The sequence below is a fragment of the Mytilus trossulus genome, chromosome 1, assembly GCF_036588685.1.
Source record: "Mytilus trossulus isolate FHL-02 chromosome 1, PNRI_Mtr1.1.1.hap1, whole genome shotgun sequence".
Lineage (NCBI taxonomy): Eukaryota > Metazoa > Mollusca > Bivalvia > Mytilida > Mytilidae > Mytilus > Mytilus trossulus.
The window spans coordinates 36,858,645-37,409,739 of NC_086373.1; the positions used below are offsets into that span (position 1 = coordinate 36,858,645).

A 551,095-nucleotide genomic window follows, 5' to 3' on the forward strand; every position below is an offset into this window, starting at 1 on the left:
CAGAGGGACGGACAGACGGATGGACTAACTGACGAACGGTACGGTATGACAGACGAACGAACAGATGGACCCACAGACCAGAAAACATAATGCCCCTCTACCTTCGTAGGTGGGGTATAAAAATAAACAAAAATAACTCTATATTAAGTGTTGATTGCATCATATCCTTTGACAAATATTTCTGACATTTTCAGGACCATAACAAACAATGAATCAAAAGGTAGGTTTGTCTAGTTTGTAAACACAAATGAAAGGCAGAGTTTTTACAGCTACTGGAAAGTCAGGTTATGTTGCACATGGCAAAAAGCTTTCTACAAATGGAACCAACTGATTCAGAACAGCTTTTAACTAGGAGAAATATAACACCACATATGCTTTTTTTCTTTATTAGACAAGTTTATACAGTAACATAACATCGTTTTACATTATCATCAATAACATAAACATCCTTTATTGCAGATCCAGTAAAATAGTCATTCTGTAGCATTGTTTGAGACTGATATATACTAACAGAAACATTCAGGTAAAATAGTCATGATCATTGTCCTTTTGTATCATTGTTTGAGACTGGTATATACTAACAGGAACATAGAAATATCATTCAATTAGTTTTCTACAATTTATTTCCTTGTACTCAAATCAGATGACCATGTTCACATCAGAAATAACTTGATTTTATAAAAATCTTGTGTTTTTCCATCCACTAAATTTCTAAAATTCTTTCATGTTTTCTCTCCTAGTCCAGCATCTTTCCATTTTGTTTGGAAGAACTTTTCTGTTACATTTGCACACTTATAATACTCTGTATCCGGTTTATTGTAAGATCGACAGTTAGTAAAAATTCTGTTTATATCTGCCATGAATAATTTCTTATGACAATAGTACCGATTCTTTATTCTATCTCCCATGGTTTTCAAATCTAAAAATAAATAAAGAATGTTTCAATACTTTTTTGGTATAGATTAACGGTGTAGAAAACAAAATTGAGTACAATAAACAAGTATTATTATATACATTAAGTCATTAAATTTATTCGTTCAGTGTATGTTTTTTTTACTTGTTTTTGTTAATATGTCTTTTGATTGAGTTAGGCCATTTCAACTAATATTTTATAGTGCGTCTTTCTATGTTAATTCACACTATTATTTCAGAATAGAGTGAAAGTTGGTGCATATTAAAATGTTTATACTGGCTGCATTTGTATGCACCTGTCGTAATTCAGGAACCTGTTCAGTGTTTGTTGTTTGTTTATGTGGTTCATAAGTGTTTCTCATTTCTAGATTTTTATATAGACTAAACCAGTGGTTTTCCTGTTTGAATTATTTTACACTAGTAATTTTTGGGCCCTTTGTAGCTTGCTATTCAGTGGGAGCCAAGGCTCCATGTTGAAGGCTGTATTTGACTTATACCGGGTAATTGTTTACTTTTACAAATTGTGACTTAAATGGAGAGGTGTTTCATTGGCACTCATTCCACATTTTCTTATATCTATTAGTTTAACAGTGTGTAAGCCTTCAAATAACATCATACTAAATAAAAATAATTCTTTTATTCAGTTAAAACAATATATATAAACAACTTTAAACTTTTCCACCTTTCTAACTTCACATTATTTCTAAGCTCTGCATTCAAACACAAATTTGTTCCCATAAGATGGCAATTTATTATCACCTAAAGTGGCACTTATATTTATATGGAGTAGGACAGCACTTATAGAAATGTCTAACATCATTTACAGATACTAATAGAATTTTATGTTGACAGATCACATGTACATCTTCCAAAATTCTATACATTGAATATAGTTAAAGAGTTTCAAGGAATACATGTATCACTGAACCATGCAATGTGTTGGATGTCAGGTGAACCCTGAAATGATACTGTATACAAAATGCATTAAAAACTAAAAATCACATAATAAAAAACATTTTTTAATCAATCACTTAGACCATTGAAATGGGGTCAATGACATAATTCAGACAAAAACTTCAGACCATATAGGATCTGTATATTATCAGACATAGCATATCCAGTTCTTCTACCTTCTGTAATCTAAACTATAAACCAAAGGCTATAGCACCCAAATTAGCATCCCTATGCCTCACATTCTTGAAATTTGTGCAGGCCAGACAAAGATCAAGGGATTAGTAACAGGAGTAGAAATAGAATGAATATTATACTATCTAATAAAACAATAAACCTGGATAGCTAAATGCAATGAAATAGTTTGGCAATATCTACTTTATAGTGTAACTTACCCATGGGGAATTTTATGTGTTCATAATAGTCTGGGGCTTCATTCTTCTCCACAGGTTTTAAGAATGGCCAGGCACTGGAATGAGCCTACAAAATATTTTAATATTGTATTAGATTACAAACACAATATTATGTAACTATGTAAAACGCAGCCACTTGGGTCTTATCAAAAAGTTATGACTTTGGGTAAAATAAAGTAAGTCGCCCAAGTTATCATAATTTGATTGTTCAAATACTGTTCTTAATATATATCAAGTTTGCAGATACAATGTACAAAATATCACAAATAAACAACTACAATTCTAATGCAATAATGATTGTAATGTTCATTTTGATTGGATAACATCACCAATTTTCAAAGCATCAATTCACAATTGATGCTCTGAAAAGTATGTGCAAGTGCAGACGACGTATGCCAGATTTTAAATGTATGTTTTGACGAAGTTATCTGTCAGTTTCATAAGAATAGAGATTACAATATCGTATTTCATCTATGGCACATCAATTGGTGGTTTGATGATCGCAAATACCCGTTTACTGGCTCCACTTACCCGTCGCCAGTAAACTTAATTTGCCACAATCACCAATTGATGCTGTCGGAGCATAAAATACAATACATTTATCTCCTAAATGTCCATGATGTACTTGAATGATAAACATACTGAGAACCCAAAGTAATGCAAGCATTATATATATGTTGTCATGGCTACCCTTGTGGTCAAGGACAAGTTGCCCTTATTTACCGTTAGAAATAGACCTACTACTATTAGCTTCAGACTTTTATTTCATTTTATAATATCTTTTCAATGTTTGACATGATTAAGACAAGCAAATTGAGAGTTTTCTGTTATTTTAATTTTAAATGTTATTGGAAGATAAGCTTGCAGACTTTATTCTTGAAATCAAAATGCTACTCAAAGCAGTATTGAGTTGTGTAATAAAGTGTCAGCTAAAGTATACATGTCAAATGTTAGGTCTTATGGTAATTAAAAACTGGCATTAAAGAGGAGGTGCTTCCAATTAAAACTTCACCAGTTGAAGATCATTTTAGTATTGTACCAGTACTCTTACTTAGTAAACATAACATAACTAATAACATAAATACTTGAAAAAAAGCAAATATGCTTATCAATGCACAAAAAACCTGGGTATTCCAACACCCTGCCTAATCTGACATTTTTTTTCTGGCCCCCCAGTGTGTCAAGGATGTACTTAGACTTAGGTGAGGTTTTGGAATTTGTGTCAAATGTTCGGACTTCTTGTTTTATTTCCATACAATACAATGTAAAATATTTTGCCCCATAACACCCATTTATTTTTTCATATCAGACTTTTTTAAAATAGCTCATGAAAGGTCATTTACCAAAATTTTAAAAAAGATTCTTAATTTTCTTTCTTTTGTTTAGAGACCTTAAAATACCAATGCAAATATAAGGTAAAAGTCTGAGTCATCTTTTTCCCGCCATATTTTAAATCTCAAATATCTCGAAAAGGAGTTCCATGACCTATCAATATTTTTAGCTTATTTTTATCGTTAATTGATGCTCTACCTGCTTATAGTATCAATTTTAACTTCTTAATTTATAAATTTTTACCTAACCTCACCAAAGTACATCCTTAATTAACACACTGTATTTACATAAAACATTATACAAATTACATAATACATATTAACATTAAATGCAGTTAACTTACTCTGACTTGATTTAACATTGTTTTCAACACTGTTAACAGCTGGTCAGGGTCCATTGGTGGCTCTGGGCTAAAATAAAATAGTTCCATAAAATTACTTATTTGCTAATTACATCTAACTTTAAAGGTCTACTGATACATCTGACGTTATCTGCTATTGCTGTTGATTACTTATATGAGCAAATTTTATACTTTGATAATAAAAATAAATGGCTGTGTTATACCGTAACGCATAATTTACACCCTTGTTTTATTGTTTTTTTACATGAATAATTATTACAGCATTAATTATTTGTTATGATGTTAACTCTGTAATCGGTGGCTTCAGCTGATTTTCTGCTCTTAGGTCAGGTGGTTGTCTTTTTGACACATTCCCTATTTCCATTCTCAATCTTAAATATATAATACTGTTTGATATGCATCATTATCGCTATTTTGTGCATTTTTCCTTTGATTTTTTTTTTTGTGATAATTTTTCATATCTTGCTACCCACTTGAGATGGATGATTATCGCTGGAAACAAAGGAGGCACATGATGTTGCTAATGAAATTGCCATGAAATTGCCAACATTCTCATAGGTTTAAAAGCGATAAATAGATTATCATTTAACAGGCTATTATTTAAACTTGAATTATTTTTAATTATGGAATTTGCTTGATTTATTGTTATTGAAATTTTTAATAAATTCCATGTTTATTCTGTACTGAAATGTTCTGTGCTGCGCACAACACTTTCCATTACAGAGAAAATAGTATATTTTCAATAGAATGCACTGTGCGGCGCACGACACTATCTAACCAAAATACATTGTATGGAAAGTGTTATTAACCGCTCAAAAGATTATGATACCAAATAAACATGGAATTTATTAAAAAAATTAAACACAAGAGATTATGCAAATTCCATAATTGAAAATAATTCCAAGTTCAAATAATAGCCTGTTATTTGTCATCTTAACTCAATTGCATTTTTCGCTTTCACCGTACTGGCTCAAGCGAGAAAATCAATCTCATTGAGATGATCAAAGATAATCTATAATTATCAAATCAGTCATTTTCAAAGTTTTAGTGAAAATTAGCAAGGTCAACACTTTGCTAGAACAAAATATACTTTTCTTCGGGTGTAGCTTTCCATCCCATTTCCTGTAGACCAGGTATACTTTCTATAGGGATCTGTCTTACACCTTCTTTAAAACACTTCAGACCAGGGTACACTTTCTCCATCTGTTTCTGTTTTCTTTCTATTATCTTTTTCACAATCTGTTAACATTGCATAAATAGCTAGTACCAACACATGCTCTCATGTTTTTAATAACTTAATAGAATAATTCTGATTTAATAGTAACAGGAAAAGTTTAGTTTTGAAATATCTTTAAATACATGTTAATTCTAAGAATTTTAACAATAAAAGTTGTTAAAAACTTGAAACTTAATTTTAGGCACAGAATAATATTTGTCATCTTGTATTTACATTCACAAAGGAGAAGGTATGATAAGCTATCGAATTGGCCCCCTATTTTAGAGAAAAATTAAAGACAATATTTGGATAATAAATCAAGTTCTTCTATAATTAAACATATAAATCTAAAAAGTTGAAGAAAATGTAAACAAAAAATTTATGGATACCTCTTTCTGTTTTCTGATAACACTAGAAAAGTTTGTATAACATATTTTGGGATTTAGTTCACATCCCATTAAGGTGGCTCCTTCATAATCCTTTATGTAACCTAAATATGCAGATTTTGGTAGCTTAATCTCTTTTGAAAATCCCTGAAATAATAAATTATACTTTTATTATAATTTATTTATAATATATTTGAATATACATATGTAGAAGTTTTGTGGCATTATGTATTGTGTTTCAGTCTCAATACATTTGGTCAAGGCAAACTTAAGTAAGAGTACAGAAACAAAAAATTTGGCAATTTTTCCTTTGTTAAGGGATATAACTCTAGAAAAGTAAAAGCGATCTCACCCAAATTCAAACTTGATCTGTGTTTTGTGTTAAAAAGCATTGTGTATAAGTTTAATTTATAGCATTTGGTTATGGCAAACTAAAGTTAGAGGAGGGAAACCAATTTCAGGATGTACGTACGAACGCACAAACCAACAAGGGTACACTATATGCCACCTCCACTACGGTGATTGCATAAAAAATTGTAACCAACTTACCTGTTTCTTGAAGTATCCTATAGCGTACTCATCAGCAAACGTGAGGAAATGTATAATACTGTGTTTAAGGTGGTAGTCTTTTAAATGATTCATCATATGTGTGCCATATCCCTAAAATAAATAAACTTTACATTAAAATCTACAAAAACATCTCAAAACTTTCAACTTGAAAATAATATAACTTTAAAAGACTATATTGTTTTAACCAAACACTGACTAAGTTTGAGCAGTACTATTGAAATAGGATTGAGTAAAGTCACAAAATTATTAGTCAAACATTGGTTTTAACTTTGGCTTATATATCATAAAATCATTTATACCAATATACACATATTTCATCATATTAACTTAGTCCGTTATAGAGCTCACCAGAGCTCATGTTTTCTTGTTATTATGTATATATATGCTGACTCTAAATAAAATTTACTTACTTACTTACTTACTTTTATTAGACAATAATGAGATATTCAAAATATACACAAGAAAATAATGAGAAAGTCAAAATATACAAAAGACAATAATGAGAAAGTCAAACTTTTCAGTAGATTTTGAAAATTCTTCTGATCAATTAAATTTCTTTCTTTTTCTCTGTTTCTTTTTTCTTGACCTGAACACTGCGATAGGAAGCTGTTCAGTGAGTAATCTCTCAATCTTCTGACTTAATTAATTTATGAAATCATAGTTTTTCTTAATTCATGCAAGGTGTAGCTCATTAGATCCAATTCAAGCAATAGAATAACAATCCAATTCAAGCAACAAAATTTATTGACATGTTATCTGCTACTTCTATCTTTCATATCTCATCATATTAAAGTCTACAAATAAAGGATTATCTTGGGTAAAACACACCCATTACTATGTAAAACTAATAATCTCATACTACTGTGGATTCATTATTATTCGTTGGATACCAATTTTTTGTGGATTTCGTGGGTTCAGGTGAACCACGAAATTTAATGTACAACGCATGACAAATATTCTGTAGGATTGTATGCAAACCTTGGCAAAACCACGAAATAAAATAAAAATTATATCCACGAAAATAAATGAATCCACAGTAACTAATTTCATCATTTTATGATACCTTCACTTGTTCATTTGATGTTACTGCACAAAACACAATCTCTGTAAAACCTTGAGATGGAAACATCCTGAAACAAATCCCTCCAATAACCTTCATATCCTTGATTAAAGCCAAACATTTATGTTTCCTGAAAAGACAATTATTAAATAATTAGAAGTGTGTTCAAACTATTAAATCAAAATTCCTTCATAAGTAATTTTCAATGCTTTCGGTTTCTTTTCCATTTCTTATAGACGTTTTTTATAAGAATTCTAAAATAAGATTATATATCATCATACTCTTTGAAATTTAAGGTCTTAAAATAAAGTGCAATTCAAAGTTTCTATGACAGTGATGTATATTCAAGAGTGCTTGAACAATATTTTTATAATGCTGTTGTAAGCTCTCCATATTTTCAAATAATTCACAACTCATGTCTATAATTTAAAGTCACCTATTAATGCCAAAAAAATAAAAAATAAAATTAATTGTCTGTGACCATTCTTTTTATAAATGGACAGACTGACATAATTTTTCCTTGATAAAAATATAATACAGTAAAACTTACGGATCAAACACCAGTCTTGTAATATATTCTTTGGGCATTCTGGGTAATTGATGTGAGAAGACATTCTGTAACCCAATCAACCATATCAATGTCTGTCGTGTTGGTTTGTGACTCAAACTGTTTCCTACCACATGGAATTCTATAACACCTTTCGATTCCTCTTGTCTAGCAGCCTCGTCTCTGGCAGCATGGGCAGGAAACATGGAGGACTAAACGTAAAACATATTTTTGTATTTATTTTATGATTTTAATGAAATATAATGCCACACATTTTAATAATATCATTCAGTTTAAAAAAGATTACAATTCAGAAACTACTTGGGGTTTTGGGACCAATTCTATGTATGATAACTCTATGAAATTGACCTTGTGCTGAACATTAAAACCTTAAACACACCATTAATTGTATGTGAGCAGCCATGTTTAGTATATAAATTGATACTGTAAATTCAGAAATTCAGAGTTCGCGAAATCTTTTTCCCCCTGGTAGTCCTTGAAGAAAATCTGCTGGTCCTCACTATTAAATCTATTGAAAAATACTAAAATTGTATCAGTCCTACGCAAAATTTTGGTGGTGAAATCCTGAGGACTGACACTTTTCGCAAACTCTGGAAATTATTGCGTGCATATATTATTGCAATTTTGTCATTTAAGACTTAAATGCCTTTACAACTCAGTTGCATTTTTCGCAATAATAAAAACCTCATATTAATTTCTGAATTTACAGAAGTTACATTGGGTTATACACAATATCTAACTCATAAAATTTCACCTAGTCTATAGTATTGATTTTTTTTGTAACTATGATTTTGAAGACAGATTTTCTTAACTTATTCACAAGAGACATTATAAATCAAGGATTCATCTAATTCCAAACTGTTTTATACATCCTTAAATTAAGCACTATCAATTTGTTTATTATTCTGATTTTGTGCATTTTATCGCAATATAAAACATTTCTTCAAATACAGTGTGCTTGTGATTTAATCCTTCTGAAAAAGAATTGGATGTAAGTCAATTTGATAACATGTAAAATATGACAATACCAGGTCAAAAAATAATTATCAAATGATCTTTTAATGTCATAATCAAAAGCTTACATCTGGTCCTAACATTTTTTCAGGTTCTGTAATAGTAGCCACAATCTCAGCCACTACTTCAGGTAATACATCCCCATCTATCCTCCTTCTCTTGACATCCTCTATCGTAAAAGATTCTTCCAATTTTCTTTTTAATTCACTGCCTGAAAGTAAAACATATTTGCTTTCTAATTATATTAAAATATCATACAGCATAATGTCTCAAGTTTTCTTTCTCTACCAAGAAATAAGTACTTCTCACATGGAAGAAAATAGTAGCTTACATACTGTGGATTCATAATTATTTCTGAGATTCTCCTTTTAGTGGATTCTTTGGGTAAAGATAAACCATGAATTTAAATGTTCAACAAAGTTAACATTTTCTTTATGCCTATATTTGCAGGGGAAAAAAATCAAATTTCTACAAATTGTTTTGATCCACAAAAATTGGTATTCAAAGTAATAGGGTGTTTAACTCAATTCAATCAATATCTTTTTCCATGTGATTCATTTTTCTTCATGCTTGATGAGTTTCAATTTCTTTATGAATCATCTATGATAAACTACAAAATATTTCTTCATAAAGGACAGGAAAAGGATATCTTTGACAAGCTTCTTTCTTAAATTTTATAATTCTGCATACCCTAAATGAATAATAAAAAATATGCATTACCACCCGTGTCAGATCTAGAGGATCTTCTCCCTGGTGTAGAGCTAGGAGAAGTGATGGCAGTAAATGTTTCTCCTATGGAAGCTGACTGGGTTGGTAGGGTACCAGATGTTGTGAAACGACTTAGTCCACTCATTCCTGTGGCTTGTGTAGGTGTGGTGGCTGTAAACATAAAATGAACGATTAATCAGAAAGGGAGGATGTCAAAAGAAACTTTAAAAATAGCTGAATAACTATCTGTAAATGATAGAAAATTATGGAATCAAAAAGAAAAAATGCAGTGTCAGAATATATTCTCCTCCTTGAGGCCACACTTAGAAAAAGTTTGGTTTGCCCAAACCCTACCCAAAGGTCGAGACAGTGGGTAGGTAGGTAGGCATTTTCATTTTTTTTTTCAAAAAAATAAATTGAAGTATCAGATGTTTATTAGTCTTCATGCCTATTTGATTAAAAAAAAACTTCTTCAAATCAGGACAATAAAAGAATTTGAGTAGGCAGCTTTTTTTTGGGTGGGTAGCGTTTGGGCAAACAAACCTATTATTTATTTTGGCCTGAATTGTCTAGCCATATAATGTTTAAAAAATCAACATCATTTTACATTTATAATAATTGGATTTAATGTTTCAATATTTCACAATTTAAAAAAAGGTTTTCATGGGTAACGTGTTTTGTTACAATTATTCTTACAAATCAATGTTAGATTCAACTTTAAATAATTCTTGAGAATGCTTAAATCATATACATAACTCGAATGATTTATGCATTAAAAAAGATTTTCCAACTTTGATTTGGAGGCTTTAATAAAATTGAGAAAGGAAATGGTGAATGTGTCAAAGCGACAACCACCTGACCATAGAGCAGACAACAGCAGAAGGCCACCAATGGGTCTTTAATGTAGTGAGAATTCCCACACCCGTAGGTGTCCTTCAGCTGGCCCCTAAAAAATATGCATACTAGTACAGTGATAATGGACGTCATACTAAACTCAAAATTATAATCAAGAAACTAAAGTTAAAAATCATACAAGACTAATGTTAACTTACATTGTAAATACAATGTTAAAATAAAGTATCAAATATTTCTTTGTAAAATGAAAATGTAATATTTGCCAATATTTTTACTGGTTTTCTTTTATAAATATGCCTAAAAATTGACAATTTCTGATGAGTACAAATAACATTGCATCTTAAACTGACCTTGAATTCTTTTAGACCTTACTTCTAAAGGCTCTAGAGCTGCTTGAATTGTGCAATAGCAGAAATATTTAGTACTAGATTATAAAAGGGTTATTTCACTTATCTCCAGGAACATTGTCCCTTGTGGTATACCATATTGAACTCCCAAGATGAAGTAATATGATACTGTCAATTCAGAAATTAATGCAAGGTTTTTATTATTGCGAAAAATGTGACTGAGTTGTAAATGCAATAATTTAAACTCGCATTTTGAAATATTTTATATGAATTTAACAGGATTTTTCTCAAAATCGTAAAAATTAAAATCGCATTAAAGTCTAAAATGACAAAATCGCATTAATAAATGCACGCAATAATTTCTGAATTTACAGCATACAGCACAGAACAATATTTCTCAATATTAGTGTAGCAACTCTAAATTATCATGTGATAATTTCTTACTTATCATGTGATAATTTCTTACTTATCATGTGATAATTTCTTACTATCATGTGATAATTTCTTACGTGTGGTAGGGGGAGAAGTAGCCATGTTTGCAGCATTTTGTGAAAATTCAACATCCCATATTGGTGAGTTAGCACCATAAACTTCTTCTTCTAACATGGAAAGGAATCTACAAAATAAATGAATATTCTATATATAAAATTAATAAAATAGCTGAAATTCAATAAGTTTAACTGAAGCAATAAAATATCATTCTTTTTCTAATGAAAATAAAATTTGACAAATCAAGATTTATCAACATAGACAAATAAATGGATAGACAACTGTACATTAGAATTTAAAAGTAAAAACCTTGGAAAGTGTGTTAAAACAAGTGTTCTCTTTTCTGGTGGCATTTTCTCTTTCTCAGCTCTAAACTTGTCCAGGAGTTGTCTTCTCATAGTTTGAAACACAGATCTCAGCAATGTCCTACCAAATATCAATGTTGTTTCATATCTAGGCAGACTGTCACAGAAAGCTGGTACATGGCAGTAACACAACCATCTAAAAAATAATACATAGTTCTATTACTGTGGATTCATAATCATTCATTGAATACCAATTTTCATGGTTTTCGTGGGTACAAGTGAAACACAAATTCAAATGTGCAACAAATTACATATTTAACATAGACTTTGTGTGGACAGGTTGGCAAAACCACGAAACCAAATATCCACAAAAATGCAAAGTTTCCTCAATCAGTGAAAATAAATGAATTCACAGTATCAGAATTCCTGAAGAAAGTTGGTACATGGCAGTAACACAAAACCATGTAGAAACACAACATAGTCCTATTATCAATATTCTTGTCATAAACTTTATTGAAAATACATCAATATGTATACTACCAAGACATTTCCATGGATTATGTTGAGTCACTGTCTTATTGTATCCTTTATACCTTTCGGTTTTAAATAATCCTCTTTAAATAAACAGCTATGAATAGAATTCACTGCAATTCAAATGTTCAAATGTAGTTGAGCTATTCTTTTTTTCTACAACTGATTTATTTTGCAGATCCAAATCATGTGTAAATATGAGCATTAGAAATTAGCACCTTAACAGATAAATATATTAGAACATAAATAGCTATTTTTATGTAGTTCTATTCTCTGTTGTTACTTGACATTTAGAAATCAATAACTTTAACACCTGGGAAAAATAACAGTACATGTACCTATTCAAAGCCTTTATATGAAAGACACGATATTCATTATTGGTATATGATCTCAAATTCATAGAGTTTCTATAGCTGTTTATAGTCATCATCATATTCAGAATATATAAGCATAATCTGATGTACAGTAGTTGTCGTTTGTTTATGTAATATATACGTGTTTCTCGTTTCTCGTTTTGTTTATATAGATTAGACCGTTGGTTTTCCCGTTTGAATGGTTTTACACTAGTAATTTTGGGGCCCTTTATAGCTTGTTGTTCGGTGTGAGCCAAGGCTCCGTGTTGAAGGCCGTACTTTAACCTATAATGGTTTAATTTTTAAATTGTTATTTGGATGGAGAGTTGTCTCATTGGCACTCACACCACATCTTCCTATATCTATATAGTACTACAAGATTGTCCTACATAATCAATTCGCCGTTTCAGAATCTAATGCATCCTGGGTAATATTTTCAAAAGCGTACACCAAAGCTTTTTGATTGGTTTAAAACGTTATAAACAATGGAAATTCAACCAATGACGTAATGTTATTTTCACTTTGGGGTACGAACAATGAAATTACCCATGATGCTTTAGATTCTGAAACGGCCAATTACTTAGTGTCTTGTTCCATTATTACCATGCATAGAAACATATTCTGATCTGTCTACATTTGGCCCTTTTTACATTTGTCAGGTATTAAACAAGAACAAAACCTCTAAGTTTGATAGTTGTGGAGATACAAATAAAACAGATTCTTATTTGTATACCCATTTAATAATTGAAATTTTTTTGGCTGTTTGCAAGTTTTACTGACAGAAACATAAGCGACAGTGTTAATGTTATAACATTTAAAAGTGACAAACTGAGCCTTCTAACAATTTCTACACCATTAAATTTCAGGCACTTGATCTGAAATTTTAATAAATAATAAATTCTATAATACATCTCAAGACAGTTATTAACATCATATCATCTTTTACTATTAAATAAATAAAGCAGAACCTGTTAGAAATATGTTACCATACCTGGTATAATTAACTTTGTAAGTAGCCATATCTTCAGATCCAGCATGCTGTTGTCGACTTGTAGGTGTTTCTAACTTCCAGTGGTTCAAACAATGTAAAAACATTTTAGCTAGGTCATACATTGTCTGCCATTCTCTCTGTGCAAGATGTCCAAACTTATACAACACAAAATTTGTCACACCCTAAACGAGACAAAATTTCAGATTGAATCTCTTCTTGAGAATGGAAAATATGTAATATTAAAATGAAGGGAAGTGATATGACTGCAACTTAGAAAACTATTTATTAATGAACAAAAGACAGTAGTATATGAGCAAAAAGAGATGGAAATATTGGTTGAACAGGACAAACAAATAGAAGGACAGACAGATAGACGACCAAGGCAATAGACAATTTTCAAGTTCGATGCATTTCTGTCAAAAACTCTGGTTTAAGGTGGTACCTAACACTACAGGGAGATAACTCTGTAAAATCACCAGAACGTTTTAATGACATTGCGTTGTTAATGGAATATTAAGCTTCTCAGTGATAAAAATAAGTTTTTGTCAAACTGCTATATAACCAGTGTAATTTTTCTGATTAAACGGTTGGTTCAAATTTTTTGATACTTTTATATTTTTGTCAAAGGGTCAAAGTAAATACTTTGTTAAAATTTTAAGAAAATTAAAGGAGCCAAATTAATTTTAGTTCAAGTGTTGGGTACCACCTTAAGTGAACGTCAGTTGTGCGTTTAGGGGCGTCGTCACTTCCATTCCAATATTGAGCAAGAGGTTGGAAAACTATAATTCTATATTGTACGAATTATTCGTAATATTGATTCCCAAAATTGACAATCAGTATTGCTGTCATTAGTAAAAGTACCTACAGAACAACCATTATTTCTAGTTTATCCTGCACAATGACGATCACTAAGAGGCTTGATGAACGTAAATAGTGCAAGGATACAAGGTGACCCCCTCTATCTGGTAAATGACGTCAGAAAGGCGTGTATAATTGACAATTTTTTTCTGGTGACAAATGACAATTCCCTTATGACAGCAATGCTGATAGTCAATTTTGAGAATTCAACTTGCAGAATTATTCGTACAGTATAGAATTTTAGTTTTCCAACCACTTGCTCAACATTGGAATGGAAGTGGCGATGCCCTTAAACGCACAAATGACGTTCACTAGAACCAGAGTTTTTGACAGAAATGCATCGAACTCGAAACTTGTCTATTAACAACTGGTTTTTAAATAAATGTGTTTAGTTCTGATGCAAAGACCCTATAAGTGAATCAATATTACCGCCTAAATATGCAATCTTTAATGACCTGATAACAGTATCTTAACTATATCCTTCTTAATAAGTCTATTTAAAGGTTTTGTTAGCTTCTGAGGTGAATACTGACACTTTTGTGCTTTATAAAGAATATTCCCATAAAATATTGGATTTGAAATACCTAAACGTATGAGGAGTTTGCATGTAGAGCGTTGAGCTATATTTACGAATGATGTCCTTATACCGATGATAAAATTTAGTAAATGTTTTGACTAGTTTGTGATATCGAAAACCCTGGTGTAATAATTTTTCAGTAATACATAAATTTCTCTCATTAAAATCTAAAACATTGTAACATACACGAGCGAATCATACAATTTTGTTTAGTAAAATTAACTGTGCATAAAGAGTAGACGCCATATTAAATGAGATTTTTTATTTAACTCTCAAATGATTGCCTTGCTATTATACACATTATTATGCAGACATAACTCTTGTGTTTGCTTATACAGAAGGACTTTTTAAAAATATACATGCAAATGAATAATTGCACTGAATCTTAATGTAAGATATGAATTGATGAGGGGATACATCAATATGACAGGAATTAGAAATATCAAAAATAGGAAGTATTTAGAGGTCAACATATTAATATAGGGTTAGTGCATGAATATTGGGGAATATTGTCCCAAGTAGACTTTTAAATTTTATATTGCACAAGCTTGTGAGTGCAATATATGTTCTATGAGGGACAATATTCACCAATATTCATGCAATAACCCTTTTATTGTATAGCAATATAATATTTGAAAGTAAAAATTGGTTTAAACTAAGATTTTGTCATTGTTGACGTCATGAATTTTAAAGATTTATTGCATTAGTGCAATATTGGAACTTATTGCACGCTAACTTTTGGTTACTTTCTGTGTGAAATATCATATTGCTATGCAATACTATCTTTTACAATACAATGTTGACAAAGGTCCAAACAATAAGTCAACCTGTAAAAAGTCCTTGGTCTAATTGAGCAGTGTGGGAAATTTAAGAGAAACTAAAGCAGATCTGTTTTCAAAGGTGTTTTCATTTATTGATTTTTATATATTATTTGATTTTATATCTTTAGGCATATATATATATCTTCAGTGGTAATGATTGCAATTTCAAATAGCAGCTATCTAACAATCATTATAAGGCATTTATATTTAATATTATTTAAAGGTGATTTGCATATTTAATCAAACCCGCAATGTTAATTAACTTATATAAATATCTAAACCCTTGCCCTAAAAAAAATCATAATAATCATGCCCTCTCCTTGAGCCAAATATGATGAATATTGTATTTTAATCTAAAGTTAAGGTCAATTTTTAGATATAGATTGCAACCTTTCACTGGGATATTGGGCATGCAAATGAAAGACTACAAATATCAATTTAAATTTAACAGTGATTAACTGCACTTATTCTAGATTAGACAACTATCGGTCAAGACCAAAGGACAATAATGTGAACAATTTTGACTTAATTCCATGATTTGATTATTCATGTATGTTTTTGCAATATCTGCCTGCATATCATTGTTAAATCCAAATTAGCATTTGTTGTTTATCATTTGAATGCCCTAATGTGCGCTTGTAAATTTTATAATCAAATCTTAAATGTAAACAGAATATGCCTATGCTGTTATCATCAAAGAGACAAACATTTCTGCATGTTTAATCATTATGCTTCAAGCTTTGTTATAATTTCAAACTCTTGCAGCTAGAAGTTATATTCTACAAAATGAACAATGTTAAGACTTACAAGTTTCATATGAAAATATATGAAATTTATCTTACCTTAGCAATGCTGGGTTTTTCAAAAGGTGGGTTTCCTAAAGGTCCTTCTATTGTAGGGTTACTCATGTTCAATATACACTTCCTTAATAACTGTAAAAAGACATGTATGCACAATGTCAATATAAATATGATATTCTCATTACCTACTATTCACATAAAAATCAATGACAATAGAATTACATGTCTTTTTGTTTTTCAAACATGTATTTAAATTGTTTACTTCAGCATAGCGTTAGATTATAAATGAAAAAAGGTGTTCTGGTGAAATAGTAATAACTGAGCTTTATGTGTTGTACATGTTAAACCAAAGTAAAACTGTCTTAATAGATTAAGCACACTACAAATGGTCATACAATAATCAGATTATATGATAAATGGATAGATGGATGTATCCTGCCCAAAATGTAATTACATTTAGGATGAAAAACAAGATGATTAAATATGAATATAAATCCTGCTTTGCTCTAAACAAAATATTGAGCTGACAAGGTATAAAGTAGCAAGAAAACATGTAGCCCAGCCTAATCAAGTGGGTCTAATTGAGGTGTAAGTGTGACGCGGGATTGCCGATTTTTTGTAAGCGTGATACGTGAAAGTCAAATTATTGTGTCGTGAAAACGAGAAGTGAGGTCTAGCGGGACCCGGGAAATGACAAAAAAATGTGAATTGCTTACGTACATAGTGTAAGTGGGATACGGGAATCTGACAAAATAGTAAGCAGGATCCGGGATGGGAACCCCCCAATGAGACCCCCAATCAAATCTTTATTACTAACAGTCAACTCACCTTTGCTCTTACTCTTAAAAATGTTGCATGCTTAAATGGATGGGCAGTAAAACCGAATTTCAAGTCCCTTGTTTTACCAGACCAGAAATCAAAAAAGTTAAATTCTCAGAATCTATTCATACATGCAGTACCACCAGACAATGATTTTCATGCATTTTTTTACATAAATAAGGCTGTTAGTTTTCTCGTTTGAATTGTTTTACATTGTCTTATCGGGGCATTTTATAGCTGACTATGTGGTATGGGCTTTGCTTATTGTGAAGGCCGTACGGTGACCTAAAGTTGTTAATGTCTGTGTCATTTTGGTCTTTTGTGGATAGTTGTCTCATTGGCAATCATACACATCTTCTTTTTTATATAATGTCAGTGACTTATCTTATTGGAGGAAGAACCCTTAACATTAGGATGTTTATCATTTCAGAAATCAATAATTATCATGATTATTAGCTAGAGTGTGCAACGCTACCCTATATGAACAGATTTTGAAGGTATTATAATTAATTACATTTGAGGTCATGTACATGTTAAAGAGACAATTAAGGTTAGGAGTAAGTATCATTGAAAAATTTATATACTTTTTTCAATGATATTTTCTAATAGTCTCTGAGATCATATACAAAGATTAAATGACTGACAACAATTGCCAGTTGATTTATGTCAAATGTTTCTGCAATATATGATTCTAAATACCGTACACATAAATTATAATTAAATAAATCAGGAATGTGTCCATGGGACACAGATGATGCCCCTGCTTGCATGTAATGTAATAAAGACATAACTCAATAGCTGTAAAAGTGATGCTATGCAAATTTGTACCTGTTCTGAGTTTTATGGTACATGTAATAGGCATTGTCTATGCGTCATATAAGATTTTATTTTAGTTGAGGCAAACTAAAGCTAGTGAACTAAAATGAATAATTCAGGATTTGTAAACAGGCATAACTCTAGAACAGTAAAAGTGATGCAACCAAATTCCAAACTTGGTCTTTGTTTTATGGTAATTAGCATTGTGAATAAGTTCCATAACATTTTGTTGAGGAAAACTAATTTTGGGACGTATAGACTTACAGACAATCATGAACAAGGGTCAAAACTTAATGCCATCTCAGCTACAGCAGTGGAATACAATAATATAATATGCCTACCTTAAATAAATAGAAGTAGACTTGTTTAGTTTCTGAGTCCTCCTCTTTATGAACACAGATAAAGAGATTCTCCACGTCCACAACTATCCTCAGTAGTCTATTCAGTTCCTCCTCAGCTGTGTTCTCCAAATGTGACACATGGTTACCTAATCAACAAATAATTATAGAGTTATTACTGAAAATTCGGTAGAAACAATTGTCAAATACATGTATTGCATTGGTTTTCATCTGCAATTTACTTAAAAATGCTTTTTGTAATTATATATAATCATTTAATTTGCTTTCACTTAAAAAGGACATGTCTTACTTATTTAAACTCAGAAATAAAAATAAAATATTAATTAATCACTTATATGCTAAATAAGATTAAAATTTTCATTTGGATTTAAATTTAATAAACTTTTATCATCAAAACATAATAATTATTGTTTTAATAATTTTGAAGGACAGACTGCATATTTTCAATTATTTGGCAAATGTACTAAATTAGATGAGCTAGTTCCTATTTATAGTCTTGAGTTTGAGAAGAAGACTGGAAATTAATTTCAATAAAAGGTTCTTGCAGCCATAAATAAGTCTTTAGAAACAGTTCAGGAAATTTATTCCCCATAAACATGATGATAAAAATCATCTTGAAACCTGAAAATTGTTTTCCCAGTAAATGTTCAATTAAATTGAAATCTGATACTTGGATCATGACAACCAACTATCATAAAACATTGGACAGAACCATTTAATCTATAAATGGATTTTTCATGAAACTTTTACTATTATTTATTACGACTGAAACAAAACGTTACACAACTAAATGTTTTATTTTTTTTTCATTTATAATAAATTGTCTCTGAACATGCTGAAGTAGATGGGAAAGTTGAAGTTTGTAAACGCTTTAGGATGAACTGCAGACATTATATTTCCAAGCATGCACACAGTACATCATTATATAAAGCAAATAAAGATAGGCATTACAAATTTAAAGGAAGCTACATGTATATATTTAGGAAAATGTTGTTTGTGGTGTATTTGGACCCTTCTACAACAAAACTTGTTACATGCACACTTATACAAATTGCGGTTTTTATCCAACACAATCATAGGTTTGATCGTTGTTTTCAATATAGACTTGTTTATATATATATATAATCCTGATAGGGAAGAACAAAACAGATCTAACATTGTTGGGTTGATGTTGAGACGACTTGTATATATACCAGTCAGTGATATTGTTGGCTCTTTTCAAAACTACCTCTACTCTTTTTTATTTTTATTAAATTGGGAAATTTATGATAAACCATGAATTTGCCTGGATGATTCAATTTGCAGACCCCTTTTCAAGAGGTAAACCCTCATTTGAAATAAGACCCCTTATTATCAGTAATGATACATAAATAGACCCTTAAATCTGCACACATAGTTATTTTAGGCCTGAAAAATGTTTAAATGAGTGTTTTTCAGTTTGGATTCGTGCACAATTACTACTGAGATTGCACTGTACGGGAAAAAAGTTGTCTTTTTGGGAATAATTATAAGCCACTTTTTTTTCAAATTGGGATTCCTCTCCAGGGGAAAAAGCCTTTATTCTCCGTTTTTATAAGGCAAACAATATCACTGCCAGTGTATATATTTCATAGTCTGTTGGTCTGAGGTATTTTTGTTTCTTAGAAAAATGTCTTTTTGATAGAAAGTGCCAGGTATAGCTGTTGATTATGGTATCAGACAGAGAATGTAGACCACAGGTGTTAAATTTAAATGAATAAAATGTCTGCTGCTCATATTGATTTCTCTTTATAATTTCCTAACAACTCCTCTATTTCTCTATATATTCAACAATACATCATACTAACTTTTAATTGATACATTTTTTTTTTACATCTTTTATACAAATTTAACATTCATTTCTTTCCATATATTTTATTAACACAATGTAGCATCAATACTGGATCTGAACAAGCTTTGCTATTAATTGGGGTAATATGTATACTGAAGCACAATTTATAAATTCCTTTCATAAAAGCAAAAAAAATCTTGACAAAAGTTTCAGTGTACAATGATTTTGACCACACATACACAGTCATTCTCCTCCATAAAAGTTTTGAAAACTTGGAAGAACGTTTACTACCCTGGCCTAGGTCTTTCTTAAGAATGAATGACAGCTGTTATTTGATCTATTTACCTATGGCAACACAGGTAACCAGATGCTCTGCAGGGCGCAGCTTTATACAACCAAAGAGGTCGAACCCTGAACAGTTGGGGCAAGTATGGAAACCACATTCAAGCTTGATACAGCTCTGAATTTGGATTGTGATTAAAAATTTGACACAGCAAAGGTTTCTGACACAGAATGAATGTGGTTTAATGAACTTATTTTTTTTATTTTTTTTGCTTTTGACCAATTCACTATGCTGTTGAATATTAATCCCCTCAAAAAAATATTTGAAGAAAAATTCTTTTTAATTTCTAAAATCTGAAATGAGAACATTTTTATGCCCCCCCCCCACACATTTTTTTTAACTACTCATTTAAATACATCAAAAAAAATTTATTAAAATATAAATTGACATACAGTCATGGTTAAATTTCAGTTACAGTAATTTCTAAAGATAGATTAACATCTACACCTCTCAAGACAATCGTCATTTCTTAATACATAAATTTCAAGCAGTGTAAGGGAGGTAATGAATTAATCAAACATATATATAAGTGTTCTTTAAATTTTAATTGGATTACCTCCCCTTCACTGCTTTTAAATTGTCTAAATTGTCTTTTAACCAGGAAAACTCTGGTTTTCCCTCTTTTTTGCCCCTAATTGCTTAGTGATTTGAGCTATAATCATCCCTTTGGAAACTTGTGGTGTAATATCAGAGAGATTTATACACTTTAAGGATGTATTCTTCTGACTTTTCAGTCTCGTTCAGTCTCGTTGAAATCTCGTTCTTATATAATTTCAAAACATATGATAGAAGTGGAAAATATCAATGAATTTTAAAAATATTATAATCAAACATAACTCTGTGAAAAAATTGTGTATTTACCATGAACGGTTTTTGAATAATCCAGTTTTCAAATTTTACGACCATTCAAGTCAGTATTTTTAGTCAAAATTTTGAGAAAATGGGTGAGGGATACAAAAAATGAGTTTACAAGAATAATATACATCCCATCTCATTTTGGTCTTTTCAAATTTCTTAGATATGTATTTTTTCAATCATTTATAACAAAAAAGTTGAATTAATATGCATTTTGTTCTTTAAAATGAGAAAAATCATAAAAATACAAAATTGGCAGTATGGTAAATTTTACACAAAAAAGCATCAAAATATGATAAAACTTTTTTATATTAACACCTACCTATAGTTTTTGTAAGTTAAATTTATTCAGATTGGTCCACTTCATCTTTATGGAAAGTATGAAAAAAAGTTTAATTGTGGAACTGTGATTTTTTTCACGATAATAGCCCAAAAATAGGTAAAAAGCGATGAAAAGTGAGAAAATCATCAAAATTGGGCATTTTCAAAGGGCCGTAGCAAAAAAAGAAGCACACCACCATATGATTATTTCTTCACCAATTGTTTTGTTACAGTCTTATAAACCTAAAAATCAGGTTAAGAAAAAAAGTTTAATTCTAGAAATTTTTGGCTCCTCAGAGGTGTACATCCTTAACACAAGTAACTGACTGAAACTACAAAAATACTCATTTGGCCCCTCACTTATTGAAACACCTCTTGGAGCAAGAACCCCAAAACTCAATTCCAGTCCTTCCTTTCTAGTAAGAAACCTTGTATTATAATTTCAGAGAGATCTGTACATTTAAACACAAGGTATTGTCTAAACTAGAAAAATGCTTCATTTTGGCATTTTTTTGGGTCCATTATTTCTTAATGTTCAGGGTTTTTAACCCCAAACTGAATCCAAGTGTTCCCTTTGTTAAATGGAACCTTGTGGTTAAATGTCAGAGAGATCCATACAGTTATAAATAAGTTATTGTCCCGAAACTAAAAAAATGCTTGTTTTTGGCCCTTAATTCCTAGACTGTTTGCTCCAGAACCCTGAAAATAAATCCTAACTTTCTACTTAATGGTATTGAACATTGTTGTACAATTTCAGAGCAATTGAAATACTTATACACAACTTATAGTTCTAAAACTAGATAAATAGATATAGGAAATGTGGTGTGAGTGCCATTGAGACAACTCTCTTTGGGTCCCAAATTCCAAAACCATTATAATCAATCACAAACTTCCTTTTGTGGTTATAATCATTGTGATAAAATTTTGTTGATTTCTATTCACTGATACTAAAGTTATTATCCGGAAACCATCCATCTTCTTACGACACTGACACTGAAACCAATATACGACCAAATTTTTTTTAAATTTTTGCGGTCGTATAAACACAAAAGTGTGCAGGCTGAAATGTATTGCCTACCTCAATAGATAACAAACTCTTTATTTTAAAGGTTAGCTACAATTACAACTAGAGGCTCTAAAGAGCCTGTGTCGCTCACCTTGGTCTATGTGAATATTAAACAAAGGAAGCAGATGGATTCATGAAAAAATTGTGTTTTGGTGGTGGTGATGTGTTTGTACACCTTACTTTACTAAACAGTCTTGCTGCTTACAATTATCTCTATCTATAATGAACTTGACCCAGTAGTTTCAGTGGAAAATGTTAATAAAATTTTTATGAAAATTGACTATAAAGGACAATAATTCTTTAGGGGGTCAATTGACCTTTTTGGTCATGTTGACTTATTTGTAAATCTTACTTTACTGAACATTATTGCTGTTTACAGTTTATCTTTATCTACAATAATATTCAAGATAATGACCAAAATTGGCAAAATTCCTTAAAATTGAACAATTTTACCCCAGTCAGATTTGCTCTAAATGCTTTGGTTTTTGAGTTATAAGCAGAAAACTATATTTTACCCCTGTGTTCTATTTTTAGCTGTGGCGGCCATCTTGATGATGGTTGAGGCCAAGTTTGGATTAATTTTGCCCAGTTGTTTCAGAGGAGAAGATTTTTGTGAAAGATAACAAAGATTTACGAAAAATGGTTAAAAATTTACTATAAAGGGCAATAACTCCTAAAGGGGTCAACTGACCATTTCAGTAAATCTTACTTTGCTGAACATTATTGCTGTTTACAGTTTATCTCTATCTATAATAATATTCAAGATAATAACCAAAAAACTGTAAAATTTCCTTAAAATAACCAATTCAGGGGCAGCAACCCCACAACAGGTTGTCCGATTCGTTTGAAAATTTCAGGGCAGTTAGATGTTGACCTGATCAACAATTTAACCCATGTCCAGATTTGCTCTAAATGCTTTGGTTTTTGAGTTATAAGCCAAAAACTGCATTTTACCCCTATATTCTATTTTTAGCCATGGCGGCCATCTTGGTTGGATGGCCAGGTCATCGGACACATTTTTTAAACAAGATACCCCAAGGACGATTGTGGCCAAGTTTGGTTAAATTTGGCCTAGTAGTTTCAGGAGAAGATTTTTGTAAAAGTTTACAGACAACGGACGCAAAGTGATGAGAAAAGCTCACTTGACCTTTCAGGTCAGGTGAGCTAAAAAGTGATTTATAACACTGTAACATAGATATGTTCCACCATCATCATGATAGTATCATGCTATATAACCCTTTCATGTATTAACAAGTCCATCCATGTACAATTTGAGTTTTGACTGTAAATTTTAGCATTCTGATGACTTTTTGAATAAATATATATAGCCAAATATGTTTATGGACTCTATCATAACAAATATCAAATAATATCAAGTCTTTCTTGCTTTATCATTTGAAATTTTGCAACCTTTTGACTAATTGCTTTAAAGACAAGTGATGGTGTCATTGAATAAAAGTTTATTTATTGATATAGGTTTTTCTAGTGATAATAGTTTCAAATATTGTGGAACATTACTTTCACTGGAGGAAATGTCACAGTGTTTGTTCCTGATGAAATAAAGGGTATAGTTGTCCTTACAGAAATATATAGTGTAGCATTTAGCCATTATTTATAACAAAGTTTCCAGATAAACTTAAATAAGCAAGATCAAGTATGGTTTGACAACACAAGTTTGTATAAAACTATGTGATGTTAATTTTCAGAGATAGTATATCTTTTGTATTGGTACTCAATAACAAAACAACAACTAATGCATCTTTATTAACAACATATATTATTATACAGTAAAAAAAATATGTGAACTCGTGATCCACGCAGGAACGTAGACAAAAGAAGTGAGCAGTTACTTTTCCTATCATAAAAAAGTGCCCTGACCTCCACTGGCACCCTGCCCCTTTTGATTTCTAGCTGGAGGACTGGGTAGATTCTTTGAACAATGTTGGAAAGAACAAAAAAATTAATTATGGGTTGAGTATCAGCATGATCAGCTAATACTGATTAGGAAATCTGTCTAATTAGAAAATAATACTATACAATGTATGCAACAGTTAGATAAAGTGTCTGATTGTCAGTTGATGCAATAATTCAAAATATCATATTGCAGGAATTAGTTAGAACTAGGCTTTTAAGTGTAGTTCCTTGCTGAATGTGCAACTTCTTCTACATTGTACAATCTTTTCATGTTGATTTACACAGGGGTGACATACTGTCAAATCTCAAGTAATCTTATTCATCATGTTCATGTTTATATTTTGAAAATAAAAGCTAATATAAGTTTCAATAGTTTAAATATGTAAATATAAAGAAACTTACCTAATGTGTGTCCACAACTCCTGCATGGATCTGTCAGACTGGCCAGAGGTTGTGACACATCCACTCTTGGTGGGGTTGGTGGTGGATTGGGATTCTTCCAGCCATTACATTTACAGGATTCAGACTGCAAATTAAACCATACTTATACAAGAGTGCACACGCTGAAATGTCTCACCTAAGGTGAGTCACCTTCTTTATTTACAATTGATATGATGGTGATAGTCCTTAATATAAAGCTTTACATCATCTATCACATAAACTTAACATTATAATGATTATACAAGAAAATAAGGTCTGGTTCATATAAAACAAACGAGAAATACATGAAGAAATCTATGCAAAAGTTTGGGGGAGAAAAAAATATTAAAGTGGCAAGAAATATGTGGTTTTGGATGAAAGAGGTGGCGAAAAAAATAATTGACCCAGGGGAAGCCTGGTTAATGCCTGCCTCAAATTATAAAATGTTTGCCATATTAAACTGGCATAACCATGATAAGGGTCGTTTTTCCTTATGGCATACATGTATATAATATTTTTGTACTTTATAAATAGAATTTGTTTCATGGCTGATAAATCCTATGGACGTCAAGGCATCTTGCCTTAAGCCCTGGTCACAACGAACCCACAACAAATCTATGCAGCACTACAACAAGAAATTTTATAAAATTGCAGATCATCTGTGATCCTGGTACGACAGTCACACAATATTTTAAGGATCGTGGCGCTGTCATGTGATAAAAATTGGACATGCACCTTTTTTGCTCTACGATTTTTTATAGTGTCACTGTCTTGTGTCTGTCGTAAGAATGTCTGACCACAGTTGTACCACCACTGTGGTGTGTTTAAAAACATTGTCGAGGGTACCAACATAAATCCTTTAAATGAAATAAAATTGTACAACTTTTCAAGCATCCTGGTTAAAATTTGCTAAACAATTATAATAAGGCCACACCAATTTGATTCCTTGTTCGACAGACCCGCCCGCACCTATTTTTTTCAAAACAAATTTTTAAAATTTTTATTATATTCCCGCTTCCCGCATCCGGAAATGAAATCATGTCCATTTCCCGCACCGTTTTTTTGTAAATATTATATCAAGATCTCAACATTTGTTTTTTAAAATCAGTCTAGGCTTTATAACGATTTTAAACTTATCATCAGCCTACAACACTGTAAATATCTGCGAGAATATTTGGTTCAGCATGAAACAAATTTATTCCAAGCGGGAGTGCTCCGATATAAATATAAATACCAGTACAGAACAAAACGTTGGTTTCTTTCCCCCTAACTTATATTCCCTATAAAAAAATGTTCGTTGTTAAAATAAAGTACAAAGAACTTCTGAAGGATTTGCCTTCAACTGCAATTATAATGTATGGTGACGGTCATTCCTGCTGCAGGTTTGTGCACCTGTCCTGGTTGATTCAGAGACCTGTCGTTCCGTTCAGCAGTTATCGTTATTTGATGTGGTTCATTGGTATTTTCCCGTTTGGAAATATAATTTAGATCGATGGTTTTCCTGTTCGAATTGTGTACAATACTAAGTTTTGGTCCCTTATAGTTTGCTGGTTGGTCTTGATCAAAGCACTGTGTAAAAGACCGTACTTTGACCTATGTTTGTTATTATCAGGTTGGGACCAATCCTCCCTCAGACAAGGGCCTTGAAGGGGTCATTTTACCATGTTTACTGTTCAGTCTGTTGTAGAAAAGAAAATAGGAATACTAAGGATTTGTACAGTGCTACTATACAAAACCTTTGACAACTTAGAATTTTTTACTCAAAAAGAGGAGAAATACATTATATTTCAAACAACTATTCTAAAAGAGGGATGGGTCCACTTATTTTGAATAAATATTGAACTGTTAAAGTAAATGTGTTAACATGGTAAAAGTCCAGGAAAATTACAAAATTCTTAGACATGTTTTGACCATTTAATACCAAATATTATAGTTCTTTGGGAAAATATAAGCCCTTTTGTACTTTACAAAAAAAAATATTATAACTTTAATATTATGACCCCTCATAAAAGGGATATTCATAACATTAAGGGGTTGTTCTGAACATGATTATGACTTTGATGGAGAATTGTCTCAGTGTCATTCACACATACATAGACCAGATTTAATTATTCAATTATTTCTTGTTGAACAGGAAAAAATACTTCCATAAATTAAAGAAATGTCAAGGTACAAGTGATAAATCAAGTTTTAATATAGTCTAAACCTACTATTTAATGTTTACAAAAAAAAATTATAATCGCTCGCCTCTACATTTTAAGCTTCGCCTCAAAAATTTGCAAATTAAATATTTTTTTATTAAAATTTTCAAATCGCTCGCTCGCCCCAATTTTTGGAGTCCAAAAATCCGTAGAACAAGAAATTAAATTGGTGTGGCCTAAAAAAAACCCATCTTTTTCTTGGATCTAGCTTATAATGATAATGAATAATATTGAAAGCAAGATGGCAAATGGCACGCAATAAATCAGGTCTTCGCTAAATACTAGATTCAAACGCGGTTCAAAGGTGACCCACAACTGTTGAATGACAGTCATGACAGTGGCACGACAGTTGTTTATTCTTTAGTTTTCTATGTTGTGTCATGTGTACTATTGTTTTGCTGTTTGTCTTTTTCATTTTTAGCCATGGCGTTGTCAGTTTATTTTAGATTTACGAGTTTGACTGTCCCTTTGGTGTCTTTCGTCCCTCTTTTACATGCGCATCCCATGGCATGAAAACCTAAAAACTCCAAACAATTCAAGATTGTAGTACGACTGTCGCACAACTGTTGCACGGCCAACTTGCAACAAACCCATGACAGTACAATTACATTTTTTTCTCTGTCGTTTACCCATCGACATTGTGGACATGTCGTTGCTGATGTGACCAGTTGGAATATTTTTTGTTTGACAGTTTGCACAACAACTATTTTATAGATCTTCCACGACAAAAAATCACACGATCTGTTGTTACTGGGACTTTATTGCCATCACCATCAGAGAGAAATTATATAGAAACAAATGATATAGTCATAAAGAATAGGGCACTGTGATGGGTCCCTTACAGGCACTGTGATGGGTCCCTTACTCTTTTTGGCATACATCAATAACCTCCCAGAAGCTACAACATCAAGCGCTAGACTGTTTGCCGATGACTGCCTACTCTACCGGCGCATCAGGAAACCAGAAGATGCAGACTTGCTGCAGAAAGATCTTTCCTCGCTGGAAGAGTGGGAAAAACAGTGGCAAATGTGCTTCCACCCAGAAAAATGCACAGTCATCCGTGTCCCTGGACGACGTCAACAACATCAGACATCCTACTCACTCCATGGACACAGATTAGAAACAATAGACAGTGGGAAATACCTTGGGCTCACCATCAGCAAAGATCTCACCTGGTCAAATCACATCAATCAGACCATAGGGAAAGCCTCCAAGACACTAGGATTCTTACGGAGGAATCTGGGTAGGTGTACTCCAGCAACAAAAGCTACAGCATACTGCACGTTAGTCAGACCAACCCTGGAATATGCTTCCCCGGTATGGGATCCCCACCAAATTACCATCATACGTGACATAGAGCAGGTACAGCGACGAGCAGCTCGCTTTGTCTACAGTTGCTACCAGGACAACTCTCCAGGATGTGTCACAAAGCTTCTGGACCAACTTGAATGGGAATCTCTGCAGCACAGACGATGGAAACAGAGTCTTGTGCTGTGTTACAAGACTCAACACCAGATGATTGCCATTAATCCAGCCAAGTACTATGCATCAGGGGACAGTAGAACCAGGGGCAACCACAAATTTAGACAGACAAGAGTGAAGAGAGACGTCTTATATCACTCATTCTTCCCGAGAACAACAAGAGAGTGGAACAAACTCCCAGAATCAGTAGTGGAGTCCGGATCACTAGAGGACTTCAGGGCCAGAGTGAACATCATCCCCTGGACCCAACCACACCTCAAATAGACAGCAGGAGAACCAGTGTATATAGTTGTAATTAAGCATATTTTATTGTAAATACCATCCAGATTTTCCTGGACTTTTACTTTTGGCCAGAGAGGAGTGGCCTCCTGTCTGTTTGAGATGCGCCCGAGTCAATTACACTTTTATAGAGTTCGACTCGTAACCGGGAAGAAGAAGGAGAGAAAAATTGCCCAAAAACAAGGATTTGTATAGTTAACTATACAAATCCTTGCCAAAAAGCAAAAGAAATGTAAGACCCTACATACAAACCCTCCATTGTTTATATCTTAACCTTCAGATCGACATGCATGAAGCATTGAATTTAAAACTCATATAATTATATTTAACGGACCTTGCAAGACGAATAAACAGCTAGTTTTTCCAATTTTTTGTTCCTGGGGTATCCCCGAACCATAGCTTTCTTTTGTGCAATTCTTTGTAGATTGTTCGGTCTAGACATTTCTCCTGTCGTAGACTGTGTAGGACCTTTATTTGTTTGCTGTAAATCTGTTCCATTTTGAAGTGGATCGCTAGAATTTGCGTCGCTCATTGTTTTATTTGTTTCATTTTTTTTATGCAAACGCTTATAACATTGAAAATAAGTAATATTGTGCAGCCTCACGTCACTATCCATGACAACAAACTTTCAGGAACAAAAAAAATCTAACGTAATACCATTAAATATTTATTACCATAACGCACCACAATATTCTGAAATGAAGTAATATTGGTGTTGACAGAGACATATAGATACATTTAGTATACATGTCTCTGGTGTTGAGAAGACCAGAAACATATTATACCAAAAAAAAATCCATAAGTTTGCCATACTTTTTCAGTCAGCAATCTATAACAATATCAATTGACTCTTATTATTTCCCAGACTTCTATGTAATGTACAGACATATTTCTTCTATTTAATACTTTTTCTCTAATTTATTGATTTTTTTCTAGATTTTAAAAGGTATCTTTTGCATAAGGATTTCCTGAACAATTATTTTAGAATGAATGACATGAAAGACAGAGGGGTGGACCTGGTTGGCTAGCACAAGGTTTTCCTATTGCTCATATTCTTTGTTGTCTGTCTTTCTCTTGCAACTAACAGTAATGAGCGGTCTCACTAATTAGAGACAAGAAGAATTTTAGTGAAATTATTCTTCTTGTGGCTTCTTGTCCCTAATTTATTATAGTATATCATAGTAACTGCGCATTTGATTTTCAGATAAGTAAAATTAATATTACAATTTTTAAAAAAGAAAGAGACAGGTCATAATACATCACTGACATTCACCATATTAAAAAAAAAATTGTATCAATAACCTCAAGGATTAGAAAACTATACAAATCCTTGATCGATAACAAAGAAGGTTTTTCTTTTTCTTTAGTCAGTTATCTGATAAAATATTGACTGCTAATCGTCTTATCTGTCCTCGGATGTCAGATTGGACACATGCTATATCTTAGCTTGTCCTCATGAATGACGTTTTTATGAGTGACATGAATCTGTCTAGTACTATTCTTGATGTAAAGTCCCTTACAACATTAAGATGTTCTAAATTTAGTATCAATATTCCATTAGCACGTGTTCGGAGTGTTGACAGGTACTCTTATTCATGTAAAAGCTGAGAATGGCAGCAGATGCACAGCAAACCCACAGACCTGGCGTGTTTAAACAACAAAATAAAGGACATAAGCATGGCAAACATAGAAGCAAAGGTTCTTTAGAAAGAGAAACAAAAGGTAAGGACAGCTGACACTGACAGCCCATAATTTTTTTTAGCCTAGTTTTCTTTTAGATAGTTACGATCGTTATGTTAACACTTTAAGTTAACATGTATTTAAGTATTACAATAGACATACATATATACAGTATGTCTCAGGTAGTACTGATATTTATATGATATTAATCTTTTAACGACATGAATAGTAACCATTTATGAAAAGTTCTGTCTACAGACTACAATACACCTTATCGCTACAAATGTATTTGTCCGCGATTACTGGATATCACACAGGTTCCTGTAAAATTTTGACGTCATTAAACAAAATATCTGACGCCACAATGGAAAAGTGATAGTTGTATGCGTCAAAAGTTCAAGCAGATGGGTCAGCCAGGATTAGCGATAAGGTGTATACTAGACTGAATAATCTGTCTCTTGTGTGGGTACATTTGTCATTCCATATTTTCTTTTCATCATTTGGCTATTTTATATATTTTTTTGTTCTTTTGTTTCCACACTAGAGACAGATTATTCGGTCTAGGGTGTATACAACCTGTGAAATCCTCTTAATAATGTCCAACCTCTTGTACTGTCAACATCAAATATCTCAGATCTGCAGTGTCACCACAACATGTAACTGACCAATCGATGATAAGCATTTGTGTTATGTAAACAATGTTGAGGGGTGATGCAGATAAGAATCCTCTAGATTTTCCATAGACTTTAATGCAAATTAATTTAATTGATTGTTATCGTTACCAGTTAAATGTATTAATTTTACTCTTTTATTATTGTTAAAAACACTATATTATATCTCCATTTTGATTTTTAACATACATTTTGTACAATAACCTCTGGTTAAAAAATAATCTGCAATATAAATAATCAGTAATCACCTTCAAATAGATGAAAAATCTAGAGGATTCCTGTTGACATCACCCCCTGAAAAATGTAAATGCCAGGATGTCCGGATCTGAAAAATTCTCAGGGGTATTTAATGTCTGGTAACTCAATTAAGATTAACATGTTACATCATTATTTGTCTGGTAACTCAAATAAAGATTAACATGTTACATCATTATTATCAGAATAACACTTTTGTTAACAGGTTAAGACCCAATAACACTTGAAATTTTAATACTACATGTAGCATATAAAATATAATTTAATGATGACTTTTAAACATCGATTATTAAAATGTAGAGTCTTATAACAACAACACTTTAGGGACTGCACTAGAAATTTATTGATCAACATGTTTCGGTGGCTAGGGCACTGTCTTCAGGATAAAAACAAAACATAAAATCATGCTGAAGTACTTTTGTTTGTAATTGATTATTAAATAATAGTTTTGTGTCTGCAATATACATGGCATATATCCACATTAAACTTAATTTTATGCCCTTTCTCAGAGTTCGTGAAAACTATTTTTTGACCTGTCAGTCATCATGTTCATGGACTGACAAAGCAAGATTATTTGTCAGTCCTACAAAATTTTAGTTACTAAGTCCTAAAAAATCTGTCAATTTTATCCTGAATTAAAAATAATAACATATTTTATCGAAAAATAATTTATTATTATTGGTTTTATTTTTCACAGCCAGGGACAAATTTCAGTGAATCCAAGGACATGCAGTTATGTTCTTATTTAAAGTCATCTTCACTATCCATTTCATCATCTGAATCACTTTCTCAGTATTTGTTATCTCCATTGAAGGGTTCAATCACCGATTGATTGCTTGGGATGGCTACATGAACAAAGGAGTAGGTTTGATAACACCCTTAAATGGCCCTTTTTTTTGCCTTAAATTGAAAATTAGGATTTATTGGCCAATATCACAAGGAGTCATTGCTAATACATTTACTAGATGGAAAATAAGCCTTTTTGTTGAAAATTTACACTCCTGCGTTCTACTGATGACGTCACAAACAGTACTCATTTTCATTTTCGAAGAAAAATCTATGAAAATTGGCAAATCTCTTATTTTGACCTATTTTGGATGTAAAACTCAACGCTGCAGAATGAAACTTTGATTTAAAAAGTTCTATTTTACTTTCTCACACATCTTTTATACAACTTAAAACATATTTATTTTGCTATAATATTCAATTTTATAATTGGGGCCAAATAAGGCCCTTACCGAAATTACTTCTTTAGCAGGCCACTTGTAGATCATCACTTTTAGGGTTTCAGTTTGTTTATAATAGGAAACCAGTACTGGAAATTAGCAGCAGGTACATCGGTACAACTAATTACCGATAAAAAAGCATGGCAACAGACATTTTTACATTGGTCATCAGCACTAGCCTTAAAAATACTGGGGCGAGCCTCATTTTGAACGATAGGACCAACTATTTTCGTGAACTCTGCCCTTCTTAGGGTATTATGTTTTCAGTCTGTGTCTCTGTGCTTCCTTTCATTTGTCTGTCTGTCTGTTCATCCATCTGCCTAGCATCAGGTTTAAGATTTTGATCAAGGTAGTTTTTGGGTAAAAATTGCATGAAATGCAATCAAAACCCTATGGTACTGACTGGATATCTACGTCTTCTAAGGGTTATCACTACCTTTTTGATACACAAATATAGTGCATTTATCATAACCTTTTATACATTCTATACAATACATGAACATTTTTTTTAATATATATGCTGTAGGTCTTCCAGCCACAAAATATATTACACCTGTCAACTTGTCAAGAAAATTACATAATTATTGCAAGGTGTATCTGCTCTACAGATATAACATGTATAAATAATGTCATTGTTAAAGTCAACTTTAAAAATTGGAGTTATCTCCCATTGTCCAGAAATTGACCAGAATGTTAGTTGATTATCACCAAAGCTTTATACAATGTAATGTTAAATTTTATTTCCAACTGAAAAATTAACACAATCTTTACTTTTCAGTGCTTATAAGCACTCTCAGTTTGATTGATAAAGTCGACCTGTCTGCCTGTCTGTCCTAAACATGTATTATAAGCTTTAATTAATTTCAAAAGTACATGTAAATTTATATTTCTTTAAAAATTGCTTATTAAATTTTTTCTTTCTTATTGAGGCAAATATGTAACAAAAATTAAATCAAATCTATCATGATGAATAAATTTGTTGTGATTATGAGTCATACAAAAAAGAAAATATCCCTATCTATTTTTTTTAATTTGATATTGTGTTATTATGTATAACTGGTTTATCACAATTTAAACCATTGTGGTGATGTCAGCCCATTCATTTACCGTGGATTCTTTTTCTAGAATCAACGCTTCCTTAATTCGTCGCTGAAATGGACTCACCTTTTGTCATTCTTTTTGTTTCCTTTGTGTACCTAATTACATTAAGGTTGAATTGGCCAATTTTGCTGATTTCTGTTCAGTAATGGAATTATTTTAAAAACTTACCTTTAATTTTTGTAATTTATATATGCCTGCACTCGGAGTCGAACCTGTCCATGAATTCTCTTCATTGTCACTTACATCAACACATCGACGAAACCTCTCGGCTACCAATTGGTTACGATTCAATTGTCTAATTCATATATATAAATTGAATATTTGATATACATCGGTACAACGGACACACGTAGATTGTACCTTTATATATACAATAATAGGCAATCATATAGTATGAGTTGGTAGCCGCGAGGTTTCATGGAAATGCTCAATGAGTTAGAACTTGTCGGCTTAGGTTCGAATCCTGTTTTTGTTTTTGTCCCTGTTCTCGACTTTTCCTGGTTTGTTCCTTGTTTATTAAGTGATTTTGGATATTTTGTTTAATAAAAGCGAGTTTGGTCGTTTATTGTTGGATAATTGTTAGCTATTCTACATGTTTAAAACGGAAATGTTAACATTATAGGTGTCTATTTTTGTTTTATAAATCAATATAGTATTATTACATTTGTTTATTCACAAATTCCAATGCTAGAAAATCGTGATGTAGGTAATGAGACTTCTTAGAAATTACGGACACATGCTTTATATATATGCCATATATATGTTTTTTGTCAAGTTGTTGTCCCAGGCTTTGACCCATTCCCCAATTTTATTAGAAATAAGATCAAATAAATTATTTTGTCAAAACATATAATGTTCAGATGCCTGATAAATGAAAATCTTTAAGGGCAGACGTTATGTGTACAAAATGTATTTGTATTGTTTTAACCATAATGATTTAAATGTAATATATGATATATTATAATGCATCGTTTGTCACGATAACAGGGTTATTTAAACTCACTAACAATACCTTCTAATTAAGAATAGGCTTTAATTTTGAAAAGACATTATCACAATAGTTTAAGTTATAGATACAATGGATAAGCGTTGATTCATGAAAAACAAACCATTCGCCCTGCGGGCTCATGGTTTCTTTTTCAAGAATCAACGCTTATCCATTGTATCTATATCACATAATAGTAACACTTTAAAACTCACTTGTGTTGGGGTGAGTAAAATTCACAATCGATTCCCCAGGTCATTATATCCCAAATTAAAAATATTTGCATGCTTGAATGATCCTGTGTTTTTTTACATAGTACTAATAATCACAGCTGGTGTTCAGTTTGTACCATATTCAAAAGTTTCATCATGGTAGACCAACCTCACTCCACTCACTCTTTGTCAGAGAAAAAAGAAAAGATGTGCAAGTTCCAGACCTCATGGATTTCCCATTTCAGCTGGTTATGTAGTAGTGATAAAGGACCTACCTCAGCTTACTGCACGGTCTGCAGTTCCCACTTCAGTATTGTAGAGGGTGGGAGGAATGATGTTACCCAACATATGTTTTCTTCTACTCACAAAGAGCAAAGCCAGATCAGAAACAAGACTATGCAATCAGTCTCCAAGATTAAAGCTAAAGAAGATGATGACAGTGTCTCCAAAGAAGAAAACAAAATTATCAAAGCAAAAGACAAAGCTGGCAAAATAGAAAACGCAGTTTTAAAATCAGAAGAAGAAGTTAGTAAAAAATAAAATAAAATAACTAAAGCAGAAGAAGCGTTTAATAAGTTTGTTGAAGAAAATAATGTGGATTCATTGGCAGCTGAACACTTAGCCAGATTGTGTAGGATAATGTTTCCTGATTCACAGATAGCTCAAAAGTTCTCCATTGAATATAATTACTTACTGAGTGAATGACTATAAATGTTAGATGCTGAAAGACACATGCTCTGTCTACCAAAATATTATTAGACAACTGCTTCGTATGGATATTAGTGCTTCAGAAAGACATGTTCCAAATCTACCAAAACATTCTAAATACTAGTGCGTTTCCAGATGCTTCTTTCACATGTTGTATAAAAACATTAATGAAAAAATGTGCGATATACGGCTCTTAATGCTGTCAACGATACCCAGTAAAAAACATGTTCTGTACCAATGTCTATAGCTAGCAGAGATATTCCTCGTATCTAAAACATGCTTGGTTTTCCCGTTTGAATGGTTTTACACTAGTAATTTTGGGGCCCTTTATAGCTTGTTGTTCGGTGTGAGCCAAGGCTCCGTGTTGAAGGCCGTACTTTAACCTATAATGGTTTAATTTTTAAATTGTTATTTGGATGGAGAGTTGTCACATTGGCACTCACACCACATCTTCCTATATCTATTGACATGGAAAATTGTGCTTTTATCTGTTTATCATGTAGATGATTGTTTGTTTTACTGTAAATATTTTACCACTGTTTGGATTGAATAAGAATTAGCAAATATTAGGTTTCTCTTTATACAGCCATTCATTTGTAATCCCCTCCCAACAAAGTCTAAAGGGTGTCTGTCTGTCTGTCGATCTGTTTATCCTACAGTTAGGCAAAGCAGTTTTCCACACTTTTTTTCATGTTTAAATTTTGAAGATATTGATTAGATATTTGATATTATGTTTTATCTTGACAAGTTCAAAATTTGGTCAGGTCTAATGATTTTGTACAGAGTATTGGTCTTACAAAATTCACTCAAATAATTATTTTTTCGCATTTTATTTCGTCATGCTTGAAGATATTTATTTGAAAATTAGTACATGTATATTGATTTATCATGACAAGTTACAGATTAAATTTTAATTTGGTCCGGTCTGATGATTTTGTGCAGTTTTATGGTCCTTGGAATTCTAAATTCATTGAATAATTGAAAATATCTGAAAAAAAGTATGCATCTGGCTGATTTCTAATCAGTCTTTTCCAAGTTATGTGGCTGTTTCAGCTGTCTCCTGGGAGTAAGCTGCATCTTGAGTGTTGGTACCCTATGTTCTATCCAAAATGTTCAATTTGAAGACTAATGTAACTTGGTCATCTGTATTTATTGTTTCTCCACTAAGATTGGGCATTTTAGGAGTAATACTTTTTTAAAACGTCTTCTCAGAGTCAGACGATGTGTGCAGGTTGTTATGTCTTTCTGAGAAAGAACAAAATCTGTAACCAGGTGAACATGGTGATCAAGGGCATTGAATGAAAAAATTGGGAACAAAGCAGCAGGATTCATATTCATATCGCATCAACATGTTCCTTCTAATATGCATGTACTGTCAAAATGCATCTTATGAACCTAACTCTAAAACAAAACATTGTGCCTGGCATTGATATCAATTATCAGTTGACATAAATTCTAATATCTAGGATTAGTTTTCATTTTCACATGAGTTTCCAGCTAGCAAAAATGAAAATATCATATGTGACCAATAGATAGATTATATCCCACAGAACAAATTTTAATAGCCTAGGGTATGATTTTTTTAAACAATCTGTCAGTCCTGTTCTTTTCATTGAAACCGCTCTGAAACCACACCAGAATTTCATGACATTTTGAAGATTATAAGGATGTGCATATATATATCTATAGAAATGTATGATTCAATTTTATTTCTAGGAGTTATGCCTCTTAGAATTTTGGCTCTAATATATACTACTGCAACAGTTTGTCATCTCAACTACTCTGAATCAACACAGCGTTGTTTTTTATGAGTCCCCTACCTACAAAGTGTTGAACATGTTGAACTTACAAATTTAACCTAAATTTCTACTACAACAGTTTGTCATCACAAGTCCTATGAAATCCAGCATCAGAATTTCATGGTGCCTTATAATTAATATATAAGAACATAATATATAGGTGTGCATATCCACAAGAACAACAGTAGGCACTAAACACAACATAAAAGACCAAAGACTGAGTAACACAAACCCGTACCATAAACTATAAACAAAAAGGTTTATTTCACTAATTGAGAAATCAGGTATGTTGTCCATTAAAATGAAATATACAACCACTAGTACACACCATTTCTGAATTTATTTTCAATGAACAGATGCAGAATTAAAAATTTTAACTTGTGAAAAAATACATTGTCCATAAATAAGGGGTGGGTGGGGGGCAATATCAATTCAATTCTTTATTACTTTGAGCAAATGATGCTCATCAGTACAAATATAATATATATGCAAATACAATATATCATAAATAAATACATAAAAAATATATAACTGATAAATGAATACATCCGAGAAGAATAATAATCTGTAGTAAGTATTGGTAACTTATGACATGTCTGTTCTACGTTTAAATGCATGGAAAAGAAATTTACAAAGGTTACATATGTCTTTTACATTTTCTGTGCTCAACAACTGTATAAGCTTAAATGACTATAAAAAAGAAGATGTGGTATGATTGCCAATGAGACAACTATCCGCAAAAGACCAAAATGACACAGACATTAACAACTATAGCTAACCGTACGGCCTTCAACAATGAGCAAAGCCCATACCGCATAGTCAGCTATAAAAGGCCCCTATAAGACAATGTAATACAATTTAATACCTTTTTGTGTTAACCTGTTTTGGTCCTTTTCAAGGTGCTGTTAACTGTTTGCAACCCACTTTGTTAACTGTTTTTAGCATTTTTTGTTAACTGTTTTTGCAGACATCGAGGTGTTGTTAACATGTTAAAGGACCCCCTCTTGCCCCCCCCCCCCCCCCCCCCCCCCCCCCCCCCCCAAATAAGGCTGTTAGTTTTCTCATTTGAATTGTTTTACATTGTCATTTCAGGGCCTTTAACAACTGACTATGTGAAATGGGCTTTGCTCAATGTTGAAGGCTGTACAGTGACCTATAGTTGTTTATTTCTGTGTCATTTGGTCTCTTGTGGATAGTTGTCTCATTGGCAATCATTTCAAATCTTCTTTTTTATATTTCCCATGGCAGTGTAGCCAAACATTTACATATAACAGCATTCCCCATGTAATTGGAAGAAGTATCTGTCTTAAAGTGAAGCCAGTTGTAATGGTATGGGATAACAGTTCATGTGTCTTTTAAAGGTTACATCAAATTGTACACAGTCTGACAATACTTAATAAATATTAAGTTTCATAATGCAAAATAGCAAAACCTTATCCATTCTTTTATTTAACAGACTTTGGCGTAATGATATCAACGAAAAAGTTTAATTCTATGACATACAGGTACACATTTTTGTCGAGCCTTCGACTTTAGTTGAAAAAGCGAGACTAAGCGATCCTACTTTCCGTCGGCGTTGGCGTCGTCGTCGGCGGCGGCGTCCACAAATATTCACTCTGTGGTTAAAGTTTTTGAAATTTTAATAACTTTCTTAAACTGTACTGGATTTCTACCAAACTTGGACAGAAGCTTGTTTATGATTATTAGATAGTATCCAGAAGTAAATTTTGTGAAAATAAAATTCCATTTTTTCCGTATTTTACTTATAAATGGACTTAGTTTTTTCTGCGGGGAAACATTATATTCAGTCTGTGGTTTAAGTTTTTAAAATTTTAATAACTTTCTCAAACTATCCTGGGTTTGTACCAAACTTAGGCAGAAGCTTATTTATGATCATAAGATAGTATCCAGAAGTAAATTTTGTAAAAAAATAAATCCATTTTTTCCGTATTTTATTTTTAAATGGACTTAGTTTTTCTGCGGGAAACATTACATTCACTCTGTGGTTAAAATTTTTAAAATTTTATAAACTTTCTTTAACTATCCTGGGTTTGTACCAAACTTGGACAGAATCTTATTGATGATCATAAGATAGTATCAAGAAGTAAATTTTGTAAAAAAATTAATCCGTTTTTTCCGTATTTTACTTTTAAATGGACTTAGTTTTTCTTCCAGTTAACATTACATACAGTCTGCAGTTAAAAGTTTCCAAAACATTTAGTAGATTCATTAACTATCCTAGATTTTTACCAAACTTGGACAGAAGCTTCTTACAATCATAAGATAGTATCAAGAGGAATATTTTTATTGATTTTTTTCCTCATTTTTTTTTAGCCTGCAATTTACAGCAAAAGTAGGCGAGACACTGGGTTCCGCGGAACCCTTACAAATTTTATTTAAAATTCTCGTTCAAGTTGACTTCCATACTTACTTTTACTTTCTAGTTACAGTGACCGTGGTAACACTTTTTATGTAGTACTGAATATGTACCTCTGACAGTGTAATTATTATGCCCCACCTATGATAGTAGAGGGGCATTATGTTTTTTGGTCTGTCGGTCTGTTCATCTGTCCATTCATTCATTCATTCATTCGTTTGTCCATCCATTTGTCCCACTTCATGTTAAAGTTTTTGGTATAGGTAGTTTTTGATGAATCGGAAGTCCAATCAACTTTAAACTTAGTACACATGTTCCTTATGATATGATCTTTGTAATTGAAATGCCGAATTAGATTTTTGGCCCCAATTTCAAGGTCCACTAAACATAGAAAAAGATATTTTGATTGGGGCATCCATGTACTATGGACACATTCTTGTTTGTTATGTTATTATCCTGATGAGGTGCATTTAAATCTTATTAAATTACTGAAGCAATCTCTGAAATTTTGTGTTAAAACTATGATAACAGTCTGATAACCTTGCAGAGCTGAGGAATCTACTTTTGGTACTCTATAGTATTAAAGATTTAACATGTGAATATAGTGTTTATTAATTAATTACTTGTAGGAAAAGTCAATGTTAAAGTGCTTACAAAGAAGAAGAAAAGTTCCCTGAACAGAGCAGACAGAAGGCACCAGGTAAAAATAATGTTATATTTTATATTTATAATGATATTTTTTTGGAAAGATTATTGTGTAACAAAAAGGCAAAGTTTGTATACAAAGATCTTGTTGACAGAAATGTGCAACTGCCAACAGAAAAGTTCTTACAATGGGAGGAATCACTAGGTATTGAAATTGCAGATTGGTCAGAATATTATGTTATTTTAAGAAAATCATGTAAAGACACTTATTTAAGAACTTTTCAATATAAATTTTTACATAGAATAATTGCAACTAACACTTTCTTATATAAAGTTAAACTTAAAGATTCAAAGCTTTGTACTTTTTGTAAGGTTTCTGATGAAACCATGGAGCATTTATTCTATGAATGTCCAATAACACATTTTATATGGCAAACTTTTTCACAAAAACTGAAAAGATATTTTGTGAACTTTAACATTATCTAAGAAGCACATTTTTCTTGGTCTTCAAAATGAGAGTTTACTGTTGAATTTGATTATTATTATTGCAAAGAACTATATATACAAATGTAAATTGTATGAAAAGAAACCAAGTATTATAGGGTTATTAGCAAAAATAAGAAAATATCAGGAAAATGAACATTATATAGCAAAGAAAAATGGTACCACACCTTATTTTCAAAAATTCTGGGCCCCATTAGATTACATTTTTACTGATTAGTCACCATTACTTTTGATTCAAATCATATAAAATAAAAAATGAAACTTACAGTTCTAAAATTTTCGTCGTATATTGCTATCACGTTGGCGTCGTCGTTGTCGTCGTTGTCGTCGTCGTTGTCGTCTTCGTCGTCCGAAAAACTTTTAGTTTTCGCACTCTAACTTTAGTAAAAGTAAATAGAAATCTATAAAATTTTATCACAAGGTTTATGACCACAAAAGGAAGGTTGGTATTGATTTTGGGAGTTTTGGTCCCAACATTTTAGGAATTAGGGGCCAAAAAGGGCCCAAATAAGCATTTTCTTGGTTTTCGCACTATAACTTTAGCTTAAGTTAATAGAAATCTATGAAATTTGACACAAGGTTTATGACCACAAAAGAAAGGTTGGGATTGATTTTGGGAGTTTTGGTTTCAATAGTTTAGGAATTAGGGGCCACAAAAGGGCCCAAATAAGCATTATTCTTGGTTTTCGCACAATAACTTTAGTTTAAGTAAATAGAAATCTATGAAATTTAAACACAAGGTTTATGACCATAAAAGGAAGGTTGGTAATGATTTTGGGAGTTTTGGTCCCAACAGTTTAGGAATAAGGGGCCCAAAGGGTCCAAAATTAAACTTTGTTTGATTTCATCAAAATTGAATAATTAGGGTTTTTTGATATGCCGAATCTAACTGTGTATGTAGATGTTTAACTTTTGGTCCCGTTTTCAAATTGGTCTACATTAAGGTCCAAAGGGTCCAAAATTAAACTTCGTTTGATTTTGACAAAAAATTAATCGGTTGGGTTCTTTGATATGCTGAATCTAAAAATGTACTTAGATTCTTGATTATCGGCCCAGTTTTCAAGTTGGTTCAAATCGGGGTCCAAAATTAAACTTTGTTTGATTTCATCAAAAATTGAATAAATGGGGTTCTTTGATATGCCAAATCTAACTGTGTATGTAGATTCCTCATTTTTGGTCTTGTTTTCAAATTGGTCTACATTAAAGTCCAAAGGGTCCAAAATTAAACTTAGTTTGATTTTAACAAAAATTGAAATCTTAGGGTTCTTTGATATGCTGAATCCAAACATGTACTTAGATTTTTGATTCTGGGCCCAGTTTTCAAGCTGGTCCAAATCAGGATCTAAAATTATTATATTAAGTTTTGTGCAATAGCAAGTCTTTTCAATTGCACAGTATTGCGCAATGGCAAGAAATATCTTATTGCAAAATATTGTGAAATAGCAATTTTGTTTTTAATTGGAGTTATCTTTCTTTGTCCAGAATAGTAAGCAAGAAATATCTAATTGTAAGAATTTTTTTTATTTGGAGTTATCTTTCTTTGTCCAGAATCAACTTAAATCTTTGTTATATATACAATATACAATGTATATTCACTTTTTACTACCAACTGATAAATTAAAATAATCTTTACCATTCAGTGATAACAAGCAGTTTTTTTACATCTTAATATTTTATGATGTATTTAAATGAGTAGTAATTGTTGCAAACTCCATTAGAAATTTTAATTGAGATTAGTTTTGGAATAAGGGAAAGGGGGATGTGATTAAAAAAATTGGGTTCAATTTTCTCATTTGAAATTTCATAAATAAAAAGAAAATTTCTTCAAACATTTTTTTTGAGAGGAATAATATTCAACAGCATAGTGAATTGCTCTAAGAGAAACCTATGCTGTGTCAACTATTTAATCACAATCCAAATTTAGAGCTGAATCCAGCTTGAATATTGTGTCCATACTTGCCCCAACCGTTCAGGGTTCAACCTCTGCGGTCGTATAAAGCTACGCCCTGCGGAGCATCTGGTTTGTTGTATATATATATATCAAACCTCTTAACACCATAGTCAGGTGGTGATGTAAAGGGATTGTAAAAGCCTGACTACTGAAAAAAAAAATAAAAAAAAATAAAAAAATATTGTTATAGGAAATAAAATAAATGAGAACATTTTAAAAGATAAAGAACCTTTTAGATGTTATATATTCAATTTCATCTGGTAAAGATAAACTTTAGAAAGCTGATAAAGATATTGGGTCTGAAACACTTGAATATAAAAAACACATAATATGTTTTTTATAATTTTATTAAATTTGATTCATCAGGCTTCACAGATTAGAAAACAGAAGAGGGATGAAGTTTTGGCGAAGAAAAGAGGCAGAGGAGGGCAAGGAGCTCCTCCTCATTTTGTAGTAAGTAAACATATAACAATGTGATATTGAGCAAAAGACCTCAAACCAAAATATAGCAGCCAAACAGATGAACAGTTTAAGGTTAAAATACATAAACAAACAAATAATGATTGCCTGGAATATTTCTTTAGCTGTATGAGATCCAAAAAACACCCATAGAAAATATAAAAAATTTATCATGTTTATTAATATTTACAAAAATGTTGAATACAGCTTTTGTGCAACAAAGAATAAAGTCTTTGAATGATATAAAAACTTGTTCAAGGTACACATTTTTAATTTTAATGCAAAATTAGAGATTTTCCCCCATTTTCACAGTCCCCTGAACATAGAAAATGATACTGGGGACACAATTTTGTTATGATTTCATTCATTACACTTATTGCTCAGTGATTTTATGTACTGATTTAGAAATTGGTTAACACTCGGTATTTTTATGCCCCCACCTACGATAGTAGAGGGGCATTATGTTTTCTGGTCTGTTCGTCTGTCTGTTCGTTCATTCGTCCATCTGTCTGTTTGAAACTTAGTACACATGTTCCCTATGATATGATCTTTCTAATTTTAATGCCAAATTAAGAGATTTTACCCCAATTTCACGGTCTGAACATAGAAAATGATAGTGTGAGTGGGGCATCCATGTACTTGGGACAAATTCTTGTATAATTGGTACATTGGTTATTTCAGAATAAATATATGTATATCTGTTGAATTAGATATGAATTTTTATTTACAGGTTATTTTGAAATTACACAAAGATGTGGATATAAGTTCAGTGTTATCTCTGTTAAAGACATGTGATGAGGAAGCTACAGTGAATCTAAATGAACAGGGAATATGTCATATTAGGTATACCATAGAAGGAATCATTCACTTATAATCATAATAAAAAGATATGCCATGTTAATAATTATAACTCTGCACTTAAGGGCATATGATACAGTTACAGGGATGGCAGTGACGTTGCTAACGTAATTTGTTATTTTCGCGACGTCAAATTGTGACATATCGGGAAAAGATGCATTTTACGACTGATTTTTATCATTCAAACTGATTTAATTTGAAAACGAGTTCATGGACCCCTATTTTTCAAAACGGAATTTTATTTCATTTTGCAGGGAGATTATGTGACCCAAATTTTATAAAACTGTAAATAGAGGATTTTTCTAAATTTTGATAAACATGCAGTAAAAAATGACATTTTTTCCTCAATTTATGAACATTTGATAAATATGAGTTATTTCTGAATAAAAAATTGCATATTTTTTTAGGATATTTATAAAAAACAGAAATTACTGATTATTTAACAACATAAAAATTGTGTTTATCTTTTATAACAAAAAAGTTATGTCATTCTTTCAAAAAGGAAATTACGGCCACAAATCTGAATTTTGAGCAAATATACAAAATTTCGACCTAATTTTACTCAAAAAGTAGCACATGAAGGTATATTTTTTATTACATATTTAAATTAATCAGGTAAAAAATAGCATATATGCAAATTTTCATGAACTTGTAAATACAGGATCAAAACTGTATTGTATGCCCTTAAACTGAATTATAGCAGATGGGGGGATTTCTCTTGTCAGAAAATATGAAATATTAGAAATTAGTGGTAAATATGAAATTTTTACCATAACTATATTGTATACATTGTGTACAAGGCATTGATAAACAGACAATTTTTCTTTTACTGTGGATTCATTAATATTCGTTGGATACTAATTTTCGTGGATTCCATGGGTACAGGGGAACCATGAATTTTAAATATACAACGAATTGCAAAATTTCTAAAGGAATGTATGCAAAGTTTGCCAAAACCACGAAATTAAATATCCATGAATATGCAAGTTTTTCTGAAACCACGAAAAATTGGTACCCACGAAAATAAATGAATCCACAATAGATCCCATTTGAGTTTTCTATTAATTCCAGGCATGATTGTAGCCTGTGTATAATTTTTTGTTTCTATACAGTAAAACAATGTCATGCATTGAGCCATGATTATAAGCAGATGTTTTTTTTAATTTAAAGAGGGACTTGAATATTTAAAAACACATTTTACACTAAACAGATTTTCATCTTTGTTTTAATACAACGACAAACAAAAATTTGGGATTGTATAATTGTATGATGGTGTCTGTGTCGTCATCGTCCTAACACACCTTTGGTTTCCAGACAATAACTTTAGTTTTAATGAATGGATCTCTGGGAACTGTTTTAAGGAGGTTCAATACCACAAAACAAAGGTTGTTATTGATTTTCAGAATGATGGTCCCAACCATTTAGGAAATATTGGGTCAAAAAGGGGCCAAAAACAAGCAGTTTTCTAGTTTCAGGATAATAACTTGTGTACAAGTATTTTGATTGCTCTGTAATCATACCACAATGTTAAATACCAAAGGTAAAAACCCGGGTTTTATGAGTATTGCCCAGCCCAGTGGAAAATACTGGGAAAACCCGGGTTTTACTGGGTTTTAGTGGGTAATACTGGGCAATACTGGGTAATATAAAATACTGGTCTGAATTTTTACAGAATTCAGTGATCAAACACAAATGTTATACATTTAAGATATTAATAACCTGTTTTGTTTGTCTAGATTGGTAAAACTGTAAATATAAAAGAACAAAAAAAATACTTTTTTCAAATAAATATAACTCCTTTTAAGAATTAACAAATGAAATACATGTAAGAAAAATTACATTTAAATAATGTATATGTACTGCCACAAATTGATTAGTAATTTTTCAAATTATAATGCAGTTTGTTTATGTAATAATAATCAGCCCTTTCAATTCTATGAGTTAATGGCATAACCCCCTTAGGTTGTTTATTTAGCAATATAAATGTATAACAATTATAATTAACAATCCACTCAAACAATGCAATACAATTCATTTTTTTCAAAGTTTGGATTTTTGAAACATTGCTTGGTAATTAACAAGCTAGCTAGGTATCCTTAAATGTGCAAATCTTGTATTCTGTCTACATAGAAGAGAATGAAATTGAATTTTTCATTCTTCTAGAAATGACTGTCAATGGTTATCTGTATAAAAAGTATATATTTAGTTGTAATACTATGAAACTACACCAAGTCTTTACTATTTTGTGTTGAAATCAGCTTAAAAAATTATATTGCCCAGTAATGCCCAGTATCACCCATTTCTAGGAGTATTGCCCAGCCCGGGAATTCCCGGACGGGTAATACTTTGCCAACCCTGTAAAATGGTTAGGATTAATATTCAATTTGGGGTTTTGGTGCCAACAGTTTAGGAATTATAGGCCAAAAAGAGGCCAAAACATTTTTTTTGTAGTTTCTGGACAATTTCTTGTATGTGAGTGTATGGATCTCTCTGACATTGTACCACAAGGTGCCATATCACAAAGGGAAGTCTGGGATTGAGTTTGAGGGTAATTTCCCCAAACATGCAGGAAAAAGGGCCAAAAACAAGCATTTTTTTAGTTTCCAGACAATAACTTGTATTTAAGTGAATGGATATCTTTGAAAATAACAGAAATTGTACTACAAGGATTCATACTAGTAAGGCTTGAATTGAGTTTGATGGTAATTGCTTCAATGAGGGATTCTAAAAGGGGGGGTTTTTTTAAGGGGTTCATATATTTTCTTCCAAATTTTTCAACTTTTTGAAAAGTTTCAAGAAGAATAAGAAATCTTCAATTGCACAGTATTGTGCAATAAATTTGTAAGATATTTTAGCAGAACCTATATTATGTCAAAAAATTGATCACAATCCAAATTTCAAACAGTACTATCAAGTTTGAATATCATGTCCAAATTTGCCCCAACTGTTCAGGGTTTGACCTCTGTGGTCGTATCAGGCTGCGCTCAGCAAAGCAATTTATTGTTTTATATACATATATTTACAAGTTTATATATATAGATATCTTTACATTACAGTATTCCCCGATTTAAACAGAGGGTATCAATCTACACACCAGAATATGGTAATATGCATGCTATACTGGATGCTGTCGAGGTTGCTGAGTCCTTATTATGTCTTTATATTTCAGTATTCCCCGATTTAAACAGAGGATATCCATCTACACACCAGAGTATGGGAATATGCATGCTTTACTGGATGCCATCAAGGTTGCTGATTCCTTATTATGTTTGTTGTCAACAGATGGCGGTATAGATGATTTTGGGGATTATTGTCTGACTTGCTTATGTGCTCAAGGCATACCTGCTGTGAACTTTGGTGTCCAGGTTATTATTAATAACTGTCTTGAAAGTTGTTTCTTTAATGAATTTAAACCTCTTTTCAGTTTTGATTAGTTTTCTGGAGATATGAGACTTTATTTGATGCGATATCAAAATGGTACATAACTCAAGATAACTGAGTTTTGTTTATAAAAAATACTAATACAAATAGCCTCTTGTTTTTATTGACATTCAATATGGGATATTACTTGTCATGAAATAATCGTTTATGATGTGTCTTGGGCAAAATCTAAAGTTTATCACAAAAAATTGTATGACAATCTGATATGTTATTTGAATATCTTTATATTTTTATGTCCCATTTATGGGCATTATGTTTTCTAGTCTGCGTTCGTTCGTTAGTCGTAACATCCGTCCGTCCAGTTGCTTGTCTCCCGCTTCAGGTTAAATTTTTGCTCAAGGTAGTTTTTGATGAAGTTGAAGTCCAATCAACTTGAAACTAAGTAAACATGTTCCCTATGATATGATCTTTCTAATTTAAATGCAAAATTAGAGATTTTATCTCATTTTCACGGTCAACTGGACATAGAAAAAGATCGTGTGGATGGGCAACGGTGTACCTAGGACACATTCTTGTTTGAATTTGAAAAAAAACAAGATGTGATATGACTGCCAATGAGACAACTCTCCACAAGAGACCGCAATGATACAGATTTTAACAATTACCAGTATAGGTCACTGTACGGCCTTCAACAATGATCCATACCACAATGTCAGCTATAAAAGGCCCCAAAATGACAATGTAAAACAACTCAAACGAGAAAACTAAAGGCCTAATTTATGTATTGAAAAGGATGTACATATTTTGCACTCATGACAAAACAGTTAATTATATATACCGGTACATATAATCATTGATAATTTTAATTTCAGGGATTGAAATCGATACCACATAAAAAACTAAGTGATGTGAAGAAATCAATTCAAAAGAGGATAGATAAAAGGTAAGTAGTAGCACCTCTTTTAGTGCAAATTAGAGTTTTTACCCCTTTTTCACCGTCCACTGAACATAGAAAATGATAGTGTGGATGGGGCATCCTTGTACTAGGGACACATTCTTTTTTAACATGGTCAAACAGTCATTCTATTGGAGATATCAATTGACATTGAGATTTACAATCACAGTAAATCACTTGCTTAGTGATGAATGTTATTTGAACAAATGGAAACAGTTAATTGCATTAAATATGAGATGCTTCATTGTTTTGATCTTACAGAACAATTACAGCTAGAAAATGACTTCCTAGTTTACTATTAAAAAAAATTAGTCAATTACATAGTCACATTTTATTAGATATGAGAAAATTGGGAAACCAAACTTATTTGAATGAATGCACCCTTAAATAAAATAAGTAAAAAGAGCTTTGATATTTTAAGTTAACAGACCTTTTCCCTCTTTGGTAACTCATGACACTTGAACTCTTGATGTCATACAACAACCATTTTTGGGATACGATTGCTGTCAAGCAATCTGTAGACTTTTACCATTGACCCTATGACACACTCCCTCACGTCATTCGTTTTATTCTAAACATTCGGCAACATCTCAGATTCTTATGATTGTCTTGCTTTAAAAGGTAAAAACAAGCAAAACAATTGAACATAAACAACTTTCCTGTAATGTTTTACTCATAATCTTCATGTGTGATATTTTCCTTGACTTATATGCGTGTTTTTAACAATACGGAAAATCAGAATTAAACAGTATTTATATTTAGTGTTTTTATAAATTTAGAAACACGTCAGAGGGAATTCCCAAATTTTGATAACTTGCGAGAGTTCTCTGAAAGCCGATCGATAATTCTATTTCTGTCACAAGAACTGAAGTGGAGTATTTCTATATTTTACCGTTATGAAACTGATATTTGATACTGTACTCTCATAAAGAAATGGAGAACCATTCATCATATCATTTAAAAAACGTTCTTGTTCCAAATCGGAAGTCGCGGTTTGTTTATGTATTAATGTCCATGCGTGGTCTCACTAATTAGAGACAAAAAGAAATGTAGAGACAAAAAGCGTCGAGAAGTGACAAGAAGAATAATATTAGCAACAAGAAACTATTTAGCGACAAGAAAACATTTTTTTTATTTATATTACTTATTCGAAATAAATATTAAAAAAATATGCAAAAGAAAACAATTTCAACGACAGGAAAGTTAATTTTGATAGGGGGCGAAATGAAACTTGTAAATCTAATTCAATTGCTACATTTATTTACATGATATTTTATAAGGTATCACAGGAAGTATATTTTGTCTTTTTATTTGTTTTTAAAACCATTTTTGTACAATATATAATTAATTTGCAAAATGCATTATTTGTGCATAATTGTCCAGAAAATACATACACAAATTGTGAAATACAAATTAAGAACTGAAATCAAACAAGAGGAAAACATAATTAAAATGTGAATATTTGTCATCACTTTATTTAGTGTATTGTCTCATTTAACGATATTTATCATGTTTATGCATATAGATTGAAGATTAAAGGAAACTGATGACAATCTTGAGTTTTCAACAGGTGTTCACTATTCGGTACAATAATTTTATATTCTGGTGCGTGTAATTGATGAAGGTGTTAATGGATGTTATTGTTGCAATAAAACAAAGGACAGCACCTAGTTAATCTCATTTGTTGCTCTTAATTGTGTATTACCTTAGAGTGAAGCCACAGCTAATGTTGGTCCTATCAGGAAAAATTAATTGTACAGTTAGGAAGGAAATAATATTTCATGTTTTTGTTTTATTAAATCCTTCAAAAGGAAGGTGACAAATCTTTGTTTTTATTTTCATTTTATAGCGTTTACACTTTGCTCTTACACATGTTTAATTTCTACATCTATCAATATGATAATAAAAAGTACACAATCTCTTCATCGATTTTTTTTTATTTCTTCATCTTTCAATATAATCCTAAAAAATATTTTAATGTATGTGATAACAAAATGTATTCTTGTCGCTAAATAGCTTCTTGTTGCTTTTTGTCACTTATTATTTTTCTTTTGTCGCTTCTTGACGCTTTTTGTCGCTAATTAGTGAGACCCCACATGCGTGTAGTTTTCCTGATTTCAAGGGGTATCAGATTGAGTGATTCCCCGCTTCATTGATTAATTTGAAACTCATGGGATTTTTTCTATGTCTGTCTGCATATGGAGGGCTATTGTTGTTGCATAATTTTAAATCACATGCATAATTTAAATTAAAATAAATGTTTCATCGTAAAAATTACCTATGACACCCCTTCAGCAGAAATGGAATCTTCCGTGTTATCGTTTCGAGTTGTCTCCCTTTTCGAAGTATTCGTCAAGAAGAATTAACTCGTTAATGCCGGTAAACGTCGTATTATATTAAGAACGATCTCAATGTAAACAGAGGAGTGTGTACGGAAAGGAGTCATGCCCTCTGACCCAAAGGAACTTCAATAATTAAAGAGTAAGAAATGGGGTTCCTCCTAAACTGGTCCGCCGTTCTATATATAGCTTCGCACCGAAGGTCAGTGTAGCGATAAGTGAACACAATAGGGGTCCAGTTTAGGGTTCCTCCTAGAATTACGGTGATAAGATACGGAAGCAAGTTAACTCGTACCACGGCATTGGAACCAAAAAAGTTAACTTGTACTACTGGGAAGTAGTAACATTCAGAAAAATATATAAAAAATATGATGTTTTATGGGTTTCTGTTTGTAAACTTAATAGAAATAAAGTTGAATTACTTGAATTTTACACAGATGTTAAATGAAAACTTAGACAAAAATAAAGAATGTTTTAAAGCATTTATGTTTTAACTGATCTTTCAAACTAGAACATAGGCGGATCCAGCCCCCCCTTTTTTTGTGGAAAAAAAATGGTTGATAATAAAGGGAATCATTGAAGCATGACTGGAGCGGGCCCCCTCTTAGGTCAGTCAGCGGGCTCCCCCTTAGGAAAAGTTCTGGATCCGCCACTGTAGAACTTAATCCAGAGGAAAGTTAAAACATTGCTTTAACTGTACCTTATTAAAATTGAACATGTTGAATATGTATATATCCAATTTAAGTTAATTAAAGCTGTAATCCATGATCACAAATTGAATGCTATGTTTACAATTGTTGAAAGCCATGTGCCTTTTTTTGCAGGGAAAATGCGGACCCCCTTAAATTTCATTGTTACATTTATTTATAGACAGTAAAAATAATTTTGGCAATCATTTTGACTAACTGCTAAGATTTAATTATTCATGAAAAATTTTCTTCGGGTGAAACTGTATATACCTTAATTATCTACATCTGCCACAGTATTTTCTATCCAATATACAAGGAACATAAGCTACAAATTGGTCATTGTACTTTCAAATTATATACATTTTACAGACTTAAGAGGTATTGGGTGAAAGTAACGTATATCATGTATCATTTAACACCATTTGAATGCATTTAAATAAGTTGGTACGAGTTAGCAATGGTACGAGTTTGCATTGGTACAAGTTTTTTTTTAATGGTACGAGTTTACAATGGTACAGGATAACTATAATTCGATAAAACACAATAAGTACATGGCTCATACACTTGTAACGGGGATTGGCTATTCTTTAAGTTGAGTGACTATTCAGATTGTTACATTTTGCATGTGCAGTTGAATTAGTTTAGAGAATAATACTATCCAGCTGTACCAGGGTTACCGGCCAAAAATGCTTGAGACTCGCGCATGTTCATGCTTTTTTTGCAACAGTATTCTTGGATCTATTTCTTTCCTCTTTGATCTTTTGAATTTTGGCCAAATCTCATGCATTTGTTTAATGAAAATTTGGCAGAACTGCTATACATGTGTCAATGAAAACTATGGCAATCGTATCCCTCAGAGCATTCTGCTCTTTGATTCTTTTCTGGCAACAGCCATTTTTTATTGAGACTTCAAAATTTTTGGAACCTTTGTGATGTCCAGTAATAGTGATAAGGTGTACTTGTACTGTCAATTGGCTTTTTCTTACATATATGTGGCATCAGTTTCTTCTTACTTCACAACTACAATGATTTTACATTCAAACAAATGAAGTTTTTGTTGGATGTTTCTTGTATTTGAATTATTTGATGAACAAATTTAGATACATGTTTTATTTTTATAAAAAAAAATGGAATGTTAAAATTGAAATTTCATATATAGAGAGTAACTGTTAGAACACATGAAATTGCTTTTGGTAGATATAAATTTTCACAGCCTTCTAAAAATAAGAAATTTGATAAAAAAAAAAAAAGGAACTGATAGATATTTTGCCTAAAATATGTTTAAATCAAATGCTTTATTTATAGATTTCCTGGAGATAAGTACCATTCTATTGATAGTACACAAGATGCATTACTGATGTTACGATTAATTACCAATCAGAAGTTACGACCTATTTTCAACAGAGAATATCGTCCACATTTACTTGCAGAGGATATTCAGTTTGAGCTGCCTAATGAAGAGGTCTGTATAGGTTTCAGTGGCAGATCCAGAAATGTTCATGAGAAGGGGCCTTCTGACTGCCTAAAAGGGGGCCGGCTCTGGTCATGCTTCAGTTATTCCCTATATAGTTAACCAAATTTTCCCAGAAAAGGGGGGGGGGGCTCTAAATTGGCCTCTGGATTTTATGGAGATGATTGTGTATTTTTTGGCATGGAATAAATATTTCTTTCATACTGTATTCTTTCAAACAGTTTAAACAAAAGTCATGACAATTACTGAATTCTAGAGGTAGTTCTCTTCACATAATTTTTAGGTGTTTTAATATATTATGATATATGAATATATTCATAGTTTTCATTATTAAGTTTAGATTAATATAAAAAGGAATTGTATATGTACCTCTGTGATCCTTCCGTAAGCAATAGGGGTGTTATCAGTGTAACCTTAGACCATTCCTCTGTCTATCTTCTCGTCTGTCCCATTTTTGTTACTGCACTGTAACTCATGCAAATATTATAAAACTCATACACTACTAAGCAATTCAAGAACAAAAATTTAAAGACATAAAAAAAGTTTGGGCAATGATAAAAAAGAAGATGTGGTATGATTGCCAATGAGACAACTATCCACAAAAGACCAAAATGACACAAACATTAACAATTATAGGTCACCGTACGGCCTTCAACAATGAGCAAAGCCCATACCGCATATAGTCAGCTATTAAAGGCCCCGATAACACAATGTAAAACAATTCAAGCGAGAAAACTAACGGCCTTATTTATGTAAAAAAATGAATGAAAAACAAATATGTAACACATAAACAAATATGTAACACATAAACAAGCGACAACCACTGAATTACAGGCTCCTGACTTGGGACAGGCACATTCATAAATAATGTCGCGGGGTTAAACATGTTAGCAGGATCCCAACCCTCCCCCAACCTGGGACAGTGGTATAACAGTACAACATAAGAATGAACTATAAAAATGAGTCACTTACTGTTCTAGAGTTATGTCCCTTTATAACTTGGAAAATAGCAAATTATTGTGTGTCCCCACTCTTTAGTTTTCCTCATCCAAATTTTATGTAACTCATACACAATGATAAGATCCATACAAGCAGACAGAGTTCAAATTTGGTTTGTGAGTCATTTATTAATCAAGAGTTATACCCCTTTTGAACTTGGAAAATTGCAATGCTTCAGGGGGGGGGGGGGGGGGATATTCCTGTCCTCACTCACATTTGTCTTTCATTGATTGATTTATGAAATGTTTGTAAGAATTTGTGTGTTTTTCATTTTCAGAGTGAGGTAGGAACATTGAAAGTGAGTGGATATTTGAGATGTCAGAATCTGTCTGTAAACAGTCTAGTCCACATACCAGGCTGGGGCGACTTCCAGATGTTACAGATCGATGCTGCAAAAGATCCATACACACAGAATCAGAAAACTAGAGGAATTGCTGGTCAGGTAAGGTCATTTGTAGTAAAGATCCATACTCACAGAATCAGAAAACTAGAGGAATTGCTGGTCAGGTAAGGTCATTTGTAGTAAAGATCCATACTCACAGAATCAGAAAACTAGAGGAATTGCTGGTCAGGTAAGGTCATTTGTGGTAAAGATCCATACTCACAGAATCAGAAAACTAGAGGAATTGCTGGTCAGGTAAGGTCATTTGTGGTAAAGATCCATACTCACAGAATCTGAAAACTAGAGGAATTGCTGGTCAGGTAAGGTCATTTGTGGTAAAGATCCATTCTCACAGAATCAGAAAACTAGAGGAATTGCTGGTCAGGTAAGGTCATTTGTGGTAAAGATCCATACTCACAGAATCAGAAAACTAGGGGAATTGCTGGTCAGGTAAGGTCATTTGTGGTTAAGATCCATATGATACTCACAGAATCAGAAAACTAGAGCAATTGCTGGTCAGGTAAGGTCATTTGTGGTAAAGATCCATACTCACAGAATTAGAAAACTAGGGGAATTGCTGGTCAGGTAAGGTCATTTGTGGTTAAGATCCATACTCACAGAATCAGAAAACTAGAGGAATTGCTGGTCAGGTAAGGTCATTTGTGGTAAAGATCCATACTCACAGAATCAGAAAACTAGGGGAATTGCTGGTCAGGTAAGGTCATTTGTGGTAAAGATCCATACTCACAGAATCAGAAAACTAGAGGAATTGCTGGTCAGGTAAGGTCATTTGTGGTAAAGATCCATACTCACAGAATCAGAAAACTAGAGGAATTGCTGGTCAGGTAAGGTCATTTGTGGTTAAGATCCATACTCACAGAATCAGAAAACTAGGGGAATTGCTGGTCAGGTAAGGTCATTTGTGGTTAAGTTCCATACTCACAGAATCAGAAAACTAGAGGAATTGCTGGTCAGGTAAGGTCATTTGTGGTTAAGATCCATACTCACAGAATCAGAAAACTAGAGGAATTGCTGGTCAGGTAAGGTCATTTGTGGTAAAGATCCATACTCACAGAATCAGAAAACTAGAGGAATTGCTGGTCAGGTAAGGTCATTTGTGGTAAAGATCCATACTCACAGAATCAGAAAACTAGAGGAATTGCTGGTCAGGTAAGGTCATTTGTGGTAAAGATCCATACTCACAGAATCAGAAAACTAGAGGAATTGCTGGTCAGGTAAGGTCATTTGTGGTAAAGATCCATACTCACAGAATCAGAAAACTAGAGGAATTGCTGGTCAGGTAAGGTCATTTGTGGTAAAGATCCATACTCACAGAATCAGAAAACTAGAGGAATTGCTGGTCAGGTAAGGTCATTTGTGGTAAAGATCCATACTCACAGAATCAGAAAACTAGAGGAATTGCTGGTCAGGTAAGGTCATTTGTGGTAAAGATCCATACTCACAGAATCAGAAAACTAGAGGAATTGCTGGTCAGGTAAGGTCATTTGTGGTTAAGATCCATACTCACAGAATCAGAAAACTAGAGGAATTGCTGGTCAGGTAAGGTCATTTGTGGTTTTGGCTACCTTACTCACAGAATCAGAAAACTAGAGGAATTGCTGGTCAGGTAAGGTCATTTGTAGTAAAGATTCATACTCACAGAATCAGAAAACTAGAGGAATTGCTGGTCAGGTAAGGTCATTTGTGGTAAAGATCCATACTCACAGAATCAGAAAACTAGAGGAATTGCTGGTCAGGTAAGGTCATTTGTGGTAAAGATCCATACTCACAGAATCAGAAAACTAGAGGAATTGCTGGTCAGGTAAGGTCATTTGTGGTAAAGATCCATACTCACAGAATCAGAAAACTAGGGGAATTGCTGGTCAGGTAAGGTCATTTGTGGTTAAGTTCCATACTCACAGAATCAGAAAACTAGAGGAATTGCTGGTCAGGTAAGGTCATTTGTGGTTAAGATCCATACTCACAGAATCAGAAAACTAGAGGAATTGCTGGTCAGGTAAGGTCATTTGTGGTAAAGATCCATACTCACAGAATCAGAAAACTAGAGGAATTGCTGGTCAGGTAAGGTCATTTGTGGTAAAGATCCATACTCACAGAATCAGAAAACTAGAGGAATTGCTGGTCAGGTAAGGTCATTTGTGGTAAAGATCCATACTCACAGAATCAGAAAACTAGGGGAATTGCTGGTCAGGTAAGGTCATTTGTGGTTTTGGCTACCTTACTCACAGAATCAGAAAACTAGAGGAATTGCTGGTCAGTTAAGGTCATTTGTGGTTTTGGCTACCTTACTCACAGAATCAGAAAACTAGAGGAATTGCTGGTCAGGTAAGGTCATTTGTGGTAAAGATCCATACTCACAGAATCAGAAAACTAGGGGAATTGCTGGTCAGGTAAGGTCATTTGTGGTAAAGATCCATACTCACAGAATCAGAAAACTAGAGGAATTGCTGGTCAGGTAAGGTCATTTGTGGTAAAGATCCATACTCACAGAATCAGAAAACTAGAGGAATTGCTGGTCAGGTAAGGTCATTTGTGGTTTTGGCTTTCTTACTGAAAAAAATTACACATGTTAGTTTTATTTTGCATATTACAAACAGTAATATGCACTGCTCTCAGTTTGATTTTATATATTATGTTAAACATAGTAGCAAACTTTACCAAAGAGGAAAGTCTCTGATTGACTTCAGGTTTAAAGTAAAATGAGAAAATATGTAATAAGAACTAGGCAAAAAGTGAATTTAGGTTTATTTTAATGCATAATTGTAATTTCTGCAAAATACTATTGAAGAAAAAGAAACCATTTTAAGTGTGTAAGTTAAGTATAGCTACTCTTTACTGCGTAACATCATTGACTTCAGATTAAATGATTTACATGAGGCTTAATGAGACCAACTGCTATACTTTTAGGATACAGAAATGTCAGAATCAGAAGGCTATGTGACTGTGTTAGATAAAGTAAATCCTTCACAACAAGAGTCATTAGAAAGTGAAAATGTACCTGACCCTATGGAAGGAGAACAAACATGGCCAACAGAAGAAGAATTAGCTGAAGGTATCTTTTATATGAATACAGTTAGTGTTGGATAATCGGTTGAAATTACCAACCGATTATCTATTACAATCGGTTGACAGCAACCAACCAACTATCAGTTATAATCGAATCATAATACCTTGCCCTTTTTTTGAAAGGAACTCATGCATTTAGTCTCATTGTACTTGTCTAATGTGTATATTCTATATCATTGCAGAGTTTATATATTCATTAAATGATCTTTTGTTTCCTTTTCATATTCTGGCGTACTTACTACTAAATTATAATACTGGTACCTTTGATCATTATCGATTTAGCAGTTAAAACAATAAATTATAAGAATCAAGATTTATATTGAACATATTTTATCTCATAATTACAACATTAATTACCAACACTGACACTAACATTTCTAAATTTCAATGGTGTAACTCACAAAAAATTTTCAATAACATAGCTGTTTGAACATTTTAATGCTTCGAATTAAGAAAAGATATATACAGTTTTTTAACTTTTAGAAATTTGAAATTAACAGAAAAAAATAAAACAATGCATTTGCATTATAACATATACTGTAAACATGGGTATTTTAAAGCCAATGTCTGTTAATTCGTGTAGAACGCTTTTATTACTTTTGTGATCATTATTTTCTTTCAATTCGTGCGTCTGAACTTATTATTGCCAGAGTGCGGAATTTTTACGTAGTTGAACCGTATCCGATTCATGACTCTTATATGTATAAATGGCGGACAAATTTCGTAAAATTTACAAAAGTAAATGATGTTTGGCAAGCAATTTGGAAGGGAATATGACGTTTTTGATGCTACAAATGGATAACACATTAATAAAAGGCAACTTGCAACAGTTCTAATGAAGCATTGAAATTATTTTGTCTAAAATCAAAATTATTTGTCCGCTCTCAAGTAACAAGTACCGGTATTGAAAGAAAATCCATCAATCTGCAAATGCTTTTGTCACATTTATAAAAAAGGAAATTGGTTTATTATTTCTTTAATTATAGGATGTTTGTCATTGTTACTGTCATCTATCCTGATATTTTTTGTTAATATTGTTTGACTGCGCATATAAAATGCAAACAGTAAACGGACCGGAAGTTGATATGCTCAAAGTCCGGAAACTTTAACGACAATCGATTGAACAAAATCCCGATCGATTATTGACATCGCCAGACCAAACCAACTGATTTCCGACTTATTCTGATCATCGGAACAACACTAAATACAGTGATACCTGTCTAATCCAACACCTGAGTATTCCAACATCCTGTTTTAACTGACACATTTTCATGGTTACACAATATATTATCCTGTATTGTAGTAAGCTAAAATGTTGCAGTAAAAAAAAATTTTTTTTATATTAATTCTAATTATTATGTACCTCACTGAAAAAAGTAAAATTTGTTACCAAGAGAATAAGACAATAATCATACGAATTGAAAAAATGTGCTTTCATTAGTTCATGTTCTTGAATATTTTACATTAGAGTAAGAGTTTCATCAGACAATTTGAAAAATATACAACTGCCTTTAGTTAAAAAATATACAACTGCCTTTAGTTAAAAAATATACAACTGCCTTTAGTTAAAAAATATACAACTGCCTTTAGTTAAAAAATATACAACTGCCTTTAGTTAAAAAATATACAACTGCCTTTAGTTAAAAAATATACAACTGCCTTTAGTTAAAAATATACAACTGCCTTTAGTTAAAAAATATACAACTGCCTTTAGTTAAAAATATACAACTACCTTTAGTTAAAAATATACAACTGCCTTTAGTTAAAAAATATACAACTGCCTTTAGTTAAAAAATATACAACTGTCTTTAGTTAAAAAATATACAACTGCCTTTAGTAAAAAAATATACAACTGCCTTAAGTTAAAAAATATACAACTGCCTTTAGTTAAAAATATACAACTGCCTTTAGTTAAAAATATACAACTGCCTTTAGTTAAAAAAATATACAACTGCCTTTAGTTAAAAAATATACAACTGTCTTTAGTTAAAAAATATACAACTGCCTTTAGTTAAAAAATATACAACTGCCTTTAGTTAAAAAAAAATTGTAAGGGTTCCGCGGAACCCAGTGTCTCGCCTACTTTTGCTGAAATTCACAGGCTTAACAAAATGAGGAAAAAAATCAATAAAAATATCCCTCTTGATACTATCTTTTGATTGTAAGAAGCTTCTGTCCAAGTTTAGTAAAAATCCAGGATAGTTTATGAATCTAATAAATGTTTAAAAACTTTAACTGCAGACTGTATGTTATGTTAACTGGAAGAAAACTTAGTCCATTTATAAGTAAAATCTATACACAGGTACAAAATATTATCAAAATTTCCTTCTAAATACTAGCTTATGATCTTAAACAAGCTTCTGTCTAAGTTTAGTACAAATTAAAAGTAGCAAAAGAAAGCATTTTTTTTTTTTTTTAAATTTAACCACAGAGTGAACATGTTATTTCCTGGCAGAAAATCTAAGTCCATTTAAAAGTAAAATACGGAAAAAATGGATTTACTTTTTTACAAAATTTCCTTATGCATATTATCTTTTGATCATAAACTAGCTTCTGTCTAAGTTTGGTACAAACCCAGGATAGTTTAAGAAAGTTATTAAAATTTAAAAAACTTGATCACAGAGTGAATGTAATGTTTCCCCGCAGAAAAACTAAGTCCATTTATAAGTAAAATACGGAAAAAATGGAATTTTATTTTTACGAAATTAACATTTGGATACTATCTTATGATCATAAACAAGTTTCTGTCCACGTTTGGAAGTAATCCAGTATAGTTTGAGAAAGTTATTAAAATTTAAAAAACTTTAACCACAGAGTGAATATAATGTTTCCCTGCAGAAAAACTAAGTACATTTAAGTAAAATACAGAAAAAATTTGTAAGGGTTCCGCGGAACCCAGTGTCTCGCCTACTTTGCTGTAAATCGCAGGCTCAACAAAACTGAGGAAAAAAGTCAATAAAAATATTCCTCTTGATACTATCTTATGATTGTGAGAAGCTAATCTGTCCAATTTTGGTAAAAATCTATGATAGTTTAATGAATATAATAAATGTTTTGAAAACTTTAACTGCAGACTGTATGTAAGGTAAACTGGAAGAAAATTAAAGTCCATTTAAAAGAAAAATACAGAAAAAATGGAGTTCTGCTTTTACAAAATTTACTTCTGGATACTATATAATGATCATAAATAAGCTTCTGTCAAAGATTGGTACAAACCCAGGATAGTTTAAGAAAGTTATTAAAATTCTAAAAACTTTAACCACAGAGTGAATTGTAATGTTACCCAGCAGAAAAACTAAGTCCATTTATAAGTAAAATACGGAAAAATGCATTTATTTTTTTACAAAATTTACTTCTGGATACTATCTTATGATCATAAACAAACTTCTGTCAAAGTTTGGTACAAACCCAGGATAGTTTGAGAAAGTTATTAAAATTTCAAAAACTTTAACCACAGAGTGAATGTTGTTTCCCCGCAGAAAAACTAAGTCCATTTATAAGTAAAATACGGAAAAAATGGATTTTTTTTTTTACAAAATTTACTTCTGGATACTATCTAATGATCATAAAGAAGCTTCTGTCCAAGTTTGGTAGAAATACAGTATAGTTTAAGAAAGTTATTAAAATTTAAAAAACTTTAACCACAGAGTGAATATTTGTGGACGCCGCCGACGCCGACGGAATGTAGGATCGCTTAGTCTCGCTTTTTTGACTAAAGTCGAAGGCTCGACAAAAATGGAATTTTATTTTTACAAAATTTACTTCTGGATACTATCTTATGATCATAAACAAGCTTCTGTCCATGTTTCGAAGTAATCCAGTATAGTTTAAGAAAGTTATTAAAATTTCAAAAACTTTAACCACAGAGTGAATATTTGTGGACGCCGCCAACGACGGAATGTAGGATCGCTTAGTCTCGCTTTTTCGACATAAGTCGAAGGCTCGCCAAAAAGAGGTAGAAGATTCTAAAGGGCAATAAAAAAAAATAAAAAACACTGATGCGAAAAAAAACCCAACAACAAAGAGTTCAAAACATTGCACAGAAAGAAAATGAATGACTGAGCATAACTAATTACACCAAAATGAGATGTGATCTCAGGTGCTGTGGGAGGGTAATATGACTCTGCTACACTAGTAGTACACATTAACAAATACAACAAAAACATTACTCCTCAGCCTTGGTTTTGCAGAAGAAATAGTAGACCTCTTTTGTTCATTAGCACAAATCTATATGGATTGAATACAATTTTTTTTTAGCTGATAAGAATGCAAAGAAGAAGGTTGTAAAGAAAGTCCCTAAAGGTACCTCAGAATATCAGGCTTCATGGATTGTCGATAGTGATGACGATAATGATGTAAGTTTCTATATATATTAAAAGACTATTCTGTGAATTAATTTATTAACGAGAGTACCAATTTTCATGGATTAAAGAAAACTTGCATTTCCATGAATATTAAATTGCCTTAAAATTTGGCAATGTCTTCAAAGTTCAAACATTTCTTTTGAAAATTTGTTATTCGTTGAACATTTATAGCGAACCAAATGAAAGTTTTCCACAGAGTCGGCTGCTCTTGACCAAGGTATTTAAACTTTTGCAAGTTTACCTGTCCCATTGAATCAATACAACAGGTATTGTTCTCTGTGTAGTTTATTCACTTGGACATTTAAATTTCTTCTAGGAGAAATCTATCACTCATTGATTAATTTGCCTGACCAAAAAAATATCTTCTTTGTTGATTGAAATACATGTATACACTCACATAACCTGCATGTGATACGGTATTTATTCAATATCAATAATATAGTTTCAATCTGTTCAATATAAGCACTGATTTAATTATAAAAAGTTTATTTCTGATTTTCTTTAACTACTGCATGCATTTATGTTTCAAAGAATCTGCATGTTTTGCGTGGTTCTTCAGTTATGAAGACCTTAATTATTTAAACATTATCATTTCAAGTTTTCAATTGTGAACAGACTTAAAAATAGCAAATTTTAATAGGTAAAATGTTGAAATTTGATCAGAAATCAACTTTTAATTTTTAAATAAGTGTTTATATCAAACAAATTGAAAATGTGTTATTGATTGAATAAATACAACATCACATGCAGTTTTATAATTACTTATTTGTACATGTATTTCTATCCTTGACAGTTCAATTTTTTGTTCAGGTAAATTAATCAGTAAGTGATAGATTTCTCTTGCAAGAAATTTAAAGGTCCCTACAGAGAACAATACCTGTTGTATTTGTTAGATGGGACAATAGAACTTACAAAAGTTTAAATGGACAGGTAACTTGCAGGTGAATCTGTGGAAAACTATGATAGGATTCGCTATAAATTTGTGGTTCACCTGTTCCAACGAAATCCACAATAAATGTTAACCAATGAATATTAATTAACCCACAGTATCTATCCTGGGATATTGTAATACTGTGGATTCATTTATTTTTGTGGGTACATGTACCAATTTTTATGGTTTACGGTAAACTTGCTATTTTGTGGATATTTTGATTTGTGGTTTTGCCAAAGTCTGCATATATATTATATAGAAAATTTTTATTTTTTTGAACTTCAAAATTTGTGGTTTTCCTGTGCTCATGAAATTCAACTAATAGATGAATAATAATAAATTACAGTTATACTATTTCCTATGATATTGCAATATTACTTTCCAGGAATATTGTAATGATATAACCTCCTAGGATTCTATCCTATAACCATAGAACTTGTGACACGGTGGAGTCTGTTTCAACTTGCCTGCAATCCTGTCTGACAATGGAACAAATTTTATTTAAAACTTAGGTTATAAGAAAGCCATGCTCTTCACATGTCAAAGAACCAGCATTTAACTCTCTGTGAGACGGCTAAAGTTTCATTTTGATAAGCTGTTTTGGTTTTGTGTTTTTTTTTTTATTGAAAATTTCCAGTCCATGTGCAAATAGTTAACTTGAGATTGTCCCAGTAATGTGCTTTATGTTAAGCAATCCTCAGTTGAAATATAGTCATTTATAGATAGAGTTCTAATAAACACTCTGAGAAACCAGTATAAATGCTATCAACTTTAAAAGTTGCATCTTTTTAATTCATCTGATTTTGTAGAGAGAAGATAATGTTATTAACCAATCAAACGAACCAATATTTGTATAAATTGTACATATTTATTTTAGTCACAGTTAGATGAAGAAAGTGATGAAGAGGATGATGAAATGCAAGGAGTCGATGAAGTTGAATCAGGAGACAATGAAAGTGACAATGAAGAATTTGAGACTGTAAGTAGGATTCAATACCTTTAAATTCAGAAATTAGTGCACAGTTTTATTATTGCGATTTTCGATTTTTACAATTTTGAGGAAAATCCTAATTAATCCATATAAAAAATTTCAAAATTATTGTGATTATAAACCTCTCTCATATATAGCAATAATTTCTGAATTTACAGTATACATGTATATAAAACATCTGATACTATATCTTTTAGGTTCTGTTATTTGTATAAACAAAATTAATTTCAATTTAAAGATTTGTCACTCTACCTTATGGCTGATTATTCAATACTAGTAGAAGATTTGTTTCTATAAGAGATAATAAATGTCATTAAATATACGGACAAAATCTGAGTCGCAACTAAGTGTAAAGTCATATATACAAAAATTGTTTCTTCTTTTTAAATTGAACACCCCTTGTAGTTTAGTGATGAATCTTAGAATAATCTATCACTAATACGTGTATAAGAATATGTATTGCATGCATTGTTAAATACTAAAAATTTAATCATTTGTGGTAAAAACTTAACTATCCCAGTACATACATACATCAATTAGCTCAGAGATGAAACTTATGATTATTATTTAAGGTAGCACAATACAAAGATTTTATAACTCCAACTACCAAGTTTTAAAATGCTGTAACTTTCTTAATAATGCTTGAAAATTTATAAAAGTGGTAGTTTTGGATAGCTAACAGATAATTTTTTAAATTAATGCAATGTTAGTATTATGCAACAATTATGTAACCAATTATAATGTTAACGTGTCTAAAATATTTTTCACCAAATTTCCACTTTCAAATGAAATTAGCTTCTGCATAGGTATCCCTAGAGGGTTGATTTTATTATATGTTGTTCCTATGGCCATTATCTACAAAAGGGTGTCTCAGATTTCAGATAGAATGTATAGAACACATTTTACACCTAATTAAACATTATCTTCTTTTATGTGGTTAGGATGTTTTCACTAATTGGAGATTTATGAGAGAATAGAATACCATAGAGACAATCTGAGACACTCTTTTGAAGCCCATGATGTGTTGATTAAGATTTCTTTAATATTTTCCGTACAGTTAAAGAGATGATAGAGCTAAATTCATTCAAGTGACCTTACCCAGATTTTGCCACTAATTACATAATAATTGATTACATAATGATTGCATAATAAAAATATTGCATTCATTTAGAAGATTTATCTTTTATCTATCTATATATACCTCTTTTATTATTTTCTATGCATTCATAAGAAAGTTACAGCATTTCAAAGGTTAGTGATTGGAAGTAAAATAATCTTTGTATTGTGCTACCTTAACACTGTTATAATGTGTGTAATTTGCATGGTAGAAACATTAATTTTTGTGGGGTTGACATTTCACGGATTTGTCTCTATATAAGATTTCATTGGGATTTAATTTCTTGGTTTCCATTTGATGGCAGTGATATTATATGTAGGTTAAGTTTTCTTGGTGGTTTTAATATCATGGATATATTCTTTCCCCGAAATAAATGAAATTAAATCCTCCTGGGAGTTTAAATTTAACCAGACTTGCAAGACCATTTGTGATGGCTTCAATAACTATCATCTTAATAATGTGAATGTGAAAACTCTGAATGTGAACCTTAATTTTTTAACTTTTTTACAGTTGACTGTGACAGAGGCTGATGAAGATGCTCGATATGATGAGACAATGGATTTAGACGAAGAGAAAAATATGTAAGAATAATGATTTATTTGTAAAATTGTTAACTAAAAATTCAGAAATAATGGCATGCATTTATTATTTTAACAAAGGACAATTTTTTCTTATATTCTTATTACTTTTATGAAAAGGTAAAGTAGAATCATCAAAATGATCAACACTTATAAAAAAGTTATGAAACTTTTAATTTAAGGTTAAAAAAGATAAAGGAAGAAAGATTACATGTGATGTTCCCAGATGAAGTAGATACCCCAATGGAACGGACCGCTAGGGAAAGATTTACTCGGTATAGAGGATTGAAGAGTTTCAGAACATCCCCTTGGGATCCAAAGGAAAACTTACCATTAGATTATGCCAGGATTTTTCAGTTTGCAAATTTCCGTCAGACTAAGAAACGTGTGATGAATATTGAATCTGATGGTGGAGCTTTGGTGAGCTATGATTAAGTGTTGTGGATAAAAAATATATATGTAAAACTGTGAAAAAAATGAAAATGTGATATGACAAATTGGTCACCTTATGGCCCTCAACATTGAGAAAATCCATAATGTAAAATGAGATATGAAAAATGTAAAACAATTTAAATGAGAAAACCAATGGTCTGATTTTATACATTTTGTTGAAGAATTTGTGAAAAATGATGCATTATTGTTTTTTAATCTATGTAAATTTGTCAATTTGTTTTGTACCAATGTGAAAGGAAATGTCCAGATAATAAATATGTAATGCATTTTAAGACAAATTTAAATCTTAAAGGAAATTGGAATTATGAGAAAGTTAATCAAAGGAAACAGACAAAAGGGAGATTTGATGGACGAACCCCTCTCTCTCTGACACCCACCTGTCTTTTCAAAACCATATAAGTTTTACAGAGCATTATATTGTTATAGTTTAAGATGACTAAAATCATAATTATTTTGCTTTTTTTTTAGCCTGGATGGTATATCACAGTTCATATTGCAAATGTACCTAAAGAATTTATGGGTAAGAATGAATGAAATATTTACAAAATTTGTCTTTAATGTTGTAAATAGTAGATGGAAAAAAATCTTCTAAATGCTTTCTAAAAGAGTTAGTTAAGGCAAAGAACAGTATTAAAAAGAATGTATATAATATTCTGAAAAATAATAGATTAAAAAATATTTAGGTTTTAAAAGTTGTCAATTTTATTCTTTTTTTAATTCCACTTCTGATAGTTTAAGGGCTAAGAAAAAGATTATTTAACATGAACCAGAATTTTAAGGTTTGATTTCCATTAATGAGTGTATGAATGCAATGTTCAGAAGTATCTTTTGTTTGTTTTCAGAATCCTACAAACCAGGGAACCCTGTAGTAGTATTTGGTCCGTTGAAACATGAACAGAAAATCTCTGTTTTAAACTTCATGATCAAAAAGAACAGTTTTTACACTAAACCAATTAAGTCTAAAGAAAGACTGATCTTTCATGTTGGTTATAGGAGGTTCACAGCATGTCCTGTGTTCTCACAACATACAAATGGTTCTAAACACAAGGTAAGCCAAAAATGATTCTAGATTCTTAGTGAAATTCAAAATCTCTGTAAAGAATTTGAATAGTCTTGCTAATTATTTAAAATATTATTTGGTCTTTATTTTAAAACTGTTTATTTTGAATGCTTTTACAAATTTTCACTGTTTGTCTATTTTGATGGCAATTAAGTGCTTTTATTATTGTATAAACTTTTGTCTACTTAGTATATGAAAATATGGAGATGTGGTATGTATGATTGCCTATGAGAAAACTCTCCAGTAGGGACCACAAGACACAGAAATTGACAACTATAGGTCACTGTAAGGCTGTCAACAATGAGCAAAGACCAAACTGCATTGTCAGCTTTAAAAGACTCCAAAATAAAAATTCAAAACAATTGTATGGTAACTTTTAGATGTTTTTTTGGTTTAATGTCAATGTGTAGCTGTTTCATTGATATATAATCACCAAGATAAAAAAAACATAACATAATCCTGTACACATTTTAATGTAAATAAAATGTAGAATGGAAATGGGGAATTTATCAAAGAGACAACAACCCCACCATAGAAAAAACAACAGTGGAAGGTCACCAACAGGTCTTCAATGTAACAAATATATATCACATGTTATTAGTTTATTTTACAAATATTAAAAAAAGATGGCATCAATGCAAAACCAATATCAATTAAAACTCTGCAAAGTGAATACTTTATTTAGGGGAATGTGATGCTATCCAGAATTTATGTGGATAACACTGCAGTTTTATGATTCTCTATAAGTAAATGGAGACATTTATTGAAATACATTAAATAATAGGTAAATAAATTGTTTACTGTATTCTTTAGTTGGACAGATTTTTGCCAGCAGATACAGTTACTATGGCAACAGTATATGCACCAACCATGTTTCCTCCAGCCTCAGTTTTGGTGTTTAAAGAAACTTATTCAGGTTTGAAGTTATCCCATGATTATCTTTTTATACCCCGCCCTTAGTGGAGCATATTTTGGTGGAGTTACTTTAACCATTTGAAAGTTATGCCCCTTTACAAATGAAAAAATTGCTGATTTTTATTTTTTTTACGTTCAGCACTTCAGTTTGCATCAACCAAATACTATGCAACTATACACAGTACTTATAACCACAAAATACATATCATGTTTGAATTTGGTGGTGTCACTTTAACCATTCTAGAGTTATGCCCCTGACAAATGAATAAATTGTTTCCTTTCTCTAACTTGAGTTTGCTTCAACCATATGTTATGAGACTTATATACCATACTTATTACCACAAATCAGGATAAAGAAAAGATTTGGGTAGCGATAATTTTAACTTCCCTTTATAACTTTATATGATATATGCAAGTGGGGACATCAACTGTGTCCCATGGACACATTCCCCATTTATTTTAATATGAATAGGTCAATAATGATAATTAATTGAATATTTGAAATTTTTGTACCAAAAAAATACCAATGATTTATATTTGCATGTACAAATGTATATTGTAGTTTTGTGTAAAGGAAGATATAGAATATCATGCACAACAGTTCTATTCATTCATTTACAGTTTTTGCAATAATAAAATCCTTTCTGAACAACACTTGAAACCACTGTTGTTGGATGTTAGTACGAAATACTACGGACATCCAGTATTTAGAATTTTGAATAATATATTCTATTTTAACAGGTGAACATGAACTGGTAGCCACTGGTTCTCTGCACTCAGTCAATCCTAACAGAATTGTAACCAAAAGAACTGTCTTATCTGGATTACCATTTAAAATAAACAAAAGATCTGCAGTCGTCAGATTTATGTTTTTTAACCGAGGTAAGTGCTGAGTAGCAAAAATCAAAACATGTTGGACATGATTAATTCATTAAACTCTCAAATTGATACAGTTTTAAAGAAAAGAAAAAAAAGGAATTCTCTAGATGATGAATGTTTATATTAGAGCATTCAAAATCTCAATCTGAAAATCTATACCAAATTATTGGTCTTTTGTAAATTTGTCTTGATAAATACACCTAATCAGAAAATCCATCATTTCAACTTAAAGATTGTGATTAAATCTGAAATCCTCCCATGTTAATGCATCAATATTAAAAATATTAATGGTCTAGTTATTGCTTTAAACTGACATGCATTGACAATAATTGAAAACCTAAAGTCTTATCAAATACATTAACCTGGAAATTGAACATTTTGACAAGGTAGAAATAGTGTAATCACTGAAGGTGTCTGTGGAACTGGATTCTCATATTTTGCCTAAAAGGGAACAGCATACAAGATATCAATGGACTTTCTTTAATGCTTCTTCATACATATTCAGCTTATAAAAATAAATTAAAATCTGAAAATGTTTAAAATTTTAGTCAATAGAGAATGAGAAACACAAATAATAATGTCACAGTTATCCATCCTGTTTATGTGAGATCAGCAGAATAAACCAAAATGTCAATCCTACTTGTAAACAGTTACTTACATAACAAAACATACATGATTTTCTTTATTTGTATTATATATCGCTAATGGATTTATAATTGTTGATTGTTGTTGTTTTCCATATCTTTTCTGATAAATTCTGCATTCACTTGTTCTTTGTGAAGCCAGGTGTATAGTGAGGCTGATAGAAAGTGACATATTTGATGATAAGATATTTATTGTTTTACTAGTTAACAAAGGTGGCAGGTAGTCCTGCAAGTACACAAAAAGAAAGTTTTTAATACACACTTGTAGAATACAACTTCAGTTATAATGTACACCATAATGTAAATGATATCAGCAAAATACATAGTTACAATAGTTTGCTTGCCTTAGGCAATATTACTCAGTATTGATACCAATAACTCTTGTATACATTTAATATGACAAAGTATGGTTTATATGCAGTAAATATTGCTTAAATCATTTCATTAACTCTGTTTCATATTCAAAATGAAGTTTACTTAATCAAAACACTCATTTAAATTGAATTACAAAATATTGTTAAACCTGCGTTCCATAACATGACACATTAATGTTAAACAGGCTTTTCATAGTTTTTATAGCAAATAGCTCTCGTTTGTGTACAAAATAAATGTTAATTAAACAGAAGTGAACTCGGATGGTTATTATTCAATCATTATAGATGCATGTGATTAATATACCAACACAATTATTTAACGATGAAAAATACAATGTTTATGCAACAAAAACAAATTATAGTATTCTACGTGACATGAATTTATGTCACATAATTACGGAAGATATATTACGATATGTTTGTCAATGTTATTAATTCATAGAGCTGCTGTATACACAGATAATGATACAAAAATATGAAAATACGTCGGCAATGGTTTGCCGTATGAATATTGTTTATTTTGATGTGTTTATCATGTTTATATATGTGTTGAAGACTTTACACAAACACTAAAAGCAATTTATAATAATATAAAGACCAGGGAATAATAAATACAATAATGATTTACCTGCAGATGGTATAAAAAGGCTTATTTTAAGATGTTTCTTTCATTCATTTCAGTGTTATCATAAGTGCATATTAATACGTCATTAAAACGGTGTTTCAGGTTACAATAAAAATAGAAAATTACCGGTTACACAAGAATAAACTCCGGAATCACAAGTGACTTGCTCACATATGTTTGGTTTTTTTTTAACATTGACCTCTAAGCTTAAAATTGATTATGGTTCATGCTGTTGTCATGACCATTTATTGTTAAAGTCTTGATGTACATTATGTTTTTGTAGATTTACAGTACATTCAGTGACAAGTTCATCTTGTTTTTAATTTAAAACAATTTATATTTCAGAGGACATAGATTGGTTTAAACCTGTAGAACTGAGAACTAAATGGGGGAAAAGAGGTCACATAAAAGAACCCTTAGGTAAATAATCTAGGTACAACTATTATAGTAATGATGATACTCATATAAAGTTGCAGACCTGCCAACTATCCCGATTTTCGCGGTATCATCCCGATTTTTACCCCTCAACCCGAATCCCGATAACGGGATCGTAAAATTAGTCAAAATCCAGATTTTCAACAAATATACCTGAAAAAATTATTGTTTATTCTCATTGATACTGATACTAACATACCCCATGTGGGGGCTTTAGTGAAATAAAATGTCTTATGTCTTATAATAAGACCATGAGTAAGACTAAATCAAAATCTGTCTTCATCCTTCTTACTACTTTAGGACATGTAATTTTAGGTGTTTTGAGTCAAGGTTCATAGATGAGAAGGTCTTTTGAGGGGGAAAGGGGGGGGGGGTCTCTACTTTGAATCCTTTATTTTTAATGCCATTTTCTCTATTCTTCAGTTATTTTGTCAACTTTATAATTTAATAGTACAAAAATCATGCAAATAAAAGAACTCAAGACCTATAAGCTCATCATTAGTATTCCAAAAGAAAAAAGAAGAGAACTTAGACTATTTTAGGAGTAAAAAACAATGCTCACAGAAAAGTCGCTAAAATTGTAACCCTTAAAAATCTTGTGGCGAGCTAAATCCCCCATGGAGATTTTTAAAAGTTGGCAGGTCTGAGTTGACAGTTCTCAAGAAAATATTCTGTTTGCAAACTCAAGCAGCAATCACTTTGTAATTGATCAGATAAGCAGGTACAATGATGGGTTATCTGTAAAAAAGGTGAATTATCCTTGTCTGGATGAAGAATTTAAAACAAACATTCCACATATAAATCTTTGTCATAACCATGCATGAATAATTCTGTTGTTATACAGTTCTGTACTCTTTGATCAATGAAAGAAAATTTATTTGGGTAGTTATAAATCATAATCTTAAACTATTTTCCCATAATGAGGCCCAATTCACACAATCAAAAATATTGTATCTTTCTCCATGTTGAATATTCAGTATTCAACATGGTGAATGGCAAGACTATTAAAAACTACATAATCTTAGATTAGAAGTCTGACAATTTTGATGATTTTAGCTTAACTTTAAAAAGAAATTAGTCTTATTTATAACTGTCATTGTTATGATTTATTTAAAAACTTTTTCACTTTCCAGGTACTCATGGACATATGAAGTGTGTATTTGATGGACAGTTGAAATCACAAGACACAGTGTTAATGAACTTATACAAACGAGTGTTCCCAAAATGGACTTACAACCCACATGTAAATGCCCCTCCTGTTATAAATGAGTTCAGTCTTGATACCATGGAAACAGAAGAAGAGGAAGAAGAAGAGGGCACTGCTTACCAAATGTTTGAATAAAATGATTTTAATTGATTTATTGTTTCTATATATCATCTGTCCCTTCTTTATTTGAAATCTAGGTTTTACCACTATTCTATTTGAATATCTCATCAATCCTCTGCTTTTTAGCTCACCTGGCCTAAAAGGCCATGTGAGCTTTTCTCATCACTTGGCGTCCGTTGTCATCGTTGTCGTCGTTAACAATTTTTCAAACATCTTCTCCTCTGAAACTACTGAATGGATTTGAATGAAACTTAGCATGATTGTTCCTTCATAGATTATCCTGCACAAAGTGTGTGCTTCGATTTTTGATCCATCAAAAAACATGGCCGCCGTTACTTAAAATAGAACATAGGGGTCAAATGCAGTTTTTGGCTTATATCTGAAAAACGAAAGCATTTAGAGCAAATCTGACATGGGGTTAAAATGTTCATTAGGTCATTATCTATCAGCCCTGAAATTTTCAGATGAATCAAACAACCCATTGTTGGGTTGCTGCCACTTAATTGGTAATTTTAAGGAAATTTTGCAGTTTTTGGTCATTAACTTGAATATTATTATAGATAAAGATAAACTGTAAACAGCAAAAATGATCAGCAAAGTAAGATCTACAAATAAGTTCATATGACCAAAATTGTCAATTGACCCCTTAAGGGGTTATTGTCCTTTAATGACAATTTTTCACAATTTGTTCATCATCTTTGCTAACTTAAAAAATCTTCTCCTCTGAAACTACTGAATGGATTTGGATGAAACTTAGCATGATTGTTCCTTAGATTATCCTGCACAAAGTGTGTGCTTCGATTTTTGATCCGTCAAAAAACATGGCCGCCATTACTTAAAATAGAACATAGGGGTCAAATGCAGTTTTTGGCTTATATCTCAAAAACGAAAGCATTTAGAGCAAATCTGACAGGGGTAAAAATGTTCATTAGGTCAATATCTATCAGCCCTGAAATTTTCAGATGAATCAAACAACCCATTGTTGGGTTGCTGCCACTTAATTGGTAATTTTAAGGAAATTTTGCAGTTTTTGGTCATTATCTTGAATATTAATATAGATAAAGATAAACTGTAAACAGCAAAAATGATCAACAAAGTGAGATTTACAAATAAGTTAATATGACCAAAATTGTCAATTGACCCCTTAAGGGGTTATTGTCCTTTAATGACAATTTTTCACAATTTGTTCATCATATTTGCTAACTTTTAAAAAATCTTCTCCTCTACAACTACTAAACCAAATTCAACCAAACTTCAACTGAATGATCAGTAGGGTGTATAAAATAAAATTTGTGCTTTATTTTTTATTTTGTCAAAAAACATGGCCGTCATGGCTAAAAATAGAACACAGGGTTAAATGCAGTTTTTGGCTTATATCTCAAAAACTCCAGCATTTAGAGCAAATTAGACAAGAAGTTAAAGTATTTATTAGGTCAAGGTCTATCTGTCCTGAAATTTTCAGCCAAATTGGGTAACTGGTTTTTCAGGTATAATACCCCTGAATTGATGATTTTAAAGAAATTTTGCAGTTTTTGGTTATTATCTTGAATATTATTATAGATACAGATAAACTGTTAATAGCAAAAATGTTAAGCAAAGTAAGATCTACAAATAAGTCAATTTGATCAAAATTGTCAATTGACCCCTTAAGGAGTTATTGCCCTTTAAAGACTTTTTTCACAATTTGTTCATCATGTTGACTTACTTTAAAAAATCTTCTCCTTTGAAACTGGTGTATCAATTTCAGCCAAACTTAGGCTAAATGAGTTTCAGAGTATCTAGTATAAATTTTATATTTCATTTCCTTGTATGTCAAGAAAGATAGCTCCTATGGCTAAAATAGATCATAGGAGAAAATTTTATTTTTTTTTGATTTTGAAGAAAATAGGACGATTCAAAGAGCATTTAAATAAATTGAAAAGCCAAAATAATCATTGATGAGAGATTTAACCGAAAAAATTAAGGTGAGCGATTCAGGCTCTTGAGAGCCTCTTGTCAATTTCCAAGGCAAAGGGGCTATTCTCATCACTTGGCATCCCTTAACTGTTGGTTGTAAACTTTTATTAAAATCTTCTCCCTTGAAATTGCTAGATTTATTGGAGTCAAATTTGGACACTATCATCCTTGTGGTTATAGATAATTTTAAAGGTAAAGTGTATAAAGACAACTGTTCAGCCATTACATATTAGATACAACTAGCGCAATTCCACTCTGACTCAAGGTGATGCGTCACTGACAATACAACATGCAATAGAACAGACATTATGTTCCCAAGATAATATCAACAGTGGTATTTTGTTTTATAAATATGTAACAAATGATTCTTTCTTGCAACCAAAACCAACCAAGGCTAAAAATATAACATTATGGTGAAATCCATAGTCTTTTTGAAATGGGGTATATATAGAGATTATCTGGCAGCTACAATACGTTCGGAATATCAAGATCTAGCGACTGTCCATTTTCAAGAAAATTATAATATGACTCGTTATTGGAGTTGTTGCCTTAAAATACTGTTTTAAGATATTGGCTATTAACTTAGAAACTATTTTAGATACCAGGTAATGAAAAATTATGAACAGGATAAATTTTCTGCAGGACAATTTCTACAAGTCAGTCAACACATTCCCTATTGTCCATTCAAGAGTACAAGACTTATTGATCAATAGCACTCATACCACATCTTCCTATATTTTTAATCAATGGTCAAGGATGAGTGTTAGTAATTTTTTCATTATATCAGATACTAGAAACATTAGGTCAATTTTATTTGGTGTATGGAATGATTCAAAGGTGTAAATGTCTGTCTGGCAGGGTTTATATAACCTTTACTATTGGTGATAGGTCAGCTTTATTTGATGTATGAAACAATTGGAATGTGTACATGTCTGTCTGCCATGCATGGTTCATCAGACTGTTGCCTCATTTTCATAGAATATTTGTAATGTAATGTTTATGTGAGACTTGTAGTAAAACCTCCACTTTACATACTTTCAGCATGAAATCTATTATTTTTATGCCCCATTTATAGCCATTATGTTTTCTGGTCTGTGTGTTCCTTCGTCTGTCTGTCGGTTCGTCCATCTGTTCGTTCGTAAGTCTGTCTAGCATCAGGTTTTTTGTCAAGGAAGTTTTTGATGAAGTTGAAGTAAAATCAACTTAAAACTCAGTACACATGTTCCTGATGATATGATCTTTCTAATTTAAACACCAAATTAGAGTCCCCCCCCCATTATCACGGTTCATTGAACATGAAAAATGATAGTGTGGATGGGGCATGCATGTACTAGGGACACATTCTTGTTTATCTTTAATCCTTGAACCATTCAACAATTTTTATACGACCGCAAATTTTGAAAAAATTTTCGTCGTATATTGCTATCACGTTGGCGTCGTCGTCGTCGTCGTCGTCGTCTGTCGTCGTCGTCGTCGTCTGTCGTCGTCGTCGTCGTCGTCGTCGTCCGAATACTTTTAGTTTTCGCACTCTAACTTTAGTAAAAGTGAATAGAAATCTATGAAATTTTAACACAAGGTTTATGACCATAAAAGGAAGGCTGGTATTGATTTTGGGAGTTTTGGTCCCAATATTTTAGGAATTAGGGGCCAAAAAGGGCCCAAATAAGCATTTTCTTGGTTTTCGCACTATAACTTTAGTTCAAGTTAATAGAAATCTATGAAATTTTGACACAAGGTTTATGACCACAAAAGAAGGGATGGGATTGATTTTAGGAGTTTTGGTTTCAACAGTTTAGGAATTAGGGACCAAAAAAGGGCCCAAATAAGCATTATTCTTGGTTTTCGCACAATAACTTTAGTTAAAGTAAATAGAAATCAATGAAATTTAAACACAATGTTTATGACCACAAAAGAAAGGTTGGTATTGATTTTCGGAGTTTCGGTCCCAACAGTTTAGGAATTAGGGGCCAAAAAGGGACCCAAATAAGCATTTTTCTTGGTTTTCGCACCATAGCGTTAGTATAAGTAAATAGAAATCTATGAAATTTAAACACAAGGTTTATGACTATAAAAGGAAGGTTGGTATTGATTTTGGGAGTTTTGGTCCCAACAGTTAAGGAAAAAGGGGCCCAAAGGGTCCAAAATTAAACTTTGTTTGATTTCATCAAAATTGAATAATTGGGGTTCTTTAATATGCCAAATCTAACTGTGTATGTAGATTCTTAATTTTTGGTCCCGTTTTCAAATTGGTCTACATTAAGGTCCAAAGGGTCCAAAATTAAACTTAGTTTGATTTTAACAAAAATTGAAACCTTGGGGTTCTTTGATATGCTGAATCTAAAAATGTACTTAGATTTTTGATTATTGGCCCAGTTTTCAAGTTGGCCCAAATCGAGGTCCAAAATTAAACATTGTTTGATTTCATCAAAAATTGAATAATTGGGGTTCTTTGATATGCCAAATCTAACTGTGTATGTAGATTCTTAATTTTTGGTCAAGTTTTATAATTGGTCTAAATTAAAGTGCAAAGGGTCCAAAATTAAACTAAGTTTGATTTTAACAAAAATCAAATTCTTGGGCCTCTTTGATATGCTGAATCTAAACATGTACTTAGATTTTTGATTATGGGCCCAGTTTTCAAGTTGGTCCAAATCAGGATCTAAAATTATAATATTAAGTATTGTGCAATAGCAAGTCTTTTCAATTGCACAGTATTGTGCAATGGCAAGAAATATCTTATTTCACTATATTGTGAAATAGCTAATTTTTTTTTAATTAAGAGTTATCTTTCTTTGTCCAGTAAAGTAAGCAAGAAATATCTGCAAGAATTTTTTTTAATTGGAGTTATCTTTCTTTGTCCAGAATCAACTTAAATCTTCGTTATATACAATATACAATGTATATTCACTTTTTACTACCAACTGATAAATTTAAATAATCTTTACCATTCAGTGATAACAAGCAGTTTTTTTACATCTTAATATTTTATGATGTATTTAAATGAGTAGTAATTGTTGCAAACTCCATTAGAATATCTTAATTGAAATTAGTTTTGGAATAAGGGAAAGGGGGATGTGATTAAAAAATTGGGTTCAATTTTTCTCATTTGAAATTTCATAAATAAAAAGAAAATTTCTTCAAACATTTTTTTGAGAGGATTAATATTCAACAGCATAGTGAATTGCTCTAAGAGAAAACAAAAATTTTAAGTTCATTTGAATACATTCATTCTGTGTCAGAAACCTATGCTGTGTCAACTATTTAATCACAATCCAAATTTAGAGCGGACTCCAGCTTGAATGTTGTGTCCATACTTGCCCCAACTGTTCAGGGTTCAACCTCTGCGGTCGTATAAAGCTACGCCCTGCGGAGCATCTGGTTTTTATTGCAATTTATCATTTTATTCAATATAAAAAAGATACGAGACAACTAGCGTCAAGAGATCAAATGACACCGAAATTAACAGCTATAGATTACTGTATGGCCTAAACAATGAGCAAATCCCATAACGCATTGTAGGCTACAAAAGCCCCAAAATCTAAAATTAAACAAATAAAACAAAAAAACTGTCAAGTGTGTTATACAGGCTTTTTGCTGCATTTAGTTTACTTTCCTATTGCAAACCCAGAACACTGCTCTTCTTATTACTGTGGATTAATTATTTATTGAAAACCAATTTTCATTTGATAATGTGGGTAAAGGTAAACAAGAGATTTAAATGTTCAACTTGGTAAAGATTAATCAAACTTTGGCAAAACCCAAGAAATCCTATATCTACAAAAAATACAAGGTATGCTTAATTTAACAAAAATTCATACCCAACAAAATTAATAAATCAAGCCTTAATTGAAAAAAAATAATTGTTGGGCCAGAAACATTGGTGTTTTTTCTTTCCTGCATTGCTGAAGGCTGAAGGGGATCTAGTACCTGCTCGACCATATCAATATGAAAGACTTCAGGTAAAAAACCTTCGTCAAAGTTTTTGTTGGCTTTCATAGAATGGAATAATTTTATATGTGATCAACCATTTCATGATGATCTAGTGGTAGCATGTAAGCAATTTTCACATATGATGTGCAGCCAATACCTATACTCTACCATTTATTGTCAAACTGACTAAAAAAAAAAGGATCAATATTTACAATTTTCATTTATTAGTACTTGAAACATTTGTTACAAATCATATTCAAGTTCTACAAGGAGGTGAACTTACATAGTCTTCTGATACTGTCTGCTTCCAATTACGATATTTATACCAGTTAGCTTTTTCAAACATGATTTATTAATAATATTCTAAGTTACATGTAGCACATCATCCTCATTTAACAGATTCTAATTGCAGATTGCTATAATAGAAGTAAAGGACAAAAGTTGTTTGTTGTTTGTTGTTCTCCTAGTAATGTCCAGTGGCAAACAGTTAACAATATTTCACTTTGCGAATAAATAGAACATAAAAGACTTTACAAACATTGTACTTGTTAAATTTCTTTCAATGAACATAACAAGTGATAACTTTTTTTTCATTAGGCACAATATCTTTCTCCTTTGTGCATAAAAATGTATAACATAGTTACACTTCTATTATTGCTCATTTTCATCACAACAGTTTCTTGGTATTTTTTCCTCAGATTACAATACATATCAAATGGCTCTATTTCCTTCATATGACAAATTAATAGCCAAGAATTCATTGTTCAAGTTATGTAGAACAATTTCTTCCACTCAGTTTCTTCATCCTTCTTTCATCTGATTTTCAAATATTTCTCTGATTAAGTTCATGCTGTCTGCAAATCTAGACTCATTTTGAAATCCTGCTTCTCTCCATCTGAATTAAATAAAACAAATAACAATTAAATTAAATTACTGCTGAAATTGTAATCTGAAAAAGACTTGAAATGAAACAAATTAAACATTAACAGCTATATACTTTCTTTTGTGACTTGGTAGATGTTCTGATTCTCTGAAGAAAAAACAAATACCAGGTAAAAGTAAAGAGTTACTTTGCTAAGTACCTCAAGACAGGAGGAAACTGCATGACATGTACATTTTATTACTGTATCAAAAACAATCTTTTAATTAACTATTTGTGTCTCTCAATTACTATTCCACTGGTGCATTTCTTCTCCTTTTTTTTCTATTACTGTGGATTCGTTATTATTTGTTGAATACCAATTTTTGTGGTTTTTGGTGGGTACAGGTGAACCATAAATTTTAATATTGACCAAACTCTATCTGGTTGTAGGCAAACTTTAGGAAAACCATGAAACAAAGTTTCCTGTAATCCACGAAAAATTGGTAACCACAAAAATACAAGTTTTCACAGTACTTGTTATTCATAATTGGTTTCCAGATGACAACCCATTATTACAAAACCATAAAAATAGATTTTTTTTAAGTACTGGTATTAATAATTCTATGTGTCCTGTTTTCCATAAATATCAGGGAAAAAATGAAGGTTTTTGCTACATATATCTATAATGTACTATGGTACCACTGATAATACATACCTTATTCTGACATCTTTCCATCTGGACATGTGTCCTAATAGTAGCTGTTCAGGGGGTGGTGCAGTATCTGGATCCTGAAAAAATGAAGTGTTGACAGTTTACATTTAGTTTTTAGCACTACAATGTATAGCTTGTTTATTTGTAATTCAATGTCATTTTCCTTAAATTTCATAAAAAAACAAGCTTGGTCGAAAATAGTCATTTCATTTGAACTTTCAGAACTGAAATGGCAATGTAAAAAAGTTATTACTAAATCATATAGTAAAAAGATCCAAAAAAAATAAATCTAAATCCAGGTGTAGGACATGGTGATCATGGTGTGTTGAAACCACTTGGTGGCCTTTGACTTTTTTCTGCTCTTTCGTAGGGTTGTTATCTCTTTGACACATTCACCCTTTCCCTTTTCAATTTTATATAACTTAAATTTTCTTATCTGTTTGCAAATTCTATCTCAATGATAAAATTAAAGTATTATGTACCTAAATACATCAAAGTTGTCATAGAATAAGTTGAAAAGGTGATACTGTAGATGAATTACTAAGAATACTCAGTCACCAAGGGCCCCATTATTATTTGAGAAATCAAGATTAAAAGAAGATCAGTTCTATCTCATGTAGAATAAAATAATGATTATTTTGTTTGTCAATGTATTTGCCACAACCAAAATTGGTTTATGTATGTTTTGCAAATAAAGATATTTTATTTTTATTTAAAAAATTATTATCAGAGATTGTCATCCTAAATGAGTTTTAATTGAAACCAGATTTTGTTGACAATCAAAAATTTGTGAAATTCCTAGGTTTGAACAAAATTTTGAATAGCCCCATCAGAATGGACTAGCCCTACTTAATTCTTACTAGTCTCAGATTAATGGGCCAGTATTAGTGTCGAACCCTGTTTTAGAAAATAATTATCATATCTATTTAGAAAATAATTATTAAATCTATACATCAATATTTATTAAGTTACTTACTGCATTTATATCTAATGGTGCATCTGTGTTTGGTAATGGTTCTGGTATTCTGTAGTCTCTTGTATCATCTGGCTCAGCTTTTATTGGCTTTGGCATCAAGTACACATTTGGAATGCCGTCTATCTTTAAACAAAGAAAATCTTTCGATAACATGATTTAACATTATGTTTCATTATATATCACCTGTTATATGACATGTATGATTTTTCATTGAAATGTTATAGTTTGTGCTACATGTACTTGAAAAAATTGCCAAAAAATGAATAAAACTTAAAATTGCAGGTTGCACAATCATTTCTTGAAAAATAGAGAATGGTCTATGCATCATTAACAGTAAGTATAAAATATAAATGAAAATAAGAAAGTTCCCATATCTGGAAAAATCTATGAATGCCTTTGCCAAAGCAAATATAGGGTGAAATCAATTGTAGACAAATACAGTTTAAAGACTGAAAGACAATAAAATCTGTCGAAAGTAGGTGAACTGAAAAAGAATATAAATGTATCTGTAATGTGTCCTTACAAGGTTGCATACCATAATAATAATGAATTTAAAATTTTCAGGCAATGCAAAAAATCAAAGAGCAGATTGCTCTGAGGGATACGATTGCCATTGTTTCATTGACACATGTATACATGTAACTGGATCATACTATTTTCAAAACTAAGTCAACTGCACATGTAAAATGTAATTTACGTAATCTGAATAGTTACAAAATGGTCAATCCCGGATAAAAGTTTACGAACAATGTACTTAGGCCTATTGTAATTTATTTTTGTACTATCAATTCCAAGTTTACTTTCCACAGCAGTCACTGAGAATCAGAGTGAGAGAAGGTATTTCACTTTGTATCTTATCACCTATTTTCCTAAGTTAATTCTAGGAGGAACCCCATTCCTATAATCTCTTTAAATATTTAATTTCCTTTGGGTCAGTGATCATGACTCCTTTCCGTTCACATTCGATATATCTAATATAATACTACGTTTATCGACAGAACGAGCTAATACTCGACGTGATGCTTTGATTCAAAATTCACTTCCGGAAGGGAGGCAACTCGAAACAATAATATGGAAGACTCCATTTCGCCTGAAGGGGTGTTCTCTTTAAAACTTGACAATAAGGAATACATTTATTTTAATTTAAATGATGCATATGATTTAAAATTATGCAACAACAATAGCCCTCAATAGCAGACATACATAGAAAAGATCCCATGAGTTATAAATTAATAAATTGAGTGGGGAATCCAGAGCAACCATTCAATCTAATACCCCTTGAAGTCAAGAAAACTATACAGCATGCGCATAATTACTAAAACAAACCCTGGAACAAGAACGTATATTAAAAATGTTTATTAAACGACCTAGATGGTTCTCTTTTTTTATTTATGGAAGTACAATCTCAAATATCAGTTTCATAACAGTAACAATTGAATAAGAAAAACTAAACTTTAGTTCTTATATGACAGAAATAGATTTATCAGAATTCAGAGAACTATCACATTTTTATCACAACTAGGGAATTCCCTCTGACGTGTTTCTAAATTTATAAAAACACTAAATATAAATACTGCTTAATTCTGATTTTCCGTGTTGTTAAAAACATGCATATAAGTCAAGAGAAATGTCAAACATGGAGATTATGAAAAGAACATTATAGTAAAGTTGTTTAAGTTCAATCTTTTTTTTTGTTTTTACCTTTTAAAGCAAGACCATCATAAGAATCTGAGATGTTCCTTCATGTTTAGAATAAAACGATTGACGTGAGGGCAATGCTCTGTGACACCGGTATAAGTCTACAGATTGCTTGAAAGCAATCGTATCCCAAAAATGGACTACTCCATTATCAAGCTGTTTTCTAGTTTCAAGGACTAGAACTTTGTCAAATCTAAAACAAATGCTAACTATTCTAATATTATAATAAATAATCTAAACCGATAACAATAAATTACACACCAAATATAAAATAAGATTATCCTTTTTATTGTAGTTTTATGACTGCCCAAATTGCCGCATGTTTTTATTGTTGCAAAAGATAGAGCTACATTTGTACTTTCATGAATGATATATGAAAGATTTTAATTTCTAAAGGTAAATCAGGTATAAATTTAATTCAAGACATAGATTAGCATTAAAGTCAATGGGACATTTTTTACTGAATTTACCCCTATAAAAGTAAATGAACAAAATGAAATATTATAAACATTTCCAATGTACATGTACCTCTTCATCACTATGGGCCTCATGTTCTGGAGATGATAACTTGTCTTTGTCGTTGGCATCTCTGTCGTAAGGACGATTCTTTAACCATGATCGACAGATGGGGTACAATGGTGAATCTTCATCAAACTGGGCAAGATCTACACTTCTGTCAAATAACTTCATTATGTACTGATCTGTAAAGATAAAATATACCTATTATAATTAGATTTACTTACCACATAATATTTTTTTTTTAAATATGCTTTACTGGCATTTCTGATTTTTTATCAAACATCATTTGAAATGACATCATTTTATATGAGAAAAAAGATACATGATTTTGAAAAAAATCTATAGAAACATAGAAACCCTTGTCATTTTCAAGAAAAGTAAAAACTGGGTGGTTTTTTTTTTTTATCAATAACCAATGCTTTATTTTTTTTTAGAAAGGAGGGAAGGATGTTGAAATATCTTACTACTCTTTATGACATCAGAGTAACTGATTGTTTAAAGTGTTTTTTATTCATTATTGACATCATTTTTTGTTTATTTCATGAATCAGGTTGTCTTGGTTTTAAATTTGCTAAACACTCAATCTACATTTCACCAGATTCTGCCAGATGTGTAATAGTATTACCCCTTGGAAATAATTTTGTTGCTTCTTCCACCAAACACTTATTTATTTTTACAACAGCCTTAATATGAATATAAACTTACGGTGAACCTGTCCATCACTGAAATCAAAATCTTCTTTTCTTTTACGCTTTCTAGCTGATCTGTTTGCTGATCGTTTACTTGGTGACACAACTGGTGATGAAACACTGTAACAAGTATGAATAATTAAATAGGCAATATAGGAAAGGTGTACTGACATAAGTAGTCTCTAAACACATTAGCTCCATGGAGCTTTCGTTAGTAGAAGCCATATTAACTATGTGTATCAGTGAGAAAAATGTAAAAGCATAAAAATATAGTATATACCAATACACATAATTAACAGCGCCTGGTGATGTTTGATAGCCTGACCGGTTTCGGTCCACAAAGGACCTTCATCAGAGGCAGAATGGTGGATTAATGTTTGCACCCTATTTATATAGATATGGTAACCGGCGGTTGAGTTAACCGGCCGTTGGGTTAACCTGCGGTTGAGTTTACTGGCGGTTGCATTAACCGGCGGTTGAGTTGACCGGCGGTTGAGTTAACCGGTGGTTGAGTTTACCGGCGGTTGAGTTAACCAGCGGTTGAGTTTACCGGCGGTTGAGTTAACCGGTGAAAAATCCCAGTGGGATTTTCCATGGTTACAATTATCTATATTTAGCTAATGTTCATGTTACAGTAAACTTTTTGACATGTTACGGTAAACAGTTTTACACTATACGGTTAACATGTGACCTGATGATATAACCATATTTGGGCTTTAGCATTGGATAAAGGGTGTTTTAATAATTTAAGAAGTACATAGTAATCTTTTAGTCTTGATCTTAGGCTTATGATCCACCTAAATATCAAGTCTTGGAATAGTATTTCATGGTAGTTATGTGATCTTAATATTTGGCTTATGATACACCTAAATATCAAGTCCTGAAATAGAACTTCCTAGTAGTCATGCAGTCTTGACCTCAGGCTTATGATACACCTGTATATCAAGTCTTGAAATAGTAATTCATGGTAGTCATGCAGTCTTGATCTTTGGCTTATGATACACCTAAATATCAAGTCTAATAATAGTATTTCATGGTAGTCATGCAGTCTTGACGTTTTAGCTTGTGATACACCAAAACATCAAGTCAACTCAACCGCCGGTTAATGCAACCGCCGGTAAACTCAACCGCCGGTTAACCCAACGGCCGGTTACCATATCTATATAAATAGGGTGCAAACATTAATCCACCATTCTGCCTCTGATGAAGGTCCTTTGTGGACCGAAACCAGTCAGGCTATCAAACATCACCAGGCGCTGTTAATTATGTGTATTGGTATATACTATATTTTTATGAATAATTAAATACTTGGTGACACAACTGGTGATGAAACACTGTAACAAGTATAAATAATTAAATACTTTGTGACACAACTGGTGATGAAACACTAACAAGTATGAATAATTAAATACTTGGTGACACAACTGGTGATGAAACACTGTAACAAGTATGAATAATTAAATAATTGGTGACACAACTGGTGATGAAACACTGTAACAAGTATGAATAATTAAATAATTGGTGACACAACTGGTGATGAAACACTGTAACAAGTATGAATAATTAAATACTTGGTGACACAACTGGTGATGAAACACTGTAACAAGTATGAATAATTAAACACTTGGTGACACAACTGGTGTTAAAACACTGTAACAAGTATGAATAATTAAATACTTGGTGACACAACTGGTGATGAAACACTAACAAGTATAAATAATTAAATACTTTGTGACACAACTGGTGATGAAACACTAACAAGTATGAATAATTAAATACTTGGTGACACAACTGGTGATGAAACACTGTAACAAGTATGAATAATTAAATACTTGGTGACACAACTGGTGATGAAACACTGTAACAAGTATGAATAATTAAATACTTGGTGACACAACTGGTGATGAAACACTGTAACAAGTATGAATAATTAAATACTTGGTGACACAACTGGTGATGAAACACTGTAACAAGTATGAATAATTAAATACTTGGTGACACAACTGGTGTTAAAACACTGTAACAAGTATGAATAATTAAATACTTGGTGACACAACTGGTGATGAAACACTGTAACAAGTATGAATAATTAAATACTTGGTGACACAACTGGTGATGAAACACTGTAACAAGTATGAATAATTTAATACTTGGTGACACAACTGGTGTTAAAACACTGTAACAAGTATGAATAATTAAATACTTGGTGACACAACTGGTGTTAAAACACTGTAACAAGTATGAATAATTAAATACTTGGTGACACAACTGGTGATGAAACACTGTAACAAGTATGAATAATTAAATACTTGGTGACACAACTGGTGTTGAAACACTGTAACAAGTATGAATAATTAAATACTTGGTGACACAACTGGTGATGAAACACTGTAACAAGTATGAATAATTAAATACTTGGTGACACAACTGGTGTTAAAACACTGTAACAAGTATGAATAATTAAATACTTGGTGACACAACTGGTGTTAAAACACTGTAACAAGTATGAATAATTAAATACTTGGTGACACAACTGGTGTTAAAACACTGTAACAAGTATGAATAATTAAATACTTGGTGACACAACTGGTGATGAAACACTGTAACAAGTATGAATAATTAAATACTTGGTGACACAACTGGTGTTAAAACACTGTAACAAGTATGAATAATTTAATACTTGGTGACACAACTGGTGTTAAAACACTGTAACAAGTATGAATAATTAAATACTTGGTGACACAACTGGTGATGAAACACTGTAACAAGTATGAATAATTAAATACTTGGTGACACAACTGGTGATGAAACACTGTAACAAGTATGAATAATTAAATACTTGGTGACACAACTGGTGTTAAAACACTGTAACAAGTATGAATAATTAAATACTTGGTGACACAACTGGTGTTAAAACACTGTAACAAGTATGAATAATTAAATACTTGGTGACACAACTGGTGATGAAACACTGTAACAAGTATGAATAATTAAATACTTGGTGACACAACTGGTGTTAAAACACTGTAACAAGTATGAATAATACACAACTGGTGATGAAACGCTGTAACAAGTATGAATAATTAAATACTTGGTGACACAACTGGTGATGAAACGCTGTAACAAGTATGAATAATTAAATACTTGGTGACACAACTGGTGATGAAACGCTGTAACAAGTATGAATAATTAAATACTTGGTGACACAACTGGTGATGAAACGCTGTAACAAGTATGAATAATTAAATACTTGGTGACACAACTGGTGTTGAAACACTGTAACAAGTATGAATAATTAAATACTTGGTGACACAACTGGTGATGAAACACTGTAACAAGTATGAATACTTAAATACTTGGTGACACAACTGGTGATGAAACACTGTAACAAGTATGAATAATTAAATACTTGGTGACACAACTGGTGATGAAACACTGTAACAAGTATGAATAATTAAATACTTGGTGACACAACTGGTGATGAAACACTAACAAGTATGAATAATTAAATACTTGGTGACACAACTGGTGATGAAACACTAACAAGTATGAATAATTAAATACTTGGTGACAAATCTGGTGATGAAACACTGTAACAAGTATGAATAATTAAATACTTGGTGACACAACTGGTGATGAAACACTAACAAGTATGAATAATTAAATACTTGGTGACACAACTGGTGTTGAAACACTAACAAGTATGAATAATTAAATACTTGGTGACACAACTGGTGATGAAACACTAACAAGTATGAATAATTAAATACTTGGTGACATAACTGGTGATGAAACACTAACAAGTATGAATAATTAAATACTTGGTGACACAACTGGTGATGAAACACTAACAAGTATGAATAATTAAATACTTGGTGACATAACTGGTGATGAAACACTAACAAGTATGAATAATTAAATACTTGGTGACACAACTGGTGATGAAACACTAACAAGTATGAATAATTAAATACTTGGTGACACAACTGGTGTTGAAACACTAACAAGTATGAATAATTAAATACTTGGTGACACAACTGGTGATGAAACACTAACAAGTATGAATAATTAAATACTTGGTGACATAACTGGTGATGAAACACTAACAAGTATGAATAATTAAATACTTGGTGACACAACTGGTGATGAAACACTAACAAGTATGAATAATTAAATACTTGGTGACACAACTGGTGATAAAACGCTGTAACAAGTATGAATAATTAAATACTTGGTGACACAACTGGTGATGAAACACTGTAACAAGTATGAATAATTAAATACTTGGTGACACAACTGGTGATGAAACACTGTAACAAGTATGAATAATTAAATACTTGGTGACACAACTGGTGATGAAACACTGTAACAAGTATGAATAATTAAATACTTGGTGACACAACTGGTGATGAAACACTGTAACAAGTATGAATAATTAAATACTTGGTGACACAACTGGTGATGAAACACTGTAACAAGTATGAACAACTGAATACAATCAGACAGCAAATGAAAAATCCAGCATCAAATTAATTTATACATTACGTCATTGTGTACACATATAGTAACAAGACTATACTGTGGATTTAATATAATTCATGGTGTTTGCTTGTGTGTCAATTTCATTGGTCTAGGTTCAACGCAAAGTGTTCAGAATGAAAACAAATGTTGTGGACTTGTATGTAGAATATGTTAACCAAGGAGATGTTATTCTCAAATATACAATTTTTCAGAAATTATGTAACTTCGCATTAGGGGCATCTATTTGTAAAGCAGTGTCTAAGGCCATACTTTTACCATTAAATGGTTTACTTAAACAAATAGTGACATGGATTGAGAGTTGTCTCATTGGCACTCATACCACAGCCTCTTACATGTCTTATATTTATCTAAAAATAGGCCATATTCGCATGTTTATGCTTTCTGACTTACAGACTATGTCAGATCTTTCATGTAATTGACTCAAAAAAACTTACCTTGTGGCTAGTTCTGACTGGGATATTTCATCTTCACTCGAGACATGCCTTTAAAAAAATCATAATGATATTGATCATAAGCTTTAATTTATTCTGTTTTGATCAGACAGATTACAAACAAAAACATTCAAAACTTAAATTTTAAACACATTTTTACTTTAAAGCAAACTTCTTAGCATGATTAATCATGCAGAATTAATTTTGAAGTCTACATCCATTTGACATTTTGTAAATTTTCCGATTTTAAGCCAGTAATTCAACTGGATGTAAAAAAAATTTGTAAGGGTTCCGTGGAACCCAGTGTCTCGCCTACAATTGCTGTAAATCACAGGCTAAACAAAAATGAGGAAAAAAATCAATTAAAATATTCCTCTTGATACTATCTTATGATTGTAAAAAGCTTCTGTCCAAGTTTGGTAAAAATCTAGAATATTTAATGAATCTAATAAATGTTTTGAAAATCTAAGTCCATTTAAAAGTAAAATACAGAAAAAATGGAGTTGTTTTTTTACAAAATTTACTTCTGGATACTATCTAATGATCATAAATAAGCTTTTGTCCAAGTTTAGTACAAACCCAGGATAGTTTAAGAAAGTTATTAAAATTTCAAAACTTTTACCACAGAGTGAATGTTATGTTTCCCGCAGAAAAACTAAGTCCATTTAAAAGTAAAATACAGAAAAAATGGATTTATTTGTTTACAAAATTTACTTCTGGATACTATCTTATAATCATAAACAAGTTTCTGTCCAAGTTTGGAACAAACCAAGGATAGTTTAAGAAAGTTATTAAAATTCTAAAAACTTTAACCTCAGAGTGAATGTAATGTTTCCCCGCAGAAAAAAACTAAGTCCATTTATAAGTAAAATACAGAAAAAATAGAATTTTATTTTTACAAAATTTACTTCTGGATACTATCTTATGATCATAAACAAGCTTCTGACCAAGTTTGGTAGAAATCCTGTATAGTTTAAGAAAGTTATTAAAATTTCAAAAACTTTAACCACAGAGTGAATATTTGTGGACGCCGCCGACGACGACGCCGACGGAAAGTAGGATCGCTTAGTCTCGCTTTTTCGACTAAAGTCGAAGGCTCGACAAATATATGAACATCTTCAAAAATAGCCTCTCTACACTTTAATAGACTAGAATGTACTCCATGACTTGTTTTTTTTTATGTTGCATTACTTATCATGATTGGGGTTACATTTTCTGCCCATCAAGTATAGTTATTGCTCAAATTACAAGAAATGGGTAAAATAAAAATTTGCCATTTATGACAATAATTATGTCAAAGGTGTGGAATAACAATTGTGTTTAAATGTAGACTTATTTTCATATCTCCTCTTTCTGTTATGTCACTCTAGTGTACTATAGTTATTGTCCAAAATGCCAATAAATAAATAAAAAATGTCTTAAACAAGAATATGTCCACAGTACACGGATGCCCCACTCACACTATCATTTTCTATGTTTAGTGGACTGTGAAATTGGAATATATTTTGTAATTTGGCATTAAAATTAGAATGATGTTATCAAAGGGAACATGTACACTAAGTTTCAAGTTGATTGGACTTCTACTTTATCAAAAACTACCTTGACCAAAAACTTTAACCTGAAATTTGCACTATCATTTTCTATGTTCAGTGAACCGTAAAATTGGGGTCAAAACTCTAATTTGGCATTAAAATTAGAATGATGTTATCAAAGGGAACATGTACACTAAGTTTCAAGTTGATTGGACTTCTACTTTATCAAAAACTACCTTGACCAAAAACTTTAACCTGAAATGTGCACTATTATTTTCTAGTTCAGTGAACCGTAAAATTGGGGTCAAAACTCTAATTTGGCATTTAAATTAGAAAGATCATATCATAGGGCACATGTATACTAAGTTTCGAGTTGATTTGACTTCAACTTCATCAAAAACTACCTTGAGCAGAAGCTTTAACCTGAAGCGGGACAGACGGACGAACGAACGGAGGCACAGACCAGAAACATAATGCCCCTCTTCTATCGTAGTTGGGGCATAAAAATGCTTTCAATTACCCCTCATCTTTCTTATCAACCATTGACTGTAATGTTGCATCTAATCTACTTCTTGCAGAGCTCACCTCTGCAACACCTGAAATATAAAGAAAACATTAATTTGTATTTCATATCTTATTATATACAGAAATGATTCATGATGACATTTTACATGCATCATACAGTAAAAACCATCATTACAATATTATGAACATTTTACATGCATCATACAGTAAAAACCATCATTACAATATTATTAACATGAAGATTCTTGAAATGTGTTAGTTTGAATCACTTGACCAATAAAAGTTTGACACATTTGACACATTTTAGGGAATAAGGGGGAAAAGTTTCAAACAATGTCAGTTTGAATGTTTAAGTGCACTTTCATCAGGACAAAATATAGATAATCATATACAAATATTTTTTTTTAATTCAAACAAACTTTGGAAAACAAATAGTTTATTATGGAAATATTCATATTGCAAAGCCTTCAAGAGGTTTTGGCCATGAACCAGTTCAGCCTAGTACTTTTAAGGCTATACACTAGTTAAGCCATGGTTATTTTGGACCATTATACTTTCATCCCTTGGGCCACGGTTTTTTTATTTGTTGGTTTACGGATCCACCGACCCGATTTTGCCGATTTTCAAAATAAAAATAAAATTGACTTTTCACACTTTTTATTCCCGCCGACCCTCAGGGGCGTAGCTAGAAAGAACCGATGTGCAAGCACCTACTGCCGAGCGGAGCGAGGCGAAAATTTTTTGGGACCCTTTTATGGAGGAAAATATTTTTTTTTTGGCTTTCGGTCATAGGACAGTTGAAAGCGGAGCTACATGTAGATAGGACTTATAAACAATTTATGAATGTAAAACTATTCATAGAGCTTCTGAAAAAAGTAAATCATGGTTAATTGAAAACATAAACTACACATTTTTCTGATACAGAATTTACTCAAAATTGTCCAAAATCTGCTCTTCGGGTCTAGGCAGAAACGAGCCTCTCTATTTATTTGTCAGTATTCACACTGAAATATCGTTGAATATGCAGTAATGCTAGCGATGATAACTTGTCATTGTTCATTCTTGATCGTACATTTGATTTCAACAGACGTAGTACACTGATAGATCACCACGGTAGCACTCGCGAGATGTTATAAACCAGTGTACGTGTTTGCCATCGAGCGACCTCCCAATTGAATTCGTCAAAATTACATACCAGGTCAGTTTCGTATGTCTCACACAATGTTGAGATTTGTTCGTTTGTTATATTTCCTACAACACGAGGAAGCAGATACGGCACAAAGAAGCGATTTTCTGATAATACCAGACGCGACTCCACTCTCCAGTTCCATTATCATTTGGTCTATAAACGCAAAATAAAATGAGACTTTCCAATACTGTTTTGGCGTGTTTGCAGGATGAGTGGCTCTGGTAGTCCCTCGAACACATCGCCGTGGCATAATTTAAACGATATCGAAGGGTTTAAAGCTAATGCCGATTGGTACATCTCATTCCAAACACATAAACCGTACTCTGTAAAATGTGCTCCGAAACTACATGTATTAGACTGAGTATAACAAATTCAAATCTTGTAAAAGATACAAGTTAATTACAGTGTCCGATTTTGTCATGCATGATCTCCAATAAAACTTCTATTTTGAAACAAAATGCCGTTATTTAATGACATTTCATCAATCAAAAAAGTGACAACATAGTATAAATTTTGATTTATAAATTTTTAATTTTGCAATATTTTTTTTTGCATGCCGAACCGATGTGCACGCAACTGCGTGTTGGCGTATAGGGAGCTACGCGCCTGACCCTTATAAATGCATTATCCCTGAAAAATAATTAAAACTTTCTTCTATTATGAAATGAAATGCATTAATCATTAACAAAGTTGATATACATGTAACACTTTCTGTTGTGAAAAATAAAACTTCCAATTTATGTTTCTAAAAATAGACAAATCCATTATAACTGACCTTGAAATTTCTATTGCGCAAATAATTTTGCGGAACAAAACCTGTGTTTAAAACCAATTACAAAATAAGTTCGTTTCCCTTATTTGTCATCAGTCCGTTAGATGCATCATCTCAGAGAAATAGACTTGTCCAAATGTGGACAATTAAAGTACTGAATATTAACAAATCATTTGAAATTTTTTTTGTTTCATAGATAACAAAAAATATCGATCATTGGGATAAAAAACCGTTTGAATGACAACTGATTAACCTGATATTGTCGTTTTTCCAGTGGACGAGTCTATTACTTTTTTCGACACGTGTGTTGAAACTTATTTTTGTACGACGTTTTTATATTTTTTTTCTTTATCAGTTTTTGTGCTTGAAGACCATTATTCACCAAGTTTTCTGGAATTGATTGAGAGCTACGCGAATCTGTTTTTCTTGTTTGTGAAATGACGATTTAATTCCGTCTTTGTCAACGTATATTTGTTCCACCTAACAGAAGTTCCAGTGGAAACTTTATTATAAACAATTTCATAATAAAATTGAGAATGGAAATGGGGAATGTGTCAAAGAGACAACAACCCGACCATACTAACAAAATGTTTGTCTTATCTGCTGTTTTGTCATCATTTCTTAACATTAAGTTCGATGAAAAAGTATTGATCAGTGATCATGAACATAATACCTGTACCTGTCGGAACAACTATTCTATACTATTTATTCCGTTAGGAACATCTACTGTAATATTTATTCCTGTGGAAATAATATTCCAGAATAGTTTTTCCATTTGGAACTTATATTATGAAGGAACTTCTATTCCGTGCAACCCCCCTTTTTTACAGGAAATTATTAAACAATGTCATGCCATGTTCATGATCACTGATCAATACTTTTTCATCGAACTTAATGTTAAGAAATGATGACAAAACAGCAGATAAGACAAACATTTTGTTAGTATGGTGAAATATATATTTATTTTGCATATTTTTTCTGTTTTGAAAGATATTTTTTGTCTTTTTTTTTCCGACCGACCTACCCGACTTTTTTATGCAAAAAATCATTAAACCAACAAATTAAAAACCGTGGCCTTATGTCCCAATTTGGGACTTTTAATTATAGCTGACTATGCAGTATGGATTTTGCTATGGGTTGAGAATGACTCAATATGGTGACCTATTGATGTTAATATGTCATTTCCTCTCTTGTGGAGTGTTGTCTAACATGTCTAATTGACAATCATTTTTTTTTTTAAAGCAACTTTAAAATCGGTTCATTTGGATCCTTTGGCTAAAATGGCTGTATTTTCACCTCAAAATTTACTCCGAGTACAGACAAATCTGTGCATCTGGAAAAGTTTTTAGGCATACTCCGCATAGCATGCCCTAGATAGATAGAATTTAAATGCATTGTATGATAACTTAACTGGATTTTGTGGTGCACTTTTTTGCGTCACTTGCAAGTCTAAAAAACACAATTAATAATAAAAGTGTGACTGAAATTACTTTAATTACTTTTACTGTCACGGAATAGAAGTTCCTTCATAACATAAAGGGACGACCATTTGATATTCTGGGGGGGGCCAGGAGGATTTTGAAAATAAATAACTCAGCCTTGATAATCACAAAAATAAATGGTTTGTTCTGTGGTAGTTTGAAAATAAATAACCTGACTTGCAATGTATTGAAAATAAATAACTTAGCAGGTCTATAGCTTCTTGGGCCTTCAGCGGTATCAAAACCCTTCAAAATTTTTTTGCCTCGCTCCGCTCGGCAGAATATGTTTAACAATGCTTGCTTTTGAAAAAGGCTAGATAAAACCAAACTAAATTAACTTTAATACTATGTATGTATGTTGTATGCAATACATGTATGTTGTATGCAATACATACATGTATATTGCTTGGGAATATAAATGATTCATTTCGTGAAGAAAATTTTAAAATACTTAATCTAATTATACCAATTGTCTTTTATAATATACTTATTACTATGTATTTGTGTTTCGTTAGTCCTGTCTCGCTATGTATTATCTTAGTTTATTTGTATATATATTGTCCTCTTGTACACAAGTCATGCAAGTATGTGTCTGAGGTTATGAAATAAATCTTGAATCTTAAAATTTCTGCAGGGGATACTGATCTTTTCTGATTAAATGGTACATAATGACTTGACTATACATGTATTATTCATAATTAACAAATATTCAAAAAAATGTATGTTTTCGACTATCATAAATATAGTTGTGAAAATGAATTATCAGTCCCTTGCTTTAATGAAAATGAAAAATCTTGCTTCAATAGTGCAGAAAATGAATAATCTGTCCTCTCAGTTTACAAAAATAAATAACCGATCAAAAACAAATCCTCCTGGCCCCCCCCAGAATATCAAATGGTCGTCCCCTAAGTTCCAAAAGGAAAGAGTATTCTGGAACATTTAATATTTCCACAGGAATAATTATTACAGTATATGTTCCTAACGGAATAAATGGTATAGAATATGTGTTCCAACAGGTATAGGTATTATGGCAATGTTTATAATAAAGTTTCCATTGGAACTTCTGTTAGGTGGAACAAATATACGTTGACAGTTCAAAGTGGTACATGGCAGAAACGACCAAGGCCGAACTGGCTCTATGGCCGAAACGACCAAGGTCGAACTGGCTCTATAGCCGAAACGAACACGGTCGAACTGGCTCTAAGTCTATGGCCGAAACGTCTTGTTCCATAATTTGACATTGCAATTATTTGTTTTAATTATCATTTAGTTGACGTATGCTTATGTCCCTGTTCTTGATTTTGTCATTATTTTCACCTTTTACAGATGACATTCTAACAGACTATATTGACACCTCTGAACACTTCTGTAACAAGTTATGATAAAACTGTGTGCTCAAAATTTTTAGTTTTCCGCCATTTTCCTTAAGGAGCCGACAGACGTTTGTTACTAAAGCTGTGATTGGTTGAAGTAGGTTTTAATATTTTGAATAAATGACAGCATTTTTCTAATATCGTTTTAAGCATATCAAATAACACACTCTTAGTAAAAAGATATTATCAGAACTTCATTCACGTTTTTACTTAATTTGGGTATTTTTGTCAATTAAAATACGTGTTATTTTTTATGTTCTAAATCAGCTTATTTCAATTAAAATTTTTAAATCTTTCTTATCCTTATCTGCATTTATTAATTTTTTACTTCCGTAAACATGCAGAATGACAACAAACGAAGATAACAATATCCAGAAAGAAATGTTAGACTAGACTCTTATACAATTAAAGAAAAAGAAGACAAATACATGCTCGCTACAAGAAAAAATTATACAAAGTGTTTCGATTCTGTTCTCAGCCTAAATTAATAATAATATGTCAATAACTGAATAAGTTGGTCCGCCCTCACCCTGTAAATCACTTACAATTGTCATGTATGTGTTTTAAATAATTCATTGTACGAAGTCGAGTAATAAATCTTCTTTGATATTTTCATGGAAACAGACGGGGGCAATTCAACTAACTACAGAAAGTATAATAGTCCCCATAAATGCTTGAAATTATAGTATTCTGTATTGATTATTTTAGTTTTTACAAGTGCCTTGACAGTGGCAGCGACTAAAAACATGTTGTCATATAGGCACTTGTTACAAGCGATTGTTAAAATGGCCCAGTCTCTTACTTTAGTATATAGAAAGCAAGACAGAGGGGTATTCATGGTATTTGCTAATGCATAAACCTAGTGTTTGTTTATGATTTGATAGGTAAACAGTGATATTGTTGGCTTTTTACAAAACTACCTCTACCCTTTTTTATTGGGAAAATATGCGTCATTTTCATCAAATTGGGAAATTTGAAATTAACCATGAATTTGACTGAAACATCAATTTACAGAGCAATTTTCAAGAGTCAAACCCTGCTTTAAAATAAGACCTCATTTTGTCAGTGATGATACATAAATAGACCCTCAAATCTGCAAATATAGTCATTTTAGGCATGAAAAATGTTCAAATGAGTGTTTTTCAGTTTGAATTCATGCACAATTTCTACTGAGACAGCACTGTTTGTGAAAAAAATTGTCTGTTTGGGAATAATTTTAAGCCATTTTTTTTTCAAATTGGGATTCTTCTCCAGGGGAAAAGGCTTTATTCTCCCCTAATTTAAAGGCAAACAATATCACTGGTAAAGGGACATATATATGATTATTTAAAAGCAAACAAGACAAATTTGACTATCGATTATCTATGGACCACCTTTAAAACCAAAACAACAGAGACCATCAACAAAAATATACCAACTAAAGTAATTGGAAAAAAATCAAAATTACCATGGCGGCATGGGTAAATAGAGACCTAAAAAGACTCATAAGAAAGAAAAACAAACTCTATAAAAAGAAAAGTCATGACTCAAAATACAAAAATAAATACAAAGAGATAAAGAGCGAACTCCAAAAAGAGATGAGAATAGCATACTGGGCATACATCGAAAATATGATCTTTGACATCAATATAAAAGAACCAGATCAGCATTGCTTCAACAAACAACCTATAAAGCTGTACTCTTATATAAAAAGCCAAAGAAAAGAAAACACTGGCATTGCATCCTTAAGAAGCGAAGGCACACTCCATACAAACCCCTATGAAAAAGCCAACATACTAAACCAACAATTTCAATCTGCTTTCACATCAGAAACTAACACAGAAATACCAACGAAAGAAGCTAGTACACACCCTAAAATGGAACTTATTAACATCAGTCGGGAAGGTGTATACAAACTCATAAAAAACATTAACACCAATAAAGCTACAGGACCAGATACTATCCCTGTCAAAATACTGAAGGAAAACATCGAAATAACTTCAGACATAATTACAATCATTTTTGACAAATCTCTTGAGACAGGCAAAGTATCATCAGACTGGAACCATGCAAACGTTACACCAGTATTTAAAAAAGGAGACAAACATCATCCTGGTAATTATAGACCAATCTTACTTACCTGTATCTCATGTAAATTACTTGAACATATACTAGCTAGCAATATCATGAAACATCTTGAAGCAAATGACATACTATATGAACTACATGTACAACATGGATTTAGAGCTAAAAGATCCTGCGAATCTCAAGTAATATCTTCATACACCAACTAGCTCAAAACAACGATAAAAATATACAAACTGACTTAGTTATCATGGATTTTGCCAAAGCATTCGACAAAGTGCCACACAAACGCTTACTTTTCAAATTAAAACACTACAGCATCTCTGATCAGGCAATAAACTGGATTCAATCATTTTTATCTAATAGAACTCAAACAGTCCTTCTCGAAAACACGACATCTGAAAAAATCCAGTAACATCAGGCGTTCCTCAGGGCACTGTACTAGGACCAATACTCTTTCTTATCTACATCAATGATTTACCTGACTACCTTAAACACAGCCAAATAAGACTCTTTGCAGATGACAGCATTATCTACCAGCCTATTACCTGCCAAAACGATTGTATTAAGCTTCAAGAAGACATAGAAGCAGCTATAAAATGGGAACAAGACTGGCTCATGTCATTCCACCCTGACAAATGTAACATCTTAAAAGTCTCAACAAAGAAAAAACAAATACACTTTTATTACAACATGCATGGTCATATCCTAGAACAAGTACAATCAGCTAAATATCTAGGCATTACAATCTCTTCAGATCTCATATGGAACAAACATATACAACAATCAGCAGCAAAAGCAAATAAATCTTTATCTTTCGTCAGACGCAATCTAAAAATTAGTTCAAAATTAGTGAAGGAAAGAGCATATCAATCTATAGTTAGACCAAAACTCGAATACTGTTGTACCGTTTGGGACCCATACACATCAGAAAATATATACAGACTGGAACAAGTGCAAAGAAGAGCTGCACGATATACATGCAACAGATTTCACAACACCAGCAGTGTATCTGATATGCTTCAAAATCTGAAATGGCAAATCCTACAAGATTGAAGGCTTAAAACCAGATAACAAATGTTCCACAAAGTAATAAATAACGAAATTGCAATACCATCTCAAGATATTCTGATAAAAAGCCAGTCCAAAACAAGATCTACTCATCAATGAACATTCTGACAGCTCCAATGCAATAAAGACAGTTTTAAATTCTCATTCTTCAGCCAGACAATCAAAGACTGGAATAAACTAGCACCTGAAATTTCAAACAAAACTTCTACAGACAACTTTAAGGATGCACTTACCCATGAAGTACTCCTTAAAACCTTTTCTAACTTACATGTAAACTTATATGTACCTATTGTTTTTATCTTTTCATTTGATAACAAGATCAGCTGATTATTGCCAATATTGGTTTCCTTGTCCAAATACATTCTACTCCTATCAAGAAAAAGTCTAATTGAAATCTAGTCAATTCATCATTTAGTTGGTCAATTGGTATCCAGTAATAAAAATTCTTAGTATGTACATGTAGAAATGATCTTTTAATTTTTTTCCATTACCCAAGCTGTCATGTAATGATAAGAAAATTAGAAGCAATCAAAGAGAAAACTATGAGTCTGTTAAGCTTTCATCACTAACACAATGTCAAATGGCAGCTGTATTAAGTGTACCATTGGAAAAAAACCACTCCATTCAACCAATAATCATGCAAGATACTCAACTGCTCAAAACATGCATTACAGATATCTGATACCTTAAATACACATCAACATGATCAAGTTGAACAAGAAAAGAACCCATGCAGAAACCACCAAGAACGTTTTTAAGTCAATATTATAGTTATGGACAGCACCTTCTTTATGTATTAACCTTTTTGCTTAAAATACTGAACATGCTAAAAAAATATACATTGAAAATAAAGATATAAATAACCCTATTAAAGATTACACACAGTTATTATAAGACAGTTACACTAAACATAAAAATTACAGTCATGAAATGAAAAAAACAAAGCTAATGCTATACATTCATTTTAAGAGATGTATATGACATGTACATATGATAGAATAAATGAATGAATTTATATTTTTCAGTTCTACACCTCAGTCAACAGAGCTGTACATTAAGATTGCAGACACACAATGGCCTATAATATATACACCTGAATACAACATTGGATTTCTTGGTTTAGAAAAACTTCATCCATTTGATGCTGGGAAATGGGGAAAGGTTTATGAATTCCTAAAAGGTACTGGTAGACCTATTTTTTTCACTTTTTATTTTATGATCATGATTATTATCAATTTTGAATCTTCTATATTAACATGATTTATGTTTGATCTGAGTGACTTCTTGTGTAACGAATGCATAAAATGCAATCAAAACCCATGAGAGCCATGGTGTAGTGGATAGGGCATCGGACTACTAACACAAAGTTTCCTGGTTCTATTCCCGTCTAGGATGAAATTTCAGGGACTGAATTTTCGACTCTCCCTTGACACCATTTGCAAGTATGGTCTTGAGGAAACGATGATAGTCCGTCAAAGGATGATAAATGGCTGACTCGTATTAAGAGAGAGCCATATCTCTTGCACATTAAAGACACCCTTGTAGATTTGGAAAAAAGAGCAGGCTAATGCCGCTTCAACACAGCACTCGTATCTGCAAAGTGGAAAGAGATTAATATAAGTTGCAAAACTGGTTTCCCAATCCACTATAAATAAATAAGTTTAAATTAATCAAAACCCTATGGTACTGACTTAAATTTTTTTGGAATCTTCCATTGTTTATCACTACATTTGATGGTTTCAAAAAAATAGTGCAGTGAAGAAAATTTCTTTATGTCCTATTCAGTCAATATCAAGCAACTTATTAATGATATGATATATATAGAATAATAGGTAGTTTTGTTTTTAGCTCACCTGGCCCGAAGGGCCAAGTGAGCTTTTCTCATCACTTGGCGTCCGTCATCCGTCGTCGTCCGTCTCCGTCGTCGTTAACTTTTACAAAAATCTTCTCCTCTGAAACTACTGGGCCAAATCAAACCAAACTTGGCCACAATCATCATTGGGGTATCTAGTTTAAAAAATGTGTGGCGTGACCCGGTCAACCAACCAAGATGGCCGCCACGGCTAAAAATAGAACATAGGGGTAAAATGCAGTTTTTGGCTTATAACTCAAAAACCAAAGCATTTAGAGCAAATCTGACATGGGGTAAAAATGTTTATCAGGTCAATATCTATCTGCCTTAAAATTTTCAGATGAATCCGTCAATCGGTTGTTGGGTTGCTGCCCCTGAATTGGTAATTTTGAAGAAATTTTGCTGTTTTTGGTTATTATCTTGAATATTATTATAGTTAGAGATAAACTGTAAACAGCAATAATGTTCAGCAAAGTAAGATCTACAAATAAGTCAACATGATCAAAATGGTCAGTTGACCCGTTTAGGAGTTATTGCCCTTTATAGTCAATTTTTAACCATTTTTCGTTAATTAAAGTTATCTTTTACAAAAATCTTCTCCTCTGAAACTACTTGGCCAAATTAATTCAAATTCAAAAGGCCACAATCTTTGGGGTATCTAGTTTGAAAAATGTGTCCGATGACCTGGCCATTCAACCAAGATGGCCGCCACGGCTAAAAATAGAACAAAGGGGTAAAATGCAGTTTTTGGCTTATAACTCAAAAACCAAAGCATTTTGAGGAAATCTGACAAGGGATAAAAATGTTTATCAGGTCAAGATCTATCTGCCCTAAAATTTTCAGATGAATCGGTCAATCGGTTGTTGGGTTGCTGCCCCTGAATTGGTAATTTTGAGGAAATTTTGCTGTTTTTGGTTATTATCTTGAATATTATTATAGATAGAGATAAACTGTAAACAGCAATAATGTTCAGCAAAGTAAGATCTACAAATAAGTCAACATGACCAAAATGGTCAGTTGACCCGTTTAGGAGTTATTGCCATTTATAGTCAATTTTTAACCATTTTTCGTAAATTAAAGTTATCTTTTACCAAAATCTTCTCCTCTGAAACTACTTGGCCAAATTAATCCAAACTTGGCCACAATCATCTTTGGGGTATCTAGTTTAAAAAATGTGTGGCGTGACCTGGTCAACCAACCAAGATGGCCGCCACCGCTAAAAATAGAACATAGGGGTAAAATGCAGTTTTTGGCTTATAACTCAAAAACCAAAGCATTTTGAGGAAATCTGACATGGGATAAAAATGTTTATCAGGTCAAGAACTATCTGCCCTGAAATTTTCAGATGAATCGGTCAATCGGTTGTTGGGTCTGCCCCTGAATTGGTAATTTTGAGGAAATTTTGCTGTTTTTGGTTATTATCTTGAATATTATTATAGATAGAGATAAATTGTAAACAGCAATAATGTTCAGCAAAGTAAGATCTACAAATAAGTCAACATGATCAAAATGGTCAGTTGACCCCTTTAGGAGTTATTGCCCTTTATAGTCAATCTTTAACCATTTTTCATAAATCTAAGTAATCTTTTACAAAATCTCCACTGAAACTACAAGGCCACAATCTTTGGGGTATCTAGTTTGAAAAATGTGTCCGATGACCTGGCCATTCAACCAAGATGGCCGCCACGGCTAAAAATAGAACATAGGGGTAAAATGCAGTTTTTTGCTTATAACTATGAAACCAAAGCATCTAGAGCAAATCTGACAAGAAGTTAAATTGTTAATCAAGTCAATATCTATCTGCCCTGAATTTTTCAGATGAATTGGACAACTGGTTGTTGGGTTGCTGCCCTCCAATTGGTAATTTTTAAAGAAATTTTGCCGTTTTTGGTTATCTTGAATACTATTATAGATAGCGATAAACTGTAAACAGCAATAATGTTCAGCAAAGTAAGATCTACAAATAAGTCAACATGACCTAAATGGTCAATTGACCCCTTAAGGAGTTATTGCCCTTTATAGTCAATATTTAACAATTTTCATTAATTTGGTAAATTTATGTAAATTTTTACCAAATATAGTTCTCTGTTACTAATGGGCAAAGTTCATGATAGATATAATTGTAAGAAGCAAAATCGTTCAGTAAAGTAAGAACTTCAAACACATCACCATCACCAAAATACAATTTTGTCATGAATCCATTTGTGTCCTTTGTTTAATATGCACATAGACCAAGGTGAGCGACACAGGCTCTTTAGAGCCTCTAGTTTATATTGACTCAACATGTGGAATATCTAGACAAGTTCATTAGGGCGAGTTAGGATATTCCACATGATATAGTCAGTATCAAAAACGAAACTACCTATTATTCTGTTTACCAGTAATTATGATGTCACACCATGTATTGCCTAATATTTTCAGTGATACAGCCAGTACGTTGATACTGGAAAATATAAGCCAGTAAGATCAAAGGGAAAATATACGAATTACCGATAATATAGGGTTATTGCATGAATATTGGGGAATATTGTCCCGAGTAGAATTTTATATTGCACGAGCTTGCGAGTGCAATAAATGTTCTACGAGGGACAATATTCCCCAATATTCATGCAATAACCCTTTTATTGTATAGCAATATAATATTTGAAAGTAAAAAATGGGTTTAAACTAAGATTTCGTCATTGATGACGTCATAAATTTTAAAGATTTATTGCACTAGTGCAATATTAGAATTTATTGCACGCTAACTTTTGGTTACGTTCTGTTTTTCTTGCAATCCCACAAAAGTCCTCAAGTTTTGAGATGTAAATTCATGCCTTTAATGATTTTTCCCAGGTTTGCTCATTTTTTTTTTTTTTAGAATTCAATGTTTCATCTCATTAATTCAACAAAGAAACTAATTGCGCAAAGATCTTTAGTATTTGCGCAAGGCCTTAAGAAATTGCTCCTTGGGGGCTTGTAAATGAGCAGTGTTCTGAAGAGAACAGACAAATTAGATTTTCATGGTCCATGAAATCACACTTAAATGATTAGTAAAGTCATCTGCAAAGGGCAGATAATTCAAAATTCTATTAGAGCAAAGAAATCATAAGAATTCAATAAAAGAAGATAGGATGACTTTTTTACATCTACAAGTAAAAAAATCTGAATGTCTAAGGGACAGAACTCAGCCAATATTTTTTTTACCGATACAGGTAAATAAAATTCACTTGTATAAGTAGCCTACAAATTAACTTATATAAGTATATTAATATTACTTCTTCAAGTAATTAAAAATAACTTATACAAGTAGTACCCCTGACTGACAAAGGAAGATAACTCCAATTCAAATTTATAATTTTCTGAGCTAATTACAATTTAATGTTTTCTTTTGAATTCATGAAATTACAATATGAAAGCAATCTTTATCCTTTCAGTGATAACAAGCACTTTGATTAATGTTTCTTATCCAGTTGTCTTTTACTTATTGATACATTGTAAATATTTTCAGAGGCTAAGTTGATTCAAGAGAAGACCATAGTAAAGCCAAAAGAAGCTACGCAAACAGATTTATTGGTTGTCCATACTGCACAATACCTGAAAGATCTGAAAGTAAGATGTAATCCTAGTTCTCTTTTCATTTCTCAGCCTTCATTTTAAATTGTTAACAATAAGTATAATCATTATCTCTTCATAAACAAATATAGGTAACAGTAGCTGAAACTCATAAATCGATAGAAAAAAAACAAATACAGGTTACAAACTAAAACTGAGGGAAACACATTAAATATGAGAGGAGAACAACGATACCACATTAAAATGTAAAAAAATCATCTGATAATATCATTTTTAACCAAAATCATCTGATAATATCATTTTTAACCAAAATCATTGTTTTTTAAACTTCATTTATTTCCTGAATTGTCATTTGCCATTCAGCATGTTTTAGTTTGGTTAGAATGTCATCCTTAAATTGATTAAAGTTGCGTTTTTTTTAAAAGACTAGTGTCATAATATTTTTAACTTCATAAATACAATGCTTGACCTTAAAGACCATATGACAACAAATAATATTATGACTTTATTAATTCATTGGTTGATCATGTTGATCTTAGAAAATCATGCCCAATTTTTTATTTGGATGTCTTTCTAACATATAAAGGATGGTGGTTATAACATGGATCTTTTTCACCTTAATTTGATTCATTCCGAGCACATTCTGAAATTTTTTCATATCTGACCAATTAGTTATATTATTAAATAACATAACACACAAGTTATTCTGTTTAATTTCTTCCTCATTTGTGTTAAATTATTCAAATGACAGTGTTTTTGTCAAAACAATATTCATGTTGGAGTCATATGATAAGACTTTTCCAGTGAAACTGAATTTGTAAAAATATAACAAACATACTAAATTACCATGCATAGTAATGAGACTGTTAAGAAACCATATTATAAAATTGAGAATGGAAATGGGGAATGTGTCAAAGAGACAACAACCCGACTAAAGAAAAAACAACAGAAGAAGGTCACCAACAGGTCTTCAATGTAGCAAGAAAATACCACACCCGGAAGCGTCCTTCAGCTGGCCCCTAAACAAATATATACTAGTTCAGTGATAATGAACGCCATACTAATTTCCAAATTGTACACAAGAAATCAAAATAAAAATAATACAAGACTAACAAAGGCCAGAGGCTCCTGACTTGGGACAGGCGCAAAAATGCAGCGGGGTTAAACATGTTTGTGAGATCTCAACCCTCCCCCTATACCTCTAGCCAATGTAGAAAAGTAAACGCATAACAATACGCACATTAAAATTCAGTTCAAGAGAAGTCTGAGTCTGATGTTATGCATATATATGTTATATTTTGATTATTTTATGTATCATTTGCTTAAGAAAAAAACACAATTCTTTTATTTATTATATATTTATTTTTCATAATATGAAAAATGTTTTTAATGATGTAACATGATTAACTTAGATTAATGTTGTACCTATACTTAGACAATATATCATAATGTCCTAGTTACTCATCAGTACCCTCTTTGGTATGGTTTTATCTAACAACTTTTGTAATTCACTTTTACTAACATTTATAGATATATTGTTTAACGTGTGATGATAGATGCTGTCTCAGATTTTTAAGAGCATGCTTTGATATTTAAACAATTTTAACATCCTTTTATATGCACTAGCTATAGTTTTTATTGTTTTATGTAATCAAATTTTAATTGTCTTTTTTTCACGATTTTTAACCAAAAGTTATATACTCTAATTATACGACTGAAATAATTGAATGTTTTTAAACTTTGAAACAAAGAAAATGACTTCTCATGATAATGTTTTTTCATCTTATGTACCAGTTTTATATATTTCAATATATTACTAACCCAATTCCATGAATCATTGAGACAGGCTCTATTTAACTTTTTAACATACTAAATTGTTGTGTTCAAGTAGTTTTTTCTGCTTCGTTATGTAGCTATCAGATTTCGTGGAGGGGATTGATGAGGTATTATATTGTACACAGTCCTTGTTGCATGCTTATATGTCTCTTGTCCTTGCACCTTTGCAGACTTCAGAATTCACAGTCTTGATTGGAATTAAAGGGTTTCCTATAAACATGTAGCAAGATTGAATGTTTTTACTTACATAATCAATGTACCAACATTTACAAAATGTAAAGCATCAATATTTTTCTTTTCAACAAGATAAATGAACAAGCTATAATAAGACTTTCACAGGATGTTAAATGCATGTTGTTAGTAACTGATTATTGTACACTTTTACTTTAACTTCCTACCATAGTCACCATATCCATTTGCATATTTTCTATTTAATGTTAACATACATTGACTGTCATTTTACATTTCCTTTCCCATATGAGCATACATACTCTTCCTACATTTAAAAAAATTAAAACACAGAATCAGTGTTTTTTTGTCGCATGTTAATTTATTAGGTTTGCAAAGGGGGTACATTCATGACGAATAACCATAGAATTCTTGCTCAGTGACGTTAAAGGTAAATAAAAAATTAGACGATAAAAAAATCGACTGATTTTGACAGATCATATCTATTTTTTTCCAAAAATAACAGTTACAATAATTATTTGAGCCCTCTGACAAATCACAATAATGAAGTTTTGATAAGTCATGGTAAGATTTTAACTAATTTAATGCTTACAGTAGCCTAAAAATGGATGTTTGACGCCTGAGTGTAAAGGGCATTTCTACCGTCATTTATCTTCGATTTTGAGAAATTTTACAGGAAAATGGGAGGTTATGATATTTAGTTTATGATAAGATGTTTGGAAAAATATTCTACTACATGTATCTACTCTTCCATAAAATTAAAGTGTCCCTGTCTACATATCCTCCCTTTGCTGTGTCAGATAGATATACATGCATATTAAAACAGTTTAACCACATGATAAATAGTATTTTTTGTACAGTTGGTGTATTGCACCTGGAAGACATTTCAATGATGTTTAGTTGTGCTGTACATAATTTTATTGGCTTTTAGCTTTTTGTTTTATCACATTGAAGATCTGTTTAATATAATTGTTAAAAAGTAAAAGAAAAATCATGCCCTGTATTGATAAATTAGATACAAGCACTGGTAGTTTGAGGAATTACACAGCTACTTTTGCATAGGTACTATTTCTGTACTAAGATATGCAGTACTGGAAATTTACTTTTAATATTTAGTACTTTTTCTTTACTTTAAAATTATTGTAATATTTAGGTACTTGTATTTAACAGTACTTGATTTGAACTAAATATTTTTGTACAGAAATAATACAATATTCTATGTTTGAAAATCATAACTTTAAGATATTTGAAATAGAAAAATCTTTAAAAATGCTGAAAATGTAACGGTAGTATTAGTAACCAAAAATCTGTAGTACCTAAATTTCAAGTACAAATAAAGTACTGTAAAATATAGGAACCTAAATATTACAATAATTTTGAAGTAACACAATAGTAAATGAATATTAAAAGTAGATTTCCAGTACTACAGATTTTTAGTACAGAAATAGTACCTAAGGCTATGCAAAAGTAGCTGTGTACTAGAAAGAGACAGAGAAATGCATGTATAACAAATGTTCTTGAGTTAAATTTATGTATGAATATATAAAAAAATTATTAATATACCTTTATGAAGAAGGGGAGGATCTTTTTTTCAAATGTATTTGCTAGTTTCTTTCATAACCATTTTGGATAAAATGCATTTGTTTTAATCCACAACCACAATAATAGGTGTGTACTTAACTTATATGTGTAGGTTTGTGGCATGTGAATCATATCAGCATTATTACGATAATTTTGCCATGCATTGTGATGAAAATTCCATGGTTTAAGTTTTATTTGTTAATTTATAAAATTCATTAAATCAACCTTCTTTGCCATTGTAAGCAAAATTTTTTAGAATAGAATCAAATGTGTGTACAACTTGGACTATTGATATAATTAAAAACTTCTGATGAAAAAGTGAGACATTTTTTTGTTAATTTCAGTGGAGTTTAAATGTGGCCCAGATAACAGAGGTGCCACCTGTGGCTTTGTTACCTAATTTCATCGTACAACGAAAAGTCTTACGACCTTTCAGATATCACACAGGAGGCACTATATTGGTATGTATTAGCTTATTTTGAAAAGAAACCATCTTTATCTTACTAAATTTACATTAATTATTAAAAAAAAATGGGGACACTGGTGTTGAATAATCCAAATACATTTATGAAAGAACTAAAGCCTCTGACAGCAATATGCTGATAAAGACAATTTAAGTTAGTTTACATGAAACATTTCCGAAATAACTATAGATGCTTACTGAATCTCAGTTTGAAGACAGTATGAATGATTTTTTTTATGAAACATACAATCAAGTATTTTTTTTTTACAACTACAAAAAATTCCCTAATTGATAATTTAATTTTTGGATGCAGTTCTATATTTCCATTTCTATTCAATTTCAACTTGCATCATAAAATTATTTACATTTGAAATTTAAGATCAATACAACTTAACAGAACAAAAATATGAAATCATCATATCCAGAAATCAACGCCACTTTGCTCATTTGAATATTATACTAATGAAATCGGATAGGGGTCACGGAAATTATATTGGAATGATAGGGATTTTTGAAAAAATGTCTATTTTAACTTTAATTTAAGTGATAGACATGTTGCCGGGGCAGAAAATACATATACACAACACTATACACCATTTAAACGTAACATAATGACTGGCGTTGCAAAAATCAAGGTTCCTGAGCTATTTTGAAAATCGAAGCGAGTGGCTTTTACCATTGCAGTATAAAATACAGGCTAAAATGTCAAATTTTGCAAACTTCTTGTTGAAAATTGGCTAACAAGTTCATTAGAAAAACAAATTGACGGGGTGAAACTTGAAACTTGGATGTCCAAAGAATAAGCAAGTCCAAACCTTGTATGTGTAGTCGTTGAATTCTAGGTTCCCACGTACAGTTAAAATGCCAATATTTTAAGAAGAAAAAACTGACAAGAACACTTCAAATTCAATGAATTTCGCATTCATTGTTTTGATTTTGACCGCCTGACAACTTCACGGAAATATCAGAGTGATATAAACAAGGACTCTGTGACAGGCAACTTATAATATACGTGTTTTGAAGATTTTAACGATATCAAGCCAGTCTAGTTTAACTAAAATCACATGGTACAATTCTCATTAACATATTATGAATATTAATTAGCAAAAGCACTACTAATTTCTGACTATGTTATAAATAATTGTTTACAGGCTGGCAAATTAGCAATGGAAAGAGGATGGGCCATCAATATAGGTGGAGGATTTCATCATTGCCATGCTGAGAAAGGTGGAGGGTTTTGTGCATATGCAGACATCACATTATCATTAAAGTTCCTATTTGAGCGTGTTGAGGGTGTAGCTAAAGCTATGATTATTGACTTAGATGCACATCAGGTAGGTATCATATTATTTTTAGAGAAGAAGTTGTTGCAAAAAAGATGGTTTTGTGATTGGTTAGAGGTACAGAATAGAAGCTTGTCTTTATATTGAAGATTTTCCTATTTGTTTTTGAATTAATACCTGCTTTTTCTCCAAATACCCTTCACCAACACTTTACTCCAAATATGTAATCACAGACCAACAATATAGGTTGAAATAAAATTACTAAGTGATGAAATATATTTGAATATATAAAAGAGAAGATGTGGTATGATTACCAATGAGACAACTATCCACAAAAAACCAAATGACACAGACATTAATAACTATAGGTCACAACCCATAACAATGAGCAAAGCACATACTGCATAGTCAGCTATAAAGGCCCCGATAAGACCTTGTAAAACAATTCAAACAAGAAAACTAACGGCCTTATTTATGTAAAAAAATGAACGAAAAACAAATATGTGACACATGAAGCAGGATTTCCATTGGTAGTTGCTGTTATTCACATTTGGCGAGAAAAAAAATGAAAATTTTGGCGATAAAAATTTATCATTTGGGGAAAGAAATATATAGAATGATTTGATTTCATTTATCATAAAATTGAGAATGGAAATGGGGAATGTGTCAAAGAGACAACATCCTGACCAAATAAAAAACAACAGCAGAAGGTCACCAACAGGTCTTCAATGTAGCGAGAAATTCCCGCACCCGAAGGCGTCCTTCAGCTGGCCCCTTAACAAATATATACTAGTCCAGTGATGATGAACGCCATACTAATTTCCAAATTGTACACAAGAAACTAAAATTTAAATAATACAAGACTAACAAAGGCCAGAGGCTCCTGACTTGGGACAGGCGCAAAAATGCGGCGGGGTTAAACATGTTTCTGAGATCTCAACCCTTCCCCTATACCTCTAACCAATGAAGAAAAGAAAATGCATAACATGGGGAAACCCTGATATGAAGTAACTTTTTATTTCAAATTGTATCATGATGAAACCTTATAGGTAGCAACATTACTGAAAAGATATAAAAAGATGTGGTATGATTGCTTATGAGACAACAACAATTTGTATAGTAAACCTTTATACGGTAGGTCAAAGTACGGCCTTCAAAACAGAGCCTTTGCTCACCCTGAAAAGCAAGTTTTAAAAGCCCCCAAAAATTACTAGTGTAAAACCATTCAAACAGGAAAACCAACAGTCTAATCTATATAAAAAGCAAGAAACATTTATAAACCACACCAACAAATAACAATCACTAAACATCAGGATACTGATATAGGACAGGTGCAAACAAATGCAGCTGGTGCAAACGTTTTGATAGGCGCCAACCTTCACAGTTACATGTACCTGAAACAAAAGTGTAACATCACATCATAGACAGATGCACTAAAAAATATCAATTGAATTAGCTTAACTCAATCCAAAGACATGTTAAAAAACAAGTAAACATACCCTGAATAAATAAATTTGATCTATGTCACAATGTAAATTGAAAATTGTATTTTTAATAAGGGAGTGAGATGTCAAACAATATTAGAAAGACCACCATTACCTTGGAAAAAATGTTGTCAAATAAATATGAATCATTATGCAGGCCTTTCGATATTTTAGAAAAATAGTTTTAGCATATAAAGTATTTTCATGCTTGAATGTTTTTAGGGAAATGGCCATGAGCGTGACTTTATGGATGATGAGAAAGTATACATAATGGATGTTTACAACAGAGGAATATATCCCCAGGATGGATTTGCAAAAAGTAAGTATGCTTTGTGTATTTAACATAGATAACGAAAAAAAGTTATTTATTTAAGGAATGACTGTAATATTTTTTCTGTCTATGAAGAAATAACATAAAAAATTTGGTGCACATTGAATAACGTGCGTAGAGGGTTATTTAACAGTGTGCACCACATTTTTTATGTTATTTCATATAAACTGAAAAAATATTACAGTCATTTCTTATAATTTTATTCTAAATTCCATTTTAAACCATAGAAAACCATTAAAAACGTTAATGAAGTCACAGTCACATGACTAAATAACGTCAGCCAATCAGAAGACGCATAACAACCAAAATTATTCTAGCATGAAAATAAATGTGTGACAAGCTTGTTTTACAAATATTTTTTAAGGACAAATAATATATACCATTGCCTCTATTATGGGTTTGTTAAAGTCATAAAGTATATAGCACTGATTTTGGTGGAAAATATGAACCAGAAGTTGCACTCAGGGGTGGATGCAGGAATTTTCGAAAGGGGGGTGCTAACCCAGGGCAAAGGGGGGGTGCAAAACAGATGTCCCGATACAAATGCATTGATCGGCAAAAATAAAGGGGGGGTGCGCACTCCCGGAACCCCCCCTCTGGATCCGCCACTGGCACTTAATGTCATACAATGTTTCCAGTAGAAGGAAACAAGGTCAAATCGTTTATTTTTAAATTAATTGTTTGAATTCTTTCAGGAGCCATCAAAAGAAAAGTAGAACTTCAACATTATACAGAAGACAGTGACTACTTAGAACTTGTTGAAAGGTATTTTTTAACTCTATATATAATTAGTCTATACAAGTAATCTTAAATTATTAATGACTCCAACCTCAGTTTTTTTTTAACATATAAAGTATTTAATGAGATAAGAAACAGATGGTTTCAATTCAAATCTGATACATGTAGTTAAAACAAATGTTCTCTAGAAAAACCTTTAGTTTATGAAACATGAACAATGGGTTAGGTCATTTTGTTTGTTTGAAAATTAACAAAATGTTAAGAAAACCATCAATTCTAAATAAACCGAAAGAAGTATCTGTTAACAAAGTTATAATATGTATTAAATATATTGATGCCTTTTTTCTGAAGAAACTGAGAATTATTTTGAATTCCAGACATTTAGAAGGAGCTTTGAATGAGTTTAGCCCAGATGTTGTTGTTTATAATGCTGGTACTGACATACTGGAAGGTGATCCACTTGGTAACTTATCTATAACCGCTCAGGTATAGTATTTTTAGTATTTGAAATATCAATTGTATCAGCTAGCCAAGGGTAACAAATCTTCCTCTTTAATAAATGTTTAGAAATTTTAATGTTTATTATTACCAGCATATCTCAATTATATATTTGATGCTTCTGTCTTGTGCTCCAATGATAAGACAGAAAATAGTTTTTGAGGTTAAGGTTTGATAAATCAGTGTTTTGAAAAATTATTTTTGAAGTACAGTAAAACCTGTATAAATCGGCTGGCTACGGGACTATGAAAAAGGGCCGGTTTGGACAGTGAGCTGGTTTATTCAGGTTTCCGTTTTGACTGGAAGTTAATGACTTGTGACGTCTGATTTTTTGCATGTAAAAGTTCTCTGATTGTTAATTATTTCTGACAAATTGAAATACTTTCACTTTCTTTTTCCTTGTTTGCATTTGCATCATACTACTCGCTTTGTTTGGATTATGAAAGGAGAGTTTCTTTTTACTTCCATGATAATTAATTTGAATTGTTGGAATGGCCGATTAAAAAGCCAGAATATTATCAAACGTAATTTCATCACTACTGAAAAGTTGTTGTACAGTGTACAATACCCATAGATTGTTGTCATCCGGGTGATTTTCATTATCAAGGTCATTTGTTTAGAGGTTCACAACAGGGAACCCAGGATTTCGAAATCACGATGTAAATTTCTTACTCTGCCATTTAAATTTGTTTATCCAAGTTACACCACAAGTTCAATCCGAGTCTGTCTGTCTGTCTGTCTTTTCGTTTAATTGACACGTTTATGATGTTTTAATAAATAATACAGCTCACTTCTGTATGATTGTAAGTTCACAGTTTAACACCTGACTAATTGATTATCCTGAAAAGTCATATCGTATAAACAATTATGTTTTGATTGCATATTGATTATTAAAATTAATTAGACAAACCGGTTTTGACAGGTTAAAATTAATGTAATTAAGAGTATTGGGACTTCATAATTAGACCGGAATTCGGAGTACACAGGGTTCGGTTTACAAAGGGTATTTTAACAAAGACTTTGAAAAGGAAAATATGGCACTTTCATTTTGGACCGGAATGGACAGGAAACCGGTTTATTCAGGGTCCGGTTTAATCAGGTTTGACTGTAGTCTTTAGTCTGTAGACTGTAGAAGAATTGTGCCTGAGGTTCATATGATGAAATCATAATCTTTCAGTCAGTTTAATTGAAGTCTGGAGCTGGCATGTCAGTTAACTGCTAGTAGTCTGTTGTTATTTATGTATTAATGTCTTTTTGTTTATTTTCTTTGGTTACATCTTCTGACATCAGACTCGGACTTCTCTTGAACTGAATTTTAATGTGCGTATTGTTATGCGTTTATTTTTCTACATTGGTTAGAGGTATAGGGGGAGGGTTGAGATCTCACAAACATGTTTAACCCCGCCGCATTTTTGCGCCTGTCCCAAGTCAGGAGCCTCTGGCCTTTGTTAGTCTTGTATTATTTTTATATTAGCTTCTTGTGTACAATTTGGAAATTAGTATGGCGTTCATTATCACTGAACTAGTATATATTTGTTTAGGGGCCAGCTGAAGGACGCCTCCGGGTGCGGGAATTTCTCGCTACATTGAAGACCTGTTGGTGACCTTCTGCTGTTGTTTTTTATTTTGGTCGGGTTGTTGTCTCTTTGACACATTCCCCATTTGATTCTCAATTTTTTTAATTTCTGGTATAAGTTTATAAAATTCAAGATTATTTAAGTGATTACTTTCTCATGTCTGAAAAAAAGTTTGGTGTCAATCATTTTTTGAATGTCACCTTTTGAATATGTCTATTAGTTATAATCCAACCAGATTGTCCTATCTTTCAGGGAATAATAGACAGAGATCACCTAGTGTTCAGTAAGGTCAGATCGAGGTGTATACCTATTTTGATGGTAACCAGTGGAGGATACCAGAAGACAACAGCTAGAATAATTGCTGACTCCATCCTTAATTTGCATAAGGAAAAGTGGATCAAATGTGATGGCGCTGAAGCATTCCAGAAATCCAACTTAAAACGTATGTTAGGGATGTTTTTAAAAAGACTACAGTTGCACATTCCTTATCTTAGTTTTAAGAAAAATAAATGTCATTCTGCACCCTGTATCCAATGTTCGTTATTTTTTTTTTTTTTTTGCTTGTCACTATACTAGAATGTGACCTACCCAATTAGAGACTGTGTTCGTACTTACATGAGCAACACAATGAGTGCCACATGTGGAGCAAGATTTAATAAACGTTCTTGAGCACTGGAGATCACCCCGATTATTGGTGGGGTTTGTTTTGCTATTATGTCATGTAGTCAGCAACCTGACAGTAATGAGTTACAATGTATGTGCAATTTTCAGATCTTTCAGAATCTCTTTTCTGTTTTTTTAAAACTTTTGTATGATAAGTATTCTTCTCAGCACTACAACACTTGAATTTTTGTTGTGTTTATGTTGTTTTCTTATTTGTATTTTCTTTAATATGTTTTCTCATTTTAGGCTGAAGATATTCTCTGTGCACATTTAGGAAATTTAATTTATGTAAGCTTTGTTTTCATTTATTTAACTTTTACTTCACATAGATCAATTTGAAATATATAGGTACCTGCAATTTCCAGGTTATAATGCTATTATTTCATTTATTTATTCTGTCATCAGTTTTTCTTTTTTTCACTCTTTCTGCTGCATGTTTTTATATTATCCAGTAGTTATATGTACTCAATAGACCATTTTTATGACTTTTTTTTTTTTACTTTTGAGACTTGACTCTGGAGATTATTTTTGCAACAGATTACCGTTGTTGGTAGTTCACCATCCTGGTACTAGGATATGCAAGCAAGAGGAACTTAAAGATATAAAATCAAACTTTCAATTGGTACAGCTTCAGGTCTTCAGTTTTCTATACATGACAAAACCAATGGTAACAGTTGACTTTCCCACAAAATGGTACCAATTAAATATTTGATTCTAATTCTTTTGGTTGCTATTATTTGACCAAGTACCAGGATGTCTTATCATAGAGTAGATGACATGTAGGAAAACTGTATTATCCCCAGACAAAAGTTGCTAATATTAAAATGGTCTATTGAATCAGTGCATTATCCTTTATATTTGCTATGCAGTTCTGGTTATATATACAATATTAGGTTAATGTCAGGAAAATATAAACTTTTTTGTATGAGGCTGAGAAACTGGGGAAGGGCTTGTCAACTTCGTACTTTATTTGGCCTTTTAAACAATTTTGATTCAAGCGTCACTGATGAGTCTTTCGTAGACGAAACGGGCATCTGGTGAATGTATAAAATTTGAATCCATGTATCTATGATGAGTTTATTCTACAGAGCCCTTCCACAGGTTTGTGCTGAGTACTTAAAGTTAAAAGTTTATATTTTTATGACATTGACCTAATATTGTTTTTATATTGCGACTTAAATTAATACATTGATAACATTTTGAATCATTACACAAATGTCAAAACTTATTTTCATCCCTTAATGGACCCCTGCTTGTGGAGAAAGTGTTCCATGATGAAATTGACATTATACAAAATATAGCTTTGTTACTATATTAAGGAAATAAACACAACTAGTTGCAGTATTCAATTAAATAGAAGGAATATGGTATTATAAAAAAGGGACAAGACCCTTTTTCATTGATATTTGTAATTTTCAAAGCTTGACCTTCATCACCTCAGGGCTGAAGCATGGTAAAAATGTAGAAAAAAAACTTTGATACCTGAAATAATGATTCAAAGGATTAATGGGTGGTTTTTGAAAATCTTGGTATATTTTAGAAGTTGAAAATCTTGAATTTCTAAATATTTCTTTTTTAATGGAATATATATATATATATTTATTCAACTTGTTTATTTGAATACTTATAGATTATTACATGGCATTTTCCATATGGCCCTGGTATCAGCCCTAGACTCCCATATCAAGCCAGAGGGCTTTAGCCCGAGGGCTTGATATGGGTCGTGGGCTGATACCATGGACCATATGAAAAATGACATGTAATAATCTATTTATCACATATTTTTAAGCCAGAGAAAAGAAATAGCTTCCATCAAATTATGTTTGATATTTCATCAAAAATCAAAAAGATATTTTTAAAAAAAATGTATCACTGTGAGTTAAAAAAGTTTGTATCACAGTAGGTAAACAACGTTTTGTGAAAAGTGTCAGAAATAATTAGCAATAAATATATTAATTCTAAGAATTGCAAATAGTAAACGACTTTAAAGTGTTACATTACAAATGTTTAAAAATGCTTAAGAAGAATCCTATATTGCTACTCATTCCAGTGTGGCGTCATATATTTTCTAAATTCTTTATGACGTCAAAATTTTATGGGAACTTTTGTGATTTTCACTGTTGATTTCTACTTTTTTCTTCTACAGTAGATTAGTAACTTTCTAAATTTCTTTTCATTGTGTTCAACTTGTTTACAAATAGTCTTTGATTAACAGGTTACCGGAAGTTAAACTCGGGGGGCTTGATATGGATTTTGAGGGCTGATATGGATATCGGCCTCTAGGGCTGATTACCAACCTTGACTTCCGGCTATTATTGGCCATGCAAAAACGTACATATCAGTACAAAATATGTGATAAATAAATTTTATTCACCAACATGAGCAAATATACTGTTGATTTGTATTATTTGTTTAACACTGATATTTATGGTTTTCTTTGGTACAGGTGAATCAAAATTTTCAAGGAAGAACACATTTTCTGTAGGCTTGTATGCAGACTTTTGTTAAACCACAAAATCAAATATCCATGTAAATACAAAATTTCATTAATGCATAAATATACAACATCAGGAGGTCAATGTCAGAAAAATAAAAAACTTTTTGCTTGAGGCTGGGGATTGGGGAAGGGCTCCTTCCCCAGTTAAGCGCAGAGTACAAAAAAGTTTATATTTTTATAATATTGACCTAATATTGTTTTTATAATACAACTTAAATTAAATTAATTAATACATTGATAACTTTTTAAATTGTAACAAAAATGTCAAACTTATTTTCATCCCTTAATGATCCCTGATTGTGGAAAAAGGTTCTATGATGAAATTGACATTGCTCAAAATATAGCTTTGTCGCTTTATTTAGGAAATAAACACAACTAGTTGAAGTATAAAGATTGTTAGCCACGAAATGAAAGACTCCAAAAAAAGTTTGAAATTTTAGGAAATTAATTTGAAACCTTTTAGAGATAAATTATTTATTTGTTCTATAAAAAACATTCCTATACTTGCAGTAGTATCAAAATATTCAGTACTATTCTAAACTGAATGTTAGCAAAATTTGCATCAGCATTCAAATATTTAACTCGCTGATTATTTTATTGTCTTCCTGATATCTCAGATACTAAATAAGATTGTTTCAGAAGAGCTAAATACATGTCTTTTAAAAATAGCTGCAGTTCAAATATGTGTGTATTGCATGTATTATTTTTTCATAATAGTAGTTAATCTTTTTCTTTACTCAAGTGTTTATTTTTTGTTTGTTATCAAATTTATTGTTTTAATTTTTTTAATATTTTTATAGAACCAGATAAAATTTCCAGTCTCCCCAGGAGTCGAAGTGAAGGATTACTGTCACGGTTACGTAGAACAATAATTAGGTCACAGTCCTCACAGGAAGTACATGATGTGCACTCATCCGAATCGTCTTCTTTAACATCTGGTCCTGATGATTTAGGAGGTTCCAGTTCATCACTCGACAACAGTGATTCTTCATCGTCAAGCGGCAATGATAGTGATATAGACAGTGAACCTGCACCGGGAAATAAGATTGTTCATAAATGTAAACCTGCACCTGAAAATAATTCCATTAATTAATGAAGACAATACTAGGAATGATAAATTTATGTATATTTTCAATGTGAACTATTTCATGATTTTAGAATTTGGGACTAGTCTAGGAAATCCTTTGGCTTTTTATGATCTTATAATTTTCAGTTCAGGTCTATCTTCTTGGTAACCATGTGGAATAAAAATTTCTGTCTCCTTTTAGTTCTCATTTGTTTCCAATAGTATTCATCGGTGGGCTGGACCCTAAAGTTGATTCAGTTTCCTCTTATTCCTGTGAATATGAGCTGTGTCTCACTGCCGTAGAGGTTTGAGATTCACTCCTATCATTTGATAACACATGACTAACACAATTAACTAATATATGTAGCAATTTGTTTTCTTATTTTTCTGAAGGTTAGTCACTCTGATCTGATGAATATCTTGAAAGTGACATTAACAATTTCAACAAACTTATTTTATTTAAAACATGACAAGAAGGATAATTTAGTGCATTTCTTCCTAAATAATCTATGTTGGTCCCTTTATCCAAATTGAAGTTGTTTGTAAATTTATTTTAGAAAATTCAGATTGAATATGATTTAAAACTGTGAGATTCAAGAAAATCAACCTTTTATGAACAAATGTTTTAGAAAAGATGAATATTTTTGTTTTGAAATGTACTAAGTTACCATTTAGAAAAATATTATACAGGGTAGTTCACTTTATGGAACATTTTAGTTATATCTAAGAATTTATTGAAAAACATGAAAATAAATTTAATTGAAACTAACAGATTGGAGAAAAAAATATAAATGGTGCTGCTGAAATTAATCACCCAATTAAGATGACTTATCTAGGGACATTTCCAGGGATTTACCAGTATTATATATGAATAAGAATAATCAAAAGTTGTATTTAAATTGCTGCCACCATTGTGGTGATAAGCAGATGACCGCAATAAAATCACTCACATCTTTTTTAACATATTGGAATTCTTTGTTTTATATAATTTGCCTTTGAACCCTTTTATCTAATGCCCATGGTGTTCAAAAAAAAATTTCTTTAGATGCTTCTCTTAGTCTCTTTGGTCTTTTTATACGACCGCAAATTTTGAAAAAATTGTCGTCGTATATTGCTATCACGTTGGCGTCGTCGTCGTTGTCGTCGTCGTCGTCGTCCGAATACTTTTAGTTTTCGCACTCTAACTTTAGTAAAAGTGAATAGAAATCTATGAAAGTTTAACACAAGGTTTATGACCATAAAAGGAAGGCTGGTATTGATTTTGGGAGTTTTGGTCCCAACATTTTAGGAATTAGGGGCCAAAAAGGGCCCAAATAAGCATTTTCTTGGTTTTCGCACTATAACTTTAGTTTAAGTTAATAGAAATCTATGAAATTTTGACACAAGGTTTATGACCATAAAAGGAAGGCTGATATTGATTTTGGGAGTTTTGGTCCCAACATTTTAGGAATTAGGGGCCAAAAAGGGCCCAAATAAGCATTTTCTTGGTTTTCGCACTATAACTTTAGTTTAAGTTAATAGAAATCTATGAAATTTTGACACAAGGTTTATGACCACAAAAGAAAGGTTGGGATTGATTTTGGGAGTTTTGGTTTCAACAGTTTAGGAATTAGGGGCCAAAAAAGGGCCCAAATAAGCATTATTCTTGGTTTTCGCACAATAACTTTAGTTAAAGTAAATAGAAATCAATGAAATTTAAACACAATGTTTATGACTATAAAAGGAAGGTTGGTATTGATTTTGGGAGTTTTGGTCCCAACAGTTAAGGAAAAAGGGGCCCAAAGGGTCCAAAATTAAACTTTGTTTGATTTCATCAAAATTGAATAATTGGGGTTCTTTAATATGCCGAATCTAACTGTGTATGTAGATTCTTAATTTTTGGTCCCGTTTTCAAATTGGTCTACATTAAGGTCCAAAGGGTCCCAAATTAAACTTAGTTTGATTTTAACAAAAATTGAAACCTTGGGGTTCTTTGATATGCTGAATCTAAACATGTACTTAGATTTTTGATTATTGGCCCAGTTTTCAAGTTGGCCCAAATCGAGGTCCAAAATTAAACATTGTTTGATTTCATCAAAAATTGAATAATTGGGGTTCTTTGATATGCCAAATATAACTGTGTATGTAGATTCTTTATTTTTGGTCCAGTTTTAAAATTGGTCTAAATTAAAGTGCAAAGGGTCCAAAATTAAACTAAGTTTGATTTTAACAAAAATTAAATTCTTGGGCCTCTTTGATATGCTGAATCTAAACATGTACTTAGATTTTTGATAATGGGCCCAGTTTTCAAGTTGGTCCAAATCAGGATCTAAAATTATTATATTAAGTATTGTGCAATAGCAAGTCTTTTCAATTGCACAGTATTGTGCAATGGCAAGAAATATCTAATTTCACAATATTGTGAAATAGCAAATTTTTTTTTAATTAAGAATTATCTTTCTTTGTCCAGTATAGTAAGCAAGAAATATCTGCAAGATTTTTTTTTAATTGGAGTTATCTTTCTTTGTCCAGAATCAACTTAAATCTTTGTTATATACAATATACAATGTATATTCACTTTTTACTACCAACTGATAAATTTAAATAATCTTTACCATTCAGTGATAACAAGCAGTTTTTTTACATCTTAATATTTTATGATGTATTTAAATGAGTAGTAATTGTTGCAAACTCCATTAGAATATTTTAATTGAAATTAGTTTTGGAATAAGGGAAAGGGGGATGTGATTAAAAAATTGGGTTCAATTTTTCTCATTTGAAATTTCATAAATAAAAAGAAAATTTCTTCAAACATTTTTTTGAGAGGATTAATATTCAACAGCATAGTGAATTGCTCTAAGAGAAAACAAAAATTTTAAGTTCATTTGAATACATTCATTCTGTGTCAGAAACCTATGCTGTGTCAACTATTTAATCACAATCCAAATTTAGAGCGGAATCCAGCTTGAATGTTGTGTCCATACTTGCCCCAACCGTTCAAGGTTCAACCTCTGCGGTCGTTTAAAGCTACGCCCTGCGGAGCATCTGGTTAAATCATAGATAAGAAAATTATGGGTCACCATGATAGATTTTAAATTTTATTTTTGAATTCATTTCATGGAGAGAGAAAATATTTCAGCAAAAAAATTATTAAAATTTTAAATTCAGTCTGCAGTATATCCAATCAAAATATTTTTACCTGAACAACCCATCTAATCAGTAGAAAAGCACATGTGAAGAATTAGTGATGGTGTGTATCGGTGTTGTTAAATTGTTTTTGATTTATTAGATCCACCTTACCTGTATGCATATTATAATGTAAACTATTTATTACTTTATTTTATTTATATGACTTATACACTGTTAAATTTTGTTTTTATTGTTAAACACATAAACTAATATACACATAGTTATTTTAGGTAGATGTGTCTTAGAGAGAATGGCGATATAGTTAATTTTTATAGTTAAACACATAGTTTTTATATGTAGATGCATCTTATAGAGAATGCCAATAATCCAGAATACAGGTCAAATGATCAATGCTTCAAATTAAAATGGTTTTGATAAGATTTTCAAAGATTCAGTGTTATGTCAAGAGTTTTCAGAAGAGATTTGGTTTAAAAATGCATCTATGAGCATATACTACCTTCTAAAAAATAGGTTGCTCTAACCTATACTTAATGCAAGGATGACCAAACTAAATAGATGGTTTTATAGGTTATTTTGTTGGTCAGTGTAAAGATGCATACAAGAGAGGAAATCAGGTCACACTGACCTATATTACATTTCATTGATTAATATGCAAATGAATAGAAATTATTGGCAGCTGTAAGCTTCATTCCTCCCAATAGGAGGCTAATATAGTATCATCTATGATTCAATGAGAACCAATTTTAACATCCACAGGTTTTGTTGTCAAGCACTTAGTGATTTACTTTTCTTAATTTGACATTGAAATTATATTATGGGAGCTACCATTTGATTTTTATGGGGGCTAGGATAAAATTTGAAAAAAAGCAGGACAGGAGTTTTGTGTAAAATAAAGGCATGATAAGACACTTTGCCAAAAAAAGACAGGATGACAATTTCTGTTAAAAAAGTTGGGATTAACTAATAAAAATTATAAAAAGGTAGGACAGAAATTTAAAATTAATAAAAAATATAGGACAAACTATCTCATCCTGTCCCTCATAAAAATCAAATGGAAGCTCCCTTAACTCTAGTTGTGTGTTTTGATTATTATATAAAACTAATCAAGTCAATACTAATTCTAGCTATGTGTGCACTATATGCACTTTTGTGTAAAATGATTCTGAATTTGAAATAGAATTCTCTACCCATTAAGTATTTTATAAGTTCTATATTGTGTTTGATTTATATTCTTTGTCATAGATATGTTTTAGAACATTGCAATTGAATGAATTAGAAAAGTGTCACAAAATATATTGTTCTGTTATATTTCTTGCCTAAAACAATGTTATGAAGAACTATCTCCACCCCTGACCCAGTTAAGGGGGAGGTTTTCACACCAGCAATTTAAATTCAAATTCTCATTACAAGAAAATAGTTGATAGTTTGCAAGGACTGGTTATAAGAATGAGAAAACGGTCATCATGATTTCTATGTTAAGTGGTGCCATACAAAAAAATGAAAATATAACAATGACAAATAGACATTATTGAGATGGGAGCCATCTCTGTGGACCCGGCTGTAAATGATGTGTGGTAAAAAATTTGGGTGCACTAACAGAAAAACTTTTGACCTAGGAAGTTGTACATTCACCCTATAGTGTTGATTAATATATGTAAAGTATACACGTTGAAATCATAATGGTTCTCAGGATATAGAGAGGACATGATCTGTACCATAGGACGTGGATTTTTCATCTAAAACAAAAGGTTTTTTACTTTGACTTTGACCTAGGAAGTTGAACAGTCAAACATAATGACACACCCTCTGGTGAAATCATAACGGTTCTCATGATATAGAGTGGACAAGATCTTTACCATATGACACAGGGTTGTCAACTGAAACCAAAGTTTTTGACCTTGAACTTAGACCTAGTAAGTTATACATTATAAGACACCCTCTGGTGTTGGTTAATATACATGTCAAGTATAAAATTTGAAATCATAAGGGCTCTCAAGATATAGATAGAACGGACAAGGTCTTTACCATAGGACATGGAATTGTACACTGAATCCATAGTTTTTGACCTTGAACCTTTCAACTAGGAAGTTGTACAAACATTATGACACACCCTCTAGTTGTCAAGCCTGCAACTTTGTTGCAGGAAGCTCGACATAGGGATAGTAATCCTGTGGCGTTGGCAGCAGTGTTAGCTAACTTCTTAAAAGCTTTATATTTAAGATGGTGGAAGACCTGGATGCTTCATACTTGGTATATGGATGCTTCATATTAAGAAGTTTCCGTCATTCACAAGTCCAATGTCTTGACCTCATTTTCATGGTTCAGTGACTACTTGAAATAAATTCAGATATTTTGTAATGTTAAATTCTCTTTTATTATAAGTAATGGTATGTGCGTACCTTGCAAGTTCCTCATGTCTGTCAGACAGTTTTCAATTGACCTTGACCTCATTTCATGGATCAGTGAACAAGGTTAAGTTTTGGTGGTCAAGTCATTATCTCAGATACTCTCAGCAATAGGTCTAGTATATTCAGTGTATGGATGTACATGTCCAACTGATAAATGTCATCTAACCTTGACCTCATTTTCATGGTTCAGGGGTTATAGTTAAGTTTTTATACGACCGCAAATTGTGAAAAAATTTTCGTCGTATATTGCTATCACGTTGGCGTCGTCGTCGTCGTCGTCGTGGTCCGAATACTTTTAGTTTTCGCACTCTAACTTTAGTAAAAGTGAATAGAAATCTATAAAATTTTAACACAAGGTTTATGACCATAAAAGGAAGGCTGGTATTGATTTTGGGAGTTTTGGTCCCAACATTTTAGGAATTAGGGGCCAAAAAGGGCCCAAATAAGCATTTTCTTGGTTTTCGCACTATAACTTTAGTTTAAGTTAATAGAAATCTATGAAATTTTGACACAAGGTTTATGACCACAAAAGAAAGGTTGGGATTGATTTTGGGAGTTTTGGTTTCAACAGTTTAGGAATTAGGGGCCAAAAAAGGGCCCAAATAAGCATTATTCTTGGTTTTCGCACAATAACTTTAGTTAAAGTGAATAGAAATCAATGAAATTTAAACACAATGTTTATGACCACAAAAGGAAGGTTGGTATTGATTTTGGGAGTTTCGGTCCCAACAGTTTAGGAATTAGGGGCCAAAAAGGGACCCAAATAAGCATTTTTCTTGGTTTTCGCACCATAGCGTTAGTATAAGTAAATAGAAATCTATGAAATTTAAACATAAGGTTTATGACTATAAAAGGAAGGTTGGTATTGATTTTGGGAGTTTTGGTCCCAACAGTTAAGGAAAAAGGGGCCCAAAGGGTCCAAAATTAAACTTTGTTTGATTTCATCAAAATTGAATAATTGGGGTTCTTTAATATGCCGAATCTAACTGTGTATGTAGATTCTTAATTTTTGGTCCCGTTTTCAAATTGGTCTACATTAAGGTCCAAAGGGTCCAAAATTAAACTTAGTTTGATTTTAACAAAAATTGAAACCTTGGGGTTCTTTGATATGCTGAATCTAAAAATGTACTTAGATTTTTTATTATTGGCCCAGTTTTCAAGTTGGCCCAAATCGAGGTCCAAAATTAAACATTGTTTGATTTCATCAAAAATTGAATAATTGGGGTTCTTTGATATTCCAAATCTAACTGTGTATGTAGATTCTTAATTTTTGGCCCAGTTTTAAAATTGGTCTAAATTAAAGTGCAAAGGGTCCAAAATTAAACTAAGTTTGATTTTAACAAAAATTAAATTCTTGGGCCTCTTTGATATGCTGAATCTAAACATGTACTTAGATTTTTGATTATGGGCCCAGTTTTCAAGTTGGTCCAAATCAGGATCTAAAATAATTATATTAAGTATTGTGCAATAGCAAGTCTTTTCAATTGCACAGTATTGTGCAATGGCAAGAAATATCTAATTTCACAATATTGTGAAATAGCAATTTTTTTTTTAATTAAGAGTTATCTTTCTTTGTCCAGTATAGTAAGCAAGAAATATCTGCAAGAATTTTTTTTAATTGGAGTTATCTTTCTTTGTCCAGAATCAACTTAAATCTTTGTTATATACAATATACAATGTATATTCACTTTTTACTACCAACTGGTAAATTTAAATAATCTTTACCATTCAGTGATAACAAGCAGTTTTTTTACATCTTAATATTTTATGATGTATTTAAATAAGTAGTAATTGTTGCAAACTCCATTAGAATATTTTAATTGAAATTAGTTTTGGAATAAGGGAAAGGGGGATGTGAATAAAAAATTGGGTTAAATTTTTCTCATTTGAAATTTCATAAATAAAAAGAAAATTTCTTCAAACATTTTTTTGAGAGGATTAATATTCAACAGCATAGTGAATTGCTCTAAGAGAAAACAAAAATTTTAAGTTCGTTTGAATACATTCATTCTGTGTCAGAAACCTATGCTGTGTCAACTATTTAATCACAATCCAAATTTAGAGTGGAATCCAGCTTGAATGTTGTGTCCATACTTGCCCCAACCGTTCAGGGTTAAACCTCTGCGGTCGTATAAAGCTACGCCCTGCGGAGCATCTGGTTGTTTTTTGGTCTGTTTTTCTTATACTGTATGCAATAGTTCTACTATATTTGGTGTATGGAATGAGTGAAAGGTGTACATGTCTAGCTGGCAGGTGTCATCTGACCTTGACCTCAGTTTCATCGTTCAGTAGTCAAAGTTAAGTTTTTGAGTTTGTTTTTTTTCTTTCTAATACTAATTGCAATAGGTCAACTTTATTTGGTGTATGGAAATATTTTATGATCTATTTGTCAGTCATGCAGGTTTTATTTGACCTTGACCTCATTTTCACGGGTCATTGCTCAGTGTTAAGTTTTTATACGACTGCAAATTTTGAAAAAAATTTCGTCGTATATTGCTATCACGTTGGCGTCGTCGTCGTTGTCGTCGTCGTCCGAATACTTTTAGTTTTCGCACTCTAACTTTAGTAAAAGTGAATATAAATCTATAAAATTTTATAACAAGGTTTATGACCACAAAAGGAAGGTTGGTATTGATTTTGGGAGTTTTGGTCCCAACATTTTAGGAATTAGGGGCCAAAAAGGGCCCAAATAAGCATTTTCTTGGTTTTCGCACTATAACTTTAGTTTAAGTTAATAGAAATCTATGAAATTTTGACACAAGGTTTATGACCACAAAATAAAGGTTGGGATTGATTTTGGGAGTTTTGGTTTCAACAGTGTAGGAATTAGGGGCCAAAAAAGGGCCCAAATAAGCATTATTCTTGGTTTTCACACAATAACTTTAGTTTAAGTAAATAGAAAATAATGAAATTTAAACACAATGTTTATGACCACAAAAGGTAGGTTGGTATTGATTTTGGGGGATTTAGGTCCCAACAGTTTAGGAATTAGGGGCCAAAAAGGGACCCAAATAAGCATTTTTCTTGGTTTTCGCACCATAACTTTAGTATAAGTGAATAGAAATCTATGAAATTTAAACACAAGGTTTATGACCATAAAAGGAAGGTTGGTAATGATTTTGGGAGTTTTGGTCCCAACAGTTTAGGAATAAGGGGGGGGGGGGGGGGCCCAAAGGGTCCAAAATTAAACTTTGTTTGATTTTATCAAAATTGAATAATTGGGGTTCTTTGATATGCAGAATCTAACTGTGTATGTAGATTTTTAACTTTTGGTCCCGTTTTCAAATTGGTCTACATTAAGGTCCAAAGGGTCCAAAATTAAACTTTGTTTGATTTTGACAAAAAATTAATCGGTTGGGTTCTTTGATATGCTGAATCTAAAAATGTACTTAGATTCTTGATTATCAGCCCAGTTTTCAAGTTGGTCCAAATCGGGGTCCAAAATTAAGTTTTGTTTGATTTCATCAAAAATTGAATAAATGGGGTTCTTTGATATGCCAAATCTAACTGTGTATGTAGATTCCTCATTTTTGGTCTTGTTTTCAAATTGGTCTACATTAAAGTCCAAAGGGTCCGAAATTAAACTTAGTTTGATTTTAACAAAAATTGAAATCTTAGGGTTCTTTGATATGCTGAATCCAAACATGTACTTAGATTTTTGATTATGGGCCCAGTTTTCAAGTTGGTCCAAATCAGGATCTAAAATTATTATATTAAGTTTTGTGCAATAGCAAGTCTTTTCAATTGCACAGTAGTGCGCAATGGCAACAAATATCTTATTGCAAAATATTGTGAAATAGCAATTTTGTTTTTAATTATTTAGTTATCTTTCTTTGTCCAGAATAGTAAGCAAGAAATATCTAATTGTAAGAATTTTTTTTATTTGGAGTTATCTTTCTTTGTCCAGAATCAACTTAAATCTTTGTTATATATACAATATACAATGTATATTCACTTTTTATTACCAACTGATAAATTAAAATAATCTTTACCATTCAGTGATAACAAGCAGTTTTTTTACATCTTAATATTTTATGATGTATTTAAATGAGTAGTAATTGTTGCAAACTCCATTAGAAATTTTAATTGAGATTAGTTTTGAAATAAGGGAAAGGGGGATGTGATTAAAAAAATTGGGTTCAATTTTCTCATTTGAAATTTCATAAATAAAAAGAAAATTTCTTCAAACATTTTTTTGAGAGGAATAATATTCAACAGCATAGTGAATTGCTCTAAGAGAAAACAAAAAATTTAATTTCATTAGAACACAGTCATTCTGTGTCAGAAACCTATGCTGTGTCAACTATTTAATCACAATCCAAATTTAGAGCTGAATCCAGCTTGAATGTTATGTCCATACTTGCCCCAACCGTTCAGGGTTCAACCTCTGCGGTCGTATAAAGCTACGCCCTGCGGAGCATCTGGTTATGTTTTGGTCTGGTTTTTTTAAACTATAAGCAATATATGTCAACTACATTTGTTGTATGGAAGAATTGTTAGCTGTACATGCCTGCCTGGCATGGTTTATCTAGGGCAATGTTTAGATTTCTTGGTTAAGTTTATGTGACAGTTGTTATAAAGCTTTATATTTAGGACTATCAACATAATATCAATGATAAGTAAAGAAGGCGAGACATTTCAGCGTGTGCACTCTTGTGTTTGTCAATATACATAACAATATTTTGTATTTCAGTTTGAATTCCTATAGCAGTGGTTGATCAAATTCAAAAAAGGTATTTGATGAATGTTACATGTACAGATCTATCTTAATTCTAGCTCAATAATTGGTACAATTTTTCAAAGGCATTTCTTGAGAAAACTGGATACAAAAATACAGATACCAACTTTAGAAGGAAAAATATATATTAAGTTTCAGTGACTTGAAACTTTGACCTGTTGACCTGCTGCCCCCCCCCCCTAATTTTGAATAAACATTATTTTTTTTAAAGTACAAGAACACATAAAAACAAGGTCAAATATTAGATAAAGATTAATGGCAAAATCTAAAACAAAAAGACGAGAATAAAAGTGTTTGTGTTCTGTCAAACACGATTGTTTTGTATAGCCGTTTTACTATTTATTCGAATTTCAAGATATCTCCTATAATATATAAGATATCTTTTTAATATATAAGATATCTTATATAATTTAATTTTTATGAGATATCTCATATATTATTATAATTATATTATATAAGATATCTTTAATGTTAGATGATATATCTTTAATGTTATATGATATATCTTTAATGTTATATAAGATATCTTTAATGTTATATAAGATATCTTTAATGTTATATAAGATATGTCATAAAGTTTATAAGATATCTCATAAATAGGTATAGGAAGATGTGGTGTGAGTGCCAATGAGACAACTCTCCATCCAAATAACAATTTAAAAAGTAAACCATTATAGGTTAAAGTACGGCCTTCAACACGGAGCCTTGGCTCACACCGAACAACAAGCTATAAAGGGCCCCAAAATTACTAGTGTAAAACCATTCAAACGGGAAAACCAACGGTCTAATCTATATAAACAAAACGAGAAATGAGAAACACGTATATATTACATAAACAAACGACAACTACTGTACATCAGATTCCTGACTTAGGACAGGTGCAAACATTTGCAGGGATATTTTATATAATTTATAAGATATCTTCGATCTTAAGTTTATAAGATATCTTATAAAGAATATGAGAAATCTTACAAACAATTTTTATATAAGATATAAAATAGCTTATATAGTTAATAAGATATCTTATATAGTTTATAAGATATCTCACATAGTTTATAAGATATCTTATATAGTTTATGAGATATCTTATAAAGACAATTATATAAGATATCTGATAAATTATATGAGATATCTAATAAACTATATAAGATATCTGATAAACTATATAAGATATCTGATAAAGTTTATGAGATATCTTGAAGGAGGAATAAATAGCAAAACGGCTTGTCATAGTTTTGACTGGAGAGTTTGAGGAAAGTTTGAATGATAAAATGTTTTTAGTAACGAAAAACACCACAAACTAATAAATTGCCATTCCCCAGTGAATCAAATTGTCGTCCCCTGATTATATGTAAAATGAAATTGTCCTAACACAATTGTCTTGGCTGGTCAAGACATCGGAGATTATATTGGATAATAAATGATTCTTTGAAAATAGTTTCTGTCACAGCAAACAATTTGATATTATAGTAAATCGCCACCCAGAAAACCAAGTGGTTGTTTCCTTGTAAAAGTATTATCGTAGTCTTTCTCATTTATTAAAGGAGTAGGTCCAGTAAGAGACCTTTTTGGCCTCAAAATAAAGCAGTTTTACAAAATTGATAAAATGTATATTTTAGTTATTTATTGAACAGTAGAGTGCTTCTGCTACATAAATATGGGCTATTTTTGACTTTACAATGAATATATATCGGGTACTGGCACCTTAAAGTCATACTAAATTACTGAATTCTTCACAATTCTAGCATTTTAGTTAAATTTTAGACAGTTTTCGTGTAAAACGAAAGTGGCCGCATTAATGTTCATCCTTAATAATGAATGGAAGTTGTATTTTATGATAATACATAACATATATAAAGGTTGAGAATGAACACGGATGTGGCCACTTTCATTTTTGACAAACGCCATCCGAAAAATGACATTTTTCGGCATATTTGGTTGATTTTTCATATTTGAGCTTGAATTCGATCGTTTTAAATGACTAAATCAGTTCAAATCTGTCACATAAACTAATTGATTCAAATGAAATAGACACTTTTAAGTGTTTGAAAAGTGGTCAAAATCTTTTGTCAGATGAACCTGAAATTTGAGGCCAAAATTGGTCCTTTCCGGACCTACTCCTTTGTTATTGAAGCCTCCACATAAAGTATAAAACAGGTGTTATCTGTCAAAACACATCCGTTTGTCAATACACATATAATGCTTGTATGACATGGTACAGTGATTTTAGATGCATTTCAACACAAAACATTCTACTCGTATATTCTAATACACACATTGCCAAAACAGTGGGTTTTTTTTACAGTCGTTAACTGAATCTGAAAGCTTTAAAAATGCATTTTTCTGATTAGCAAATGTATAAACATAACTAAATATGTATAAAACAAAAATAATTTTATTGCCTGCGAACATTATATTGCAGTTGTATTTCTTTTGTTACTTTAGAGGTCCATACCTTCCAAGTTTTCAAAACGCCTATGGGGGTTTTGCATGCAAGATGGCTGCCTGACTGCCATACTCCTAAAAAAACTTCAAGGGGGCTTAAATTTCATATTCAGTGTAATGTTGTTACTAAAGAAGATGTACGTCTTTTGGGGTACTCCAGACAGACAGACAGTCTCTACATCAGAACAATCAAGTGGTTGAAATCAATAATGAAAATAATTAGCAGAAATGTGAGCCTAATTACATATCATATTCAGAGGTAAAATGGCGAACATAAAAAGTAGAAATAATACTGAATTTCAGAGGCCAAATATACCAAAGGGGTATTCAAACTCATAAGTCGAAAACAAAACTTACAATGTGATTGAGGTCTGAAGTCGAATCACTAAAAAATGTAATAATTAACACATGACTATTCAATATAGGTCTAATGAACAATCTATATTTAAGATCACATAGTCTTTAAAGAAAAGTACAAACTTAGTTTAAACCAGTCATACCAAAATCATTCACTTTTCTGATCAATAAAGTCATTGAAACACAAAATTTCGAGAAAAATTGAAATATTAATTTTAAGATATATATTTTTACTCTTTGATCGAGTTGATGTCTCTATGACACATTCCCCATTTCCATTCTATATTTTATCTGATTTTGCTATTTTCGTGTAAGCCTATACATACCAGCACAGTTATTGTGATGATCTTAATTCAGATGGCTAAAATGGTGAAGTAGTCCCAAAGAAAAGTTCCAAGTTTTACGAGACCAAAAAAACCGCTGTAGATAAATAAGCTATCCAGTCTACTGTCTTATAATATACAAAGGGGACATTCAAAACCCATGAGGCGAGACAAAATTGACAATGCATAACTTAACGCTGGAAAGATGATAAAAAAGACAGACAAGTCAGGAAAACAGTATATACACGAAACACATACATAGCTGCATTATATAAATACTAATGGACTTTACATCGAACGAGTTCGACCGTCTCCATCACGATTTATTGTTAGTTGACTTAAGAATGTTAATTTTTGGGGGTTATGGTTCCTAAGGTTTAGGAATAAGGGACCCAAAGGGGCCTAAAACATGCATTTATCTAGTGTCAGGACAATAAGTTGTATATAAGTATTTCAATTGTTCTGAAATTGTACCATAATGTTTAATACCATTAGTAAAAGGTTAAGATACATTTTAAGGGTTATGGGAAAACAGTTTAGGAATAAAGGGCACAAAAGGGACCAAAACAAGCACTTTTGTAGTTTCAAGACAATGAATTGGAGTTATCTTTCTTTGTCCAGAATGGTTGTTGAATCACCTAAAACTATACTTTATGAAATCTTTGAAAATTGGAGTTATCTTTCTTTGTCCAGAATAGAAGTTGAATCAACTTAAGTGAATGCTTTATACAATATACAATGCGATATTCACTTTACTACCAACTGATAAATTAAAGCAATTTTTACCATTAAGGTATCAAAACTTCTTCATTTAACCAAATACCAGCTTCATACTTAAAATTAATTGGTTAAAATCTAGTTTTTCATCAAAATATAAAGTGTTGCTCGGGGTGTCAGATTTTGCATCTCAAGGGGTAGAGGCTTCCAATAAAAAACGAATAGATTTGCAGATAAATCATGTATATCAATCTTTATCTAATACTTTTTAATTCAAACACATCTGCTGTATTTTGATAACAAATTAAAAAAAACTGAAGGTACTTCATTTTGCCTGTGTTTTAGTCATATAAGACATGTGCTTTTGATTTCATAGATAGTAAAAATTGACTCAACATATTTTGTTTTGAAGCTAGAAAATGACTTCCTTTTCCTTTCAAGTCACTATAAGAGTATACGGTGGTATAAACGTAACAAAAATATGAAAGAATACCTTGCTAAATCAAGGCAATAGTTGCATGGAAGACTTTTGAAAAGGACCATTGCTTTATGATAAGCAAACAATCCCCAGACACTGTAAGTAATAATCTTATTATAGGCAAAAAACTTTCATACACATGAAATCATGAGAAAAAAACGGTGTGTTATAAATGTTTGTTGAAGGAACCGCATTTAGTATTTAGCATTATTGAAAGTTTAAACAGGGTCAGTAAACACTGATTAAACGATATATTTGTTTCTACTTTTGTAGCGTTTAGCAAACGATAACAAACGCCACACAACATTATAGACAATAGCTACCGTTCTAAATTAAAATGAAAATTTCGTGACTTTTAATCAAAGAATCTTTATCATATTCTGAGATTTTATCATCTTATCTATTTAATCTGATAGATAGACACTTTTTTTTTGGTCTTTTCAAAATTTTCAAAAATTGGCCTTTCATTTAAAGTCATATGAATATTCCTCAGAAAAGAGCATAATTTATGTACATAAGTTGTAAAATGAAAACTATCCATTTAGTTATAAAAAACATATGCGTACTTTTTTTTATTTGAGGTTTCTTTAAAATATGCCTATTCCGGAAATTTACATATCTGTCTGATTGCGTCGAATGTTAGTTTTTGATTTTCCGGTTTGGAAAAAAGTGCACGATTTGCACGAGCTGAACGTAACTTCACGAAAACTAAGTATATAGCCCAAAAAACTGCACAACTTGACAGTTCAAGAGGTAAGTATGCACAAATATAGAAGAGCTTTAATATATGTCTCTGAATGGGGGTTCTGACTTTTTCTACCTCACCTTTTCCCGGTACCACGATTTCCCGAGAAATACGAAAAAAACATAGTATCCCCAAAACAAACTGATATATCCTGAGAAAGAGATTTTTATGGTGTTATGCTACTTTTTATAGTGTTATACTACTTTTCACGTTTTTCTCGTTATTCTCGGGAAATTGTGGTACCCACCTTTTTCATAGATTGTTTTTTTTAGATTTTGCAGGAAAGAAGAAAAAAAATGCGTATCGCAATCCAAAAACGATTTAATCTCTGATATAATACAAAATACATTTAACTTTTATATATATATATATATCTACTATTATTCTAGTGGATGATGGGTCTAAAATAGTTAAATTAAATTTTCCAAATGCACATGTAAGTCTGTACTCCAGAGTAGTTTTTGATGTGAAAATACGGCCATATTTGTCCATTTGTTTTGATTCATTTTCTAAAAAAAGCATCATGTCCAATTTCTTGAATTTTGTTGCATTTCCATACAGGTGTTTTTTATATCTATTTTCAGTTTGAGTACCTCACTTTTTGGCGCATTAGGGATATATTCAATGTTCCAGTTAAAGAGTAATTTGTGCACATTTTAAGCTTTTATGCATACATTTACAATCTAGCATCTAACTACCTTTTAAAAGTTATCAGATATCTGATGTTTTTCCTAGCCTTTTTTGTGGAACTAACGATGTTCAGGAAAATAGACATTTATATCAAAATGAATTGTAACATTCAAGATGACACAAGCTAACTTAGCAAGTTCCATAAAAAGTGCACAAGTAAATTAGAGAAAAACTTGATAGTAAGCGTGTATTGAATGCTTCTTATAGTATTTTTATAGGGTTGTAAAACTGTCCACCATGCATACATTTTTAAAATGAAACCTCACTTTGTACAAATTGTACTTCGGTCAAGGCTTTTACACCCCAATAAATTCTTAATTGATGCATAGTTTACCACCAGTTATATCTCCAACACTTTAAACATAAGGCTTGTATTGCAGCCAAATATTTTGTTCCACTGTTGAAATTAACATCAAGTTACATACAGTTTTGATGAATTATATATAAATCTATAAACAAAGCCTTGGTAATTGATGAATTATTCCAAAAGAATTACAGAATTACATGCCCGTAATAATGACAATTTTGTATGCACTAAGAATAAGAATTTTTACAAAATATCCTTGACTTACACAATACATGTATACACATTGTAAAAAACAAATGTAAATATAAAAGAGTACATAATACAAAAGTATAGTGGGGAATGATATTCTTTGATAAACACAATATGTGAGAACAAAAATACTATAAACATGCAACATTTAAAATGATTGCCATCTCCAAACAAACAGTTTCAAACAAATGTACCTCTTGTTTTTTTGGCCACCATACTGATGCTTTTTAGTTATACTCTGTGTGTTACCATTGCATGACATTCAATTCAATGTTAAGTTGTTAACAAAAATTGTGCTTTTAGAACTATTCATAAAGAAAAATTTGAAAAACAGCATTTGATATTAATTCTGTATAATAATGATAATATAAATATAATAATTCTTCTTAGAAAATTGATATTGTTGATTATCTTTTACGAATCAACCTCTTTATTTAAGACTATACATCTAGCTTGACATTAGAGAAATTGGTTATAGTAGCTAGGATACACAGTATGTAGGAAATTTATATTTGAGCTGGTTTTTGCAATAAATGTACTTTGTTTTGCATTTATTAATTTCTGGCCAACCTTCAACCAGTATTTTTCGTAAATTTTTAGTGATATATTTATATGAGGTAAAATCAAAGTTTCATATACATATATATAATTGGGAAGATTGAAATTCGTATAATTTTCTATTCTAAAATTATTTGATTTACATAATTGAATTTAGTTTAATCATTTTACCTACAGTTAACTATATCAATTAATATTTCTTTTGAAAATCATGGGTATGAAAAGTGTGCAACTGATAAACATTGGTGTACCTTAAATCCTTGATTTATCAGTTTATTATGATATCACCTATAGAGTTTAGTAATTTGTTTTTTTCTTCTTTAATTAAGATATTGCTCAGATGAGACACTCATGTTATTTTTTTTAATGAAAAACTTATAAAGACTTGTATGAATAATTATAGATTTTACCTTTCTACATATAGGGAGTTTTAATTGAAAATTGTTTGAAACAGGAAACTTGACGAATTTCCTTTATCACATGGGAAATCTTGTGAAATTATTCATTATATTTTCTATTTCTAAAAGCTTTGACAGGAGAAAATGGTAGAAGATATGATTTAAGTGAGAATTGTTTCTTGTTTTTTTGTTGTGTCATTATATTATATCACATTGACATTAGCTTCTCATCTCTTATTCATATTTATTTTCAATTATCTTTCTATGAAGAGTGCAAATATGCCTGGGATAAATCTTGAGGTGGAATAGACTTGTCAAATTTTTCATTTATAATTGCCTTTTTGGGTATGTTGCTTTCATGAACAAATGAGCTATCTAATATCATATCATACACCTGGCTAAGAGAGGATAAGTTAAAAAGCAAAAAGGCCAGGAAAATAATGAGAGAAATGCAACAGTTAAATTGTTTTTCATATTAGAAAAATATTGTTCACTACTTTATTTTTAATTTTACAAACAGACCTCATTGGAAAATTATCTCAATCTTTTTATTATCAAGACAAAAGCCATATATATTCTATATATATATATATAAGGCATCCATATTTTTTCAATGTTAGTAAATGGGAATCTTCTTAACATTAATTTAATAAGGTATAAATTGATGCCTTATTGGTGAATTTATATACTTACTTCCATAATGCATTGCTGTAATCATAAATGCATATGATGTAGACATAGAGGATAAATGTCACCTGTGAATGTTCTTCTTCTTAACATATATGTACATTTTATATTGGCACATACATGCATATGTTAGTCTTGTATTATTTTAATTTTAGTTTCTTGTGTACAATTTGGAAATTAGTATGGCGTTCATAATCACTGACCTAGTATATACATGTATTTGATGAGGGGCCAGCTGAAGGACGCTTCTGGGTGCGGGAATTTCTCACTACATTGAAGACCTGTTGGTGACCTTCTGCTGTTGTTTTTTCTATGGTTGGGTTGTTGTCTCTTTGACACATTCGCCATTTCCATTCTCAATTTTATATGTATTTATAAAACCTTTATCAGACTTGTAAGAAAAATCTTTGTATATTGGTCTTAAGACTATAAGTTGGAAAAGATTTTGGTGCAGACTGCAAATGAGCATATTTTAGAATTAAGGCTGTTGTACTTATCAGTAGATTGGTAAACCTATGTTCAAGACGTTTGACATTAACACCCTGTAAGTAAAGGGTCTTTTTATTCTTTTTTACTACCATATTCAACTTTTGATATAAAAGCATAGAGACCAAGTTATCTCATTGACAATCATACCTCATCTTCTTATTTAATAATGTAAGAATGGGCATTTATTCTGGACAATTTGTAGCATTATATATATATATGCATAAGGGACTATGTGAGTGGCTGATCCTTTTCCGAAAATTTACATAAATATGTATACCATTAGTGATAAACGTTCCTTGGAGCCTCTAGTTTAACTTCTTTTTTTTGCACAAAAACTATATTAATACCAACCAAGTTTATCAAATTAACACGGTTCTATAATTTCATGATGCCATTACAATAATGGAAATGAAAGGATATAGTATATCAAATCATGTGACACAAAATCACTACATGGCGCACATGAAAAAAACAAACCGGAACTTTTATTTCATTTAGTAGAGTATTCTCACTTCAATAATCCATACTACTAAATTACAAGAAGAATATTTGTATTTTAAACTTAAATTACTTGCCAGTTTAGCAGGGTTTACAGGAGAAATCTGCCTACTATTAGCACATACATATAGTTTAATGAAATAATACCTAGATGAATGGACAAGGTAATGGAATAGTGTAATCAATTACTATGGTTGTTCAGAATGATGGAACATGTAATCAGATCAACACTATACTATTAAGGTTTAGTCAGTTGAACAAAATATATTTACCAATCCATTTCAATAGTCTAAACAATCCAAATTTATTTGTATAATCTCTTGTAAATTACTTTATTTCTAAGAAATAAAACAATTGCCATGAAATAAGACAGTAAAGTGGAATGATGTGTTGCTGTGGCACTCCTTTCTTGGTACTTTTTATTCTATTTTCCCAAGGTTAGACTGTAATATAAAAGTAAGGACATGTTAAATCATCATTGAGACAGCTATCCACCAAAGTTAAAATAAAGTGGATGTTAGCAATTATAGGCAACTTTACAGCCTTCTACAATAAGAAAAATCCATACTGTGTTGTTGACTATAAAAGGTTATGACATGAAAAATATAAAAAATTCAATTAAAAAACTAACCGCCTATTTTTATGTACAAAAAGTAATGAACAAAAAACAAATGTGTTCCACAGCAACAAACAACAACCACTAAATTACAGGTTCTGACTTTGGGCAGGCACATTTGGAGGCTCCGGCATCCCCCCCCCCCCTAACCTGGGAAAGAGGTGTTACAGTACAAACAAAACAAAAAACATTTGAAAAAGGAATAACTCATCAGATGGATGCAATGAAAATACATCTAACAAATAAGTATTAAAATTGAGAATTGAAATTTGGAATATGTCAATGGGTATATATTGTTTGTTTACAATTCAGATATCGTAATTTTTCAGCTCCACTAAAATTTTGAAGCAGTGATATCTCATAGGTATATTGATTAATTGTTAGCTAATGTCTGATTTTATAGATATGATGGTAATGGTATTAAACTTGAAAAAAAAGGATTTCTTTTTTTATATTTTAAGGATAGATATGATAACCTAGAGAGTAACATGAAAGGAAAGAAAAATTTGAGATGGGGGGAAAAAAGGTAGGTTATTCAGTCATTTTCCCAAAAGTCACATAGTTCCCCTAAAAATCAAAGTATTAGAATGGTTCTGTTAATGCCTTAACTGTACAGCATTGCATGCTACGAAAGACTCAGACATGACAATGAAAAACATTACAAAAAACCTAATGGCCTGATTTATATAAGAAAAAAATTAACAATAAACAATAAAAAAACATGATATACGGCAATTAACAAATGACAACCACTAAATTACAGACTTCTGACTTTGGATAGGCATATACAGACCGTAGATGGCTTCAACAATGTTGATGGGTACATGTATCTGCAAGAATGTAGGACTGCAAATGTTCATATACAAGAATGGAAAATTTTTCAATTGAAAATGAAATTTGATTGCAACATAAAATAACAACTTGTGATCAAGAGATTTTTTTGGGGTTTCACATCCAATTAGTTAGAATTAATTAGAATTTCAACCAAACATCATTTTGTAAAAATAATTATCTCTTTACTAGTGAATTATGAGATTGACAGTTGAATACAACTGACACAATGTCTTAGATGACTGTTTCTTCAATAGAATTACAAAATTATGAGAAGTGGTTATAATTACTAAATCACCAACAAGTAACAGATCAACAGGCTAGGAAAAGGAAAGACGAACACATAAAGCTGTTTCTGATTTTTTATGTCACCAAATTGTTTTTTTTTATTCTACTGATAACTTTCTTCACTGGTTCTTAAACTCCTGTATATATTGCTAGGCACTCTGTCCGCTTAAGTAACATCGTAATTATTATTGCTGCTTTGGATCCCAGGTTAAGGGTTAAGTCCAAAAAACTAACAGTCTCAATCAGTTATTATTTTAAAAAAGTTGAAGAGAAAAATCAGATAACACTGATAAAACTGATATGCTTAAAAAGTCCTGTAAAATTACATTGTATGATCAGAGCTGGAAGCTTTGATTACTATAAATAAAACTCTCAAACTAACTTGAGTATTTAAAATTGTTATACTGTGGATTCATTATTATTCGTTGGATACCAATTTCCGTGGATTTCCGTTGGTAACAGATGAACCACGAAATTAAATGTTCAAAGAATGACAAATTTTCTAAAGGCTTGTATAAAGAATTCGGCAGAACCACGAAATTAAATGTCCACGAATATGAACATTTTCTATCATCCACGAAAATTGGTGCCCACGAAAATAAATGAAACCACAGTATTTGTTTTGCAGCTAGAAAAAGCAATGCTTTAATTGGAAAAATAGTTCTTTATAAACCACCAAAGAGAGATAATGAGTCAAATTTCTAGAATTAAAAAAAGAAGTACTTGAGGTTTTTATTATTGTGACTGATAATGCAACTGGTTTAGTATCGCAATCATAAGAACTGGCTTTCTGTTATTGATAATATATCTGTCTATAGATTTACTTAAAATTGCTTTTTTGTCCTTAAAAAATGGCAATAATAAATTGGTGTAATAATTTCTGAATTTACTGTCTTTTATTAAGTTTTTCCAATGCATTGAAAAAAACACCACTTATCTTTGCAGACGCAGAGATGCGTAAATAAACATTAAAATATAATTCAATACTAAAACTTTTATGGAAATCTACTGTACCAGGGAGTTGAACACTTCTAATACTCTCTGCTGGAAGGAAAAATGACAGTAAAGGTAACTTATAATTTCCCTAGATGAAACTTTGAAGTGATATAGAGATAATGAATGCTATGAAAACTAGGTATGTATCACTTAAGGTGGTATCCAACACTTGCACTAAAATTAATTTGGCTCGTTTAATTTTCCTAAAATTTTGTGAAAGTACAAAATGTACTTACTTTGACCCTTCAACAAAAATTTCAAAATTTCAAAATTTTGAACAAAACGATGTGTCAGAAAAATTACACTTGTTATATAGCAGTTTGACAAACACCAATTTTGATCATTGAGAAGCTTCAAATTCCTTTTACATCACCACGTAATTAAAACGTTCAGTTGACTTTACAGAGTTATCTCCCTGTAGTGGTATGTATCACTTAAAGATGCACAATTTATATTAGCTGTGTCTGATAGAAATCGACCTTATGGTGGCAGAAACCAGTTATTTTACAATAAATCTTTAGAATTTCATGGATTTATGATTTTATTTTCTTGAAAATTCATTCAAGCTTATATACAAATAAAATGTATGGTTTCAAGGAACTAAGATGTGTGCGTGCTTATGCAAATATATAGAAAACCTTTAAATGTGGTTGTCTGTCCAGCATGGAGATTTTAAAATTTATAAATGCATTGCAAATAAGGCAAAAAATGTGATGCTCTGATACCAATCTAATGCTCACCTGCAGAATCCTGCTAAAAGCCGACAAGAATTATAGGCAAAATTCAAGAGATAAAGGATATTCAATGAATTAGAGCCTTGTCCGAACCTATCCTTACCATCAAAATCTCAAGATATTTTTGTTTACAAAAAAATGAATATTTCCCCTACTTTGATTGGATGCCGTCAAGTGAGGAGACCACAATTTTGACATCTGATTGGACCTATATGTGAAGGAAATCCCCTCTCTGTGTATGCAACTACTTACTTGTGTAGTACAATAGCCTAGAATTTACATTCATTTATTTTTTCAGTCCACATGAAGCAGTTATATACCTCAATACTTAACTATAACAAAATTTCTGCGTGGGACACTTGTTCTGGTACACCAAAACTGGTACCTGCCACCTTTAACCACTCATTGAAAACAATTTATTTACATTTGTTTAGTCTGATTGAGTTCTATAATCATTTACCATTAAAAATACATGCATTTCATATGGTTACAGCACAAAAAAAAACATTAATAGGTTTTGTAAGACCAAATTTATTATAGCAATATTTGTGTCTTTTGCCGTCATACTACTTTGAATGCAAAATAATTGGAAAAAAATGATTGTGTTCATATTTAATAACTTTTATTGTGTGAGTTTTCTGGTACAGTGTATGAATTATCCAACAGTATATGAAACTACTTTAGTTTATTGTTTCATGCATGATATAAAACCACTTACAACTGATCTCAAGAAGTATTTTCCCATAGTTTGAGGTATTAAATAGTCTCAATTCTTGTCACTATCATTGTTCTATTGACTTCAGTGCTGAAAAAGGCTTAGTTATGAATAAACTAATATTTTTGGTACATATATTTCACTTTGTAGATCCATGATGCACTAAACTAAGTGTACATTTATTCGCAACCAGTCCCATATCTCTTCTCCACATGAGCTAGCTGTGTAGGCCGCATGTTGAAATTTTAGAATTGCCACACTATTGCTGATGAGAGAGGCCAGTTTTCTTATTTCTGTAGCCTGTCCTTCTGTATCAACTATGTAGTAGAGCTATAAAAAAAGAAGAATTCATATATTCATTGTTAAAAAGTAAATAAATAAGAAAATGTCCATATCATATGAAATAAATCATTATAACAGGCAATATACAGTACAATCAGCTTTTTCTAGTACTATGTTCTGGCTTGTTTTACTGTTTTCTCTCTTTGTAATTGCTATTTCTATATAATTTATGATATAAAACCATTGTTTGGTGAACATAATCATTTCAAAACTATTCAATTGAATATCATTGTTTGTATTGGGATACAGAGTTATCTGTCTTGATATTTGATAATTCTTAAAATCCATGTAAAATCTATTTGGTTGCAAACAGACCTATACATTGACTGTGAATAAAACAAATATAATACCACACACCTGTAGAACTCTTAAAAAGGCACATTTTGTGATATTTTAAAATCATGTTAAGGCTTAAAACCACTCATTGAAAACAATTTATTTACATTTGTTTAGTCTGATTGAGTTCTATAATCATTTACCATTAAAAATACATGCATTTCATATGGTTACAGCACAAAAAAAAACATTAATAGGTTTTGTAAGACCAAATTTATTATAGCAATATTTGTGTCTTTTGCCGTCATACTACTTTGAATGCAAAATAATTGGAAAAAAATGATTGTGTTCATATTTAATAACTTTTATTGTGTGAGTTTTCTGGTACAGTGTATGAATTATCCAACAGTATATGAAACTACTTTAGTTTATTGTTTCATGCATGATATAAAACCACTTACAACTGATCTCAAGAAGTATTTTCCCATAGTTTGAGGTATTAAATAGTCTCAATTCTTGTCACTATCATTGTTCTATTGACTTCAGTGCTGAAAAAGGCTTAGTTATGAATAAACTAATATTTTTGGTACATATATTTCACTTTGTAGATCCATGATGCACTAAACTAAGTGTACATTTATTCGCAACCAGTCCCATATCTCTTCTCCACATGAGCTAGCTGTGTAGGCCGCATGTTGAAATTTTAGAATTGCCACACTATTGCTGATGAGAGAGGCCAGTTTTCTTATTTCTGTAGCCTGTCCTTCTGTATCAACTATGTAGTAGAGCTATATAAAAAAAGAAGAATTCATATATTCATTGTTAAAAAGTAAATAAATAAGAAAATGTCCATATCATATGAAATAAATCATTATAACAGGCAATATACAGTGTAATCAGCTTTTTCTAGTACTATGTTCTGGCTTGTTTTACTGTTTTCTCTCTTTGTAATTGCTATTTCTATATAATTTATGATATAAAACCATTGTTTGGTGAACATAATCATTTCAAAACTATTCAATTGAATATCATTGTTTGTATTGGGATACAGAGTTATCTGTCTTGATATTTGATAATTCTTAAAATCCATGTAAAATCTATTTGGTTGCAAACAGACCTATACATTGACTGTGAATAAAACAAATATAATACCACACACCTGTAGAACTCTTAAAAAGGCACATTTTGTGATATTTTAAAATCATGTTAAGGCTTAAACCACTCATTGAAAACAATTTATTTACATTTGTTTAGTCTGATTGAGTTCTATAATCATTTACCATTAAAAATACATGCATTTCATATGGTTACAGCACAAAAAAAAACATTAATAGGTTTTGTAAGACCAAATTTATTATAGCAATATTTGTGTCTTTTGCCGTCATACTACTTTGAATGCAAAATAATTGGAAAAAAATGATTGTGTTCATATTTAATAACTTTTATTGTGTGAGTTTTCTGGTACAGTGTATGAATTATCCAACAGTATATGAAACTACTTTAGTTTATTGTTTCATGCATGATATAAAACCACTTACAACTGATCTCAAGAAGTATTTTCCCATAGTTTGAGGTATTAAATAGTCTCAATTCTTGTCACTATCATTGTTCTATTGACTTCAGTGCTGAAAAAGGCTTAGTTATGAATAAACTAATATTTTTGGTACATATATTTCACTTTGTAGATCCATGATGCACTAAACTAAGTGTACATTTATTCGCAACCAGTCCCATATCTCTTCTCCACATGAGCTAGCTGTGTAGGCCGCATGTTGAAATTTTAGAATTGCCACACTATTGCTGATGAGAGAGGCCAGTTTTCTTATTTCTGTAGCCTGTCCTTCTGTATCAACTATGTAGTAGAGCTATAAAAAAAGAAGAATTCATATATTCATTGTTAAAAAGTAAATAAATAAGAAAATGTCCATATCATATGAAATAAATCATTATAACAGGCAATATACAGTGCAATCAGCTTTTTCTAGTACTATGTTCTGGCTTGTTTTACTGTTTTCTCTCTTTGTAATTGCTATTTCTATATAATTTATGATATAAAACCATTGTTTGGTGAACATAATCATTTCAAAACTATTCAATTGAATATCATTGTTTGTATTGGGATACAGAGTTATCTGTCTTGATATTTGATAATTCTTAAAATCCATGTAAAATCTATTTGGTTGCAAACAGACCTATACATTGACTGTGAATAAAACAAATATAATACCACACACCTGTAGAACTCTTAAAAAGGCACATTTTGTGATATTTTAAAATCATGTTAAGGCTTAAACCACTCATTGAAAACAATTTATTTACATTTGTTTAGTCTGATTGAGTTCTATAATCATTTACCATTAAAAATACATGCATTTCATATGGTTACAGCACAAAAAAAAACATTAATAGGTTTTGTAAGACCAAATTTATTATAGCAATATTTGTGTCTTTTGCCGTCATACTACTTTGAATGCAAAATAATTGGAAAAAAATGATTGTGTTCATATTTAATAACTTTTATTGTGTGAGTTTTCTGGTACAGTGTATGAATTATCCAACAGTATATGAAACTACTTTAGTTTATTGTTTCATGCATGATATAAAACCACTTACAACTGATCTCAAGAAGTATTTTCCCATAGTTTGAGGTATTAAATAGTCTCAATTCTTGTCACTATCATTGTTCTTTTGACTTCAGTGCTGAAAAAGGCTTAGTTATGAATAAACTAATATTTTTGGTACATATATTTCACTTTGTAGATCCATGATGCACTAAACTAAGTGTACATTTATTCGCAACCAGTCCCATATCTCTTCTCCACATGAGCTAGCTGTGTAGGCCGCATGTTGAAATTTTAGAATTGCCACACTATTGCTGATGAGAGAGGCCAGTTTTCTTATTTCTGTAGCCTGTCCTTCTGTATCAACTATGTAGTAGAGCTATAAAAAAAGAAGAATTCATATATTCATTGTTAAAAAGTAAATAAATAAGAAAATGTCCATATCATATGAAATAAATCATTATAACAGGCAATATACAGTACAATCAGCTTTTTCTAGTACTATGTTCTGGCTTGTTTTACTGTTTTCTCTCTTTGTAATTGCTATTTCTATATAATTTATGATATAAAACCATTGTTTGGTGAACATAATCATTTCAAAACTATTCAATTGAATATCATTGTTTGTATTGGGATACAGAGTTATCTGTCTTGATATTTGATAATTCTTAAAATCCATGTAAAATCTATTTGGTTGCAAACAGACCTATACATTGACTGTGAATAAAACAAATATAATACCACACACCTGTAGAACTCTTAAAAAGGCACATTTTGTGATATTTTAAAATCATGTTAAGGCTTAAGGTGGCAGAAACCAGTTATTTTACAATAAATCTTTAGAATTTCATGGATTTATGATTTTATTTTCTTGAAAATTCATTCAAGCTTATATACAAATAAAATGTATGGTTTCAAGGAACTAAGATGTGTGCGTGCTTATGCAAATATATAGAAAACCTTTAAATGTGGTTGTCTGTCCAGCATGGAGATTTTAAAATTTATAAATGCATTGCAAATAAGGCAAAAAATGTGATGCTCTGATACCAATCTAATGCTCACCTGCAGAATCCTGCTAAAAGCCGACAAGAATTATAGGCAAAATTCAAGAGATAAAGGATATTCAATGAATTAGAGCCTTGTCCGAACCTATCCTTACCATCAAAATCTCAAGATATTTTTGTTTACAAAAAAATGAATATTTCCCCTACTTTGATTGGATGCCGTCAAGTGAGGAGACCACAATTTTGACATCTGATTGGACCTATATGTGAAGGAAATCCCCTCTCTGTGTATGCAACTACTTACTTGTGTAGTACAATAGCCTAGAATTTACATTCATTTATTTTTTCAGTCCACATGAAGCAGTTATATACCTCAATACTTAACTATAACAAAATTTCTGCGTGGGACACTTGTTCTGGTACACCAAAACTGGTACCTGCCACCTTTAACCACTCATTGAAAACAATTTATTTACATTTGTTTAGTCTGATTGAGTTCTATAATCATTTACCATTAAAAATACATGCATTTCATATGGTTACAGCACAAAAAAAAACATTAATAGGTTTTGTAAGACCAAATTTATTATAGCAATATTTGTGTCTTTTGCCGTCATACTACTTTGAATGCAAAATAATTGGAAAAAAATGATTGTGTTCATATTTAATAACTTTTATTGTGTGAGTTTTCTGGTACAGTGTATGAATTATCCAACAGTATATGAAACTACTTTAGTTTATTGTTTCATGCATGATATAAAACCACTTACAACTGATCTCAAGAAGTATTTTCCCATAGTTTGAGGTATTAAATAGTCTCAATTCTTGTCACTATCATTGTTCTATTGACTTCAGTGCTGAAAAAGGCTTAGTTATGAATAAACTAATATTTTTGGTACATATATTTCACTTTGTAGATCCATGATGCACTAAACTAAGTGTACATTTATTCGCAACCAGTCCCATATCTCTTCTCCACATGAGCTAGCTGTGTAGGCCGCATGTTGAAATTTTAGAATTGCCACACTATTGCTGATGAGAGAGGCCAGTTTTCTTATTTCTGTAGCCTGTCCTTCTGTATCAACTATGTAGTAGAGCTATAAAAAAAGAAGAATTCATATATTCATTGTTAAAAAGTAAATAAATAAGAAAATGTCCATATCATATGAAATAAATCATTATAACAGGCAATATACAGTACAATCAGCTTTTTCTAGTACTATGTTCTGGCTTGTTTTACTGTTTTCTCTCTTTGTAATTGCTATTTCTATATAATTTATGATATAAAACCATTGTTTGGTGAACATAATCATTTCAAAACTATTCAATTGAATATCATTGTTTGTATTGGGATACAGAGTTATCTGTCTTGATATTTGATAATTCTTAAAATCCATGTAAAATCTATTTGGTTGCAAACAGACCTATACATTGACTGTGAATAAAACAAATATAATACCACACACCTGTAGAACTCTTAAAAAGGCACATTTTGTGATATTTTAAAATCATGTTAAGGCTTAAAAGGTGGCAGAAACCAGTTATTTTACAATAAATCTTTAGAATTTCATGGATTTATGATTTTATTTTCTTGAAAATTCATTCAAGCTTATATACAAATAAAATGTATGGTTTCAAGGAACTAAGATGTGTGCGTGCTTATGCAAATATATAGAAAACCTTTAAATGTGGGTGTCTGTCCAGCATGGAGATTTTAAAATTTATAAATGCATTGCAAATAAGGCAAAAAATGTGATGCTCTGATACCAATCTAATGCTCACCTGCAGAATCCTGCTAAAAGCCGACAAGAATTATAGGCAAAATTCAAGAGATAAAGGATATTCAATGAATTAGAGCCTTGTCCGAACCTATCCTTACCATCAAAATCTCAAGATATTTTTGTTTACAAAAAAATGAATATTTCCCCTACTTTGATTGGATGCCGTCAAGTGAGGAGACCACAATTTTGACATCTGATTGGACCTATATGTGAAGGAAATCCCCTCTCTGTGTATGCAACTACTTACTTGTGTAGTACAATAGCCTAGAATTTACATTCATTTATTTTTTCAGTCCACATGAAGCAGTTATATACCTCAATACTTAACTATAACAAAATTTCTGCGTGGGACACTTGTTCTGGTACACCAAAACTGGTACCTGCCACCTTTTTAACCACTCATTGAAAACAATTTATTTACATTTGTTTAGTCTGATTGAGTTCTATAATCATTTACCATTAAAAATACATGCATTTCATATGGTTACAGCACAAAAAAAAACATTAATAGGTTTTGTAAGACCAAATTTATTATAGCAATATTTGTGTCTTTTGCCGTCATACTACTTTGAATGCAAAATAATTGGAAAAAAATGATTGTGTTCATATTTAATAACTTTTATTGTGTGAGTTTTCTGGTACAGTGTATGAATTATCCAACAGTATATGAAACTACTTTAGTTTATTGTTTCATGCATGATATAAAACCACTTACAACTGATCTCAAGAAGTATTTTCCCATAGTTTGAGGTATTAAATAGTCTCAATTCTTGTCACTATCATTGTTCTATTGACTTCAGTGCTGAAAAAGGCTTAGTTATGAATAAACTAATATTTTTGGTACATACATTTCACTTTGTAGATCCATGATGCACTAAACTAAGTGTACATTTATTCGCAACCAGTCCCATATCTCTTCTCCACATGAGCTAGCTGTGTAGGCCGCATGTTGAAATTTTAGAATTGCCACACTATTGCTGATGAGAGAGGCCAGTTTTCTTATTTCTGTAGCCTGTCCTTCTGTATCAACTATGTAGTAGAGCTATAAAAAAAGAAGAATTCATATATTCATTGTTAAAAAGTAAATAAATAAGAAAATGTCCATATCATATGAAATAAATCATTATAACAGGCAATATACAGTACAATCAGCTTTTTCTAGTACTATGTTCTGGCTTGTTTTACTGTTTTCTCTCTTTGTAATTGCTATTTCTATATAATTTATGATATAAAACCATTGTTTGGTGAACATAATCATTTCAAAACTATTCAATTGAATATCATTGTTTGTATTGGGATACAGAGTTATCTGTCTTGATATTTGATAATTCTTAAAATCCATGTAAAATCTATTTGGTTGCAAACAGACCTATACATTGACTGTGAATAAAACAAATATAATACCACACACCTGTAGAACTCTTAAAAAGGCACATTTTGTGATATTTTAAAATCATGTTAAGGCTTAAGGTGGCAGAAACCAGTTATTTTACAATAAATCTTTAGAATTTCATGGATTTATGATTTTATTTTCTTGAAAATTCATTCAAGCTTATATACAAATAAAATGTATGGTTTCAAGGAACTAAGATGTGTGCGTGCTTATGCAAATATATAGAAAACCTTTAAATGTGGGTGTCTGTCCAGCATGGAGATTTTAAAATTTATAAATGCATTGCAAATAAGGCAAAAAATGTGATGCTCTGATACCAATCTAATGCTCACCTGCAGAATCCTGCTAAAAGCCGACAAGAATTATAGGCAAAATTCAAGAGATAAAGGATATTCAATGAATTAGAGCCTTGTCCGAACCTATCCTTACCATCAAAATCTCAAGATATTTTTGTTTACAAAAAAATGAATATTTCCCCTACTTTGATTGGATGCCGTCAAGTGAGGAGACCACAATTTTGACATCTGATTGGACCAGTATATGTGAAGGAAATCCCCTCTCTGTGTATGCAACTACTTACTTGTGTAGTACAATAGCCTAGAATTTACATTCATTTATTTTTTCAGTCCACATGAAGCAGTTATATACCTCAATACTTAACTATAACAAAATTTCTGCGTGGGACACTTGTTCTGGTACACCAAAACTGGTACCTGCCACCTTTATCCACTCATTGAAAACAATTTATTTACATTTGTTTAGTCTGATTGAGTTCTATAATCATTTACCATTAAAAATACATGCATTTCATATGGTTACAGCACAAAAAAAAACATTAATAGGTTTTGTAAGACCAAATTTATTATAGCAATATTTGTGTCTTTTGCCGTCATACTACTTTGAATGCAAAATAATTGGAAAAAAATGATTGTGTTCATATTTAATAACTTTTATTGTGTGAGTTTTCTGGTACAGTGTATGAATTATCCAACAGTATATGAAACTACTTTAGTTTATTGTTTCATGCATGATATAAAACCACTTACAACTGATCTCAAGAAGTATTTTCCCATAGTTTGAGGTATTAAATAGTCTCAATTCTTGTCACTATCATTGTTCTATTGACTTCAGTGCTGAAAAAGGCTTAGTTATGAATAAACTAATATTTTTGGTACATATATTTCACTTTGTAGATCCATGATGCACTAAACTAAGTGTACATTTATTCGCAACCAGTCCCATATCTCTTCTCCACATGAGCTAGCTGTGTAGGCCGCATGTTGAAATTTTAGAATTGCCACACTATTGCTGATGAGAGAGGCCAGTTTTCTTATTTCTGTAGCCTGTCCTTCTGTATCAACTATGTAGTAGAGCTATAAAAAAAGAAGAATTCATATATTCATTGTTAAAAAGTAAATAAATAAGAAAATGTCCATATCATATGAAATAAATCATTATAACAGGCAATATACAGTACAATCAGCTTTTTCTAGTACTATGTTCTGGCTTGTTTTACTGTTTTCTCTCTTTGTAATTGCTATTTCTATATAATTTATGATATAAAACCATTGTTTGGTGAACATAATCATTTCAAAACTATTCAATTGAATATCATTGTTTGTATTGGGATACAGAGTTATCTGTCTTGATATTTGATAATTCTTAAAATCCATGTAAAATCTATTTGGTTGCAAACAGACCTATACATTGACTGTGAATAAAACAAATATAATACCACACACCTGTAGAACTCTTAAAAAGGCACATTTTGTGATATTTTAAAATCATGTTAAGGCTTTAACCACTCATTGAAAACAATTTATTTACATTTGTTTAGTCTGATTGAGTTCTATAATCATTTACCATTAAAAATACATGCATTTCATATGGTTACAGCACAAAAAAAAACATTAATAGGTTTTGTAAGACCAAATTTATTATAGCAATATTTGTGTCTTTTGCCGTCATACTACTTTGAATGCAAAATAATTGGAAAAAAATGATTGTGTTCATATTTAATAACTTTTATTGTGTGAGTTTTCTGGTACAGTGTATGAATTATCCAACAGTATATGAAACTACTTTAGTTTATTGTTTCATGCATGATATAAAACCACTTACAACTGATCTCAAGAAGTATTTTCCCATAGTTTGAGGTATTAAATAGTCTCAATTCTTGTCACTATCATTGTTCTATTGACTTCAGTGCTGAAAAAGGCTTAGTTATGAATAAACTAATATTTTTGGTACATATATTTCACTTTGTAGATCCATGATGCACTAAACTAAGTGTACATTTATTCGCAACCAGTCCCATATCTCTTCTCCACATGAGCTAGCTGTGTAGGCCGCATGTTGAAATTTTAGAATTGCCACACTATTGCTGATGAGAGAGGCCAGTTTTCTTATTTCTGTAGCCTGTCCTTCTGTATCAACTATGTAGTAGAGCTATAAAAAAAGAAGAATTCATATATTCATTGTTAAAAAGTAAATAAATAAGAAAATGTCCATATCATATGAAATAAATCATTATAACAGGCAATATACAGTACAATCAGCTTTTTCTAGTACTATGTTCTGGCTTGTTTTACTGTTTTCTCTCTTTGTAATTGCTATTTCTATATAATTTATGATATAAAACCATTGTTTGGTGAACATAATCATTTCAAAACTATTCAATTGAATATCATTTTTTGTATTGGGATACAGAGTTATCTGTCTTGATATTTGATAATTCTTAAAATCCATGTAAAATCTATTTGGTTGCAAACAGACCTATACATTGACTGTGAATAAAACAAATATAATACCACACACCTGTAGAACTCTTAAAAAGGCACATTTTGTGATATTTTAAAATCATGTTAAGGCTTTAACCACTCATTGAAAACAATTTATTTACATTTGTTTAGTCTGATTGAGTTCTATAATCATTTACCATTAAAAATACATGCATTTCATATGGTTACAGCACAAAAAAAAACATTAATAGGTTTTGTAAGACCAAATTTATTATAGCAATATTTGTGTCTTTTGCCGTCATTCTACTTTGAATGCAAAATAATTGGAAAAAAATGATTGTGTTCATATTTAATAACTTTTATTGTGCGAGTTTTCTGGTACAGTGTATGAATTATCCAACAGTATATGAAACTACTTTAGTTTATTGTTTCATGCATGATATAAAACCACTTACAACTGATCTCAAGAAGTATTTTCCCATAGTTTGAGGTATTAAATAGTCTCAATTCTTGTCACTATCATTGTTCTATTGACTTCAGTGCTGAAAAAGGCTTAGTTATGAATAAACTAATATTTTTGGTACATATATTTCACTTTGTAGATCCATGATGCACTAAACTAAGTGTACATTTATTCGCAACCAGTCCCATATCTCTTCTCCACATGAGCTAGCTGTGTAGGCCGCATGTTGAAATTTTAGAATTGCCACACTATTGCTGATGAGAGAGGCCAGTTTTCTTATTTCTGTAGCCTGTCCTTCTGTATCAACTATGTAGTAGAGCTATAAAAAAAGAAGAATTCATATATTCATTGTTAAAAAGTAAATAAATAAGAAAATGTCCATATCATATGAAATAAATCATTATAACAGGCAATATACAGTACAATCAGCTTTTTCTAGTACTATGTTCTGGCTTGTTTTACTGTTTTCTCTCTTTGTAATTGCTATTTCTATATAATTTATGATATAAAACCATTGTTTGGTGAACATAATCATTTCAAAACTATTCAATTGAATATCATTGTTTGTATTGGGATACAGAGTTATCTGTCTTGATATTTGATAATTCTTAAAATCCATGTAAAATCTATTTGGTTGCAAACAGACCTATACATTGACTGTGAATAAAACAAATATAATACCACACACCTGTAGAACTCTTAAAAAGGCACATTTTGTGATATTTTAAAATCATGTTAAGGCTTTAACCACTCATTGAAAACAATTTATTTACATTTGTTTAGTCTGATTGAGTTCTATAATCATTTACCATTAAAAATACATGCATTTCATATGGTTACAGCACAAAAAAAAACATTAATAGGTTTTGTAAGACCAAATTTATTATAGCAATATTTGTGTCTTTTGCCGTCATACTACTTTGAATGCAAAATAATTGGAAAAAAATGATTGTGTTCATATTTAATAACTTTTATTGTGTGAGTTTTCTGGTACAGTGTATGAATTATCCAACAGTATATGAAACTACTTTAGTTTATTGTTTCATGCATGATATAAAACCACTTACAACTGATCTCAAGAAGTATTTTCCCATAGTTTGAGGTATTAAATAGTCTCAATTCTTGTCACTATCATTGTTCTATTGACTTCAGTGCTGAAAAAGGCTTAGTTATGAATAAACTAATATTTTTGGTACATATATTTCACTTTGTAGATCCATGATGCACTAAACTAAGTGTACATTTATTCGCAACCAGTCCCATATCTCTTCTCCACATGAGCTAGCTGTGTAGGCCGCATGTTGAAATTTTAGAATTGCCACACTATTGCTGATGAGAGAGGCCAGTTTTCTTATTTCTGTAGCCTGTCCTTCTGTATCAACTATGTAGTAGAGCTATAAAAAAAGAAGAATTCATATATTCATTGTTAAAAAGTAAATAAATAAGAAAATGTCCATATCATATGAAATAAATCATTATAACAGGCAATATACAGTACAATCAGCTTTTTCTAGTACTATGTTCTGGCTTGTTTTACTGTTTTCTCTCTTTGTAATTGCTATTTCTATATAATTTATGATATAAAACCATTGTTTGGTGAACATAATCATTTCAAAACTATTCAATTGAATATCATTGTTTGTATTGGGATACAGAGTTATCTGTCTTGATATTTGATAATTCTTAAAATCCATGTAAAATCTATTTGGTTGCAAACAGACCTATACATTGACTGTGAATAAAACAAATATAATACCACACACCTGTAGAACTCTTAAAAAGGCACATTTTGTGATATTTTAAAATCATGTTAAGGCTTTAACCACTCATTGAAAACAATTTATTTACATTTGTTTAGTCTGATTGAGTTCTATAATCATTTACCATTAAAAATACATGCATTTCATATGGTTACAGCACAAAAAAAAACATTAATAGGTTTTGTAAGACCAAATTTATTATAGCAATATTTGTGTCTTTTGCCGTCATACTACTTTGAATGCAAAATAATTGGAAAAAAATGATTGTGTTCATATTTAATAACTTTTATTGTGTGAGTTTTCTGGTACAGTGTATGAATTATCCAACAGTATATGAAACTACTTTAGTTTATTGTTTCATGCATGATATAAAACCACTTACAACTGATCTCAAGAAGTATTTTCCCATAGTTTGAGGTATTAAATAGTCTCAATTCTTGTCACTATCATTGTTCTATTGACTTCAGTGCTGAAAAAGGCTTAGTTATGAATAAACTAATATTTTTGGTACATATATTTCACTTTGTAGATCCATGATGCACTAAACTAAGTGTACATTTATTCGCAACCAGTCCCATATCTCTTCTCCACATGAGCTAGCTGTGTAGGCCGCATGTTGAAATTTTAGAATTGCCACACTATTGCTGATGAGAGAGGCCAGTTTTCTTATTTCTGTAGCCTGTCCTTCTGTATCAACTATGTAGTAGAGCTATAAAAAAAGAAGAATTCATATATTCATTGTTAAAAAGTAAATAAATAAGAAAATGTCCATATCATATGAAATAAATCATTATAACAGGCAATATACAGTACAATCAGCTTTTTCTAGTACTATGTTCTGGCTTGTTTTACTGTTTTCTCTCTTTGTAATTGCTATTTCTATATAATTTATGATATAAAACCATTGTTTGGTGAACATAATCATTTCAAAACTATTCAATTGAATATCATTGTTTGTATTGGGATACAGAGTTATCTGTCTTGATATTTGATAATTCTTAAAATCCATGTAAAATCTATTTGGTTGCAAACAGACCTATACATTGACTGTGAATAAAACAAATATAATACCACACACCTGTAGAACTCTTAAAAAGGCACATTTTGTGATATTTTAAAATCATGTTAAGGCTTAAGGTGGCAGAAACCAGTTATTTTACAATAAATCTTTAGAATTTCATGGATTTATGATTTTATTTTCTTGAAAATTCATTCAAGCTTATATACAAATAAAATGTATGGTTTCAAGGAACTAAGATGTGTGCGTGCTTATGCAAATATATAGAAAACCTTTAAATGTGGGTGTCTGTCCAGCATGGAGATTTTAAAATTTATAAATGCATTGCAAATAAGGCAAAAAATGTGATGCTCTGATACCAATCTAATGCTCACCTGCAGAATCCTGCTAAAAGCCGACAAGAATTATAGGCAAAATTCAAGAGATAAAGGATATTCAATGAATTAGAGCCTTGTCCGAACCTATCCTTACCATCAAAATCTCAAGATATTTTTGTTTACAAAAAAATGAATATTTCCCCTACTTTGATTGGATGCCGTCAAGTGAGGAGACCACAATTTTGACATCTGATTGGACCTATATGTGAAGGAAATCCCCTCTCTGTGTATGCAACTACTTACTTGTGTAGTACAATAGCCTAGAATTTACATTCATTTATTTTTTCAGTCCACATGAAGCAGTTATATACCTCAATACTTAACTATAACAAAATTTCTGCGTGGGACACTTGTTCTGGTACACCAAAACTGGTACCTGCCACCTTTAACCACTCATTGAAAACAATTTATTTACATTTGTTTAGTCTGATTGAGTTCTATAATCATTTACCATTAAAAATACATGCATTTCATATGGTTACAGCACCAAAAAAAAACATTAATAGGTTTTGTAAGACCAAATTTATTATAGCAATATTTGTGTCTTTTGCCGTCATACTACTTTGAATGCAAAATAATTGGAAAAAAATGATTGTGTTCATATTTAATAACTTTTATTGTGTGAGTTTTCTGGTACAGTGTATGAATTATCCAACAGTATATGAAACTACTTTAGTTTATTGTTTCATGCATGATATAAAACCACTTACAACTGATCTCAAGAAGTATTTTCCCATAGTTTGAGGTATTAAATAGTCTCAATTCTTGTCACTATCATTGTTCTATTGACTTCAGTGCTGAAAAAGGCTTAGTTATGAATAAACTAATATTTTTGGTACATATATTTCACTTTGTAGATCCATGATGCACTAAACTAAGTGTACATTTATTCGCAACCAGTCCCATATCTCTTCTCCACATGAGCTAGCTGTGTAGGCCGCATGTTGAAATTTTAGAATTGCCACACTATTGCTGATGAGAGAGGCCAGTTTTCTTATTTCTGTAGCCTGTCCTTCTGTATCAACTATGTAGTAGAGCTATAAAAAAAGAAGAATTCATATATTCATTGTTAAAAAGTAAATAAATAAGAAAATGTCCATATCATATGAAATAAATCATTATAACAGGCAATATACAGTACAATCAGCTTTTTCTAGTACTATGTTCTGGCTTGTTTTACTGTTTTCTCTCTTTGTAATTGCTATTTCTATATAATTTATGATATAAAACCATTGTTTGGTGAACATAATCATTTCAAAACTATTCAATTGAATATCATTGTTTGTATTGGGATACAGAGTTATCTGTCTTGATATTTGATAATTCTTAAAATCCATGTAAAATCTATTTGGTTGCAAACAGACCTATACATTGACTGTGAATAAAACAAATATAATACCACACACCTGTAGAACTCTTAAAAAGGCACATTTTGTGATATTTTAAAATCATGTTAAGGCTTAAGGTGGCAGAAACCAGTTATTTTACAATAAATCTTTAGAATTTCATGGATTTATGATTTTATTTTCTTGAAAATTCATTCAAGCTTATATACAAATAAAATGTATGGTTTCAAGGAACTAAGATGTGTGCGTGCTTATGCAAATATATAGAAAACCTTTAAATGTGGGTGTCTGTCCAGCATGGAGATTTTAAAATTTATAAATGCATTGCAAATAAGGCAAAAAATGTGATGCTCTGATACCAATCTAATGCTCACCTGCAGAATCCTGCTAAAAGCCGACAAGAATTATAGGCAAAATTCAAGAGATAAAGGATATTCAATGAATTAGAGCCTTGTCCGAACCTATCCTTACCATCAAAATCTCAAGATATTTTTGTTTACAAAAAAATGAATATTTCCCCTACTTTGATTGGATGCCGTCAAGTGAGGAGACCACAATTTTGACATCTGATTGGACCTATATGTGAAGGAAATCCCCTCTCTGTGTATGCAACTACTTACTTGTGTAGTACAATAGCCTAGAATTTACATTCATTTATTTTTTCAGTCCACATGAAGCAGTTATATACCTCAATACTTAACTATAACAAAATTTCTGCGTGGGACACTTGTTCTGGTACACCAAAACTGGTACCTGCCACCTATGCAAGTACACATAATCATATATATATATAGGTACATGTGGAAAACTTCAGTAGATATTAGATCATTCAAATACAAAATAAAAGAGGATTTATTGTGTAGTTTTCAAAGAGTTTTTAAAACATAAAGAATAGTTTCAGCATAAGTTAACAGTTGCATTGATATATGATTAATTGCATTAGGTTGAATTTTATCCAACGAAGCTCATATTATTCCATATGCAAATTTTTCATTATTCAGGTCAAGACTCCAGATAATACATGTTTATTATTGAAAATTGAAAAAGATATGCCGACTTTGTGACCCACTTTTAATACCCAGTTGCAAATGGAAACACATTATGAGTTATAAGTGGTTTGATATTATAAAAACTGCTACTCAAAGGAGGGTATATATACATATTCTGATTAAAAAATCATGCTAAGAAAGAAAATATTTTAAAATCAGGTCTTTTTGAAATCATGATTATTTTATATTTACTGTAGATAAAGTAATTTGTAGTAATGGTTTAGATATGTGGTATGAGTGCCAATGAGAAAACTCTATCTGCAACCCTCTATCTGAGTCACAATTTGTAAAAGTAAACCATTATAGGTTTATATATATTTATCATATATTTAGTACAAAATACAGCTATTTTGTATATCTAATAAAGGTTATGTTTTCCAGTCTGTATCACCTACCCTGTATCGCATGCCCCGTATCGCATGGCTAAACCCGTATCGCATACCCCGTATCGCATGGTAAAACCCGTATCGCATACCTTTTTTTTTTTTTTTTTTTTTTAACTACAGTACAGTCAGTTTTTTTTGGTTTTTTTTTTGCTTAAGAAATTTTTTCTAAAAATAGGCCAATTTTTGGAAAGACGTCATTGTTCGGTATGTAACGTCACGAACATCAAGTTTTCATATTGTATGTGACGTCAAGAACATCAAGTGTTTACAACATATTTTTTGGCACACTAAATGCAACTATAAAAAATACAAAACACTCAAATATATACAATAATAAACAAAATATTTTCAAAACAACAGACTGTAAGGTAACCTAGGTGCTTCGTATAAATAATTGAGCAGTTATTGGCCTTGAAACAAGACAAAAGCAGAACTGAAGGTAACCCAGTGCTATGGATCAGAAAATAGTTCATAAAATATAATACTTTTCTGTTGAAATATATGATAAAGCGTATAATACATGGCAAAATCCGTATCACATGCCGTATCACCCTCGACCAATATCATCCCTCGGGCCTAAAGGCCCTCGGGCTGATATTGATGTCTCGGGATGATACGACATATGATACGGATTTTGCCATGTATTATTCTCTATATATATTATATGTCTATTTTAATCTTGCATTTCTATATAGATAATAGAAAATGGCTGATATTCTTAAAAATATTCTGGAATGCCATATAATGTCTTCTTGGCAACTATGCATACAGATATCTAACAGATACAAAGATTGTATTGATTTCTGCTGTAGTCCATGTGGACTTCTAACAGATACAAAGATTGTATTGATTTCTGCTGTAGTCCATGTGGACTTCTAATATCTAGACAGTAAAGCATATCAAGTACGGCTAATTGGTCTTCTGTGGCAGCTTATTTCCTGTTTTTATTACTGATAAAATTATATACAGAAATTAGTCAGAAATATGATTGTTTTGAGAATAGATGAAATTTATGATATGAGAAAGGGTTATTCCCATGGTTGATGGTATTTACAGAAAAGTTTGGAAAATATCTATATATTTTATTGAAACCAGAGGCACACAGGGACATGTAACCATCCATCTTATAAAGTTGCTGTTTAGAAATTTGAATAAAAATCATTTCACTTTCTAAAAACGTTATAAAAAATGTTTGCTCTCTTACAAAAAAAGGACAAACACAATTAATTGATAGTTTTTTTTTTCATGAATCCAGTCTTTCTTCCAACAAAATAACCAGTTAAAGTAAATCTTTTTAGACTTATACTTCAGAGGTACTATCACCAGACAGTAGCCTAACATCACCAAATAGTTGAAGACCGTGGTCATCATTTAGTTACTGCAATGCCATAGAGGTACAATGATAATATTAAAGGTACAGGAACTTTGTCAAGTCCAGTCTTCTGTCATGTAAATGTTATGGACAAGTGTTTATATGATGTCAAGGTATATAAAATATGAAAAAGTCTTAGATCTAAATTCTTAATGCTTAGAGTAAAGACTTTGGTTGGCCTACTTGCTTTGTTTGTATAAACGTTAGCTCAAGCATATTAATTAAGATTGACATCTGCTAACAATATAGATAGGCATAGTTAAACATGTATATACTATATTTAAATTACATTTGTACAATATACAGCAGACAAAGCAAGCAAGCAAAACAAAGTCTTACTCTACATGCATTAGGAAATTATCTCTAATCCATGTTCTAAATAATATTTGATATTAAATGCTTTTTGATGAAATCATGTCTTTGTTTTAATAACACTTTATGGACATTTAAAGATTTAAAGTATATTAACACAAAATCTGCAAATGAATATGATCAGAGTGAATGACAATTACAATCTGCATTCAGAGGAACTTTCAAAAGAAGATGTATTCTGCAAAAATAGATTCCTTAATCTAACCTGTAAAATTATTAATCTTTTAGTCTGTTTGAGTTCTATAATTTTTTTAAATAAATAATTAAAAATCTGATATCATTATTACATTTTATTTTGCAGTGTATTTTTATGTATTTCATGTACATGTATGTAGTGCACATTACCTTGAGTAACTCAATCCTCTGTTGCTAACACAGAACATTGTAGCATTCATTTTGTGTGATCCATGGAACATTCTACAGGGAACAGTACTAGCTTTTACATATATGTACAAACATAAGGTTATTAGATCAAGAACTTTAGTACTTTAAAAATAAATTAAACCATGTGCTCTTAATTATTTACGGAGCCCAGGTACTAATGAATTGGTTCCAGATATTTCAAATTGCCAAAAAGAAAAATTGAAACAGACCACCATGCAATATGTTAATCACCACTTCAGAACTCAGTAGTACATTTGATTTTGTAATTTAACATGTAAAACCTTATTCAGAAACACTTTAATTTGAGGATTTTGACTGTTTGAATGACAATTTAATTTACAGTAAAAAAGTAACTTGTGTTGGCTCCTTTATGTTGGTGTGACAGAATAATTACTTAATATTTACGGGAAAGAGTGTAACTTGTGTAGGCTACTTTTTGTTAGCTCACCTGGCCCGAAGGGCCAAGTGAGCTTTTCTCATCACTTGGCGTCCGGCGTCCGTCGTCGTCCGTCATCGTTTTTTTACAAATAAGTCACCATAACCAAAATGGTCAGTTGACCCCTTTAGGAGATATTGCCCTTTTAAGTCAATTTTTAACCATTTTTCGTAAATTTTATATATCATTTACAAAAATAATCTCCTCTGAAACTGCTGGGCCAAATTAATCCAAACTTGGCTACAATCATCTTTGGGGTACCTAGTTTAAAAAATGTGTGGCATGACCCACCAGACCAACCAAGATGGCCACCATGGCTAAAAATAGAACATAAAGGTTAAACACAGTTTTTTACTTATATCTCAAAAACCAAAGCATTTAGAGCAAATCTGACACGGGGGTAAACTTGTTTATCAGGTCAAGATCTATCTGCCCTGAAATTTTCAGATGAATCAGAGAACCCGTTGTTGGGTTGCTGTTCCTGAATTGGTAATTTTAAGGAAATTTTGCTGTTTTTGGTTATTATCTTGAATATTATTATAGATAGAGATAAACTGTAAACAGCAATAATGTTCAGCAAAGTAAGATTTACAAATAAGTCAACATGACCAAAATGGTCAATTGACCCCCTAAGGAGTAATTGTCCTTTATAGTCAATTTTAAACAATTTTCATAAAATTTGTAAATTTTTACTACCGGTAACATTTTCCACAGAAACTACTGGGCCAAGTTCATTATAGATAGTGATAATTGTAAGCAGCAGGAATGTTCAGTAAAGTAAGATGTACAAACATATCACCATCACCAAAACACAATTTTGTCATGAATCCATCTGCTTCCTTTGTTTAATATTCACATAGACCAAGGTGAGCGACACAGGCTCTTTAGAGCCTCTAGTTTGTGAAACCCAGCAAACATTTGTGAAAGAATGAACCAACACTAGTATGATCGTAAAAATCCTTTTTTCAGGATTCTTAAGATAACCATTTTAATCAGCTGTACCATGATCCTGGCTTATCTATGAAAGTTTGTGTTAACCCTACCAATAGCCCTATGCTAATTACAACTTTCTGAACAGATAGAGAGAATTTCTGGATTAGGAATGAGGTTCTGCTATGCCATAGAGCTACAATGATAATATCAAAGGTATAGGAACATTTTCAAGTCTATCTTTTAGTGATGCTAATGTAATAAGATTATTCAACAATAGCTTAAGACCCAAAAGAAGTCATACATAAGTATCGACTCAATTTCCTGACCAGAGACATATTTAAAAAAGGAAATGGAAATGGGCAATAAAAATGATATTACAAATTGATTGGTGTTGCGTGCATCATAATTTTCACCATATCACCAATTCCATGTTCAATAGACATAATAGAAAAAATAATTTCCTGTGTATTAGCATCAACCTATCTTCAGAAAAATATCTTTTTGATGCAATTACAATATATATATTCATATATAGAGCACACATGCAAAATCTTCCCACTAGATTTGTTGGGTTTCCTGTTAATGTTAATACAGGACAAGAAAAAGAATCACTCTTGCGTCAGTATTTTTTTTTTTTTATTAAATAATATAGTTATACATAAATATACATAACACAGGATATTATTAACAATATAATAGTCTGTTGACCTTTACAAATGCCTTTTTTAAGTGCAATTTTAATCTTCTAAGAAATTGATATTACTTTGACTTTAAATGTCAGTACAATTAAATCTGCTAATACTGCGTTCATCTTAATAATACTTCAAATCTGAAATGATATTTACAGAATTTATGTTTCTTTTACATGTCATTGAATCTTTTAAATTAACATCAATTTAATGTTAGAAAAAAATACTACAGTATTATATAAATTTTATTTTTAGTAGAGAAAGCTGGAGTTTTAGAATTTGTCTAGTGATATTTTAATGGCAATGCTTATATCTTGTACACCTTATTTGTTATGCATCCTAATTGTTTATTTCATTTTTATGCTCCACCTACGATAGTAGAGGGGCATTATGTTTTCTGGTCTGTGCGTCCATTTGTTCTTCTGTCTGTTCGTTCATCCGTCCGTCTGTTACACTTCAGGTTAAAGTTTTTGGTCAAGGTAGTTTTTGATGAAGTTGAAGTCCAATCAACTTGAAACTTAGTACACATGTTCCCTTTGATAAGATCATTCTAATTTTAATGCCAAATTATAGTTTTGACCCCAATGTCATGGTCCACTGAACATAGAAAATGATAGTGCAAAGTTCAGGTTAAAGTTTTTGGTCAAGTTATTTTTTAATGAAGTTGAAGTCCAATCAACTTGAAACTTAGTACACATGTTTCCCATGATATGATTTTTCTAATTTTAAAGCCAAATTATAATTTTGACCCAATGTCATGGTCCACTGAACATAGAAAATGATAGTGTGAAGTTCAGGTTAAAGTTTTTGGTCAAGGTAGTTTTTGATGAAGTTGAAGTCCAATCAACTTGAAACTTAGTACACATGTTTCCCATGATATGATATTTCTAATTTTAAAGCCAAATTATAGATTTGACCCCAATGTCATGGTCCACTGAACTGTTCAAGGTGTTGAATAATGTGAGTCACATGATCTTGACCTTTTCTCATTGTATCTCTAGAATGCTTGTTAGGTGTTCAGCAGAAGAAAAGTGACATTGATCTTTATCTGTTCAAAATTAGTATCAAGGTTTTGCAGGCCAGTTAGCTTCGTTTTGTTGAGCAGCGACTTATGTTGCTAAAGTGTTAAAAATATAATACACCAAATCATTTTACAATTGTCACAAAGTTTAAATAACATAAAGAAATGCATGGAAAATATAAAAGAAATTTAACATTGCTCTCTTGAATATCTGTCATCTTACTTTTTCATTCGTCTTTAAGTCATATTTGGGGGGTAGGAGGGGTCCTGATCCTGAAATCCAGGGCTTAAAAACATGAAAATCTTGAGGTCCCGACATCCAAAAAACTTGAAAGGGTCAATCCTGAAATCCTGAGCTTAAAAACAACCGATCCAGGAGTCCCGATAAAAGTCCTATCTTCCTTATATTTGGTAACTTTGACAATAAAACTTGAAAGTTAACCAGCAGTTAAGTTTTCACTAAATGGAATAATTTTTGTCATTTATATGTTATGGAATTATATTAGATACAAAAAAGTGTGTAGACTTAGATAAGTACATAAACTATGCATTGTTTCAATAAATCTCCTCAACATTATAATTTCTAGAAAGTCGTTTCATATTGACTTTAACAAATTTATTAATAAATTATCTTCTAGGATTTCTTTCAATTAGAATTTCCAGAATATAAGCTAATGGAACTGCTGTTTAACCTGTTCCAGAATGATAAATGACTATAAAAGAACACTTAAAGACTTAGGTAAGATATCACAACATATAATTTTTCCTGGCTGCACGAAGGGGTTATGGATGAGTTGACAGATTGGAGAAAAACATACTCTTTGCAACTTCCTTGCGTGGGATGTTCCAACAGATGATAATCAATTTAGTGAAAAAATTTGTACGAAACTTTCTATATATAGATTAGAATAACTATAATCATGACAAAATATTTATAACAGATCCTGAGACATCTGCTTCAAATAGAGTGAGTGGCCCATATTTGACACACAATACATTCATTTTCACTTACATCTGACCTAACATCTAAATATTTGGAACTGCTTGTGTAGGTTTCAGAACTACAACTCTATGAACAAAATGTTTGATGAAGGAATTATCTTCAAAACATTGGTTAATATTTCTATAAATGAACACAAACTCAAGTGGAAATCTAGTTGTTTTTGTACCATGGGGGACACATTTTTGCAGCAATGTATGAAATGACCATCCTCATAATCCTAGAATATTATAATAACGAATTTTTTTTATTACATGAATAACCTTGAGAGATCATTCTTATACGATTTTTCTGAACTGAAATCAATGTAAAATTGGGTGGATTTTTTTTATCATGTTTTCACCTCTGCCTGATTCTTAGGCAGACTGGCACTTAATAGAAACAATTAAAATAACAATTTTCTTCTCAAATATTATACGAAGTGTTTTATTGTAAAAAAACAAACATTTGCATAAGTTTACAATTTATCTATTACATAGTTAAGCAGAACAATTAGATATTAAGTTGACGACATGGCTATCTATCAAGTTGGATGAAGAAAATGCCTGACCTCCGATTTTTTTTAAATTACCACGGACGGAGTACATATCAATCTATAAGTTCAGTTATTTCCGTGTCTGCCCTTCCATTACGTGACAATTGTATCAAAAAGAGAAAATCGAGTCAACCTTCTTATGTTAGGGTGTGTTTGAGATGAATATTTTGTCTTGAAAATGTACAAAGCAAGAACATTTGATACATCATCTCGCTTCAGATTCTATCATTTTAATATAGCAAAGCTACAGGTTGACTTTATAACAAAACAATCGCAGTACTAAAGATGAAATATATATGGGTCAAGTGAAATACCTATGTAATGAATCACAAAATCGGAGTGGGTGTGTTCGAATAGCTATTTTGTTTTACTAAAAGTACTTGACGACAGTCTTAAGTTGAATGATGAAAAAGCATATCTTCGAGAAAAAAAAATTGGCTTCCATTTCTACGATTGCGCTTTATATTTGTCATCCTGTGATGTTTCAAAATTTAGTGTCCTTAACCTCAAACATAACGCCCAATAAAATTTAAGTATGATGTATACAAGCTGAAGCTCCGCCTATCTTAATTACCATGCTTGAGCAAACACTGATACAAACAAAGCAAGCAAGCCAAATAAAGATTTGTCTTGCTAGTATTAATGTAAAAGCTGTAATCAGCAGACAAAGTTTTCACTAAATGAAATATTTTTTTTGTCATATATATGTTATGGAATTGTAATAGATACAAAAAAGTGTGTAGACTTAAATTAGTACATAAACTATGCATTGTTTCAATAATTTCCTGAACATTATAATTTCTAGAAAATCGTTTCATATTGACTTTAACAATTTTATTAATAAATTATCTTCTAGGATTTCTTTCAATTAGAATTTCCAGAATATAAGCTAATGGAACTGTTGTTTAATCTGTTCCAGAATGATAAATGACTATAAAAGAACACTTAAAGACTTAGGTAAGATATCACAACATATATTTTTTCCTGGCTGCACGAAGGGGTTATGGATGAGTTGACAGATTGGAGAAAAACATACTCTTTGCAACTTCCTTGCGTGGGGTGTTCCAACACATGATGATCAATTTAGTGAAAAAATTTGTACAAAACTTTCTATATATAGATTAGAATAACTATAATCATGACAAAATATTTATAACAGATCCTGAGACATCTGCTTCAAATAGAGTGAGTGGCCCATATTTGACACATAATACATTCATTTTCACTTACATCTGACCTAACATTCAAATATTTGGAACTGCTTGTGTAGGTTTCAGAACTATAACTCTATGAACAAAATGTTTGATGAAGGAATTATCTTCAAAACATTGGTTAATATTTCTATAAATGAACACAAACTCAAGTGGAAATCTAGTTGTTTTTGTACCATGGGGGACACATTTTTGCAGCAATGTATGAAATGACCATCCTCATTATCGTAGAATATTATAAAAACTAATGTTTTTTATTACATGAATAACCTTGAGAAATCATTTTTATACGATTTTTCTCACAAATATTTACCATTAGACTGCGCATGATTTCCAAATAAATCTTACACCATAGCCAAAAATTGTTAAAAACACCTGCATATTTTTTATATGTGCCAAAAACCTTGGAAATGGGGTAAAGAGGAATATCAACCGTTGGAACTTTACAAACAGCCTTTACCATCTATTAAGGCAAGTACTGGGTAAAGGCACACACATTTTACAGAAAAAATAGAAAAAAAGGAGAAAATGTGTGCATGGCAAATACACCCCACCCACTCTACCCTTTCTTTTGAAGTAAAAGTAACCTTTTGTTACAATAATTACCTAACCCAATGTGTATTAGTCTGTTCAAACAGATAGAAATGATCATTTTTCTTTTTTTAAAGTTTTTTCTTACATTGTGCCACTCACTGAGTATATATTTTTCATAATTTTAAACCTCTAAAAACCAGCCATTTAGTTTTAGTCACAATGCATCAATGTTCTGTTAATTTGTAGTTTCTTGACTTTAAATAGCAAAAAATATATTTATTGTCTGACTGCCTAGTTCTTTTAACACTTACAATAGTGACAGTACATGTACTAGAAATCAACTCAGAAACTGATTAGTTTTAATTAAGGTGGAGCAAGTTACATTAAAAAAGCCATATCAGAGATTTTGAAGATTTTGCATTATTTTTGGGGGAACACTAAATTTTGATTAAAAAAATATAAAGATGTTGCACTTATGATTTTTATACGACCGCAAAATTTGAAAAATTTTCGTCATATATTGCTATCACGTTGGCGTCGTCTTCTGTGTCGTCGTCGTCCGAATACGTTTAGTTTTCGCACTCTAACTTTAGTTAAAGGGAATAGAAATCTATGAAATTTTAACACAAGGTTTATGACCACAAAAGGAAGGTTGGCATTGATTTTGGGAGTTTTGATCCCAACATTTTAGGAATTAGGGGCCAAAAAGGACCCAAATAAGCGTATTCTTTTTTTTCGCACAGTAACTTTAGTTAAAGTAAATAGAAATCTATGAAATTTTGACACAAGGTTTATAACTGCAAAAGGAAGGTTGGGATTGATTTTTGGACTTTTTGTTCGAACAGTTTAGAAATGAGGGACCAAAAAGGGGTCCAAATAAGCATTTTTCTTTGTTTTTAAGTAAATAGAAATCAATTGGAGTTATCTTTTTTTGTATAGAATAGTAGTTGAATCATCTTTTTTGCACCACAACTTTAGTATTAGTGAATGGAAATCTATGAAATTTAATCAGAAGGTGTATGACCACAAAAGGAAGATTGGTATTGATTTTGGGAGTTTTGGTCCTTACAGTTTAGGAATTAGGGGCCAAAAAGGGGTCCAAATAAGCATTTATTTTGGTTTTCGTACCATAACTTTAGTATAAGTTAATAGAAATCTATTTAATTTAAACACAAGGTTTATGACCATAAAAGGAAGGTTGGTATTGATTTTGGGAGTTTTGGTCCTAACAGTTTAGGAATAAGGGGCCCAAAGGGTCCAAAGTAAACTTTGTTTGATTTCATCAAAAATTGAATAATTGGGGTTCTTTGATATGCCGAATCTAACTGTGTATGTAGATTCTTAATTTTTGGTCTCTTTTTCAAATTGGTCTACATTAAGGTCCAAAGGGTCCAAAATTAAACTTAGTTTGATTTTGACAAAAATTGAATCCTTGGGGTTCTTTGATATGCTGAATCTAGAAATGAACTTAGATTTTTGATTATTGGCCCAGTTTTCAAGTTGGTCCAAATAAGGGTCCAAAATCAAACTTTGTTTGATTTGATCAAAAATTGAATAAATGGGGTTCTTTGATATGCCAAATCTAACTGTGTATGTAGATTCTTGATTTTTTGTCCTGTTTTCAAATTGGTCTACATTAAAGTCCAAAGGGTCCAAAATTAAACTTAATTTGATTTTAACAAAAATTGAATTCTTGGGGTTCTTTAATATGCTGAATCCAAACATGTACTTAGATTTTTGATTATGGGCCCAGTTTTCAAGTTGTTCCAAATCAGGATCTAAAATTATTATATTAAGTATTGTGCAATAGCAAGAAATTTCCAATTGCACAGTATTGCGCAATAGCAAGAAATCTTCAATTGCACAGTATTGTGCAATAGCAAGTATTTTCAATTGCACAGTATTGCGCAATAGCAAGAAATATCTAATTGCACAATATTGTGCAATAGCAAGAATTTCAATTGGAGTTATCTTTCTTTGTCAAGAATAGGTAGTTGAATCAACTAAAATCATTGTTTTATACAATATACAATGTATATTCACTTTTACTACCAACTGATAAATTAAGACAATCTTTACCATTCAGTGATAACAAGCACATTTTTACATTTTAATATTTTATGATGTATTTAAATGAGTAATTATTGTTGCAAACTCCATTAGAAATTTGAATTGTGATTAGTTTTGGAATAAATGATAGGGGGATGTGAAAAAAAAAATTTGGGGGGGGGGATTCAATTTTTCTCATTTGAAATTTCATAAATAAAAAGAAATTTCTTCAACCATTTTTTGAGAGAATTAATATTCAACAGCCTAGTGAATTGCTCTAAGGCAAAACAAAAATTTTTAAGTTCATTAGACCACATTCATTCTGTGTCAGAAACCTATGCTGTGTCAACTATTTAATCACAATCAAAATTTAGAGCTGTATCCAGCTTGAATGTTGTGTCCATACTTGCCCCAACCGTTCAGGGTTCAACCTCTGCGGTCGTATAAAGCTACGCCCTGCGGAGCATCTGGTTATTGTTGTAAAGATAAATGAATGATTTCTTTTTGTTAGGGTGCATTTCTTTCTAATTCAAACGATGCATTTTTTTTCCACTAAGCTCATACATGTTTTGATCATTTCTTTCAAACATACATTTGCAAAATTTGCATAAACTTTGACAAACTTCACAAATGATAAAAATGCGTCTGCAGTTTGTTGTTTGTCGTTTGTTAGTACAAACGCTACATTTGTTTCTTATACTTCAACCTGATTAAACAAAGTATTTGTTTCTAGGTTTGTAAAATGTCCTTACCAACAATATGTGCATGCATTACTGCAAGTTCAAACAGGGTCAGTAAAGACTTATTAAACGATGTATTGGTTTCTACTTTTGTAGGGTTTAGAAAACAACAACAAACGTGACACAACATTTACAAAATTTTGGTTAGAAAGAAATGCAGCCTTAGAGACTGTATTTAGAGAAGCATTTTTAAAGAAAATTTTTTACAATGTTTTTCATAGATTTAAATATTCTATACAAATGTTTATTCATTTTAATTTTAGATTTTCAATAAATAATATTTTAGAAAGTACACATGTATAACAATTAATGAATTGTTTTAATTCAATATTCAGTTTAAGTTTTTCATCATCTTGAACAACTTAAAAACTTGCAGAAGATTTTTTGGGTACGATTTAAGTGATTTTATTTCAGTTAATTACCCAGTTTATCTTTATTTCTTCAAACTTTCATTATTTTGTGTGGATGGATAATTTGTTTGTCCCATGTGGAGTAATTGTCAGAACAGAAATAAATGATTTCCTTTGATCTGAAACAATCAATTGAAGTAAATGAGGTTCCCATTAGATAGGAGAAAATTGTCCAAGTATGTTGTTTATTATGGTGAATTGTATTGGATGTCAAAACAATGTTTTGTATTCGGCTTTAATACAAGTTAATTACCAAATAAGTAAGAAGTATCCCAGAAATCAATACGTAACTGCCATATTCTATTACTTTATTTGTTATTGACCGTTTAATAGTCCGTCAGTCTGCCAATCCACAAATTTGTCTTGTATCAATCTTATTTGTTACTATAATTTTCTTGTTAATAAATTTATGACTCACGATATTGTTCTCTACCATTGCGTTTCTGCCAATGAAGAAGTTATTTAAGAAAAGATATAAATGTTTTGATGCAATCACACAGATGAAGTTGTAAAAGTAGAGTAAGAAAATATACAAGAAATTAACACTTTGTTTCACTGTAAAACTGGCAATGTGTAAAATATCAAATATTGTAGACTTTATCTTCAGAGAACATTAAGTTATGTGGTTAAAGGGACATAAATCTTGAACAATGAACAACAAATAAGACAAAATTTTCTTAATTTGAATTTTGGAATCTATATGTATTAAACACAGTGTAGAAAAGTACTAACTTAAGGTATTATTAGAAAAAATTCTACATATGTCTTCAAAATGTACTTAATGTATATACCGGTACAAGCAATGTTCTGATTTTAAAACTGAGGGGACTGTTACTTACAAAAAACTTTTTCCCCACCCTATTCTGACATTTGACAACCAATCTCCATTCAATTGCCAATAAAATATTTGCACTGTAAACATATTAGATACCAATCCTCCTTATTTTGATTATTAAACCCAATAATAGTCATCTGAAATCATATTATAGTTTACGACTTTGATAACATTATAGATCTCAACAGTTACAAAAAAGTGAATGTCTACAGTGTTATTTTCATTAACCTTATTTCTTCCAATACGAAGTAGAACATAATTATTCCTTTTTTGCCAGTAATTTACCAGAAAAAAAGTAATATAAAAAGTCATAAGTCATTGTTTCTGTTTCGCTTGCAAAAGGTGTAGGCCCAAGTTCACCTAACTGATGTATATTTCTTGAACAATCAATTCATTCATCATTGATCTCAACCAGATAACTGGAGGCCAACATTAGATAAGTTTGATCACTGTTTAGATTTCTCTAGGGTATAAAGTGATTGATATGGCACTGAAAACCTCTTAATATTCACACTAACAAGTGTATATATTGGCCTCCAAAAGTCAGCTGTATGAATCAGCCTTATTTATCTTAACCATAAACACATTCTTACTTGCTCTTATTTGGAATGATTAATATACACTGAACTCTGGTTCCTAGGAAGTGGGCTTTAATTGCTTATATCTTCGTCATTTGAATTCTGGTGGATAGTAAAATTAGTTGTCTCATTGGCAATCATATAACCACATCTCTGTTATATATTTAGCGTCAGTTAACATTCCTTATGTGTTTTTGAGTAATTTTTATTTTTTCCAAACAGTAAGCATGAGGAATTTTATTCAAGAGGTCATGTTGAAAGTTAGACAATTGGCCTTAGAACCACAGGCACTTGTTTCTGTCAATATGGGGTTTTCTATCCATACCCGTACGAAAAATCACCCCATATTGACAGAAACAAGTGCCTGTGCTTTGAACACAGTTATTTTGTAGTTCATTTCTTTTAGACATTAAAGGAAAATATAAAAAGTCCCACCTTCACTTACTCAACAATATTTTTTGCAGTGTGTTGTACATTCTTTTGGAACAAATTATAAAATTATCAGCTCTAACTCAAAATATGGACAGTTCTATGTTGAGGGGGTCTTGAAATCTTTTGACAGCTTCCAAATTACTTGTATTAACCAACATTTGTGTGAATAATGTATGTTTAGGTATTTAAAAAAATCTTGGTTATTTCATTCTGATCAAATTAAAAACATTGCTGTCTGAATTAATTTGATTTGATTGGTCAAATTTCAAATTTTACTGAAACTGCAATGGCAAATGTTTTCAAAAGTAGATTGATAGGGATACTCTCTATAAGAACTTCTCACTTGGTGCTTATTAGTTGACTATGAAAATAAATAATGATGATCTCCAGGTTAGCTTTCCAGACTCCATAACACATCTACCCTTTAAATCTCAGATTTTTCACCATAATGACGCCTTTTGACACCACCCTCTTTACTCCATAATGATGCCAGTGCCTCAGTTGAAACGTTTGCCTATGAAAAATCTGTATCAGACTTAATAAAATGTGTATCTAATATAAAAAGGATAATCATGAGAATATCTGACTGGAATTTCAATTATGAAAAAAAAAAATCACAATGAATTTTAAATACTTTAAACCAGATGATTTTTTTTAATTGAAAAAATCCTATGCTAATCAAGAATGTAAAAAAAAAACCATGGAGGAAAGGTATGAAAATTGAAATTGAGGTGGGATATATTTCAATCAGTAAGCAACCTAGATAACAAAAGATAAAGACATGTAGCGATCAACATAAGGTCTTAGGCAATATACAAATGTCTGCACTCACTAGTAAAATTGTGAATAAGAGTATTAGAGATCAAAGACTTGCTATCAACTCCACATTTTCAAAATTGCTAAATCTTTGAAATATAATTTAAAAGACAACCATTTATTACCACTATTATTTCCATAATTTGTGTGTATGTAAGGGAAGATAAAAAAAATTATTTACGTTTTTTATTTGTTTTCAGTTGTGTGTGATGTTTAAGATAAATGGTTGACATTGAAGCAGAGACACTGTGGAAATTCCCAATAGATTGGATGTGTTTGAAGTAATCAACTTCTATCAGTGGACAAATTTAATTTGTAAGTACTTCTCAACAAACAATTCCGTGCAATATATAAGTAACACATATAGAATTTCAATGTAAAAAAAATCAATGAGATACCAGTTGTGAATTTTTCATATAAAACTTGAGAATGGAAAATGGGGAATATGTTAAAGAGACAACATCTGACCAATGAGCAGAAAACAGCTGAAGGCCACCAATGGATCTTCAACATGGGGAGAAAGTCCCGCACCAAAAGGTGGTACTTAGCTGGTCCTTAAATAAATTGTGTACTAGTTCAGTGAAAAAGGACGTCACACTATACTACAAAACACATAAATGAACTAGAATTAAAAATCATACAAGACTAGCAAGGCCAGAGGCTAGTTGACCCACTCTGGCTTCAAAGTGATTCCCTTGGTCTTTCCCACTTTCTTGACATGAAATGATTATTTAGTATTTCAATTACTAGAAATAAAAAAATTGTCAAGAAACTTGGGAGTAAAAAATGTGAATTTACTTTCTGTATATATATGACTATATAGCTGAAGCCAAGTTTTTTATGTTCTAATTTCATGTTTCTGTAACATCACTAAATATGTTATTGCTTATTTGTTATTTTCAACATGACTTATGCCAGTAATAGACAAGAATTGCTTACCCTTTTGGAACACCATCAGAGACATCACAAATGACGTGTCTGCCCTTAAGCTTCCAGATTTAATAAAGCAACTGGTTCATTTATCAATAAAGTTTACATAATGAAAGACCAGATTGTTACTGTTTTTTCAATTACAGGGGCCAAAATTTTTATCTTAATTTTTTATGTCATGTTTACACTCGGACATGTTTAAAAATCAACACCTATAAATTGTTTTGGTAGATATAAACTTTGGAAATTTACTGAACCCCCCTTTTATCTCCTAGCATAGTGAACATTCCTGTATTCCATTTCAAAGATAATTCCAATTTGATCTCTGAAATTTGGAAAGATCCTATGATAAGTTTATGATCTCTCCTGACAATATGAACTCTCCTGAAGTATGTATATTCTCCTGACAGTGTGAACTCTACTGACAGTGTGAACTTTCCTGACAGTGTAAACTGTCTTGACAGTGTGAACTCTCCTGAAGTGTAAATGTTCATGAAGCGTGAACTCTCCTGCCAGTGTGAACTCTCTTGACAGTGTGAACTCTTCTGAAATGTAAACTCACCTGACAACATGAACACTCTTGACAGTGTGAACTCTATTAACAGTATGAACTCTCTTGACAATGTGAACTCTCTTGACAGTATGAACTCTCCTATAGTGTAAACTCTCCTGACAGTGTGAACTCTCTTGACAGTACCATCTCAGTTGGTATTGTAACAATTCTGATTGGAAAGCATAGTAATTATCTATTTGAAAAAAAACCCACTTTTGAATAAATGTTTTAAATTGAAGTTGTTTAATGCATGGATACCTGTAGGTCTTGATAATTTTATATAAACATGGTGATTTTGTTATTGAGTAAAAACTTGTACTTTGAAATTAAGATATGTTTCAAGTTGGCAATTAGAGGTTAATATGATTTTGATCTTTAACTATGATAAACTGAAATTGGATTTACCTTCAAGGTTGGCAGCATTTTCCTTTAACAACTTGTAAAGAAAAAGATTGGTACAGTTTTCATTTGTGGACATTGCTCTTTTACAATAGACAACTTTTGAGTTCTTCCGTCACCGGAAAAAACTCGTCAATTATACGCGCCTTTATCGCAGTCATCTGTGCGTTTAGGGGCGTCGTCACTTCCTTACAAGGTTGAGCGAGTGGTTGGAAAATTATAATTCTATATTGTACGAATTATTCGGCAAATTGAATTCTAAAAATAGACAATCAACACTGCTGTCATTAGGGAATTGTCAGTAAGTACCTACAGAGCAACCATTATTTCTAGTTTATCCTGCACAAAAACGATCACTAAGACGCTTGATGAACGTAAATAGTGCAGGGATACAGGCGAGCCCCTCTATCTGGTAAATGACGTCATAAAGGCGTGCATAATTGACGAGTTTTTGCCGGTGACGGATGAACTCGAAAGTGGTCTATTGAATTTAATAGAAAGCAGTATACAAGCATCGTGCATGCTTCTTAGATTAAAAAGACATAAAGTCAGTCAGTAAGACAACTTAGTACATTTTGTTACAAATTAATGTGCAAAAGAAAGATTTAATTTCAACAAAAAATCCATTGTATTCTTTGTATCAGAAATAAGGTTAATGAAACCCTGCTTCTTTGTTGACTGTGTTAATCAGAATTTACTAATTCTGTTTTATGTTTATTTTTATTGTTAAGTTACAATGTTTGTAATGGAATTAGCTTTTTATCTTTTTCTTTAATTTTTTTTTTATTGTAAATTTAAAATTAAAAGCAAGCAAACTTTCACCACAACCTAATTTTGAAGGTTTATTTGTTTTAGTTGAGAATTGCCTAACATTTCATTTAAAGACTTATCTGGATACAAGTTCAATGACCTAACAGAAGTCAAGTTAAGCTTTTTTTGAATTTGTAGCCATTAGAAGTCACATGCCACCTATACTGTGGATTCATTTATTTTTCGTGGGTATCAATTTTCGTGGATTGAGGAAAACTAACATTTTCGTGGATATTTGAATTCGTGGTTTGCCAATTTCTGTGCACAAAGCGTATAGAAAATTTGTAATTAGTTGAACATATTGTAACGAAAACCGAGCGGTCAGGCTTTGGTGTTAAAATATAAATGTGTAGCACTTAGTGTGTTGCTATAATTATGTGTTTTATAACAATGTATAAGTATATATGAACTAAAGTTATCACTGGCGACTTCTTTGGTTGCTTGGTACTCTGGTATCGTGGTACTTTGTGGTATTCAAGTAGATCTACAGTTGGTTCTGTATAGGTTTTGTGCTACGTTGTGGTATTCTGATAGATCTTAGTTTGGTTCCGTTTAGGTTTTTGTAAGAATAACAGACTCGTCAAATAAAAATCAACTAGTATTTACGTGCAATAAATATCAGCAATTCATACACATAATAAATAACTTAACAGTATTCTAGTCTAACAAATACATACCTTACTTTATAAGAATATCGTGAATATAAGGAAATGGATAGCGGAAATATTATTAAACCCCGAAAGTTTACTAACTATAGTTTGGTAATCGGCAAATGGTAACGGAAATTCAATGTCAAAATATAACGTTTCTCTCGAGAAGTTATTCTCTAAATACAACTTGTTATGGAACTAACAAGCCAACATTATACGGAAATAGTCTAGCTGTGGTTATTACTTAATCGCTTGGAATTAGCGTGTGTCACTTGCCCAGGGTAAAGTCGCACTGAACCTTATCCTTTTCTCCGCCGTATTTATACTTTGGTAAACCATTTACCATTTTGGCTTACCATTTACCTAAATTAACAAACCCAGAGACGACGTCATAATAAAAATAGGTTATGACGTCATTGGTGTACTCAATTTGAAGTAAACAATTCACAGCTTTTCCGATAGTAAAAACATGGACAAGAATAATAAAGAGTTAATACACATAGTTATGCAAGAAATATATAATAAAAACAGTCAATTTACGGTAAGGTTTTAACAACATCATCACACAATTTTAGTGAAAACAAGTTCCTTGTCAAGGAATCCCCATTTTGTTTCAATATGAATTCATGGTTCACCTGTACCCATGAAAGCCATGAAAATTAATTTTGGTATCCAACGAAAAATAATGATTCCACAGTATTTGGTTTTTTTTTGGTGGTTTTATACCTTTACCCATGAAATCTATGAATATCAATACTCCACAAATGATAATGAATCCACAGAATAGTACAAAGTTCCAGGCTCTAAATAAAGTCAATTTTGTATTGATCACAAGCCACTTACTCAGTTCTCAGACTTAGTTTACAGCTAATTTCCTAATGCATGTAAGGCAAAACTTTGGTTGGCTTGCTTGCTTTGTTTGTATAATTGTTTATACAAGCTTCATAGATAAGATTGACATATTTAAACAATATATATAGGCATAGTTTAACCTGTATATATTATATTTGAATTTAATTGGGTGTTATCCTAATGATTGTACAATATAAAAACAAAGCAAGCAAGCTAACTAAAGTCTTGCTCTACATGCTTTAGAGAATAAGCTGTAACATTTAAACCTTTGGCAAATAGCTTGAGAACCAGAAATTTGATTTGGTATTTTTTCTAATTGAAAGGTTCCTAGTGAGTTACTTCTCCAGTGTTATTACCTCAGTCATGCTCAGTCAACTAGAAGCAGCACCAGGAGGTCTGAAAACGAGAAATAATTATTAAACTGCTCAAGAAAATAGATGAAACCAAATAAAACAGAAAGGTTTGTCTGGTAATTATTGAGAGATGTTACTATAGTGACTGTGTGTAAAGCATATGACATTAATTTAAAAAAAAAGTGTATTTTTAAAATGAAAATAAATCTTTTTAACAACTATTGAACCAAATGAAATCCTATGTGACAGGACATGTTTTATTTGGTTGGGTGTGTTTGTCTTAATTTTTATTGAACAACTAATATTGACACCACTTAGGAAATCTATATTTTACCCAGGCCAACGCGTTATACAATGATACACCATTTCGATCTAGGTTTGAATTTCCTTAAAATTGGCTAGATATTAAAAAAAAAAAGAATTAAAAGGAAGGGGAAAAAACCTGAATATTTTTACTTTTTATGTTTGATATTTAATAGAAATTATGGACTAAAAAATAGTTATTTGATTGAAAAAAAATAGTAGGCTGTTAATTTGAGATGTTTTTATTATTGCCAAAAGATTAAAAAGAATAGATAAAAAATCATATTGAAAATCTGATGGTATTTTTTTTTGTATGTAGGAATTTCTGAAATCTCATCTATTAATCTTGCATTTTTGTCATTTAATCAACAGATCTATTGATAAATAATCACAATAATTTCTCCGATTACAAAATAATAATTCTTTATTTATAATTTGATTTGGTTGAATGAACAGTTTGAAAAGGAAACATTTGTCAATCATATAAAATATTCATCTGAATGAAGTTTTACACTCAAATAAAGCAATTATTCTGAATACATTGGATTTAATAGTTTGAGAGATGAAACACTATTTTGAAGGGTTTTATTTTGAGTGTGCAGTAACAAAATTAAATGATAACCTAATGGAATCTAGCAGTGAAATGAACTCTTGATTCAACCCTTTGAATGGGTAATCCTTAAATTCCATATTTGATGTTGTCAGAATATTATACTTATTTTAGTGTCAATTCCTGTTACGTAACAAATACACAATAGTTCAATTTATTATATAAAAGTAAGGAGATGTGGTATGATTGCCAATGAGGCAACTATTCACCAAAGTTCAAATAAAGTTGATGTAAGTAATAATTGGCAACCATACAGCCATCAACAATGAGAAAAACCCATTCTGTATCTTTGTCTAGAAATGGACATATTCACATTGTCATCAAATAGAAACAGAATAACTTATATTTATAACAGATGCATTGTCCATAAAAGACTTATTGCTCTCCAAATCAATCCATAGAAATTCAATAAAATGTTGGATAAAAGGTTGTTTTGTTTATTATTTGCTTTCTGATTCCAGATTCCCAGATGGATTTTATGTATTGCATTTAAATGCGTATTGGTGTTATACTAATTGTATAGAGTTTTGTTTAACGACTGGTATATGTTGTCATTTGCTTTGATTGAGATATGATTTACTTAGTTTATATCTATTTAATGGAAAACTGGATATTGATTGTCTAAATTATTAATTCCCAATAATTAGTAGGCTGTTAAGGTTATATCTAGTACAAAGAGCAGAAGTGTAAGTCGAAAGGAATATGGCAGGTGTCAGGGTTATAAATCTAATACTTACATACAAAAACTTAATATCACACATATTGTCCATGTAATCAGCTGAAAAAATAGAATGAATCAAATCAATTATTCATTGGACAAAAGTTGGGTATGATTATAGACGATCGGCACCAATGTATCAATGCAAAGATCAATACCACTATCCATGTGTATAGTGTAACATTACTAATAACTATTGAAAATTTAATCAATTATGTATAATTGTTGATAGCTGTTATTCTTGTTTTCCTTCTATCAGTCCTTTAAATCCCTGGTTAGAATCATAAATGGTATTCTCTTCTGATCCATTACAGACAGACCAATAGTGCTGATAAAGACAGCTCTATTTACTTTCACTTTCAACGCTTGACAGAAGTCAAGAGTTGAATCAGAGAGAGCATGTTTTAGAGGGATATGGTTTAGCGTTATATCTACATGTCATTTTAAAGTTGAATATTATATATATATATCAAGCACATGGTAGCGCTGAATTAGTTGACGAAGGAAGATTCTCGGTGAAACAGTAAATAGGAGGATCAATAATCATATGTCCGTTGAATTGCTTGTTTATACATTTCACATTGTCAGATCATGTAAACTAGCAATTTAGTCATCTGTACTTTAACTAGTGAATCGTATTGGATATCGATTCTAAGAAAATTGTTACTCCTACTTAAACTTTAAATTATCAACAGGAATAATCAATTTTTTTTAAATATTAAAAAAAAAGTGGTTTTGTGATCGAAATTTTTACAAGAAACACTCTTTAGCGTAAAGAGATTAATTTGGGAATATGTTTGAAAAGTTAGAATTATTCATTTGATGATTGTGTTATAACTTGTATTGGCTGATTGGATTGAAATCTTCGTTACATCAATTTCGCTTTATTTTGTTGGAGATTTTCACAATTTGCAGAGTGTTATTCTAGGAAAGAGATGTGATGTTTCTAGGGTCTTCCGTTTATCTGTAGATTAGAAATTTTATGCCGTAAAATTTGATTTGAAAATATTTACAGATAAGTGTTATATTATCTACTAGAGTGGAAATGAGACCTAACTGAAGCTATCATTACAAGGCTTTTTTTAATAGCAAGAGATATTTAAGCAATTTAGAAAGAAAACCGGTTTAAAATGGGATGCCATTTTCATTTGTTATTTATTGTTCTAGTTTTCATATTGGAGAATGTATGCACACAGCCAGGAATTAATGGAGTTAACCCTGGAATGAATGGACCATTTTATATACCACAATATAAAGATGTCAAGATTGACCCAGATCAGTAAGTTACTATTCGTTACTATTCATCAGTCTTAGTTCTAATCTACTAAGATGTAAAATTTATGTTGAACAAACCCTCATGGAATTTACCCTCATCTTGACAGCTACAAATAAAACGTCTTCAAGATTTATTAATGTATGAACATTTGTAGTGTTATGAATTGATATAAACTAAAGTTCCATTGCATTACATATACATGCATTTCTTTAATATTTTGTCATTTCAAATTTTCTGTAAAATAACCATGTGTATTCCTTGTAGTTTTTTGATAGAAAGATGACAAAAAGTCTTTAAACTGGGCCTTCTGAAAATGTTTTATGAAGAACACAGTTTGATTTATGAAAATGAATTTTTGAAATGTTAGATTTATCCCTATTCTGAAGGAGTATAGAAAACCCTGAATTTGATGAACTACAAGTACATAATTCATTTCGTATTTTTATTTGTCCTTTTGTATTTATAAGTAATAAATATTTGTCTCAGAGCATAAAGGTTAAGATCCAGTTTAGAAAATGGTACTTCTGTGCCACTACAAAATTTGTCAACTTTTTTCCAAAACTATTTATCTTAAAAAAAAATGATGAAATTTAGTATAAAACCCCTAAATGACTCTTCTACATAAAGATTCTGAGTAAATGTTTTCCCCATTTCCCAATAAAAAACACTTGCAAATTTATATTTCATGTTCACTTCTAGAACAACATGCATTTAACCATTCACAACTTAAATGAGTGTAATTGCCTCTTCATAGAATTCAGTTGACATAGAAACCATCTCAGTTAAATTGGTCATTATATCATTTTATACCTAAAAATGGCACAAACAAATTATCAATAATTTTTCATCTCCTTAACCAAGGCCTTCATTTCTAATGCTATTTTCCTGACATACTTAGCTCTCAAAGCTCACTTTTTCCAATAGATTTTATCATCCATCTCTGAATAGATAAATAATATTCATGAGAGCATGTAGTGATTTTGAAAATGTCAGCCAATTTAGACCCTAGTCCTTGTAAATTTAATTATTTCCTCAATTACTAAATATCTACTCATAGCTTGAAGTAAAGTGAACCTAACATGTATAAAAGATTGAAAACATCACTTTAATTTTCCAATGGCATATTGAAGCACTGTCTTGTATGGAGTTAAAGTGGAAAAATGCCTAACAACATGAAATCACAAATTATTTGAAAATTGTTATTGAATAGCCTAGTGCCTGTCCGTATTAAACTCACAAATTTCCTTGTAAGGCCTGTAAACAATTTGCAAATGGCGTAGTGCAAATGTTAATGGAAATGCAAATGAAAGTTAATTGTTATAAATTGAAAATTCCATTTCCAGTAGTTGAGTTCATACAGTTTCAATATGCTGCTCAATAAATCGGTGAATCCACAAGAAATTAATGGATGTTCTGTATGCATGCAATGGATGATCAGATGAAAAAATTGTAGTCTCTGTGCAGACTGACAGATTTAAATTAACGAATTCCAAAATGTCTGCTCGGCTTGAATTCAAATTGATGAAAGCAAAATGTCTAGGCGATTCGAGAGAAAATTGATAAATGTGAAATAAAAATAAATGCAAAATTGGTTAAGGTGTTTAGATAAAACCTTATTTTTTTACATACAGTAAAGCCTCTTGTGAAAAGTTGATCTTAGTTTAAGTAATCCAATTTAAGAAATAGCGAGTCTGCTTGGAACAGGAATAAAAAGGATTACAGTTTAATGCAGTGTGTCTGCCAGTCGGTAGAGATGAATTAAAACCGGTAATAATGGAAGAATATATAAGGTTTAAATAACATTTGTTCTAGAATAAGTCTGTCCACAGTGATATTTCAATATTGTTTATCTGTTAAATTGTCTTTTGTCAATCTTAAAACAGAATTGAAATTGGAAAGGACTAGACAGAGGATTTTATGAATGAAAAAAGATAAATTGTAGTATAATTAACTATTTTTGTTAAATAATACATTCACATGCATTAATTATATCAGTTTATTGAGGTCAATTGAAGTCATTCACTTTCGTCTGATCAAATGTTTGTTGAACATATTTAATTCATTGTATGACTTTGTACGAAAATAAGGATTAAATTGAGATGAATTAATTTATTTTTAACTAAATAAAGATATCCTGAAAAATATTTGCTGCATCAATATATTTCTGTATATTTGGGAAGTATAGAACAGTTTTTAGAGAAAGTGCCGTACTCATAATACTTTGTATAAAAAACCATTTATAGTACAGATAGATGTTCTCATTTTGTATGGATAGCCAACACTAGATCAAAACTTTGGAAAGCCAAAAATATAAAACATTCAACAGATTTAAATCAGAAAAGTCTTTTTAAAATAAAAGCTGCTTGAGTGAATTTCAGTTTGTCAGTTTCTTGGTGAATGTTTTTGGTTAACCATTGTTTTCATGTTCTGGTGTCCAGTTACTTGCTGAATATCTATTCTTGCTCTCCATCCTTGCAGAAAAAACACTGTTTACCCTGAAATAGATTGTGATGTCAAATCTGTCAAACAGACTAACATACACCTAGGCCATTGTAACCTAATGTTTTAGAATAAACCCAATTGTTTTGATACTCCACATCTGCTTTTATTATTTGAAGAAGATTGTATATAGTGTTGGGGATATCTCTGTTAATCTGTCTGTTTGCCTTACATCCCACTTTTGTATTTGCTATTGCTTCTGAACTGCTCATTTAAATCATAGAAATTTATCTGAATCTTTACAATATTATGTATTCATCTGTAAATATATTTGTTTTCCCATTTTGAATACGACTTTTATTCAGATGAATTTATGTGTGGCGGTGTCATTTACCTCTTGTCCATATTACAGTTATACTCAACCACGATTGTGACAAAGACAAATTACAGTCAAACCATAATGGTTCTTTTAGACGAACATTATCAACTTTTATTGTACCCTGTATGTAAAAATGACCAAGTACTACTCAGCTTTTTGCCATGAATAACATGGTAATTTTATCCACTTCAGACCAATTTGTTGCAAAGGAATTGCCAGTTTAGAAGATTATTGTCTGTTATAGAAAAAGACCAAGTAATTTACTGTAGTATAATTGCAGTCAATGGTGTAGTGTACTACCTGTATTAATTGACACTGTTAGTCTCATCTAAACTTGTTGATGATGATTTAGCAAACAATATTGGATCTTAATGGAAGAGACAGATTATATAGAGTCAGATATGACCCGTAGCAATGTATAAAATGAATCATTATACAAACTTAGTTCACTTAAAGACGGTTTTTATGACTGAATCTGATAGCTGATATTACCATACTGGAGTATTAAACAAAGTCTGGAAATAAGTCTAAAATAGCATCATCAAAAATTCAGTATTTTTCTAATAGTTCAGTTCTAGTAGTTTAAAATTGTATAGAAGAAAAACCCTAAAGGAGGCAACATCAAACTTGATTGTGGCATTAATGTGTCATTTTGTTGTAGTTTTCTAAGGGAGAAAACCATCAGTGTTAAGTAGGCATTCCCTGCTAAATTCATGAACCTGAATTACACTAATACACAATAAAAAAAGATTTTGAATTACTTGTACTGTAACAGCACTTGATTTCATATACTGTTCTTTCAATTGTAGCCATTATTCAAAGCTTCAAAAAGAATTGATTATTGAGTTATAAAGGTTCATCTGAAAAAAATTATATAACTTTAGAATCGTGACTTTTCTGCTATTTTTTTAATAATTTTTCAAAAGAAACAACACCATTTTTTGTCATATTTTTGTATTGCATTTTCCTGCTAAAAGATAAGGTGTTATTTATAAAAAAAATAATATCAACAGAAATGATTATTCATGAAAGACAAATCTCTTTGTAATCTGAAGGAACAAAGCAACAGCCAGAAGAGGAGATTACGTGACAAATTATATGTTCCCTAGGTAGACTAAATCTACATGACAATTTATATGTTCCCTAGGTAGACTAAATCTACATGACAAATTACATGTTCCCTAGGTAGACTAAATCTACATGACAAATTACATGTTCCCTAGGTAGACTAAATCTACATGACAATTTATATGTTCCCTAGGTAGACTAAATCTACATGACAAATTATATGTTCCCTAGGTAGACTAAATCTACATGACAATTTATATGTTCCCTAGGTAGACTAAATCTACATGACAAATTATATGTTCCCTAGGTAGACTAAATCTACATGACAAAATATATGTTCCCTAGGTAGACTAAATCTACATGACAATTTATATGTTCCCTAGGCAAAATCTACATGACAAATTATATTTTCCCTAGGTAGACTAAATCTACATGACAAATTATATGTTCCCTAGGTAAAATCTACATGACAAATTATATTTTCCCTAGGTAGACTAAATCTACATGACAAATTATATGTTCCCTAGGCAAAATCTACATGACAAATATATATTTTCCCTAGGTTGACTAAATCTACATGACAAATTATATGTTCCCTAGGTTGACTAAATTTACATGAAAAATTATATGTTCCCTAGGTAGACTAAATTTTACATGACAAATTATATGTTCCCTAGGTAGACTAAATCTCAATATTAAATAATCTTTCCCTGCATGAAGATGCTCATTTATCTTCTCAAAGTATATACTTTGAAGTAAAACAAATTGATAAATATTTTAAGGCAATTTTTTTTTTTAATGAGGCTTTTTGAAAAGCTCCTGATTAAAAATTCTTTTTTTTTTGGTTAACAGTTGTTTCAAAGATATATTAATCTAAATTTAATAGAAAATATTTAGCTGTGATGGCTAAAGGCTATTGCTTCAAATTCATTAGGAATTCATAAATATAAAAAAAAAATGTTTTATAAAGAATAATTTTTTGGAATAAAGTTACAAAGTTTTTTATATAAATTAGACCGTTGGTTTTTCCTTTTGTATGTTTTTTTTTACACTTGTAATTTTTTAGGCCCTTTTCATAGCTTGCTGTTTGGTGTGAGCCAAGGCTCCATGTTAAAGACCCTTCTTTGACCCATTGTGGTTTACTTTTAAAAAATTGTGACTTAAAGGGAGAGTTGTCTCATTGGCACTTGTACCACATCATCTTATTTCTATGAAAATTTATCAGACTCTTAGTTTGTAGGTAACATCTTTTGAAATATAATTTATTTAAAAAAATAAAACAGAAATATTATTGGGCCACCTGAAATTGTACAGTCGAGGGCGGAATCAGCAGACAAAAGTAAATGTTTTCTTTATCTTTGTAGGCACACTGTTTTGCACTCAGCTTCTTAAAATATAAAACAGGTTCCACTTTCACTAAAATTAATTTGGCTCGTTTAATTTTCATAAAATTTTGACAAAGTATTTACTTTGACCCTTTGACAACAATATAAAAATTTCAAAAACTTTGAACCACCCATTTTATCAGAAAAATTACACTGGTTATATAGCAGTTTGACAAAATATAGTTTTGATCATTGAAAAGCTTAATATTCCCTTACCAGTACAACGTAATTCAAACGTTTAGCTGATTTTACAGAGTTATCTCCCTGTAGTGTTAGGTACCACCTTAATACCATACATGGTACTTATGACTGCTTATCTCTCAATAAAATGTGCAGTTGATGGTGAATCAGTTGGCAGTGCAAAATGTTTAATGGTCTTGTTTTAATTCTCTTTTATCACTGTTTGATTCTAATGAAGGGTAACACATAAGATTATTATACAGTAGAATATGTATGGGGTTTTTGAGCTGATGTCTCTACAGATTAAAATTTCTCTGCCAAAAAGCAGAAAGTAATTGTAATACGTACATTATAATGACAATTTACACATCACTGCATGTTATTTGTCATTGTAGTTTACTTTGAATAGGCACTTTATTGCTTTTCAACTCAGTAGGGATATTTCTGACTATAGGAACCTTTTATTATTGATACGAATTGTAATTTGTGAAGCAGAACATGTCACAAAAAATTATCATGTGCTAACAAATTCTTTTGTCTCTATACATGAACTATAGCAACATTCAATGCTCTACAATGAAACACCAGAAATTATTTTTATTGTATTTCAAATTATATATTCCCTAGGCGATTCTTGACAGTAGTCATTTTCTTTGAAGAATACCAGCCATTATTGCTTGCTTAAATGAAATTACTCATTCGGGTAATATGTTGGATAATTATTGAATATATTATTATTGAACCATCTTTGGACTTGTATTAAAACAAATATGCACTGTCATGTATAGAACTTGTTGAACCCTAGGTTTCTAATCTTTAACAAAGCTAATATGTCGTGACAGTAGCAATATAGCATAAGTAACAATGTTATAAGGTATGGCACCAACTTTAGTAAGTTTGACATTTGTTTTCTGGAACAATCTTTATAGGTTTGATGCCGTTGACTTTGTTAGTTAAGGGGACACATTTCCACAATATGTTTTTGCAATGTTACAAAAAATTACTTTATATTTTACTCATTCAATCAGATATTTTACAGATTACAAAATTAAAAAAAGTATGGAGTGTCTCAAATCCATAAACAAATGCTTACATTCAAATATAATTATTTGAAAGTTTTGTTTTAAATTATCAGAAAACTATATTTTTTCCAACAGTCAGTATTTTTTTATCTTTTTTGTTTTATTTTGTTGAACATATCCCTGCTTGTTGCTATCTTGCATTTGTTTGAATGTTTTATGTCCAGCGTCGATAGTAGATGGTTGTGATGTTTTCTGGGTTGTGTGTTGGTTTCTAATTTTGGAATTTAGGTTTTCTGTATTAGATTTTTTTCTCTACATTTTAAGCTTGTGAACAATATCTAGCCTGTTAACTATTTTAACAGGCATTTTCCATCTCTAGTAGTTATGCTTGAAGAGGACTGAATTTATTCTCAAGCTCTGGAATTCTTTTTAAACCCCACATCATATCCATTTGACTATATCTAAGCTTTTTGATGTCAAAATAAGCTTATAAGTATTAATGGGTTAATTACGAAAACAATTTCTTCAAAGAATATCATATTAAGAAAATAAAAACGAGTTGAGTCTCATGCCATATGAAAAAAGATACGAAAACAATTAACAAGTTATTACTGGATTATCAACTCAGTAATTCATAATTGATTTTTCAGTAAACCCAATCTATCATTTTATCCTGTTATTAAATTTTATGCAGTCCTAGTTTATATTGGAAAATACAGATGAATGTTGTCCTTAAGTAAACAAAAATATTGATTTGAACTTATTCGGGTATGATCAAAGAGTTTTATTGCATCTTTGGTGCTGCTTAACAGGAAAAATGACTAAATAATTAAAATGTTTACACAAATTGTGGGCCGAAGATTGGTTTGCCAATAAAACTCCATTTCCAATGTTTGTGAGTAACGCTTACTCCTTTTACAATATAATTAAATTTTATCAGTATTACAGTTATGTTGTACATCATATCAGTTATATGGCAGACATAAGGCATCAAAAGTTGTAAATGAAATTTTATCATCCCTTTTACATCTGTTCAGTGATAATATGTGGGTGGAAGATCTAGCACCAAGCTACAAGATGTACAAATACATTACAACATGGCTAAGCTTTTATGGCCTGTTATTGATATATTTATATCATGACTCTTTTGTATTCTTTTGATCCTATCTATGGTATTGATACTTTGAAATTATTATTTATGGATGACAGATTTCGTGGTTGATATTCTTATGACTGATGAGGGCTGGTGGCACTGTGGCTTAATTTGATAAATGTGTATTTTTACAAATGAGCTATGTAATCTCCAAAAGAGTTCCATTACAAATACAAATACAACACTCTCATTTGAAGTAAAAATGGCTGCCCAACAAAGATGGATTACCTTTTTGAATGTTAGACAGGTTAATGGAATATCTTGTACCTACTTATAATAAAACCAGTAATAACTGTTTTGCTACAAATTTAACTTTGCTGTTTTTAAATTTTTGAAATGATTTTAATTTACCGTAAGTAATATATTTCCTTAATACAAAGTTCTCAATCTTTTTTGGCATGGATGTGCTAACTGCTTGATGTCCTTTTGGGGTTTGACCAGCTCTTCGATGATTGTATTAGGCTATGGATTTTTAATTATTTGGCCTTGAGCATCAGTTAAGAGACATTTATCGTTGAAATGTCCGTATAGTGCAGTAAAATTGTTACTTTTGATTTTTTACTGCCAGTCAGTAAATCAACACTTTAGCTTTTGTCCAAATTCTCTTCCATTTCTGTCTATATTATTTGAGATCACCCCCTGAGTTTTAGTGGGGTTGATGTAGCTATGTCTTTAGTTTTCTATGTTGTGTCTTGTGTACTATAATTTGTCTGAGTGTCTTTCTTTTTTAGCCATGGTGTTGTCAGTTTATTTTCTATCTATATATTTGAATGTCACTCTGGTATCTTTTGCCCTCCTTTTATTTGAGACGGCAGTTGAATGGAAGACTCTACCACTTTAAGTTGGGCAACCAATCAGCACCTCCCTTGCACACTCCAGTGTTTTAATTGGATAACAAGTATTTTCTGTAAAAAATTTCTGAAAAAATATTGAACTTCTTGAAAATGCCTTTGAAAGACATCAGGGGAAAACTAATCACAATACTTTCAACTTCAAAATCGTTTGTAATGTGTCAGTTTGAAATTTCTGATTAATTTCAACCAGTTAATACTAACTAATGTTCTTTCTGAAAACTGCATTACAATTTCTTTAAGATAATGACATAGCTATTTTAGAAATTTTCTTTTCCTGAATTACTATGATTGTAAATTGAACCTAGAAATAGGAAAACTTATAATGTGGTAGTTGTTAAAAACTCCAATATTGGCATATTGTTCTCTCACTGTTGAATTTATGTTTTAATAAGTTGATGATGCATATCATGTTCTCTAATTAAAGAAATGAATTTCAAGTTAGTGAGAAATGCATTTGATGGTTTTATTGGAAGAATTAAGGAAGTTTCAGCTATTTCTTGATTGAAATTTGCATATTCTTTCTATTAGCTTGCAGAGTTATAGTCAATAAATTGAATTGCTCAGATGGATTTACATACATTTTTATTCTTTGAACTGAAACATAATTATTCTTATGTATTTTTGAGAGTGATGGATTTCTAGTATTAATTTTGCATTTGAATTAATGTATTTTAAAATTTATTGCCCTTTTTACTGACTGGTTTTTATTTCCCGACTGCCATTTTAGAACAGTTTTGAAAATAGGTCTTCATCATGTATCCATACATTTAAAAAAAAAAATGGTAAAATTAAAAAAAGCTCATTTCATTTTTTGACATATTCTGCAACAATTCACAAGTATATATATGTTCCGGACCATATGAGTATTTGGACCATACGCGTATGGTCATGACCATATGCGTATACTCATATGGTCCGACCATACGCGTATGGTCCGACCGTACGCGTATGGTCGGACCATATGAGTATAATACTCGTTTGGTTATTAACGGGCCGGACCATATGAGTATTTGGACCATATAGGTATATATATTTTTTCAAATTACATTATAAATGTTTCAATAATACAAACACTTTATCTAAAAAACAGTGATGGTTTAAAACATGACATTTTTTTAAATTTTATAATCCAAAAAACTACGTAAAAATTTAATATTGGTGCCATTGTTAGTTTTCATCGCTAGTTACATTCGTGCATATAGGTTTGGATGACACTCACTTCCACACGGTATTATAGCTTTTTTGCACGATCTTTTTCATTTACACATTTTGTTTGCGAGTGAAAAACAAGCCTTTTTTGCAGCTGCGTACAGTGATACCGAGGTCTTTGGCAATTCTGATGTCTACGGTGTTTTTAAGAAGCTCTAGATCTCAAATATCGTAAAATGACTGCAATACACCATCTTCACAACACAACTTAAATTAACTAAAATTATACTACTTTCCAGTGACTTCTTATGTAACAGTTCATTAAGAAATTTTTGGAATTTAATTTTTTAGTCGACATATTGCCATTTTCTCGAAATAACAAATCGGTAATGACCATCGGTATAAAATGTGTTTACTTTAAATTTGACAATTAAGTAAAATTAACTATGTTAAACTTCTTATTTTTATATAGCTTATCTTTTTATTATAATATAATGATAAAATTACCTATATGATAGCGTATTTTGAATGAACGGTCATACCATATGAAGAGTTTAGAAGTATTAAAAGTTAACTATAACAGAGTGTTAATTACCCCGACCATACGCGTATGGTCCGACCATACGCGTATGGTCGGACCATATGAGTATATACCCATATGGTCATGACCATACGCGTATGGTCCAAATACTCATATGGTCCGGAACATATACACAATGTCCAGCTAAGTGTCAATAGTTAAAAAAAACCTTGTGAATATATTTAATAGCTTTCCATCAAATGTCTTCCATGATAAATTCCCTTAAAGGATAAAAATCATTAGGTTGAAACAAAAGACAACCACTATATTAGGTTCTGACCGCAAACATTGTAATGAACATTTGAGTTTTAAACAACTTCTTTTACTAATGAGACAATTGTTAAGAAAAATAAAAAGATACCCACATTTTTGTAAGTTATTATTTTTATTTTGTTTACCAAGCAGTTGAAATAGATCAGCATTGTTACAAAACAATTTATTTCCTGGTTAAATGAAGCAGAAATTTAAAGTCAGAAATAAGACATAATATACACCATTGACAAACAATTAAATGAACATTATATAGCTGACTAAATGTGGTATGGGCTTTGATCATTGTTGAAGGCCATACAGTGACCTATAATTGTTAATGTTTGTGTCATTTTGGTCTTCTGGATATCTAGAGTAGATGGGATTGACATGGTCATATATAACACCTGTTATGATTTGATATAGCTTTCCCACCATTAGAACTGGAGGAGCCCTGGGTTGTGGCAGGGTTCCTTGGGATCGACACCATATCCCAAATGTTATGAAGTCAATCCAATCAAATTTAAATGTAAATATATTCAGAGTAGGGGCCTTGTACTTCAGGTAATCTGGAGACCTTACTCTTCAAAATTATTCCCCGTTCATATGGAACTCTTAGGTCTAAACTCTGGTTTGAAATGAAGTCGCCCAAAGAGTTCTTATTCAGAGAATTCAAGATGGCCACTGCTTCTGCTAAACATTTTCCAATATAAGAAAGAAATATTGAAAATAACATCTTTCAAAAGAACTAAAAATTGTATAATCAAATAAAATTTGCCTTCAATAGTTAAAGAAATATTTCATATATATTTTTTCAATGGTTCCAGAACTAATTGCACAAGGTCCTACAATTTGTTCAAGGTCATATAATTTGTTCAAGGTCCTACATTTTGTTATCAAAGAAGGCTATAAATCTTTGATGGTTGTAATTGTTTCTTGCCTTTCTTTATTTGCTTGCTGTCTAATTGATGAATTTCTACTGTTCTTTCTATTGTTTTAGGACATGACACATCAGAAATGTCAGTAAAAATGTGATCTTTCTTCCTAACAGTAATTTCAGTTGATTAATTGTTCATAATTAATTGAAATGTTAGCAACACGATAAAAAAAATCATGAACTTAAACATTTTTATGGAGAAATACAATTTTAATGGCTATTACCAGATAATAAGAGTACTGTTAATTCAGAAATTGTTGCAATGTTTTTATTATTGCGAAAAAAGCGACAAGGGGATACCTGTAATTGCAATAATTTAATCTTCTTTTTTGAAATTTAATCGTTACATGAATTAAACAGGATTTTTCTCAATATTGCAAAAATTAAAATCACATTTAAGTGTAAAATGAAAAATCGCAATAACAAATGCACTCAATAATTTCTGAAATTACAGAATTACTTATTTGGCTTTGTAATAACAATCAGTGTGTGAAGCTTGTTAAAGACACTGTCTGTTATAGTATCAAAGAAAAAAGAAAAAAAATCTTTACTATCAGTACCATTCAATCTTGGCCATAGTGAATACTATTGGAATTAACTTTAGACAGTGATTACGTCTTCCATAGTAAGAATTGGATATATTTATCATTTGGTCACGGCATCATCAATTAATTCTATCAAAATTCCTTTGAGACATGAGTTTGTTGCTCTCTTAAGTCGTTTCATCAATTGATTTTCGGGATAATCTTTTCATGAAGGTGAAAGATAGTCAGTGAATAACAAAAATACTAATTTTTCAGTTATACAAATGTATTATTGAAAATTACAATGGAGAGTCGTGTTTGCACAATTTATTTAGTTGTTTGACAGAAACATGATGTTTTTGATTGCAGCACCATTATTAAATTCTCCATTACTGTACTGTTGTTTGGTTCAACCATTCTTATGCTTCTGCAATAGAAAAAATTGAAAAGGATCCAATTTCTCAAGTTTGTCATTTAATGGGCAAAGACAGCTTATGACATTTCAGCAAACAAATTGTTCAAGTAGTTTGTAATCAGTGATGAAAATTTATTGCTTATCAGAGAGATGGTGCTTATAGTGCATTATCTGAATAATGATTGACAAGTTGTAGGTTAAGATAGTCAGACTCAATTGTACTTAGATTGCTTAGGATGTTGCTTTTGATATGGAAGTATCAACGCATATTTGCATCAAATGGCTACTCCACTAAAATATATTCACAAAAAATTAAAGAAAATGTAGGTTGGTCATCAATTTGAACAGGAGGTACCTTTTTTTCCTTTCACCTAATCTTAATCAAACAAAAACTTTCACAAAAGTGTGTGATATATGACCAATTTTAAATAGATTTGACATTAAATTATTATTTCTTGATATTGGGTTTGCTGTTGTATTGACATTTATTTAGATTATCATCTGAGTCAATTGTAATTTTTATTCTTTTCACATAGATCTGTTCTCTGGATTCTTGTTATATAGATCATTGGCTTAGTCAACTGTTCTCTGGTTTCTTGTTATATAGATCATTGGCTTAGTCAACTGTTCTCTGGTTTCTTGTTATATAGATCATTGGCTTAGTCAATTGTTCTCTGGATTCTTGTCATATAGATCATTGGCTTAGTCAATTGTTCTCTGGTTTCTTGTCATATAGATCATTGGCTTAGTCAACTGTTCTCTGGTTTCTTGTCATATAGATCATTGGCTTAGTCAATTGTTCTCTGGATTCTTGTCATATAGATCATTGGCTTAGTCAATTGTTCTCTGGATTCTTGTCATATAGATCATTGGCTTAGTTAATTGTTCTCTGGATTCTTGTCATATAGATCATTGGCTTAGTCAATTGTTCTCTGGTTTATTGTCATATAGATCATTGGCTTAGTCAATTGTTCTCTGGTTTCTTGTCATATAGATCATTGGCTTAGTCAACTGTTCTCTGGTTTCTTGTCATATAGATCATTGGCTTAGTCAACTGTTCTCTGGTTTCTTGTCATATAGATCATTGGCTTAGTCAATTGTTCTCTGGATTCTTGTCATATAGATCATTGGCTTAGTCAATTGTTCTCTGGATTCTTGTCATATAGATCATTGGCTTAGTTAATTGTTCTCTGGATTCTTGTCATATAGATCATTGGCTTAGTCAATTGTTCTCTGGTTTATTGTCATATAGATCATTGGCTTAGTCAATTGTTCTCTGGATTCTTGTCATATGGATCATTGGCTTAGTCAATTGTTCTCTGGTTTCTTGTCATATAAATCATTGGCTTTGTCAACTGTTTTCTGGTTTCTTGTCATATAGATCATTGGCTTAGTCAATTGTTCTCTGGATTCTTGTCATATAGATCATTGGCTTAGTCAACTGTTCTCTGGTTTCTTGTCATTCATACCATTGGCTTAGTCAATTGTTCTCAAGTTCCTTATGTCACTTAGATCATTGCTTTAGAAGTTGCTTTCCAGTTTCTTTTCATTTCAATCATTGGCTTAGTCAGTTGTTATCCAGATCCTTGTCACTAAGATCATTGACTTAGTCAGTTCCTAAAATTGTCCTTTTTGATGATTATTTGCTTATTGACTAGTTTTAAGTTTTTTTTTATTAATAAAAGTAGACAGAAAAACATAAGGAAGACAAACCTACGTTGTTTTTTTTTTTGGCTTTTTTGTGTAGGATTATACCTATGACCTAAGTTGTTTGACTTTTGTTAACAAAAATATGGATCATTAAACTTCAGATGTTAATTGCTAGTGATATTTCTGATTAGGCTAATGCATTGTAATCGCAGATGAAATCATTAAAGTGGGTGTTTAAACAGTTTACAAAAATATTATCAATAATCGTTGGGCAATTGCATGATTGTTAAACTGATTAAACCTAAAGCATAATATTCCAATAAAATCGTGATATTGGAAGAATCATTTTCTTCTGCAAATTATAACTTTTCTGTAGCGCATTTTCATTTCCTGTACAAATCAGAATCCTCATAATATCTAACTTGGATTTCAGTTCATGTGTCAGATGGAAGCCTTTAAACAGTTGATCAAGTTTGTATAAATGGATTTTTAAACTTTATCATCGCAATATTAACATTAGATAAACTGTAATAAAATTATTGGAAAATATTTTTATTTTACTCTCACATGATTAAACTATAAGTAATTATATATATAATGAAACAATATCAGTTGTCTTAATTATTATAGAATATAGAATCATGTCTGTTGTATTTGTTTAAATTGTATTGTTATAAGTAAGGCCATTAGTTTTCTAGTTTCACATTTTTCATCCCAGGGCCTTTTATTGCTGACTATATGGTATGGGTTTCTCATTGTTGATGACTGTATGGGTTTCTCATTGTTGATGACTGTATGGTTGCCTTTAATGGCTTTCATTCAATTCATTTGAACTCTGGTGGATAGTTGTCTCCTTGCATTGGCAATCATACCAGTATTTGAATATGAAAACTTAAAAGCTTGTTATATCTCCAATCACAAAATTGAAAATTCTAAATAACTTTTATATCAAATAACACGTTTCCAATTTGAAATTAAGAGTCATGATTAAATTCCCATTTTGAATCTTTTGTATGTTTTTTATACAAAAAGATGTAAAGTTAGTGCAAATGATATAAAAACTAAATATCACAAATGAGCAAAAGACTTCTAGTGATTACTGCCTCTCAAATTAAGTAAAAGATGATGCTTAGTACTTCAAAGGGTAAAAGATTAACACACTACAATGAAGTCACTTGTAGACTCTTTCTTTTAATAGGAGGATACAAAGTTTTTGAATATTATTCAAGTTTGCAAGTGTCCAGTTGCCTTCTCAATCATAAATGGTTTTTTTAATGAGTTTGTTTGCAGTGTTCACATTATTTAAATTAAATAAAAGTGTGTGGTAAGCCCAAAAAATATATTCCTGTATACTTTTATTAACTTTGCACAATGTTATAGTCATATTGTAATTCCTGTGATATACAGATACACTTTTGTTTAACTAATATATTCATTTATCCGATCTCCCTATTAGGTGGAGTCTACTGCAGTCCTTTTTATGAACATGTTTTATCAAGGTTGCAGTATGTTTTTCAGGACATTGTTTTGTCTGGTTTTAAATAGATAAGCATGTATTAAGATTGATTCCTCTTTGCTAAAGCTGCTTTATCTTGCAATACTTAATACAGTAATTTAAGCCTGTAGAGTAACATATGGACGTCTCTCTTATGGCAGTGCTATTGTCTGGGGAAGCTCACATATATCATTTTGATGTATTGTGAAGGTTTTCTTGTGTCAATATCCCCATGATGTGAATGCCCAGATTGCATAATTTCACAGGATTTCACATTTGGCAGTATGATGAAATATTTATTTTGTTTCTGTAAAAAATGAATCATTAAAATTCAATATGTTACATTTAAATGGAGTTGTTTTGGTGGAAAACAAATTTCAATTTTGGTTTTAGAAAGTGGAATGACTTAGAAATAAGTGTTAAAAGCTGTATGTGGCCAGCAATTATTAAAAATGAAACATTCTGTTACTGGAACTATTTTTAAATTTTGACCTACAATAATTGACCTAGCTTAATTTTGTCAATTTGTGGCTATTATTTCTTTGTGTAGGTTGAATATTTGTATTACAACAGAAAAACATGTACCACAAAACAGAAAACATGTACCACAAAACAGAAAACATGTACCACACAACAGAAAACATGTACCACACAACAGAAAACATGTACCACACAACAGAAAACATGTACAACAACTAAACACTAATGCATTGCAGATCTTAAATAAAAAAAAAGACATTATAAAAAAGAAGATGTGGTATTACTTCGTTTCTATTTGTGTTTTATGTAAAACCAGTTAAAATAGTATAATTTTAACCCAAAGACCATTGACAACTTTTGTTTCCCCTGTGATGAATGTCTGAAACACTAGACTAACTGATTCTGGATTTGTCTGAATCTGTGTCTTTAACACTTTAGTTGTGTCAGAAATTTCAATGTGTTTTTTTCCCAAACATTGATAAAAATGCCAAGCCTTCACTGAATTTTTGAAACTTGGACAGTGCATCTTCTTGGAAAAGAAATGTCTTCTGAACAAATATATAAATTTAAAAAAAAATCTTATAATTATATCTACAGACCTTTTTGATAGAGTTCATACTGTCAAATTTTGTTTAGATTTTTTCTTAAATATTCTCCAATTGAACATTAAAATGAACAGACTTGACCTTTGATCCATCTATATATGGTGCTTTTTTTACAACATTGACTACCAATGAGAGTTTTGCTTTCACATGGTCAGTTGTTGTTTTTTTAGCTTTAATCTGATATATAATATATGATTAATGATTTGTCTGAGGTACTTTTTTAGAATCAGTAATATCAATCATACCCTAGCTAAGCTTAGCATAAATAGTAATTTTGATATGATAGAATATATATATTGAATAATTCATGTCTGTGTGATTCTCTTTTATACCACATGTGACAATAGGATGAAAGAGCATATAAATTACTTCACCAGATTTATTAAAATTAGTTATAGATGATTTACAATATTTCATTACTTTTTTTAATTAGATATCTATATCCAGATTGATTGTTCAATATCATATTTAGGTTAGACAAGATAAAGGAGAGTTAAATGTCACCAGAGACAAATTGCACATTAATATAAATATTCATGCCCTTCTAAAAGTTATAGAATCAAAGCTGTTTTATATTTTACCCCCACTCTAGCTATATTGCAATCAACTTATCTATAAATAAAAGGAGATGTGGGGTAAACATGAGTGAGACAGCAACCCTGACAACATGCAACCAAAAGACATCTAGAAAGCAGCATACAGTCTTGCTGGTTCTTAAAAAGTACCTCAGACTAATCATTAATCATATATTATATATCAGATTAAATCAAATAAAAAACCAACAACTGACCATGTGAAGGCAAAACTCTCATTGGTAGTCAATGTTGTAAAAACAGCACCATATATAGATGGATCAAAGGTCCTCCTCTAAAGAGGCAGTCTGTTCATTTTAATGTTCAATTGGAGAATATTAAAGAAAAAATCTAAACAAAAGGCATGTACATAGATATAGGAAGATGTGGTGTGAGTGCCAATGAGACAACTCTCCATCCAAATAACAATTTAAAATTAAACCATTATAGGTTAAAGTACGGCCTTCAACACGAAGCCTTGGCTCACACCGAACAACAAGCTATAAAGGGCCCCAAAATTACTAGTGTAAAACCATTCAAACGGGAAAACCAACGGCCTAATCTATATAAACAAAACGAGAAACGAGAAACACGTTTATATTACATAAACAAACGACAACTACTGTACATCAGATTCCTGACTTAGGACAGGTGCAAACATTTGCAGCGGGATTAAACGTTTTAATGGGTCCAAACCTTCTTCCTTTTTCTGAAACAATAGCATAACATCACAACATGGAAAAACATACGATAAAATATCAATTGGCAGACTTAACTCAATCAAAAAACGTATGATTACACAATGAACGAATAAATTTGATCTGCGATATCTGAATACAAATGCACAGTTAATTAAATATTAGAGACAAACATTCATGACCAAAAGGCTTATCTTAACAATTATCTTAACAATTGTTCAATTTTGGCTCTTATTTGTCCAGATTATGTAAGAGTTGTGAACACATGCATGTCCTCAGTTAAAAGGAATATATAGCTTGTGTTACAACCTTGGTATTGTTTTATTTTGCGGAAATTTCTAAAGTTTGAAACAAAGATGGTATTTTGTACTTGTCCAAGTTTCATAAACTTCCTTGAAGGTTTGAATAAGTTATCGATTTCTGATGGAAGAAAAGCCCAACTACTGATTTAGTTTATTACAAAAAAAAAATCAAAAAATATTAAACCGTCTTGTAAAAGGAAATCACTGAGCCCATCCTTCAAAATATCAAAAGCATTAATGATAAAAAAAAAACCATGAAAACTCAAATATCAATGTTGTCATAGCAAAAGCTTAGCTCAGGTAGCAATTCTACCAATCCAAGATGTACAAAATAAGAAAAAAAGCTTTTATTGAAATCTACCATTTTGTATGTTTTTCAATAAATGTAAAGTGAATGGCTGTACTTTACATATCAAAGTATAGCTGACAGGAGAATTAGACAAGCACTTAGCAAAAAAGAATCATTAGAAATTTCTTTTCAAAGTACTGCAGACTTTTGTAACTTTGTTAAATTTGGGTAACAACCTGATTTCATTTGACTGCTAGATAAGTTTTAAAGATAAAATAAACTCCTATCATTATTGCGTTTATGAAAGATGCATCTAAAGAATAAAGACAGTGTTTACATGAAATGAAATTGAGAATTAGTTTGTGGGAGGACCAAAAATATGGGAAATAAGGTCTAAGCGAATCCCTGGTTGAATATTGTGGTGTACATAAAAAGAGCCATGATATGTACATTCAGGTGCTTGACTTAAAGAAATATCTAATACTAGAATAAGTTTCATGATATCCAGAGAAACTTGTACTGAACTTGATAACAGGCCATGTAAGAGAACATATATTTTACATTTATGATGCGTAAAATGAATTTCCAGGAACTGTTTTAATCAGATGGTATGTACAAATCTAATCTAGCCAAATACATTTAGTGTCCAGAAAGATTTATGTTTACATGTGATCTCCATTAAGGAGGTAAAGCCAATGATTTGATGGTCTTTAGGGTGTTTGTTTCACCAGAATTGATTCCTGTTTTGTGAGAGACATTGATTTCTGACACTACTTTTTATGGATAAATGCTGATTTATTGCTTTTGTTCACAATATTATTATGCATATAGAAATGAAAAGTGAATATCTGTGTTGTATCATAGAATCATGGCAATATTTCATGGTCATTATAAATCATGTACTTGGATGTGCTGTGGGCTTCTAAATAAATAAGTTTAGTGGTTTTTTTTTTATAATTCCTACAGATGAAAACAGATGTAATGGACAAATACAGAAAACTAATGATCATTTATTTACTGATGCACCCCCTTGTGGATTCAGGTGCTCTTGTATAAGAAATGCTTTTTAATATTCAATTGCTGTTAAAATTATTTGAAGAATATGTCATTTAGTGATTGTTTCTGTCGAGTTACTCAAAACACTGTAATTAATTCGTGGCCACAAAAGAATTGATGGTTTTAAACTTTGAAAAATATAAAGAAGAAAATACTTGGTTATTTACAATAGGACATGTCAATTGCTTTAGCACATAGATATATAAGGTTAGTTGTGTGACTGGTTTCTGGTTGGGTAATACCCTTTGTATCAAGTATTGAGGCAGATTTTTTAATCAAGTTTTTTTTCCCCATTTTTATAACAGTTTGTAATGATTATGCATTTAAGCCCCTACATATTTGTCAGCAGTTGATTGACCAACAGGTCTGACTGGGTACAAAGAACATTTGCTGTTCTTTAGATTTGAGTTGGTACCCCAAAATGTTCTTCTATGTCTGTTCGCAATTACATGTGATTTGTACAAATGATTTACATGTTTATTTTATGTAGAAGCATTACTATGTGACTGAGGCTGACCACATTATAAATTATCACAAAAAGAGTACTTGTTTTGAAACATTGAATCATGTTGAACAACAACTGAAAGAAGCTTGTGGTAACAATTCCATTGAACAGTCTCCTTTGAGTCTCTAGTTTAATAATTGCGTTTGAATTAAATCAAATACAAAGCTCAACTTTTGGCATAGTAACTTATTTATACACAATTGGGTCACATAGATACATATTAAAAGTGGTTTTAATTATGTTGATCAAACCTCTTGTATCAATTTGTCTATGCTAAGCTAACAAAGACTAAGCTTAATGCTATTTTATCCTCTACTTTCTGCAAAACTTTGTGTGTTTTCATGTCTCTGGCATTTGTTGACGTTTTATTTATCCCAGAAAAGCTGATTTGTAAGCTGTTAAGTTGATGTTTATTGATCCATGTAATGGTTTTACTTGTCAACTGTCTGCACTTTTAAGACAACATGCATGCACTTTTGACTTACTTTTGTGTTGTGTTTAGCTTTATATTTTAAGTACTTTTTTATTTTGATTAAATATTTGAAGTACAATTGAAAAGTATTAATAAATGTAGCTTCAAAAGTATGTTGATTTTATGATGTAATCTTAACAAGATTTTACTGTAGGATTGAATAAACATTTTACTAAGTACTGTTTTAAAGATTTTATTTGCATATTCTGTAAACTGATTAATTATACTGACATCATGCTTTTGAAAGAAGATTTGCACGGTATGATTATTAATCGAAGGCTACATTTTATCGTTTAAAGTTGCAGAATCAATTAAAAAAATTCCATAAAACTATTCAACTTGGGGAAAATTTGAGCCCATTGATAGGAAATGAAACCTTTTCAAGCACAATTGGCGACCATACACTGATGGTCAAAGTTTATTTTATCATAAGAAGCCAATCTTCAGCTGGAAAAAGGACATTCTGGACAATTATGATTGGAGTCAAAGTGGGTCTCATTGGGGTCTAAGCATGATGCAGGATTGCTGATTTTTTTTTAAGCCTGACACATAAAAGTCAAATTATTCTGCCATGAAAATGGGAAATGAAGTCTAGCGGGACATGGGAAATTACAAAAAAAATGAGAATTGCTTACGTACATAGTGTAAGCAGGATACGGGAATCTGACAAAACAGTAAGTACGAACTCACACCTACCTCAGAGTGATGGACAAGTAATACTGTAGTAATTCTATCACTCTGCAACATGCAAGATATGAACTCACAGCTACTTCAGAGTGACAGACTAGTAATACTGTAGTGATTCTATCACTTTGCAACGTGCAAGATATGAACTCACAGCTACCTCAGAGTGATGGACAAGTAATACTGTAGTGATTCTATCACTTTGTAACGTGCAAGATATGAACTCACACCTACCTCAGAGTGACAAACAAGAAATACTGTAGTAATTCTATCACTTTGCAACGTGCAAGATATGAACTCACAGCTACCTCAGAGTGACGGACAAGTAATACTGTAGTGATTCTATCACTTTGCAACGTGCAAGATATGAACTCACACCTACCTCAGAGTGACAGACTAGTAATACTGTAGTAATTCTATCACTCTGCAACATGCAAGATATGAACTCACAGCTACTTCAGAGTGACAGACTAGTAATACTGTAGTAATTCTATCACTTTGCAACATGCAAGATATGAACTCACAGCTACCTCAGAGTGATGGACAAGTAATACTGTAGTGATTCTATCACTTTGCAACATGCAAGATATGAACTCACAGCTACCTCAGAGTGATTGACAAGTAATACTGTAGTAATTCTATCACTTTGCAATGTGCAAGATATGAACTCACAGCTACCTCAGAGTGACAGACTAGTAATACTGTAGTAATTCTATCACTCTGCAACATGCAAGATATGAACTCACAGCTACCTCAGAGTGACGGACAAGTAATACTGTAGTGATTCTATCACTCTGCAACATGCAAGATATGAACTCACAGCTACCTCAGAGTGACGGACAAGTAATACTGTGGTAATTCTATCACTTTGCAACATGCAAGATATGAACTCACAGCTACCTCAGAGTGACAGACTAGTAATACTGTAGTAATTCTATTACTCTGCAACATGCAAGATATGAACTCACAGCTACCTCAGAGTGACCGACTAGTAATACTGTAGTAATTCTATCACTCTACAACATGCAAGATATGGACTCACAGCTACTTCAGAGTGACAGACTAGTAATACTGTAGTAATTCTATCACTTTGCAACATGCAAGATATGAACTCACAGCTACCTCAGAGTGACGGACAAGTAATACTGTAGTGATTCTATCACTTTGCAACGTGCAAGATATGAACTCACAGCTACCTCAGAGTGACGGACAAGTAATACTGAAGTGATTCTATCACTCTGCAACATGCAAGATATGAACTCACAGCTTCCAAAGAGTGACAGACTATAGTAATACTGTAGTGATTCTATCACTCTGCAACATGCAAGATATGAACTCACAGCTACCTCAGAGTGACAGACTAGTAATACTGTAGTAATTCTATCACTCTACAACATGCAAGATATGAACTCACAGCTACTTCAGAGTGACAGACTAGTAATACTGTACTAATTCTATCACTTTGCAACGTGCAAGATATGAACTCACAGCTACCTCAGAGTGACGGACAAGTTATACTGTAGTGATTCTATTACTTTGCAACGTGCAAGATATGAACTCACAGCTACCTCAGAGTGACGGACAAGTAATACTGTGGTGATTCTATCACTCTGCAACATGCAAGATATGAACTCACAGCTTCCAAAGAGTGACACTGTAGTAATTCTATCACTCTGTAACGTGCAAGATATGAACTCACAGCTACCTCAGAGTGACGGACAAGTAATACTATAGTAATTCTATCACTCTGCAACGTGCAAGATATGAACTCACAGCTACCTCAGAGTGACAGATGTAGTAATACTGTAGTAATTCTATCACTTTGCAACATGTAAGTTATGAACTCACAGCTACCTCAGAGTGACGGACAAGTAATACTATAGTAATTCTATCACTCTGCAACGTGCAAGATATGAACTCACAGCTACCTCAGAGTGACAGACTAAAGTAATACTGTAGTAATTCTATCACTCTACAACATGCAAGATATGAACTCACAGCTACCTCAGAGTGACAGACTATAGTAATACTGTAGTAATTCTATCACTCTGCAACATGTAAGATATGAACTCACAGCTACCTCAGAGTGACAGATGTAGTAATACTGTAGTAATTCTATCACTTTGCAACATGTAAGATATGAACTCACAGCTACCTCAGAGTGACAGACTAAAGTAATACTGTAGTAATTCTATCACTTTGCAACATGTAAGATATGAACTCACAGCTACCTCAGAGTGACGGACAAGTAATACTATAGTAATTCTATCACTCTGCAATGTGCAAGATATGAACTCACAGCTACCTCAGAGTGACAGATGTAGTAATACTGTAGTAATTCTATCACTTTGCAACATGTAAGTTATGAACTCACAGCTACCTCAGAGTGACGGACAAGTAATACTATAGTAATTCTATCACTCTGCAACGTGCAAGATATGAACTCACAGCTACCTCAGAGTGACAGACTAAAGTAATACTGTAGTAATTCTATCACTCTACAACATGCAAGATATGAACTCACAGCTACCTCAGAGTGACAGACTATAGTAATACTGTAGTAATTCTATCACTCTGCAACATGTAAGATATGAACTCACAGCTACCTCAGAGTGACAGATGTAGTAATACTGTAGTAATTCTATCACTTTGCAACATGTAAGATATGAACTCACAGCTACCTCAGAGTGACAGACTAAAGTAATACTGTAGTAATTCTATCACTCTACAACATGCAAGATATGAACTCACAGCTACCTCAGAGTGACAGATGTAGTAATACTGTAGTAATTCTATCACTTTGCAACATGTAAGATATGAACTCACAGCTACCTCAGAGTGACAGACTAAAGTAATACTGTTGTTGAACTACAAAGACTTAGACCATTCTATCACTGAAGAAAAACAAAATGTTTGATTGAGAGATGAAAACTTCCTTCAGTGATATAAACTATAAATTTGTTCCAACATTATCTACCCTTCATTGGAATAATTACGAAAAACAAACCAAAGTTAACAATTTATACCTAGTTTGATATTTGTAAATTTATATTGGTATTATTGCCTATAAAGATTTCAGCAGTTAGTCTGTTTGAAAAGATTAATTCTAGCTGCAAAGAATTTTTTGTAATTTTAGTCCATTCGTGCCACTTCCTACAATGATCCTTGGTTTACTTATATTAAACACTACAATTTAATAAAATTAACCCACGGCATCAAAATATGTTAAAGCTCACCAAACGCCTTCCGGCATAGAGCCGACCGTGCGAGGGCTGAAAAGCCAGTCAAGGTCATTAAACACTTCCATATATATCAAATAAACTCAGCCGACCTTGCAAGGGCTGAATAGCCAGTCAAGGTTGTTAAAAACTTCCATTTGATATAAAATAAATGTAAGTTAATAGTTTTAAACATTGAAAATAAGTTCTCCTGAAAAAGCAAATCGTTATAGCATATTTGAAGCTTGCTTCACATTGTAATAGAATTCCTTTTATATCTCGGGAATTGAACAAATTGGATTGAACGAATGTGGGTTAATGATCATGATGTGGCATTATCATATATGACACGATAATCTTCCCGGATAGCATTGAACAATGTCAAAGCACTTTTACCTTGTTTAAAATTGGTAGCTTAATGAATAAATTAACCAAGCTATACAGTACAGGTTGTGAAAAGGTGACACATTTTGTAAGAATTATTAAGTGAAAATAACAGTTATTATGTAAATAGAAAGAAATTAAAATGATAGTTTTGAAAAGAAATAGTTCTCATAAAATGTTTTTTTTTTATTTTAGATTTAACCAAAACATTGGATCACTGTACTTCTTTTCCTTTATATTATTAACTACAATACAAAATAGAAAAATTAATACATTCTTTAATATTAAAATCTAACTATTTTGTTATTTACTCTTATAGGTTTAAGTTGAATTATATTTAAACAGTGATTTGCATACACTCTTTGCTAATGGCGCTCAATCTTTCTGCCATCACATTGTTAGTGATAATGTCCATTTTCCTGACTCAAAATATTTTTATTTTAGTAGTCTGTTAAATGCTAGCATTACAATTTTTCACTGTACAACTCTCATAAAAGGTCTTCACTTTTTAGGGTTTGATCAAAACAATACAAAAATCCATCATGGCATATGCCAGGTACACTGTTTTCCTTGTGTTCGTTCATGTGAACTAAATAACCACAAATATAAGATGAAATTATTTACATAATGATTACCTCAAAATAAAATTTCTGATATACAACTATAGGTCAAATACGCAATTGTCCTGTCAATTTAAATTGATGCAGGTGAATCAAAATTTATAGCTCAAATGTCCATAGTATTTTGAGCGCAACTGTCCTACCATTTACAGGTAAAAATGGGCAAAAGTCCTGCGCTCATTTGAAAGTATTCTCTTGGGACATGGTCAGGGTAGGACATATATGTCTGTTGTGGACTAAGGTATACAAGATCCAATCGGTTTTCCAAGAGGGTTTGAGAGATGTCTGTTGTCATTGTTTACAATTTCCCCAAGATTGAGGAAAGTGCTATTTAGAGCCTCCTTAGTTCATAAATACATTTAAAATCAATTTACAAATCATGCAACTGTTGACCTTTTTGTTAATGTCTCAAAACTACAACATATCTTTTTATGTTTTCCAACTATTTCTATATTGTTACTGTTAGAGATTAAATTTCTACCAAGTGCCTGACAAGCAACATTTAGTCTAGAATTGATAAAGATGACAGATAATTTATAAAATATCAGCATCCATTATGTAAACATGGTAATCACTTCAAATAATAGTAGCTATTATGATATTGATAAAATTATTTGACGTCAAGGAAACAAAACTACAATCAACATACAAATACATGATGCCCATTCCGAACTGATATCAAATGTAAAGGAAATTAAGATCAAGTTCATCGTTCTTGTATATAGTATCCAGGGAAAAACGACAGGCGAGATGTCACTTTGTTTGTGATTGATCATCATTCTGGAGTCTCTGAGGTGTTTGTCACTATGCGTTATATTGATCCATTAACAAAACTTGTAAAGACCTGGAACAAATGTGATCAAATACAGGATTTATTCTTACATAATGGATTCATTTCACCATGTTTTACATACATGTATTAAAAAACAATTCATCCATGAGATATCAGGGCTCCTCTTCTAACTACAAAGAAATAAAGATAATACAACATGTATGTTGATCTTTGAACATCCATACATTGGTATGTTTTGCCCTGCCTTTGTGGTTATTGAAGCATAAGTTTTCTGGTCTTTGTGTCCCATCTTCTGTCTTGTACCAGGCTAAAGTTTTTAGTTGGCATACTAATTTATCATATAGTTGTGGTTATATCAACTTGAAACTTAGTTAATACAGCCTTCAACAATGAGCATATTCAATAGCATGTAGTCTGCTACTGATGTGTATGTTGAGGCAATTTTTTTACTTCAATTACAATTTTTAGTTAGTGGTAATTCACAGTCCATTGAACATGGACAAACGATACTAAGTGTGAGTGGGGCAGGGTGTCCTATCTACACAAACTTTGTTTTGGAGTGCATTTTTGAATAAAGAAATATAATATTTTAGTTGCAGATGTTGTATCCTCATGCTATCAAGTAAACATTTTCATTGCTTGCTTTGTTTGTAAGCAAACTCTGGCTTCTTATATTGTTTGCAGATGTCAATCTTAATAACAATGCTTGAGCAAACTTAAAATATACAAACAATGCAAGCAAGCAAACCAAAACTTTAACTTGTAAGCATTAGGATAACAGCTGTAATCAAATGTTCTGCAATGTTTTTCAACAGTATATGTAAAATTAAAAAGGAATGTTGGGTATAATGTCAATTAAACATTGAAACACAAGAAAACCAGAAAGATAAGTTCTGATATTTTAAAAAAACAAGGTTTTTACTTAAAAAACAAAGATAGAAAATTATGAGTCACAAGCAATCGATACCGTAGATCTGTGGGCGGGTTGTCACAGTGTCACTTTAACACATTCCCCATTTTCATTCTCAATTTTATTACATGTATTTATGAACTCTTTTATTTCTTTCTGAATTATTTTCAAAATTTGGTATTCGAATATCCACAACATTCATACATTTATTTCAAATAGGAAACAACAGATTTTTTATTATATTTCTCCCGTTTACACCAATTTTTACAAAATGAGTGAAAAGCGTCTTTAATGACCTGAAGACATATGTTTCATATCTATTTTAGATGGAATACGATATTTCAGACCTTTTTACAAAACATGTTTATACTCTTTTTCTGGGGCGGTATTGAGGTCCCCGTAATGAAATTGTAATATGGACCATATCTAAACTTTGACAATTCACTATTTCAAGCTAAATGAGTCTCATTTTCTATATTGACTGACGTCTGGTGATAGTTCCTTTAACCCCCCCTGACTATAGTTAGCAACTTAGCGAATAACTGATATTCTTAAATTAGTCCCTTAATTTCCTGCAACCGAAATACAGAATTAAATGCATTTTTCTTTGTAAAATTTCAAAGCGGGGTAGGCCAGTGGCTTAGATGGCGAACGCCCATCTTTAACTTGCACTTTTTTTAAACACGACTGCAAAATGATAAATCAGCTTAGATTACGTTCACTTTTCGAACATTTTCGCGAAAATTCGTTACTTATAAAGATATAATTCGCTCATATTATTTATATTATTGACTATGTCAAAGTCGACGTGATTCGCTAACGTAGAGTTGACCAATAAGTCGAAAAAAATCGCCATTCAAAAATTCAAATTACAGTAACACATTAATACGACTGAGGATGACAGGAATTACGCCTTAATTCGTAGCGACAAAGGATGGACATGAATGTTTTGACTCCTCTTATTCACAATTCAACTCAGCAGAAGGCAATACTCTCTTACAATTACATGATAAAAACATTCCACAGCTATAACATTTATAACGCCAGGAACTGTTTAATTAGTGCATTTTACGGCTATTTTATGTTTTTGAGCACAAAACAAGTCCCCAAAAAAATCGGCAACCAAATTTTTTCCACACCCAAGTTGTAAAAATCTTGGATCCACCCCTGTGTGCCAAAACCCACACCATGGCATCTGACAGAAATCAAAAGTATTAATTTAAGCGAAGATATTCCACTTTTTTTATCCATTTGGATTGTTGACTTTTTGACACATTTCATGTTTCAAATTCTTTTCTATATTTTGGGATTGACTTTTAAAAAAGTGTCATGGTTCAAATTGTTGCTAAAACAATGATGTTTTCATGAGTGATATAAAAGTGTCCGGAGAGGGTCAGAATGCAGGATTTTGCACCATTTATCCCAAAATTTCTCTGACCCCTGCTGAATTTCCGCCTCGTTGATTCCCTGCCGTACCAATATAAATTTGAGTGCTACGCCTCTGAGATACATAAATCTAAATTGATTGTCGCTTTCTTAAATGTGAATTTACAATTGATCATTGTATAAACATCCTGAAAGTTCTGTAAAGGTATAGAATTCCAGTCTAACATGCTTTGATTAATTGAAATTAAAAATGAAAAAAAAAATCTATTCTGATTGTTTTATCTTATAGCCTGACTTCCTGGACTTAAGCTTTTAACTATGTCAAGAATAGAGACCCATTGTAATGAAATGAATTGTTTTCTGTGCTAGACACTGATGGCTTAGTGTAAGGAGGATTATAGAAGCAGAAAGTGATGAGAATCGTAAATAACTTCTTAATTCCAAATGATAGATAGTCAGTCTTTATTGTACTCCTTTAAACATCCTGGTTCAGTAAACTTAAATGTACTTTAAAATTGAGAATGGAAATAGGGAATGTGTCAAAGAGACAACAACCCGACCATAGAAAAAAATAACAGCTACAGTGCTTTCTTTTTTGCAAGTGCCAGTATTATTTTATCTTTGGGTTTCTGTGAATTACCTATTAATCCTTCTAATTCAAAAGTCAAAATAGTTGATTGACAACAGTGTCTTAGATTTTGCAAAAATAAAGACGACTTGGTGCACAGAGGTGGAAATTAAGTGTTTTCAGTCACAGTCTGCCATATATTATTATTGTTGACTGCAAACATGTGATGCTAATAGTCTTTGGCAGAGCACTATGGTAAGAGGGGGGGGGGAAGTATATGATGAATCAATAGTTACACCCTCAAGTGTGTTTCTGATACCTATTATATATCAGAAACACAATTTGTGTATGTGGGCGCACATCACTGACATGAAGTTGAACAGGGCATAATTGACATTCATGACAATATTCGATTAAAGTGTCAACATTTCTCACACCAAAAGGTTTGTGATATAAAGTGTTTCATTGTTTTCTTGTATGTGATCTCATTTTGACTAATACAAGCAATTTAATCTAGTTGAAGAAACTGCACTTTTACGGAGAAAGAGAATTTATAAATGTCATTATCTATAGATAAAAGTTTTGTGGCGCAGTAATGATTGTTGTACGTGTACTTGAAACATGACGTTTCCCCAACATTCTGTGGAATCATTTAGTTTTACCAATACTTTATATCTTATTAAGTAAGTGCTTTAACTGTTATATAAATTTCTGTCACATAAAAATATCTTGCCCAAGTCTTTATGACATCTAGTATTAATTGTTTAGTTTGAGGACAAAGAATTTAATATCTCATTTCGTCCCCTTGATCAATTGATCTTTGGATGTTTATTATCAACATTAGTTAATGGCCCAAGTGTAATAACTGTAATTCGTAATAAAAAAAATCATTGGGTGCGAATGAAAATTTTGCTCTACTTAATTGGAAATGTGAATTGTTCAGATTCTTTTGAATTTATAACTGAATTTTACATGTTGATTCTTTATCTTGAAGAAATATTATATTTTATATATTTTGTTATATTGATGTTTTTTCCAAATGACCTTAAAGGAAAATGCTTGTCAGGAAATTTCTGGTTACAACCTTTATATGTACTGAAAGTACTTACAATGCACAGATGCAGAATAAGCAAAGAGTTCTCTTTGAAACTTGTTCTAATGGCTGTGTTGACCTTGCAATGCGGTGTGGACTTATGCTCCATATTAAAAATTTCATAACAGATTAGATGAAGAACAGTAATTAAACCTATGCTTTAAGGGTTTTGTCAATTGCATGTAGAATTTCAAATCATTAATTGATACACCATTTTCTAACTAATATAACAGCACTTGACATCAATGTCATGATACTGGAGAAATACCCAAAAGTTAAACTCTGTAATTGGTTAAAAGCTAGTTTTCATTTAAACTTGAGCAGCATTAAATCAATGATTTTCTAGTTTCATACAATTTTTTTATAATTCAGTTTGTTTGGCATTAATGCCTGGATTTGATGAATGAAAGATATTTTCTGTACTAGTGAATGTCATTTTGGGAATTATAAAATGTATGTTTCCATTTGTGCAACAATTTAATCACTATAATCTGCTCATCAGAGAAAATCTGTTGTTTTATTTATTCTAAAATCTATGGGTTGTGCATAATAAAGCAGAGATTTTCAGAACTTGTGAACTTATGGAACTCCCTTTAGATGGAATCTAATTATCTATATATAATAGTTAGAGTGAAAATCTCGTAATGTAAAAAAAAATATATAAAAGCAGTCGTGTCATCCTCTTGTAGATTTTTATCCACCACATTTATTTTTAGTTTTTCAATCAAACTTGACTGAAATACAATTTTGCTGTTTTAGTACACACTTCGTAGTATTGATTATAAATACTTCATGTAAATTCTAATCAGATTTAAGTTAAAATTTTAGACAAGGACAGCTGGTATAAGATTAATCACTGAATAATGTCAGAGCAGAGAATGCAGTTTAAACTAAATTGATTCAGTACGAAACAAATTATTACTCAATATCCTGGTTGTGAGATTACGTAAAAATTAACATTTTAACAGCAAATGAGATTAGATGGACATCAGGGGATTAAACAACCACATGCATATAATTTGTTCTTCTTTTCTTAGATTTTTTCTTACAGTAAGAGTGAACAAATTTTTGTTCTTATAATAGCATGTTTTGACCAGAACTTTATCTGTTGACAAATACTAATGTTGTTACGATAGTCATTAGTTGGTGCAATATCATAAGTCTATCACCATAAGATACTTTTGAATGTAACCTTCAGAAAATACATGACATTGACCCTCTAGCTTCAAGGTCATTTTGTTGATTTTTTTGCCCAGTCTGATAGTAGAGGGGTATTGTATTTCCCCCTTTGTCTAGCTGTCCATTTTGTATCTGATAAAGTTTTCGTGGTTTGTGGTTGCATTTTACTTGAAACTCGTTACAACTGTTCTGTACTTAGTAAACTGTGTAATGACTTATATATTCCAAATAAGAGTTTTGACGAAGGTTTCACCATTTTCTGAACAAGTCCTATGGACACACATTCTTGTTTAAAGTTTGTCTTTGCCTTTATTTTATAATTGGACATACATGTATTAATTCAGAGTTACAAAATCTTTTTCCCCGGTGGTTTTTGAAGAAAAATTGCTGGTCCTCACTAATATTTCTTTACAAAATATCAAAATTGTGTCGTTCCTTTGGAAATTTTGGTGGTCAAATCCTTCAGATCACCATTTTTCAAGAACTCAGACAAATGTTCATATGTCCATGCCAGGAGTCTATAGTCTACTGTATGTGAAATGAACTGTGTCCCTTATAGTCATGTAAAGTATTTTTTTTAGGATTAGAGCTTTTTTTTTTGGCCAAAAACAAACCTGAATCAATATAAAGGAGTAATTTAAATGAATTGACTGTTTTAAAACATATATCACATTTAACAAAAAACATTTATGGCAGTTAAGCAATCAACAACCACTAAACTGTCACCAGAAATCTATTGACAAAGTGTTATTGACTATCAGTTCATCAATGATCTCATTGGTCAGTTAAAAGACAGTTGTATCTATTTTCATTATGTTAGAACTTGCAAATAGTTGCTGTTTTGTTTGCCTTTTTTTGCCTTACTTTTCAAATCTCAAGTTTGATTGGTCAGTTCTAATCCCAGTTGTTTTGGAAAAGTGTGTCATCAAAGGTAGTAAAAGTTTACACCATCAAAGATATTGTCAATAAAATCTTTGAAAATGTTTTGATCGCAAGCTTTTATTGTGTTCTCACAGTAACACCTTTCAGCCTTTATCTTAAAATAATCTTTCTGACTGTAAAATATCTCTTTGTAACTTTGAATTTGAATCCTGTCTAGTATTTTGTACACTTAAGATTTGCATATATGGAATAGGAGAAAAAATTTACTGAATCATGTATTGAAAATTTCCTATTTTTAAAATCATGGAATTTCAGACTTTAGAAAAGGAATTATACTGGACATGGTATGATTATTGATCACCATATTTCTAACAAAAAAATGTCAAAAGTACTCTGTCATTGTGAAGCCACTCTTTTGATTGTTTATAAATTAGATGTAGTTGAAAGAAAACTACTTGAGACAGTTTACTAGCTTTAGAGCTATATAACTTAATGTATTGTATTGATAATCAAGTAGCATTTGACAGTCTTGTCACTGTATATAAAAGGATTATGTTTTGGTGAATTGCCAGACAAGTAGCAATTGAATTTGATTGACCTAATGTGTTTTTTTTCTCTCTATAAATTGTCAACTTATAAAAGGTTTTATGAATATATTGATACAATTCTGATTTTACAGATGCTATTAGTGTTCACAAAATTCTTTTAAATTTCAGAAATGGTTTTTCAAATATTTGTATACTTTGTGAAATTTAAGTGAACAAATTTAAAGGGAAAACAAGTGGAGTGTGAACATATATTTTGATTGTTTGTGCATATAAAAAGAACTTTCAAATTCATACTTTTTCTCATGCATTTATTACTCTTAGTCAAGGCTAAATTCTTCAGTTTTTACTTTTTTTCTCAACTAAACATTTGAGTCTTTTTCTCACTGATGTTACTACCATAAATGTTATATTATATAAGGTTTATCAAAGCCAATGTTTGAAGAAGTCGTTCATTCGTAACCTATGTTCTAACTTTTGCTGCAGAGTCTGACTTCAAATTATAAAAGAGATCATATGTTTGAAAATCTTGTGTGAAAGAGGAAAATATTTTTAAAAGTTGTTCACTTTTTCAAATAATTGTTCTTTAAACAAAAGTTGTTCTCATATCCAATTACTTGATTAAATTTTGAGTTAATTAAGGAATGACTGTAATATTTTTTCTGTCTATGAAGAAATAACATAAAAAATTTGGTGCACACTGAATAAAGTGTGTAGCAGGTTATTTAACAGTGTGCACCACATTTTTCATGTTATTTCAAATAGACAGAAAAAATATTCCAGTCATTTCTTATAATTTAATTCTAAATTCATTTTAAACTGTAGAAAACCATGAAAAAATGTTGATGACGTCATGGTCACATGACTAAATTATGTCTATGGGCTGATAACAAAATAACTTCAGCTTATCAGAAGACGCGTTACATCCAAAATTAAATTATTGGTAGATGGTATTTTTAAAACACTCTGTCAGCACATCTTGAAACACACCATAAGCAATGATTTCCTTACTGATATTGACACCAGCCATCAATAAGATAAAAGATTATAAGACTTATATTGATATACTGTACTAGATTATTAAAAATCTGGACGAAAAATCAAGCTTAAATGTGTTATAATATTACATTTTGTTTATGAAAATCTATTCTGAGGCTAGACTTGAACTCAGATTAAAAATCTTCGGGGAATAGTCCTACAAATATCTTTGAATTCTCCGGTTATTGTGTGTTCATTAAGAGTTTCCTTTTTGGCTTAGGCTTTGATTACTTAGACAAACTGAGATGATTTGATGAAATGCGGCTGATTGCGACAACTGTCTTTAGTATCATACATTTTCTAGATGTCGGGGAGATTGACATCCCACAAGAGACACCATTATTTGTGGCTTTGATTATCATCCGTCTCCCTTTTGTATAATTGTCATAAGAAAATGTCAGACGTTGCCCTCATAACAACAAATTTTAAGTCATAAATGTTAATATTGAATATTGTCAGTGGACAAATTATGATATTGAAAGATGAAAAATGTTATCTGGTTCAAGTTTAATTGATTTGACATAAATTTCAAAAATATTCCATGTACTAATGAGCATGAGAAGGTTTTTTACAATAGAACGGTTAATATGCTTTCACATACTTTTATCTTGATATAGAAGTCTCCATTGTTTAATAGTTTTTAAGGTCTAATTGGCTTCTTTCTTATCATTTCCAAAAGATAGGAACATTTTACAACACATCAAGTACTTTTTATCTAAATTGCATAGTATAACCTTGTATGGTGCAGAATAACTTAATGATTTGGTGATTTAATGGATATGTGCAAAAACTATTCATAAGTTTTAAAAGTACATTGCTTACTTTTGTTTAAATTCTATTAGAATGTGTATGTCTCTGACTGAGTATTATGAAAGGTCAGTGGATTTTTGCAGAAAGAGACTTAGTAGAATTCAAAACAAGTAAATTTTCTAAATGTGATAGCTACACAAGGAGATTGGAACCAAATTTTGTCAAATCTTATTTATTTTTAGATTTGTGGTTTCTATAATTTTCTCATTGTGTTCTCTTCTTGCTTTATATTTGTGGCATGTTAGATTTTTAATACAACTTGTGTGCTTTGGATGAAAACATTACAAGACAAACATGCTTCCATGAAATTAATTTAATTAATTGTTTTGCATGTGCCCTTAATCAACATTTGAAATCAACTTTTTTTGGCATAACAATTAGATAAAAAAAAACAACAGCAAAACAAATTTTTGCCATGTAAAAGGGTTAATAATTTTATAAAAATCATCAATAACCATTTGTTGTTGTAACTCCAATAAAAGACAATCTGGAAAGAAGATTGAATTTTCTTATTAAAGATTCTGTATTGGATTATAGGGAATTCTCATTGCAAGAGAAAAAGGAATGTTCAGGTCTGACTTCAAGTGATTGCTTTCTACATTAAAAGAATGAATGTTCAGTTTTTTTCTTACTACCAATGATTATTGTGAAATTGAAATGACACTCATATCATGAATTTTTTGGGAAGACTTATTGTTATATGCAATAATTTTTTTTGAAACCTTAGCATTTTCTTGGAACTTTATCTAAATAATGACTTGTAAAAATTGAAAGATAGTTCTTAGCATGAAATTGAGAAGAAAAAAATGTTGAGGTAAAAAGAAATTATGTTACCAAAAGAAATAACTGTGAGGTTCAGATATAAGTCAAAAGAAAGACTTTATGTTCTTTTCATTAACTAACAAAATGAATGTTTTCTTAATTTGTTAGGGGAATAACTACATGCTAATTAATTGTCATAGTAAGTTGAAATAATTCTTCTGGGTCTGACCAATACAACTCAACAAAGGCTTCTCCTCAGTGTTTTCAATTTGTTTCAGTGTGGTTTTATTTTTCAATATTGCCTTCTTAGTTTAAAATGTATACTGATCTTTTAGAACACTGCTCTGCCATTAATAACACCCCTGCTCCAAATGAAGGGTTAAGTGCTGGTTTACCTCTTTCTGTGTCACAATCTATGCATCCATCTGTCCATGACACATGACTCATTTTATTTCTCAGCAGCAACACAACATAGTTTCTTGATATACTGCACCAAGTTTCGTCTTGCTATGCAAACTTTGTTACAATCATCACAGTGGCGGATCCATCTATTTGAAAAAGGGGGGTTTCCAACCCAGGACAAAGGGGTTGGGTGGGTGAGGGGGTGTTCCAACTATATGTCTCCATTCAAATGCATTGATCGTCTAAAAAAAAAGGGGGATTCCAACCCCCGGAACCCTCCCCCTGGATCTGCCACTGATCATCCAGTTTGGACGAGAAGCAGTTGGGAATTGAGGTTTGTCATAATCCCTCTTTAGACCATATTTGCTGCAATATAGCTTACTTACAGTTGGATAGGTAGCTAATTTAAAGATTTGTAACAAGCAAACATTGTTTGTACTGGTCTTTTGTGGATGATGTATCTTGACATGAAATTTTCAAGCCTCAGATTTCCATCAATTTGTGCTGTTGAAAGAATAAGTTGAATCTCTTATATTGTGAATCATCCAGTGTTTATAGGTTCAAATAAAAGTGTTTCTATTTTAATCAGTTATTTTAAATTACCATGAAGTTAATTGATATTATTTATTTAAGATAGTTACAACTTTGCTTGACTGACTTTATAAGGCTTTTGCAATAATTTAGTGATATCTCTTGTCCCTATGATTTAATTAAAATTTCTGCTAGACCATAATGTTTGGATGCTTCGTTTGAAGTCTTATATTAAATTCTGTACTGATTTATTTTAATGATGATAAAATGTATTTGCACTGTTTTTGCTAGATTTTTAATAATGATTATATTGTATAAACTTTATTGAGTGAGTGACTTAATTGCAGGAATGAATAAGTGATATGCGAAAGTTGGTAGTGGTATTCAGAGGATGAAATAATTTCTGAAGTATGAAAAGCTAATACTTTAGTTCCTGACTTATCTGAACTGATTCTGTGATTTTTACATTGAATAGTTCAGAAAAAGTTATCAAAGTTACCAGAATTATAATTTAGTACGCCAAACACGCGTTTCGTCTACATAAGACTCATCAGTGACACTCATATCAAAATATTTATAAAGCCAAACAAGTACAAAGTTGAAGAGCATCGCGGATCCGAAATTCCAAAAAGTTATGCCAAATAAAGCTAAGGTAATCTATGCCTGGGATAAGAAAATCTTTAGTTTTTTGAAAATTCAAAATTTTGTAAACAGGAAATTTATAAAAATGACCTCATTATTGATAGACAGACATATCAGACAGTTTGGCTTTATTCTAGACTTTTTTAAATTTACTTCAAAGAAGTAAGTTTCAGTAATATTAAATATTTGTGTTATATTAGCAAAGTTGCAACATAAGCCAAACTCCTATCATTATATGATGTATGCCATCTGGAAATAAGCACATATCAGTTTCTGCATGAAATCTTTGAACCTTAAACCGTTTTTTTTCACAATCTTGTTTTTTTTAAATTTAGGAGTTTAAATTTCAAAGTTGTGGGATTTTACTCATTAAAAGGGGGGATTTTCCAGTTTTTGAAATAATTATTCAAATGTGTTTTGTTGAACCGTTTCGTAAAAGTTTGGTGACAGATTTATAACTATTTAAATAATCTCACTTTAGTAATTTTATAGATTTGAATTATGGCAATGAAGAGTTCTGGAACTTTTTCTTTGATAAAGTGAATGATATCATGCCCTCATGGGTTAGCTCTTTATTTGATAAATGCTCCACCTTAAAATCCTGAAATACTCAGGGTGTTTAGTTAATGGTTCAAATATATAGTACCACCTTTTTGCAAGCGCAGCAAACATTTATTACTAAAACAATTTGATATATTAAAACTTCATTAACTGTTCAGGAGTAATGTACCTACTCATATCATTATATGATTGAATGCTTTGTGGTTTTCTGACATGTCTGGCTTCATTTAAGCAGATACTTACCTATTTTACAGGTAGAATTTCTTTTTATAAAGATAGAATCTTGACTTAATTAGTTATGTGGGTGTTGGTGGGTTGTCTGAATCTAAATGAGTTTTTATTATGAAAGTTGAATTGTTCTTTTTTCAAAGTCTGTTTTATTGTTATTCTGTGTTGTACATTGTGTTAATCCAGAACAGATTGGTTCCAAATGAAATACTGTTGTTGTAGAAGTTTATTACTGAATTACATTAAATAGAACATTGATTGCTTTTGTGAATAAACAGAAAGTTATTTCTGAAATGGCCTTGCAAAAATAGCAAGACATTTAATGTTATAGGGAATATATATATAACTGGTAAAAAATAGATAAGAATATTAAAGGTTATTGAGTTTAACACCAAACTACTCTTAATACCATAATCTTTCTAAATAGTGCTAAAAGAATGTAGATGGTAGCAATAATAAACTATTTATTACGGTATGTTCATTTTGATCCTTAAATACCAAACCTTTAAAGGCATATATATAACCAATTGATTAAGACCTTCCAGTGTCTCGCACTTAAAATACTCTCAGGAAAATATGAGCTGTCTACCTCCTACCAAACCTCTAACCATAGCACTGGACCATAGCATACACTTTACTGGAAGTGAATTAAGTATTATTGATGAACCAATGTCATAGCTGTCATATCTAGAGGTTGAATTAGTTATTATTAATAGATATATGCATTCTATAAAAACAGTATTATTTGATTGTGTATTGTTTCTACTTTATTGGTTGTTAAATGTCCAGTGCCAAATATTTCCTGCATGTTTTAGACAAATTTTGAAGTCTGGGAAATCTATGAAATTTTTCGTTTATTTTCTGATGATTTTTAACCGCATTTCTGAAGGAACAATAGGTAATTGATTATTGGATGTATAGCAGGCGTGTGATGGCGACTGCTAAATTGTTTGTGCATTTACTCAAGAACCATTCAATCAAAGCTTTTCAAATGATGACAAATGGGAGTTAAGATTGATTTTAACGATTTTCACTTCCCCTTTAAGAGTTATGGTTCTTGATAGATTGAAAAAATGACATTTTTAGTCAAGTAAATCCTTTAACTCATTGACTATTTAATCAAAGCTTATCAGAGGAGTAGGTCCAGTAAGACCCCTTTTTTGGCCCAAAATATAGCAGTTTTACAAAATTGTTAAAATGTAATCTTTTAGGTATTTAATGGCAAGTAAATTGCTTCTGCTACATTGGCTGTTTTTGACAATACAATGCACATATATTGAATTGGGTACTAGCACCATTAAGTCATGCTAAATTACTGAAATCTTCACAATTCTAGCATTTTATTGAATTTTTAGACGGTTTTTGTGTAAAAGGAAAGTGGCCGCATTCGTGTTCATCCTTAATATTGAATGTAAGTTGTATTGGATGATAATACATAACATAATATATAACAAAAGATTAAGGATGAACACAAATGCGGCCACTTTCATTTATACAAAAAACATCTGAAAAGTGACATTTTTCAGCATATTTGGTAGATTTTTTTATATTTGAGCTTGAATCGGATCGTTTTTAATGACTAAATCAGTAATAATCTTTCACACAAGCTAATTGAATCAAATGAAATAGCCACTTAAGTGTTTAAAAAGTGGTCAAAATCTTTCGTCAGATGAACCTGAAATTTGAGGCCAAAATCGTTCCTTACCGGACCTACTCCATTCAATATGTTGTTACTGATGACAAAATGTTCAATATTGATTTTTGTGTTTTTTACTGTTCAGGATGTTTTTTTTATGGTCCCTGTAATATTGAAAAATGCCAGGACACAAATGAATGTTAAACATCTGGTTTGCTGTCACTCTGACAGCCTCTTGTTCAATATAAAATAAGTTTGCACTTCCTTGAACGATGTGGTTTGCTTTTTGCCATTTTTACTGTTTAAAATGCAGGAAAATTACCAACCAAATTAATTAAGTATACTGTATCAGCTGTAAGAGAAACCAGGAACATATATATTGTTAGATAATACTGTTCCCATGTGAAACCTAGAATGTTTTACATATTCATTTATATCTCTAAACTGTAACATTGAAAATAACTTTTAACAAGTTGTTATCTAATATGTAGCAGATACATGTATTGATTTATGGAATAAAAAGCTCTATTAATGCTGCTATGTGCAATATGAAACCTGTTTTGACTTACAGTAAAATTTCCCCATGATAAGCTTATCTGGAGTGAAACTCTTCAGTTGCAGAATTTTCTTAATAAAAAGGGCATCTTAACAAATACCAGTTGATTTATTTCATTGTTTGATGATTATTCAGACAGTCAGTATGGTGGAATATTGATACATGGTTTTTTAATAAAGCCAAGTTTTCAATTAGAAATTCTTCTCCTTGGAAAATTGCTTGATGAAACACTTTTGTTATTGTTAATAAAGAAGTGAATGGCTGTTACTATCTGAGTAAAATGACTTTGAATGGTCCAATATTGCCAGTAACCATACAAATTGATGATTAATGAGATAGGTTACCGTAGCAATAAACAGTAATTTGTGATGTTATTCTTTGTATCTTGTCTTTAGCCCTTGAGAAAAGTGTGATGTGAATTCAATTATATTGCTACTGAACTGTCATCCCTGATGGCTAAAAGGTAATAGTGTTGCTGGTCAATTCCAAGTAATGTCATGGACACAGAGCTAAGAGGAATATATCTATTAGCCGAGCTGCATTAAGCTTCATTAATAGGTTTGAAATTAACAATTGACAACCAAGCATGGACAGTTGGTTTTAGGATAGGATCATTCATCTGATCTTTATCCAACTTATACAATTACTACATCAAGAGGAGAAATGTTCAGCATACCAAAGATAAAGATAATGACCATTAAATAAGTTAACATTTTTGGATATTCTGAACAAGCTTATATATACAAGTAAACTGCAATTTGTTTATAATCATTTCAAGCCATTGGTATTTTGAAAGGGGAAAGCTGTAATGAATAAGCAATGTGACATGTTCTTGTTCTGATATTTTCCAATAGATTTAAAACACACAAATCTATCTATCAATCAATCAAACTCTAAATGAGCAGTTGGTACATTTTTTTATAGGTCTTAATCAAATGAGAAACAAGTTGCTGATTTGGAGAGGGGTTGTGGTTAACGTTGTATCATTGGAATTGTTATAAATGTATTGATATAAGCTATTACATTTAATGAACAGATATATAATGATAAGTCATATAAGATATTGCATTATTGTTGTGTGGATATTTCATAGTAATGTTATGTAACAATATTTTTACATTGTGATGACCATGAGGGCATTCTGATGTATCATGTTACCACAGAGATTTCTACTTAAGTAACTTTTGTTTTTGACCGGTAACCGATCTATGAATATGTGGACGTATTATATTTGCGCTGATTTTGAAAATTTTCATTCTTTCATTTGCGCCGATTTCATTTTTTCATTTGCGCCGATTTTATATTTGTCTTAATTGAATTTACAGGTAAGTTACAGGTAAGTCCATATTTTACATTGGCTGAGCACAGAGTATGAAGACAAATCAAGTGACATTGCAATTGGTAAATGGCTATATATCCCAATTTTTCGGGTTACCATTCCTTTCCCTACATGAAATCGATGACTGCTTCACGTTTGACATTTTCTGACACTCCTTCTGATGACCAATGTCATACATTCTTAGACAACGTACAAGTACACATTCCATAACGGTTAACCAATTTGTGATGGCGTCCATAAAATTAAAGAATGCGAACTCTAGAAATGCCCCCACCAGTATGTATGCCAAACAAAGAAACGATGGCATTCGTTATCGACACATTTGCCAAATATAGAAGAGACGAAATCATAAGAAAGGAATATATATGATGTTTTGCCTATACATACTCGGCAAGAACAGATTTATGATTTGAATGTATTCTGTTTTTATGGATTTGAATGCTGCTACATATATTTTAAATTCGTCATTTTAGTATAATCAAAGTGATTTTATCTTAGGTTTTTTATTTCTTGATTTTAAGCAGGAGACAACAGTTATATACATGTTATAATTGACAATTCATAACACATGTACAAATGGCAAACAGAAAAGGTCTTTAATGACAAATGAAAATAACTTAACATTACTGGGATGGAGAGGTGTCTCATTGGCACTCATACTACATGTTCTTATATCACTTCACCTGTAATTTACCTGTTATTTACCTGTAAAAAAATCGGCGCAAATGAAAAAAAAAATCGGCGCAAATGAAAGAAAAAATCAGCGCAAATGAAATGCAGATCGGCGCAAATGCAAAACGCCGAAATAAACATTCCTTGTCGCTTGATATAAATTCATTTCTTAAAGAATACTCATAAAAATCTTTTTTTAGAACATGAATTAATAATATAAAAATGTGTGTCTGTACATTAACCTCACTTTCTGATATAGAGATAAATATTATTTTTTGTCTGAGACAAGTGCTTGTGACCTGATCCACAAGAACTTGCGGTCATCCTATGTTCAGTACTTCAGTACCTTGATTGTTTGTTGTTTGTTATGTAACAACACTTTTTTATGAATTTGTTTTCCCACAAATATATGGTGTGCTTAGTTATCACGGCTGGTAATCTACACACGCAGAGCATTTGGTTCTGCAATGAAAACCGTGAGAGGATTTTCCGGTTGTGCTTGAGTGGAGCAATTGTCACCGCTTCGAAAGGTAAAAACATTTCTGAATCGCAATTTTCTTATTCGACTGATCAAAATATTGAAAATCGTAGAATGCTATGCTGTGGTGAATACTCGAACGAAAAGATACATATATCATTCACTGCTGTACGTGGAGTTGAACTCCTATAAAATCAGTTGCCGCACGACAATTTGCCTAAAAAAGTGACATTTACATTTTAAAATGGTTGTAATTACAGACCCTCAAGTTCAAATTTACTTTTTATTCGGTCAAAGGTTATGAATGTCGGTTTGGGCGGCGTGTACGCTGTCCGGTGTTGATCGACATCTCAATAAATCTATAAACATCATATTTTCATAATGACATGCGTGAGGGGATCGGTTCTGATTGAGGACATCGTGAATGCGTGAGGGGACGTGAAATCATAATATTATATCCAAACTATGAGTCTTTGAAAGTTGCTTACTTGATGTGGTCAGATTGTTCATAGAAGTAAGTAGTAAACCGTTGTCGAAATTCATAAATTGATTGAGAAAAAACGAATTCGGACTACAAACTAAAACTAAGGGAAACACATCAAATATAAGAGGAAAACTACGTAACAACAGCAACACAAAGTTAAACTTTAACACACACAGAAACGAACACCTTTTATAGCTGACTATATGCGGTATGGGCTTTGCTCATTGTTGAAGGCCGTACGGTGACCTATAATTGTTAATGTTTGTGTCATTTTGGTCTTTTGTTGATAGTTGTCTCATTGTCAATCATACCACATATTTTTTATACAGTTTAAAAATGGCCATTTTCCTGACTTGGACATTATAAGAAAAAATGGTGGGATGAACCCGTTTTTGTGGCATACCAAACCTCCCTCTTTCACAGAAATGATAAATATATCATTTAAAGACAACATTACATGACAGGACTACAATACAAATAAATGATAGAACATATAGGACAGAGAAACACTCCAATTATAGCTAATAAAAGGTACCAGGTTTAAAAAAACACTTATAAATACGTCAGACGCGTCTTTCGTCCACAAAAGGCCCACCAGTGACGCTCAGATGAAAAAAGTTCGAAAGACAAGACAAGTACATTGAGGACCAAAAGTTCCAAAAAGTTGTGCCTAATACGGCTAGGGTTTCTGCCAGGAATAAGAACATCCTTGTTATTTCGAATAATTCATAATTTTGCAACCAGTGATGTTTTATAAAATGACCATATAATAGATATACATGATAAAAATCGAAGTGGTGACTAACTACAAAATAAAAACGGATACATAAAACTACCTAAACCAGCAAATAAAAATTCACAGGCGCGTTAGCCAAAACCATCAACGCACAAAGTGACGTAATATATGAATTTCTTAAACAATATCCCAAAAAAAGGATAGACAAAATTCAGGATTAAATTTGCAATACTGATATATAACATTTATCAATCACAATGAAAATAACATTTATTAATAAATACCAATTAATAGTAAACTATACCGATTATTTGCCCAAATCCACGAATTTGGACACATATTTGAAATTTATTGGTTAGACTTTATTCATAAAAAGAAAACATGGTCATTTATTGTTATTTCAAAATTCTATCTCATAATTTTTATTTATGCACACAAATTTGTTTTTTCATAAACAATCTAACCATATTAATTCAACTTTCAACTACTGATAGCTTGTATATAAAGATAAGATTTCAAGTCCCCTCACGCATTCACGATGTCCTCAATCAGAACCGATCCCCTCACTCATTAAAAAATTAAAATATAAGATTTTTAGATTTATTAAGATGTCTATCAACACCGGACAGTGTACACACCGCCCAAAACGACATTCATACCCATTGACCCAATAAAAAGGAAATTTGAACTTGTAGGTCTGTTAATAGAACCATTTCAAAATCAAAATGTCACTTTTTTAGGCAAGTTCTTGTGCGGCAACTGATTTTGTAGGAGTTCAACTCCACGTACAACAGTAAATGATACATGTATCTCTTCGTTAAAGTATTCACCACAGCATAGCATTCTCCGATTTTCAATATTTTGATCAGTCGAATAAGAAAATTGCGATTTAGAAATGTACGTACCTTTTGAAGCGGTGACAATTACTCCACTCAAACACAACCGGAAAATCCTCTCACGGTTTTCATTGCAGAACCTAATGTTCTGCGTGTGTAGATTACCAGCCGTGTTATTAGAATTTAGATGTAACTTATAAAGAATGGTTGTTCAATTAAATAGCAGTCATTTGACTTTTTCCTCAATTACACATTTTGTTGACCTTTAAAGAAATTGTTCTATTTGAATACTTTTAAAATCTTGCTGTCAGCAGTCTGCCATTTTAATTTGTCCATTCTTGCTTTGATTAGTTGTTGACTTAAGTTTATTTTTTAGTCTACTAAATTATGTAATCCACAGCATAACGATTCCCTACAGAAATGACAGAAGTTTATACTAGAATAATAGAAAAATGTTTGCAATAAATGCATATTTAAGATCTTTTCCAGCCAAATTGTCTGCCTGCAAAATGTTATAGGATTAAACAGATTTGACATGAATATCCGTTAAGAACTATTAATGATTTGGATAAGTAATAAATAAGGGATCATGGAAGAAAACACTTTATGTAATTTATAAGATCTCGTATAAACTACAATATAAAGACAAAGTTCATTGCATTTTATCAAAATAAGACGTTGTGATTGTTTGTGACATTGGGTTGCTGTCTCCTACTGGTAAAGGATATGGTACGTTTGATCATACTATCTATCTGTCTGGACGTGGATGACAGTTCTATATTTGTCACTTTGATCCTAGTCCTAGTGATCATCAGCTAAGGAGGAAACAAACCTTCCATTTATAGTGCTACTGACATTGGGTTGCTGTCTCCTACTGGTAAAGGATATGGTACGTTTGATCATACTATCTATCTGTCTGGACGTGGATGACAGTTCTATATTTGTCACTTTGATCCTAGTCCTAGTGATTATCAGCTAAGGAGGAAACAAACCTTCCATTTATAGTGCTACTGGCATTGGGTTGCTGTCACCTACTGGTAAAGGATATGGTACGTTTGATCGTACTATCTATCTGTCTGGACGTGGATGACAGTTCTATATTTGTCACTTTGATCCTAGTCCTAGTGATTATCAGCTAAGGAGGAAACAAACCTTCCATTTATAGTGCTACTGGCTAATTACCACGTTATACCCATAATTGCCTGTATCAGAAAGCTCTTATTAGATTTCCTCTCTAGCCATAGGTCTCCCACTTTCATGTCCATCAAATGTAATGAGTGTTCTTAGGGCATACAAGCTATTCCATCATTGTAATGGGCTAGTCAACTTCTTAAATAAAATTGGAGTTACAAACCATTATTATTAAAAGAAAAGCATTAGAAATAATTCATTTTACACGCATGTAATAAAGGATCTGCTTTTGGTATGAACAAAAAACAGAGTGAATTTAAAAACAGATTATTACGGGACTGGCAGGCATATTGTAGTCTTTATGGTGGTCTTTTCACACATTAATGCCATGACTCGCTAAAATTTTATTATTATACTGTAATGAGAACATATAAGTCACACTAATGAAAGTAATATGATTATGTTCAAAGAATTTTGTAGTTTTAAGCTAGATTTAATGTGATTTTACATTAAAACAATATTTTAAAGTGTACAGTATGAAATTGAGAATGGTAATGGGGAAAGTGACTGTCTAACTTTAGATTTGAGTGAGGGGAAAGGGAGTGGCAGAGATTTGTTATGTTAAGGGAAGAAAAGAAACTATAGATAAAATGTAGATGAAATAAACACAAATCAAGAGAGGTTTATAATGACATCAAACTCAAGATGGCTGATAAAAAAGGGTAATGAACCATAAAAGAATATTTATTTTGCCCTGACATAAACCTAACCAGCTTCACTTGAAGGCTGATAATATAAGTACTTGAAAAAATCTAATAATTTAAGAAAAATATCCTTTCATGTAAAATTCCTTCATTTCAATCTCAATAACAATGTTTTAGTTTGTTTGTACTTGGTAGCACAATTGTGGTTCTCTTATTAATCAGCTGAAACTGGAAATGAGAATGTAACATTCTGCACTAATTAAGTTACACTCGAAACGTATTTGTGTTAAATTAGTTATTTCAGTAAATTTGTGCAGCAGTTTCATTCTGTCTCCAGGACAAATGAGGAACAATTGATATGAATTGCTTTATTCTATAGCCGTAGTGATCAATGATAATCTGGTTTATTGGAGCAAATAATGTAATTTACAGAGGCAGTCTGTGTATAAATGATTGAGAAAGCCACAAAAACACGATACTTGGTATCGGAAGATCTTTCCAGATTTACATAATATTCTGTTCTGAATCAATTATATAAGTCCAAGTGCTGTGTTAATGGTCCTGCAGAAAGAATTGGAACATTAAACAATGTTTTTGAGATCTGGTGTATTTTACTTTTGTTTAACAGAGTTGAGTGACCTCCCTTTATATCAATCTCAAATTGCACATACAATTGAAATACACAGTGGCAGATCCAGAAGTTTTCCTAAATGGGGCTGATTGACTGCCCTAAGAGGCTGCCTGTTCTGTTCATTGATTCCCTAAACAATGAGTCAGCAATCTAGATTATGAAGGACATGATGCAAAAAGGATTTTCCTCAGTAAAATAAATTTGAGATTGAAGATTGCCATTATGGCTTATTTTGAGGTTGAGGTAATAGAAATAAAAAACTGTTTTTTGAACCGACATATATATATACTGCAAAAACTGACTAAAAAAATTACCAGTGGTTTTTTTTTCTATTTTTAGAAAAAAACTTTTTTTTTAAGTATATATGTATCTTTTTAAATATACTGAGAATTAATTGACTTTTTTAAATATCAATTTTCAATAATTGGGAAAAAATTATATTTTCCTGGCCATTTGATTTCATGGTTTTGAAGAAATCATTGAAAATTGGTATCCCAGGAATAATAATGAATCCACATTAAATTCAAGTTCAAATCTTTGTCGCAGAAGCAAGGCTTACAAGTCCTACTTTTCTGGTCATAGTGGTGTCAACTGTGTGAATTATCTATGTTTTTGATCAGGTCAAGGAGGCAAGACACTCACTGATCCCTTTGTATTAATTGTTAATGTTATACTTAGATTTTTTAGTTCATAGAGGACCCTTAGTGCATTTCCTGAAGATTTTTATGCTACGCAAATTTACCATACTGTAAAATAGCAACGGTTTATTTCCCAACACTGTTTTTATTAATTCCAATCCTCCGTAAACAACATATAAAGGTTGAAATATTTCTAATATCATGAAAAAAATTAATATCTTTATTAAAAATCCATACCCATGAAACCAACATTTTATCAGATTAATGTTATAATATGATATTGAAAATTAATTGAGTTGTGGTATGATTCGTATACCTGTATTGCTTACAGAATAAAATAATCAAACTAATGCATATTTCTTGTTCAATAATACGCTCTTTTTTATTATTTCAAAAAATGAGGAGATAGGAGTGTCTTAAATATACTGTGCTTTATTACACGGTTCCACAAATTAGTGAGCTAAATAATGTAACATTACAAAGATCATGCAAAATAAATACTCTATAATTACAAGTGTTGGACATTATTATAAATTTCTATATACTACATGTATATAAAAAAAAAATGTGCATTTATAATTGCAATTTTCAAAAAATAAGCAACTGCTATGTTTTCAGGAAATAATCCATACAAATAATGCTATCAAAATTTAAAATGAAATTTTCAATTTTGCAATACTTATCATTTTGCAATAATGAAAAGTTTCAAAACATTACAAAATTTTATTAATTTAGTGCACTGTAACATTTATGCAGATCATGATACTAAAAAAGTATAAAATAAAAACATATGCTTTTCTTATTTCTGACACATAATTAATTACTGTATGCAGAATTTCCTAAAATTGCAATGATTAATCTTGCATTTCATCTGTTCTGAAAATAATTTGCAATAATAAATGCATGCAATAATTTACAGTAGATAAAGTGCTTTTTCTTTGTAGTCCAGTCAATCTAGCATTAATTTGACCCTAACCTTAAAGTAATTGCAACAGAATATTTTTAAGTTTTAATCTTTAGCATTATACCCCAAATATCCACAGAAAAAAGTCCCATAAAATCTAACTTGAGGAAGACAAAAAAAATCACCATTTAAAATTCCTATGGAGATTTGTATTGAAAAGGGAGATAACTCTTGCAAAAAAGGCAGAAATATCAATAAAAATTGATACAAAATTATAACTTTACCGCTTCTATTCATCAGAATGTATTGATTCTTGTTTTTTTAGAGGTCTTTACAGTATAATAAACAACTCTTAAGGTGTTTTCATATATTTTATCAAGCTATAATCTAGATTTCGTAATTCATTAGTTGACCATTTATTGAATTTTTCAACATGTCAAGGTAAAGAATCTCAAATTAAATAAAATTAATAAAGCATGTATTCTTCTTTTTGTGGTTTAAAGTTTCATTAGATAAGTAAGTTGCTGAAATAATATAATATTATATACAGAAATAAACATTACCAAATTTTCACATTATTTTTTCAAAATGGTTACAAAGCTTCAAATTTGCAAATTCTTTAATGAAAAATGCATGAAAAAAATAAAACTACCCATACCATTTTGGTTTTGTACATTTCATGAGCAGAAGATTATATATTTCAGTCAAATACACACTTAAAACCCCATCAAAGTATCATACTGTACATACATTTCAAGAAAAACAACCAAAAACTGACCAAAAAAGACTCATTTTTGTAAGAGTTATCTCCCCTTCCAATGTCAATTTCCATAGGAAATTAAAAGTGCTGATTTTGAGTTTTCCTCAAGTTAGATTTTATGGGACTTTTTTCTGTGTATATAAAGGGCATAATGCTATAGATTAGAACTAAAACATTTTCTGTTGCAATTAGTTGGAGGTTAAATCTTAGTTTGACTGGACTATTGTTTTTTGGTCTGTTTAATTGTGTGTATAAGTAACAGTGAGTCATGAAGCAAAAGTCTGAATCCTTTGGTTTATTTTATAATAAATTAATGCAGTAATGACTTTCATCTTTGGAAGTATTTTAAAATTGTAAGGCTTTTTGGAATATTTGAAGAAAGAACCTGAGTAATTGAACTCTAAAATATCTTTACTATACTTAAAAATTTAAAAGAAATTGTGAGGATGTGAGTCTTGTTCCATTTCCGGTTTATGGAAAATATTTTCTTTTTTCTTTTGATAAATTAGATCAATACAGTTATAAGACATATACAGAAAGTGAGCATTGTTATTAATGATGAATTAGATTAGGTTGTCTTTGTTGTGTAAATAAATTAAAGCTGATGCCTTGATGGATTATACTTTCTATTGAAAAACTTCTTATTTTTTATTAATTTGTAGAAAGAAAGATAAGGTTTTAGATTTCATTACTACAGATGAAAGGCTTCCAATCAGCCTCACTTTGAGTAATGAACACGATTAGTTTGTTTTATTGTTGCCACCTGAGGAAGTAAATGTCTCTAAAGGAGCAGAAATTACATTTGACGTCATACTTTATGTACTTGTTTTGAAAAACGTAATAATGGGTCATAAATATTAGTTAACTGGATTTATAATATTCAGAGTTCAAACAAAATGAGAAGAAGCCTTTTATTTCTTCTCCTTATTTTGTGATCTGGTTTATTTTAGTTTTATCATGTTGACAAACTGATAATGAATAAGTTTCATACATTGATAGGAGCAGGATCTGCCTACAATTCCAGAGCACCTGAGATCATCAATGGTTTTTGATGGGGTCTGTGTTGTTCTGTTTTTGCTGTTGTGTTTTGTATATTCTGGTTGTCTTTTGGCTTTTTTTCTTGCTTTTTGCCATATGGTTTATTCTTTGACTTACGAGTTTGATCGTCTCTTTGGTTTCTTTTGTCTCTCTTGCATAAACTGATGAGACATTTGAGCAGAACTTGGTGAAATAGACTCATTTAGAAAAAAGAGGGAAAAAGGGTTTGAAATGGTTTACTAATAAACATTATAATATTTATGTTTTTCTTTGAAGAAAAAACTGACCAAAAGATGTGTTCAACAATATTTAGACCTCTGAAAGTGTACCAAGTTTAATTTTCAATCAGTAAAAAGTCAAGTGAGCTTTTGTCAAAACAGTGATAATTTGACTTATGTTGCCATTGTTAATAAACCTTTTAGATATTTATCTTCTCCCTGAATGTCTTCCAATTTTAACCAAACTGGGCAGAAATAATAATGGAAGAATAGTACATGGCAAGCAAATGCAATATTTGAAACTGATTTGCCAAAATGTGTGTAACTTTAGGGGATTGATAAAAGCAAAGCCATCATAAATGCAAAACTTTGTCAGAATTATCTGCTCTTGTTAAAACCTTAAAATTTGATATTGAAATTGGTGTTTTTTTGGAGGACATTATTTTGTTTTACAAGTTTAATCAATTGTCACAACTTAAATGTTAGATAACATCATTATAATTGATTCATGTTTCTTTTCAGAATGAAAGCTGTTGCTGAAGAATTTGGAGATAAGATGAATAAGATGGTTTATGACTTTACCTCTTATAAATTCTTAGAACAGGTAGGTTTTAACAAAATTTCAGGTTTGTATGTACATTGTATTCATAATCAATTAGCTTTTTTTGTATTAAACCAGACCAAAATCCATAGCTTTTTATGCCCCTCTACGCCCCACCTAAGATAGTTTAGGGGGATTATGTTTTCTGGTCTGTGCGTCCGTTCGTTTGTACATTCGTCCCTCCGTCTGTACGTCCGTCTGTTCGTTCGTCCGTCTGTTACACTTCAGGTTAAAGTTTTTTTGGTCGAGGTAGTTTTTGATGAATTTGAAGTCCAATCAACTTGAAACTTAGTATACATGTTCCCTTTTATAAGATCATTCTAATTTTAATGCCAAATTAGAGAATTTATTCCAATTTCACGGTCCAGTAAACATAGAAAATGATAGTGCCAGTGGGGCATCTGTGTACTGTGGACACATTCTTATTTTGTATTAAACCAGACCAAAAATCTGTTTAAGTATAACAGAGCAACATCGATCAGACTATAACAGATTTTATCCATATTAGGGTAGATTTGAATCATTTAATATATAAAGATGTAAGCTACACAGGTTGTCTAATATGATATGCAGTTTAAGATATCAATTGTTCCATCACTTTTTTTTTTACTTGCTTCACCAATTGCAAAAGCAGGTGTAGGAAGGGCTCGACTCATATTGAGTCACATTGGGTAGACAAGTTTCTTCATGGTTTTCTGGGTGTCTATGAATTGAAATGATTGATATTTGGCTTGATAATTTTGAGTAATGAAGTATGGAAGCAATTTTCAGATCTACTTTGCAGCTACTTCTTGAGTGCCTTTATTTTGAAATGTCATTCAATTACAAACAGGAACACAGGACACAAAAAATATGAGTTGTCAGTTCCAAGGTGAAGTAAAAAAAGTCTTATTGGTTGCTTGAAAGTAATTGGACACAATAATTTAGAAGGACTTTAGTTTCAAAGTGATATCTGAAGTTCCTGCAATTACAGCTGGTAACAACAGGGCTGCTTTAGTGGCATTAAGATCTTTTGCATTCTGATACTGAAACTATTTTTTTCAAGGAAACTTTTTTTCACCATTTATAGATTCTAAAGAATGATTGGGAAACTATAAATATATGTATGTTCTATGAATTTTCTTAATTATTACTATGGTTTTTGGATAATGTCTAAAAATGCCATGCTACCCTCATTATTATGTTGCAATACTTATGCATTATTATGTAAAAATAAGGTAATTAGTGTATGATTGCAATAAAAGATATCTATATATCTCTCATCTGATGTGGATAACTACAATATATCGTTTTGTTTGTTTTTGTTTTTTCTTATTCAAATTGTCAAATGATTGGAAAATAATATGCATTTTCAAAATATGTGTAGATTTTATTTCTCTTGGGAAGTCTTAAAACAATGGTTAGATAATACTTTACAAGCATATTGACTGATACTTTATAGCAAATGACATTTAAAAATGGACAAATAATGAAGAATGTGTCTCTTAAATAATTAAAATATGATATGCAGCTGCATGATTCTGATGTAGAGTAGTTAGAACTCAGATCTCCATCCCATTTTCTGTCACTTGAAACCAGTTTAAATGACTATGCCAGCTTCAATTTTTGCTATATTTATTAGCTAATTGAAAATCGGTTGAAAAAGAATAAACAATCACTCCAATATCTTGTAATCTAAACCATATTTACACACATACTACTTGGGTTTATGCTTACCTTATTTCACAGTGTGAGAAAGAAATATTTCCAGACCTAATATTGCTATTTGAGTCAATACTTGAGAGAGAACTCAGTGCTTGATTAAGTAAGATCCATTGTTTTCCCCCTTTTTTTTTTGCATTTACTGTCAATTATTAAGTAATTTTTAATCAAATTTAAAGTAATAATTGTTTTGCTTTTTTTAATTACCTTGCAGATCAGGACAAAAATTGTCCATAATCATTCTAATGGTGTATTGTTAAATGCCTAAACTACTGTTGAAAGTTATGGCCACTGTTACTATAAATAGCCACTACTAGCCTCTTCACAAATAAGCAAAATTTAATGAAAACATTCTACTAATTTAATGTAAACATTTTAATGAAAAAATGATATGGACCAAATTGCATCCACTTTATAGGAAAATTATCTTATGATGATGTCAATGACTGTCATAGCTGCGAAAACATAGCTCTATTGTCCTTTGATTTTTTTTTGCCATAGACCGCAAATATCAAAAATCATCAAAAGGACATTAAGAGCTACAATTTCGCAGCTATGACTGTCATTAATTCCTGGCTGCACATGTTTGCTAAGGCCTCTTGTAAATGTAGGTCTTAAATAGTTTATAGCCACCAAAATTTAAGATATAGTAACAGATTTTATCACACCTTAGATTCATTGAAACAATGTCTTCTACCCTTTTATGTCCCCCTTATTATGCCCTGCCATCTAGTGCACTGTACCCTATAGTAATCACACTGTCTGTCCATCTGTTCAAACATCAGCCTAATAATTCAAGATTGACTTAACCTATTTACTGACCTTTTTGCACAACTTAAACATTTTTGAGTATGGAAGGTGTTGTTATTTTAGGTTTTGGGGGGTAATTTGTGGTAAAAACTATGTTTTTGTTGGGAAAAAAATGACACAATTTTTGAGAAACATCAATTAAAGATTTAATTGAAAATTGATATAAATTGGTAAAAAAAAATTGGCTTTTCCAAATTGATCCCAAAATCTGTTTCATCGCAATTACCTAGCAGAATAAGTAATTGTATGTAAACCCTGTGAGTTGACAGGTATTTGACTATTAACTTCACACATACTATGTATGAGCTAGCTGAACTTGCTCCACTTTGAGTTTCCAATATAAAAATAATACTATACACAGAGAAAATGGAATTATGCTGTCATTTGCTTTATAGATTGCAAAAATTGTATTTCTCCTCTTAAAAAAACTTACAACATTAATAGATTAAACTTGGTTAATTCTCTTACATAATTCATAGATGTAAAAAATCTATAATAAAATTAATAGGAATAAATTATATATCAAATAAATTTACAATTGATTATTTAAAGATGATACAGAACTATTATGTAGCTACTAAAATTAAATAACTTCAATTTAAATGAACATTTTTTTTTACTAGTAAGAAACAATTTAATTCTCTATGTAGAAAATTCTTAAGCCAAAAAGCTACCTTACTAAAAATCAAGTAAAAAAAAACCTTTATTTCTTGTATTGTTAGATTTAACAAAAAATTTCAGTCATGTTTTCCATCTTTGTGTGTGCGTCTTGTAGTCTTGTTTTTGTCTCACCAAAGAAAAGAAAATGCAGTAGAGATTATAATCTGGGAACAGCAGCATAATCTTTGGGTTAATGCTTTATATATTTTAGACCTTCTGCTATATAGTACCTTGTGTTCTGATGTGTTAAGTTACAAATTTTCTTTCTGTTATGGAATAAAACCACAAATACATAGCCCAATTGCTTTCTTTGTTCAAATCTGCAAATTCAAGCATTAAGTATTATATATACCACGCTATTTACGAGTTAACATATTTAAACAATGAATCCATAGGATGAGTTCGTTTAAATATGTTATGAGTAAGGCATGGTGTATATGTTTTGTAACATCTTCAAAAGTGGCCTGGTGATTTTTTATCCAATTAAAACCCAGTGGGAATGTCGTTCTAGCCCCCTGCTTAGCACAAGCATGAGAAAATCGATCAATTCAATTTTTCCAAAATCAACCGGTTCATTCGGAAATACTTGTGTCGTTTATTCACTTAACTGTCAGCCACATGGAGTTGTAACAAAGAAGAGGGGTTTAAATCATGGTTTAACATGAAAAATATCAGATTAAACCATGGTCTAAGCTCTGCCTATCTACATGAAGTAGCAAGCACAAAGTACGTCATGATTTTTTTTAATGGAATAACATATCAATCTTAACATTAAACCATGTTTTTTTAGAAACCAAACTATTAAGCAGATTATCTCTATGACCTCTACTTATTTCATAGATCTGGTATCAAGGTTAAATGTTTGTAGTCAATGGAATATATCAGGAAATATTAGCACTAGGTCAACTTTATATGGTGTATGGAATGATTGTAAGGTGTTTATGTCTGTCTAGCCTGTTTCATTTTATGTGACCTAATCAACATGATTTATGGGTAAAAACGGATGTAACAGTTATGTTTTTTAAAGTTTTTAACCATAGGTAAACTATAGTTGGTATATAAACAAATTGCAAGGTGTACATGTCTGTCTGGCAGAGTTTGTCTGACCTTAGCTTCACTTGAAATCATTGTTCACTGGTCAAAGTTAAGTTTTCATGGAAAGTTCTGTTTCTTGGGAGCAATAGGTCCTCAATTTTTGGTGCAATAAAGATTGTAAGGTATGCCTGTTTGTCTGGTAGGATCTTATGACCTTGACCACATGCACATGGTTGATCTTGTGTAAAACTTGTTAAATAACCCTTTACTCTATGGTTTTCAACATGATCAATAAAGCAGGCAAGACATTTCAGTGAAGGCTCTCTTTATGATTTAAGTATAACAGACTGGACTTAATTGTTGTCCTGCATTATCGTAAAAACATAAAATCATAAAGAAATGTTTTTGACTATTGGACAGCTTGTCATTCTCTGAATAAAAGAATTAACAACATAGTCCTTATGAGTTGTCACTTGTGTTGACATTTGTTTTAACTCCAAAAAGAGAATCAAAGGTTACTCACTGATCGTGTCTCAAGCTTCATTTGTTGTCCTGACTATTGATTGTCAGATACAGACACTGGGGTCATTACCTATGATTGTCTTGCCTAATGATTTACTAACAGATGCCTCCAGTTATAGAGCTGCTGCATTTGAATGAAGAAAATTTCCCAGTGGATAGATGACTTCCTGATATGAATCCAGCCTTACAAAATCAAAGTAAAAATAATTTTATTTTTTCATGTTTGATTCCAAGTTATTGTATTTTCTACGTCTGGTTCTTCTATAGTTATCGGGTTCATCTTGAAAATTAAGGACTTCCTTGTTGGTTTACCTAAGTCTCTTTGTTATTTAAGCAGTGCATGTTTTTTTTTGAATGGCAGTACTAGTCTGCTTTCGTCTCTCTCATAATTATAATGAAATAACTAATGACTGCTGTGTCTTTATAATTACATTAGATGCATGTTTCATTATAATACCTTATTCTGATTGGCTAACAGCACATCACATGTTATTCCGTAAACAATTGCATGAGACAATAACATTTATCATGCATGATGACACGAGGTCCCACAATAAAGTGCACAGGTGAATTAAATAAAACTTGATAAAAATCGTGTTTTCTGAACTTTTCATGATCCTAGCTAAAAAATGTAATTATAAGTATTAAATGCTTCTTTTTGTAACTTTATAGGGTTGTAAAAGCGTTGACCGTGCATACATTTTTAGAATGAAGCGCAGAAACAAATTGTACTTCGGTCAACGCTTTTACACCCCAATAAATTTACAAAAAGAAGCATTCAATTCTTAAATAAAACATTTCCTGGAGGTTTTCTGCAGAAACTAATTTCTCTTATAATCACGTTATCCTAGGTAAATGAAAAAAAGGACTTGCAGGAATAACTCTAAAAACACTGATAAAGGCTGTTATGAACTAGCAAGCAGTGATGTGATGTGCGTATTCACATTTCTTGAAGCACTACTGATCAGAGTGCCCTGAATTTGGTATGAACATTCACATAAGCATTTAGTCTCTGGTGTATAGTTGTCTCTTTGGCAATTATACCACATCTTATGTTTTCACATATTGAAGAACAATGAATGTGAAAAAATACGAAAAAGTCTTCAACATCCTGTTTACCAAGAACTTGTAGATACAATTGAATCACTGAAGGGTAAACATTCAACAGACCATTTGAATTTATTTTCATTATTCAGTTATCAATGATATATTGTTCTTAAGGTCCATTTCTAAAATACTTACAGTAATATAAAAAGTAATAAGCAGCCGACTTACAAGGTTCATCTGATGTTGACTTTATTTTTATGGTTCATTGGTCAATTAATGTCAACTTTATTAGATACTATGTTAAAAAAATTATTACTTTAGAGGGTTTGGCCCTTTTAGTGTCTTTATTTAAATCTGCCAAAAAATATCAATTTACAATATATTGAAATGAATATATATGGAAATGATGATCCACAATGATTCCTCTGACCTTGACCTCATTTTCATTGATTGTGTGTAATGTGAACTTTATGTGATACCTGTAGTTAGATTATTTTCATTAAAAGTCAATAAATAAATTTGGTGTTTTAACTGTCTTCTGATTGGTTAAAATTATTAGTTTTATTTTCAATGTTGTCAATTTTGATTGTCACACGCCCACTCTGACGTTGTGTATTCATACGCCAACATGTGTGTACGTTGTTATTGTTAATATAAATAATATAAAAAGTTCTTTGAGCCTTATTTTTTATATAAATTTATTTATAATGAATGGCAATAATTTATTTTGATTTTATTGAACCATAAAACTAATTTTTTGACTCTTCACATTTTACATAATCCGCTTCGCGGATTATTCAATGTGAAGAGTCAAAAATTAGTATTATGGTTCAATAAATTCAAAATAGATAATAGCCATTCATTAAATAAAGATTGAAAACATTCATTGTATGCACTCTTATATTTATAGTTTTTCTATTGTTGAATCATTTCAATGATTTCTTTCTATTTGTGTTTTTTTTCTTCTTCTTAAAATATCTTTTGAAATATACTTGATCCACCATGAGGTTAATGAGCCAAGGCATTATAGAGTTATATTTGTCCTGTTCAATATTATATTCGTGTAAAAAAGAAGTTCATCCTGAATTTAATTCTGTCAATTGAAAGACAACAATTCAAAATGTTTTCACAAGATGTCATGTCTAGAACTGCATTTATTTGATTAAAGATTTTAATTCGATTACTTTAGTGGATTTTCCTCATTTATTTGCTGGGATCAAATTGGAGAGGAAATTAATCTTGAACATGATGAAAGCTGTTATTTACGTTATTTAGGTCTAATTGTATAGAAGAAAAATGACTCTATTGGCAAGGTAGAGGCAATAGTCAATTTCCAGTTAGCTTGTACTTTTATCTGGCACAGTATTGATTTTAGCATATTCTTTTGTTCTCATTCTAACCTATGTTTGAAAGTTAAATGGTAATCTATCAATATCTCAATGATAATTAGATGGAAAAAATTGAGAATGGAAATGGGGAATGTGTCAAAGAGACAACAACCTGACCGTAGAAAAAAACAACAGCAGAAGGTCACCAACAGGTCTTCAATGTAGCAAGAAATTCCCACACCCAGAGGCGCCTTCAGCTGGCCCCTAGGATGGATGTATATTTGATGCTTTGATTAAAGGTTTTATATGAACTTTTTCTTAAACTACATTTATAATACTTTACTTAAGTCAATAAACTCAATGAGCATGCAGATCAAGTTGATGCATAGGAATTTGCTTCTTCTGCTTTTTGAAAATTAATGATTAGGGGAAATATTATGAGAAAGAAGGGTTTGAGGAAGTATGTTCAAGATCAATTTTTTTTTGTAAAAGCAGGTAGACTTTTCTGTAATTTTGATATAATTTGTCCCAAAAGAAGTACTGTAAATTCAGAAATTTATTATTGCGAGGTTTTTATTATTGCGAAAAATGCGACAGAGTTGTAAATGCAATAATTTGAACTCCCATTTTAAGATATTTTATATAGATTAAACAGGATTATTATTATTTTCAAAATCAGAAAAATTAAAATCGCATTAAGGCTAAAATGACAAAATCGCAATAATAAATGCACGCAATAATTTCTGAATTTACAGTACTCTACACTAAACTAGTTTAATATAAACAAAACAAAGATATAAAGATCGACACTTTCACACTTTTTACTTATTTATTCTATAGTTAAAAACAGTTACCTGGAATAAAGACACGGTGGAATGAAATTAGGCTTACATAAGCACTTTTTTTTTTAGCTATGCAGCCTATTCCTATTTGCTACCATTCTTCTAATATTCTCTCAAGATTCTTATTACAGCTGAAAAATTTTGCTTCTAAAATATGGAAAAAATCATACAAAAATGTGAACAATTCAAAAAGACTGAATTAATGTCAGAATTAGTGGACTATCAGGTTCGAGCAATTTGTGTCACAATAGAACCTAGATTTGAAATAGGTCATGAAGATGAAATCTTGACAGTTTTTTAACCGTGTTCTGGAAAAACCTGTGATAAGTCACGTCAGTGTAATCCTAAACCTTGTCAGTTTGTTAAGATATACAATTACTGAAGTCTTGGGCCGTTCTGAAAATGGTTACAAGTTATCAAAGCTGACAGCTCTGTTGTTTGAGCTGTACCTAGATTCATAGGTTTAAATGTGTGACGGAAAGATTGTTAGGTTGTGGATCTACTGTTTATTTGATAATCTTGTAAACATCGGACAGTTGATTGACAAAGGGAAATTAATTTCTCGACACAGATTATAAAAATTGATGATAATGTATTTACAGAATGCATTGTTTAAAATCTCTTTACTTGTATAATCAAAAAATATTATCGTTAACGGTCCTGTGATTGTATTACTACAGTGGGAAATAATCAGTAATATAATTTATTTGGTAAATTAATCTGGCTTTGACATCCATTACTACAGTATTAGGAAATATCTTACTTAGAAAATTACTGTAATCAGAGTAAGAGAAATAGTATGGGATAAAGATGGGAACATAGTTGATAATATCAGACTTCCTTGTAAATTGGATTAGGATCATTAACCTCAGATAGATTTACAGAATCTAGTATCAAGTATAGGTCTGGAATAGCTTGTTATTTCTGTTTTTAGTTCAGGTCTCAGAATTGAAACCAGTATTTTTAAGTGGTTAGACAAGTAAATAAAATTGCGGGAATTTAGTGATCTGTATAAACTTTGAGATTCTTGAGTTTCTGAGAAATTGAGACATTAACACAGTTTTCACCATTAATTTCATGTTATGCAGTCATCGTCAATGTTTAGCCTACATATATAGACTTATAGTTTGGTTTTTATGTTTCCTGTTTGAAGGCCAGACATAAAAACACTATTTGTACATGACAATGGTGACAAGAGCATTGAAATGTTGCTTCAATGATAAAGAGATAGACAAATTGTAATTTAGCAACGTGTTTGTTGTGATAATGTAAATCCCGTTTGTTTTAAATGTATTATCTTGTATAATATGATTTTTTTAAATAAGATATTTTATGTAGATACCTAATAGAATATTGACTTTATATTTATTGTTGACTAAATCTGTTGTGGTCAGATTTCATTAGTACTAACTTTTCTCAATGATTTATAATGTATTTTATTAGTAGGTCAATTATTATCATACGATTTTTTCTTTCTTTTATTTTCAGAAATATGATAAATATTTTCAACATTTCATCAAGCTAGATGGTAGATCCTTAGTAAATGAGGTAGCCAATGATATTGGTAGAATGTTAAAGAAAAAGATTAAAGCAGTTGAGGTTGGTATAATCAATCCTAAAAAGTCTAACAAAATCCTGCTGTCATGCCTGTCACATTGAATCATTTTGATCTTATAAGGAAACTTAATTGAAAAATCAAGTATTAAATAATAAGTTTCAAACCATACTTGTTCAGTTTAAATTTCTTCTTTCTTCTCATTTCATCATTTGATGGGCAGTGGATGGTTTGCACCCGACAGTCCATTCACCTCGAACAATCAAGACCATTCAATTTTAAATAAATTTGGTGATTTTACTGGCTCCTGATTGGTTAAAATTATTAGTTTTATTTTCAATGTTGTCAATTTTGATGGTGACACGCCCACTCTGACGTGTATTTATACACGAACATGTGTGAATGTTGTTATTGTTAATATAAATAATATAAAAAGTTCTTTGAGCCTTATTTTTGATAGAAATTTATTTATAATGAATGGCAATAATTTATTTTGATTTTATTGAATCATTTAACTAATTTTTGACTCTTCACATTTTACATTATCCGCTTCGCGGATTATTCAATATTAAGAGTCAAAAATTAGTATTATGGTTCAATAAATTCAAAATAGATAATAGCCATTCATTAAATGTCTGAAAAAAAAATGAAGCAGATTTCAATAAGACAGTTACCAAACCACTCAAATAATAACAAAAATATAGAGAACATCATATTGTCTAACAAAGATCACCCATCATTACCAGAATAACACAACAACATTAAGATATGACAGAAGAAACCATTGGAGAGGTTTCTGACTTACAACAGTCAAGGTTTTATCAAATGTATGTAGTGATTTTGTGTGATGAATTAATACACCATATCCTTTTCTTTCATTGATATGTCAAACTCCTATCAAACAGACAAGATCTGTAAAAACAGTCAACAGAATTAAACTTATTGTTTTGAATGTAATAGATTATTTAATAGACTATTTTCATATTATTATATTATTTTTTCTACCTAAGACATCCTGGTACCAAGTCAAGCTAGAGCAATGTAAAGAAGTAACATCAAGCTTTTAATCTGTACAATTCTTAGGGAAAATGTACTGCTTCATATTTTCCTTACATGACAAACTCATTGGAAAAATAGTAAAATTTCCCCTCGAATTACATCCATTAAATGTTTGATTTTTTTATTATGACTGATCTTAATTGAACGAGTTCCAGGATGTCATCGGTAACCTGTGTAAAAATAATATAAACCGTAGTCAAAAGTCGGTAATATGAAAATAGTCTATTTACAATTTGAAAATTAAAACCCTATTACAAATTGGAATGAATATTTTACAAAGTAACATTAAAGATGAAGCAGGACATTTACCAAACAAGTAGGTTGGAGGCTCCAACGGGACATTTACCAAATGAGTAGGTTGGAGGTTCCAATACAGTCTTTTTTCCAGCTAAAATTTTATAGGTTAATATATATTGACAAAAGTGGAAATTTGATCTTTTTCACTTCATCACATTTAATGTGACAACTACATGCACTCTCATTTAGTCTTATATAATTTCTTAGTTATTATATAATTTGATATTTTACAGGAATTGGTTGAAGTTGCTGAAAAAGAAAACATTAAAAGTCATTATGAAGAAACAATTGATGTAAGTTCTAGAAGTTAATAAATGTAGATTTGAAATAAATTCCTTGTGAGATTCAAAACAATTTAAAAGGCAATACAGCAAACACTTAATTTAAATGATTTATGACAATTATTTCCCATGTGAGCTATAGACACCATTTGGCATCTATCCTCTTTTCAACTTTTCACATTTATATTTACCCTGAAATCTTTTTTCAATCAAACTTTGCTAGATTGATTTATAAGATGTTTTCAAAATGCAGTCCTCATTTTCAACAGTTCAGAAGAAAAACAAGGCCATCTAAGACCACTGTTAAAAATCTTCAAGGAAACTTTAATAGATTGTTGTAGATTGTTGCCATTTGAATCAGAGGTTTGTGGGTAATTCAAATGAGCTAGTTGAGTAATTCAGACTTTTGAGGGCCAGCAGTTCTACTCTGTTTCATTTTACACTATTTTTAATTATCATAGCTCTTTTAAACAGTATACAAATTTGCTCATGTCTTTTACTCGAATATGATCCAATAAAAAGTTGAATCCTTTGTTACAAAATGTCTTGTGGTTTAATTACTGTAAAATTTTGATTGTTCATTGATGTATAAATTCTCACAGTTCATTTCATTATCTTCATCTTTAATCTTTGTATAATTATCTTTTCTTCTCATATTTCAGCTTGACTACCTCAATAACAAGAAACTTCTCAGTGATGATGACCTGCAGGCAATGAATGAAACAGTAGAGAATGCAATGAAAACTTACAAATATATTCATTTAGTCCAAGACAAAAAGTATAATGATGAAATGATCAATTATAATCTGAGTACTATACATGTACCAACTAATGTATTTGATAAAGGTAGGTTTAATAGTACACATTTTTATTAAGTGGCCAGCTAAGGCTCACATCTGGGTTTGGGATTTAACACTGCATTGAAGACCCATTGTTGTCCGCTCTTTGGTTGGGTTGTTAAATGTCTGTTTGGCATATTCCCCATTTCCATTCTCAATTTTATTCTATTGTGTGTGTGTTACATTTCACAACTTTACATATACTTGTTAGTATAAACATATTTTATTGTTGAAAATGACAAAAGGATCAGACACAAGTTTTACAACATATACTGTGGAATCATTATTATTCGTTTGATACCAATTTTTATGGATTTCCTGGTTACCTGTGAACCACAAATTCCAACAAATTTACAAAGGAATGTAAGCATACTATGAAATCAAATATCCACTAAGATGAAAGTTTTTCTCAATCCACAAAAATTAATGAATCCACAATATTCACTCAGAAAACAATTTAAAAAAATAATTTTACTATTAACATACACTCCTCTGAAAAAATAAAGATAGCTAATGACTTTATACAAATTGTGGAGGGGTAAAAACCTGACTTTTATATCAGCGCACAATATAATATGAAAGTAAAACACAAAACAAAAATTGCTTACTTATGATATATCTTATTTTACTATATCTCATCACTGTAAGCTTAAATAGCTTCATAACGTGTTGAAAAGCTGACATTTTCACAACCTCTTAGGAAAATCTAATATTATTTGATAGGATTGAATTTTTTATGGTTTCATGACAAACACAGTTGTAAATGCAGGCAGAGGGGACTGATAAGTCTGTCCAAATTTTCAAGGTCAAATTAACAAAATAAACAAACAGGTACATACTGAAAGATCTCAAATATATATAAGAAAGAAGAAAAACATAATTTAAATTCATGATTATTTCAAACCTAAGATCGATGTAAAAAATATTTCTCCCTTATGGTAGTGTGAAAATGCTATTATAATTTGTTAACAATCATCTGTTATGAAAACATAATTACCATATATCTGAATCTTGTTATAAGAAAAAGACAGAAAATGGGATTAGAGATTATCAATTTAACCTAAAATCAACAAAGTATTGAAATGACTAAAGCTTCTTGATTAGGATACAAGGATAAATATCAGAAAAAAGGATTGAAAGGTTGATGAATCAACCAGCAGCAAATGTCACTTCACAGTTAAAAGTATTAGATATAAAAATACACTGCAAAACAAAACACTTACTGAATACTGTTATGTATACTAGACCAACAGTGAAAACACTAGTGTTGACTAGACTGATAATGAAACCCCAACAGTTAAATAGACTGACAAGGAATACACTACTGTTTACTAGCCTTACATTAGGAATACACTACTGTTTACTAGCCTTACATCATGAATACACTACTGTTTACTAGCCTTACATCATGAATACACTACTGTTTACTAGCCTTACATTAGGAATACACTACTGTTTACTAGCCTTACATCATGAATACACTACTGTTTACTAGCCTTACATCATGAATACACTACTGTTTACTAGCCTTACATTAGGAATACACTACTGTTTACTAGCCTTACATTAGGAATACACTACTGTTTACTAGCCTTACATCATGAATACACTACTGTTTACTAGCCTTACATCATGAATACACTACTGTTTACTAGCCTTACATCATGAATACACTACTGTTTACTAGCCTTACATTAGGAATACACTACTGTTTACTAGCCTTACATCATGAATACACTACTGTTTACTAGCCTTACATCATGAATACACTACTGTTTACTAGCCTTACATCATGAATACACTACTGTTTACTAGCCTTACATTAGGAATACACTACTGTTTACTAGCCTTACATCATGAATACACTACTGTTTACTAGCCTTACATCATGAATACACTACTGTTTACTAGCCTTACATTAGGAATACACTACTGTTTACTAGCCTTACATCATGAATACACTACTGTTTACTAGCCTTACATTAGGAATACACTACTGTTTACTAGCCTTACATCATGAATACACTACTGTTTACTAGCCTTACATCATGAATACACTACTGTTTACTAGCCTTACATCATGAATACACTACTGTTTACTAGCCTTACATTAGGAATACACTACTGTTTACTAGCCTTACATCATGAATACACTACTGTTTACTAGCCTTACATCATGAATACACTACTGTTTACTAGCCTTACATTAGGAATACACTACTGTTTACTAGCCTTACATCATGAATACACTACTGTTTACTAGCCTTACATCATGAATACACTACTGTTTACTAGCCTTACATTAGGAATACACTACTGTTTACTAGCCTTACATTAGGAATACACTACTGTTTACTAGCCTTACATTAGGAATACACTACTGTTTACTAGCCTTACATCATGAATACACTACTGTTTACTAGCCTTACATCATGAATACACTACTGTTTACTAGCCTTACATCATGAATACACTACTGTTTACTAGCCTTACATTAGGAATACACTACTGTTTACTAGCCTTACATCATGAATACACTACTGTTTACTAGCCTTACATCATGAATACACTACTGTTTACTAGCCTTACATTAGGAATACACTACTGTTTACTAGCCTTACATCATGAATACACTACTGTTTACTAGCCTTACATTAGGAATACACTACTGTTTACTAGCCTTACATCATGAATACACTACTGTTTACTAGCCTTACATCATGAATACACTACTGTTTACTAGCCTTACATCATGAATACACTACTGTTTACTAGCCTTACATCATGAATACACTACTGTTTACTAGCCTTACATCATGAATACACTACTGTTTACTAGCCTTACATCATGAATACACTACTGTTTACTAGCCTTACATCATGAATACACTACGGTTTACATGACTGTGGTAATGAAAACACTACTGTATATACAATACTAGTATACTTACTACACGACTATATACGAAACTGACATACTTATTAAACTACTGTATTGTAGTCTTCTGTGAATTAACATTATGATAATACATGTACCTGTTCCAGACCGTATGAGTATTTGGACCGTACGCGTACGGTCTTGACCGTATGCGTATATTTTCAAAATATGCATACGGTTGGACTGTATGCGTACGGTCTGACTAATATTAAGAAGTTGGTCATGTTTATTAGATACAAATGTATATAGCAGATTTACATAACTTATATCTCAAATCAATGTAAAAAGTTCTATAGTTATTGAAATAAAACAAAATAATGTTATAACTATTAAAAACAATCATGTTTATTTAATCTGTTAATCTCCTGTATTTAGCATTTCAGTAATTCATAAATTGAAACCAAGTATACTAATTGAAATTGAAGTTATCGGAAGTAAAGTTAGACTGGGAGGACAAACGTTTTAGAATATTAAGGAACTTTACAAAAAAAAAAATGCAAAGCAACGTGCATGAACAAAAAAATATGACGTTCTTTGTGGAAGTCAGTGTCACCTTGAGTACCAAAATAGGATTTACGTACATACAAATAAACACATATTTAATTTCAATTGTTCGCTTAGTCATTTTATCCTCATACATGTAATAAAAACAATTTTTGTAACTAAAAATAATGATTTTGATAAATATTTGTTTAAATTTAACCCATATGATCCCAAAACATCAGCTGGACCGTACGTGTATACTCATACAGTCTGACCGTACACGTACGGTCCAAATACACATTTAGTCTGGAACATACCCATTACTGTTTGTATAAATTTTGAATCACATTTGTTGTTTAAGCTCCAGAGATTCAGAATGGAGTAAACTGGACACATACATTAGATGGACAATTCCAGAAAAATCACAATACTGACCAATCATCTAAATGGCAATACTTCTGTAGTTCAGATGGTTTCTTCAGAATTTATCCAGGTTTGTCCTTAGTATTGTTTCTTTTTTTAAATGTGTTATGAACTTTAACCTATGTAATAATCTGATATTAGAGTTTGGAATCTCAATGCAAATTTTTAAGGAAAAATAATTTAGAAATAAAAATACATTTAAAATAGTCAGGAAGATAGTTAAAAGGGTAGTAGTTGTCAAATTCATGTTCACAGATTTTAATCAAATTTCATATTTTATTTATAACAATTTAAAACATTTATCCTAACTGTTAAAGGCTAAGATAAACAATTAACAGAGCACTGGCATGACAATACATAGTTTAGTTTTGTGTGTATTTTAGTCTAGACGCCATCTAATTAACTATTGAGTTGACCTCTACAGTCATCCGATGAGGCGATGACCATATAAGTGATGCAAACATAAATAAATATAAATATATTACGCAAACTCATGCTGTTTAAATTTTCTAGGTCCATTTAATTTCATATTATAGATGAAAAATATTGTTTATCATCGTTTTTAACTGTATAAGAATGAGTTTTTGTGGATTGAATCAGTCAATCAAATGATTTACCTTTGTTTCACTTTCAATGTTGACATTCTTTGACTTTTAATAATATGAATGCTGATTCAATGAGGTCAAATTATTCACAATCAGTGGGTATTTTTTAGCTTATTTTGACAAAATTGAATCATACTAGCTGCAAAAAGCCAATTATTATTTTACTATGTGCATTTCTTTAATGATTGAACAAAAAATACTACATTAGATTTTTTATATAGCTCATTGCTAGTGCCCCTCTAAAAAATAGGTATCCCTTTTAATGCATTATGATCTGTTTATTACAGGAATAAAATGGCCTAAGAATAATACAGATGGGAGAATTGATACCTTTGATTGTAGAATGAGAAGTTGGTAAGCAATTAACCTATTATGTTTGGCACAACTTTTTGGAATTTTGGATCCCCAATGCTCTTCATCTTTGTACTTGTTTGGGTTTATAAATATTTTTGATTTGAGCGTCACTGAAGAGTCTTATGTAGACGAAACGCACGTCTGGCGTACTAAATTATAATCCTGGTACCTTTGATAACTATTGAATAAATGTGAAAAGATGAAAATGTTGGATACATGTCAATTAATCAGCAACTTAAAACAATATGCATATGATGACTTCTAGGGTCAACATACAAACTGGCGATCCTTTTCAAGTAATATTATAGTCAAACACACCTCTCCACTAGCTGGATTTGTCCTCACAATCAAACACCTCTCCACAAGCTGGATATGACTTCATTATCAAACACACCTCTCCAAAAGCTGGATATGACTTCATTATCAAACACACCTCTCCACTAGCTGGATTTGTCCTCACAATCAAACACTTCTCCAGAAGCTAAATATGACTTAATATTCAAACACACCTCTCCTCAAACAAGCTGGATTTGTCCTCACAATCAAACACCCCTCTCTACAAGCTGGAGTTGTCCTCACAATCAAACACACCTCTCCACAAGCTGGATTAGTCCTCTCAATCAAACACCCCTCTCCACAAGCTGGATTTGTCCTCACAATCAAACACACCTCTCAACAAGCTGGATTTGTCCTCACAATCAAACACACCTCTCCACAACCTGGATTTGTCTCCACAATCAAACACATCTCTCCACAAGCTGGATTTGTCCTCACAATCAAACACACCTCTCCACAAGCTAGATTTGTCCTCGCAATCAAACACACCTCTCCACAAGCTAAATATGACTTAATATTCAAACACACCTCTCCACAAGCTGGATTTGTCCTCGAAATCAAACACACCTCTCCACAAGCTGTATTTGTCCTCACAATCAAACATCCTCTCCACAAGCTGGATTTGTCCTCACAATCAAACACACCTCTCCAAAATCTGTATTTGTCTTCACAATCAAACACACCTCTCCACAACCTGGATTTTACCTCATGCCGGTGATCACTGTAAATCAACTATTTATACGACTTGACCACAAAGGCTTCCTCTCAGTCTGTAATTGCCTTGACCTTTGAATAATCTTTTCAACTTTCTGAGTTCATTAGTTGATCAGGTTTTTATGATTTTATTATTAGCCACCTGACTCCATTTAATACAAACTTGACACCTAACTAATCATATACAATTACTGTCTTTTGATGAGACAAACTTGTCCTTTGTTTGACTTTTGAAAACAGATATGCACTGATGCTGAAGTGTATATTAATTTTTTTCAAAAGTCAATTAGACAACATATTTATAGAAAAAAGACATTAAGTGTGTTATTGCTGTTTTAAGAGCATAGCAAATGTATTTAATTGTATTAACCAATTATACATCAAACATTTTATCAAAATTAAATAATGTAAAATCATGTGACATTAAGCACAGTTAATATCGCCTTTCTTCAGGTAAATATCTTGTATTATTCAATTCAACTCTTTTTGTTCCAACACAGTACATAAAGCAGGCTCTGCACATTCAGTGTAACAAAGGATTAGTTTTCCTGATGACAGTAGATTTAAGACATGTGGACTGTGATTTATTTACAAAATATTTAGATTGTTTTGTCATTTTAGGTATATAAAAGCAGCAACTACACCAAAGAATATTATAGTATTGATAGATTCTAGTGGTAGTATGAAAGGCCTGCGTATGAAGATTACACACTTTACAGTTGATAAAATATTACAGACCCTAAGTGATGAAGATCATTTTCAAATTATAGAAGTAAGCGCTATCTACTGTTAATAATTCATGCTATCATACTAAAACTTATTATGTTTATGTTTAATGTGTAATTAATAGTAAAAACATGTTGTTTTCAATAAAAAGTAAGTAATACAATATAATTTCAGAAATAACAATAGTTACAGTAGAACAGTGAGGAAAATATCTGTTGGAAAAGGGCCTGGTTTTATGTTCTTTGTCTTTGAAGGATTATTCTTTCAACATGCAAAAGATGCAGAATAATAGACAGTGATGCTAAACTGGTCCCATAAACAATTTGTCCAAAGTTTACATTTAAGAAGTTATAAGACCTCAATGATTGATACCTTGTATATAGATACCCAATGTTACATTCAATTGACTACCAGTTTTCTAGCAGAAGGTTGGTGGTTCTCTCTGTACATTCTGGCTACCTCCACGATTCAAATTTTCTGCCACAATATAGTCAGAAGTACTGAAAGGGTTGCTACAATATCAAACAGCAAACAATCATTCATCTTTCTTTATCTTTATTTTACCGTTTGCTATTGTCCTTTGTATCTTCTTATTTTTCTTTAAACCATGGAAGTTAAAGGTTCTCATAGTTGTATCATATCTTTCTCTTTGATTGATTTGAATATCTTGCTTATTTATAATTTCAGTTTTCAAAAGAGCCATCATATGTTGACAAAGGCTGTTCTAACGGAACACTAATTCATGCCAGTGAGCAAAACAAAAGAAGAATGTTGGAGAAAGTCAAAGATATCAAACCTAGTCAGAAAGCTAACTTTACTAGAGCTTTAATAGAAGCATTTGAATTGTTTGAAGAGGTATTGCATATTCAATGAGCTAGATAGACTTTTTTAAGCACCTTTTTTTCACCCTGAGTTGCAATCTTTCGACTGGTAACCTTGTGTGGTAGGACATCCTGGTACCTGGTTAAGTAAGAGGTAGCATGTACCACATTTCTTACTTTTACATTGGATCCTATTATAACTGAAAACTACAAAGTAAACAATTTGGAAATAATAATTTGCAGGGAAAGAGAGTATTCCTTAAAAATGAATTGTTTTACAATATGAAAATGCTCTTTTACTTGTACTTCATAAACAAAATTCAAATGCTATGAGGAAAATTTTAGTTCTTGTGCAATGCTTAATTGTAATTGGAAATTGAAAACTTTAAAGCAAGTCAAATAATTCTTGAATGTTTAATAATCTTCATTGACAAAAGGAACTTTACTTGTTTGGATGTAGCAAAGAAGTTTCTAACTTCTGATTTGAAGCTTACAATACTGTGCTCCATACTTTCCTTTATCGATTGTATTTTTATTAAAAAGGGGGTATAAAATATTTATCACATTAAACTATTCATTGATAGATAGATGTTAAAAAGTTGTAAAACTAGGCCACTGGTTAAACATATGTGAGTGACAAAACTTAATTTACTGACTAATTTATCAATGTCCTCAACTGGTATGTTCAGTGCCTTAACTTTTATTATAAGGGAATGATTTTAACTTTGATTTGTTTTTTGCAGGTGGAGTCAAATTTATCAAATAATTCTGAGCAGTCAAAGCAAACAAAACAGACAGACAATCCTAAACTTTGTAACAAAGCTTTAATGTTAATCACTGATGGAGCACCGGAAAGTTATGAAAAAGTTTTCCAGGAATACAATTGGCCAAGTAATAAATCGGTAATAATCTCTTTTAGTTTATAGAGCGCTTCATTCTAAAAATGTATGCACCGTAAATGCTTTTACAATACTATGAAATTACAATTAAATTCTAATTGTAAACACAAACGAATATAAAATATTTATCAAATAACCACAAACTCTCACATGGGAGACGCCACTTGCAGAGACAAGTGCACATTTATTATTCGTATATGTATAATGAAATCAATGTTTTTGTGTAAAAACACCAAACATTCTCAGCTGGTGCTGGTTACCACACACTAAAGGTCAACAAATCTGAAAGTAAATGATATAAAATGATTATATTATTTATTTGGAAAACTTCTTCTGGTCGTTTTAACTGCAATGGCTCGAATGACTTTAAACTACCTGAATTCACTCCTGCATGAAACTTTAAACCCCATTCAAAATGACCTTACTATAAATAACTAAACATGTGTTAACTATAAACAACAACAACATTCTTACATGTTCGACTTTTGTACAACTTTGATAAATACATAAATAATGTTTCAATAATTATAATTATATTTTTAGCTACAATCATAAAAACACGATTTCTGTCAAGTTTTTCTTTAATTTATGAATACCTGTGCACTTTATTGTGGGAACTTGTGTCATCATAAATGTAAAATTTCATTGTTTAATGAATGTCAATTTCAGATGGATGTGATATTGCTGTTAGCCAATCAAAATAATGTATGATAATGAAACATACATTTAATGTAACTATTGCAGAATAATTGCCACAGAATTTGTCATATCAAAATGTATAACATTTAAACATCACCAAACAAGGTTCAATAACAGCAATATGCTTCTTTATTACCCCAATAATTGCACAAAAATGACTGTAAAAGTGTGTTAACTATTGGTTCATCATAATTTTCATATAAAGCATGGCTTAAAAAATTATGAAGAGCCTTCAGTAACTTCCAAAATTAGTACAGCAATGGATAAATTGTTCCTATGAGATCGGTTCCCAGAATTTAGTATGATGCAGTGTTCTCCCCAGAATTTTCAAATAGCACCATGGAAATTAACTTAAATGTTAGCTCATTTATTCTGTCTTTTAGCTATTTCATGTTCCATCCATCCTGAAGATGGGGCTAAATACAAGAGTATGTATCACACAAGTACACAAAATGAAAATGATTTTTTAAATTGTAGTAAAGTTTATATAAGTATATGCTTTGACTTTGTATAACATTGGCACTGATGTTGTTTCTATTTATTTTTTTTAGGTCAGAGTGTTTACATTTCTCATTGGAAGAGAAGTATCAGAGAGTCGCAATGCAAAATGGATGGCAGATGCTAATAGAGGTAACCATTTTACATTACTTTATTTACATTTTTTGGTTTAGATAAATAGAATTGATTATGCCTATAAAATAAACTTCATATGATCAAGCAGTCTTCAGTGTTAACTCATCACCAGATTAGAACAGATTTTTTATTACCACATCTCAAATAAACTTGTATTCAGTTGAGGTAATTTTTTTGCACTAGGTGCAATTTTGAACTCGATATGATGTAGGACGATTTGATGAAGATCATATGTTGACTTATGAATGTCTTTTGGTTATTTGTAAACAGCCTGCTTTTCTGATGATGTAGACCACACATCTCCATCAATTCATATTCTAGACCTTGCATCAGGAGTTGACCTTAATAAGAGATGATGAACAGCCATTAGACTGCTGTTTGTTTGCTTTGTGACTTGTTTATTAGAGAATGATGTATCGTTTAAAACCACTATTTGTTATTTATCATAGTATTTAGACATTGCAATATTATCCTTGATGGTGTGTTCCCATTTTGCCTTAGCTGTGAATTCCAGGTAAAAAAGGTAAAAAAAATACTAAGGCTATATGGAAATTGAACTCAGGCGAAATGTGAATTTAGATAAAAATGTTATATAAACAAATTAAACTTCTGTGTTTTGATAACAATGTAAGTAACAAATAATTAGGGAAGTGTTTCTCTTGAAGTACTATTTTTATATTCATTTGATAAAAGTGACAATTTTTATGTTTTCAATAGTTATCAAAAGTACCAGGATTATAATTTTATACGCCAGACGCGCGTTTCGTCTACATAAGACTCATCAGTGACGCTCAGATCAAAATAGTTAAAAAAGCCAAATAAATACAAAGTTGAAGAGCATTGAGGACCCAAAATTCCAAAAAGTTGTGCCAAATACGGCTAAGGTTATCTACTCCTGGGGTAAGAAAATCCTTAGTTTTTCGAAAAATTCTAAATTTTATAAACTGAAATTTTTTAAAAATGACAATATAATTGATACTCATGTCAACACCGAAGTGCTGACTACTGGGCTGGTGATACCCTCGGGGACGAAACGTCCACCAGCAGTGGCATCTACCCAGTGGTGTAAATAGTTATCAAAAGTACCAGGATTATAATTTTATACGCCAGACGCGCGTTTCGTCTACATAAGACTCATCAGTGACGCTCAGATCAAAATGGTTAAAAAAGCCAAATAAATACAAAGTTGAAGAGCATTGAGGACCCAAAATTCCAAAAAGTTGTGCCAAATACGGCTAAGGTTATCTACTCCTGGGGTAAGAAAATCCTTAGTTTTTCGAAAAATTCTAAATTTTATAAACTGAAATTTTTTAAAAAATGACCATATAATTGATACTCATGTCAACACCAAAGTGCTGACTACTGGGCTGGTGATACCCTCGGGGACGAAACGTCCACCAGCAGTGGCATCTACCCAGTGGTGTAAATAGTTATCAAAAGTACCAGGATTATAATTTTATACGCCAGACGCGCGTTTCGTCTACATAAGACTCATCAGTGACGCTCAGATCAAAATAGTTAAAAAAGCCAAATAAATACAAAGTTGAAGAGCATTGAGGACCCAAAATTCCAAAAAGTTGTGCCAAATACGGCTAAGGTTATCTACTCCTGGGGTAAGAAAATCCTTAGTTTTTCGAAAAATTCTAAATTTTATAAACTGAAATTTTTTAAAAATGACCATATAATTGATACTCATGTCAACACCGAAGTGCTGACTACTGGGCTGGTGATACCCTCGGGGACGAAACGTCCACCAGCAGTGGCATCTACCCAGTGGTGTAAATAGTTATCAAAAGTACCAGGATTATAATTTTATACGCCAGACGGGCGTTTCGTCTACATAAGACTCATCAGTGACGCTCAGATCAAAATAGTTAAAAAAGCCAAATAAATACAAAGTTGAAGAGCATTGAGGACCCAAAATTCCAAAAAGTTGTGCCAAAAAGTTGTGCCAAATACGGCTAAGGTTATCTACTCCTGGGGTAAGAAAATCCTTAGTTTTTCGAAAAATTCTAAATTTTATAAACTGAAATTTTTTAAAAATGACCATATAATTGATACTCAAAAGTTGCGAAATCAGAAAAAATCCACAATGAAATTAGTTATCAATAGGAAAGTTGCTTCTTTTATAATATTGTTAGCTCACCTGTCCCGAAGGGACAAGTGAGCTTATGCCATCACTTGGCGTCCGTCGTCTGTTGTCCGTCGTCGTCTGTCGTCGTAAACTATTTCAAGAATCTTCTCCTCTGAAACTACTGGGCCAAATACTTTCAAACTTTAACTGAATGTTCCTTAGGGTATCTTATTTATAAATTGTATCCGAAGTTTTGATCTATCAACAAACATGGTCGCCATTGCTAAAAATAGAACATAGGGGTCAAATGCAGTTTTTGGCTTATAACTCAAAAACCAAAGCATTTAGAGCAAATCTGACATGGGGTAATATTGTTTATCAGGTCAAGATCTATCTGCCCTGAAATTTTCAGATGAATCAGACAACCTGTTGTTGGGTTGCTGCCCCTGAATTGGTAATTTTAAGGAAATTTTGCTGTTTTTGGTTATTATCTTGAATATTATTATACGACCGCAAATTTTGAAAAATTTTTCGTCGTAAATTGCTATCACGATGGCGTCGTCGTCGTCCGAATACTTTTAGTTTTCGCACTCTAACTTTAGTAAAAGTGAATAGAAATCTATGAAATTTCAACACAAGGTTTATGACCACAAAAGGAAGTTTGGTATTGATTTTGGGAGTTTTGGTCCCAACATTTTAGGAATTAAGGGCCAAAAAGGGCCCAAATAAGCATTTTCTTGGTTTTCGCGCTATAACTTTAGTTTAAGTTAATAGAAATCAATGAAATTTAAACACAATGTTTATGACCACAAAAGGAAGGTTGGTATTGATTTTGGGAGTTGAGGTCCCAACAGTTTAGGAATTAGGGGCCAAAAAGGGACCCAAATAAGTATTTTTCTTGGTTTTCGCACCATAACTTTAGTATAAGTAAATAGAAATCTATGAAATTTAAACACAAGGTTTATGACCATAAAAGGAAGGTTGGTATTGATTTTGGGAGTTTTGGTCCTAACAGTTTAGGAAAAAGGGGCCCAAAGGGTCCAAAATTAAACTTTGTTTGATTTCATCAAGAATTGAATAATTGGGGTTCTTTGATATGCGGAATCTAACTGTGTATGTAGATTCTTAATTTTTGGTCCCATTTTCAAATTGGTCTACATTAAGGTCCAAAGGGTCCAAAATTAAACTTAGTTTGATTTTGACAAAAAATTAATCGGTTGGGTTCTTTGATATGCTGAATCTAAAAATGTATTTAGATTCTTGATTATTGGCCCAGTTTTTAAGTTGGTCCAAATCGGGGTCCAAAATTAAACATTGTTTGATTTCATTAAAAATTGAATAAATGGGGTTCTTTGATATGCCAAATCTAACTGTGTATGTAGATTCTTCATTTTTGGTCCTGTTTTCAAATTGGTCTACATTAAAGTCCAAAGGGTCCAAAATTAAACTTAGTTTGATTTTAACAAAAATTGAAATCTTGGGGTTCTTTGATATGCTGAATCCAAACATGTACTTAGATTTTTGATTATGGGCCCAGTTTTCAAGTTGGTCCAAATCAGGATCTAAAATATTATATTAAGTATTGTGCAATAGCAAGTCTTTTCAATTGCACAGTATTGCACAATGGCAAGAAATATCTAATTGCACAATATTGTGAAATAGCAATATTTTTTTTAATTAGAGTTATCTTTCTTTGTCCAGAATAGTAAGCAAGAAATATCTAATTGCACAATATTGTGAAATAGCAATATTTTTTTTTAATAGGAGTTATCTTTCTTTGTCCAGAATCAACTCAAATCTTTGTTATATACAATGTATATTAACTTTTTACTACCAACTGATAAATTAAAATAATCTTTACCATTCAGTGATAACAAGCAGTTTTTTTACATCTTAATATTTTATGATGTATTTAAATGAGTAGTTATTGTTGCAAACTCCATTAGAAATTTAATTGAGATTAATTTGGAATAAGGGAAAGGGGGATGTGATTAAAAAAAATGGGTTCAATTTTCTAATTTGAAATGAAATTTCATAAATAAAATGAAAATTTCTTCAAACATTTTTTTGAGAGGATTAATATTCAACAGCATAGTGGATTGCTCTAAGAGAAAACAAAAATTTTAAGTTCATTAGAACACATTCATTCTGTGTCAGAAACCTATGCTGTGTCAACTATTTAATCACAATCCAAATTTAGAGCTGAATCCAGCTTGAATGTTGTGTCCATACTTGCCCCAACCGTTCAGGGTTCAACCTCTGCGGTCGTATAAAGCTACGCCTGCTGGGGAGCATCTGGTTATAGATAGAGATAAACTGTAAACAGCAATAATGTTCAGCAAAGTAAGATTTACAAATAAGTCAACATGACGGAAATGGTCAGTTGACCCCTTTAGGAGTTATTGCCCTTTATAGTCAATTTTTAACCATTTTTCGTAAATCTTAAAAATCTTTTACAAAAATTTTCTCCTCTGAAACTACTGGGCCAAATTCTTCCAAACTTTAACTGAATGTTCCTTAGGGTATCTAGTTTGTAAATTGTATCCGAAGTTATGATCTATCAACAAACATGGTCGCCATTGCTAAAAATAGAACATAGGGGTCAAATGCAGTTTTTGGCTTATAACTCAAAAACCAAAGCTTTTAGAGCAAATCTGACATGGGTCATATTGTTTATCAGGTCAAGATCTATCTGCCCTGAAATTTTCAGATGAATCAGACAACCTGTTGTTGGGTTGCTGCCCCTGAATTGATAATTTTAAGGAAATTTTGCTGTTTTTGTTTATTATCTTGAATATAATTATAGATAGAAATAAACTGTAAACAGCAATAATGTTCAGCAAAGTAAGATCTTCAATTAAGTCAATTTGACCAAAATTGTCAATTGACCCCTTAAGGAGTTATGGGGAACTTATTGCCCTTTAAAGACTTTTTTCACAATTTGTTCATCATGTTGACTTACTTTAAAAAATCTTCTCCTTTGAAACTGCTGTATCAATTTCAGCCAAACTTAGGCTAAATGAGTTTCAGAGTATCTAGTATAAATTTTATATTTTATTTCCTTGTATGTCAAGAAACATAGCTACTATGGCTAAAATAGAACATAGGAGAAAATGATTATTTTTTTTGGCTTTTGAAGAAAATAGGACGATCCAAAAAACATTTAAATAAATTGAAAAGCCAAAATAATCATTGATGAGAGATTTAACCAAAAGAATTAAGGTGAGCGATTCAGGCTCTTGAGAGCCTCTTGTTTGTTTCATGTAATAAAAGTTGCATTTTTTTAAATTAAGAATAAGCCTCCATGATGTCTCATTTAAGCTTAGTATACACATAGTCAAATGTTAGTTATTTTTTATTTTGTAGGATATTATACACATATATCTACCTTAGCAGATGTTCAAGAAAATGTTCAGGTAATGTAGTTTTCCTTACTCTACTTTTACAGTTAGTGACATCTGCAAGGAATAAATCTTACAGTGGTAGGGGCATTAGGTTTTCTGGTGTGTGCTTCAGTCTATATAAAATAGGAGATGTGGTATGATTGCCAATGAGACAACTCTCCACAAAAAACCAAAACAACACAAAAAATAACAACTATAGGTCACTGTACGACCTTCAACAATAAACAAAGCCCATAAAATGTCCTATTTGTTATGAAATAATTCAAAGAATGCCAATGGAAAGTGTTGAAACTTAATCATGTTTGAAATTTAGCACAACAATGAAATTGATTTAAAATAATATTATATCAAATTAATGACTATTTTTATATTGTTTACATAACAAAATAAAATGAGAATGGAAATGGGGAATGTGTCAAAGAGACAACAACCCGACCATAGAAAAAACATCAGCAGAAGGCCACCAACAGGACTTCAATGTAGCGAGAAATTCACGCACCCAGAGGTGTCCTTCAGCTAAAAGTATACTCGTGCATTAAATCAGTGATGAACCTAAAACTTGAAAAAATAAATAGATTTGGTTAATTCATAGCAGCAAAATTCATGAAAAATTGTGAAAAACATTTTGTTAGTGCTTTATCTGTCTGTAAATCTTAATGAACAAAGAGTTTATAGATGTTACTGTTCTTATTCGAAAGGCCAAAACCAATTTGCTAAAAGGTTGTTAGTATGAAGCAAGTGGTGCAGTGTAATAAAAAATATTCTTTCCATCTAATTCCTTTGATTGAATGTCTGCCTACTTAAAATAAGTAGGAATTTCTTATCAGAAGGTCAATATCTAAAGCACTATGATTTGGACCAGGAAATTACTATTCAAAGGACATTTTATAAGTAACTTGTTATATCTTAATTTTATTGATCAATGAATTATTACTTTGTTTACTGACAAAAAAGATAGTTCAAATATATTTTCTCTACAGTAATTGCTTAAAGCACTTATATCAATGGGGATTTTTGTTTTTGTTTTACTATAATGATACCTCAACTTAAATTATCTCCCTTCAATATCATGTTTTAACATTGTTTACAAAATGTTCACTCATCTTATGAATAAATTTCAGTAAGTTTATATTTCAAAAACATACTATTTTTACACATTGAAAATGGTATCATACGGAAATTTACATTATATGTGTTGTCAAGTAAATGTAAAAATAATTCTTTTTTTTTTGGCAGGAATATATAAAAGTGATGAGCCGACCTTTAGCTTTTAGTAGAACAAAGAATCATATATGGACATCCCTGTATGCAGACTATATAACAGAAGTCTCAGATAACAAAGACAGGGTATAATCTATATTTATATTAATATTATGCAGCAACATCATTGACTCAGAAATAAATACAAAAAGACAGCATCAGGTCACCATACAGTCTTGAACAATAGTCAAAACTACAATATAACTAGCACAAAGGTCACCATATAGTCTTGAACAATAGGCAAAACTACAATATAACTAGCACGAGGTCACGATATAGTCTTGAACAATAGGCAAAACTACAATATAACTAGCACGAGGTCACCATATAGTCTTGAACAATAGGCAAAACTACTTATAACTAGCACGAGGTCACCATATAGTCTTGAACAATAGACAAAACTACAATATAACTAGCACAAGGTCACCATATAGTCTTGAACAATAGGCAAAACTACAATATAACTAGCACGAGGTCACCATATAGTCTAGAACAATAGGCAAAACTACAATATAACTAGGATAAGGTCACCATATAGTCTTGACCAATAGGCAAAACTACAATATAACTAGCACAAGGTCACCATATAGTCTAGAACAATAGGAAAAACTACAATATAACTAGGATATTGTAGATGTATTATCTAAAAATTTGAAGTCTTACACATATAGACTTTCTTTTATATATGTTATCATCAAATCCAATAACATTTGTTAAGGAATGCTTCAAATAATTATGGGGGTAGAGTGAGTGGCCTGTATTCCCTGCATAATTCATTCATTTCCTCTTACATCGAATATTAGAAACTTTTTATGTAGATTTCAGAAATTGTAATATGTGAAACAAATGTTTGATGAAGGAATTATCTTCAAACCAAAACATTGGATAATTGTTTTTAAAATTAACTCAAATTCAAGAGGAAATCAAGTTGTTTGTGAATGATGGTGGACACATTTTTGCAGTAATGTGTGATATGACCATCCTCGTTATCCTGGTTTGCAATAACATGAATTAGCTTGAGAGATCATTCTTATAAGATTTTTCTCACAAATATTTACTTTAAGACTTCTCATGATTGCCATATAGATCTTACATAATTGCCAAAATCGTTTAAAAAACACCTGCATATTTCTTTATATGTGAGAATAACCTTGGAAATGAGGTAAAGAGGAATATCAATTATTGGGTAATGCACACAAATTTTACAGAAAAAAATAGCAAAACGGTGAAAATGTGTCCAGGTCGAATATGCGCCACCCACTCTACTGTTTGCCTACTTTTCATTTTCACATTTAAAATGAAAAAGGATGGTATAGGACAGTATGAAATTCACTGAATATTGGACATTTTATTGAGAGTTGCCACTTTTGCAATGTAAGAGATATGGATATTCAAAGTAAATCATTTTGGGTCATAAGCTCCTCTATAGGAATCTTGTTTCTTTAAATGTAATTCTATAATGTTTATGTCCATTAAAAAGAGAAATCAATATTTGCTTTTTGAAGTAAATGTGTTTAAGGTGCCAGCCAATTAAAAGTAAAAGAAGTTATATAAAACCATGATAAGCAGTAAAAACAAGCTTGACAAGATGGAAGACATTGTAAACTTTAGGGATTGCAATAAACTGTTGTATCTCTTTGACAAAGTTGTAAAAAGGGAGATACAGACTTGCTGTTTTAGACAGTTCATTAACTTTGAATGTTTTGCATAGTTTACATGTTTAAATTTTGCCATTTAATTTTAACATTTGGGTTACCAGATAAGGTTATTTATTAATTTTTAGAATTACATGATTTTGAATCATAAGACATTATGACATTATTTGTATATTCCAGGGATTGCAGTATATTGTATCATTTGCTGCACCAGTTTATGACTTGAAAGGCTATTATGTAAGTATCACAGCCAAATTAATTGATTGTATATTAATTGTTAACAGTAAGTTAAGTTTGCTCTGGTTTTAGATTACCTTGAATTCATCAAAATAGTATAAAATGTCTTACATTGACAGATGGGATTTCACATTGTTTGAGTTTTTGTTGAACATATAGATATAGAAATAGCAAATAAGCAGCTGATTGAAAATTTAGTTTACTACTGAAAGACACCTATGTGAATAGTGCTCTTCACGGTTAGTACTGCCATATTGGAAAGGGGGCATATTTTTTTGAAAGAGGTGGAAATAGTATGAAAGTATGGGAAATCCTATGCATGTTTCCAAGCAACTGCTCTGTTTTAATGATGTTGTACCGATTTTAGTTCCAAACATTTTGAAACAGTTGTTTCCAAAATACTGTATTGCTTTTAAATTTCTTTTTAGTTATTTTGTTTGTTTGGTTTTTGCCTTATTGATGTATAACGTAACGGTACCCAAAATGCACTGAGTACCTAAATTGGACCTATTTAGCAAAAATAGCAGCAAAAATCTAACAAGATTTCCTAGAGACTAAAAATATGTTATTTTTCTGATTTGATACTATGCATGTCTTTCAACATAGGTAAACATATTTAGATATACACAAAACGTACACAATATTTATCAACAGATGAAGTGTTTACTGAAAAAGCAAAATGTACCGAAACATCATCTTTTTAAAATTAGCAAATACAATATATTTCAAGTATCCATTTCTTAAAAAAGGAAGAGTAAGCAATATCCAATTGTTCAAAATATTTGAAAAAAATAAACAAAAGCTCTGTTATTCGACTTTTGACGATGCAAATGCATGGATGCAATTTGGGTACTCCTCATTACAGAATCATGGATGGTTTGGAGGTAAGTTCAGACCAATTTATCTATGATTCCTTATGGATTAAAAATCAAATGGGTGTACCTTTATAATAAAGAAGGATATGGCTACAAAATAAACACAAAATGGAAATTTTTGTCTTGATCATACATAAACTTATTTGAAAAAACTGTCAGAATAGGTGCAATTTGGGTACCCTCACGTTACACCACATTTCATTTTATTCACAATGTTATATTACAGAATGAGAGTAAACTATTAGGAGTTGCAGGAACAGATGTAACAGTTCAACAAATTCAGGATTTAATACCATATAATAGGGTAGGTTTGTGGACAATTGAAAACAAAGTTCAAATTTGTAATAAAAAAAAAACACTGAGAAAAAAGTTTCTTTTTTAGCTTACTTGGGCCAAACGGCCAAGTGAGCTTTTCTCATCACTTGGTGTCCATTGTCAACTCTGATACTACTGGGCCAAATTTAACCAAACTTGGCCACAATTATCATTTGGGTATCTAGTTTAAAAAATGTGTCCGTGACCCGGCCAATCAACCAAGTAGTCACCATGGCTAAAAATAGAACATTGGGGTGAAATGCAGTTTTTGGCTTATAACTCTAAAACAAAAGCATTTAGAGCAAATCTGACTTGGGGGTCAAATTGTTTATCAGGTCAAGATATATCTGCCCTTAAATTTTCAGATGAATCGGACAACCTGTTGTTAGGTTGCTGCCCCTGAATTAGTAATTTTAAGGAAATTTTGTGCTGTTTTTGGTTATCTTGAAAGTAAGATTTACAAATTAGTCAACATGATCAAAATGGTCAGTTGACCCCATTAGGAGTTATTGCCCTTTATAGTCAATTTTTAACCATTTTTCGTAAATCTTTGTAATCTTTTAGACAAATCTTCTCCTCTGAAATTACTGGGCCAAATTAAACCAAACTTGGCAACAATCTTCATTAGGGTAAATATACAGATAGATAAACTGTAAACAGCAATAATGTACAGCAATGACCTTAAAATAAGTCAACATGACCAAAATGGTTAGTTGACCCCCTAAGCCCTTTATAGTAAATTTTTAACAATTTTCATAAAATTTGTTAATTTTTACTAACAATTTCCACTGAAACTACTGGGCCAAGTTCATTATAGATATAGATAATTGTAAGCAGCAAGAATGTTCAGTAAAGTAAGATCTACAAACTCATCAACATCACCAAAACACAATTTTGTCATGAATCAATCTGTGCCCTCATGAAAATATTTTTCTGAATTTTTTCTGAACTGGATGCTGAAATTTTACTGAACACATTTAGTAAACCCTTCTCTGAAAAATGCCTGAATTTGGCACGTTCCAGCAAGTTTTCAGCACATTTTCAGTAAAAATTCAGCAGTACGTTTTCAGTAAGTATTCAGCATTAATGCTGAATTTTTCTGAACACCTTGCTGAATTTTACAGAATCTATTAAAAATCTTTTGCTTAAAAATGTCTGAATTTGGCACATTCCAGCACATTTTCAGCAAATTTTCAGTAACAATTCAGCAAGTCATTTTCAGTAACTATTCAGCAATATTCAGAAATAATTCAGCATTAATTCTGAATTTTTCTGAACACCTTTCTGAAATATTCAGAACCTATAAAAAACCTTTTGCTTAAAGATGGCTGAATTTGGGACATTCCAGCAAGTTTTCAGCAAACTTTCAGTTACAATTCAGCAAGACATTTTTGACAGTAAATATTCAGAAATAATTAGTATTACTTCTGAATCTTTCTGAAAAACTTGCTGAAATATTCAGAACCTCTTAAACACCATTTTCCTTAAAAAAAACCCAGCTATAACACGTTCCAGTGGGTTTTCAGCAAATTTTCTGTTAAAGTTCATCTAAGACTCTTAAGGTAAACTTTTCAGCATTTCTTTCTAAAATGTTCAACAAACTAAACTATATTTAAGCAAAAATTCACTAAAAATTTGAATTAATCTATACTCGGCCAATATTCAGTCTTCAGCTATTGTTCAGGATGTGTTCAGACCATTTTCAGTTATAATTCAGGAAAGGTTCAGATGATTTTCAGTTATAATTCAGGAAAGGTTCAGATGATTTTCAGTTATAATTCAGGAAAGTTTCCATTGGTATTTAGACAATTTGAGCTTATGAATATTCTGTCTGAAAGACACTTTTTATCCAAAACAAATAAACATTATTTAAGAAATACAATGGTGTCATATGTGAAGTAGAATTATTAGTTGTGTCTTTGTCTTTTTTATTATTTCTTTTTATTTTGTGTCTTATTGACTTATATAGTTGCAATCAGATCAGTCAAGCATTTTACAACTGATGATTAGTTTGTGTTATGTTGTGACATCATTGACCCAGCATTGTGACATAAGAAATTTATGAGAAAGTGGACACATTTTAAAGTCGGTTATACATAATACAGTATAGATTTTGCCTATTTTAATCTTTAACGGACCAGTAATGACCGTTTATTAAATCTCTGGGTTTTTTTTTTTTTTTTTTATCTATGAATTGTTTGCTCAGCATCAATCATGCCACATCTGATTATTTTTATATTTTGTATAATAAACATATAATTGTCCCAAGTGAAAGCTTTCATGCTGCTGTTGATACTTGGGCCAAGTATTGTACACCGTTAGGTTACCACACGAAAGGAGCACTACAGTAAATCTACATGTAATCTCACGTCTTTCACTTGAAACATTTCGTATCTATAACAGTAACATTAACAATATATGCGTCTTGTTCTATTTTCCAACTAATAAAAGAAGTCTTTTGGACTCTTTCCTGTCCTTCAACCCTTTGAAATTTTCTTATGTTAATAGGGAAAATCATCAATCCAATTTCAACGTCCTGATAATTATTTCAAATAATGTAAATCATGAATTATTCATGAACTTTTAATTCTGTTAATTCAGAAATTGAGAATCATTTGTATATTAAATAAAATCAGATTAAAATATATATGTAAACTTCTCTTTTTTTCTGTATTAATCAAAATTGAAGTTTCAGAGCTTCAAACTTAGATCAGTTCAATTTCTGCTTGAATTTCAAAAAGTTTCTGTGGAAGATGCAGGACTTTCACCTGCAAGAAAATACAATCCACAAAGAATCCAATGTCTTACTTATTTTCTAATTCAATATAAATTATGATTTTTTTAAAATGCCATTTTTAAATTGATTGATTTGATATCTAGTCCTATAACATATGACCTCGGAGGCTTTATTCACTATTTACATTTGCTGTTCTGATATTTTCTTTTTACTATCAATGTGCCACCCGAGACAAAAAATAAAAAATGAAAATATCAGCATGAAAACGTTAAATAGTGAATATATAATGCGAAGTCATATATTATAGGACTAATTTGATATCATGAAAGAAAAAAAATTAGAAGGGAAGAGAAAAAAGTATAAACATTTCAAGGATTTTCTTCTTTTTTATTTATTTTCTGGTGTTGACTTTCTCAAAAATGGTATTTGTAGATTGTCTCAATAAACTTAATCTTTAAATTAGATTTAAAATTAGCAATAAACATTTCAGTTCAAACTGTAAAATACTTATCTGATAAATATAGCTATCATTTCACAAATCGTATTTAGGGCGCCTAAATAGTTTTTTGTTGACGTAATTTATTATGCGTTTCCGGTTCAGAAAGGTTTCACTTATTAAACTGGTATCTACTTTCTACGAACATAGTGTAGTAGCCAGCAGGGGATCAGCTTAGATCATGAAAACGTTTTAACTCCCTATATAACTGACTGTACTATCTATGCTTGTAAATAACACTACTAGTTTACAACAACAACGATTGACTTATCTGATATTTTTCTTAGTTCTTTTTTTATGCCGAAATACAATTAAGTAAGGCATGTTGAAGAACTTGGAGAGAGATTCAGAAAACTTCTTCTTCAGATAAAATTAACACTGGCAGTGCACCAGCAAAAACGGATAGGCTATCGAACAAATAGCAAATAATTTCAACGTAAGTTCCCTTTTCAAATTTTGAATTTTTATTAATACTTCGACACCAAGACACATTGACACGTGGCAAGACCTCTGGTGTCAATATTTTAATATAACATAGGACCTTGGTTACCTCTAAAGTCTTCATATAAATGAATTCTAGACATTCCAGCACCTTGTGGCTTGTCAAATCGGCACTGTTATAGACAGTTCGGCACCAAGTCAAATCGGACCTGGTTAATTCGCCCCCAAAATGAACAGATTATGTTTTGCAAGTTAGGGAATCATGACTTTTAAAGAAAGGAAATTTATTACAGAAACAACAAACTTGTTATTAATTGTAAATGAGTCAATGATATAAGTTCTTCAGTTTTTAATGTAACATTATTAATAGAGTACTCGTGACTTTAAACAGAAAGCCAGCTTATTTAATTGTTTATTGTAGATTTCACAGGTACCTGGGGACATGATTACATTTGGGTGCCCCTGAGTGGGAGAATCCATAATGACATACAACCCCTTTTTTGGTACATGTAGTTAATGATTTTTAAATTTTTTATTTGTTTAAATAAACTATTTTCACTTCGAATATATTTTGATTTTACTGATTGGCTAATATCTCAAAAAGATATGACCCAAATTCTTAAACTTTCCCTTAAAAATCATATGTCACAATGCTTATGTTATATCAATAACTCTGCTCTAAAAATGAATTGTTTACGTTGTTAATGCCAATTGACTTCAGATCAACTCATGTAATATGTGTAATTAAAAAAAAAACTTCAGTTTGGTGGTCTTTGGTGTACATGTATTCTGCTCTAATCTGATATAAAAGTTTTTAAAATATTGTTTTTGCCCCACCTTCGATAGTAGAGGCCTGTGGCATTATGTTTTTGGGTCTGTGGGTCTGTTCGTCTGTCTGTTTGTCCGTCCATTCATCTGTCTGTCCCTCTTCAGGTTAAAGTTTTTGTTCAATGTAGTTTTTTATTAAGACTTGAAGTCCAAGCAACTTGAAACTTAGTATACATGTTCCTAATGATCTAATGCCAAAATAGAGTTTTACCTCAATTTCAAGGTCCACTAAATATAGAATATGATAGTGTGAGTGGGGCATCTGTGTACTGTGGACACATTCTTGTTTGTATTATTTTCAGAAGATTTTCAGTATTCTGTCTGAACAGTTCAGCATCTGGCTAATCTGTTCATATAAGCTCTTAGAACTGTTCTGAACAGTTCAGCTTTCTATCATTTCAGAAAGTTTTTTTTTTAGCTGTTTTGAACAATTCAACACTGTCTGAATAGTTCAACACATTTTCAGATGTCTTTCTGAAAAATTAAGCAAGTATTAATTCTGTTCAGAATGATTTCAGTATTGTTTCTGAACATTTCAGGATCTTAAAAATCTGTTCAGAAAGTTTTCAGGGCTGTTCTGAAAAATTCAGCACTGTTCAAGGATATCAAAAAGTTTTCAGCATAGTTTCAGATGTTTGTCTGAGGAGTTCAGAAATAACTGAACAGTTCAGATTATTTTCAGCTTCAGTTCAGCGATGTCTGAATTTTTCAGCACAGTCTGAACTTTTCAGAAAATGTTACAGCACTTTTTCAGCAAATCTGAACATTCCAGTAATTTTTCAGTATTTGTTCAGAATTTGGAAAAAGTGCTTCAGCACTTTTTCAGATCCCAAAATTTGGTTCAGCATGCATTCAGCTAGGGTCCAGAACCTATTCAGCAAAACTCAGCAAAAATTCAGACATTTTATTTCATGAGGGTGTCCTTTGTTTGATATTTCCATAGACCAAGGTGAGAGACACATGCTCTTTAGAGCCTCTAGTTATTTTATTGTTAGCATCAGTAGCAACATTATTAACAAGTAAATACCAATCAATTAATGATTTGTGCAATTACTAATACTTAACAATTTAACTTCCTATGTATTTTGCATTGATATTAATTGAATGTTTTATTTCAGTTAGGTCCAAATGCTTATGCCTTTGTAGTAACTCATCAGGGTTATGTCCTATTCCATCCAAATTTCCAACCAACCTTTTTAAAGGTAAGTTGTCCATTGATGGGATTATTTTTTTCATAGTCAATAGCCTTTGCAAATAGGTAATAGCTTCATAATGTATGTTCAACATTATTTAAGTAACTTGTTGATCATATTCAACATTGATAATAAAAAAGTAAAATTGAACTATGGATCTTCTCTGTTATATTTAGCTGGTAGAACAATTTACCTGGACTGATACATGTAAGTATCTACAAAACAATTGCAAGACAATATTTTTATACTGGATTTTATTCTGAAGACTCCAAAGGATAATTTTGTAAAAAAAAAGGATGTATAAAAAAATAGAGTCAAGTAATAAGAACTGAGTTGAATTGGTGATTAGAAATATAGGATCAGACACAGAAAATGCTTCATTCACATCTTCATTCTATCATCAAAACTAATGTTTGAGGCCTGTACAGCATACTGACAACCATACTGATGCTACCATCTCCATTGTGCTCTGTAAGGAAACTCCATTATGTTTTTGAACAAATACTCTCTGAAAATTAAATGTAATTTTCTTTTTTCAGCAAGATCCAGAAGATGGCTTTAATCCAAATCCAGCTAAAATACAAGAATTACATCCTAATTTTCAAAATGTAGATATCACTGATGTAGAATATTCTCAGGATGATGAACTCTTACAGCAGGTGATATATGATGTACAATGTTGAGGTTGCTATAAAAAAAAATCTCATTCCAAACCTTTTACACAAATACATGTGTTTCACAATTTGTCTGCCATTACAAAATATAAATCATTACTTTTATAACTTTTATTGTGAAAGAAAGATTATTATTTTGAGTTTTGATTTTACTTTTTTTCTTTTTTCTTTTTGCTAATTTTTAAATGAGACATTTCCATTTAAAAAAAAAAGACATATCAGCTTAATTAACAGCATTTTTGACTCTTGTATTTAATTTGTACCACAGTAGTTATTTTTATGGAGAAAACCATGAACATTTTGAACAAACATTTAGATTTTTGCTATGTTGATAGTGTCTGCATATTTTTTAGTATGACAGTAGAACAATATTTAAGTGTCCAAAATTGTAATGAAAGATAATAAAAAATAGGGCACTTGTTTTAAAAGTTGTATATCAGAAGGATGAATGAAAATATGCATATGATTTCAGTGAAAGCTCATGTTAATCTAGATCTTTATTTGTTATTACATGTATCTATCATTTATTTTTAGATGAGAACAAAGTTATTATTAGGGAAGAAAAGAGAACCAATTACACTAACATTAAAAGTGCCTTATGATGAAGATAGCAACTGTCCAGAATTTGGAACGGTATTTATAGAATAAAGATATTTATTATTTTGTTGTTTTACTGACTCGTTATTTGGTTATTTATTAAAGCATCACAGTTGTGGAATGTTATCATCCAAGACCACAAATTTCAATTTAATTCAAATTTCAAATAATTTAGTTCTGTATTTTGAAATCTGGCTGTCATAAAACCAAGATTTAGTTATATTGTCTTAATCAGTATAATTGATAGTGCAAAATACTTGTATATTCAATTTATTGATGTTAACAAAAGTAAATTCACACTTTTACTACATAGAATACACAATTTGCATAGAGCAAAAACAAGTAAAATCAAAATATTTAAACATCTGCAGAATACTTATATGTAATATATTGAAGGTTTTTTTTTATATTTTGTAGAAGAGAATTGCAGTGAGAAACTACACCTTTTATTATTCTAAAATAGCAGAGACAGAATTTAGGTAAGTGTATTATTAAACCACTGCTAGCAGATACAGAATTTAGATAAGTGTCTCATTAAACCACTGCTAGCAGAGACAGAATTAAGGTAAGTGTATCATTAAAACACTGCTAGCAGAGACAGAATTTAGGTAAGTGTATCATTAAATCATTAAACCATTGCTAGCAGATACAGAATTTAGATAAGTGTCTCATTAAACCATTGCTAGCAGAGACAAAATTTAGGTAAGTGTCTCATTAAACCACTGCTAGTAGAGACAGAATTTAGATAAGTGTCTCATTAAACCATTGCTAGCAGAGACAGAATTTAGGTAAGTGTCTCATTAAACCATTGCTAGCAGAGACAGAATTTAGGTAAGTGTCTCATTAAACCATTGCTAGCAGAGACAGAATTTAGGTAAGTGTCTCATTAAACCACTGCTAGTAGAGACAGAATTTAGATAAGTGTCTCATTAAACCATTGCTAGCAGAGACAGAATTTAGGTAAGTGTATCATTAAACCACTGCTAGCAGAGACAGAATTTAGATAAGTGTATCATTAAACCCATGCTAGCAGACAGAATTTAGGTAAGTGTCTCATTAAACCATTGCTACCAGAGACAGAATTTAGGTAAGTATATCATTAGACCACTGCTAACAGAGACAGAATTTAGGTAGGATCATTAAACCACTGCTAGCAGAGACAGAATTTAGGTAAGTGTATCATTTAACCATTGCTAGCAGAGACAGAATTTAGGTAAATGTCTCATTAAACCATTGCTAGCAGAGACAGATTTTAGGTAAGTATATCATTAGACCACTGCTAGCAGAGACGGAATTTAGGTAAGTGTATCATTTAACCACTGCTAGCAGAGACAGATTTTAGGTAAGTGTATCATTAAACCCATGCTAACAGAGACAGATCTTAGGTAAGTGTATCATTAAACCACTGCTAGCAGAGACAGAATTTAGGTAGGATCATTAAACCACTGCTAGCAGAGACAGAATTTAGGTAAGTGTATCATTTAACCATTGCTAGCAGAGACAGAATTAAGGTAAGTGTCTCATCAAAACACTGCTAGCAGAGACAGAATTAAGATAAGTGTCTCATTAAACCATTGCTAGCAGAGACAGAATTTAGGTAAGTGTCAAATTAAACCACTGCTAGCAGAGACAGATTTTAGGTAAGTGTATCATTAAACCACTGCTAGCAGAGACAGAATTTAGATAAGTGTATCATTAAACCCATGCTAGCAGAGACAGATTTTAGGTAAGTATATCATTAGACCACTGCTAACAGAGACAGATTTTAGGTAAGTGTATCATTAAACCCATGCTAGCAGACAGAATTTAGGTAAGTGTCTCATTAAACCATTGCTACCAGAGACGGAATTTAGGTAAGTATATCATTAGACCACTGCTAACAGAGACAGAATTTAGGTAGGATCATTAAACCACTGCTAGCAGAGACAGAATTTAGGTAAGTGTATCATTTAACCATTGCTAGCAGAGACAGAATTTAGGTAAATGTCTCATTAAACCATTGCTAGCAGAGACAGATTTTAGGTAAGTATATCATTAGACCACTGCTAGCAGAGACGGAATTTAGGTAAGTGTATCATTTAACCACTGCTAGCAGAGACAGATTTTAGGTAAGTGTATCATTAAACCCATGCTAACAGAGACAGATTTTAGGTAAGTGTATCATTAAACCACTCCTAGCAGAGACAGAATTTAGGTAGGATCATTAAACCACTGCTAGCAGAGACAGAATTTAGGTAAGTGTATCATTTAACCATTGCTAGCAGAGACAGAATTAAGGTAAGTGTCTCATCAAAACACTGCTAGCAGAGACAGAATTTAGGTAAATGTCTCATTAAACCATTGCTAGCAGAGACAGATTTTAGGTAAGTATATCATTAGACCACTGCTAGCAGAGACGGAATTTAGGTAAGTGTATCATTTAACCACTGCTAGCAGAGACAGATTTTAGGTAAGTGTATCATTAAACCCATGCTAACAGAGACAGATTTTAGGTAAGTGTATCATTAAACCACTGCTAGCAGAGACAGAATTTAGGTAGGATCATTAAACCACTGCTAGCAGAGACAGAATTTAGGTAAGTGTATCATTTAACCATTGCTAGCAGAGACAGAATTAAGGTAAGTGTCTCATCAAAACACTGCTAGCAGAGACAGAATTAAGATAAGTGTCTCATTAAACCATTGCTAGCAGAGACAGAATTTAGGTAAGTGTCAAATTAAACCACTGCTAGCAGAGACAGATTTTAGGTAAGTGTATCATTAAACCACTGCTAGCAGAGACAGAATTTAGATAAGTGTATCATTAAACCCATGCTAGCAGAGACAGATTTTAGGTAAGTATATCATTAGACCACTGCTAACAGAGACAGATTTTAGGTAAGTGTATCATTAAACCCATGCTAGCAGACAGAATTTAGGTAAGTGTCTCATTAAACCATTGCTACCAGAGACGGAATTTAGGTAAGTATATCATTAGACCACTGCTAACAGAGACAGAATTTAGGTAGGATCATTAAACCACTGCTAGCAGAGACAGAATTTAGGTAAGTGTATCATTTAACCATTGCTAGCAGAGACAGAATTTAGGTAAATGTCTCATTAAACCATTGCTAGCAGAGACAGATTTTAGGTAAGTATATCATTAGACCACTGCTAGCAGAGACGGAATTTAGGTAAGTGTATCATTTAACCACTGCTAGCAGAGACAGATTTTAGGTAAGTGTATCATTAAACCCATGCTAACAGAGACAGATTTTAGGTAAGTGTATCATTAAACCACTGCTAGCAGAGACAGAATTTAGGTAGGATCATTAAACCACTGCTAGCAGAGACAGAATTTAGGTAAGTGTATCATTTAACCATTGCTAGCAGAGACAGAATTAAGGTAAGTGTCTCATCAAAACACTGCTAGCAGAGACAGAATTTAGGTAAATGTCTCATTAAACCATTGCTAGCAGAGACAGATTTTAGGTAAGTATATCATTAGACCACTGCTAGCAGAGATGGAATTTAGGTAAGTGTATCATTTAACCACTGCTAGCAGAGACAGATTTTAGGTAAGTGTATCATTAAACCCATGCTAACAGAGACAGATTTTAGGTAAGTGTATCATTAAACCACTGCTAGCAGAGACAGAATTTAGGTAGGATCATTAAACCACTGCTAGCAGAGACAGAATTTAGGTAAGTGTATCATTTAACCATTGCTAGCAGAGACAGAATTAAGGTAAGTGTCTCATCAAAACACTGCTAGCAGAGACAGAATTAAGATAAGTGTCTCATTAAACCATTGCTAGCAGAGACAGAATTTAGGTAAGTGTCAAATTAAACCACTGCTAGCAGAGACAGATTTTAGGTAAGTGTATCATTAAACCACTGCTAGCAGAGACAGAATTTAGATAAGTGTATCATTAAACCCATGCTAGCAGAGACAGATTTTAGGTAAGTATATCATTAGACCACTGCTAACAGAGACAGATTTTAGGTAAGTGTATCATTAAACCCATGCTAGCAGACAGAATTTAGGTAAGTGTCTCATTAAACCATTGCTACCAGAGACGGAATTTAGGTAAGTATATCATTAGACCACTGCTAACAGAGACAGAATTTAGGTAGGATCATTAAACCACTGCTAGCAGAGACAGAATTTAGGTAAGTGTATCATTTAACCATTGCTAGCAGAGACAGAATTTAGGTAAATGTCTCATTAAACCATTGCTAGCAGAGACAGATTTTAGGTAAGTATATCATTAGACCACTGCTAGCAGAGACGGAATTTAGGTAAGTGTATCATTTAACCACTGCTAGCAGAGACAGATTTTAGGTAAGTGTATCATTAAACCCATGCTAACAGAGACAGATTTTAGGTAAGTGTATCATTAAACCACTGCTAGCAGAGACAGAATTTAGGTAGGATCATTAAACCACTGCTAGCAGAGACAGAATTTAGGTAAGTGTATCATTTAACCATTGCTAGCAGAGACAGAATTTAGGTAAGTGTCTCATCAAACCACTGCTAGCAGAGACAGAATTAAGATAAGTGTCTCATTAAACCATTGCTAGCAGAGACAGAATTTAGGTAAGTGTCATATTAAACCACTGCTAGCAGAGACAGATTTTAGGTAAGTGTATCATTAAACCACTGCTAGCAGAGACAGAATTTAGATAAGTGTATCATTAAACCCATGCTAGCAGAGACAGATTTTAGGTAAGTATATCATTAGACCACTGCTAACAGAGACAGATTTTAGGTAAGTGTATCATTAAACCACTGCTAGCAGAGACAGAATTTAGGTAGGATCATTAAACCACTGCTAGCAGAGACAGAATTTAGGTAAGTGTATCATTTAACCACTGCTAGCAGAGACAGAATTCAGGTAAGTGTATCATTAAACCACTGATAGCAGAGACAGTTTAGGTGAGTGTCTTATTAAACCACTGCTAGCAGAGACAGAATTTAGGTAAGTGTATCATTAAACCCATGCTAGCAGAGACAGAATATAGGTAAGTGTATCATTAAACCCATGCTAGCAGAGACAGAATTTAGGTAAGTGTATAATTAAACCCATGCTAGCAGAGACAGAATTTAGGTAAGTGTATCATTAAACCCATGCTAGCAGAGACAGAATATAGGTAAGTGTATCATTAAACCCATGCTAGCAGAGACAGAATTTAGGTAAGTGTATAATTAAACCCATGCTATACTGTTGAAACTATTCTTGTTATGCCCACTAACGAAAGAAAGGACCATTATGTATTATTCTGGGTCTGTGCATCTGTCCCATATCAGGTTTAAAGAAGTTTTCCTTGAAATTAGGGTTTAAACTTGGTACACACCTCATTATTATAATCATGTGTGAAGAATTATATATTTTAACTTACATTTCATTGATCACTGAAATTATTTGATAATACATTTTTTAATAGTCTGGAGGAAAAATGGGTAGAATGGAATCAGAAAAATCAATTAATAAAATAACATCAATAATGACAATAAAATATAGGAAATGGTACTGATTGATGACATTGATGGTATATCAGATCTTCTTAGCACTAAAGTATTATAGAAATATAGAAATATCACTGTAACACTAAATGAACCATAAATCAAATGATTTTTGGCCGATGTATGTTTCATAGGAGTAAAAAGTTAAAATAAAAAATGTTCTATAAACTAATTATTGAAGCAAAAATACTTGTCACAAAATTAAACCATTTTAAAACTTAAATATGCTAATGTTGCTGTATTTTTTTCTATTTTCAGCCTAGGTATTGCTTTAGCTCAAAAGAGAGTACCTAGTATATCATACAGAACAGATATGAACAAAAGCAGAAGTAAGTAATATTGATAACATCAAGCTATGTGCATGATGAGACTAGAGGACTCGTAATGCTTATTATCAGTGTTTATGTCTAAAGTTAACAACATACCCCGATATGTTAAAATAAATAGAAGACTTGTATACTTGGTATCTGCTATATTCATAAACCAAAATGAGCGATTGGTATATGGTGTAAGGTCATGGTTTCAATCCCTGCCAGGTCGAAACCAAAGAAATGGAAGTTGTAGTCAATTATTGCTGCTTTCTTCTAAGCATGCAACATTTTAAAGTAAGAGCAAAGACTAATCTGAGTAATATGTTCTGGTAAAGTGACATGTGTTCTAACCATCTGTACTCTTGTGAGGTAGCTCATTAAATAATCTGGCTCATTATATCAGCCAAGTACAAAGCAGGGATGATATTCATATTGTAAGTAGAAATTTTATACCAGTCTTGCATTAACAAAAAGTGGGCAAGACTGTAATAGAAATAAATTTGAACTACCATATAATCTATAATACTAAAATGACGAGGTCCAATTTGTCAGCCGTCATCACGTGAAAACGATGAATCAAAGAATTCAACTTTATATATAACTAATATAGTACAATGGTGTTGATTAAAAGTTACACCATTCCAGGCCCCTTTGTTTTTCACGTAATTAATATTGCCAATAATTAAGAAGTTCCGGATAGAATCCGACACCGATACCAATAGTATATTTACCTGTTACCTATACCTTATCTGTACGTTCCACATCTGACCGGTGCACCACCACACAGTGTATTTAGAATTTTGTTGTATACTGTTGAGTAAAAAATACTCCATTCCAGGCCCTTTTGTTTCCCAAATTATTAATATTACCAATAATTGATAGGTTTCAGGTCGATGGGTTCAAACAGAAAGATTTTGAAAGCAGAGAAAAGTGTGCATCTTATTGTCGGCATGACTTTATCAGATGACAACACCAATACTAGAATAAGGCATATGCATAGTTATATACTTTAATTCAGTCACGGACCCGTGATATCACGAGTGTGTTCAAGTAGTTACTATTATCTGAATTGTGTTGCTCAAAACAGGGTTGTTTTTTGTTTTAATAAAGTACGAGGGCTGTCCGTAAAGTTCGTGGACAAGCTACAGTCTGCTTAAAAATAGCATTTCAGGGGAATTCTTTTTGCATATATGTAATCCTGTACTATATCCTAGTTCAATTATATCAATATTTGTCCAATTTTTAAATGCGAAATAATAACTTTTACTTCATATAAATATATGCAATAGAGAACCGGAGCACGGCGAAAATATCACATAACATGCAGGCTGGTGCTTTCATATTTTTGTTATTTTTAGTTTTAATATCCGCCAAAAATACATGACACTTGTTTTGTGACGTCGGCAATAGTATTGACGTTACACCGGGTAAATTTGAATGGCCAAAATTTCAAAATGGTGGCGAAATCTCGATATGAAGCATTGAATCCAGAATTGGCCTCACTGAAAAAACGGTTGTTTACGGAAAAGGTGGAGCAGTGGGCAATTATCAACTTTTGTGTAGACATCGGAAAAACGCCAACAGAAACACACAAGTTCTCAAAACAGTCTGAGAAACATAGCAAGACAATGCACCGGTCCACACTTCTTTGAAAACTAGTCTAGAAATTGATTTACTTTGATTCGAATGTCTGAAACATCCTCCGTATAGCCCTGACTTAGCACCAATGGATTTTGCGGTATTCCTGCATATCAAACCTTTTATCCATGGACAAAGGTTCGACGATTTATATGAACTAAAACAGGAAGTAATGAATATAACCTTAAAAATGAAAACAGAACAGTTTGAAAAATTATTTGATTACTGGGTAAAGATGTGAAAAATGTCTTGCTTTTAAAGGAGACTACCTTAAGAAAAGTTAAAATGTTGTCATCGTCAAACGTCAGAACGTCGGAAATATTTGTTTTGGTGCTCTGGGTGAGAGTTGCTTATGATTTTTGAATTGATGACAATACGATTATACTAGCAGGTACTGAAATAAAATTTTGTACACTTAATCAGTAAATCATGAAATTTGATACATACTTGTTTTATTTATTTCGGACTGGTAAATAATATTTTATTAGGATTGTCCACAAACTTTACGGACAACCCTCGTAGATGCGAAGTAAAAAAGAAAGAAAGAGAAAGCTATCTTAAAATACGAAAGACATCAGAGTTGACATTCAGTCTCAAAATACTGGATCCTGTTGTGAACAAGAGTTTAAAATAATTTTTTTAGTAGCTGTGCCTCCCACAATAAATAGGCAAGTGAAAATTATTATTTTATTTGTAAAAAAATCCTTCACGCCTCCTTTCAAATAGTCACAAAATGAACACCTGAAACACTTTGTAAATTTACCTTTTTTGTATTTTCAGAAAAAGATGGTCATACAGAACTAGCAACATGGTAAGTCTATTAAAAAATGTGCAAATAGTACACAATAAATTTAAACAGGTTATTGGGAAATACATTTGGGTTGATGTAGAGTAATTCAAAAAGTTTTACAGGTTTGATGGGAACTGTACCATCTATGTTACATAGTTGTCCTTCTTGGTAAAGTTTATCAAAGTCAGTAAACGTATTTTAAACACTTTTGGTATTTAGCTATATTTTGCCTCAGAATGACCTTATATCACCTATGAATAACCTTTTGACATCAAGCAACAATCACTTTTTAGTTGCGACGTCATTTGTTTTGAATTATGAAGTCAAAATTTATGGGAACCTGTGTGATGTTATGTAATGGCGTACAAATTTGCATACAAGTGTAAATACATCTATTAACCCTGTAAATATAAAGGTGGTTACATGATGAAGGTTTGGCATTATATATCACCCCTTTCCCTGAAAATGCATTAAAATACACAATGTTCACAATGGAAACAGTTTTTCCTAGATTAAAAGCTAACTCAAAGTTAAAAGGGGGGTATAGGATTTGATTTTGGCATGACTGTTTCCTCTCCCCATAATAAACCAAATTTACCTTGACTGAAAGAAAAAAATACAAAGCATTTGATATTTTTGAGAATATAATGATCAACATAAAAAAAACAATTTTACACACTTTGTTTTGCAGGCGTTATTGTAAACATGAATGGACAGACTTCAATGAATTACAAGATTTCTTGGTAAACAAATTTTCTGACAGTAGGAATGATAAAAAGTCTGGTAATGGTAAAAAGTCTAAAGGAGAGGCTAAAGGGTGTAAGTATGAATAGGAGAGAAGAACATTACTTCAAGGATACAATAACATTTACTGGACAACACAGGGGCTGATCAAGCCATTTTAAAAGGGGGGTTCCAACTATATGCTCCCATTCAAATGCATTGATTGTCGAAAAAAAAAAGGAGGGGTTCCTTTTGATGTTTGATCAGTGCACATCCAAGAAAGAAGGGGGGAAAATCATTAGAAAAAAATGTTAATCAACAGTAATTTTATGATACATAAACAAATTTTATTATGAGCAAACAACAAAAAACAAACCGTGTTATTCATTTTCAGAGAATGCTATTATTTACTGAAAGAAAGCTGAAAAAAGCTTGACCTGCTGTTAAAAATCATGTCCTGAAAGTTGCAATATCCATAATCATGATAATAGTTTGAGCTCAACAAATCTCTACAAGTATACTTCACTTACAGGTTCTGAATACAGTGATAGTTATTTACAATGGGACTGGAGTATAACAAGTGATATATTAGATGAATGGACCAAGAGAGCAAGGGAACAAGTTTCTGCAAGGTATTTTATATAGAAATTAAATTGAAAATGGGTTCAGTTTTTAAAAACTTTCTCTTTTCAATCATATAACTTAAAAATTGGTAATGATTTTCTAATTTGTTTCTTTTCTTCAAGTAATATGACTTAATTTTATTTTAAAAGCAATATATGATCATAGTCATAATGATAAAATAAATTCTTGTACTAGATAAATAAAATTCCATGCTTGTTTTGTAGTTATGATACTAGAGTGAAGCCAAAAGAAGTGTATAAAAGGTATGTTTCTTTAGAATAACATCAGTGATCGGGAAGGACGTGCGCCCTGCGCCTATAGCGCATATTCACCAGAAATGGCGCATAGAGTGACAAATGTAAGCGCCCATGTGGCGCACGATATTTTTCACATTGTTTTGAAACATTTAGATATCGTCAAATAGATTTCCGATCGTGTTCCGTGCCGCCATGTGTGTGTACACAACTGTATAATGTTCCTCCAATCATAGGAGCACCTATATATTTTTTAGGACGTCTCGGGTGTTTTCCTATGTTAATAGAACCATGCGGTTTAACGTCTCGGGTGTTTTCCTATTGTAATAATAGAACCATGCGGTTTAACTGATAACCCAAAAAATGTAATTAACCATCATTCATGATATAATTTTTTATAAACAACTTTACATTTGTGAAATTTGGCTATTACAGACGAGATTTAACTCTAATAATATTTTTTTAATTTAGTTTAGCTTGCTATTATTTCGATTGAAAACCCCTGAAGCCTTTTTATGAATATAGTTTTTGTCTCCATAAAAGGCGCTTAACTGTCCTTGTCATTTTTTGGTCTTTGACTCGTTTTGACATTTTGTTAACATGACTTCAGCGTATTATTGTTTTGTTGTATCAATTAATGGTACTCTCTACTGTTATTCTTGTCATCATGATGAAGTAATAATAATAATACAAGAAGTGCAGAGGACTTTCCTGAAATGTCCTCTAGTACGGAACGTCTGGAATGAGTATGGTATCGACGAAGACCCAAATTTAATGTAAAAAAACACATGAACATGAACAAGCCAAGGCAACAGTAACAGTTTAAACATTGTAAATAAAGGTTATCTTTAATATTGTCCGTTTTGGAAGAAGTTATTGTATATTCATTGAAATTACAGAATCACTGGAAAAATATCCATGAAATTAGTTAAAATCATAAAGGTAAGTATCAAATGATATTTTTTTATTTTTTTACAGAAGTCAACTCAAATGGCCCACTCATTTGACAACATGGCCCATTATTTTTTAAAATGGCCCATTGAATTTATTTTTGAGGGGCCCTGGGCCCATAGTGAAAAAAACCTTCCAGATCACTGATAACATTATGTAAACATAAAAATTTATGGTATAATAAAAGAAATTTAGATTGTGTTTCAGATTTCACAAGTTTTCTTGCTTTTTTTCTCTGAAATTTAACAGTAAAAAGAGTGAGCTTACTAGTCCCAAATTCATAAAGAAATGTTTGAACTTGCATACCAAAGTAAGAGTCTTTTTATTCCATATTTGTTATTATATTACTCCAGCTGTATGGCTAAAGTTTAACATAAATGATAATTTCAGGTTCAGAATCATTTAATTCTCTATAATCTACTTGACTCGTTATATTGAAACATGTATTGAGTGTTTTCTTCTCTTTGGTTGGGATGTTGTCTCTTTGATGCAGTCCCCAGTTCAATTCTCAATTTTAATTTTATTGAGTGACTGAATGTCTTGATAGGACACTTCCTGAAACCAAAACAGAACATAAGCAAAAGCCAAAGTAAGTTGTAGACTGGACAGGCAAGGTAAACATTTGTTTTCCCTGAAAGTTTAATATGAGATTATTTTTTTTTCAGTTTTGGAGTAGAACAAGTGTTTTTATGGACATCAGCTGGTTTGACAAAATATGTAACAGCCTCAGCAAACTTAACAGAGCCGTAAGTTTATAGAATTTTAAAAGTATTTTAACCCCTTTCCAGAAGAAAAACAATTTCATTATATACAAGTGTTCATTATCTCTTACATCAAATTTTGTCCCCAACCTCCATTTTAAAAATGATCCTGATCACATGATGTATGTGTCTGTCCTAAGTCATGAACATGTAATTCAGTAGTTTTAATGTGATGCTGCTGTCTGTTATTAAGTTGAGAATGGAAAAATGGGGAATGTGTCAAAGAGACAACAACCCGACCATAGAAAAGACAACAACAGAAGGTGACCAACAGGTCTTCAATGTAGCTAGAATTAACGCACCCGGAGGTGTCATTCAGCTGGCCCCTTAACAAATATATACTAGTTCAGTGATAATGAACGCCTTACTAAACTCCAAATTGTACACAAAAAAATAAAATTAAAAATAAAACAAGACTAACAAAGGTCAGAGGCTCCTGACTCGGGACAGGTGCAAAAATGTGCAGCGGCTGGTTAAACATATTTATGAGACGTTACAATGTATCTGTTTTGATTGAATTGTTTGTCATGATGTTCAAGATAGCCATTAAACGAACTCCACACACAACAATGCTTGGCTATTTTATTTATTCAATGTGACAGTACACTTAGTCAAAAAAAAAGATGGCCAGGTCAACAATAACTGCTTCTTGGGGAAGTTTTCATTTCCTAAGTTGCAAAAATAACTATTCAGTCATGATAATTCAAGACATTTCATTGTGTGCTATCTTGTGAATAATTCTTCTGCATGTTTATTAATTTAGTAAAGTTTTGTAATAATCAATTTAATAAAAAAAAAAAAAAGAAGAAAAAACTCTTATTCTTCTGGAATTTATGTTCCTCAATATTGAATAGCAACATAATTTGCACTGCTCAAGAAACCATTAGTTCCTTATTTGGACTGGGTATCCACCATCTTCGCTAGCCAAGGGTTACGATCCACTCCCGCTCTCTTCACCCTTGGCGGATTGAGTTAAAATTTCGGAGACACAAGGTAAGGATTTTAATTGGTTGCAGTCAAAACTTGCTGCATCCAATCAAAAAGCGCCTATAACATGATCACGTGTAAATGTATAAAGTGTTTGTAAACAATTACCACGTGTTTATTGTGCAACAAGTCTTTACATCCCTTAACATACGACTATATTTAGTGACAACTTGAAGGTTTTTAATCAACCAACAGAAGTTCCTGTGTATGTTCATGCATAAATGCATGAATGTTGACGTATATTTTAATTTCCGGCTTTACCAAGTGTGTAGGATCTAGACGTAAACTGGTCCGCCGTTCTATCTATAGCTTCGATGCCGCAAAATGAACAAGTATCTGTTAATCAACCCTACGGTACGGTAGTAGCACAGATAAATGACCAACGAGCGTGTTAACACATTCTTGACAAACTGAGCCGGAATCTTTTGTTCCCTTAAGAACTCAGTAGGGTAATAAATGTGCTAATTTTTCTTTGATTTTCTATCAGTATAATACATAATTAAACATAGCCCATGATGTACTAGTCTCGTCGAATTATTAAATCCCGTGATCAGATTTCTGACCACGGGATTTAGGCCATACCTGTTGTCAGTGTAGCGATAAGTGAACACAACAGGGGTCCAGTTTAGATCTAGACGCTACCATTTTTTACCTCCAAATTGAAGAGTTCAATTGCTACCATTGGTCAAGAATAATGTATTCGGAATGGGCGTGATTTTTATTTTCCGATAGATGGCGCAACATTGTTATTACAAATGTTGGTTCAATCCGCCAAGGGTGAAGAGAGCGGGAGTGGATCGTAACCCTTGGCTAGCGAAGATGGGTATCCACAGAAATTGAAGAAAGAGACATACTGAAATGAATAAAAAAATGATTTTGAATGACTCATTGTATTGTAGTCTTTATATTTAACAGGAATTTTATAAAAGAGAACAGGGATACTGTAAAGAATAAATATTATAGACAAACAGTAGAAGGATTGGAATACGGGTATAATTATACATACTCTGTACCTTATCATGCAGAACTGTATAGTAAGTAATCATCTATGTTTTCATAGTACAAAGTCATGTGGACTATATATATTATTGTATACCCCTGCCTCAAAGATGATAATGGTTTACCTGGGTGCATCTGTCTTAATATCTTCTTGTAAAATTTTTCTCAAAGCAAGCTGAATGACATCAAGCTTTTCAAAGAGTATAAATACCTGTCTAGGAAATGACCACTGTAAACCAATTGATATTTTCACTACTTAACTATGATGTAAAAAAAACCCAGAGCACATATACAAAAAAAATATTGTAACAATTTCTTCAAAAACTTCAAGCTACCATAAAATTTGATAAATTCAAGTATCTATTGCAAAAAGGGATCAACAACACTGGGTGGAGAATTATTTGAAAAGACTTTTGTCCGAAGAAACACCATGGAATCGGGCCTAATATCTGTTTTTTGAAGTTGTATAATTCTATCAGTTGTTCTTAATTGCTAGTTTGAATTACATATATACCTTACTGGTTTCAAGGTTTTTTGCAACCATCCAGATTTCTATATATATATTAATAGTCAAAGTTATCTAGTTCAAGTGTTTCAAATTCACAAGACACCATCTGAACAAATAAAATATTTTTTTTTCATTTTCAGCTCATCCAAAACATTTGGTTATAACAATAACAGCACCAATATATAAACAGAAATTTACAATGCTGGTAGTAGGATTACAAATGAAATACTTATCATTTACACAACGTATGGAGGAAGTCATAGAAAACATGTCTGTTCCTCAAACAAATCCTGATAACTCGTTATCTTGTAAGGACAAAGTAAGTATAAAGTTAAAAGTTAGATTATTACTACTATTTTTAACACCTAAGGGAGTTAACTCTTAAAAATCATCTTAGTGTTTAATCACATAACATTAGTATGGAGGAATCAAGATTTCCAACGATAAAAAATATTGTGTTTCAAACTGCTATATTAGCCAACCAAATTATTCCTGTGAATTTAGCAGTTCCAAATTCAAGTTATTTTCAAAGTTTTGTAAACGGGTCAAAATAAATATTTTGTCAAAACTTTATGAAAATTAAGCGAGCCAAAACAAAATGTTGGGTACCCCTGAAGAAAAAGTTGTTTTCTGAACAATTTTAATTTCTTTTTGCCTTGATTGATTTATCACATAGATCTAGTAGGGATCTCTTATCAGACTTTAAAATAAGAAGATCAATCATTAACTCCTACAAAATGGTGACTCACTCAAATTACTCAACTTAAGTTATAGAGAAAACTATATTTACAAAGAAAGTCTGTCATTAAAAAATATTGACACCTAAGTTTAAAATCTCCAGTGCAGTAACAACCCATCTTCTTGTACTGTAAATTGAGAAATTATTGGGAGGGTTTTATTATTGTGAAAAATGCGACACAGTTGTAATTGCAATAATTTAAAATCACATTTTGTAATATTTTATATTAATTAAACAGGATATTGCGTAAAAATTGTAAAAATTACGCAAATATTATAGTGACATGCCCATTGTATTGGCTGGACAAATGTTCCTGGTAATATTCGTCCGGCTAGCCGAACAAATAGCAAATGCCTAAAAATTAAAATTGCCTTGAAGTCAAAAATGATAAAATCAAAATAATAATTGCCACAAAAATTTTTGAATTTTCAGTACTTTGATTTGCCTCATATTGACTATGGACATCATATTCATGGACACTGGACACTAAGGGAGAAGAAATCAGGAATGATTGGTTTTATTGCTTTGATATTTGAATAACCTTTAATTAATAAATTGTCTTCTTGCATTTTATTTCTTTATGAAATAATTGAATAAGAATTAAAATAAATTTGGGGTTATATGTCATTATACAACTATAACCAAAGATCATCTAGAGGGCAAAGCCCTTGTTTCTATACAATGTGTCAAGCTCTAAATCTTCCTTATTTTACTAATAGTATTAAATGCTTTCGTACAAGTATATTTGAGGAAACTTAACAATAAGTTAAATTCTCTTTTCAGGATCAAATAACCTGTTATATTTTAGACAGTAATGGATATATTATCTATTCAAATATGGACAATGAAAATGTAAGTGTTGTTCTGTTAGAAATTAATTGTATTTAAAAAATGCAAGATCATAGAAGATTATAATGTTGCCATTTTGATTTAAAAGTGCTGTGAATGAAACATTCAACACCCTTGAGCTCTTCATATGATAATTATTTTTCATTTTGAGTATTTGTCCTGGATATGTAACAAATAACAATTAAGGAATTTGAAAATTTGAAGGTATTTTTATGTTCACTTTTAAATATCATCAAGCTTTGTTTACATTACAAATATATGTGCATAACTATCATCTCCTACCATACTTTAACATGTCAGAAACTTCATGGCCGAGTTCACTTGAAACTCTACAATCGACTTCAGAGTTAATAGATTATCACGTGAACACACTTGAGTTGATATTCGGAACAACTCAAAGTAACTCTAGGGTAAGGCCCTGACCAAGCATAAGAAATAAAACATTCTCATTGGTTTGACGTCATTCAAGAATTTCTCGAGTTTAACCCTGGATCAGTGAGGGTTGAAACTAAAGTACGAGGGGTTAACTCGAGTGGTTCAAGTAAAATCATATTGTTGAAACCCGAGTAAGTAAAGTTAACTCGAGCATTTCAAGTGAACTCGGCCCTACAGTCAATTTTGATGATTCATAAATTGGATCCTGCAAGCCCTCTGTATGAATGGAAATCTTTTCCATAACTGGCTAAAGGTAACAGGAAAATTAACAGTACTCTGCCAGTTTTATCCATGTGCAAGTACATCTTCTAAATTATTGTGATCTTTGACAGACTTTCACCTTATTTTTATGCAGTACATCAGTAAACACATAACAAATGAAGATTTTGTTTCCATTAAACAGCATATTATAACATGAGATAAAACACTTGATATTTAACATGTAGTAACACTTTATTTCAGATGACATCAGCTGGTAAACTTTTAGAGGACCAGTCATTAATGCAAGAATTAATTGACAACGGCTTTTATAAACAGTAAGTTTGGTTTAAATCAATCACTGTATATAGGAATTATTATAGCGTGAAACAAAACATATGTTACAGTGCTATATAACATGTTTTTGTTATTAAGTGCCAATCTGCTTTAGAATCAGGCAGTGATGACAAAACAACAAACAAAAACCCACTCAAGTTGACAGTACTTTATGTTCAAAATGTATAATGGTGCACTATTATTCAAGATATTAACTAAGCGGGGATAACTCCATAATTAGCTACCATTCTAACCATAATTTATCAAGATATTTCTCAAATTACTAGACGCACAGAAACAAAAGACCTTTAATTTCTAACTCAATATGATGGTAACTTCAAGTAAGGATGGTTAGGTCAGTGGATTTTTTTGGCCATGTTTTGATTTTTTTCAAAAATTGCCTGATTCTTATAAAAGACTAGCACTTGAAAACACATTTTGATGTTTCATTGGTCTATGAAATCATTTTATGCAAAACAGTCTTAAAATAATGCTTCCTTTCTAAGTTCCAAGATTCTGGTGGTCACATAAAAAAGATTTTTAGTTTTGAACTTTGACCTTGTTTGGATTATATAATTTTGTAATGGATTTTTGAGTTATCTTCCCTTGTCTAGAATTGCTGTTAAATCAACTACAACCAACGTAATAACCAATTTTACTTCCCACTGATAAATTGAAGCAATCTTTACCATTCAGTGCACTTTGATTATATTATATGTTTATGCTGAAGAAGTTTGAGATATAACAGTTTGGAATGAATAAAAAAAATAGCAAAACATTAAATCTAATGTAATGATTTGGTGTGAACTATCATTATGTTTTAAATATATTTTAGAGAAAAATATTTGAATCAACAAGTCATGTGTAAGAAGGAGCTCAGAGAGGATGGTGAAAACTCTGCTGCCTTTTTACTAAATGTAAGTATTTCAGGTTAGAAATGATTGTAATGAAGACATTCAGACATTATGTGTTTACTTTTCTACATTGGCTAGAGATCTCACAAACATGTTTAACCCTGCCGCATTTTTGCGCCTGTCCTAAGTCAGGAGCCTCTGGCCTTTGTTAGTCGTATATTTTTAAATTTTAGTTTCTTGTGTACAATTTGGAAATTAGTATGCCGGCGTTCGTTATCACCGAACTAGTATATATTTTTTTAGGGCCAGCCGAAGGACGCCTCTGGGTGCGGGAATTTCTCGCTGCATAGAAGACCTGTAAAATTGGTGACCTTCTGCTGTTGTTTTTTTCTTTGGTCGGGTTATTGTCTCTTTGACACGTTCCCCATTTCCATTCTCAATTTTACATTAAATTTTGATAAACTCTACCCATAGATTTCACACAAAAAAGGAGCAAGAGAAAATCAACAAATATGTCTTCAATGCCAATATGGTCACGCTACTTCTTACTGCCCTTGAATTTTTATTTTTTTTTAAGCAGAATTTTTTTTATATCAGCATTACAATATCAACAGAAAGACATTAATTCATTATAATTTCTCCCCAATTTATTCAAAATTTGGTAGGTATGGTAGAATAAGTCCTCTTCCTATTGTTTGCAAATGGTTCTGAATAGTTTGAAAATATGGCATCTAGAGGCAATGTTTGTTTCTTTATGGACTATTTTTAAAAGATCATCTTTTATGAAACTTCTTTGTGAAATGTTTTGAATGTATAGCAGATTAATGAAAACAAAATCATCTGAAACTTAATTTGTTATAAATTATCTTTTCTTGAAAAAGAAAGAAGAGAATTTGTCAGGTGAGTAATTCAGGTTCCTGGAAGCCTCTTGTTTATGAAATACATATTTCATCATCTAATTGGTAATGCACATGCTGTCCCACATATTATTGTGAATCGTTGTGTTGCTCTCAGACTATGTATCAAGTTGAATTATAACCCCTCTTATTTGTTGTTAAAAACAAATAGAATAGTAAATTTAAATTAAATTTTCTTCTTTTTTTTCAGCCATTCAAACAGTTTGCAAATTTAATTTTTTGGATGTTTACAGAAACAGTCATGTAAGTTATTATAGAATATTTATGTATGTATTCTTTGCCTTGATAAATTTTCCTTGCTTTAAATTGCATTAGTCAATGTCTTCTCAGAAATAAATGATTGATAAAACACTGAAATTTTCGGGTAAGTTGCATAAGAATTAATGAAACAACAGATTTTATAAAAAAACATGATTGTTAGGTATCTAAAATTTCAAGTAATGTTTGTTTCACTCTAAATTATTTGTAATATTTGAAATTTAGCTAACATTATAAGAATAAGCTGTATTGTATTTGCTGTAGATTTTTATATGAGTGGAGTTGGTTTACAGAAGATTACAGTACTCATGCTCAAGCTCCTAAAAGTAAGTTAGCTATAGAGTTCCAAGGATTATGTTATATATTCATACTTATGGACTTCAGAGCTGCATATGACATTCAAAACAAAGACTAGTAACAATTGTTTTGGACTAATTTGAAATAAAATAAATAATACCCCAGCCCCGATACAAAGAGAAACAATTCAATATAAGACATCCAGGATTATGACCAATTGAGATGTACAAGTTGACATTACTATTGGTTTTGCTTTTGTGTAAGGCCGTGTGTGCTCCTCTCATCACTTGACATTTTATCATCCATTGTTCATTATGTTAATTGATTTTAAGAAAAATCTTCTCTGAAACTACTGAGCCAATTGAAATCAAAATTCGCCACAATCATCAAAGAGATCAATTGAAAGGTTAAGACAAATTCTTTAAGTATAACATTTGTAAAGAAATAGTTTTGTGTATTAATCTGTATTGGTGAGATTTTTCGCGATCAAGTCAGCTGTTTCTGGATTGAGATCTATGTTTTTCACTATTCAGAAATGTATATTGTATTTCAGAACACACATGTTTCTTGTTCAAAGATTTACAAGAAACTTCTAAGTTTAATTCTTTACCAAGATCATACCAGCATCATTTACTACAGACAGTTCCAATATGTCCCATGATGGACATACCATGTGCTAGGTATCAAACTAGAAACAGGATGAACTTTAATAAACTAAAGAGATACAAACACAATCCATTTGTGTCATCAACATCAGATTGCAAGTACTGTGCTGACCCAGCTTCCTGTATGCCACAGTGTAATAGGTAAGGTAAAGATAGGGGATGAGGCCTATACAAGTGTTGGTTAAAGGCATATCGTAATAATTTCAATTGTTTTTGTTGTACATTTGCTGTCATCCATTTTCTAAGAAAAACTGGTTAATAAACAACTAGAAGCAATGCAAACAGACATTATTAGTATTATACCTCCCATGTTTAAACTTAAATTCCATTACTGTCTATTTATTAAATACTAAAACACAAAAACACATTATTTTTATTCAAGATAAAGGGCATATAATATTCAGTGGCATTTGTGATTCCACTGCTCTTTCTTTTAATAGGTAGGAATCATAACATCCAGTAGGGGATCCAGGGGGAGGGTTCCGGGGGTTGGAACCTTTTTTTTTCACGATTAATGCATTTGAATGAGAACATATAGTTGGAACCCCTTTTTAAAATGGCTCAAGCCGCCCCTGACATCTATTTAGTTTTTTAGTGTTATTCAAATTTTTAGATTTTTCAACTTTATAGATTGTGCATTTCTTTAAAACATTTAACCTCATTATGTGTTTATCTGGTAAATATAACTCTTAATTAAACATTTAGAAGCTAAAGCAGGCATCATAGTGATGGAATTATTTTTAAATGTATGCTATTAAATAAATGGTAAGGATAATCTTACTCAGTGGTGTTTTAAACTTGGAGGACCATAGATTAAGATTAAAAAATCATTTCCAGTTCATACACCTTTCACTCTATGTCCATCAAATCATTATGTCAACTTCTTTTCATATGGCATATTTTACTGTTTGTGTTAAATCTTAAGATATGCTTTAATCACATTTTCTAAGATGCACAAATCAATAGTTTAGAAATTTTTTGCTCATTCTATAATTGGTGGGACCCTTTGGTTGGATACTTGTCTGCAATGAGTCATATATTTAAAGAAAGGAATAAATGCTTTGAGTTATTATTATTTAACAGGACATTCCTAATCCATGAGATTTATTTTGTTTGCTTGAACTTTTAGTACTGTGAACAGCAAAACGGTATTTCAAATTTTACATGGCTGGAAAAATTATAAAAGAGCCAAGTTGTGTTTAGGTTTCAGTCTTGTAACATTGCAGTCTTGTTTGTTTTCAGTTCATTAAAGAGATGTTTAGATAAGTAGTCTGTGCAAGCTTAGTAGCACAACTTAATTTTGTTATGCATTTTTTTAGTTCATTTACATATTTATATTAAAGCCAATTTTTACTTCACACACAAAAAAGGAATGATATTTTTCTTACTTGCATAACAAACAAGGAACAAACTTTTTCATTAATTTACAAAAATGTATTTATTGTTTTGATTTCCAGGAAAATTTAATTATACTTTTTTTTTTACTTTACTTTATACTCTACATACAAGGAATGACTGTTTTTATGACTATATACTGTCTTTGATTGCGCATAAAAATAAAATACTGGTAGTCTGTTTCCATAGTTTCCTTTTTTTAACTTTCATGTTGTCATCAGCAGAAACAGTTCTATTAACTGCTTGACTGCGTCTGGCATTCCGTCTCCTTGGCAGAAAACTTTCTTCAAAGATTTGTTTGCTTCTACAGAAAAACGTGATTTTCAGATTTATAAAGTTTTTGCTTGTTAGAAATTTTAACATCTTTTGTGCAACCACTACCTGTTTGTTAATAGTAAGAAATTTTACAACACTTGGTAAAATTGTTTGTCAATGTTTTTTTGGCCTGGATTTTAATTAGTTATGCTTCAGTACATATGGAACCTCTTGCAATTGCATGAAGTGATTCAGGTCAAGACCTGTTATTAGTCCTGTCTTATCTCTCTGCTCATGTCTCTTTCTATTGGTCCAACTTCGATATTTTACTACCTAACTCTTTAAATGCCTTGAGTGATTTTTATAAGATTTAAACACCAAATTGATAAGAATGGTGGTCTCAGAGCCTGTATTACAACTCTTGGAAATAAATGGAATAACCAAATCTTAATCATTGGTCAAACTCCTTGCATGAGAAAGTTACCTTGGAATTTTGTTGTTTGTTATACTCATAAATCACTTCTTATATATTTTTATTGGTGATTTTGTTTTATGCACATATTACAAGTGAATTTTTGACATAGTAACTAAGTACAAGTTATATTTTGATATTGTTTTTTTTTTATGTATGACATATATTTCTTATATATGACATGTTTTGCACTATGATAAAAAAATATAGGGTTTGAAAACTAAAAAAAGGTTTTCTGTATTCAATTATTGTGAAACATGATGAAATGGTAAACTGACGGAATGCATGTGATTTTGGAGTAGAATATCTAGATTGTTTTGAATTGCAAAAAAAAATGGAAACCATGCATCCTGTACTTGTAAAATGATTTTGGTACCTTGTTAGTCTCAAGTGCCAGAGGTTATTGGTTTGAATCCTGGCAGACTCAATTGAAAGATTTTAGAATTCATTTTTATGTTCCACCATAATCATCATCAATAAATAATTGCAATTATTAAACAACTTAAATACTCAATCTTTACACATACAACTATTTGCATGAAATATTTGTAGCAATTGATTTTAAATTTTATTAAATGTGGGTTTTTTTATACGTGGATGTTTCAGGAGTTACACTGTACAGTGGATAGACGATACCAATCTCATGTTTGTGGCTTCAGCTTCACCTGTAAGATGTATTAAATGTTTATCTGAAAAGTTGGGTCCACCTTCAGATATGAACACAGAAAAAATATGTATCCTTTCTGGTTGATCTTAAATATCAAAGAATAATATGATGATTAAATGGTAATGAGTACTATTTATTTTTTATCTCAACTGGCTGATACTGTTAATATTATTGGACTCAGGATTGGACTGGCTATGATCTGAAAATTATTGATCAGTTTCATATCAACAATGCAAGGGTATTTTATAATCTAATTATAAGCCTGGTACCTTTGATAACTATTATGAATGAAATATTTGCCATATATAAGATGAAATGTTGGACCTTGATAAAGAGCTATATAGTATACATCAAAAGTAACATGAAAGGTTAATCCAATTGCATGAGAAATCATGATAAAAAAATGAAAATGACACATCATTGTTAATACTTGAATGATTGATAAAAATACTTGCCAGTATTTGTCAACAACATACGCTATGAAATCTTGGAAAGATACTTTATTTTTATTAGGCCTTACTGAATCAGTGAGGGGTATATATATTTGAAAATTACAAAGCCACTGTGGAGGAAATTGAGCAAAGGCTTCTTGACTCAGAATAATATTTCCTGATATGGTGACATGATGTTTTCCTGATAAATGTATTTTTTGACTGAGCATGTTGTTAAAAAAAAAGAGCATATTCATATATTATGTTTTTGTCCTGATATTTATTTATTTGCCCCTGGGCATAAATCAGTCATCCATCGCCATCATCAAATTAAAAAACTGAAAAGTAGCCATTTTAATTTTCTGCTTTGTTTAAATAGACAGACATTTTTATGCCTTATTTATGGGCATTATGTGTTCTGGTCTGTTCGTCTGTCTTTCCCACTTGAGGTTAAAGTTTTTGATGAAGTTGAAGTCCAGTCAACTTGAAACTTAGTAAACATGTTTCCTATGATATGATAGTTCTAATTTTAATTCCAAAATAGAGATTTTACCCCATTTTCAAGATCCACTGAACATAGAAAATGATAGTGCTGATGGGGATTCCATGAACTAGGGACACATGTTTGTTTAAACTTCTGATAGTCTTGTAGTGCCCAATATACATATACATATGAATTGATCTTTAACATTTGGTCAGATACTGAAGAAGAAACATGTGATACTTTATTGAATAAATCAGTATTAATTAAAACTAGAGATGAATGTATAGATAGTCACGAATCTGTAAGTATTATTATATAGTACTACATAGGTTATATACAAAAGAGTCTGTGTTCAGTGGTGAATATGAACTCATCTTTGTCAGTAGAAATAACATTTTAGAAATTCAAAAGCATCAATTGAACAGTTTTAAACAATAAAGGACTATAAATCCTGAATTGCAACAGAAATATCCTCATTACTGAGTTAACCTTGAAATTAGTTATTATTAAAAGCATATAACAGTTAGAAAAGCATAATGATTGAATTTTCAGGACAGCAAGAACATTCCAATTTATTAAAGATCATAACTCCAGCATTAAGAATCGTCAATATTGAATTTGACTTCAAATTTGAAATTCAAATGACGAATATTTTGAGTTATGGGATCAAAGCTCAATCCAGTTTCAGACAAAAGAATTAACAATAAGATCATGCCTAATCGTAATAGTTTTAATGATAATAAATACTTAACTAGAACAATTCATGATAAAACAAGATACCAATTTTGATATTCTTTTTTTTTCAGGAACCAGAGTTAGAAAGTGGACAAGCTAGAAATTCTTTTTCATATGTTATTTTAGCTTTGACTTTTGTGTTATGTTTGACAGCCAATCAAAAGTCAGTATGATATTAACTGCTGCCTTAAAAACCATTTGTGATGAACTTATTTTGAAAGTGCCTGTTTAATTAAGACTTAATATGGTTTTGTTTGTAATTTGCTCAATTAAGATATCAAACTGTACAGAGTATATAGAGGAAATGATTCTTAGTCAAGTAGAGGTGTGTAGTCAGTTTATATGCATTAGGTCTTTTTTACCAGTAAATCAAGTGCATAGAATTTAATTAATTACTATTGCATTCTAGTCATTTTTTATCAAAGGTTGTTTTTTTTTCTTCATTTTATTGTTCATTTTTCATGCATTTTTTTCATGCATTTTTTTTGTGCTGTTTATCTAAAACAACACTTTGAAGAAGATGTCCTACTTTGTGAGCTAGCATGTTTAAATTTAGACTGGAGTGTGCCAATATATATCACTAAGCAGGGTATTTTCTTATGTCATTAACATTTTATTGTCCAAAAGTATATTGTCCAGAAGTATGTGATATTTGTCGTTACATCTGAAACACTCATCTATTAAATCTATCAATCTTTAACTTTGGTGAAATTGTATGACCAAGTTCATTTTATTGTTGGTTGTACTTAATATGATGAAATATTAACCATTGCATGGATGAAATCTTGGACAATAGGTCAGCAACCAGACATAACTAGTGGCTATCACTTAACCTTAATCTTATTATCATAGTCCAGTGGTCAAGTAAAGTTATTTTTATTATATTTTCTGCTCCATCTGTTAGGCATGACAAGTCAACAATATTTTGTATGATGATTTACTGTTACAAGCATATGTTCACCTGACACTTGAAAATAGAACTTTGACCTTGACCTGAGCTAGAGCATAAACATACCTTAAAAATAATGTGATATTGCAGTAGCAGAAACAATTCAGTACATGTATGCCAAATTTCGTATTTAAAAAAATACCAGTATTGAGGGGCATTCATGATCAATTGCATTCAGTTTGTTTTTTGTTTATTATTGGTTATACTTAAAGTATTAGTCATTCATAAGTGTTCTTCACATTGTTTCAGTTACATATTGTATTTTAAATTTTGGATGTCAGAGGTAATTCTTGATTGTTTTACCTCGTATTGATTTTGTTTTTTTCAAATTTTACGGGAATTATTATTTTACAATCAAGAGAGATCATCTTTTTGAGCTAATCAGTTGTATTGTTTCTAGTCTGAAGCCAGTAGTTTTGTTTTACTTTTTACTGGTAGGCTAAATAAAAAAACTATGCTTTTTATAACAGGCAAAATATTTGTGTACTGTTTTTATTACCTGATGCTTATGGTTTTATTAAATAAACTGTAACATTTAAATTCTTTGTATTGCACTTTTATCAACTTATATACATTTGACAGTTTTGAAGATTAATTAATTTCTCCACTTGATACATTATTGAGAGAGCCATTGTTAAATCTGTTAAATCAGGATTGGTATTCATTTGAATAGTTCATCATATATAGGAGATATGTGTTTTGCAAATGGACAATCTGAATAGAATGCTTTATTTTAAATATTTATGTTTGTTATGACTGTCATTCAAGAACCCAATAAAAAACATTTTGAGATGGTACAAAGTAATTTCAGTAAAGCTATTTTTACACTACCCTACATTTAAATCATACCAGCCCTTGAATTGCCATGAAATTCGCACACAAAAAAAGTGAATATCCTGAAATATGCCTGAATTCCAATCCTTCAGAAGCATGCTTTAAAATTGAAGCATCTATTTTAAAACTTTGCATAATACAGGATTGACTTTATAACATCCAGGGTTCTCCCAAGAATTTTCAAATAGCACCATGTAAATTAACATAGTACTAGTTTTCCCAAAAAATATAGCAGCATGATGCCTATCCATTCTATTGTAAAATTCTTCAAGATACCACCATGGTAGAAAATGCAGATTCAGGGTATCATGGTGCTTTAAAGCTCTGGAAAGGACACTTGACATCAATGAAAATCTAAAGGTCTAGATAATCTGTCACAAAAAGAGTTTTTACTTTATACCAAATTCAAATTGTGTATATAATTTTAATGTTAGGTGACTAAAAGAATATTTTATATGTATCATTCCATTTACTCATAGTTCACACCAAGCTCATAAAATTAAAATAAGTAAATATATTGAAGTCAAACTTACAGAGATGTTACTTCAGGGACTCAAACCCACCTTTCTTTAATGTTGTCTTGATTTTGTAAGCATTTACCAAAATATTTCCTTATAAGATAATGGTATTTTTGCCATGTTCTGAAGTCTTATTACTATATTGATGATTAACAAAAAAATATGGTGTACATGTACCAGGAAGCTCATTGGATTTCGTTTTACATGAGATCCTCCATATTGATGTTTTGAAAGCCATGAAACAAACCTGACTGTTATAAGACATTATCAAGGAATTTATACAATTTGTTGTGTGTTAACAATAGATATTTTAGTTGGATCAAATGACAATAAGCCTATAGATTGATCAGAGTAATATATAAGTCAGATTTAATAGGAATTCCTCTGACTTTACACAATCTTTGGTATTCAAATTTCATTATATAGATATAGAGGGAGATACCATGAATATTGTTTGATTTTTGTCAATTAGATATCAGAATTAGTTGGTACATTTATATGTATATAGTTGTTTGATTTTTATCTGTTACTCAAATATACAATCAAATATTATTACCAGTAAAACTAATTTTCTGCATGAATTGTTTTTGTACCTTGTTTTTTTTTTTATGCCACAGCTGGATGCATTATGTTTGCCTATCTGTGCATCCACTTTTCATTTGTCCAATTTAGTATGTCCATCTTCTTGTTAAATTTTTTAGTCAAGGTAGTTTTTAATGAAGTTGAAATTCAGTTATCTTGAAACTTTGTGCACATGTTCCCTGTAATATCATCTTTATAATTGTTAATGTCAAATTAGAGTTTTGACCCCTATCACACAGACTACAGAACATAGAAAATGATAGTGTCCACTTCAAGTAGAAATTTTCGGTCAAGGTAGGTTTTAAACATAGAAAATTATACTGCGAGTAGGGCATCTGTGTACTATGGACACATTCTTGTTAATTCTTGTTTCAATTCAAATCAACCAGTTAAAAGTTTAGTAGTAACTTATATGTTTTAGACTAGCCAGAAGATTCCTGATTTATGATGTTTACAATTTGTTGGGTTATTCAAGTTAAACTGTAGTTCACTAGACTGAAATTAGTGTACCACTTGACACTTGACCACATCTTTTTAAATTTTAGCATATTGTCATGGATCGAAAAATACAAATATGTATGTATTGGATTGTTTTGAAATTTATCGTTCAAAAGTTGTATCCCTTAGTTATTTGGAAATTTTTGATGTTTTGGGTTTTGGATTCCAGTTGACAATGAAAGTGTTTGACAAAATTTACACACTTTTATGAAACATGAAATACAGATCACTGTCATTTTGAAATTTTGATCTGGCATTTGCAGTCAAATAGTTTTTTCTGCAATAACTAGATCATCTAGAATTGTAAATATTGTTAAACATGACTTGTTTTATATAAAATTATGGACTTTTTAGATGATTACAACTATGGATTGCTTTCCTGTTCTGTTTTATTTTAATTTAAAAGGATATGATTTGCTCTTGTTTTACTCTAGTTGTAACAAGGACTAGTGATAGATTCTGCTATGCATCAATCACACATCATGTACATGAAAAGTATAAAGAGAACTAAATAATTCAAAACGTTAATTTGAGTATGGAAAAATACAAAAATGATTGTATTGATGCATTTTATTATTGCATATTTTTTGTATATAGCTACATAAAAAACAATGTGATATACTGTCTTGCTATTTAGGTTATTACTTATCGATACTACATGCCTTAATTTATTATTTTAAGGATGTGTATGTGGAAGTATTTATATACATTAATGATGCATACTTAATTATTATTTTAAAGATGAAGAATTTTTTTAATGTTGGTTTACGTGTTCAGAAAAGAGAAAATGGTTCTGTTCATCATATGTCAATTATTACTTGTCAATTTTGTGCATCTGAAGACACATGTTGAAGGTTTTTCCCCAAAACTATAGGGCATTCTAAAATTGAAATCAAATTTTGCGTATTCCATTTAACAATTTAGAATATAATTCAAACACATTGTGGTGTTGTTGCCCAACTGGTTATAGCAGAGGAGACAAATTGGGTTGTTTCTCAGTTTTCTTTGAATTATTTTCAGGTTGGACTATAATGACAGTATCATATCCTTATAAAACTGAAGCTCAAATAGTGCAAAAAGTAATATTGTTTTCATTGGTTTTGAAACTGAGAAATTATTGAATAAAACTGCATACTTTATTGCAGATGATCTAGGTGGTATATTATTGTACATACTGTAAAAATTGTAATTTGCTCACTTATGACTTAAATGCTTAAACGAATTCTCTATGAATATTAAATAGTGTGAGAGAGCACTTTGTATACTATTATATGCTTTGAATGATTGTTATTCACCTCATATCATGTATTTATTTGGGAAATGTTACCCACAAGTTTTATATGTTAATTGTTTAATCACGTTATATCATTGTTTATTCCATTTTGTTGTGCATTTGTTAATTTTCATGACTTGCATTTGATGAAATAAACTGATTTTCAGATGGTATTGACCTAGGTTTTTGTAAAATGGGCCTGCAATTCATTCAATACTAGATATTTGTAAAATGACCCTGCAATTCATTCAATACTAGATATTTGTAAAATGACCCTGCAATTCATTCAATACTAGATATTTTTAAAATGACTCTGCATTTGTTCAATTCGAATACAATTCCGTCAATGTTATTCTGTGCTGTGATATTTTATATACAGGGCGGATTTCTAGTCTTTGCAATTAATACAGGACGAGTATCTAGCATTTGCATAGTGTATTTTCAAATGCATAAAAGAAGAACTGGAAGTCTTTCATGTGGCAGTAGTTGCATGTTTTACAATCACCCCAATTGAGATATTGGTTGATTGGTACTTTTATTTTTATTAGTGGTATTACGTGGTATTGGATATCTGTCACTACAATTGCTAGTTGTTTACATCACTATTGTTTCAGAGTGTTTTCCCGCTGATTGTTGAAGTTAACCATACTTCTTTCTAGAGCTCGGACCCCCATGTGCAATTTTCTTAGGGAGATCTTTGTATTTCAGAATTCCGAATGATGATTCAGATATGTGGTGTTATCTCCTCCTGAATATCAGAAACCAATCATTACTGAAAAGGGAAAAAACTATAAGTACTGGAACCAAGAGTAAATGAGTTCCTGTTATGTTGCCCCAACCTTTTCTGTGAACGATTTTGGCTTTCAATAATGAAGAAAACTCGTACCGTACAATCAGCTCTCAATACCCACATTGACAAAACATTAAACAATTCAAGAAAAAAACAAACATGACAAACATCAACCAGTGCAAACCACTTAGAAATAGTATTTTGACTAAGTACAGATCTTGGAGTACTCACAGTTATTGAAATACGTTGATATACTAGATCGTTGGCATTTTTGAAATTGATTTTCTTTTATTGAGCATCTGCCAGCTTATTATTGTGGAATATACTTTCACTGATTAATGTTTTCCTTGTATTTGTCTGAAAGAGAATTGAAAATGGATACGGGAAACGTGTCAAATAAACAACAGACTGACCAAACATCAGAAAACAACCAAAGGCAAGCAATAATGGATCTTCAAAGCAGGGAACTGAATATCCCATACCTGGAGGTCTTGGAAGTATAACATTGGTGCCCACTTTCCTTGTCCAATCTTCCACTGAAAATCAACATGAAGGTTAATTAAGGTTGTACTTGTTTGATAAAAAGCAATCATGGGCATATATTTGTTTCAATTTGGAATGAAATATACACATGGAAAAAAATATTGCAAAAAGTAAAAACACAAAAATACCGAACTCCGAGGAAAATTCAAAAAAAGGGGAAAATCCAAAATCAAAAGGCAAAATCAAAAGTCCAAACACATCAAACGAATGGATAACAACTGTCATATTCCTGACTTGGTACAGGCATTTTCTAATGTAGAAAATGGTGGATTGAACCTGGTTTTATTGCTAGCTAAACCTCTCACTTGTATGACAGTCGCATCAAATTCCATTACATTGTCAACGATGTATGAACAAAACAAACATACTCAAAGAGTAACAATGTCAAAAATAGGGGTACAGCAGCCAATATTGTGTTATCATCTTAATATCACTATAAAAACAACAAATGTAACGAAGAATCACAAAAAGGCATACAGCAAATTTAACATACTCATTTTGCTTTTCTTATACCACTTAATTTATGTATATAAAGTCTACCCGTAAAGGAAAGAAGGTTTTCATTGCTGGTGTAAAATTGCGCGTTTGAAATTCGTACAGGTAGACATAAAAATAATTTTGTCGTTAAAAGTATGAATAAAACAAACATACTTGCATCACTATAAAAACAACATATGTAACGAAGAATCACAAAAAGGCATACATCAAATTTAACATACTCATTTTGCTTTTCTTATACCACTTAATTTATGTATATAAAGTCTACCCGTAAAGGAAAGAAGGTTTTCATTGCTGGTGTAAAATTGCGCGTTTGAAATTCGTACAGGTAGACATAAAAATAATTTTGTCGTTAAAAGTATGAATAAAACAAACATACTTGCATCACTGTAAAAACAACAAATGTAACGAAGAAGCACAAAAAGGCATACATCAAATTTAATATACTCATTTTGCTTTTCTTATACCACTTAATTTATCTATATAAAGTCTACCCGGAAAGAATAGAAGGTTTTCATTGCTGGTGTAAAATTGCGCGTTTGAAATTCGTACAGGTAGACATAAAAATAATTTTGTCGTTCAAAGTATGAAGGTATACATACATGCATAATCACTTAAAGTTGATATAACAAACAACAGACTCAACAGTAAATGTAATAATAATAAATAAATAAGGTGTGGTTCAAAGTATGACGAGATACATACGTACAGTATCACGTCAAATGTATAAAATAAAAAACAGACTTAACAGAAATTTAAAGTATTTTAATGAATGAAATAATTTTACCATTCATAGTATGTCAAAATCCATAAGTAAGAGTAATTTAAGTAAATGAAATAATTTTGTCGTTCAAAGCATGCTGCAACACCAAATTGAAATCCAATTGAAAAAAACACTTTTTATTTTTTTGTTAAACAATTTGTTGAAATAGAACTAGTTAATCATAATTTAAATATCGTATGAGTTTAATCAATAAATATCGACTCTATCAGTTCTTATCTGCACATGCAGCTACTGTCATCGTAAACACTAAAACAGATGTTTTTATCCTCATTGTTTTCAACACTTAAAATAACCAAGTTTATAAATTTATGTGATTGACACCTTATAATTGGTCATCCACAACTCACAACTGCAGCAAGATGGCAGATAATCAGCATGAGGAAAGCAAGTATGTCGCTGTGACAATTGCACGTATTTTTGGTCATCACCATTCCACTATAAGTCGTTTTGAGAATAAAAATCAGGCAAGAAACTATGTTAAAGACCTTGCGAGGGCAAGAAACTATGTTAAAGACCTTCCGCGGGCAAGAAGGCCCCCCTTTAACATCTGTTAGGGAAAGTTAAGCTTAATGAAGGTTGGTCAGAAGGAAACCTATAGCAAACGATACAATCCTAAAAAGAAAGTGATGACCATACAGGAGCCTTTAAACAAGAACTGTTCGAGATCGGCTCATCGCTACTGGTTATCGTGCGATAATACCATTTCGAGTACCTTTGCCTACGAACAGACACACAGATGCCCGTATCCAATATAGTGCAGAGCTCTCCAAAGTTGGAAATTAGCGTCGTGGAGGAAGAATTTTGTTTTTCTTCCTTGGCCCAATCGTAGCCCGAATTTGAACCATATCGAGCATATATGGGACACTATTTGGCGTGAAGGGCACGAAAGGACACCCCAGTTCAAACACGTCATGAAATAAACAATACCCTTCGTCAAGAATGGTTGCTGCTACCTTAGCAACAAATGAGTCGACTTATGGCAGGAATCAGAAGACGTTAAGTTGCGCTTATGCGTTTGAATGGAGGTTGCGCTTATGCGTTTGAATGGAGGCTGCGCATAAAGAACTAATTCTTTGACGTGTAACGATCAACTATGATGTGAACAATCATCTAAAGATTTTGAAATGCCTGACATCGTAAAAGTTGTAAAATGCATTTTTTTGTACAAAAATCACTTCATTTTGTTATAAAAATTTGGGTTAGATAAAACTTCTTTTTTCATACATTTTTTGTTCGTTTTAATGCCAATGTTATCATTAACTACGTTTCAATATTATTTTACACATATTTCATCATATTCCATCCAAAATAACAGACTGAGAACAAGGTGTTGCAATACTTTTTTCCATTATTTTAGTTCTTATATTTGCGTAAAGCTGTCAATTTTTAGTTTTTAGCACTTATTTGTAAACTTATTTATTTTTAAAGTAATACTGCGAATAAATCTTTGTTAAATTAAAAAGGCAGACCCAATATTATTGACTTTTTCATGCTTATACATGTATATGCAAAGTCTTAGTGTGGAAGGCTGTACTCTGACCATATAATACCTGAATTTTTTATACAATGTGACTGATGGAGATTTGTCTTATTGGCACTCATACCACATCTTCATATTTATATTTATATAAAATGGAACATTTGACCTAGACAATATTAAAAGGGTTTTGGGAATAGTTCTGTTGATAGGGTAGATGTATTTGAAAACGACTCAAAATACATTTGCCATACACATCGGTATCATAGGTAAATCAATTTCGTGTTCAGTGTTGACTATGACCAAAGTAAGCAGCTGAGACATTGAGTACCCTTGAGGTAGTAATACATACAATACATAGCAAGTATCCATAATCTAGTATATACTGTTTTGTGATAAAGGTCAACGTAAGCTGACTTGCTTTGGAAAAGTCATTGCAAAATTATTTTTCAAAGTCTAGGCTTTATTGTAACAACGCTACCCGACATGAATGCTAATTGATTTTAGATATGGATTGTAAAAATAACCTGCTAGAAGTATAATTTTAAGTCGACTGTTGATAAAATTCTGCGAAATCATGGTGATAAAGAGGAAACCAATCTACTCTTTATGTCGTAACTACAATCCTGTCTTCCTTATCCAAGAATGTGACCTACCCAAGTAGACTTATCACCGGGTTTGTACTTTTAGGTTACTCATGTTGGGTTTTCCATTGTAACTGAGACATCCCCTTTTTTGTGGAGTTCGATTTGCTCAGGTAGCACTCTATAAATAATATCAAAATTGAACAACAATGTTGAATCATCTTCTATTCCTTTACCATTGTCTCGCTATAATGAAAAGTCTGAATCAAAACTATTCGTTTAAGCCAATTCATTTAAACAAATAATAAACTAACTTAAGGATGTATTCTTTTGACTTTTAAGTCTCGTTCAGTCTCGTTGAAATCTCGTTCTTGAATTATTTGCAAAACATGTGAAACAGGTGGAAAATATCAATGAATTTTAAAAATACTATAATCAAAAATAACGCTGTGAAAAAATTGTGTATTTACAATGAATGGGTTTTGAGTAATCCAGTTTTCAAATTTTACGACCAATCAGGTCAGTATTTTTAGTCAAAATTTTGAGAAAATAGGTTAGGGATACAAACAATGATTTTACAAGAATCATGTACATCCCATATCATTTTGGTCTTTTCAAATTTCTTAGATATGTATTTTTTCAATCATTTATAACAAAAGAGTTGAAATAATATGCATTTTTTTTCTCAAAACTGAGAAAAATCACAAAAATACAAAATTGACAGCATGGTAAATTTTACACAAAAAAGCGTCAAAATATGATAAAACTTTCTTATATTAACACCTACCTATAGCTTTTTTAAGTAAAATTCATTCAGATTGGTCCACTTCATCTTTATAGAAAGTATGAAAAAAAGTTTAATTGTGGAACTGTGATTTTTTTCTCGTTAATAGCCCAAAAATAGGTAAAAATCGATGAAAAATCGGAAAATCATCAAAATTAGGCATTTTCAAAGGGCCGTAGCAAAAAAAGAAGTGCACCACCATATGATGTTTTCTTCACCAATTATTTTGTTACAGTCTAATAAACCCAAAAATCAGGTTAGGAGGAAAAGTTTAATTCTAGAAATGTTTGGCTCCTCAGAGGTGCACATCATTAAGATAACGTTGTACATGCATAAGAACGTTATCGATAACTTCAAGTTATATATATATCACTACATTGTTTCAAAGTAATCCAGATTTTGCAGCCTAAAAAATACATCAAATAAACTCATCATCGATACCAGGGTTAAAATTTTCATATTTACGCCAGATGTGCGTTTCGTCTACAAAAGTCTCATCAGTGACGCTCGAATAAAAAAATGTTTAAAAGGCCAAATGAAGTACGAAGTGGAAGGTTTAGCTAGGTATAAAACTGCATCCAGGTTTAATCCACCATCTTCTCCAGAAAATGCCATTACTAAGTATTGAATATGACAGTTGTTTACCATTCGTTCCATTGCTTGATAAAGTCTAAAGTTTGATTCTGTCACGTTTTTATGGACTTCCCTTTTTTTTTACCTTGTAGTTCAGTACTATTCGTTATACTTTTTTTTATCCTAATAAAAAGTAAAATTAACCATCGAAATTCGAAATCGTCCCTTGACGTCGTAAATTTTGGCAATTGGAATATCTAAATCTAGCAATTAAACTTACCATAGATACCAGGATTGAAATTTAATATCGACACCAGACGCGCGTTTCGTCTACAAAAGACTCATCAGTGACGCTCAAATAAAAAAAATCTGGCACCCCGAGCGACACTTTATATTTTAATGAAAAACTAGATTTAAAACCAAATAATTTTAAGCATGAAGCTGGTATTTGGTTAGGTTCCATAATAGGAGTTCAATTCTATATAAATGATGCAGGGGGAAGTCGTCTTAAGTAGTTTTTATCCAAAAATTTGCATATGAAGCCTCAAAATAAGCAACACGGAAAACTAGGGAGTGGTGTTTGAGAAAACAGAGCACTGAAAACGACTGCTTCTACTTGCAGGAAATGGATTGTGTTACAGTTCCTTCCGTGCAGTACATTATATAGACAATAATAGTGCATTGACTTGACATATCAACGATATAAGGATGCGGCTTAGAAACGGGGAAATGCGAGGCTGTTCCGAGCTATTCCCCGTTTCGGGCCGAATCCTTATATCGTTGATATGTCAAGTCAATGCTCTATTATTGTCTTTATACTACAATCTAAAAAAACATTTTCAATTCTTGTTTAATGCGTTAAGGTTATTTATTTGATTTAATTATTGGGGGAAATCCCCTTTAAAAATGCCTCACATTATGCTTGCGGAAAAATTAACAACACAATGAAATTTACATTTACGTGATGAAACCAAAACTCGATTGTGAACGAAATCGTTTGAGTATGGACTAAAATATCAACCATTAACATAAAACATAATGATTTATAGGTTGCAAACAAAACATATTAACAAATTAAATAGGTTTTTCCAATAATTGCAAAAGAAACAAGACTGATTCGTTCCATGCATCGTTGTATGCATTGGAAACAAGAACAGGTTGAAGAGATCGTATGATTAATTCAATATTATTTCGAAAATTTCTATTTGAATATTCATGATGAAAAGAGATATCGGGTCAGTGACTGTATATGACAAAGAAATATACAGTCAACGCATTTTGACTGCTCAAATAGAACGAGTGCAGTATAAGTGGTACTAAGAATTCTAAATAAAGAAGTTTTGATACTTGAACTTACTTTGATAATTTTTCCTCGCATCGAAATTGCCACCCCGTGTCAAACATAGCCGACACCCCGCATGTGGTGTTCTACACGGTGGTATCAGTTTAGACTAACGAGGAAATTGAATTTCAATGGTGTATTCTATATAACAAATAAGCACTGACCAACGATGTTTTGCATGTTTGAATTAAGAAAATATTTCATATTCTGATCAATTCATTTGGCATACAACAACACAAAAATAAATTATTGGTAAGAAAAAATTGTCATCTTCTCATTACAATCGAACACCCATAAAAAGCCAAATTCATCTAAAGTAATATGATTTGTACCATATATGACTTTATCACCATTTTTATTATTCAGTATGTTTCGCTGATAAATTCCGTCCTTAGATAAAATATCGATAAAATCCTCCTGAAAGTCTGCTACAAGAATTTGTCCGTAATTATCCACAGTGATACCTTTGAATTGTGCATCTACTCGTTCAAATGTCTCGCTAATTTTCCCATTTTTGTCAGCGATAGCAATAATTTTGTTGTGTGATACAAAGACAAGATTTGAATTTGAAGTTTCCGCCATCAAAATATTTTCGCCGGAAAAAACGTCATTGTTCGGCAGTTTCTTTGTGGGATCTTCAATTTTTATTTTATTTCGAACACCTTCTTGTTCTGTTACCTCATAAAACACTTTTTCGTTCTTATTATATACAAGTAAATTTCCGCTTTGAATAAAACAGCCAACCAATCCACCTTCAAATGGGACTTTGTACCCATCCTGAAATTGTGTATATACTTTCTTCGCTGCAGACTGTCCAGTCCAGAACCATAATTCTTCTGCAGACTTTCTCAACATTCGTTTGCTATTGACTGGTGGTGTAAACGTAGAACTCACAACCCCGCTGCGATTATACAGACTGACTAAATTCTTCGTGAATATCCACGTATTGTCGTTTTTGGCTGCAACGATATCTATAATATTGTCTGAAAGTGTAAACGTATGTTCTACTTTTGGTTTAGCATGTTTAGGGAATATTGCAGGCATTGGCAATTTTTGGTATAAAGGAGTAATAACATTTTCTCTTGTACTATTATCAAGTTCTCCAAATAATTGTTCAATTATCGCTTCATTGAATTCACCACTTTTGAATTTCAAGTTATTTAAAGAAGATAAAGTCTTTCCCGTATTGGTCAGAACTTTGTCAAGATGGATACCAATGGTGAAAAAATCATCCATAAACTGCTGATCTGCAGATCTGTTAATGAAATCCTCCGTTGTCCTGATAAGACCAGCGAGTGACAATTGTTCGGTTTCTATCTCATTCAAGTAAGTATCAATTACTTTAATATCTTTTTTTCTAATGTTGTCGATTGTAGCCAGACTTTTGTTTGCCAGTATATCGATGGTATTACAAAATACATCTTTAACACTTGTCGCGTGTGCTATTATATCTTTCTTCGCTATGCTACACTGTTTGTGATAAACGTTTTCCTCTTGTTGAACCAATTCTTCAGTGTTTTTGAGAATTGATATTCTTGATTTCAAGCTTGCTGTTCTTGTCAGTAAAGTTTTCTTCCTAGTTTGAATTAATAGTGTTAGGTTCTGATAATCGTGCATACGATGGGATTTTTCAACACAGTCACTGCATAACAAGACATTACACGGCTTACAAAATACAGTAAACTCTTTTCTATGTTCCTCACATTCGTTTATTGACTTCAAGTTGGATGTGTCCAACTGATTTACTTTCAAGTTCTCAAGATAGTGGTTTTGTGATGTTTTTATTATTCTATGGTAGTCGCGACAGTTCAGACATAAGTTTATCTTACAGTCAAGACATTTAGCAACTGCAGTATTTTCTTTAGAACAAAATTCGCAAATGTCTGTGGAGTTAGTGGCCCTGGGAGATTGTTCAAATTTGAAAGGATAAGATTTTAAACCGCTTACCCCTTTTTCTGGTAGAGAAATGTGTGTTCTACATAACGGACAAGTCAGATAATTATCATGGACATCCAGTTTTTCGAGACATGGTGTGCAAAATGTATGGTAACAGTCCAAAAGTCTTGGTTCTGTGTACGTAGACAAGCAAATTCCACACTTTGATTCGATTTCAGAATTGTTTCTATGCGCCATATTTACTCTATTTTTGACGCTTGTCAACTAAACCAAACAAGGAAGTTCAAATTTATACAAGTAGAAGCTTTTCAAAAAGCTGATATAACTTCAGCATTTAATCAATATGAAAAAAAAGAAGTGCTAGTGTTACAACATATGTAAACGACACAAATAAACCGAATATACAACTTTTCGTATGCTAAAAGAATAAAAATGTGTTAACAAAACAATTATGAAGTTCAATATGTTATAATGAAAAGAGGCTGTTGGCTGTTGTATGATTTATCTTTTTTTTTATAGTATTCAAAATATCATATGCTTGTGGTTTTTTTTTTAACAAAGTGAAAAGATAGTTGGTAACAATACATCACCCGCTTACTTACAAATACTTACGGCTCTATTTTTTTTAAAGTTTAAAAATATGAAAATATTGTCTGATTTTATTTCTGCAATAAAATATGCATCACAGAATACTTATTTTGCCAACTAAAATAACAAGATAAAAACCCTGTATAAGTTTTTAGGTCAGAAATGCTTGAAGTCATACTCATTTAAAAATTTGTATACTACAAGATTACATTATAGAAGATCGCTTTTGAAACATTTTTAAATATACACTGTCATTTTGCATACTAAGTACCCGTTATCTTCACTATTTGGTTAATCATATTAAAAGGTCGGATGGTATTTCTCTCTGAAGTAATATTGCACTAGTGATTAAAGACAGCTAATCAATTTATGCTGTAGCCTTATGTGACTTTATTGCAGTAAATCATTTATTTGTAAAATCAACAACTAGTCGGAGTCGTCAGCATTTTAATCAGTTTTTTATTTTGACATTCTCATCCATACATGTGCTTTTACAAATGATATTAGCGCCCATGAATCTTGTAATGTGCAATTTAAACTTTGTTTAGAAATAATTATCAAAGATACCAGGATTATAATTGAATGCGCCAGACGCGCGTTTCTTCTACATAAGATTCATCAGTGACGCTCAGATAAAAAAAAGTTATAAAGCCAAACAAGTACAAAGTTGAAGAAACATATTCTTTCATTTTGTGTCAACGATCACGAAAATATTATATATAAAAAAATTAACGCTTTAAGTTGCTTTAACTACATAACAAGACATTACAAGGCTTACAAAATAAGGTCAACTCTTTTCTATGTTCCTCACATTCTTCTTTTGACTTCACGTTGTGTTTGTCCAACTGATTTTCTTTCAAGTTTTCAAGAGAGTGGTTCTGTGACGTTTTCAGTATCCTATGGTAGTCGCGACAGTTCAAACATTCTCGTCCATACATGTGCTTTTACAAATGATATTAGCGCCCATGAACCTTGTAATATGCAATTTAAACTTGTTTTGAAACAATTATCAAAGATACTAGGATTATAATTGAATGCGCCAGACGCTTGTTTCTTCTACATAAGATTCATCAGTGACGCTCAGATCAAAAAAGTTACAAAGCCAAACAATTAAAAGTTGAAGAAACATATTCTTTCATTTTGTGTCAAACGATCACGAAAATATTATATATAAAAAAATAACGCTTTAAGTTGCTTTAAATGGGCACTAGTTGCCAAATTCATATTCACCGATTTGACTCAAATTCTCATATTATATTTATATTAATGTAGAACCTTTTTTCAAACTATCAAAAGGATAAAATAAACAATTTACATGACATGTTCTCAATAAGATGTAGCTTCGTTTCGTGTTAATTTTAGCCAAGACAATATTTAATTTTAAAACCATCGAGTTGACCTTATATGACCACATAAGCGATGTAAACATAACCATAGATGTAAATAGATTAAGCAACTCATATAATTGGATTTTATAGGTCTGTTAAATTTTGTATTATAGATTGAAAATTTATGTTTATCGTCGTTTTTACCTTTATATGAATGATTTTTTTGTGGATCAAATTAGTCAATCAAATTATTTACTTTTGTTTCACTTCCAATGTTGACATTCTTTCCTTTGAATAACCGTACACGGACAATGCATGCGTTATTCTATCTCTTTTTACGGGGTTAAATTGGAGTTCACATGAATACGGATTAAATGAGGTCGAATTATTCACTTTCAAGTGAATAATTCATTAGCAATGTTTATCAGCTTTATTTGACAAAATTAAACTTTTTTAGCTGATAAGAGCAAATAATTATTTCCCTATTTCACTTTCATTAATAATTGAACAAAAAAAATCATACTTTAGATTTTTTATATATCTCGTAGCTAGTGCCCCTTTAAAACCAATGGCAGGGATTGGAAATATGTCATTAATCAATATTTCAGTTTTTTATTCTAGATATACGAAAGACTTAGATAGTCTTATACCATATTTTTAAAAGATTAGTCAAAAGTTTGGATAATGATTTTTCCAATGTTCATAAAGTAAAATAACACAAAAACAAAACTCCAAGGAAAATTCCAAACGGAAAGTCACTTATCAAAAGGCGAAATCAAATTTTAAGACAAATGGACCCAATTCAAGTATTACAGATACTTTGTTTGAACTACGTTTTTCTGTACAATTCATTGCTACTTTTGTATTAAAGGGGAGTTTTATAAAGATGTATATATTTATTTTCTTAGTCCATGGAAACATCCTGACCCCATTCTTAATTTAAATTAATGTACATTGTTCAGGAAATACCGTATAGCGGGTTATTTTCGCGGGTGTAAAATTTCGCGATTTTCATTGAACAAGGTATACGAAATATTTTGGCGGTTATTATTTTGGCGGATTGAAAACTTTTATTAATACCTGTGTATGCACACCTTTAATTTCGCGGAATTTATTTTGGCGATTTAGTTCTGTCCGCGAAAATAAGCGAAAATTTGCTGCTGAAGCGTTTACAGTTGTCCGAAAAACAACCTTCTGCAAAAGGGATAATTTTACTTTTTTATTATTGAAAGACCAATTGTTTGCGGTGTCAGGATGAAATAAAATTGAGAATGGAAATGGGTAATGTATCAAAGAGACAACAACCCGACCATAGAAAAAACAACAGCAGAAGGTCACCGACAGGTCTTCAATGTAACGAGAAATTCCTGCACCCGGAGGCATCCTTCAGCTGGCCCCTAAACAAATATATACTAGTTCAGTGATAATGAACGCCATACTAATTTCCAAATTGTACACAAGAAACTAAAATTAAATTAATACAAGACTAACAAAGACCAGGGGCACCTGACTTGTGTTACACAGATGCGAAAATGTTAGCTGTATTCACTGATACTATGTTGTTTGGGCCTATTTACCTTGTGTGTGTATGCTAAATTGTCTTTGCTACTACTCGTGGCGTCTTAAATCGTTGGCTTTGAAATTGGTAGCTTTGGAAGCACTTGGTCGTTTGTATTTGTTTTTTATATCAACTAAAAAAAGGAATAATAAGATTTCTGTTTTGTTTTTTAAACAGTTTGAGGTATGTTAAGAGATTCTACTGAATTTGTTCTGCACCTAGCACTTTAACAAAATAATCCAGGTAATGTGAGTATATGTATATGTTTAATTGTCGTTCAGTTTTTGTTGCACTTTTTGTTTTAGTTTGTAAATAGGATTTCTTTTCTCTCAATCTCTTTTCAAAAGAGTATATTATTGGCTTCAAAAACAACTTTTTATAGTTTTTTCTAAAGATACGATTTCAAAAAAACGATCTAGGATCCAAAAATATTCTTACCAAAAATTGTCAAAGATGATATTAAATCCCTAGACAGAAAATATTTCTGGATCATTGGTGGCCAAAGTGATCTTCTTCTTCTTCCAGGTAAGGAACCGGATTCATTGCTGAATGTTAATGGTTCCGCGCGAAAACTTTACGCAGTGTCGGGCAACACAGAAAGATTTCTCTCTGATTTATGTCTATTTTATGATTAATTGAATCTTTTACCAAATCTGACGTTACAGAACAATATTTCGCCATTTAAATGTGATGTGCCAAAATTAAGTTATATTGTATTAATAGTGATATCAAAATTAATGATATGTGTAATATGTAGTATTTGGGCTTGATAAATTAAAATAACAATAAAAATTCTAGGGCCTTACTACTGGATCCCAATTATTGTCACATTTACCTACAAATAATATGTTTGTTTGGATTAATATGATGGAACTATAAACAACAGTCATATCTTCGGGAGGTTTAGCTAGCTATAACAACAGAATTTCTTTAGAGAATGCCTCTACCAAGGCAGGGTTATGACAGTTGATTTCCTTTATATATATATAACTTTTGAATCCCAATTATTGTCACATTAACCTACAAATAATATGTTTGTTTGGATTAATATGATGGAACTATAAACAACAGTCATTCATTCGGGAGATTTAGCTAGCTATAACAACAGAATTTCTTTAGAGAATGCCTCTACCAAGGTAGGGTTATGACAGTTGATTTCCTTTATATATATATAACTTTTGAATCCCAATTATTGTCACATTAACCTACAAATAAAATGTTTGTTTGGATTAATATGATGGAACTATAAACAACAGTCATTCAATCGGGAGATTTAGCAAGCTATAACAACATAATTTCTTTAGAAAATGCCTCTACCAAGGTAGGGTTATGACAGTTGATTTCCTTTATATATATATAACTTTTGAATCCCAATTATTGTCACATTAACCTACAAATAATATGTTTGTTTGGATTAATATGATGGAACTATAAACAACAGTCATACATTCAGGAGGTTTAGCTAGCTATAACAACAGAATTTCTTTAGAAAATGCCTCTACCAAGGTAGGGTTATGACAGTTGATTTTCACTTGTTACGTTGATTAAAACAGTTTGATTTCGTCAGTTATTATAGACTCCCCCTTTTTGAATCTGCCTTGGAGTTCAGTACTATTGCTATGACTCTCAATGTCAATTTTGTTGAAATCATAGTTTTCTCCAGCCAGGAAATCACTGGGAACACTTTTGATCTCTCAGTTTTCAGTTATGAAATGATGTTGACTATTTTTTTTATCTACCTACCTATCCTATCCTTAAAATCAGGTATGAATGAACAATGCAAGGTTCTAACTCCCTATTGCAAAGTTTACCTTAACTAAATTAGGATATTATCATGAGGTTTCTTTGATCATAGAGCTCCTTGTGGTTTAGTTATTATAACTCTTTTGCGTTATAAATTTCAGGATAAGCGTTCAGGATTTAAGTCAACCACGAAAAGCGTTATTTTTATTTTCCGAACTATCCATATACTTTGGTCAGAACTGGTCTGGAGATTTCTGTAAAGGGGCGACTTGCTGTATTTATCTTACCTATTTATTTTATACAGAGTTTTACTGATTCAATGGAACGGAATTATGGCGTCAATCATGTATAAATTTACGAATAATCACCCTTACCACAAAAACATAAGGCAGTTGCCACTACACACCACAAATAGAAGCAGTATACACTTAATGTATTTTATTTCGTTTGAAATAGGGTTTTTCCCGTTTGCTTTTTGTAGTTATTATTTATAGATGGGAACTAGTATAACTAGTTCGGATACTGGTTTTCAAATTTGTAACAGTATGTACTATTTTTAAGTTTGATGTTAGGTGCAGGAGGCACGTGGAAAGTTTTGGCGGTTTTTATGGGTGGGGTTTAAAGGTACTATATAAAGTTTGGATTTAAATGTATAAGTATCGAAGGTGCTCGCAGTTACGTCGGATTGAAGTTGGTAACATAGTTATATGTGCAGTTGCTGCTATGTTTCTTGTACGTACAGGCGTTGGAGGCATTAGCCGGGGGGAAAGAAACGATGCGAAAGAGGAACAATGTTATATAAATATGTCATGTGTTTATATATTGTTTCGATTGAAGAAATATGTACAATAAAGTAAAATGAAATATTGTATCGCAAGAAAAAATAAGATGTTACTGCGAGCAACTAATCCATGTTACTGCGAGCAACTTATCCTATATCTGTGTTTGTCTTGTTTATAGCCTATTGAATTTAGAGATTAAATGCTTTAAATTCGGACGAGCAGGGCGAGGGAGAATTTAAACAAAAATCATTTGTTTTTATCATACCAACGATTTAGTACACTATATATATTTTGGTACTGCGTTTTTTATTAGATCGGTTCTTTATATCTTGTTTGTTTGTCTTTTTCTAGTATTGCTTCGTTCTATCTAACTATGAGTCAAGCATATTCCAACTGATTTGACAGTTTGATGTAACTCTGTGCTGTTTACACCATTGTCGTAGCTTAGTATATGGTTAAATGAGCTATGTCGATTTATGACTATTAAACAGCGGTATACTACTATTGCCTTTTTTAATTATTATATGGCCATATGTAATCATGAACTTGGAACTATCTGCATTTCTTGTTAATCTAGAATCAGATGTACTCTGTGAGTTGACATTCTCAGAAAACGGCATGTATCAACTAATGTAATCTCATTTTTTAAATTTCAATGGCTTATCACGTCATAACTATGAAAGGTCTGCTCGACTATATATAGTCAAATGTACATAAAAATATGCCTCAGCATAAAGTCATATTTGCACACAAAGACATATAAATAAATACTAAAGTTTGTTCACATTTATTATGCTTTATGTTTATGAAAAAAACAAATAAGATGCAGACTCTAAAGCTTAATCTTGAAGAAAGATAAGAAAAGAGAAGTTATATACTGTTCATTAATACAAATCTCCTTGGGTTTACAATGGGAACAAAACTAAAAACTATCTACTTTTCTTCTGATTCCTATTATTATGTCTAGAATCGGATGTACATTGTGAGGTTATTATCTTCGAAACGGCGTGACAAATCATAATTAGTGGTACTATTATCCAAAAAGAATTCAAAAATAGAAAATAAAACCAAAAATGTAGCGGATGGTACAATTCACTGTGGATGAAATTATCTTTGACTTCTGTTAATAAATACAAGGTGTCTCCGTATAGCTGGCAAAGGGAAACAATCAGTTGTAACACGTATCGGTACGGACTGTTGGTTAAATACGCTGCAACGGTCAGGAAACACAAAGGACCATCAATAACTGCGGTTATGCCTTCCATGCATACAGTGAACGTGTCAGAACTAGAAAATACAAAAACAATCAGTTAACAATTAGACCACTTTCGAGTTCATCCGTCACCGGAAAAAAAATCGTCAATTATACGCGCCTTTATCACCGTCATTTGTGCGTTTAGGGGCGTCGTCACTTCCCTTCCATGTTGAGCGAGTGGTTGGAAAACTATAATTCTATATTGTAAGAATTATTCGGCAAATTGAATTCTCAAAATTGACAATAAACACTGCTGTCATTAGGAAATTGTCAGTAAGTACCTACAGAGCAACCATTATTTCTAGTTTATCCTGCACAAAGACGATCACTAAGACGCTTGATGAACGTAAATAGTGCAGGGATACAGGCGACTCCCTCTATCTGGTAAATGACGTCATAAAGGCGTGCATAATTGACGAGTTTTTGCCGGTGACGGATGAACTCGAAAGTGGTCTAATTCAATTGACATGATTGATTATCAAATGTGTCGTGAATATGTTAAGAATGTATTGTTGATGTTTAGAGCCTGGTTGAATATATTCAATGTATGCGTGTTTGAAAAATAAGCATACAAAAAATAAATGTTTAAACAGTGTCCTTTTCATGTTTTAAAAGGGGCATTTCCTGTAAGATATGAAAAATAAACGTAATATGATTTCTTTTTTGTTCAATTATAAATGGAATTGAAATAGCGAAATAATAATTCTCTTTTAGAAGCCAGTGTGGTTTGATTTTTCAAAATAAGCTAAGAAACATCGTCATTCACCACAATTTTAACTATGGTGAAACACACAGTGGTTGGATTGATTATTGAGAAATATTATATGTCATATATAATTTGAAAAGTTTCAAGAGTGAAATTACCATGTCCACTGCACATTTTGAAAAACACTTGTGTAAATAAAACATAGCAGATGTTCTCATGTTTATCATTAGAAAAAAATACATGAAAATACGAATAAATCCACAACAAATAAACTATTGACAAAAAGAATACTCACGTTATATAACGACTATCACCTTTGCCACAGACGAAAAAATAAATGTATGATCAAGATGAAAGTACAAGGCGAGTTTCTCGATATACATCATGCAAGACCCTATATTGTGCTACTTCTTAGAGCTTCTTAGCTACTGATCTATGACATGCTTAATTATTTTCACAACCCCCATGAACCTACAAAATATCTATTGTAATTGAAATTAAATATAGGAAGATGTGGCATGAGTGCCAATGAGACAACTTTTAAATGCATTTATAAACAGACAGACTGTAGTATTTTTAAATTATTTTCAATTTATTTTTACTATTTCAAAATTTTGTTTGCATGAATCATAGATTATTTAAATATACCGCGTAGATGACTATTGAATCAAGTGTTTTTAAACAGTTCATAATATAGAACTTTCCTTATATAATGTATGTCATACTTACACATTTCTGCTAAATACGAGGATCCGCCTGCTAAAGTTGAATTGTTAAAAGCAAAATATCCCTCCAGAATTGTGTGGATGAATCCACATATTGTGAACCAGCATAGCAACAGTCTGTATCCAACACTAAATTTCTTCTTTGTTGAATAAATCCATGTTATGATAAACACGATCAAAACTAAAGAGAAAAATATACCCAGTAATTCCTGGATACTGACCTTGTTCGGTTTGTAATGTGGAATAGATAAGTCTCTAGGAAAGTATGGATGTTTTAAAATGCTATCAGCTCCCATTACGATATATATATTTTGTGGCTATGTCTATTTTCTTTGTTCAAGTTCGATAACTCTATACGGACAAAAGAAAATATTTTTAATCATGTTAGTTGGTTGGAGCTAAAGCGTCCTAAAGCATGTTTAATAATAATTGAAAGTCATACAATTTAAAAATTCATAGGTGTATTCTATTGTATTTGCTTCTTCTATGGAGTCCTAATTATACCGGTTTTATTGTATTTTTGGCCAAAAAAATAGAGTTTCAATTTAAACTTGAACAAACTTATCTGAAAAAATGAAAAAAAAAAATCATTTTACTGGAATTCAGATTGTTAACTACCCGAGAAGGGAAAAACAAAACTACCAGGGACTCTGATGAGAAGTTCCATACGAGGAAATTCTAAAGCTGAGTGAAATTCGATGGTCATTTGCATTCGAAACATTGTCACAAAACGGGAGGTTTTGCTAGCCATAAAACCAGGTTAAACCCAGCTTTCATTCCTAAAATATCCTGTATCAATTCAGTTATATGGCAGTTGTCATCAAATAGTTTGTTGCACTGCATTGTTCCTTTGTTTTCCTCTTATAGTTTGGTTTCCCTCGGTCTAAGTTTGTAACCCGGATTTGTTTTTTCTCAATCGAATTCTGACTTGTGAACACCGGTATACTACTGTTGCCTTTTTGTGTATATGTTCAAGTCAAATGTTTATTCTTTGGTAGTAATGAAATTAACGAATTTAATCATGTTAATTCCTTTTCTAAGTTTTTTTTTATCTCTTTTTAATAGCATCCAAATAGCAAGGGATGATATCCTGCTTATTTTTTTACATGGCCTGTGGTGTACAGCTAAATGTATGTATTTGTCTCCTTCAAACTTGTAAATCATACCATTAGTTTTTTAGCTTGCAAACGGATAACGGACCAAGAGGCCCCTTTGGTAAAGGAAGACTCACGAGTTCCTATCCTTGTCTGATTTGTTTTATGTTCTGATTCAACAACTGATATACATGTACTAGTGTGTAATTTAATGATCTTTACTACGGATATCTGTGATTTTATGTTCACATCTTTATGTGCTGAAACACTGATATCTGTGTTTTATGTTCACATCTTAATGTACTGAAACACTGATATATGTGTTTTCATGTTTACATCTTAATGTACTGAAATACTTATATTGGTGTTTTTATGTTTTCATCTTATTGTACTGAAATACTTATATTGGTGTTTTTTCATGTTCATATCTGTATATACTGAAATACGGATATCTGTGTTTTTATGTTCATATCTTCATGTACTGAAATCTGTGTTTTTATGTTCATATCTTCATGTACTGAAATACTGAAATCTGTGTTTTATGTTCACATCTGAATGTACTGAAATCTGTGTTTTATGTTCACATCTGAATGTACTGAAATCTGTGTTTTTATGTTCACATCTTAATGTACTGAAATACTGATATCATCTGTGTTTTTATGTTCACATCTTAATATACTGAAATACTGATATGTCTTTTTATGTTAAAATCTTAATGTACTGAAATACTGATATCTGTGTTTTATGTTCACATCTGAATGTACTGAAATACTGATATCTGTCTTTTTATGTTCTCATCTGAATGTACTGAAATACTGATATCTGTCTTTTTATGTTAAAATCTTAATATACTGAAATACTGATATCTGTGTATTATGTTCACATCTCTATGTACTGAAATACTGAAATCAGTGTTTTATGTTCTCATCTTTAAAATGTACCGAAATACTGATATGTGTTTTATGTTTACATCTAAATGTACTAAAATACGGATATCTGTCTTTTTATGTTCAAATCTTAATGTACTGAAATACTGATAACTGTGTTTTTATGTTCACATCTTAATGTACTGAAATACTGATATCTGTGTTTTTATGTTCACATCTTAATGTACTGAAATACTGATATCTGTGTTTTTATGTTCACATCTTAATGTACTGAAATACTGACATCTGTGCTTTTATGTTCTCATCTTAATGTACTGAAATACTGATATCTGTGCTTTTATATTCTCATCTTAATGTACTGAAATACTGATATCTGTGTTTTTATGTTCACATCTTAATGTACTGAAATACTGATATCTGTGTTTTTATGTTCTCATCTTAATGTACTGAAATACTGATATCTGTGTTTTTATGTTCACATCTTAATGTACTGAAATACTGATATCTGTGTTTTTATGTTCACATCTTAATGTACTGAAATACTGATATCTGTGTTTTTATGTTCACATCTTAATGTACTGAAATACTGATATCTGTGTTTTTATGTTCTCATCTTAATGTACTGAAATACTGATATCTGTGTTTTTATGTTCACATCTTAATGTACTGAAATACTGATATCTGTGTTTTTATGTTCTCATCTTAATGTACTGAAATACTGATATCTGTGTTTTTATGTTCACATCTTAATGTACTGAAATACTGATATCTGTGTTTTTATGTTCACATCTTAATGTACTGAAATACTGATATCTGTGTTTTTATGTTCACATCTTAATGTACTGAAATACTGATATCTGTGTTTTTATGTTCTCATCTTAATGTACTGAAATACTGATATCTGTGTTTTTATGTTCACATCTTAATGTACTGAAATACTGATATCTGTGTTTTTATGTTCACATCTTAATGTACTGAAATACTGACATCTGTGCTTTTATGTTCACATCTTAATGTACTGAAATACTGATATCTGTGTTTTTATGTTCACATCTTAATGTACTGAAATACTGATATCTGTGTTTTTATGTTCACATCTTAATGTACTGAAATACTGACATCTGTGCTTTTATATTCTCATCTTAATGTACTGAAATACTGATATGTGTTTTTATGTTCAAATCTTAATGTACTGAAATGCTGATATTTTTTTGTTTTATGTTCAAATCCTAATTTACTGAAATACTGATATTTGTGTTTTTATGTTTACATCTTAATGTACTGATATACTGATATTTGTGTTTTTATCTTCACACCTTCATGTACTGATAGTTATCAAAGGTACCAGGATTATAATTTCATATGCCAGACACATGTTTTGCCTACATAATACTGACCTACCAATATGTGTTTTATATTCACATCTTTTTTTACTGAACTGTTGATATGTGCTTTATGATCATATCTTTATGTCCAACAAATATATGTGTTTCGGATTAACTTTTTTGTTAAATTTGATGCAAATGGTATTCTGTGCAAATCTCTAGAAGCCTGAAACAAAGTTTAGATAAAAGACAACTTTGAAGATTTCGTATCTTTTATTCACGGTAAAAAGCATGCATATACATTTGTACCTATATTATGAGCATTAAATGAACCAATGTTACCTATGTCTACTTAATTCTATTTTCATTGGTCTAACTACATTCTAGATTATCCAATCATATTCACAATAAAAAAAATCATTCTTGTATAAATGGCTAATTTTTAGATGATCATATTTCAATACTAGACAAGAATGACAGATGTTTTAACATTATGCAATACGTAAACAATATTAACTTATTAAAAGACCTTCTTGGCTACAGATATCTGTGTATCACAATTTTGTATAGTTTACTTTTATATTCTGTATTACATTATTTATGAATATATGCTTAATTCTACAATTTCTCAAATACTGTGGATTCATTATTATTCGTTAGATACCAATTTTTTGTGCATTTCGTGGGTTCAGGTAAACCACGAAATTTAATGTACAAAGAATGACAAATATTCTATAGGATTGTATGCAAACCTTGGCAAAACCACGAAATAAAATATCCACGAACATACAAGTTTTCTTTTATCCACGAAAATTGGTACCCACGAAAATAAATGAATCCACAGTAGACTTTTAGGTCTTGTATTTGATTGAGTTTGACATAACATTTTCAATAACAGATAAATGGACTATGTGAAAGCTTAACAATTCCTCATATGATTTTGATTTATGATAACAGAAACATTGTCAACAAAACATTAGGTATAACCTTTCCACTTCAGGACTTTGTGCTGAAACTGTTCAAGTGGTCTTCTGATAAACCTGTATCAGTCCCCCTTATAGCCATGAAAATTACTTTATGTCCTTATATTGGTTTTTCAGATCATATTCTGTAGGGAATGTCACTCAATCACACATCAGATAGATATTTATCATAAACTGATTAGTAACTGGTAAAAAAGTTTCTCAGAAAAAATATTTGTATTTTGTCTTTATAGGATAACATTCTAGTGGCCATCTTGGATTTCACAGAATTAAATTATGAATAAAAGAAGATACAGGGTAAACCTCAATGAGACAGCAAACCAGGATAAAAAAAGAGCATCTAAAGACTTATTTTGGTCTTCAGCAATGCATGTGTCCATAAAATATGGCAAGTTTTAAAGATTGCATTGAAATGTGGTTAAAATTTTCCATTTGAGTTATGTAAAATGTTTGGTGGAAGTAGACTTCACTTCTGATCTGATCCAGATATAATACAAGTGGGCAAGCAAAAAGAGAGAAACAAATATATATTTTATGAGTAAAATTAGTGAATGATTTTACAGGTTGAAAAGTGAAGGCTATCCCCAAATAGTTATTCCATCCAGATTAGATAAATAATTACCACTTTGCAGTTCCAAATATATCTTAAAATTATTAATAATGTTTTCACTTTCCATAACATTTCTCTCTCATAGTGTCTCGTGTCAACTTTTATCCACGGTGATGGCAATCTTAATCTTGCCTTTTACAATCACATATCATATATTTGCATCAAGATACAATTTAATGTTCCTATCCCCTATACAGAACTGCCCATGATTCAATTCAATTCTCTCTGTGAAAACACACTGACAAAGCACTTTCAAATACTACACAGTTTAATGTAACAGTTAACCTGTCAAAAAGCACCATTTGAAGTCAACAAAATACAAGTTTAACCCATAACACTGAACCATATTGGAAATATAGAAATAGCATACAGATCTCCCATTTCTAAGAAATGATGCCTTAAGAATATCAGCATTTAAATGAAAAACAATTGGTATTTCAAACTTGTGTGACCATGACAAAAACCAGATCACTATTGAGTATCACATATGCATATACAGACTGCTTTGTTCTTTTTGATTTTGATCATGGCTGTGTTTTTATATTTTTGTTAGTACATGAACATAGTAAATAACAGGCATAAACAGTACATTTCATTTTGTATTTTATTAATTCTCTTTTGTACATGTTTTAAAAACATAAAATTGCACATAAACTGAGAACATAAAACATCTGATTGATGAAGATTTATAAGCACAAAATATGAAATGAATATCTAATTCAATTCTTAAAATAATGCAACATGCCTGAAGTGATATATCTATGAATTTATTTAAATTTCTACAAATGATCTTGAGGTATTTAATCAATTGCCAATTCTTTGTACTAAATATTTATAAAATACAAACAGGATTTTTCTAATAAATAGCTAAACTAAACACGGTCACAATGAATAGTTTACATAACTATTCTTTCTGATTCTTTAACTAGTTAACAATATATTAACATTTGTTAGTACAATGTATGTGAATTGAAAAACCCTTTGTTTTATTTATAAATATTTTTACTTAAAAAGTTTGCTGCAAAATCAAAATTGATGGGATTTGGTAATGGTATTCAAATCAATTTTGCCAATACTGGAAAATTTTCAGATATTTTTTTTTCAAAAGTGCTCAAAAAATGGGACCTCTTGCCATTATGCTTTAGGCAACATGCATATATGGCTAAACATAAAAAGATGAAAAAGGGAAAGCTTAAAAAAAACAAATAACATAATTATGAACTTTCTTTTATATATTGTTATATAATATTCCAAATAATAAATCTTGCCATTATTTGAATGTAATCTCTCTTTTTTCCAATTACATATCCATTTAACATGTAGGGCTACTGTATGCAATATAAATACTGTAATGAGTCAAGGCACATCAGCAACAGAAATTATACAAAATCACAACTGGTCCCCAAAATTGCCTTTATCCAGCTCAGACTAAATTTTAATGCTCTTTCTTAAAATTTCTGTTTCGGATATATAAATCTATACATCCAAATTAAGATGATTTAATGCAATTCTTTATTGCCCAGTCACAATTTATTTAAAGAATACCTTTTAAAATAATTTAAAACATATACTTGTGCAAAATTCTTATAAACAAACACAGCTTTTTTTTTCTTGAATGGACCTGTATGTGGGCATGATTTTATTTAGTTTATTCATACGGGTAAATAGAAAAAATACTTAAAACAAAGCAATAAAAGGGTCCAAACACACATCTATAAATGTATTTATCAAACCATTTGGAATGTACACATGTACATTTGGTCAAAGTTAAAAGCGTAACAAACTAGCTATAAATACTTAACCTTGCTAGATTTAACAATAACTCTGTAGCCTGAACAGTTTGGCACTTTGTTGTATTGCTAACATGGCACAAGGGGAGAAAACTCTTAAATACACACTTTAGGGTTTTAAAAACTTATAATTCTCCCATTATATACACAATTCTATCTAGAACGACAGTATCTTTACTTTTGATATAATTATTGATGTCATAAAAATTAAGAGATTCTGTGTAAGTATGTGGATATGAAATTTAAAAAACTTTCAAAATATTATCGAGAAACTAGTTTGGAAGTTTTTTATAAGAGATTCTGCAAGGGCAGCTGACCAAAAATGTAAATGCTGGGTATAAATATCATATATAACAGTGAAGTTAATAATAAATTACAAAAATTTAGGAGTGAATGTTTTATGCAGCTTCAAGTATAATGAAATAAATGCTTCATAAAATTGAAACAAACATTAAATAGAATACAGATTATTAGAAAGCTTCATCAATGCTTTTTCTATTATGCAAACACTGAAAAAAGACAAACAAAGATTCTATATATGTTAAATGAGACATTGCAAGAAATTAAAATAAATATCATAAATAAAGATTGTAAATAAATGACATTTGTTTGGTGGATTAAGGTCCACTTGACATTATGAGACAAAAAAATATTGTTTGTGTTTGTATTTCCCACAAAATACAGCCACTCTTTTCACAAAATAGTTTACGAATAAAATAAATAAAAGTCGGGAATATTCAGTGTAACCAACTATTAATTTCAAACATAAAATATTTTGTGAATACCTAAGGTTGTCCCCCTTACATAAATGAACAGGACAGTTTTTACTGATCAGTACTGTGTACATGTAGATATAATAGCACCATTCTGCTTTAGTTACTATTCTGAACACACTTTTAATACAGTTATGACAACCTCCAGTGAAAAGATGCTAATTTAAGATTCTTAAATTCATATGACTTCAAGAATATTACCAGTATTTATATATTGACTTTGAAATAATATATCGCCAAAATGAAATTCATATAACAACAGCAAAATAGTTAAAAAAAAATTGTCCACAATTGCTTTTCAATGTTAATGATTTTGGTCATTGCCAAACATTTGTTTATACAATCAACTTGAGGATTCAAATTTTAGTATAATTTAAGAAATTGCGTTTTCATGTGCTGTTTCAAAAGTGCATGGAGGAGAGGCATAAAAAACTGGAAAGCATTTATAAGCTGTTGACAGGCATTAAATTAAATTGAAAAAAATTAATACATCTAATATATTCACATGTTTAATGCTGTTGTTTTGGCTTGAGATTGAATAAAAGTTTGTCAAGCAGTTTATTTTTAAAGGCACACACAACTGTTAATATTATGAAATATGAAACTTATGTAGACATTTGAACTGCATCATTATATTTTCATGTTATTAATACCATATATTTCTCAATGAAATGGCCAATTATATTTAGTTCGTGAATTATTTTCCTCCATTATATTTTCTGAGTTTATATTTAAATAGTATTATAAGACAAACGACCAAACATATTTGTGTAATCATATAAAAATTTAAACCTAACAATTATAAAATATGTCTTTCCATATCTAAAATAATGAAGATGATAAAATTGCAAAAAGTTAAATTACTAATCTATGACTGAGGTTGAGAATCATCAGGGTTCGGTGTCATTGAAGTGGGAAGTGAAAATTTTCTATGCGGATCTGCTGGATTTGGTTTCTTCATGACAGGTGGTTTGACTTTCGGTGGTAGTTTAGGCTTTTCAGCCACTGGAGGTGGAGTTGCCTGATGAGTTGTATGAGCAGTAGATGGTGAGTAAGATGTAGGAAGGGATACAGGGGGAACTGGTACTGCTGAAGATGATATCGATGATATCGATGAAACACTCATTGACATGATTGATTCAGTAGTAGGTCTTGGCGATTCTGGAGCACTTTTACGTCCCTGTTGAGATTTGACATGGAACGTGGATAACAATGGTTGCTGAGACATAAAACTTGTTTCTAGCAACACATCTTGTCCCGACGGTGTATAAAACCTGTCTCCAGTTAAAGTCCTTGGCATTGAATTAGCCTTCTTTAGAGTTCCTTGATTTGATTTTGCAAAAGTATCAGCAGTACTCGTAGGACTGTCTGGTTCACTACCATCACCAGATGGTGAGGAGTTTGATCCCTCAGGGAGATCTAGCACTAAGTCAGGTGTATGTTTTGCAGATTGTTTGTTAACTTTAACGTTTGGTAGACTCAGTCTTTTATCATTAATCTGTTGCATCTCCAGCATATGTAATCCAGAAACGACTTCAGCCAAAGCATTGTCTATATCAGCGGTCAATTCTTCTGTTATTTTTTCTACTGCAATAGTTTTTTCCGTTGCTTTTTTATCTTCCAGCACAGTTGTGTCACTATTACATAATGAAACTGTGTTGACAGTCTCTGTGGTTTGAACACTTGATTCTATCTTGTCGTCAGGGGTCGTAGCTGGAGCCGGCGCTGGAGACGGGACATCAACAGAGAATGACACTGAATCACTTGATGAAGAAGTATCTTTTGATTCTACAGACTTAGAAGTTTGTGATGAAGAACTTGATGAAACAGAAGCTATTGAAGGACTACTTTCTTTAGGTGTAGGAACACTTTGTGATCTCTCCATTGATTTGGAGTCCTCAGATTTAGTACTTCTTATCGTACTAGAAGACATGCTCATTTTATCTTCATCTAATAAGGATCTTTTGTCTTCTGGTCTGAAAACAGAAAATAAGTTTTAGGTTAGATATTGAGAATAATAATAAGTCAAGTTATACCTTCTGTATTTTATTTCCATGTTGTTAATTTTATAAATCTCCTAGATAATTCTCTTTATAGATGATTGTTTTCAAATTATTATAAGAAGTGTTAAATTTTGAAGCAATAGGAAAAATTTTGAACAGTTGTTCTTTTATAACAATAAAAACTTAAAGCTGGTGTCATAAATGTATGTATACAACTGGAAACTGAACAAATAAGTGTTATTTAACAAAATCATGTTATATGTAGAATTAAAACTAAATGCCACATCTTTAAAATACTCAAATGCAAAGACAATCAAATTCCATGGTTAAAAGCCAGTGGTATGTAGTATTAGTAAATGATCACTGCAGATTCTATTCACGTTTCAAGACTAACTTTTCATTCACACTTTTCAAGGTCAATTTAATCTAGGATATTCTTTTTTAAATATGCAATATCAAAAATTAAAAGCAGAATTCACATCATTAAGCTCACCCCATCTCAACAAAAATATATACAGATTGACGTAAATTATTTTGACTTTTGTTTTTTTCGTACAGCAAATAGTCCACACACAAAAATGATGTATGCATTGTGAAAATTAGGACTGGCAACCTAATATAATGTGATTTGTGAGTAAAAGCTGATTGTTAATTACTGTTTATTTGGATGAACTACCTTATTAAACATGGAGATGATGATCCATATCTGTAAATAATTTCTAATTGTCATTTCTATATACCTCTTCTTTTGTCTTTCTCAAATGCAAAAGGCTTTTATCTAAACCTACATGTATCAATGGTTGCAACTTATTTAATCTGTTTAAAACAATCTATTTTTATTTTTTTCTTACTTCACTTAAAGGGCTTAAAGATGAATTACTGAAAACTAAAGACTTAAGCTTAAATGAAATTTTAATTTTCATTGATGAACAGAATATTCTGGTTCTCTTCAATCCAGTATACCAATCATTTAAAACAAATCCTAGTATAAAAATCCCCAGATTTCATATAAAAATTTCTCACCAGAAAGTTAAAAGTAGACAGTATATGATAACTGGTAAATATGTAACATTAGAGTTCTATCACTCCTACTGGTTGATACTTACAAACGTTTAATTCTGTGGCAATTTAACTCTTTCTAGACCAATTGTATAATATATATATTTATCAGAAAGGAGACCAGTTTATAACATGGGATTTAGATCTACTACTTGTTGATACTTACAAATGTTTTATATGTATATATTTATCAGGTATGAGACCTTCTTTCCCCTCACATACACCTTCCCACCAATCTTGAGACACTTTATTATATAAAAGTAAAGATCGTCCTTTCTTAAATGACAATTCTCTATCTGTACGTCCATCAAAATCATATAATGATATGGCTTCAAAGATCTCTGAATCTAAAAACAAAAACAAAGAGGTTCTGAAATGTGTTTAGAGTTTAGGTTTGATAAACTATCATTGATAATAATAGAAAAATATTGTCATACCAATTGTCCTTATTTGTTGATAAATTCAGGCTCAAGTTCAGTTAAATCAAAGCAGAGAAGAAGAACTAATCTACCAGTTTGTTTATACAAGATAAAGATACAAATGTTATGATCTAATTCTACCTCAACGTCTAGAACCTGTATTTCATAATGTACTGTAAATTCCAAATGTTATGATCTAATTCTACCTCAACGTCTCGAAACTGTATTTCATAATGTACTGTAAATTCCAAAAGGTAATAAGAATATCGTCTGATGCTCATCAACTTTATACTTGTTTGTCTTTACAACTATTTTGATCAGAATCTCACTGATGAGTCTTGTTTAGACGAAACGCGCATCTGGCATATCAAATTCTAAGCCTGGTATCTTTGATTACTACTGACATGTATTTAAATAATATGTTTAGAAAGATATAACATTACATAAATCTGAAATTCACAGTACATTTTCTTGGTAAAAATATGTATAATAGAAATATGCATCAATAATCTGGTACTAAAGGTCATGAGGTCAAACAAATTTACCGGTATATATATATTTGGAGAATAAACACATAATGTATATGAAGTGTATCAAATCTAGCACACTTATGTTTGGGAATAAGGATTTGTGGTAGAAGCTTTAATACATGGGTTTGCAGTGATCAGTCAAGTTTATAATGTATGTTTCTGAAAATATCATGCTTGGATTTACAACTAACTTGTTAGTATGAAAATTCACATTTATCTAAACTAAGTTTTAATTGGTAGTAAGCCATTCAAGTGATTGTTTTTCTTTTTTTTAATTCAATAGCGAGGACTAGCAGACTGAAATTATAATCAATCAAAAAACTGAAATAAAAAAGGAATTATGCATTTGAAAAAGAAACAAACTAAAAACACCAATCTTTTTTTAAAGACATTTCTGAAATCACATACATCAGAATTCTAAATTTACAAACAGTCTCTGAACATTTATATGAGTTTTACATCAGAAAAGAAGTTTAAAAAAAGTTGCTTTGTTTGATGCCACAGTTATTAAGCCATGTTCAGAGACTTTTAAAATAAAAAATAAAAACATTGCGAAGTGAACACATGGGTATAGACCTCTTACCAAGAGTGGAGGCTGGAAAAGTAAGAAGAGCATGGAAGCAGAGAATACTAGACATAAGTTCTTCTACAGCTGGACTTAAAAAAATACTGATTTCTGGCTGATTGGGCTAATAACTATTAATTTTGAACATAAAAGAAGAATAAATCCAGCTGCAAAGATCAATAATAAAGAAACACTGCAAGATATTTAATGATAAGAATCTGTATCACTGATCAATATATTCGTATTTACTTAATTTAAAATCAAATATATTTTTTTTTATTTTTCTTAACCTTTTATATATTATAACACAAAAGAAAACTAAAAAAAAAGAAAAAAAGTGAGTACATTTCAAATTATTATTTTATCATCTGTAACATGACATTTCATTTGTCTGTAGACATACTCTTTTAACCAATTAAAAAAGCTGTATCAAAATCCTTAATAAACAAGCACCTGCTACAGAATGATGACAGAGGCTAAGTGATAACAATGGGACTAGAGAACACAAGTCTTAATGAAAACTATGTCGACACTGATTAAATATATATTACTTACAGAACATACCTAAACACAACAAAGTCCTCATTTATCAACAGGAAATTTAATATCTCAAAGTCAGTTGTTAACCTGACCTTCATAGATAATTTTTTACTAGTGTAACTAAGATTTACAAAATTTTCATAACCCGTAAAACAATGGAAAGTACTGAAAAGTAAATTTTTTTTCCCCCTACATTTTTTTGTTATTTGTAAGTAACTGGATATATTAGAAATTGCAAGAATTGCTAGTTTCTGTTAAACAGTAAGAAAACCTAGTCAATATAAAGTTTGATAAACCTTCACCCATCGTGTCATCTTGTGAAAGAAATTTTAGATATTTCCTTAGTATATTGAAATATTCATAACATCTTAATGTCTGTCATGATGTATGAAATGACAAAACAAAAAAATCTTCCCAAAGATATTTTCTTCTAACAATTAATGGAAATTCGAACCAAGTAGACCAGAATATTGAAATGAATAGATATTTCTGTTGTTTTTAAACAAGATTGCTATATATGAGAAATTTTCAGTTAATGTATGACTGCTGTGTAATCCTAAAAAGTTTGAGAATATATTGTGAAAGGTTTGTTGATTTGACTTACCATCATCTTCGTCCTCCTCATCACTATGTATAGATGACTGTTCTCCCTCTGTATCATCTGCTACATCCCTATAAATAATTATATAGGGTTATAATACTCCATTGTTATTTATAGAAAAGTGACACCAAATAATTGAATACTAGATCACAACTGCGAAATCGCTGGCATATACAGCTTATGAACTGTTGGTAGGATGATTGTTTGTAAAAGATATTATGTATTGAGAATTACATAAAAGTATCTCCCTTTTTCCAAAGTCCGATATTTGTTTTCTTTCTGCTTAATTCAATTATATTCGTGTTCCGGCCTACGACCACAATTATTCTTCTCCTTTGCTACAATGCTTCTTTTGGTAAAAGTCAAATCAAATTAAATATGCACCGTTTTAAACATGAAATAAATGTAACTGCTTATATATAGACCATTATTAGTCTAAAAAATATGCTTACATGACAATCTATCAGTGCTTTTTTGAGAGCCTTATTAACATGCCAATGGTACGATTTGAATCATGTATAAATGACAAATACCGACTAAGGCTAATTTGAGAAGTTGTCGATCGTTGGGGTCCTGATCCCGAAATCCCGTGCATTAAACCATGGAATCTCGAGATGCAGATTTAAAAGAAATTCATATCCCGAAATCGAAAAATATATTCCCGGATCCTGTAAGCAGAGGCAGATTTAGGGGGGGGGGGGGGGCTTTTTGGGAAAAAAATTGGTTGCTTATATAGGGAATCACTGAAGCATGACTGGAGCGGCCCCCCTCTTAGGTCAGTCAGTGGGCCCCCACTTATGAACATTTCTGGATCCGCCACTGGTAAGGACCAATCCCCAAATCCCAAGCTTAAAAACATCCGATCCTGACGCTCCGAAAAAGGTCCTGCCTCCCTCTAAAATCTACCTTACTTTCATTTTTGCCAAATCACTATTTTCCATTTTAACAATAAATTATATATAGATATTCCCTGACAGAATACAGAGAGTCTCTATATATTAAAGTAGTCATGATAATCATAGTTTACACTGATGTATATAAGGGATATAATAGTTGTGATTTTTGCGATCTAAACCCCATGATATGGAGAATGCTCTACGATTGGTTGTACTTGTGTCACATGTTTTACTTATTTTAATATAAATGCAACTGGTATGACCCCTTGAATAGTATAATGTTATAACATTTAAAAAAAAAAAAAAAAGACAGAATACAGAGATTCTCTATATATTAAAGAAGTATAATCGTAGTTTACATGTAGATACACGCGAAAAATAATTGTCCGCTCTAAGGAGGTATAATAGATGTGGGTCTTGCGATCTAAACACCATGACATGGAGAACGCTCTGATTGGCTTATCTATTTTTCTTTTTTTTGTTATCTATTATACGATTGGTTGCATTTGTGCATGTTTCAAACAGGAGGTCTTATCTATGACTAAAAGTCAGTCTGATGACGGAATCATTTCCGGACTCTTTTTTTGTCATTTTTTTCCCAAAATAACTCAATCTGAATAATCATAAGAATGGATGACAAATGCGACTATGCATGTTACCTATAGGACACAGAGGCATGATGATTGATTTTTTGTGGAAGGAAGAGAAGCAACACCCAAAATGAGGTCTTCTCGTTTAATAGTACAGATGAATAAAAAATCATGCCTTTGCATCATATGATTATTTTGTATAATACACATGTGGCAGAATAGTCCCTCTCAGCTAGGTGTCAACTTATGGCAGTATTAACAGAACTTCTCAATTCAGAGGTAATCAAATGTCAGGGGTTTTAGTTTTTATAAATATGTACAGCAGATCTTTAAAAAAAAATCTGTATTCTTTATCTTTTTGCCATTTTTGTCTATCCTTTATTTTCTTGCTCATCACTCTCCATTCTTATTTTTTTTAATCCATTTTTATCTATTTCTAGCAAATCAGTCTATATAATATAAACCCCATTCAGGTCCTGATATAATGAACACAAGTATTTTGTTACCTGTCTTCCAGAATACATTTCTCATACATCATTCCCCCAGTATCATCACCAGAGAATAGATCTTCTTGGTGGACTATCATAGTCTTTACAACTTCATGGACATTACTTTGAAATGACACCTGGTCCCTGTCTGGTGGGATGGGTAACAGAGTTGGTCCAAAACATATAGCCAAGTTATAGGCATCCATCATGTTTTCATCTGAGTATTCTGATAAACTGTAAGATATTAACATAGTTTTATTGAGAGGATAATGTATTTTTTAGTAAATGTTCTGAAATCGTTTGATGCTTTTACAAACTATCTTATATTTTAACTTTTGTTTTTTCATAATTTTTTAATAAATTGTCATTGGTGTATCTTTTTCAGTAATAAACACACTAGGTATTTCCCTCAGAATAATATAAAAGTGGCAAATCTACATTTGATGTCTGCCTTAACCATACACCTGTCAGAAAAATATTAATTTCATAAACCATGACTGGAAACACTGACTGTTTTGGAAGCCATGCTCCTTTCTCTCCTCTTTCCACAGAAATTACTTGTAGTGGTTACATTGAAAATTGTGCCCCACTCGTACAGGTGCACTTGACTCCAATCTTAATTGACTAGGATTGTCCATTTTCCTATCAAAGGTTGTAGTATTCTCCAGGCACTCCAGCTTCCTCCACCAATTAAACCAAATTAAATCAAAATCAAAAATTGTATTCACTGATTGAGAGATTGTACTTACTGATTGAGGAATGAAAACAAATATCTCATAACAATTATAATACATCTAGGTAGAGTAGCTAGTAATTCCTTTATCTTTTCTATCCTTTGTTGTTCTTGTAATTCTGTAAATAGTATATGAATGTTAATATCAAAAGAAGGCCTCTATGTCAAACATAAAGTCAGTATTGGCAACCATTTTTAAAAGAAAAAGAAAGGTAGTGATGAAAGTTTACTGCCATGATATTCAAATACAGGAACCAATGCTTTCTCTACATAAAGCAGCTTTTGTTTCACCCTGGGGATAATCAAAGATGACATTTATACCCCCAGATTTTGTGGGGTTTTTGTTGATTAGTTTATGTTGTGTATTTGGAAGAATCAAAATAGAACAAATATTGCCAAACTGCCAGGAGTAATGCTCAATTTTTGCAAGGCACCTGTTCAAAGAATAATTGAATTTCTTGTATATATAGCTATTTTATAAGTGATAAAATTTGATCAACCATTATTCAACTTTTTCACCACAGGGTATTTGATATTTTTTTTTTAATTATTAAAAGATAGAGTTGTCTCCCATTGGCTACCTCCCACTATTACAAACCACATTACACCACATGTATTTATTGTGTCAATTGAAATATTTTAAAATGTAAGGAAATAAAGATGACCAAATCTTGAATTTTTAGAAGAACTAAGGATTTTCTTATCCAAGGAATGGATTAACTTAGCCGTATTTGGCACAACTTTTTGGAATTTTGGATCCTCAATGATCTTCAACTTCGTACTTGTTTGGCTTTATAAATATTTTGATTTGATATGAGCGTCACTGATGAGACTTATGTAGACGAAACAAGTCTGGCGTACTAAATTATAATCCTGGTACCTTTAATAACTATTGTTCTCAGTTTGCTTTGTTGTGTTTATTAATGATTGGCTTTGTTTTTTTTCTCTGTACTAATTTTCATGTAATATGCAAGATGTTTATGTGTAATGGAATGTGTGTTAACAACATATAAAACCCATTTCTTTAAAAAGCAGATCTTCTGCAAATATAAAAGAGGGGCCTTATGAGTTATTTTCCTTGTTCATGATCAGCGCATTTTTGCTATCGTGATCCGTTTTTCTACAGATTTTTTTTCTTTTATAAGTTTGTGATCCATGATCATGAAAATTTATTTTCTGTGAATTGTGATTGACAAAAAAATCTACTTGTGAATCGTGATGAGACACACACCCCATCAGGCCCTTCATAAAAGTAATGATGTATTAACTTACGACTACAACATATGAGTTCCTCAAAGAGGCGTAAAGGAAATAAAGGTTCTCGTAATTCTCTGAAGTATAACTTGAGTACACCAGCCACAGAGTTAATGTCACTGGGGTCTACATCTACCAAAGGATCATCTCCTACAATTCAAATACACAGGTATATTTACACAATATTAATGTGTTAAAAAAATGTCCAAAATGTTTTTTTTTACTTTAGTCAAATGTTATAGTATTTTTGCATTTCAAAATGAATGTATTTCATAGAAGTAGCATGACAGGTGTTACATGTGGAAAAGGAACTCCTAACTGTCGTCTGCTAACTGGAGTACCTGAAATCACCCTTGGTTTGGATGGGGTACATGCTCAATTTTCAATGTTGTGTTTTGTCAACTGTTGTTTTCTTGTTTATTTGGCCATGTCCTTGTCAGTTTACTTTCAATTCAATATGAGTTTGGTTATCTCTATACTATATTCTGTCTCTCTTTTGTTTAATTGCATCGTGATTCTTGTCAAATTTGTCTTCAATTTTTATGAATTCTTAATCAATGAAATCATTAAATTATTGATGTTTGTCAATTTTGTAGATCATTCTTTTTTCGGAACATTTGATTTGACTTATTGTATACTAAATGAAGACATAAAGAGAGATTTCAGAGTTGTAATAACTTTATATCATTGATTGAATTAGAAACTGACCTTCTGAATGTTTTTGATGACTTTGGTAAACTTTTTAACAAAGCACACATAACAAAATTTTTGAATCTACAGGCCCAGAGCCTAATTTTTTGGAAAATTGTTAGAATCAATTGGCTTGTTACAGACCCGAAAGCATCTTTACACGCCTAGTGGGCTGGCCTGTGGCTAGACTGTTAGAGTTGTCTGGTTATCTACTGAAGTTATTACATATTAAATACCAAAACCAAACAAACAAATTCAACTTATACATGTACAAACATTATTTAAATGATCAAAATATATTACCTTTTTCAAATTCCGCTTTAAATTCATTAATTTCTACTTGAGCACCAGATATACGGAAAATGCCTTGATGATGCATCCCTACAAAATATAAAAGAGTCTTCAAAAAGTGAATCATACAGGAATTTGAATCAAATTCCGTGTGTTTTGAAAAGAAAAAAAACATTTTATGCAGGTTTTTTTTAATTAATGATGTTAATCGATCAATGAATTGTGTTTTTAATATATGTATTAACATTGTATTAAAATTTATTGGTGTCTTAAATAATGTAAACTTAAATATGAGTGTTGATATAGCATGATAAAAGCATCGCAGATCATATTTGACCACTTGGTATAAAAATAAGGAGATGTGATATGATTGCCGATAAGACAACTATCCACCACAGTTCAAAAGAAGTGGACATGAGCAATTATAGGCAATTGTATGGTCTTCAACAATGAGAAAAACCCATACTGTATAGTTTGCTATAAAAGGCCCTGACTGATGTTCATTTTGTGTTATCATACGCAAGTTGTAAACTCACTGACATTCATTTTAATAGTTATTGGAAGTGCAATTAATAAAATTGTTTTTAATTAACATAACTTACCATAAAGATTAATTGCCCGAACACAACTTCTAATAACAAGAGGAATATCCATACTGGTAGCCTGCAAGATATGGAAAAATAAAACATTTACAACTTTATCCAAACGTTATAGACATTAATATACTTTTTCCTACACAGATGTGATAAAAACAGTCCATTTAACAAGACAAATGTGCATTTGGCATTGCAGGGATCTCTAAATTATGCTTTGAACACCCATCAATCCAGACTCTACCTAAAACATGATTGTCAACAAAGTTCTAAAATGTCATGATAGTAAATTTATTAGTGTTGTCTACATGAATATTTTAACAGTATTTTATACACACAACATTAATTTTTTTCTGTACTGAACATGCATATAACCTTTGCGGAATTTGAGAAAAAATGTAATTGTAATTGTAATTGTAATGGAAGAATCACAAAGTAATTGTAATGTATTGCATTACATTGCAATGTAATGACCCCAGGCCTGTTTGCGGTCATCTGTTATGCAGTTTTTATCTTATTTTGGTGGGCAGAGTATGTTTAGGTTTTTACAGTGCTTCTAGTGACATCATCATTCAAACAGTTTGATTGATTGAGTGTTCGTGTTTTAATGCCACTTATAAATGCCACTTTTGGGATTCAAACTAGTTGATACTTCTCCCTAAACATACAAGGGCAAAGTAGTTAACACATCTGATAATTTTACCTCTATATATTCTTCCAGACTTCCACCAAATAGTTTTGGCTGTCCTACCATCTGTGATCGACCAATTCTTCTCTTTTTTGGCTTAGGGGGTAGTGAAGGTGGTCGACTACTTCAAAATAGAATAAATAATGTTTTAATATTATAATTTTATCTGGAAAATAAAGCATAGTATGATAGTAGCCATGCTAATCAAAATGATTTTAATGGAACAATATTATGTAAACTATGTAAGCCTTTTTGTATATATCTAAATCTAAAACAATGTATAATATCAATGGCTAGTTTCTCCTCAACTAAATTTTCAATGTTTTCAATTTAGTTTAAAATGAATGTTATATAATTACTGTTTCTTACCCAGAGTTAGTAGACAAGTTATCACCGAGAGCTTTCTGTATTGCACTGTACTTGGCCTGTAATCTAGCAATTTGATTGCAACTTAATGTATATCTATGAAATTTCTGAAAAAGAAAAACTTATCTAATATAAAGCATGTATTTATTTTTGTACCTTAAACACAGTCAAACAAGTTTGTTTTTTTAGATTGTAAGAGAAATGCCAGGTATCTTACAGTAACTGTGAATTCCAGTTTATTAGTGGAGTACAATTTTTCAAAAGATTATGTATGTGCAATTAGACATCAATTTTCAATAGGCTTGTATGCAACTTGGGACAAAACTACAAAATCAAATGTCAGCAAAATCCCAATTTTCCTCAATCCATGAAAATTGAACCTTTGAAAAATAAATGAATCTACAGTAACTCAATTTCTAGAAGAACCATTATCCATTTGAATTCTATCAATTGCTCTACTTTTGGGTTAACAAGTGAAACTGCAAGCTACTGCTCCCTGATGATACCCCCGCCGCAAGTGAATAATATTAATAGTGTAAAAATATGCAAGTGCTAGGTAAACAGGAAGTTGTCGAGTGATGAATCTGAAAACGCATCACACGGTATAGCTGACTTATATAAATCCTGAAACCAAATTTCAGAAATCCTTGTATTGTTGTTCCTGAGAAAAATGTGACAAAAATTTTCAACTTGGCTATCATGTGTAAAATCATACAAGTGTTCGGTAAACAGGAAGTTGTCAAGTGATCAATCTGAAAACGAATCACACGGTATAGCTGACTTAGATAAACCCTGAAACCAAAAAACTGACTGACGGACTGACAGAAGGACAGACAGAGGTAAAACAGTATACCCCCCCATTTTAAAGGGGGTATAATAACCAGTGTTCATCCATCCATGAACAAACCTTTTTCTACTTCATTTTGAATCAAATAACAATCTCTCATAACACTTCTTGTATTTTTCAAACAAAACTGAATAATATATGACAATTTTCAACAATACCTTTTCCAGATATACATTTTTATATGAACAGAATATTATAATATATACTCACTTCTAAATAAAACCCCTCTAATTCTATTCTATCCCCCCTTCTTTTGGCAGCTTCATGTGGAGACTTTGGAGGATGGTTTTCCTCCAGGAAGAAAGTTGAGACATCATAGTCTTTAATGTTGATTTTATCATTCAATGACTTCTCAGTCTCTTCCAAAGTTTTCCAAACCTACAAACAACAAATGGTTAAATAAAAATTCTAGTAGCAGTAGAGTTTTTAATTGTGCATAGTCTCCCTATCGCATTATATCACTATAGTACCAATTTCACACTTTCAAAACCTGACAAAATTTCAAGCTAACAATACTTCACAATTGTCCTTCTATTTTTACAAATTCACAACTATTTATAATTGCTTTATGTTTGTACTTGCCTAAATTGAGAAAACCAGAAGTGACAAAAAGCTTACCATATCATTTTTCAGATGCAAATCTTGTAATCTATCACGAATGCACGGTATCGTTGTAATATATCATCCTGATTTTAACAAAATCTTACCTCATCATTTTCCAGACGTAAATCTCGTAACCTATCACCAATTGCATGGTATCGTTGTAATATATCATCCTGAACTGATTTCTGAGCACTAACTTGTTGAACCTGCAGATTATACAAATAATTTGATAATATTTTATACAGATATCAGTTATTGGATCCAATATGGCCATGGCTTTCTGGTAAGAATTAGTGTGTTAGTTTGTATGTAATTCTTATTTATGTTTCCCCCACCCCCCATGTGAAATGTCAAACAATGGCATAGTTTTGTGACTATTATAAAGTCTCCAATGTCATCATATGGTTATGATATTCTTGTTTCCTCATGTTAATCCATCCTTTTTATTTAAGGTACTAAAATTTTCCTTGTTACTGAAGAGAAGATTGAATACAATTTTACAAGTTAAGCCACAATACAAAACTAAAATGGATACTTATATTACTGTGGATTCATCATTATTTGTTGGATACCAATTTTTCTTGGAATTCGTGGGTACGGGTGAACCTTGAATTCAAATGTTCAACAAATATCATATTTCCCCTAGTCTTTGTTATAGAGAGATTGGCAAAACCACAATATGTAAGTTTTCAGCAATCCATGAAAACTGATACCCGAGAAAATAAATGAATCCACAGTTTTTTCATTTCACTTTAAGTCTCTTTGATATCTATGTCATATCACATCTCTATATCAAATTTCAACAATTTAAGCAAATCTTTCTATACTATTACTTACCTCATCTCCACGATATGGTTGAAATTCAAACTTTTTTGGAAGCATGAAAGCAGAGTTGTAAAGTTCTATAAATCTTTGTTTATCAGATTGTGCGTCTAAGTCACCCACACACTTATTGACCACCTCACAAGCATTGTTATGTCCCTTGGCTAAATTTTTATGACATGACTGATATACCAACATTGAACATCGAACAGAATTATGGTATCCAAAGTCCATACACTGAAAAAAAGTTTATATTGAATGAGATCTATTTATCGAAGATAGAATATTAGACATAAGAATCAGATTGGTTTAATATATTGTATTATGTTTTATATTCTATTTCATGTACATTTTTTTATTTATAATTGTGTAACTCAAGAATATTTTGCAATTCTTTTTTTTGGTGCATACAAAATTATTATCATTATGTGTATGTATAAGCTATATTTGCTTATGGATTGAGGGATTTTATATGGGTTGTCCATGTTCATCGAAATATGCAATAGTTTGATTACAATGTTTATTTACCTAAAATTGGTTTAAAATCATATTATGAATGACTTTCTAGACTTGTGAGATTGGACAGATACAAATAACAAACAAGTAAAAATATATAATCTTATTTTTAATTAAATGAATGTAAATACCTGGTTATCTAAATAAATTTAATGAAAATGTTTTGACTCATTTTTTATTTCAATTAAACCGTCAAAATATAACTGTATCTCATGCTGAAAATTACATCAAAGAATACATCAAAGAATTATCATCCTCCTTATCTCAAGGAAATCTATTTATAGCAAGGGAATAACCTGATTCACCTTACTCCTATCTGTCATCATATACCTATATGTTATCACAACATTACAACATCTGTTCATCATAGATAAATTAGTTTAAGTCTCAAATCTTAAAGGAAACATAAAACTCCCCTATCACAGTAGATGTTTACATCTAAGACAGTAAGCATATTAATTAACGTTGGCAAATTGACAGAATTGAGCAGACATGATGAGACTTACATCCATAAGGTCAGAGCAATCATCTGCAAAATATCTGTTGATGGACGCATTAGCACTTTCAATACCTAACAAATAATCATTCCTAGCCTTTAAAGCTTTTTTCTTATTATCCATATATTTGGTTTCTCTCTGAAAAAGAAATGAATAAATACTGAATTTGTACATTATTTCATTATATAACAAAATGCATGAAAACACCTAATTTAACTTTAGCTAGCCTCTTAAATTTGTGAGTCTAAAATAACAGCTTGAAAATTTGTTAAGGCACTTGTCTATCTAAAATGTAACCATGTTTAATTTTTCTTTTTTTCTGTGTTGTTTGGTTTTTGTCTTTTTGGCCTATTTAAAAGAACCAAAGGCATCTATATTTGTCTGAGGATTTTTTATATCTAAAATAAATTGTCTGATTGTTCTCAAGAAAAGTTTCCTTGTTAGTCCTGCAAAAACCCAAAGCTGCTGTCACTACTTTATATAGGGAATAATGTGTATCAAAAATATAGAATTCCACTGCAGAAAAGCTAATTTCCTGGTTAAACTGGCACAGCTCCTTTTGCTAAATTTTACACTTTAAACATATCAAAATAAAAAAATTGAAAAACATGAAGAATTTTACTATAAGTCATATAATCAGCTTTTGCAAGGATTAATCCATACCTTTTCTGTCTGTCTGTTAAATGACTTAAGTTTCCTATTACTGGTAGCGTTCTTGCCAGCTAATTGTTGTTCTAACTTTGCCTTCTGTGTTTCTACAGTTTTAAGTTTGGCTTCTGCTGACTTACTATCTGATTGGTAGGCATGATATGTTTTCATAGCCTAAAATAAATACTCTGCATTATTACAATGGCTCACTTAAATATTCATAACAAACTATGAATTCATTATTCTTGTATTTTCTTCAAGGCTTGTGTATATTTAGAGGTTGATGTCCTGAGAATAAATACTAGATAGTACTCATAACAGAAAAAGACTTCAATTTTTTCTTTCTTTTATTTTTATTATAGCTGTAAAATAAGAGTGTGTGCATAGTGCAAGAAATTTAGGTTTATGTGGACCATGCAATCAATTTATCCATCAATTTGTTCACTACCAGTTTTGGAGTTGCAGTGATAGTTATCCAATCTTATTAATGTGTTTGTCACCAAATGATTGTAGAACTAGTTATTCTATACTTACCAGTAATAAACAAATTCATGGTTCAGATAACAAATAAGTAAAATTTTATTAATTGAACTTATTACACACATAAAAGTAGTCAGCTGTAAAAACATACTTTGCATCAGTAAATTTATGTGATGTTCAAAGTATCTTTACAGCCTAAACATTTTTAAAGAAAATATATACTGTTCTGTATTTACAAATCTAACATTAATGCTTTTGTCCAAATAATCATTCACTCTTTCACTATCCAATAAACTAATATTATTATTTTGTTCAAAGTAAAATTGGAAATGGAAAGGTAGTAAAGTGCTCTTCTAATTGAAATATCTTGATTAAGACGTGTAACCAAATTGTTTGTTTTTCATTAATTTGCCAAAATAAAAATACCAGTAATTATAAGATGACCTTGAAGCTAATCATAGAATAATATTTTGTATTGTATTACAAATTTACAAGTATACTATTTCTTAATGAATATAGGGGAATACATATTTTTGTTTTGATAAGTGTATAAACCTGTCAAATACAGTTAGATTGTTATGAGGGTTAGTCATGGAAATGAAACATCAGTAATATTCTTCATTCCTGTTCTCCTTACCCTGAATTTTGTTAGTCCATAATGGTTCATGTATGTGCTTGGCCAATATTCATTAACCTTGTAATTTTTGCCAATACATTTGTATGATTTAGCATATATTTCAAAATTTTCTATCTGTATTGAATTTAGATTATATTTAGATTTCATAGTTTTCTGAAAAGGTTTAAGAGCCCCCTCATAGTAGATTTCAGAATTGAGACCTCTATTTATTTGAGTTATCTGGTACTGTTTGGTTGTTTTATGTGGTAGGCTGGAGATAGATAGATGTGACTAATTTCTTACAAATATCTGTCAATAAGCCTTTTAATATACAATGTAACTCATGATCTGACGGAAATTTAAAAATTCTAACAAATCAGAGAAGGCCTGATCATATTCTGAAATCAAATTATACCTAGATTATTTACTGATGCACAGATTATAAGGTTAAGACTTTTATTTCCTTTTATCACAAGGAAGTAATTCAGAACAAATAGATATTTACTTTCCAAGAAGGCCAAACTATATAATGTACCACTATACATAATTCTTTCCTTAAACAAAGATAGGACCTGGAAGATTTGTATTGATATGATTTGGCTATCAGTTCCAACTTCAAATTTATATGTCGGGTCCTCTATAATAATATTTATTTATGTACTTCAATATTTATTTTTCCCAAGATATTAAGACTTGAAACCAAAACAATGGAAATGAAATCAAAGTTGACCTAGTTCTTCCAGGAAACAAGGACACAATCTACACTTGAATCAAGTTTCATATTACTTCAATTCAATTGTCTTTAAATTTTTATTTAGAAATTATGTCATCATGACCAACTTATTTGTACACTCAAAGTCATATATTTATTCATTTGCTCACTGGAACCCCACCCATACTTTTCTATTTATGAACAGTCACTGAACTGTCATTCATAGATTTAATAAATAAAGGTGCTTAGTAAAGATAAATAATTGCTGATTCACTAAAATTTCCTTATTTTAAATGAATCATGTATGTTTCCCATCTTATTAATTGCTTCTCCAATAAATCAATACCAATAGACAGTAGTGTCATGTCAATGTTCTCACCTGCTTACATAATCAGGTTAAAGTTCAATCTTATCAGCTGTTTTTAACAGGTATTTACTTACACTTTGTAACTCTGTTAATGCCTTCATTATTTCTTCATGGCTTTCATCACCAACATTTTTACACTAAAAGTAGACAAAAGTATACTGTTACACAGCAAGTTACCCACGTACAGATCACTTAAAACTAGTAAACATTGTATAACACAGCAAGTTACCCACGAACAGATCACTAAAAACATGTAAACATTGTGTAACACATGGTGATTTAAGTGACCTTGCATCATTAATTATAACTACTTTCTCAGCCTCTGTTGCAGATGTTGATTTCATATAATAAAACATGCATGAAAAGGGATCCTCCTTGTCAATATCTTAAACCTACTTCCTTCTAAACTTATTCCACCCAAAACTTTAATTGTTAAAAGAAAGAAAACGCTGTGCTGAATACCCATTGGTGGACTTTTACAGTTTTTTTGCTCTTTGAAATATTTCCTGTTTTCATTCTCAATTCTATTTTATGAAACTGGAAATATATCTACAATTTTTTTTCCATCTCTGTTTAATCTTCTTTTTGCCTAAGTGATATTCTACATCAGAGGGTTACAGAATTATATTTCATTACAAATTAAGGTTTACCGTAATATAAGATTTATTGCTGTGCACACTTAAATCATGAAAGCAACCAAATGAAAATTATACATGTATTTTTCCACTTGTAAATGCTTTTAACTATCCCACTCTTTTATATGTTAGGTTTGGGTGTAGTTACAGATCATAAGAAGAGTTATCCATGAAGAAAAATTGGGTTCAGTAAACAAGTGTTATTTGACCGCAAAGTTTATATTCACCTAGGTGTATTATGTATATCTATCAATTACATTTAATATAATATACATTGTACGAAAATTTATCAATATGGATGCAATTTCCCACAGAGAAAACTCTTCCTTAAATATTTGTATTCAATTGAAAATTTCAGCAGCAAATTAAAACTTGCACGGTCATTTGGTGAAAAATTAAGTCTCACAATCCCCCTTCCTTAAGAAATCTACGACAGGTGTTATAAACATTTATTACAGTCCATATATCAGGTAAAAATGATATCAATCATTTATTGTCTAGTCCTCAACCCACTTAAGAATGAATTTAAATAAATATGGATTAAATATCTTTTGTATTTCTGGGTCATTTAGATAATATACATTCTCTCTTATGAAATTACATATAGGCCTGGTGAACTTAAGACAATATTACAGAAAATACACCTAGAAAAAAACCAAATGAAGTAATTATATACTAAAATGTTTATCTAAACTCGTTCATACCTATTTTTTATTCTACCCTTTTGATCTTTTTTGTACATATTTTACATATTAAAGTTACAGCAGTTTTTCACAAATGACTGAATACAGTTGCAGTTGTACTGTTCTTCTGTCATTGATCTTAAAACCGGCTTTTGGTTAATATAAAATAATAATGGAGATCTAAACATATTTAATGGTGGTGGATCAATTTATATTTAATATAATAACATGACACATCAAAATTAAGACTTTTATGATCTACAAAATTGAATAAATGAAATCCTATTTTAACATGTTTTCTATCATTATACTTAAAAAATAAATGACTTAACGACAAATTGTTTCATAATTGGTTAAAACTTAGTTATTTTCATAAAAACATGAGGGAAATGACATCATTTATTTACACATTTTTGTATAATATACCAACAAGAGGTAAATTACAAGGAAATTACTGATAGGAAAGAGTTATTACGTTTATCATGATCAAATCTGATGGAGGATCTTCTTATGTTTGTTTTGAATATTTTGCTTCACTAAAGAGGTGATCAGTTATTCATTATCAGTGTCTAACCTCCTACCAGATTACATTAAAATATCATTATCTACCAAGTGAAGTTGTATGGTCTACAATACCCCGTTTCTGCAGTTGACAGTCATAAATTAAAGAAGAAAATGATATAAAATGACCAACTTAGGAATCAGTATAATCTATACTTGATAAGTTTCAAATAAGGCAAATATTACAACCAGCCAGCTAAATATGACCCCTCTGTAGTCTCATGCACCCCTCGGGTACAGGAAGTCATGGGTTCCTATACAGATTAGGTCCAACAAAGGCTTTTAAATTTGTATTTGCTGCTTCTCCACTAAGCACACATCATTAAAGGAGTAAGAGCAAAGAATATTGTGCCTAGGTAGGGTAACATTTCATTCTGCAGATCTTGTAAACTAGCAAGTAACAAATCAGGCTTGGCATGTTGATCTAGTACATAGCAGGAATACATGTTATACCATGTGCTCATTTTGAAAATGCATGTAATTTGTTGTTGAATATTTCACAGACATCCAGAATTATAATCTACTAATTATATCTATTGTGTTACATAATACATTTCAGATACAGCTGTTGTAATTGTAGTCTGAAAATTTTTGTGTGTTTCAGACATTTCACCTTCAATATTATAAAATTAAGAATGGAAATGGGGAATGTGTCAAGAGGACAACAACCTGACCCAAAGACCAGACAACAGCTGAAGGCCAACAAAGTGACAACTCCACCAAAGAGCAGAAAACTGCTGAAGGTCACCAATGGGACTTAAATGCAGACAGAGACTACCATGTGGGTTAATTGTTACTTTAGGTCACTAGTTCCCCATTCACATTACTGATGCCTTACTCTATTAAAAATTCTCCTGGAATTGTCTATGATGTCACCTAGCCTATGAGCTAACTGGTTATTGCAAACATCTCCATAGGAACCATGATCTCGGCTTTCTTTCTTGGTAATATCTAACAGCTGCTGCCAGCATGTAAATGTGGAGAACAGGGACCAATGTTCACGTCTGAAAAGAACAAACTTGTATTAAATGGTGTCTGTATAATGTGTAAAATGATGACTTTAAAGAAAGTACTATAAAATTTTAATTGTCCATATCAAATGTAACCTATCTTTCCACTGTCAATTTAAGAGTAGGACTATCAATGATCATTAAATTTTTAAAGGCTTAAGTAAGATTTTGAAATAAGATAGAAAATATCTGTCTCCAATATGGTCTGTGAAAATAGCCATTCTCTACTGAATATCAATTTCCATCTTCATAATCAGTTTAAGAGTTCTTTCCCTTTCTTTTATATATGACAAATAGCATGAATAAAATTACCAACCACTAGCAATAATCAAAATATTTGAAAATGTGAATATTTTATGGTAACAGCAAGACAAGCTTTACTATGATGATTTTGTTCATGTATCATTTATGAGTTGAATACATATGCTTGCAAGCTCTCTTACTTTTGTTTTTCTTGTCGATGTCGTAACTTTGTACTTTTCACTAATTTTTCCAAATTTCTTGAATATTCCAGTTCCACTTCTGCTTTCCGTCGGAAAAATTCCTGAATTTCCTGTACCATGGCCACCTGAATTTCTAGACGATTCTCGAGACATCTTAATTGTTCGTTGAGTTGATTGCGTATATCTGAAGAAGAAAAAGAAAAAGAGTTGTTAATTTTGCAATTTTGTTGGTTTTGTGACATGAAAAATTGTTAGTATCTTCGTCAAAGGGTATTTTTATACTGATTACCTCCCCTGTAAAGTAAAGATGATAAAAGTTAATGTGTCAAGGTGACCAACACAACCAAGGCTGTTAAAATACCTTTTATACAAGCTATTCTTTTAAACAACTTCCAATGATTCAGTGCTTCAACCTTTACTGCTACAATAAAATATAACTATAAAGACCAAGTACAAAGAGAACTAGATGGGATTCAATAAAATTTCATGCTCTGCAATCTTTACTGAGCCATTATAATTATTTATATACACAAAGTAGGTGTTCAATTTTATACTAACAACACCCATCTGACTGACTTAAAAAGATCATTAAGTTTATTCAAATAAAACAAAGTTCAACTGCAATATGTTTTCATAGAGAATCATAACTTTCTAAAGGTTAATATCCAATATAGGATTTCATACTTAAAGAAGGTATACATTTATAAAATCATTGTAATAAAAACATGCATAGTTCAGAATATTTTTCCACAAAACTTGAACATGTGACTTCTACCAAGACACCCAGACAGTGTAGTTTCATTTTTAAGAAAGAATAACACCAGAATAGTGTATGATAGTACCTTGTTATCTTATCATGAATTGATATTTATGAGTAAGAATATCAGCTATGAATATGAAGTATTCCCTGAAGCTCTATATTGAAAGGATCCATTTCTTTTAAGTTCAGAATCAATCAATTTGCATAAAACATATATCACTCAAGGATAAACAGACTGACATACTAAATTCTTTATAAAATCAATTTCATAACTTCTAATGTTACTTTCAGACTGCACTTAGTAACATCATTATGATCATAATGTAAAATTATTAGCAATGTTATCAATTTTGGAGAGGTCTTGCTTTTGGTTTCATTCACAAATCTACTAAGGAGTATGGCTTCAGAACTACTGATAAATGGTCATAGGCAATATATTTTCAGATCTTATATTTCATCCATAAAATAATGTTAAATTTGCATTTTTGGGTTTAACTGTTGCAAAAGTGTCAAAGCTCTTGGCCACAACAACTAATCTGTCCTACGTGACATGGCTATGGAGGTCCACTACGTTATGTTTTATCACAACATCCAAACCCAACAACTTGTTATAGTCACATCTGTGGACTGTTGTGGGGAAAAAATATATGTCAAGACTCTGCCCTCAAAGCTCCTACGTGTACAACCAAACCAAGAATTTTTTGAGTCAGATGTGTATTGTTCAACTTTCTTCTTACTTTTTTATAAAGCTAATGTGCATAATTTTTGTCACTGAATAATAATAAATCAATGTGGTACAGTGAAATAAGAATGATTTTCTGACTACTACTGGAGTGGGTCTGTGACATGTGTTGTATTATAATAAATAAATTGTTTTCTGCATGGTCAACTCATTATCCTTTTTCCATACTTGCATTCTTTCTAATTACATTGTATTTGCAAACAGTTACACCTTCAAAAATTCTAAGGAAAACTGATTAAAATCCAAATGCATATTGATTATTGTAAGAATTTGGCAAAGAGAATGCTTTGTAACTTGTGGTTTTCCCTCTTTTGTCTTTCACAATATGAAAACCAAACAAATGCCTGTACGTCAGACATCAGTATACTCATCATAACCTATTATTCTTAATTACTGAAAACAATGTTAAAGTATTTCTATATATAATGCAATGAAATGGAAGGCATTTGTCCAGGTTTTCTGTTCTGAAATTTTTTTTCTTTCTTTTTTCCATAATATTTACCTTCATTGTTAGACATGTTTACTGTCAAGGCAAATGAACCATGATCTTCATGTGACCTTCTTATTCATAGATCATAATCTAATGAATTCATAATAAATGAGTCAATCTTTTAATGAAGTGCCTTTACATATTTGTATTATATAGAGAAAGGTGACAGCTTTTCTAATTACACATTTTTACATCTTATAGCAATTATACTCTTAATATGGCTGTCAAATGTATGACCAGCTATCTTTCCTATTAAGACAAGGATGTTCCACATTTTCTGGTGAATAAAGGAACAATCAAAAGCCACCATCTTGTCAAAATCAATCAAAGCTCACTAATTGAACTTTCTGTCAACCATTGTCCCCTGAATGAGATTTGCAGCGATAATGAACAACTAAAGCTTTAATAAGTTTTTCCATTATGTTGCCCCTTTTCCAGATGTGACCAAAGAGAATTGACCTTTCTCAGAAGCATGTCAAAAGCAGTGGTTTAATCAATAATTGCTGATGTTTACTAAGGCTTTAATATTAATAACACATAGTGAGAGGGTGATAAAGCAGATTGTTACCCTTAGAAAACATTGTCATGAAGGCAAGGGGTAACAATCTACTTTATATCCCTACAATGCATGTGTTATCTAATTTATAATACTGAATTTTTTGTCACAAGTCTTTTAAATTGTAATTCAAAAATTCAAAAAAAGAGTAAAATTTCATATACATAACATATGCTACAGTACAAATTTTAAAATAATGAAATTGCCTTCATTATCAAGCACCTTTAAGTGCATTTCCAAAATCAAATGATACATGTATACTGAATGTCTGAAATCTTAGATCATTTTAAAGCAATTAAGTTAAAAGAACTCTAATTTGAATGCCAAAAGCAACTCTTTAAAATGCATTTGAACATTGGGATGTTTATTGTTGAATGATACATCTTTTTGGCAAATGGAAGTTTCTCAGTGGTATAGTACCATATCATGCTTATTGAAGATATATCTGGACTATACAAAAACCCTCTATACTAGGGTAGTGATGTCCTCAGAGAACAGTCCACCAGCACAGTATATATAAATAACAAATTAATAGCAGTCCAATTCACAAACATTAGATAATGGGGTAGTCACTCCGATATCCTCAGGAAACAGTCTGCCAGCAGTGTCAGTGTATCAATAACAAAATAATATCAGTCCTAAATCCAAAAACATTGGATATCCTCAGGAAACTATCTACCCAGCATGGTCAGTTACAGTGTATTGAGGCTCAACTTAAAAATCAGTCAAAAGTTAAGAAGGAGCTAGACTGTTTCTTCCATCCAAAATACCATATAAACTCAGCTACTGGATTATGATAACTAGCAAATACTTAGTGAAGATACAGAGCAAAAAGATACATGAATATTATAACTATAGAATCTCCTGACCCCTTTGAATCTTACTGCAATGATTCATTTACAACCATCACTTTTAATAATTCACTGATACGCTCCATGTCCTCCCTGATACACTCCATGTCCTCACTGATACACTCCATGTCCTCACTGATACACTCCATGTCCTCCCTGACCCCTTTCTTACTGTTACATGATTAATTTCCCCTATCACCTTTAATATTTCAATGAAGCAGTCCATTTATATTACATTGCCTGCTTTCAAACTGCATCAACATTTTCTCCTGCCCCAAGAATACTATACAAAAAAGTAGTGTTAGACCAGCCTTATGACATACTTCCTAGATATATAAAGCAAGTCATAACAAAGAGATATTGTACTGAAATTTTTTTTAAAATAATGTATTCTCACTGTCAATAAATTCAAATGTACGAAAAAATCACACACTATTCTATCATACATGTACAACTTTATGAAGATAAATTGAAAAAAAATTAATAGCCTTATTTCCTTGTTAATAACAAATGTATGATTTTACTTTCCATGTGAAATTAAAGCATTCAAGAAGTATGGAAAACATCTTTCAGAAGCCATTTATGACATCTTTCTCCACTTTAAATATTCTGCGTACATCTGACAGTTGAATGTCTGCCTGACATACACGACAATATGTCAGACCTCGTTGGTACTAATTAATGAGATGAATTAATTAACAAATCTACTAATTACCTGACGATTTGAGAGGTCTCATGTCTAATTATCATCCAGTCTGTTTACAACACAACAAACTCCATTGTACTTAAGAAATAGCATGCTGTGTGTACACATGAAGGGGAGAGTTCAAAGTTAAAACAGGTTTATGTCAGTGTGGTATAAATGTTGCAAAAACATGTGCAAGTTAAAGGTTAAAATTAATTTTCATTGAGTACATGTCAAGAATAATAATCCATTTAGCAGTAGATAACATGTTCTCTAATTTCATTAACAGAACCAAATTGTTTGCATTTTTTACCAAATATTTTCCAAAAGTTGCAATGCATAAATAATTATGATCCCACATTTTTTTTTTATAAAATTATAAAATCGTCAAATATTTTACATTTTTTTCTAGACCAACCTAGCTCTCATCTATTAGTGTCATGATCATTTAATAGAAAAATGAATATCAAGGCTTTTCTTTAGGCTGCCTGATTTAACCAATAATTATGTATTGCAGTTTCCTTATGTCCAGTCTCCAGTGCCCATAGATAACAGAAGGGAAACTTTAAACGAACTTTCACATGCCCATGAAATTAATCTGCTTTCATTTAATTTATAAAGTGATGTGTGCCGCTTCAGTTTAGGAAATTAGGAAACCTTATCATAATAGCCTAAGACAAACACCTTGAGACATTCCCCAAGTGATGATGGTGATAATATTTGAAATGTTATACTATAAGAAGATGCCATCTTGATTTTGAAGTCCTGGTGATTACACATCTGGTTTTGTACACACTTTAAATCTGCATGTAAACAGATGTTTTTTCATCAACATAACTTAGGGAATTACCTTTGCTTCAATAATTATGTAAATCATCCATGTACATAACAGGCCAACATTGATTTATCAAATACTAGCTTGCATTAATTAAATTTCTTGTACATTTGTATGTTAGTAAATTAAGGTTGGGAAAGAAACATGTTTGATCAAAATCTAAGCAAAAATTTATTTTGGCAATGTTGTGTTATTTCAATTTTATCAGTGTGTAATTTCAGATCAAATAAATCTAATGTGCTTAAATCAAGAAATGAAAGCAAAAACTTCATTTTAGTGTCTATACTAGAGGTTCCCTTGCTGCAGCAGATACCAAAATAGTTCTTTGAAAACAACTCAATGAAAACAGATTTCTCATAAAAATTTGTGGAGAATACTCAGTGAGCTTCAGTGAACAGCCTTAGTTTTTAAAAATTTGTTAGTTGGTGTTTTAACTCCACTTTCAGTAAATTTGGCAATATAAAAATTAATGTTTCATACTGATCAAGGAAGACAGACTTATTGTAGAGAACTACAGACCTTTGACAGTGAAACAATCCTGGTCAATAAAGACATCTTAATACACGAGGGATGTAAAAGCACAACCTCAGACATGACAGGTTGGTAAGCAATGTAAATAGACTACCAAATAGACCTGTGACTCTACCACTAAGTTACTAGATCCAATCACATAAGGTACTAAGCTATCCAAACAATAGACACCTTTGCAGACCTAACCAATGGCCAACATATGGTCAAAACAACTTACAAAATAAAATACAAAAGCACAAATTTAAAAATCTTTTTTTAGTCTACCCTTGCTTAAGCCAACATAAGGTATTTCTCAAAAACAAAACAAAACCGCCTTATCATTTGCATGTATGGGTAAGCTCTGATACTTATATTTACAAAATAAATGAAACATGCTACACAAGAAAATAAATATTTGTACAACCATTTATTTGTTACATTGATAGATTTAAGATTTATCAACAGACATAGTATCCATGGCCAGAACACCCACATTTATCAGCCATGTGCCAGGGCTGTGGTCAGTTGATGAGAGCCAGGCATCCAGTCATAGTCAATAACCATCTATATCAGATGCCAACTAGACAACAAATCAACATGATCAAACTATGGCCAATGACCGAAGGTCAAATGTTTACAAATTAAAAAGATTTATGTACTAGAGAAACTCATCATGTCCATCAGGTGTTGGTCAGGTAGAAGGTAATATAATGGTCAGTTTTCCAATTTTAACAAATTTGATAACTGACCACTAGGCTAATTGGCCAATTTGATTAAATGCTTGAGTAAGTGAAAAGTACATTCCAAATTAGCATTTAACCTATAAAATTAAATCTTAAAGGGGGGTAAATTGACCAATCAATAAAAGATTTGGTATTTACAATGGAAAATGGCTATTGATCAAGTAATGATACTATTTATATACAACAAAGGGGTCCTCTCTTATTATTGGTAAATAATTTGATGTTTACTATGTAAACATATAACAAATCCAATTTATATCTGTTTATTTATACAAGCCTGCAGGTAAAAGGTGTATATATCTTATTAACTTTACACTTTCTGAACTTATAGTGGAAGATTAAGGCTTTTTCAATGAAAAAATATAAAAATATTTAATACTTTCATCAAAAGCTTAGTGATTTTGTTGACTCAAATATTTCTGAATACATGACCATTTCAGGGGAAAGGTTGACAAAAATATATCAACTTGCGAGAAAGCCTTCAGACGTGGTATGTTAGAGGAGTTTCAATTAACACATTTTATCATGAAATCTTATGACACATAGATTTGAACAAGAGCATAAGCATTCTAAGACTCTTGAATCAATTTCATAGATACCGAACATAAGCATTCTAAGACTCTTGAATCAATTTCATAGATACTGCAGACAAAATTTACGCATATTTATTCACAGATGAAAGACACTTCCCCAATGGAAAAATGAATTATTTTCATTATTTATGAATAAAAGAAAATGTTTTTACTATCAACATGATCAAGTTGATATAAGAGAGCATACATTATAATTAGTTTTGTCATGTTGTGATAAAACAAAAGCTGGTCGTGCTGTGAGTTTTATCAAGATTTATTCTTAGAGATAAATATAATATAGTGTGTCCAATAAACTATAAGCAGTTCTTCCCATAAGTCTCAGTTCTCTAAAATTCAATATCCTGTTACTTACAAGTCAACATCTCAATACCATAACTTGTTTTTCTGTTATTTAACATGTTTTTTAAGCAAAAATCAACAAATTTGGTTAAAACATTTCCACCTTGTAACAATTGTACAAATATAGAACTAGATAGATGTTGACATTTATAAAAGACAACCATATATGTATAGTGGTACTGAATAGCATTAAATAACCATATAAGGATATAAAGTAAATCATACCCAAAAGCCTTGGCCCTACTGGTACCACATCTTCAGCCGGCAAATAACAGGCAAATAATGAGACCCGTTGACGTGTTCTCATTTTGAATATTCCAAATAAACAAACTATCCAAATCACAGCACTTTATTCAGGTTTCTATCCTAGATATTGACTTTTTTTATGTTCCATATATACCTGTATCCAATTCAATGGTACAAAATCCATATGGTATTTTCCATAACAATTTATTTGTATTATCACACAACAGTTTTTCACACAATTGTCAGTTTAACTGTGTACATACACAGTTGTTACAAGTAAGGAAATTTCTCCCGATCAATAAAAAGAAGACAGCGTCACTTGAATCCATAAGAAATAAGCCTAAGACACCAGTATTGTATAATGTGTATTGGTTTTATTATATATGGTCAATACTTTCACATAAGCGCTATGTCTGGACAGTATCAGTACTTATTGTGTGCTGCAACACCTATTTTCAATGCATGTAATTCTACTACAACCATGGCAAAGTAACTGTTATAATACAAACCAACCTTGAAAAAATGTACAAAGGCACTGCTAATCCATAGATTACAACTAATCCATTAGATATTATTGCATTTATTTTTTAACTTATATTTGTCCCATTTAAGCTTCAAAATCCATTGTCATGAATATCTATGTGAAATTAAAGTTGATTGGCTTTGCAATTTCACTGAAAGCACAACTCTTTTGAAGTATATAATATTTCAACTCTATGACAATACAAATACAACAAAAAAATGTGCTTCAATTCCCCGTTGTATCCTTTCAATGTGATTAAGTTAGAGAAACATTATAGATATCCATAGCAACAATTTCTATATTCCAGAAATGAAGTCGATTTCTATCATGAATGATCCATGTCCTATCTAGATATACAAATACGATACTGTCCAACTGACTGAATAGGTTAACATTCATAAGCCAATTATACACGCTTTGTTTACCCACGACACATTTCTGAAGGTAATAATGAAAATCTCTACATCCTTTCAAGGTGTCCACATAAAGTTTTATTTCTTTTGACTTATTTTCACCTTTTAAATCTCATCTAATAAATACAAGGGCAGTTATATCCAAACATGAAATAAAAACACAACGTCCATGTTATTGACTTATTTTCACCTTTAAAATGTTCTCTAATAAAAACGAGGGCAGTTTATCCAAACATGAAATAAAAACACAACCTCCAGCTATTTAGAAAACTCCCTGTGTACGTAAGCCTTCTGTTTGATTTTTTTACAAGTCGTTTTAATTTACAAGAAGCCAGAGGTAACAATAAAATGTATCTATATTTTTATCAATCAGCTGATGCAATCTAAGTTTACAGCACATTGAGCACTCCCCTTTGTTTTAATTTAAACTTCATTCACATATTATCCAAAATCTTTTGTTATTGGGAAATCTATCAAATGACAAAAAAGAATAACAAGATCAGTTTCAGACTGTCATTCATTCCAAACCAATATGGAAACTCCTCAATCACAATTCCATTTCAAGTACTAACTGTAACAACTTGACGTCACACTTTTTCAAAACTGTTTCAAGTCAGTTAATCGGTCTTTTGCTTTTGTGAAGCAAATTTTTGTAGTGTAGATTTCCTGCAAACTTCAAATCCTTTAAATTTTGTTAAATGTGAGTCATTACATCAAACAGGCAGCCTTGTATTAATGATGAAAGGATTTACTGTGCAGATTTATACAAAAATCTTTAATATTATCGTTCAAATTTCTCTAAAAATAGCATCCCAAGATAAACAGATGGAGATTGGACATCAAGCATATGGAACATATTGCACAAAACAGAGACTGTCTTCATGTGTAATACAAATGTCACAACATATAATGGCTAATGTCACGTTTGTATACTTTTATTAATGTCAATTTTAAGAGGTGACCAAATTATTAACAATGTAAATGAACGAGGATGTTAGTAAATGTGATCTGCCATTTTAGTCTGCAACTCCCTGCAGTCAAAATTTTCAAAAGTTTTCAAAAATGTATTCCTTTTGGCACTTTGACATCATATTTTTAACTTTCTATCTACACTTTTTCTGTGTACTGGCATAGAAATTCTGGTATTTGGCATGAAAATACAAATTGTTTTCAAAACAAAGGGCTATAACTCTAAATCTAAACAAAGATTCTATACAAATTGAAATTCAAACCACAGTGAAACCTGTCTACAACAAGAAGAATGCCTTCAGATTCATTGGACATTTCTGGTTTAGACTAGCACAATTATTTAAAAAAAAAATTGGCTGCCCATACAAAAGTTCAGTTTCTGATTTGAGCAAGGTTTGGTTTAGACAGATATTTCAATTGTATTCTTTTAACTAAGACTCTCTAAAGCTGTTGTCTTAATTAATTGTACATAAACATCAAGTAAATAAAAGAAGGGCAGAGTCAAGATACCAATAAGAAGGGGTACAAAGGGATAACAAAAGTCCAGACCAATAAGAAGGGGTACAAAGGGATAACAAAAGTCCAGACCAATAAGAAGGGGTACAAAGGGATAACAAAAGTCCAGAAGACCATAGTTGCCAACTGATATTGTGTGTAATACACTCTTTTTTAACGCTTGTGAAGAGACACCACAGAGAAAACTACTGGTAAAGGTTGAGCAACTCTATTCCAACTACAGGCCATCAGAATAATTACTTGTTCATGTTACTCTTGTGAAACCATGATTGGTTCATGGCACAAGTAAAAACAGATATTCCATCCCAGTCAACCAAATTATGCATATATATTCATGGCTATCTAATTTCATTTCATAAAACAAATGCACAATCATGCCTTTAAAAAAATTGTTACTTCTTGAACATTTAAAATTTGTGTTACCTCTGTACCCACAAAAATTGGTTTGCATCAACTATTAATGAATCCAATGTACAATGTAGGTTAACATTTTTCACAGCAACTTAGATTAATACTTCCTTCTACATCAAAATACATCAATAAGTCATCAGAAATTGGTAACTTCTGAGTAAAAATACCACAATAAAAGTCTTAAATACATGAATATAGTAATGATAAGCTTGAATAATTGCAAAAAACTTACTTAATCTTCTCTTGACTGAAGCCATTACGCACACGACAACAACACTAAAACCAATTCATTATACACACTTCATTTTCAAGCAATCTATGAATTTCCTTCCCTCAAGTACTAAATAAAATAGGGCTAAATAAAACTAGAACACTTGAAACAATACAACTTACATTTATTTGTTTCCTGAAACCTTTATTTGGAATTATGACAGAAATTAATTATTTATAAACAAAATGCAAGATTTTCACTTTTTAAATTAAAAAAGAGTTAAATAAAAAATACAAAATCAAAAATATAACAGTAAATAGTTTTTATCCTGTGCTTTTTAACCGATTAACATGTGGTGATTGGTCAACCTCAAAAGCAACCACAATCCCCAAAACTAATGGTGGTCCAACACTGCAGGACATAGATAAGTGATCTGGTATGTTAAATAAACAACTGTGAAATGGACCCAAATGTAAAATACTTTGCATATTTAAAATCAATCATTCACAATGAACAAAGGAGAAATCTACATATTTCTGATTTAAAAATCCTCAAGGAACAGCAGCTGTCACTCATTACAACACCTGAACTTGTAAAAATACATTATTATATTCCATCTGTCATCAACAACAATAATTGATCTCTAGACTGGAACCATTCATATTCAACAAGCTTTCAAGGTACCAGTCAGGACTGCTGTATTCAACATTCTTATCATCCCTACTATTCAGGGTAATATCTACATAATGCAGATTTATACAAAACAATGTGTGGTCGTACACAAATTATTAATAGCTATAATATAAAGTAAACTCTTAGTCTATGCATGCCCTTTTTCAGAACATTATATGTTGTTGATTTCAAGTGACACATAAGCTTATAAGTTCCGATTAAGAGGAGGAAGACATTGAACACATCCTCTTCTCTTTTTAATAAACAACGGCCAAATATGTAAATAATGTCCAAATTAAGTGGAAATTTCTATCATTTATGAGACAGATTTATAAGTGACAGTAATGGCCATCATACCCATAAAATATCACTCAGCACACTATATGTAGACCTTGTTTGTTATTGCAATAACCTAGCAGTTGTTGTCAATCATATTTAAAAGAACATTTCCAGAGCTTTTGTGGGACAGTATATCTTAAAATAAGGAGCTGTGCAATGAGTGCATTGATAATTTTTTTATTGTCAGCCACTTTTTTTCATAGTCTATATATATATGCTTTCAGGTAAGGGTGAAGGTTGGTACCAATAAAACGTTTAAACATGCTGCATTTGTTATACCTGATTCTGAATCAGGAGCCTGATGTTCAGTGGTTGTCATTTCTTATATATTTTAATTTAGATGGTTGGTTTTCTCGTTTGAATGGTTTAACACTAGTCATTGCTGAGACCCTTTATAGCTTGCTGTTTGGTGTGAGCAAAAACTCTGTGTTGAGGACCATACTTTGACCTATAATGGTCGACTTTTACAAATTATGACATGGATAGAAAGTTGTCTCATTGGCACTCATACCACATCTTCTTATAACTATTATTTAATGGACTAGAAATACTGTGGGAACTGCTCTTGCAAGGATGTTTGTCTACTGGATCATACATGGACATTTTACAGAGAATCCCTATGGATAAATTAAATTAATTTTTTCAGAGAGGCTTTATGTATATTGTTGAAAATGTTATCACCACAGACACATCCGTTAAAAACATATATTAAATATATAAAACTGAATTATAAATATTGGTTTTACAAGTTCAGGAAGGAAGAAATCCTAAGTTATAAATATAAATTTATCATGATGAACTACTGTTCTCTGTTAAGGGGACTTTTTTACAAAATCTGTATGAATCAGCATTATCTTTATAGTCTTCAACTGTTTCCAACATTGCTTTTTGGTCGGGTAGTTGACTCTTTGACACGTGCACAGTCACCATTTCCATTCTCAATTTCATATGTTCCTCAAATTATCCTTCTTTTGTTTGAGCTGTTGCAAAAAATGTAATCTAAGGAACAAAAGCATTGTCTTAAATTATAAAAAAAATCAGACAATAGGGCATTAGGGGCTTTGAAATAGTACCTCAGAATGCCACATTCCAACTCAACTGATACAGACATTAAGGCATATAGGGGCTTTGAAATAGTACCTCAGAATGCCACATTCCAACTCAACTGATACAGACATTAAGGCATATAGGGGCTTTGAAATAGTACCTCAGAATGCCACATTCCAACTCAACTGATACAGACATTAAGGCATATAGGGGCTTTGAAAAAGTATCTCAGAATGCCACATTCCAACTCAACTGATAGACATTAAGGCATATCATGCATATAGGGGCTTTGAAATAGTACCTCAGAATGCCACATTCCAACTCAACTGATATTTCTATAGGGTTAGATCTGGTTTTTTTAAAACCCAAATTTTATCCCCCAAAAATAGCATGGTCAGATAATAGGAAATTCTAAATGGTAGCAATAATATTAGTCCAGCTGTCACTTTGTTTCTTCCTGCACCTGATAATCTTTTGGTGTATCTTGTCTGTGCATTTCCTGTGGATCAGATAAGAAACTGTTTTGATTTAACTTGATGCCCTCAAATTTTAAAGAAACTTTGATTACAACCTATATTTATGTGTGTAAAGATTACTTTAGTCATGATTCAGGAGATGATATTCACAGCTATTTAACAGATTAACATGTGTGGTCATGCTTATTTTCATTGGCTTCTTCCAGATGAAGATGTACCTCCTAATGTTGTCACTCCTGAAGTTTGCATCCAATTTATAGTCTTTTTGTTATATCAGGTGCAGATCCAGGATTTAAAAAAAAGGTGGTGGGAAGACCTGACCAGCAAACACTCGGAGCAATACCTTTTTTACATACAAGTCTATGTATATGAAACTGCAAGAGATCCCAACTATATCCACATTTTACTAATACTTTTTCGTGGATTTCGTGGGTACACCTGGTGAACCAAGAGTTCAAATATTCAACAAATTGCCAAAGGAGTAGGTCCAGTAAGACCCCTTTTTGGCCCCAGAATATTGCAGTTTTACAAAATTGTTAAAATATAAACTTTTAGTTATTTATTTGACAGTAGAATGCTCCTGCTACATAAATATGAGCTGTTTCCGACAATACAATGCACATATATCGGGTACTAGCACCATGAAGTCATGCTAAATTACTGAAATCTTCAAAATTCTAGCATTTTAGTTAAATTTAAGACGGTTTTCGTGTAAAACGAAAGTGGCCGCATCCTTAATATTGAAATGTAAGTTGTATTTTATGATAATACATAACATATATAAAGGTTGAGGATGAACCACGGATGCGGCCACTTTCATTATTGACAAAAACCGTCTGAAAAGTGACATTTTCCGGCATATTTGAGCTTGAATCGGATGGTTTTTAATGACTAAATCAGTCCAAATCTTTCACATAAACTAATTGATTCAAATGAAATAGACACTTAAGTGTTCAAAAAGTGGTCAAAATCTTTCGTCAGATAGACCTGAAATTTGAGGCCAAAATCGGTCCTTTAATATCGTACTCCTTTCTGAGGGAATGTATGCAGATCTTGCCAAAACCACAAAATTAAATATAAACAAATATGCAAGTTCTACTCAAACCATGAAAAATTGGTACCCACGAAAATAAATGAATCCACAGTATATTATTAGCATGACCTTACTGTATTATGACCTTGTGAAGTACAAATGTAACATAACTATGAATTGAAAATGTATTAAAAATATCTACACTGTTTTTATCAATTCAGACCAATATTTTGCTTCTAAAAATATATTCAAAGTTAAAGAATTATTTTGCGAGTCTGTGCCAAATACTATTTGTCAATACAACTGATTAACTGTCTAAAGCCTGATTTTTTACTTAAACTTTCAAGAAGGCCAATTCGAAAATCATAACAAAAAGTAAACGTAGCATAACACATGCCAGTAGAAGTGTCTGTGAGACCAACCCTAATCACTTTCTGATATTAATCATTAGCAGATAGATACAGGCTTATGAGTAAACATTATGATCAGTTCTGAGTGGTGGATTATTGATGAAATAAGTGTTTATTTATATATCATCAATATAGATTGTATTGACTCTGACAGATCAAGACCAACAGTTATTACATTCTCACCACTCAGTAAATAGATATGATGCTTCTGTCACCCACAGACATAAGGGGCTAGAAAAAGGGTTTTATTGTTAGTGATGGTCCTGTCACCCACAGACGTAAGGGGCTAGAAAAAGGGTTTTATTGTTAGCGATGGTCCTGTCACCCACAGACGTAAGGGGCTAGATAAAGGGTTTTATTGACTCTGACAGATCAAGACCAACAGTTATTACATTCTCAACACTTGGTAAATAGATATGATGACATAAGGGGCTAGAAAAAGGGTTTTATTGTTAGCGATGGTCCTGTCACCCACAGACGTAAGGGGCTAGAAAAAGGGTTTTATTGTTAGCGATGGTCCTGTCACCCACAGACGTAAGGGGCTAGAAAAAGGGTTTTATTGTTAACCATGGTCCTGTCACCCACAGACGTAAGGGGCTAGATAAAGGGTTTTATTGATAACGATGGTTTAGTCACGGGGCTAGAAAAAGGATTTGATTAATAATGATGGTTTTGTCACGGGACTAGAAAAAGAATGTTATTGATAATGGTTCTGTCACCCACAGATGTAGGGGCTAGAAAAAGGATTCAATTGACACTGATGGTAATCTATCACCCACAGAATTACGGACTAGAAAAAAGATTTTATTTATAATGATGGTTCTGTCACAGGGCTAGAGAAAGGATTTTAATGATAACGATGGTTCTGTCACCCACAGACGTAAGGGGCTAGAAAAAGGATTTTATCAATAATTGAACGAATGTTAAACTTTTCTATTTTGATAACATACAGACATAATAGTGGTGTTACTGCTAGATATTTTAAATGTTCTTGCAATGGTTTTCATACTGAGCAGAATTGTATGATGACTTTAATACCACAGTAAACTCATCATTCTGAGTTGGATCTTATCAAAAGTTTGAAATGACTTCTTGGTGCTTACAAAATTAAATCATTAACAACAGGTACACTTGTAGTCTGCATATGCATTGTAGTGTTCTCAATTTAAGCATGAACCTTTAGTCCTTAAAGGAAATATGCTACCAACAGAAAACAAGCAATTTTAAATTATTGACAAAATCTTTAAGGACCAATATTTAAATATATACAAGTACTTCTTAAAATAAAGGCAGGAAATCAGAGTAAGTGCTTACTGACAAAGTTTAAAGGTCAAGTAACAGTTTAAAAGATTATACTTGTATAAATGTATGACCAGGCAATCATAATTGACCACCTAAATCTTCTTATAAATCTAACTGTAGCTGTATAGGTTTTTAATATTTCAAAAGGAGTTTGTCAGTGTAATGAATTCACCTGATCATACATGAGCTCCAGGCATTGTTAAATAATATCTTCATTATTTTTTCAAGGTGTAACCTTTTTGACAACCAAGCCGTGACCCAGCATAATATCAAGGATCAATTAACGCTGACATAATGTTAAATTTACATCAAAGTAAATACATTACATATCAACTTGCATAAATATTTGATATAAAGACAAAATAAATGGTGATGTGAAGTTTTACCTTATATGTCTTGTCCTACATAAAACACATGGGTATACTGTACATACCCTGTAGGGCTTGTTACTTTGTACTTTTGTAACATACAACATTTAAGAGTAAGCCGTACATATAATATATTGCTGAGCCTATCAGACTATTACACTCTGTTTAAAATTATGAAAGTCTTGCATCAGTATGTTTTCCAATTCAAAGTGAGTTTATTAAGGAGCGGGGGGGGGTTATAAAACCCTCACAATTATTATGAAATATAGCTATAGAATACCAGTTCAGGTCAATTCCTTTTTTTTTTTAAAGAACAGGCTCATTCAAAGGCCATTTGAAGATACACATGCATGATGTTTCTTTCAGTCTATATTATTTTACACACAATGTGCAATGAACTAAGTTAAATTTTGCAGTAAAAGACACAAAGAGCCTGATGAGGAGTCGAAGTATGTCAGTCATGTCAGTCATTTTATGTGGTCCAACTACATGTATTCATTGGATCTTAATAACAAACTTTGAATGATGCTAAATTAGCATTAGTAATCTCTCAGTCTCTCTGATGTCCAACAGCATGGCCCAGCTGTCAAGCAAAACAGCCCTTGGACATCAGAGTAATCTCAGACTAAACTTAAACATGTACATGCGATAATAAGATTCTTCATAAGCAAACTAAAAGGTGGTAACTTCAATATATTTCTACATTATCTGATATTTTACTAGAGAAATTTGTAATATAATAACCTCATTAACATCTCTTATTCATATATCCTTTTAAACATATTACATGTATATCTTTTTACAAAGTAAGATAGAAACATAAGTGGACAAAAATAAGCAGCCCTCTTGAGAAGGATGATCAAGGGAAATGAAAAATCTAGAGAGAGTAGATATTGTACACTGTATTTGATCTAAAGAGAGTAGAGAGTAGATATTGTACACTGTATTTGATCTAAAGAGAGTAGAGAGTAGATATTGTACACTGTATTTGATCTAAAGAGAGTAGAGAGTAGATATTGTACACTGTATTTGATCTAAAGAGAGTAGATATTGTACACTGTATTTGATCTAAAGAGAGTAGATACTGTACACTGTATTTGATCTAAAGAGAGTAGATACTGTACACTGTATTTGATCTAAAGAGAGTAGACATTGTACACTGTATTTGATCTAAAGACCGCAAAAATGAACTACATGTAGACTACATGTACATACATAGGAAAATCAAACATCTTCCCATAACCTTCTAAAATACAAAATGTCAACACCATTGAATTGCATAATGTTTAGTTAATTTCTATACTATAGTCTTTAGTTCATTTCTATTGTCCTTTTTATCTGGTTTGTTTCCAATTTTCACAACTGACAATACCCAATCCTTTTAACTGTACATACAATGCTGTTACTTTCCTATTGATTTCTGATTTACAATTATTGTCTGGGTCATAGTTTACATTTTTAAACTTTATGAATGAATGCATATTACATATTATATAATATGTGCATGTATAAATGTACCTTGGTACAGGGTAGGTAAAAATTCTAACATCATTGATTGTGGTAACAAATTTGTAGTTTCTCCATGTCCAGTGTAAATTGTTGACCCTTAAATAATCACAACAGCAAAATCATAAAACTTTATAGTGACAATTATACATGTACATTCCAAGTATAATAAATGGAATGCTTGAATAAGTTTGTTGAAAATAAAATAGAAATGGACAAATTTTTAGAGAGAGATCTCCAATATAAAATTAAAATTGCTTTGAACGAGTATACATGTATTCTTATATAATCTATAAATATTTATAATATCTGCTCTTAGTTTAAAAAAATGTTTGAAGAACCCTTTGAAATAGAATCAGTGCTGTGGATAAAATGTATCTATACAAGCAGTATTTCTCCTGTGCATTGCACATGAAAATCACATACTAGATACATGTACATGTATGTATGTCTTTTTTTCTTCCACTGCCTCTTCATTTTCAAAAGCTTATAAAAAGTTTTTGAGAAAGAAATAAAACAATTTCTTTAAATTCATAATTTCTTACTTCAAAAATGTTTTATCTACATGTACTTGATTTTAAATTTCATGTCATTTATTTATTTCTTATTTGCCATGAATGTACAAAATTCTCTAATAGTGGGACATGCAGACAATTCTAATAGATATAGTTATATAAATAAAAGGTTATGTGGATACCATAAAAAAAATACATGTACATGCCAAAAAAAAACTTACAAGCAGTCCTTTTAATATTAATTTTATTATCCACACCCTTCTTCATTATTTTACTGAAAATCCTGTTTTGACATTTTATTATCTCAACGATGTGTATTACCTTCTAATCAGATTAACCAATTGTAATTATCATAGGCTAATTTGTAGATCACAAGATAACATATTTTTAAACACAAGGCGGCAATCCTTTCATTCACAAAAAATCTTTTAACTGTGAATTTTGTCAACCATGAAAATTTTAAAATGTTGTACTTACGGCCATAAAATCCCGTGGATTTTCGTTTGGATCTTCTTAGAGATGTTGATCTCGTTAAATAGAAGTTTTTAGGATCCCCAGGTGAAGTCATATTAAGCCTTAATCAAGTTCCTCAACTCATCATCGGTAAAATATAGTATTGCTTGGTGTCACACTCGGAGATAAATGCAATTGTAAAATTTAGTTGACAATCACCAATACACAAACAATGACAAAGTCAATAGTCAATACACAGGAGTATAATCACATGGTATTACAAATTCAATCATTAATTCCGGAAATCAGGACTCATTCTCTTCTTGACAAAATTTGTAACCTTAGCGTAAATAAACAAGTGGGTCATCTCTTTCTGTTGGAACAGTCCATTGGTCATATGGGTAAACAAAGGTCACCGAACCGTGACCTGAACTGAACTTGACATTGTTACCAAAAAGAACAATGACAAGTTATGTGTACACATGGTAATCTTTATTTGAGAAAATAATTACATGTTTGTATACATGGTATTTATCTTTCAATAAAAATATTAAAATGAGGTTTTATTAAACAGCTTATGTGCTAATGGGGCTCCATTATCTGATAAACAGATGTTGGGATGTGTAAATGTGCTCATTAGGTAAATGGTCTGTGTTATGGGAGATACTTATATAATAAACAATTTTTCAACTAAAATTAATAAAAAATGTTATCAACCCCAGAAAACCTTGAAAAAGACAGCCAGAGGTAGCAAAAATTTTAAGCCCAAAGTTTTCCTTATTTTTGAAATAAATGAGTTGTATCTATTCCTATGTTTGTTCTCCTCTCGAGGTTCTCCTGTCAACAGCAACCCAAGATATAAGACTGAACACTATGAAAGAGTTCCAATTTTAAATTTGATAGATAACTTGAAACCAGTGGTAAACATCTTAACTTATGTGCCGTGATAAACTACCTCTTAAAACCAAATGAGAACCATTTCAATGTAGAAAACCTTCTCAGTGGCAGATCCTACATTTTTACATAAGTATGGCCCAATGACTGCCTAAGAGGGGGACCTGCTCCAGTCAATCTTCAGCGATTCCCTTAAAAATCAACCAATTTTTCCCACAAAAGAGGTTCTGGGCCCGACCCCTAGATCCGCCTCTGCTTCTATATATCTTTCCTGCTAAGGGAGATCAAATCAAGTACTAGTAGGTTATAAGACCTCTGTGGTTAAACATTGGTCAAGTGGTTTCAGAGAAAATGAGATTTTGAACATAATGTTTTGATGTAAGCTATTTGCCACTGGATCTGTATTACCTGAGCCTTGGATCCACAGTAGACTGACACTAAGAGAAGGGTTGAACAGGATGTCATGGTTCCAGCATTACATGATACTGTGAATTGTTTGTAGATGGTCTCCCAATTATTGAATGTTTCAAATCATTTTGCCTGGTTATTTCAGAAAAAAAGGTATTTTAAATTAGCCAACCTGAATTTATTTAATAATCTATGAAACAAATCAAGAATAGAAATTTCATACATCACAGTAGCATATTTAAACCAATTTTTTTCCCACAAAAGGGGGACCCAGGCCCTCCTGGAAATCCCTATGAATAATTTCTTCCAAGTTTGATTATAATTGACCATGTTGTTTTGTAGAAATTATTAAAATATGATTTCCCATAGGGTTCAATAGGAATTGTGTGCCAGCAATACTGTCATGTTTTTAACTAATCATTATTAAATGATTATTTGTTTTAGAATTTAGAGTTTCTCAATCATCAATCTGGTCATGTTAGTTTTAAAACATTTCTCCTGGCAGTTTCAGAAGACTTTTTTTCCTGCAAATTTGTTTAAAATTGGCCAAGTTGTTTCATAGAAAATGCTGAACTTGTTCATATACACTATGTTTGTCATCTGTTGCTTATTAAAAGATGATAGAAATGGAAAATGGAAACAAGGAATGTGTCAAAGAGATAACAACCTGAACCAAAAAACAGCAGAAGGTCATCAAAGGGTATTAAATACAGCACCATAACACAGGCTTCAGCTGGCCCATAAACAAATATGTGTACTTGTTCAATACATGCTTATAAAAGATGGTGTTCAAGCATCAATCTGATAAAGTTTCAAACCATTTGGACTTGCATCCTCAAGAGTAATTATTTACATATTATGGATTGAAAGCTTCAAACCATACAGGAAAACATCCTGAACTTTCAATTATCAGTTGTAGTTGATTGAACAATCATTAGGAAATAACTAACTTCAATTTTTCTGACAATAGAATAGGGGTTTGATCTTTTAAAAGCTATTATTTGAGCATTCTATAAACTTATCATGATTGCATGAAGACAAAAAAATAATCAGTATAAAAATAAGATGTATTATGATCGCAAAAAGACAACTATCCACTAAAGATGTTTTAGGTCAGTAACAATCCTCAACAATAAGCACAAACACCTACCACATAGTAGGCTATTAATAGCCTTTGCATGACAAAATGTGAAAAAGTTTTTAAAAAAAAACCACAATGTCCTAAAAAAAGTATTTTTTCTTTTTTTGTTAAAGTCAGTATTTATTTAAGTGGTAGAGGTGCAGAAAATATAAAATGTTATCACAGAGACACAGAGATGTAATTTAGATAATGCAAATCAGGCGCGGATCCAGAGGGGGGTTCAGGGGGTTGGAACCCCCTTTTTTTTGACGATCAATGCATTTGAATGGGGACGTGTCATTGGACCCCCCTTTCTCCTGGTTTAGCAACCCACCTTTTTAAAATGGCTGGATCAGCCCCTCCAAATGCTGAAATTAAAATAGCAACACTTTAACATGTAAGTCAAATAATCTCCATGGAAATGAGGTTTGCCAATGTTTAAGCAACTAGGTAATAATAATCAGTAACTTATTACCAAGGTTATTTCAACTGATCGGGCGGAGCTAACGTTTTAATTTGCATAAGGACAGTCTATGTGAAGATGTGTGTGATAAGGATGATTACCGTTATAATTATTATTGATTTCTAATCACCTATCAGTGTCATCAAGGGAATTTACAAAACAATGACTGGACACTTCATTTTTGAGCTTATCCTTAAACCCCTAACTATAGATGGACTGGTTTATTATGAGCGAACCGGTTAAACTCCGCCCAGTCAAGTGAAATAAATTGAGTAATACCACTAGTGGTTCCCCATAAACTCACCTAATCACAAACTAAATACATGAAACATAAGCAAAAATTCTAAAGTCAATAGACAATGACTGAGAGGGTGAGGTTAAATAACCTCCATGGAAATGAGATATGCAAATGCTTATACAACTGTATACTAATTATTATTAACTTACCACTAGTGGTTCCTCATAAACTGACCTAATCACAAACTAATACATGAAAACTAAGCAAAAATTCTAAAGTCAATAGACCATAACTGAGGTGGCTGGGTCAAATAATCTCCATGGTAATGTAATGTGCTAATACTAATACAACTGCATACCAAATATCTTCCCCTTACCACTAGTGGTTCACCATAAACTAGACCTAATCACTAACTAATACATTGTTGACGCTGCATACCTATGTCTTGCTTTTTGAATAATTTTCAAGGACCTTTTTCTGATGCATTTTCATAACATTGTGGGTTAAATAAAAGTTATTTATTATCTATATAATAATAAATAAGTCCTACAAAAATGTTGTTTCAGTATCTCAGGTCAAATTCAGCAGAAAAGAATACTGACAAAAACTCACTTAAAAATTTCCTATGTCATAGACTTATAAGTTAATAAATGTTTTAAAATTTCAAGTTGTTTATATGACAACTGGATGCACCAACTCAAAATCAGCACAACAATATGTAGATTGATTGTTGCACGATTGCCTAAAGTCTTGTGGAATATATGTCGACAGGAGAAAAACATTACTAGTCTTTCTAACTGCAGCGTCATGAAAATGTAATGAAAGAATATGTTAAATATTTCTAATATTTGCAAACCGCCACATTAATAGTTTTTATATGGGTTTAGCACTCCTTAAAAATGGGGGAAAATCAACAAAAAATATACAGTACATATTGAATTCACTTAATCTACCAGAGTTGTCTTTCTTTGAGCTCTTTTAGATTAAATAGAATTACCTTAAATATTCTAATAAATTTTTCAAGGATTAGAACTGTCTTCTTATCTACCAAAACATAAATGGTTCATGTCAGCACAGGAGTGTTTTAATCAAACTCTTTAATTTTCAGACTTTTGTAATTTTATTTACAGACAAAGTGAAACTAAATACATAATTAAAGATGCATGCTTTTTAGTTGAATAACTAAGATACCTGATCATAACAGTGCAAAACTGGTAAAATTTTAATTTGCAAAGACAGAAGAAGATAATAATAATTTTTCCATTCAATTGGCTCACATGAGAAGCATTATATAATATCAAACACTGTTTCAGACATTGAACAACAATAATAAAGTCCAAAGTACAAACAATTTGAACGAAAAAGGCATGGATTATTTCCCTTTTTATTACTAATCAGGCTGTTAATATATTTGACATTTAGCTTAGCTGATTTAGTTGGCTATATACAATTTCAGGGACAGTTTCTCCATGAAAGCACCTTGGCTGATTTGAAAATTTTATTGTAATGTAAATTCAGAAATTATTGTGAGGTTTTGATTATTACAAATAATGAGACTGGGTTGGTATGGCAATTATAATAATTTATATAAATGTTTTTGAACTGAATTTTAATGTGCGTATTGTTATTCTTTTACTTTTCTACATTGGCTAGAGGTATAGGGGGAGGGTTGAGATCTCACAAACATGTTTAACCCCGCCGCAATTTTGCGCCTGTCCCAAGTCAGGAGCCTATGGCCTTTGTTAGTCTTGTATGATTTTAAATTTTAGTTTCTTGTGTATAATTCGGAGTTTAGTATGAAGTCCATTATCACTGTACTATTATGCATATTTTTAGGGGCCAGCTGAAGGACACCTACGGGTGCGGGAATTCTCGCTACATTGAAGACCCATTGGTTGCCTTCGGCTGTTGTCTGCTCTATGGTCGGGTGGTTGTCGCTTTGACATATTCACCATTTCCTTTCTCAATTTTACTTATACATACTACCATGATGATATGGACACTCAAATAAGAAATGAACCTCATCCTTTGTATCCTTATTTATTATTCTTATATCTTTTATCTATCTTAGACTATGGGTACACAATTAAAAGTTACATTAAAGCATTTTTCTTTGGACACTTTGAACAATTTTTTTTTCAACAAAAAATCCATGACAAACTTAATCTGTAGGAGCTAATTAAAATTGCTTATGTGTTATTTTTCATATTTATAAAATATGAACTTGTGTATAAAAATTAGGCAATATAGGAAAGGCGTACTGACATAAGTAGTCTCTAAACACATTAACTCCAAATGGAGCTTTCGTTAGTAGAAGCCATATTAGCTATGTGTATCAGTGAGAAAAATGTAAAAGCATAAACATATAGTATATATACCAATACACATAATTCAGAGCGCTGTTAATTATGTGTATTGGTATATATACTACATGTATATGATTGTGTATAAACATTACTTTAACTTGTTTTAAAATCAAATACAACCCATACAATCTGTTGCAAGTGAGTTGGTAATTATTTCTCTAAATACTCAGGATACTTTAATTTTAGATTTTAAACAAGATTATGTCAACAACTTAATATATTTGACTTGATACAAATAGTCAAGAAGTAATGATACTCATGGGTAAAAGGAAGGGAGTATTTGTTTGTTAGTGAAATTTTCAAAATTTGAAAAGACAAAAATTTGCACTGTTGCCTGAATAAATAATTTCACATCATAACAGGTATTAAAGTGATTGGAGACATCAGTGTCCAGAGAGCCCTGCTTGAGTATACAAGTACACAAATTAACTATAGAGGATAGTGAAAGGAGCCATTACAAAGTCCAGAGAGCCCTGCTTGAGTATACAATTACACAAATTAACTATAGAGGATAGTGATAGGAGCCATTACACAGTCCAGAGGGCCCTGCTTGAGTATACAAGTACACAAATTAACTAGAGGATAGTGATAGGAGCCATTACACAGTCCAGAGGGCCCTGCTTGAGTATACAAGTACACCAATTAACTATAGAGGATAGTGATAGGAGCCATTACACAGTCCAGAGGGCCCTGCTTGAGTATACAAGTACACAAATTAACTAGAGGATAGTGATAGGAGCCATTACACAGTCCAGAGAGCCCTGCTTGAGTATACAAGTACACAAATTAACTATAGAGGATAGTGAAAGGAGCCATTACACAGTCCAGAGAGCCCTGCTTGAGTATACAATTACACAAATTAACTATAGAGGATAGTGATAGGAGCCATTACACAGTCCAGAGGGCCCTGCTTGAGTATACAAGTACACAAATTAACTAGAGGATAGTGATAGGAGCCATTACACAGTCCAGAGGGCCCTGCTTGAGTATACAAGTACACCAATTAACTATAGAGGATAGTGATAGGAGCCATTACACAGTCCAGAGGGCCCTGCTTGAGTATACAAGTACACAAATTAACTAGAGGATAGTGATAGGAGCCATTACACAGTCCAGAGAGCCCTGCTTGAGTATACAAGTACACAAATTAACTAGTGAAGATAGTGATAGGAGCCATTACACAGTCCAGAGAGCCCTGCTTGAGTTTACAAGTACACAAATTAACTAGAGGATAGTGATAGGAGCCATTACACAGTCCCGAGAGCCCTGCTTGAGTATACAAGTACACAAATTAACTAGATGATAGTGATAGGAGCCATTACACAGTCCAGAGAGCCCTGCTTGAGTATACAAGTACACAAATTAACTAGATGATAGTGATAGGAGCCATTACACAGTCCAGAGGGCCCTGCTTGAGTATACAAGTACACATATTAACTAGAGGATAGTGATAGGAGCCATTACATAGTCCAGAGGGCCCTGCTTGAGTAAACAAGTACACAAATTAACTAGAGGATAGTGATAGGAGCCATTACACAGTCCAGAGGGCCCTGCTTGAGTATACATGTACACAAATTAACTAAAGGATAGTGATATGAGCCATTACACAGTCCAGAGGGCCCTGCTTCAGTTTACAAGTAACAACAGCTGAGGAACAATGATGGAATATTAAGATTTAAATATAGCTTAATTCAAACCCACAGAAAGTAGAAAGTCTCTGATATACCAATAATTCATCTCAAAACTCAAAAGCCTAAAAACTGAAACAATTGAACATCTGAACAGGGATTGCCAAGTTGAACAAAGTTTACTACAAGTTGACCATGACTTTCAATGAATTTAAAATGTCATTCATTTTCTTCCTTGTACCTGTCACACTTTCAAGTAGTAGTGAATAATTGTGCCAAGTTTTTTTACCCAAGGCCAAGGGTTTAAGTTTGAAAACGGAAACAATTTGTGATGGGCGAATATATTGACGGACAGACAAGCTTAGTACAGACTACTGTAGGTCTTCCATTGATTAAATGAAACCCTGGCTAACAACCTCAGCTGGTCTAGGATTGCATTAATTTTGAAACCCTAACGTACAAAATCTTTTATTATTTTAACCAAAAGCCTAATGCTTTGTGTCAATAATGCTTCTATCAATGGAAGAAGGAGTTAAAGCTTATTGTTAAACCTTTTTCAATAAATTGGTTTTGTATAAATATTTAAAAATGTTTAAAAACTACATTTCACGAACAGCTTTTTAATTTTTCAAACATACCCTTTTTCTTTTCAAGAGCTGCATTTAGGTGATTTTTCTGTTCACATTTTTGTCTATGACCTTGTGTCTAGTCTTATATTTTATCAAGTAATAAATATTCCTTCTAAGTTTTTCCTACTTGGGATTTTTTATATAAGAATCACTGGATACTAGCCTTGAACTTTATTGTATAGTATGTTAGCTAGCATGGAGTCTTTGCACTGTTATGTAGTGTCAAACTTCAAGTGTTATATAATTTATAAAATATGAAGGGGTACTTCTCTCAAGTGAGATACGTAATGTTTGTGTTGATGGCACAGATTTCTGATAGTTTAAGTTAAACATCGAATCACAAGTTTTCAGGCTTGATATATTATATAACTATGTGTGTCTCACAGACTGTCTCCCTATGGTTGAATTTCTGTACATGCAAGTTTCCTCTATATTTTTGTTTATTGTGTCTTTGGGATACTACATGTATCTCATTGGCACTCATAATTACATCATATCTTTAGTTTATTTACAATGTACATGTACAAGTAAAGTTACATCATACATGTTTAGTACAAGAAGATTATCTAATTGTCAAGCCTGGTTGGGTTTAAATGGAATTTAAATGCAATTTACAGAATTCATTATGAAGTTTATTATTCCTGGTACTATACTGGATCAACAAAAGCATTAAAACACCATGGGAATCCAATGAACTCCAAACTTAGTATGAGGGAAGGTTAATAATGACAACATGTCCATCATTGCATACATCAATGATCCATTTCCAAACTCATGTTCATCCTCAGAAGATGTCAAAATAAAATTCTGGAGATACAAACTCATCAATTCAATCACAGGCACTTGTCTCAGAATTTTTTCTCTATATACCTTGTTATAATAAGGTATATAGGATTTTTTTTCTGAGACAAGTGCCTGTGAACTGACCTATTCAGAGCTTTTGAAAACTTTTTACCCAGGTGATCCTTGGAGAAAATCTACTGGTTCTCACCATTATTTTTATTGCAAAATACCAATATTGAATAAGTACTAAGTTGCAAAATTCTGGTGGTCAAAACATTCTAACATGACCACTTTTCATGAACTGTGTGTAGTGTTATTCATAAAGATTAACACTTCGCTACCTGATCATAATATTAATTAAACAAGAATGCATCCAAAGTAAACGGATGCCCCACTCACACTATCATTTACAATGTTAAAAGGACTGTTAAATTGGTTAAAAAATCTAATTTGGCATTAAAAGTAGAAAGATCATACCATAGGGAACATGTGTACATTGTACTAAGTTTCAAGTTGATTGGACTTGAACTTCATCAAAAACTACCTTGACCAAAACCTTAAACTTGCACTTTCATTTTCTATGTTCAGTGGACTGTGAAATTGGGGTCAAAAGTCTAATTTGGTTTTTAAATTATAAGGATTAATTTATATCATAGCCAACAAGTGTATTAAGTTTCAAGATGATTCATCAAAATCTACCATGACCAAAACTTTTAACCTGAAGCAGGACGAACAGACGCAGGCACGAACAGAAACAAATCATGATGGACGCACAGACCAGAAAAAAATAATGCCCCTCTACTATCGTAGGTGGGGCATAGAAAATAGTCCTGTTTAGAGCTACAGGCATTATGGTGGTCTAGACACTAACCAGTTTTATTTTTTGAACAATCAAGATACCTTTTGTATTTTTAAGAGTTGCTGGCCATGGTTTGCTGTCTTGTTTAAGTAATAAAAATCTAACAACTTCTTTTTTCACACATACATAAATAAATGATGGTATGTATATAAAACAGGTGCTCCTTACTGTTAAAAACAATAAGACAGCTGGAAGCCTTGTAAATACCAATCTAACAATTATATCTGTGTCAAAATATTTTAACAAAATACCTCATCTGGATATGATTTATGTAAATTTCAGTACAACAAAACTTTCAATATCTATCTAGGGGTATAAGTAAGTGCTAAACATATAAATACATTTTTGGTAATGAATTTTCTGGAAATAAAATATCTTAACCTATTATAGCTTGCAGCTTCCCAAGAAAAAAATGACAAGACTCTAAATAATAGCTATTTAGGTCAGAATTAAAACTATGGGAAGTTTTAATAAGAATGCCGGTGGTTAATACTATGGGACATTTTGCTCAGAATGGCTACTATGGGATGGTGCTACTATATTTTAGCATGTTAAATGAGCATGCAACTCATATTAAAATATCAAAGAGGGCAACCAGGAACAATATTTGTGGTTAAAGTATAAATGATTCTGAAGTGTTTTTATATATGAATAAGAGTTACGTGTAGACTTTGTAATTAAAATTTTAAGTCAAGAACTTTCCCTAGTACTTACAAGTGATATCAAGACCTTCATATTTTTAAACACTTAATTGTGTTTTTTTATATACATTCAACCATGTGAAAGACACCATCCAAATAGTAGGTTATAAAAGACCAGGACCATAGTAGAATTCAAAAGAAACATTGTATTAAATTCACTATTCAAAAAATATTTTCCTCAGAAAGCCAACTTTTATTCAGCTCAAAAAGGGGGGATAACATAAAATTAGTAATTTCCATCACTAACGTTAAACCTGCATATTCTAACAACACACAGCAAATAGGAAATGTACTGAATGTTATCAAATGTACAAAGGATGTAGTTATGAAATATAAGTGTAAATACTTGAAGATTAAATAGGTTTTACATTCTTAACCTTTATAATTCAAGTACCTTCAAATATATGTTATAATATTGCATTATTTTTAATAGGTCATTTCTTTCCCTTTTCTCTACCACAATGACATTATGGTATAGAGCCAAAATGGAACTTCAACAGAAACGTAGACCCAAAAAAAGTTGAGCATTGCCTTTTTAGATTCTTTTCTAATAAAGTACCCTGCCCTCCACTGGCACCCTGCCCCTATTAATTTCTAGCTGGAGCACTGCCACTGATGCAGTGTTCGGTGACCTCTCAATCAGGAAGTCAAGTTCCAGTAAACCTGTATTATTGGGTTAATACTATGCTATGACACTGTATGTGTCATCCAGAAGTTTTTTCAATTTTTCCCTTATCTACATGTACATAAAAGTAAATTAAAAAGCTACTGTAGTAAAGCACTTTATCTGACATAATTAGGCTACTTAATAACAGGAAAATCAAATTATGCATACATGTTTTCAGTAAGTGCATAGTTTTAGTACATGTAGTCTTTATACAGATCTAGAGCTTAACTCCATAAACTAATCAGAGAGATATTAATTATAGATGATCGTAGATAGTACAATGTATTTATTAGAAAAGAAAGAAGTGTTACTTTCATTGATAATTTAGTAGAAGTTGTACCGACAGTACAGTGCATATGATGCAGTGTTCTATTAGCTTGACTATTTCTGCAGGTCTTGCTCAAGGCATGACAGTTACCCTTTGACAATAATATATATTGAAATTGCAGGTGCAGATCCAGAGGGGGGGAGGGTCTGGGAGTTGAAACCCCCCTTTTTTTGGAGATCAATGCATTTGAATTAGGACATGTAGCTGGAAAACCCCCCCCCCCCCCCTTTTTGTCCTGGGTTAGAACCACACACCCCTTTTTAAATGGCTGGATCGGCCCCTGAATTGTTTGTACTGTGTCCTTCCCAATAAATCTTAATAAACACAACTGTGAAAGAATGAGTAAAGAATTAGGAAAATCCAAAATCAATCACCCTTAAGCTAAACTAATTTAATAATTGCACTTTATCCGAAATCCATTCTACTGAACAAGGTACCAGATAAAAAGCACTTTTACCTGTTTACAGTTTACAATTGGAAAGTGTCATATTGTCATTAAAATCTCTTATTACCAGTCTTGTATCTGAAAAATGTGCAGTAACTATAATTAAAATCTCCACCTCTCAATGCCAACAGAGTAATTTCCACTTAATAAAAAGACTTGCAGAATAGTGAAATGTTTATTGACATACAGGTAATAGATTTAGATGTGGATATACAATGCCAACTACTTTAGTTTGTTCATATTTGTATCTCCCATCTTCAATCATATCATTTATATTATACAGAACTTACACTAAGCAAACATTAGCGATATCAGACAGATTTAATTCAGAAAGATTTTTCATTTTATAAATTGTAAAATATTCAACACAACTGAATGAAAAAGTTCAAATTGCAATTTCTATACACTGTAGTTTCTTATGTTTAATTCAAGTTTTTAATAAAAGTGTAATGCAAAATTACCAAGCAGCAATAAAAAGTCATATCAAAAATAAAGAAAACAAAAATAAGCAACTAAAAAAAAACAATACATGTATAGAAATCTTATGATGATTTTCTCTCCCATCATGTGTTTACATGTTTAGGTGCTAAAGAAGAATATCATATTCTGCAGCACTAGAAACACTAGAAACACTTCTAAGTTGAGTACTAACCAGAATTATGTTTCAAAAGACAAAAGAAAAATTCTTGTGCTTAGAGTTAGTTCGCACTGTTGCATTCTGTGAGTCACAACTCTAGAAAGAAGGACTTGCCATGACTGATTGTGGCTATCAGATCAAAGGTTGACTAAAACACATCATTGTACATTTTAGTTCTGTATATCATACTTCATGTATAATTCACATTACATACTAATATCAGCTTATTTTGCAGTTGTACAAAAATGCATGTAGGTATTGAACAATGTACATGCTGCTATATAGCATTTATAGGTGCACATGTACTCTGAGCCTTTGAGTCCAAGAGCCTGAAGCTCAGTTTTTAATTTTTTTTAGGTGGATGCTGTTGGCTTTTATGGAAAGTTTAACAAGCATGAAAGCAATTTTACAAGCCAGTGCCTAGGACTTGTAATTAAGCATTAAGACTGTACTAAAGTTAAGTAGATCATCACAAATCAATATATAAGGCAAAATTGATGTGTGTATAATATAACTTTATTGCAAATGGAAACCCTGACAGGTTATGTAATCCATACACATCAAATAGATAGTATGCTAATTATTATAATTATATTATACTAAAAATGATAATGGTGATTGGTTCCTCAAAACTTTCTGCATCAATGCATCAGAAATGTTACCACAAAAATGATTCACAAAATAAATACTGAAATGTTGCCAAATCTAAGTAGACATAATTTGTCTAACAACTGTTAAAATGTTGTTTTATTACTGTAATACATCAATTTCTTTTGTTTCATGAGTAACTTCATTATAAATGCTGAATAGAATACTTACAACTAGTAATTGGAAATAATTTGTTGGTGCAAATTGACTACACAACAACATAACTATTTCCTTAAATTGGTCATCATGATATAATAGAAATTAACCAGATTAAATTAATGTTTCCCCAAGTATAGAAATGATTAAACAAATTACATGTAGTGAAATTTTCCTTCACAATAGATTTTTTTCTGGGGGAAAAGTGGGGAGGGGGCATGAACCTTTTGGTGTAAACCAATTTATTTCTAATTTCTAAGAATAAGCTTTTGTTTTGTAGGTTACATGTATTCTACATGTGCAGTATACATGTTGACTCAGGGCCAAATTACATTGTAGTCTATCAATTGATGATGTTCTTTCTCTATGCATGAATAATAATGATATAATTAATCATATCTATACACTTTTACACTTTTTAAATTCTTAAAATTGTTAAAAGCACCATTAAAACAGGTTAATTAAATTCCAATCAGCTGATTGTTTTTTTAAATTCCAAATACCTTCTTTTGCAATTTTGAAAATACATATTAACCTTTTCTGATTCGTAACAATTAATCTTCCAAAAAAGACAATTAATCTTCTAGAACAGACATCTACATACTTTGTACATCAAAACCATTGTTTCCATGTATTAACTATACTGTAAAGCAAGATATTATTGAAAGGTTTTGACTAATGTGAATAAAATAGTGCATATGCCACTCACTGGGTGACCATCACAAAAAGTCAATGATTTAATAGAATATGCATTCTGATCTAAATGGATACATTGATACATACTTAATCTGAGTGAGTCAGCTTTACTAGAAAAAGCAATAATTGATCCTGCAATTTTGTCCATCCTTCAAAAGTTGTAATATTACATGGCATTAACTAACTGCAATAATTTGTAAATATACAGTTTTCAAATATTTCCCCCTAATTCCAAAACATCAAAGTTAATCCAACAGTATGATGTTTTATAATCTTGACTAAAATCAGGATATCATCAACAGTAGAACTTAGCATAACACATACAAATTCTGTCAACTTATTATGCATGACTAAGGTTAAATCTCAGAGATTTGTAAAAACTTTAATTTCAAAAGTTTCAAGTTTTCATTCTCATTTAATTTTCCTCCTTATAATGGTGATTATGTCGTTTTGCACCTTTTTTATAATTCAAATTGTAAGTTAATTTTATTTTGTGATCATTTCTGCTCTAAGCAGTTTTGTCTTTATTTTTGGTACATATGTGGGTTATTTAATCACATTTGTACATGTACTTCTTGTTTAGTGAGAATCCGGTATTTCGCTTCTTGTCGCATAATAGTGCATTAATTTCCTGTGTTTCCTGTTTCACGCTTAATATTTGACTTTCACGTATGACTCTTAAAAAAATCCTGAATGAGACCCACTTCATAAAGTTAGTATTCATATCATATACTTGTTTCCTACAGTCTAAATGGTCAGACTTTTATTTTAGTGGCATAATCCCATTGCCCATACTTCAAACTTATAAACACCTTAATTCCTTCTACGCTGTAAAGCAGTACTTACATGTACAAATGTATACAAAAATGTTTTTTTCTACAAGAAATTAAAGATCTGTGAAATCAACTATGGATTTCTGACTAAGAATTGAGCAGTTCATGTACAATGTAAATAGAAACTAATTAATGCAAAACAAGCATGACAGACTCAATTGAGGCTGACATTCTGTACTCCAATGCTCACCATATTTGGCAAATATAATACCATGTTTAGAATCTATCACACCAAATATAAATCTGATCTTTTTAATCATGTTAATATGGACAAACTTATATACATTACTTTGTACTGGGATAATAGAAGAAACTAAATGTACATGTATGTACTTTCATCACAGATGATATCTTAAAAATTCAAACACAAACTTTTGCAGGTGCAGATAATGTGCTTACAAGTCCTAAATCGTTATAATTTTTAAATAAATATTAATATATACATTGTACATGTATAAAGCCAAATCTAATGGTCTCAAATGAATCATGTTCATTTTGAAAATACAACAACACACAGTGTACACATTTATGTATATTGGGATCTGTTTCCATAAAGTAATTAAGTAGCTTACTGTATACTGAGGTATAAATATGTATTTGCTAATTAGGCTAAGATGGACAGTGCCTTGATATTGATCGGAAACTTGGTTTTGTAATGAAAACAAAAGTTCTTCAACAAAATTAAACAATTTTCAAGTGTTTTAAGTACTTAAAATTGGTATTTGATTTTTATTATCATTGACTTACAATACTTCACTATAAATGTGTCTCTGTGAGTCTGATGAAATGAAGGTCTTCTCATTTGTCAATTTTGTTTTAAGTTCAAAATGTATCACTTAATTAAATGTGAATTTGAAAAAAATGCCATGTAATAAATTAAGAAAGAAAAACATACATGTATGTAGAATACACTCATACGAGATTAGGAAATCACTTACTAAATGGACAATATTTGAGTCCTGAAGGGGTTATGCGAGGTCAAATTCTACCTACATTTTGTACCGGCTAATGATAAACTAAGGAAATAGATCAGGATGTTTGAAGTGTCAGTTCTAAGAGGATTGTGTATCATCTACATCGCAAATCAATTCATCTTAAGTGTATATCAGAACGTTTGAACAAATGATCGGGAAACCGTTATCGGATTTAATGATTCTGACAGACGAAATCATTGTTTTGACAGACGAGCCTCTAAAATGTAAACAATGACTTACCTCGCATTTGGTTGTCGAATTCATTTGAAATTTCTCTTTCTCTCTTCTTCTCCGACATTTTCAAATCTTATTTTTCAATTCACAAATTAGTTTTTAAGGTAAACAAATCACATATTGATCACTTAGTCAAAATATTTAGCCCATCCAAAGAATCGTCTTAGGGTCAAAGTAGGGTAACAGGAAGTCTCGTGATGCAATCGAGAACAAAACGAGAAGCACTTTGCATACTGTTTTTTTTTACCGTATTTCTTCTATTAAAAACACAACATATACTAGAAAATATTTAATTGGCATGGTTCACAGCGAAACTAGAAATAATTTAATAAGTATTTAAAGTCCATGAAAAATTATCAAAAAAGGGATCAATGTGTTTGGCCATAATAGATGATAGTAAACGCTTTAATGGTCCCAAGGCTAAAACTGTCTAGTGTTTTGACTGGTTTGTCTTTTTTTCTTTTTCACTGAAATCACCATGGTGGATTTAGGAGGGGCTTAGTTTTTATTTTATGTTTTATGTAAACATAAAAGTGCTGCTTTTTGTGATTTTTTGTTTACCTTTTTTTTTTTAGAATTTGTGATTGTTGTGCTTTAGTTTTTATGTTGCTTTTAGCGTAGGTGCTCATGGATGTGTATAATATGTAGTATTTAAACTAGTGCAGCCTAAATATGCACGAAATGTATGTTCTGTGTCTTTTATGTTTTAATATAAGTATTGTGTATGATTACTATGTAAATGTATGTATTTATGGGTTATAACAGAGAGCTTATGCTTATTTGTTATATTATAACATGCTGACTACAAATAAAGCTTTGAATTGAATTGAATTGAAGGCCCCCCTTTTTGGGGAAAATTTGTTTGATTATAAAAAGGGATCACTGAAGCATGACCAGAGCGGGTTAGTCTTAGGCATTCAGTAGGCCCCCACTTATGAAAAATTCAGGATTCACGAATGATGTCACCTACTTTTCTTCGACTTATTGTTATTGATTATCCGCCTACCCGGCTCAGCTTATCGAAAATTGAACCTTCTTCCTCATTTGACTTTTATGAACTCTTGTACTAACTCATTGTGCACCAGCTTCATATAATATATATACGAGACATATGTGTCTGCAGTGGCGGGGGGCAACTATATGTCCCCACTCAAATGCATTGATCTGCCAAAAAATGGGCTTCCAACTCCCGGAACCCCCCCCCCCCCCCCCTGGATCCGCCAATGGTCTGCATGTATAACTTATATGCATGGCGCTTATCACTATAATCGTATGGACCAGTGAAAATTGTCGCCAGTGCACAGTTGTAGGTTTAATTGATCCTTCAAGTTGGCCGTATTCCACAGTTTACTAGTATCTTGCTTCAGCCTCGGTTTGTCATTTAAAAGTTTATTGGCTGAGACTTCCATAACACTCATGCAATGGCCTGCGACTCTCATGTTAATGATAACAAGGGAGATTGGTCTGCTGATTGAAAAAGCCTTGATGGGGATATTTCATCGTCAAAATTACTTTCAACGGACTCTATGATGTAAACTTATTTCAGTAAAGAAACCAAGAAACACGGTAGGCCTACTCAATATAAACCCGAATGACAAACATCGTGAAATGGCTTATGCGAATGATGAGCAATGCGTACTTGTACTTTTGTGGGACCATTTACGAATATTAGTAAATACATCTTACAAACATGTTTAACCCCGCCGCATTTTTGCGCCTGTCCCAAGTCACCTCTGGCCTTTGTTAGTCTTGTATTATTTTAATTTTAGTTTCTTGTGTACAATTTGGAAATTAGTATGGCGTTCATTATCACTGAACTAGTATATTGTGTTTAGGGGCCAGCCGAAGGACGCCTCCGGGTGCGGGAATTTCTCGCTACATTGAAGACCTGTTGGTGACCCTCTGCTGATGTTTTTTTATTTGGTCGGGTTGTTGTCTCTTTGACACATTCCCCATTTCCATTCTCAATTTTATTTATAGAAATACCAACAAACAGGTCTAACTCTTCACACTGAGATATACAAATTACTCTCTGAGCTTTGTCAGTTTTTTTCATAATCTTCGTACCAAGTGTAATTTTATGTAAAATTGATCGAATATTGGTATGATCATATCTACAGTTCTATTTAGCTCACCGGACCCTAAATACCCGAAGTGAGTTTCTTATCACTTGGCGGTCGTCCGGCGTCGTTATCTTTTACCAAAAATGTTCTCCTCTGAAACTACTGGACCAAATTCATTCAAACTTGTCCACAATCACTCATAGTATGAAAAGATGATCATTTACCGCGCCTGCCAACCAAGACGGCAGACATGTCTAGTAAGAGAACATAGGGTTAAAAACCAAATGTTTATCTACTTTTAAAAAATATAAATAGCTAGAAATCAGTCTCGTAGATTTTGTTTGCATTATATGATAAAATTATAATAGATAACTAGACACTTTAAATCTCAAAAATGATCAGCAAGACAAGAAAGACAAATAAGTCACGACAATAATAATTATCAAAGTTACCAGTATTATAATTTAGTACGCCAGACGCGCGTTTTGCCTACATTAGACGCATCAGACGCATCAGTGGCGCTCATATCAAAATATTTATAAAGCTAAACAAGTACAAAGTTGAAGAGCATTGCTGATCCAAAATTCCAAAAAGTTGTGCCAAAGATAACCAGCCTTCACCTTTATTAATACCATCATATAATGGGGTTTTATGAGGGTTTTATACGCCATGAATGATAACTTGAACATATGTGTAGAAAAGAGGGACGAAAGATACCAAAGGGTCAGTCAAACTCATAAATCTTAAACAAACTAACAACGCCATGGCTAAAAATGAAAAAGACAAACAGACAAACAATAGTACACATGACACAACATAGAAAACAAAAGAACAAACAACACGAACTCCACCAAAAATTAGGGGTGATCTCAAGTGCTCTGGAAGGGTAAGCAGATCCTGTTCCACATGTGGCGTACCCGTCGTGTTGCATATGTGATATCAAATCCGGTAAATAGTTTAATTTGGTAGGTCACATTCATGAAAGGGAATGGGATTGTAGTTACGACGTAAGGAACATATCCTATACTAGTATCATTTGTGAAACGGTTATTCCATAACGGCCAACCAACTCGTGATGGCGTCCGTAAAATTTACGAAGGGATGATTTCAACTTCACCATTTGAAACTCTTGGTTTAAAAGATTCCTTGTGAGCAGCAACCCTCTATCAAGAAAATCATGATAGGAAATACAAGCACGGGAATATCGTATCAATTGGGAGATATATACCCCGTATACAGCCGACTTAACTGTATCTGTAGTATCCTTTATCTCTAGTTCAATGGGATAGACGCGTTCCACATAGTCACCAAATTTTAAATTATTTAGTGAAAGAATATCATCTATAAAGCGGAAAGTAGAGTTAAAGGATATTGCTAACTTTTTATCTTTCTTCCTAATAAGTTCCCGCATGAAGTTAGCCTTATAATAATAAAGAAATAAGTCGACAAGTAGAGGGGCACAGTTTGTTCCCATTGGAATGCCAACAGTCTGTTGAAAAACACGTCCTCCGAACGTAACAAACATGTTGTCAATAAAAAAAACCAAGCATCTTAATAATATCAGTTTCAGAGATTTTTTTGTCTGAACCAGAGTGATCCTCTACAAAGTAGGATTTATTCCTTCCTAAGACAAGATACTTGTATCAACGTTGGCCATTCTTTTTTATGAAGCAAAGCAATACCAACTCTTTCAATTTGTCTTTTAGTTTGGAATGTGGAATACTTGTGAAAGAGTAGAAAAATCAAATGTTTAATACTGTTACAAGATGAAAGAGAGTTAGATTGTATGTACTCGAAAAGATCTTTGGAATTTTAAAGTATCCACATCTGATTCACGCCACCTCTAGAATAGGCAGTTTCACAATAACTTTGAAGCCCGTCTTTGATTGCTGATAAAATAGATGTTAATAATTTAGAAAGAGGTTTGTAATTTAGGTATCCAATACAGTGATGGAAGATCCAGTTCTTCATCTTTGGTTGAAATTCCAAAGGAACAAAGAACAGACCTATGATTATCCAGGATTTCCTCTTTGATAAGTGTCGTGAGGGAATATGTTGATTTTCCAAGTGAATTGTCAAATAGAAAAGACGCGATAAGTCCTACGTTTCTCTGACGATTCGAACACGAAACAGATTTGGCTTAGATAACTAAAATATAACAACTACAGATGCAGTTCGTGACTCGTTCATATAAACGTAAGATATTAAAAAAAGTATACTTCAATGTCATTTAACATGGCATGCTAATTGGTCAACCACAGACGCAAAGCTTTTTTTTTCAGTGATTTAAGGTTATTAATAAGAATATATTTTCCTTGCAAATATTTTTCAACGGTGTTCAAATGAAAAAAAAAATTCAGCATTAATTTGACGAAAAACAGTTTAATATCGATTTTATTTATTATAACATGGATTTTCTATTGTCTTCGTTTCATCCGGCTTATGCACTTTATTCCTGTTTTATTCAGTCTCTCTTGCTGCTTGAACTTCAAACATTTTCCATCGATTAGATGCAAGTATGAATTAATGAAACGGAAATCTATCATGGGTCAATTTCGAACAACATGAACTCTGAGTCATATTGATTGAAGATGACCATAGGATAAATCCAATTGATTTAAAGAAGGATCATATACTAAATTCATAGACATTTTTATCTTTACATATATATGTAGATATCTTTCAGATTTACGAGGAAAGGAATGCAATTTTTGTGCTCTAGCTCTCTCTCAAAATCTCGTATCCACCACTGTGTAATCAACAGATCAGGACAATAGCACTCTTACGAATACTATACATAGACTGTCGAACCTATATACAAATAAATTTGAATTCCATAGATCAATAGCATGAATATAGAACTGCACAATGATAATTTATTTCTAAAGAAAATGTAAAGACTTTCTTACCTTTGCAGTTTAATTCAAATTCATGATCAATTTCTCTCTCCCTCTCTCTGTCTTTTTTATCCACTTTCATGTTATTGGTCAAATATAACACAATTAATGTCCATGTAAAATATGTGCCACAGTCAAAACATGATCATAAACCCACGTTATTGTATACCGAAAGGTGTATTATAGATATGTATTTCCCCCATATGGACACATCTGCTGTTTATAATCGTACAAGCGATAAATATACTATTTCGGCCTACAAGGAAGTTACCATATAATAATGTCCCGATTATCAAGTTACAGGAACGAGTTCGAAGTATAAATTTGAAATGTAGACGACATTTTTCCTTCCATCCTCTTAACGGTCAGGATATCTACATGTATGTGCTATTAACTCAAAACAGAAACGTATATTACGCGCACATTGTATAAAATACATATAAGCAACCTCAATTTAAGGTTTTAGGAAAGTAAATTCATTGACAATAAAGTTAGAATAAGATAATACAAAAAAAACATTTTATTTTGAAAAGAAATATTTGAGAGCTTATGTAACTATTTATTTTTAAGCATGACGCATAACAGTAAGCAGAATGGAATATAAATATATATATATTTAGCTTCTAAAGCCCATATTTTACCTTGTCTTAAATAACTGACTTTATAGACAATCAAAGGAAGTGTTATTCAGTCTCAATATACTTTCATAAAGAGATTATATAATTTCCAGGAAAACGATTTGTGGGTTGGTATTGTATTTTAAATACAAGGCTATAGACTAAGTGATCAATCATTATATGCACCAAATACAGCTATTGTTATTATATCTTAGAAATAGACGAAACCAGAAAAAAACCATTAATGGTCTCTGGAACATAAATATATATAAATATATGATACCTGCCAGACAGATAAGTATACCTTATAACAATTCCATAACCTAAACATAGTTTACCTAGATATAGGAAGATGTGGTGTGAGTGCCAATGAGACAACTCTCCATCCAAATAACAATTTAAAAATTAAACCATTATAGGTTAAAGTACGGCCTTCAAGCATTTTATTAAACAGACCAAAACACCCAAAATACGTAACGTTGATTAATGAGCCATAAACATGATGTCAAAGCGACACAAAATTTGGCAGACCGACATCATGTACACCTATAACAATTATTCCATTTACCACACTATAGGTCCGTGAACTGCAGTGATTCAAGGAGGTCCAGGGGTTGAAAGTTCAAACCTCCCTTTTCTTTATGATATGGCATTTGAATGCTGAAATTTATTTGGAACCCCCATCATTTTTTCAGGGGTTGGAACACACTTTTGATAATAGAGTGATCCGCTCATGACCTGCTGCTTACAGTGTCTGAGACTTAGATATATGAGAAATGAACATAACTGAATCACGTAAGTCTAACCTCTTAATAAGGTCGAAGTTATGTCAATCATTTTCTGATTGACATGCATACCTTGCAACAAAGCTATATATCAAATATAATAACCATACCACTCATAAGACGTGAGAAATTCACATGACAAAAAAAATAACTTTTTAAAGCAGAAGATAAACCATGAAACGGAGTCAATGTCAATGGATATATGACAGACAGAAACATCATTATAAAATTATTTTTACAAATATAATAAACAATACAGTATACATAGTTACAAACGCAAATAAGAAACAACAGTTTTAACATATATATTTTATATTAATAGTATGTGTCGCCGCCGCCACTGGCTTCGATTTCTGTGGAATTTGTCGCAGGCGAGAGAAAAGCTTAAGTACAGACAGAATCTCAATGTTGACATCGCTGACGAAGCTGAATTCAAATATGTCGCTGTGTCGCAGGTTTGGCACATATACTAAAGTGCTGCTCTCCAAGTCCAGAACAAACAACTTTTTATATGTTGTCGAAACTTTATATTAGATTTACAAACATTTAGAATTGAATTTTCGACGACAACTTGGAGTGGAAATTTGCTACATTCAAACGAATGAGTTCGAACCCTATATATAAATATATGGGCTTCATATTGGCTCCATTGGTTTCTTGCTCACGATAAAAGGGTCAAAATTTGAACATGAAATTACAAACAATTTCCATTTCAAAAATTGGGTTACTTGTTGAACATAGCATTTATATAGGATAAAATATTAAAATGACAATTTAAATTAGTACATTTCAAAGTCTCAATTGAGATTTTAACTATGTCACCAGAAATGGAAGTTAATTTTCATCATTAATCTTAAGGAAAAATACTACAAAATACTACATAAATGTTAAAAACAGAAAGATAAAATTTCTTGTAAAGGCATAATAAAAAAAAGATATCTATTAAAGATCTTTAACTGACCCGATGTTAAAAGTCCCAACAGTAAATTATTAATTGACATGTTCACCCGGAGGAAAAAGGGAGGTGATCGGTTATTTTCCATACAATACACAGTCTGATGCATCTGGTACAATCAAGATACACCTTATCGTGAAAGAAAGGTCACGATTCAAATGACTTTTTTTTAAATATGGGCTTATTTCCATCAGACGGCTGAGTTGGCGTTAAGAAAACATCAATCAATCATTGTTTTTGAAAGACGGTTCCACAAAACAAAATCTGATAGATATTCATAGTTAAATAATGGAAGGATATATAATTGACTTTATATATTTTCTTGTATGTTCATATATTAAAATCACATGTTTCAGTTGGATATTAGCCATGTGCAACAAATTAAGTGTTGCTCATCTTAAAATTACTAGTAGTCCAATTAACGGTCATGTGCATTGTTTTATCACGAAACATGTTGATATTAATCATATATCTTAAAATCGTCATACAAAGGTTATTTTCCCTATAATTGCTAAATCCAAAAAAAATAAAAATTAAAGTCCAATCACTTTTTGATATACTCAGGATATACATATTCTCTTTGAAAAAAATATACTAAATCCTGCATTCCCAGACACATCATCGATTTTCGATTCCTGAAATTGAATTTGTAAGGCGAACATACATATATCTGTACATTCTTAATCATAAAATCAGTAGAAGATACGTATTGAACCGTTTACTGCAATGTACAATTCTTTGTGAATAAAGGCAACAGTAGTATACAGCTGTTCGAAAGTCATAAATCGATTGAAAGAAAACAAATCCGGGTAACAAACAAAAACTTGAGTGAAACACATTAAATATAAGATGAAACGAAACATCAGAAATACTGAAGTGCAACAAAAAACCAAACACACACAGAAACGAACTAAAAGATAACCATTGCCATTTTTCTGACTTGATACAGGACATTTTAAGAAAAAAATGGCGGAACGTCTCGATCACAAATAAAGCCAGTTAAGTTACCAATGTCATCAACAGAAGTGAAACACGCTATTTGACTACCCTGTCTAACGACTTTGGTGCCCGAATGCCAATTTTCTTCTTTCTTTACTAACAGACAACACCACCAACATTCATCAAATGATTTTTAACCAAGTGCAGGTGATGTACAAAGTGTGATTAACGGAAAATAAAACATAGTTGGTGCAGGATAAAACATGAATGATATTTTACAGCATTACCGTGTGCCTGTTCTCATATTGGAAGTGCGACTAGAGGTTTTCCTTGAAGGTGCCCGAGTTGGTGTCCGTTAATTTGTTTCCAAGAAGTTGGTTCTAGTCTTGCATTGTCATTGGATAGAAGTTCTGTTCAAATTCAGAGGTGCTACACTGTGGTTGTTTGATATTGACTGAGTGATCATGTTAACTATCACCACTGATATGTTCATAATTATAAATTAACTGTTAACAAAACTTTGAATTTTTGAAAAAAATAAGGCTTTTCTACCTCAAGAATAGATTACCTTAGCTGTAATTGGCAAAACTTTTAGGAATTTTTGGTTCTCAATGCTCTTCAACTTTGTACTCTATTTGGCCTTTTAAACATTTTTAGATTCGAGCGTCACTGATGAGTCTTTTTCAGACGAAACCCGCGTCTGGCGTTAATATTTGTTTTTTATCCTGGTATCTATGATGAGTTTACTTATTCGCAAGTTGATCATGTGCAATTTCGGATGACTACTTGGTGGTATAGTTTCATATTAAATAGAATAAAGCGGTTTATTGCTCTTCTTGTTTCAAGTATAGTTTTAAAATTATGGTCAATGGTCTAGGTCACGGTGCGTACTGAGGGTATCACCAGCCCAGTATTCAGCACTTCGTTGTTGACATGAATATCAATTATATGGTAATTTTTAAACTTTCTGTTACAAAACTTTAAATTTTTCGATAAACTAAGGATTTTCTTGTCCCAGGAATATGTAACCGTAACCTTATTTGCCACAACGTTTTTCCGGGAATTTTGGGTCCTCAATGCTCTTCAACTTTGTACTTGTTTGGCATTATAACTATTTTGAAGTGAGTGTCACTGATGAGTCTTATGTAGACAAAATGCGCGTCTGGCGTATTAACTTAAATTCATTTCCACCTTTTTGTGTCCTTTCAGTGAGTGTCTCATACTGAACTGCTGTATTCTAGATTTGGTGTAAAGCAATATGAGCTTGCTGTTTGATATCTTGTGGGCATCGATACACATTTCTTCAAACAAAACTTAGTTTTATTTATTTGGGACGTAATGTGGATCTAATTGTACTTGTTGTTCAGTTCCACTTTTAAGTATTGGTTATATCTATTTTCGTTTTCAAGTGTTGTCCCATGTAAGAAGTTAGGTCTTTCAAATCTATAACTGATGTTATGAGTTACTTAAAGAATTGGACATAGTTTTTTATATGGATGCAATGACATTCTAATCAAGTTAGGTCTTCCCTCGGTTTTCCTGTATTATTTCTGTGTCGTTTCTGGATTTGATGTCATAATACATTTAAAAGTCTGCAAATAGTCTTATGCTGGCACCAGTTACGAAGTCATGCCTTGTCTGTTTTCTGTACTGGAGCCTGTTTTCTATTCAACTGACTGCGAACTTGTCAATATCATTTGCATGGACAAGATCGCAGTGATGCATGGTAAATATAAATGCTTTACTAAAATCCAATATATTTTCGCCTGGATTTTCCGGTCTATTGTTTTCGCTTGATCTTCTTAACCCAGATCTTGTATTTGACATCAAACGTAGTTACTTAAAGTTTTTCGACGTTGCGTATGCTTTTGATTGAAATAATAATGACAAAAAGGAAGTTGACGTTGCGTATGCTTCAGATTGAAATAATAATGACAAAAAGGAAGTTAACATTGCGTATGCTTCAGATTGAAATAATAATGACAAAAAGGAAGTTGACGTTGCGTATGCTTCAGAATGAAATAAATAATGACAAAAAGCACGTGTTTAGGTTACAGGTGAACGATACCATAGGAGAGGGACATTCAAACACATAACTCGACAATAAACTGTCAATGCCATGTGCAAAATAAAGGAAAAGACCAAAAGACAAAGAACAGTACGATAAACACAACATGAAAAAATTAAAGATTCAGCAATTAATTAACACAAACCCCACCATGCATAGTCAAAGTGTTGATCGCAGGTGTCCCGAACATGTAAGCAGATCATATTCCACATATGACACCCATCGTGATTATCATGCAAATACAACCCTGGTAATAAGTCTAATTCGGTAGGTCATATTCGCAAAAAAGGAGAGGGAGTGTAGTCACGACAATTGGAACATATCCGTCGTCATCTGTGAAACAGACATTCCATAACGGTCAAACAACTCGCGATGGCAGCCGAAAAAATTACAGAGGGGTAATTTCAACTTCACCACTTAGAACTCTTGGTTTGTGAGCATCAACACTCTATCAAGGAAATCATGATAGGAAATACAAGCCCTGGAATATCGCATCAACTGGGAGATATATACTCTGTATGCAGGGGCTACTCAATTTTGATCTCAAGTAGCTTTCTCTGTGTATGCTGAATAGTTACCTTTGTTAAGTTATGTTTCTATTTCTATCAGGTCATTGCTAATCATTTGTAGGGAATATCAAAACTCTTTGAAAATAAAATAAAGTTACGTCTTCATTGTTTGAAATATTTTTTTATTATATAATAAATAAATGCAAATTTGATAACAATAACAATATAACAACACTTCAATAGTGGTTATTATCACAAATTAAAATTAAATCAGGTTAGCAGTCAACAAAAACACATTCACAATTAAACTCCACCAGTTTTTTTCAATATTAACATTTGTACGATGATTTCATTACCATGTATAAAAAGTAAATTAACAAATATACCGAACTCCAATGAAAATTCAAAACGGAAGTCCCTTAACTTGAGCATAATCACTAAGCAGTGAAGGATGAACTCAATGGCAAATTCATATAAGTACAAAAAGGAAAGTTTACCACGATCACAAACTCAATTCAACAACTGTTTACCAAGTTAGATTCATCGCAACAATCAGAATCGTAGACAAGTTGGTACTGCATTTGTCCTCTCAACTTCGTTGAAGGGACTCCTATACCAGCACACTTAAATTTCTATGAAATGTATTGATTTTCGTTGGTAAATCTAGAAAAAAAACCTGCTTTCTTCGTGGTAGCAATCTTTTGAGTTATACAAAGAATTAAATGAACCATCTCTACTCGGCTTTGAGAGTATGATAATCATCAATGAAAAATAATTTAAGCATATATATCCTTAAAGGTTGTTGCATATCAGATTCAGTTCAAAATCTATATATGGATATAATGTGATATGAAATAAATCTATTCTGAGAATCTATCATGTATTTGAAAGACAGTATGAACATTAACTCCTTTTCACTTTCGGTTAACCTTAATTGTACTTCAGTTGAGATTAACATTCATTTTGCTAAAAAGTGCACAAACATGCTATCAGCAATTTGTTACTTTAAAACAGATTTATTTCTTCTGTCTGCGTTTTTCTCTGAAATGATTGGATGGAGTAACAATATCTAAACCAACACCATGAGCAAACAACATTGAGTCTGTAAAGACGTGTTTTGTTTTTGGTGTAACAACAGGTTCACCAGGTTTCCAGGTGTCAGGTCGCGGTACACAAAGTACATGCAGGATGGCAATCGCAAAAGCAAGTCCAATATTCTGTACCAACTCGTCTGATTTTGCATCAATCTCGAGTCGACCATTTTGAAAGTCAATGGTACAGGATTCAATTGTTATTTTGCATTGGTGCTCCTCGTATCGTAGCATCAATGTTTTGATAATCCCACTGTTGCATTTATATAACTTAAAACGAAGAGCTCCTGAAAAGATAAATACAAATTAAATCGTATGTACTTAACAAAATGAATATTTAAAAGTTTTGAAGTGTCATAAGCACTTCAAATAGCGCCTTTTTTAAATATAAAAAAAAAGCTTCTCTATGCAATTAACGTGAACAAAACATAGTGCTATTTACTGAGTGAAGTACCATAATGGTTCTTTGTTACTCATTTACAGAAAGTTTATCAAAATGCCATTTGACTTAAAATTACACGATATATTATCTCATGTAAGTGAAAAGTTTCAACGCTTTTGGAATCATACATTATTCAACAGTACATATTTTGAAATGTGTCACCAGAGCTACTACCACAATGTTTAATACCTGGTTGGTCATCAGTTACAAACCAAGAACCAACAACTATTGCCCAATCCCCGTCATTATCCTGAATGAGCACGCCTCTTTCTTTGTACCTTGGATCAAGCGTGAGACAAGGCTTTGCACCATTAAACACCTAGAAGAAAAAACATAATGCTAAATACTAATGATAAATATATATATGAATGAATAAAAATATTAGTTTAAATGAAATGAATATAGAAATGATGAGTTAACTACTATATACAAAGATGTAAATTATATGCGTACAAAACATTAACAATAGATATTATGTTTTTGTAGAAACTGATACAGGCATATACTAAATTATTGGAGTGTGCATAAAGTTGAATGACAAAAATACCCAACTCCAAGGAAAATTGAAATCGAAAAGTCCCTAATCAAAAGGCAAAATCAGAAGCTCGAACACATCGCACGAATGAAATCTTTAGAGTGGAACATGTTGTTTAAGGAATATTATATTTTTCTTTTATTCCCAAGAATCTCGTGTCCGAAATGAGCCTCATATCAATAAAGACACACGTTAGAGATATGAGGAGCTGTATTTGGTTCCAATGGGAATACATTTAGTTTGTACAGAATGGAAGATTCAAGCAATGGATTCGTTAGAATCATGCGAATAGGCAGTATTACAACAGGCGTTGTTTATTGAGTGTCACCAAATGAAATCACACAAAGACATTCATTATAATGACATAAAAGTAGACAAAATAAGGATACATAAAGAATTGCACATACCATAGATGGCAAGGGCAGTTGTTGAGAATCTACAAGTTTGATAGTAACAATTGGTTTGACTATTTCGTCCTGGAGAATCTCTTCACCATGATAGATTTGAACAGCTGATACAGTATGCAATGGCGCATGCATTACTCGACATGTAAAACTTAGACCATTTTTGTCGTCCCTCATTCTACAAGAAACACAAGCATGTATTTTAAAAACCTATTAATAAATGTTTGAAATCTGAAAACTTATTATCATTTCCATTGCCTATTAGTGTATCCGTACCGTTACTTTAAAGATATATCAATTATACTTGAAGTACTTTAACAAATTAGAAGTTTCGTAGAAGTAAAGATCGAAAATCGCCCCATATATATTAAGTATATGTCTTAATGTAAAACTTCCATGCAGTATTTCGTGGCAGGGATTAATGATTCAGGGGTTTATGGTATATGGTTGTTTTTCAGAAAACTTGCAATATAAATACTTTGGTTTACTAGAATGAACTAGAAATGATCAAGAGAAAAACAACAGGTGTACCGGTATATCATACCTTTTCAGCCTTGAAGTCCACCCTCACTCAAATTTCTATTTTCAAAATCATTGAATTATTTTCCGAAATCCAAGCCAACACAAATCCCAGAGTAAACTCAGAGTAAACTTCTGAGTGAAAGTTTTGATCTACTTACTTTTGATCAGCAAAGTAGCAAACACGGCAGTTTTCCTGTGGGTCATATATCGTATATTCAGGAATTTTTATTTGTGATAAATCTTTTGGATATATCATTGTTTCGAATTCCTCTGAAACCAAAACAAAATGACACAAGTCACTTCTATCCTCTATTCTTCCACTAAGATACAACATGTAGTGTCCTCCAGATGAATCCTCGTAACCAATTGTTTCTTGGAACATTTTTTGCGTCGAACTAACCCAGTCTCCAATCCCATTTAATTCTAGTTGAGCTTCAAGGAAAGATTCCTGCGACTTTTCACTCATAAAGTCATCGCAACTGCTAAAACCTGACGAACCAGATATACTTTCATCTGATTTATCCGATTTCTTTGACCTCGCACTTGCCATCATTTGCGAACGTATACTTCCCTCTGGATCATTCATAATCAGTTCATCCTTTTCGGCAATAGTTTTCATTACAGCCACGTCAGATCTTGTACTGTATCCACTTTCTGAGGCTGTTTCAAAGTCTTCCTTTCTAAATTTGGCTAGTCGAATAACTAATGGGTTGTGTTGCGTAACTGGGTCATATTCAAAGGGTCTTGCCTCACCAGCGATACATTCTAAATTCGGTCCCTGTAGTGACATCAAAAGTTTACGTCCATTGTCATATGATCTTTTTTGGTCATCCTTGAAATCCATAAAGACATCTACCTGATACTGTTTCACTGGCGTCCCATCTTTTCCTTTTTCTAGTGCCATAAAATCAAAAGTTACTGTGACTGGTTTTTGTTGAACTTCAGAAGGTACTGCAACCGATGCTTGCTTATACCTGCCACGTGATGTCTCACCTCTGTACATCGCACCAGGATACTGGTAATTTTCACCATACAATTCATGCCAAAGTTTCCCGGTTATTTTATATGAAATAGACAGTTTCGATCCATCTGATCTATCCGTGGTATTGTCATCATGAGGCAGTAGTTTACCCAGAACTCTTTGTGTGTCTTCTTTGTATTTGATAGGATGCAGTTGATGTGTATGCCATATCAAATCAATGTCATAACAAGGCACCAGGAACGTCTTTTCTGTACATTGTTTTAGATATAGAAACTTCTGGTACCTTTCAAATGCTAGTCGCATATATTTTTTGTCACGATAGTGTGGCAGGCTCACGTTGTGAAAGAATTTACCCTGTCGACAGGTTGCAGATTCGATATTGTATCCCAGTCGTGAAGAATGTGTGCATAAGCTCTGATCTATATCGGGTCCATAGTTTTCGGCATATGCATCTGCATCAGGTATATCTACCAAAAATGGTTCCTTTGGATACTTCTTTTCCCAAAGCTCTTGTGATTTATGCATTCGCATTTCTCGTTCGTCCATTCTAAATACCTTATGATCAATTATTTTTCCAAACATTCGTTCACAGTCGGCAATATATGCCTTTGGTGCTAACATATGACAGTGCCATATCCATTCTATATCCAAGGGGGCTGCCAAGAAGTCATTCTGTGATGCTACAAGCGGAAGCCAAAACTCTTCATATCGTTTGATGCCACGCCTTTTAAATGGCCCACAATACAAGCATGGATATTCATTGACTATTTCCAGTAATTCAAGGTGTCCAAATGCCGCTTCGGTAAGATTTACATCAAAGTTAATCGATGTAGCCTCCCTTGCTGCCTCCTTGGGATGTCCTAAAACAACAAAATAATTGTATGCAGCTATTGCTAAAAAACATTCTGAATAAATGCTCGGTCTGAATTATATATATTTGTTTGAGTATGATACATGAGTCTATTGGTTGTATACAGTTATTGAAAACTTTGTAAACGTTGCCGTTCGAAATAATGTCACAATACAAGGCCCTGTGTTTTAATCTTCGAAACATTTAGAAGTTTTACGCTACAAAAAAGGGCAAGGATCTTTACAACTGTTATATCGTCGTTTTGTAAAGTATCTACTTTCAAAGACGAATATGACTTTTTTCTTATCTGATTTTATATGTGCGTATTTTTCAATTTATGTTACGAGTAACTACATACTTTTCCTGCCCTCTTTGAATCTTGGTACATCGTCTTCTGTCGCTGGTTCTGTATCCATTTTGGTATCACCAAGGTCAACAGAGACCGACATAAGTTCTCTCTTTACCACGCCATTAGCATCTAAATATGAAATATAGAGAAAATCTGAATCTCTCGACTACGTTTAATTAAGATTTCAAATTTGATTAAATTTAAGTGATACACTGATATTTTTTTATTATCAATACCGATCTATTGACAAGATACGATCTATTGACATGATACGTCGATTTGATAATAATCAGCAATTTGATTATTACTATCTCAGCGTTAATTCATGTATTGGTGATACACAGAAATTCCATGGTGTAAAAAATACGATATTTAATAGAACAATTTTAATATATAGAAACAAGTATTATTTAGAATGTCAGTACTAAGTGTATTATGGATTATGCCAACCATTGATAAAAGAAGGTCAACTGTTGTATTTCAGTGGTTAATCTTTAATTGACATATATGTTTATTAAACAATGGTTTCAATACAAAGCTGTTAAATTCCGTCCTCAAAAGGACAAACATATACCGTATAAGTCACGGTGTTGAATATTTAAAATTGTATTATATAATGTTGAGTACACACCAGTATGAGCTAGCCAATATAACTTTAAAATGCTAATGTTAATGTTAATCCAATGACAGTTGAAATGTCTGATTTAATTAAAAGAAAAACAACAGGAACGGCAATAATCATAACAAGTTTTTGTATAATAAATCTTAATTATACTATACGAATCCTCGATAATGATAATAATATAACAATATTATTGCTATTTATAAAAAACAAAAACAAATTATAATAGAGAGACCAATGTATTTGTTTATCATCTTAGGCCTATTCATCCATAAAACATTGTGAAATATTCGGATGGAAATCATTATATATAATGCGTAATAACATGCGTAACTTGATAACAATATTATAATTATTTGTTATCGATAGTATACATAGTTATTAAAAAAACGAAATCATAATTAAGACTATTCAAAAGACTACAAATAACATAATAGTAATTTTAAGTAAACACGGAGATAATCATTGCATTGTAATGACATTAAATAAATGTGTAACTGGACACATATACAATACGAATAGATAGATACAAATTATAAGCATACTATTAAATATATCAACAGTATTAATCTGTTTATTGACATCAATTACACTATTAGATAATTATAAGTACTTTCTTTTGTTGTTAACGTTATGTTATTTTAGTTAATACATAGATAGCTATGAAAATCATTCGTACCTGTATTATTGTAGTTGTTGTAGAGTACAATCTAACCGGAAGTTTACATATCTCAGTTGCCAAACGATTTTAAAGGGAGCTAACGCTTATACAAACTGGTATCTATCACATATTAACTTATTTAATTTTAGCAAAGTCACCTGATTCTGTGATGAGATAGAGATAAAACGAAAGAGAAATATGTGCAGTAAGATTAAAAACAACCATATGTCTTTCAAAATGCATGTTAAGCATAGAACTCTTTAACATTAATTGGTATAAAGCGTATATATAACTGAGACAAAACAAAAAAAACAAAAACCCAACGCTGTGATGTTAAGTATTTGTGAAATATAAAGTGAGGGTACCCAAATCGCACCTATTTTGAGAGTTTGTTTCACTTACTTTTGCTTTTAAATAGATAAAGGAAATAGTACTATACCGGTGTTCAAATGTCATCAATCGATTGAGAGAAACCAAATCCGTGTAACAAACTAAAACGTATACCGATGTTCAAATGTCATCAATCGATTGAGAGAAACCAAATCCGTGTAACAAACTAAAACGTATACCGGTGTTCAAATGTCATCAATCGATTGAGAGAAACCAAATCCGTGTAACAAACTAAAACGTATACCGGTGTTCAAATGTCATCAATCGATTGAGAGAAACCAAATCCGTGTAACAAACTAAAACGTATACCGGTGTTCAAATGTCATCATTCGATTGAGAGAAACCAAATCCGTGTAACAAACTAAAACGTATACCGGTGTTCAAATGTCATCAATCGATTGAGAGAAACCAAATCCGTGTAACAAACTAAAACGTATACCGGTGTTCAAATGTCATCAATCGATTGAGAGAAAACAAATCCGTGTAACAAACTAAAACGTATACCGGTGTTCAAATGTCATCAATCGATTGAGAGAAACCAAATCCGTGTAACAAACTAAAACGTATACCGGTGTTCAAATGTCATCATTCGATTGAGAGAAAACAAATCCGTGTAACAAACTAAAACGTATACCGGTGTTCAAATGTCATCAATCGATTGAGAGAAACCAAATCCTTTTAACAAACTAAAACGTATACCGGTGTTCAAATGTCATCAATCGATTGAGAGAAAACAAATCCGTGTAACAAACTAAAACGTATACCGGTGTTCAAATGTCATCAATCGATTGAGAGAAACCAAATCCGTGTAACAAACTAAAACGTATACCGGTGTTCAAATGTCATCAATCGATTGAGAGAAACCAAATCCGTGTAACAAACTAAAACGTATACCGGTGTTCAAATGTCATCAATCGATTGAGAGAAACCAAATCCTTTTAACAAACTAAAACGTATACCGGTGTTCAAATGTCATCAATCGATTGAGAGAAAACAAATCTGTGTAACAAACAAAAACGTATACCGGTGTTCAAATGTCATCAATCGATTGAGAGAAAACAAATCTGTGTAACAAACAAAAACGTATACCGGTGTTCAAATGTCATCAATCGATTGAGAGAAACCAAATCCGTGTAACAAACTAAAACGTATACCGGTGTTCAAATGTCATCAATCGATTGAGAGAAACCAAATCCTTTTAACAAACTAAAACGTATACCGGTGTTCAAATGTCATCAATCGATTGAGAGAAAACAAATCCGTGTAACAAACTAAAACGTATACCGGTGTTCAAATGTCATCAATCGATTGAGAGAAACCAAATCCTTTTAACAAACTAAAACGTATACCGGTGTTCAAATGTCATCAATCGATTGAGAGAAAACAAATCCGTGTAACAAACTAAAACGTATACCGGTGTTCAAATGTCATCAATCGATTGAGAGAAACCAAATCCTTTTAACAAACTAAAACGTATACCGGTGTTCAAATGTCATCAATCGATTGAGAGAAAACAAATCCGTGTAACAAACTAAAACGTGTACCGGTGTTCAAATGTCATCAATCGATTGAGAGAAACCAAATCCGTGTAACAAACTAAAACGTATACCGGTGTTCAAATGTCATCAATCGATTGAGAGAAACCAAATCCGTGTAACAAACTAAAACGTATACCGGTGTTCAAATGTCATCAATCGATTGAGAGAAACCAAATCCTTTTAACAAACTAAAACGTATACCGGTGTTCAAATGTCATCAATCGATTGAGAGAAACCAAATCCTTTTAACAAACTAAAACGTATACCGGTGTTCAAATGTCATCAATCGATTGAGAGAAAACAAATATGTGTAACAAACAAAAACGTATACCGGTGTTCAAATGTCATCAATCGATTGAGAGAAACCAAATCCGTGTAACAAACTAAAACGTATACCGGTGTTCAAATGTCATCAATCGATTGAGAGAAACCAAATCCTTTTAACAAACTAAAACGTATACCGGTGTTCAAACGTCATCAATCGATTGAGAGAAACCAAATCCGTGTAACAAACTAAAACGTATACCGGTGTTCAAATGTCATCATTCGATTGAGAGAAAACAAATCCGTGTAACAAACTAAAACGTATACCGGTGTTCAAATGTCATCAATCGATTGAGAGAAACCAAATCCTTGTAACAAACTAAAACGTATACCGGTGTTCAAATGTCATCAATCGATTGAGAGAAACCAAATCCGTGTAACAAACTAAAACGTATACCGGTGTTCAAATGTCATCAATCGATTGAGAGAAACCAAATCCGTGTAACAAACTAAAACGTATACCGGTGTTCAAACGTCATCAATCAAATGAGAGAAACCAAATCCGTGTAACAAACTAAAACGTTTACCGGTGTTCAAACGTCATCAATCGATTGAGAGAAACCAAATCCTTGTAACAAACTAAAACGTATACCGGTGTTCAAATGTCATCAATCGATTGAGAGAAACCAAATCCGTGTAACAAACTAAAACGTATACCGGTGTTCAAATGTCATCAATCGATTGAGAGAAACCAAATCCTTGTAACAAACTAAAACGTATACAGGTGTTCAAATGTCATCAATCGATTGAGAGAAAACAAATCCGTGTAACAAACTAAAACGTATACCGGTGTTCAAATGTCATCAATCGATTGAGAGAAAACAAATCCGTGTAACAAACTAAAACGTATACCGGTGTTCAAATGTCATCAATCGATTGAGAGAAACCAAATCCTTTTAACAAACTAAAACGTATACCGGTGTTCAAATGTCATCAATCGATTGAGAGAAAACAAATCCGTGTAACAAACTAAAACGTATACCGGTGTTCAAATGTCATCAATCGATTGAGAGAAACCAAATCCTTTTAACAAACTAAAACGTATACCGGTGTTCAAATGTCATCAATCGATTGAGAGAAACCAAATCCGTGTAACAAACTAAAACGTATACCGGTGTTCAAATGTCATCAATCGATTGAGAGAAACCAAATCCGTGTTACAAACTAAAACGTATACCGGTGTTCAAATGTCATCAATCGATTGAGAGAAACCAAATCCGTGTAACAAATTAAAACGTATACCGGTGTTCAAATGTCATCAATCGATTGAGAGAAACCAAATCCTTTTAACAAACTAAAACGTATACCGGTGTTCAAATGTCATCAATCGATTGAGAGAAAACAAATCTGTGTAACAAACAAAAACGTATACCGGTGTTCAAATGTCATCAATCGATTGAGAGAAAACAAATCTGTGTAACAAACAAAAACGTATACCGGTGTTCAAATGTCATCAATCGATTGAGAGAAAACAAATCCGTGTAACAAACTAAAACGTATACCGGTGTTCAAATGTCATCAATCGATTGAGAGAAACCAAATCCTTTTAACAAACTAAAACGTATACCGGTGTTCAAATGTCATCATTCGATTGAGAGAAAACAAATCCGTGTAACAAACTAAAACGTATACCGGTGTTCAAATGTCATCAATCGATTGAGAGAAATCAAATCCTTGTAACAAACTAAAACGTATACCGGTGTTCAAATGTCATCAATCGATTGAGAGAAAACAAATCCGTGTAACAAACTAAAACGTATACCGGTGTTCAAATGTCATCAATCGATTGAGAGAAACCAAATCCTTTTAACAAACTAAAACGTATACCGGTGTTCAAATGTCATCATTCGATTGAGAGAAAACAAATCCGTGTAACAAACTAAAACGTATACCGGTGTTCAAATGTCATCAATCGATTGAGAGAAAACAAATCCGTGTAACAAACTAAAACGTATACCGGTGTTCAAATGTCATCATTCGATTGAGAGAAAACAAATCCGTGTAACAAACTAAAACGTATACCGGTGTTCAAATGTCATCAATCGATTGAGAGAAACCAAATCCTTGTAACAAACTAAAACGTATACCGGTGTTCAAACGTCATCAATCGATTGAGAGAAACCAAATCCGTGTAACAAACTAAAACGTATACCGGTGTTCAAATGTCATCAATCGATTGAGAGAAACCAAATCCGTGTAACAAACTAAAACGTATACCGGTGTTCAAATGTCATCAATCGATTGAGAGAAACCAAATCCGTGTAACAAACTAAAACGTATACCGATGTTCAAATGTCATCAATCGATTGAGAGAAACCAAATCCGTGTAACAAACTAAAACGTATACCGGTGTTCAAATGTCATCAATCGATTGAGAGAAACCAAATCCGTGTAACAAACTAAAACGTATACCGGTGTTCAAATGTCATCAATCGATTGAGAGAAACCAAATCCGTGTAACAAACTAAAACGTATACCGGTGTTCAAACGTCATCAATCGATTGAGAGAAACCAAATCCTTTTAACAAACTAAAACGTATACCGGTGTTCAAACGTCATCAATCGATTGAGAGAAACCAAATCCGTGTAACAAACTAAAACGTATACCGGTGTTCAAATGTCATCAATCGATTGAGAGAAACCAAATCCTTTTAACAAACTAAAACGTATACCGGTGTTCAAATGTCATCAATCGATTGAGAGAAAACAAATCTGTGTAACAAACAAAAACGTATACCGGTGTTCAAATGTCATCAATCGATTGAGAGAAAACAAATCTGTGTAACAAACAAAAACGTATACCGGTGTTCAAATGTCATCAATCGATTGAGAGAAAACAAATCCGTGTAACAAACTAAAACGTATACCGGTGTTCAAATGTCATCAATCGATTGAGAGAAACCAAATCCTTTTAACAAACTAAAACGTATACCGGTGTTCAAATGTCATCAATCGATTGAGAGAAAACAAATCCGTGTAACAAACTAAAACGTATACCGGTGTTCAAATGTCATCAATCGATTGAGAGAAACCAAATCCTTTTAACTAACTAAAACGTATACCGGTGTTCAAATGTCATCAATCGATTGAGAGAAAACAAATCCGTGTAACAAACTAAAACGTATACCGGTGTTCAAATGTCATCAATCGATTGAGAGAAACCAAATCCTTTTAACAAACTAAAACGTATACCGGTGTTCAAATGTCATCAATCGATTGAGAGAAAACAAATCCGTGTAACAAACTAAAACGTATACCGGTGTTCAAATGTCATCAATCGATTGAGAGAAACCAAATCCGTGTAACAAACTAAAACGTATACCGGTGTTCAAATGTAATCAATCGATTGAGAGAAACCAAATCCGTGTAACAAACTAAAACGTATACCGGTGTTCAAATGTCATCAATCGATTGAGAGAAACCAAATCCGTGTAACAAACTAAAACATATACCGGTGTTCAAATGTCATCAATCGATTGAGAGAAACCAAATCCTTTTAACAAACTAAAACGTATACCGGTGTTCAAATGTCATCAATCGATTGAGAGAAAACAAATCTGTGTAACAAACAAAAACGTATACCGGTGTTCAAATGTCATCAATCGATTGAGAGAAAACAAATCTGTGTAACAAACAAAAACGTATACCGGTGTTCAAATGTCATCAATCGATTGAGAGAAAACAAATCCGTGTAACAAACTAAAACGTATACCGGTGTTCAAATGTCATCAATCGATTGAGAGAAACCAAATCCTTTTAACAAACTAAAACGTATACCGGTGTTCAAATGTCATCATTCGATTGAGAGAAAACAAATCCGTGTAACAAACTAAAACGTATACCGATGTTCAAATGTCATCAATCGATTGAGAGAAACCAAATCCGTGTAACAAACTAAAACGTATACCGGTGTTCAAATGTCATCAATCGATTGAGAGAAACCAAATCCGTGTAACAAACTAAAACGTATACCGGTGTTCAAATGTCATCAATCGATTGAGAGAAACCAAATCCGTGTAACAAACTAAAACGTATACCGGTGTTCAAATGTCATCATTCGATTGAGAGAAACCAAATCCGTGTAACAAACTAAAACGTATACCGGTGTTCAAATGTCATCAATCGATTGAGAGAAACCAAATCCGTGTAACAAACTAAAACGTATACCGGTGTTCAAATGTCATCAATCGATTGAGAGAAAACAAATCCGTGTAACAAACTAAAACGTATACCGGTGTTCAAATGTCATCAATCGATTGAGAGAAACCAAATCCGTGTAACAAACTAAAACGTATACCGGTGTTCAAATGTCATCATTCGATTGAGAGAAAACAAATCCGTGTAACAAACTAAAACGTATACCGGTGTTCAAATGTCATCAATCGATTGAGAGAAACCAAATCCTTTTAACAAACTAAAACGTATACCGGTGTTCAAATGTCATCAATCGATTGAGAGAAAACAAATCCGTGTAACAAACTAAAACGTATACCGGTGTTCAAATGTCATCAATCGATTGAGAGAAACCAAATCCGTGTAACAAACTAAAACGTATACCGGTGTTCAAATGTCATCAATCGATTGAGAGAAACCAAATCCGTGTAACAAACTAAAACGTATACCGGTGTTCAAATGTCATCAATCGATTGAGAGAAACCAAATCCTTTTAACAAACTAAAACGTATACCGGTGTTCAAATGTCATCAATCGATTGAGAGAAAACAAATCTGTGTAACAAACAAAAACGTATACCGGTGTTCAAATGTCATCAATCGATTGAGAGAAAACAAATCTGTGTAACAAACAAAAACGTATACCGGTGTTCAAATGTCATCAATCGATTGAGAGAAACCAAATCCGTGTAACAAACTAAAACGTATACCGGTGTTCAAATGTCATCAATCGATTGAGAGAAACCAAATCCTTTTAACAAACTAAAACGTATACCGGTGTTCAAATGTCATCAATCGATTGAGAGAAAACAAATCCGTGTAACAAACTAAAACGTATACCGGTGTTCAAATGTCATCAATCGATTGAGAGAAAACAAATCCGTGTAACAAACTAAAACGTATACCGGTGTTCAAATGTCATCAATCGATTGAGAGAAACCAAATCCTTTTAACAAACTAAAACGTATACCGGTGTTCAAATGTCATCAATCGATTGAGAGAAAACAAATCCGTGTAACAAACTAAAACGTATACCGGTGTTCAAATGTCATCAATCGATTGAGAGAAACCAAATCCTTTTAACAAACTAAAACGTATACCGGTGTTCAAATGTCATCAATCGATTGAGAGAAAACAAATCCGTGTAACAAACTAAAACGTGTACCGGTGTTCAAATGTCATCAATCGATTGAGAGAAACCAAATCCGTGTAACAAACTAAAACGTATACCGGTGTTCAAATGTCATCAATCGATTGAGAGAAACCAAATCCGTGTAACAAACTAAAACGTATACCGGTGTTCAAATGTCATCAATCGATTGAGAGAAACCAAATCCTTTTAACAAACTAAAACGTATACCGGTGTTCAAATGTCATCAATCGATTGAGAGAAACCAAATCCTTTTAACAAACTAAAACGTATACCGGTGTTCAAATGTCATCAATCGATTGAGAGAAAACAAATATGTGTAACAAACAAAAACGTATACCGGTGTTCAAATGTCATCAATCGATTGAGAGAAACCAAATCCGTGTAACAAACTAAAACGTATACCGGTGTTCAAATGTCATCAATCGATTGAGAGAAACCAAATCCTTTTAACAAACTAAAACGTATACCGGTGTTCAAACGTCATCAATCGATTGAGAGAAACCAAATCCGTGTAACAAACTAAAACGTATACCGGTGTTCAAATGTCATCATTCGATTGAGAGAAAACAAATCCGTGTAACAAACTAAAACGTATACCGGTGTTCAAATGTCATCAATCGATTGAGAGAAACCAAATCCTTGTAACAAACTAAAACGTATACCGGTGTTCAAATGTCATCAATCGATTGAGAGAAACCAAATCCGTGTAACAAACTAAAACGTATACCGGTGTTCAAATGTCATCAATCGATTGAGAGAAACCAAATCCGTGTAACAAACTAAAACGTATACCGGTGTTCAAACGTCATCAATCGATTGAGAGAAACCAAATCCGTGTAACAAACTAAAACGTTTACCGGTGTTCAAACGTCATCAATCGATTGAGAGAAACCAAATCCTTGTAACAAACTAAAACGTATACCGGTGTTCAAATGTCATCAATCGATTGAGAGAAACCAAATCCGTGTAACAAACTAAAACGTATACCGGTGTTCAAATGTCATCAATCGATTGAGAGAAACCAAATCCTTGTAACAAACTAAAACGTATACAGGTGTTCAAATGTCATCAATCGATTGAGAGAAAACAAATCCGTGTAACAAACTAAAACGTATACCGGTGTTCAAATGTCATCAATCGATTGAGAGAAAACAAATCCGTGTAACAAACTAAAACGTATACCGGTGTTCAAATGTCATCAATCGATTGAGAGAAACCAAATCCTTTTAACAAACTAAAACGTATACCGGTGTTCAAATGTCATCAATCGATTGAGAGAAAACAAATCCGTGTAACAAACTAAAACGTATACCGGTGTTCAAATGTCATCAATCGATTGAGAGAAACCAAATCCTTTTAACAAACTAAAACGTATACCGGTGTTCAAATGTCATCAATCGATTGAGAGAAACCAAATCCGTGTAACAAACTAAAACGTATACCGGTGTTCAAATGTCATCAATCGATTGAGAGAAACCAAATCCGTGTTACAAACTAAAACGTATACCGGTGTTCAAATGTCATCAATCGATTGAGAGAAACCAAATCCGTGTAACAAATTAAAACGTATACCGGTGTTCAAATGTCATCAATCGATTGAGAGAAACCAAATCCTTTTAACAAACTAAAACGTATACCGGTGTTCAAATGTCATCAATCGATTGAGAGAAAACAAATCTGTGTAACAAACAAAAACGTATACCGGTGTTCAAATGTCATCAATCGATTGAGAGAAAACAAATCTGTGTAACAAACAAAAACGTATACCGGTGTTCAAATGTCATCAATCGATTGAGAGAAAACAAATCCGTGTAACAAACTAAAACGTATACCGGTGTTCAAATGTCATCAATCGATTGAGAGAAACCAAATCCTTTTAACAAACTAAAACGTATACCGGTGTTCAAATGTCATCATTCGATTGAGAGAAAACAAATCCGTGTAACAAACTAAAACGTATACCGGTGTTCAAATGTCATCAATCGATTGAGAGAAATCAAATCCTTGTAACAAACTAAAACGTATACCGGTGTTCAAATGTCATCATTCGATTGAGAGAAAACAAATCCGTGTAACAAACTAAAACGTATACCGGTGTTCAAATGTCATCAATCGATTGAGAGAAACCAAATCCTTTTAACAAACTAAAACGTATACCGGTGTTCAAATGTCATCATTCGATTGAGAGAAAACAAATCCGTGTAACAAACTAAAACGTATACCGGTGTTCAAATGTCATCAATCGATTGAGAGAAAACAAATCCGTGTAACAAACTAAAACGTATACCGGTGTTCAAATGTCATCATTCGATTGAGAGAAAACAAATCCGTGTAACAAACTAAAACGTATACCGGTGTTCAAATGTCATCAATCGATTGAGAGAAACCAAATCCTTGTAACAAACTAAAACGTATACCGGTGTTCAAACGTCATCAATCGATTGAGAGAAACCAAATCCGTGTAACAAACTAAAACGTATACCGGTGTTCAAATGTCATCAATCGATTGAGAGAAACCAAATCCGTGTAACAAACTAAAACGTATACCGGTGTTCAAATGTCATCAATCAATTGAGAGAAACCAAATCCGTGTAACAAACTAAAACGTATACCGATGTTCAAATGTCATCAATCGATTGAGAGAAACCAAATCCGTGTAACAAACTAAAACGTATACCGGTGTTCAAATGTCATCAATCGATTGAGAGAAACCAAATCCGTGTAACAAACTAAAACGTATACCGGTGTTCAAATGTCATCAATCGATTGAGAGAAACCAAATCCGTGTAACAAACTAAAACGTATACCGGTGTTCAAACGTCATCAATCGATTGAGAGAAACCAAATCCTTTTAACAAACTAAAACGTATACCGGTGTTCAAACGTCATCAATCGATTGAGAGAAACCAAATCCGTGTAACAAACTAAAACGTATACCGGTGTTCAAATGTCATCAATCGATTGAGAGAAACCAAATCCTTTTAACAAACTAAAACGTATACCGGTGTTCAAATGTCATCAATCGATTGAGAGAAAACAAATCTGTGTAACAAACAAAAACGTATACCGGTGTTCAAATGTCATCAATCGATTGAGAGAAAACAAATCTGTGTAACAAACAAAAACGTATACCGGTGTTCAAATGTCATCAATCGATTGAGAGAAAACAAATCCGTGTAACAAACTAAAACGTATACCGGTGTTCAAATGTCATCAATCGATTGAGAGAAACCAAATCCTTTTAACAAACTAAAACGTATACCGGTGTTCAAATGTCATCAATCGATTGAGAGAAAACAAATCCGTGTAACAAACTAAAACGTATACCGGTGTTCAAATGTCATCAATCGATTGAGAGAAACCAAATCCTTTTAACTAACTAAAACGTATACCGGTGTTCAAATGTCATCAATCGATTGAGAGAAAACAAATCCGTGTAACAAACTAAAACGTATACCGGTGTTCAAATGTCATCAATCGATTGAGAGAAACCAAATCCTTTTAACAAACTAAAACGTATACCGGTGTTCAAATGTCATCAATCGATTGAGAGAAAACAAATCCGTGTAACAAACTAAAACGTATACCGGTGTTCAAATGTCATCAATCGATTGAGAGAAACCAAATCCGTGTAACAAACTAAAACGTATACCGGTGTTCAAATGTAATCAATCGATTGAGAGAAACCAAATCCGTGTAACAAACTAAAACGTATACCGGTGTTCAAATGTCATCAATCGATTGAGAGAAACCAAATCCGTGTAACAAACTAAAACATATACCGGTGTTCAAATGTCATCAATCGATTGAGAGAAACCAAATCCTTTTAACAAACTAAAACGTATACCGGTGTTCAAATGTCATCAATCGATTGAGAGAAAACAAATCTGTGTAACAAACAAAAACGTATACCGGTGTTCAAATGTCATCAATCGATTGAGAGAAAACAAATCTGTGTAACAAACAAAAACGTATACCGGTGTTCAAATGTCATCAATCGATTGAGAGAAAACAAATCCGTGTAACAAACTAAAACGTATACCGGTGTTCAAATGTCATCAATCGATTGAGAGAAACCAAATCCTTTTAACAAACTAAAACGTATACCGGTGTTCAAATGTCATCATTCGATTGAGAGAAAACAAATCCGTGTAACAAACTAAAACGTATACCGGTGTTCAAATGTCATCAATCGATTGAGAGAAATCAAATCCTTGTAACAAACTAAAACGTATACCGGTGTTCAAATGTCATCAATCGATTGAGAGAAACCAAATCCGTGTAACAAACTAAAACGTATACCGGTGTTCAAATGTCATCAATCGATTGAGAGAAACCAAATCCGTGTAACAAACTAAAACGTATACCGGTGTTCAAATGTCATCAATCGATTGAGAGAAACCAAATCCGTGTAACAAACTAAAACGTATACCGATGTTCAAATGTCATCAATCGATTGAGAGAAACCAAATCCGTGTAACAAACTAAAACGTATACCGGTGTTCAAATGTCATCAATCGATTGAGAGAAACCAAATCCGTGTAACAAACTAAAACGTATACCGGTGTTCAAATGTCATCAATCGATTGAGAGAAACCAAATCCGTGTAACAAACTAAAACGTATACCGGTGTTCAAATGTCATCAATCGATTGAGAGAAAACAAATCTGTGTAACAAACTAAAACGTATACCGGTGTTCAAACGTCATCAATCGATTGCGAGAAACCAAATCCTTTTAACAAACTAAAACGTATACCGGTGTTCAAACTTCATCAATCGATTGAGAGAAACCAAATCCGTGTAACAAACTAAAACGTATACCGGTGTTCAAATGTCATCAATCGATTGAGAGAAACCAAATCCTTTTAACAAACTAAAACGTATACCGGTGTTCAAATGTCATCAATCGATTGAGAGAAAACAAATCTGTGTAACAAACAAAAACGTATACCGGTGTTCAAATGTCATCAATCGATTGAGAGAAAACAAATCTGTGTAACAAACAAAAACGTATACCGGTGTTCAAATGTCATCAATCGATTGAGAGAAAACAAATCCGTGTAACAAACTAAAACGTATACCGGTGTTCAAATGTCATCAATCGATTGAGAGAAACCAAATCCTTTTAACAAACTAAAACGTATACCGGTGTTCAAATGTCATCATTCGATTGAGAGAAAACAAATCCGTGTAACAAACTAAAACGTATACCGGTGTTCAAATGTCATCAATCGATTGAGAGAAATCAAATCCTTGTAACAAACTAAAACGTATACCGGTGTTCAAATGTCATCAATCGATTGAGAGAAAACAAATCCGTGTAACAAACTAAAACGTATACCGGTGTTCAAATGTCATCAATCGATTGAGAGAAACCAAATCCTTTTAACAAACTAAAACGTATACCGGTGTTCAAATGTCATCATTCGATTGAGAGAAAACAAATCCGTGTAACAAACTAAAACGTATACCGGTGTTCAAATGTCATCAATCGATTGAGAGAAAACAAATCCGTGTAACAAACTAAAACGTATACCGGTGTTCAAATGTCATCATTCGATTGAGAGAAAACAAATCCGTGTAACAAACTAAAACGTATACCGGTGTTCAAATGTCATCAATCGATTGAGAGAAACCAAATCCTTGTAACAAACTAAAACGTATACCGGTGTTCAAACGTCATCAATCGATTGAGAGAAACCAAATCCGTGTAACAAACTAAAACGTATACCGGTGTTCAAATGTCATCAATCGATTGAGAGAAACCAAATCCGTGTAACAAACTAAAACGTATACCGGTGTTCAAATGTCATCAATCGATTGAGAGAAACCAAATCCGTGTAACAAACTAAAACGTATACCGATGTTCAAATGTCATCAATCGATTGAGAGAAACCAAATCCGTGTAACAAACTAAAACGTATACCGGTGTTCAAATGTCATCAATCGATTGAGAGAAACCAAATCCGTGTAACAAACTAAAACGTATACCGGTGTTCAAATGTCATCAATCGATTGAGAGAAACCAAATCCGTGTAACAAACTAAAACGTATACCGGTGTTCAAATGTCATCAATCGATTGAGAGAAACCAAATCCGTGTAACAAACTAAAACGTATACCGGTGTTCAAACGTCATCAATCGATTGAGAGAAACCAAATCCTTTTAACAAACTAAAACGTATACCGGTGTTCAAACGTCATCAATCGATTGAGAGAAACCAAATCCGTGTAACAAACTAAAACGTATACCGGTGTTCAAATGTCATCAATCGATTGAGAGAAACCAAATCCTTTTAACAAACTAAAACGTATACCGGTGTTCAAATGTCATCAATCGATTGAGAGAAAACAAATCTGTGTAACAAACAAAAACGTATACCGGTGTTCAAATGTCATCAATCGATTGAGAGAAAACAAATCTGTGTAACAAACCAAAACGTATACCGGTGTTCAAATGTCATCAATCGATTGAGAGAAAACAAATCCGTGTAACAAACTAAAACGTATACCGGTGTTCAAATGTCATCAATCGATTGAGAGAAACCAAATCCTTTTAACAAACTAAAACGTATACCGGTGTTCAAATGTCATCAATCGATTGAGAGAAAACAAATCCGTGTAACAAACTAAAACGTATACCGGTGTTCAAATGTCATCAATCGATTGAGAGAAACCAAATCCTTTTAACTAACTAAAACGTATACCGGTGTTCAAATGTCATCAATCGATTGAGAGAAAACAAATCCGTGTAACAAACTAAAACGTATACCGGTGTTCAAATGTCATCAATCGATTGAGAGAAACCAAATCCTTTTAACAAACTAAAACGTATACCGGTGTTCAAATGTCATCAATCGATTGAGAGAAAACAAATCCGTGTAACAAACTAAAACGTATACCGGTGTTCAAATGTCATCAATCGATTGAGAGAAACCAAATCCGTGTAACAAACTAAAACGTATACCGGTGTTCAAATGTAATCAATCGATTGAGAGAAACCAAATCCGTGTAACAAACTAAAACGTATACCGGTGTTCAAATGTCATCAATCGATTGAGAGAAACCAAATCCGTGTAACAAACTAAAACGTATACCGGTGTTCAAATGTCATCAATCGATTGAGAGAAACCAAATCCTTTTAACAAACTAAAACGTATACCGGTGTTCAAATGTCATCAATCGATTGAGAGAAAACAAATCTGTGTAACAAACAAAAACGTATACCGGTGTTCAAATGTCATCAATCGATTGAGAGAAAACAAATCTGTGTAACAAACAAAAACGTATACCGGTGTTCAAATGTCATCAATCGATTGAGAGAAAACAAATCCGTGTAACAAACTAAAACGTATACCGGTGTTCAAATGTCATCAATCGATTGAGAGAAACCAAATCCTTTTAACAAACTAAAACGTATACCGGTGTTCAAATGTCATCATTCGATTGAGAGAAAACAAATCCGTGTAACAAACTAAAACGTATACCGGTGTTCAAATGTCATCAATCGATTGAGAGAAATCAAATCCTTGTAACAAACTAAAACGTATACCGGTGTTCAAATGTCATCAATCGATTGAGAGAAACCAAATCCGTGTAACAAACTAAAACGTATACCGGTGTTCAAATGTCATCAATCGATTGAGAGAAACCAAATCCGTGTAACAAACTAAAACGTATACCGGTGTTCAAATGTCATCAATCGATTGAGAGAAACCAAATCCGTGTAACAAACTAAAACGTATACCGATGTTCAAATGTCATCAATCGATTGAGAGAAACCAAATCCGTGTAACAAACTAAAACGTATACCGGTGTTCAAATGTCATCAATCGATTGAGAGAAACCAAATCCGTGTAACAAACTAAAACGTATACCGGTGTTCAAATGTCATCAATCGATTGAGAGAAACCAAATCCGTGTAACAAACTAAAACGTATACCGGTGTTCAAATGTCATCAATCGATTGAGAGAAAACAAATCTGTGTAACAAACTAAAACGTATACCGGTGTTCAAACGTCATCAATCGATTGCGAGAAACCAAATCCTTTTAACAAACTAAAACGTATACCGGTGTTCAAACTTCATCAATCGATTGAGAGAAACCAAATCCGTGTAACAAACTAAAACGTATACCGGTGTTCAAATGTCATCAATCGATTGAGAGAAAACAAATCTGTGTAACAAACAAAAACGTATACCGGTGTTCAAATGTCATCAATCGATTGAGAGAAAACAAATCTGTGTAACAAACAAAAACGTATACCGGTGTTCAAATGTCATCAATCGATTGAGAGAAAACAAATCCGTGTAACAAACTAAAACGTATACCGGTGTTCAAATGTCATCAATCGATTGAGAGAAACCAAATCCTTTTAACAAACTAAAACGTATACCGGTGTTCAAATGTCATCAATCGATTGAGAGAAAACAAATCCGTGTAACAAACTAAAACGTATACCGGTGTTCAAATGTCATCAATCGATTGAGAGAAACCAAATCCTTTTAACAAACTAAAACGTATACCGGTGTTCAAACGTCATCAATCGATTGAGAGAAAACAAATCCGTGTAACAAACTAAAACGTATACCGGTGTTCAAATGTCATCAATCGATTGAGAGAAACCAAATCCTTTTAACAAACTAAAACGTATACCGGTGTTCAAATGTCATCAATCGATTGAGAGAAAACAAATCCGTGTAACAAACTAAAACGTATACCGGTGTTCAAATGTCATCAATCGATTGAGAGAAACCAAATCCGTGTAACAAACTAAAACGTATACCGGTGTTCAAATGTCATCAATCGATTGAGAGAAACCAAATCCTTTTAACAAACTAAAACGTATACCGGTGTTCAAATGTCATCAATCGATTGAGAGAAAACAAATCTGTGTAACAAACAAAAACGTATACCGGTGTTCAAATGTCATCAATCGATTGAGAGAAAACAAATCTGTGTAACAAACAAAAACGTATACCGGTGTTCAAATGTCATCAATCGATTGAGAGAAACCAAATCCGTGTAACAAACTAAAACGTATACCGGTGTTCAAACGTCATCAATCGATTGAGAGAAAACAAATCTGTGTAACAAACAAAAACGTATACCGGTGTTCAAATGTCATCAATCGATTGAGAGAAAACAAATCCTTTTAACAAACTAAAACGTATACCGGTGTTCAAATGTCATCAATCGATTGAGAGAAACCAAATCCGTGTAACAAACTAAAACGTATACCGGTGTTCAAATGTCATCAATCGATTGAGAGAAAACAAATCCGTGTAACAAACTAAAACGTATACCGGTGTTCAAATGTCATCAATCGATTGAGAGAAACCAAATCCGTGTAACAAACTAAAACGTATACCGGTGTTCAAATGTCATCAATCGATTGAGAGAAACCAAATCCTTTTAACAAACTAAAACGTATACCGGTGTTCAAATGTCATCAATCGATTGAGAGAAAACAAATCCGTGTAACAAACTAAAACGTATACCGGTGTTCAAATGTCATCAATCGATTGAGAGAAACCAAATCTGTGTAACAAACAAAAAACGTATACCGGTGTTCAAATGTCATCAATCGATTGAGAGAAACCAAATCCGTGTAACAAACTAAAACGTATACCGGTGTTCAAATGTCATCAATCGATTGAGAGAAACCAAATCTGTGTAACAAACAAAAAACGTATACCGGTGTCTACATATTTAGACTACATATTTTCAGTACAGAAATAGTACCTATGCAAAAGTAGCTGTGCACATATAATTAGCTATATCTTGAAAGACGTGCATAAGGTCAAATCATACAATTACAAATTGTTAAATCTTAAAAGACTGTTTTTTTATAATACTTGCAACTAAAGTAATCGGTGCAATTTTGGTATTGTGACGTTAGGTACTCATTACAGAATCAGAAATTATTTGGAGGAAGATTCAGTTAAAGGCAACATTATTATACCGCTGATACATTAAATTTTGCAGGAGTTTCTTATTTACAACATATTTGTTGAATTTAGAGGTAGACTTTTTTTTTATCAAATTGTCGGCATTCCTATGGGAACGAACTATGAGCCTCTCCTTGCCGATCACTTCTTATTTTCATATGAATCGAACTTCCTTCAGACTCTTGTCAAAAACAGGAAGATCAAATAAGCAAAGTAATTAAATTTGACATACACGGTGATCTCAGTTACAGAATCTATGACAGACGAGAGGATTTTCATGTTGTAATTATATTATACATTTCCCAACTTATAAGGTAGCAAAGAGCTTGTAGCTCCTAGTCAGACCTTGTAAAATGTCACCTGTGTCTGAGCAGAAAGTTGATGAACCAGTATGTCAAAGAACGTCTCGTAATTTTTCTAAAAAAAGTTCATCGGAAGGAAACCATGATCTTGTGTTCTTGTCTTTCATTTCTGCTTATGTGCTTTGGTTATATGCATTTTTATGTTTCTTTGTTACATATTTGTTTGATTTTATATTAATTAAGATTATAACACAATATTAACTGCTGTATCCCATTTGTTTGGGGACATTTTTACCTATTATGTCTGTATATTTTGTTAACACATCGTTGTCAATCTAATGAATTTGATGCGACTGTCATACAAGTGAGCAGTTTAGCTAGCTTTAAACCAGGTTTAATCCACCATTTTATGCACAAGAAAATGCCTATACCAAGTCAGGAATATGATAGTTGTTATCAATTCGTTTGATGTGTTTGTGCTGTTGATTTTGCCGTTTGTTTCATAGAGACTCCCCTTTTTGAATTTTCTTCGTAGTTCAGTATTTGCGTGAATTTTCTGTTTTTCAAAATGAAAAATATAGAGCTGCAATAATTAAGAATACATGAACAATATAAACTCAATTGGGACGCATGCAGGTTTTTAAAAACCGAAGGGAAAAACTAAACATGACATGAAAATCAATTATATGGTAATTTTTATAAACTTCCTGTTTACCAAACTTTGTTTTTTTTTCAAAAAACTAAGGATTTTCTTATCCCAGGAATAGATTACCTTGGCCGTATTTGGCACAATTTTTGTAATTTTGGGTCTTCAATGCTCTTCAATTTTGTACTTGTTTGTCCCTATAACTATTTAGATTTGAGCGTCACTGATGAGTCTTATGAAGACGAAACGTCCGTCTGGCGTATTAAAATATAATCCTTGTAAATTTGATAACTATTAACACAACTGTGTCGATGTCACTGCTAGTGGACATATCTTCTCCGAAGGTATCACCAGCCAATATTCAGCACTTCGTTGTTGACATGAAAATCAAGTATAATATGGTAATTGTTATAAATTTCCTGTTTATAAAACTGATTTTTTTTTTTAAATTGAGGATTTTCTTATCCCAAGCCCAGATTAACATTGCCGTTTTTGGCACAATTTTTGGAATTTTGTGTCCTCAATGCTCTTCAACGTTGAACTTGTTTGGAGTTATAACTATTTTGATCTGAGCGTTACTGATGAGTCTTACGTAAACGAAACACGCGTCTGGCGTATTAAAATAAAATCCTGGTACCTTTAAAAACTATAATTACCATGTATAGCTACTGATAATTTGACGATTTATAATCTATTTGGACTCAACTTTTCTAATAATCTAATTGACGACTCCGAGAAGGACACGAACAAGATCAAGCTGGCAGTATGACAGTTCTTATATAAATTTAATGAAGTGAGAAGGATGAATTTGAGTCTCATTTTGCCTGAAAGCAAACTAAAACTTGCAGTTTGAATTGTTCATGTTTTACGTGCAAGGTAAGACATCAAAAACTGAGCAAATTACCAGAAATTCAACAGTATGGAATAGATAGTCTAGGCAAAAGTGAATGTCGTTGGACAAGTTCTGGAAAAAATGAAACAGAAGTACAATTATATTTCATGTCTTTATACTTACCATTATCATCAACAAAGAAACAACAAACATTCTGATACATTGGGAACCAATAGAAGGTCGTCTCGATACAGCTAGTTATGTTTTAAAATTACTTTAGTTAACAATAATTCAATGTTATGCATTTGAAAAATAATGAAGAATTGTATGAGAAGTTATAAACTGTGTGATTCAAAATTTTACCATACGATACTTGTAATTGGAGTTAGAATGTTACGGTAGGATTAAGCATCATTAATATAAAACATTTCATGAGAAAAAAGTATATAACAAAACTACTCCAAGGCAAAGTGAAAAAGGCGAAGTTTACAAAAACTGACAACATCAACTGTTGTCAAACAACAGAATGAATGAAAAACAACTATCATATATTCCTCACTTGGTGTCAACATTTTTGTCAAAACAAATTGTATATTAAACCATTTTTTAAAACTCACCAGAATTCCATGTGTATGACAGTAAGTTATCTATAGCCTTGCCGATATTGACAAATTAAAGTGAGCAACCCAGAAGGTCAAAATACAAGTATGTCAATGTAACAACTATGATCCAGCAGTCCAAATTGTGCAAACATACATTACAGACATATAACACAACTTACTATAACATTTTGAAACACACATACACATGAATCTAACAAACACGCCAGCAAAACAGTTGTAGTCTATCGTAAATTTAGAAATGACGGCTACGGCAATAGAAATGTGAATAAGAACCAACAAGAAGGGTTTTGTTTGAGTAATAAATGGGTATTATGACGTTCCATTTTCCTCACGAATATAAACATAATCATACATAAATTTACTCAGAAATTACAAGAAATCACTGTCAATCAAATCTGTCATGTATTGATAAACAAAAACTCAATTTTAAACTTCATCTGAAATTGATCAGTAGGTGATTATTAGAGTATTGAGAGATGCTGATGCAAAACACTACCTGTTACTAGCAACAGTTTAACTCAAACTAAGCAAATCACTAAACGGACTTATATCAAAAATAAATTGGACATTGTATTTTGAAAGGTAACATCAATGAGGAAATCATCAAACTTAAGAGCTAAATAACCGGCTTAGTATTATGGGAAACACCTTGAATGAAGATAACCATATGCACATGTAAATAGTATTAAGGAATCAAATAAAATGTATTATATGGAGTTAGCAGAAAAAGACCGGGATATCAAACGAAAAAGAATATTTAATGGTTATCAATGGATATACATAGCAAAACAAAAGAACGTAGACATTACACAATTAAGAAAATTTAGACAACACCCTTGGTTTTTACAAATTTATCATTAAGCGCGTTCTTGGTGAGGGTGATCCCATAAAGTGCTTCGCACGTTAAACGTTAAAATAGTGTTGTTCCGGTTTTAAGCAGAGAAGACATGTAGAGCAGCAGCCACCGGATAAATGAGGGTTGTATACAAGATAAATAAGTAACTTTATGGATAAAACAAAGTGGAAGATAAACAAGGAAACATACTACCTATAAAAACCATGCAGGTTTTATTTACCATTTTCTACATAAGAAAATGTCTATATAAAGGATTTGTATAATCTTACTATAAAAAGGCCTTGTCTCTACCAAGTCAAAAATATGACAGTTGTTGTCTATTCGTTTGATGTGTTAGAGCTTTTGATTTTGCCATTTGATTAGGGACTTTCTGTTTTAGAATATTCCAAAGTTCAAAGAAGAAATATTCTGTAATGGTTTTTTTTCTCCATTGGTACAAATATTGCAGAAAAACTTGTTCCAACAGCAAGGTATAATGTCATTGTTTGTAATAACGTTTTCAGTGGAACTTCTTTAAGAAAGAACAAATATAGGTTTAAAGTGGAATACATCACTGTTTATCAATCTTATATATTTAGCGCCTTTGACAGCGTACACAGAACACCACTGAAAGGTACAAACAACTTACGGAATTCCTCTGAGGATAACAACACTAAAAAAAAACTTCTGTCCAAGTTTTGGATGTAGCATCATTCTAGGCAATACCGTCACTTATTCCTTCGAAATATGATCTATATACTACCATCACTACTGTTCCTCGTGAGTATTTACTGCATCCAATGACAACAATTGACAGTCATGACTGTAGATGGACGTAAACTTATGGATATTTCTGCCTATCTAGATTTTCTGTTTGCCATGTTGGATGGCAGGAAGGGTCATCAGACACATTTTAAAACTAGATGGACCCATGATGATTGTGGTAAAGTTTGGTTCCGTAGTTTCAGAGGAGTAGATTTATATCAACATTAATAAACCACACTCGACAACAAGGGATGACAAAAGCTGACAATGATCCTCTGGTCCAATAGAGCTTAAAGTGGGTAAACACCATCCTTCAAGTGCACAAAATTGCAATAACTGCTATAAGGGATCAATTGATATTTTTCTCTTTTTGGATTTATTTGTAGCTATCAAACCTCATTATCTTAGACTAATGTGAAATTGCTTTTATGTGTTACATATGTACTTTCATTCCTAGCTTACAAAAAATTGTAAGGGTTCCATGCAACCCACTGTCTCTCCTACTTTTGCTGTGAATTGCAGGCTCAACAAAAATGAGGAAAAAAATTAATACTAATATTCCTCTCGATACTATCTTTTAATTTAAAGAAGTTTCTGTCCAAGTTAAGTAAAAATCTCAGATAGTTTATGAATCTTATAAATGTTTTAAAAACTTTTACTGCTGACTGTATGTTAATGTTATTTGGAAGAAAAATTTAGTCCATTTAAAAGTTAAATAAGAAAAAAAAAGACTTTTTTTTACAAAATTTATTTCTGTTTACTATCTTATAATCATAAACAATATTCTGTCCAAGTTTGGTAGAAATCTAGGATAGTTTAAGAAAGTTATTCAAATTTTAAAAGCTTTAACCACAGGATGAATGTAATGTTTCCTGGCAGAAAAACTGTCTTTTGATTGCTTCTGTTCAAGTTTAGTGAAAATCCAGGATAGTTTATGAATCTAATAAATGTTTTCAAACCTGGACTGCAGACTGTAAGTAGTGTTAATTGGAAGAAAAACTAAGTCCATTTAATAGTTAAATACACAAGAAGTAGACTTTTTTTTTTTACAAAATTTATTTCTTGATACTATCTTATGATCATAAACAAGCTTCTGTCCAACTTTGTTAGAAATTCAGGATACTTTGAGAAAGTTAATTTTAACCACAGAATGAATATAGTTAACCGTTTCCTGTCAGAAAAACTAGAAAGTCCATTTATAAGTTAAATCCGGAAAAAATAGAAAAAACCCCAACTTTAATCACAGAGTGATTACTGGTGGACACCAAGGACGCCGAAATGTAGGGTTACTATGTCTTGAAAGTCGAAGGCTCGACAAATACGCTTAAGCATTGCAAATTTCATAGTTATAAAGTAGCATAACTCTGGAACAGTGAGAAACTCACTACCCAAATTGGCACTCTGTTTACCATAAAATTGAGAATGGAAATGGGGAATGTGTCAAAGAGACAACAACCCAACCAAATAAAAAAACAACAGCAGAAGGTCACCAACAGGTCTTCAATGTAGCGAGAAATTCACGCACTCAGAGGCGTCCTTCAGCTGGCCCCTAAACAAATATATACTAGTTCAGTGATAATGAACGCCATACTAATTTCCAAATTGTACACAAGAAACTCAAATTTAAATAATACAAGACTAACATAGGCCAGAGGCTCCTGACTTGGGACAGGCGCAAAAATGTGGCGGGGTTAAACATGTTTGTGAGATCTCAACCCTCCCCCTATACCTCTAACCAGTCATGATTGTTAGCATTGTGTATGACTTTCATAAAATTCAGAGGAGGAAAACTTAAGTTGAAGTGTAGAAATAAAACAATTTGCAATTTCCCAAGTAAAAAAGGGGCATAACTCTAAAACAGTTAGTGACGTTTCTATCCCAAATTTATGTATTCAATTTTGATGTTAGATTTGGTATTCATATCGTATTATGTCTAATACTTTGATCGTTTCTGTGTGAGTTACATTTTAATGTTGTGTCATTGTTCTCCTCTTATATTTAATGTGTTTCCCTCAGTTTTAGTTTGTTACCTGGATTTTTTTTTCCTATCAATTTATGATTTTCGAATAGCGGTATACTACTGTTGCCTTTATTTATCATCCAGCTGTACTTGCTTGTTTTGGAACTTAGCACTTTGTGAGATTTTTTTAAATTTTGGATGTAAGAAGAAGACTTAAGTTAGAGTATGGAAATAAAAAATTAGGCAATTTTTCAAATTTATAAAGGGGTACACCTCTAGGACTGTAAATGATACACTTCCAAAATTTTAACTCTTGTCTAGGAGATTTGGTTCTAAGCATTGTGCATGGGTTTCATTATATTTAGATGAGGAGAGCTTAAGTGAGTGTGAAAAATAGGCAGGATGGACAGAAGACAGAAGGATAACACTTAATGTCCCCATTATCTATGACTGGGTCATAAAATTTCATAAAATGTATTTCTTACTACACATTTTATATATTAATTTATTAAATCATAAAGTAAGAAAAGTTTACAGACTAAAACATTTATAAACATTGCACAATTTCCTAATAGTTTTTCAGCTCTACAGCTACATACAGTTATTATTATCTAACACAGTTAAGGTTCTTGTTCATGATGGTGATGATTTATATATTGCCATTGTAATATCATCTTCACTTTTAATAAGAACACTCCTGAAAAAGAAAAGAAAATTGCAAAATTATGTATACAGAGCTTTAATCAAAATCAAAATGCATCTTTTATTATTTGTGCTTTATTTTAAAATATAAAATGATATAAAACAAGTACAGTCTTGAATTCATATTTCACCTTTTAAACATTATAGTTGTTTTTATGCTGTAGATAAAATTTGATTTTGTGTATTGTTTTAAAAATTTCGTTCTTGTGTTTTGCTATTGCGGCACTTGTCCTGGATAATGGGAATTTTTGGTGTTGAAAAAATGTTTCCCTATGCCTATCCCAAGTTAGGAGCCTGTAATTCATAATTCAGATATATTGTTTGTAACATATTTGGTTTTGTTTTTTTGATTTGTACATAATTTAAATAGGCCAATGGTTTTCTCATTTGATTAGTTTTTTCTTTTATATGTTGGGGCCTTTTATAGCTTGCTTTGTTGTATGGGTTTTGATCATTGTTGAAGGTTATACAGCAACCTATAGTTGCAGTGACGGATCCAGGGGAGGGTTCTGGTGGTTGGACCCCCCTTTTTTTTGGATGATTAATACGTTTGAAAGTGGACATATAGTTGGAACCCCCCTTTGTCCTGGGTTGGGAACCCCCCCTATTTGAAATTGCTGGATCCGCCCCTGAGTTGTAAATCTTCTATAATATTTGGTCTCTGATGTAAAGTTGTCTTCTTGGCAGTCCAACCCGTCTCCATGTTTTATAAACTTTTAATCTCTATAATGTAGATATTTGTCCTCATATGAAAATGTTTCCAATGTAAATTCATGTCTGGAGCAGAACTCACTAAAACCAAGAAGGGTCAGAAAAGTTAAACAACCAAATCGTAAAAGGTTTAAGGTGTCTATATTTCAGTGTAATATACAAACATTTCTGTGTTTTCAGCAATATTTGGTCCAAAATGCAGATGCCATTAATTAAAATTAATAATATCATCATCCCTATATCATTTGGTAGGGTCAAAAGAGCATTTTAAAGAAGCCCAGCCTTAATGAGTCATGCCATTTTATTTCAAAGCTGGCCATTTAGGTATTCCATAGGAAACCATGCCTGACTTGCATTAAAGGAGACAGGCAGAAAGGGGCAAAATTGGCCACACTTCCTAAACCTATTGATATTTCTTTCAATTTATTTCTATGATATGGAGCTTACAAAACATCAAGGACTCAATGGTTATCTCATGTTCTTTTCTTGTTATGACATCATAAAAATGTTATGCCAACTAAGCTAAAATATTATTATTTTTTATTTCTGTTATCCTTATTTTATGTATTGTGTACTTTGTAAAATAGATTACACCTTAAATAATCATTATAGAACCTTTTTCTTTTCATGTTATATGAACACCAGAAATCTGGGTCAAAACCATAACACTGTTGTTTCATTATAATTTGTTGGATACCAATTTCTTATGGATTTCAAGGCCATGGGTGAAGGTGAACCACAAGATAAAATGTTCAATGAAGTTCATATTTGAAGTATGTGTGCAGACTTTGCCAAAACCACTAAATCAAATATACACATAATACAATTATTCCTCAAATTCCCAAAAATTGGTATATGTGACCAGGAAATAAAATTAATCCACAGAAATAACATTAACAGTACCAATTTTCCAGCACCAGATGTGCATTTCAACAATACATGTCTCTTCAGTGATGCTCGAGGCCAAAATATTTGAAATCCAAAGCTCATATAAGACATTCATAATGAACATGTGTACAAAGGGTCAACTTGACTTAACCATAACTTCATGGTAAAATACCTTAAGGATTATGTACCCTTGTGTTGATTCAATGCTAAACATATGGAAATTTTATAGAAAATCCACAGCCTTTATCCTTGTACTCTCATATTTGGCAATTAACAACTATAGGTCACCGTACAGCCTTCAACAATGAGCAAAGCCCATACCACATAGTCAGCTATAAAAGGCCCAGATAAGACAATGTAAAACAATTCAAACGAGGAAACTAACGGCCTTATTCAAGTAAAAAAATGAACGAAAAACAAATATGTAACACATAAACAAAATAAAAACCACTGAATTACAGGCTCCTGACTTGGGACAGGCACATACATAAATAATGTGGCGGGGTTAAACATGTTAGCGGGATCCCAACCCTCCCCCTAACCTGGGACAGTGGTATAACAGTACAACATAAGAACGAACTATAATAATCAGTTGAAAAAGTCGAGTTAACTCATCAGATAGACAAAAAATACAAACCCTGTTTCTGATTCAATACAGATTACTGGAGGAGTAGAAGAATTTGGATGTAACTGAGCTGCTTGTTTTGCAATACTGGCAATGTTTCCTGCGGCAGACTTTTCTGCTACTCCTTTAGCTAAAAAGAAATGAAGAAAACAGATACATGCATGTGTAGTACTTTTGCCCTTTAACATTGCAAATCATATGGCATTAATGATATTTATAAAGAGGAAAATAATTCTCTTCTGTACTTATACATCCTGTCATTGTTTTATTGTGTTATGGTAAATTTTTGTATTCTTGTCTTTCATTTTTGCTCATGTTCTTTGTCTACATGTATATGCTTTTTTGTGCTTCTTTGTTTTATATTTGTTTGTTTTATAGTGATTAAGATTATAACACAATGCTGACTGCTGTACCTCTATTTGTGACATTTTTACCTATTATGGCTGTTTGTTTTCTTACACATGGTTTTCAATATAATGGAATTCGATAGATCTGTCATGCAAGTGAAAAGTTAAGCTAGCTATAAAACCCAGTAAAATCCACCATTTTCTATATAAGAAAATGCCTGTACCAAGTCAGTTATGTGACAGTTGTTATCCATTCCATTGATGTGTTTGAGCTTTTGATTTTGCAATTTTATTAGGAACCTTTGGTTTTGAATTTTCCTCAGAGTTTAGTCTTTTTGTAATATTTCTTGTTTCTCTCACAAATCCCACTATATAATCAAGGACCATCTTAAATTTTACCTTCATGTTGTAATCAATAAACTGTATAAAAATAAAAGTTAAAATTTATTTAATATTAAAGTAGCAAAAAAAAGAAGACAAATGCAATTCTGACTCTGCAAACCTAATTTCAAGATACATTATACATGCACATGAATCAAAGAATAAATCATTACTGGTGCAAAGAAAGTTTGATAGCTCAAGGTAAAACTTAAACTACAAGTATCAAACTTAATGGGATATTAATGATAAGTAATTTTGAAATTAATTAAGTTGCAAAACGTTGATAACTGGACATTGAATGGAGGTTGTGTTATATCAAAGAAAGACCTTACAGATTGCAAGTTGATCTTTAATTTTTATCAATTTTCTAGCTGGTCCAATACTTATGATTGGAATTCTGTGATACATGTACATTTAGTACTAGCAATACTCCAGGCATGTATAAATTTTTTACCTACATGTAACTTATATGACAGACAATAAAAATATTCAAAACCAATAAATAGATCATAAAATTGAGAATGAAAATATATCAAAGCGACAGCAACCCGACCATAGGGCAGACAACAGCTGAAGGCCACCAATGGGTCTTCAATGTAGCGAGAAACTTCAGTACCCAGAGGCATCCTGCAGCTGCCATCTAAACAAATATGTATACTTGTTCAGTGAAAATGGACGTCATACTAAACTGTGAATTATACACAAGAAACTAAAATTAAAAAATCATATAAGACTAACAAAGGCCAGTGACTCTCGACTTGGAACAGGCGCAAAATTGCAGCGGAGTTAAACATCTTTTTGAGATCTCAACCCTCCCCCTATACCTCTAGCCAATGTAGAAAAAAAAACACACAACAATAAGCACAAAAAAAACTCAGTTTAAGAGAAGTCGGAGTCTGATGTCAGAATATGAAACAAAAGAAAATAAGCAAAAGGACAATAATACATAAATAACAGACTACAAGCACTTACTGACATGCCAGCTCCAGACAGTTTACAATTGTTTAATTTGCTTAAAAGTGACTTGGTGACCTCAGGTTACATTTATCAGCAGCAACTTTTCAAATTTTTTAATACATTTTATTTGTAAACATTCAATTTAGTAAAAATACTTTCATCGAGGATACCAAATTTACCATACTATAAAGTATCCATTGACAAAAACAAATTAATTTATGTAAAATCACCAATGAAATTAATTTGACATTTTGCCTCGAAGGAATCTATATGTTTTTGGCTAGTGTGCAACTGTGTGTTATGATTTCTGATACGATAAGCTTAACTTTTCAAATTTTAAGTGCAGTGTTGTCCCTCGGGCCTTTTAGCATCATGATAATGTGATGCTTTATTTCTGAATGTGATGCTATATTTTTAGAAACAAGATTGTATTTCGAATTTCATATATTTACCAAGATGCTATATGAATATCTAGGTAGAACACTGAAGTGCAATAAAAAAAGATTTTTTTTTCAATACCATGCATGCAGTAGGAAATAATATTACTAATATAATGTTTATTGATAGTTTAACTAACCTGCTAGACAAAGTCCATTTTCATCTGCACAAAGAACACCTGCAACCCCTGGTAGTCTGAATCTGTAATCAAACATGAACACAAAATGTTATAAATAAGTAAAACAAATAAAAACAAGAGTCTGTCAGAGTGGTCAACAGCAAACTTGATTTTCCAACAGATTTTGCTGCTGTAAGGTCTTAACAATCTACAATTTAACAATGATCATGAAAACAGCTAAAATTGTCATGATTGTGAAAATTTTACTTGACTTTCATTTAGTCTAAATTTGAAGAAAACAAATTTCAAAGATTTTTCATGTTAATGAACAGACACAGTTTGGCTACTCTTTTTTTTAATCATTTATTTTGTCGAAAGACTAATTTTACACCAAGACAGAAACAGGGCTTCCTATTAAAAAATGTTTGAGCCAGCCGGATATTTTTGTCTTATCATGATGTTAATCCCATACAACTTAATAACTAAAGTGCCCTTTTAGACAAATAACACCCTTAGGCCTTGAGATTCAAGCTGGAGCACTAGCACCCATAGTTATAAGTTTGGCATCATATGAATTCTGATTGACACAAACACATTATTTGACTTGATTTTTAAAGTAAATCTGATTGTTATATTGACAGTGCACCATTGGCATTGTGCAACATCAGGCTATTAGTATCTGTGCAAAATTACGTTGTGAATAACTTCACTTTCATTTTTAAAAAGTACTTTTCCTATTACCGGATGTTGACTTGAATGTTAAAAAAAGAGACCAGAGACGGATACATAAACTATGTACAAAATGTACCTTTACAAAGCAAGATTGGGTTTAAGTAGCTCTTTACACATAATTACTAGTAATATAACTACAGGAAAAGACTTGACAAATAATCATTTATATGTATCATATGCTTTTTTGAAAATTCCTGTGCATAATAATTATGATAATTTAATCTCGCAACTGGGCACATGTGCATAAGTGTACTAGTTCTAACAATGTGGTTCAGACGATTTTGCACGTAAAAACGTTTATTACAAAATGTACTACCTTTTTGAATTTTCATGAAATCTTATCTATATACATTTTCTGGTATAAATCTGAATCTTGTTGGCTAAATTAAATAGATTCAAACCACTGAAATTTAAGAAATCATCTTTTAATATGTTAATACAATCAATGTCCTGTACAAAATAGTTTCCCCTAGCCTGAACAAGTAAAATCAGTTAAATGTGGTAGAGAACTAATTAATTATGTTACTTATATGACCACTTATACTACATGTATATTGCTATTTAAGCTATAAAAGGTCAGGCAAAAAAGATAGCATAAACTTCATTTTTTTCTTAACTATATTAAAATGTCTGTATTTAAAAAAAAAATATATTAAAAGGAACGTTTCAGCATTGGCACAACAAGTCATTTATATAATTTATTGGACTTGTCTGGAGAATATGACCGTTTTGAAATGTTTGGATGCCCTGGTCTGATATCATTGTACGTGTATTATGTGTTTTCATACTATTTAGAATTCACTGTGATGTCACAATTTTCATTGAAAAGGAATGCTTAATTTCGAAGAAATCATATGATGTACAAAGCATATGATCTGACCATATGTCATTATTATTTTATTATAGAAGGTCAGAGCTGACTTTATAGACAGTTCCCCAAGCTGACTTCATAGTGGGTCTCAATGGGGTCTAAGCGTGACGCGGGATTGCCGATTTTTTGTAAGTGTGACAAGTGAAAGTCAAATTATGGTGTCGTGAAAATGGGATATGAGGTCATGCCGGACCCGGGAACTGACAAAATAAATTAGAATTGCTTACGTATAAAGTGTAAGCTGGATACGGGAATATGACATAACAGTAAGCGGGATCCGGGATCGGAACCCCCCAATGAGACCCCCTTCATAGATGGTTTGATTTGGGTTTTTTGAAGATGGTCTGAGTTGTCTTTGGGCCAACTCGTCTTGAACCAGTCAGGAGCATATAGATTGATTTACTGTTCCCATCACCTGTCAAGATAATAATTTCTGCTGCCAAAAAATGATGAAAATTGATCAAAAAATGGGTTGGTGGAGATTAATTTACATGTCAAATACGGTATTCAACCCCCTGTGATATGACTGTCTCCTTTCTATTTTATTCAATGTTTAAAATTTCACTAAAAAGCAATAAAAATGAGTCCGTACGTTTCGTCTAAATGCTTTTCTAGGACTTTTTCCATTTTTCAAGTCTTTGGGCTGCAACCGGAAGTAGAATTCTATGCCGGATATAGTACACATTTTCTTCCTCTTTTTCCATAATGACAGAAGAGTGTGATAGCCAAACGGAACAGGTTGTTTTACAAACTCTTTTCCATTTCATGAGATCAACAGGTAACAAACAACATTATTTTTTAACCTTAGAATAGTTTAAACTATGAATACACATTGATATGTTTACAATTGTACCAATGGGTTTTGTAAATAACTTGTTTTGATTTTGTTCAGTTGTTGACGTTGTCATGTTGTGATAACTCCATAATTTTGCAATATATATGAGTTGAATACATGTATGTCTTAATGTGTATCCATTTAATATACCTGCTCAGTTACATTTTTGAAAAAGGATGTCACCACAGGTTTTTTTTCACAATTGCCAGGTTTACAAGCCATACGAACCCTAATATGAAACCCTGTACGGAGTTTAGGGTTTAGTATGGATTGCCGATTTTTCGTAAGCGTGAAACGTGAAAGTCAAATTATTGTGTCGTGAAAACGGGAAATGAGGTCTTGCGGGTCCCGGGAAATGACAAAAAAAATGAGAATTGCTTATGTACATATTGTAAGCGGGATACGGGAATCTGACAAAACAGTAAGCAGGATCCTGGATTGGAACCCCCAATGAGACCCCCTTTAAAATAACCTTTCGTATGTCAAATTATATCATTGTTTGTTTTAAGATTTAGAGATTGATCTCAACCTCAACTGGCTTTGGGACTTTTGTGTCCAGATGTCAGAGTGCTAGTGGTACTCTGGACACAGATTTATAAGAAGCACCATATTTGTGTGAGTTCGTGGTCTAGTGGTTAAGACCGATAGCTACAGTGCTGAAGGTCCGGAGTTCAATTCTCACTCAGGGTGCTAAAATTTCAGTACATCAGAAGGGTAATTTTCACTCTCTCACACACATCTCTGGTACCCAGATCGGAGTTAAAAATAAAAGGGTACTTTGGGGGCCTCGGTTGGTCAAAGTTGTCCCCTACTTTGACCTGGAGATCAATCTTCTGATATCTCTCTGGTTTGTCTGTTTTCACCGAATGGCCCGGTGGTTCTCTCCGAGTTCTTTGGCTTCCTCCACCATAATAATAGACTTCCCTGTGTCTCCTAACACTCCCTCTGTGTTGGTTTAAGGATTGTCCTAGTGGTGGGTTGTATATAAGTTAGTGACACATCTCCATTAATCCTGATAGAGTGTGTACACGGATTTCACTGTCCCCTCGCAGCAATCGAGGGGTGCTCCGGTCACAGAGGGATCTTTGTACATACATACATTAGCATCTTTGTACATTTTCCACTTTGAGATACATTTAATTTGACACGAGGGAATGACATGTGATAAAATCTTTACAGAAATGCATGTGATAATGTACATTTAGCCCCCTAGTCCAAATAATGACTTATGTTGATGTCTTGAAAGGCTAATATATTTTTTTCTTTAACGCCTTACATGTAATGTATATTGCTGAAAAGTGTCAAAGCAAAATTTAAAATAGCCTTCAAAGACGCCATCAATATATATGAACTAATAAGCCCCCTAAACATCATTTTGGAAGATATGAAATAAAAGTAATGTTAATGCTATTTTAGCAATATCATACTGTAAAAATTAATATGAGGCAGGTACTACCTGTAAATGGGGACAAAGTCTGTCATGTCTGTATTAATTTAAACATGTTAAAAAAAAAGAAACGAAAATACCGTATCACCGTATCGTTTCGGTTCTGTTGTTAGGGATTTTAGTTGTGACGGTATTTAAGTTATGACGTCATATGCAATGTAAACAAAGAAACGCTGTGATCAGGTTAGTTTTTTTTTATACCAAACAATTATTTTTAAAAAAGGAATTGATATTGAGTTCTTTCCTATATTTTTCTAGACTGATAAATATATATATTTTATTCAAAGTCTCATGCAAACAAGACCTGAAATGGGAAGTAGATTTCTGCGCAGATGCCGGGACTAAAAAAAAGTCTGAAAAAAAAAGTAAATGATTTTGAGTTCATTAGTCATGTTTAATAGTAGAATGAAAAAATTCACGAAATTTTCCTGATTTTTTTTTATTATAGAATTTTCTACAATAATACATGTATATATAGGGTAGATTTTCCACAATTCCCTTTTACACTCATGATCAGGCTAGGTTTGCTTTGCCTGAATTCCCAATCAGCCTAATTTGTTTTGCCCTGATTCTCACTCAGCCTAGGATGTTTCACCCTGATTACGAATATCCTAGATAATTTGGTTGGTTTAATTAAACACAATTTTAAAAATAATTTGATATGGTCACGATGAAAAACAACTGTAACCTACATGTATCTGATGTACATGTAAGAACAAATCATGAATCTGCAAACAAGTCGCTAATAAGATGAAAAAGGGATTGGTCAAATGTGTCAAGTTGTTGATAATCCAATAATATTTGGTAACCATGAATGTAATCACCTTGTTGATCTATTGAAACACATATCCAGCTACTGGTAGGATGTTATGTTCATTATATTTTATTATGATGCAGTCTTACTAGCTGCAAGAAGCAAGAGCTCAGGCATCAATAAAAAGACAAATTAAAAATGTCAAAAAGTTGTTCTTTTTCTTTTGCAGGGAATTCAAAGTGTATGATGACTAGTATGATCATTACATATTTACTTTTTAAATTTTTATTTTTACATTCTTTATATTGTCAGTACACATGATACAAATGTACATGTATTTAAATAAATAACATGTGTGTATATGTTATATAAACTTTTTATGAAGTGTTTTCATAATATTATCTTGTCTTTTTGTTGTCTTTCTGTTTTGCTATGGCATTTGTCAGCTTGTCTTTATCTACAAAATGTAATGAATTTTTAATGTCCCGTTGATATCTTCTCCCTGTTTTTAGAGAAAGAATAAGTACTGTAGGATATATATATTTTGCAAATCCTTGGTCAAAGATCCTTTCAACAAAGGACAAACTGTTTTCCAGTATGCAAGCCTTTATGACTTATTTACAAGATTGAGGGCCTGTCTGTATCCCTGCACTTTTAAAGTCCATCAAGCGTCTATGCGGTCTTCATAATCTAGAATAAACTAGAAATAATGTTTGTTCTGTGTAATCATAATTCTCTAATCTTTAAGCCAGTTTCACATTTCTTAATCGATGTGAGAAAATATTTTTCCTCACTTCATGCACTTGTGAAATATATTCTTGGCAAATGATTGGTTAAATATTATTGGTTTCTTTTGAATTTTCGGATTTCCTATTGTGATATCATGAAAAAAGGCTACATTTTTGTACCATGCCTGATGACGTCACATACAAAGAACACAGCCTCTGCAAATTTTTGAAAAGGAAGGATAAAAATCATAAGGGAGAATGATTCCAATACAAATATACCATAAATACTATAACTTGTGTATTACAATATTTCTCCACTCTCAACAGATAAATTTTAATTTCATGTTTTTAAAAAGCTGTGCAAGCTTTGAAATGAAAGGGGTTTAAACATTTGAACAGGTGCCAACCTTCATCCTAACCTGAAATAATAGTGTAACATCTATAGAAACAACACAACTTCACACCAGTGTAAAATATCAATTAAAATGGCTTTAGTCAATAATCAATCATAAGACATATTAACAAAATCAAGTATTAAAATTTAATCCCGTTTGAATGGTTTAACACTAGTAATTTTGGGGCCCTTTATAGCTTGTTGTTCGGTGTGAGCTAAGGCTCCGTGTTGAAGGCCGTACTTTAACCTATAATGGTTTACTTTTTAAATTGTTATTTGGATGGAGAGTTGTCTCATTGGCACTCACACCACATCTTCCTATATCTATAAACTGAACAAATAAATTTGATCGATAACAAAGTCAATATAAAATTAAAAAAAATATGAGTAGGATGTTAAACAAAAACCAAAAAGACAACTATGACCTTGGACAAAATGCTGTTGAATAAGATAATATACACATATGAGAATTTAATTTGCCAAAAAATCTGAGACGTTTCATTCTCAATTTTATGTACATGTAGCATCATATTTTTTAAAATGCTAGCACAACATGGGAAGGAAGTGACAATACCCCTAAAAGCATGAATGATGTCATGTTCACTAGTACATGTACTTAAACCTCAAATTTTGACAGAAATGCAATGAACTTAAAAGTGTTCTAGGGTCTAACATGTATGAAATACATTTTTAACTTATATATGAACTACAATAATTAAGAATACAGCTTATAATCCAATTATTAAATTAAAGTGTCAAGTATGTAAATTAGATGTGTCCAGACCACTAATATGAATGAGTAAACATGTCCAATCACAATAATGAACTTGTCAGTTGCAAAAGGTGTGAATGTGATAGTCATTAAATGTATGTTTAGGTGTTGTTAAATAGTAATGAATTAGTGAAAGAATAAGATAATTTATCAAATTCATTTATTCAAGCCTTGTGTTTTCTATACAAGTTAATAACCCACAGTTAATGGTTGTCATTGTCTATTTCATAAAATTATATACAATAGTTTTATTTTTAAATAAGAGAAAATTAACATTTTTTATAATCATCTAGATATGGTTTGGAAATGTGTTTAGTCATGTTAGTAGAACAGGATGATAATCAATTTTCATTCAAATTAAATGTACAAAAATATTACTGTATTCTTACATTTAAAAATCTAGATATGAAAATGTACATGTACAAAATGTATAAAATTTGTTGGCATATAAGGTTGAATGCTATACAAACATGTTATTATAACATTGAGTGATTAGGAGCTAATCAATTTACACTCAGTTTCAACTAAGCATTTAAGTGTTTTCTTATTATATATTATTTTTGTCCAGCCTTCGGCTTATGTCAATAAGCGAGACAAAGCGATCCTACATTCCATGGTCTTTGGTTGCAGCATCCACAAACATGCACTCTGGAGTTAAAGTTTTTAAAATATTTGTTAACTTTCTTAAACTATCCTGGATTTCTACCATACTTGGACAGAAACTTGTTTATCATGTTGTATTTAGAAGGAAATTTGTTAAAATTTGGTACCTGTTCATCCATATTTTAACTATAAAAAGCTATAGACTTAGTTTTTCTTCCAATTAACATTATATACAGTCTGTAGTTAGATATTCTAAACATTTAATATTAGATTCATAAACTATCCTGGATTTTACTGAACTTGGACAGAAGCTTCTCACATTCAAAAGATATTATCAAAAGGATTTTTTTTTATTAATTTTTTGCCTCATTTTTGATAAGCCTGCAGTTAACAGCAAAAGTAGGCAAGACACTGGGTTCCGTGTAACCCTTTCAAATTTGTTCATATACGGTTTATACATGTACACATGTATGTATGTAACAGTGCAGATAAGCAAACTTAAAATGTAGCAAAACAAAATTAACAGGTGTTAATAATTCAGAACTCCAACAAGGTTAGCTTAAAAACTGGATGTCCATAATAACTGACTAATGTATTATTATAGTTCGTTCGTATGTCCCAGGTTAGGGGGAGGGTTGGCATCCAGATAACATGTTTTACCCCGCCAAATTATTTAAATACATCCTGTCCAAAGTCAGGAACCTGTTCAGTGGTTGTCGTTTGTTTTTGTGTTACATATTTGTTTTTCATTAATTTTTATACGACCGCAAAATTTGAAAAAAAATTCGTTGTAAATTGCTATCACGTTGGCGTCGTCGTCGTCCAAATACTTTTAGTTTTCGCACTCTAACTTTAGTAAAAGTGAATAGAAATCTATGAAATTTTAACACAAGGTTTATGGCCTCAAAAGGAAGGTTGGGATTGATTTTAGGAGTTTTGGTCCCAACATTGTAGGAATTAGGGGCCAAAAAGGGCCCAAATAAGCATTTTCTTGGTTTTCGCACTATAACTTTAGTTTAAGTTAATAGAAATCTATGAAATGTTGACACAAGGTTCATGACCATTGACCACAAAAGAAAGGTTGGGATTGATTTTGGGAGTTTTGGTTCCAACAGTTTAGGAATAAGGGGCCAAAAAAAAGGCCCAAATAAGCATTATTCTTGGTTTTCCCACAATAACTTTAGTTTAAGTTAATAGGAATCAATGAAATTTAAACACAATGTTAATGACCACAAAAGGAAGGTTGGTATTGATTTTGGGAGTTTATAATAAGTCCCAACAGTTTAGGAATTAGGGGCCAAAAAGGGACCCAAATAAGCATTTTTCTTGGTTTTGGCACCATAACTTTAGTATTTATATATAAAAATCTATGAAATTTAAACATAAGGTTTATGACCATAAAAGGAAGGTTGGTTTTGATTTTGGGAGTTTTGGTCCCTACAGTTTAGGAATAAAGGGCCCAAAGGGTCCAAAATTAAATGATTGATTTCATTAAAAAAGGAATAATTGGGGTTCTTTGATATGCCGAATCTAACTGTGTATGTAGATTCTTAATTTTTGGTCCCATTTTCAAATTGGTCAACATTAAGGTCCAAAGGGTCCAAAATTAAACTTAGTTTGATTTTAACAAAAATTGAATCCTTGGGGTTCTTTGATATGCTGAATATAAAAATGTACTTAGATTTTTGATTATTGGCCCAGTTTTCAAGTTGGCCCAAATCGGGGTCCAAAATTAAACTAAGTTTGATTTTAACAAAAATTGAATTCTTGGGCCTCTTTGATATGCTGAATCTAAACATGTACTTAGATTTTTGATTATGGGCCCAGTTTTCAAGTTGGTCCAAATCAGGATCCAAAATTATTATATTAAGTATTGTGCAATAGCAAGAAATTTTCAATTGCACAGTTATAAATACAGCAATAGCAAGAAATCTTCAATTGCACAGTATTGTGCAATAGCAAGAAATCTTCAATTGCACAGTATTGTGCAATAGCAAATATTTTCAATTGCACAGTATTGCACAATAGCAAGAAATATCTAATTGCACAATAGTGTGCAATAGCAAGAAATTCCAATTGGATTTCAATTGGAGTTATCTTTCTTTGTCCAGAATAGTAGTTGAATCAACTTAAATCATTACAAATTTGAATTGAGATCAGTTTTGAAATAAGGGAAAGGGGGATGTGAAAAAAAAATTGGGGGGGGGGGGGGTCAATTTTTTTCATTTCAGATTTCATAAAAAGAAAATTTCATCAAACATTTTTTTGAGAGGATTAATATTCAACAGCATAGTGAATTGCTCTAAGTCAATTTTTTTTTTAAGTTCATTAGATCACATTCATTCTGTGTCAGAAACCTATGCTGTGTCAACTATTTAATCACAATCCAAATTTAGAGCTGAATCCAGCTTGAATGTTGTGTCCATACTTGCCCCAACTGTTCAGGGTTCAACCTCTGCGGTAGTATAAAGCTGCGCCCTGCGGAGCATCTGGTTTTATATGTACATGTATAGTACATACAATGTATGATGATGGCATTTAATTAAAAGTTCGATAATCACTAACATATTTGTACATTTTACGTGTAATCTGACTGAATATGAAAAATTCCAATCTCATAGAAAGATTAGTCCAAATACAGTAATTATGACGTCTTTTTTGCTCTGATGTTTTAAAATCTTAAAATGATTTTATCTGTGTATTTTTGAAAGAAGATTCAAGTTGCTCAATACTGGAGTGACAGACATGGACTTTCCACATTATAGAATGAGGTGTAATAACAAGTTTTATGTATCCTTGAATTATATTACAAGATCAAATTATATTGTACAGATCTAGAGTGAGACTACTTCAAACCAAACAAATTAATTGGTGATTTTGGCCTTGGATATCACAGATTAATTATCACACTGTTGTTGAACTGAATGAGCACCAGTTTATTTGAGTATAGCTAGTACGAATGGGGTATCCAAAACCCAACTGAAAATCGACTAATCAATTTCCTGTTAAAATATTGTTGCCTTCTTTAAATTAAATTGTTTTTTTATTGAGAGCGCCTAGGGAAATTTAATCTTTGATTAATCAAAATTTCAAAATGGGTTTTAAATTTTTGGCTTATTATAATTATTTCATTTGAAGTTTCTCTGAAAATAGGCATGTAGTTTTACAATTTTGACTTGGACACATGTTTGAAGGTGCTAGTCCACCACTACTGTACATGTACGGTCAGAGCAAGTGTTAACAAGACTGTAAGTTACGTAACAAAAGTTGAAATGATGTTCAGTGAGACAAACGTTAATAAATAATTGATGTGCTAATTTAATGGATAATGGTAAAACAGAATTATCAGAATACCAAACATACTTGGCATTAAATGAATAGTTTAAATTTACAAAAATCAGTTCTAAAAGAAAAAAGAAATATTTGTAGACCTGAATAAGATCATTATAAATTTTTATGCTATAATTAAATAAAACAGCCTCAGATTCCTATTTTGCCCCTCCCCTTTAAACAGAGCCAAAAAAAATATAATATGTGGTGCTGTTTGCTTTAATTTAGCTAGAAGTTTTATTTACACCAAAAAAAAATGTCAAAATTAAACTTTACCCTATCAAAAGAATAAATTGGATGAAAAATTTAGGATTACTTCGTTTTATAAAGGCCAAATCTTGTATGTAAGATATTTCTTTTCATTCACCTCCCTTAGCTATTATTCAACTAATAGAAATTACCATTTATGATTGCAGTATATATCATGTATATACACATATGATAACAGTAGAATTTTTCATATGATTTGGTGACAGATGGCTTATATGCTACAATCAGAACAGTAATTTCTATTAGTCGCCCACTGATAAATGATGGCTAAGCTTCATGTCAGATTTTCCAATGTTACACATTCTCAGTGGAACTATAAAACATAATATCTTAGTAAAGCATCACATATAATAAGTTTTGTTATTGTTAGAATTGTAAGAAATTTCCCCCTGAGGTTGATTAAGAGAAGATTTTATTTTTTAGAGGAGAACCTTAATATCATATGGTGAACAAATTTTATAGTGATGTCATTTCATTGATAAGTTGATTGTTGTTTTATTTCTTACATTTTGGTAAGATATATATGAGTCAGTTTTGAATAAAAACTTCGGAAAATACATAAAGTTCATTACTTTTGCAACTACTTTTGTCGTTTTGAAATGTTAAGATCATATATCATGTAAACATCTTACTAAGCACCTGAATTCACTCCAATTTTTATACATTGTACGACCACAAAAATTTTGCAGTTGTATAATGGTTTAATGTTGTCAGTGTTGTTTGAAGACATTTGGTTTCCAGACAATAACTTGTCAAGTTGAGTATAAGTGTATGGATCTGTATGAAATTATACCAAAAAGTTCCATACCAGAAAAGGCAATTTGGAATTGATTTTGGGGGTTATTGTCTGGACTATTAGGAATTAAGGTCAAGGAACATTTAATGGGCTATATGGCAGATTTGGTTAAAAATTTGCATACAACCTTGGCTCGTTGAACTACAACTGAAAATCGAAAAAATAATACATTTATCTCTTTTATTATCTGAAAAATTGTAGATTGATTTCTTTTAATATGGGTGAATATTTGTGTAGAAAGCACATAAATTCGGCGAAAAACCTTTAAAATTTGTCTTAAAATCGCCAAATCTCTAATTCTACTCCATAGATTTTTCTTAAAAACTATATATTGTTGACACATAAATTTCTGTTTTAATGATATAAAATAATCATGGGGTCACCGACTTCAAATAATCAACTTGTTACCTTGTTCGTAGTGAAAAACGTCAAAAATCAACGTTTTACGGTCTGCAACGCGATAACGTTACGATTATTTCGACGTTTTGTTGGTTTTTAGCTCACCTGGCCCAAAGGGCCAAGTGAGCTTTTCTCATCACTTGGCGTCCGTCGTCGGCGTCCGTCGTCGTCGTCCTGCGTTAACTTTTACAAAAATCTTCTCCTCTGAAACTACTAGGCCAAATTTAACCAAACTTGGCCACAATCATCATTGGGGTATCTAGTTTAAAAATTGTGTCCGGTGACCCCGCCAACTAACCAAGATGGCCACCATGGCTATAAATAGAACATAGGGGTAAAATGCAGTTTTTGGCTTATAACTCAAAAACCAAAGCATTTAGGGCAAATCTGACATGGGGTAATATTGTTAATCAGGTTAAGATCTATCTGCCCTGAAATTTTCAGATGAATCTGACATTCCGTTGTTAGGTTGCTGCCCCTGAATTGGTAATTTTAAGGAAATTTTGTTGTTTTTGGTTATTATCTTGAATATTATTTTAGATAGAGATAAACTGTAAACAGCAATAATGTTCAGCAAAGTAAGATCTACAAATAAGTCAACATGACCAAAATGATCAGTTGACCACTTTAGGAGTTATTGCCCTTTATAGTCAATTTTTAACCATTTTTCGTAAATCTTAGTAATCTTTTAGAAAATTCTTCTCCTCTGAAACTGCTGGGCCAAATTATTTGAAACTTGGCCACAATCATAATTGGGGTATCTAGTTTAAAAATTGTGTCCGGTGACCCCGCCAACTAACCAAGATGACCGCCATGGCTATAAATAGAACATAGGGGTAAAATGCAGTTTTTGGCTTATAACTCAAAAACCAAAGCATTTAGAGCAATCTGACATGGGGTAAAATTGTAAATTAGGTGAAGATCTATCTTCCCTGAAATTTTCAGATGAATTGGACAACCTGTTTTTGGGTTGCGGCCCCTGAATTGGTAATTTTAAGGAAATTTTGCTGTTTTTGGTTATTATATTGAATATTATTATAGATATAGGTAAACTGTAAACAGCAATAATGTTCAGCAAGGTCAGATTTACAAATAAGTCAACATGACCAAAATGGTCAGTTGACCCCTTTAGGAGTTATTGCCCTTTAAAGTCAATTTTTAACCATTTTTCGTAAATTTTATATATCTTTTACTAAAATCTTCTTCTCCGAAACTGCTGTGCCAAATTGATCCAAACTTGGCCACAATCATCTTTGGGGTTTCTTGTTTAAAAAATGTGTCCGGTGACCTGGCCATCAAACCAAGATGGCCGCCACGGCTAAAAATAGAACATAGGGGGTAAAATGCAGTTTTAATATCTATGAATATTATTATAGATATAGGTAAACTGTAAACAGCAATAATGTTTAGCAAAGTAAGATCTACAAATAAGTCAACATGAACGAAATGGTCAATTGACCCCTGTAGGAGTTATTGACCTTTGTAGTCAATTTTCAATCTGCTTCCTTTGTTTAATATTCACATAGACCAAGGTGAGGGACACAGGCTCTTTAGAGCCTCTAGTTTTCACAAAGAACGCAACTTTGAATGATGAATACCGTAAAAACGAAGTTGGTGACCCTATCTTTATTTTGCATCATTATAACGGAAATTTCTGTATCAACAACATATAGTTTTAAAAAAAAAAAATCTATGGAGTAGAATTAGAGATTTGGCGGTTTTAAGACAATTTTAGAAGGGTTTTTGCCGATTTTATGTGCTTTCTATACAAATATTCACCCATATTAAAAGAAATCAATCTACAATTTTTCAGATAATGAAAGAGATAAATGCATTATTATTTCGATTTTCAGTTGAAATTCAACGAGTCAAGGTTGTATGCAAAATTTTACTGAAATCTGTGACATAGCCCATTTACTGTAACTTGACCTTAAGGGCCAACATCAAGCATTTATCAGTGAATTTAGATTTTGGACCCTTTTTGGATTTTCCAATGGGTCCAAAATTAAACTTTGCTTGATTTCATTAAAAATTGAACTCTTATTAAAGTTCTAAGATATGCTGAATCTAATCATGATCATATATTTGGATATAGGATCATATAAATAGCTAAATGCCTGATTTCAATTTGCTGTGTCAAATATTTAATCAGAATCCAAATTCAGAGCATGATCGCAAAGCTTCAATTTTGTGTCCTAATTGTCATCATGGTTTTGACCTCGGTAGTTCAAGTTTCACCCTGCAGTGAATTTCATTTAATTTTCAAGGCAAAGATTTTGTTATACAGTTGTATTTACCAAAGTATAAAGGGATCATGTACCTGCAAATCCTGTTAAACAACTGGCTGGACTCTGAAAGAGAGTTTCTGTTTTCTAATGGTTTTGTGCACTTCAACCAGTAAAGTTTTATGGAAAATTAATTCCTGTGAGTTCTTGTAGTACCTGTAATATATATAGATTCCTACACTGCAACAAGTGTATTACAATATTTCTCCACTCGAGACAGTTTAATTTTATTATTTAAATAACTAAATTTTTACTGAGAGTGGAGAAATATCATAATACACAGGTTAATATCAGAACCTGTTTTTCTAATGATTTTTATCCTTCTTTTTCAAAGATTTTCAGAAACTTGTGTTCTCTACACGCAACGTCAAAGTGAGGCATTGTCGCCCTTTTTCATGACGCACAATAGGAAAATTCAGAAGAAAACAAAACAGTTAGACATCATTATTAAATTTCGACTAATCATTTGCCGGGAATAAATTTTTCACTAGTGAGGAAAAATATTTTTCGTGAGGAAAAATATTTTTCTCACATCGGTCAGGAAATGTGAAAATAGCACAAAAATTAGAGAAAAAAACTTTATAAAACTCAAGGCATGTTGCACCTGCTTCTCCTAGCCACTGGTTGAATGTCAGTAAATCTCTTTCAAAAGCCTTAAACCATACATGTTCTGTCATCGTACAACAACTATTTTATTCTTTGTCTGAATTTCTTAAAGAATTTTTTTTAAATTTCTGTTATGAAGTGTGATTTGATTTATATACATGTATATATATAGTAAAATTTATTTTCAAAAGTTAAGTCAACGTTGTAAGCTATACTTCAGGCATAGCATTTGTCTGGTTTATGATAGATTACGAAGAGCCTCAGAGTTTATACTTTTTATTGTCGAAGACAATAATATAGCAAAAATGGTTGATTAGCGTAGTATATTGTCTGTGATTTTATTGGTTTTCTACCAATGTCATGGACACAATTGCTTTCACTGAGAAGCTGTGTACTTCTGTCTTTCATCGACTGATCAATATTCTATTAAGACAGGTAAGCATTGTCGTAGAGCTTAGGCTTCGTAAGGACCATTTATTTAATGCTATCATTTGATCTTCAACAACACTGAAAAATTCCAATAATTCAATAATAGTGGATAATTTCAACAAGTTTAACTGAATATTATTTCCTTAGCAGGTAGAGTAAATAAAAACATTTATTTGTTATAAATTTGTATGTTTTCGGAAATACATATAGTGTTTTATTATTTTAGAGAATTGGGAATAAATGCATTTTTTGAGCAATTTTAAAGTGAATAAAATTGAGAATGGAAATGGGAAAAACCTTTTAAAGCTAAATTAATTCTGAATATTTCTTTTGATAATTTCCTAAGTGAATTTTACCAAAAGTTTACTAGAATTATTTTTTTTCAACGTTTAAAACCAATATTTATGTACTGATTTTGATTCCCTGTAATAGTGTTGAACTTAGTTGAAGACTATGTCATTGTCTGTTTATGTTTAGAGATAGTTACTGTAAATTCAAACATTATAACATGCATTTATTATTGCCTTTTTGTCATTTTAGTCTAAAATGCGATTTAATTTTTGCGATAGTGAGAAAAATCCTGGTTAATTCATACAGAAAAAAAATCAAATGGGTGCTTAAATACTTATATTTTGCAATTATAAAAACATCACAAAAATTTGTGAACTTATAGTACTTACAGTAATCAGTAATAAAAACATAATCTTGATACTCATTATCTGGTGATTTTAACACATATATTTTTACACTATTGAATTTCAAGGTTATTTTGCTGATTTAACATTTTCTAATGATTTTATTTGTCTGATATGAGTTATTTTTGTTGAAACACTTAGTCTTTAATTATAAAAAATAAGTGAAATTTTATAAAAGTCTATAACAAAGATTTATTTTGACTGTCAGAACATTGTTTATTTTGTTTTTGTATTTAAAACAACCAATTTAAAAAAAAGTAAAAAAAGAGAAGTTGATGTGATAACTCAAAAATGATATCATTGTGTTATAGTCCAGTCAAACTAAGATTTAACCTAATTGCAACAGATTTTTTCCCGACGTAGTCGGTATAGTTTCGGTTTGTGCCCTTTGAACTTAAGGACGCTTAACTATTGGCAACAGAATACACATGCTCGAAAATCCTTTCTGTGATTGGACAAAATGCTGTCATGGTGGGTGTTTGAAGAAACGTCCCGTTAATTATGTCATGATGGAAAGCAAGTGAAAAACTATAAATATTTGAACATGATCTTACAAAGATTTATATTTTTATTGAAATATTTTTTTCTCCAATAGCTCTTTGCATCCATGACAGCTGTTTATTCGGGACAATTATATTTTTTGTTATGTAAACTTTGTTGTACGAACGTACATGACTTTTAGAACGCACCTACGCATGTGAGATTTCTGCGGGTTTTTGGTGAATGTAAATAGAAAGATACGAGGACCTTAAGTCATTGTGCTCCTGAAGGTTTTTAACATATACTCAAATTTAAATACGTCGGATATCTTTTTTAAAGATAGTTCTTGTTAAAATTCTAATCTAAAGCATTTGAAAAAAGTCCCATAAAATCTAACTTGAGGAAAATTGAAAATCAGCATTTTTAATCTCCTATGGAAATTAACATTGGAAGGGGAGATAACTCTTGCAAAAAATAAGTCTTTTTTGGTCAGTTTTTAGTTGTTTTTCTTGAAATTTATGTAAAGTATGATACTTTGATGGGGTTGTAAGTTTGTATTTGACTGAATTATATAATTTTCTGCTCATGAAATGTACAAAACTAAAGTGTTGTGGGTAGTTTTACTTTTTTCATGCATTTTTCATTAAAGAATTTGTTATACTCTAAAGACTGCTAAAAATTCAAGAATCAATACATTCTGATGAATAGAAGTGGTAAAGTTGTGAAAATTTTGAAACAATTTATTGATATTTCAGTCTTTTTTGCAAGAGTTATCTCCCCTTTTGAATTCAAATCTCCATAGGAATTTTAAATGATGATTTTTTTAGTCTTCCTCAAGTTAGATTTTATGGGACTTTTTTCTGTGAATATTTGGGATATATATATAGCTAAAGATTAAAACTTAAAATCTTCTGTTGCGATTACTTTCAGGTTAGGGTCAAATTTATGCTAGATTGACTGGACTAATAAGTATTTTAGTTTATAAAAGGATTAAAAAGTCCAACTGTTTTATGATATTTATATTTGTAAAACATTTTCCTGTACATGTAAGTCTGTTAATAGACTTCCAAAATATGTTAACCATAAATTTATTGCTAACACGTCATATATTTTTTAATAAAAAAAAATTGTATTTGAATCCATGTACATGTAAGCAGGGTTGCGTCATTTAAAAATATATAGAAAATCTATTAGAATATAGAAATGAATCAAAATGAACACTTTACCTGGGCAATTATAATAAGGTGTACTTGTCCATCTGACAGGGTTCATCAGTTGACCAGGACCTTATTTCATGATTTATAAGTCAGTGCTTAGTATTTTTAATAAGGCTGTTTCTGGTAATCTTAATTGACTAAAATAGTCAGTTTTCTTACTGATGGTCAGTGGTCGTGGATATCTCCTAGCACTTCTTCCTCAAACAATAAAAAAAAAACTGCCATGAAATAGCACAACAGTGCTGAAAGGGGTGTTCATAACATGTAAATTCAAGCCAATCAATCAATTAATCTGATTGATTAGTGGCGGATCTAGAAATTTTCATAAGTGGGGCCAAATGACTGCCTAAGAGGGAACCCTTCCAGTCATGCTTCTGTGATTCCCTATATAACCAACCAAAATTTTTCTCAAAGGGGGGGGGGGGGGGTGCCCCCTCCCCTAAATCCTCCTCTGTTGATCCTGTAAGTAATTTATTAATACATGTACCTACAGTATATATACTTAAAATTATTGATAGTGCATATATATTTGTGAGATGATCCTGTATAAACTTTGACCAGATTCACTTCACCTTGATCTCAAATTTAATGTACCAGTTTACTTGTTATTCTCTGATACTATAAGTAATAGGTCAATTGTTTATGGTCTATATATTGAATGGTTATATAAAGGAGAACATGTTCATTTAACAAGGTTTTGAATTGACTCTACTTACTTTTTTGTGGATCATTTATAATGATAAGTGTTTGTGTTACACATAGTCAACCCTTAATATCAAATTCTTTCATCATAAAATTCAGTAATTATCAACAAAGCTCTTGAGAGTCCTCACTTTTTAGTGTTTTTTCCTCTTTTCAGGTAAGGCCCAATGGACTGAAAATCTTTGAAAAATAATGTAATGAAAAATATAAAAGATTTATTATTAGCTAAAGCAATTACTGTTGTACATGCATGCACATGAATAATAAATGCACATTTAAGAGCAGTTAATAGACATATAAATTAATATTGAAAAGAGTAATAAGCATGATCATCAAGAAGATGATGTTCTTTTTGAAAATATAAACAATATTTTGTGACACTTTATATAACATCATAACAAGCAAGCAATTAGTGATGATGACAATAACACGTCTGTAGTGATTAATATAAGTTATAGCTGAATATGACAGTATTCACAGTAATGAAGACAAGGAAGTTAAATTAGTGAATGCAAGCACTTTTAAAGTGAACCAACCTCTACATGCATGTGTATATATGCATGTGATGCAGGTTTTTCACTATTAGGAATCTAAAATGATAACATTTTCATATGGGTTTGTTTGCATGTTAAATATCATTTTCATATGTTTTTTTATTTGCATGTTCAGGAGTCTGTTTCACCAAAAAACTCACCACTAACTTCACTCACTAAGATTGGTTGTAAATGTTGATATTTTAACTCCTTGAACTATAATTGAAAATTGAAAAAAGTAATGTGTTTATAATAACTGAACATTACTGGTTTTAAATCTCTAAAAGTAAAAATGATTTGGCACATAATTTTTTTATCTAGTGTTAAAATTGTCAAATCTAAAATTTAAAATCCAAAGATTTAAAATAAATCCAACACTAAATGTTGTAGTATAGGTACATAAACCAATGATGTAAAATAATGATATGGTCATTGGTGGCTAGTATTCTAATTTTCTCAAATACATTTAGATGCTACAAGCCTATGTATAATTAACTTCTTGATGACAGTGTTCAAAATATGTGATAACATCTTTAGCTTTAGCCCACTGTTATATTGCTAATTGTAGATATTATGTATTTGTCCTTGACCCTTGCAAAACATGTGTCAGGATTGATGGGGGAGTTTATCTGACAATACAATTGTGGATATATATATGGAAAATGTCATATACCCATAATCGTCTATGATTATCAGAATTATTTTCTATTAAATATTTATGAATTATGGAAAACAAATAAATGATATTAAAATATATTCATTTTGTAAATGAGTTTCAAATTCATTCAATATTGGATGTTCCAACTTTGAAATTGTTGACATTATTTTATTTAGAAATATAAAACAAAATCTATGGGTATATTTGTTGCATTTAGTACCCGTATTGACTTTTTAAGCCTATAATGTGGGTCTCTTTGGGGTCTAAGCGTGACGCGGGATTGCCGATTTTTCGTAAGCGTGAAACGTGAAAGTCAAATTATTATGTCCTGAAAACGGGAAATGAGGTCTTGCGGGACCTGGGAAATGACAAAAAAATGAGAATTGCTTACGTACGTAGTGTAAGCGGGATACGGGAATCTGATAAAACAGTAAGCAGGATCCGGGATCGTAACCTCCCCAATGAGACCCCCTATGATAAAGTGTAGTACTGTATCTGCATGGTTCTAGTACTAGTGGATACCAGGTACAGCTCTTATAATAACGACAGGAAATTATTCAATGTAAGGAGACCAAAGAACAAACTTAAATAAATCCATTGTTATAATAGTTTGTGCTTGAATAGGTCTAATTAACTAATGAATTCTGAATACTTGCAAGCAGTTTCTAAAAATGATAAATTATGTATAAGCATTTCTTGAAAATTTTATTTTGCCATTGACATGAATTTATGAGTTAATTATAGATAGGAAAAATAAAAGAAGAACATTTGTATGAATGAAATGAATCAAAGGTGTATTGAATGTCTAAATCAATAAGAACAAATCCACAGGTATGAAGCAATATAAGAAAAGACTATTATCGTTGTCAAAGATTGTTCAGTGACCTATAGGCTATAGTTGTTAACTTCTATCATTTGGTGTCTGGTGGCAAATTGTCTCATTTGCAATCATATCACATTTTCTAATCTTGTATCAGTAGTAAAATTATCAGATATCTTCAATTACGTTTTTTATGGCAAAATCTGTATGATTTTATGAAATAACATACATGTATCTGCTTCATATAAACCCTGTATCTCATTCACAGATCAGGCAGCGGAAGGACGCCTACGGGTGCGGGAGTTTCTCGCTACATTGAAGACCCATTGGTGGCCTTCGGCTGTTGTCTGCTCTATGGTCGGGTTGTTGTCGCTTTGACACATTCCCCATTTCCTTTCTCAATTTAATTTAGCTTGTATTAAAAGTTAACATTATAAATTTGGTGTGTGTAAACCTTGATTTTTACAAATTGTCACTTATGTTTAATTTTATTTATAATAAAATAGGATAAAAATATCACTGTTTCACATGAGAAATATTGATTTCATTAATTTACATCTTTTTGGTTATTTTTGATAACATTGAAATAAAATGAATTGACCAGTTCCTAGAAATGTGTTGAACACATGCATGGTTTGCATTGTAAATATCAGAAACCAGACAGAACAAATCATAGAGCCTCAGATCTGTGTCCCATGACCTCACAGCACTAGAATCTCTGGATCATATATAGTTCAGCCTGAAATCTGTATATCATAAGTTCAGCCTGAAATTCTTGGATCATTGTTTAGCCTGAAATCTGTGGATCATAGTTCAGCCTTAAATCTGTATCCTTCCGCAGATTTGTGTCCCTTGATGTCTTTCCTGTCATTGTTAACTTAAATCTGTGTTCTTTTGATAAAAAAAAAAGAAAACAATTTAAAATAGACAAAATGCACAAATCTATTTTACCATTTGTTTGACCTTCAAGACTTCTTTACTCATTCTACATGGACAACACCCTTAAAATAAGGTTTTATGACTAATGTGTCTATGTTGAGACAAAAAAAGTTTTTGTATTAGGTTTTTACTTTGAAATCATTTCCTTAAAAATGATTAAAGTAACTTTAATATTAATATATGGCTAAGTACAATGTAATAACTGTTTTTAAATAAATTTTTTTTTAGACAGAAACAGTTGGTCTTTTTTCTCCTGGTTCCACAGCATGTCTGGGTCTTTGGTTCATGTCCTGACCTGGTACTGTAAATTCAGAAATTATTGCAATATTTTTATTTTTGCAAAAATGCAACAGGGTTATAATCGCAACAATTAGAATTAGCATTTGAAATTTTTTATTTGAATTAAACACAATTTTTCTCAATACCGCAAAAATTAAAATCTCATTTTAGTGTTAAATTACATAATTATATATTATTGTAAAAATGAATGCATGCAATTTATTCTAATTTACAATATTCCATCCTTTATTACCTGGTACCCTTATTCATGACGTACTCCTCCTTGTACATAGTGCAACACACATTAACTTTCCAGTGGCTTTGACTAATCTCAATTTAATTAGAATATAAAAATCAACATGATGTTCTTGACAGCATAAACATTTCCTCAAAGACGTTTTGATGACTATGACGTCAACCAATAGGACAGTGCATACTGTGTTGAAAAAGACACATATATTTTGCCAATAAAGGACATTATGATTTGTGACTTATATGACGCAATACAGAATAGGAGAAAGATCTGAGGAAAAGACATGTTACAAGTCCATGTATGAGGCCTAGGCAATGATTGGACATAGATTTTAGACTAGCATATATATATATATACAATCGCCTTATATATCATGTACTGTAGTACGACGCTAGATTAAAACTGACGTTGAAAGATAACACACGTCCACCGAAAGCTTTTGTGAAGCCCAGGTAGTCGTGTGGTTCACCGGGATGGCTACAGTGCAGGCGAATTGGTGTCACGATATCTCAGTAGCATGGGTTTGAATATTGGCGAGGGAAGAACAAAAAATTTGGGAAAGCAAATTCACAGATCTAACATTGTTGGGTTGATGTTTAGACGAGTTGTATATACATATTGTACACAGCCATGTTTCACCATCATTGCTGGTGATCTGATGGATAAATCTGTTTTTTTTTCTCACTGACTCAGACGTACTTATATATACATACAGTCATATATCAGTAAAATTGGCAGCAGTAACTGCTTGCGAGTTCAATACAACATCATTTATAACTCTATGGATAATTGTGACAGGAGAAAAAGGTATCAAAACCTCCTGTATGTGACAACATTTATATACCATCATATTGTCATACTAGGGCCTAATATTCCATCTGGAATCAATTTTCATCAGTTGAAAATTGATTTTCCATAAATTTGTAAAAGTATAATTTAATATTGTTGTCATTCTAAGTTCCATGGCAGCTATAAAGATTGAATTAATAGTAATTTCTTGTATAATCCCTACTTAAAGATAAAACGCAGAAGACTGAAAATTCACTTTTATGACATTGGTATTTATATAATCTGTAAATTTTACATGTTCTACAAAAAGGCATGCGTCTTTTAATTTTAATTTTTTTTTATATTTGATAATGTAATTCTATTATCATTCCTGAGATTAAACTTGATTAATTTTATAATTATTCTCAAGATAAAATATTTTTGCCCTTGATTAATAAAAAACTACAATGAACTATGCCCTTATGAGAACACAGTAAAAACTTCAGCGGTCATAAAAAGTAGAATTTCAAATATCACTGTGCGCCAGACTACCAGACTTTTTAGAAGAGTAAAAATGAAATTGGATAGCCAGATTATAGCTTCATCTCCAAGATAAATATACATGCACATTTGTATGCACCTGTCATAAGTCAGGACTGTTCTTCCTTCAGTGGTTGTCGTTTGTTGATGTGGTTCTTAAGTGTTTCTCGTTTCTATATTTTTATATATACATAGTGTTTCTCGTTTCTATATTTTTATATATACATGAGACTGTTGGTTTTCCCGTTTGCATTGATTTACACAAGCCATTTGGGGTCTCTTTGTAGCTAGCTGTTTGGTGTGAGCCAATGCTTTGTGTTGAATGCTGTGTACTTGTTTACTTATACACATTGTGACTTGGATGGAGAGTTGTCACATACCACATCTTCTTTTTTCTATTGATTTTTTAGTCAAGTAGGAATGTTTATATGTGTCAGAAATTTTGTTTTTATACAATTTGATGCATGTTGACTTTTGTAAAAATATTGATTATATTTTAGAGACATATGTTATTTGTGAAAATTAAAAAGGATTAAGGCATTTTTTATTCCATTATGTCTGAATAATAATGTAGACTATTTAGCTTAAATTCTGATTCTTTGAATACTGATGAATGCTTTCCCTGACCACTCAGTCATTTTGATAAGCAGCAGCTGGTTTACGCTCTTCTTGCATCAGAAATATATAGAGAAAATAATTAGTTCAAATTCAGATCATTGTATGTTAATTTACTAGAGTAGGTAGAAAAACAGCTCCTAGGTTTTAGGGTAAAATTATGAACAAAAATGATAATTTGTTTAACAATTTTTGCAACAATTTTAATTTTCTTTTGCTTCCATTTGAAACACATCAATGGCATAGTTAAACAGTATGGTATTTGCACTCTGGTTGCCATGTATGTAATACATGTATAAAATAGATGATGTGGTATGATTGCCAATGAGACAACTCTTCACAAGAGACCAAATGACACAGAAATTAACAACTATAAAACTCTGTACAGCCTTCAACAATGGTATTGTTTAGTGCAAATATTTGCACGAGATATTTCGAATTATATCATATTGTTGTATATACTGGTAAAACCTTTTTTGTAATTAGACTTTTTGGCCATTCTCTTTGCTAAACAATGAATTTTCCCTAAGGGATCTTCATCTCTCATCGTTTTGTAACCTACTTTAAAATCAATATCAAAACCCTATGAGATATTGTATAGTTTTTAGAAATTTATCCATTTGTCCATTTTACATCTATTGTGTTTAGTACATGTAGGTAAAAACAGTTATATGACAAAATACATATCATCTTATTGCCTTGCTTATACTGCACTATGCAATGTATATATACCTCTGCATCTTCCTAAATGGATGTCAATTAGATAAAGAATATCTTTGATATTTCGATAGGTCATAAACTTGAGTTGCAAATCAAGATCTAATGTACAATCTTGTACTTCTGTTTTCCAACAATGAAAAAGATGATGCCTATGACATTTGATGTTAACATTGACAATGGCATTTTGATTCCTTAGCTTCCAGAGATAATTTCCTATCTTAACTGAGAGGCATAATGTGGAAAAATAATCACGAACAAATTCAAGATTAAATGAAAAATACACCAAAAAGCAACAAGTCAACTTATGATATTTTTATTATTTTTTCAGGAATAGGAAATAAAATGAATTAAGACATGAGATATAGATGAAATGGACGAAAGGGGGTCGAAGGTTGTTGTGGCAGGATGTACAAACGACTCCTCAAGTGACGACACTTGTTTTGATGATAGAGCAACAAAAAGGCGTCCATGTTCACGTAAACTGTCATCCATGCCGGGGGAAAAGTATTTATGTCAAAAAAATTCAGCGGATCACAACTTTAGTAGTGAGTCAAATGACGGAGGAATAGGGTCTATGGACTCCCGCGATGACAATCATTCAGAATCAGATAGTGAAATAAACATTAATGATGTCCCATGTGTTTGCAAAGGTTGTAGTCGCAAAAGTGACGAGGAATTTTATTATTTACAGTCTACCCCACAGTATTTACATGATGGCAAGGCTTGCCCTTCAGATCAAATGGAATGGAAATTCCAGTCTCCTTGCGCCATAAACTCCTGGGGACACTTTTGTCAAAGTCGTAGAGATTTATATAAATATCGTAGGAGTGACTATTCTAGTGATAGTGACGAGGAATCAGTCCCAAGGTTTAACCAAATTAGTCCAGATTCAGAGGGTTGTGAAAAACCAAGATCTCATTTACCAGTTTGTGATAGTCTGTCCGATGTACCATTAAAAACAGTTGTGAACATGGTAAAAGGTACATCCAAGACGGACCTCCTGAAAAACCTTACATCTCGTCCACAAGACGGTATTAAACCTCATGTGTTCAAAGAAAAGTTTGCTGTAAGTATTAATGTTTCTCTGTGTCTGGGTAAAGTTCTTGTAGAGTTGCAGATGACTCTAAGTAATGTTTTTCTGTGTCTGGGTAAGTTCTTGTAGAGTTGCAGATGACTCTAAGTAATGTTTTTCTGTGTCTGAGTAAAGTTCTTGGTGAGTTGCAGCTCAGACTAAGCAATAATACATTTGAATATAAAAATAAGAAGATGTGGTATGATTGCCAACACCCTACCAGAGACCAAATGACATTGAAGTTAACAACTAAGGTGATTGTATTGCCTTATGTTGCATGTTTGTGTCCACAATTCAAGAAGATGACAGCCATCTTAACATATTTTTATGAAAATAAGGAGATTTAAGGTGATATTAGTGACAATGAGACCAATATTTATCAAAGACTTAATTACAGGTCATGGTTAAAATAACAGGTAAATGATAATATCGCTTCCAGCAAATTACGTTTTTATAGTACTGTAAACCCTGGAATAACAAAATGTGAAATTATTAATTAGAGTTTTAAGCTAATAACATGAAATGAAAAACATTATGACAAACACAGCTAACATTTTTCAACCACTGGTCTTCAGGGTCATGGCTTCGGACAGGATAATGAGGATACATAAAGATTGTATGCATTTTTGTCTGTTTGGTGGGTGTAAATTAAAGTATGTTTTTAGATATGCTCTACCCACACCTTCAGTTGAGACTCAGAGAGAGTGATGTAAAAATTTTAATACAATGTTTAAACAATTGAAAAAGCCTTGACACATTAAAATGTAAAAGTACATATTGAATGAGTTGCTAAAGAAATTGTTTGTCCTGTTTTAAATTAAACAGAGGACAAATATTTATTTAAGACTTTATCTTAAGTTATTTTTTTCTTATTTGAAATTATTTGAAGAAGGCTTTTTCCAATCTGTGATCATGTGGTTTATAAAATGAGTACATATGGTATATGTAAGGGTGCTTTTTCTTGAAAAGTTAACCAATATTTAATATCATCAGCTGCAAATGTATAAATTCCATTTCTTTAAAAAAAAATCATGATCTTAAGGTCAGGTATTCTTTCTGTTGTTTAATATGATCCATTAACAATAAGAGAAAAAAAACGAACACAGGAAAATCTTAAAAGTTATGAAATGTAAATGGTTTTAACTTTACCACATTTTCTCAGCTTCATCATGTTCATTGTGTTCAAGAAATAGCCTCTTAAGAAAAAAGTTGATTTTTTTTTTCATACTTTACCAATATTTAAAATTGAATTAATTTTACTCTTACAATGACAGCAGCATAATCATAGTCTAAACACAAGGCTCTGTGGAACCTTTTACAAAATTTTGTTAGATATAATGATATTCAATGGAATTTATTGTATATTTTCAGACAATTTTACGTTGGTTTACTGAATGCAGTGATGACCAGAAGAACACAGTATTAAAAGGTTTACTGGTAAGATTTTTAGTAGACTATTGCTGATATTATGCAATTTTTCATGTTTAATGATTTTTGCTTTCAATGATTTCATTCTTTCTTTTGTATAAAAGTTCTAAATCCTTCATGGGATCAAAGATTTTTAAGCTCAATTACCTTATAATATTTTTCACTTTGAGAAAAAAAACTTTCATTGGAGAAATTTATTTTTTGCCTGCTCATAGGGGAGGGGTTGTTAAATTTTACCTTTGTCCGTCTGTCCGTACGCTTTACTGTTTGTCTGTCTGTATGTCCATCAGTACGTTCCAAAATTGTCTGACATTAGATTGCCTCAACCAAATATAATGAAACTTAACCACAATGCTTAATATAGATCCAGTTTGAATTTTGGTGGCGTTACTTTTACCATTCTAGAGTTATGACCCTTTACAAATGAAAAAAATGCTGAATTTTTTGTTTCTGTTCTCTAACTTGAGTTTGCCTCAACCAAATGTTATGAAACTTTGACATAATGTGTTTAAGGACAAAACTCAGATCAAGTACAAATTTAGGTAGCTTCACCTATTCAGTTCTTGATTTATGGCCCTCTATAACTTTATATGCAAGCGGGGGCATTTTATTTCTAAAATTCTTGATTTTGTCAATATATTCCTAACAGTTTACAACTAACTTAAAAGATTTTCCTGTTTTTCTTCAAATGAAGTTATGACCTGTTATTTGATTGAGTTGACATGGGTGATACCAAATGTTTACTGCCTTTAGACAAGATTAAATTTTTAAGTTACAACCTATTATTTGATTGTGTTGAAATGAAACAAACATTGGATCCTTTCACAAGCTCGTCTAATGATTGATGACTTTCTTATGTACAGAAAAAACACTGTTAATTTAATGAACTTCTCTAGCCATTGAAAATTTCACTTTAAGTTATGGATTTCTACTGTCATACTATCCTGATACCAACATTATGTGACAGACCCATTTCACTAAATAGATTATTTTCATATTTTATTCATCAGGGCAATTGCGGGAAAGACGTTAAGCATTTGGTATCTCCGTTAATAGTCCCCCGAGAATTTCAATAAGTTGCCACTAATACTTTTTAAATTGTAATACAGAATTTCATACTTCATACCCTCGTTGTACTCTTACAGATCTTAGTAGTATTTGTATGTGTGTACATGATGTAGATACAAAACAAACAAACAAATATTTTATTTGCCAATCACAGTGCCCAAAATGAGCAGAATAATTACAATGTAATTTTCAAACAAATTTTCAAATGTAAAGTTAATTAAAAATAGGTTATACAAAGTACATAATATGATTGATTTTGATTTAATTGATTGATATAAAATATTAAAGCAAATAAAGTAGACAATTTGTACATGTTGCTACAGAATACAATTAAGGATTTTTTATTATTGTTTTGTTTTAAAAAGTTTTCATTTAAATAAATTTATTGATGGAGTTTATATCAATATTTTAGTTAATATGACAGACATAGAATAAATCCTTGAATTTTTTGTATCGTTATAAATTTTCATCAAAAATATTTTTTTAAATTTATTTTAAAGTTCGATAGTTCTCTGACTTTATTGATGATAATGTAAGTTTGTCATGTTTGTTGATGACCTAGTTCTCTGACTTTATTGATGATAATGTAAGTTTGTCATGTTTGTATATGACCTAGTTCTCTGACTTTATTGATGATAATATAAGTTTGTCATGTTTGTTGATAACCTATATTTATTCAGCATCCTTCTAGTTTGTTATTGTGCTTAATGTAAAAAGCTGAGACTGTTTTTCTATGTAGATACTTCAGTAACTGGTGATGGTGCCTAAAATTCTTGGCCCCAAATTTTTTTATTTATGGCTTCATTTGTTGTTCCATACTTTTAAGATTATCTATCTGTGATTTCAAAGTTTTCATCATGACTATTTTGACTTTAATACTACACTTATTTATGACACAAGGAGTAAACTACTTTAATTTTTGAAAATAAGTTGATAAAGATGAGGTGAAGAACAGATGTACATGTTTAGCCAAAATTCTAAAATTGGTCAAAGCAATGGTTCCTTGAGATATTGTTAGTGTTTTCTTCTTGAGGTCTTACTTTTCAAGGAATATCCTACTCTCGTTTTACAAATGATGATGGTCTTGCAGTCATAAAAATTTCCATTACATAAACTCAGATTTAAACCAATCAAAATACTGGATTTGTTGTTTTTGAGCTGAAATATTTTTTCGAGTAAAGTTTAAAGAGAGAAAGAGGTGGCGGCATGTGCCATCCCATGGACTCTAGATTAATACAAGCAAATTAAAGGCATAGGCTAGAATTCACCGTATCAGCATGTTAAGAACTATGGGTAATCTCAATGTTTGTACACCAAAATTAGAATAATTTTATGCCATTGGTTCAATTTGCATTGTTCTCAAAGTTTTGGTGTACAATTTAAAATATAACCTAGAATGCATTAGATTCTGGCTTGGCAAATTGCAAATACAAAGTATCACGTCTAAATGCGATTACTGATGAAGTGTATTTCTTTTACAGATGTACTGTGATTTACCCCAAATGCATCTTCTGTCAGTTAAAATGGCTCCAAATCTCCACAGAGGTTGCCCAAGCAACTGCCAAGATATTCTTACATGGCTGCCAACCAGCCTGGCTCATAAAATCATGTCTTATTTTGATCCAGGTATGTTAAATTAGTTGTATCAGTTATAAAACATATATTATTGTGTTACATTTGTAATTCAAATGTCCTACGGATCATTTTACATGTTCTAGGTTGATGGTCCCATTGGTTCTCTGGTTTAACCGTATTACATTTTTATGATTGACAATGCAAATTTGTGTTTTGTATGCAGTTGAATAAAAACCAAACAATAATCAAACAATATTTCGTTTAATATGTTTGGTTTCGATGGTTTTCATGTACACTGAAAGAGAATTTAAACAAATTCAGAGCTACTAATGACAAAGTAAGATGTAATTTTACAGGAAAATAAATTACAAAATTTAAAGATACCATACCCAGTATTATTTTTTTGATGCAACCTTTATTTTTTTTGTACAGTAACATTATGTAAGGCTGCTCAGGTTTGTTGCCTCTGGGGACAGCTGACAGAAGAACCATCACTATGGAGAAAATTTTGCTGTCAACAAAAATGGCGGCTTTCAAAGGCTGCAGAACACAAACAAGTCATCAGTCACATGTCACCAGAAGGAAGTATCCAGGTTTGTTTAAAATGTTGAAATTTATTCTACATGATTTTTACTCTAGTTGCACTTAAATTTGGACGAAAAGAGGTGTTTTTGAATAGGGAGACAATTTTGTTTTGTTCGCAACTATGATAGGTATGTTAAATGTTAAAAATATTTTGAGTATTGTGTCCAGATGAAACAACAATTACCACAAGGTGTGACAAGGTTGTTTGCATTTAGAAAAAAATCACCTATTTTCTTCTTTCTATCTTACTAATGCTTACAGAACTGAAAAGAAAAATATTTGCTTTGAGAGCTAATAAATGGCTAAGGCCTATGAAACTGCTCTCATTTGAAGCTCATCACTTTAAAGAAGATCCCCTTTAATACTTTATTACTTTTAAACCATTTTGAACGACACTTTAGAACACCCATGGGCAGTATATTTAAATATTATTAATCAGAGATTTCTATTTTATATATCTATAAATTGTCCAAGAGCAATCACAAGAAAATAAATTTTATGAAGACGAGACAATGTGCTGTCAGGCAACCAATTATTCAGGTATCATTTTAATATTCCATACTCAGTACTACCAAGCGATGCTGGAGTATTCAAGTACTCTGACAGACATCCTTGCTGCCATGTAATTTTAACAAATGTGGTATGATTGCTGATAAAACAACTATTCAGCAAGTCTAACTAAAGTGGATCTAAGAAACTATAGATCACTGGACAGCCTTCAACAATGAGCAAACCAGTAGTTCAGCTATAAAAAGCCTCAACATGACATGTTTGCATTATTTGCTATAGGGCCGTTTTCTTGTATAATTATTGTGTGATACTTTTAAAAAAAATAAATTAACATTTTAATTTGTTGTTATGCTTGTTATTCATAAGGAATTGTTTATTTCAGTGGAAGAAAGTATTTGCTGAGAGATACAGATTGAGACAGAATTGGTTGAATGGTAGATGCACTGTTAGAACCTTTGAAGGTCATAGTCAAGGTATTTTTATTAAGTTTAATTAGCTACAGATGAATAACATTGCCATAGTCGAGGTATTAATATTTTATTTCATGTAATAAAACTTGGCTCCTTAAAATAGTTTCTCAAGGTCAATTTCTGAGAATTTATGTTTGAATTAGCGCTCCAGATACCTAGGGAAATTCCTGTCATAAAAAAGGTGAATAAGCATACATTTTCCTTTTAGAATGTTGATTATTTATACAATTTGTATCAACAAGGGAATATTTTACTTTGATACACCTGAATAAAATGAGCAACCGTTTATTTAATTATTTAGAAAACTGAAAAATTAATGCCTTAATAGCACTTTATGATTAACTTCAGAATTTAGATGATTATATCTGGTAACATGTTAATTTTTTATTGGAAATCATCAATTAATTAGTTTCATTTTAATATAAGCCTATTTTAAAACAGATAAAGAATTGTTATTTGTTGTCAATATTACAGAATGGTATATTGCTGCCATCCCTTTTGCTTATTGTAAACTGCTATCCCATCTAACAACTATTTATGTTTATTCCAACAAATCCTACCAGTACATATAAAAGTTGTTACTTTTTTTTTCTTCATATAAGGCCAGACTTTTTTTTATTATCTGTTTAACGAGAAAATTTGTAAAAAAATAGGGTCGAGGGGACGAAATAAAAAAGTGAAAAATTGGTCCAGTCGACACTAAAAATAAAAATAAAACCAATCTAAGTGACCTTTTTTTTTTTTTTTTAAGAATTTATCAAAATACAAGAACAATGGAAGAAAACAGACCTCTAGATTGTGAGCTGGGCTACTAAAATTTTGATAAAATTTAGTTCAAAATACAAACATCATTTAGGAATAATTTGGTCTGGGCTACCAGCTTGAGTTTCCTAAGTTTTATTCCGGTGTAGGGTGCAAACGTGTACTGTAGGACGGGGAGGACAGGGGTAAGGGAGACAGGGAGAAAGGGGGTAGGAGAAAGGAGAAAGAGGGTGAGAGAAAGGAGAGGAAGGCTGGGAGAAAGGAGAAAAAGTTGAAGAAAGGAGAAAAAATAAAATATCTCTCCTTTTAAAAAATGATCTAATATTTCAAGAAAAAATATCAAAAGGAGATGTTTTATTCTAATGGGAGAAAGGAGAACGGGATAGGAGAAAGGAGAAATGGGGTGGGAGAAGGGAGAAGGGTACCCCCCTGTCCTCCCTCTCCTGTAGGGTGCGAAAGTGAAAGGGGGTGAACGTGAATAAAAAAAGTGGTTTTTCAAATGATTTGGTCCCATCCATACACAAAATTCAAAAAGCATTATTGATTTTAATTGATATCTTTGATAATATTTTAATATGCATACTACGATACTACTTCAAAGGAAAAATATAAACCCAAACTCTTCCAAAACGTTGACCGGCATGTCAGGTTCAACATCTGCCTCGTTGGTTATAATGCGGCTGATGCCAACATCTTCCGGTAACTCATTGGACAACATGACCCCGATTGCCTCATCTCTATTACACTTAACAAATTTGAGTGAACACGAACTTCTCTCTAGTGATCGGACTTAAAGTTTAATGTAAAAAAACGGTCCCTTCCCAGAAGTCGCCGTTTTGTTTGACCATGCGACAAGAGATAAATTAATAATCGCAGACCCGAACTCGTACTTTTTTTTTTTTTTTTGAGGATTTCGTTACAGTCGGCGGAAAAAATAAAAATAAAAGTAGGAAGCACTACTTTTATTTTTATTCTGAAATCGGACAATGTGGAGTCGGCGGATCTCGTTAAACAGATAATAAAAAAAGTCTGGCCTAAGGATATGTTGTTTCTAATGGTATGTAGTGGGTGTTTAATTGGAAATACATTATTATGCTGCATAATGTTAACTAATTTTAATGTTAAATTTTTTGTTTTATAGGTATATCTTGTGTACAGTTTGACGACACTAGAATTGTGAGTGGTTCATCCGATAAGACAATCAAGGTAAATCAAGGCTGAAGAAATAGAAGTACATTTAATTATTGTAATTGTCATTAGATGATTATTAAAGAGCTATAAATCTCTTCTTATAAAATACTATATGGGGTTTCCTCATTGTTGATGGTTGTCATGTTGGCTATTATTGTTTACTCCCACTTCATTTGAATTTTGGTGGATAGTTGTTTCATTAGCAATCTTACCACATTGTACATCTCATTATTTTTTTATAAAACTACTAGCTGGAGAAATTCATGTATGGGTGAAATATATTTCTATATTTTTTACAAGATTAAATACTTGAGACACTTACATGTTTGGTCTTGTTGTGTTATAAGGACAATTTTTATACGACCGCAAATTTTGAAAAAATTTTCGTCGTATATTGCTATCACGTTGGCGTCGTCGTCGTCGTCGTCGTCGTCCTCGTCGTCGTCCGAATACTTTTAGTTTTCGCACTCTAACTTTAGTAAAAGTGAATAGAAATCTATGAAATTTTAACACAAGGTTTATGGCCATAAAAGGAAGGTTGGTATTGATTTTGGGAGTTTTGGTCCCAACATTTTAGGAATTAGGGGCCTAAAAGGGCCCAAATAAGCATTTTCTTGGTTTTCGCACTATAACTTTAGTTTAAGTAAATAGAAATCAATGAAATTTTGACACAAGGTTGATGACCACAAAAGAAAGGTTGGGATTGATTTTGGGAGTTTTGGTTTTAACAGTTTAGGAATTAGGGGCCAAAAAAGGGCCCAAATAAGCATTATTCTGGGTTTTCGCACAATAACTTTAGTTTAAGTAAATAGAAATCAATGAAATTTAAACATTATGTTTATGACCACAAAAGGAAGATTGGTATTGATTTTGGGAGTTTAGGTCCCAACAGTTTAGGAATTAGGGGCCAAAAAGGGACCCAAATAAGCATTTTTCATGGTTTTCGCACCATAACGTTAGTATAAGTAAATAGAAATCTATGAAATTTAAACACAAGGTTAATGACCATAAAAGGAAAGTTGTTAATGATTTTGGGAGTTTTTGTCCCAACAGTTTAGATAAAAGGGGCCCAAAGGGTCCAAAATTAAACTTTGTTTGATTTCATCAAAATTGAATAATTGGGGTTCTTTGATATGCCGAATCTAACTGTGTATGTAGATTCTTAACTTTTGGTCCCGTTTTCAAATTGGTCTACATTAAGGTCCAAAGGGTCCAAAATTAAACTTAGTTTGATTTTAACAAAAATTGAATCCTTGGGGTTCTTTAAAATGCTGAATCTAAAAATGAACTAAGATTTTTTATTATTGGCCCAGTTTTCAAGTTGGCCCAAATCGGGGTCCAAAAGTAAACTTTTTTGATTTCATCAAAAATTGAATAAATGGGGTTCTTTGATATGCCAAATCTAACTGTGGATGCAGATTCTTCATTTTTGGTCCCGTTTTCAAATTGGCCTACATTAAGGTCCAAAGAGTCCAAAATTAAACTAAGTTTGATTTTAACAAAAATTAAATTCTTGGGCCTCTTTGATATGCTGAATCTAAACATGTACTTAGATTTTTGATTATGGGCCCAGTTTTCAAGTTGGTCCAAATCAGGATCTAAAATTATTATATTAAGTATTGTGGAATAGCAAGTCTTTTCAATTGCACAGTATTGTGCAATGGCAAGAAATATCTAATTTCACAATATTGTGAAATAGCAAAATTTTTTTTTAATTAGAGTTATCTTTCTTTGTCCAAAATAGTAAGCAAGAAATATCTTATTGCAAGATTTTTTTTTAATTGGAGTTATCTTTCTTTGTCCAGAATCAACTTAAATCTTTGTTATATACAATATACAATGTATATTCACTTTTTACTACCAACTGATAAATTTAAATAATCTTTACCATTCAGTGATAACAAGCAGTTTTTTTACATTTTATTTACAGTTTATTTTATGATGTATTTAAATGAGTAGTTATTGTTGCAAACTCCATTAGAATATTTTAATTGAGATTAGTTTTGGAATAAGGGAAAGGGGGATGTGATTAAAAAATTGGGTTTAATTTTTCTCATTTGAAATTTCATAGATAAAAAGAAAATTCCTTCAAACATTATTTTGAGAGGATTAATATTGAACAGCATAGTGAATTGCTCTAAGAGAAAACAAAAAATTTAAGTTCATTAGAACACATTCATTCTGTGTCAGAAACCTATGCTGTGTCAACTATTTAATCACAATCCAAATTTAGAGCTGAATCCAGCTTGAATGTTGTGTCCATACTTGCCCCAACCGTTCAGGGTTTAACCTCTGCGGTCGTATAAAGCTACGCCCTGCGAAGCATCTGGTTTAAACTTTAGTTTCTAAAAATTTGTCTGGATTTCAAAATGATTGTCTGTTTGCTATAATTGTCAATACTGTTTTTTGTTTTAATTCAAATTTGCTTTGTATAATTTATCTTGAATAATTTGTTTCCAGGTTTGGAATATTAGAACCAATGCCCCATGGTCAGTACAGACACTGGTTGGCCACAGTGGTACAGTAAGGTGTTTACATCTGGAGGGAAAACGTTTAGTCAGTGGGTCTACAGACAAATCTATAAAAGTGAGTACAGGTAGTACAAATGTGTAAAGGGCATTGATATCATAATCCTTCAAATGAAATCTAAAAGATATATTTACCAGTCATATAAAAATAACTAAAGATTTAAGAGCAAAATAAAAAATGGCATGTCATTTATTGTCAAAATCTATGGATTAAGGGTTGTTGAGGCACAAGAAGTATATAAGTATAAGTAACATGTATGATTGGTTCATAATATGCAAACAAAGTGGCACTCTCTTTACAAGAGGCGTTGGATATTCTGAAATGAAGTGGCTGTGAACTTGTAGCCAAACAGCTGCAAAAGTTTTACTGCAGATTTGAAGAAGACCTAAGTGACCATATTTCTACATTGCAGTCCACCTTCATTGGTATAGGACTTGAATATTTTTCGTCACTACTTATAATAACTGATGCCATAAAGTGAAAATTATTAAATTAAAAATACATATTCTGAAATTTCTTTTCTATTTATAGTTTTTCTTACAAGTTTTATAACACTATGATCTATTTGACAGGTATGGGATTTATCTACCCAAGAAAGTTGGTCAAGCATTGCCTGTAAAGTGACCATGGTTGGACATACAGATACTGTTAGATGTATTCAGGTAGGGTTATTGGGATTTAACATATTTAGACCTACGATGTATATAACTGTTAGATGTATTCAGGTAGGGGTATTGGGATTTAACATATTTAGACCTACGATGTATATAACTGTTAGATGTATTCAGGTAGGGTTATTGGGATTTAACATATTTAGACCTACGATGTATATAACTGTTAGATGTATTCAGGTAGGGTTATTGGGATTTAACATATTTAGACCTACGATGTATATAACTGTTAGATGTATTCAGGTAGGGTTATTGGGATTTAACATATTTAGACCTACGATGTATATAACTGTTAGATGTATTCAGGTAGGGTTATTGGGATTTAACATATTTAGACCTACGATGTATATAACTGTTAGATGTATTCAGGTAGGGTTATTGGGATTTAACATATTTAGACCTATGATGTATATAACTGTTAGATGTATTCAGGTAAGGTTATTGGGATTTAACATATTTAGACCTACGATGTATATAACTGTTAGATGTATTCAGGTAGGGTTATTGGGATTTAACATATTTAGACCTACGATGTATATAACTGTTAGATGTATTCAGGTAGGGTTATTGGGATTTAACATATTTAGACCTACGATGTATACAATGTTAACTTTTAATGCCCCACCTATGATAGTAAAGGGCATTATGTTTTCTGTTCTGGGCGTCTATTCGTCAGTTCTTCCATCCATCTTCTCGTATGTCCGGGTTTTTTTCCTACTATTCGTTTGTCTGTTTCTTTGCAGGTTTTTAACCAAAGTAGTTTTTGATGAAGTTGAAGTCCAATCAACTTGAAATCAGTGCACATGTCCCGATGATATGATATTTTAAGTTTCTAAACAGAGTACAAATTAAAACAAATTATATATGTTATCCAACTCTTTACCTAAAAAACCAGATACAGACATAGAAATTAATAGTAACTGAAATACTGTAATCAAATTCTTTCAACAATTAGGGATTTTATCACAATGACTTTTCCAACCCTAAAAAGAAAAAAAGTTGCAAAATTAGGATAAAAAACAGTATTTAATCAAGTACAGGAAACAAAATACATGATTTGAATCGATCATGATGATGTTAATAAAACAAGTACAATCAATGTATGATCTAATCATCAGGATATGCCATAGCTAGTTTTATCTTTTGTAAATTCCAGTTGTCTACCCTTGATTGGTATCATTTCCACTCTCCTTGAGTTGGTCTTTGGTTGTCTACCCTTGATTGGTATCATTTCCACTCTCCTTGAGATGACCTTTGGTTGTCTACCCTTGATTGGTATCATTTCCACTCTCCTTGAGTTGACCTTTGGTTGACTCAAAAATGTTATCACCATTAACCTGATTTAAAGATACTGTGGATTCATTTATTTTCCTGGGCATCAATTTTCATGGATTGCTGAAAATGTTCATATTCATGGCTATTTGATTTCGTGGTTTTGCCAATCTATTTATACAAAGCCTATTGAAAATATGTTATTCGTTGAACATTTGAATTTCGTGGTTCACCTGTATCCACAAAACCCACGAAAATTGGTATCCAACGAATAATAATGAATCCATAGTAAAGAGAGTAAACTTTATGTTTGAACAGAATTGACCAAATGCATGTTATTAATTTAATTATTTCCTCTTCTTGCAGGTTGATGATGATAAAGTGATCAGTGGATCTTATGATTTCACTATCAAAGTGTGGGATTTGAAGACTGGCAGTTGTAGAAATACTTTAAGGTATTTGAACAAAAATCTATACTGCTGGAACATTAGGAGCCAATTTTGATATACTGTTAATTCAGAAATTATTGTGTCCATTTATTATTGCAATTTTGTCATTTTAGACTAAAATTTTAATTTTTGCGATATTCAGAAAAATTCCCATTTGAAAAATTTCAAAATGCAAGTTTTAATTATTGCAATGATAACCCCTGTTTGCATTTTTCACAATAATAAAAACATCACAATAATTCTGAATAAACATTAACAATTTCCTTAATTATTTGCATTTTTGATTTTAATTACAAAAGGAGTGAATAACTTCTGAAACAATGTTCATTATTTTCAAAATCTATTAACTACAATTCTTAGGAAAAAATTACATGCACATTTCCTCGCTGTTACCATCACTATACAAGACAAGTATTGTGAATTGGTATTTTGATGATTTACTTTATGAACAATTTAATGGAGCGAATGTTCATTAGAATAACATTTGACTGGTAAAATTTTTGCAACTCCTTTTTACAATTCTTTACCAATAATTTCTATTTACAAATCGCTAAATTATGAATATATATACTTTTACCTTAATCCCAATTTCCTGTTTTTCAGAGGGCATCAAGCAGCTGTTTTATGTATACAATTTAATGAGACAAAGATTGTATCAGGGGCATGTGACAAAACAATCAAGGTAACATTAATTCACAGATTCAATTAATTATAAGGCTATTCCATTGAATGTATGACGGTAGGAAAGGAAAATATATTTGGGTCATGAACCACTTATGTTTGCATGTCTTTTTGATATAGTCCTATGTTTTGGTACTTGGGTCATGCACCACTTATGTTTGCATGTCTTTTTAGCTCACCTGGCCCAAAGGGCCAAGTGAGCTTTTCTCAACACTCGTCGTCCGTCGTCGTCGTCCTGCGTCTGGCTTTAACTATAACAAAAATCTTCTCCTCTGAAACTACTGAGCCAAATTTAACCAAACATGGCCACAATCATCATTTGGGTATCTAGTTTAAAAATTGTGTCGGGTGACCGGGCCAACCAACCAAGATGGCCGCCATGGCTAAAAATAGAACATAGGGGTAAATTGCAGTTTTTGGCTTATAACTCAAAAACCAAAGCATTAAGAGCAAATCTGACATGAGGTGAAATTGTTTTTCAGGTTAAGATCTATATGCCCTGAAATTTTCAGATGAATCCAACATTCCGTTGTGAGGTTGCTGCCCCTGAATTGGTAATTTTAAGGAATTTTTGCTGTTTTTGGTTATTATCTTGAACATTATTATAGATAGAGATAAAATGTAAACAGCAAAAATGTTCAGCAAAGTAAGATCTACAAATAAGTCAACATGATCAAAATGGTCAGTTGACCACTTTAGGAGTTATTGCCTTTTATAGTCAATTTTTAACCATTTTTCGTAAATCTTAGTAATCTTTTAGAAAAATCTTCTCCTCTGAAACTACTGGGCCAAATTAATTGAAACTTGGCCACAATCATCTTTGGGGTACCTTTTTTAATAAATGTGTCCGGTAACTCAGCAAACCAACCAAGATGGCCGCCATGGCTAAAAATAGAACATGGGGTTAAAATGCAGTTTTTGGCTTATAACTCAAAAAACGAAAGCATTATGAGCAAATCTGACAGAAAGTAAAATTGTTGATCAGGTCAAGATCTATCTGCCCTGGAATTTTCAGATGAATTGGATCATCGGTTGTTAGGTTACTGCCCCTGAATTGGTAATTTTGAGGAAATTTTGCTGTTTTTTTTGTTATTATCTTGAATATTGTTATAGATAGAGATAAACAGTAAACAGCAATAATGTTCAGCAAAGTCAGAACTAAAAATAAGTCAACATGACCAAAATAGTCAATTGACCCCCCTAAGGAGTTATTGCCCTTCATAGTCAATTTTTAACAATTTTCACAAAATTTGTTGATTTTCACTAACATTTTCCACAGAAACTACTGTTATAGATAGAGATAATTGTAGGCAGGAAAAATGTTTAGGAAAGTAAGATCTACAAACACATCACCATCACCAAAACACAATTTTGTCATGATTCCATCTGTGTACAATGTTTAGTATTAACATAGACCAAGGTGAGCGACACAGGCTCTTTAGAGCCTCTATTTGATATATTCCTATGTTTTTGTACTTGGGGTCATGCACCACTTATGGTGGCATGTCTATTTGATATATCCCTATGTTTTGGAACTTGGGTCATGCACCACTTATGTTGGCATGTCTATTTGATATATTTAAATTGTCGAGGGGGTATATCACCGAAAGTCTTACTCTCCCATGTCTTCTTTAATGAAGTAGCAATAAGAAATCTTCTTTTACCACAGATCTTTTCTTACACTGTAGCCTAATTCTGTAGAATTGTGTATACATTAAATACAAGACTTTTACTGTATAATAGTATGATGGTTGAGAAAAACCAGAAGGTTTTAGTCAAGTGAATTTTTAAATATGAACCATGAGAAAGAAATACAACATTTTTTTTATGGGTTATCAACAGTAATGATGTACCTTGCGACTAAGAGCAATATATTTCCTTTTAAGATATTTTAACTTATAATTAAGCATAACGTTTTTAAAGTGCTTCCACTGTGCATATTAACTTTCAATGTTAGTGGCAAAGTTGTTGGTTAAAGGGAGCTTGAATTTGTTGTTTCAAACCAGAAGAAATTTCAATTTGTCAAGTATTAAATTTTTATGGGACATATAGAATAATAAGTAGTTTCGTTTTTGATACTGACTATATCATGTGGAATATCTAGACAAGCCCGTTAGTGATACAGCCAGTATGTTGATACTCAAAAATATTAGGCAGTAAGATCAAAGGGAAAATATACAAATTACCAATAATTTCAAATACTGCTGTATAGTAATAGAAAATATAATGAATAACAGTAAAAAATCTGAACTAATAAATCAATCTGTGTACACACCAGTATGTTAGCTTGTTTACCATTGTTGAATGTCTTAAATTAAACTTTTAATTTGTCTGATATAGATATGGAGTTATGAAGGAGCCTGTATTAGAACTTTGACCGGTCATCAGGATGCAGTTACCTGTTTACAGTTTGATTCTACGAGAATTGTTAGTGGCTCAATGGACTGTAATCTAAAGATGTGGGACATACACAGTGGTGACTGTATAAATACCATGGACTGGAAAGCTTCCGAAGGACATACAGGTGTTGTTAGGTAATTTACAGTTTCACAAATATTTTACATTTGAAGTACACATTTGGTTAATTTGTTTAATAGTAGCAATAAGGATTTATATTCAATTTATGCATTCTAAATTTACATGTTCAAAATCAACTCCAAACCTTTTAATGCTTTATATGCATTGTCCAGCAACTATTAAACAAACACTGAATAGCAATACAAATGTTGGTTATCTTCCAGTGTATCTTTATATGTTGTATTTCAACTCAGTAGTCTTATTTCATGAAACTTTGTAGATAATAAGGACATACTACGTAGATGTGCATATTGACAGGAAATTACCATTCATTTTTTTTCTAGGATCTTTGAACTTATTTACTTCAATGTATTTCTTCTGCTACAGATTGTCATCTCAACTCCTCTGAAATCACACAACAGAATTTCATTACATTTTGTAGATAATAAGGACATACTATGTAGATGTGCATATTGACATGAAATTATGATTCAATTTTTTTTTCTTGTACATGTACAATTTTTTTTTTCTTACACTTATTTAATTTCTCTAATGACAATGTGGGGGCTGGGGGGGTGTTCTTTAATTATTAAAGTGTATTTTAATGTATTCTGGATTCAATTATATATACACTGCTCTTTTGTAATGAAAGATGTATGCAATCCTTTACTCTATAGTATTAAGGGTTGCCAACATTAAGTTGCAGTCTGTAGTTATTTTGCAATCAGCTTGAAACTAAGTGCACATGTTCACTATCAGTATTCCAGCTAGGCTGTTTTCAGAGGGCGCGGCGCCCACCATTTCCCGAGTGGCGCCCTGTGCCCCTTTTAGTTTCCAGGGCGCCCTGCCTTTTTTCAGTTTTTTGAAGATCGATTGTATATCAATTTGTTCGTATTGATATGCTACGCTAATTACTAAATTTTACCTGGGGAAAAGTTTATGACTTTGTTTACGACCCCAAGCTAATCAACGGTTACAACTGGTGTCATAATCTGTTGTTAAAGGTAATCCGTTTATCGGATGGGTCATTAATGATCATCAACATTAATTCATTCAAATTGAATCGGTCAATCGGCAATTATCTTTGAAGAAATGTGCATATAACAACTTGGACACAATTTGCGATGTTTACCGTAGTTTCATGGAGGAAACGTAATGACAGAAAGTTGAAAACCATAATTAACTCGTTGAAGACATTGTTTTACTTGTTTTCCGTGAAATAAATAGAAAATTCAGACGTATTTGTCATTGACTGCCTTCATTTTTGCTCAACATTTTTGATACGAAAGAACAAAATCGGCCGCCATATTGTGATCCTATTTACATTATATTTACGTACTGGATATAATCCTCCAAAGAAGGAGCACACCCGAATAAAGAAAGATAACTCAATCTGATTTTTTTCCTAGCATTGAGTAACCCATTTTCATATTCTAAAATATGTCTACATACTTCTTGCTTAAGAATATATATGTTTAGGTATTTATTTTGAGTTATGGGAAAAGTTAAAGAGGGTCTTAGTAGCAGTGTTGGTAGGGTGCCTTGGTCATCTTTTTCTGTATTCTTTATTTTTGATACAATTTTTCACTGTTGCTATATAGTATATATCCTAAAATTGTGCATTTACTGAGCACAGCTGTTTTGTGCTGTATTGCCATTAAGCACAGCAGGGGTAGAAAGGTGAAACTTGTAAAATGTGGCAGACTATAGAAACAGAATGAAACAGGTCTCCTTTCAAAATATACTGCTACAACTGTGCCAAGCAATGATCAAAAAACTTGTTTGACAAGCTGCTTGACAAGTTTTTCAGCCTAAAAAGTAGAAAGATAGAGTTCTATATGGGCTAATGATGTTGTTCTTGTATAACCTGTGATTCAAGGAATAAACACAATGTTTGATTAATATCTTTTATTAAAATATGCCCTTTTCACATTATCATTTCGCGCGTTAAATGCCCTTTTTCAGGATTGGCACCCTGCCCTTTTGGAATCCTAGCTGGAACACTGACTATGATATGATATGCGTAATTTAAATGCCAAATTAGAATTTTGACCCCAATTTCATGGTCAACTGAACATGGAAAATGATAGTGGGAGTGGGGCATCCGTGTACTATGGACACATTCTTGTTAGATAACAATTTCTCAGTCAATTTTGTTTTCAATATCCATATTTGACTTGCAGTCAACATTTATACATTTTTACATTGACATTGGCAATTAGAGGCAAAATTTTTTATCAGTGACTAATTCTAAAATTGGCATTTCTTAACTAAGTATATTTGTTAAAATTTGAATAATAATTGCATTTTTTACTTTCTGTTTGTTTATAGATGTCTACAAGCAGACAGCTGGAGACTGTGTAGTGCAGCAGACGACAAGACAATCAAAGTTAGATTATAAGATAATAGTGATAGTACATGCCATGTTGCACTTTTTCTGTTATCACATGGCCAACAGGGGCAAGTGTAAAATGCATATATAATACCCACGCTAGGAGTGAGGTTTATATTGTAATCACCATATATAAATTAGAAAATATGGTTTGAGTGCCAATGAGACAGCTCTCCATCCAAGTCATAATGTATAAAAAGTTAACAATTATAGACTAAAGTCAGGCTTTCAACAAAGAGCCTTGTCTCTTACTGAACCATATCTGTTTGTTTGTCCAACAAAAATTTCCATTGCACTTGTTCAATGTATTACTATTTTAAACAGAATGACTTCATGTTATTATATTCAGCTGCTTGACAGTGATTATCTTTAATTAAAGAGGGGCATGGTCTTCAAAAGTTCCAACGGCATAACTATTGTAATTAAAGAGGGGCATGGTCTTCAAAAGTTCCAATGGCATAACTATTGTAATTAAAGAGGGTCATGGTCTTCAAAAGTTCCAATGGCATAACTATTGTAATTAAAGAGGGTCATGGTCTTCAAAAGTTCCAATGGCATAACTATTGTAATTAAAGAGGGTCATGGTCTTCAAAAGTTCCAATGGCATAACTATTGTAATTAAAGAGGGTCATGGTCTTCAAAAGTTCCAATGGCATAACTATTGTAATTAAAGAGGGTCATGGTCTTCAAAAGTTCCAATGGCATTATTATTGTTATTAAAGAGGGTCATGGTCTTCAAAAGTTCCAATGGCATAACTATTTTAATCTTTGACTGTCAGATAATAGAATATGTTTAAGACTTTTATCTAAGATAAACAAATAAAATGTTAAGTCCAATTCTAGCCTCCAGTTTGAAACTGTAGTGACATATGTTTCTAGGTTTTCAAATAAATTGGCATAAATGTTTGAAAATAGTTTTATGTCGCAATAGTTATGTTACTGGTCCAGTTGTGGGTATCTGAATTGATCTTTAAATTTCTATTGAATAATTTATCATTTTGATTGCAAGTTCATTGAAAATTTGTATGCATGAAAAAAAATCTATTTCCTATTACAGGTATGGAATCTTCAGACTGGGGAACGATTGGTGACATTACGCAATCACACAGACGGTGTAACGTGTTTACAGTTCAATGATTTTATAATTGTTTCAGGGTCATATGATAAGACTGTTAAATTATGGGATTTTAGCTGCTGCTAAAAATACTGTCATACAAATCAAAGAATATTTAAAGCCAGAAATTTTGGTTAACTTTCTCCAGCTGCTGTTTAATTAAGTACTGCCATAGAATAATAGTGCACTTTAACCTAGTGACCTCACATAGGTTTGAATTTAAATTTGTATAGTGGTGAGGCAACTTTCTTGTTTCAACACATAAACAACTTACTTAGTACAAGTTATTTCAAATCAGCAGTCTTTCAAAAACATACAACTTAGTTGATATTTTTTCATTTTTAAATAAGTTAATGATATTCGAAGTTAAAGCTAAATTGATTAGATCAATAAGAGAGAGTTATCTGTACTATAGTGCGAAGGACGAATTTTTGTTCTCCACAGTAAAGCTTGCAATAAAATTGCACCCTACTTTAAAATACATGTATTAAGATTTTTGTCGTGTGTGGACAATATGAAATGTTTGTGTTTTTACATGTTCCAGAAATTAAAAATGGAAGGGTGAATTTCCCTATTTATTTTAAGAATAGTTCCAAAATATCCATTATGAATATTACTTTTGAAGTATTTAGATCAGAATTTATTAATAATGTGATATTTTATTTATTTGGAAACTGGAGGCCACTATACCTAAGACATTATGTGGTTAGTAATACGGGGAAAATATTATAAAATATGTTCAAATTTAATCTTTAAACTTTGCAAAAAATTTAACAGAAAAAATATTACCATAGCTTATTGGAGTTCAGTGACAGGAAAAATTTACTGACAACTGAATTCTAGTTGGATGGGAATTGGCGCTAGGCAGGGTATATTTGACATTGTTATTTAATAAAAAGAGGCAGTTAAACTGTCAAAAATATTAAAATTACAGACTGACAGATCAGTCAAACAATGATGACCAACACTGATTAAATTCATCAGCATTAGGTATCTAAAATCTAGTCCAGGTTTAACCAAGATATGTTGTTAACTTCAGTCATGTAATATAATTTCTTGATACATTGTCATATACTATTTTCTTGTCTTAATTTTTATTTCAAAGTATTATTTATAAAGGTTAAGGTAACATATTATTAATATTCTATTTTTATATGCATGCAGAAATAATTTTCTTTGCAATGGCACGAAGAAATTGTATTGTGTTTAAGTTAGAGAAATTATATGATTTTAAATTCCTTGTGCATGCATAGTACCCATAAAGAGTATGCTCAATTTTCATGGCCTTTTAATTTTAGATTTCAAAGAATATAAATGCTCATAACTGAAAAAAATGTTATATATTTTTTTTTAAGAAAAAAGAAGAAAAAGATTTTTTTTCTATAAATTGCAAGTTCATGTTAAGATTTATATTTTTCAGTGGGGATTCAATGAAGATTTTCTTGTGTTTTGAATTCTTTTTGCCAAAAAATAAGACCTTTAACTAGTAATGGACTTTGGTACCTTAAAACGTGATTATCCATGTCATATTAATAATTCTCAAGTCTTGCATCTAGATGAACATTTTTTTTTGTCAGGTTAATTACTTGGACTTAGTTATATTTGAGGTGTTGAAAAGGTTTGCATTTTAAATGTACATCAAGGACAGATGTTCTTTGAGCAGCATTGAAGATGAAGGTCACTTTTTGAAAATATCACTTAGATTAAATCCTACACAAAACATAATTTAATGCTTAATTGACACAAATATATATATTTAGTCCCATTTAGTTAAGAACATAGATCTGTGATGACAAACGAAATTGTCTCTTTTCATTTTATTGTTGTGTGAGGTAAATAATAATTTCTCAATATAAATGTGTCATGGGATATGCCAAAACTTATGCGTTAGATTTCCTACTTGATAATCACTATTATCTATATACAAAAATTGGCAACAGTTGATAAAAAATATCTCCCCAGGGAACATTTCCTTGTTGAAGTATTAGAATGATAAAAAAATTATAATAACTTCCTTTTAAATTAATCTTGGTTATCTAGAAATATCACACAAAATGTAAATTTTTATTTTTAATTTTTAAAAGAAAAAAAGAAAGATTTTTTACTAAATTGTCAATTCGTTTTAGAATAGACATACTAATCTATATAACCAAGAAGTTTACATGTAATATCTGTCCCTATGAAATGTTGTCATACTATATACAGTTTACACAACATTTTTTCAAATGGTAACTGTAATAATTGTTGTAAATGAATTAATTGATGAATTCTTTAAAAAATTATATTTTTTGATTGTAAGGATTAAATAATAAGCATAATAAGTGAAAATACTAATGCTCATCTTTCAAATGAGATATCAATACTTCATTGAATATTCAACTATTTGTTATTGTTATTATATCTCCTGGAGGTTCCAAAACAGTATCGATGAGATACTGTATAATAATTTTACTTTTGCTTTTAATGCTCATCAAATTATTTCTAATATAAAAAAAACTCTGAAAAACTCTTTAGTAGTCCTGATTTATAAAGAAAGACTAGGGTTAGTTTTACAGTAAAAAATCTACTGGTATTTCAATATAATTACTTAAAAATTATTTATGAAAAATAATTCAAAAGTCATAAGATGGGGAAATGTTGATCTAAAAGTTCATTTAATGGGCCTTATCGAGTAAAATTGTACTGTTTTTTTTTGTTTATTGAAATCACTACACAGATAGTGGTTAGTCCTTCAATGCATGTTTATTTATAGGTATCAGAAACACATGGTTGTGTGAATTTATACCACTTTATTAAAAATTATTTATTTTATTTGTTGATTGTACATGTATCAAAAGTTAAGATATACAAGATTTTTTCAACACTAATTACTATGACTTTATGTTCAAAATTGAATAATTAGCTGAGATGAACTGGGTGTCGACTAGTACTTATATTTTCATCTTTATATTGATACAAAAGATGTTGCATTGTAACTTTTTTTATATGTCTCACTAACCTAATTGAAAATGCAGTTTAGTAAGGTAAAATAAGTCATCTTAAGATCAAATCAAATTGACAGAATAAACACTAGACCTCAGGTGAACATGATGGTCAACTTTACCTTCTATATGGTACGATTTTTACTCATTGTTGAAGGCCATACATTGCTCTTATTTTGTTTTGTCTCTGGTGGCTGGTTGTCTCATTGGCATGTAGTCTACACCCATTAAATGGAACCGAGAAACAGTTACTAATAAACTGTTGAACACAACACAACACAATTTAATTTGACTACGATACTGGTTTTGGTTCACATATATTCTGGATTAAAAACATATTTGTGAATCTGGAATAAAAATCATTTAACGTAGCTAGTTTGTCCTCTGATTTTAACTGAACTCAGATTGGAGTCCAAAAAAAATATATGTGTGAACGGAAATGCATATTGTAATCCAGAATTGCATTGATATTTATTTCACTTGTGTATGTGGAATTTAATCTAGAATTACAATTACACATTCAGAACCAAGTGCGTACTCAAACTTCCTTAAATTTGTATGATAAACTGAGATATACATTTTTTGTACATTTCATTTCATTCTGATTTGAATCTAGCATGTGTATGAACAGAATATTATTAAATTAATTAAATAAATTGTAATTAATAATTTCATAACCTTTCCAGAAACCAATCAGAATGTGTTTTTAATGTTATTTTTATATATGTTAAATGTGTAGTAAGATATTAGATTTTATATTTAAACCATTGACCTCACTATATGTACTAAAACCAACATATATCATTATTGTGTGTACTGTTATTGTTAAGTCGGTTGTGATTACTCTTACATGGTAACCATGTAATTATTTAAACATATTGCCATATTTTATATGTTTACAATTCTTTTTCAATAAAACAGATTTAAATCAGTGCTTTAATTTTTACTTATGTAGGAAATAATTTAAATACTATATCAACACACTGGTAAGAAGATGTGTTATGAATGCCAATGAGCAGGGTTGGCAAAAACCTGGGTTTTATGAGTATTGCCCAGCCCAGTGGGAAATACTGGGATAACCTGGGTTTTACTGGGTTTTAGTGGGTAATACTGGGCAATATAAAATACTGGTCTGAATTTTATAGATGATTCAATGATCAAACACAAATGTTAAACATTAAAGATATTTATAACCTTTTTTGTTTTTTTGGATTGGTAAAACTGTAAATATAAAGCAAAAAAAGCCATTTGAAAATGTATAGTAATTAACAAGGTATCCTTTATATCTAAATGTGCAAATCTTGTATACTGTCTACTACATGGAAGAGAATGAAATTGATTTCTAAACATTCTTCTAGAAATGACTGTCAATGGTTATCTGTATAAAAAGTGTATATTTAGCTGTAATACTATGAAATTACACCAACTCTTTACTATTTTGTGTTGAAATCAGCTTAAAAAATTATATTGCCCAGTAATGCCCAGTATTACTCATTTCTTGGAGTATTGCCCAGTCCGGGCGGGAAAACCCTGGTTTTCCAATTCCCGGGTGTGTAATACTTTGCCAACCCTGCCAATGAGACAACTCTCCATCCAAGTGTAGGCTGGTTTTGATTATGAAGCAAAGAAAATAGAGAAAGAAAGAATCTACTGTGAATTTATTGTTATTCATGGGATAGAACCTTTTGAGGATTGTTAGGGAATTACTGATTGAAGTATAAACTTTCTTTAGGCTTATATAGGAACTTTGATAAAACCAGGAATTCAAATGTCCATAAAAAAACAATCTTTCCTCAATCAACAAAAAATTGGCACCAACAAAAATAAATAAATCCACAGTATATTACTTATAAACCTTCTTTGCAATGGAGTATGAATTATGGTGATTACTTTGTGTCCCATATCTTGCCATCATTTATTTAGGATCATATGACATCTTGAAAAATTCACACTATAACAACTGCAAACAATTCTTTTATCGTTGATCAAATAAGAAAAAAATGTGGTAAAAAAGTATAATGGATACATCAACACGGTGTTTACAGGACTTAAAATTAGGGAGAGGTTTGTGCACTTATAAACTGGGTTTACCAAACTAAATGCACATGTACCAAGTCAAGCTATCTATACCATATGTTTTACATTGAAGTTTGTCTTTCTTTGTCTATTTATGTACAATACTAACTATGGAAGAGTCATTGAGTTAGTCAAAATGATCTACTTGTATTTGAATGATGACCTATATACTGAGACACTTTTATGTCATATAGGAGTAACAGGACATATAAAATGTATGAAAAGCCCTATGAACTCACAAGATGTTTATGTACCTGTCCAAGGTTAGGAACTTTGTTTTTGATATTGTTATATTGATTTGTCCATTTGGTGACCTTTGTTGGATTTATTTACTATTCTTAACACAATGTGGCATGGACAATTTATCCTTGTTATGATTGATTTTTTATTGTGTTTCAGGGTTGCTGCCTCATTAATATATACCCCACATGTCAATGTCAATATCTTTTTGAAATGCTACCTAGAAAAGTCCAATATACAGTTGATGATAAACTTGAATTTGAAGATACATTTTATTTCAATAAATTGTATTACACAATAACACAATTTTGATATAAAATATTTTGCAAATAACCTAACATCAAAATCTCATCACAAAGAATTTCTAATACTGTGGATTCATTACTATTTGGTGGATTCATTACTACTTGGTGGATACCAATTGGTACCCATGAAAATAAATGAATCCACAGTATTCAATATAACAATTTTAATTAAACAAGTAAATCAAATGAAAAACACTTCAACAGGATTTTAAAAATGATAAGAAAAACAACATTATAAATTTCATGCAAGACATTTAAACTTTCAAATTGACAAAAGAATAGAGTTTCAATCTGAGCTGCACATATTTTAAATGTCCTAGGGCATGTGCAATAACTAAAAAGAACCCTTTTTTTTTAATTTTTTAACCTTTTATAAATATCTCAGAAAAATGTAGGCTTGAGAGCAAATGCAACTGGATTTCCAATTATATTTATATTTCAAAAGGGCTTTACTCTTTTACAAATAATTATATGATGGGCACACATTTTTTTATTGCTGATATAAACCTTTAATTTTAAAAATAATTAATCGTCACTGGTTTTAGAACTTGTTCAAATCATTGCTTATATAAACCTATGATAAGTTTCATAAAAATCTGGCAAGAATTGTGTACTTAGGAACACTTACAATGCAATTTTCCCTATAATTACCAAGGGGAATAACTCTTTAAAAAAAATATACATTAGGAACTGATTTTCGAATTTGATTAAGATATTGCTTATATAAATCATATTATTGTATAAAAATTTGTCAAGAATTGTACATGCTAGAGAGTTAACATGACTGTTTAGACTGTGCTGTTTCCATACATTTGCACATATATAACACAAACAGTAAGCTTAATGTATTAGAAAGCAAGGGAAAGATGGTGGTTGAAAATTGAGTGTCTATTTTGTTTTTAAATTCCATAACTGTGTATTGGTACCTTAGATATTTTCTATATATTATTGGATGTTTCTCAGTGGTATAAACCTAAGTTCGATCTTATAAATACTTTTTTTTTGCAGTCCAGATCAAAAGTGTATTTTTAGCCTCACAATGAAACAGTTCCGGATTTTGTTAATCATGGATCTAAATGCATAAATACATTACAGACTGATTGAAATGACAAACTAAACCCTTGGCAAGTTGCCCTATTTAAGCACTACAAATATAAAATTTGTTGATTTTGATTGAAATTCATGATTGGTAAATAGATGAAATTAATATACCGGTACACAAAAAGCTTTTTTTTTCAACATATACTTCAATTAATATTATGATTTGCATATTGCATAACAAATATCACAGTCTAACTCATGTAAAAATATGTCATACATATATGTAAATAATATACCTATAAGTCTTTGCATATTGATAAAATCTTAATTTGCATAATCTTAATTTGCATTTTTTTTTAATTTCAAATTACATTCATAACCCTATAATTCATTAATTGATTTGATTTGGCTTTAATAAGAAATAGTTAAAAATAATGAACAAGTGAAACTGCGAGCTACTGCTCACTGATGATACCCCCGCCACAAGTGGATAATATTAATAGTGTAAAAATATGCAAGTGTTCGGTAAACAGGAAGTTGTTGAGTGATGAATCTGAAAACACATCACACGGTATAACTGACTTATATAAATCCTGAAACCAAATTTCAGAAATCCTTGTATTGTAGTTCCTGAGAAAAATGTGACGAAAATTTTCAACTTGGCTATCATGTGTAAAATCATACAAGTGTTCAGTAAACAGGAAGTTGTCAAATGATCAATCTGAAAACGCATCACACGGTATAGCTGACTTAGATAAACCCTGAAACCAAATTTCAGAAATTCTTGTGTTGTAGTTCCTGAGAAAAATGTGACGAAAATTTTCAACTTGGCTATCATGTGTAAAATCATACAAGTGTTTGGTAAACAGGAAGTTGTCAAGTAATCAATCTGAAAACGCATCACACGGTATAGCTGACTTAGATAAACCCTGAAACAAAATTTCAGAAATCCTTGTATTGCAGTTCCTGAGAAAAATGTGACGAACATTTTCAACTTGGCTATTATGTGTAAAATCATACAAGTGTTCGGTAAACAGGAAGTTGTCAAGTGATCAATCTGAAAACACATCACACGGTATAGCTGACTCAGATAAACCCTGAAACCAAATTTCAGAAATCCTTGTATTGTAGTTCCTGAGAAAAATGTGACGAAAGTTTCATGGGCCGGACTGACGGACGGACTGACAGACATCTAGGTAAAACAGTATACCCCCCCTTTTTTAAAGCAGGGGTATAATTAAAACTAGAGGCTCTAAAGAGCCTGTGTCGCTCACCTTGGTCTATGTGCATATTAAACAAAGGACACAAATGGATTCATGACAAAATTGTATTTTGGTGATGGTGATGTGTTTGAAGTTCTTACTTTACTGAACGATTTTGCTTCTTACAATTATATCTATCATGAACTTTGCCCATTAATAACAGAGAACTATATTTGGTAAAAATTTACATAAATTTACCAAATTAATGAAAATTGTTAAAAATTTACTATAAAGGGCAATAACTCCTTAAGGGGTCAATTGACCATTTAGGTCATGTTGACTTATTTGTAGATCTTACTTTGCTGAACATTATTGCTGTTTACAGTTTATCGCTATCTATAATAGTATTCAAGTATAACCAAAAACGGCAAAATTTCTTTAAAAATTACCAATTGGAGGGCAGCTACCCAACAACCAGTTGTCCAATTCATCTGAAAAATTCAGGGCAGATAGATATTGACTTGATTAACAATTTAACTTCTTGTCAGATTTGCTCTAGATGCTTTGGTTTCATAATTATAAACAAAAAACTGCATTTTACCCCTATGTTCTATTTTTAGCCGTGGCGGCCATCTTGGTTGAATGGCCAGGTCATCGGACACATTTTTCAAACTAGATACCCCAAAGATGATTGTGGCCTAGTAGTTTCAGTGGAGATTTTGTAAAAGATTACTTAGATTTATGAAAAATGGTTAAAGATTGACTATAAAGGGCAATAACTCCTAAAGGGGTCAACTGACCATTTTGGTCATGTTGACTTATTTGTAGATCTTACTTTGCTGAACATTATTGCTGTTTACAATTTATCTCTATCTATAATAATATTGAAGATAATAACCAAAAACAGCAAAATTTCCTCAAAATTACCAATTCAGGGGCAGCAACCCAACAACCAATTGACCGATTCATCTGAAAATTTCAGGGCAGATAGATCTTGACCTGATAAACATTTTTATCCCTGTCAGATTTCCTCAAAATGCTTTGGTTTTTGAGTTATAAGCCAAAAACTGCATTTTACCCCTTTGTTCTATTTTTAGCCGTGGCGGCCATCTTGGTTGGTTGACCAGGTCACGCCACACATTTTTTAAACTAGATACCCCAAAGATGATTGTGGCCAAGTTTGGATTAATTTGGCCCAGTAGTTTCAGAGGAGAAGATTTTTGTAAAAGATTACTTTAATTTACGAAAAATGGTTAAAAATTGACTATAAAGGGCAATAACTCCTAAACGGGTCAACTGACCATTTTGGTCATGTTGACTTATTTGTAGATCTTACTTTGCTGAACATTATTGCTGTTTACAGTTTATCTCTATCTATAATAATATTCAAGATAATAACCAAAAACAGCAAAATTTCCTCAAAATTACCAATTCAGGGGCAGCAACCCAACAACCGATTGACCGATTCATCTGAAAATTTCAGGGCAGATAGATCTTGACCTGATAAACATTTTTATCCCATGTCAGATTTCCTCAAAATGCTTTGGTTTTTGAGTTATAAGCCAAATACTGCATTTTACCCCTTTGTTCTATTTTTAGCTGTGGCGGCCATCTTGGTTGGTTGACCAGGTCACGCCACACATTTTTTAAACTAGATACCCCAAAGATGATTGTGGCCAAGTTTGGATTAATTTGGCCAAGTAGTTTCAGAGGAGAAGATTTTTGTAAAAGATTACTTTAATTAACGAAAAATGGTTAAAAATTGACTATAAAGGGCAATAACTCCTAAACGGGTCAACTGACCATTTTGGTCATGTTGACTTATTTGTAGATCTTACTTTGCTGAACATTATTGTTGTTTACAGTTCATCTCTAACTATAATAATATTCAAGATAATAACCAAAAACAGCAAAATTTCTTCAAAATTACCAATTCAGGGGCAGCAACCCAACAACCGATTGACCGATTCATCTGAAAATTTCAGGGCAGATAGATCTTGACCTGATAAACATTTTTACCCCCATGTCAGATTTGCTCTAAATGCTTTGGTTTTTGAGTAATAAGCCAAAAACTGCATTTTACCCCTATGTTCTATTTTTAGCCGTGGCGGCCATCTTGGTTGGTTGACTGGGTCACGCCACACATTTTTTAAACTAGATACCCCAATGATGATTGTGGCCAAGTTTGGTTTGATTTGGCCCTGTAGTTTCAGAGGAGAAGATTTTTGTAAAAGTTAATGACGACGGACGACGACGACGACGGACGACGGACGCCAAGTGATGAGAAAAGCTCACTTGGCCCTTCGGGCCAGGTGAGCTAAAAATAGAGTCTTTACAAACCTCTGACTTTAACACATTTCTAATAATTAAAATGATTTCAGGGTTATGACATATCCAATATTTTATATTCAATTTATGTACAATTTTAGTTAAAAAGACCTCATAAACAAATAATAATCAAATCTATAAATATTTACTTATTTCATTAGAAGTAAATAAAACTTATGAGATCAGGCAAATATTAACAATTTAAAAATCTAAATTGATAAATTAGATTTTTTAGACAGAAATATAAATATACAAGCAATAATGCTGAATATCTCTTTGAATCTACCAATAGTAAAACAAAACAAAGAAATACATAGGATAATCTTTTACAGTCTTGACATTTAAGGTATTGAAACTATTGACATAACCATGTAACTACAGAGGTAAAATAATTCCATCTCTCAAGTGGCTTATTTGTTAAATCAAATATTGTTTGGACCATAACTTTCATAATTTTTTAGCAGAAAGTCAGAGATCCTAGTTTATAAACAAAAATCTGAAGACATAACATTGAGGAATTCATTCTATGGAAAGTTTTTGCTATTCTTGTTTTTTTTATTTATTAATCTGCTTTTAACAGTAAAGATATTAAAGCCTCATGACAACCCCTGTCTGGTCTTATTTTATTGTTTTATTTTAAGGATAAACATGATAAAGAACAAAACCAAACTTGTTTCTTCTTATCAAAAAAGAGTTGAATAAAAAAAATCTGCTTGAAAAATATTTTTCTCTACATTATCTAGATAAAATAATGGAATTTAAAACTTCATAGTTTTGGACAAGAAATGTAGTAGACATAACTTTTGACTACATATGCTTTTAACTATTGATAGGGAAAATGTTTGTAACTTTTCACATACAAATTTTAGTGCCTTCCTTAATTTTTTATTCCATAAAAACAATAACATTTAGGCTTCGATTGCAATTTGTTAACCTGATGCATAGACAAATGACTATATCTTCCCTTCGCGACAAAAAATATGCAACAATTCAATCATAACATATGACACAAGTCTAACGTAACGGTACTCAAATTGCAACAAGTATCCTAATTGCACATATTTAGCAAAAATATCAGTGGAAATCTTAAAAGATTTTTTAGAGACTAAACAAGTTGTATTTTTAAGATCCAATAGTACGCACGTCTTTCAACATAGGTAAATATATCTAGATATACACAAAACGTTTACAGTATTTATCAACAGATGAAGTGTTTACTGAAAAAGCAAAATGTACTGACACGTCGCTAAGCGACATCATCAAAACATCATCTTTTTAAAATTAGCAAATACAATATGTTTCAAGTATCCATTTCTTAAAAAAAGAAGAGTAAGCATGGACAAATATTCAATTGTTCAAAATATTTGAAAAAAATAAACAAAAGCTCTGTTACTCGACTTTTGACGTTGCAAATTTAAGCATGGATGCAATTTGGGTACACCTCATTACAGAAGCATAGATGGTTTGGAGTTTAGTTCAGACCAATTTTTCTATGATTCCATATGAATGGAAAATCAAATTAGTTTACCTAATATAATAAAGAAGGATACGGCTACAAATAAACACAAAATGAAAATGTTTACCTTGATCTTAAAAAAACATAGTTGAAAAAACTGTCAAAATAGGTGCAATTTGGGTACCGTCACGTTATAACAATTATACTGTAACTAATCAATAACATAATAATCCTGAGTTGAATCATCAGCTCCATTCTTGTCCTCACCATTGTCATCATCACTGTTATCAGATGCTGTCAAATCTATCATACTGCTGTCTGCTGACTCCTCCCCTTTATCACCCTCATTATTCATAATAAACATACTACCCATCTGGCATGCAACTTTCCCAGGTGACTGATTCTTTACTGGTGACAAGTATGGTTTTATACTCTGGTTCTTCATTGGAGATTTCTTAGACTGGGAACCAGATGACATTGAAACTCCCAACGACCTTTGACTAACAACCGATTTGACTGGTGATACAAAGGGAGATAATGTCTCAATGCTTGCATCAGAATGCTGACTTCCTGTTGGAGGTAATGTTTCTTCACTGTCAGAAAAATCATCGCAGTCAATAGCTGTGTTTGAACAATTGCCACTAAACAATTTATCAACAGCTTTGGTCACACATTTTTCTATTGAGCTTATTTGACAATTCACAGAATCTTTACTTTGTAATGAATTGCTTCTAGACAATTTTCCTGATAATATTGATCTCTCCTCCTCATCTTCTGATTCCAGGTATAAAACAACACAATCATTATTACGGCCATTTGAATCCACTTTCTGTTTTAATCCCTTGTCTGTTCCACCATTACTAACAGTGTTCAATTTATTAGTTGCTATTGCCTCTTTACTGCCTTTCTCCTTGCTGTTTGATAAATTTGTAGTAACACCACTGACCTCTTTTTCACTTTTGTTCCCGCCATTAAATTTATCACTACACACCTCAGTGATCAAGATTTCGTTTTCACTATCATCAACATCACTTCCTTCATCTGAACCAAATAAATCATAACTAGAACTTATCTCTTTTTCATTTTTCTCATTCTTTCTGCTGCTTTTAGAGTTTGATTCTAGATTGATAATTTCACCATTGTTTTCATTGACACATACTTCTTGAGGTAGACTGTCACACACTGTACTACAGCTACTATCAATAATTGTAACTACTTCATTTGATTTATTTTGCGTTATATCAACCTCATGTTTTCTTGAATTTGATGTATTATTAGAACTTTGATTAGATTCATTATCGTTTTTACTAGCAACAAAACTGTCCATTTCACCTATCAAGTCACTTTCTAAACAAACATCTGATTCACTTTCCCTCCCATTGCTAAGCATTTGACCAATCTCTTTCTCTGCATCAAAATCTAATTTGGATATACTAGTTTCATTTGAATTTTTATTACCATTTTTTAAAAAGTTAATAAAGTTGTCTTCATACGAACCAGACCCATTTTGTATATTTTTAGTGTCTACTCTTTCATTTCCAAAAATATTTGTTTTAATTTCTTTCCTATCAATGTTTAATCTATCATTTTCCTGAGCATATACACTATTTTGTTTATCAGTTTTCATTCTGTCATCTACACAAGAATCTAGCTCATCACTTTTCTTTAAAGTGCTAATTCTGTCATCTTGACTAGAATCTAGCTTATCTTTTTTCTGTTCAGTTTTACACCTGCCATTTCTATTAGAATTTGATTGATCTGGCTGTTTCGAATTGACACCCCTGTCCCCACTCTCCTTCACATCAGCCTCCATCTCATCAACTGCATTTAGTAAACTCTGACCTGGGGTAGATAGAGTTTCACATCTATCAAAATTAATAGTAACTATGTCATAATTAAGCAGTATAAACATAGGAATTTACTATACTACAAGTACTGTGGAATTATTTATTTTCATGGGTACCAATTTTTGGGGTTTAGGTAAACTTGCAATTTTGTGGATATTGGATTTCATGGTTTTGCAAAATTCATATATATTCATATAGAAAATTTGTATTTTGTTAAACTTTAAATTCTTGGTTCTTCTTTACCCATGAAATCCACGAATTTGGTACCCAATGAATAATGATGAATCCACAGTATATAAGAACATGTGCATAATTCATTTTTTTGTCAGTCAACATAGAAGAAAACTTTAAAAAAAACAAAACAAAAAAAAACCAATTGGCAAGTCTTTAATAAATATATTTTTTCACTTTGAAAGACAAAATTTAGAAATGCTGTGAAATTATCAATGAATAAAGGCAACTGTGATATTGCAAGGGTAGATATAAGATGCTACTTAAAGGGAAAAGAGTGCAAGTAAAAACATCCTATTAGTTGTTTTCATCCTGAGCATTTGGTTTCTGGTGGATAGTTGTCTCTTTGTCAATCATACCATATCTTCTCAAATATGTAAATATTCCTAAAAATTTGTGAATCACATCGAATTCCATATGTCAAAACAGTTTACATTTCAAGAACTCATTCTTTTAGAAATAACAAAGGTTATACAGTGACCTAATTGTTAATTTCTGTATCAAATGGTCTCTTGTTTAGAGTTGTCTCATAGGCAATCATACCCAATCCTCTTTTTTATAAATCTGGAAAAAAGATGATTGATTGTTGGTTGCTTAATGTCCAGTTGCAAATATTTCATGCATGTTCAGGACGATGAAAACAAAATACTCTTTAAGAACCTTAAACTGGTACTGTGACATTTTTCTCTTCATTTACTGCTTTTGCAGATGTTTTTTTAACCATTTTACTGTTTAACTTTATTCTGTTATTTCACGTGTTTAAAAAATCATTGATATAGTATGAGTTCTATTGTCAAAAATATGTACCTGGAGATTGAGGGTGGCTCCTGTATATCATCTGTAGCATCATGATCAAATCCTATACTGTCTACTACATCATCCCTGTTTGGTCCAGACGTGTCCCCTTCACTGTTATCACAACCTTCTTCAGGTATTTTATATTCACCAGCTTCCAGTGATTTTGTTGGTACAACTACAGCTGTCGTCTGCTCATCATCATCATCTATACATACTCTGCACTCTAAAGCATCAGATTTACTGCCTTGAGATTCTTGGAACTCATGTTCATCTAATGCATCTAAAAGACTTTGTCCTGGCAGTGACAAAGACTGGGGTCTAGAAAAATATAATATAATTTCAAATTAAAGATAAAGATTAAGGATTTTTGGGGTATTGTTAAAACAAAATGTAAAAACGAAAAAAAACACCACCAAAATTTCAAAAATGTGCAATAGATTTAAAACATCACACAATATAACATGCTGACATGAAGCTCAAAACTATATTTCAGAGAGTGTTAATGTATTTCTTAATGATAATTCGAATTGACAGAGGCAATGCTATGTGCACACATTCCTTGGAGTGGAAGCATCACTAATAGCTTTACAATTAGAATATAGATTGGCAGAATCAAAAACTGAAAAACCCTTCCTTTATATAATGACAAAAAACTGTATAAAAAACCCTGATTCTTACCTGTTTTGTTTATCAGCTTCCTGATCACTTTGTTCACAGATATCACTCATTTCACTATCACTTCTGTTACTACCTGCATAAGAACTGTGTTCATCCTCATCAGTGTCTACCTCACTCGTTATTCTTGACTTCTTGGCAGGTGGGTAAATCTTTTCTGGGGTGCCAAAATTCAGGTCAATAGAATCACTTGAATTTTCTAATAAGGAAAGCAGAATATAATATAATTTGAATAGTTCAGTGTATAATCCACAACTGAAACATGAAAAGCATAATTATTCTCCTGATGATATGTCATAATTGTCATGATACATGAATTATTATCTTTTATGAAAATAATTTCTGATGAGTAAAACAAAAAGTGCAGAAAATATAATAACTTAAATAATAATCTCTTTTTAAAGTTTGTCTGATTAATATCCAAAATCAGAACAGAGATACAGAATGCATGCAGACTTCAAATTAATAAACCAATGTGATGTTATTACCATATAAAACGTCATTAAAATTAAAAAAAAAAAAATCATCTTTTTTCTAACTACATTTTACTAAATGAGGATTCAAATTTATTATAGACTTACAAAATAAATGCAAGCATTAAATTCTGAATGTATCTAATGAAGATTATTGCTTTCGCTAGTTATCACATGGGTTGCCATGAAGTATCATCTACAGTTTTTGTTAGAACTGTACTGAGATTATGACAAGATGTATACAGCATGAATTTTGCTCATTCTTGAAGGTCATACAATGACCTAGAGATGTTCAAACTGCTATATCATTTGGAGTCTTTTGAAGTGTTGTCTCATTGGCAATCATAAATGATACCACATCTTATTTTCATATATGGTAAGTACGAAGAAAAATATTAATGAAAAGTAAAAGTATGACCACATAGTACAGGTCTCTATTTGCTAGATTTTACCTGAAATTGTCCTCTTCTTTGTGAATTTTGACCTTCTGAGTTTTCCAAGTAATCTTGGTTTCTGAGAATCACATATCTTCTTACTGTTCTTTAATTTCAGGAATTCATTCAAACGTCCTTGGACCTGTGAAACATATAGACATTATGATTAGTCATATCCTTTACAAAGATAATTATCCATTAAACTGTAAACTCGGTACTTATTTATTTTTAACCAGATGCTCTACAGGGTGCAGCTTTATACTACCGCAGAGGTTGAACCCTGAACGGTTGGGGCTAGTATGGACACAACATTCAAGCTGGATACAGCTGTGAATTTGGATTGTGATTAAATAGTTGCCACAGCATAGGTTTCCGACAAAGAATGAATGTAGTCTAATGAACTTAAATTTTTTTTTGCTTTTTTGCTTTTGAGGAATTCACTATGCTTTTGATTATTAATCCTCTCAAGAAAAGAAGAAATTTTATTGAATTTCTGAAATCTGAAATGAAAAAAATTGAACCACCCAAAAAAAGATTTGTTTCACCTCCCCCTTTTCCTTATTACAAAAAAGATCTCAATTCAAATTTCTAATGGAGTTTGCAACAATAACTACTCTCATTTCAATACATTATAAAATATTAAAATATAAAATGTCATACAGTCATAGTTAAAATTAATATTAATGAATAGTAACTTCTAAAAAATAAATGGGGAATGTGTCCAAAGGGACACAGATGATGCCCATGCTAACATATAACATTATAAAAGGACATAACTCAAGAACTATACAAGTGAAGCTGACAAAAATTGAACTTAAACTGAGTTTAGAGGTAATAAGCATTATATACACATTTCATTAAATTTAGTTGAGACAAACTTAAGTTCAGAAAATAAAAACTAAAAAAATCTACAATTTTTCCATTTGTAAAGGGGCATAACCCTAGAAAGGTGATCAAAGTGCTTGTAATCACTGAATGGTAAAGACTGCTTTAGTCTATCAGTTGGTAGTAAAGTGAATATTGCATTGTATATTGTATATAGCATTGATTTAAGTTGATTCAACTACTATTCTGGACAAAGAAAGATAACTCTAATTTTCAAAGATTTCATAAAGCATTGGTTTTAGGTGATTCAACAAACATTCTGGACAAAGAAAGATAACACCAATTTATTGTCTTGAAACTACCAAAATGCTTGTTTTTGGCCCTTTATTCATAGACTGTTTGCACAATAACCCACAAAATATATCCCAACCTACTTATGGTATTAAACATTGTGGTACAATTTCAGAACAATTGAAATACTTATACACAACTTTTTGTACTGACACTAGATAAATGGTTGTTTTGGGCCTATTTGGACCCCTAATTCCTAAACCTTAGGAACCATAACCCCCAAAATCAATCCTAAGCTTCCTTTTGTGGTTATGAACATTGTGTTAAAATCTCACTGATTTCTATTAACTTATACTAAAGTTATTATCTGGAAACCATTCGTCTTGGGACAATGACTATGTGATTCCAATGTACGACTGCAATTTTTTTGGCAGTTGTATAAAAATGCGGAAACTGTGGCGAAAACGATTTTGCCACAATGATATTTCATATTTCAAATTTTAAAAGCCATTTTTTTATACATTTTTTTTCTGAAATTGTAATTACCAATCTCACATTTGTGTTCATTCTTTAAAGTAATTGTTGAAGAGTTAATTGATTATAACATGAACCGAGTAAATACACAAAATCTTAAGACACATAACTTTTTTCTGTCCTTTTCAGGATGATAAGATGTGTAACTAGTTTACCTACCTTCATAATAGTATCATCTAGCATTGGCTTTACATTTGGTCTGACAAATTTTGGCTGAAGATAGGTCACTAAATCTTTGACCTCTGTGTACGACGAATGAAATGAATAACATACTCTGTTTATAAATCCTTTCTTAATTACAATATGACTTAGATCAAAGTTTCGCAACATAGTAAAGTACATTGTGGATGGAAGTATCACCATTACTTTCAATTCTGCGGCTGGCTTACCCCATGGTAGACTATCTGATGGCCATTTTCCCTGAAAGAATTACAATACACTGTACAGCAGCTTGAAGTGTTATTTTCAACAATTTAAAATATCCCTTAAACAAGAAGAAACCAGAATGATAAAAGTGACCTAAAGTCAAACTTGATCTGTGTTTTGTGATAATAATTATTGGTAAAAGTTTTATAATATTTGGTTGAGGCAAACTTAAGTTAGAGAATGGAAATCAACTTTGGGACGTACAGACATACATGCAAACTGACAAGGGTAAAACCTAAACCCTTCTCTACAGCAGGGCCATAATCAATTTGTAAACTGACATATTATTTCTGGAATAATTGCATTTCAGGATGACTAATAGTGGGATTACTACATGATACTGCAAATTCTATAAAATAAGTATATGATCATACAATATGCAAATGACAATTATTCAAACTCTGCTGAAAATATTTTGGATAGTTTCAGAGATTTTTTTGTTAAGCAGCTACTGAAATTTGTCTTCCAAATGATTCTTTCTCACAATACTACTTACAATAACTTTGAAATTATCTTTTTAAAAAGATTTTACCTTGCAGGCATGTACCGGTGTTTCTGTAGGATCGCTGGTGAAAATATCTTTTAGACCTGGAATTTGTTTATATATTTCACATTTCTCTTTAGAGACATATACCTGAGAAAAATAAAAAAATAAATAGCATCTTCTTTTTTGTATGTATTACACTATATCTTAAGAGTAAAATCTATTATATTTTAATCAAATTAATGGACTATTTCGACATTTAAATTCAAAAACCAATTAGCCACAAAGATTAAATTTTCATTTCTTTTGATTTGATGAGATAAAATTAGTGTCAGTCAACTTACCAATTTTATTTCTGAAAATACATTTGGTAATACATGTACATGTAGTAAAAGGCTTTTATGAAAATCCTTTAACTAGCTCAGGAGATGAAATATGTGCATACATGTAAATAGATTTGTAGATGAACCCTTAATCATTACATATCCTTACAAGCAGCAATAAAACTATTAAATAGATGACAAATTACCTTATACCCAGTTTTTATACTGACTTCCTTCATCAAATGTTCATGTCCATACTGAGTTCGTGCTGTAAAATGTACAACATAATTTGGTCCTTTTCCTATCCATTCCTTGACCAGATTATAAACAGCATTAGCACTGTCCTCACGACTTGGGATATAAATAGAGCTCTCATGGCAGAATGTTGTATCTATGTATAAGCTGTCAATAGGTTTTACACTGAAAATGTAAAAAAAAAAAATGTTCTCAACTAATATACTTTAACTAATAAAATTGGGATAAAAATGTTTATCTAATGAAATAAGGCCAGCCCAATGTAACATTTAGAATAGAGATGTGCATTGGCTTATATATGTGGTCTTAGAACTTAAAACTAGAGGCTCTAAAGAGCCTGTGTCGGTCACCTTGGTCTATGTGAATATTAAATAAAGGACACAGATGGATTCATGACAAAATTGTTTTTTGATGATGTGTTTGTAGATCTTACTTTACTGAACATTCTCGCTGCTTACCAAGATATCTATCTATAATGAACTTAGCCCAGAAGTTTCAGAGGAAAACGTTAATGAAAATCTCTAAATTTTTTGAAAATTGTTAAAAATTGACTATAAAGGGCAATATCTTTTTAGAGGGTTAACTGACCATTTTGGTCATCATCATGTTGACTTATTTTTAGGTCTTACTATGCTGTACATTATTAGTGTTTACAGTTTATCTCTATAATAATACACAAGATAATAACAAAAAACAGCAAAATTTCCTTAAAAATAACAATTCAGGGGCAGCAACCTAACAACCAGTTGTCCAATTCATCTGAAAATTTCCGGGCAGCTAGATCTTGACCTGATAAACAATTTCACCTCCTGTCAGATTTGCTCTATATGATTTGGTTTTTGAGTTATAGGCCAATACTGCATTTCCCCTATGTTCTATTTTTAGATATGGAGTCCATCTTGGTTGGTAAGCTGAATCACCAGACACATTTTTTTAAACTAGATACCCCAATGATGATTTTGGTCATGTGTGGTTTAATTTGGCCCAGTAGTTTCAGAGAAGAAGATTTTTTGTAAAACTGTACTGATTTATGAAACTAGAGGCTCTAAAGAGCGTGTGTTGCTTACCTTGGTCTATGTGAATATTGAACAAAAGACGCAGATGGATTCATGACAAAATTGTGTTTTGGTGATGGTGATGTGTTTGTATCTCTTACTTTACTGAATATTCTTACTGCTTACAATTATCTCTATCTATAATGAACTTGGCCCAGTAGTTTCAGAGGAGAAGATTATTGTAAAAGATTACGAAAAATGGTTAAAAATTGACTATAAAGGGTAATAACTCCTAAAGGGGTCAACTGACCATTTCGGTCATTTGACTCATTTGTAAATCTTTCTTTGCTGAACATTATTGCTGTTTACAGTTTATCTCTATCTATAATAATATTCAAGATAATAACCAACAGCCGGTTGTCCAATTCATCTGAAAATTTCATGGCAGATAGATCTTGACCTGATAAACAATTTTTACCCCATGTCAGATTTGCTCTAAATGCTTTGGTTTTTGAGTTATAAGCCAAAAACTGCATTTTTCCCCTATGTTCTATTATTAGCCGTGGTGGCCATGTGGTTGGTTGGCCAGGTCATGCTAACCATTGTAAACTAGATACCCCAATGATGATTGTGGCCCAGTTTGGTTTAATATGGCCCAGTAGTTTCAGAGGAGAAGATTTTTGTAAAAGCTAACGACGGACGAAGACAGACGAGGGACGCAGGACGCAAAATGATGAGAAAAGCTCACTTGGCCCTTTGGGCCAGGTGAGCTTAAAAATTGACTATAAAGGGCAATAACTCCTAAAGGGGTCAATTGAACATTTTGGTCATGTTGACTTATTTGTAAATCTTACTTTAATGAACATTATTGCTGTTTACAGTTTATCTCTATCTATAATAATATTCAAGATAATAACCAAAAACCGCAAAATTTCCTAAAAATTACCAATTCAGGGGCAACGTCGTTTCAGAGAAGAAGATTTTTGTAAAAGTTAACGAAGCAGGACGCCAGAGGTGGACACCAAGTGATAAGAAAAGCTCACTTGGCCCTTTGGGCCAGGTGAGCTAAAAATGTAATCAGTCATTTACCTTGATGGTCCAATATGCAAAATCTAAATAAATCCAATAATATATTATTTTTTATGAAATGAAACAAAATTTAATTTTGGACTTATTGGACCTCAATGTTGACCAATACAAAAACAGGCCCAAAATCCAAAATCAAAACACAAGACTAGATTCAGCATTATAAGAAATTGCAAGTAATCAAGACTTTGAATCAAACCTAATTAAAATTGTCTATAAATATGCCATTCATACTAAGTACAATGTATTAGAACGTATTGTTTTAGACTCTTTTTGGCCATAAGTTCCTAAACAGTTAGCACCATAACCTCCAAAATCAATTCTAACCTTCTTTTTTTTTGGTATGTATCCTTGTGGCATAATATCATAGAGATTCCATACATTTATACTAAAGTTATTGTCTTGAAACCAAATGTGTTCGGACAACAATGATGAGGACAATGACATTGCCATACCAGTATACAAACTTTTACAGGTCTATAAAATAGGATATCAGGTCCGTTCGTTCCCAATATACTTTCGCACCCTACACGTTCGCACTCTACATGTTCACTCCCAATTTAAATTCAAATTCCAGTTGAATAATTGGAAAATCATTATTGTTGTTTTTAATTGCTTTCGTGTAAATACAGAATGTCTTTATAGCTTGGTATGAGTAAAAAATTGATAATTTTAAATGAAAAACACAAAAGATAATTGTTTTTAACAGCTTGGTCCCTTTGATCTGAAACAATGAAACAATAAAATATAGCAATACACAGTTATAACTAAAACATGATCAAACATGATAAAATTTATTCAACACGCATAAAAAAAAATGTAGTCAGAATCTCACTCAATTTTGAAACAAAGTTATAGCAATACACTAACCAAAACATGATAAAGAGTTATTCAACACAAAATAAGATGGTGACAGAGTTCCACTTTATTTAGAAAGGAATATTATTTTTTTTAACAATACACTATCCAAAACATAATAAAGATTTTTTCAACACAATAAAAAATGCTGTCTCACTTTATTTTGAGACAACGAAAACAATTATACTTATAAGAATACTACTTGCCAAAACTTGATTACAAAGTTATTAAACCCAAAACCAAGTAAAACTGGGCTCGAACATGTAGGGTGCGAACGGACTTTGGGTGCGAACATGTAGGGTGCGAAAGTGAAAGGGTGCGAACATGAGTGGGTGCGAACATGAATGGGCGCGAACGGACCCGGATTCATAAAATAGTTGTTTTAAGCCTCTTATCAAGATACAGTAATTTCTGAAATTATTTCAGGCGTTTATTATTTTTGTCATTTAAGACTAAAATGCAATTTGAATTTTTGCAATATTGACAAAAATCCTGTTTAATTTGTATAGAAAAATTCAAAATGCAAGTTTAAATTAACGCAATTTTAACTCTGTGACATAATTATAAAAACATCACAATAGCTTCTGAGTTTAGAGATACCATCTTTTAATAAAGCAGAGGTCAAATATAACAGAGGGATAATTAGGCCTCTGTAATAGAATGTTTCTGTATTGTCTGTTCATACCTCCCATTTTTGTCATGAAGAGCTGAGATATTGGTAATTTGTTGACTGTCCCATCTAAAATCTCCGGTGTATAAACAAAAACCTTCTTCTCCGTCAAACAGAAACCTGAAAATATCATTAAGAATGTCACCTTGTTCAGACTTCAAATCTAATGAAATTTTTATTTTAATTTCTCAATTTAATGTGAATTACTTACCCTTTTTTTAAATATGGACTTATTTGAAAAATAAACAAATTACAATTTTTTAAAAGAGAAAACCCTTATTATTTATGATAAAAACTGAGATCAGCGTTTAGGAAGACCATTTGGGTTAGCATAAAACAAAAAAAATATTTAAATTTCAAAAGTGTTAACTCAAAATTTTGAGTAAAAGCTGAAATATATATAATATATTAATGCGGATAAAGTTGAGCATTTAAAAATAGAAGATGAAATGGACTAGAATCAAAGATACTTACATAACAGAACCAGGACAATGAGATGCATTAATCAGAGTGACTTCAACAGCACCAATCTGAAATTAATAATCACAAGGCACTGTACAATTTTAGATTTCGCCTATCAGATTAAGCGACAATATGCAATGGTGTACTCACTCACGGTGGATTTATTAATTTTTTCTTGGGTATCAATTTTCATAGATTGAGGAAAACTTGTAATTTCAGAGATATTTGAATTTTGTGGTTTTGCTAATCTCTCTCTGCATGAAATACCCATAGAAAATTTGTTATTTGTTGGACATATGAATTTTTAGTTCACCTGTGTCAATGAAACCCACGAAAATTGGTATCCAACGAATATAATGAATCTACATGTACAATATTTCTACAAAACTTGTAATACAATGATTACACATTTGAGTTCAGAACTGGGAATGGTAAAGAATTATCACTACATCAGTGAAATAAAAGTACAGCAGTTTTGAAAGAAAACAATTGTTTCATCTTATCTTTTACATACTGTGGATTTATTTATTTTCATAGAAAAACTGGTTGTTTTGGCAAGGTCTGCATACATTCCCTTAGAAAATTTGTAAGTTGCTGAACATTTAAATTTGTGGTTCCCCTGTATTCATGAAAGTTGGTATCCAACAAATATTATTGAATCCAAAGTACATGCCTGTACAATATTTTTACATTGACTGAATGTTACCACTCAGATGATTAAAAAAAAATTAAAAGAAAAAATATTGAAATGAAAAGCAATTTGCATATGTCAGACAAAAAAGTTTGTCATGATGTTGTATCTTTAAAGAAATAAATAAAATTTTACTACAGTCAGATGCGATTTTTACAGCCTTAACATGCTAAAACCAAGGCAACTGCTGTGAAAGTACTTTTATTCGTGGGGTACCAATTTTCGTGGTTTTTGTGGATGACTTTATCCACGAATTTAAGTGTCCAATGAAATAAAACAACCATTGTCCAAATGAAGACATGGAAAGATCCCCATCAGAAGGTTTGACTACTGATATGATCTAGAGAATGTATTGAGTAAGGCCAAATCTGAGAATACTTTAATAGCAGTTAACAGAACATAACAGCATGCAGGATTATACCCATTTAATCTTTAATAATTTAAACTGTACAACTTCCGATCTTTTAATTCTCATAAAAAATACTTTTGATCAATAAAATTCAGATTTCCGGTATTAATATGCTTGTATGATAAAGTGTTCATTTTATATCCTCATAGTTCTCGTACATATGGGAAATAATAATCTAAAACAAATCGCCCATATGGGCCAATGAATTAACACATTATAAATGATATACAGTTAGCATATATAAAACAATGAAAATAAACAATGCAGACACTTTGAACTATAATCCTTGTCTTATGGATAATGATTTATTTACCTTGCAAGACCCTTGCTGTGGAATTGACACCTTATTTGGCACATCGATAGGTAACACTTTCTGAAAAATAATGCATCTAATATACTCATAAAACAAATGATGTACCACTTCTTTCAAAATATTTCTGTAGTAGTTTTGTATCAAGAAATAAACTGAGTTTAAAATTGAGAATGGAAATAGGGAATGTGTCAAAGACACAACCTGACCCTAAAGCAGACAACAGCTGAAGGTCACCAATGGGTCTCCAATGAATCGAGAAACACCTGATCTGTTTAATTTTCTTTTTAGTACAGTGTTGAATTATACTTTATGCAAAACTCAGAAACCATAGAACAGCAATATACAAGGTGTTTTCCACATGACAAAGAAATTCAATGATTTTGAAATCAAAATTTGGTGACACTGACATAGTAAATAAATTTAAAAACTCCTGTGATGCTCTGTGAAAGTACTGTAAATGAGACAATTATCCACAGAAGGCAAAAAAAACAAACCATAAAGGATATAATTAGCTTATGAACAGGTCATTCATCATAAGCAACAAATGGCATGGGAATGACAAAAGGTTAAAAAATGCAAATGAGAAAACCAATGGCCTGATTTGTTATGAAACAATAAAAACAAGAGTTCACACACTGAAATGTCTCGCCTTCTTTACTTATCCTTGATACTATCTTGATAGACCTAAATATAAAGCTTTATTACATCTGTCACATACACTCAACATCAACCAAGAAAATGAAACATTGATCAATGAACCATGAAAATGAGGTCAAGGACAGATGAACTATGCCAGGCAGACATGTACAGCTAACAATTCTTCAATACAACAAATATAGTTGACTAATTGCTTATAAATAAAGAAAAACAGACCAAAACACAAACACTTAAACTTAGCAATGGACCGTGAAAATGAGGTCAAGGTCAAATAAAACCTGAGTAACCGACATATAGATCATAAAATATTTCCATACACCAAATATAGTTGACCCAATGCATAAAGTATTAGAAAAATAGACCAAAACTAAAAAACTTAACTTTGACCACTGAACCATGAAAATTAGGTCAAGGTCAGATGACTCCTGTCAGCTAGACATGTACACCTTACAATCATTCCATACACCAATTATAGTAGACCTATTGCATATAGTATAAGAAAAACAGACCAAAACATAAAAACTTAACTATAACCACTGAACCATGAAAATGAGGTCAAGGTCAGATGACACCTGCCAGTTGGACATGTACACCTTACAGTCCTTCCATACACCGAATATACTAGACCTATTGCTTATAGTATCTGAAATATGGACTTGACCACGAAAACTTAACCTTGTTCACTGATCCATGAAATGAGGTCGAGGTCAAGTGAAAACGGTCTGACAGGCATGAGGACCTTGCAAGGTACGCACATACCAAATATAGTTATCCAATTACTTATAATAAGAGAGAATTTAACATTACAAAAAATATGAACTTTTTTTTCAAGTAGTCACTGAACCATGAAAATGAGGTCAAGGACATTAGACATGTGACTGACGGAAAGTTCGTATCATGAGGCATCTATATACAAAGTATGAAGCATCCAGGTCTTCTACCGTCTAAAATATAAAGCTTTTAAGAAGTGAGCTAACACCGCCGCCGCTGCCGCCGGATCACTATCCCTATGTCGAGCTTTCTGCAACAAAAGTTGCAGGCTCGACAAAAAATATAGCATATGCAACAACCAATGAAAATCACTAAATTCCAGCTTCTATTTAGGAACAGGTACATTGAAACATATAATCATGCTAACAAACAGCTAAGTAAATGGCTTATAAATGCAATGAAGTTATATTGCATAGACGATATAAAGATTATTAATTGAAATATTTGTTAATCAACTACATTGAACACTAATTAAGCACCAAGGTCCCTACTGAATGTTATGTAACCAACTTTTTTCTCTATCTGAAGTTCCAAATAACACGAAACATGAAGGTTAAATATGACAACAAATAAATGATGAATTCTCAAACTAAACCTGACATATAAAGCTTCAATAAATCTAAACATGCATACCACATAATGTTCCAAATGACTGTACTTTGGTTTTTCTAGTAAGAGCAGTTTTGTAACTTCTGAACAATACAGAAATACATCAGAACTGAAAACAATATTAAAACAAAAATCAGTAATTAAAGAGTGTAATTCATGATCAATTAGGGCTTGTATATTTTTTCACTAAAGACTTAAAACAAATAAAAGCATACAATACACATTCAAAAGCAAAATACATTTGTACAACATTCATACTGTATATAAAATTTAACTCATTCACAGTCATTAAAATAGCAACATAAATGAAACAGAAAGCTCTCATATTCCAATCAAAATTAGGACATTTTTTTTTTATTGTAAAATGGAAATCATTGACCATACCTTGATTGCAGAATAATGAACAGATTTCTTATAAAAAAATATGGTATTTAGTTTAAGTTTAACTGAATTTGTCGGTTCATATCTTTAATATTACAGCCAACATATTAATGTTACAAAATTTTTACAACATTTGTCATTTCCTAACGTTTTATGAAACTTCTTACTTATGTAGCCCCCCCTTTTCCCCATCATTTTTTTCTCTCAATTCAAACAACACTAAATATAAGAAAGGAAATCAAAGTCTAAAACATGTAGCAGAATAATGCTGCATTTGTCACAATTAAACTTAATAAAAATTCAAGAAATTGACTAATAACTGTCTGAGAGGTGGATTATTGAAATTAAAAGTTAGCAGAGTACGTTATGAGATCTCATAAACATGTTTAACCACGCCGCATTGTTGCACCTGTCCCAAGTCAGAAGCCTCTGGCCTTTGTTAGGCTTGTATTTTTTTTTAATTCTAGTTTCTTGTGTATAAATTGGAGTTTAGTGTTGCGTTCATTGTTCATTATCACAGAAATAGTATATATATTTGTGTAGGGGCCAGCTGAAGAACGCCTCTGGGTACATGAATTTCTCGCTGCACTGAAGACCTATTGTTGACCTTCTGCTGTTGTCTGTTCTATGGTCAGGTTGCCTCTTTGATGCATTCCCCATTTCCATTCGTAATTTTATATTTACACTCACCTGGCCTGTAACATTTCAAAGAAAGTTGGTCTATCTAATCCCACAGTATGATCTAAAATATAAACAAAATAATAACAGTAATCATCCCAAAATATGAAGAGGTTCATGATGTCATGCCCTCAGGGGAGGTGGCTACATGTACTTCAATACATAGTACTTAATTGATAGGGGTGCCGCAGGGGTTCTGTAACCCCAACTTTTTCATATAAACTAGATTTGAAAAAATGTATACCTTTTCATATATTGTGCAGGTAAAAATGTAACCTTTTCCCATATTGTTTGGGTTTCATGTAGTGTGTAATGCAAGAGTGAAACATTAAAAAAGATGACAGACGAAGAAGTTATAGAACTTAATTGACAGTATCATATATTTTGGATAGTTTTCACAGCCTTTTCACATATTTTCAAGCTTTACCAGGTGACTTATTCCAGCGGCACGTCCTATCACCAAGGGGATCTGCTTTCCCTTCCGAAACACCTGAGATCACCCCCAGTTTTTGGTAACGTTTATGCTGCTCATGCAGTCTTTAGTTTTTTATAATGTGTTTGGTGTACTGTTGGTGTTCATCTTTTATTAGCCAAGGCATTGCCAGTTAATTTTTCTACTAATGAGTTTGAATGTCCCTTTGTCTCTCTTTTTTATGCGTAAGATATGTTTATTATAATTAGTTGTTTTTCACTGTTTAGTCACTATCTCTAATGTTCTTATGGTCTTTGTGATACTTTTTTTTTTATAATTTATAGATCTATGATACACAAATCAGGAAACATAATAAGAACCATGAGAGTGACTCTTTCACAGCAATTGTTGTCTTTAAGAGGGCTTGCAGTTATAAATCGTTTTTGGTTTTTTTATTAAATATAGGATTTCGCTTTTTTTTTCTATAAATAAACTTTATTATATACTTAATAGAAAAAATAAACTTTATCATATACATGTACTTAATAGAAAAATAGAATTAAAAAAATGGGATCACTATTCATTTACGCTCACAATCTACATGTATCTGCGTTCCAAAGACGTATGTCATGTGTTTATTTGAAGGTACTTTTTTCTGTTGAACTAATGGGAGAAATATAGGTAATATCAAAATAAGAAGATTACTAAATTACAAAAATCACCTAAATCTTATAATTGTTTAGTTTAAGTACAGCTAATTTAAGAATAATAATAAATAATATACTTATGAGTTAAAATAGATATTTCAATTTTAATGCAAAAAAGGCATTTTAGAACCAAAGTGAGATAATTTGGAGCTTTTTCAATGATATAAATATTTTAAAAGTAATCTGTGGCCAAAATGAATAGATTTTCTTTGTGTTGATTTTAATACCAAAAGGTAACAATTAATAGTGTAATAAATAAAATTTGTATTGAAAAAAAAAAGTTAAAAATTTTTCTGAAAATTTAATTTTTGTACTATGCTACTGAGATATTGTGACACCAAATCACCTGCACTGCATGTGCATGTAGCCGTCCCGCTAGACCACACGACCACCTGGGCTTCATGAAAATGAAGCTTTCGGTTGCCGGGTGTAACCTTTCCACGTCAGTTTTAATCTAGCGTTCTACTACAGTACATAATATATAAGACATGAAGATGTTATTGAATATATGTTCCTGATTCACATCAGCATGATCAGTGTAGATTTATGTTGTCACATATGTTCTGGTTTTATTACCCTCGTGAATATGGGAGAGGAAAAAACATTTGGATTTCAAGTTTCTCCCATCAAATCTGTCAATTGACAAATTACGGTACTCTCGCATCTGTCCACAAAAACAACTCATAGTGCAGCTCCCTGTGCACTTTTCTTCTTTATACTCGCCACACTCTAACATACGCGCGTTTAATACTACACATCTCTCGGACGTTTAAACATACGGATAAAATACCTTAATTGAAAGCACGTTCATGAGCAAGTAGAAAAACAAATTAATGATTTTGACGCAAATGTCTATTTTTACCTAGTTTTCTATTTCCTGCAGTTGCTATTTTTTGGTAAGGATGTCCTTGTTGTGTAAAGAAAAATTATTCTCTAACTCTAATGTTTAGAAATCTCTAATAAGTTGAAAAGATTAGTACAAATCATTAAAAATGACAACACTCCACCCCTTTTTTTCAAATTTCAGTTTCAGCAGTTTATTAAATTAATCAGACCATTGTCCTCATACCTAGAGGTATTTATACTTGTGAATTTGTCTGCCATCAAATTAAATCACACAGGATTCCGTAAACTTTGACATCACAAATTTTCAAAAGATTTGACATCACATCACACAATTAAAAAAAGTTATATAAGAAGGTATATTAATCAAAGGCCTTATGGCAGCTGTCAGGTCATTTTTAGACAAAATTCATCTAATAACTAAAACTGTAAACACGTTTATTAAGATGAGCAGTGTAAGTGTTCTTTTAAACATGTTAAATAAAATCCAGCCAAAATTAAAATGTCAAGAACTTTATGTTCTTTTATTAACAATATATATCTCAACACACAGGATTGTTACAATTTGCCAGGTTTAATATCCATATGAACCCTGAAAAAAATAAACAAACGCAAAAAACTACAAGGTGACAGTCACACATTCATTAACATATGAGACCACAGTTGATTGTTTCTCCTCCCTTACTATTTAATCTAGTCATTTTTGGGGGTTAATGCTATCTTAAAAACATACAGTTTTACACATGTACCTGACAACATTCAAAATCTCCATAGGGAGATGAAGGGCAAGAAAACTTAATGCTCCTTTTATGTTATCATATTTAGGGAGCTACCATTTGATTTTTATGGGGGGGCTAGGACGAAAAATTTTGTCCTGCCTTTTTTTTTAGCTGTAATCTCTGTCCTGCCTTTTTATTTTTCACTCTGTTCGGTCCTGCCTTTTTTTTTCAGTTTATCCTGATTTTTTTTTTACCTAAATAGTCGTCCTGACTATTTTTTTTTTGCAAGTGTCTCATCCTGCCTTTTTTTTTAACTCAAAACTCCTGTCCTGCCTATTTTTTTCAAATTTCATCCTAGCCCCCCCCCCCCCCCCCCCCATAATAATCAAATGGTAGCTCCCTTAGTGTTATCTACTTTTATATTGTTTCAATGGGTGCATGTGCTAATATACCTTTCCACTCATTTGAATACCTGTTTAGAGGTGTTCAGTTTATATGATAAGAAATTTCAAAATTCAGGTCAACTGGACACCTCTAATTGGAGATTAGTAGTATAAAGTCTGTAAAAAAAATTAACTTATAGTTTTGAGGTGTTCAGTTTATACATGTTACAAAATGTATATATTATAATAAAGAATTTAGAAACTCAGGTCAACTAAACACCTCTTATTAAAGGGAATATATTGTTCACAGGTCTGTTGAGAAAAAGATATTATAGTTATATATCCAGAGATAATTTAAATAAGTAGTACGTAAAGTCATAAATATTAAATCACATCCTTCAAGGAAGTTGAATTAGTTACATTATGTAAATTACTTGAATGTTGTCTCTATATTTGTATACAATGTATATATACAAATTTATTACAACAATGTTTTGTTCCCTTATGTAAATATATTATATATATTCATCATCAGTGAATACTTTTGCAAGCAGTCATATAGATATTACAATTTCAGATTGAGTTATTGATGTCCGATCCAGGTACAGTCCATTTCTCCCAGTCAAGCCCAGAACATAATCAACTGAACAATTTTAACAGCAATGTGTTAAAGCTGTTGTCCAGTAATGGAACCACCATTACACCATATGGACCCAATATACCTGACGCAGAGATCAGTGAACCTATATGTCAGGCTATATTGTATGATGACATTTCATATTCAAGGTACATGAGTAATTGAATATATAAAAAAATTAAGGCTAAATTTTTAATTTCAGCTAGAAACAGTACTGCATTTTTATTTTATTTATCAAATATAGAGACTGAAAATTTTCATAATAGGCACAGTATTCCTGTTTGTATCCCTCAAAATGTATGAATTGAGACAATAAAATTATGAAAATATAAGAAGGAAATCTATTATGAAAATGTAAGACTGTGAATATTGTTGGCTTTGTGTATGTAAACATTATTTAAACATTGTTAAATATAAATGTTAATTCTTTTTTTTTGCAGCATAAGAATATGGGATCTGATCATTTTAGGGCCAAATGCCCTCTTCTTGATGTTCCTTATTTGGAAGATGAAAACTGCCATTACAAAACTCAGGAGCACAGACAGTCCAATATTTACAGCTTTCTATGTTATGGTATGTAAAATAGTTACTGATCTTCTCAATGAAACCCGACTAAAGTAAACACTGTTTTGTCAAGCTTAGTTTTAGATTTTGTAGCAAATGGTAGTGAAAAAATAGATTTGCCATTGTTTGCAGAACTATTTGATCTGATGGACTTTATATAGGAATGAGAAGAAATGGTCTTGGAAACACTACACTAGAGACCAAATGATGTAGAATTTAGCCTTCAACAATGAGCAAAGCCTATAAGGCATATATAGCAAGCTAATTGAGGCCCTTAAATGAAAAATGTAAAACTTTTCAAGATAGATACAAAACAATAAATAAGAAAACCAATTTTAACTAAATGTGATATACATGTACAGCAACAATTTCCGAAATTTATTAACTGGTTCACAAAATTTCAGGTCATAACCTTTAACATATTGTTATAATTTTTGTCAAGCTTCAATGAGATTTAAAAAGCTGGACTTAGGAGTGTGTTTGGTATGCTGTTGTATTAGCATTATCATTTTTCATTTCCACAGGTTTATTGGCCATGCATCTTCAATTCAGTTAATGGTTTTATTTAACATTTGTTATTTTATACTATCAAATATAAAGGCAAGTCAAATTTCTGCTTCAAAAAATATCATAATGCATTAGAAATATTCTTCATGAAATTAAGTAAACTAACATACTATCAGTTAGTGACTATTGTTATGGTATCACAATGTTTCTCGGTTGTATTTTATAGTTTAAAGTTCAGACAGTAGTAGTTATCACAGTATTAAGATATATGTTTATATTATTTTTCAGGTTTTAACAGTTGCAATTATTAGTGTGTTAAGATGTATTGTAGCAATGACAGTAAATGCTGCAAACCCTGCAGGAGATAATGCAGACAAGGTACTAACATGTTCAACCCTGCCACATTATTCATGTATGTGCCTGTCCCAAGTCAGGAGCCTTTAATTCAGGGGTTGTCGTTTGTTTATGTGTTACATATTTGTTTTTCGTTAATTTTTTTACATAAATAAGGCCGTTAGTTTTCCTGTTTGAATTGTTTTACATTGTCTTATCGGGGCCTTTTATAGCTGACTATGCGGTATGGGCTTTGCTCATTGTTGAAGACCGTACGGTGACCTATATTTGTTAATGTTTGTGTCATTTTGGTCTTTTGTGGATAGTTGTCTCATTGGCAATCATACCACATCTTCTTTTTATATACTTATATTTGCAAGCCCTGTTGACCTTTTTTATATCAGTTTAACAGTAAGGGGTTATTCTAATGCAAGTCATGTTTATTCACTTGAAGTTGTAAGTAATATTTACTTGTAAAAATTTATTTGAAAGAATTTTTTTCTTTAAAGTTTGAATTATCTCCCCTTTATTTTTTTCTAAAGATTGCGTCTATTGTTATTTTGATTTGAAGGATGAACAAGTACTTGAAATGCAAATTTGGCTTTTGATTTCCATTTAACTGAGAGATATTTTTCATAAAACTCACCTGAAATAAGGATAAACAAAAATTACAAAAGGGAGATAACTCAATAATGTTCATATCAGATTTTTTTTGAAATTGTAAAACTTAAAAGTTAAATATTTCTTTTGGCAGGCAATATGGTTGATACTTAGATTTTTTCTATTGGCAATGGAAATGTCCATAGTTATTTTTGGAATTGCATTCGGTAAGTAAACTCTTTATTTTAATATTGATATGTTGAAAAAGCCTTTTAAAATCTGACAACTGAAAGTGATAGTTTGATAATATATCAAAAAGATGTAAACTGTAACAAGAAATTCAAAATGAGAAAATATTTGCAGTTAATTTTCATTTTATATCATTAATATAAATAGAAATATGTGGTGTTATTGGCCAATGAGACAACTCTACATTCAAGTCACCATTTATAAAAAGTAGACCATTATAGGTCAAAGTACTGCTTTTAACAAGGAGCCTTGGATCACACCGAACAGCAAGCTATAAAGGATCTCAAATTGACTAGTGTAAAACAATTCAAACTGTCTAATCTATATAATAAACAAGAAGACATGGACCACACCAACAAACAACAAGCTCCTGGGTTAGAATTTATATGTAAAATTTGTTTCAGCCTTTCATATTGATTGTATAATCATATAAAAAATAAAAGAAACACTAATATCTTTTTAAAGCAAAATGTAAACATAAACTGTAGTATATTTCGATATATTAAATAGTATTGCAACCATTCAATGTTCAGGAATAGTGTAGTTTTTGGTTTGTTGTTTGGTCTCTAGGAGGATTTTAAATACAGGTACCCATGTCTATATAATATTTTAAATCAATTTTTAAACCTCAACTTATAATGATTGCTTATAGATAGTATATTTTTTCTAGTTTCATTTTTTTCAGGTCATCTTGACAGCAATAAAAGTATTCAGAGAGTTTTGCTAGCAACTACATGTATTGCTTTGATTTATTCAGTTACACAGGTATGAAATGTACATTCACGGTCACCAGTCAATGAAACATCAAGTCTCAATTGGTGGCAATAAATCAAAAATATGATCACAAAATGGTGAATTTAAATTTTTTACGAAATACAGTATGGTGCTAATAAGGTTGATACCGTTTGATTTGATTTTTTTCTAAGTCATAATTGACTGAAAATCTTTAAAATTGATCATTTTAATATTTCAATAGGATAAATAAAACAAAACTTGATTTTTTTTTTAATTTTTAAACAATTTTGACCAAGGAAAGAATTACAATGACCCTGGTCTTTTCCATTCTCATTTCAGATTTTGTTGAAAACAGTCAGAAAAACAAGAAATTGTATAATTTTAGTTTTTTGTGCAATCAAGAAAAAGTCTTCATAAGTCATTTGAGATTAGAGTCCATGAATTAGAATAAGGAGATGAGGGAATAATGTCAATGAAACAATTATCCACCAGAGTCCAAAATGACATTGATTAAAGGAACTATACATCACTGAACATCTTTTGATAATTACAATAAACCATACTGTAAAGTCAGATATAAAAGACCTCAATATATCTGTATCATTTTGGTCTCTTGATAAGAGTTGTCTCATTGGCAATCTTACCATCATCTTTTTTATACTCAACATGGCAAAATTTTAAACAACTCAAGTGTGAAATCCAACAACTTGATGTTTGGCTACTAAAAAGTAATATTACAGACAGCAGCTATTACCAAACTCTAAATAACAAGCTTCTGACTTAGGAAAGTACCGTAAAGCCTGTGTCAAAGTTAACTATTTTCATGGGCACTCAAATCCATTCCCCCTAATATGAGGGTGCTGGTTTTGGCTTGAACCATATATTAATTTCTTGCTTAAACATTTGTAACAAGTTCATCCTGTGTTTACTCATTTCAACTACTGTATGTATTAAAAAAGACATTCTTGTATTTTGTTGTACATATTTCAGGGTACACTAGAATTCACAAATCCAGATCCTAAATTCCATGTCCAGAAACCAGGTCAAGGCATAAATGTCACAGCAATAGATTATGATATATTTGGACATGGAGGCATGATCTTTTGGTTGACTAGTTCATTATTCTTTTTTGTGGTAAGAGTTTGTTTTATATAAGTCCATAAAACACCATGTTTTGTTGGAACTTTTGTTTAGCGAACTACTGAATCGGGGTTCAAACCCTTATTTGACATACATTTAAAATAAAATTTCACATCATAATGATCATGTGTATTAAGTTTTAAGTTCATTCAACCAAAATATCATCATTAGCCAGACTGGAGAAATTAGTTTCATGCCCTACTGCTTTCAAATGCATATTGAAATTACAGTGAAATAAAGCAGTATAAGAACACTTTATCTATGTTATTAGGTAAGGCTTCTGAATTCTAATACTTTCTAATAGTCAGCTTAACATCTAATACCTATTATAAAAATAAAAACTGGCCAACATGGTATAGCCAATAGGGCTGAAAGTATTTGTTCACTGCTATAGCAAATACTAAACATTTGTTTTTTTCTGAACAACAAGGTTTTTATGCAATGAAGTAGAATTTCTTTCACAGTACATTTACTTTTCATTTCAAAATCTGTAAAATATCTTTACTAAACAGAAGAAAACTTTTTTTCATAATGCATATGGTTTACCTTTAATTTCTTTTAAAGGTGTATACATGTATATTTATTTTACCATGGACTTCGTTGAAAGAGAAGCTGGCTCTTCCACGTAAGTTAATGTATTCATGATGCATTTTTGTTTTAATAATTAACTTGATAAATGAAAACTGGTCAAAATTGTTTCCTTTATACAGCTCGTGTAATGAAAAAAATCATTTTAGATATGCATTTCTTGCATCTTGGAAAGCTAAAACATCAAATATGATTCAGTGTCCATTAAATTTTTTATTTTTTCTGCATGTAAAGTTTTTGTCTAGCCTGCAACTTTTGTTGCAGAAAGCTCGACATATGAATAGTGATCTGGCGGCAGCTGCGTTAGCTCACTTCTTAAAAGCTTTATATTTTAGAAGGTGAAAGACCTGGATGCTTCATACTTTGTATATAGATGCCTCATGATACCAAGTTTCTGTCAGTCACATGTCCAATGTCATTGACCTCATTTTCATGGTTCAGTGACCCCTTGATAAAAAAGTTCAGATTTTTGTTGAGGCTTCGACTTTAGTCGAAAAAGCAAGACTAAGCGATCCTACAATCCGTCATCGTAGGTGTCGTCGGAGGCGTCAACAAATATTCACTCTGTGGTTAAAGTTTTTGAAATTTTAATTACTTTCTTAAACTATACTGGATTTTTACCAAACTTGGACAGAAGCTTGTTTATGATCATAAGATAGTATCCAGAAGTAAATTTTGTAAAAATATAAATCCATTTTTTCCATATTTTACTTTTAATTGGACTTAGTTTTTCTGCGGGGAAACATTACATTCACTCTGTGGTTAAAGTTTTTAAAATTTTAATAACTTTCTTAAACTATCCTGGGTGTGTACCAAACGTGGACAGAAGCTTATTTATGATCATTAAATAGTATCCAGGAGTAAATTTTGTAAAAAGATAACTCCACTTTTTCTTTATTCTATTTTAAAATGGACTTAGAGTTAACATTACATACAGTTAAAGTTTTCAAAACATTCATTAGATTTATTAACTATCCTAGATTTTTACCAAATTTAGACAGAAGCTTCTTACAATCATAAGATGGTATCAAGAGGAAAATTTTTATTGATTTTTTTTCCTCATTAAAGGTGAGCCTGCGATTTACAGCAGAAGTAGGCAAGACACTAGGTTCCGCGGAACCCTTACAAATTTTTTGTGATGTTGAATTCTGTCTTATTTTAAGTAAATGGATAACTATATTTGGTATGTGCGTACCTTGCAAGGTCCTCATGCCTGTCAGACAGTTTTCACTTGACCTTGACCTCATTTAATGAATCAGTGAACAAGGTTAAGTTTTGCTGGTCAAGACCATATCTCGAATACTATAAGCAATAGGTCTAGTATATTCGGTGTATGGAAGGACTGTAAGGTGTACATGTCCAACTGGCAGGTGTCATCTGACCTTGACCTTATTTTCATGGTTCAGTGGTTATACTTAAGTTTTTGAGTTTTGGTCTGTTATTCTCATACTTCATGCAATAGGTCTACTATATTTGTTGAATGGATATGATTGCAAGATGTACATGTCATGGTTTAGTGGTCAAGTTTTTGAGTTTTGGTCTTTTTATCTAATACTATATGCCATAGGTCAACTATATTTGGTGTATGGAAATATTATATGATCTATATGTCAGTTGCACAGGTTTTATTTGACCTTGACCTCATGTTCAGGGTTCATTGCTCAATATTAAGTTTGTGTGTTTTGGTCTGTTTTTCTTAAACTATAAGTAAGAGGTCAACTATATTTGTTGTATGGAAAATTTGTTAGCTGTACATGTCTGCCTGGCATTGTTCATCTCACCTTGACCTCATTTTCATGATTCATTGGTCAATGTTTTGTTATCTTGATTAATGTTGAGTTTATGTGACAGTTGTAATGAAGCTTTACATTTAGTACTATCAAGATAATAGCAATGATAAGAAAAGAAGGCGACATTTTAGTGTGTGCACTCTTGTTATAATTAAAAAATATAAAGTGGGATTTGATTTAATATAAAGAAGAAGAAGAAGATGTGGTATAATTGCCAATGAGACAACTATCCACAAAAGACCAAAATGACACAGACATTAACAACTATAGGTCACTGTAAGGCCTTCAACAATGAGCAAAGTCCATACCGTATAGGCCGCTATAAAAGGCCCCAATAAGACAACATAAAACAATTCAAACCAGAAAATTAACAGCCTTATTTATGTAAAAAAATGAACGAAAAACAAATATGTAACACATAAACAACAACCACTGAATTTACAAGCTCCTGACATGGGACTGGCACATACATAAATAATGTGGAGGGGTTAAACATGTTAGCAGGATCAGAACCCTCCCCCTAACCTGGGACAGTGGTATAACAGTACAACATAAGAACGAAGATATATGTAGACAAAATTGTAAGCACTTGAAATTTATTCATTGATGACAAATTCTATTTCAGCAAAGAAATCCTTTTATTGGTATTGTTTTTTTCTTGCCATGTTAAACCTGACACAGGCTGTGGGAAGTGGCTTGTTGTATAAAAATATTGTGAATGGCATGTGGTAGGTTTAATATTTTCTCATGTATAAATGTTTCTCTATAAATATTTGTGTCTTTAAATGCTGTTATTGAAAGTGAATTAGAAGTCTAACTTTTATAATTAAATGGCTATTTTTCATTATAAAACTTATGTAATATACTTTTCTCTCAAGAAAATTCTATGATTTGTCCAAATTTAGAAGAATTCAGTGCGACCTTTCTGGTAAAAATCCTGTGATTGCAATACACATTGATCTGTCTTTGAAATAAACTATTATATGATTTTACATGTTATACACATGCTCAGTATCCATGCTTCTTTGTTTATTATTTACTATAGGGTAACAATTGGTAATCTACGGCTTCAAATCACAATAATTATTTGGCTGCCATATTTTCACATCATAATAACAGAGAGAGAAAAAGTTGATGATTATATAATATGGATACATAAAAAATGATAAAACCGTGCACAGAAGACTTAGTTTATGATATATACATGCATTGGTTTAAACATTAGATACATTAGTTTTCACCAATCTCTCGTTTCTTAGTTATTGCATATTTTAATAGATGATAAATCCACAAAAATCGCTATCCAACAAATAATAATTAATCCAAAGTAGTAAACAATATGAAGTAGTGAAATGTGTCCTAATGTATTGATTTGATATAAATTTGAAACCAATAAATTACATTTATATATATATACAACTCGTCTAAACATCAACCCAACAATGTTAGATCTGTAAATTTGCTTTCGCAAATTTTTGGTTCTTCCCTCGCCGGGATTCAATCCCATGCTTCTGTGATATCGTGACACCAAATCGCCTGCACTGCAGCCGTCCCGCTAGACCACAGGACCACCTGGGCTCTACATATATACATTTATATATAAAGATCACTATAATAAATGTTCTTGTGTATAGAAATATATATAGATTACTAATAAATCCAACATTTCCGGTATGAATAGTTTTAATTCACTAGTACATGTACTTTCATGTTTGAATACAATCTTCAGGTATATATATATATATGTCTTATTATTGTTTCAGTGTGGTTGATTTGACTGCCTATATTTATTTCACCTGTTTCGCACCGCTAGTCTATATGGTGTTCCTGCATAATTTTTTAAGGTATGTTGAACTGCAAAACACCATCAAATAGATATAGGAAGATGTGGTGTGAGTGCCAATGAGACAACTCTCCATCCAAATAACAATTTTAAAAAAGTAAACCATTATAGGGTAAAGTACGGCCTTCAAGTATGGATTATTTTCCACAGAATTAATTGCAATTAATATAACAAATACTATCACATGAAATACTAAGAATACATTAATTTGTATAGTGAAGTTGGTGTTAAAAAAAGTGTAAGTTTGTAAATTTATTATGTTTATCTTTCAAGCAAATATAAATGTGTATTCATGATTTTTAACATGAAGTCCACTAGAATAAGAATTTCAAGGATACAAGTATTTCCACGCTAGATTACATTTTAAATATCATTGGTGTACTGGGCTAGTTAGGAAAATTATCATTTGCATGCTTTCAAGTTTTGAAAAGTTGGTGGTTGTTGTACATGAGGTCAGCTAAACATGCTAAATTTTACTTATTTTTATTGTGTTATGAAAAATGATAAAAGTTTACAAAAATAACCAATTATTATCCATGAAAGAATGAAACTGGGGTGACTTTGAACACAAATTTATTTATGTCTATCTTTTTATTGATGAAATTGCAATATGAATAATTAATTTGAGTTTATAGCTATGGGATATTATAATTATGGTAGATATATGCATAATTGAATAACATTTCCACCTTTCAGAACATCTCAGACAAGAATATTGTTTTCCTATAAAAATCAACAAGATGAAGTAGCAGAAGATGATAATGTTAGTATGCCGTATGCTGCCAACAGAAAAGCAGACGACACAGATAGTTTTGTGGGAAGTTATGACAGTACACATTTTGATCGCCATAATATTTTAAGTACAAGTGTTCAGAACCAATTGATTGACAATTCAATGAACGCTATAGCAGAAGACTTTGGACCACCCAGTTTTCCATCAAATTCATTGTACCAAGCAAATGCATAGTGCTTAATTGTGATGAAATCCCACTAATGCAAATCCAAGTGAATTCAATCATTTTGAATTCTGTCAGCTTTCTTAGTTTTCACAAATGGCAACTAGATATACTTGTATTCTAATATTTATAGTTTTGAGCTTTGTTAAAACTAATACTCCTGAGGTTCATCAAATCAAAATAGTTGCAATATCATTGGCTTTTTTAATTTCAGTATGATGTGATTCATCTTTATACAATGGTAATTTTGATTAAACTTTCAGATGATTTTGAAGCTTTAATACTGATTTTGTTTGTAAATGTTGTGATGCTGAATTTGTAATAAATATATATATTTAAAAGTATACTTGTTGATAGCTGCATACAGTCAAAATCAAGTTCTATTCTAATCACAACTTGGTGACTTTAAAACACATATGATGCAATTATTTTGCATATCAGCAGACCAGCTTCAAAAGTACCTTTAGCCACAGCTATTTCATAGTGCATTTTTTGTAGAATGGAAATATAATAAATTGGACCTTTTTTTCAAGACTGGTCATCCTGTTGGTAGTAGCACTGTTCATGTTTTTCTTGTGTTTTAGTTATTATGACATACATGTAGGGTCTAGATTATATTGAAAGATGTGTGTGTACATAATAAAATTGAAAAAGGAAATGGGGGGATATGTCAAAGAGACAACAACGGGACCAAAGAGTAGAAAACAGCCAAATACCAACAATGGGTCTTCAACACAGCAAGAAATTCCTGCACTCTGAGGCAGGCTTCAACTGGCCCTTAAACAAAAACGTTTGCTAGTCTAAAGAAAACAGACATCCTACTAAACTCAAAAATATATATAAGAACTAAAAAAATTAAAAAAATGTAGGCTAACCAAGGTCAAAGGCTCCTGACTTGGGACAAGAGCAAAAATTGTGGCGGTGCTAAACATGTTTTGTGAGATCTCAACCCTCCCTGTATACCTCTTACCAATGTATAATAAACAAACACTGTAAAACTGGTTTAATCCTTACACAACTTGTGCTGTTAACAAGACAGGTTATCTAGACCTTGCATTGGTTGATGTTGTTTGTCTGTTTTTTATCAAGAGACTCTAGTTGATTGTTGATGCAAACTAATGTGGTATCCAGTATTTTGGGTGAGTCCTATGCAATGTACTCTGTTCTTACGTTAATTTCAATGATACATGCAATCATGGCTTTCATGCACATAATGAAGGTCAAGATGGTTCAATTTTCATTTTAATCTTCAACACTAAAAAGGATGTATCTAATTATACAGGTCACTGGTTAATAAAGTAAAAACCTGAATACTTTAAGCTTATTCAAAAGGAAATGAAAGACTATTTGTCACATTATTTAAAAAAAATGTTATTAACAATGATGTTTATGCAGAAATTTAAACATTGGTCTTGGAAGCAAAACAAATCTAGAAAGTTTAAAATAGACAAATCTATTTATAATACAAATACTTTCAATTTCTGATAAAAGAAATAACAACTTTGCAGTAGACTTTTTTGAAATGACAAAAATAAGTTTGTTTTTTTTCAATTTTATTTGGTTCTGTAAACTATACAAGACAACAATACAGAAAACATCACACAGAATATAACTGACAAAAGTACATGTATTTATTAAGAAGTGTTCCCTTTTGAATTAAAATGATTTCCAACATGATGTTCTTGTCCAGTGTTTCAAGGAATATTTGCATACACAGTGAACTTTGTTGCTTCCGCACACACATTCATACACCATACATTCAGAATATAATTTTCACTCATTTACACTTCAATAACAACAATTTTTTACAGTGTCACAAATATTGTTTTTGTCTAGAATAAATATGATCACACTTTACTCTGATCCAAGGCAGTGTTCATTGAGTGGTTCCTGTACATACCACATTTTCCTAGATGCTGAAAATGATAGATGTAAAACAATTATAATTTTGTGTAATAATTTTTTTTTACAATCAATGGCTATTTTTAAAAAGTCATTGGTCCTTTCAGTATATATGTTTGCACCTATCCTAAGTCAGGAATCTGATGTTCAGTGGTTGTTTTCTGTTCATGTGGTTAAAAAGTGTTTCTTGTTTTTATACATGTATAGATTAGACCATTGGTTTTCCTGTTTGAATGATTTTACACTTGTAATTTTTGGGGCACTTTATAGCTTGCTGTTTGGTGTGAGCCAAAGCTCTGTGTTGAAGGCTGTACCTTGACCTAAAATGGTTTACTTTTATAAATTGTTACTTGGATGGAGAGTTGTCTCATTTGAACTCATACCACATATTCCTATATCTTTATCTACATGTACATAACATAACTTTTGAAACATTAAAGAATCAACATGTGAACTTAGGAATGGTTAATTTTGAAAACTATTTTATGATCTGCTATGTAATCACTTCCCTTCAATTAAACTCTTTGAATTTTTAATATACCACAGAGTATTGAATTTCATATTGAAATTGATCAACTGGGAAACTTACTTTTGAGAATTTTTGTGTTCGTCCATGAAAACTTTTAGGCATATTGTGTACTGTTGGTACTCTTGAACCATAGTCCTGACCACTAGTCCTATACATTGGATGTTGTTGTTTACCTCCATAACCTTGGAACCATCCTGTAAACAATAAGAAATATTTCATATATTTCTTTAAACATATCCTTAATCTTGAATGCAGTCATAGTTTAATTTTGTTTTCCTTTTATTACACAAACATTTATATAAATCTTACCATAAAGATAACCTAAAGATAATTTATAACTATTAGCGAAAAATTTAACCCTATTTTTGTTAATTTAATCAGGGGGGATAGAATTACACTAATTGTAATTAACTTTATACAATTATATATAATATAGCTAGTAGGATCAAAGCATACAATTATGTAATAATTAGTCACCTGCTGATTTATACATGATCATACACTAAGGTTATTGTAACAACACTTCAATTTAAGTATAAAGATGACAATATTTTACTGGACTTTATTTTGAAGTTTTCCTAGATTAATTCTTTCTTATTATCATATTCTATGTTGCCTTATATATCACATTTAATATATATAATCTTTTCATCAACAGCTTATTGAAAATGAATACCATTTCGCCAGAAAAGTATCTTAAATTTTTGGTATAAATCCAAACTTTGAAAGTGTATATTTTAGACATACTAAAATTTAAGTTAACTGCTACTCTTTTGGTTAAACACCAAAACATCTCTACTATGTACACAGAAAATCTTCAATGTATATATATGTACATGTATTAAATATAAGAGAGTTCAATAAGTTTTATGCTAAAATAATCTTATATCTATTCATCAGTATAAAAACTCTTACAAGTTATCATCAAACATGACAGATACTTATTAATTTCCTTGACCCAGCATTATATCAGTTTTACATTTTTGTGTGATTTTTTGACTTTTTTTTCATAAGCATACATGTACATGGGCAGCTCATATAATTTGTATTTACTCACCAGGATTGTCAAATCGCTGTGGTAAATGTTCATCTGTTTTGTAGTATTCTGAAGTTTTTGCTCCTTCTGGGACACCTCCAGGTCCAATATTTACAGCTTCCTGAAAAAAAGAGAGAAAAAAACGTCAAAAACTTTTTCACTTATGTATATATCAATTACACATTCACATGCATAATATGTATTCTTAACTCAAGTATTAAACAAGCAAATTACCCATCTGGCTCAAACTGTTTGCTAGCAATGGTTAGTGTTTGAAATGAAATGTGATTCTGTAAATGCATTTAACAAATGTATCGTCAATTGAGATTTGTAACACAATGTATAAATTTATAAGAACAGAAATACTTCCATACAGAAAATTCACGAAAAAGGCCAGGAAATGACAATTGTAAAACAAGAAAACTAGAACCTATATTAGGTGTTTATGAGAATCTGTTTCTGTAGGGAGGTGTCAGACAAAAAGATAAAACTTCCTTTCACAACATCATGATTATGTTTAACTAAAATTGCCCCTGTAAATCAACATAGGTTTGTGGTTTATAATGTTAAAGGGCAATATAACGCCTAAGTTTGTGTCAAAGAGCAATCTAAGGTTAGGGTTAGGTTTTAGGGTTACATGTATCTTGTCCCATTGTTTTTGTCAAAGTTCATTATAGCTTAGTAGGCAGTGTCAATTGAAAGTCTAGTGCTGTAGGCTGTGTTAAATAGCAGTCTATCACTGTTGGGCTGTGTCTAAGAGCAATATAGCGCTGTTTGCTGTGTTGAAGAACAATCTTAGTTAGGATTAAAAGACTAAAGACTACGGTTTAAAGTTAGATTAAGGGAAAGGGTTAGCTGGGTTAAAGTTAAAACTAGGGTAAGGGTTAGCCAGGTTAAAGTTAGATTTAGGGTAAGGGTTAGCTGGGTTAAAGTTAGATTTAGGATTATCTTGACCAATAGGCCTATGTATAAAGATACAATGTAGTGACAATTCAATAGAAAAAATAAAGATGTAATAGTTTTTACAGACTTCGTCCTTTTTCACATGTTATAACGGCTCGAATATTGAACATACACAGGTTTGTAATGAATTTTTTAAATACAAATACTGTTTATCTGACTATTTATTGAGGTCCCATTTATTGACACTTACAATGACTTACATTTTGTAACAGTTCATGTTTGTAGTTTACGAATTAGTCATAAAAATATGATTAAAATTGTCTCTTTATGTTCATTTTTGTTACATTTGCTTACCTGTTGAGTGTCTGCCATTGTTATTTGTTTGATAACTTGGTAGCTTTTGTCTTGCCAGATATACACTTGTTAAAATGTTGTTGTTAGGTATGTTGCTAACGAATGACACTTCCGCTTCCGGTTTTAAACCAAAGCACGGTGCGTTCGAAGGATATTCGCAAGGAATCCATGTTATCTCGGCCTATAACAAAATCGGACTATCACAAACTCGGCCTATAACATAATCGGCCTCCCAAAATCGGACTATACCAAACTCGGACTACTAGAAGAATATAAGTATAATGTTGGTTGTTGATATTATTGGAAATTAATTTTCAATTCTTAATTCAAAATTAATTTTTATGTTCAAATAATTACATTACATGTTTCATTACAATACATTATTCTGATTGGCTAACTGCACATCACGCGTTATTCCGTAAGCAGTTGCATTGCTCAATACAACTTTTCATTCATGATAACACGTGGTCCAACAATACAGTGCACAGGTGAATTAAATAAAAAATAAATACATAAAATTCGTGTTTTTATGATCATAGCTAAAAATGTAATTATAAGTATTGAATGCTTCTTTATGTAACTTGCTTTATAGGGGTGTAAAAGCGTTGACCGTGCGCACATTTTTAGAATGAAGCGCTTCCGTGCTTCATACAAAATGTACTTCGGTCAACGCTTTTACACCCCAATAAATTTACAAAAAGAAGCATTCAATTCTTAATTAATTAAATGATATAGGTTTGAAAATTTTTGAAGGGGATAAAAAAAAATATACGTTAGCAAGATATATTTAAAAATAAAAGTACAAAAAAAATATCTTATTGATATTGATATATTGAAAATTTACCACTGATTTGTCTTTTTAGTATTATTATTTTTAATAATGTCCCTCTCATAATCAGTTTTTTTTTTATATGCATGCATATCTTAATTGATAATGACATCATGCCACGTGTATCGTTGACACCTTTTTAATCGCCATAGGTTAAACAAACATGCAACTGGCACAATCATGTACTGTTGAAACCTATCTAATCATCCAAGTCAGGACAAAACTACCTGTTATTACACGAAATTGGGAATTTAATATCCAATTAAATGTGTTTTGTCATGTATATTGGCTATAACTGGACTTCAGTTTTTTTTTTTTTTTTTATTACTACAAATCTTGCTTTATTATAAGACAAATCAGTGAATTGTAGCATAGCATTTCTGGTTTCTGATCATACCGTACTTTGTATGGTGGTCTCTTGATGTGATTTATCTGTACAATGTAATTAATGTTTTAATAAAGAAAAAACATAGGGTTTACAAATTTTATTTCAGTAGATGTACATGTCAACAAACAATTAAAACATAACAATGATTTCGTCATTCAATAATATCTTAATGTTTTTTATGAAAAATATAAGGCATATATAAAACACATAAAGCACATTTTAAACTCAAAGGCATTTTGTCATCATCTACATTGTATAAGACTGAAAGCATGCAGATATAAATGGTCATTGTCAAAGCACACTTAAAGCATACATAGGCACATTTAAAACACAAATAGCACATACAAAACATACATAGCACATACATAATTCTGAGTCATATCTGAGATAACATGCAAAAATGAATGTTATTGTCAAGGCAAAAGCACGAGTATAAACATAGGCAGGAGCAATTACAGCTAGCCATTGGACGGACCGTAGATGTTGCCACAATCACGAAATAGACGGGATGCTGTGATATCACCTTCTGTGTACTGGTCCCATAACAGATACAAGTTCATTGATGCATTTTAAACGCAATCTTTGTGTTGCCATAAACTACACGAATCACACTGTAGGGCATGTTGCTTTGTTGTAACTATTCTAGAACACTCGACGCAGTTTTTTAATGGTAGTCCGAGTTTGTTCAATATATTTCTGCATATCAATAATGGTAGGCCGAGTTTGTTATAGTCCGATTTTGTTATAGTCCGACTTTGTTTTAGTCCGAGTTATCCAGTCGCGTTCGCAAGCTGTCCATTTAAAACGTGTCATTTCTTGCCACTCTTGGTAAAAAATTTGTTAACTACAGCAGAGACATATAATACAATATTGTATTTATATATGTCTCTGATTACAATATGTTTTAATTGTAATATGCATATTTTTTTTATTTCACGTACAGAATTTCCTTGTATTATTCATATAAAATAAAAAAATAAAAAAAAAATAAAAAAAAAAAATCACGAAATAATAGGTCTCATGGGAAACGTAGCAATCGAAATCAACGAGTTAAACTTCGTATAAATTATACACTTGATAATCTCCTATCTATATCTAAAAATAATGGTAGGCATCAATTATTATATAAACAGGGTCAAATACCCATAAGTAAATTACGTGGTTGTACGATATTTTCAAATAGTGTGACACCATCTCATTCTTCAGCCCACTGTATGAATATTCTTGTATAATTACAGCTTTTTGCCACCATAGGCTGTTCCCACGTATCGACAAACCTGAAGATCAGAAACGTAATTTTTTCAAAATCAAATATATTAGCAGAGGTATTGATTTTATCAACCTATCTAGTATATTTACAGCTAATACATTAATGCTAGCAAGACAAATCTTTGTTTGGCTTGCTTGCTTTGCTTGTATCAATGTTTGCTCAAGCATGGCAATTAAGATAGGCGGGGCTTCAGCTTGTATACATCATACTTAAATTTTATTGGACGTTATGTTTGAAGTTACAAAAAACAAGTCTGCTATTAAAGGGGCACAATTAGTGCCCATGGGGATACCTACAACCTGTCGATAAACTTTGTTTCCGAAACGTACTTTAATATTATCAAGGAGAAAATTAACAGCTTCAATCATCTCAGCACACCTCCAGTAAGTATATCTAGCATATTTATCTTTCTCATTAGAGAAGAAAGCTTATAATTTTTACATTTGGTTTAATGTAATGTACACTAGTTTCACATTAAATGTGTTCACATCTATACACATTGTTTAGATACCTGTACATAGGATTTGTTCACACTTGTAAACCATAGGCGGATTTAGGGGGTGGCAGGGGCCCGGGCCCCCCTATTTAGGAAAAAAATGGTTGCTTATATAGGGAATCATTGAAGCGTGACTGCCAGTCTGGAGCGGGTCCCACTTATGTAAATTTCTGGATCCGCCACTTAAACTATCTGTCATTTAAAGTTCATTACGTAGAACCGGATTCAAATTTTCAAACAACTTTTCTAGCAGTTAGGGAACAACCATTTGACTTTTTAAAAAAAAGGGGATGGATATTTCCACAATTTGGTCATACAGATGATTAGAATGAACAAATATTCTGAATCCAAAGTTACCCCATACACTATAGTGTTAAATATTGTATTGGTACCATCGAAAAAAATCTTAACTATAAACTTTCGCGCGAGAAAAAAAATCTGACTCAGACACGCCCCCCCCCCCCCTCCCCCTTTTAAAAGTAAAGTGGTTGCTCCTTAAAGAAAGTCATGTTTGATGATTTGAAGTAGTTTAAATTTCAAATGATATTTTTTTCAAGGAGTATTTGGCAAAGGGAGGGGGTGATATTTTTTTTTAATTTCTAATTGTATTTTAACGGATCTAAGATACTATACAAACAAACAATTAACAATTAACATCACCCATCAAACATCAAACATACGGTGTCAATATTTTTTTAGTACACCAGATCCATACTAAAAAAGTATTGACACCGTATGTTTGTGGCATAACATCGTGGCCACAAGTTGAAAATAAATATTTTTTCTGTTTAGTATTAAATTTATTATTGTGATCAATTTTATTTGGCAATCGCCAATGGCAGTCAGCAGGGTTAAAGCACATCAGTTGTTCGACATGTTAGTCAAATGCGTTTTGTTTAAACATACTTTTTCACTTTTTTGGTCTTTTGGAAAATGTTGTTTGTGCTGTATAATATATATCTCCCGCTTAAAAACATAAGTATTAGTATATGAATAAAAAAAAAATTATCCGAACTTTAAATACAAATACTATTCTAACATCGGACCATGACTTCTTTTAAACTTAGTTTTATTGTACGTATTGCTGTGTGTTTCATTTTTTCTGCATTGGTTATAAGTATAGTAGGAGTTTAAGATCTCACAAAACATGCTAAGATCTAACCCCGCCGCATTTTTCGTTTGCCCTAAGTCATGAGCCTCTAGCCTTTGTAAGTTTTGTATAATTTTTTATTTTTGTTCATTTATATGTTTTGGAGTTTAGCATGGCCTCCATTATCACTGAACTATTAACTGTTTTTGTTTACGGACCAGCTGAAGCACGGATTCGGCGACCGTGCGGGATTTTCTCGTACATGATGAAGACCAATTGGTGGCCTACGGTTGTTTCTTTCTCTCACTTTGATGGGGTAGTTGTCTCTGTGACACATTCTGCATTTACATTTTAAGCTTTATAAGACACCTTATAAGAACATTCAGTTTGAATTCGTTTAACAAACAAGCATGCTCTACGTATGCGCATTGATTTTTTAAAAATATTTCATTATCTACAAAATGTATCAGTAATCAGTAATGACATGTCATTATGTATAACTGTTACTGTAACATGTTTTATAACTTAATATAAAAGCCGTCTAGCATCTGTTACTGAAGGGAAATGATTTTGTCTCCTACAAGATAAAGAAAAAAGTTCCCGAATCGTTTTTTTCCCTCAATTATCTAATACTCTGTCTGGTTGTCTGATTGCAGGTTGTTCGAAGATTGTATTGATTTATATGTTTTAAATGTGTCCTTTACTGATTTTTGATTTGATTGTTAGATTAGTAAATGTAGTTGTACGAACTTTTTTCCATAGACTTTGATAAACATGTTCATTGGACGACCTTATCTATATTCGAATGACATTTTAACAATGCAACAAACCAGACTGAGTATAGATAAAAGTTAGTAAGTCATATATGCTACACATAAGTACCAAACTAGTCTCTTAGTGAGTGTAGTTTCTTCCACATTCGACTACCTTAAGGTTTGTTTACATTAACGTAGTAACGACAAGGTCATCAGCGTTCGAGGGTCGATGGTCAAAGAATATGTAAAAGGGACGGAATAAAGGGACGATGCGGGACAATGAGACGTTAGAAAGTAGGTAAAAGGGACGGACTAAAGGGACGATGTGGGACAATGAGACGTTAGAAAGTAGGATGGAAGTAGGAGAAAGTAAGATTTATCAAAATAGATTATTTCAATAAATCATATTTAATCTAGAGACATTTTACACGCACCTTCGTCATGCTTATCTTGAACTTACAGGGACATATTTATAATTTTCAAAAATAGCATTTTATGAATATGCTCATTTTTCAAGTTTTATACAGTAAAACTCGTGGTAACTTCTAAGTGATGGAAATGTTTAAATCCAAATTTTATATTTTTGTTCATGATTAGTTGTTACTTCAATTTACATTGAAATGACACCAATTAATTATAAAATAAATATATCCATAATTAAATTTAGAAAAAAAAAATCTTATTGAGACTTCGTTTAACCCCACTAACGCTGTATCAGACAAATTTTTCTTATGATTTTAGTTAAGCTTCCAAGCTTCATGCTGATATGCATTACACATTTGAAAATACACGTAAGACATAGGTGTGTGTTTACTAGTGTAATACTTGGTTTCAATGCACAGGTAAGTGCAAAGGTAAATGTGACTTATTAAAGATTAGTAAGTTTTAAACTGTTATTTAAATTTTTTGAGGTACCATAATTGAAGCAATTTCTATTCTAGATTTCTTGTATATACCTTTTTGTACATTTTGCCCTTTAAAACTATTCATAATACATTCATGGTGATGAACTAGATTTCGTTCAAAGATATACCAACGTGGACGAATTTCAAGTTTTAAAGTATTTAGCTATGTACAACACAGCAGATGTTTAAAAAGGAGCCCCCCTCATGGGGATATCCAATATATCACATTATCACATTTTTTTTGCCAATCTAATAACATAATCAGTTATTACTTTTTTTTATATACATCAAATCATTTAATAGCTGTAACTCAAGGACAAATAAAAAATAACTTTATCAATCATCTGACATATTTTTCCACGTCCTCCATTATTATGTGCTGATCGTTAATCGAGGTATCCAAAAGTTGATTAGCAGACAAATTTTCCATCAACAATCATCATATGAAATATATTTTGCCGAATATAATTAATGAATTCATAATGAATGTAATAATACAACTTGTACATGTAACTCAGTTATTTGCATGTATTGATGCAATGATTTGCTTTACACATGTTACATTGTAAGCACCAGAAATAGTTTCATATGACTTTTTATGCCACACCTACGATAGTATACGGGCATTATGTCTTCTGGTCTGTGCGTCCGTTCGTTGGTCCGCCTGTCCCGCTTCAGGTTAAAGTTTTTGGTCGAGGTAGTTTTTGATGAAGTTGAAGTGTAATCAACTTGAAACTTAGTACACATGTTCCCTATGATCTTTCTAAATTTTAATGCCAAATTATAGTTTTTACCCCAATTTCATGGTCCACTGAACGTAAAAAAAGATAGTGTACTATAGACACATACTTGTTTCGTCCTTCATTGATTTTGTGGTATTTCCTTTTTATTGTATGCTCATTCAATTGTATCCATAGAATTTTTTTTAGATTTTAGTAGCAATTGTTATTTAACAAAACCTTTCATATGTTCGATTCTTAGATGTAAACAGGCTTTACATGTATCTTTATAGCTGTTTGTAGAAAGGATACATTCTGTATCACAATGCTCTTGTCGAGTTGATGAATCAGTGGATTTTAAATTTTAAATACGGGACAGTGTTATATCAAAAATAGTACATGGATGAGATTTTGATCCATCTGACGAGCTGCTCTTGTGGACTTTGGCATCCAAATTACAACTTGAAAGAGCAATATTCCGTTCCAATGCAGTATTTGTATTCTTGGACAAATATTAAAATGACTAAGTGTTTTCTTCTTGTAAACACTAAATATTTGTTGGGCCTTGTCTAAGTACATTAAGAAAAATGCGGCGACTTCCTCCTGTAATCCTATGAAAATGAACCCCATACCAGCATATCTTTGAAAGGTGTGTACATTTCACAACCCAATTGGCAGTTTACAGTATTCTTACAATCAATATTTGTGATTTAAGCTACTCTTGTTCTTCCAATATTATGCCAATAACAAAGATGAAGATCAGAACAACTAAATAGAGAAACAGAGGCTATGCAGTCTAGACACATATCTATTTAGGGCAATGGATATACATCGTTTATTGTCCGGCCATTAAGTTTTCTGAAATCCTTACAGTACCGGGCATTGTTACTTTAGCGGTCCCTGCAAATTTAAACGGTTTACTTAAATCATATTCGAATTGTTCATGAAGGTTCTGTTTGTGTTTGTTCTCAAATGCTGCTGGTGTCCTTCTTTGTGGTTTTCTAAAAGTAGCAGCACCAGATTTATCTATTTTATATATGACAAGTGAACATTTTCTTCAATCAGTTTTTGTAAAAGTAGTGCTATTTTAACTTTGATGTTTTACTCTGTATGTGGGTACTGCTTCTTTTATAAAGGTTGTTTAGGTTTTATGGGAGTCTATATTATGTCTTATTTGTTTTCTTTGTGACAGGATAATATCATGTTTACTGTATCCGTCTACGACCACGAACAATTTGATTGAATTTAAATCAATAAAGCATAACAAATTTAATCAACGTTTACAGGATGAGCATAGACTGATTCAACATTTAAGACGAACATGAAAAAATAAATGTCTTTAGAAATCAAGAAAATCCCACACGACTTTATGAAATAGACCGTCAAAGTTTGTGATATGGTTTAAATAAACGAACCAATAATTAAGGAGTTAAGAATTGTATATACATTTTTAATTGCCAAGAATGCATGCGTAAGAGCAGCCAAAGTAAGGTATTTTAACTAACAAAAAGCGAAGTACTATCCAAACCTATTAGATAGATAGTTTATTCTCATAATACCATGCAAGTACAAAGGTTACAGAGAAGTTGAAAAATAATATTCATATAAAACAAATTATGCATTTAAAATGCATAAAATTCAAAAATTTCGGATAAAAATTTTTTTATTCAAGGTAACATTCGAGGATTACCGATAAACATGTGATACAGATATGAATATAATTCCAATATGCCGTTCTTTAAACGCATTGAGTACACACATGTGGTAAAATATGAATACGTTGTTGAATGATGACGTAAGAATGTAAGCATTTTTCGTAAAAATGCATGATCGTGAAACCTAAAACCATTACAACAAGGTAACGTAAACAAACGATGATACAATGTGTTGTAAACATTTTTTGATTCGAACGTCACTGATGAGTCTTTTGTAGACGAAACGCGCGTCTGGCGTATTTATAAAATTTTAATCCTGGTATCTATGATGAGTTTATTATACCCCACGCAACGGGTTGCGGAGGGTATAATGTTTTTGACCCGTCCGTCCGTCAGTCCGTCCGTCAGTCCTGTTTCTTGTCATCGCAACTCCTCTCAAACCACACAACAGAATTTCACGAAACCTTTTCAGATAATAAGGACATACTATGTAGTTGTGCATATCGACGGGAAATTGCGATTCAATTTTTTTTCTAGGAGTTACGCCCCTTTGAACTTATTTACTTTAATGTACTACTGCAACAGTTTGTCATCGCAACTCCTCTCAAACCACACAACAGAATTTCACGAAACCTTTTCAGATAATAAGGACATACTATGTAGTTGTGCATATCGACGGGTAATTGCGATTCAATTTTTTTTCTAGGAGTTACACCCCTTTGAACTTATTTATTTTAATGTACTACTGCAACAGTTTGTCATCGCAACTCCTCTCAAACCACACAACAGAATTTCACGAAACCTTTTCAGATAATAAGGACATACTATGTAGTTGTGCATATCGACGGGAAATTGCGATTCAATTTTTTTCCAGGAGTTACGCCCCTTTGAACTTATTTGCTTTAATGTACTACTGCAACAGATCGTCATCGCAACTTCTCTGAAACCATACAACAGAATTTCATGAAACTTCGTAGATAATAAGGACATACTACGTAGATGTGCATATCGACAGGAAATTACGATTTTTTTTCTTTCTAGGAGTTATGCTCCTTGGAACTTATTTGCTTCAATGTACTTCTGCAACAGTTTGTCATCGCAACTCCTCTGAAACCACACAACAGAATTTCATGAAACTTTGTAGATAATAAGGACATACTATGTAGATGTGCATGTTGACAGAAAATTATGATTCATTTTTTTTTTCTTATGCAATTTTCTTTTCTTACACTTATTTCATTTCTCCAATGACAATGTGGGGACGTGGGGTATGTGAGCGCGCTCACTAAGGTTCTTTAATTTGTAACCTTTTTTATATCACCGTTCCGAAGGAACTGTGAGCTTTAGCCATCACTTGACGTCCGTCGTCGTCCGTCTGCTGCAAACTATTTCAAACATCTTCTCCTCTAAAACGACTAAACCAATTCCAATCAAATTTAAGCTGAATGATCCTTAGGGTATCTAGAATACAGTTTATGTTTTATTTTCTGTTTCGTAAAAAAAAAACATGACCGCCATGGCTAAAAATAGAACATCGGGGTAAAAGCAGTTTTTGGCTTATATCTCAAAAACCAAATCATTTAGAGCAAACAGTTATTAATATATTTTAAACCAAACGAAAGATGAATGCCAAAAAATCAAGGTGAGCGATTCAGGCTCTTGAGAGCCTCTTGTTTTTTTTTGTTTTTTTTTACATATAAGTAAAATTAACATTTCAAAATTATCCAATCCTATCTAAAAACGTTATTGCAAATAGTTTAAGCATGTCACTAGTTCAATTTGCTCATTTTTTTTTTACGTCAATGTAATAGTGCGTTTATTTACGGGAGCGGCAAATATTTGCTTTCACCTAGACTTGAGCGCTTCGATCCAAAGAACTGCCGTATTTATTCTATTAGAAAAGAAATATTTCATGGGGGATTGATTTTTTTACTGATTTTACCACGTGTTGGGCATTAATGCTTAAATTTTTACCACGAGCAATAAATTCAAGCCCCCATGAAATATTTCTTAAATAACAGATATAAACATATCTACATCAGCAACAACTGCAGTTATAGAATGATGATTCTTCTGTTTGAGTTCATCGCCTCATAAATATTGCCAAACTGTTTTATGCTGGCTAAAACAGTCAAAAATATTTTTTCCTGTGCGACTTTAGGTTATTTTTTATCAGATGATATGCTTTTCCATATCCGAACTTACTGAGAAAATCATAATCATTTCTGACTGTGGTCACAATAAATGTTGCATGTTTACGAATCTAAATTGGGTTGAATTATTGACCTGCAAGTCAATATCGCATAAGTTTTTGGCCATATTTTGTCAAAACTGACCGAAAACTGGTAAAACAAAATTTATATCAAATTATACTGTCAAAATTGTTGATAATCTCCCTTTAAGTATACAATTTGCGGCATCTAAGAACTCCCATAGACAACTTGGTGAGAAAGGTAGGAGATTTAAATACTAATTATAAAAATGCAGAATCTGTACAACGAGATTGTACTGTAATAATATGAGCACAAGAAGGTGTGTTATGAGAGCTTTAAAAGAGCTCTCCACCCGAAACCAAACGACGTAGAAGTTAACAACGCGGCCTTCAACATGTTCAAACCGCATGGTAAGATATAAAATATCCCAAAATGACAAAGATAAAACAATTCAAACTAGAACAATAGACGGCTTGGTGTATGTACAAAATAATAAACGAAAACAAAAAATAATATTGAGAAGCAAAGGGCAAACACTGAATTTCAGGCTCACGACTTCGGTAAAGCATATAATACTATTGATATAATGTTGATGACAAAGAGAATTCTTACTCTTATGACAATTTTAACGCCTTAAAGAACTACTTTATCATTAAAAAATACATATAAAAACTATCAGAACGACAAAGTGGATAGGATATACTCAATAGTTAGTTACAGACTCCTCTTATTACACATACATCTGTATGTTTTTTTTTCTTATCTTTTATTATAGAATGAGTTTTTGTCCATGGTGAAGTAATATGAATCATTAGAAAAGGCCAACATAACTGTCACAATGCCCGATTAAGAGGAGGAATAATGAGCACGAGAGGCAGTAAGTTGGTATCAGAAATACAAGAACGATATTTGGAATGCAGCATTTGTACAGAGATATTTGACGAACACGAACGTATACCTAAACTTCTTCCATGTCTTCATACATTCTGCTTGGCATGCCTCAAAACACTGTACAAAAAAGATCGAATAAAATGTCCCACCTGCAACGGCTTATATAAGTTAACTAAACGAGAATTTAACGATCTTCCTAAAGATAATACCCGACGTGACCTGACGTCATTCATTAAAGTCAAAAGTAGGCCTGACAATGAGTGTTCATATTGCGGAAACCGTGTAAACGAATTGTTTTGTTGTTATGACTGTGACATATGCTTTTGCTTTAAATGCTGCAAAGTGCACAAACAAAACCATTCATCGCATAACGTGCAAGGATTGAAGGAAGAAACATCCGATGTTTGTAAAATTGCTGGACATGACAATAGTCCTCTGAAATATTTTTGTAAGGGCCCTTTATGTGAAACAGTTATATGTGCTAATTGTGCCTTATCCGATCACAGAGATCAAGGGAAACACTACTTAGAAGATGTGAAACAAACTATTGATCAACGCAAAGATCGATTAAAGACATCTGTTGCAGCTCTGAGAAGACAAATAAACACAGTGAAAGTCATAGAGAAGACTTGTGAAGAAAAAGATATTTCCTTGCGAAAAGAAAAGGAGAAGTTCTGCACAAATGTAGAACGAATCTATAATGACGCAGTACAAGCGTTAAATTCCAAAAAAGAACTCATAGTCCAGAGTTACAAGAAATTGGTTAAAGGACAGGAAGAAAGTATTATAATCACACAAGAAAGAACTTCCCCTTATATTCAAAACGCTGAGGAATGCTGTAATATAACCGAAAGACTACTCTCCGATAATGGAATTAAATCGTTTCTTGCAGTTGACAAAACTTTGAATAATCGTATCCAGGAATTCGTAGATAAATCCTTTGAAAATTTTGACTTTAATGACAAAGCAGGTTTACACTCTTTACACGGAGACGTCACGTCATTTGAGCAATCTGTTAAAGGCCTTAGAGACTCCATGAAAACTTCACAATCGGGTAAGAACTTACTGTACATCATTATCGTTGTTCATATTTGGTTCCATAAATCTATTGTAATAAGTAAAACAACAAAAAATACTGATTTCCGAGGGAAATAAAAAAAAAACGCTGATAAACAAATGATCACAAATGGCAAAATCAAAAGCTCAAAACACATCGAACGTACGGAGAAAAAAATGTCATCTCCTGACTTGGTACAGGAATTTTCTTAAATATTGATTGAATTGGTTCATGTAATCAAATATAAAACATGTATATGTTGAATATAATTACGAAGCAGAGTCACAGTCTCTACATGAATAAATAATTTCATTCATGCATTGAGACAAAACATTTAGTAGCATTGTTTGGTGTTGCAATAAAACTAAATAATTTTTTTATATGCATTTACAGGTTGTCTATATGGTTATGATTTCCCTAAAGGTATTCTAAAGAAGCGTTTTTCTTGTCCTGAACCAAAGAAAATTTTGAATATAGCTATCAGAACTGTGAAGGGAGTGTGTGCTTGCCTTTACGACACATTTGTTAAGGAACCCGAGCAAGAGACGTTTCTTGATAGGCTGAAGCGAACATCCAAAGTGTTCATCCCAATATTTATTCTGCTTGCAATGGCATTTCAACCAGCGGACTTGTTTATTTCAAGTAATTATTGTAAGTTGTTATCTTGAGGTATTTATATTCAAAATCAAATTAACTATTCCAATAGAGCATTTCACTTCATTCAAATTAGTTCCCCCGTTTAAAAACAAATCAAAACTGATTTTTTTTAAACTCTAAACTATGAAATCAAACAGACATAGAAAAGTCTAATTGCACGAGTTCACTTTCTATCTATTTCTATTTTTATGTTTGTTTATATCGGATTATATGACCGAAGGTAGTGTTCGGAGGTCAAATCGATAAAAATTAATTAGATAGCGTCTGGTCTGAAAAACACATTATCGAACAAGTGCATTGTTAATTACTAGTATTCATTTTAAAGTTTTTAGAACTTGTATGTGCGTTTTAGTATGTTATAGATTAGATATAAGAATGTGAGTTAAATATATCTTATAGTTATCAATTTGACACAGAAAAATGCTTGTGTATATAAACATTTAAAAGTTGTTTATTCGTTTCTTATGCATAAACAAGGGATTTGTTTAATGTCTATTATATCCCATATTTCGTTAAAAAAGTGAAATGACGTCAGTTACACCAAATAAAGCTACAATTACAGACAAAATAAGATTACTTAACGTACTATTATACCAGTACTAGTATTGTAGTACTGAAAAAAAGATTTTCGCCAATACCAATTTATCTCTCATTTAACCATTCTATCCTATTTCAAAGACATATATTGTCGCCATTTTCTATTTTTTTTTCACATACGTTTAGAACAAACTTTCAAATATTAACGTTGATATTCTACTTCGTAAATGTGTAGATGTAAATACATCGCTCTAGTAAATTTTAAATAGTATCATTATAGAACACGCATGTATCAAAATCACGAGGATAACATATCAATGCACGTCAAATGTAATTTCCTTAAAAAAAAGTGTTATTTCGAATACAAAAGTACATAAGAAAGACAATAGTAAATATATGATACGTAGATTGTGAAACAGCACAACAAGTAAGAACATGTTATAGAAAAAACAGTTAAAAAGGACAATTGACTCGTCAGATCCATAAAATGCAAACTAACCAACTAACACAAACACCGATATGTGAGTACTTTCATTTACAGGAATCTAGTTACAAGTCAATAACAACTAATAAAAAGATCATTTAGCCAAAACAAAACGTAACATTTCTTTGATTTCAGAATGAAATTCTGCTGTCAGATTTTGTTATTATGTTACCAGTCAATATTTTTATAATGTAATGTAAAAACATATTGTGTTTTCCTTTGTAGTTTTGGTTGCAAATTCCACGTTCAATACTAAACCGAAAAGCTCATTTGTATGTAGATCATTTGACAACAAAACAGTTTCAACTATTCCATATAGTTATAGCCGGACATGCGGTTCGAAAGATACTTTTTTCAAATACAAAGGTGTCTTCGTGGACAGAGAATTTATACGTTACAAATCGCATACTTTGGACTTGGTTGTGAGATTTCAAGAACATTTCTTAGCAGAGAGTGATTATGAAGGACTTTTTCTATTTGAATTTGGTATGACACCTAAAAGTATTAACACAGAATACCTCTTTGAGAGTAGTATTATAACTCTTACTGCGTACAGCTGTAGAAATATGTATAGTGTTTGTATAAGCATTGGTAATGGTCGAAATAACCCACTACCATTAGACAAAATTTTTGTTTCCGAGGGAAATTCTAATTATATGAAAGGGAAGTTCAGTATTCGAATTCAACCAGAAAGGGGAATTATATCGTTTTTTTCTAAAACAGCTGAACCAATCCTGTTGTACAAATTCACAAATGTTTTAATAGAATCTTCATTGTTTGGAGTGTTTGCCTTGTATGAAGGAGAAAAAATATCTGTCTCAATGTCTTTGTCTACTGACAATAGTATTCAGTTTGATAGATCTACTCTGCATCCAAGTTTATACATTTCATCTGATAACAAAACATTTTCCAACCGACCAACATCTTATACTAGACTTAACGAAAGGAAAGACAACAGATATGTCTACGCGGCTCCATTATTAACTGCCTCACATGAACACATATATACTGTTGTGAACATCGAGTTTACCCATATGGACGGTTTAAAACATGGAACAAAAATGTTTGAAATCGGAGTTGGGAGTAACAAAAACAAGAAGCTCTATGAAGATTTGAAATTTGAATGCTTCATATGCAGAACAACAAGATATCGGATATTTGACGGTTCTGGATATTGTTTACAAAGCAAAGATGGCCTTACTATAATTAGACAAAATTTTAGAATTATCATGCATTACCACATTACGAAAAATAAATTAAGCTTCCATATTCCGAATACTGAAGGAGGACGCAGTTATTATATCTACACATATACGAATTTTGATTGGGTTCTTCCAACCTTTTATATTGGCAAAATGGATTCACTAGACATAACAGCATCGTGGACAAAAGATGTTCTTCTATATGACTTAGCACAGTTATTATTTTCAGACTGGTATTATACATAAATTAGACATAAATCAACAACTTAAATCGCTTTTGTAAAATGCAGGAATATGAAAAATAATTTTAATAAGAAACGAACCCATTTGATTTCCAAATTGCAACTAATTATTTTATTTGTAATAAGGAACATAATTTTCGGTAATTTTATATTTCATAATATACGTTAGTTTGTCAAGCAACATTGTAGGCATACACAATTGATGAATCTTAACCATTGTTATGACGTCAGCCTATTCATTTACTGTGAATCCTTTTTCCTAAATTTGTCGGTTAAAAGGACTCACGAAATTATAAACAATTATCTAATGTACCAGGTTTTTAATTTGATCGGCCACACGCGCGTTTCGCCTACACGAGACTTATCAGTGAAGCTCAGACCCAACAAATAGAAAGCCAAACAAGTATAAAATTGAAGAGCATTGAGGACCCTTAATACGGCTAAGGTAATCCATGCATAGGATAAGAAAATCCTTAGTATTTCTTATAATTCATACTTTTGCAAACAATTTATTTATAAAAATGACCATACAATTGATATTCATGTCAACACCGAAGTGCTGACTATTGGGCTGGTGATACCCTCGGGGACGAAACGTCCACCAGCAGTGGCATATACCCAGTGGTGTAAACAGTTATCAGGCTTATAATTTGATACTCCATACGTGCGTTTTGCCTACATAAGACTCATCTAAGTAAAATTGTTTCCTTTGTGTGTCTAATTTCGTTTGATTTGAATTAGCCAATTCACTGACTTCTGTTCCCTAATAAAATAAATTTAAAAAAAATATCTTTATACCTTTTCATTTTTGTAATTTTCATATGCCTTCACTGGGAATCGAGCCCTTCTTCAAATATGATATTCGTTACTGACATCAACACATCGATGAAACCTCTCAGCATCCAATGGGTATAAAATTTAAATGTGTATTTTATATATGTTGTGTACAAGTTATCATTTTGTTCAAATTATGATACACACTATAGAATTTTATGCAATGACTACAACAATAAACCTTATTTTCAAAGTACAAACATAGTTCAGTATCATTTGTGAGTGAATAATGGCATCAGCAGTTGCACAACATCACAGTAGGTATAGTGTCCGGCTAGGATCGTGGGTTTTCGAGTGATTTGGTCCATATTTTTCGAGTGTAGTTTGGGCTTTTTCGAGTGATAAAAGATAAGTTCAAGTAACTGCTATTTCGTGATTATACTAGTTTATTTTTACATTAGTACCAATCTTATATTGAATACTATACATATTTACATCAACAAAGGAGCACAATTTCCTTGTATTTAACCAAAAAATTCAGCGCTTATTATTTTCCGGGCTTTTTTCAAGAGAAACTGTGAAACTGTCGGGGTTTTAGACAAATGGTCCGGGTTTTTTTTACAGAAAATTTGAACTAGATGCTCTAAAGAGCCTGTGTCGCTCACCTTGGTCTATGTGAATATTAAACAAAGGAAGCAGATGGATTCATTACAAAATTATATTTTTGTGATGGTGATGTGTTTGTACATCTTACTTAACTAAACATTCTTGCTGCTTACAATTATCTCTACCTATAATGAACTTGGCCCAGTAGTTTTAGTGGAAAATGTAAGTAAACATTTACAAATTTTATGAAAATTGTAAAAAATTGACTATAAAGGGACAATAACTCCTTAGGGGGTCAATTGACCATTTCAGTCATGTTGACTTATTTGTAAATCTTACTTTGCTGAACATTATTGATGTATATAGTTTATCTCTATCTATAATAATATTCAAGATAATAACCAAAAACAGCAAAATTTCCTTAAAATGACCAATTCAGGGGCAGCAACCCAACAAAGGGTTGTCCGATTCATCTGAAAATTTCAGGGCAGATAGATCTTGACCTTACAAACAAGTTTACTTCATGTCAGATTTGCTCTAAATGCTTTGGTTGTTGAGTTATAAGCCAAAAACTACTTTTTACCCCTATGTTCTATTTTTAGCTGTGGCGGCCATCTCGGTTAGTTGACCGGATCACCGGACACATTTTTAAAACTAGGTACCCCAAAGATGATTGCGGCAAAGTTTGGATTAATTTGGCCCAGTAGTTTCAGAGGAGAAGATTTTTGTAAAAGATTACTAAGATTTACGAAAAATGGTTAAAAATTGACTATAAAGGGCAATAACTCCTAAAGAGGTCAACTGACCATTTCAGTCATGTTGACTTATTTGTAAATCTAACTTTGCTGAACATTATTGCTGTTTACAGATTATCTCTATCTATAATAATATTCAAGATAATAACCAAAAACAGCAAAATTTCCTTAAAATGACCAATTCAGGGGCAGCAACCCAACAAAGGGTTGTCCGTTTCATCTGAAAATTTCAGGGCAGATAGATCTTGACCTTATAAACAATTTTACTTCATGTCAGATTTGCTCTTTATGCGTTGGTTGTTGAGTTATAAGCCAAAAACTGCTTTTTACCCCTATGTTCTATTTTTAGCTGTGGCGGCCATCTTGGTTGGTTGACCGGGTCACCGGACACATTTTTAAACTAGATACCCCAATGATCATTGTGGCCAAGTTTGGTTTAATTTGGCTCAGTAGTTTCAGAGGAGAAGATTTTTGTAAAAGCTAACGACGACGGACGACGACGACGGACGCCGAACGCCAAGTGATGGGAAAAGAAAAAAGGTATTCTAGACTTTAAACAATGACTTTTCTAGTTTATACCTGTAATTCAATAAATGAAGTTATCATATATTCTCAATAAATCACACATATCACTACATTGATCAAAATTAATCTTTTTGAATTTGATGCAGATTTTCTGTTCGGAAAACGTTCTACCACAACTTTCCAGTATTAAACTAGAAATTATTGGATCCTTTTAAAGGTCTTTAGAACATAGTAAAGGGGAATCATAATCTTTTCAACTTTATTTCATGGTACTTTTGTTGTCAAAGTAATTTTTTCGTGTTGAACCATGGAGTTTTTTTTATACGAAACGTAATATGGTACCCCGTTGTCCATCCGTTCATTGTCAGCATGTCGGACAAACACTCAAAAACGCTGTAACCGATTTACATAAAACTTCAGTGAATTATCTGTCCATCAAAGTATCCTCCCTTTCGAATTTTATAAACTTTAGATTTAACGTTTCCGAGTTATGGGATTTTATTAAACACACTAGAGTATATATAGAGCATGTGTCACTCTCCTTGGTATATTTGCTGGAGTGCATTTTAGGCAAAAGACAGTCGTAAATGTTGTTCAACATTTAAGACAAGAATAGAATGCATGACACAATTCTCTGTTTTGGTGATGGTGACTTGTTTGTAGATCTTGCTGTTTACATTTATCTCTATCTTTCATGAACTTTGCAGTAGTTTCATAGGAGAAGATTTTTGTAAAAGTCAACGGACGACGACGATTGACAACGACGAACACCAAGTGATGAGAAAATCTCACTTGACCCTTTTGGGCCAGTTGAGCTAAATATATATATCAATATGATTATAAGCAAGCCTTTTCCGAGTTTATCTTCACTATGTGAATTAAATAACGAGAGTAGATATTAAGCGATATCCCATTCTCACAAGTTATTAAACCTAATAATATGTCGTAATATGGTCAACACTCTCATTGAGTTAAATTAAAAATTCCGCGAATCTTTGTTCTAGTATTTTTCACACGAAATGTACATCGTCGTAACTTTGAAGGTCATCGATAACCTAATGAATAGCCAGTGGAAATGCCGTTATATCGTCTTATGATGATGTATAAGCAGATCAAGTTAACGCAGATTTTCGTACCGGGCTTTTTCATATCACACTCCTTTAAATGCGGTACGAGAAATGTCTATTCATGCCAAAAATAGATAATAAGAAACAACCACGCATAGTTGAAATGAAATTTGAAAACGTGGCAGGTGTATAATGCGACTTTCGCGCTGCTGTTTATCAAAAAACGAGGTGAGAAACCTTAGTACTGGACAGCAAAGAAGAATCAGAAAAATGCGATGCAATAAAACACATTGTACTAAGAGAGGCCTGCCCCCGCCCCAAGACAAAAAAATCCATTAAGAAAAAACGAAGACATCACGACTATAAACTGTAAATGTAAGTTATAAGATATGACAAACAACAATTTATATATATATATACAAATGGACGAATGTTTTTAACATAAGTTAGAACACCATTATCAAACTGACGAATGTATTGGTTCATGCCATGAAAAGTACTTAATTTGAACCTTTGTTACTTGTTTTTAAACGTAAATACACTGACACATAGCATTTTAAGCTATAGAAAATTTGTATAATCACTCGACAAAAATCGGACACACTCGAAAAAGCCCGGACTGCTCTCGAAAAAGCAACATAAAGAAATGAATTTAGTCTCAAAATGTCGTTTCAATGCAAAAACAAAGAATTTTTGTAAAGTGTCTGTATTTCTAGTGATATTTAGATTCCATGTATGTATTTCCTTAAACATTATCAGTCTTATGTGTACTAAAATGGCTTCATACTGTATTTTGGAATTAAAGTATTTTAAGGCTTATATCAACTTTTTTTTTAACGAAAAATAATGTCGGATTAGTAATATCTTTGTTTATCAAATACTATCATACATAATATAAATAAAGGCAACAGTAGTATACCGCTGTTCAAAATTCATAAATCGATAGAGAAAAAACAAATCCGGGTTACAAACTAAAACTGAGGGAAACGTATCAAATATAAGAGAACTACGACACAACATCGACACATCAACGAAATGTAACACACACAGAAACGAACTTTAGTGTAACAATGGCCATTTTCCTGACTTGGTACAGGGCATTTTAGAAAAAAATGGTGGGTTGAACCTGGTTTTGTGGCATGCCAAACCTCCCGCTTTAATGGCAGTGTTAATTATAACATTAAAATGACAACATTACACGACAGGGTTACAATAAATAAACAGATAAATGGGAGAAAATATAGGACAGAGAAACAAACGAATAATAGCCGTCAAAATGTAACAGGCTAAAAAATATTTTTTATAACTTTGTATATTAAACTCAAGCGTCTATATCGCGTCTTGTTAGAAAGGAAGTCTATTTGTTTACATTTTTGTTCATATTTACTCGAAAAAAAAGTGGAAACACTCGAAAAAGCTCGAGCGAATCACTCGAAAAACCACGATCCTAGCCGGACACTATACCTACCATGAACATCTCATTCTTTGCATTTACATTAAGAAAACCATGACCACCAGTTTTTGAAAGCGTTTTAACTTCTACATGTAGTTAAAGGTGAATCTCAGAAACAATTGCTGTGAATAAAGATGTGTCTTTTTAAGTCTTGACAAATTTCCTACAGCTGTTTCATCTCATCAGATATTTCGAGAATCAGTTGGGGCATGATCATACTTAGGAATTGGTATTTGCTTGACAGCGCACAGTTCTCGGCACGTATGATTTGTGTTTCAACTTCAGGGTCATCCTAATTTTCAGTGATGTAAATTTTTATTATTCTATTGGAATTGTCAATAAGGACCAATTTCTATTGTATTATCAGAATAAACATGCATGCATAAATTAATTACGTTTCCTGTCTACATCTGAGTATTTGTGTTATTTTCAACAAGTTTTATTATGTGGTCGTTAAATACAAATTCTATAGTGTGTATCAATGTTTTTTTTATAACGATTTCATACTATAAATCATTGTACAAGTTGTAAGTTCATTTTAGTCGAATTTTGTTCAAATTCGACTGTTTATACAAATTACAATTTGTACAATGTCAAAATACAAATTGTAATTCATACAATGTCAGAATACAAACCCAATCTTTAATGTACAATTAAGATTGTCGAAGGTTTTGCAATGATCGGCACAATTTTGGTAAAGAATTATAGTTAGTACCAGCAGATTTTCTTCAAAGACCACAAGGGAAAAAGATTTTGCGATATCTTTTATATACAAAAATAATCCAGTCTGGTAAAAAAAAATGGATTGACAATATGTCAATTTTGAAAATATACAAAACAAAAATTAACAAATTCTTGAACAGTTGAAGATAATTCATGAAAATCAAATAGTTGGAACTTTAAGCCGAATTTGTTTAGCTACATTAAGTAAGGAAAGCATACATAAAAGTGTCACGTACACAGCGATTTATTTTAAACAATTTTCTTTGTTTTAGTACACTTATTTTATAATAACATCGATAACAATACAAACAACACTATAACAGTCATGTCTATCGAATGAACTGACGTGACTAAATAACAAATCATCGTTAACTTCATTTCTGTCATTCAACATAAACACTTTGACGGCAAAGTGAATTTGAAATGTATTGCCTCTTTTACAGAATATCTGCAGAAGAGGTCCATATTAATTTGTTGGACTCTCTGGAGAAGTAAAAGACCAATAAAACACGCCCTAGGTTAACTATTGTCATTATAATTTGAGGCACTTTGATCTTCCCTGTCTGTTATATTAGCATGGTTAATGATATTTAAATATGTTATATTCGTGCATATTTGAGTTCATTCGAATCAATGTACTATTATTTCTAAATTATAGTAATTAGTTATCAAAGGTACCAGGATTATAATTTAATACGCCAGGTGCGCGTTTTCGTCTTCATAAGACTCATCAGTGACGCTAGCGCTTAAATCTAAATAGTTATCAAGCCAAATACGTACAAAGTTGAAGAGCATTGAGGACTCAAAATTCCAAAAAGTTGTGCCAAATACGGCTAAGGTGATCTATTCCTGGGATAAGACAATCCTTAGTTACTATTCATTTGATTTGTTTCATATGTTGTACATTTAGTACAAGTTAAATTTTGAAGTATCAGAAAAACAATATCGAACACCCAACGACCTTTGACATCACCCATAGTTTGAAAACAATTTAAGATTAAAACAACTGCAACCAAATTTTAAATAAGCTGTAAAAAAGAAGTTAGACGGCAATTAGAATAATTTAAAGTCAAATAGTTGCATTGAAAAACAAACATAACAACGTTCTTATGTAAAAACTACGAAAGTAACAATTAAAATCTACATATATGAAAATAAGGAGATATCGTATGATTGTCAATGAGACATCTATCCACTAAAGTTTGAATGAAGTGGATGTGAATAGTTATCAACGGTACCAGGATTGTAATTTAATACGCCAGACGCGCGTTTCGTCTATATAAGACTCATCAGTGACGCTCAGATTAAAATAGTTATAAAGCCAAACATGTTCAAAGTTGAAGCAATTATAAGCAACCGCAAGGCCACAACGAGAAAACCCCAACCAGTATAGTCGGCAATAAAATGCCCCAGCATGAAGAATATGAAACAATTCAATAGATAAAATTAACGACGTAATTTATAACAAAACAATTTACAATGACAGCCATGAACCAGACGTGAACCAACGACAACCAATGAATTACTGATCTTTTGAGACAGGCACATACAGAATGTGGCGGGGTTTTATATGTACTAGTATATGAGCGTTCAACCTTTCATAACTTTGGACAGTGGTGCAACAACACAACTTAAGTATAAGGGACTCGCCCAAACTCAAAATGTCGATACGAGACACACAAATCACTAAAAGAACGCGCAGCTACCTAGAGCTAATGTACATTGTATAAAAAAATTAAGATTGAGCAACTCAACTATTATTGTTTTTGTATAAAGGTGAATATTTTGTTTATCATTTTAAAATGAAAGACCTTTCATAACTTATACATACATGCTTATCATATCTTAAATACACAATGTGAATCTGATACATTTATTCCACGACTTAAAATGTCATTTACTTGATAAAATTCAAATTAAGGTTAGGCAGAAAATGTTAACCGGTTCATTTTGTTTATAAAATTTGAATTCCCGCTTTAAACGAAAAAAAATAACATGAACAGATATCCAACGATCACATCGGGTTCGATTTTTTTAAACATTTGCGCTTCAGAAAGTGCTCTACAATCATTTGACTTTTGAATTTAAAGTTTCAGTGGAATAAGCAAACTGATAATAATTTTTATCAAAAAGATTCAGAATATTATAAACCTATTACTAGTATTCAACCGTCAAGCTAATTGTATGTTGTTGTCGTAATTTGCTTCTGTACCAAATGTTTCTGCAAAAGGCATCAACAGATGTGTTCCATTTGTCGTTGTATCAATCATGTCCTACTCTTTTTAAACGCAAAATAATAAAAAAAAAAAATCGTTTCATCAGATTTTAAAAGTCATATGTACCTCGATAAATTACTAGTGAAGAAGGAGCTGTTGAACCGTAGGGAGTATCTGAGTTTCCTCAAATGACTTTTTAGAGGATACGTCTATATAGATCTTGCGGTTTCTATATGTTGTTTGGGGTCATTTGGCAGTTTCTATGTTTTCTTCCATTATTATGAAACTCACAAATCGTATGAAATTAACAGATGATTGCCATTGGTCGTTTGTATATCAGGATATCTATGATGAGTTTATTTTCATGAACAGTTTGATCTTGCACTATTTCACATTAACTGCAAGTCTCCTTTTAGTGAATACTAGTAGACTTGCATTATGGTTGTTAGAGTTTTAACTCATCCATTATTTACGGATTACAATAGAAATTTCGTCATCTAACTTGTAACAGGCTATTTTAGTTTTGATCATTACAATAAAAAGTGTACTTTGTTGATTAAAATGAATTAACTATGGCTAATAAGTTTTAGAACTGAAAGCGTCACTGAAGCAGCGGATAGAACTTTCTAGATATCAATTTTAAGTCTCATAGAAAGTGGCAGTCAAAAAGTGCAAGCTGATCTTTATCGTGTATGTGTATTTCCTGGAGAATTTCCCCTGAAATTAAGAGGATGGTATTTAATTTTACAATATGCTGATTTTTGCCCTTTGTTTGGATTCATCGTTTCAGCTTACCAACCCAAAGAATTGAAGAAATACAAAAAAGGAATGTGTTATGTTTTGTTACGCCTAACTTATATACTTGTCCATTGTGCATGATGTGACACATGTTCACTGAGTAGATTCAACAGAACATTTAATAAATTATAATGTGTAGAAGGTTCTGTTATTCATTCATTGTTGTTTTTAATTTTATGTTTGGTGTGTAATTGTAATTGGCTACGTTAGTTCACTATCACATACATTTTGATTGGGTTAATTGTTTATTTATGTTTTGCCCTCCCTGTATAGAAAAGAAATGAGTGATGTTCATATATAGTCGAAAAGTATATATAACTTCACTTGAAAGTCCAATTACTTTCTGGACAAGGTTCAATGAAATCAATACTCTAAAACTTTAAATACCTTTTCATTAATTTTCCCATTTTGGACATAGTCATTTTTAATCGAATAAACATAATAAACTTACAATAATGCCACGGCTTCATTATACCCTGGTATGAGGAATTAAGGGTTTAAGGGATAAAGCCGGGGCTTCAAAGATGCTTACATATATCTTTCGTACAATTATGAGGTCGGGCATATATATTTCCCGAAGTCTAATAAATATGCTTACTTGATGTTTGGATTAAAGCAAGCATGTGGACATTCCCGATTTTTGTTTTATTTACACTTTTACATTTTTCAGAACAAAGTAAGTTATTCTAGCAGTGTTTATGTGTATCTATGCGGTTACTAGTTTATTATTAATGTATTTATGTAGTACTTGTTTTACGAGTTTAGTTGTCCTTAATATTCAAATAAATTGTTTCGTTTTTAATGTAATCATCTCTGTACTTATTTCAAACTTCTTTTTGTCAAATTCAGGCACTGATCTCATATATTTGTGTTTCGGCTTCGTGATTGCTGACTTTTTAATTCGTAGTGATTTTTTTTGTGTATTTTTTTTTAAATTGTCCGTTTGGTTTTCATGTTCACCAAAGTTATATGCATTTTGGTCTTTCAGATCTTTTTTTCATATATCAAATGTAGCTGATGAATGTTATTCCAAAAACATGCGTTGTACTCACTGACATTATTAGTTTGCACTTGAGCGCAATTCTATTTTATGTAATCTAATTCTAGTTTAGGCTTCAGATTCTTTTTATATTTCTTTTAATTCATATTTTACTTCAGTCCTTTTCATGACATTCATATTTCTTCGTACGCAAGAATCCATATGTCTTCCAGATTTTTTTTATATCGAGGCTCATGCTGAATGTTATTTTAGAAACATGTGTTATGCTCACATAAATCATTAGTTGACACTTGATTGCAATTGTATTCTATGTAAACTTATTCTTGTTTATGTTTCAGATTCTTTTTTTTAATGTGACGCCATTTCTTTCAACTCACATTTTACTTCAGTCGTTTTCATGACATTCATATTTCTTCAAAAGCAAGAATCCAAGAATATCAACGCTTAGGGGCATTTAGATGGTTAATGCTAAATACAACCCAGTTCCATCTTAAATATAGAAAAAAAAGATCTATTAAAATAATAACTAAAACGACATTAGTGAAATGTATATGTCAACCAAGTAAGAAGCTGTAATCTGTAATATATGTGGAGAAAAAAAATTAAGCAATCATTTGAAATAATATTATTAAATTTTCACCAACGGATAGCAGATATGCCATATACACAGAACACGACACTTTTAGGTCAGTAATATTTTTCCAAGACTCTTTGTTAACATTCAAATGCACCAAACTAACATACGACTATTCAAACACACCATAAACTATCCTAAATTTGTCCGTTTCCCATTGAATTACAAAATATTTTATGTTTTTGAAGTCCTATATGTAGAAATATGATCAGTGGAACGTTACATTTAAAATAATTTGTTTTAATGGAGTGGTTTTATTTTGAAGCTTGCCAAGCTAATCTTCAGGCTGATATAGTTTTTGCACTTGATTCCTCTGGAAGTGTAGGACTTTCGCATTTCAAAAGACAGATTGACTTCGTTAAAGACTTAGTTGATATGTTTTCTATTGGATCCACCAGAACTCAGTTTAGTGTTGTAACATTTGCAGATACAGTTAACAATGAAATTAGTCTGAATAAATATCAAAACAAACGTAGACTCATAAATGCGATAGATAATATTGCATATAGACAAGGAGCTACGAATACTCACTTAGCACTAGAATTTGTAACACAAAACTCTTTTCTTTCTGCAAATGGTGGAAGGTCTAACATAAAAAGAATCGTTATTATTTTAACTGACGGAAAGTCACAGATCCCAGATGAGACAAAGAAAGCAGCAGAACAACTTCATCTGTTAGGAGCACAAGTGGTTTCCGTCGGAATTGGCTCGGGGGTAGACATACTTGAAATAACAAGAATCGCAAGTGACAAGCAGAATGTGGTTAGGGTTGAAAATTTTGACGAACTTTCTACCATAGAAACGCAAATTCAAAATGCTGCATGTCAGAAAACATCAGGTAAGATATGTTTAATATGCAAAATATTTTACGCGGGGCACATTTAATCAGTTTCAGCATACGACAGAAGTAGAATTTTGTAGGTATTTCGTATAGATGTGCACGACTATGTTGCATTTATGTACATTGCTGATGTATTAAACAAAAGCTTGAAATAAAACATTAGCAAACGGATATGGAAACCTCACAATTTTAAAAATTACATTTTATTTTTTAATCTATCCACAAATAATAGACATCTTTGTTGATCAAGTGCAAAACAAGTGAAAAGATCTCTAAGGCATCGTTCACTTATAAGTGTGTATAAAAAAGAAGATGTGGTATGATTGCCGATAAGACAACTGTCCACAAGAGACCAAAACACATACATTAACAACTATAGGTCACCATACGGCCTTCAACAATGAGCAAAACCCATACCGCATAGTCAACTATAAAAAGCCCCGATATGACAATGTAAAACAATTCAAACGAGAAAACTAACGGCCTTATTTATATAAAAAAAATGAACGAAAAACAAATATGTAACACATAAACAAACGACAACCACTGAATTGCAGGCTCCTGACTTGGGACAGGCACATACATAAATATTGTGGCGGGGTTAAACATGTTAGCGGGATCCCAACCCTCCCCCTAACCTGGGACAGTGGAATAACAGTACAACATAGGAACGAACTATAAAAATCAGTTGAAAAAGGCTTAACTCATCAGATGGGAAAAAATACAAGTAGAATGCTTGGTGAGAAAGCGGCTTATCTAATTATTAGTTTCTCTTCCTTATCAAGTATTTCAATTTGTCAATTCATCATGCAGACAACGGCTCCAAATCAAAAACAAATTTTTATCAATTGAATTTAACATCAAAAATTTTCTTGCAATCCATTCTATATTCAAGTTCTAATCCTTGCATTTGATTGATCTTTCATTACTTCCATTCATTTGTTTTGTTTTAGCCATTTATTTTGCAATTTGATTCGGGACTTTCCGTTTTGAATTTATCTCGGATTTAAAAAAAAATGTTATTTTCCTTTTTGTTATAATGAAATTTCATACGACTGTAGTATAAGTGTGAAATTTAGCTAGCTTTAATCAACAAGTTTTTAATTAGAAAATGCACGTACCAAGTCAGGAATATGGCTGTTGTTGTCCATTTGTTTGATGTGTTTGAGCTTTTGGTTTTGTCATTTGATTAGGGACTTTCGGTTTTGAATTTTCCTCGGAGTTCAGTATTTGTATGGCCCCACAACGAAGTTGTCGGTGCCATATAGTTTTACCCTTGTCCGTAATTCCGAAATTTCGTCATTCCGTAATTCCGCAACAAACCATTATACGGAGTTTTTTTCTAAACGCCTTCAGATATTGGGATGATTTTAGGGATGTGAGTTAACCAAGATGAGTGAGTTACAGACCAAGTTACGTTTTGTTCCTCTTGACTCATTTTTGCAGAAATTACGGGATTTGGACTTTGATAAATTGTTGAAAAATCACAGTTTCACGGACTTTTTTTCTAAACGCTTTCAGATATTGGGTTGAATTTTGGTATGTTAGTAACTCATGATGAGTTAAAGATCAAATTTAAGTTTCGTTCTGCTCCGCTAATTTTTGCCGAAAAAACGGGCTTTGGACTTTGATAAATTGTTGAAAATTACAGTTATACATACTTTTTTTCTAAACGCCTTCAGATATTGGGATGATTTTTGGTATGTGAGTTAACCATGATGAGTGACAGATCAAGTTTAAGTTTCCTTCCGCTCCACTAATTTTTGCCACAATTAAGGCTTTACAACTTTGAAAATAATGGAAAATCACAGTTATACGGACTTTTTTTCTATACGCATCCAGATGTGAGACCACCATCATTTTTGTGTCCACATGTGTTATTGAAATTGCAGATTTTTCAACTTTTTGAGACGGGGCCATTCGTGTCGCTTTGACACATCTAGTTGTGATTTTACTTTTTACCAAGTCAGGAATATGACAGTTGATTTCCATTATTTCTGTTAACGTAAGTTGATAAAGTCGAGCATTTTGTTTTGCCAGGTTGTACGAACTTTTCCTTTTTTCGTTTACCTTCGAGTTCTGTATAATTTCAATACTTGTTCGCATACAAAAGATTGGATGAAAAAATTATCTTGTTATCTGCGAGTCATGCATTAATTTACACTCTATGTTCTCAGCATAAAATGAAAAAACACAATCAATCCAAATGATAACAATCAATTGACGAATTTTTTTTCCAATTTTGCATTGTTGTCCGATATGGTTTAACTTTACATGTATACCATGGTGAAATTTGTACATCATCGACGTATGCAGTTAAAAGGGCGTTCTGTCATACGTATTTGTGTTATCTTTTTTTCTAGATACCTTGGAAGATACAGATTCTCATTCAATATGCAAAATCGGTAAGTGAAATTTACTAGATTTGAATTCATTGAGGATAATTTATCATTCAATGCATATCGTCCATTTCAATATTGTTTTGTGTTCATTAAGCCAATGATTTATTTTTACAATTTCTAGTGCAGTAAGTTTTATAGATATATTAAATGTTTGTTCTAATAACATCATAGTACAATAACATTTCTAGTTCTCTACTGTTGCCTTACTTCATAACATAAACACAAAAGAAATGAGAAAAACATGTTCAAACCAAATAACACATCCCTGAACAGAACATACACTCCATATTTTCAAGTGTAAGTTTTTCTTCTTCTTTATTTGCGTTTGTAATGTAGGCTTTATTTATTGTTGGATTTAGCGACCGTTCTTCAGAGCATTTTTGTTTATAGAGTCGCAATAGCGACAGATACATGATGCGTACTCGATCGAATTTGCCAAATGGATAAAAGATCAATAGGAAAATAAATGAATACGATCCTGAATAACAAGTTTAGCAAACTGGTACTAGTACGTGTAATCTGAAAGACAAAAGCAAATGAACAAACAAAATATGTAAAAAAAAACCAGTTAGTTAAATTAAGGAACGAAGAGATAAGTCGTCCAAAAACTGTTATTGATTAATTGTGACAACTGTCGTTTTGCGTACTTACGACCCACTTTAATTCAAATATCAGATATTGAGTCAAACCATAGGTGACAACTCGGAGCATTTCATTATGAGAAATATGTTTATTCGTTTTGGATAAGTGACTATGTGATACCATTCTGCGTCAATTTGTTCTTAATTTTCAATTATTGCCAGGTATATTTAAAACGATATCTTTTGTAGATTTTTGGATTTGGATTTTAATAGGATTTGGAAGCTGCCTCGTTCTTGGGTTCATATTTAAGTTATGCTGGTATACAACTTTGAATATCTCGACAGAAGAGCGCAAGAAAAGAAAAGTATCTTCTACATTAAATAAAGAAAAGACGATAACTGAAAAGCCTATCAGAACAGTAAATGAACTGGATTTTTGAAATATTACATTATAACTTAATTAATTCTGTATTACTTCCGATGAGTATATTTAATATGCATGTACGCTCTAATTTGTCTGTTGAATATTTGAAATATGTAAATAGAAATAAAATATCATAGTAAGATTAAAGTAGATATACTAGTAATAAAAATCGAAAGTCATGATGTCAAAGATAAATATGTGCTTATTATATATTTATGTGATATTAGAGACGTCCATTTGGTCGCTTTTGCAAAAGAATAAACAACTTACTATTTAGTGATACAAAAATAAAAAATAAAAAAACAACCAACAGTTTATATAAAAAAGAAGGTGTGGTATGATTTCCAATGAGACAACTCTCTACAAGAGACCAAGTTTACACAAAAATTTAACAACTATATGTCACCACACGGCCTTCAACGAGGAGCAAAGCTCATATGACTATCACACTGTATAAAAAGAAGTTTAAATATAAAATATGTGGAAAAGTATAACAAGCAAACTCACACTGCAATACATTGTTCTTACTGTTAATATTTTAATATGGCGTTGTGAATTTTACCTCCTTATAATTATCTTGTTAACATATCATCATTTGTAGTTTTCTCAGGACTCCACACAATAATTTTTTTTTCCAGTTTTGTTTCATACATTTTTTAGAATTTACAAAGGTACATAGGAGAGTGGTCTTCACCTGGACATTTCTGGTAGTATTTTAATGAACTTGGAGCCGATAGAAACAGAGCTGCTACAGGTTTCTTAGGTCTTATTCTGTTGAGAAGCTTTCTCATTTGCTGGTGATATAAAGTTGTTTTTTGTCCAAAAACTTGTTATATATTTTAATTACATTAAAATGTAAACAAATGTTATATATTTTCACAACTGGAGAGAAAAAAAAAGACAACCGACGTGAAATATATTACCAAATAATCAAAAATAATCCAATCATAAAAGCCTTAAAATAATTTTTTTTGCAGTTTTTGTTTGAAATATATAGCATACAATTGTTGGAGACGAATACTTATGGTCGTGTTCCTTGATAAAGGTATTTTCTATGATAAACTAGTAAAGCGACTGATATGTTCAACTTGTTAATTACAATATGGACTACAATGCGCCACACGTGAAGTAAGATCTGCTTACCCTTCGGGAGCACCTGCGATCACTCAAAGTTTTGTCCCTCTTGTATCTGTCGACCATCTTTTACAAGATGCTTACCAGATAGACGATGTCAATAAATGAATCATATTTGGAGGAAAAGGACGCGTAAATACAATTCAACGTAATCAGCAATATGATCACAAAGAACCTAAACAGAATAGACATATTCATTTTAGTTCAACTTTCCTCAGTCTCTAGTTTTCTATGTTATGTTAAGAATACTTATATCATCTCAACGAGATTGATTTTCTCGCTTGAGTCGGTACGTCGAAAGCGAGAAAAGCAATCGAGTTGAGATGGCCAATGATAATCTGTTTATCGCTATTTTACCTTTGGCGACATTGTCAATTTAATGCCAGTTTCATTAGCAACGCCACGTGTCTCCATAGTTTCTAGCGATAATTTCCATCTTAAACAAGTAGCATGATATGAAAAATAATCACAAAAAAAGATCAAAGGAAAAATACACAAAATAGCGAGAAAGTTGCTTATCTTTTTGTCTCGTTCTTTAACTGTCATAGAGCTGTCATTTAATTTCGACTTATGAGTTTGGATGTCCTTGTTGTTCGGTTCTACTTTGACTGAGGGGATTGTTTTTTTTTAGATTCTTAATACTATCTTAATTTATGAAAGGAGAATTTTGCATACGTATACTAGTATGTAATTAATTTTATCTGTACCGAAGCACTGACCACTGAATAAATTACTGCAGCATTTTGCTGAATTCTTCTAATATCTGCTACATGATTTTTTTTTTAATTCAAAATTTAATTTCTGCTTAAATCAATGACTGTAATAATAGAAAATCTGTTGTATAAATCTCAAAGAAAGGTAAAAGCAGAAAAATTATAGAATTAAATGTTCACAAAAATATATTATGATGCTATATATTGAATATATATGTGATGCCAATTTTCTCTTGGACCGGATTTCGATATTGACGAACAACTCTATCCTGATGTCGTGAACTGTTACAGATGATGATATCATATATTGTCTGATTATATTACGTATTGCGATTTTATTTTATTTCTCTAAACAATCGAATATCTTCTACAATGACATGTTGTAATTATTTCATAATTTATTTTGATAATAATAAAATGATATTAAAATGAGATCCCACTTATATGACTTTTCAGGAATAAAAAGAAGAAAAGAAAGATCGATTAACTTTTGACTACTTCTCAGCAATGATTTTTACAAATCTCCCATTTGAAACTTCCTTTAATGCACACAGTTGAAATATTTACTCACTAGTTTTATATATCATTTTGATTTTCACCTTGTTTTGTAGTTAATAGTTATCAAAGGTACCAGGATTATAATTTAATACAGCAGAAGCGCGTTAATGTGTACACGAAAACTTCTGCATTTTTCGCTTTAAAGGAACTAAGCATATAGGGATTTAACAAGTTTTACGGGTGCAGAACTATCTTGCCTATCGATTTAATATGTTTTGAAGGTAAAACGTACAAACACGTCTTCTTATTTAAAAAAAATATAATCAACATATTTCAAACAACCCTAAAAAAGGCACTTGTCTTCATAAATTTAAATAGAAGTTAAAACAAATTACTGCAATACAAACTGTTTTTGTCAAAATATTGTAATTCTTCCGTCCAAGAATCAATCTTGTACAAATACAAAATAACCAACCATCTCGAACAAAATAAACGAAAATCAAAACATGGAGGAAAAAGAATAGAAAAAGAGATAAATCAATGATTGTCTTTTTGCAACTGTTTTTTTTATGACAAAAATACTAGTAGTCAGAATTGCTTGTCGTACATTAAATGGCGACAGGGGACAGAGTCCACCAAACTGTCCTGTATTCGATACTTATTTTGGTGTACACGACTTCTGTTATATCTCACTTGACCTAAGGACAAGTGAGACTTAGCAATCACTTGACGTCATTCGTTTATAACCCGTCCTTATACTATTTCAAACATGTTCTCCTCTAAAACCACTTTTTCGATTGACACCATATTATACTATATTTTCTTTTTAGCGGTGTTTTAAAAACAAGTTATTTCAGATTTCTCGTCAACAAATAAAAATGATCTCGATCACATTATGTAGAACATCGGAGTGAGTGTAGCAATTATTAATTATTTAGTAAACTAATGATAGATATTAAAATGAAATATAGTAATCTCGTAATACAATTTTTCTGCTGAAGGACATAACTCGAAAGTGGTCTATTGATTAAGGCAAATAATTGTATCCTGTTGAACAAATAAGATACCGTACATATAGATGGGAAAGACAATCAATGCGACAGGGTGCCAGTTGAAAATGAAATTCATTTGACAATTTCGATTTAGATAAATTATAAATACTACTTTTTTTTGGATAGTATTCACTGCATTTCAATTGATTACGATATTGATTTTAAATGAACAGATTCACAAGACCGTCTTAATGAATTTCTCGAACACTGTAACTCTTTCCACCATTTCAATAAAATTTACATATGAATCGTCTATGGAGAAAATAAACGTCCTTGATACTACGAGTTACATCCTGAACGGAACCATTATAACAGACCTTCATACCAAAAAAAACCCAAAACCGGACAAACATCAATTCCTTTCTCTTAAAAGTTGCCATTCTAAACACGGCCACCGAAAGCTTTATTTTGTGAAGCCCAGGTGGTCATGTGGTCTAGCGGGACGGCTGCAGTGCAGGCGATTTGGTGTCACGATATCACAGTAGCATGGGTTCGAATCCCGGCGAGGGAAGAACCAAAAATTTGCGAAAGCAAATTTACAGATCTAACATTGTTTGGTTGATGTTTAGACGAGTTGTATATATTATACAACTCGTCTAAACATCAACCCAACAATGTTAGATATTATACAACTCGTCTAAACATCAACCCAACAATGTTAGATCTGTAAATTTGCTTTCGCAAATTTTTGGTTCTTCCCTCGCCGGGATTCGAACCCATGCTACTGTGATATCGTGACACCAAATCGCCTGCACTGCAGCCGTCCCGCTAGACCACACGACCACCTGGGCTCTCAAAAAAGAGCTTTCGGTGGCCATATGTTACCTTTCCACGTCAGTTTTAATCTAGCGGCGTACTACAGTACATGATATATAAGGCATGAAGATGTTATTGTTACAGATCAGCTAAATTATCTATAGTAAAGGTATATACACGATTTTGATAGAGTCTTAATTTGAATTGACATGATTCATTCGTCATCGTGCAATTACCGAGGAAGGATATCTGTTATCCGAAATATCTAACATACTGTTCGTTTATTGTGTTTTTGGTGATGTTGTACCCTTTTAGACTTGTTATATATTATATTTTGTAGTTTATATGATCCATCGCCCCGTAAGATTTATCGTTGACTATTTATTCAGTCATTTTATATATATATATACATAGAGCTGAATGTTTTGAAAATTTGGTTCGTTATTATGATATTCATGATTATTTACTGATATATGTTTCTGAGGACAAAACGTGTTTTTTTTGTTTTTTTTATGGTTATTAAATTTCTTTAATGATATAGATATATATGAAGCAAAAAATGATTCTATTTTGCACTCGATAACATCAGTGTATTCACATGCGTTCACGGAACTCCTGTTTGAAAAGCACACACAGAAACTCAGCCATTACATTACTTCCGATCCCCTCACGGTATACCGATAAATCATGATTTATTGATTTTTCTTCTTATGAAAACCATTGATTTAAGACAAAAACAAGAAATTTATTGATGGGTTTTAGTCATTATATTCGAAAAAAAGATTGTGTGTTCAATAACTCGAAATGTTGTCACTTTCCTTTTTATAA

At 31.6% G+C, this 551,095-nt stretch overlaps 16 protein-coding genes and 3 long non-coding RNA genes across 29 annotated transcripts; 8 read left to right on the forward strand and 11 right to left on the reverse strand.

Annotated features, from left to right (window-relative positions):
• Positions 1-370: 370 nt before the first annotated feature.
• On the reverse strand, positions 371-29,676 carry LOC134723299 (histone acetyltransferase KAT2A-like). The gene is made up of 17 exons (XM_063586921.1): positions 29,438-29,676; positions 25,124-25,247; positions 18,395-18,540; positions 16,461-16,550; positions 13,363-13,544; positions 11,492-11,683; positions 11,203-11,309; positions 9,504-9,662; positions 8,852-8,994; positions 7,752-7,960; positions 7,205-7,331; positions 6,121-6,231; positions 5,575-5,718; positions 5,060-5,208; positions 3,952-4,018; positions 2,259-2,343; positions 371-919 (listed from the first exon to the last, which is right to left on the reverse strand). Exons 1-17 carry the CDS (start codon positions 29,633-29,635, stop codon positions 723-725), a joined length of 2,430 nt encoding a protein of 809 aa, XP_063442991.1. The 5' UTR covers positions 29,636-29,676; the 3' UTR covers positions 371-722.
• Positions 29,677-30,616: 940 nt separating this feature from the next.
• LOC134723308 (pre-rRNA-processing protein TSR1 homolog) lies at positions 30,617-72,560 on the forward strand. Its single transcript, XM_063586930.1, has 19 exons — positions 30,617-30,825; positions 40,747-40,817; positions 43,584-43,670; positions 44,407-44,519; positions 47,704-47,899; positions 48,788-48,858; positions 53,204-53,360; positions 54,646-54,810; positions 57,679-57,823; positions 62,095-62,192; positions 64,010-64,111; positions 65,751-65,821; positions 66,001-66,238; positions 66,740-66,791; positions 67,114-67,319; positions 68,145-68,247; positions 68,988-69,128; positions 71,114-71,188; positions 72,337-72,560. The coding sequence occupies exons 1-19, from the start codon at positions 30,714-30,716 to the stop codon at positions 72,543-72,545; spliced, it is 2,412 nt and encodes an 803-aa protein (XP_063443000.1). The 5' UTR covers positions 30,617-30,713; the 3' UTR covers positions 72,546-72,560.
• Positions 72,561-78,749: 6,189 nt separating this feature from the next.
• On the reverse strand, positions 78,750-95,810 carry LOC134723343 (protein lin-37 homolog). Its single transcript, XM_063586965.1, has 8 exons — positions 95,662-95,810; positions 90,898-90,973; positions 88,849-88,896; positions 83,889-83,992; positions 83,193-83,365; positions 80,967-81,089; positions 79,994-80,067; positions 78,750-79,311 (listed from the first exon to the last, which is right to left on the reverse strand). Exons 1-8 carry the CDS (start codon positions 95,675-95,677, stop codon positions 79,218-79,220), a joined length of 708 nt encoding a protein of 235 aa, XP_063443035.1. The 5' UTR covers positions 95,678-95,810; the 3' UTR covers positions 78,750-79,217.
• A 219-nt stretch (positions 95,811-96,029) lies between these two features.
• LOC134723320 (histone deacetylase 11-like) lies at positions 96,030-122,780 on the forward strand. 3 transcript variants are annotated; one of them, XM_063586955.1, is made up of 12 exons: positions 96,030-96,100; positions 99,878-100,032; positions 104,195-104,295; positions 106,173-106,202; positions 108,210-108,326; positions 109,480-109,662; positions 111,318-111,414; positions 112,122-112,191; positions 112,542-112,650; positions 114,492-114,681; positions 115,149-115,190; positions 118,200-118,480. In XM_063586955.1, the coding sequence occupies exons 1-11, from the start codon at positions 96,063-96,065 to the stop codon at positions 115,151-115,153; spliced, it is 1,095 nt and encodes a 364-aa protein (XP_063443025.1). In that variant the 5' UTR covers positions 96,030-96,062; the 3' UTR covers positions 115,154-115,190; positions 118,200-118,480. The 3 variants fall into 3 exon arrangements, with proteins under 3 accessions (XP_063443025.1, XP_063443013.1, XP_063443020.1); XM_063586943.1 differs by lacking the exon at positions 115,149-115,190 and having other exon boundaries at positions 118,200-122,780; XM_063586950.1 differs by lacking the exons at positions 106,173-106,202; positions 115,149-115,190 and having other exon boundaries at positions 118,200-122,780.
• Positions 122,781-141,070: 18,290 nt separating this feature from the next.
• Positions 141,071-148,208, reverse strand: LOC134723354 (uncharacterized). The gene is made up of 6 exons (XR_010108046.1): positions 147,827-148,208; positions 146,103-147,141; positions 145,093-145,419; positions 144,018-144,344; positions 142,941-143,267; positions 141,071-142,191 (listed from the first exon to the last, which is right to left on the reverse strand). It is a non-coding gene; the product is annotated as an uncharacterized LOC134723354 (long non-coding RNA).
• Positions 148,209-150,066: 1,858 nt separating this feature from the next.
• LOC134723362 (uncharacterized) lies at positions 150,067-156,050 on the reverse strand. Its single transcript, XR_010108047.1, has 6 exons — positions 155,575-156,050; positions 154,565-154,891; positions 153,490-153,816; positions 152,415-152,741; positions 151,340-151,666; positions 150,067-150,591 (listed from the first exon to the last, which is right to left on the reverse strand). It is a non-coding gene; the product is annotated as an uncharacterized LOC134723362 (long non-coding RNA).
• Positions 156,051-159,669: 3,619 nt separating this feature from the next.
• Positions 159,670-164,304, forward strand: LOC134723369 (uncharacterized). The gene is made up of 3 exons (XR_010108048.1): positions 159,670-159,843; positions 161,892-162,068; positions 164,204-164,304. It is a non-coding gene; the product is annotated as an uncharacterized LOC134723369 (long non-coding RNA).
• Positions 164,305-172,903: 8,599 nt separating this feature from the next.
• LOC134723377 (voltage-dependent calcium channel subunit alpha-2/delta-3-like) lies at positions 172,904-296,544 on the forward strand. 3 transcript variants are annotated; one of them, XM_063587002.1, is made up of 38 exons: positions 172,904-173,020; positions 177,223-177,359; positions 180,051-180,162; positions 231,137-231,218; positions 240,649-240,759; positions 242,305-242,364; positions 243,015-243,198; positions 246,974-247,105; positions 247,928-247,994; positions 249,666-249,816; positions 250,458-250,625; positions 251,335-251,493; positions 252,741-252,819; positions 258,263-258,312; positions 259,537-259,647; positions 261,396-261,452; positions 262,554-262,631; positions 268,263-268,346; positions 268,877-268,996; positions 269,546-269,644; positions 270,026-270,087; positions 275,371-275,441; positions 277,842-277,872; positions 278,543-278,670; positions 279,107-279,206; positions 279,423-279,461; positions 281,069-281,149; positions 283,067-283,185; positions 283,799-283,977; positions 285,181-285,249; positions 286,144-286,217; positions 287,051-287,132; positions 288,177-288,229; positions 288,509-288,570; positions 289,095-289,347; positions 291,935-292,062; positions 293,126-293,211; positions 293,717-296,544. In XM_063587002.1, exons 3-38 carry the CDS (start codon positions 180,107-180,109, stop codon positions 293,816-293,818), a joined length of 3,567 nt encoding a protein of 1,188 aa, XP_063443072.1. In that variant the 5' UTR covers positions 172,904-173,020; positions 177,223-177,359; positions 180,051-180,106; the 3' UTR covers positions 293,819-296,544. The 3 variants fall into 3 exon arrangements, with proteins under 3 accessions (XP_063443072.1, XP_063443080.1, XP_063443066.1); XM_063587010.1 differs by lacking the exon at positions 177,223-177,359 and having other exon boundaries at positions 172,911-173,020; XM_063586996.1 differs by lacking the exons at positions 172,904-173,020; positions 177,223-177,359 and having other exon boundaries at positions 179,164-180,162.
• Positions 296,545-299,377: 2,833 nt separating this feature from the next.
• LOC134715179 (uncharacterized) lies at positions 299,378-307,810 on the reverse strand. The gene is made up of 2 exons (XM_063577225.1): positions 305,956-307,810; positions 299,378-299,625 (listed from the first exon to the last, which is right to left on the reverse strand). The coding sequence occupies exons 1-2, from the start codon at positions 307,805-307,807 to the stop codon at positions 299,378-299,380; spliced, it is 2,100 nt and encodes a 699-aa protein (XP_063433295.1). The 5' UTR covers positions 307,808-307,810.
• Positions 307,811-314,340: 6,530 nt separating this feature from the next.
• On the reverse strand, positions 314,341-316,652 carry LOC134707696 (3-beta-hydroxysteroid-Delta(8),Delta(7)-isomerase-like). Its single transcript, XM_063567692.1, has 3 exons — positions 316,255-316,652; positions 315,826-315,857; positions 314,341-314,856 (listed from the first exon to the last, which is right to left on the reverse strand). The coding sequence occupies exons 1-3, from the start codon at positions 316,549-316,551 to the stop codon at positions 314,499-314,501; spliced, it is 687 nt and encodes a 228-aa protein (XP_063423762.1). The 5' UTR covers positions 316,552-316,652; the 3' UTR covers positions 314,341-314,498.
• A 3,163-nt stretch (positions 316,653-319,815) lies between these two features.
• LOC134723402 (SLIT-ROBO Rho GTPase-activating protein 3-like) lies at positions 319,816-384,856 on the reverse strand. 7 transcript variants are annotated; one of them, XM_063587034.1, is made up of 20 exons: positions 384,657-384,856; positions 345,464-345,647; positions 344,849-345,014; positions 342,206-342,268; positions 339,972-340,130; positions 339,318-339,446; positions 338,311-338,532; positions 337,578-337,679; positions 337,081-337,248; positions 336,027-336,130; positions 335,673-335,781; positions 334,979-335,039; positions 334,389-334,466; positions 333,414-333,545; positions 332,158-332,260; positions 331,427-331,642; positions 329,438-329,505; positions 326,946-327,126; positions 326,397-326,426; positions 319,816-325,693 (listed from the first exon to the last, which is right to left on the reverse strand). In XM_063587034.1, the coding sequence occupies exons 1-20, from the start codon at positions 384,724-384,726 to the stop codon at positions 324,586-324,588; spliced, it is 3,453 nt and encodes a 1,150-aa protein (XP_063443104.1). In that variant the 5' UTR covers positions 384,727-384,856; the 3' UTR covers positions 319,816-324,585. The 7 variants fall into 7 exon arrangements, with proteins under 7 accessions (XP_063443104.1, XP_063443115.1, XP_063443090.1 ...); XM_063587045.1 differs by lacking the exon at positions 384,657-384,856 and adding an exon at positions 379,691-379,880; XM_063587020.1 differs by lacking the exon at positions 384,657-384,856 and adding an exon at positions 364,002-364,356.
• Positions 384,857-390,682: 5,826 nt separating this feature from the next.
• LOC134723451 (uncharacterized) lies at positions 390,683-397,093 on the reverse strand. The gene is made up of 6 exons (XM_063587065.1): positions 396,994-397,093; positions 395,702-395,821; positions 393,670-395,353; positions 392,993-393,167; positions 392,240-392,369; positions 390,683-391,895 (listed from the first exon to the last, which is right to left on the reverse strand). Exons 2-6 carry the CDS (start codon positions 395,790-395,792, stop codon positions 391,534-391,536), a joined length of 2,442 nt encoding a protein of 813 aa, XP_063443135.1. The 5' UTR covers positions 395,793-395,821; positions 396,994-397,093; the 3' UTR covers positions 390,683-391,533.
• Positions 397,094-420,952: 23,859 nt separating this feature from the next.
• On the reverse strand, positions 420,953-427,964 carry LOC134723474 (ragulator complex protein LAMTOR5 homolog). Its single transcript, XM_063587080.1, has 4 exons — positions 427,830-427,964; positions 425,656-425,717; positions 423,406-423,523; positions 420,953-421,164 (listed from the first exon to the last, which is right to left on the reverse strand). Exons 1-4 carry the CDS (start codon positions 427,862-427,864, stop codon positions 421,101-421,103), a joined length of 279 nt encoding a protein of 92 aa, XP_063443150.1. The 5' UTR covers positions 427,865-427,964; the 3' UTR covers positions 420,953-421,100.
• LOC134723464 (F-box/WD repeat-containing protein 7-like) lies at positions 427,935-471,951 on the forward strand. Its single transcript, XM_063587072.1, has 14 exons — positions 427,935-428,015; positions 450,433-451,170; positions 452,548-452,613; positions 455,154-455,298; positions 455,680-455,840; positions 456,725-456,815; positions 458,716-458,780; positions 461,226-461,351; positions 461,867-461,956; positions 463,604-463,692; positions 464,290-464,368; positions 466,708-466,901; positions 469,216-469,273; positions 470,334-471,951. The coding sequence occupies exons 2-14, from the start codon at positions 450,475-450,477 to the stop codon at positions 470,475-470,477; spliced, it is 2,004 nt and encodes a 667-aa protein (XP_063443142.1). The 5' UTR covers positions 427,935-428,015; positions 450,433-450,474; the 3' UTR covers positions 470,478-471,951.
• Positions 471,952-480,995: 9,044 nt separating this feature from the next.
• Positions 480,996-500,019, reverse strand: LOC134723488 (uncharacterized). The gene is made up of 13 exons (XM_063587088.1): positions 499,891-500,019; positions 498,208-498,259; positions 497,161-497,245; positions 495,100-495,159; positions 493,699-493,754; positions 493,240-493,344; positions 489,567-489,780; positions 489,086-489,187; positions 488,287-488,547; positions 486,496-486,619; positions 485,574-485,769; positions 484,905-485,213; positions 480,996-483,884 (listed from the first exon to the last, which is right to left on the reverse strand). Exons 1-13 carry the CDS (start codon positions 499,997-499,999, stop codon positions 482,231-482,233), a joined length of 3,327 nt encoding a protein of 1,108 aa, XP_063443158.1. The 5' UTR covers positions 500,000-500,019; the 3' UTR covers positions 480,996-482,230.
• A 67-nt stretch (positions 500,020-500,086) lies between these two features.
• LOC134723498 (transmembrane protein adipocyte-associated 1 homolog) lies at positions 500,087-511,515 on the forward strand. The gene is made up of 11 exons (XM_063587097.1): positions 500,087-500,210; positions 501,837-502,045; positions 502,337-502,469; positions 503,256-503,345; positions 504,055-504,127; positions 504,835-504,914; positions 505,875-506,018; positions 506,589-506,649; positions 509,028-509,130; positions 510,166-510,246; positions 510,942-511,515. Exons 2-11 carry the CDS (start codon positions 501,849-501,851, stop codon positions 511,210-511,212), a joined length of 1,233 nt encoding a protein of 410 aa, XP_063443167.1. The 5' UTR covers positions 500,087-500,210; positions 501,837-501,848; the 3' UTR covers positions 511,213-511,515.
• Positions 511,516-512,737: 1,222 nt separating this feature from the next.
• On the reverse strand, positions 512,738-516,084 carry LOC134723511 (piercer of microtubule wall 1 protein-like). The gene is made up of 4 exons (XM_063587104.1): positions 515,926-516,084; positions 514,690-514,789; positions 513,693-513,826; positions 512,738-513,117 (listed from the first exon to the last, which is right to left on the reverse strand). Exons 1-4 carry the CDS (start codon positions 515,941-515,943, stop codon positions 513,049-513,051), a joined length of 321 nt encoding a protein of 106 aa, XP_063443174.1. The 5' UTR covers positions 515,944-516,084; the 3' UTR covers positions 512,738-513,048.
• Positions 516,085-527,026: 10,942 nt separating this feature from the next.
• Positions 527,027-531,930, forward strand: LOC134707704 (uncharacterized). Its single transcript, XM_063567704.1, has 3 exons — positions 527,027-528,190; positions 528,587-528,844; positions 530,097-531,930. Exons 1-3 carry the CDS (start codon positions 527,107-527,109, stop codon positions 531,317-531,319), a joined length of 2,565 nt encoding a protein of 854 aa, XP_063423774.1. The 5' UTR covers positions 527,027-527,106; the 3' UTR covers positions 531,320-531,930.
• Positions 531,931-542,109: 10,179 nt separating this feature from the next.
• Positions 542,110-546,130, forward strand: LOC134715249 (collagen alpha-1(XIV) chain-like). Its single transcript, XM_063577350.1, has 2 exons — positions 542,110-542,704; positions 546,036-546,130. Exons 1-2 carry the CDS (start codon positions 542,110-542,112, stop codon positions 546,128-546,130), a joined length of 690 nt encoding a protein of 229 aa, XP_063433420.1.
• The last annotated feature ends 4,965 nt before the right edge of the window (positions 546,131-551,095 follow it).

What these genes read in the sequence shown, in the direction of transcription:
- LOC134723299 (XM_063586921.1), bottom strand. Translation starts at nt 29,635, where the DNA reads ATGAGCGACGCAAATTCTAGCGATCCACTTCAAAATGGAACAGATTTA. An exon ending in CTGTTTATTCGTCTTGCAAG is followed by an intron (nt 25,248 to 29,437) that starts GTCCGTTAAATA and finishes TTTAATTTGCAG; the next exon opens with TCTGAATCCTGTAAATGTAA. An exon ending in CTCTAGATCTGACACGGGTG is followed by an intron (nt 8,995 to 9,503) that starts GTAATGCATATT and finishes TTTTACTTTCAG; the next exon opens with GCAGTGAATTAAAAAGAAAA.
- LOC134723308 (XM_063586930.1), top strand. Translation starts at nt 30,714, where the DNA reads ATGGCAGCAGATGCACAGCAAACCCACAGACCTGGCGTGTTTAAACAA. An exon ending in ATAGTGATGACGATAATGAT is followed by an intron (nt 62,193 to 64,009) that starts GTAAGTTTCTAT and finishes TATTTATTTTAG; the next exon opens with TCACAGTTAGATGAAGAAAG. An exon ending in ACAATGAAGAATTTGAGACT is followed by an intron (nt 64,112 to 65,750) that starts GTAAGTAGGATT and finishes ACTTTTTTACAG; the next exon opens with TTGACTGTGACAGAGGCTGA.
- LOC134723343 (XM_063586965.1), bottom strand. An exon ending in CAGTCAGAACTAGCCACAAG is followed by an intron (nt 83,993 to 88,848) that starts GTAAGTTTTTTT and finishes TACTTGTTACAG; the next exon opens with TGTTTCATCACCAGTTGTGT. An exon ending in CAGTGATGGACAGGTTCACC is followed by an intron (nt 83,366 to 83,888) that starts GTAAGTTTATAT and finishes TTATCTTTACAG; the next exon opens with ATCAGTACATAATGAAGTTA.
- LOC134723320 (XM_063586943.1), top strand. Translation starts at nt 96,063, where the DNA reads ATGACAACAAACGAAGATAACAATATCCAGAAAGAAAT. An exon ending in CCAGGATGGATTTGCAAAAA is followed by an intron (nt 111,415 to 112,121) that starts GTAAGTATGCTT and finishes GAATTCTTTCAG; the next exon opens with GAGCCATCAAAAGAAAAGTA. An exon ending in TACTTAGAACTTGTTGAAAG is followed by an intron (nt 112,192 to 112,541) that starts GTATTTTTTAAC and finishes TTTGAATTCCAG; the next exon opens with ACATTTAGAAGGAGCTTTGA.
- LOC134723377 (XM_063586996.1), top strand. Translation starts at nt 180,014, where the DNA reads ATGGGATGCCATTTTCATTTGTTATTTATTGTTCTAGTTTTCATATTG. An exon ending in AACTAATGTATTTGATAAAG is followed by an intron (nt 243,199 to 246,973) that starts GTAGGTTTAATA and finishes TTGTTGTTTAAG; the next exon opens with CTCCAGAGATTCAGAATGGA. An exon ending in CAAATATGGACAATGAAAAT is followed by an intron (nt 285,250 to 286,143) that starts GTAAGTGTTGTT and finishes ACTTTATTTCAG; the next exon opens with ATGACATCAGCTGGTAAACT.
- LOC134715179 (XM_063577225.1), bottom strand. Translation starts at nt 307,807, where the DNA reads ATGGCGCATAGAAACAATTCTGAAATCGAATCAAAGTGTGGAATTTGC. An exon ending in CTTTTTATGGGTGTTCGATT is followed by an intron (nt 299,626 to 305,955) that starts GTAATGAGAAGA and finishes GTTGATTTTCAG; the next exon opens with TGGAAGATTGGACAAGGAAA.
- LOC134707696 (XM_063567692.1), bottom strand. Translation starts at nt 316,551, where the DNA reads ATGGGAGCTGATAGCATTTTAAAACATCCATACTTTCCTAGAGACTTA. An exon ending in ATTTAGCAGAAATGTGTAAG is followed by an intron (nt 315,858 to 316,254) that starts TATGACATACAT and finishes ATTTATTTTTTC; the next exon opens with GTCTGTGGCAAAGGTGATAG. An exon ending in GGTGATAGTCGTTATATAAC is followed by an intron (nt 314,857 to 315,825) that starts GTGAGTATTCTT and finishes TGTATTTTCTAG; the next exon opens with TTCTGACACGTTCACTGTAT.
- LOC134723402 (XM_063587020.1), bottom strand. Translation starts at nt 364,092, where the DNA reads ATGACTTCACCTGGGGATCCTAAAAACTTCTATTTAACGAGATCAACA. An exon ending in CATCGACAAGAAAAACAAAA is followed by an intron (nt 345,015 to 345,463) that starts GTAAGAGAGCTT and finishes TGTTCTTTTCAG; the next exon opens with ACGTGAACATTGGTCCCTGT. An exon ending in CCAGGAGAATTTTTAATAGA is followed by an intron (nt 342,269 to 344,848) that starts GTAAGGCATCAG and finishes GTCTACTTTTAG; the next exon opens with TGTAAAAATGTTGGTGATGA.
- LOC134723451 (XM_063587065.1), bottom strand. Translation starts at nt 395,792, where the DNA reads ATGTCGGTCTCTGTTGACCTTGGTGATACCAAAATGGATACAGAACCA. An exon ending in ATTCAAAGAGGGCAGGAAAA is followed by an intron (nt 395,354 to 395,701) that starts GTATGTAGTTAC and finishes TTGTTGTTTTAG; the next exon opens with GACATCCCAAGGAGGCAGCA. An exon ending in AACTGCCCTTGCCATCTATG is followed by an intron (nt 392,370 to 392,992) that starts GTATGTGCAATT and finishes TTTTTCTTCTAG; the next exon opens with GTGTTTAATGGTGCAAAGCC.
- LOC134723474 (XM_063587080.1), bottom strand. Translation starts at nt 427,864, where the DNA reads ATGGAAAAAGTCCTAGAAAAGCATTTAGACGAAAC. An exon ending in GAAAAGCATTTAGACGAAAC is followed by an intron (nt 425,718 to 427,829) that starts GTACGGACTCAT and finishes GTTTGATTACAG; the next exon opens with ATTCAGACTACCAGGGGTTG. An exon ending in TGTATTGAATCAGAAACAGG is followed by an intron (nt 421,165 to 423,405) that starts GTTTGTATTTTT and finishes TTTCTTTTTCAG; the next exon opens with GAGTGTTCTTATTAAAAGTG.
- LOC134723464 (XM_063587072.1), top strand. Translation starts at nt 450,475, where the DNA reads ATGGACGAAAGGGGGTCGAAGGTTGTTGTGGCAGGATGTACAAACGAC. An exon ending in CAGTATTAAAAGGTTTACTG is followed by an intron (nt 452,614 to 455,153) that starts GTAAGATTTTTA and finishes TTTCTTTTACAG; the next exon opens with ATGTACTGTGATTTACCCCA. An exon ending in CATCCGATAAGACAATCAAG is followed by an intron (nt 458,781 to 461,225) that starts GTAAATCAAGGC and finishes ATTTGTTTCCAG; the next exon opens with GTTTGGAATATTAGAACCAA.
- LOC134723488 (XM_063587088.1), bottom strand. Translation starts at nt 499,999, where the DNA reads ATGAGTTGTTTTTGTGGACAGATGCGAGAGTACCGTAATTTGTCAATT. An exon ending in GTCATTTGGAACATTATGTG is followed by an intron (nt 495,160 to 497,160) that starts GTATGCATGTTT and finishes ATTATTTTTCAG; the next exon opens with AAAGTGTTACCTATCGATGT. An exon ending in CATTGTCCTGGTTCTGTTAT is followed by an intron (nt 493,345 to 493,698) that starts GTAAGTATCTTT and finishes TGATATTTTCAG; the next exon opens with GTTTCTGTTTGACGGAGAAG.
- LOC134723498 (XM_063587097.1), top strand. Translation starts at nt 501,849, where the DNA reads ATGTCCGATCCAGGTACAGTCCATTTCTCCCAGTCAAGCCCAGAACAT. An exon ending in CAGGAGATAATGCAGACAAG is followed by an intron (nt 503,346 to 504,054) that starts GTACTAACATGT and finishes TTCTTTTGGCAG; the next exon opens with GCAATATGGTTGATACTTAG. An exon ending in TATTTTTGGAATTGCATTCG is followed by an intron (nt 504,128 to 504,834) that starts GTAAGTAAACTC and finishes CATTTTTTTCAG; the next exon opens with GTCATCTTGACAGCAATAAA.
- LOC134723511 (XM_063587104.1), bottom strand. An exon ending in ACAGCGATTTGACAATCCTG is followed by an intron (nt 513,827 to 514,689) that starts GTGAGTAAATAC and finishes TATTGTTTACAG; the next exon opens with GATGGTTCCAAGGTTATGGA. An exon ending in GAACACAAAAATTCTCAAAA is followed by an intron (nt 513,118 to 513,692) that starts GTAAGTTTCCCA and finishes TATCATTTTCAG; the next exon opens with CATCTAGGAAAATGTGGTAT.
- LOC134707704 (XM_063567704.1), top strand. Translation starts at nt 527,107, where the DNA reads ATGAGCACGAGAGGCAGTAAGTTGGTATCAGAAATACAAGAACGATAT. An exon ending in CATGAAAACTTCACAATCGG is followed by an intron (nt 528,191 to 528,586) that starts GTAAGAACTTAC and finishes ATGCATTTACAG; the next exon opens with GTTGTCTATATGGTTATGAT. An exon ending in GTTTATTTCAAGTAATTATT is followed by an intron (nt 528,845 to 530,096) that starts GTAAGTTGTTAT and finishes TTTCCTTTGTAG; the next exon opens with TTTTGGTTGCAAATTCCACG.
- LOC134715249 (XM_063577350.1), top strand. Translation starts at nt 542,110, where the DNA reads ATGGAGTGGTTTTATTTTGAAGCTTGCCAAGCTAATCTTCAGGCTGAT. An exon ending in TGCATGTCAGAAAACATCAG is followed by an intron (nt 542,705 to 546,035) that starts GTAAGATATGTT and finishes ATATCTCGACAG; the next exon opens with AAGAGCGCAAGAAAAGAAAA.